At 48.2% G+C, this 420,000-nt stretch overlaps 34 protein-coding genes across 78 annotated transcripts in view; 16 read left to right on the forward strand and 18 right to left on the reverse strand.

The window, feature by feature from the left end:
* LOC101061716 (zinc finger protein GLIS3-like) overlaps positions 1-8,087 on the reverse strand; it is an 8,506-nt gene extending 419 nt beyond the window's left edge. For 2 of the 3 annotated variants that reach the window (XR_003888832.1, XM_029838071.1), the window contains exons 1-11: positions 7,794-8,086; positions 7,246-7,565; positions 6,829-6,967; positions 5,650-6,745; positions 2,380-2,541; positions 2,198-2,308; positions 1,511-1,649; positions 1,331-1,403; positions 502-644; positions 213-389; positions 1-125 (exon numbers count right to left, since the gene is read on the reverse strand). The exon at positions 1-125 is cut by the window's left edge. Coding sequence is in view for 2 of the 3 variants with exons in the window: in XM_029838071.1 (XP_029693931.1) it covers positions 4-125; positions 213-389; positions 502-644; positions 1,331-1,403; positions 1,511-1,649; positions 2,198-2,308; positions 2,380-2,541; positions 5,650-6,745; positions 6,829-6,967; positions 7,246-7,507 (2,424 nt within the window). In the remaining variant the exon portion in view is untranslated. Of the gene's footprint in view, positions 126-212; positions 390-501; positions 645-1,330; positions 1,404-1,510; positions 1,650-2,197; positions 2,309-2,379; positions 2,542-5,649; positions 6,746-6,828; positions 6,968-7,245; positions 7,566-7,793 lie in introns of all 3 variants that reach the window. The other variant, XM_029838072.1, reaches the window with a different exon arrangement.
* A 40,402-nt stretch (positions 8,088-48,489) lies between these two features.
* Positions 48,490-135,569, forward strand: unc5cb (unc-5 netrin receptor Cb). 4 transcript variants are annotated; one of them, XM_029837691.1, is made up of 17 exons: positions 48,490-49,356; positions 98,862-99,092; positions 103,977-104,120; positions 108,126-108,229; positions 117,397-117,577; positions 118,874-119,041; positions 119,280-119,444; positions 122,709-122,765; positions 124,576-124,767; positions 125,663-126,025; positions 128,147-128,234; positions 128,405-128,576; positions 130,883-131,116; positions 131,641-131,790; positions 131,866-132,030; positions 132,938-133,116; positions 133,956-135,569. In XM_029837691.1, the coding sequence occupies exons 1-17, from the start codon at positions 49,245-49,247 to the stop codon at positions 134,113-134,115; spliced, it is 2,865 nt and encodes a 954-aa protein (XP_029693551.1). In that variant the 5' UTR covers positions 48,490-49,244; the 3' UTR covers positions 134,116-135,569. The 4 variants fall into 4 exon arrangements, with proteins under 4 accessions (XP_029693551.1, XP_029693553.1, XP_029693552.1 ...); XM_029837693.1 differs by lacking the exon at positions 119,280-119,444 and having other exon boundaries at positions 48,491-49,356; XM_029837692.1 differs by lacking the exon at positions 122,709-122,765 and having other exon boundaries at positions 48,492-49,356.
* Positions 135,570-136,348: 779 nt separating this feature from the next.
* On the reverse strand, positions 136,349-163,325 carry bmpr1bb (bone morphogenetic protein receptor, type IBb). The gene is made up of 14 exons (XM_029837335.1): positions 162,908-163,325; positions 160,382-160,424; positions 158,868-159,007; positions 143,789-144,062; positions 140,078-140,240; positions 139,877-139,979; positions 139,542-139,644; positions 138,562-138,658; positions 138,353-138,497; positions 138,019-138,211; positions 137,642-137,939; positions 137,391-137,566; positions 137,172-137,302; positions 136,349-137,076 (listed from the first exon to the last, which is right to left on the reverse strand). Exons 4-14 carry the CDS (start codon positions 143,874-143,876, stop codon positions 136,951-136,953), a joined length of 1,623 nt encoding a protein of 540 aa, XP_029693195.1. The 5' UTR covers positions 143,877-144,062; positions 158,868-159,007; positions 160,382-160,424; positions 162,908-163,325; the 3' UTR covers positions 136,349-136,950.
* A 66-nt stretch (positions 163,326-163,391) lies between these two features.
* pdlim5b (PDZ and LIM domain 5b) lies at positions 163,392-184,009 on the reverse strand. Of its 5 annotated transcripts, none has more exons than XM_029837332.1 (13): positions 182,194-182,297; positions 181,140-181,245; positions 176,002-176,153; positions 171,628-171,658; positions 170,899-171,413; positions 168,852-168,994; positions 168,407-168,434; positions 166,578-166,741; positions 165,224-165,404; positions 164,709-164,889; positions 164,482-164,602; positions 164,294-164,409; positions 163,392-164,198 (listed from the first exon to the last, which is right to left on the reverse strand). In XM_029837332.1, exons 1-13 carry the CDS (start codon positions 182,280-182,282, stop codon positions 164,109-164,111), a joined length of 1,917 nt encoding a protein of 638 aa, XP_029693192.1. In that variant the 5' UTR covers positions 182,283-182,297; the 3' UTR covers positions 163,392-164,108. The 5 variants fall into 5 exon arrangements, with proteins under 5 accessions (XP_029693192.1, XP_029693194.1, XP_029693191.1 ...); XM_029837334.1 differs by lacking the exons at positions 170,899-171,413; positions 182,194-182,297 and adding exons at positions 170,002-170,024; positions 181,949-182,082; XM_029837331.1 differs by lacking the exon at positions 182,194-182,297 and adding an exon at positions 181,949-182,078.
* A 1,583-nt stretch (positions 184,010-185,592) lies between these two features.
* Positions 185,593-202,898, reverse strand: opn4xa (opsin 4xa). 3 transcript variants are annotated; one of them, XM_029837567.1, is made up of 14 exons: positions 202,503-202,898; positions 199,027-202,377; positions 198,682-198,787; positions 190,915-190,997; positions 189,995-190,034; positions 189,434-189,569; positions 188,548-188,705; positions 188,274-188,477; positions 188,030-188,201; positions 187,480-187,641; positions 187,255-187,362; positions 186,996-187,170; positions 186,726-186,863; positions 185,593-186,654 (listed from the first exon to the last, which is right to left on the reverse strand). In XM_029837567.1, exons 6-13 carry the CDS (start codon positions 189,565-189,567, stop codon positions 186,738-186,740), a joined length of 1,239 nt encoding a protein of 412 aa, XP_029693427.1. In that variant the 5' UTR covers positions 189,568-189,569; positions 189,995-190,034; positions 190,915-190,997; positions 198,682-198,787; positions 199,027-202,377; positions 202,503-202,898; the 3' UTR covers positions 185,593-186,654; positions 186,726-186,737. The 3 variants fall into 3 exon arrangements, with proteins under 3 accessions (XP_029693427.1, XP_029693428.1, XP_029693426.1); XM_029837568.1 differs by having other exon boundaries at positions 199,027-199,118; positions 202,097-202,898; XM_029837566.1 differs by lacking the exons at positions 189,995-190,034; positions 190,915-190,997; positions 198,682-198,787; positions 199,027-202,377; positions 202,503-202,898 and having other exon boundaries at positions 188,548-188,681; positions 189,434-189,588.
* gdnfa (glial cell derived neurotrophic factor a) lies at positions 202,428-206,471 on the forward strand. Its single transcript, XM_011604908.2, has 3 exons — positions 202,428-202,541; positions 203,254-203,484; positions 205,412-206,471. Exons 2-3 carry the CDS (start codon positions 203,280-203,282, stop codon positions 205,966-205,968), a joined length of 762 nt encoding a protein of 253 aa, XP_011603210.1. The 5' UTR covers positions 202,428-202,541; positions 203,254-203,279; the 3' UTR covers positions 205,969-206,471.
* Positions 206,472-209,638: 3,167 nt separating this feature from the next.
* wdr70 (WD repeat domain 70) lies at positions 209,639-234,029 on the reverse strand. The gene is made up of 18 exons (XM_003965500.3): positions 233,960-234,029; positions 233,449-233,502; positions 233,282-233,365; positions 233,097-233,202; positions 232,848-233,016; positions 232,084-232,143; positions 231,555-231,688; positions 230,464-230,617; positions 228,830-228,906; positions 224,019-224,193; positions 217,587-217,686; positions 217,108-217,192; positions 216,887-217,025; positions 213,389-213,489; positions 213,173-213,252; positions 211,906-212,022; positions 210,434-210,596; positions 209,639-210,124 (listed from the first exon to the last, which is right to left on the reverse strand). The coding sequence occupies exons 1-18, from the start codon at positions 233,982-233,984 to the stop codon at positions 210,037-210,039; spliced, it is 1,911 nt and encodes a 636-aa protein (XP_003965549.2). The 5' UTR covers positions 233,985-234,029; the 3' UTR covers positions 209,639-210,036.
* A 240-nt stretch (positions 234,030-234,269) lies between these two features.
* On the reverse strand, positions 234,270-249,450 carry cplane1 (ciliogenesis and planar polarity effector 1). Of its 4 annotated transcripts, none has more exons than XM_029837151.1 (48): positions 249,359-249,450; positions 248,885-248,989; positions 248,671-248,806; positions 248,470-248,589; positions 248,141-248,373; positions 247,967-248,064; positions 247,739-247,895; positions 247,551-247,654; positions 247,234-247,416; positions 246,781-247,030; positions 246,504-246,686; positions 245,594-246,363; positions 245,309-245,499; positions 245,147-245,227; positions 244,911-245,066; positions 244,627-244,794; positions 244,195-244,554; positions 243,899-244,116; positions 243,664-243,819; positions 243,398-243,539; positions 243,207-243,316; positions 242,984-243,133; positions 242,788-242,899; positions 242,363-242,669; positions 241,076-242,125; positions 240,763-240,911; positions 240,611-240,687; positions 240,462-240,526; positions 240,199-240,320; positions 239,867-240,159; positions 239,434-239,787; positions 238,456-239,061; positions 238,204-238,373; positions 238,032-238,116; positions 237,883-237,949; positions 237,575-237,760; positions 237,427-237,497; positions 237,117-237,357; positions 236,773-237,020; positions 236,598-236,694; positions 236,338-236,487; positions 236,179-236,218; positions 235,919-236,053; positions 235,651-235,828; positions 235,516-235,571; positions 235,152-235,319; positions 234,929-235,053; positions 234,270-234,846 (listed from the first exon to the last, which is right to left on the reverse strand). In XM_029837151.1, the coding sequence occupies exons 2-48, from the start codon at positions 248,963-248,965 to the stop codon at positions 234,446-234,448; spliced, it is 9,600 nt and encodes a 3,199-aa protein (XP_029693011.1). In that variant the 5' UTR covers positions 248,966-248,989; positions 249,359-249,450; the 3' UTR covers positions 234,270-234,445. The 4 variants fall into 4 exon arrangements, with proteins under 4 accessions (XP_029693011.1, XP_029693010.1, XP_029693009.1 ...); XM_029837150.1 differs by having other exon boundaries at positions 239,867-240,009; positions 240,049-240,320; XM_029837149.1 differs by having other exon boundaries at positions 236,365-236,487; positions 239,867-240,320.
* LOC101079590 (protein FAM222A-like) lies at positions 244,437-268,785 on the forward strand. 3 transcript variants are annotated; one of them, XM_029837167.1, is made up of 4 exons: positions 244,437-244,450; positions 253,381-253,461; positions 259,907-260,072; positions 266,336-268,785. In XM_029837167.1, exons 3-4 carry the CDS (start codon positions 259,943-259,945, stop codon positions 267,652-267,654), a joined length of 1,449 nt encoding a protein of 482 aa, XP_029693027.1. In that variant the 5' UTR covers positions 244,437-244,450; positions 253,381-253,461; positions 259,907-259,942; the 3' UTR covers positions 267,655-268,785. The 3 variants fall into 3 exon arrangements, with proteins under 3 accessions (XP_029693027.1, XP_029693026.1, XP_003965596.2); XM_029837166.1 differs by having other exon boundaries at positions 259,904-260,072; positions 266,336-268,784; XM_003965547.2 differs by lacking the exon at positions 244,437-244,450 and having other exon boundaries at positions 253,169-253,461; positions 259,904-260,072; positions 266,336-268,784.
* A 1,444-nt stretch (positions 268,786-270,229) lies between these two features.
* LOC101067546 (glycolipid transfer protein-like) lies at positions 270,230-272,566 on the reverse strand. The gene is made up of 5 exons (XM_003965499.3): positions 272,424-272,566; positions 272,049-272,107; positions 271,430-271,563; positions 271,200-271,350; positions 270,230-271,120 (listed from the first exon to the last, which is right to left on the reverse strand). The coding sequence occupies exons 1-5, from the start codon at positions 272,524-272,526 to the stop codon at positions 270,938-270,940; spliced, it is 630 nt and encodes a 209-aa protein (XP_003965548.2). The 5' UTR covers positions 272,527-272,566; the 3' UTR covers positions 270,230-270,937.
* A 128-nt stretch (positions 272,567-272,694) lies between these two features.
* LOC101067321 (ARF GTPase-activating protein GIT2-like) lies at positions 272,695-281,206 on the reverse strand. Of its 12 annotated transcripts, none has more exons than XM_029837154.1 (23): positions 281,157-281,206; positions 280,827-280,912; positions 280,436-280,501; positions 279,782-279,915; positions 279,584-279,696; positions 279,242-279,347; positions 278,989-279,075; positions 278,768-278,898; positions 278,381-278,475; positions 278,252-278,297; positions 278,144-278,149; positions 278,014-278,062; positions 277,826-277,898; positions 277,652-277,749; positions 277,459-277,570; positions 277,215-277,384; positions 276,992-277,144; positions 276,097-276,306; positions 275,747-275,836; positions 275,134-275,216; positions 274,610-274,765; positions 274,388-274,451; positions 272,695-274,153 (listed from the first exon to the last, which is right to left on the reverse strand). In XM_029837154.1, the coding sequence occupies exons 1-23, from the start codon at positions 281,189-281,191 to the stop codon at positions 273,944-273,946; spliced, it is 2,373 nt and encodes a 790-aa protein (XP_029693014.1). In that variant the 5' UTR covers positions 281,192-281,206; the 3' UTR covers positions 272,695-273,943. The 12 variants fall into 12 exon arrangements, with proteins under 12 accessions (XP_029693014.1, XP_029693018.1, XP_029693015.1 ...); XM_029837158.1 differs by having other exon boundaries at positions 277,215-277,369; positions 278,014-278,065; XM_029837155.1 differs by having other exon boundaries at positions 274,610-274,762; positions 278,014-278,065.
* A 661-nt stretch (positions 281,207-281,867) lies between these two features.
* Positions 281,868-290,089, forward strand: sgsm1b (small G protein signaling modulator 1b). The gene is made up of 24 exons (XM_029837935.1): positions 281,868-282,227; positions 283,227-283,302; positions 283,764-283,926; positions 284,029-284,178; positions 284,675-284,742; positions 284,988-285,130; positions 285,220-285,351; positions 285,462-285,586; positions 285,676-285,743; positions 285,810-285,973; positions 286,061-286,190; positions 286,390-286,516; positions 286,590-286,654; positions 286,725-286,870; positions 286,955-287,083; positions 287,172-287,345; positions 287,482-287,547; positions 287,626-288,675; positions 288,749-288,873; positions 288,963-289,045; positions 289,169-289,278; positions 289,349-289,445; positions 289,521-289,688; positions 289,756-290,089. The coding sequence occupies exons 1-24, from the start codon at positions 282,165-282,167 to the stop codon at positions 289,842-289,844; spliced, it is 3,711 nt and encodes a 1,236-aa protein (XP_029693795.1). The 5' UTR covers positions 281,868-282,164; the 3' UTR covers positions 289,845-290,089.
* A 1,622-nt stretch (positions 290,090-291,711) lies between these two features.
* On the reverse strand, positions 291,712-296,450 carry srsf9 (serine and arginine rich splicing factor 9). Of its 5 annotated transcripts, XM_029837940.1 has the most exons (6): positions 296,295-296,385; positions 295,609-295,646; positions 294,774-294,950; positions 294,381-294,586; positions 292,844-293,016; positions 291,712-292,770 (listed from the first exon to the last, which is right to left on the reverse strand). In XM_029837940.1, exons 3-6 carry the CDS (start codon positions 294,929-294,931, stop codon positions 292,531-292,533), a joined length of 777 nt encoding a protein of 258 aa, XP_029693800.1. In that variant the 5' UTR covers positions 294,932-294,950; positions 295,609-295,646; positions 296,295-296,385; the 3' UTR covers positions 291,712-292,530. The 5 variants fall into 5 exon arrangements, with proteins under 5 accessions (XP_029693800.1, XP_029693797.1, XP_029693799.1 ...); XM_029837937.1 differs by lacking the exon at positions 295,609-295,646 and having other exon boundaries at positions 296,295-296,450; XM_029837939.1 differs by lacking the exon at positions 295,609-295,646 and having other exon boundaries at positions 294,774-294,953; positions 296,295-296,404.
* A 910-nt stretch (positions 296,451-297,360) lies between these two features.
* On the forward strand, positions 297,361-303,012 carry prodha (proline dehydrogenase (oxidase) 1a). Of its 2 annotated transcripts, none has more exons than XM_011604897.2 (14): positions 297,361-297,804; positions 297,872-298,080; positions 298,874-298,903; positions 299,027-299,181; positions 299,275-299,339; positions 299,422-299,538; positions 299,667-299,746; positions 299,844-299,925; positions 300,355-300,447; positions 300,532-300,678; positions 300,754-300,929; positions 301,008-301,106; positions 301,331-301,419; positions 301,764-303,012. In XM_011604897.2, exons 1-14 carry the CDS (start codon positions 297,469-297,471, stop codon positions 301,952-301,954), a joined length of 1,869 nt encoding a protein of 622 aa, XP_011603199.2. In that variant the 5' UTR covers positions 297,361-297,468; the 3' UTR covers positions 301,955-303,012. The 2 variants fall into 2 exon arrangements, with proteins under 2 accessions (XP_011603199.2, XP_003965593.2); XM_003965544.3 differs by having other exon boundaries at positions 297,363-297,804; positions 298,874-298,908; positions 299,032-299,181.
* A 321-nt stretch (positions 303,013-303,333) lies between these two features.
* Positions 303,334-306,963, forward strand: gal3st1b (galactose-3-O-sulfotransferase 1b). Its single transcript, XM_011604896.2, has 3 exons — positions 303,334-304,304; positions 304,754-304,881; positions 305,036-306,963. Exons 2-3 carry the CDS (start codon positions 304,769-304,771, stop codon positions 306,210-306,212), a joined length of 1,290 nt encoding a protein of 429 aa, XP_011603198.1. The 5' UTR covers positions 303,334-304,304; positions 304,754-304,768; the 3' UTR covers positions 306,213-306,963.
* A 291-nt stretch (positions 306,964-307,254) lies between these two features.
* uqcr10 (ubiquinol-cytochrome c reductase, complex III subunit X) lies at positions 307,255-307,957 on the reverse strand. Its single transcript, XM_003965498.3, has 2 exons — positions 307,764-307,957; positions 307,255-307,584 (listed from the first exon to the last, which is right to left on the reverse strand). Exons 1-2 carry the CDS (start codon positions 307,902-307,904, stop codon positions 307,531-307,533), a joined length of 195 nt encoding a protein of 64 aa, XP_003965547.1. The 5' UTR covers positions 307,905-307,957; the 3' UTR covers positions 307,255-307,530.
* A 9-nt stretch (positions 307,958-307,966) lies between these two features.
* Positions 307,967-310,227, forward strand: zmat5 (zinc finger, matrin-type 5). The gene is made up of 6 exons (XM_003965497.3): positions 307,967-308,120; positions 308,757-308,930; positions 309,145-309,207; positions 309,274-309,354; positions 309,486-309,597; positions 309,684-310,227. Exons 2-6 carry the CDS (start codon positions 308,804-308,806, stop codon positions 309,829-309,831), a joined length of 531 nt encoding a protein of 176 aa, XP_003965546.2. The 5' UTR covers positions 307,967-308,120; positions 308,757-308,803; the 3' UTR covers positions 309,832-310,227.
* A 963-nt stretch (positions 310,228-311,190) lies between these two features.
* cabp7b (calcium binding protein 7b) lies at positions 311,191-322,799 on the reverse strand. Its single transcript, XM_003965496.3, has 5 exons — positions 321,998-322,799; positions 313,725-313,868; positions 313,545-313,657; positions 313,272-313,419; positions 311,191-313,197 (listed from the first exon to the last, which is right to left on the reverse strand). Exons 1-5 carry the CDS (start codon positions 322,104-322,106, stop codon positions 313,070-313,072), a joined length of 642 nt encoding a protein of 213 aa, XP_003965545.2. The 5' UTR covers positions 322,107-322,799; the 3' UTR covers positions 311,191-313,069.
* Positions 322,800-345,008: 22,209 nt separating this feature from the next.
* tescb (tescalcin b) lies at positions 345,009-347,402 on the forward strand. The gene is made up of 8 exons (XM_003965495.3): positions 345,009-345,295; positions 345,756-345,825; positions 346,016-346,096; positions 346,163-346,302; positions 346,387-346,448; positions 346,655-346,762; positions 346,836-346,883; positions 346,956-347,402. The coding sequence occupies exons 1-8, from the start codon at positions 345,232-345,234 to the stop codon at positions 347,031-347,033; spliced, it is 651 nt and encodes a 216-aa protein (XP_003965544.2). The 5' UTR covers positions 345,009-345,231; the 3' UTR covers positions 347,034-347,402.
* A 1,076-nt stretch (positions 347,403-348,478) lies between these two features.
* Positions 348,479-350,049, reverse strand: m17 (IL-6 subfamily cytokine M17). Its single transcript, XM_003965542.3, has 3 exons — positions 349,750-350,049; positions 349,403-349,548; positions 348,479-349,162 (listed from the first exon to the last, which is right to left on the reverse strand). The coding sequence occupies exons 1-3, from the start codon at positions 349,841-349,843 to the stop codon at positions 348,695-348,697; spliced, it is 708 nt and encodes a 235-aa protein (XP_003965591.2). The 5' UTR covers positions 349,844-350,049; the 3' UTR covers positions 348,479-348,694.
* Positions 350,050-351,322: 1,273 nt separating this feature from the next.
* taok3b (TAO kinase 3b) lies at positions 351,323-357,161 on the reverse strand. Its single transcript, XM_029838082.1, has 8 exons — positions 356,430-357,161; positions 355,606-355,842; positions 355,406-355,534; positions 355,134-355,337; positions 354,709-354,948; positions 354,363-354,575; positions 354,105-354,287; positions 351,323-353,456 (listed from the first exon to the last, which is right to left on the reverse strand). The coding sequence occupies exons 2-8, from the start codon at positions 355,789-355,791 to the stop codon at positions 353,295-353,297; spliced, it is 1,317 nt and encodes a 438-aa protein (XP_029693942.1). The 5' UTR covers positions 355,792-355,842; positions 356,430-357,161; the 3' UTR covers positions 351,323-353,294.
* Positions 357,162-358,466: 1,305 nt separating this feature from the next.
* Positions 358,467-364,064, reverse strand: susd2 (sushi domain containing 2). The gene is made up of 16 exons (XM_029838123.1): positions 363,957-364,064; positions 363,406-363,604; positions 363,182-363,333; positions 362,937-363,104; positions 362,092-362,266; positions 361,619-361,820; positions 361,218-361,303; positions 360,619-360,887; positions 360,408-360,542; positions 360,165-360,320; positions 359,845-360,093; positions 359,574-359,757; positions 359,398-359,492; positions 359,131-359,319; positions 358,758-358,845; positions 358,467-358,681 (listed from the first exon to the last, which is right to left on the reverse strand). Exons 1-16 carry the CDS (start codon positions 364,015-364,017, stop codon positions 358,654-358,656), a joined length of 2,436 nt encoding a protein of 811 aa, XP_029693983.1. The 5' UTR covers positions 364,018-364,064; the 3' UTR covers positions 358,467-358,653.
* Positions 364,065-365,238: 1,174 nt separating this feature from the next.
* On the reverse strand, positions 365,239-373,177 carry myo1hb (myosin IHb). 2 transcript variants are annotated; one of them, XM_029837671.1, is made up of 32 exons: positions 373,133-373,177; positions 371,158-371,319; positions 370,923-371,038; positions 370,616-370,814; positions 370,471-370,551; positions 370,220-370,399; positions 370,049-370,147; positions 369,822-369,941; positions 369,664-369,735; positions 369,462-369,581; positions 369,318-369,385; positions 369,137-369,242; positions 368,973-369,053; positions 368,808-368,899; positions 368,635-368,729; positions 368,415-368,461; positions 368,209-368,289; positions 368,026-368,131; positions 367,838-367,955; positions 367,637-367,750; positions 367,418-367,494; positions 367,273-367,341; positions 367,124-367,208; positions 366,886-367,048; positions 366,718-366,801; positions 366,535-366,628; positions 366,405-366,460; positions 366,204-366,339; positions 366,048-366,118; positions 365,784-365,881; positions 365,600-365,699; positions 365,239-365,515 (listed from the first exon to the last, which is right to left on the reverse strand). In XM_029837671.1, exons 1-32 carry the CDS (start codon positions 373,160-373,162, stop codon positions 365,489-365,491), a joined length of 3,147 nt encoding a protein of 1,048 aa, XP_029693531.1. In that variant the 5' UTR covers positions 373,163-373,177; the 3' UTR covers positions 365,239-365,488. The 2 variants fall into 2 exon arrangements, with proteins under 2 accessions (XP_029693531.1, XP_003965589.2); XM_003965540.3 differs by lacking the exon at positions 373,133-373,177 and adding an exon at positions 371,899-372,011.
* A 79-nt stretch (positions 373,178-373,256) lies between these two features.
* Positions 373,257-377,694, forward strand: LOC105416578 (synaptic vesicle 2-related protein-like). Of its 4 annotated transcripts, none has more exons than XM_029837674.1 (17): positions 373,257-373,465; positions 374,167-374,242; positions 374,329-374,384; positions 374,809-374,894; positions 374,994-375,092; positions 375,165-375,236; positions 375,316-375,440; positions 375,514-375,577; positions 375,670-375,795; positions 375,867-375,995; positions 376,067-376,140; positions 376,218-376,294; positions 376,383-376,487; positions 376,579-376,690; positions 376,772-376,853; positions 376,934-377,023; positions 377,182-377,694. In XM_029837674.1, exons 1-17 carry the CDS (start codon positions 373,426-373,428, stop codon positions 377,371-377,373), a joined length of 1,605 nt encoding a protein of 534 aa, XP_029693534.1. In that variant the 5' UTR covers positions 373,257-373,425; the 3' UTR covers positions 377,374-377,694. The 4 variants fall into 4 exon arrangements, with proteins under 4 accessions (XP_029693534.1, XP_029693536.1, XP_029693535.1 ...); XM_029837676.1 differs by having other exon boundaries at positions 376,772-376,808; XM_029837675.1 differs by having other exon boundaries at positions 376,386-376,487.
* Positions 377,695-377,869: 175 nt separating this feature from the next.
* Positions 377,870-387,451, forward strand: ssh1b (slingshot protein phosphatase 1b). Of its 2 annotated transcripts, XM_029837672.1 has the most exons (16): positions 377,870-378,077; positions 378,208-378,298; positions 379,280-379,317; positions 380,995-381,095; positions 381,193-381,257; positions 381,349-381,470; positions 381,551-381,619; positions 382,000-382,065; positions 382,441-382,635; positions 382,782-382,875; positions 382,996-383,124; positions 383,212-383,258; positions 383,652-383,798; positions 383,875-384,075; positions 384,145-384,781; positions 384,897-387,451. In XM_029837672.1, the coding sequence occupies exons 1-16, from the start codon at positions 378,010-378,012 to the stop codon at positions 385,443-385,445; spliced, it is 2,619 nt and encodes an 872-aa protein (XP_029693532.1). In that variant the 5' UTR covers positions 377,870-378,009; the 3' UTR covers positions 385,446-387,451. The 2 variants fall into 2 exon arrangements, with proteins under 2 accessions (XP_029693532.1, XP_029693533.1); XM_029837673.1 differs by lacking the exons at positions 377,870-378,077; positions 378,208-378,298; positions 379,280-379,317 and adding an exon at positions 379,888-380,129.
* A 1,701-nt stretch (positions 387,452-389,152) lies between these two features.
* On the forward strand, positions 389,153-397,545 carry coro1cb (coronin, actin binding protein, 1Cb). The gene is made up of 11 exons (XM_003965494.3): positions 389,153-391,271; positions 394,144-394,343; positions 394,562-394,684; positions 394,764-394,893; positions 395,051-395,232; positions 395,346-395,465; positions 395,564-395,668; positions 395,750-395,895; positions 395,973-396,030; positions 396,107-396,349; positions 396,638-397,545. Exons 1-11 carry the CDS (start codon positions 389,168-389,170, stop codon positions 396,755-396,757), a joined length of 3,531 nt encoding a protein of 1,176 aa, XP_003965543.3. The 5' UTR covers positions 389,153-389,167; the 3' UTR covers positions 396,758-397,545.
* Positions 397,546-397,823: 278 nt separating this feature from the next.
* Positions 397,824-400,622, forward strand: LOC101077330 (probable GH family 25 lysozyme 3). Of its 2 annotated transcripts, none has more exons than XM_011604891.2 (3): positions 397,824-397,973; positions 398,122-398,219; positions 398,578-400,622. In XM_011604891.2, the coding sequence occupies exon 3, from the start codon at positions 398,591-398,593 to the stop codon at positions 399,971-399,973; it is 1,383 nt and encodes a 460-aa protein (XP_011603193.2). In that variant the 5' UTR covers positions 397,824-397,973; positions 398,122-398,219; positions 398,578-398,590; the 3' UTR covers positions 399,974-400,622. The 2 variants fall into 2 exon arrangements, with proteins under 2 accessions (XP_011603193.2, XP_011603192.2); XM_011604890.2 differs by having other exon boundaries at positions 397,881-398,039.
* Positions 400,623-401,145: 523 nt separating this feature from the next.
* tmem119b (transmembrane protein 119b) lies at positions 401,146-403,021 on the forward strand. Its single transcript, XM_003965537.3, has 2 exons — positions 401,146-401,460; positions 401,905-403,021. Exon 2 carries the CDS (start codon positions 401,920-401,922, stop codon positions 402,730-402,732), a length of 813 nt encoding a protein of 270 aa, XP_003965586.1. The 5' UTR covers positions 401,146-401,460; positions 401,905-401,919; the 3' UTR covers positions 402,733-403,021.
* On the reverse strand, positions 403,018-405,123 carry LOC101065972 (iron-sulfur cluster assembly scaffold protein IscU-like). Its single transcript, XM_003965493.3, has 5 exons — positions 404,969-405,123; positions 403,930-404,043; positions 403,730-403,840; positions 403,540-403,618; positions 403,018-403,441 (listed from the first exon to the last, which is right to left on the reverse strand). Exons 1-5 carry the CDS (start codon positions 405,068-405,070, stop codon positions 403,350-403,352), a joined length of 498 nt encoding a protein of 165 aa, XP_003965542.1. The 5' UTR covers positions 405,071-405,123; the 3' UTR covers positions 403,018-403,349.
* Positions 405,124-405,578: 455 nt separating this feature from the next.
* On the forward strand, positions 405,579-407,222 carry LOC101076878 (chemokine-like receptor 1). Its single transcript, XM_003965536.3, has 2 exons — positions 405,579-405,841; positions 405,918-407,222. Exon 2 carries the CDS (start codon positions 405,944-405,946, stop codon positions 406,970-406,972), a length of 1,029 nt encoding a protein of 342 aa, XP_003965585.1. The 5' UTR covers positions 405,579-405,841; positions 405,918-405,943; the 3' UTR covers positions 406,973-407,222.
* A 121-nt stretch (positions 407,223-407,343) lies between these two features.
* On the forward strand, positions 407,344-410,020 carry rnf185 (ring finger protein 185). 2 transcript variants are annotated; one of them, XM_011604889.2, is made up of 7 exons: positions 407,345-407,509; positions 407,661-407,949; positions 408,354-408,372; positions 408,475-408,587; positions 408,732-408,786; positions 409,051-409,168; positions 409,271-410,020. In XM_011604889.2, exons 2-7 carry the CDS (start codon positions 407,771-407,773, stop codon positions 409,366-409,368), a joined length of 582 nt encoding a protein of 193 aa, XP_011603191.1. In that variant the 5' UTR covers positions 407,345-407,509; positions 407,661-407,770; the 3' UTR covers positions 409,369-410,020. The 2 variants fall into 2 exon arrangements, with proteins under 2 accessions (XP_003965541.1, XP_011603191.1); XM_003965492.3 differs by having other exon boundaries at positions 407,344-407,949.
* On the reverse strand, positions 409,885-412,139 carry LOC101076646 (transcription factor Adf-1-like). 3 transcript variants are annotated; one of them, XM_003965535.3, is made up of 2 exons: positions 411,978-412,139; positions 409,885-410,889 (listed from the first exon to the last, which is right to left on the reverse strand). In XM_003965535.3, exons 1-2 carry the CDS (start codon positions 412,105-412,107, stop codon positions 410,198-410,200), a joined length of 822 nt encoding a protein of 273 aa, XP_003965584.2. In that variant the 5' UTR covers positions 412,108-412,139; the 3' UTR covers positions 409,885-410,197. The 3 variants fall into 3 exon arrangements, with proteins under 3 accessions (XP_003965584.2, XP_029693187.1, XP_029693186.1); XM_029837327.1 differs by lacking the exon at positions 411,978-412,139 and adding an exon at positions 411,579-411,717; XM_029837326.1 differs by lacking the exon at positions 411,978-412,139 and adding an exon at positions 411,537-411,666.
* On the forward strand, positions 411,763-414,406 carry LOC105416574 (homeobox protein goosecoid-2). Of its 2 annotated transcripts, none has more exons than XM_029837328.1 (3): positions 411,763-411,908; positions 413,412-413,985; positions 414,082-414,406. In XM_029837328.1, the coding sequence occupies exons 2-3, from the start codon at positions 413,506-413,508 to the stop codon at positions 414,163-414,165; spliced, it is 564 nt and encodes a 187-aa protein (XP_029693188.1). In that variant the 5' UTR covers positions 411,763-411,908; positions 413,412-413,505; the 3' UTR covers positions 414,166-414,406. The 2 variants fall into 2 exon arrangements, with proteins under 2 accessions (XP_029693188.1, XP_011603236.2); XM_011604934.2 differs by lacking the exon at positions 411,763-411,908 and adding an exon at positions 412,129-412,244.
* Positions 414,407-415,502: 1,096 nt separating this feature from the next.
* cabp1b (calcium binding protein 1b) overlaps positions 415,503-420,000 on the reverse strand; it is a 10,256-nt gene continuing 5,758 nt past the window's right edge. For 2 of the 3 annotated variants that reach the window (XM_029838107.1, XM_029838110.1), the window contains exons 2-8: positions 418,664-418,831; positions 417,727-417,757; positions 417,508-417,651; positions 417,318-417,427; positions 417,113-417,187; positions 416,952-417,024; positions 415,503-416,573 (exon numbers count right to left, since the gene is read on the reverse strand). In XM_029838107.1, coding sequence (XP_029693967.1) covers positions 416,548-416,573; positions 416,952-417,024; positions 417,113-417,187; positions 417,318-417,427; positions 417,508-417,651; positions 417,727-417,757; positions 418,664-418,831 — 627 coding nt within the window. In that variant the 3' untranslated portion in view covers positions 415,503-416,547. The remainder of the gene's footprint in view (positions 416,574-416,951; positions 417,025-417,112; positions 417,188-417,317; positions 417,428-417,507; positions 417,652-417,726; positions 417,758-418,663; positions 418,832-420,000) is intronic. The other variant, XM_029838108.1, reaches the window with a different exon arrangement.

Here is a 420,000-nt window from a genome sequence, read left to right on the forward strand (position 1 = left end):
ACGTCAGCCCTCCATGTAGATGCAGGAGACCTGGCTGGTGCAGAGGTCCACGCCGTCCTGGAACCCCCCTCCCTGCAGTTTGGGGTTGGGATGCGCTTCCTGTGCTTGGCTGTGGAAGTCAAATCCTACACACACACACACACACACACACACACAGTGAAATGTGATGCCAATAAAATGCTAATCCCACCACAAGACCGTGGTTTCATTACCTGTAATGCAGCCTAGAGCTGCTGCTGCTGAGGCCCCCGCCCCGCTGGGATTACCGGCGGCGGGGGGGAGGCCGCCGCTGAAGGTGTGGCCTCGCATCAAATGACTCGTGCCGGCCGGCGCTGTGATGCCACCATATTGTTGGGGGTGATGCAACATTTTCACCTGAGCAGAGAGATCTGGGGATGGGGGGGGGTGGGATTTCTGTCACTTCCTGCCTTCGTAAAGTCGTAAAGACGGAACGTGCACACACCCCCCCCCCCCCCCCCCTTTACACAGCCGGACAAGCACCTGGATCGGGATGGGCTGGATCGGGAGGCCGGCCCGGGTTGTTTTGCATGCTGGTCTCACCGGGAGGGTTCAGGAGGCAAGTGGAAGAACCAGGCCCACACGGGTCCCTGGGGAGGCGCTGGTTGGGGGAACCGTCAACAAACCTGAAATATACCGGACTGGCGTTAACAAAAATGGGCTTTAGCTGCCCAGATTGTTCATCTGGAGAAACAATAACTGTGTTTCAGGGAAACGGAGGATTAAACTAGCAGATTTAAATGTTGCTAAGTGGTCATGGCAACTGGCAACAGTCTGCTGTCAATCAACAGCTCCTGAATGAAGAAGCTAATGAAATCTCAGGAAAGCGGCAACGAGGATTTCACAATTGATTTCACAGCCACAGAGAAGTAATTGTATAATCTTTTCCCTCCCACTGGATCTTAATTGGAATTTTTTTTGATTTCAGGATTCACTTATTGAATTCCTTCGCCGCACTTGTCGGTGGCTGTAGCATCCGCTAACGCCGGCGAGGCTTTCACGGGCCGATTGTCTACCCAGAATCCTGCAGTGAAGGCCGCTGGCCCGCCGCCGCCACCGCGGAGACAATGGCGAGGAGCCGCCAGCTTCACCGGGAGACGCTAGCTAGCTAAACAGAGCTAGTTTTTAACAGGCGGATGTGATTTGTGCACATCCGCACAAATCAAAAGGCTGAATCAAAAGGCTTTCAAAACAAGCAAATATCATGTCAGTTATGGAGCTAAAGGGGGTTTAGATGACTTACAGGATTTGTTGGGCAGTTTTAAAGAGAAAAGCCTCACATGTTGGCGACAACAGCGACAGGTAAACACACCTGTAATCATTTTCCAGGGAGCAGAGCAGAGCCAGGTGAGGGTTGCCAGGGGCGTCGTCTCCCTGTGGGGCAGCTGGGGAACAGGGATGACACACACTTCAGGTCCGTCCAGCGCATTTTACGGACAAAGCTCTCATGTTCGGGGGCCGACGGCCTCCAACCGAGACGAGCAGAACGTACCGAACACGCCGGAGAGCGACTCCGGGGTACCGGGGGACGGGTTGGGGTTGTTTTCTGCCCTGACCAGAGGAGAGAGAGTTGGCTGCAGGGGGCTGATGGTTAAACAGTCTGTCAGGGCTCCCTGGGTGGCTGATCTCATCTGCGAACACAGTAAATCATCCACTGAGGAGCAGGAAACAGGACAAAGGAACCAAAAATGAGCTGCAACTGCAGCTGAAAGTGGGATGAAAGTCTCGTCTAGCTCGACAGCCTCCGTCCTCGACGGCTGCGGCATAAATAGAGGAACACACACCCGCATCACGCATCAAACACACACTCACCTGAAAAGGGAAAAGTCACAATTCAGATCAGTTCCATTTAACTTTTTTTTTTTTAAGAAGAAGAATGCATGTGGGAGACTTTTTAAATGTCACTTTTAATTAGCAGCTACCCACCTCCTCCTGCCGTATCTATGGTGACATCAGCCTCAGCGAGCTAAAGTGGATAAATCTGTCATGATGCAAAACTATAATAGAGAGTTGTGGCAAAAGCAAGAAAATTTGACAAACACGTGTAATTATGTGTAAGGGGAGCTAGTTTTCAGGTGTCACACACAGCATAATAGCATCATTAGCTCCTCTGCTCTCTTTTGTCCACCACTGTGGAGGAATTACCGTCCCCGTCTTCCCGACAAACGGGATCTTTTACCTTTTTCCGTAGCTGCTGTTCTTCAGAGGAGTGGGATTTCACGTGCTTCCTCAGGGAGCTGGGATCAGTATAACGCTTGGCGCAGCCGGGCACCTGACACGTGTACGGCTTCTGTACGCGCACAGACAAACCAGAGCGTAAATCAAGCGCTCACGTCAGAGCAGTGCAGTTGTGCGACTCACTGTTTCCAGATGTGTGCGCTGGTGTTTGGCTCTGTCGCTGGAGTTGCTGAAGGCCTTGTGGCAGCCTGGGTGCTGGCACATGTAGGGCTTCTCCCCAGTGTGGCTCCGCAGGTGGATTTTCAGGTTTTCTAGTCGGGAGAAAGCCTTCTTGCAGCCCTCAAACTGCAACATCCACATGCAGATGCCACTGTTCAGTCGCCCCGGATAAATAACACATTCTAAGGTAGTAAAAGTCATTTCTGTTTTGTAATGCTATAGAGAGCTATAGGCAGCAAATCTCTCTGGACAGAGGTTGTGTGGACCACTGTGTAGGAGGAGGTGAAGAGGATGCAGAGAAAGCCTTTTGAATTCTTAGCCTAAACTTCTCACTGCAGCAGTTTCATGCACATCTCGACTGGCGGAGGTTCTGCAGCCGTGAGGCAAAACAACAGTTCACAGTGTGTTTTGGTTTTACGGGACGTTCCTCTGCATGTGTGCATCTGTCCTAGCTGATATGTGTTTACAGGCCGAGCCACTCCTCAGTGATTCGATGCCTTTTATTGCCTTTAGCGAGCATCACTACCGGAAAATGACCAGTTGCTGTCACACACCTGCTGGCTGGGTGAAGTGTTGTAGTTCCATAGGCAACCAGCAGGGGTCAGTGTACACACTACTATGTTGTAATTAGTTCATCCAACGTCAGCCTGTCTGCCTGCCTGTCTGCCTGCCTGTCTGCCTGCCTGTCTGCCTGCCTGTCTGCCTGTCTGTCTGCCTGCCTGTCTGCCTGCCTGCCTGTCTGTCTGTCTGTCTGTCTGTCTGTCTGTCTGTCTGTCTGTCTTCCTCCCTGCCTGCCTGTCTCCGTGCGTGTCTTCCTGCCTGCCTGTCTGCCTGCCTGTTTGTCTTACAATTGTGATGACATCAATGTTAAAATAGTTCCTCGGAGCTTATTTTCCTTATTTTTACTCTTCCTCTTCTCCTTCCCGGGGGGTCAGGAATGTCCTGATACCTTATAAAGAAAACACATGGACCATGTCTAATTTTGTTTTTTTGCTTTTCTTTACCCTCCTGGACCAGATTCCTGACATGCTCTTACCCCTTAGTCATCACATCATGCAAGAATTAAAATATTTTCATTTTTCCGCTCAATAGCTCACTAATAACATTCCTCTCATTCCAGAAGAGAACATCCGAACGCGATTGCAAAAGTAACTAGAAACAGAATTATTTCCAAGATGCACCAGTTAGTTAGTATTTGTAAATAAGCTGTTTCTAATAGCCGTGCACGAGCTGCTCTGCTTTATCCTCCTTCATATGCATGTGCGCCTTCTTTGATCTGCTTTAAACATCAAAGAACAGATCTGAGTCTGGAGGTTGGACCCCAGCAGCAGCTTCCTCTGAGCTCATGGCGCTCTCGTAAAGCGCCGAAGGCTTTTCAGCTTTTATGAAGGGACATTTTGGCTCCGGAGAAACCAGCATGGCTCCTGAGTAATAGATTGGTGTTGAAGCCAGCGCCGGACGGCTCCTGGCAGGTTCTCTCACCCTGGCTGAAGAATGACAACACCAGGCCCTGCCAGCTCTGTCTGGGCTCCACGCTTCCCTTGTTTCAGGATTGTTCAGTCCCAGCTTTACAGTTTTATTTTTGACCTACAGCCACTCGCACTATAACGTGTATCTGAGCAGACCATAACGGGGGAAAAAAGGCCCCCGAATATAAACGAACTTCTGCTGTTGAAATGAGGCCTCCAGAAGCATCAGGTTCAGATTACACACAACTAACGGGGGAGCCAGCTCAGTTTGACTGTAGATGGATCCAATCATTGCTCATAGTGAGAGAAATTAAGACGGACGTGTGTGTTTTGGGGCAGCTTGTCCCAGATTGGGTCGCTCTGAATGCTTAAAGAGGACCGAAATGACCCCGAAGGACTTTAAACAGAAGGCAAAATACGCCAATAGATGGTTTGTTGTTGAATCATCATTAAAAGCTGGTGAGATGACGGCTACAAGCCCGGGCCTGCCCTCCATATGTAACATGAGCTACCTCATTGTTCTGCTTCACCTCATTTATCACGCGTCAGATGAGAGACCTGCCAGCCCCCCCCTAAAAAAATAACACTATCTTTATGTCCATTTCGCAAGTACAAAGCTGACCTCCAGAATCTTTAATTAAAAAGAAAAATCTCTCCTTTGCCACAACGTAACAGTTTTGGACCATTTTTAACTCTGAAGGTGTGACCATAAATGTTGGTTCCAAACCTAAATTATCACCTGAAACTCTGGACACAACGGGCGGTGGTTGCAGCGCCATGGCAACAGCAGCGGCTGGGCTAATAAGTGAGTATTTTGGTCCGAAAGGTCGAAGCACAGGTATGCAGGTGGTTAATAACTGACTTGCTGTAAGTGGTGTGATGAAGAGTGTTTGGTCGGGAGTGTGCCGATTGCTCATCAAAGTATTTGGAGGGAGAGGAGATAAGAAGAGTCGGAAACAATCGCTGCGTCGTTGTTTTTAGCCAAACGCTAGCAGAATCTGCTGTGGTGTCACTGTACACATACACGATGAAACTTTGGCAAATATGCTGCATTACGAGTCCTTAACTTTCTGAATTCCCTTCCTCACGCCGTCCAGAATGAAGGACGGAACACACAACACAGGTCATTGCCATGGCAACCACTACACCTCTTTATATTAGCGCGCTGGCGACAGCCGCCGCCGCCGCCTCGCTTCTGCTCAAAGCTTGAATTCTGTGACAAAAGTGAGGAGCCGCCGTCCATTCAGTCCCCATTCATCGTCCACGCTGAATGCAGATATCAATAATGAGTGAAGCTAACGAGTATTTCAGAGAGCCAAACTGGGTCAACACCTTCCCAGTCCTACAGCCAAGCTCGCCAGTCGGTGGCCTGCCAGAGTCCCCGCTGCCGGGCCGGGTCGCTACAAAGGAGCCGTGAGGCCGTGCCAGATCAAAAAGAGCTCAGCTTGTTTTAACTGCATAATTTAGCTAAGCCACATTCATTATCACAGACCTGTGCTAAACGCCTGGCGTTGAAAGAAAGGTTTTGGATCAAATCCTTGGACGTGAATACAGAGAAAAGAGACATTTCTGTCCTTTTTCCTTCTTCTTCATCCCGGAGAATGAAAGAATTCAAACGGACCGTGGCCCGGAATGGAAGAACGGCGGTTAAACTGATCCCAGGTGATCGAGCTCCAGCTTTTTCAGGAGTAAACAGTGATGAAGTAAATAAGCGCCCCGACGAGGCAGCATCAGAGATAAATATACAACAACAGACGTGCCGTACCGTGCACTTGTTGGGTTTCTCTCCTGAGTGGACCCTCATGTGGATCAGAAGTTTGTATCTGGCATTGAAAGGCTTGAACCTGCGTGGACAGCCCATCCAGTAACAGGGGAAGTCCTCAGCCTTCCGCTGGTCCACGTGCGTCTTCTCGATGTGCCTCACCAGCTCGTCCTTGTGCTCGTGGACGGCGCTACAGTTCAGCCACCTGCAGCAGTGAGTCCCGGGCTCCTCCAGCTCTCCCTCCTCTTCCTCCAGCATGGGCACCTGAGGTATGAAGCTCACCCTGGGAACCTGTGCAAGGGGCTCCTGGGGGTGCTTCGCTCTGGAGTGACGCCTCACCAGGTGGACGTGCTGGTGGGAATGGTAAGGCGGCGGTGGCTCCTGTGGCATGGCAGCATCACGGAGAGAGGTCACCTGCAGGTCGTGTAGCGGGCTCTCCGGGGGTTCGCCGTAGGTGTCCGAGGTCTTCGTCACCCCCAGTCTCTCATGCGGGAGACACTGGTGCTCCACCGCCATATTGGCCTTCTGGCTCTCCAGGTTGCCTCCTTCTTCAAGTGCCCGTAGATACCCGTATTCAGTCTGTGGAGCCAGAGCCTGAGAAGGGCCGATGTAAGGATGAGGCTGGGGGATGGAGGACCCCTTCACGCCTAAAAAGTGACCATAACCTTCAGGCTGGACAGGCGCGAGCACGGGGTGAGAAGCGGGAGAGCCGTGGCAGCCATTGATGTAGGCCACCAGCGAGGTGGGCGAGGTGCGTATGATGGAGTTGAAATCAACGCCCATGACGTCAGACAAGGGCGACATGGACAGAGCTCTCTTCTTGGACTGCCTGGGGCTTCCAGCCTCACCTACAAACAGGTACGAGGGGAGGGAGGCGGAGGTGCTGGCGCCGCCCGACGCGCTGGTGCCAGACATGGCCGTGCCGGGGGAGAGGCTTCGCTGCACCCCCGCCTCGCCGGGCTGCGTGGCGCACTGCGGCGGCCCCACTGGCGGAAGCACGCGATAGCCATATGTCCAGTCATGTCTGCCGCTAAACACCGACTGCGTCTCGAACAGACTCAAGGTGGTGGATGCCAGGGACTCTCTGGACAGCAAGGATCTGAAACAGATTGTTGTGGACTTTAGCCTCACACGGGAGGTTTAGCGGGCGCCACGTCGCCAACTGTTACCGATATCGCCCACCTGGCGTCGGCGTGAGGGATCTGCACGCTCTGCGGATATGACGGAGGAGGTCCGGTCATGGGGCTGCTGGTGACCGTGAGGTTAGAAGACGCTGGATGACCAAAGACCTGCATGATGGGCTCCGACACCGGCCAACCTGCTGCACAAATGGAGCTGAGATCCGCACATATGGACGCAGAGCGCCCTCAGCCCACTTTACCTCACTCGCTTGAGCGGGAGAGACACTTTCTGCTCTGTTAATCACAAATGAGCTTTTCACCTCCTTACATTTTCCTCTGGAGAAATTTTAATTTCTACGCTTGGTTAATTATCAATACCAGAGGGAGCCGTCAGCGACGGGCTCGATCCCGAAACCCTCTTCTGGACACTAAAACCACAAAAGCTTCCGGACCTTCTGATATTTTCTAAACCGGGTACCTTTGTAGGAGCAGGCTCCCGCATGAGTGGTCGGCCCGTAATGATGCCTGTGCGGGGGCTGAGCCGGAACGTTCCCATCCTTCCTGTTGGTCAGAACCTGCCTGCGGAGGCACAGGGACGGCAGGACGACATGGCTCCCATTCTGGCCGACGCAGGAGCCCAGGTTGGCCCTCGGAGGGGAAGACCGGTGTCCTCCCATCATGCTCATGGAGGGGGACATGTTGCAGGGAGACACCAGGAGCTGGCATCCTCTGCCGCTCATGGCCGCAGCGGATGCTTCGGCAGGAAGTTGTTGTGAAATAAACAAGCCTAGCTCATATCTGATGAGTTAAAGAATCAAAAAGTCAAGGCTCACTTTAAATAACGGCGACAGGCAACAATAAATACAGCCCCCTGCTGTGCTCACACAAAATATTTTCTAACCAAGATGAAAATGAAGTGGAAACATGGCGTCGGCGTGACAGTTTGGGTGCCCGAAAAAGTGTAAAAGTGGACAAAAACAAGCATCCAAACTAAACCCCAGCATCTTGGGTCATTGATTCACTCACCTGCACCTTTCTGCACGTCTGGGTGAGCGGCTCCGGCGCCAGCAGCAGGTGTCCGGCCGGTGTGTGTCCCTCTGAGTTTGTGATGAGTGTGTGCTCAGCAGACACGTCTGGGATTGAGTGGCTGCGTCCGTCCCGCCTTCACTCCTCTGTTTCCAGGAACTTCTCTGCTTTCACTGATTCCTCCTTTTGTCCTTGGCAGAAAAGCCGCATTTCAAAACCAGCGCGCCTGATTATTTTTCCTCCCACCACGTATTCACGGAAGGAGTTGGAATAAAAAGAATAGAGGCATATTCCAGCTTGGAATAAAGAAACCAGGGCTCCGGAGGGGGGCGCGAACGTGCACAGGTTGCACGCGAACTTGTCTCGGTTTCTCAGGTGCGCGGCGACTCGTGTCAGAGTTCAACGTCAGCCCAAGTCAGAGTCAAAGGTCGCGAGAATGCATTAGTCTGAGTTGATTAGTGGATTATTGGGAGTTGATGATTCGTATGAAAAGCATCATGTGTAAAAGAATCGAAGAATCGAAGCATAAATTCTGCAGCAACACAAACACGTAATGTAGTTTGTGTACAAATGCAGGTTCAAACAGTGTAAACACAGACAACGTGAGATATTTCCATCTTTTCCAGCCGTAGCATAATTGGCACCTTGGAAGAATGTACCTGTTCCACCCGCCCCCCCGCTCTCCTCCACACCCAGACCCTTCATTGTTCAACACTTTTCTCCCGGCTCCTGAGGTGTTTGCTCTGCAGAGCTTGCTCCAGGTTGCCGTGGAAACCGGCGTGTTTATAGAAGGCAGAATGGTGGCCGCTCTTCGGGGGAAAGGGAGGGACCCCGCCTCTTTAATAACGATGTTAATAAACGTAAAGGTTGACAGTCGAAAGCTGAAAAATGGAGAAAAAACAGACAAAAACCTGCAGAAAGTCTCTGATGACCCGAGTTGTCAGAGTAATGGATAAGTCAGATCAGCTCATTTTGTTTCCAAAAAAAGCTCCTCACCTATTTCACTGTATAAAAGTAAAAGAATCACAGTGTAAATAATCGCAGCCATTGATTATATGATGAAAAAAGAAGATTAGCTCTTGTAACAGAAGTGGAGGTCAACACCCTGTACACCGATATTAATATTTTAAATTATTTATAGCTCATTAAACACATCAGGGACCTGCACGTTGATGAATAGTAGGTTTCAGGAGGTTCCCTTTGTGTTTTATGTTTAGAGCTCTGTTGCATTATGGAAGAGAGATGAATCTTTTTTATGGACCTCATTTCTAAAAATCAATAGGGGGTGACCCATCCATCCATCCATCCATCCATCCATCCATCCATCCATCCATCCATCCATCCATCCATCCATCCATCCATCCATCCATCCATCCATCCATCCATCCATCCATCTATCCATCCAAGGCTTCGGATTGTAAAGCGATAGCGGCCTCTAGTGGAGAAAAGGCGTAACTGCTCTGGCAGCCTGTGAACGTGAGAAGCAGCGAGTATTTCCAGTTTCAGTGTCCCACGGTGAGTTTTTTTTAAAAAAAATCACAATCGTTCTTTGTACTTCATGTGAGGATATTTACAAAAATATATATTGGTATTTGAGACCTTTCCGTACCCTCGTTATAATTGTTCCCTCTTTTGCCAGCAGGGGATACTGTTAGTACATCACTGGGGTGTCAGCACTGAGATTTTCTGATGGAACTGAAGGGAGGGGGAAATAAAGTGAAACGTAAAGATGTGGGAAAACAGCAAAGCGCAGTGCTGCTGAAGGCCACCTGAGCAAGGCAGGTTTTTCTGCAAACACAAGATACTCACATTTTCCAAGGCCCTTGCTCATTACAAGCAGTGAACCAAAAGGCCCCGAGCGATTTGGCCTCGTCTGCTCTGGACTATAAGTGAGTCATGGCGTGTCTCCAAATGTCAGAATGTAAAGAACAGCACATAGTCTGAGCTCCAGGCAGAGACCAGACAAGGCCGCTCGACGGCAGCTTTCAAGTCAACGCCCGTGTGTCTGCTGTTTACAGCCCTCTCGGTCAAACTCAAAACTCTCCCTTCACTTTTTTTCTCGCCATTTTTCAGGCCTCTTTGGCTTTTAAACCCTTTCAGAGGGGAATATACTGCAGTACTGTATGTGCAGCAGCACGGGCAATAAAGACGAGAAGCAGCCACAGCAGATGTGATATAAACGTTGACCATTTGCAACAGAGCGCCATTTGGAAGAGAATTAATGCCCTGATAGACGCCCCACCACTTAAAGGATCCATTTGGCCCCCTTTTAGTGACAGAATCAGCACTCCTGGAAGTAGCAGAACATTCATTCTGGTGTCAGGATGAGAAACCACGGGTGATTTCTCTTAAAGCTATATTACAATAGTCACTTAAGGTAATGTGCACCTCAGTGGACCTGCGATTAATTAATCTGCTTTTGATTCGCTAATGACAGTTCAAGTCAAATACAAGGTTAGCGAAGGCTGAGTCAATCCTTTTAACTGCGGCGGCAGAGAGGAGCGCCGCGACTGTGGCAGATATCCATTTATTGGCACCATCGCTCATTATAACGGCTGCCGTTAGCCTGCAGCATCACACACTCCCTCACGGCATATTAATGGACAAATAGTGTGTTAGCGAGGCCGCGTGGAAAGTTTCCCGCGCGCGTTAAAATCACCGCGGTTGTTTCACGCCGGCGTTCCGGGTGATGTCTGAAGCAAAAAGAGCACAAATAGTTTGATCTCACTCTCCACTGAGATACAGTAGGAAGGGAAAACTCATCCATCCGTCTCCTCCTCTGCACCTCTGCTGTCAGGAGCGGCGCTCCGATGAAGATGAGTGTGCCAGAGATGGGCTTCTGAGCGTCTTTCCATCTCCATCTATCAATCTTAGCTCAGTTCTCTAATAACCTTTACAGAGAAGTGATGTCTGCAGGAACGAGAAGGGGGGGGGGCAGCAGGCTTTGCCTTCTGTTCCGTCTCTTTCTCTTTGCTGTTTTCCAAACAGGAGGATTCTGATAGGAGATTGCTGACACAACAGCTCTGGTGCTCAGATCTGCTTTATGCCCACGAGCGTGTTTTTAATTTCACTGCCGTGTTTGGGGTGAAGCCTGAGGATGTGGTCGCTGAAAGCTCGCCTTTCTTCACCCCCCCCCCCCCCCAAGTTTTTGATGATTAATGCTCCAGTTCAGGAGCTTAATCACAGAACTCTCAAAAGCAACACAGCCAAATGGGGGTGAAAACAAGGTTGGACGGCAAAAAGATTCAGATCGAGACTGAAAAGAGTTTTATTTTATTTTTTTTGAAGTAGCCAGAATCCAATTAAATCCTGGCTGCCCGACCGTGGCGCGGCGATAATAACTGGCACCTCTTTAACAGGCCAAAGAAGATCTGACCCCATTGATCTCAGAATAAGAAATTTAGAGAAAAAAAACAGCTCACTTGCTTCCAGTGACGTGTTTGGAAGACGGAATATCCATCCGTTCATGGTAAATGCTACGGAATTCCCAATCGGAGAGGAGTGACACTCATCCAAACATCACCTCCAAACATCTCCAGACTGTGAACGTCTCTGGAACCCAGCCAGGCCTTCAGAACCTTCTTCCTGGACTGCTGCTACGGGATCCCCTCTGGGGTTTCCAGCAAAGCCCAAACAGGCTCCAGCATGTCCACCTTGACCGTACTCAACCTTCTCTGGCTCCCAGTCCAGCCCCTCATCTCCTACAAGCTCCTCCTGCTCACCTGCAAGCGCCCTCGCGATCGCTCGGATCTCCTCAAAATAGACACCTCATCCCGGACTCTCCGGTCCACATTCCACCATCCACCCATCTCAGGACATTTGGAGGCGTAGTTTTCCGGGCCATGACTCCGGACTCTCTACTCTGGACGTACTCAAGGGACACCTGAAACTGTCACATCAGCCTGGAAGCTCTCGTCCTTGCAGCTGTGGAACTTGTAAAGTGACCTTGGGTATCTGGAGAGGAGATGTATAAATTATAAATTAGCTCTTTTTCTCATCATCATTACTTCCCATCAGAGATCCAGCGGGAGGTCATCCGATGGTTGCGGGACACGGATGCATTCAGCCCTCCAATAAAGCTAATGTGATGTATCTGCATTCACTTCCAGGACAGAATAATAAGTCACTCTCTGACAGTTTGGGACGAGAGTGTTGGTATTCCTGCACAATAATTGAATGTGCTCTAACTGGTGCCTGAAACCAGTGCAAAGAACAGGTGGGGGTTTGGGTGGGGGGGGGGATCTCCACAGTCCTGCTTCCAGCTTCTGCCTGAACGCTCCTCCTGTTTGATTATTTCTTGCTTCCAACGTAGCAGGAAAAGGCCAAAACATCGCTAAGGCAACCTAGAGAGTCCAGACACTGGGGGGGAGGGGGGGCATGTGATTAGACCCCTGCCTGGAGCCCCCTGGTCAGTTCCTCCCAACATCCATCTTCATTAAAAAGGTTGCTCTCTGAGCAGATGGTCATTAACGGCGTCTCCCTCTTTGGTACCACACCCTCTACCTAGAGGACAACCATCGCGGCTGACAAAGAAGGAAGAAAAACCGATACCCAACAAGGCCACCTTGTAATGATCACTCGAGGGTCTTCATAAATCTCCTTTTGAATTCTTCAGTACCAGCATGACGTATGACAACGGCCCATGTAGCGGTTATTAATATGCCGAGCCTGGTGGCATCAGATAGGGGTGGTCTGCGACAATGCAACTGCTATAAATGCCTCTTAAAAAGTGAATAATATCCTCCTGTTTCCTCTTCCAGCTAAGTGTTTTTCGTCCCCGTGTCTTTGCTGTGACTGGCATAGCAATGCTGCTCCGGTCCGGGCTGTTATTCAGGCAGGGGGCAGTTGAGATAACGCAGCAAAACAAAAGCTGTTTAAAGTCTTCACGCCTTGGTCTGTAATGCAACTAATCCCGTTTTCTCCCCTATTAACGGCTTCAAATGCTTCCCAGGAGAGACCTTTATACCTTTTCTTTCAGAGTGATTTCACTCTAAAACAACCAGCAAGGCTCTTAATGCCACGTAAATGCCGAATATCCTTTCTTGAGTGCATTAAAACCTCTTTGAATCATTCGGGCGCCTCTGAGTTGTTTTCTCAACTCCCGCCCCCTTGTGGTAGAGTAGGGAATGACTCCGCTACCTCCTATAGGCTCGACCAGCCAACAACGTTTCAAAGGTGAGATGGTTTCCACACACTGATTGCATGTAATGTGGGAGGGCTTCACGCGGCAGCTCTTGGGGCAAATATGAATATTTGCCTTGTTTCTGCCACCGTGGGCCTCGTTACCGCGGTAATCAATCCCCAACTGCGAATGTGGTTCCAGGCAGGGCAAAGTGCTATCCATCTTCATCGTGTTCATTATCAGGCGCCAGACGCGGGTGTCCTGGCCTCCCACAGCTCTGCGCCATTAGGAAGCGACAGACTGGGAAGAGAGCGCGATAACGTAACACAAACACAGAACTCTTCATTTGAGAACCGGATCGGTCCGATTGTTTGCTGATTCGAGCTTCCCGGTGAAGCACCACGCGGCGGGGTGCTGCAGCCGCATCATCTGTCCTGTCCGCCCGCGACCGTCCCCCTAATAGGGCCTGAGAGGGGCAGAAGAAGGTGACGCGGAGCGGCGGCCGCGGGTGTCGCCTGGTCAGCCCGCCCCCAGCGTGGCGCACGTGTGTAGGTGCGACCAACTCACGGGAAGCGGCTCATTAGCGGCTTGTCTGACGCAGCACCAAGCCGACTCCAAAGGTCGCGAGGTTTCTGTGTCAGAAATGCGTTTTCGGGGGGGGGGGCGGCCGCGCTCTCCTCTGGCACCTGGTCGAGGTCATTCCATTAAGGTGGATTGATTTACATATAAATGGAACACGCGGCGTTACGCACCTCCTTCATCCGTTCCAGTACTGTACGCCATTATCTGCCTGGCGTACTTCGCCGAGCATTTAATTTGGTCTTTGGTATTGTCTTACGTTTCATTATGTTCTGACGTTATTTATTAAAATTCATTTAGCTAATAACGCCCACGCGCGCCGCCCCTTTTCCCAGCCATGCACCTATTCTCCTGCATTCCGAGCGACTCCGTGTCCCGGGGTAAAACGGGAAATGTTGAAAATTCACTGGAATATGAAAAGCAATCACATTTTCTGTATCAGTAAGCAGGTCTGTCATAGCTGGGGGTCATTCTCGCTCTCCTCTGTTGCTTGGGGAGGCATTTTATAAGAGCCCCCAAGGCTCACCTAGTTAATTAAGTTTTCCTGCTATTAGAACGATGGAACTTGGGATTTTCTGGCAGCACAAAGCTGATTCTCTGCTACCGCTGAAGGTCTGATAGATGCTACTCTGTCTAGCGCTAACTAGCGCTAACACGCCACGGATGCTCAATGACCTGAAGGTTTCTGGTTCGGCACTGGAGTCGAGAGTCTCAGTTATTGTCCCAGTGTTGTTGTCCCTCATTGTTGGTGGTCTTCCTTCACATTCTACACACATTCAGGCAAATTGGCGACTCCAAATGGCCTCTAGGTGTGAGCGCACGGAGTGTTGAACACCGAAGCCTCTCCTCCCCTCACCATAATTAGGAACAGCTGAAGACATTGTCTCTTTGCCCAAACCTCTGCTACCGTTTTACTGTTGTTGATATGGTATTTGTGTTTCCTATGGCAGCATAATCAAGGGCGCCCGTTGATGTTTACAAGCCTTTAACTGGGCAAAGCCTCTTCTTTTTGAACCAAAACAGATAAAACAATAGCCAGGCCAAAAAAGGGGTCTTTGCTTTCCAAACGATGAATCAGGGTTGTTTTCTGCACCACTCTGGTGTCTCCAGTCAGACAGAGTGGTAAAATAGCTGCTGCTCTGGGAGTTTTGGATCGGAAATCAAGGAGCTAATCTCATGAGAGGAAGAACTGAGCTCCCGGGAGGAGGAAGACGCCTCTGATGGAACTTTTTTGATGCATCAAGCGGATTCAAAGCAGCCGCGTCTCAATATCTGCCATCCCGGAGTCTACCTGGGCCCCTAAAGACGTGGGGAAGGCGTTTTCTGAGGGCAGGGTCCTGGTTCTGGGTCAGCGTCTGCAAGGATGGGCCGTTGGGCTTCTGTGGAGGGGGAACGTGCAGCAGCTGCAGGTTCATTATGTAACACAAAATGATCTAAAGTGCCACGTGTAACTGACAGAGGCCTGTTGACGGTGTAATTGTGCAGGATTGACTGGCGTGCCGTGCGTGTTTCTCCCACACTTTCTTGGCTCCAGCGTTCCAGTTTTGGTTGCATCTGCACCTTCTGCTGGCTGCTCACATGAAGCAGATGCCCCTGGAGAAAAGATGGGCGATGCGGTTTCCCACCAGTTGCAGCGCAATTGCTCAGGGCTAGGAGTTAAAATTCTTTCTAAATTTCACGGGGGTTTGGCACACTTCCCACAGAGCAACTGCTCCGCGGTTCTGGGCACAACGGAGGAACTGGGGCAACTCTCAACTGAGGCAACTTCTGGGCCTGACAGTGAAACGCGTCCTGAGTCGACAACAGGGGCAATAAAACTGTCCCCGTCCAGTTTATACGTCTCGGCAGGACGCAGCGGTGGCTTCAGTGGGACGAACACTCACTCACATGCGCCCACTATAGGATCCATAAGAGGTGCGCCGTTTAAAATGTGCATTAGAATAATAACGTGGTGTCAGCAGGGAAGATAAAGAGCATATTGCCGTTAGCATCGCCACCTAACTGGTATTAATCAGACTCAGCGTTGCACGCCACTTCCTGTGTATCCCAACGTACGCTAGGCCGTGGATTGGTATTCCAACAAAGCTCGACAGTGATGCTAGATCGTAACGTGTCCTCACCTCCAGCGGGCGGCCGGAGAGTAAACCGAGGCGCAAACGCACACGGTTACAGTTGGAAAGGTGTCAGGTGGACCTGATGATCAGCGCCGTGCACCAGAGTAATAGATCTGTTTAGCGTTAATCAATGTCGCTCACGGGCTCATTGAGCAGTGCACTCAGCGTCCCGCTTTTGTGTCAGAGAAGCCTTTTAATCTAATTGGACATTAAACTCCTGTCATTATTTCTCATGCTGGGAGACGTATTTATGGCTCCCCCGCTCGCTTGTCTTTACCTTTTCATTACAGCATGCCAGTCTGCATCAGCCAACTCATTAAAGGAAATGAATCAAAGGAGAAAGCTGATGTGTGTCTGAAAAGTGTAATTTAATAAATGTGTGCGCGAGGCGGCACAGCTTCACACATCATTCATGTTGTTTACAGACTGCGGCGTGCTAGCAGGTGAGGGCATTTTAATAATCAAGGCTCTTTAAAAAGGCTAGCATCGCTGGCTGCATTTTAAAACAGACGCAACGCGGGGTCAGCGGTGCAGCATCAGCGATCCCGGCTTGATGCTTCCGCGTTGGCGTTCCTGCAGGAATGGGGCAGACGCGGCATTGGTTGGAGAAGATATAGAAAGACTTCCTGTTTACTTCCTGTTCCTCAAAATGGCCGCCTCTCAGCAGGAAACGGGGACCTCTTCTGTCATCAGACGCGTTCAGCTGCAACTGTCGGGTTGTGACAGTGATGTTCTTGGCAGCATCAGAGCTGCAGATTACAACAGCCAGGTGACAGAAATGACCTTGAGTGGGGACTTTTCCACCCCCCCCCCCCCCCCCCCCCACCTCAGCTCCACTCTGACTCAGACACACCCACCTCTCAACTGCTTTCAATCAGCCTGGCTCAGTAGAAGGACTCCTGCTCTTGGCTTCTTCACAGGTGAGGCTCCAGCACTACCTTTAGCTCTTCCTCTGCCTCTACTTTTAGCTCCTCTCACTCGCACTGAAATTCCCACCTTGTCCCTGATCGTTTTGGCAATCTGAAAAGTTTGTCGCAGCGTTTCATCCCGAGGTCAAATGACCCTGCAAGTGAAATTGGCGGCAGGACTCGGCTCGGCGCCCGCTAAATTACCCGATGACGTTGATGCACCGCGGATCTTGTGGCTGGGCGGCCTGTCAGCGGGTCGTCATCGTGGAAGCTCCGGGGCTACGAGAGCTGCTCACTTGGGTCTCAATTCAGCAAAGATTTTTGCTCCCCTCCCATAAGATTGGCCTTCCTGTCGGCCCCCTGAGACCGATCTCTGAAGGGTAGAGATTCTTGTTTGTATGTTTATATCAGCGTCCACAAGAGGAGCAGATTCGGCTGCAGATTTCGGCTACTGTGCTGGCTAACACAGTTATTTACGGCCATATTTGGCTATACCTGGGGCGCACTGAGTGGCCTTATTATGGCCTTATTATGAACTCTGATAAACCCTCAGAGGGTCTCCAGCCCAGTCGCTGCTCCACCGGTGCCCTCCACCTCCCGCGGCGCACCCCCGACAAAACATGATGACACTGATGCCTGACGATGACAATATAGTCTCAGTTTATTTATACTTGTGGAGCTCGGAGCTGCTCAGATGAACTCAAAGCTGATCTCATGGCGGGAAGTGAAGGCTCACAGACGCGTGATTTGCGAACAAAGATTTATTTTCAAGAAGGTGTTTAGACCAATTTCTCGGAAAGAGCGGTCACTGGAGCAATAAATTTGACCAACTCGCCAGGGCAGCATCGCCCATATTAACCACGGCGGAGGCAACGAGAGCAACAGCTTCAACGAGCCCTCTCCAGATTAGCCAGCGACTTCATTAGCGCCCGGACGTTGTTCAAGCCTGTATGTGTTGAAAGTTGTGACTATGTAAAGGTGGATGCTGCATCGCGTCATTATTAAAACAGCAAAAAACATTGACGCGAAACAACCTTGTATATTGTATAAGAGTGCACGTCTCTATAACTGATGACATCACCAGCCTTCTATTTGATGACATAAAAGGGCTTGTTTGTACTAATCAGACACCGAACATTTTGCAAGCGACAAGAGGTGACGTGCACCATGCTGTTATTTTCAGAGCACAAAAGAAACGAGGGGAAACCGGAGCCCAGCAGGATGCCGCTGCAGATGAGTCGGCCTCACCCATCTTTGGACAGGTCTGTGCAGCCTTTTTATATCCTCCTCTATGAGAAATAATTAGACCAGGGCTCTTGCTGTTCGCCGTCCTGTTGCAGGGGCTTTGCTTGCACAGAACGCCCCCGTCTGACTTCATTGTTGGGCCGAGCAGCAGAGAAAAATGTGAATGAATTCGGGCGCTTTCTTGTAAGGCGAGACAGCTCCAGAGCTGCATGTGACAGAGCTGGAAGGCAAACAGCTGCTCTCAAGGAAAAAGCCAGGGGGATGTTTAAATGACCTTTATAAGATGGCAGTTTTCACCACTTCCAACATCACAGCATCGTCCCCACGTGAAGGGGTCCATGCTGGCCCGCATGTATGTATCAGTGAGATGTTCCCCCAGAGCTTATGGTTCCGTTAGAGGGCCATTATATTGTTTAAAAGCTAAAGCAGATGAGGCCTTATAATGAGGAAGACGGTGACAATAGTGTGGCTGGAGGGTCTCAGAAGACTCCCCGAAGACTTGGTGCACACGCAGGCGAGGAACACCTTTTCATGGGTGTTTAAACAAGCACTTTAAATGGAAATGTACTTGACACTTTAAGAGATGCAATCATTTGGTGTTAGATTTGAACTCAGTTCTCCTCTAAATGTCTCCCTGTATCTGCCCCCCCCCCCTTCCTCTCATCCTGCCATGATTTCTCACCTTTCTCTCCGCTCCTCCCCCCTCGCCACCCACGCTCTCTTGTTCTGGAATACTCCGGTTCACGGTGCGTTTTACAGTCTGTTAGTGTTGTTCTTGGGTCTTGTTCATTCTCAGAACCGTGGAAGTGCCCCAGGAAGGTGTGAGGAGGCACCTTTTTTCGTCTATTACAGGTTATTTACCGCAAGCCTGGCTAAACATGGCTGGTTTCCTATTTTCCCAACTGCAGAACTTTGGTTTCTCTACCTTCGGTGTCTCTAAACGGAATAACCACGACAGTATTAAACCTCACACATGCGCCTCTGCTCCATCGAGGCTGCAACTCCCCCATCTGTGTGAGTGAATGTGTTAATGCATGAGCAGGTGGCACCTTGCATTGTCACCCACTCGTGTATGAACGTGTGACTGCGCGTCACGTGTCGCGAAGGCTTTTAGTAAGTGCTCGGCGCCGTCCTCCTCCCCGGTCCTCCTCCCCGGTCCTCCGCTGCTCTCCCATCTCTCGCCCTTCTTCGCAATCTGTCCGCGCATTACAACAATTACAGCCTGTGAACATTTCATTAACCTAATACGCCTTGGCTGGGACGGGGAACATTGTTGTGCTGAGCATACTGTTTTCCTCGCACCCTCATTGCACCAGCCCCTCCTCCCCTCGCTAACCTCGCACACCCCCCCCCCCCCCCCCCCCCCCCCCCCCCCCCCCTCCTCCCGGCTGTCAGCTGAAAAGGAGCGAAATTAATTGTGTTTTTGTCCTGTGCCTTCTTCACAAATTAACTTATGAGACTTCCCTTGTACGGTCATTAAAGGTGGCAGTGATTCAGATCTTTCCCTGCCGCGTCTCGGGGCTCCGTCTTTGTGTGGATTCAAACCTGCTACCTGCTGCGTCCTGCACGTGTTCTTGATTCGGAAAGCGAAATCGCGCCGCGGTTGATTGCGGCTGTAACGTGAAGCTGCGCCTCAGAAAGGGGCTCTTGAAGTTGGACGTGCACGTCCTTTTACAGGCCTGGGTGAAAGCCGAGCGGGCGGTGACGAAGGCTGCTCCTCTGTGCGCCGCTCCTTTGTTCTTTCCCCGCCGTGGCCTGTCATTTAGAACAGTCTGTTCCACATTAACTGCTCAAGAGGTCAAACCAGCTTGATCATTAGCCCCTGCACAGGGCTCAGTCTCCTTCCTGCACTTTTACACTTGTACTATAGCCCCCCGGACACCCCCTCAAATCCACGGCTGTTGTGATCTATGCCGTGTAATAGTGTTGCACTGCTGTATTCTATGGAGCAACATCCAAAAATACAAACTGGCGCCTTCACCTCCATCGCGGCTGTAAATCAATTAACCCTCACATGCATTATTAAAATGACAACTCACCTGAAATAGAGCTATTATGGTCATTTCTATCATGAATTCATAAACGTAACAATATGGTTAACAGCCTGCTCTTCTCTCCTCCTCTTTGGAAATGGAGCCTGCTCCTCCGCTCCCCGTGCCTGGTCAATCATATACACTTTGCATGGGAAATTAATTCCATTATTAAACATGGCGCACTTCAGAAATTTCAATTACCGATGGTGGCGTGAGGAGGAGGAAAGAAAAAAAGAGTAATGCTTGCTTACTCGAATGCATGAATATTATATGAGGCCAAGAGAGCAATGGCGGCCGATGGCGGCACCAGTCAAGTGTGTGCGGGTCCATTTATATACATGACTCCTGGCCAGATGGCCACCGCAGACAACAGGTTCATTTATGAAGTCTACTTATGCAGCGATGAAGAATAGAAATGGATTAAATTGGTCGAGAGCGCACTGACTGGGAGCTCCGGAGCATAATGGCCACTCGGCGTTTTGGGTCAAGAGGTACAAAAGTAAAATGTTTCATAAGTGGGCAGCTGAATTAACTCCCCTGACCTGTTCGCTTCCTACGGCAGCAGTTTGTAATACAAAGCCTGGTGTTTGCTGCTACGGCCCGATTAACTGTTCTTCCGCGACACAATGTTGAAAAAGGCGCTCGGGGTTTTGTGCCGTCCGGAGGTGTGCAACATGAATGCAAGAGAAAAAAGTGGCTCGTCCTGACCCCCGCAGAGGACAAATCTTGTCATTTGTGAGTTCCGGGTTTGCTTTTTTCCCCGTGTTTTTGCCGACTGGAACTCTTTCCAGTCGGGTAAAATGTCCCCTGCTGCTATTGAGCCGTGAGCCTGAAAGGGGGAGAAAAAAGGTCAAAGCAATTTATACGTGACACACAGAGTTTGATAGCTTCGTCTTCGCCTCGGGGGGGCCCAGCCTGATGCTCTACGAAGTACACACGCTCACCTGCAGGCGGCAGAAAAAGGCACGCCGGGGCGCGGCCACGTGCGCAACAACCGCCATCTGCATCAGAAACGGAGGGATTTAGCGTAGCTGCCTTTGTGTGACACGGAGCAACAGCCTGACGAGGTTAAACAAAGGACTCATTTCTTATTCAAGAGCCGTTCCTACAGAATCTTTAATGACAGGCGCAGATTTATATCAGCCACTGTAGGTTTACTTTGGCCTGCAATGGAAATTAAACTACCATTAGGCCCATGTGATCTGGGTCGGACCCCCACGGCCCCTGAAGGCTCCAGCTAAGAGATTTCTGCCTTTCATAACAACATTAGCATCAACCAAGCTACCAGAATCTCTATTCTATGTTATTATCATCTCATCTAAAGCAGGTGTAGATTCACATCTATATAAATCAACGTGTCAGCGCGCGACAAAGGGGGGTAAAAAAAGAATGAAGACCTCAGGTAGCTTGACGGCGTCGCTGCCTGCTCCGAGCGAGACGTAACAGATGAAATCATCCAGATGTGTCGTTATTTATTGTGCACATCTGCCTGGGTTAGGGGCTACAAGGCGGAGACGTGTGAGCGAAGGGACCGGGGGGCAGGAGCTGCCTCCATAAATACCCATCATGCCAATTCCACAGTGATTTATGGAGAGTCTCACCAAAGCAGGGAACAAACGACCTTCACACACGGCTATCAGAGGAAGATATCAGTGGACAGTGATTCCCGTATCGTCCCTCTGAGCCTCCAGGACACCCTCTTGGGCTGGCTGTGTGTCTGTGCTCAGGTGTGTACGTGTGTGTGTGACTGAGTAAAACTGACATTGAGCTGGTCCCCGGGTCAGAGGAGCGCTGCTGGTTGCATTCCACATGTCTGTCTGTGATCCTTTTACAGTTTGTTCCACGGAGCCAGTGGAAAGATCCAATAATTACCTTCTGATGTGATCTCTGCTGGCAGAATGCCCCCCCCCCCACACACACACACACACACTTTTATTAACTTCTTGTCCAAAAACTTTCAACGGGGGATGAAGCTGGCCTTGGCGGCGTGGAAGCGGCTGCACGCGACGGACGTCTTGGCCCAGCAGCGGCTCTGATTCCCGTCAGCCTGTCGCTCACCGGTCCCACCGGTCCTGGACGCAGGAGAACACGCCGCTGTTCTCACAAGTCCAGATGTCTCGTGTCACCGCTCTTTCCATTTGTCTCCGGCTGGGTCGTCCACATGCTCCGCCTCCTTCAAAAACTTTCCGTTCTGGCTTCCCGAGAGCGGCAGGACACGTTCTGGGCTTCGATGCCTTCGGTGATAGAAGATTCACACTTAACCCAATGAGGGAGCCCTCTTCGCTATGTTGTGCACTTATTTGCTTTTCATTGTCAAACTCGGATGTCCCAGGTCTCCCTGCATGTCTGTCCAGACTTCCTGTCCTGCAGGACCATCTCGATCCCGCAGACAAACGGCAGAAACCGCTGGCAGGATTGTAGCGCTCGTTTGGATAAGCTGCATTTCCACTGGAGGAAAACTGCACTTTTCATGCAAATCCACTGTGCAAAGTCAATAAAGTGTTGAGGCGTAAAGAAAAAAGGCCCGAGAGGAAGCGGGAACGTGTTGTTACAGGGGCCCTCCGGCTACCGAGGCCTGCCTTCGTTCGCCGGTGAACCCAAACGATTCTTGTCGCAGAGACCGATACGCCTCTCGGATCTACGGATCAATGCTGCTCTCTGGTCGGAATTTTGGAGGATAATCGATATCGCTAATCGATAATTCACCCCTCAGCTGCTGCGGCAGCAGCGATGTTCTCTGGTGTCAGTGTCCAGGTGACGAAGGGTCTGGCACGGCTCTGTCTCCTGTCCTCGTCTATGAATTTATAGCGGTGTGAAATGCTGCTGGAGACCCGGGTGTCTCATCTGTCAGCCCTCTTTACTGGAAGCTCCTGACGCTCCAGTCCACAGATCACGAACCCAATTAAAGCAGGCAATCTGTGTAAAAATTATGATTCCAACAGTTCGCCGCCATTGGCTCGGAGCTCATCGGGCTCCACCTTTATTACCATTACCAGTGCAACCTGGTCCCAGGGAGGACTCGGGTCATTTTTTTGTGAAGCTTCATGTGATTTATTAGCCTCATATGTGCAGAAAAGTGGACAGAGGCTGCTGCCACTGCCTGCTGGGAGCAAAATAAACTGCCGCTCCATTATGAGCTCTCTGATCCTATGATGACAGTATGATAAAGACAGAAGATATACGGACTCGTTCAACTTTATCTGTGCTGAACTGAAGGGGGGGTCGTTTAAAGCCTTCCAATGAGGACACGCGGTACATCTTAACTCTGCCTTTCAACGTGGGTGTCACAGTGTAGAAACTGCTGTGCATGTGTGGAAGCGGGCTCAGGTCGGAGCAATCGTGCCGTTCTCCTTGATTGCCATAGGATGTTTTTAGATGCAGCAATCTCATGAATACAAGTTATATAACAAATAGGAAGCCGCGCTGCCCAGGAGGGGAGGAGACGCCGCCATTGTTCCATTTCAAGCCTGTCAGTCTGACTGATGACTTCTGGGCCTCACATCACTCCTGTCTTTTCTTTTCATTGTATTTATGATTTGAAGTAGAGGAATTACAGCACAGACGGTCTGCAGCGGCGGCTACGTTTATTAGAAATCCGCCTTTGTCATCGGCAGGGTTCCGTCTCCTTTATTCTGAAGAGCATTTAAACAAGGCGCCTGCATTTGAATGTTTCGGTTCCACAGCTGTTTTTCTCTTTTCACCCAGCTCATATTATAGTAGAAATGCATATGATTCTTCTATTTCTTTCCTGTGAGCCTCCACTATCTGCTTGTTAACCACGAACAGATATGTTGTCCTCAGACAGGCTGCTGAGCATATTGCAGTCGCACAAATTCCCCCAAACTGTTGTCCACTGTGATAAAATACCAAGCCCAAATGAGTTTCAGTGAGTTAATTTCCCTGCTAAAGACATTAATTGATGCCAAGGGCTGCCTGGATGGAAGGAACGGTGCATTAATCTATCAAAAACTCGGATGCGTGTCACAGGAAATTGAATATTGCACGTGTAATTTATTAAAAACCTGCTAAAACACTGTTGGACTGATTAGAGACTCGTTCTGGAAGTGATGTTGTGCATCAGTCCCTGCCTTCATTCAGTCACACCTCCTCTCTCAACGTGTCCCATGATAGAAACATGACACATTTTTCTTTTTTTTCTTTAATTTAGCCCCAGACAGAGTTAATGGGATGTAATGCTCCATTGGGTTTTTTGTCCATTTAATTGTCACCTCTCTGGTCCCTCCCTCAAACCAAACTTTCCATCATCTATTCTTCTGGGACGCAAGCCTGGAGGAACTCTTTCAGGTCCTGATTAATGGCTTTCGGATAAGAACATTGCTCGCTGGGTGATATAAATTTACAGCAGCGGGAAACTAAGCAGCCGGGTGCATGTATACAATTCTGACGGCTCCAGCAATGACGATTTCGTTTTATTTTTCTTGTCATGAGATCAATTTTCCAGCTCTGGAGATGAATTCAAGCAAAAGACGGCGGCCCAAAGTCACCAGGGAAGCTTGTCTAGAGAGCTGTCAGACAAATGATCACACATGAGCACCCCCACCACTATTGGTAAAATAAATAGGAGATGTTAAGTCATTTTTACATAGGCAAACTCCCACGCGTGTGCACCCAGCCACTCACATGCATTAAGAGACCCATCTGGTAGCTGGTGCGAGTGTAGCACTCAGCGGACCCTGATTTCATTATCTCAGCTTGTTCTCTGTGACCCGGAGAAAAGTGACATCTGATTTACCTCAAGATCAATTTGTATGTAAATCAGTGAGAAACTGGAGGGCAATAGAGGGACGGCGACACAAAGGCTGTTCTGTGGCTGCTCAGGCAGCCTGGCAAGTTTTGGTTGCCACAGTTTAGCCCACAGAGACACTAATGGAGCTCATTGAAGTAATTCGTCCCTTCGGTCCATGGGCCACGACCTCCGAGTAGAGACCTGCACAGGCGACGCCGTTGCCTTTTTACATCAGCGGCGGGCAATTGATGTTATTCGCCGTTTAAGGCTGGCATAATGGTCTTCGCAGGGGCTGGCGATGCTAAAAACGACTGCAGAATTGTTGTGACCTTCGTACAAAAGTGGCATCTTGAAGAGGCCACGTGGCAATCATTCCTGCGTTAGTGGGCACCCTGCACTCCCCTGCCTGTAAAAGATTACAGCCTCATTGAGAGAACACCTTTTTTTTTATTTCTGCATGATGAATGCCTGCGCCTCGCAGATATTTTGGTCAATTTCCTCCCCCTTCATTCGAGACCCAAGCAGGCTCCTCCTGAACTTTAATGGATCGCATAAAGTGTCGGCCGGTGCCTGGAGGCGTGCGCTTCCCTCCGCCAGACAGAGCGCCGTTATCTTATATTTCCATCGCTGGTCCACGCCGGTGTGATGCTGTTATCTGACAGTATCTGACATTTTAATGGGCTGCTTCTTCGCTTTTTGATGTTATTACTGCAAAGATCAAAACCAGCTCATACGTTTCACTGAGAACTGTGATTCACAGCCTCAGGTGATGTGAGGAAATGGCTGTTTATTCTGTGTACCTTCATGGATGATCACATACGTGTCTTCATCTCTTTACAGAGGGAGCTGGAGATGTCTGTGAACATCTTACTTATTGCGTAATCTTCAGAAAGGGTGTGAGGACGAGCCCTTTCTCCTCCACCCTCCTTTTCAGTAGTTTTCTTTTTAACACGCGTATCGTCTATAAATTAGGCTGCAGGTAGTTTCATTTCACCGCGTCATAAGCTGTGTCTGTGATTAAATGGCTACGGCAGCTCACGCAGCCGAGATGACACCAGCTGCACCTTTAGGACCATGGGAACTGACCTCACCCCTTTAAAGGATCCTGATTTGGCCCGTAATTAAACACGTTCCCTCTCTGTGGAGCTAGTTTGAACTAGAAGCTAGCAAGCTGCATCAACATCGGCTTCATTTGAATCTCTGCTCTACTCTACGCTGCAGCACATCCTGGATGTTGCACATTCTCAGGCTGTAATGAAGCCCCCCCCCCCCCCCCCCCCCCCCCCCGACACCTGCACACACACACACACACACACACACAGTTGTAATAGGCTGTTCCGCAGAGCTGTACAGAACACCGGCATGGTGGACCGCGTCCTCCTCAGGCCATTTAACTCCTGAGGTACCACTCACTCTTGCCTGCCCAGGGGATCTGTCAGTGCTTCCCGCCACACACACACACACACACACACACACACACACACACACACACACACACACACGCGCCCCTGTAAGGGCTGATGATGACCTGTTTCATTTTATATCAGCCATAAATTTCTCCATTAGCATCTCTGTAGGGCACCCAGAGAGAGTTCAAGCTCCTCAGGATGGAGCATTTTTTGGCTCATCACACAGGAACGAGTGACTCTTCTGCTCTTTGGATGAGAGGATGGACTTTGTCCCCCAATCACAACAGAAACACAAGCTCAAGGGCCCCTTCAGGGAGAGACAGGTTGAGAAACGGAGCAAAATGTGGCGATCAGTATCAATAATCAAAACGCCAAACGGCTGCAGTCGCAGGAGAAGGAATAGCTGGAAATCCAATTATTGGATTTGTTTGTCCTTGCAAAGATTAACAGAGGGAAAAAAACACAAAAATGATTTTCACCCAGGCGCGGCGTGAAAGTCGCATTTCCAGATCTCTGCCCCTCAGAGCGAATCCAATAACGGCGGATCTCTGTTGGTTCATATTCGTTATTTTGCCGCTCGTGACCGGAGACGCTCAGCCCTCGTTTACACTTCTGTCTGACTCTGCAGGAAAGTTCGACCTCTTACAAAAACCGTCACCGCTTTCCACAACAAAGAAAAGCAGTCGATGGATGTTGCTCCTTGACACTGGATTAATCTCTCAAACTGTTTTGACAAGTGACCCTGTGGGGGGGCCACTAATGTTATGGTAAGGGACCCTATTTAAATATTCGACATCTCTCTCTCTCTCTGTTCCTATCTCTCTCTCCCTCTCTCTCTCCAAACCCAGTGATCTAATTATTGCATGTTAAATGGGCATCTGGTAAATGGTGCATATAATGATGCGCTTCCACAGAATTAAGTGCCTGCCTGCCCTGCTGCTGGGGCTAATGCACAAATTGGCCCTTCCTCTGTTTCCCCCCCGTCTTCCCTTCCGGGGGGGGTAACACATCACAGAGACATGCCTCAGGTTCGTCCTGGATTGATGACAGCAGATCGAGGTGGCTTTCTCCCCGCTAAGTCTTCTTCTGGAGGAAACATAAAGCGCAAGAGGGTGCAAGAGGGTATAAATTCCGCACAAACAACGGTATATTCGCAACAATTACGGCACAAGTGAAATTAACAGGGGTTCGGTGACATTTACAGCGACTTAAATGACAAATTTACGATTATTCTCATTTTTTTGGGGGGGTGAAATAACATCAGAACCGATGTTGTCAGCAGGCCACGCATCCCTCATCGTGTAAATATCAGCGGTGAGTGCCATGTCGGCTCCGTGGCAGTGAAGCCTCCGCAGTGTCGCATGACATTTATCTATATCTGCTGCCAGAGAATAACCTTTCTGAGTTATGAGAGGCTGCCCGGGACCGCCTGTTCAAATGTCTTAACTCATCGGATCATTATCAGAACCCTGGGGAGGAGACTTAAGGGCACAATCTGTGATTTAAGCAGAAATAAAGAAGTATCCCCACGCTGCCAAAGCCAGGAATGCTAGATGATGATATTTATGTTGACGTTAAATCAAAATCACAGGTTATTTTCACACTTCTGAGGGTGTTTCTGGCTCTAAATTAAAGGCCACGCAGCTGTTTGAGCTCATAATAACCAGCATGTGGGTGTTCTGTGCTGCAGCTTTGTGAGAGGAGATGCTTTGTCTCCTTCACTACAGCTATAATTCATCACTGTGCCTCGAGGGGGCGCTATTTTTACCATGCCATTAGGGAGAGACTGGGAGTGTGTGAGAGGCTTTCATTCTGTCTCTCACACACATACTGATGGAAATTTAGAACTCAAAATGTTTAGAAATGTGCACTTCCACCCTATCTGGATTCAATTTCCCCACTTTTGACGACTCAAAATAAAAGCACATGACCTTGGCCCCGGTGATTAATGACAGACTCGAGGATATCGCCTATGTTTCATGTCTCATTAATAGTCGGGACCATTTGTCATAAGCTGCACGCTTAAATTAGGCATCATTAACGACGGCAAGATTAGAGGATAAAGAGGGTTTGTAAGAAGGACTAAGAACATTTATTAACACGTTTTACACATGCGCTGAGCTCCGTAGTCTGCGCATGTTCGCGATCGCGAATCCACGAACATAAAGCGATTCATTTCCATTTTGATGAGCGTTTTGGAGGAATCTGTGAATTTGAACGCTTACGCCGGTGCCCGCCGCAGATGGGCCATAAAAGGGCCTCGTAAAGCACTAAGCAAACTATAATGTTTCACAGTTGTGTTTCTTAACCCCTGCCTGTGTAATTACCACATCATTTCCACCGAGAGCTCCAACATATAGGTACGCAAATAGAAACCGGTATTTAAAGATGAACAGAACCATACCATAAAGAGTAGAGCAGCGGTAATTAAAAGGGGATTAATTTTTGAACAAAAACAGAAGTCGGGAGCCCGAGTGGCGTGGCGCTGCCTCGCTCCCGTGCCTCGTCTGGCCCGGTCCGTGGGCCTCGGGGCGACGGGGAACCGAGCGGGGCCGAGGAGCAACAGACTGGAGCTGTACACTCCAGTGCTCCTGCACGCTGAGGGCAGCTGACGCTCGCCGGTGCTGACACAGACACATCGACGGCCCAGAGTCACAGAGAGACCGGGTCGCTCCAAGAACCTGCCTGTCCTCGCTACGTGTCTCACCTGTCTCCCAGGAGCGCCGCCAAGGCTCTTGGCAACCGGGACGCTGCATGGGTACATGCTTTGATGCGCAAAGGATATCCCACGTTCAACACACACACACACACACACAGTCAAAGCAAACAAGCCTTCCATACTTGGTTAGTCATGGTCCAACAGAACTGTTGAAGGGACCACATGTTCTAACCGCATGTATCGATCATGTCTTCTGACCTGAAGTGGCAGTTGCACCGGGTTCACCGGCTGTGCAGCCGCACCGGGCTGGATTAGCAGACAGCAGGCCCGACAGCTTGGCTTGGCGCTCTCCTGCGTGGCTGCCATCCTGCCTTCAGCCCTGCAGATGCCACCTCGCTAGTGGGCGCTGGGAACGTGTTCTGAAAGGTGATGACACTCTGCTGCTGGCCACTTCCTAACTTTAAAGATTCACCCTCCTCGTAGTAGCTGTTTACGAGGACTGTAAAGTTTTCACTGGCGCCGCTGGGCCACCGTCGAGTCGGTATAAAAAAGGACGGGAATCGCTCCTGAGTCGCACTTGAAGCATGTCGCATCCAAAAAGCCACTGAGCAATTTTTTGCCGCTGCGGTAGATATCACACCGGCATTATCGCTCGCCAGGGAGCGTCTTAGCGAGGAATTTGCTGCTCAAGGTCGCTCTGGTTTACAGCGCAGACAACAATAACAGCGCCACAAACAAACAAGTCCGACATGGAAACCGAGGCCCTGCTCCGGTTCCTCGTGGGAGTCTGTATGTCTGCACGCACCACCGGGGAAGGCACCGCGAAGGTCACCTTCGCCGGCTCTCTCGCGACTTTACCTGCGCTCCACTGGCGAACAGGAAATCCATCACCTGGCGCCACCCTGGTAATGGACTCATTTTTTCCTGGTTGTCGGTGAGAGTCACGAGGGACGCAGGTGTGCGGGGGTTCCCGCGTGGTGAATAATTGACCCGGCGCCAGGGTCAGGGGACACGGGGAGGGGGTCATTGGGGCCAATGACAAAAAGGGCGCCCCCGAGCACGGTGGAAATGTAGGTGGACTTGAAATGTAAGATTACTTTTCCAGTTTTGCATGAGTGAGTCTGTCAAGGCAGAAGGTAGAGTCATCCAAACTTGGGAATCTGGCTCAGAAATACCAGTTAAGACCTAAAAGCCCCAAAGTCCCCCCGTACCGCTGCAGAAATACCACTAAATTTCACATTTACACGTGATTTTTCTCATTTTTTCCCTTTAGTTTTGCATTGACGGGCGTGTTTAAACAGCATAAGGCACTTTTGCTCCTGCAGAACGCAGGAGGAAATAGAGCCGATTCACAGCCGGTTAGAAAGTCAACAGTCTTATTCCCCCCAGTCAAGCGCGGGGTGGATATTACCCGACGTTTTGTGGATATTAACGCTCAGCCCAGTCTTGCAGGGTATTTACCCACAGGCCACGGGGTCCCTGTGTTTATCCACGTGATGCTTGGTGGAAATCTGTGCATGGCAGCAGATCTGGCACACCATTGGGAAACAATGTTTGAGACCTGCTCTCTCTCTCTCACACACACACACACACACACACACACACACACACACATTTAGATATGTTGATCTATACACAAATATCACCTTTCAGTTCCTTTATACCCCTTCCTCTCTTCTTTAATTATAAAGGGTTTTTAAAAAGGGAGAAATTATGAAGCCCACTGCAAAGATGTTGTATTTTCACGGTGACTCTGTGTGACCTAAGTTGCTATTAGCGCCGGTGCAAACACCAGAAACACGCCGGTGAAAGATTTGCATTGTCTGTGAGTAGATTTGTTATAGCGCCTCCTTATCTAAATGAGGAGGCACCTCCTGGCCCTCCTCTAAATCCAGCGCTGGCTAATGTAGCTGCTAACGCCACAAAAGCGCTCTGGGACAAAACAGGAAGCGTTCAAAAAAAAATAATGGGAGCAATATTCTAAAACCTGCTTGATAGCAGAATTACCCTTCTTGATTTAAGCCCCCTAATAAAGCTGTGATTAACTGCCTCCTAAACCTGTCCAGATTTTAAGTATTCCCTGACTATTAATCAGTCTAAGAGCCAAATAAAGAGCTTCCTTTCCTTGTTGATCTGCACCTTCTGCCGCTGTTCCCAGAGGTGTAATAAACTCATTTGTTGTCCAGAGTTAAGATTGTCCTCTGAATCTTTTGTAATAAGGCTGTTGCCGCGGGGGCTTCTGCTTTGCTTTTTGCATATAAGGGTTCTCCCGCTCTTGATTAAAGGAACATTCACGATTAGCTTGTTGCTCTGGGAAACAGAAACATCCCAGGCCCTGGAGACACCTCCCCAACTCTTGTTTCATCGGCTCACGATAACGCACTGTTTTCAGTGAAAATCCAGGATTGAATATAAAGAACGGAGCTGTGCAGCAGCGGCCTTCTGCTGGGAACTGTGAGTCAGCTTTCTGAAAACTGATGATTAATACAGGCGTCCTGTTCAAAAAGATCTGATCGACACAAACGTAGGCGCAATATTATACATCTGATTAAAAATATTAATATGGAGGGTCTGTGGTTCATGTGACGCCATAACACAGTGAGTTTGTGGGAAATGCTAATTCTTCTAGAAGAGCTCTTAGACTGGAGGCCCAGGCTGCCGAGCGCTTCGTGATAATCTACCTTATCGTGTCCAGCTGTCTGTATGGAGCCCAGCTCACAATGCGCTCTGTGCAGAGACCCCACACTGAGGCGGCCGCGACCGCGTCCGCTGAGCCACCGGCTGCAGGGACGAGCCGGGCCAGCTCGCCACAAAGGGGCCGTTCCAGAAGATCCAGCCGGCGCTGGCTGGATAGCAGTGAAAGTTTCTCCTAAAGAGGAAGATGCTGAGCTGCTGCTCTGCTCACGAGGGGCGGACAGAACGGGCACACTTACAGTGCCTGATCCTGGCTCTGACTTTATCACATTTGGCCGCGAAAGCCGATTAGTGGATTTCAGCGCGGTCTGGTGGAGCGGGGACGGTGCGGCTGTCTTAGCTCTCCTCCCAAAAGAACTTTTCCGGAGGAATCCAAAAGACTGAGAAAGCTGTGAAGTAATGGGAGTAATGGGTGTAGGGTGAGGGAGGGAGGATGAGCGAAGGAAGTGAATCATCACATCCAAGTGGGAAAAAAAAGGTTCTGTTAGAAATAACGTCCTTAAAGTGAACTGACCAACAGAAGAGTCTCAGATCTGCCGACACGGTGGCCAATTTCAACACACGATATCGTCGTGCTGTTCCTGTGCACGTGTGATGGATGCAGCAGCTCACGTCCTGTCCAACGCGTTCCAGACGCCCCGAAACGCTCCGCGCCGTGGTTGGGAAATACCCAACAATAACATAAAACATACGCAGCATGTGCACATCGCATTAATGCAGCGCACGTCCGTCCAAATGCTGAGCCAGTTCCCCGTCATCAGCATGTGGACACGACGCAGACGCCCCAACTGGCACCAGTTTGGATGTGATAGAATTCATGAGGACGCTTTGTGGAGTGGAGGTCATAAAACTGCCATTGATTTGCATCTTACTGGTACGACAACAGCTCGTGTCTGCAGATATACGGGCCTTCAGTGGTTCCCCCCCAGGACTAAAATGCTTGTCTGCGCGCGCTGCAAATATGCTTTTATAATGAAACTGAGCGTCTCTGCCCATTATCGGCGCTCTGGAGCGGCTCATCCCCGTTCGAGCCCTCCTCCTGTAATGGAGCGGACTTATCTTGGCGGTGGCTTTGCATGAACAGAACAATGGCAAACAAGCGAATCAACATTCGCTGAAATGGACCCCCCCCCTCCCACCGAAGTTACCGGGACTGTAGAGGATGGTGGGAGGAGAGGCGCTGGTTCGAGGTTTCCTTCTGGGCTGTGACCAGATTGTAATGGTGATTAAAAAGGTAATATTCTGACTTTACGCAGCTGTTTGTGCTCCCAAAAGACAGACTTGAATTGATAAATCCAATAAACACATTAGCCATTCAGACAGCAACGTCTAGCTCATCTGCATAAGTTCGCAATAGAGATATTTCTCCCTTATTGTGAGGCAAAGAAGCTATTACAGGTATTAGAAAAGTCTTTGTCATAGATTAACTTGTCCCAACTATAATTATTTACAAAGCAGGCCTGTACAGCATAATAATCTCAATCTGCTGACTCTGCAACCATTCATTTGTAGTTATATCATTGGTATAGTGGCGCCGCTGCCTCCCAACCACCCTCTCATAGTGCACCAGATGGATTTGGTAGGTCGAAAATGGGTTTTTTTGCACCGCGGCCTGATGCTGGCGGTAGGACAGACCATCAGCCAGCCTCTGCAACATTACACTCAAATAAATTACTCTTTTAAAAGCAAGTCCCTGCTGTAAAAATCATCCCTCTGCGCTCAGGATTTAACAGTACTAATAGATCTTGCTGCAACAGTAGACCTTTAGCAGGTCTTCTGAGCATCACTCATGCTTTCCCTCCCCTCCAGTGAGCGTCAAAGTGCTGCCACGTGTAAATAAGACCATCTGTCTCCTGCTGCGCCGCGAAGAATTCAGCCGCCGCTGTGGAAGCGGATCGGAAACTCTCAACAACACCTCATTTATTTAAAGCAGGAATCATCTCCAGTAAAAAGAATCGTTATCGACGAAGCGACGTGTGAGATTTCCTCCTGTCATGCTAATTAAAAGCAATGATGTCACCAGCTTATAGTTTTATAAGCGCTAATTCAGCTCTGCTTGGTCCATTTTGCGGCCCCCCAACAGGCGTCAGTTACAAGGGAAGAAGGGAAATTCCAGCTTTTTGGCAGATAGAAATGCAGCTTTACTCACGCCAGGCTCGAACGTTGCAGGTATGGGATGTTTGACGTGTGCATCTTTGTCTTATGGTGGACATTTGATCAATAGGTCAGCTGGACTTTGACATTGGTGCCAAATGTAGATGAAATTACCTGGAATTGTTCTTCTGGTTCCCGCCACAGGGGGACGGTGGCGGCCTGGACCCTGACTTTTGAACCCTGATCATCAATGTGATTTTCTTCCTCACATTAAGATCTTTAAAAAAATAAAGACAAAGAGAGCAGACATTTGGACCTGGAAGTGGTTCCAGACTCGACTCTTACCTGCGTTAATAGTCGATGGAGTGTTTTTGGTGCAGAGAACTCACAGCTTCTCTCATCATCGACACATTTCCACAACGTTCTAAACAGGTGTTGCGCTTTTAAGGCTTTTACCTGTTAATGAATCACAGTTGCGTTGGCTTAATAAAGAGAGTCGTGAGCTGCAGCCTGTTTCTGTGGTTGGGAGCCACTAAGTAACATCTTTATTCCCCTATTGATTTTAGATTTGAGTTTTTTCATTTATTAAAGAGATTTACAGAGCTGTAAATGCCTTCATACAGCCAACCATAACAATGCATCACATGACAACCCTTCAACACTTTATCATAAACAGTTGCTCTTTAAATGCAGATACGCTTAAAAGGCACCAACAGCTCCAACAACTGTTCCAGCCTCTCGGATTTATGCAAGAATCAATGAGCGTTAATGAATTATTCCTATATTTAGTTTTCAGTGTAAATTCGACCTGTTGGTCTCTTCTTTGACAAACGTCTGAAGCATCCTCAGGATGAAATACCCATTACCCAGATTGGATCTATAGGGGAGTTGAAAGAAAAGGTTTGCGTTAAAGACCTCCAATTTGTTTAATTAACTCAGACATTTTCTTTTCCCTCATATCATAACATCAAATTAAGGTTTCTTTTAATAACCCAGTCTTGTTTTTCCAATATGAAAAGTTTCTGACTGTCAGGCGAGATAGGTCCTCTTAATTAGTCGAAACTGACTCATCCTGCAGTGTTATTGTGTATAATTAATAAGTCGAGTAGAACAAGTGGAACGTGGTGTGTGGGAACAGGATCCCTGAATTAGAAAAGTGGAATAAAAATGTCAGGATTCTGTTTCAGCCCATCGTGAATTTCTGCTTTGTCGCCTAATCCTCACCTCAGAATTAACTTTTCATGCAAGCTATGCTGCGCTCGCTCTGCACTGCAGTGTGCTGAGTGTGTGTGTGTGTGTGTGTGTGTGTGCTCGCGAGAGAGAAAGACACCCTTAACACACCTAATTGCCTCTAATTGTTCTTTTTTCCATAGAAAACTCCTAATCTTTCCCATCCGTGGCTGTTTTTATGGACCACTAATTGATTCACTCTTCCCATCTTTTGGTTCCCGTATCAAGCCGGCTGTCAGGACGGGAGATGGGAAGCACTGACAGATTCACTGCTGCTTCAGCCGATCTGATGTGTGGAAGAAAGTGGATCATCTCCCAGGCTGCAGGAGCGAGGCGCGTCTCTGCCGAAGAACTCCTGCCATCAGAAACGCGGGAAAAGCAGGAGGAAGAAAAATAATGTCATCATTTCAGGTTGAGCTGCGCTGCAGAGAGGATGCAGCCTCCCTTTAATCACCGATGGTCTTCAGCTATATTTACACAGCCATTTCTGCCACTCACACGTGGGAAAAGATCAGTTTGCGTGACATTCACCCTCCGCCTTTAAGCATCCTTGGTTTTCCATGAGCACTTTTTGCCTGTTTTATTACCTCAGTTTATTTACATCCCTCTGTGATTGATGAGATTTATTTATATGCTCGGGCAGCTCATTTGACTCTCTAATAATGTTAAAACCTTCGGTTAAAAACATGTAAACTGGAAGGATTTGTGGGTGTTAGGAATGGACGTCCGTGACGGCTCATTTTCCCTTTAAAAAGCTAATGTGCTTCACTAAACGGGCCCAAAATAAATGAGGAAACAAGCAGCCATAAATAGGCGGAAATGGCAGCATGATGAATGCGAGCGAGTCAAGCTGCAGCAGGACGGTAACGGGATGACAATAAGTCACTCCTGGACAGACTCACACCCGGGTTTTCACGTGGCATCACTTTTAATATTCCGGAGACACAGTAACTCAGCTCCTTCCCCCTCAGTCTGCAGCTGCTGCGGCGCATACTTCATTAGAGGGCATAAAACTACACTAGAAACAACAGTAAAGTTGTAATCTATTGTGCCATAAACTTCGCCGTCCTTTGCGAGCGCCACGAAGCGGCGAGCGGCTCCAGTGAAGGCTTTAGTGGAACGTCCTCTTGGCGGTACATAAATTAGCAGGAGGACGCGCTTCGGCTCGGTGTGGGACATTATGCAGAGACCGGACCCGTCGCTGCGGCAGCATTATTGGGATTAATGCCGCGTTTCCCATCCTGGAGAAGTCGTCCTGAAAACGCCTCTCGTCCTTTCGCTCATGCAGCCGCTTTGACCTAATTGTGGCTCCTCTCGGGCCCCCACTCATCAACGCTCCCCTTGTGCATTTAATCGCCAGCGCTTGTGTGGATTTGACAGCGCGTGTCCTGTTGGGTTGGAGGTCTGGGGCTCATCTGTGCCACACAGCCAGTGTGCACCCATCAGCCGTTGCCGTGGCGCCGAGGACCAGCACGCATCCATACTGCATGATGCTGCGGGCTCTCGCTGCCTGCTCTTGCAAGAGCCCTTAACGAGCAAAGTCACTGAGTTATTTAAACTGGGACAATATGCAGTTACAGGTTCTCCCTGCCTCATTATGCCGTCTCAAAGTTTAGACCAAATGTCGGAATTCTTGAAAATTCCCTTTTATTACTGCTACGGAGGGAGTATGAGGGAAATGAAGTGAGCATGAGCTGGCTGGTTCCAGTCCGATAAACACTCATCCAACAGGAGGAAATGCAAAGGTTCAGACTTGAACCTCAAGGTGGCAGCCACCCCCTCTGGGGGCGCCTCGAATCACCCAAAACACCCCGACAGGCACCCAAATAGGACCGACTGTTCATTTCAGTTCATCCCTTTAAACATCAAATGTGCACCTTTCAGCATATTTTGGCTTCTGGATGCTAAAATTGATGCCTGTCCTGGAAAAGATTTGACGTTTTCCAAATAATCAGGATAGAAAGAGCCAGTTACGTTAACGTTACATTAAGAGCCTTTTCTCCTGAGAGGCTCAGGTTAAATGGTAACTGTTTTATATTTTGAACATTTCCTCCTGCGTGTCTGGCTGCGCTCGGGGCTTTAAACCCTCAGCCTGTGGCCAAAAGCAGCTGCCTCATGTCTCCTTCACTCCTCTCGGAGGTTGATAAAAGTGTCCAGAAGCTCATGACGACAGTCCAGAGCTGAAATCTGATCCAACCTGCTCTCCAAACCTTTTCCACGGCCATCTTTCAGAGTACGAGACTCAAAAACAGATCCAACATTTAATGATTTTAGAGCTGCACGCGAAGAACCGATTCTCCTGTGAACACGTTGATCTCTAAATGTTTTTAAAGTATCATTTTGCCTTTTTCCTCTCGCCGATATCATCAGATGGCAGCTGTACGCTGCGATTCCAGCCCATCGGGAGGGTGACAGACATGCAGAGCACACACACTCCAAGAAATTTCACACTCTCAGGCAGCTCTCATCTTAATATTCAGCAGGGTCAGGCTGCCAAGAACCAGATTAAAAAAAACAGAAAGGCAGAAAACATGCACAATGTGCCATCTGGTAAATTATTGTCCTCCATTCAAGCTGGAGTTTTCCCACAAACGCAGCCTCGGGCCGGAGGCGAACGGTCCCAGCGACCCCGAACAGGTCGCACGAAGGAACAAATCCATGGATTTCTGTACTAAATTCTTATCTTTGCCAGTTCTGAAGGTCCTGTAAGGAGCCTTCTTCCCCAAAGCCGCTGAACATGAAGTTAATATTCAGGCAGGAGCGATTTTGGTTTGCTGATGTGTGGAAAAAAGGGTGATCCCGGAGACGCTCCGGTGCTCGGATATTCCAAGCTGCAGGATGGCCACCCGCCTGAATTCCTCTGGTCTTGTTTTTCAGGGTTGGGAGATTCAAACGTGACCCATAATTGGATGCAAAGGGCCCAGGAAACCGGCTTCTTTCCCCCCTCAGGCGAGTCTCTGATGGACGAGCAGGAGGACGGGACGGATGAGGTGGGGGGGGGGGACCCTGAATGCAGCATGCGAGCGGTGGGAATGAGGTGGATGCATCTGATTTACATTTGCAGCTTTTAATTGCCTGTTTTTGAGTCAAAATATGGGAACTTTGTAGCTGTTTACATTGCCAGCGCCTTGTGTTCCTCTCCGATTAGGAATTCTCGTTCCGTTTCAATCGTCAATCACTCTGACAGTGTGAGAGCAGGAAGTGCAGCTGCCACAGAGGGGTTTTATTTATTACTCCAAATATGGCTTAAATTATAATTAAGGGAGCCATGGCACCTAAACGGAGGGACAAAACAGTTTCTGAACACTCATCTCTGGATTTACAGCAACAAACATGATAGAATTCCCCTAAACAACATCCCATAATTCCACACCTGAGTGAAATGTGGTCACTCGCGCCTTTGTGATGGTGACACCGAGTGTTTACTGACAGTGTTTGATGTCCCCTAAATCAAATGGGCTTTGCATGAAATATGTCACACACACACACGCACACACACACACACACATGCATCAGCAGTGGAGATCTGGAGATTTAGAATATGATTCGGAGCTGGAAGGATCTTGGAATCCCTGTGATGCAGAATTTAAAAGAAGCCTCGGTGACACACGATCTGCTGATGGAAACGTGCCTCAAACCCGGAGCCTCAAACCCGGAGCTCTATAAAAAGATCAGACCTGGGATCATCTTCAGTTCAGCCTGAACAAACCTTAAAGGGAAATCCCACCAACTCCACGGCTGCACGTATTAAAAGTCAAGTTTAATCCCAGAATGAAGAAAAGAAAACCTCCATTCTCCACAGAGACGGAAGTCTGGTTATTGTTTTCATTAGGATTTCTTGTTTAAGGTGCTTTTACTATTTTTGGCCATTTTTCTCTGGATCTCTTGGTGATTCTTCCTGGAATTTCAGGTCCACCACTTTATTCTTCTCACATGGATACATCTTAAGCTAATCTTTTGTTGGGGATTAGGCTTTTATTTTGAAGGGATAAACTCAAAGTGGTCACAATCAGGTGAGTATTTTAATATATCTCCGTCAGGTGGAGCGGGCACACGTGCAGACACTTCCTGTGTCACACACTTCCTGTGTCACACACTTCCTGTGGCTGCACGTGCCGACAAAGCGGGAAAACAACAGAACTGAACTCAAACTCAGAACCTAAACTGGCAACCCGACTGATGTCTCGAAATGAAAGCGGCGAGCGGCGCCGCTCGGTGACTTTGGAGGCGGTTGTGAGAGCTGAATGACAGAGAGGAGGCAGGGAAAATGCGAGCGAACGGCGTTTCCCCCCAGGACTCAACATCAAAGCGTCACCAACAGGAAACACAGTTAATCTCCCTTGTCTTCCTCCCCGGTGGGGTACTGAAAGCACAATGAGCAAAAAAAAAAAAAATGGGCCAAATGCACCAGGTTTGTAAAAGCAGAGATACACTTGCGCACAAGCAAAAGTGCACGCCGGTGAATCCAAAGACACGGGCTCCATTTTGTCTCTCACGCGTGGATTAAGCTAACGGCGGCTCCGGCTGCAGCCTCCTCTTTCCTTTCTCTGAAATGTCTACTTCAAAATGCTTGTCTCCCTCCCTTGGGATCGCAGATCTGTGAGTAACTGTCTCCAAGTGTTTACAAGCACGCCGAGGAAGAATAAATTCCAGCTTTCCACATATCAGAGCGGAATCCAGGCGTGACGCGGCGCTCGGCGCTGCACTGACAGAGTGGAGGACCCAGCCCAGCTTAATGGCCCTGCTCCTCTGAAAGGAAGCTATAATTAAAGCTAAGTGAGCAGATGCTGAAACAGAAGCTTTTTTAGATAATAAATGTGGTTTTGAATTTAACACCTCGGGGAAGAGGAAACTTATCTAAATGACCCCGAGGCCCCGGACACTTCTACAGTACGGCGTAATGCTGTAAGAGGCGGTGACAACACCCTCCTCCGCTTCCCCTCCACTCCCAGCCCGCTGGCTAAGGTTGAAACCCTTCTGTCTCCGGAGAGATTAAGTTACTGCACTTAAGTGTAGCAGCGCTGTTGATGAAACCGAGACCGGCGCTGTTTTCATTGTACCTACAAGGCAGCTAACGCCAACAGCAGGAGGAAGTGTGGGAAAATGAGAGTCATGAAAAAAAGACTTTACTGGCGACGTTTGCTGGAGAAAACTGTGGAAATGCAAAGTGTTTACCGGATTTAATGAAGGAAAACAATGTGTTAGCTTTATTAGCTCATGCTAGTTAGCGATATAGCTAACAATTGAGATGGAGAGAGTTTACTTTGAGGTGGAAACAGACAAATAACAGCACAATAACGCTGGAGAACGAGGCGTCACTTTTAGGTTTCTTATCATTTTTCTTAAATTGAGAGTTGCGGAAAGACCCCCTGCTGACCTGGCGCAGAAATCACCCACCCTCTTACCCAGAAGACACCCCAGCCAGAACCTCCTCCCTCCTGTCGGTGAGCCTTAAAGAGAAGCAAGAGTCTCCCAGCAGAGCTCGTCTCAGCAGGGGTCCTCTGGAAAGCTCTCGGGCGCTAATCGGATGCAGGAAAACCAAAAAGGAAAACAGAATAAAGCCGCCTTTTGTTTTTTCTCCCTTCGCAAACTCCCCCCAGAAGTTCTTCTTGAATCACTTCCGTGATCTTTTGTTTTCACGTGTTTGGAATCACCCCACAGATCGGAGCGTCCAGGTGCTACACTATTCCCCTCCCCTGTGGGTAAATATTCCTCTCCCAAAGAAAGGAGAAAGAAAATCAACCTCATTACGTTGAACAAATTGGATTTGGGAACATTTGCTTTTTGCTTGTTATGGTGTTTTGATTTGTTCGCTCCCTCCGTGAAACAGCGTCCGCTCATTGCCGCGCATTAAATTCCAGTCTTTAAATAGATTTATGGAATATTATGCTGTATGTTCAGCATATAAAAAGAAATCCCCACTTTACAAAATCTCCCATTAATGGTGTGTTTTTGCTTTTACCTTTTGACTGCAGCTCATTTGCCAAAGAAATGCGATTAAGTCCCGTCTTTCCTTTAGCTGCACGTTTTTGTTTGCCAATTTAAATCCGTACCTATGCGGAGCGTTTTATGAGCTGCATAATTTAATAAACCGTGACTGTGTGTTTATGTGTGTTGTGTTTGTGTGGGGGGAGCCAGATTGTGCCAGTGTGTGTGTGTGTGTGTGTGTGGGAGGGGGGGGGGGGAGTTATTGATTTACATTTTTCCTGCTTGGTTTGCATATCGCCTCCCTCTAGCAACAAGCTAATAATGAGACAAGCCGCTCGATTTTAGAGGCAGTAAAACCAACACACAAACACACAAACACACGCACACACACTCACCACGCGTGACCTGCTGATGCACAAACACACCTCTGCACACACACCACCCCGGAGGTACCACAGGCCTCTACGGTGACCGGACCCTCCTCACCCCCGCCGTTCTCCCTCCCCCATCTGTGCTGAGCAATGGGGCTGGGCTGGAGTTTGGCTCGTCGACCCCGCCCGCCGCTCGCCACCGAGAGCCCCCCCCCCCACCGGGATGCTCTCTGGGAAACGTCTGCGCCACTTATTGGAATTTCCGTGAAGCGTTTCAGGTTTCAGAAGAACGCGATACGGCCTTTTAAACGCGTCCTGTCGCGCCGTCGTTGAAAGCTGAATTCAACTTTGGCCACATTGTCCCGACAGCTCTCAGATGTGTGTTTCTCCCTCCAGGCGGCTCATTTGTGCGTCACCGGAACGCTGAACGGAACGTTTGGGCCTTTTGTTGTCCTGGAAGGGGACGTTTCTCCTGCAATAGCTTCAGAGTGGAATGTGAAGAGCTGTAATGGATTCCTGTGGAAGCCTTCGTAATGTGTGTTTACAGTAGCTTTCTGAGTCTCACACACACACACACGCACGCACACACAGTGCTCATCAATCATTGTTAGCAGACAGAGTTGACGTCCCGCTCGTACATCATCTCGCGGGCCTTCACCTCGCTGTAATTCAGACGCCGGACGTGCATCTGCGGCGGAAACTCGAGGCCGTGCAGAGGACAGCATATGGACAGATCAAAGCAGCAAAGAAAGGGGGAGGGGCTTGGGCGTCTGCGCCATCAACAGACTTTAAGTGAGTTAGATGAAAATGCGATGGGGGAAAAACTCTCAACGCTTGAGGTTGAACAACAAAAAGCACTTTTTGGTTGACTCGCGATTTTCAGTTTCCAACCGACGACATGTGAGAACCGCTGTGGCTGACGTGCACTCAGCAGCACGTGCACTGAGGACATCTGGGGCGGGCCTGTCGGGGCGTCCGTCAATATCTGCGATGATTCTTCACCATTCCGGCCTGGTGATGCAAACCGACAGAGGTCTCCTCATTGATCACCTACGAGTGGCTTTCAGCCCATCAATACTCTTTAAAGCACCACTTAAGATGGACAACATATGTCTCCCTGCTGTCTCGCCCCGTCCCGCCGGCAGATACCCACAAACCTACATAAAACCACGTAAAGCCTGAAATACGAGACGCCGAAATGCAAAAGAAAAACTCAAGTCAACATGAATAAAGTCATCAGAGGAACTGACGTCGCTGCTACCGGCAAAAAAAACGCAGGCAGACGCGATATGGAGTCACACAGGAAGCGTTTTTTCAAATCGAGGAGAGGTTTCGTGATCAATACGGTCGCGTGAGACGGATGAGACGCTGATCGGCAATAGCTCAGGGTAAAATGTCCTCTGGTGATGAATCTGCTGTCGCCTGACTGACAAACACTTCATTTCCCCCCAAAAAGAAGACAATAATGCTGGATGTCAATTAGCTGGGTTCCTTTCTGGTGTATCTCTATGTCCTCAAGTCCCATAAAGCATGTCGTGGAGATGAATTAGCTGATTTACTTCAGTTTATTAACGTCTGCATATTCAAGAGAGCCACGCGGATGCTAAAGTGTGGCAGCTAAAAGAGCGGCTGTAAACGGAGACTAATATATGGGAACATTATTACCTGCTGTATTAAACGCTGTCTAATTAGAAGAATGCACCATTGCAGATGATTAAAATGCAGCAGAACGAGCAAATATCACTCAAATGTTTTTTTTACTTGCAATTGTTTTAGCTCAAAGTTCATTTTCTGCCCAGTGACGAAGGTTTGAAATGTCAAAGAACACGAACTCATAAAGCGTCTGAGCTTCGCTTTTCTGACATTTAGGGTGAAAGTGCCACGTTTGTCCCCCACGTGCGAATCGTACACGTGAACTCCTCATGTTCTAAAAGAGGAGAGGCCGAAGACGGAACCAGCGTCCTCTGGCCGCCCTTGACACACTTCCACAAGGTGGACACGCTGACCCCATCAGCCGGTGCTCCGCTCTTCACCCCACTCCTCGGATGCATCTATCTCCTGGTCCCCCGTGCCCCCGCAGCCCCCTTCAAGTGCCTCCACACAATTCGCTCTCTAGCAGTGATTAATGCCTGTTTACTTCAGAAAGGCCAAAGCGTTTCCCTGCCTGGGAGGTGGAGACCGAAGGGGGGTAGCAGAGAGGAGGAAGCGATGGCGGCCGGGTCGACGTATCGATGCAGAGGTGAGCAGAAGATAATCAGAGGCGGGTGGGAAAGGCCGCGGAGGAGCCTCAACTCGTGCCGCGTCGGAAAAAAAGAGGAACGGCTCATCTTTCAGAACAGCTCCAGTCTTGGTTAAACAATATTTATCCTCTCAGTGGCCCGAGGACACCGCTGCACCGCCGGCCTGGAACCGAAAGGGGGCAAAATTCTGCCGCTAAAGGTCCAGAAAAGTCCAGAAATCAGTCCATCTGTGCCATCACCACCTGAGGACACACTGTGTTGTGCTTAGATGGAAGGAATATGGATGATATTTGGTGCTTTGGTGTAAATAAAAGAGCCACATTAGCCCAGGAAGTATCAACATGGCCAGAGTTCCTGTCTGGTTGGGGAGTTTGATGTTCTAGTTCTACCTCTCGAGCAACCGAGCACGTATTTCGGTCCCGTTGGTGCTCACGTGGGGGCGAAGCCTGCCGAACGTCTAATCTGGGAAGCTACGGACGGATGCTGAGTAGAGCAGAGCTTTGATCCCGCGGCTGCAGCCGCGCCAAACCAGGTCAGCCGAGGAGGTGGGAGACTTGCGCCTGGTTTTGGGGTGGGGGGGGGGGGATCTGCTCCGCTTCCTCCGGGCCTGCTTTCCAAAGGAGAAGTGGGAAGTAGCGGCGGGTGGAGGCCTGGCTCACGTCAGTGGTTGCACCGGAGCAACGTTGGTGGTCCAGAGCGCTGCGGCTACCATCACGCCGGCCCTGCTGGGCGCCTCCGTCTCAATGGCTGGTGTGAACGGCTTCAGCCTGCTTCCTCCCACACGGAGAGCTCGGTTTATTCATTTCATTGAAACCCAGATATTCTCTTGTCTTTCACCTTGGAAAAAAAAAAAAAGACCCAACAAATAAAACATCCGCACCGCTGATGTTAATTAATTTTATGCAAAACAATCAGTTCGGAGGTGTTCTTTGAAAGTAGGGAATTAAGTTTGGAGCCTGTGTGTTGTTAAAAAAGAGCAATTAAATGTAACGTGGCTCTTTTTTTTTTGTTATCAAAGCAGCTTTCAGACTGATGCTGGTAAACATTGGCAGCGATGGAAGGAAAAAGCTCCGGTCCTGCGTGCCGATTGTGTATCTGTCATGTAGAAACACACCACTGGCAGCCGTGGGTTCGCCTCCGTGTGTTTTACAGGGTGACTCACGACGGTGATGGACAGGCAAATCGATGTTTTGACTTTGGCCGCTGGTTTTTCTCTTCCAGGAGGAGAGGCGGTAATGGAAGAGGACAGTAAATAAGTGGAAGGTTCTTGACAAATGAATCCATTAACATTTGCCTGTGTCGCCTGGCGAGCAGATTTGCTGTTTTATGGAGCAGGAAAAAAGAGCTAGTAAATCTGAGGGCGCTGTAAGGGTGAGGAGCTGAGAGCAGCCCGGGGAACACATCTCCCATGATGCAGCACTTTATCTCCGTCCCGAATGGCATCTTTATCTGCCTAAATTAAGTTTTGATATCTTGCCACATACGGAGCTGCAAATCACTTTTAATGCGGGTATCAAGAGCAGCAGTAAAGTGCGGCCAAAGAGACGGAAAGGAGCTTCATTGTGCGCCGCCGACGTCACCGTCCGCCACGTGCCCGCGGCTCACGGTGACAAACAGAGAGATCGGCGCGATCATGTCGCGCCATTTGTCATCTGTCGGCATGGCGGCTGCTCGGGAGATCCACCTGTGACTCTGCGCCAGGAAGAAGGACACCCCCAAAGGTGACTTAATTTATAGTTGTGATTCATTTCCAATTCCATTTTCTCCCGCTGATGTTTATCTTTAAAATTAGAAAAAGGAGCCGAGCCCTGTGTGTGTGTGTGTGTGTGTGGAGGGGGGGGGCTGGAGCTCACGCTGGAGCCGCATTACATCGGCTCGACATTATCATCAGTCTGCCTGCATATCTGGGTGTGTTTGTCTGCCTATCAATCTGTCTGTCGCCTCGGCTAATTGATCAACGGGCCGGCAGGAGAGACGGCGGCCTTCCCGGCGCTCTAGCGTCTCACATGAGGGAGGCTGAGGAACATTTCTCTCTACAAGCACGATAAGCTTTTGCGGCAACAATAACAGCAATAAAAACAGGAGCCCGGATGGAGATGCCGGCTGAAGGCGGCGGCGGCGGCGGCGGCGGCAGGAGCAGACACAGCCTGACCCTTTTAGCCTAGCATGCTTAGCCTCCCCTTCAGCAGACGCCTGACCAGCTCCACTCAGGGTAGATTTACGTGCAGAGTGGCGCCTCGCCCGATCATGACGCCTCACAGCGTCTTTGCTCATTTTAAATCTGTGACTCGGCACATTTATTTATCGTTTTTGCAGCCGTTTGAGGCCGCCGGGTAGCCTCTGCTGAGAGGATCATGCTCGTCCCGTTAAATAATTCATGCCAATCTTTGCCCGTTTCTTTAATTCTTTCATGAGGAAAGCCGTTAAAATAAGAGCAGGAGGTAGAATCCCCTCAAAGCTTATTTACACATTTGCAGCCCCCCCCCCCCCCCTCTCATTCACACCGAGAGTCACTTAACCACATGTTTACCTTTTCCCGAAAGAAAAACGGAGTGAACTCATACACTTCCTCTTTTGGAGGCAATAAAGTTGAAATACGTGAAATACACAAAGGCGCCATCCATCTCCTGGTTCCTTCCATTTAAAGCAAGCGGCGACTCGGACCGTGACTCACACATAAATAAAGCATAAACTGTGGAGACAAAGTTCAAGGATTCTGTTCCTTTAAAACGGGCCTCTGATTTAGGGCGTCTTACGCTCGCCGCCGAGGATTCCAGGCTCCACGTCTCACTTTGGGTCTGTCCCAGATTATTATTTTAGATTAATCAAACCTAACGCGTGTTTTTTGGTTCTAAATGAAAACGAGAGCAGCGACAGAGGATAAAAACATGTGGAAGCAGTGATAATCCATGCAGGCTGTGCTGGGGGGCCCCGATAGCTTTCAGAGCCCCCACCTGAGCGGCTCCTGGCAGAAGAAAGAGCCGCTCAGCTCGGAATAAAGGAGCGCTCCAAACAGGACCTTTCAGAGAGTACACCCTCCGATGAACTGGGCTGGGATGGGCCGCCGCTTTCCGCTCCAGTCAGCAAGGAGCGGGAAAATGAGGCGACGGGCGCCGGCGCCGCATGACTAAGGAGCGGAGAAATAAAGTGTGATCTCAGGAATCCTGCCGGATGCGCACGAGGCGGCCTCTGGGGTCACGCTGCATTATTTAAATGAACACATGCGGGAAGATAAGATGCCATTTCACTCGCAGACGTGGCTGCGGGATTTTTTTTTTAGCGGCGGCGCTGACCTCCCTCTTCCTCCCGGAGCTGAGCCGCTCTTCATATCTTAACCGAGCAGAGCACCTTTGGGATGATGTGAACCGCGTTGATAGCGGGATGAATGTGTCACTGTGGTATCAGCATGGGCGAAAACTCCCAAAGGACTGTTTACAACACCTTGTTGAATCCGAGCTTCCGCACAAATAGCAAGAGGAGCTAATCGCTGCGCGCACGCCGCGCTTTATATAGCCTGTGAAATATTTCCTCTGACCCAAAACACAAACATGGCCGCCGTCCTTGCCAAGAATTAAAGCAATTTCCCGCATTTCATATCTGAAATTGAAATGTCTGGCAGGGAGCTCCTTTTACACGTGTTGCTCCTCAAATTAGATTCATATTTTGAAAGTTATCGCGCTCCGTTTCCCTGCAGACGGCGTCGAGCTCATATTTCAGCTTAATCATGAGATATCAGGACCAACGTGTCAACGTCTGTCACGCATATGTAATAGCTCATCAGGAATCACCGTGCGTGTGTGTGTTTGTTCCAGGCTGGGATTATTGATCAGGCCTTGCGACATGTTATTTACTACTTCTAAATAACAATTAGTGGCAGAAACGAGGGTGAGTGCGGAGCCCGTTTGGATAAATGATGTCTTCCGGCTGCTGCGGCTGCACTAATTAATGAGGATTTATGTTGAGAACTGGCCAGAAAACAGAAACACCTGTTTGCAACACTGGACAGAACCGTGTTTCTGCCACGTGACGCCAGCTCGGCAGGCAGAAATGAGGGAGCGGCAGGACCGTTTGAGACCCAAAAGGTCCCCAAAGGGCTCAGAAAGTAGACAAATCAGTGAAGAAATCGACAGAACGTCCCTTAAAATGTAGTAGAACGCATCAGCATTCAGGATTTAACGTTCCGTGCATTAAGCTGTGGTTGTTATTGTGACGGGGAGACACCAAATGAGCAAAAAATGAGATTATGCCCAGCTGGAATTACTTTATTGACCTTTTGCAATAACGTGGCTTCCATAAAGCCGATGGTTCCAGCCGACCGCAGACATATCGGCACCTGATAATATGCTATTATTGAACCTAATTATATTTATGTGCATTTTGGGCTCGTAAAAGTAACAAAACTCTGCTGCTAAATGCAAATATCAGCCAAAGTAACAACCGTCCAGCCTGGGTGGTGCTGGGGTGTGTCCCAGCAGGGCTAAACCCTGATCAGGTCACCAAGCAGCACCCAGGATGGAACCCAGAACCTTCCCGCTCATGATGATGCCGATGCGGATCATCGCGCTGATGGTTCGACAGCACGAAGGCGCACAAACTTGCAACCTCCTCCTGCATTTGGGAGCATTAGCCAACATTAGCTTGTTGAGTCTTTGTGTTGCTGATGGGACAAGATGATTGTTGCACCTTTAACAACACTGAGTAATTGAATCTTACCCTTTAAAATCCACACACTACTTGGCCTTCCGTGTTTAGATGCTTCCAATTGTGGGTGAAATGCTTTTCTGATCCATTTTTGCACAATAGAGGCCCAAAGTATCCCAGCTTTGAATGGCAGCTCAGCCCACCACACAACACCAGATAACTATGGTTGATCCCTGACATTACTGGGGAGAATTTAGAATCCAGTAAGTACATGTTCTATGAAACGTCTGCGTGAGGCCGTGTTGGACAGACGGACAAACGCAAAAGGTTCATATTTTCTTCACTGCAAAGCAAATAAAAAGGCTCTAATGACACTTTGGTGCCAACGAAAAATGCAGACCAGAGCTCCTCCTGTTGTGACCACATGCCATTCCGGAAGACTTGGACCACTTGCGCAACCGGATTGGGCTGCAGGCGCCGTCTCCCAGCAGATCACCACAAAGGAAAAATCTGTCAGGAAAGTGAGGACAGAGCAGCTCCGAGGTGCTTTTCCCATTTTCCATTTGTGCATCAATCATCCATCAATTGTGTGATCAGAATGACGGAGGGACCCCAGAACTTTTAATGACTTGGACTCATTTAGTGACATAATATAAATACAAACATAGTTGCATGAATATTGTTTATCTGCATGGCCATATGCCCTCTTACACCAATTTAAAATCGACCATTTATTGATTCACCAACAATCTTTCCTTTTTTAGAGCAGATATAAAGGGAATGGTGCTATTCTTTGGGAGTTTAGGGCTCCGCATTTCCTGTTTTTCCCGGTCGGAGATGGTTGAAATCCAGACTTTTCATTAATCATGCAGCTGACAGATGCCATCCATTCCCCGCCACGTCCGGGCCAGGTTTTGTTACAGCGCCGCCACTCGCCGAAGTACTTGGATTGGCTGGAGGAGGAAGGTGGCCCGCAGAGACGTCTCCCCTTCCCCTGGTTCAGTCCCGTCAGTGGAGCGCAAGGCGAGGCGCGGCGCACACACACGCGTGATAAAGGTGCGACTCACCGGGGGACTTTTGTTTCTCTGCTGCGGGACGATTCGGAGCATGAATTTGCCACCAAGACGTCGACCCACGTCTGCAAGCACAAGTGAAGCTGGCCGGTGAGAGACGGAGGGAGGCAGGTTTGAATGCAACATCCTCCCCGGCGCAGCGCGATGCACCCGCCTCTCGGTCCATAAACTGTCACAGTGGTTCCGCGCGACTGCAAAAAGACCACAGTCGGATCTATTTCGCGCAAAGCTTCTCCGTGGCTGTGTGGATTTCTAAGGGGGAGATTCCGCCCGCGGCGCGCAACAGCGAGCAACATTAGCGCGCACTTGAGCGCAATTTCTCCGTGAGCCGGACTTGCCTCAGACCGGAGTTTGACTCCTCGTCATGGGCGCACAAACTGCTAAGAAAGAAAGAAGAGTGACGGGATCTGCTGCTGGGATGCTGAGCGGGTTCTGGTTCCTCCTGGTTCTCCTGGGAGACTTCGGAGTGGCTCAAGGTAAAGTTAACCTGCTTTCCTGACCCGGCGAACTGCTGAAAAGTTCTCGCAACTCCCGGAGATCGCGCACACGACAATTTGGGCTTAGACCCTAAAAACACTGCTCACTGAAAATGATTCCTGTCTGCATCCCTGTCGTGTACAGGAGGGATAATAATGATCGTGGAACTCGTTTCAAGGCAAAAGCAAATACCAAAATATGAGAAAAAACCCATAAAATTTATGTGGGAACAAGATGACGTATTTGAATTTATGATTTTTCAAGATTTACAAGAAACACCCAAATCAAACTCCGTGTTTTGGGAGCCTGATGAGCAGCAGATGCTCAAAGGCACAACAGCCTTTTTAATCCTCATTAATCTGAAGTTGGACCCCACTGAAAATGGCCTGTAATTCACGGGATTAAAGGCTGAAGGTGCGCTTGAGCTCCATCTTTAGTCAAGAATTAGATTTGAAAAAAGAATCCAATACTTTGATTTCTGTTTCTTTGAAGCGTTTGGGCTGATCTTTGTCGAAAACCAGAACGCAGCCGCGTCTCTTTTTTTTCATTTTCACTAATAATGATGGAGCCCTTTGGCTTTGTCTGCGGGCGTCAAGTCCTGTGCTGAGCGGTGGTCTCTGGAAAGCGGCTCTAGGCTGTCAGGAAGGGAGAGCGCAGAGATAATGGCAACACCTGAAGACATCTAGTGAAGCGGCTCTCCCCAGCCAGACTGTCTGTCTGTCAAACAAACGGGATTTGGAAGGAAGCCGCCTGTGTGAGAGCGAGCACTCGTATGTGTTTGTGCCTCTCGCTCTAAGGTAGGTGGTCTGCTGCTGCTGTTGCAGAGGACCGGGCTGCTTTGTGTCTCCGGGAGATGAGGGGAGACTTCTTTCCCCTTTCCGAGTCGGACCCACCGGGCGAGACCTGCGGTGCCGTCGCGTTTCTAAAATAAGAGCCTTAAATTTGAGGTCCAGCAGATCCCAGACAGGGCCGGCTGTCTGTGGGCAGCCTTATCTGGCTGCTCCAGAGCCTCCTCGCACTCCTGCATAGTTAATGAGCAGAGAAGGAGAGGAGTGGTAAGAAAATGGCACAGGTCTGGTTACTGAAGGGCAGGTTGAGTTGACATAATACCCTCCCCAAAACCCCAGAGGGTCCTGTGTCATTGCCTGGATGGGAATTGGAACAAGGTCCTTTTCTGTCCATTAAGAAGTCAATACAGCAGGAGAACATGGTTTGAGACTAATTAATGGACCCTGCTATTTTGGGGCGCTGATGAGCTCCACGCGTCTCCAAATCGCTGGAGATTCGCCTCCTCGCTGCAAAGCGACTGGTGATTAAAGTGGCTCACTTACCCAGATGTAGCAGCACGCTTGTCCTGCATAATTTGTCCCAGGCTCCTCAGAAAGCAAGAAAACCTTTCTCACGTTTCTTTTTGCCTTCTTTCCCTCACGAACTTGCTGGGTACGACTTGCTCGCGCCCCCATCTGCAGGCAGGAGTGAGCGCTGGGAAATGAGAGTGCTCATTAACCCGCTGAACTCTTGACAAAGAAGACAGGTTGAGACAGATATAAGCTGGGAGCTGCCAGAAAGGTAGCCGAGAGCTCAGTGGCAGCAGCTTGATTGGAAAGCCTGGGATGCAGGAACAGATGTACTCCTGCTCTTTTTGGGGGCGCGTGTGCAGCGTCTGTATCTGTGAACACGCAGCTTTGAAAGTTTGATGAAGGACGTCCCTTTCTTTCTCCCCAAATGTGCAAAAAAGGGGAAAAAAGTGTCCTTAAACGCTGTTTCAGCTCCTTTGGGTGGTTTCTAGTTCTCCCGAGGGTGAAGCTGAAGTGTGTGTGTGTGTGTGTTTTTACCTTTTCTTCACCCACCTTTAAAACCACTTTTGCCTTATTTCTGGGAGGGTTTTCCGCTCCGTCCTCCGGGCCGGCCCGTGACGGAGCAGCGCGGACGTGCACGCGGCGTCCAGATAATTCTGACATCAGTCTTCCCGGGATTGCTTCAGTTTTTCCGCAGTCTTTTCCTAACCTCCGCCTTCCTGCCTCGGCTGTGCTTTTCCTGATTCGGGATGACGTCTAAAGAGTGACTCTGCGGCGCGTGAAGGTTGACGCTGCTCCCTCGGCCTGCGAAGCTAAAAGCGAATGTTATTCCTATGGTTATTATTTTAACAAGCTTCCCTGTGGCCTGACAGCTCGGCTCCTTGGGGGCCACTAACATTAGAACCACCGCAGTCATTCTATAAACAGGGCCCGCGTGCACAATGAGTGCATTGTGTGTGAGGAGGAGCGTGTGGACATTACCTCCTCTGAGCTGCCGGTATCACACAGCTACACTCCAGCAATTTCATGTAATTGAGCAGAATTAAGATTCAGTAACACCCTTCCTCTGGCGCAGGTGGAGGAAGCGGTAAACGGGGCGTTCGCGGCCGGCCGGTGCCGAGAGGGGTCAGGGGTGCGAGATGGCTGCCAGCCCGTCCATAGGCGGAGCGAGGCGGAGTGATAATTACTGTGAAAAGTGGCTGCTGAGTTTGCCTTCCCGCTCCATTTAATGTCATATACTGCTGTTACGGGGGGGGGGAACTATACATGCGCAGCTATTTTGAGGCTGGGGAGCAGCTCTGCTGGGTGACACCCTTTGTTGTAGGGCTGCGGGAGAATTCTGCCACCAGCACCGTCGCACACAGGCTTCCTTCACTACCATCCTGAATATTCAGATCATTTTCGGTTGAATCTACAATATATGTCAGGAATTTGAGAGAGCGGTTAAATATTGTACTATTTGACTGTATTCATTCCCCCTCTGATGAAAGTCCTGGTTTTAAGTCTGTCAACAGCCAGGATACTTGTCATGCAGCTACCGTGGCCCCGGTCTTGGCAACCTGCGGGCAGGAGGATTAAGGTTTTGGTGCTTCAACTGGTGCAATTAGCTCTTCCTCTTATTTGCTCAGTGCTTCTGGCTCATTCACTGAGCGGCACAGTAGATTATTTTAATGCTAATGTTGATCCTAAGGAAGGAGGTAAAGCTCCAGCAGCGAGCTCGGAGCAGGAGGTGGGTGGGAACTAGTTATCAGTTTTGTGGATGTTTATCTCTCCGGCATTCGCCCCGGCCGGAGCGCACGGTCGGGGGTTTCCAAACAGCGACGGTCCGACACATCCATCACCAAACCAAAGGCATTCTGCTGTAATCAGCCCAGTAAGACGCGAGATTAAATGTGTGTACAACAAGGCGGAGAACAGAACCGCAGGACGGGCCGGAGTTCTCGTGTTTAGGTGACGCGCTGCAGTGTCCAGTTACCAGATGTGAGCGGTTAACCACAGCAATTCTGCTGTTTACTCAGCATATTTATGCTCTCCGACAAGCCTGCTAACGTCAACCGGGAAACTTTTCCCTTTCAAGCGCTCAAACTTGGAAACTGGAGCGTAATTACGATCCCGGCTCCCCCTCCTCTCGGCCAGGAAACGGGCCGCGACGGTTTGGGAAATAGGTGAGTGCAAGGACACGAAGGATGGGATGGTAAGAGGAGAGGAGAGGAGAGGGAGAGAGGGGTGAAATCATGATGGGGCAGGGCGGACCGGGAGGAGAGGGACTCATTAATCAGCCCGTCTGACACCCTCAACTACAAGGGAGCTTCATGGTGCAACATTCTCTCCTATTAGCGTTCCATTAGCAGAGCCCGGCGCAAGTAGCTGCACTTGACAGGCAAGACTGTGTCCCACTGGCTGACCGTGTGTGTGTGTGTGTGTGAGTGTGTTTGCTGGGAGTGCTGGGAGCGTTGGGTAAGTCAGAGTGCACCGGGGTGGAAATGACTCCGACATATTGCGGCAAGTTTAGCTTTTTTCGGCTTTGGTCAGCAAATGAAAATAATTACATAAAAGGTCCCGCGTTCAATTATGCTAGCGGATAAGATAGTGGCACGATGATTGCGGAGATGATGATGATGGCGGTGACCTGATTTCCCACCTGCCTCGTCCCCCATCCGCCTGAAAATGGTTCTTCAGATTGGAGATGGCTGATGCATTAGCGGAACAGTCATTCCTCATTCAAAGGCTTGTTGGCCTCTTACTCGCCGAGAGCCCTGTGATTACAGGATCTCAGCCGTGGGGGTGTCGACCACTGTCCCTGCTCTTGATCTACAGTTCATATATGATTAGAGATCAGAGTCGAAAAGTGGCGGATGGAGGGGAGGGGGCTAGGAAGGGAGGACAGGGCCGAGGGGGGGAGAGAGAGGAGTGATTACGAGTTAAGTGGCCCTTCTCATACAGCAGGGCTGACAGAGCACATCATGAGTGAATTTAAGTACACACTCCACTCCTGCCCTTTCATTTGGCTTCACGCCCCCCCCCCCCCCCCCCCCCCCCCCCCCCCACGGTGCTCAACCGCTAATGTCCCTCTGCATTTTTTGCGTCGTGAGCAGGAAATTGGCTGCGGGCATGTCGGCGCGAGGCAGGTAAATAGGAAAAGACGCTTAGACCAAAGTTTGATTTTTTGCATTCGCGGTTGTTATTGGTTCCCGCTGCGTGACAACACCTGGCGATTTCACAGCAACCCAGCCGACGCCATCATCATCATCATCATCATCATCATCATCATCATCTGCTGACGCAGCAAAAACCGGCGTCCTGCGCTGCCGTTGTGCCTAGCAAAGCGGATAAGCGCACAAAACAGGCAGTGTTAGCGTGGATTTACGGGGGACTGGTACGTTTATGTATGCGCGCGGACGCTGTAAAGAAGCCTCAGGTGCTGCTGATCAGGAAAATCACTGTGAATGCAGTTCATTTCCCAAATGTGCCTTAACACCGCTCCCACTTTCATGCTTTCCCGGCCCAGCATGGAGCGCAGAGCAGTCTGGCTAACTATGCTATGGATTCTGACACGGCACAGCGAGATGAAGGAAGCTCAGACTCCGGGGTGGAAATTTAGGCCAAGCATGCCCTGCATGCAGGTGTGAGATTATCCTGGCTTAGTTGGGTCACACATGTCTGCGTGGCCGCCCGGAGTGATGGAAACACACTTTTTAAACGTCCTCCAAAACCGGGAGGAAGTTCGCCGCTGTTTTTCCACGCCAGCACTCAGATCAGATGCTTGCTAACAGTCTCATTGGTAGATGTGAAGCTACGGCCAGCCGATGCTGAAGAGGAAACACACGAGTTTTGATCAAAGCTAACAAAATACGGCTAATTAAATTAGCTTCAGCAGCTTGCTGGAAACAGTAAGATACAGGAGACACAAGCCATTGATAGCAAAGCAATAATATATCTCGAGAATCTCACGTAAAGCGAGTCTATTCGAAGACGCCGTCAGCTGGCAAGGTGACAGAATCCTCCAGATAGCGTCACCTTGTCTTAAAATCCAATTCTCCTTCGCCTTCGAGGTACCTTTTGATGTTAAAGCCGGCTGTATGTTGGACTCCGATGAGAACGGGAGGTGATAATGAGTGAGATGATATCAGCGGTGACTCAACACCTGAGTCACGCGTGCAGCCAGGAGGCTCTGGCAGTCACCTGGATTTCCACATCTCTATGGAAATGCGGGCTCCTCGCTGGCGTCTCTGCCTGTGACTGACAAAGCTAAACCCTAAATCCAGGCTTCGGCCCATTTTCTGACTCGGCCTCATCGACTGAAGCAAATATGTTAAAGCTCTCCTGAAGAATCGGACTGGTGTTTATCTGGAGCCATTCGTTAGCCTAGCTAACGTCTCCGTCGTTAAGGGGACTTTTTAGGTCTCTGCAGGGGCTGGGGCTGGGGGTGGGGGTGGGGGGGAATGTTCGCTCCACCCCGTCTTTTTTTTTAATCTGTCAGATCTCTGCAGCGTGATGAGGAGACGTGGGTTTCCAGACGCAGCACTAATGTCTGGCCGGGGTGGCTTGTGGTCTGTGTATGTCAGCGGAACAGAGGTGGTGGTCGGGGGGGGGGGGGGGTCGTACGAGGGGCCGACTGAAACACGAGAGCAGGGAGACCCACACTGGCCATTTCCTGTCTCCACTTTATCAGCATCTCACCCGCTGTTATTCCCGCTCCTAAAGCATCTGAGGAAAAGCTGGCCGCAGATAAATGTTTGCGCCTCCTGGTTCTTTAAGGGCCTCCGATGATCGACTCTGGCCCCGCCCCCCCTCCCTCATCGCCGCGTCCGTTTCGAGATGCCACGACAGAAGTTACGGCCTCCGGTTTACTTTAGGGTTCCTCGGAGATGGCGCCGGAAGGACAATGCTTCTCCTTGTTCCTCTTTTACAAGACATCAGAGGCGGCAGCAGGGACCGAGAATAATTTGATTCCTTCTTTTGTCAGAAATAATTATTCCTTCTCATTTATTCATCCGGGGGAATCGGAGGCCATTTTAAAAACAAGCCGTTAAAACGGCGGCGTCCTTTACCGCCTGCACTCTTTCACCTCTTATCACCTCCTGCAATATTTTCCCTGTGACTCACATAATTCTGCGGGCTTCTGTTTTTCCCTCGCCGCTGCGCGCGTGCACGCGGCGCCCGTCTGCGCGCGTGCGCGCGTTTGTGTGTGTGTTTATTCAATAATAACAGAGTCTGAGAAAGTCTGTTTCAGATAAATCTGTGAGACTCCCAGACCATTCATCCCCAGGAAATCAATCTTTCTCATAATTCCCCTCATTTTTCTTCCATCTGTTATCTGCAGAGCTGCCAAACACACTTTTAAACAGGGCAGGCCATCACCAGAGGGCAGAATTAAACGTGCGTCGCCACGCCAGCCTGCAAAGTTGTTGTTTTTCCCCAATTAAATGAGGTGCTAAATTAAAGCTCCGCGACTGCTATATGCTGTATACAGTATAACCCCCCCCACAGACCAGTTGAAATGTTTGCTGTTGACTGGTGGAGGTATTTGATGAATGGCTGCTTTTGTCTCTTTTGTGTAATTGGCAAACACGCCGTGGCGGGAGGCAGTCTGTAAAGGCAAGCGTCCCCGCCGCCGCCACCGCCGCGCCCCCTCCCTGTGTGACCTCTTTTCTCCATTTTGGCTTTTGGTTACTGTGAGTGCAGTAATGGGCTGCAGCGTGCTGTTGGGTGTCAGCACTTTCCTGTGTTTGAACTACGTGTGTTTACGCCCGTGTGCCGTATCTCCACCATCAGCCTCTGGTGGCCCAAGTGCTGGCAGACAGCGTTTAACTGGGGCGGGCTGAATGGTCTCATTTAAATGGGGCCCAGACAGAAGCCCCACGGTGAAAGGTTACTTTATGACCGCCATCATATAAAATCCGGCTCCCGCAATTTGCGTGCTCGCCAGAGAAGCCGAACTGCACCGGCTTTTTTTTCATCAGGGCTCCTGTCAGGGAAGGAAAAAGTGCTGCGAAAGTTTAAAAAGTGCCAAATTAGTGGGTTCCACGCCGCTGGGATACGTGGCTGCGCTGCCTTTAATTTGCATGCATTCCTCCTTTCATGAATAGTGGATATGAGGTTGATTATGAGAGAGGGCAGCGCGCGCGGCTCGGAAAGTTCACCGCTGGAAATGTCAGAGTCATCAACGAGCTCAAAGAGTCCGACGGCGCCCGTCCGACACGGTGTTCTAACACAAGAGACAACAGAAGCAGGTGTAAAGCTGCCCCAGCACGTGACATCGGAGGATGAAAGTGGCCTTATTTTAACACACTAAGAATTACGTATAGCACAATAAAGCGTGTTGTAATGATTGGTCGGTCCAGAGGAGCCTCCCGCCGGGCGTTCGGCCCCATCAGGGAGCTCACCAGACAGTAGGCAGAAGGTGAATAATGGTTGTTGCTGAGGGGAATGTTCTGAAATGCAGAGAAAGACGTTAAAGACGTTAAAAAGAAGAAATCTGAATCCAGGTCAAATGTCTAAATACGGCCCGCTTTGTGTACAGACGAGCATCCTGGATCTGATGTTCTCACAGTAAACACAGCTTTTGTTTGCTGCTGGGGGCTCAGACGTGCGCTCCAAATATTTGCTGCAGACTTTTAACATTAAGTGAATGTTATTATGGGAAGGGAAGTTAGATGATGTCGACTAATGACTTACAAATAACCCGATGTTATCCACGTGTGTCATGTGACTCCATCTTGTCTGAGCTCCATTTTGGGTGATTTTGAAATTAGCTCCTGTACGTAGCCTCTGAGCTTTGAGGAAGAGAGACTAACCGATCAAAATAACTCATTAAACTAGTCCTACCCCGCGCCAAAGTGAGCGTGTGAAGCGTTAGCACGCCAGTAGCGTAGCAGTTGCTTGCAATGTCCTAATGTGAGCAAAAGACAAAAAAAAAAAACGTGTGAAAAGCCCCCACAGAGCTGTTGTAGTGAGTGTAAATAAGTAATAGAAAGTAATATTCTGTCATTCAATGGTAGCAGTTTTATTTTCTGCTTCACGGGAAAAAGCTCAGTAGCCGGCAGACGAAAACCTCTCAAGGCAGCAGACGTGCAATGACGCGTCGCCCTGGAAAATACAGACTCCTCGGGGCCGAGTGGCTGCTTTAGAGCAATGAGCGATTCTGCTAGCGTGCCCACTGTTTTACAGGAGGATGGCTCGCAGGTGGGTTTGTGCGACTGCTCCCCATCGTGGATAAAAACTGTCCAGAAAAATGGCCCAAACTGGGTTAGCGGCCAGGCCTTCGGTGTCCCGCAGCTGCTCTGGAGCAGCACAGCCTCTGGAAACGGATCCGCCACGCCGGCGATGCTGCAGCATGTGCAGCGAAAACCGATAATTCAGCGGTGACACGCACCGCGCACGGGGGTTCCCGTGGCTTTTAGGCTGACGCGGGGTAAGCTGATCTGTCAGGTAGAGTCAGAGGGGCGGGAGGAACACGGGGAGGGGGCGACACAGCAGGACTTCTGCTGCGGAGAGGAAGCAGATAAATCGTACCTCCCGACGACCTCTCGTGTTCAAATTCCACTTCCTACATTTAGAGCTCTGCTAAATTAATGTCTCTTTTCCACAGCCCCCCCCCCCCCCCTTCCATTCCAGAGTGTTGAATTTAGCAACCTGTGCCAGTGTGATACCTCACCAGGCGAAGAGTTGAGGCACAATACCACGCTGAGGTTGGAGAGAATGAGACAGATATAGCATAACCGACGCTAAGCCGCGTGTTTTCCCCCCCCCTGGCTGAGAGCATCCAGGCACATTAACCCACGGCTATTCCAGGGCTGCTTTGTGAGGCTTTATTGTTCGTGGAAACTCGGCAAAAGTCTGGTTACTGGCAACAATGCTGAGCAAACCAGCGTTACTGTAGGAACGGGAAGCTTTGGGATTTACCAGCTCACAAACACGCATAATAATCCACGTGAGATTTGGTGGAATCAGAACCTCATTGTTTGCCTCTTTACGGAACGCCAGATACGGGTGGAATGTGGTTTTGACCACCTTTTTTCCGTGTTTGCAGTTTGAGGAAGGAGGCACGAGGAGAACAAGGCGGGATATTTACACGGAGGCCTGGGTTTGTTTTAATAAGATCGTGACAGAATGCAGCAGAGGCACTGAGGCATTTGGAACGGCCGCGTCAGATCCAGGGAGCCTCAGATCCAGGGAGCCTCAGATCCAGGGAGCGTCAGCGGGCGCCCGGTCAAAGCGGCTCCGACACTCGCCGGCACCTAACGAGGGCCGGAGCAGGAGGACAAAAGTGATCAGCGCTTTGATGGATGCGTCAGATGGAGGGGATGTGGCTGTCTTACATCCATCAGCGGTTAGAGGTTTCAGCCGGTCAGCCTGTCACATCCAACTCGGCTCCTCATTCCCGTTTTCCTTTTCGCTGTCTTTTCCCATTTTGTCTTTGAGGAAACTCGGTGTCAGATGGATAAACATGCTGTCGGGGGCCCAAATAGAGAATTAAGTGTTGCTGAGGGGCCCCTGTGTGCACAGATCTGTGCCCTGCATCAGGTGGTGGTGGGGGTGATGGGGGGGGGTCTCTTGGGAGTCAAACGGACATTTAAATTCAATCAGCGGAGGAATAATGCCCCCCCCCCCAATACAATTACGGGCTGAGCTGCGTTAGCCATCTTGTTGTGATTTTATGTGTTTACATGGGGGGAGGGGGGTGTTTACTGGGGAAACTGCTGTGCCCCCCCCCCCCCCCCCCCCTTCGCTTCACATTTAGCTCCCGGAGAAAAAGAGCCGCTGCGAGATTTAATTTACTTATCGTCTCGGCGTTAAAACAATTCGCTAACTAGCAGAATCAGCGCGAGCATAAAAAAACCAAACCAAAAACCGTCTTCAGAGACTCGAGGAGGTAAAAGAATATTTGAGAGCCTTCTAGTGATTTCCTCTCAAAAAAATACTCCAACTATTCATCGGTTTTCTGTAATCTGTTCCTTCCACTAATTGAATCTTTAGACCATTACTAAAGTACTGCGCTAAATAGATTTTAAGCAAACATATCTTATATAGTAAAATAGCCTTTTTTACTGATTGCTTCCACAATCAGGCCCTTGAATTGTGTGCGACTTTCCAAAACAAGCCAAATTGAATCATTTATTTCCCATTATTTAAGTCCCCTCCGCCGGCATCTTTGTGTTTTCCCATCAGCGATGCGGTAATACGGTTGGCGGGGTTAATCTTACTGATGGTCGCGCTGCCGTTTTCAGGCTCCGGCACTCTGTTTTATTGATGCGGCGTTATGCGCAGTGTTTTGACCATTGTTTACTCCACAACATGCCACTTGTTATCTTCGGCAGCAAATGGCCGCGTCCTTCCCAATCTCGTCTGGCTTTTGTCCGCCGCCGTCTTTTTTCCCGCCGGACAGGGAGCCATTTAGTGCAAGGGTCAGGGTTGTAATTGACAGCTACCACTAAACAAATCTGCCCGGCTCGGCGGTAGACCGACCCCACCTCCCGTCTCCTCCCGCTACTCTAATCTAACTAATGCACCCGTGTGTGTGCTGGAAAGTGAATTAAGCGTAGAAAACTCAATACCTGATCCATATGACAGAGCTGCCTGCGTGCACATTAGCAGTTTCTCTGCAGCCTCTGTAATTGTATTACACAAGTTGGTTGCTCTAATGATCGGGCCTTACACACACTTACACACTCACACACACTCTCCCTGTTGTTGTTAATCGCTGCCTCGGTTGGCCCCCGGAGGGGAACGGCGGGCCAAGAACAGAGCGCCGCAGAAGGAGGATGATGAGACGAGCAGATCGGCATCTCCGCGCTGACGCGCCATAAAGTCGGAGTTGTTCCCAACTTTTCGACCCGCTTTTAAAGCTCTGTTGTCGGACTCTGGTGCTTCTAATCAGCGCCTCTCTGGGTGCTCCCACTGTGCGGCCCTGTTTTTGCACCCCCCCACCGCCTGTGTGCCGTTGGCCGTTCGGCCTCTTTCCACAGATGAGTTTACACTCCCTTCTTCTTCTCCTCCTCCCCACTAATCTCCCTTGACCTATAAAGACCCGGAAGGTTAGAAAAATGTACATCTGTAGCTTTGCCGTATGCAGCAGATGTAGGTTTAATGAACAATATATTTGATCCCATGATGTAGTTAAGACGTGCCTCTAATAAATCTCCGTTTATTGGACTTCTTCGCTGATAGCCCTGGAAGATACGAGGAGAACAAAAGGACTGCGGGGGTGATTAAAGGGGCCGTTGTGTTGATTTGCTGTGGGTTGCCAGGCGAGCAACCATTCGCTCCGTCCTCGCTAATGGAGACTTCGGTTTGAATTCACGGAGAGGCTCTTTAAATTTTTATTCCTCCTAACAAGCTGATTTATAATGATGAGCTGCGGACTTTTTCCACCGCAGAAGGACATCTCAAAGAACCCTGGGAAGAGGGGGAACTATACTTGCTACAGGCATGGGAGAATCCAGAAGATAAATGGTGAAAGATGACCTCCCTGTATAGCTTAGCTGAAGGCTGGCAATGTATAGATGTCCTGTGTCTTCCTCCTTGACCTCTGCATAGCCGCTAAGGTCAGGACTTCATATTCCCAGCTCCCAGAGTCCAGTGATACCCTACCTGCCAGATGACGCTCCATGAGAACAGGGCCAGTTTGTGTGCGTGTGTGGAAATCCCTCAGGGAGGGCTTGACAGGGAGCAGGTCATCAGATATGCCCGTGCGCGTGTGGGGGTCCGTGCACGTGCTCGGAGCTCAGATGGGCAGCTTTATCACGCTTATCTGAAAGGTCACTCCATCACTGTCGGACCACACTTTACAGAACCTCTCTGTGGTCTCCGAGAGGAAAACTGATCCGGGGGGGGAATTAAAGAGCCCACAATTGAGATGAAGCAGTGGAATTTGGTTACAGCCGTACTAATGTCATTGTTTCAGCATGTTAAAGAAGATCGGGATGAGAAGTTCCGGGAATGGAAGGCGGTCCGTGATGAGGCCGTTTATGCTTGGAAGCGCAATAATCGCCAAGTGGAAAAAGGGTGGAGGTACACACTCGTCCCCCCGCGTCTTCCATCCACAAGACAAATCCGTGCCTAACACTAATCCCACTGGTTCTGCCCGTTGTCCCTCCTCCTGCCATCCCATCATCCCTCACCAGGTATTCCTCCAATGCCAAAAATCCCTGTCTGACGCTTTCTCTCGTTCCACTCATCCCGTCCTCGCCCACCTCTCCTGGAGCCCTCTGTTTGTTTTCACTCCTGTGTCTCAGTGACATTAGCCGCGGTAATCCGATTGAGAGCCCCTCACACCCGGAGTTGGGCTCCGTGGGTCTGTGGCGTTTCCATGGGGATCGCATGGATTCCTCATTAAGCTCATTAAAGCTCCTTATTAAAGCTCGTTAAATCCCATCCTGACATGGTGGCACAGCTCCTGGTGTCCAACTCCCAAGAATAAAAGTCTGCTTACAAACTCTCAACCGCCGCGCACAGGCGCGCACGGGCGGCACTTTGGTGGGTGTGATTAAAGCTGAGGGAGCCCCCGGGGTCTCACCGGCTGATAGCAACAGAACGAAGGATGATCCTGGGAACGCCGTCGCTCAGTCTGCCTGCAACCAAACAACCTTTCCGCTCTCGTGCAGAACTTCCCGTCACGTCGGTGAGTGATGGGTCGGAGCCGAGTGTGAGGTCTGGGGAACAAGGAATATTTCACTTTTCGCTCTCTCGCACACATAATGAACCGTGTCACTGTGCGACCTTTGACCTCTCTCTGAGTTTACACGCCGATTCCAAATATTGTTCTTCGGCTGCGAGGGGGAACAGTAAACCGTGATGTTTTAAAGCTCTTTTGGGGGCTCAGCGGAACTGTGTGTGTGTGTGCGACGGACAGAAAAGGAGTGTGTGTGTGTGTGTGTGTGAGAGAGAGAGAGAGAGGGAGAGAGAGGGAGAGAGAGGGAGAGAGAGGGATGCCTCTTGCAACCTGAATCAGCCCTTTGATGCTTACTGAGCTTGACATCAACAATGTGGCCTTTCACAGCCTTCACCCACCTCTCAGGAGTTTACCAAGAAAACACACACTAACACACACACACAGCTTCACACCGGCGCTCCCTTCTTGTATTTTGCCGTTTGTTTTTTGTAGCTTTTTGTGCCCGTCCACAAAGAGCTTCGACAGGAAGGAGGAAGAGCAGGAAACTGTCGTAAAAACTGGAGGATATCGGGTTCTCTCGCTGCGTTTCGGGAAGTTCCGCTAGGTTTCCCCAGCGGAATCGGCAAAGCTCAAAGATCTTGTTAAATCCTCTGCCGAAATTACATTGTAAACACCAGAGAAATAAAAAAGATATTGGCCTGAGCATAGGGAAGAGCCGAGCGATCGGGGCCAAAGGGAAACTAAAGACGGTGAATGTCTAAAGTGCTCCCTTGTATTCCTTTGTTTTTTCATTTGTTCCAGTAAAAGGACGGAGATCCCTCCTTTCGCGCACCCCCTTACGTCAGCCTCCCGACATCAAGGGTTTCAAACTTTTAAATGTATCCTCTGTCACAAGGACTGTGGTTAAACTGTCAGTCTCCTTTAAATGAGGTCTGTTCCAGATGAGCGCTGAAACTCTCGTCTGTGGGGGGGTTGAAGAATAGCCTGCAGAGGTACATCCATCATCCACATCGCTGTTAATTTCGGTGACATATAGTATTAAGTCAAACATGCCCAGCTGTGTGTGAGAGGAATACTGGACGTGAAGTCAGTGTTTCCGTGTTTTTCTTCACTCTGGTTTTCAGCAGCTCATGAAAGCGGATGGTTCCGAAAAAACGGTTCCGAAAAAATAAAAGAAACGAGAGCGATTTGAGCTGACGAATGGTCTTTCCAGATGTTTGGGGAGCATAAATGATGAGATGTTAATGTCTGCCCTGGTCAGGCTTTGGTGGCCCCGTTAGCATCAATTAGCATTAGCCCTCCAATAATGTGGGAATTATGCAGCTCGTGCGCTGAGATGTTTATGGAAGTTGGCAGGACTTGACAGAGGTGAAGATCTGACCCCCGGGGCTGGGCCCTGTGCCTCCTTTAATGAGATAATCTGAGAGCGCAGTGATGACCCTGATACTGGGCTCTCTAAACGGTGCCGCCATTAAAGCTCAACCGCAGCTGCATGTTCCGAATGTATAAGAAAAGACAGGGTTGCTCTCCCTCGTCTTTGTTTCCACTGACCTCTCTTCCAAACCAACACCGAGCGGCGGTCAGGACGCCGGGTCCGTTCCCTCTGACTCCCTCCAGTTAAACACTCTGCAGAGGGCGAGCTATTTCCTGAAGATGAATAGTACCGTGTGATGAGGGAAGCTAAATACATCCAGTCATTTTCCCATTCTGCCTCGCCGACTGCTTCCTGTGCCTCTTTGCCACGTGGACGCGAACCCATTACAGCAGTTGTTTGTCTTTTTTTCCCCCCTCAGCAGATGATTTGTGCGGCCAGACCTCAGCCAAATGAGTAACCTGGAGGTCGAGCCAGATGAAGCTCTGTACCTACCGAGCGACAGCAGAGAAAGGAAGCGTTCCTGATTTAGAACTTTTATTTTCTACTTTCTTTCATTTTTAATGACAGTGCTGGACCGCGCTGTCTGTCTTTAACCCTTTTCATCTAGTTTGTGAGAATATGTACATAGCAATTTGGCTTTTTTGGACAGAAACATAACGTCCTGTTAGCGATTCCTACTGCGACGCTCCGGAGGGAGCCTTTTTTTTTTTTTTTTTTTGCTTAATATCTCTCAGGCGAAGCTGGAATTGGCCTATCGGAGCCAAACCAAATTTCCAAAATGGGATTATGTGCCATATAATTGAAGATATTTATTGCATGACCACTGCCACCTTTGTGTCAGCAATGCGGCGCAAAAATGTTTGAGGCTGAATCATGATTTTCTGTGCATCGTATTGAGTTGCTCAATATCCAGACTCAGCAAAATATATTGGAGGCATTAAACACGCAATCTAACACGGCAATAAAGTGCTTTGACCAAAGGGTTTCTACTAATATTGATACATTTGATGGATTTATGTGCAGTCGTAAAATGATTTTATCATTTCCAATAGACTTTTATATGAAAACTATAAACTTTCACTTCTGGCAGAATGCACATGAACGTTATTGATAGTTTCTTTAACGGGACCGTGCAATTATCCCAACGAGACAGGTGTAGTATTTAGATATTGTAGTTGACCTACATTTTATAATAACGTTGCTTTGATTGGAACATAGTGGAGATAGTTTATGGTTCTTAATATCTTATAGCTATGACTGGACACCAGGTGCTATTGTAGCTTTAAAAAGAATAATACAGCTTTTTCACGAGGAGCGTGTCCGATTTTGGGGTTTCTAATGTAAGCGTTGGCGTCCAGCTGGCAGTTTGGGTAATGAACAACATTAGGCGACCTATAGAATATACGATTACGGCCGTCGGGGAAAAGTTAGCAAGCGTTCTATTGTATTTTGGGCGAAACTTTGGAATTACTCAAATGTAATCAATTAGCAGCAGAGTTCTAATCGGGTTTGTTGAAGCCATTTCCCACTAAAAGTGCAGCAATTACAGTAATGGAGGACATACAATCCTTGTGCTGTCCAGTGATGATGTGGGGAATCACATTTTCGCAGCCTGTAAGCACTCCGTCAAGGAGGCTGCGAGGAGAGCGTTTGAGGTCTGCCCAGCTGCCGACTGGCCGCCTGTCTGCACCCACAGTGTCCGTGGTCAGAGGCTCATATTCCAGTCCTTCTGACTTGGGTGGTTTGCTTTGATAGCCGGTGCTGTTTACCGCTGCATGTCCTGGGGGCTAACTGGGCTCAGATCCCCCTCAGATGAACTGAGGAGTGAGGGAAATATTCAACACAGCTGTGCTTACTCTGAGGGCCGGGGCCAGGGCCGGGGCCGAGGCACGCTGCTACGCTTCCAGGTACAGGAGCTCCTCCTGCCTCTGAAGCCATCCACCGGGAGCCTGTTTGCATTTATAAAAATGTTTGCTCGTGTCCAGAAATGAGAATTTCCCCGGTGGCTTTGGAATGGGATCGTAAAGAGAGAAATTGAGCTGGATCGTGATAAAAGATTTGTAGCAGGTAGGGAAGCAGCTCACCCAGGAGCGAATGTGCCAGGGAATATAGCGGCAACGCATTGGCAAATCAAAGGTAGCCGTTTCTGAGGACTCTGGTGGGCAAACGATCTCTCGGTAAATCTCACCCGTCTCTTCCTCGAAGCTCAGGTGAATGCAGAGATCGTACCTCATTTTTGGCCACAGCCATACGTCTTCTGCTGCTTGAAGCGCAGTCCCGCTTGAATAAGCCTTTCTCTTGTCTTTTTCATTCACTTTAAAATGCACGCGTGACAGCGAAGCATTCAGCTCCAGCTCCTCTCCCAACATCAAGATCTCCTCACAGCCGGCTTTGTTGCTCCGACCAATTTACCATTTCTGTGCGCCTGCACACGGACCTGAGGCTGGCAGCGGCGAGGGAGACAGCCGTGTAATGAATAGAGGACACGGCCAGTTATTTGGCAGGATGGGGCAGATGGGCGGGGCCGGCGTACAGTACGCTGTTCATTTGCCGAGTTTTGTTTAGTAATGTGGAAACATCGGTGAGCTGCCAATAATCAGGCTCATCCGGGTTGGTTCTGTATTAAACCGCCACTGTGACGCAGGTGTTTGTGCAGGATTGCATGTGATTAGCACCGGATTCTTAAATTCGGCAGATTAATGTATGTGATGTTTGCATAAGATCCATATCCTCATGTCTTGGGTGCAGTAATATAGATGTGTAGACATTTTACCCCCTTTAATGGGCAAAAATGTCGACTGATGTTAGTCTTCTGGACATAAAAAATGCATTTTGACTGATGATGATTACACAATATCCTGACTGCGAGAAGCCATATGTGATTTTAATCTTGTCATAAATGTGAAACACATTGAACTGACAGCAGCCTGAAGCAGAACATAGAACAGTTGTTTGTGAGGGAAGTGAAAAATCAGCATTGAGCCGCTGCGTGTGTGTGTGTGTGTGTGTGTGTGTGTGTGTGTGTGTGTGTGTGTGTGTGTGTGTGTCCACCCTGCACGCTGTGTTGCTGGCGTCTGGTCCTGCCTGTTCATCCTGTACCCCTCTGTTACACCAGCCCTCCCCATACTCCCAGTATTTCCACCAGTTCTCTCCATCCCAGCTCAGCCTAGTGTGAGTTCTGGCATGTAGACCCTCACCCCCCCACCCCTCCATCCCCATTACTCCCCCCACCCCCGCCATCTCTGTGGCCTGGCTGCCCAGCGGGGGCAGCCTGCTCACCTCCGGGGCAGCTGGCATGCCTGATGGCCCCATTCATCAGACCCGGGGGCAAGAGTCGGGGGGCCCACACTGCAGAGTAGTGCTTTGCATCGTGGGCCTTGTTGTTGACTTTATTGGGATAGTTATTAAATAAGCCATGATGACAGGGAAGGCCGAGGAATGCTTTCAACCTCCTCTGCAGGAGATGTGCTGCACAAACGCTGGGCCTGGATGGAGGGGGGACACGGGCAGCAAAACAGTCATTTATGTAAAACACAGGAAAACAGGCAGGCGGATCTATTTACCAATACAGAGATGTTTAGAAAATGAATCAGGAACTGACACATTAGGGAATAAGCAAAGGTGGTGAGAAAGGCTGTGGAGAAAGGCCGCAGTTTGTCTCTGCAAGACAGATGACTCGCCTTGGGCGAAGAGGCCCGCGATGTTGAGGCTGGTGGTTGAATGGCTGATGACTGAATGGCAGAACACCTCCTGAGCTTGGCCATTAACACACTCGGCACAAACATACAGAGTCCATTGAGCGTCCCAGCAGGGAGCGAGGACACAGCCTCTGGGCTGGGGGCCAGGGGAGGGATCCAAAGGGCAGTGGAAGTCTCCCCTGCAGCTTCATATACAGCCAGCAGTCAACTATTGGCATGGGAAAATCCAGCCCTGCACCTCCGCACCCTCAGCTCATTGAAGCCCAACAGTAGCACAGACACAGTCTGTGTGTGTGTGTGTCTGTGTGTCTGTGTGTGTGTGTGTGAGACAGAGAGAGCGCGAGAGAGATTCCCTTGACCCCAACCCTGCTCCACAGCTGTTGAACAAGAGAAGAGGAAAGCTGGAACACCAGAAAGCAAAAGCAGGACACGGAGAGAATAGATGCCAAAGATGACAAAGCTCCAGTTTAATCCCGGGAGGCGAGAAGAATGACTCAGTGACATCGTTTTGGCGAGACTCTGATGTCTCCAAAGTTTAATTTCACTGCTTTTATTGCCACATTTATCATTCAGTTCTTTGTGTAAGACTTTTATGCTAATTCCCAGGACCCTCTCATGTACAGCCGTACCTGGGATGTGCAGCTGTAGCGCAGCATTGTTAGGGACCATTAACTGAGGGTCCTGCAGAAGACCAGACCCACTTATCTTTAAAATGTAGAACATGGCCAGAGATCACAGAAAAAGCAAACAATTAAGCTACTCTTTGGAAAATACGGTTGATTTAAAAAAAAAAAAAAAAAGATCTTCCCTGTTATTTACTCCACTTGGATGAGCTCCAATTACAGGCCCTTAACTGTCAATCATCACGTCATTCCCGGCGATTAAATCGGCCTCCAGGTGCCAAATTGGAAAAGAACCAGAGCCAATGCGGCCCAACGAGCCCTTTTCTTCCCTTTTCCTGTAATCTCAAACACATTTTGGGGCGTGCGGGCCTCTTTCTTTGACACTTTGCGCATCAGCAACTTTGCATTTGTTCCTCTTGTCTCACAGAGGAGCAGCCCGGCCAGCGGGGTCGCCGCGGCTGGGGCCGCTGGCAGGTCTGGGGGGGGGAACAGCGAACGTAGACGGGGCCAAGTTTCCCATGACAAAAATGACCCACATAGTTACTCCTTCTCAATAAACAAATACAGCTGCCGGCGTAATGAATTGCACTTTTAAGCAAGTGCACATGTTCAAGAGCTCATTTGCTCTTATGCTCACAGGCAGACCCCCTCACCCCCCCTCCCTCACCCCCCTCCCCCCCGACTGTCGTTTTTCATCCTAGGCTTCAGTCTTGTAATTATCTTGTCAATTAACCTGGAGGTGGAGGGATAAATGACACACTTGTCTGCTTCTCCGATGACACGAGCACTTCCTGTTTTCTTCCTGACTTTTAAATCAAACCGCAGGTGAAAGAGAGCAGAGTGTGTTAAGGTGTGTGTGTGTGTGTGTGTGTGTGTGTGTGTGTGTGTGTGTGTGTGTGTGTGTGTGTGTGTGTGTGTGTGTGTGTGTTTGAACCGAGAGGTATTTTAACTTCATTTGGCGGATAATTTCAGGCTTGCTGTTACTGCTTTGATTTTTTTTTTTTACCTCCCGGTGTGTTGGTCCTCTTTATTTAACAGAAGTTTTTACACATGTTTATATATATTCTACGCCTTCCCCCTCCCAGACGCTTCTGCAGCGTGATGAACACAGGAAGCTGCCCGTCCGTCCGTCTGTCTGTCCGTCCATCAGATGCGGATTCTTCAACTTGTCCACGGTGACTGTTGAATCGATGCCGGTTGCGGCGCTTTCATTTTCAACGGCGACAGCCGCGTCTTCCTGAAATGCCGTGAGGGGAGATGAGTAACCGAGCTGTATTTTTCATTTTTAACAACACGTGGAGTGAAACGGCCCGTGGCTCGGGGATTTGGAAGAAAGAGAAGGAGGCCGGGAGCGAGCGGGGAGTGATGCGCGCCACATTTAATGCACTCGTGTCCGAGACGACAAGAAATCTGCAGTTTGAAAACCCTCCACGGGGACCCCAAGGACATCACACCTCCAACTTAAAATGGAACATCTCTGTTGTGGGTTTTTAAATATAAAATATATATCTGCTGTTGCAAACCCCTCCCTGTTGAGATACTGCGGAGGGCTCCTCTCATCTCTGTGCCCTGTTTTCCAGAGATAACTTTGAATGTAGATGGGCGAAAACATGCTCGTGCAGGCGGCGGAGATGGATAATCAATGAACGCACTCGTTATTCCGTATCAGCTGACTGGATCTCTTCTGTTAAAACATGTTTGTTTACTGACAGGCTGCCAGTGACCGATGTGGAAAAAAGTCTCTCAGTCGAAAACAAAGCACAATAAATATGCTTTAATCCAATAACCTGGAGCGTCTGATGGTAAATGCAGAAAATGCTCACATTAATATTTGTCAGAGCCAAAAAAGCAAATGCATGTCGTGTATATGCAGGATTCGAGCTGTTGAACTAAAATTGGATAATTAATGTGTAATTACCCTCTTATTACTGTGGAATCAGCAGTTCCTGTCACCACTCTATCCTTGCCACAAATTTGACCGCATAGTTTCATGACTCCAAGTGGAAAACACAAAGCCATAAATCGTTGTTCAGTCGTCCTTTATTGAATATGTGAATATTCACACGTGTTTGGGAGGAAATTTGAACATTTACTCTTATTAATCAGCTTTTTTACCACCTCAGCAATAACTCCTGACTCCGCCCCACCGACACTTGACCCCGCCCTCACACTTGACGAAGCACAGCTGTGACGTCACGGCCTCCGCCCGTCCGTCTGTCCGTCCGTCTGGCGTGTACCTGCCACTTCCCCCTCCAGTGACGCTCCGTCGCTGGATGGGCCTCGGAGTCTTTGTGGAGTGAGTGTGTGTCCGTGTGCGTGGGGCCCGGTTACCCATGTGGAAGCTGATCTTCGCTCTGAGTGCATTAACACTAGCGCCGCGCGTGCACGTGCGTGCGCGCCTGTGTCAGAGCATGGTGCGCTCCTCGCAAATCCTCCAGGTCATGCCACTTGTGTTCAGAGTGAAGCTTTCGTGAGCTCAACCTTTTAATATTTTAGAGGCTTGTACGCCTGTTAACTTAACCTCAGAGTGACCTCACTGATGTCGGGCCAAGCTCCGCCTCTCATTTCCCTCTTTTCCTTTTGAACCTAAAAAATATCAGCGCGACGACTTGGTGCACAGAGACGCAGTTAATTTATCATTATTGATCCGCTGGTTGGTCCCAACAGGCCCAGCGAGGGAAACTGGGATGTGTTGGTGATATAGGCTGTTCTTTTCTGTGCTCTAAATATCTGTTCATGTTTACTTTTGGTACATCTAAGTGCTGTAATTACTAATGAGGCTCCTGAATGGAGTGGGTTCCCTACGCCAGCTGTCTTTTCTCTTCCTGTCTGTTTCTTTGTCTGAGAAGAGATTGATGGACAATAGATTGACGGAGAGCAACAATGGAGGGGAGAGAGAACAGCGAGATGCAGATGAAATGCTTCTTCGTCTCTCTGGACGGTGAACACGCGCCGTGTTCTGGGGACCAGTACAGCACCGTCACGTTGTACTGGAACAGAATAAAGGGAGGCGGGAGGGAAGGGAGGAAGGAAGGAAGAGGGATTGGAGGGATAGGTTTTGACGTGCCTCCCCCCCTCCCCTGAGCCCCCCCCAGTCATCCATTTAACCCTGCCACCGCGGCTGGTGCAATATTAATGCCCTTAAACGCAGATGAGGTGAAAATGTGTCTGAAGGAGCGGATCCCTGTAGGGAGGGCAGCTGCATGCAAGCACGGGGTTATGAACACACACACACACATTTACACACACTCACACACTCACTCACTTCCACATACACAAACTCCCTTTCCACATTCTCAAGTATTACTAATTCTTTTTAGGCAATTTCCATTCAGGTGGTCTTTACAGCCAGATGTACGGACGTGTAGCGTCTCTCTATTATATGTCGGTGATTCAATAGCGCGTCTGCTGAAGTGCTGGAGCAGCCGCTTTTAAAACAGAAACAGGTTTAGCTGTGATTTAGGGATCAAGATGTGTTTATTTGAAACCTTAAACTGGCTCAAATGTGGGCTTTTTTTTCTCTAAAAGCGCCTCCTGCAGGCTTGTGAAGCTGCACGCCGCGGAGAGCGCTGATCCAAGGGGAAGGGGAGACGGGTGAAAGGTGAGGAGCCGGGGCAGGAAATCGATGCAGGCCCCTTCATCCTGAATAATGAAATAGTTGGATGAAAAAGTCCACATGATATTTTGAGGAAATGGGTGGTAATGCTTTTACCTCTGACGGGCTAAAGCGGTCAGGTGGTTTCCATTTGTGCAAACTGTTTAATTAAACATTTGCGTTGGTGGCCAGCAGACATTACAGCGACATAATGCTAACATCAGGATGCTAATATATTCTGAATTACCTTAACTTCTAGTGATGTCATCTCCATTTTAGTTTGGCATCTTTGGGTTAAATAACAGTATAATATCGTGCACTTTTGAGATTTTGTGACATTATATTCTATTTTTACATTTTGTGTCATTTTTACATTTTGCATTAGTGGATAAGATCGATCTGCTCTGTTTTAAGCAAAGCAGTTATGATGCTAATGTGCTCATAATGAGAGTGCTAACAGATTTGAAGCCATGTGTGCTCCATCTTAGATCGGAACATTAGTGTGCAAAAGCATTTGTGCTAAAAAGGGCAGAAACATTAAGTTCATGTAAAACCAGCAGCTCTGCTGTGTGATGAGTTCATTCATTTTGTAAGTTCCTTTTTACAGTGCAGTAGCTTTAGCACGCTAGCGCTGATAATGCCAGCAGGATGCTCTCTGTCATGCTTGGGAGATGGTCTGAAGACAAACTCAGTGAAACACTGGCACCTTTTGAATGAAAAAACTTCAAATGAGTAATCAAAAACATAACCTTCCAGATATGACGTCTCTATAGCAACGCGTTTTTGAGCAGAACAGCTTCTGCAACATTTCTATTTTTCCTTTTAAGCGGCCACATGCTGCCCTCTGGATGAGCGTTCTATGTTGTAGAAAACCGGGTTCCAGTAACAGCGAGAGCTCACACCAATTTATTATAGTGCCTTAGTTGTGGGGAAAAAAGTGTCTTTGAGCTCCCTGGGATTGATGGAAGGAGCTGTGGCGGCGATGTTGAAGGGCGGGGGGAGGGGTCAATGCCGAACAAGAGAGAAGGGCTTTGGGGAGACAAGCAATTCTGCAACGCTCTGCAACCTTCGCTGTCACTGGAAAAAAGAGATTTTTCTGTGTCCCAAATACTGATCATGAAGTCTGCATGAACCTTGGGGAGCGCTCTGCCGACACCCCTGCCCTCGATTGGCTTCTCTATCTTTTGCTTGGATGTTAATTGCCAGAGCTGGGGAAGGAGCGGAGTGTTCTGTAGGGCATCGTGTCAGATTTGAGAGTTCTGCCGTGTTCAGAGAGCCTTTCCGCTGGGTGGGGTCGCTTGTTTTGGTCACTGGAATGGATGAGGTCATCCCTGCAGGCTTGTAACTGTCCATAAAACTGCTCCCACCCTGGAGACCAGCGTCACACATCCAAAGCAAACAGTTTAAAAGCGTGTTCGACCCCACAAAAATGTAAAACTGAGTGAGTAGGTTCTTCTGTACAGTGACCGGTGGGTGAACTCTCGCGTTCTGTCTCCATCCATGCCCTTTACTTCTCACCAAAAGCAGGAACACGCGCGCTCCTTCTCTCACGAGGACGTTTGCTGCCACGGCGACGGAGGAAGGGTTAATACGACTCTTAATATTTGATGTGCTGAGGGTTTGCTTTTCATCTTGCTCTCCCATTTCTGCCTCTCCGGCTGCGTTTCAGGTCTTGTTTAAAGGAAGAGACGCTGCGTAATCTGCTTAGACCATTGATTCATCTCTCGATCATCTTGAGTTTCCTTCTGTAACCCTACTCCAGCCTATATGTCTTCAGAAGGCATCCTCTCCAATGTTTGTCCACAGAGGTGCTACATATTCAGCGAGAAGCCCCCAGAGAGCCAAGACCTCCTGCAAGACCTCCTTGCCCCTCAAATTAATGTTCTGTATCAAAATCCGTATCCATGCCTCATTACTTGTACTGTTTTTGTTGGAATACTTACATTTACACAGCTTAATTTGATTTTTTTGGGGTTTATTTTTTATTGTCATATGAAATATATCCGCACAAAAGCAACAGACTTGAGTGACTGGTTTCTGTGTAATTGGTGGGGGGTGTTTTTGTCAGCACGTACAAAAAACCTAAAAAGAAAATGCACACGTACAGTATCTCCTCTAAGGAGGTAATTACCCCCTGCCGGGCAGGTATGGCCGACAATCCCGCGCTCTGCTGTGACGGGGCTCCCCTTATTTCGTAGAGAGTTGTCAGTTTTATTTATTTATTTTATTTCTTTCGAGGATCCCAGAGGAGTCTGTGTTTGATGCCATTGTTTGCTGCGGAAGGGTAGCGCTGTGCCGCAGCCCAAATAATGGGTGGAGGATCCTCAGCAGGGGAAGGTAAACTGAAAGTGACACCAGGGTGGAGGGCTCGGCCCGATGCCCGCTTCCTTTCAGCACTCGGGCTGAAGCTGCGGACCGTTACGGCTTCGGGAGCACGAGCGAGGGAGCTCGAGAAGGCAGAACTCAGCACCGACCCCCCCCCCCTCCAACACAACCCCACCCTCTTCCCATTAATCTTTTATATCCAGGGCTAAATATGAGCCGAGCCGATGTGACGCTGCGTCTGTGCGGGGGGCAGGCGGAGCGGGAGTGGGGGCCTGTTGAGGTTAAGTGCTCTGGTGTCTGCCGCTCGGGGGACATGAGGAGGCGAAAGAAGGAGGTGTGTGTTCTGGGGGGAAGATTGGGGGTGGGGGTGGGGGGGCGAATAAGATGATCCCACGAGGGGAGTCCTCAACGCCGGGGCAGTGTTGGCCTGGTGCCACATGTGGACTCGCATGAGATACACAAGGAACAAAAGCTGAACCCGTCCAGATAGTTCTGTTCCTGCCTTTAAACATCCCATATTGTGGCCATGCTAATCCAGGAGGCCATTTCCTCACACAGCAGAGGTTTCCGGGCTATCGTGGAGCTTTGCGGGGCGCTCATGACAGAGGCTGCCTGATTCTCTTGTTCTGGGAACGCACCAGTAACTCTGGCTGCCTCTTACTCCGTCGCTCTGCACCTCTTGGTGCGGCCCGAGGTTCCCGCTGTGACGCTAGATTACCAGATGCAGAGTGGAGCCCGCACTGTGTGCGCGGCGCACGCGGCCCAGAGCACAACGCCGCGCACGCGCGCGCGGGCGGTCGTATCGAAATAATGGAGAGAAAAATCAACATTGTTCTCAGGCACGCTCCATTAGAGACAGCGGATTCCATAATCGTATTCATTTTCTGCAGCTTTTCTTAATAAAATGGAATGCGGCTGGTATTAACATAATGCTTCTTAACATTAATCTGGGTCATTAAGGCGGACTGACGCCGTCCCCAGACGTCATTGGAATTAGGGAAGAACCAAGGAAAGAAAAGTGTTTATTGCTGTAGTAATGTGTTTGCCCCCGTTTCCAGATGGGAAGTGCTGCAGAATCCCAAAGAACCCTAATGTATCTGGAAGCATCGACGCCGCCAAGCGGGTTTTGATCTGCTGCTGTGGGTGTAAACAACTCATTAGAAGGAGAGCAAGATGCCGCCTGACTGGCAGGGACAGCAGGGGTGCTGCCGATTGTTGGGAAGGTGTTACCTCTCTATCGCTATCTCTCGTTCTTTGCTCTTTCTGCTCCACTTTCATCCACTCATCAGCCACCAGAGGCTTCCTGGGAGACACGGGGCTATAATTGTGTCTCACCTGCACCGTCATGTCTCTCTTTTCCGTCCTTTTACCTGCAGATCTGAACCTCATTTCAACTCCCCCTGTTGCACGTCCGCTTTTCTATCTCTCCGTCCTTTCATCCCGTTGTCTTACCTCCACCTTCCTCTTGCTCGCCGGGCTGCCTCCTCACACGTTCCTGAGCTCTTAATCAATAACCGCGCCGCTCTTGCTCAGCGTATCCTCCTCCTCTCCATGTTTTCCACTTTGAAGCTGATGTCAGACAGAGCTTCCATTTTCACTGGGCTCCGTCACTCAGGAGACGTGACTCCCCCGTGTACCCCCCTTTCCTCTCCACCTACGACAACTCTTCAGTGCGTTTGCGGCTCGATTCCTCGCTCGCTTTTCCCTCCTACGAGCGCGGTAACAAAGCAATTCCGCGGCCGTCCAATTTCCCTGTCTTGACCAGAGAGCTGTGAATACGATCCCCCCTCGACGATGTGGATTACTGTGAAATCGTGGAGGATGCGGAGTTTGTGCTCACATGATCACTTGCAGCGCGTGGTGTGTGTAACATTGGAAAAGACGGGACAGATCAAACGGCCCGTCGTCACGGCAGCCATTGTTTACTCAGAAAAGGTGGCTGAGACGCTCAGACCTCCTTGGAAGCCGAAGTTCCTCTTCCTCTTTTCCTAATCAAAACAGTGTTTTCCTGTCTGAGACGCGACTCAACGCGTCACCGTTTTGATCGCTTAATTAGACGCTTTTATCAGTCTGGCGGCGTTTAAAACCGGTCCAAAGAAGACATCTATGCATAGAGACTCGCTCAGGTAAAATTAAAGATGAGCCAGTTATAATTTAGCACATTAAAGATTTGAGGCGCCTTTTCTCTTCAAGGCACTTTGATGTCTGCAGTATTTTGGAAAAATGCCTGATAATTAGTGCTCCCACACAGCCGGAAGAGTTGCCATTCCTGATGCATTGATTGGAAGCGCACGCTAACGAGTCCTCTGGTCAATAAAAGAGGAGCTTTTAAATGTAGGTTTTACATTCTCAATGTCAGTATTGATCTCCTGGCTGAAACCTACTCCTGGTGTTAGTCAGTAAAGCTGTGCCTTGAGTCCTCTCCTGCTAATATTCATTCGACTCAATGGGACTTAATACCAGTTTGACTGGTTTCAATTCACTTTCCTTTTACCTTATCTGGATCCTCTTTTCCTCTAACGGTATGTTAAGTTTCGCTGCCGCCTGTTCTCGCTGCTGCAGGCACTCAGTTAAACTAGGATTAATGTCTCTTTGTCCCCCTGACTGGCAGCGCCGAGTCTGAGACGGACCTGAGAGGCACCGGACTCCCATCAGAGCAACCACATTAATTAACTTGTTTAAACAAACTGGGGCGCGGGGGCCGAGAGAAAAGCTTTCAGCCCCTTTCGGAAAGCCATTAAAAGGAAGAGGGAGGGGACCGGGTGACACAAGAGGGGCGGCGAGCACTTTTGTCAACGGCCTGGAACCTGACTCTTTTGTATATGATTCTGTGTGTTTATGTGGTGGGGGTGGGGGGGGGAGGACTGAAGGTCTCTGTGTTTACGAGGCGGGTCGGTCAGGAATGAGAGGCTTTCTGAAGAAAGCCAGAGCTGAGCCACTTAACTTCTGACCCCTTGTGCACCGAGCTCAATCAGAGATCGCAAACAGAGATTCTGGTGAGAAGGAAAATCCGGAGAGGATAAACAGGCGCCTAAATGCACCTGAGAGACGAGTCCAGCCTTTCCTTAATGGCACCGTTTCAGAACGTGGCCCCACATGTCGCCAGGACTGATGTTTCCTCCTACGTCTCTGTTAGGATCAGCGTCATCTAACAGGAAACCTGCACACCTACACGAAGAATCGGCCTTTCCAGGGTTTCGCAGGCCAGAAAAACTTGATACTGTCAATCATTTTTAGATGATTTGCGTCACACCGATTGGTTTGGACTGTTGTCATGGTGTTCCAGCTGCATTCCGAGGGCCTGTTGTCAGCAGCCAGCTCATTGTTCTTCACTTCTTTACAGTCCGCAACCCCTTTGCACGCCCTCCCTTGCTGATGGGGTAAAATTGCAGGATTGCTCAAAATGATGTGAGACAGTGTATTTACTCACAGAAGATTGCCAAGCTGCCCAGTTACGGCCAGTGTTGCTGAAGTGAGGAACTCAGTAAATCATATTGATGTGACGTGTCGTGCATATTGGCACATTCTGCACTAATGAGCTCCACTAGCAGCGGCTGCAAGGAAGGGTGTCACCTTTATCTTCCTCAGTCCCTGAATTCCTCCTCTGTGTGTGTGTGTCTGTGTGTCTGAGTGTGTGTAATTAGACACAGGATTATTTTCCAGTAAAGATGTTTTTATTTCTCACACACCAGCGAAGCCTCGCCTTGAGGATTTCGTGGTGCTGAGAGTTAATAATAGAAGTGTTCAGGTTGAGCAGGGGCAGTTTTTCCTTCTTTTTTCGGATAAAAAGCCTCCACTCAGAATGTGGTGGACAGTCACTGTCACACAAACACACAGCCTGGCTGGAGGGAATGGTGGTTCCCGTGGAAACAAACGAAGCTGCTACAGTATGTAGCATTCAGCTTGGCTTGAATTTGCACTCATTGAGATGTTGCTATCGGATTATCATCTCCAAATGTTGCCTGTTTGGTGCACTTGAACGTCAGAGGAAGTGGCTGCTGGCGTTTGTCACTGAGAAGAACAAGCCAGTGAAGTCACTAAAAGCCCCACGCTACCGGAAAAATCGCAGGTCTTATCTCGCTCGGTTGTAAACGCGCGGAGACCTGCACATTTTCTGCCCTTTTCTGCTGCGCAAAGCTTTTGTTTTCCGGTTGAGTGACGGTTCAGTCGAGCTCCATTTGAAATCGGCACATCACAGTAAATCTGAGTGGAACTCGGTGTGAGTGGCAACAATAAAAGATGGATAAGTGCTGCTTGAATCGTCTCTTTAAGGAAATCTGGGATGGCCGCTGCGCATTGATAGAGAAGGAACTGTTGCACGGACACTGGATGGTTAAAGATGGCGGAACACACGAGGGGCAGGTCGGGCTGATTAATGATTTGACGTCAATTCAAATGGCAGATTTGCCAGTAGAGGTCTCAGACGTGGAGCTTGAGTGCTCTGGAACCTCTACTGGAGCTCTCTCTGTCATTTCCTGTGGTGGCGCTTCCTCTTCCCTTAACGACTGCGTTGCCTCTGTCTGGAGGCTGGAGGAGGCAGAGCCGTGGCTTTGACCCGATGCCTGAGCAGCAGTCCTTTACTTCAGCCTGCAGCCCTTCTCTGCCGTGGACTGATGTCTCAGGGACACCTCGGCTCCTTCATCCACCCTGCTGCTGCAGTCAGCCAGGCTAATGGAGCCACTTACTGCCCCCTTTAAATCTTAACGGTGCTGGTTAACCCTTTATTGATGTAGCTCGACCTTTCAGCTGCCTGCAGGCCGACCAGACTGTAAATCTACTACCTGGACTTGATCAGCTGCGTACAAGGAGGCTTTGACTGAAGGCAGGCTTGGTCATTAGACAGAAAGGAAGAAATGACCGTGACCGTTTGTCAGAAACTCTCTTCAACTGTTTCTTTTTAGTGTTTCAGCCTGCATGCCAACATCCAGTTCCTTTTAGCCCACGGCATGTTGCCTTTTGTGTGTTTCCGTGACACGTTAAAGCCCCCGACGTCTCTGCATCAAATGGTTCAGCCTCAGTGGCGGTGGGTAATCTGATCACACAGCTAAGACGTATACACATTAGCCGTAATCTTTCCGAGCACCATCCACTGCGATATGAGCGAGAGTTAAATGGGAAAAAATGAGTAAAGTATGTAAGAGCAGCCGTTGCGAGAGAACAATGACAGGCATCTAGATCATACTCCTCGGATCATTTCCTCTTCCATATTGGAGTTTATGGTTTGGAGATTCTCCTGCAGTAAAGACGCATTTTCCGAGGCAGATGTTAGCTTTTGATTGATTTCTTCTTCTCCACAGATTAGCTCGCAGATGCTGGCTCGCTATCCCTCGACTGTTTGTAGTAGGGAGACGGTCTAATGCCTTAAACCCATCAGAAGAGCTCCCCTGAGGCACGAGGAGATGTAGACCAGAGCACTTGTCCAAATATCTAATAACCCATCTTTGGTCTTTAGCCCACATCCCACCCTCATCACTCTCGTCTCCTCTCCCCCCTGAGGCCTCGGTGGGGGAAATGTGTTTACCTAAAGGAAAATCAGCGAGGTCGTACGCAATATCGCAGCTGATCTCCACTGGTATTTACATATCTGTGCAAGTACCTCCAGAAGACAGGTGGCCTTAACTGCTGCCCATTAAACACCACAGCCCCCCCCCCCCCCCCCATTCCATAGGGCAGCCGTATTCTGTTACCTCGGGCCACATTGCTCTGATGGTCTGGGCCATGTTAGCCAGCTGTCAAATGAAAGGGGATAAATCACACAAATGAAAACAAATAGAAGCAGGTCTGCTTGACTTAATTAAAGCCGGTTCCCATCCCCTATAAACTTTGCTCTGCACTACATACTTGACAGTGCACCCGGAAACATGTGTTCCTCCCGAATTCCTCCCTTTTCTGAAACAGAGCCATGTGTGGCTGTAAATGGGGGGGGGGGGGGGTGACCTTCAGGGGCTCAAACGCTTTCATCAAGGGCTTTGTTTTCTTCATCATCTTCAGGAACGTTGCCTTCGTTGTGCAACCAGGACGGCTCTCCACATGTGCCACATATTTGATAAAGACAATGTGTTGCATTGTTTCCACTTACATCCAATCCAGGATTTTGACCATTTGAGGGAGGGTGGGACACATTTCTGGCTGGGAAACATGCAAAATTTATGTAGAAAGTAATTAGATAGAACAGTAATGGCGTAGTAACAGTATAATCAATGCCTATAAATTATGCTGGGTGGATGTTGGAAAATATATCGAAAATGTATAGAAATCTAATCAGTGAGGCTGCAGAATTGCAGTTTTGATAGTTTACATGTAAATGTTGTTGGTTGATTTAGCTTATCTGCAAAACATGCTGATTTTTTTCTCCTTTCTGTCTCCCTCCGCCTCTCGTCTCCCTGCCTCCTCTGCCTCCGCTGCGTGTAGGTAAGTACAATCACACGAACAATCTTTTTCTGACACTATTCGGGGTATTTCCAACCATCTGAGGCACTCTCAAAGTTCACCGACATGAATAATTCACGCCTGCGCCAAAAGCGGCGCTCGCCGAACTTGCGTAACCGCGGAGCCAGACTAATGAGCGCTGGCTGGCTACTAACCTAATGAGATGTTCGCGCTATCCTGCGCGGCATGTGTCGCTCTACATTAAACGCGCGCCGTCGTTTATATTATCAACTCTGTGTCGCGGATAATTGCAATAGCGGCGAGGGAATGTCGAGAGGAGTGGATGGAGGATTTCTCCTTCTCCAGTATGATGAGACATAAGTGAAACCATATGGCCCCGACTGCAGTTATGCTGTCGATGTCAGCAGCACATCCTTATCTGTAGACTAAAGGAAAATAACAACATACCACTTGTCTCCTCCCCGGCCCCCACCCCGTCAGAGGACCCAGAGCTTCGCCGGTTTCCGGGCCTTGTAGAGTGATTCCGCCGTTGCACGGTTGGCGGCGGGAGCGCCTCCCAGCCGCGCTATCTGCTCAGCCAGAATGTATCTGCACACATCTGCACGGGGGAAACAGGAAGGCTCACTGACCCGTGGACCGGTTCAATTAACATTTGCCAACGACACCTGCTTTCACCAGCACAGCACCAGTGTGTGTGTGTGTGTGTACCGCTGGTATAACTGCTCTCATCCATTAAATATTAAAACATAAGGCTGAGAGTGCACTGGGGTAGACCTCTAGCTCCCCTCTGCTCATCAAAAATGAAAGGATGGCAACTAAAGAGACCGAAGGAAAAAGGATTTTACACTAGCTGGAGGAAGTATATGAAATTCCTGGGCACAGCACTGGCAAAAGAGGTGTGTTATTGTACTGAAATATTAAAAGATTGCGAGGCAATAATTAAAATCCCATTGCGTTTGTGTGGCCCGGCGTGTGCACGGGACGGGCCGTAGACTTGATGACACCTGCCGACCAACCGGGGGGCGCTGCAGAGAGAAGACAGATAGCGCGCGGTGAGACGAGGGCCAGAGGTCAGAGAGTGGAGCCACCCAGCTCGTAATGGCTTTAACCTCTGACTCTCAGCCGTGTCCTGTCGTCTCTTAATGCGGCGTGACTGACAGCTCGGCGGCGCTCCGCATTCTTACGTCTCCGTCTTGAGTGGGCGGAAAAACTTGCTGGTAACTTTAACCTCCGGACGCTGGCAGTCGCCCCGCAGGACAACAGGATTCAAATTGTACGTCCTTGCCCATGATGATTCCTCGTGAAATGCTTTGTCGCCATGACGCAAGATGCTGAAAGGTTTCCAGGGCGAGCCCCGCTGTAGCAGAGCAGCTAGCTTCCTCGGAGCCCGGCCGTCACAGCGTCGCCTCCGCTGCAGCCGAGGACTTCAAACGCGCCTAATTGTGATCTGTTTGTTTGTTAATGTGCCCCTTGTGTGGTGCAGTGGGGAGCAGATGTGTCTGATGAGCTGCGTGGAGCGGCAGAGATGAGAGTTAGAAGTTGCTCCGTGCATCAGCCGCACGGGATGAGCAGGACGCTGATTCTGATCAAACGCCGTCCTTTTCACTTTTTAGAGACGGAAAAGATTAGGAAGGAATGAGTCGAGTCCCGGCACCTGATAAGGCCGTAATAAAAACTGAGAGGAGAGGAAGAAGGGGAAGGGGTGTGGGGCGAGATGTGATGGGAATGAGGATGGATCTGCTGTTGAGGGATGGAGGCATCTGCAGCGCTTCCTGGCCTCTCATCTGACCCCGTGTGGCGAGGCCTGCAGTCCTGCATGGAGGTCGCGAACCCGGAGCGGCGTGTGTTGGACGTCTCGGGTTTCAGCCGCACGTCGATCCGGATCTGTTTTCACCTGCGCTGCATCTGTGTTCCGCAGATTTTCATGATCCAAGGATGAATCCCTGGTCTGGTTTCAGTTTCCAGCTGTTGCCACCATAACGTCGCACTTGAATGTACGCTAAACCGTGGACGCGCGCACGAGGACGCGCAACGACGAGTCCGTTCGGTTGTGGTCTGGAGGTGGGCCTTTACCACAGCAATCCCTCCATTTCCATTCCTTTGCTTCCCTGCTTGACATCTTACGAGCCTGTGGATAAATATTTAGCGTGTGTATTGTTTAATGGAATCCATGCTTGCAAATGATGATGCGTGCAACACGACACACACAATAGCTCACTCGTGGAGAATAGTTTGTCTTTCCTCCCCTGCAGTCCCGCCCTGGTGGACCACGGTCTTCTTCCAGGTCCCTGGACTATGGTGGCTTCGCCACATAAACGCCAGACTGACGCACTCAGACACTCGGGCCCTTTTTCTAATTAGCATAATAATAAATGCATGTAATTTGCTCCGCTCGCTCCCCGCTGAATTGACAACACTTTTCTTAAAAAGAGGAAACTCGTCGTCTCGTGCTTCTTCTCCTGTGTGCTTAGGTAAACACTTGTTAATACCTCCCCTCACAAATGTAGAACTACATAAACAGCCGGGGTTTATGTGGATTTGTCTTCCTCTGCGTCTGCCCTGATAAGGCTTCTTTCAGCTCCCCTCCCGGCTCTATTTAGGTGTTGTTACACCAGGTGACGGGGAAGACATTTTCTCTAATACACACTTTGATCTGCCTGTGTGGTCGTCCGTGTCGCTACTATCCAACCCGTTGACTGAAAGAAATAAAACTGTAATTGCTGGGTAATTTCTCAGCATTCATATGAGTATTTCCACGTACGAGAACAGAAACTCCGGATCCCTCCAATGAAAACACAGCTCTCGGCCGGCTGGCGTTTGAAGGCCACACGTTGAAATAGCTTTTTATTCCCTCTCCCAGATATCTTTCTGACAGGCAATCTGCATGCATCTGTCTTCTGTGGTGGTCATTTGAGCGTTTGATGGTGTGTTTCCTCCATGCGTGGTCCTGCAGCGTGCAGGAGATAAGGCCAGCGGACAGGTTACCGTACAGCCGCGCACGTAATGCGTCCTGTGGGAGAGCTGATATGAAACCTGCAGTCCAGCCATGTGGTATATTGCTTTTAATATAGCGCTGCTGATGCACTTTGCATGATATCTAAGCGTGTTTCGAGGGGCAGCGTGACTCGGACTGGTTGGGAAAAGCAGGATCCAGTCTGAGGGCGCGGCGGATCGACGGCGCATGTGCTGGAGATTTACCACAACCGCGCTGCTGGTCCGAGCACAGACGGAGAGAATGTAAATATACAGCAACACACACCGCCCACGTGTGTTTCTAACCCCCCCCCCCCCCCCCCCCCCCCCGAGAGCTGCCATAGCCCCGATGCGTTTTATTACCCCTCCTACCTTTGAAGATGGAGCTCCACCAGATTCAATGTTTTATCCCCCCCCCCCCCCCAGAGAGATCTCCCAGAGCCCAGTCTGGATTTTGTGGTGTAAAATTTGAAGAAAAGTATGTGAAATTCTGCACTAGACTCACCTTCTTGTGAGAAATTTACTGAAATAGATTTTCCACAATGTTTGTGTAGCACCACCATCTGCTCCTTTATTTCAGGCGCTTTCTTGGAGTTAAAAAAAAGGGTTTTTTAAGTGCATTCATGCACATTATAATTTCGAGATATTGCCGTTTCCTGTCACATGGAAGGGGCGTGGCCATCCTTACTGTCACTGCATAGTAAAAGAAATAAAAAAAAATCAAGATTTTAGTTTCTAAATGTGATAAATATAATGTTAAAAATATTAATATACTGATATAAAAGGACCATCATTTCAAAAACAACCTCCAACAAGTCCCACAAGGTATTTATTATACTTTTATGTATCATAATGTCAGACAAATTGGCAAAATGCAAGTTTTGATTGAATCGGTCCCGTGGAGGCCGATTCAATCAGTGTGATTATCGCAAAAAAAAACAACAAAAAAAGAAGTTATGATAATGTTTAGTGTAGACGGGGACAGTGGCGCTCGCATGAGCAGATCCGCCATTAATCATTCTGTCGGGGCAGGGCCGGAGAGGGGGGGCGGCGATGGGGGCAGTGACAGTTTGGCAAGGTGATGTGAGCAGAACTACCCGCCTGTGGAGAGGCCCCTCCCCACAGCCCCCATATCACGCCACTACCTCTCTGCCTCTCTCCTCCTCTCAGCAGCCATGTTTCATCCCTCTATTTAGGGACTGTGTTTACCCCCTGGCCTGTATCTGCTGGGCCCGGCTGTCACTCACACCGCTGTGTGTCAGGCTGCACATATCATGGGGAGATCGGATATATTGAATTTTAAGAGGTGTGGTGTGACAACTGATATACTACACACACACACACACACACACACACACACACACACACACGAATACAAACAGTTTTATTGGAAAGCATAACAAAGTTTATTTCTCAGCAATTGGTTGCAATTTCATAAAAGTTATATGATCTGTGAGGCTCTACGGAGACACGCTATCTTTCCAGCGTGCTAATGTGCAGCAGCATTTTCTTTATTCAATGTTTGTGCAGAAAGTCTTGAAGCAGACAGAAGTAGGAATTTTTGTGATGTTTAGCGACCAACAGATATTTAATATCGTAGCTCCTGTCACAGATTACACACTGGTCAGATCTGCCAGTCACCTTTGCACCGTATATGTGGCTGAATGCGAATAAATGAGGCTTTTTTTTAGCGCATAAGTAGAGAGTATTGACACAGATTTCATTTCTGCATGGCTCAGAATAGACCTTCGTTTTTTTGAGGCGCTACAGGACCTGATAACGAGTGTAGGTCATGTCCAAAATCCTCCTCCGATACTCTGTGTTCGCGTGGTCGTCAGACATTGTGCTTTTCTGTGATTACTGACTAACACGATCCGACAGTAAATGTCACCGCGGCGCCTCTTTGTCACAGATGTCGAGCGGAAACCTTTCATGTTATAAATTCGGGTCGAGGATTACATGCTCTCTAATGGGATGAGGGAAATTTGCACAACTTTGATTCGTAAAAGCGTTCCAAAGGCAAGTAGGTTGACTCAAAAAACACACTCAACCGGAACAAAATGAGGATGAAATGGAGTGTTGGTTGACAGGGTTTCATTTAATGATTAACCCATTTACGCCATCTTTAAAAACCCTACCGGGGAAACATGGGATGTTTGCTTTGGGTGTGACCGCCATCGTGATCTGTGGGGTCCTGATATGGGCTGGAAACAGCGGTGGTCAGTGCTCGACACGCCTTCCTGAGCGTTCCCCACCCACCCGTGGACGCTTTGATCTGTTGCCGTGATGCGCCTGTATTAGTCTCAGCCTCATCCACTGGCTGCTGGCTGTGTGTGCACGTACAGTACACACGTGTGTCTTAATTTGCGACCAAAGGCCGTGTGTGTAAGAGTGTGTAACGGCGACATCAAGGGCTCGCCATAGACAGGAACCCTACGGAGTTGCATCAGCGCGGGCGGCGAGACAAACCGCTATCTGATGTGGGTCTAAATGAAGCTTTCAGTTTATTTCTTTAATCCAATATATAAAACAGCATGCTTCTTATAGCTGAATAGGCTTTTAAATCTAATACAATGACGGTAATTTCCCTGTTATTTGTTCCCCCTCGCTCTCGTCTGCTTCCTGTCTCCTCCCAACTAGTTTAAACGCCTGCTCTGAGAACAGAGATCAGTCGCGGGAAAGCCCAACAGAAGCCTTCAAGGGCTGCGGATCATACGCAGAGTCAAATATTTGGGTGTGAAACGGCAGGGAGGTGTGCGCAACATATCTTTTTCATCCCTCCTCCCCAGATGAGGAATTGTGCAGCTGTCAGAATAGGTCTCTGGGTTTTGGGGAATGTGTCCCAGCAGGTGACAGGGTGAGATACCAGAAGCTGATTATATTATCCCTCACAATTCATGTTGCACATGCAAAGAATCCCTTCTCTATATCGCCCGTCCTCAGACTATTACATTTACCACAGGGTGGTTGAAAGCAAACCGCTTTGAATGCCAACAAGGCAAAAGAAGCTAAACCTAAATTAATTATACAGCACAAACGTTTGTTGTAATATCAGCAGTGTGTTTAGAGTCCAAATCAAATTTATAGGTTAGATGAAATCGTTGCGCCTGCCATTGATTACACTTAGTTCCTCATGTTTTATTGCTGTCTTTAGTTAACAGCAATTATTACTCATTAGCGCTGCGCTGGTTCTGGAGCTGATCGCAGTTGTCAACCAACTACAGAGATTGTGGGGGGTAAAAATGGAGAATAATAATAATAATAATACCTGCCTGGTGTTTAAGTTCCTGCTCCATCTGGTGCTTCGGTCTGCATCGCCTTCTCTTTGGTGTTACAGATATCAAAAGTTTCCTCATTTGTATGTATTTCCACCGAAAAAAAAGATGCACCTTCAGAACCGAAGCTACCTCGAGGACCCAGGAGAGCACTCCAGTTTTTATTAGCTTGCTGCGGCGCGCTAATAGCAAGACAATTACAAGGAAAATTACACAGATGGAGGATAAAATTACTACAGGGTGAATGTCACAATGTGGAGGAAAAGCAGGAACATCCTCCAACAAAAGATGGAGGAGCTGCGGAATGTCTGCAGTGATCTGCTGTACGTGGAGGGAAAAGCTGGACGGCGAGCATTTGTAAGGAACGGAGGTGCGCTGGAAAGAACGTGGGAACAAACTCTTGTACATTCCCAAATTTACAGCCAATTGACTGGCTCTAGCAAAATTTACAAGAGCACTTTATCTCCATTTTTTTTTAAAAAACAACTTGACAAGCCTGAGCCTGTGCCAGAAGAGCACTTTGGGGATATTTCTGGAGGAGCTGCAAAGATTTCTGGAATAAAAAGACACCAGGGCTTGGAAACGGGCAGATATCTGCATGTCACCTTTAATCACCGTAGCGTATAGTGTCCATATTAAATTGTGCTACACTCATTTGCACTGAGGAGTCTGGTTTTATTTGGACCGAGGATCATCTGAAACCAGGATAATTGGCTGAGATTCTTTATGTCTGCCGCCTGCTGTCGTCTCTCCGCTCCAGTATTTTAGATATCCGCCATTGGGGAGTGGTTACGGGATGAATATGATGGAGATGAGGAGGGGCGGCCGGGACTATCGGTGGCTATTTATCTGCGTTTGCCTGCTGATGGTGGGGAAGGTGTCCGGGTTGGACTGGGGCTGAGCTCCGTCCTTGAGGCTGAGCAGAGAGGTTGAGAGTCAGACAGATGCCCTCAGCTTACCGCAGATCATTTATGCATGAGGAAGATGGAGCTGGGAAAGATCCTGTTCCACCGGACAAAAGGTCAAAGTCGGTGAAGAGGACGGAAAGACAGCATGAGCCGAGGATGCAGTAAAACGCAAAGAGGAGGATGGAAATAACGGCGGCGTGCTGTTATGTATCACTCTGTCTATTCGAGTGTGTGGAAATGTGGATTTTCATGCATATTTTAGCATTCGAAACTCATATTTTATCACTTTAAAACAACACCTACATCCACACGAACCACCTAAACCACTCGATAGATTTTATTATACCAGACAGATTTTTAATAAATCTGTTAATCGAAAAAAAATCCGTTCAGGTGCCAAAGTTGAAGCTTCAGATTTTGTCTGAAGACTCGTTCAGCCTCGCGTTTCATATCTCGCTGCGGTTTCCACTGAAGCAGATCCTTCAGACGATTCTTTTTAAAGCACCACCTAGAATATTCTCTGAGAACATGTGAGAGTCGTTTCAGATGACAGAACTTTGGCAGAAGTGCAGAAAAGCGCACTTTTATGGCGCGTAATCGTATGTAATTATGTAGTTTATTTTACCAGCTAAACAAAAGCTGCTAGAAATAAATACATTCCATTATTGCCTGAAGGGATTCAAAAGAGGAGGGGCTTATTCCGAGTGCACGGCAGCTCACCGTCTTTGGTCTCACCCTCATCTACGTCCTAAAACCTAAAGGAGCTCTTCTTCTTTTGACAAATCCGTTTCTGTCAGTGCAGTTTGAATTAGAGGTAACGCTCCAGGTGGAGGTCCGGGGCAGAGCGTGGGTGTGTCCTCGTGCTGATCCCAGAACAAACAAAGGTGTGCGATCACGCTGATCTTTTTATGGTTGTGTGAGGTTTTTTCTGACCTTTGTGAGCAGAAGGGACCTTTTAAGGGCTGGGGCAGTAGCTGGGGCAGTAGCTGGGGCAATAGCTGTGCTGGTGGTGATGGCGAACACTTTGACCAAAATACACACAGTATACATTATTCAGTGCTTTTCCCCGGGTGTTTTTCCTTCTCGTTTCTCGCAGGGACGCAGATTTTAGTGCAGATTTATGATGTGGAATTTGCTCACGTAAGGTCGATTCTGCTCCGCTCAGGCGTGGCCGCCTGAATGCTTGTTGTGGCTGAAAGGTCGGGATGTTGTGGCTGGCTGTGCCTGTCTCTGGGCACCCTGCCTCTGTCGGTCCACGGGGGGGACCAGCTTGCTCTTCCTTGTTGCCACGGTGAAGGTAGCGGCGAGGGTGTGTGTGTGTGTGTGGCGGCGGGGCGGGGTGGGGGGCTGCTTGCTCCTCGTTGCCCTTGCATTATATGTGGTTGACCTATTTCAGTAGTGCGAAGTGGAGACGGAGAGAAAGCCGGGAGGAGTACAGGGCAAAATCACAGGCTGACAGTGGTCCCCTGGTGAGCAGAGCTGGGTGTGTGATTGCCTAATGCAGGCGCCCCCGCCACCTCCGCCCCCTTCACACACGCTCGCTCGCTCACACAAAACAAACACGCACACACCACCAGGCCTCAATCCCACCAACTGTTTTCGGCTCTTAACACGTCCATTAACAGGTGTGAGGTCCGTGCGTGCTCACGCATGTCTTTATGAGCGCGCGCGTCTCACCGGGACACACCTCCCAGTAAATTCACCTGAGACGGCGCACGCAACATGGATTTCCATGCATGGGATGGCACACAACGGAGCCGGCTCTTTTTAAAATATTGACTGGGAACGTGAGGGCTCACGAGCACAAGGCCAGACCACTTGTGTTACCCGAGGCGAGTTTTCACCCCCCCCCCTTCGTGTTGCTCTTCTTCTCTTCTGTCTCTGTGATTTGTAGCAGCAGTTTAGCGTCCAACTCTTTCTTTTAGTGTTTCGGTCCAATTCAAAGCACAAACAGACTTCGAGCCGGTCAGCAGAATCAGATCACAAGTGGTTACTGAAGATTTATCTGAGATGCATTCTGGGTGCTGGTCTGATCTCCCGTCGCCATGTCAACCGGATATAAGGAACAGTCCTGATATACCCGATCCTGCGATAACGGGGCTGAAAAGGGTCAGCGCAATATGATCCAGTACAATAGCTTCAGACATCAGCTTTACTTTTATCATTCCTGCCAAAAAAGCTGCACAATTATTGTGCATCTGTACAGCTGGAAGCTCTCCGCCCATCCATATCACCCCACATGTGACTCGAGAGCAGAGATATCAGGGAGGGGCTGCCATTTGGCTTCGCGAGGATGCAATCGATCATCTGAGCTGGGTATGGTGTAGTGCACTGCATAAGAGCCAATGTGAATCTGATATCCCAGCCAGCGTGGAAAAGCAGCTATGCCGTCCCTCTGCGAGCCAACTGAACCATTTGAACGGCCCGAGACAACCGCTTTTTGTTGTTTTTTCCCTCCCGTTGCCAAGATTTGCAGTGATATTAGGTGGAAAAGTCTCGGCGTTTTGCAAGTCAGGGAGGCCAGTAAAACCACAGCAGGCGAATGCGTGCCAGTATCAAATGTGTGCAGTGTCTAACCTGTGTGCAGCATCCAGCGCCTTGTAGCTCTCCTGAATGCTTACAAAGCTCTTTTCATTTCAGGCATAAGCTCATTAAGCATCCTGCTACCCTTGAGTGAGTGTGCAGGAAGAAAACAGTCCTGCTATTGAAACAGAAGGGAAAATTCTGCTCTAAATAAGAGTCGGATTTGCTGCAGTTTAGCTGCAGCAGTAAATACGCATGAAGAGAAAGAAACCAAGCGATATGTGCGCTTAATTAATTGCCGCACGTGCTGTGGAATAATAATCATCATCTAAAGGGTAAAACACTGAACATACATACATGTTACTGGGGTTAGCTTCAGGGTTGGTCAAGGCTGGCACTCAAAAAGGAATGCAGGAAAAACCAATGGGGCATTTGCAGGAAAAAAGACCATTTGATGTCATAGCGACAGCTTTTACAGTGTTCAGATGGGTCACTCGTCAAAATCTGATTACAGTTCAGCCTTTCGGGGTTTATTAGAGCTTAGTTACGCTAGCAAGCTTCATCTGCGTGTTTGGAAATGTCATGGTTTTTTTTTTCAGTGCCCCTCCCAATGCTTTCTACACAGTAAGTGAAGAATTAGCATGTTGTAGCACAGTGAGATTGTGTAATAGTATTAAGATTTTAACAGCATTACAGCCATATCTGACGCTTAAGCTGTAGAGTTCAAAGCTGCATAATAAATGGCTGGGAAAAGGGATAAAAGTTTGGCTTTGGTGTGTATTTGTATGTGTCTGTGGTGCCAGATGCAAGTGTGTGTGCGTATGTGTGTAGGTGCACGTTATAACCCTCAGGACCAGCTATGGAGTCATGTCTATCAATTGCCTATTGTGGCTGTGGTTTTGGGTTTACTATCAACGTTGTGTGTATGAGTGTGTATATATGTGTGTGTGTGTGTGTGTGTGTGTGTGTGTGTGTGTGCGTGTGTGCGTGTGTGTGTGTGTGCACGCAGGGGTGCATGTATGCCCTTTAATATATCACCCCCTGCTCTGCCTCTGCTAATCCCGGGGCTAAGATTTATGATTCTGCATTACATCTGCCTTGTCACATTAATTCATCCATCACACAGACACATGTACACACACATGCAGTCACACCACCAAAGCCTGTATTACCCATGTTTGGTGCATTACCACACACGCTAAACCCTGATCTTCTCATCTGCCATTCCATCTGAGGTCGTTATGAAGAGTGCCGGGATCCGGGTACTGGGGACGGAGGCGGGGGGGAACAGTTCCAGAACTTTTGAGGCACTTCGTTGCTGCTCAGCTCGCAGTTTGAGTGGCACGGTGACAAGAATCTGATTTGTGAATAAGGAGTGTGCACGACGGTGGCGCGTGTGTCTCAGGGGACCGAACATCGCAGCAGCAGTCATGGGGAATAGACGGTACTCCGAGGACCGTGACACACTTCCAGTCGATGGTGTCCTGCTGATGCGGTGCTGCCTGGAGTGTCCTTCATAAAAATTCAAATCGTTTCAGGATGCATATCTGTCGGGCTGTAGTGTTGCTGCCACACGGGCCGACGATTATCTGCCGATTGCCCCAGCGATTATCCGTCTTCTCCAGCTTTACTTTTATTCGAGAAATCGGTTCGCTTCCAACGGGTGTCTCCATCTGCTGATGTCATTGACTTGCAGGTAGTGATGAAAGACCTCTAAAATGTCTTCCATATGATCTTCAGCTCGTGTAAACGCACGGATAATTAACACAGCTCTTTACAATATGTTCCGTGTCACATGGCAGCAGGAGTTAAGAATAACCCTCACTTGTTAGCGCAGAAGGGAAATTGCAGCAACATTTAAACTCACACCTGCATATTATCAGTGGCCGCAGCTCCCCAATAGAGTATTTCTCTACATTTACGCAAAGAAATGAAAGACCAGGTGTTACATAACGAGCCTGCCGTCCCTTTGACCTTAATATTCATCCACTGTTGACTGGGAAACGCACTCATCCTGCTGGGGAACATGCTCTGCTGAGCACATCTCCGGTAACTGGATGCTAAAATTGATTCGCATGCCTTCATTTTCTCAGATTTATAACCCTTTTGTCTTTTCCGGTAAGGATAATTAGCCAGGACTTAGTTAATGGTCACGGTATTGACTGTGGTTACTGATCATTTTCAGCGAGTACTTTACTGACTTTACGGTTTATTGTAGTCATCTTTTCGATGAGACGACCCGGACTTGTGGTCTTATCTGCTTTGCATTCTGATCCTTTGGCCTTTGAGCGGTGGCAGAATGAGGCTGCCTGCTGCTCTGGGCCAATTAGGCCAAAGTCGAGGCATCGCATCGAGCTATTGGGCACAGCGAGGGGTCACAGAGTGCGACACATCTCCTCAAACGGCGGCCCACCAGTCGACATGGGGTCGGCCGATTGCCCCGTCTTGCTTCAGGCGCCGAGGGGTGTGACATGTGACGAGTGAGTGGGCATGCCAGTCTGCGCTGAAAGGACCGGTCATTATGACCGCAAGTGTAGTCAAGCGGGAGCTTCCGATACGCAGCGGCTCCGCTAAGACCACGCTAAAGTGTTTGTGCATCACTGGCTGTCTGTGGCGGGCGGCGGGGGGGGGGCGGGAAGCAAGCAGGAGCCCAACACGCTCCAATATTGACACCTGTCATTGTGGCCATGAAGCAGAAAGGCAACAAACACAAAAGCGGGTATTAATTGGGGTTTTCTGCCGTGGATGCACATTGGAAGGCCCTGTTCCACCTCTGCAGAGCCCTCCCTCACTACCTCTCAAGGAACCATGTCTGCTCCACACCGCGCCGCAACGTAAATTAGTCTCGGGTGGTGACACGGCGTTCACTGGGTAATTTGGACAATGGGGCGTTTGACAACTCACCCATCACAGCTACAGCACCCCAGGGAGCCAGCACTCCTCCTGAGCCTCTCTCTCTCCATCGCTCTCCTTGGGCTCTCCTCTCCTCCCTCGTCACCGATGAAGTGACTCTCTAAGTAGCAGCATCATTCTCCAATCAAGCTCTGAAATGGCCCCTCTTCCAGGGGGGGGAAATGTGGGGCGGAGAGGACAGCGGAGGAGCAGGACGCCCGGAGACGGAGCACAGACGCATGAGGAGAGGGCCAAAACAGCCATTTTCATATCGCGAATGCAGTTGATTCACACACAGATAAGAGCCAGTTGATTTGATTGTGTCGTCCTTAAATACACTGTCACGCTCAAAAAAAGCCAACGTGTTTGTGCAGCTCAGACGTTGAGGAGAAGACCCTGATAAGGCGCCGAGCCGTGTTTTTCCCCTGACTTTTTGAATGTTTGCAACATTAAATTCCTTCCGAAGACAACATATTGAGCCGCGCCTGTCGCTGTCCTTTTGACCTTGCCTTCGCCGGCTCAGCGATGTGATTGGACCGACAGTGGCCAAAGCTTAGCGTGACACCGGGCAACCACCAGCTGCCTCCTGCCAGAGTGGACCGAGTGAAGGTCAGATCCAAGCGCTGGAGGAAGCGTCCAGACAGCCCACAGTGAGAAAGACGCTCTTGTCCTCCTCTGTGCATCTGCTCTTAAATTTACTGTAAAAAAAACCCTGAAAATAAAAGATTTACCTCTAAAATAAAGTAGTATGACCAGGAAGCTGAAGATCATATTGAAGAACAGTCCTGCTCCCAGACTGGCTCTTCTGTACCGAAACGGCTGCATTTTACTGCAATGGGCTCAATTTGTATAGATTATTTTTTTTCCAATTACTGTGTGCACTCTGGTAAAGATAACTCTATAACGCCACTGTGTAATGATTGAATTATTCATTTATCTGTGGTGTCGTTGGTCTGCATCAGGACCAGGAGCTGTGAGCCGAGACACAACTACCAGACTTTTAACTTTAGGGAACACGTGCTTGTTTTTTTCCTTTCCTTTTTGCGTGCGCGTGTGATGGAAAGATTCCCTGGAGGCGAAATATGACTGTGCTTAGCGGCACGCATCAATGGAGGCACTCTGATAGGATGGGGGGGGGGGGGCGAAGGATGGGTCAGTGGGCCAGAGAAGTAATCAATAAGTACCTGCAGCCGCCGAGCGTTAGATGGGGCCCTGAGGACGATGTGTGTGGACACATTAGTATATAGAAGCTACTCAGCTCAGAGGAGACAGCTGTTCCTCATGAAGCTTCTGGAGGTTCTTAAAACAGCGGCCTTATATTGATCTGCAGCGCTGGGATGTCTGGAGCCAATACGTTAACGATTGATTAACGTCCGCTCGATATAACGGGAAGTCCTGCTCGGTGGGTGTGATTGACATCGTATTTATCCCGCTTCAGCTGCCACGACAGCTGAGTGGTTTATTATTCTGCTCTGCCGCTCATCTGCAGCCCGCCGCCACTCCCTCCGCGCTGCAGCTTAGCCGAGCGCCGCCGAGTAAACCTGCAGACCACCGGTTGCCAGAGTTGAGGAGCAGAGCGACGGGACAAATAAACACAAAGACCGTGGAGGAGGAGGAGGAGGATGAAGGGGGCAAACAGGAGCGAAGACGGAGATTTCCGCTCCTTGGGAGCGAAGGGAAAGATTGGCCGGGTGTTGACGGCGCTCGCGTCTGGACTGTAAATCTGCATGAGCGCAGATAGATGAGAGAAAGCTTATCTTCCACAGTCCCGTCAGGCCCTGGAACATTATCACACCCACTCACACACAATATGGAGAATATAGGGGATATGTGGAGGAGGCACAAGTGATATCCTGAGTCTGGAATGTTCTTTTATCGGTTTGCTGCGTTTAATAGCTTTAGAACTGTTGTTTTGATGGACAAAAATGAGGCTAAATGACTGAACGTCTGTAGAAATATCTTCAGATGTTGGATGTAAAGCCTTGTATGTTCAGATATGGGGATGGTTTCCCCACACCTGTGGTTTCCATCCAGAAACATGATCCCCGATGTCGCGTCGCAGATGAAGCCGGATTGAACAGAACATTCCGGTGCGCTTTGAAACGCTACGCCTGCTCACTCCGGAGATATCCGCACAAATCCTTCTACGCCTCCAGCTGGCGGAGTTCCAGAGCATCTTTCATGCTGAAATCGACTTTGGCTCCTGTTTACGCGTGATGTCAATGTGTAAAATTACAGATGCTTTTATGGTCCGAAATTCATCCGTGCAGAGGTGATCCGGGAGCCGGCAGAGCCGGAGATGAAGGCGAGGCGGCCTGAAACCACCGCCGATGATGGCTGAAGGGCAGTGGATGTGATGCTGATGGTTGAGCTGTAGTCGGGGGCTGATCCTGGACGTGTGGAGGAACCGTGAACTATATTGGCTGAGTGATCTGATAAAAAAAGGGGAATCGATCGGTTCGAGCGTCAGTCATCAGACGGTCCACTTTAAACCGCCTCTGAAGCTGTCAACCACAGCGATCCTGGTAAAGATGCACTTCATTTGTAGACGAGACCAACATCAAGAAAATTGCCCGTTTCATTCTTCTGATATCTGCTGCTCTGATCTCTCGGATGTGACATTAATGTACACAATGTAGAAGCGGCTCATTAGTCTGGGCCGTCCTATTCATTTCCTCCAAATCTAATTTGATGATGTCATAGCCATCAAATCTACCACAGGCTACTTGAGGCTGATATCAGCTCCCTTTCAGGCCTGTTAAAGGAAATCTTGTGGAAGAATTGAGCACAGAGCAGCGTTGGCTAATTGGAAGCCTGCTGGTGTCTTTGCAAGCTGTTTACCACGTTCTGAACAGGCTGAACAGTTTGCCTGCTCGCGCTCCCATAATCCTCCACATTAGAATTTCTGTTTGTTTTGGGTGTGGGTGTAGCACGCTTACACCCTGCGTAACAGTTTTCACGTTTATGTAACGCACGCGGGCTTTTTATAGACGCGCCTCGTTGCGTGTGCACGTTTCTCTTTCAAGGACTTGTGTTTTTGGAGGCGCCACGTGCGCCCGTTCGCCTCTGTCCAACATGCAATCATCCCCACATATAGCTCCACTCCCCCAGTTAGGGGAGTAAAAGCCAAAGAAGATCTGGTTGCCAAGCCTTCACTCCCTCTCGCTAAGCTCAGATTGATTTAATTAATTCCTCTGCTTATTTAATTTGCTTGTTTCAGCCCATTTCTCTGTCCTCTACCTGATGAGTTTGATGACAGTGCGGGCATCGCACACAGCATTCCTTCATTAACTTTATTTTGACGCCCTGCAAACACAGCTAATTTCTCTCTGCTGCATCATTTTGAAGCTGGGATGTGGAGCTGGTTTAAAATTCATCTAATATTCAATTTGGATTAAAAAAAAGAAAGAAGGAAAACACAGAGACGACTGTAGGAATTAGGAAAACTTACCCAATTACAGAGCAAAATGCAATTTAAATAAAACCGCTGCAAGGACATATTTCATTAAAGTTTAAACACTCAATATCGAGGCAATTTCTGACTAAAATCAAGGCAGAGAATTGCAGTTACTCGGGAAAAAATCCATATTGCATATCAAACAGTGTAGTCATGCTGTATTAATGCTCCTGTTAAAGAGATATGATACTATAAAGGAGAGGCAAAGTTATTTCACAGAGGCCGGGGAGGCTTGTTAACGCGCTGCTGCGATTGTTAGCAATTATTATTAGCTGTGGGTGTGTAGCAGTGAAGGCTGCGTCGCCTTGAACAGAGTGAAAAAGGGAAAAAACTTCCAATTTTAATCACAAATCTTCTCAATGAATATGAATGAAAGGACAAAATATGCTTTTGCTCTCAGTTTCCTCCTCACCAGGGACGGGAAGAAAAGATTTCAGGGAGGAAGGAATGCTACCGCGAAGTGCGTTACATACGTGTTGTTTCTGCACATGGGATGCATGCATCCGTGCGCGTGTGTGCGCGTGTGCGTGTGTTCAATCCCCCTCCATCCAAGTCTGACAGAGCAAAAGAGTGAAGGAGAACAAACGGAGAGAGCGGAAGCGAGAGAGAGATAACAGGAACAGAGGGTGAACGACGGCTAACACAGTCTTTAATGACTTTCTTTGGCTCTCTTTGCCTGTTTCTGGGTCAGGGTCCCCTGGCTGAGGATGTGGGTGGACTGAGAGCTACAGAGCAGAAAAGAAGACATTAAGCTAAGGTCTTCTGAAATGGACAATACATTAAAGAGTCCATAAAGTCCAGATGAAAGCGGCAAGGCGATCGTTTGCCTTGTTTATTTTCCTGCAGCACTTTCAGGCGGCTACTGCTCAGCGTCAAAGGTCACGTCGAACCTCGTGGCTTCGCTCAATTAGCAGCAAGTGTCGAGGATTTTTCGGATAAAAGTCAAACCCGCTAATGATTCCGTTCCAAGCTGTCACAGCTGGCGAGGACCTCTCAGTTTTAGTGAGAAAGAAAATGGCAATTTGAATATTTGCCACAGACAAACGGACCACTCTGGGTCGGCATTATGGATCACATCATGCAGGGGTAGATCGGGGTGTGCATCGTGTCCCCCCCCACCGTCACCGTCCGGAGAGGCGCAAAAACAAGAAAAAAGGGATAAAACCACAACATGCAACCAGACCCTGCAGGTTCCACACAGTAGAACCCCCCCAAACTTTGGGCCTGGTTCCAGATAGACATCATTGCCTAACAACATACACACACTGGATCAAAACACCCTTTCATAACTACGCCGACAGGTTGCTCCACCCACCCACATGGCGAGGACACCTTCGGCCATTCCCCGATTGCCCCCCCCCCCCCATCCCTCCACTCTTGCCCTTTCATTTCCTGGCAATCGGCTTCAATCTGCTGCAGGTATGGAGGGAGAGATAACATGAGAGAGACATCGTGTGGAGATATCTGCCCAGCTGAGACATTATTTGGTGCTCCTGCAGCATCCAGCAGGCAGACAGCACGGCACCGGCGCGTCCACACAGGACGGCCGGGCAGGCTGATAGGACAGAGAGGGATCGGCCGATAAACTCTTTTGTTATCTGGACAGTCTGTCTGTCCGTCTGTCTGTCCGAGTTGCTCTCGGTTCCTTCCCTTTCTGGTTGTATCTCCGTGTTCCTCTGCGTTCCTCCTTTCACACTGGTGAATAATTGATGCGCGCCGATTCGCTGGTAAGAATAGAACAGTTCTGGAGGTGACAAATGGGTTGGTGAAATAGGCTGCGCCCCCCCCCCATCGCTCTTCAAAGAGTTGGAAAGTTAGCCATGCTTGCTCGTGGGCGTGCACCCCTGCCTGTTTGTGCTCACGGTGGTTTGCGAGCGTTCGCTCGCGTTTGTTTGCAGGCGTGCGCGCGCGCGGGCGAGCGGCGCGCGTGTGATTTAAGACAGGGAGATGAAAGGCAGTTGTAATTACAGGGAAGCATATCTGTCGGCTGCAGAAGTATCCGAGGAATGGCACAAACTGGGCCAAAAGCCTGAGGTCATTAGATCTGCTCCGTGCGCGCGCGCGCGGCGTGCACGCCTGTAATCTTGTGTGTGTTTGAGGGGGAGAGTGACAAAGCAAAGAGAAAGAGGCACTCCGAGCGAGAAACAGGGAGAGAGAGATCAGCTTATGACTTTGGTTCCTCAGAGTCAACCTCTGAACTCTGCTTCTCATTATTGCCTCTGCCAGGCTCTCCGCTCTCAGCAGGAGCTGCTGGCGGTTCACTCGAGCAAGGCCCGCTCTCTGTAAACCCGGAGAGGAATCCCAGAATTTCCTCTGCTCTAAAATACACTTGTGTAAACATTCCAAAATATCAAATGATGGGGATTTCAGTCTGTGAATGGCTAATCCGGTGCATAGACGGCGGTTATAATGACTCCCACTGTCTCTGCCCTGCTCTCCTTTCGCTCCCAGCTCATCCTTCCTCTCTCATTTCTGCCGTTCGTGTTTATTTTCTCATGTTCCCCCCCGAAACTCCCCCCACTTAATGTTCCCTGCCGTGTCTTTCTGCTGTGTCACAGTTGACGATGACTTCATCGGTCTGGGAGATCTGCCAGAAACCTTCCCGTCGGACCCCCCGGAGCCGCTGCCGGTGTTTTTGATAGAACCAGAGGAGGCCTACATAGTGAAGAACAAGCCCGTCAACCTGTACTGCAAGGCCACCCCGGCCACTCAGATCTACTTCAAGTGCAACAGCGAGTGGGTCCACCAGAAGGAGCACACGGTGGAGGAGCGGGTGGACGAGAACTCCGGTCAGTATATCTGCAGGGGTCAGATGGGCAGATAATAACAAGTCTTACTGGGAACATCCCAGTGGATCTTTGCTCACCGTCGAGCACCACCAGAACCACAAATCTTTGTTTGCGCAGGTGTGCACTCGTGCACTTGTTTCCCAGTATCTAGAGAAAGTAAAAGGCAGTGAACCTCACGCAGGGCTGGTTTCGACCAAACGGAGCGCCTGAAGGCAGCACGGCCATTACACACAACAGGCCGGCCCTGATTGGCTGCTTTCAGATGCTGGTTTGGAAATTGAGTTCTTTCTGTTGCCCACAGGTACCAATCACTGCGCATTTACCCTTTTCATCCTGCTTACACACACACACACACACACACACACACACACACACACACACACACACACACACACACACACACACGCACAGCCATATTTACACGCGCTCCTTTACTTTAATGTTTAAGCATGCCTTCTTTATATTCCCGCTCTCTGGTGTGTTATATCAGAGCTAGTTAACAAAGGAAAGGCTGTCTACATGAATTATGGGAACAGAATTGTTGGAGCACAGCGGCAGCCAGCAAAGGGAAGCAGTGAAAAGCGTTTTCTAACCTGGAATCACCTTTAGTTTTAACCTTGTGTACTTGAGAAGGAACGACGGTTCCTTTTGAAGAAAGGAAATGATGCGTTTGAGTTTTTGAGTTTGGGAAAGGCGAGGGTGAAGGTGGCGGTGGTCCTCCGCCTTCGTGTCAGGAGGTTCTGCGCTAAAAGCATCAACACGGAGAACAACCCACGCTCCATGGCCGCGTCCTCGGGCTACTCGCTTCACCGATATTCATTCATATGTGCCTTCTCGTGCACGCACGCAGGCGGCGCTCCTCTGGGTCCTCCGCTCTTTGATTTCCCCAGATTGACAGCAAAGAAACACAGATAGAAACGGGTCAATACCAGCGACTGCGTAGCCCCAAGAAACGGGATCCGTGTCTTGCCGCCGCTCCCCCTCCCGCTCGGCTTCTCCCTCTTTTCCACGCTGGTCAGGATGTTTGTTATGACAAACAAAATGAGACAAAATGAGATTAAAAGATCCCAAATGATTAAAAGACAGCAACCATTGTCCCTTGGCCCCAGTGTTTGTGTTTATTGCTTGTTTTGAAATATATTTGAGGTTCCAAAAGGGTTTTTTTTCCCCCTTCTGAAGTTAAAACCACAAGAACAATTTCTTTCTCACAGTATTTTTTAGTCCTCATCAAAAGCAAAACACAGTTACAATTACTCGTCCTTCCCAACCACTACTGGAAGGTATTATGTTTGATTCTCTTGCAATGTGGCTTTTTAACAGACAAAAATGCTCTTTAATGTCAAAGTGAAACCAGATTTCCCACAATTGTGACTTAAATCTGGACTGGGACCAAACTGCAGCCTCTGTGTGTGAGTGTTTTATGTAGTTTTATGTCTGTCATGTGTTGTTAGTTAGAAATAATAACTCCATCTTCATTCTAGTCCTTATTTTAACACAAGTACGCCTTTTAAAGAGAGAGAAATAATTTTTACCTATGGAGAGAGGGTTCACCAGTCTCATCATTACCTCATCGCATCAACGGTACCTGTTGGAGGTGCAAATTGCGCAACAGCACCGAAAATCACTTAATCCGCCAACAAAGACCCAATGATCTTGATAATGAGCTTTACAGTGAAGCTTTCTCAGGTTACTTTCTGAGGTTAGTTGCATTAGAATTTGAGGTCTTTCCCACATTTTGGGGTATTTGTTTGCGGACCTGTTGTGATGCTACGTTGACGCGTCTCAGTTTGTTTCCTCCAGTCGGATAAAGAAGCATCACCCACCTTTAGTTTAGCTTTATCCCACTTGTATTTAACGCTGGTTGCCACTGCTTTAATTATTGATTTCACTGCTCAGCACAACAAGCGTCCTAAGTCACTATTTACTTTCAGAGTGGATGATTAGCATAATAAATCATCCTCAAGCTAAAATGCTCGTGGCGGACCGTGAGTGGGACCCTGGGACGCATAGTTCTACACGAGAAATAATCAGGACATATGAAAAAAAAGCCAAATGAGACATAACAGTGGTGGAAGGGGGTCGGTGGGATGAAGTTTCGATGAGATTGTTTGTGAATGGTCTTGGGTTTCACATCCGTGCTGGGCTGCTCTCCATTTATCTCAGTTTAAAAGCAGAAGCTCTGCCCCTGATACCAGACTGAGCATTGTTCTGAACAAATGAGCAGCAAATTAATTAGAAGCTGGAGCAGCTAGTTTAATATACACAGGAGACGTCTCGTCACTCTCTAAAATGAGAGCTGGAAGATCAAGCGGGAGTGCTCTTCATCAGAGAGTCGGAGCACTTTCCTCCCATCGTCCTCCAGTTCTCCTTCAGTGACCAGTGCCTCCAGTTCTTCTCAGACAGTCTGATCAATAATGTTTGATACCATTAATAGGGAGCAGCTAGGCTAGCTGGCTCTAATGACGGCACTGATAATGAATCATCTTCAATGAGGTTCTCCGCTTCAGCCGGCTATTAATGGAAGCTATTGTAGAACCATTTCATGCCATTAGTGGCAGCACAGACGGGCCTAAAGTAGCTCCTGATGAGAGGCGTTCTTACGTTTCCCCTCTCGATTGCAAATGGAAGCCTGCGTCTGCTTTCTTTTTCCTGCTGTAACGTTACACAGCGAAAACACATGAAGTCACCGGGTGAGGTCAGCCGGCTCTGCTGAGACCTCTGATCTTCTGCTCGAGCGATCCCTGTGATGCGCGACACATCGAGCTTAATCCGACTTCAGAGGCAGCCGTGAAGTCACTCTTAATGCAGTCGAACAGCAAGTCGGCGGCGGCGTCATGCAGTTTTCGGTAAAAGTCTGAAACACCGGCTGGAAAAACTTACCAGATTATGACGTCTGTCTTACACCTGCTCTTACGAGCGTCTGTGGTTCCAGTGTGGATTTGGCCTCTGCTGGGGCCTGATTTTAAGGGACTAGTTGATGATTTACCTCAATTAAGCGCAGCAAACAGGCTATAATAAACACAGAACATACAAGTGACTCAATATTAGGTTGGGTTTTGTTTTGGGTTTTAGATTTTTACTGTTTTTAACTCCGCCAGAGACCTTCGCAGACACCCGCTGATGCACGCGGAAGCGCACACCGCCGACATGGCTGCTCGTCAGCCTGTCTGTGTAAATAATACATGAGAGTTAAGCTGGCGTGTGGGACGTGTCTCTACTCGGAACGAGGAGGCTGTGTGAGTGCGCTGAACCTGAAGGGAAATTCCACGTTTATTTGCTCGAGACTCTTCTGTTCCAGAGTAACCAACCTGAGGAATTGGTTTTTGTATGTTTTGAATAAAACTGTTGTGAGAGCTAATGGGCACAAACAGGCATTTATGGGCCTTACAGACACCTTTCAGCTAGTAACCGTGTCAACCACAGCCTTTAGTTTAAAATCATTGGGAATCCCAATTAAAGTCTGCTTCGTCAGTTCAGACCGCGTCATTTGCTTATTCTGGGCGAGGATCAAAGGGCCTCATGTTGGATCGATATCTTTCTTGAATCTGAGTAAGTAGTGAATCATTTTCTAATGAATTAGGTTTTCGGAACGGTTGGATGAACATCGAGCCTCCGATGAGTCGCTGACCCGTGACGCGCCGCGTGATAAATGACGCCATGGCAACGGCGCGTGGTATTGCTTAGGTAAGCTGGTTTACGGGGAAACAGGTACCGCAGGAAACAAAAGCTCTTTTCAAAAGGGCATTTCAATCAGTGACGCAGTTAAAGTCACAAAACACAAACAGGATTAAATGGTAAATGCGTTCTAACAGCCAGCAAGTCACCGTTACAAGATTTCATCAAGCGTAATATTGAGTAAAGGAAAGATAATTCATGGGTTTCTTGTGGAAAAAAGGGGTCGGCTAACGAGAAGCTCTCTGCTAATCACGCTTCAGCCTTGAAATGGCACCAACACAGGTGAGCTTTTGTAATTCTGTCAGCTAACAATGAGCAATGGGCGCGGTCGCAGAGGAAATGCAGCCGCGAAGGAGCATAATGATGACGGCGAGCGTGACTTTGGCAAACATCAGCGGGTTGGCAGGCCGGTCACGCCGGCGTGGAAACACAGACGATGCCCCTCCAGTAATGACCGCAGATAATTGGAATGTGACTGACTTTTACATGATCGCTGCTCAGTTACACGCACAGGAAGGCTCCCGACAAATGTCAGGCCAGAAAACGGGAGTAATAGAGCAGAACACGAGGGGAAGACGTGGCGGATGCCGGCTGGAATTCTGCTCGAGCCTCGACACTCCGGGGATAACTTCTCATTTTAAACCCAAGTGTTAATGGACCACTTTCCATAGGCATCCCGCTCTGGTCGGGTTCTGATGCTCACGAGACAAAATGGAAGCGTTCATTCGCTCATAAACGTGTGGTTAATTCAAAGGAATTCTGTTGGTTTCGGCCGGAAAGGGCAATGCTTCATTATCCATACGTGCAGCCTCTCCTCTTCTCCTCTTCTGTGGGTAGGAAGCATTTGTTTTTGGCCCTGATTTGTTTATTTGGGCTCCGGCTCCCGGATGAGCGGCAATCAGCAGGGTTAGCAAATAGGATTGTGTTCGCCATGATGCCGAGAATCCTCCCCCACAGGGCCCGGACCCAAAGGTTTGGGATTGGGAGTCGGTGCCAGACTGACAGACATAGAATCACAATTAGGCTGTGTCAAATCCGGTGACACGGCTGCAGTGCCAGAATCTGGTACCGAGGTTGGCGCCGATCCCTCCCAGGTGAAGGAAGGCGGCGTTTAAAGGCGTGGACGCCGTGAGTTTTCCCCGCCGATGCTGGCGGACGGCTTCCGGGATCGCTCCCCGTTGTTCAGCCCTTTTCCATGTGTCCTCGCAGGCTTGGTGGTGAGAGAAGCCAGCATCGAGATCACACGTCAGCAGGTGGAGGAGCTGTTTGGGCCCGAGGACTTCTGGTGTCAGTGTGTGGCTTGGAGCTCCGCGGGGACCACCAAGAGCCGCAAAGCCTACGTGCGCATCGCCTGTGAGTATTCCCATCCCACGCTTCATGGCATTACTGGGACTTTATCTTGTTTCTCATCTTTGTTTTTCCTCTCTAAGCAAAAGCTGCTGCCTGCCAAGTAGCTGCGTCTCACAGAGACTTGTGTATCGCCGCGGCTTTATAGATTCTGGAGATAGAGGCAGTGAAATAAACGGTTTACTAACGTGGGACTGGAGTGTCCCTTTGAACCTGAGCTGAGAGAGAGGCTCATTTTGGAGTCTACAGTGCAAAACTCCACCACAAATCTGGAGAACAGAGGTATCTCCAGGAGCGTGCACACATCTAAGAGGCTGCAGAACATGTTTATGCTTGTGTTCCCCTGTTTTCCTGCAGGTGGTCCTCATTTGTTCGCCAGCGTTTGTCCTCCCACTGAAACCCAGTCGTCTCCCAGTAATGAGGAGCCTTCCGTTGCCTCTAAAGTTTGGGCTCATTTCCTAAACTCACCAGAGCATCTGCCAGTCAAAATCTGACAAAAAAGTAACAAACCCCCCCAAGAATTCAATGGCGGATACGGCATCGAGTTACATAACGGCTCTCACAAACTCCACCTGAAGGAGCCTCTTTATGGAGGCAGCTAGCTCATTTCAAATTGAATGACTCAACAAAAAGGGAAAAAGTCTCTTGACATCTATTGTACAGCAGAAAATAGAACCAACATAGATGCTCACTGGCCACCCAAAGTCCATCCATTTGTGACTCATGTGGGTCCTGGAGCAGAGTCCATATGAGTGTCAGTAGGCATCGGCACATCCTGGTCGGTTCCTTTAGCCCGCTCAGTCTGATCCACCCCACAACTCATAGATTTAGTGTAAATGCAAATAATATTCTGTGAACAAACCCAAAGGTGTAGAGTCGAAGCTAGAGTGGGAATAACTCCCATTTGAGCCCAGCACGATGCTGCCATGTCTCTCGCCGTTGCTCTTTTTAAAATAAACCAATTTTATCTAAAAATACCGGTGACGGGGGGGCTTCAGCGGCGTACAATGCACGACCTCTCTGAGCCGGAGCTCCAGCGTATCCGGCTGTGTTTGTTTTGTGTGTGCAAGAGTCTTTTTTGAATTCAACTTGTACGCTATCGCCCAGCCAGCAGCAACGCTTCTGATTACTGCCTCGGCTCTACCGGCGCTGAATCAGACTCACGCCTCTCAGTCTCCCACTGAGCCCACTCCCGCTGCTCCACCTCCTCTAATCACCCATGATGAGCAGCCTTCCAGTGCTGAGCTATCCCTCAAATCACAATGGACCCCTCTTCCCCTCCCATTAGCCTCTCCTGAATGGATTAGCTTCTCCGCTGGGCTCTCCCTTTTAGGCCGGTTCCATGCCAAAGCCGGCCCGTTAGGCTAATGGAACCTGCGTTTGTTTTCCTCTCCTCATGCACAGTTTAATCAGCTGGCGGTTGGGAATCAGCGCTGGTGAGTGAATAGGTTGTCGCGTCGAGGGCCCCGCCATTAGCCCCGGCTGGGTTAAAAGTATGGTCAGAACTTCCTCTCATTGGCTGGTAGCGTTTACTGCGACGGATGAATTTTGATTTTCTTGTTTACAGTCTCGTCATTTTTACAAGGAAGTTCGTGGCTTGTGTAATTGAGCACGACATGCAAACATGTCCGCCGAAGCTAATGATTGTCACGTGTGTGTTCCTCTGAGCCTGAGACGCCGACGTGTTTGTCTGCTGAGGAGGGAATGGTGCAACTCCCACAGGAATGTCAACTCAGCTGGTCCCACACCCTTCAGGGTCCTGCAGCACCACGGAGGCTGACAAGAACTGAGTGGGAAGCGCTACACAAACCCACGTCCTGAAAAATATACAGCGCAAAAGAAATCAGTTTCTGTGGTTTAGTAAAGAAACCTAAGAGGACAGGCGATGTGTGTAGACGGGCCTTGGCAAAATTTACAGTCAACCGACTTTTTAGAGGTTATTTTGGTTTATTTTGGCAGTTGTTTTCCAAGTTTTAAGAAAAAGAAGAAGACAAAGAAAAATACGCATCAACAGACAGGAGCTGTCTGAAGTCGCCAATGCTAAGTGGCTAAAAGGGATAAGGAAGCTGGTAGAGCTCATGTGACCTGAAAAAAGGTTCTGTGGGCCTTACCGTGTAGCCCTTGCACCAGTGAGTGCCTGCTGGGTGCTGTGGTCTTCTCTAAACCACCAATTGGCACCAAAAGCTGCCCACTGAGCAGCCAGACTAGCACCCAAAGACCTGCTCACTCACAGTTTTATTTGTCTGAAGGTGGATATTTTTGTGTTTAGCAGACGTTTCTGACTCTGCTGTCACCTGTCATCCCTTCATATTATAGTGCTGACACCAGTTGAGCATTTTTTCCACTTCAAATGCTCCCAGTTGAGGTTGTGTTGCTACCTCTCCTCCCTCTTCTGTCAGAAGATAAACTGAATCTGCCACCGAATAAAATTACAACATAAACAAATTCCCCTGCAGCCATTTCCTCTATTAATTTTGTGCCGTGTGTTTACCAGAAATAGCTTTTAACACTCACCTTTTTCTGCTTTTATAATACTTGGAAATTTGCAGCGTTTGACATGTTGCCCCGGACGCTCCTACTCTGAAGTGCAATGAGAGCTCTCACTGAATTAGTTTTCCAAATGATAAATGAGCCTAATACAACTGTGTTTTTGGAGTTTCTCCTTTTCATGCACGCTGGAGTAAGCGGATCCATTCGTGGTTTTCACCATTTGAACTCGTTTTGATCAATTTCTGGGCTCAATCTTTGGCAACTGAAACCAAGGAAGCCGCTCGGTCCCTCCAGACATGAAGGAAATGTCATTTATTTTCAAAGACGTGGGTGCGCTTGAACATCTATTATCCCCAGCAGCAGTGGTCCTAATGGGCGCCTGTTTGGAGCTTTTTAGGTTCGAATTCCAGCGTGTGATCCGTGTCAGCGCACATCTGCTGCTGTGTTCAGGCTCGTTGGCACGTCCACTCTCGCATGTAAAGTCGGCGCTTCCTATGTTCCATGGGGTAAACCCAGAAATGACCCGGTTTTCTGCACACAGTTGGGTCCGTTTGAAAGAAAACCAGTGGGGTTGGTGCTGTGCTCAATGCCAGCGAAGAAAATGTGCGTCTTGTTTCCGCTAGACTGGTGAAAATGCTTCTAACGTGTGCGCTAATGCGCCTAAAAGGCCGATGGAACGCTAACAGTGAAAGAAGCCTGGAGCCCGCGTCCTGTGTAGCGTCCCCTGTTTCTGTGTTTTCCCTTAATCTCGGAGTGAGCGTGTAAAACAAACAGCTACTGGTGGCGCTGATACCGTAGACTCCAGGCACCGAGGTTGCCCTGTGAATGCGTCTTTATTCCAGCCATCTCACACTCTCTCTCTCTCTCTCACACACACACCATCTGCCTCTCTCCTCGGGGTTGCTTCCCCGCCGTCACTTGCGGCAGGAGTGTCTCCGGGTGTCAGCGGGGCGACCTCTTGGCGCACACTGAGCTCAAGAAGAACAATAAACGCAGCAACCGCCACGTGGTTCCTGTAAAAACAGAGCCGGGACCTTCGCGATGCTAGCGTGTAATACTGTTGCAGCCTACCACCAGAGGTCAGAGGCTCTTCGGAGCTTTACCGTAACGCACGTGACAGTCCCAGCAGCCCGACGCTCAGTCCTTCGCTGCCCTTGTGCTGCGTCATACTCCTCGCTCCCGTCTCAATCTCTGCAGCAGCAGACGCGACGCGTCTAAAGGGCTTTAGGTTTCAGCGTAGCGCGACACTTTCAGTAATCCTGCCCTGTCAGCTCCATCATTCCCTCCCTGCGCCGCTCCATCAGGGCCTTTCAGCCTCAAAAATATCGTTTTTCATCAGAGGGCGAGTGATCTCATCCTGTCTATCTTACTTTCCATCTGCTGCAGGTGAGTTTATCTGGACGCTGACGGGGGGGGGGGGGTAAACCTCAGGCGCACTTTGACTTTTAAATGCACGTCGATATGTGGAGCAGACGGTTCTTTTGTTGATTATTATCCACACCTTTTATCCGTTTCTCACAGATTTGAGAAAGACGTTCGACCAGGAACCTCTTGGAAAGGAGGTGTCATTAGAGCAGGAGGTGCTGCTCCAGTGTCGCCCACCTGAAGGCATCCCAGCTGCTGAGGTAAGATCCCGCAAGGCTTCAGCTCAGCAAGCACTTGCTTCCTCCAAGGGCTCCGGTTTTTGTCTTTGCAAACCTTAATGGGATGTTTACGGTTGCTATATTTCATGATAAAATCATTTAATGCCACGTGACGATGTAATCTGCCGCTTGCAGGACGTTGCCTCATTTCAGCGGTTGTAATGAAATAACGCTGAATAAATCGGACACAGTCCAGCTCGCAGATAACGCCATTTTTTCCGCCGCTGGCTGGGCTATTTAGGCCGTTCGGGTGGTTTCTGGACGGCGGCCAGCCGCTGCATTTCGGACCGTGTGGAGAAAATTGTAATTATCTGCGGCGGTGGAAAAAGAATAAGAGCAGCAGTGTCCCCGTGTTGCCTGAGCCCAGCCAGCCTTTCCGCCCCGCTCCGCTTCCTGCCTGCCTGCCTGACAGTAGCACGCTGTTACGGCTGCGTTTGAAAAGGATCTGTTGAAATTGCAGCAGCATAAATAGAGGATGAAAGGGGGGTTTGATAGGTATGGGGGGGCTTTTAGGGTGTGGGGACTGAACTCTGGAAAGGCTTGTGACTGACCTGGAAAAGCTGAGTTAAGTGAGTGGAACTGCGCGGAATTTATCCTCCCTGAAAGCGCTGACAGGCTAAATGGACTGAAGTTTGGGACGGTCCAGGCTGATCCCGCTGGTCGCCGCCTCCTCCCGCCGCTCTGACAACTCTCGGTCAGCCCGTGTGTTAGTTCAGTGCAGCGATCAATCCGGAAACATCTCTGGTTTCTGTGGAGTTGCCTTGGCAACCCAGATGTAAAGTGAAGGGTATAGGAGACAAGTTAATAGCTTTTTAAGTGTGGATTAAGGTATGAAATTGTGTGTAGTCAAGTAGAACCGCTGCTATTTTATTGGTATTTGAACACCAAACAATCCATCTCCTCAACAAGTTGGGGGGGTTAAGAATGGAGTTTAGTTAAATTCTGCCCTGGAACAGGAAGAGAGGATATGAAATGTGATGTTCTTATCTTCTCACAGGAAAAAAAGCAGAGCTTGTTTACAGCTCTCTGGGCCGGCCTCAGATTCTGCCGCTAAAATCGATGAGTGCTTTCTTTGTCCGCCTCTCCTCCCCGTGATCCCGCTGAAATTTGATGTCTGCGTACGCACGAGGATTTTTCCTCCCATTAACTACGCACACTTACCTCACGGCTACGAAAAGACAACACTTTCTTTCCACAAGTTGTTTTTCCTCCCCTCCCCTTGTTGTTTTTTTTTTTTCTGAAGGCAAACACAGCTGCTTCAGTGGAAAGAAGGACAAACCCAATCCCTCGCTCTCGGCCTGGTTTCTCTCCTGTATTTGCTCGCCAGAAAACGCAGCTGTCGCTACATATGAATCTGCGGCGATCGGCCGCGGCCATTGCGAAGGAAAGATCTGTCACAATTTACTCCGAGACAGAAATATAGAGAGGCGAAGGGAGAAGACATGTTGAGGTTTGGGGGGGGGGGGGGTTGCAGCCAGGGTTGTCAGGGCTCCAGCGGCCTGTCAGCTCCCTCTGGGTTTCCTTGTCAGGCCTTTGCCTGGCGAGGCAGCAGGATGGCAGCCTGGCGGGACGGCGAGCTGCGGCGGGGCCGTAAAATCCCAATCTTTATGGCAGTTTTGCAGGGTTGCGTGTGATGGACGTTCCACGCTGCTGGAGGGTTACAGAGATGTTCTATCACATAAAAGACACAGATGACGCACTGATTGATGTCACCGGTCGTGACCGGAAGGACATTAACAGTCCTTCAGCTCAAATGTGGGGAAAACCGCTCGAGCCCTTAACGATCCGCCGCCGATGTGGAAGCTGCTCTTTGGGTTTTTCTTCAAGTAGCATAAAAGACGTGTGATTTCATGGTTCGGAACAGCTACAGTCAAACGGCTGTTTCCATTTCCACTTCCCTGATGGTTCCCATGTTTATAGCAGACAAAAAAAAAGGTATTTTGTTGGAATCGGCCATTTTTCATCAGCACTTTTTCTTCGCCCACATTCGACAGACTCAAAGATCGCAAATTGTTTGTTTTCATCTCCGGTTACAAAGTGCCATTTGATGTTATCCAGTAGGAGCTCGGTGTTTCCCTTTGCCTTCCCAGTGTTCAGATGATTTACATGACGGCTCCTCGGGACGGTTCGCCGCAGTAACGACATTCTTTCATTCTGTTTAGGTGGTTTGTGGGGTCTGCGACTGCTTCCTGGGGGGGAAATAGGACGAATCAGCGTGATTACTGTGGTGATGATGCAGCTCCGCTGTAGAACCAAGGAGTTGCCATCCCACATCTCTGAGCTTTTCACATTTAGAGTTGTTTTTGATAAGGTATGCGCCCTTAATACGTTCTTTAATACGTTCTTGCGCAGGAGCTTTTCAAACACCCACGGACGGGCGGCAGGAATTTATTTTCACTGTCCTTGTGAGCATTAGCCACGGAGCTTTGGCCTCACACAAGTGAAACACAGACAGTTTCTGGAAGAGTACAAAGATTGAGTCGTGCGGCATGTTGTATGGGCTGAATATATTAAAACGCCGCGCTCCCTTAAAGATCATTGTTACACATTTCCATAGTCATGAATATTTGATACACGCTTAATCAAGAGCAGAAGGAAAACGTAACTGTTGGGGCTATTCTGGGAAGAAAAGGAGCCGTTTGGCAGGAAAAGCTCAGTTCCGTGGGCTCACGTGCTGTCTGTTACCCATAGACGTGACAGTAAACGTGAAGGGATGGAGGACTTTGGGTTCAATGCCGATCCCTCCCTGTGAATTCCTCCAGGCTCTTTCATCAGCAGGTAATAGGCCCCTGCGCATGTAACACGGGGCCTCTTTTCATAATAAGGATGGCAGGCTCATAAAACGGACTTAAATCTCCGTTACTTTATTGTTCCTCACTTTTTTTCCTTGGCAAGGCCCTCCATCCCTGTCTGCACTGCTGAGCGCTTGTCACAGCCCTGACGGGAAGACAAGGGTTCAGGGGTGATGCAGTGCTGTGAGCCGCTGAGCCCGTTTCCATGGAAGCCGGATTTTCATTCGGGCATCTCCTGAGTCAGCCGGGGTCCTGCCGCGTTATCATGGGTAACGAGTCATTTGCGCTTTGCGGGAAGGAGGCTCCCGCTGCCCCGATTAAGTCCCCGGCTTTACCGAGAATAAAGCCGGGAGACACAAAGACCTTTACTTCAGAGTTTCATTACCGAGTATAAATCGGTCAGATGAAGCGAGACAGTGTGAAGTTTAGGGTTTCATTTTAAAGGTTAAACCAAAAAAAAGTTCCCTTCGCTGTTTATCTGTAAACAGCTGTTTATCTGTAAACGGTGTGTTTTGAAAGCCATAGCAGAAGGAGGGGTTGTTTTGTCCTACTGTAGCCTGTCACCAGGGGGCGATGGAGTTCAGCTTCTCTACCTGCAGGCTGTCTGTGAACCCTCCAAAGGTCATGACCTTGGCTTAACCAGCAGCAAAAGAAACCAGATAAAAAAACAACAAGATACAAGAAGCAACACAAACTGCCCATAGCTTGTTTTTAGATGTTTTTTTGATGAAATATCAGCGCTTCAGCTGAAGAAAAGTCCACTATTTCTCAGCTAAGAGGGGCTTGTATCTACTTACTGTAGCAGCTTCAGACAAACCTTTGTCAATAAATCAAGTCTGTGCAATGGGACAAGGAAAATAGTCCATTTGAAAGCATATCTGGGCTGAAATGCTGAAATACATTTGGAGTCTTGGCTTCCAAGCTGAGCCGCTCATCACTAGACAGTTTATATGTAACTGAAATTCTCTGTCTACCAACCCATAACCAATAAAAAAAAGGACCTTTATGAGATGACACCACCACAAATGCTACATTAGCATCATTGTGCTGAATCTAAGTTATTCATTGTGTGTGAATCCACTGAGGCAGGAGACGTGATCAGGCTCAATTCTCGTTCCATCGCTTTGCAAATGAAGCCGTAATGACTCTCATCATCGACTGTTGTGTTGGAAGAAAGAAGATCTAATCCCGCTCGGATAGTTTGCACCCCGGCATCCACCTTCTAGCCACGGCGAGCCATTGAGACGGCAGCGATTACTGCTGATTTTGTCTCGATCCGGGTAATAAGGGGAGGAAACAACAGTTCATCAGGTGACCTTGGTGGGAAAAAAAGAGCTGTGTGTGAGTATTAATGAGCAGAGGGGACAGGAAGCTGCTCCTCAGTCAAACAGGAAGCGTGTTTTTATTAGCATTCCCCCAGGATGGACGGCGTAGGGAGGCCAACTGGTGTCCCAGTCTGCTCTGTGGGCACTCGCCTGTCACTCACCGGATTTTCACGCCGTAGATTTGTTTTACTCTAACGGCTCAACAGTCGGAACCGTTGTCCTCGGAGGCCTTTCTAGTGTTACAGCCTAGCATTCACGTGTAAACCCGAAGGGGGAAGGTGTTCTTGGTTCATATCCTCCATCAGACCACCTTGGAGGTGGAAAAGAAAGAAACATTTGTCTCAATTTGGTTTCAGCTTTTTGGTTTTTTCCTGAGTTTTCTGCTCTGCTTTACTTGACTATTGATTCTTTATTTCAAACAGGCATCCGGAGTCCCACTGAAGGTGATTTGCCAGGTTATATCTTAATGAAAGAGGAAGGAGATTTGGATGAGAGATCTCTCATTTTGGGATCAACTGTATTTTAATTACCTCCCAATGATTATTGAGCTCCTCGCAGCGAACCCAAATGAGTCGATTCCGGTCTTCCTCTCCTTCTGAAGGTTGTGTTATCCCGCCCGCTCACAGGACGCTGGCATCTCGCTCCCTGCCTGCGTCTGCCTCTCTCCCTCGCCGGAGCTTATTATCTAAGCTTTTCATAGATTCCGGAAAAAAAGATTTTTCGGGGAGGGGAGATCAAGGGCAGCATGTACAGTGAGGTAACATACAGACTTTGCAGCTTTTCAAAGCTGCAGCCTTGGCAACAAACTCGAAGCCACTGTAAATATTTCACACAAAATCTGTTTGCAACTGCGGCCAGCTTGTGTTTATCCTCCCCGCCATTGATCTGCTGTATTCATTCCTTGAGAAAAGGGAATTTAAGTTGAATTTAATTACAGTCGTACAGTCTCATCCACAAGGAGGCCGTGATACAAATGGAGGACCCGTTGCACAGCAGGTGGGCACCCATTGGACCGCGATAACAAAGCGCTAGCTGGTTGAGGCTGGTCTTAAACACCCGTCACCTGTCTGCAGCTCCGTCTGCAGGTCCATCGACGTGCACGTGAAAAGCACGTGGCTCATTCCCTCATAAAGGGACAGAAGAATCCGTCTTTTTGAAGGTGTGTCTGACGTGGCTGGAGCAGACCTGAGACAGGGTTTTCTTCCCATCACCGAGGATGCAGAGCTCACAATGACTTCTCTGTAGAGGAGTCGTGCACATTTATGTAAGACATTTTTCTCTCTCCCTGTTCACACCCACCCCCCCTCCTCCCCCACTCTCCGCTGTACACTCTATTTTTTGACACAGCAGCCATGACTAATGACGGGTTTCGCCTTCCACCATTTCTTAACAAGTACGTAGGTAGCGTACAATGAGTCCTGTATACTGGCGTTGCCATAGCAACACACGCAGGGCGTACACCCATGGCTCTGTTGGGCGCAGACCCAGGACCAGTTTAATACTGAGGTGACTGATGAGGAAAGTTGAAGGCAAAAGTCAGCGGTGCTGCTCTACCTGTGGCAACGTGAGCAGGTAGAGGGTGAGTAGGGGTAATCCCAGGGGGATTACAGCTAAAGTATGATAGTGGGGAGCAGAAATATGCTGCCAGATATCACCGACCTGCTAGGACGCTGCAAAAAATTAACAGGTTGTTTGCGGGCGCAAATTGAAAGAGACTTCAAGCTTAATTTGATTTTTTTTTAAAAACCTGAACCAAAATGAAATTAAACAGATTAGATCACAAGGCTTAACTAAAATAAATGTCAGCTATTCAGCTAGTGTAGAGATTTGTGAGATGAGGGGGGGGGTGTTCATTGTACACGCTCAGATCCAGACACCTGAACCCTCTCTGTCACTCTGGTATTTCAGTGTTTGCTTTAAACACTGATAACTTGTCATTTACAAGAAGAGATTAAAGAAACACCCCTAATCCCGTTAAATCCTTAATTCCATCACTTGAGGAAAGGGCTGATTTCAGAAATGACCTGAAATGAAAAGGCTGGAAAAGCTCTTTCTTCAGGCTTCTTCCTTTAATCTCCTTCTTTGAACATGTTTTGTCTTCATCCCTTCAAAATAAAGTCCCCTCTTGGATTAAATATCCTGTCTGAATCCCTCCCACCTCTCCTTGATGGTGCAGGAAGCGTATTTTTGCACATCGTCTCTGACTTCCTGCCTCACCCTTTTGCCCCCTTCAATCCTGCCGCTGCCATCTTTCTTTTTCTCCCTGCCTTGGTGTGTTTGCCCCCCTGTCTGTCACCCCAGCGCCTCTCTATGACAGCTGACATGTGGCAATATTCCTGCGTTAATGACAAGAGATGTGCCAATTACCTCTCCGCCTGTTTCCGTGCCAATCAGACACTAACGAGCTGCGAGCGTGTTTGGGCGCACGTTTGAGCCCCTTGGCATGAGGGGACAAGCGCCCGGGTGAATTTTAATGATATGAAATCTCGGCGTGATTGCAGCGTGGAGATCACCTCTCCTTTGAATCCCAGGCCGTTTAAACGATTCCCAATTACAGGCCAGAGAATAGACGACGTGTCAGCTAACTTCCCGCTCACGTCGAAACTTTTCCCCGCTCCGCCGCTCCATCTCGCTCCCATCGCATCTCCGTCTGCGCTGAAAAGCTCTTTTGTTCAATTTTTAATTACCTGCTCATATAAAAGTGCCCTTGACATATGAATGCGGCACGTCGGGATTGGTGCAAAATTGGATAACCGCCTCTTTGCGCGTCACTGTCAATCTGCGCTCCTGGAAACAGATCTTATACCTCCGGGTGCCGCAGGTGCTCCAGTGAGAGTCCTGGAATACAAAATATCCACGGTTGGGAGAACTCCCGTCGCCTCCCTCATTTACTCGCGGTTATTTGTTGCTCATTAGTTGACATCGTGATCGGGGAATAATGGACACTAAATGAGCGGATTCCTTCATAAACATGCCATCGTGTTTGTCATATTGGTTTTGTTAAGTCACATTAGTCATAATACTTTTATTCAGTATTAAAGATGAATGTTCATATTATGTCACAAGAGCCTGATTTCATAAATATAGTGATGAATTCACAATAATCATTTTAGAGTCCTTGTAATCTAATATATCGCTGGGGTGAGGCATCATGCATAATTTACACAAGTTATTTATTTGTGCAGCAGGATGTTCATAAAAGATGTTTTGAGGAGAAAATGTCTTTTTCATTATGAAGCGGCGTGGCGCTGATTTATTATTGAATTCTTCTGCTGCTCTGGAAGTCGTGACAGATGTCTAACCGCCACCTCAGCAGATGTCACAACAGATTAGGCGAAATGAAACTGAAGCCGGAGCCAATTCAAATAGAACAATGCAGAAGTGTCTAATTATATAAGCCGACGGTGCAGGCGGAGGCCTCGCCGTGGCGCTCCGTGTGAGACTCCCTTTTAAAATAATAGCTGTCAATCAAACGGCGAGAAAAAACAATCGACGTGCGAGTTTTCTCAGGGCGACTCAGAGAGTCGGAGGCTTTTAACACCGATGCTGTTTGTTTTCATTTTTCGTGTTTCCTTTTCACGTGTTCATGCGTCGCTCCTCGGTGATTGGTGTAATAATAACCGTGACAACTGGGTAGCAGAGACAATCGGAACGCCGGAGTCACCTTCCCGTACGGCTGTAAATCACATCACGCGGAGCTTTATTGCTCGTGGTGGTGAAGACGCGGCGATTGGTTTCCTTTTAGTCTCGGGGAAATGGATTCAACCGACAGGGTAGCGGGAAAGAAGAGGGCGTCCTGCGCTGATATTAAAAAGAAAATTAACATTTGCTCGTTCCTGAGTTCATAAGTCACTTTGGTTTCATGAAACAAAGCTGGTGGGACTTTGGACGCAGCGTAGGCTGTTTCTATGCTAACAAACGCTTGGACGGCAGCGTCGGAGCAGCATTAGAGGGTCATTTATATTGGATTTGGCTGCGTTTCACCAGCTAACTTCTAATTAAAGTGGTTGTGGTCTGTGGCGCCTCCTCCAGCCCTCTGCTCACGCTGTAGTGAGGAGGTGATTTCTGGGTGACCCGTTCCTGTTAGAGTTCCCGCCGGAGGCCGCGCACGGTCGGAGGCTGTGAAGAGGTCAGAAATGAACCAGAAGTCTGACGATCTTGGTTTCCGTCGCGGTCAGGCCAGCCAAGCGCGGGGACCCGGACCGGGCCCCAATCTGCTCATCTGCACTTCTGAGAAGGTTCTGGCAGTGCTGCTCCAACAATGGCGAGCCCTTTGGAGGTGCTCGCACCGCCACGTGTTGCTTCTACGATGCGTTAAGCTTCCACAGCAACGAGCCCACATGCTGTTTTGTCTTGGCAGATTCTATATCGGGTTATTTTGGAGATACTTTATCTCTGGTGAGAAAGACCCTTTATAAACATCCAGCTTATCTCCGCCTGTACAGCTCTTTTAGACTTATCTCCCATCAGCCACTGCTCCTTGTGGGATATCACGTAATACACAGGAAGTTAGTTATTTTCCCAGCATCACTTTTTCCGTGCTGGGCCGAGAGACAATGTTTGTGATTCTTTTTCTAAACCTTTACACCCCTTTAAAAGGCAAGAGATCTTGGTGATTTACAGCCAAATAAAGGCTGTAAATGGTCCCTTGATCTGCGCTAGCGCCGGGAGTTCAATATCGCCATCATTTAGAGAAATGAACCTCATAAGGAAAGGTCAGTCAGCCTCTCAGCTTGGGGAAGCGTGTAGACGCTCGTTGTAAAGCTGCTGTTACTGTAGCGCTTTGTTCTAGCGGGAGTATAAAAGAGCATGATAGATATTGACTTTTTTCAGCGCCACCTTGGAGACATAAACAATTGTGCCTCTAATCGTGGCCCCTAATCGCAGCTTTCAGGGGCGAGACAAGACAAAACCGCCGCTGTTTAAGCTCTTAACTGTGGTTTTTTTTCCCCCTGCAATGTGCTGAGGCTGTGGCGTGAAAGCGCTTGTCTTTGATGCGTCCTTCCTCTCGTGTCGCCCTTCTCTTCCTCAGGTGGAGTGGTTAAAGAACGAGGAGGTCATCGATCCAGCAGACGACAGGAACTTCTACATCACCATCGACCACAACCTGATCATCAAGCAGGCCCGCCTCTCCGACACGGCCAACTACACCTGCGTGGCTAAAAACATCGTGGCCAAGAGACGCAGCACCACGGCAACGGTTATCGTCTACGGTAACATTTCGCCGTTTTGACGTTGAGAAGTTGTTTGCATCCTGTGAGACTAAATATAAAGCACACTTTAAGAAAACGCCACTCTCTGCTGGAGCTTAACAGCCATTTTGCTCCGGGATGAATATCTGCGAACGCCCCGAACTGCAAACGCGCTGCTGATGTGGCTGAGCCGTACTTAAACAGACCCCCCGCTGCGGACTCACACAGGCTCGCCCACCTTCTCCCTCGCGTCACATAAAATGAGCGGTGCTGCGCCGCAGGGCGCCACAGTCTAACTTCAGCGTCTGCTGGAGGCCATGCACGCTCCGAGGGGGTAAAGAGGCAGAACACAGGCAAACTCCTTCAAGCCCTGACAGTCACCAGGCTTTTCTACACCTGACATGTCCGACCGTCATCAATGAATCACTATTAACGAATTCTGACATTAAATTAGCTGAATAAGGAAGACCTGCCCCTAGAGGAGGAGAAAAGCACTGCAGCTGTAGGGGGAGGCCAGAGTAGTAAGCTGAGGAATCACGGCACCTGAAGGGAGGACGCCGTGCGCGTGAAGAGCGTAACGACGAGCGCGTGATTTCAGGGACGGGGATTGCTGCGTAAGTGTCGAGAGGCTGCTTTGAAGTCGGCTCATCCTTGAGAGAGCAAACAGCCGCCCACAGCAACATGCTGCGCCGCCCGTCCCGCTTTAGTCCAAACGGGACGCTCGTGTGTTAACGCGGGCTTCTGCCGCACGCATCAGCCCCTCAGAAGTTTTAAGAGCAATATTTTTTTTTAGCCCCGATGTCTCCGTGTCACAATGGAAGAGGAGCTGGCGGAGAGGAGGAGGAGGATCCGTAATCCGTGGAGGAAACAAAGCGGGCCGTGAAGAAATGTTTGGGCTTTGGCCGCCTTCCCCACTCAGACCAGCGTTCTGGGCCTCGCTCATAAGCATGTCGCTGTTGAAAGTCGCTGTTGAAAGTCGCTGGCTCCGGGGGAGGGGGCCCCCCGCTTCCACCATCTGAAATGCCACAGACTCGTTCTCAGCCACAAGCTCTGGTGTCACTCCGAACTGGATTTAGTCGTTGACAGAGATGGATGAGAGAGGGAAGAGGGGCGTTAGGAGGAATCAGTGAATGGAAAATGCTGCAATCTGACCGGGAAGGCAAAGTAGCCGATGAGGATTTAAGGCTCAAGTCGCAAAAAGTCAAAATATACACATTAGCAGGGGGGTGGGGGTAGCCTTTGGCCCTTAAAACCTGAGGAATGTTGCCCTTACCAAATAAATATCACGGTAATGCTCCGTCTCTGTTTAACCCACAGTTAACGGAGGATGGTCCACGTGGACCGAATGGTCCGTGTGCAACAGCCGCTGCGGCCGCGGTTTCCAGAAACGCACGCGCAGCTGCACCAACCCCGCCCCGCTCAACGGCGGCGCCATCTGTGAAGGTCAAGGCATCCAGAAGCTGGCGTGTAATCCTCTCTGCCCAGGTAACAACGGGATATTGCAATAATGTTGGAAATAGCGGGGGAATGGCACCCTAACGACTTTTAAAGCATTTGATGAGGCTCTGTGTCTGCGTATTTCGCCCCACCTTTACGTGTGTTTCTCTCCCGCGTGTCTTCTGATCGCACCTCCGCCCACCCACCTGTGCGATCCGCATTTTCCTCATCCCATCTGCAATGTCATCCGCTCAACCCCCGTCCGTCCTTGTCTGTCGCGTGCTAGTGGATGGCCTGTGGACAGAGTGGAGTAAGTGGTCCACCTGTGGGACAGAGTGCACCCACTGGAGGAGGAGAGAATGCAGCGCTCCGACACCCAAAAACGGGGGGAAGGACTGTGAGGGCATGGTGCTCCAGTCCAAGAACTGCACCGATGGGATGTGCATGCAGAGTGAGTACCCGACTCATCCTCCGCTCCGCTCCGCTCTCTGTCCGGCGCTCTGTCCTGTTTCCCTCTGCTCTCTCATCGCCATCACGCCACCACATGACGCTCAGTCACGTTGTTCCGCCCAGGAACAACAAAATCTGCTCAGAACACATTTCTCTCCATTGTCTCGGGTCTATTTATGTCAACGTCCTTGCGTGCATGCGCGGGTTCAAATGTTAGTGTGTTTGGGAAAAAGAAAAAGCCTTGACCACACGGGGAGGCTAAGCAATTATCCCTGCCACAGGGGCAACTCTTGGCTGTTGTTTTGGAAGTAATAATAAGTGCTGACGTTGTAATTGCTCTGAGCGGGGGTCAGCTACCAGGCAGCCTTGATCACCACCTTAATTCTAAGAACTCCTCGCGTCCGACGAGAGGATGCGCGAGGCCACAAAATGCCGACAATTACATGTGTTGGAAGCAGCCAGCCAGCATTGTGTGTAATAATCTCCTCAGAAACGGCTCCAGGACGGGTTTTTCGTCTCTTAAATCAAATTTCTTCTATCACTTTTATTGTTTTGTTGCTTCACAAAAGCGAAAAGGCCAAGTTTGTGGTGCAGCCAGATTTTTTTTTCTCTCTTCCTTTTCTCTTCAGGCAAGCAAACGATTTTCTGCTTCTCATTCATCCACGCAAGTGGTTTAGGGGTGCCAAAAAGCCCACTGCTTCCTCTCTGCACCAACAAACAGGGACTGGAATCTTGCAGCGCTGTTGAGAAGCTACACGTTTGACACCTTTTAATTGAGCAGAAATACACTTTTATTCTATTTTCCAATACAGTAAATGACTTCATCTCTGCACCAATGCTAATAATAAAATAAGCTGCTTGGTGTAAGTTTAATCCATTTCTCTAGGACAGTTTCCATCCAAAGCAAACAGCAGAAAACTCTGACTTCAGTGTGCGGTGATTTCATTGAATATTGCCATCAGAGGAATGCATTAGCTAATTTTATAGCCAAGGTCATATGTCTGCTGTGTGGAGGAACATTAGGGAGCAATCTTTCAGATGATTTACTCTTATTTGTCCTATTCATTTTATTTGGCTTCCCTGTGCGGCACAACACGGGCTCGTCCGGTACTTCCCCGCCCAGCCGCACGCCCTCTGCGCCTCAGCCCATCTCTGAAGCATTAGTTTGCTGCAGATGGATGGCCAGCAGAGAATATAAAGCCGTAACGATATAGATTTAGGATCATTTCAAGGATTGATTTTTTTTTCAGGAAGCTAAGAGGGTGAAGCCACTTATGTCAATGCTAATGACCATTTCCACTAGCATTCAGGAGATCGGCCCATTATCTAAAAGCCCACATTATGGCAAATATGATTGGGATGGAGGTTGTGTGCAATCTGAACTCACCCCGGCCTGCTGATTTGCTGCCTCCCGTGGAGGGTTGGGCCCGGAGCGAACGCGCCTGTGGATTCCGTTGCACCTTGATCTTATTTTCACATGTTTGAATTTATTTAAATCACTCGCAATCGCGATCCACTGCAGAGATCTGCCGCAGCAATTTGATACGGCCACAGCTGGAGATAGAAGTTGCGATGCTGCAGCCTCCGGTGCTGCGCGCCGACAACACGACCCGAGTCAAAAAGGAAAGGGTTTTGTCATAATTGACTTTGCAGCTTGTTTATCGCATTTCGACAGGCGAGAACTTTGGGAGCCGGCTTTAACAAAGTTAGTCAGATTGATCTGGAGAGGCTGCAGTCTGCTCAGACAGAAGCTAACTCGACACAGAAATGTAGTTTTCACAGTTCACTGGCGCTGACCCCACCAGATCCCCATTTGGAACTCCCTCTGTCTCCCTCTCCTCCGTGCCGTTGTTGTTTTTCAAGTGTTTGGTAACCCTGCACCCAGACATGACGTTTTCTTGACATATTGATGTTGGGAAACGGGAGCATGCACTCCTGCAAGGGCAAACGCTCCATAGCAGGACTGGAAAAAGCTCAGCTATAAGTTATTGGCACCACATTTATTCGTCCTAAAACGTCCTGGTTAATCAGGATCACCAGACAGTCAGGATAAACATGCGATTATGTTATTGCTAACATAGAAGAGGTCGTCATTAACGGGCTCAAATGCTGGTATATGGAACGCGTTTTGAGCGTAGCGGTGAATATCGCGTTTGGCCAAAAATCCCCCCTCCGAGACGCAGGAATAAACATATGGCTCCCATAAAGATGACATCATTTTTGGAAGTCTCCCCACTTCAAGGAAGTCATGGCTGGAACACAAACAGTGATTTCCTGTCCCCCTTCTTCCCCAGATCTGTGTTGTCAGGAAAGAATAATCTTTGTCTGTGTGGCGACCTGAGGTTTCCCTCCGAGCCCACCCACTGAAGCGGGCTTTTACTCCAGTCCTGCTGTAGGCGGACGGATGAATAGGAACGGCGCGGGATGGGCTGAAATGGGCCATCAGTTAGAGGGACCCGGAGAGCCACTGGGCCTGCTCGGGCCCAGCCTCCCCGCTGCCTGATTACACGTACACGCCAGCTCCATCTATCACGCCATTGATTTTGCTGTCGGCCTGCTTGTCTGCCCATGGCTCTCTCCCTCACCAATAAGGTCTTCATTGTTTGTATAGATGTTTATGGATGTCCTGGAGAGGCTGAATATTATGTGTGCTGGCGCGACGCCGCTCTCCACTTTTACATAATCTGACCACAATAAAAGCACCAAGATAGGCGGCTAAAAAAAGCCCCTCCGTGAACAATTGTTTCCCAAATCTGCGTCCCTCAACCCTTGTTTTTCTGTCTCCTGCTGAAAGTGTTCCTGTGGTTCCGTGCACTATTCCTCCATCCGCCTCCTGGTGACAGACGCAGGGCTGCTGCTTCTATTGACTCTGCTGGAGCTCACACTTTATCAGCCCCCCCCCCCCCCCCCCCCCCCCCCCCCCTCACCTGCTGCCGCCGCCGAGGCACTAAGCCAGGTTGATGGATCGTGCCACTCCTGCACGGATCCTCCGTGCCCTCCCAGCACCCCCCTCCTCCCATCCAACCCACTCCTTTCATCCATCTCTATACTCTAAACGTTCTTCTGGAGAGGAGGGGGGTGAAATCAAGAAAGATCGCTTCCCGTGTCCCATCGCTCCCGCTCACGAGTTCGTCGCTGTCTCATATGTTGAGTTTGTTTTTCTGTTGCTTTACATTTAATTTTCATCATCCCTCTCCTGTCCCTGCCACCCCCCCCGCCCTCCTCTTCCTCCTCCTTCCACCCGAAACCCCCTCCTCTCTTTAAGGTTCCTTGTATCAGAAGTCATCAGAGGCAAAAGACAGGAGTGATTTTGGGAATTCATGTGAGTTCTTTTACTTTCGTTAATATTATTTCTTCATCTGGTGTCTCTTTAATCCCTTTTTCTGTCAGTGTGTGTGAGCATCTTTTATTTTTCAGTCCCTTTTGTTACAGATAACAGCCGGAGGGCATTTCTCCTTTTGATTTCTCTTCTTTCTCTCCTGCCTCTGCGCCGTGTTAGATCTGACACTGTCCGTCCTGTTGCTCCTGACGCGCCATCAGACAGTTTAACCCGCCGCCACCGTGCACATCCCCCATATTTCCCCTGTTCCTGTAGCAAAATCTCGGCGTCATCTCCGAGGATGGAGTGTTCAATAATCCCTTTCATTTCCATTTCTTGTACTTTTCCCTCTCCGACAATGGCTCACGTTCAAAGGGACGTATTAATCTAAGCGCTACATTTTAATGCGCACACTTAGCAGGTTGCTGCCTTTATCATCAAAGCGTGGACGGGGGAGTGTTGGACCGAGGGGATATATGTTAAATAACTCGCAGATGAAGACTTTCATCACTGCCAGTCTGTGTTGGAGGATTAGGAGGGGATATATCCTGACACTCGTTTTTAAGGTGACGTCTTAGTTGAGACTGCAGAGGGGAGGATGAAGTCCAGGCTGAGGACTCAATGCTTTCAAACACAGCAGCTAAAAGAACGGTGATTAAATTAAATTTATTTAATGAGTAGATTATGCATTTAATACACTGTGACGGGGAGGAAGGATCCGTCTATGCGAATAAAAGTAACTAGAGGTTAAAACAAAAGCTTCTTGGAGACCTTGTGGCAACCTGTCACAAATGCTCGTCTTTGTCTCGTTTCCTCCTTTGTGAAGGAGAACACAGGCGACACAGATTGAGCGCCATCTGTATTCCTGAGATGCATGAGGCTAATTTGCACAAATTCCCCACCATCGTGCCGGCCCTCAGAGCCGTGCATGGATCTGCCTGATGCTGCCATCTACTGGTGCAGAGCCACTCGCCTCCTCAAACACACTCACAAATGCACGATTCCCAAATATCAAGCACAACATTAGCTCCTCACAACGAAGCACTTTTATGGCATTTGCTCTCAGAAAGGCCCCAGATGCATTTTTTTTTAACTTCCAACCGTGCGGACGTGCAGGTTCACACATGCCTTCTGGCATTTCACTGCCGCTAAAGGACGGTTTCTGGCCATTTGTCAGCTCAGTGACAGTTTACCAAACACCACAGAGGGTTTGGGCTGTCAGTAGACTTCCATTTAAAGGTCTGAACTGGAGAGATTGCCCATCTCTGTCCGTGTGTCTGACAGTTGGCAGTTCCATTCCAGGGCTACTAATCACAGAGGTTTCTCCAGCTGGAAAATGGACAGAAAGTCTCCGAGAGGGACGGAGATGAAAGACGATTTGAGAAATGCAAGCGATGTCTAGATTTTATCTTCAGAACAAAGACAGAGCCGGGCTCTGAGCTCCATCACGGCGCAGTAATTTGAAGATGAAAACATCTCTATCTGGGTCTTGAGAACATTTGATCTGGCTTCTGAGCCTGCTTGTTAGGACAGTGTGTCATTGGGTTGCGGCGGCGCAGCTGCCCTTATCAGACGCGCGGCTGCGCGGCGAGTTTATCGCCAGTATCTCTTACTGATCTATTATCTTTATGATGCATGTGGCACAAAGACCTCTCCAAACCACCACAAAAGAAATACAATTGAGCAAAAAGTTATCTGTATGAATTTATATTCCAATCTATAGTGGCTAATATGCAATTGCTTTGCCGTTAACTTAAAGACCTTTTCTGCCCTTTCCACAACCTCCTCTCTCTTTCTCCCCTTCCTCCCCCAGTGGCCCCCAGTACAGATGACGTGGCTCTCTACGTGGGCATCGTCATCGCCGTGATCATGTGCCTGGTTATCTCGGTGGTGGTGGCGCTCTTCATCTACAGGAAGAACCACCGCGACTTTGACTCTGACATCATCGACACCTCCGCCCTCAACGGAGGCTTTCAGCCAGTCAGCATCAAGAACGCTCGCAAAGGTAGAACAGGAAGTCTCTGCTTTATGTTCCGAGCTCACATGACTGCGTTGCAGCAATTATTATACCATATCATTATCATGTGCGTATGTGCATGCGTGTGTGTGTGTGCATGTGTGTGGCACATCTGGCTGGTTTGGAGCTGTTTGTATTGGCACCACTGAGCTGGGAACACACGTACTCTAGAGGATATGAATGCAAATGTGCCACTTTGCAGATGACCAGGGACCTTGTGGATGAAGTAAACACAACGCAGAGCAGAATAGGTGATGATGAAGCCATTAAAATGCCTGTCCTCCAGAGGGGAGGCCCTCACATGCCCCCTCATTAGGGTGTAATAGGGCCACTGTGTATGTTGCATATTATTCTGTAATTAGTGGTGGGCTGCTGACGCGGGGCTTAAACGGAAGCCTGTAAGGACGAGGACGGGAGGCAGCGAGCAGGTCAGGAACGTGGCTGGCTAAAGTTCCTATCGTTCTTCCATTTCTGTGACATTCTCTGGCGTCACTTGGAACTTTGCGTCTAAAAGGCAGCGGAGGAGCTGGAGGACAGCAAACTCCCACTGATAGCGCTCAGCCCACTCAGCCCCGCTCCTCAATGCTCATCTTTGTAGCGGGTAGAGCGAGCGCTCCCGCCGCCATCTGTTCCTGGCAGATCCCAGCTGTGTCTTTAACTCCTCTGACTGAGTAATGTTTCATGGTGCTGAAGTGGACTTCCCTAATGAGTGAAAAACAAACGAGTGAACAACCGCGCAGCCGTCTTGCTGATTGCTGCCAGCACTTCATTTCCTTGTGGTTAGTTTGGTCGCGCGCTGCCAGTTCTTTGCGATCACATTTGGAACGAGCGCGCTGACCAGACCGTTCAGATTTTCCAGTGATGGTGTCCCTTTGTTTCGCAGCTGAACTGCTGACGGCGCCCCCCGACCTGACCTCGGCGGCCGCCATGTATCGCGGGCCCGTCTACGCCCTCCATGATGTGGCTGACAAGATCCCCATGACCAACTCCCCTCTGCTGGACCCTCTCCCCAACCTTAAGATTAAGGTGTACAACTCATCAGGACTTGTGACGCCCCAGGATGACCTGGGGGGGGAATTCTCCTCGAAGCTGTCACCCAAGCTGCCCCACTGCCTCCTGGACAACAGTGACAGCACGATGGGGCGCCGCGCTCAGACGCAGACGCTGCTCCGCACCCGGGATCCGTCCTGCACCGCGCTGGGCTCTTTCAGCTCACAGGGGGGGCAGCTCATCGTCCCAAACTCAGGTACCGCTCCAAACAAAGCATTTACATGTATTTTGATACATGTAATACATAGACGTAGCCCTACACTTCATTTACTCCTGATTAATGTCCAAAATGTTGCCCTCAAACAAAATGGTTGCTGAAACGGGGTATTTCTTCAGCGGCTGCAGCAGTTTCCTGCCTTCCTCTCTGATTGCCTAGCAACCTCCGAGTGGCAGCACGTTTCCAAGAAGCCTGCCCAGAAAAAGAGACTGATCTGCTCCAGTTCATACACCAGCCACCCAGACGACCGCATCGCATCAGTTTCACACACCTGAAGAGTTAATGAGCTCCAAAAACGATGAATCAAACTGTTAATAAGTTTTTAATAACAAGGTATTTTCAGGCCTGCTCATCTAAATGGCCGTAAAATCACCAAGGGGACAAAAAAGACCAAAAAAATGGATGAGTTTTAAAATGATATTTGATGCATTTCCCATCAACTTTATGCACATGGTGTGTTCAGTATTAAACCTTTTATATACACCCATAATCTCCCCAGAAGTAAGATTTTATAAAGAGAAGCCATTACCGTCGACATGTACATCACAGCAGGAAGTTTGATCTGAACAGACGAGCACATCGAGAGAGAGGACGACTGCGATTTTAATTAGACAGCATTAACACAGAACGTTCACATTCCTGTCTCAGTCTTAATCCATCAGTTTATGAAGAACATATTACAACTTTGCAAAAAGTGAAAAGCCTATTAAAGCGTTATCTGCAGAAGCGCGTTCCCCCAAAACCAAGTGTTAATGCGCCGTTAATGTAGGAACCGGATGACACATTAATCATGCGTGACACCCTTTAATCTTGTTTTCTGACATAACTGCCTGCTGCGGCTGTATTTGATGCTATAGTGTACAGTGTAGATGATCCAGATGTGAGGTCAGAGCGGCAGATTAACCTCTACGCCAACACAGATGTGATATTATGCCGGGATCCATGCGTAATCCATCACCTTATTGAGGCGCCGCGTGAAAGCGGTTGATGGATCGTGGGGCCGCAGCAGGAGGACTGACGGCGTCTTGTTTCAGTCGGCTCGCATTCGCCGCGCTGTCCTCGCTTCAGACACACGTGGGCCGTGGGTAACGTGAAGCGGATGCGCGTTGACAGTCTCAGCGCGACCAACCGAGACATTAAAGGATGCGCGGCCGTCTCGGGTTTCATAAGTTTGTCTTCCCCTGCGTTTGATTGCAGTAAAAGTGTTCTCAGCTGCTGCCACCTCATCACGTTACATAGGCAGAGCGAGAGGAAGCAGCACATTAGATATGTGATCTCCTGGCGTGCGTGCGTGCGTGCGTGCGTGCGTGCGGCACCGTCAGCATGGCTGTTGGGTCCAGTAGTTTGCATCCTAAAATGCTTCTCCTCCGCACTTCTTTGACGTGTTGCTGTGAGGGAGAGTGGCAGCATGGGAGACGTCCTCGTGGCAGATTTATGATTGCCTTCCGAGCCAGCAACACAAGCTGTCTGTCACCTTTTGAAAAGTTCAGTACAAGGACATGGAAAATCAATAAGCTCTCTGAGAAACCCCCCTCAGCAGACCGAGCGCGCATGTGTGTGCGCATGAGGGACTATGGAGGGGGGGGTGTAGACCATGAAAAAAAAACGTCACCAGGCAAGAAATATCACATCAATCTGAGACAGAAAACTGCAAATCTTCCTGACAGTAACAATATTAAAGCATGAAAAGTAGATGCCAACTCCTATTTCCCATTTCTATGAAATATACATCAAATAGTCGTCACTCTGTGCACACGGCTACGAGAGTTTATCCCTAAAAATCAATGAAGCGGCTCAGCAGGAATCCTGTCAGCGTGCTGTTGGGAGGTGTATGATTGATTAGCATGTTGACTGCTCCAGATTGCTGAGGTTGGCACGTCCAAAGACATTAGGTGTCTTAAACGTCCTCGCGTGCTGAAAATCACATTTATTCTCTATGCCGTGGACATGTCAGCCCAGGCTGATGATGTCACAGATCGCCCAGGATGGGAAAAATAGTCGTGGTGCACCTCTAATTTCCTCTCTGAAGGCTCTCGTCTACCTCACAACTCTCACATATGCCCGTCTGTTTGTCTTCCTGTCTGTTTTTGCGCTCCCCAGGGGTGAGTCTGCTGATTCCGGCGGGGGCCATTCCTCAGGGCAGAGTGTACGAGATGTATGTGACGGTTCAAAGGAAGGACAACATGAGGTAGGCAGCGCCGCCTGGCACATCAATGCCCTGGAGCTGTGTTTACCCCTGTCAGCTCCGTTGTGTCACCCACACACCGAGAGTGCTGTCACACTGCCACTAAACCCAGTCTGTGTGTGTGTGTGTGTGTGTGTGTGCGTGTGTGTGTGTGTGTGTCTGTGCACATCCAGGCCCTCGGTGGATGATGGCCAAACAGTGCTGAGCCCCGTGGTGAGCTGCGGGCCTCCCGGGGCCCTGTTGACTCGTCCAGTCATCATCACCATGCACCACTGCGCCGTGTGCGACGGCCAACAGGACTGGCTGATCCAGCTCAAGAACCATTCTCAGCCCAACCAGTGGGAGGTGAGGCGTGGGAGGCGAGGAGAACGGCGCTAACGTCTGCGGTCGGGTTTGCGAAGCGCGCATTCGGCAGCCGAGCAAAGCGTTAAAACTATAGGTACCCCCAGCCCGCCCCCAGCCCCACCCTGAACTGCGATCGACTCGTCAGCGAGATCGTTCATCCTGCCGTCGCTCATGTGGGAAATTCTGCTGAGCTCGGTTCAAAGGGGAGAAAAGGGAGGAAACAAATGATGGAACGGCAGCTGGTGATGGATGTAAAGGTGGAGAGAGGCTCCAAGTCAGACGCTCGATTGCAACCAGGTGCTGAACCTCGGGGGGGGGGGGGGTGCTTTTTGATTCTCTCCGTCCAGTTTATTTTACTGATGGTTTATTTTACTGACGCGTGAGCACTTTTGTTGTTGTTTGTTGTCGGAGGTCTGTGAATTCGGAAGCCTTCTCACCCACAGACTCGGTCGTCACCAGCGAGCACTGATGATGATAAGTTGGGTTTTTGGTGGGCGGGGGGAGGGGGGGGGGGGGGCGGATTCCGCTATTCGATCCTCATTTTCCGCCTCTGTCAAACACAATCACGAACAGAAACGGCCCAGTTGCCACAGAGATCACGTCAGTCCCGACCTTTTCATGAGAAAGTTTGCAAAACTACAGGAACGCGGTGGTGAAGTGGTTCACAGCGCGGAAAAAGTGGTTTCTGACAGAAGAGTTCCCAAAACACACCCTTGACCTTTCAGCATTCTTGACCAGCTCTGGTCAGTATGAGGGTTTTGGGTTGTCTTTGCTCCTCCGACGGCCCTCAGCACAGTTCCTCAGAGGGAATTTGGTTTTTGTGGGGCACTTTAGCAGCAGCAGTTGGACTCTTCGCAGGTCGGACACATATTTAAAATCCTCCCACTTAGCGGCGGCCTCCATCCGACGCGTCCTTCTGTCGGCTCATCGCTCAGCAGCAGCGTTTTTCGGGAACTCTTTGCGCGATCTCTGAGGTGGACGTGCTGATATGACTTATGGAGCAGAGAGGAGCTGCCAGACTGGCCTCGCACGCCTCCGCGGCGTTGACGGAGGACTCGGAGGCAGCCGGCGAAGCTCAGTTTAAACTAGTCCCACTATTGATCAGGGGAGGGACCCCAGTCGAGCGTGAGTCAAGACGCTTGGCCAATATTGAGAATAGAAATAACTGGATCTGCTAACGCGGCTGCCCTTTACGCCGATATGAAACACATCAGAAGGGGTCAAATTTCCATATTTCATATATATTGAAGGGGAAGTGGTCCCCCAGTAGTGATTACATGGCTGCATGATTACATCTCAGACCTGACAGAAATGTAGGTTTTAATATCCAAGGTGACGGCAACTTCCTCTGCTACCCCCCCCCCCCCGCCGGGGCGCGCCTCCACGTCGTGCGCGAGAAATATTGCTTTATGTGCTCCGTCAACGTGTGCGTCCATCAATCCAGCAGAAACTGCGGAGATGAGGGCAGGAAGGACTGTAGATATTTTTAAAGCCACAGCTGAGCGAAAATAATCAGTCCCATTGGCATTCGTGATGCACGTGTACACACACACACATTGGCATTCGTGATGCACGTGTACACACACACACACACACACACAGAGCAGAGCTCGTGCAGAGGAGACAGGCGGTCATATCATATAATGAGGAACACAGTGGGCTTTCTGCTTCCATAACTCTGATACAAGATTTACTGATAATGTGAAAATCGGAATTAATTAAGCTGTCTGCAAACGTGTGTTTGTTTGTGTCCCCCCGCCCCCCCCCCCCCCACACACACACAGCCACAGAGCAACAGCCTCCATTTCCACGGCGTGTTCTAATTATCTCCCTATAAGGAGGCCCGGCGCCGTCCCCCCGGAGCAGTTAAAGACTCTAATGATCAGCCATAATGCTGCTGTTAAACGGCCGAGCTCACAATAAAGTGCTGTAATTCCTCTTCTGTCTCTCATAATAGGCTGAATTAACGCCAGTGTGCGGCTCACAGGAGTGTTTGGATTAGAGCAGGGGCAGGCAGACGGAGGGGCTGGGAGATAGCGAGGAGGCCACATAATCGGCCTGGGTCCAGACGTTCCGAATGAGAGAGAACGACATCCTGGCTTTGGCGCTGACGCAGGGGTCAGACGCCCACGGAGCAGGCAGCCGCCGGCCCATTATGGCAGCGTGCTACGTTATCAACGCTAAGGCTAATACCCAGGCGACCTCTGTGGCCCTGGGTCATATGTTTGTTCTCAAAATGGCGCTTCGATTGGCGGCGGCTCGAGCCCATCGAGGAAATGTCCTTATGTTTGGTCCTTCCTGTCCAGGACGTGGTGGTGGTCGGGGAGGAGAACTTCACCACGCCGTGCTACATCCAGATGGACGAAGAGGCCTGCCACATCCTGACGGAGACGCTGGGCACGTACTGCCTCGTGGGCCAGTCTCTGAGCGCCGCCACCATCAAGCGCCTCAAGCTGGCCATCTTCGGGCCCGTCACCTGCCCGGCCACGGAGTACCACATCAGAGTCTACTGCCTGGACGACACGCAGGACGCGCTCAAGGTGAACGCCGCGGCGCCGCCGCTCCTCCCTGCGCGTTATCGGAGGGAAATGAAATATGCTTGGTGGCGTTAATTATGTTTGTTGTGGCGCGTGGGCGCTGGCAGCAGATGAGACGTGGGAGGCTGGATGAGAAATCGCTGCATTTGCGTCAGCGCTGCTTCTTCCTAAAAAGACGCGGCTCCTGCGGAATAAGCCGTCTTCTTCCCTCTGACTTGGCTTCACCCCCCCCCCTCTGTTTAATACCTCCATCTACCTACACAGAGAAACGATAAGAGAGGATTATTATACCGAGCAGGGATATTAAACACGGTTATTAAGTTCAGGAATGGGTGGAATAGTGATAGCGATCCCGCTGCAAGGACACGGAAGTTAGATCCAGACTCGGCTTCATCAAATCCAGAGGGAATAAGATAAATATGATATCGCACTCAATTCATTTGTGATGCAAATTGGCTGGAGGAACTAGTCCCAGGGCGGCACAGGTCGCAGTCTGGCCCTGAACCGGCGTGTGTTTGTGCACTCAGGAGGTCCTGCAGATGGAGAAGCAAATGGGTGGCAAACTGTTGGACGAACCAAAGACCCTCAATTTCAAAGACAGCACCCACAACCTGAGAATTTCCATCCACGACGTCCCCCACGCGCTGTGGAAGAGCAAACTGCTGGCCAAGTACCAGGTACGCCCTCGGAGCCGCTTCTTAAAAGCAAGATTTGCTGGGGAATGTTCACGTTTGCCTTCTCCCTGCACGCAGGAGCTCTCCTTTCAGCACGTGTGGAGCGGCTCCCAGCGGAACCTCCACTGCTGCTTCACCCTGGAGCGCTTCTCCACCGCCACCATGGATCTGGCCTGCAAGATATGCGTGCGCCAAGTGGAGGGCGAGGGCCAGATTTTCCAGCTGGACACGACGCTGTCGGAGGTGGGTCGGGGCCCCTTTTGATTCGGGGGCCGTTGGCATGGTTGATGTTTATTCCAGCGGCGTAATCAGGACGCAGAATTATCAGACCCACATTTCTGGGCTGAATCTGGGGGAATATTCAGCACCTGTACCTGAGTTCGGCGCTCTAATAAAGCAACCGGATTTTGGGGCTCCGACACATTGATCATCCTGACTTCCTGACAGGCCAACGTCTGTGTTCCCCCCCCCGTTTATACTCGGCAGCGTCTGATAGTTGCGTGCGTTCCGCAGCCGTGACAGGCCCGACAGCTGACAGTCCCCCCCCCCCACTTTGAAACTTGTCATTTTATTTTAAAAATGCTATTTTATCTTCTTTCTTTTTTTTACTCCAATAACTTCCGACTGCCGTAAACTCTTAACCTGCGTGAGAGTCGGGTTTTAAAATGGCTCCCCGTCAACAGTTCTCGACCCTCTTCCAGTTTTTCCCCCGTTTCCGTCTCTCGGGAGTAGATTTCCCTCTTTTCGTGCTGTTTTTGGTGGAAAACTTTCAGAGCCACTTCTGTCCTCACATCCAGACTGATGCAGGGCAGAGAGGAGCAGGGGGAAGTAATCACCCTCTAGTTGGGCTGCACAAAAGCCATCTGAGGAGGAGAATAGAGCCTGAGTGATGGAGGAGCAGAGGCTTTGTGCTCAGTAATGAGAATGATTAACGGCGCAGGAGGGGCAGCGCTGCGGTCCTGCCCGGCCTCGCCACTTTTGTCTCCAGGTCCCGCTCTTCTTTCCATAGACCTCAAGCTTTGAATCCTTTAAATGTAACATGCATCAGTTGGCAAGAAGGCGAATAGCCTCTGGCGCTGAAAGCCGGGACTGTGTTTAGTTCTGCTGGACGCTGTCGGATGAGTCAGTAATCCGCCTCCGTTCTCCGCAGGATTCCCAGAGCATTGACACGTCCCTGCTGGACCCGGCCAGTAACATCACCACACTGGTGGGGCCCAACGCGTTCCGCATCCCAGTCTCCATCCGGCAGAAGCTGTGCGGCAGCCTGGACGCACCCCAGACCAGGGGGAACGACTGGAGGATGCTGGCCCACAAGCTCAACCTCGACAGGTGGGTGGAGGATCTGAAAAGGAGCGAGATTATAATCTGGGAAATTAGCGAGCACGCTAAATCTGCATGTTCTTCAGAAAAGTTGTCCTGGCTTCATTATAAGTAGGCCAAAAAAAAGATCACATCGTGACTAAAACTTGCAGATAAGGATCCCATTTTTATTGGATTTTGTCTGCAGTTTTTGGGACTCATTTGGATAAACATCTGTTGAATGGAGATTAATTGAGTCCGACCACACGGAGACAGCGTTAAAATGTTGCTAATCTTTTCAGAATGTCACTGCAGTGACTTTGATAGTCGTGCGTGCGTGTGTGCGTGTGAGGAGGGGGGCGGGCGGTACGGTGTGTAAGGTCCCAGCTCAGCGGGGCGGCCTTATCGCAGGCAGCAGCTGCAGACTGATGAGACCACTGACGGGCTGTGGCAGGAAGGAGGATGGGGGGGGGTGCCAAGTCATCCTCACTTCAGAGAGATGACACACCGAACAGCAGCACAGACCTGATGATTATTACTTCACTGATTCAAACAAAAGAAGTCATTATTTTCCACTTTGTTCAGGATGCACAAGAGTTTAAACGGTCTTGCTAACATGCTAACCTTCAGCCACAGCGTAAACAGAGAAACGGCGCCGTTGTTGCTGTAGCGACCCAGTCCTGAAGTCACCGCGATACAAAGAACGATTTGATTTTAATGCAGTAATTTAGGTTTCAGTTGCAATAAGACCTTAAAGTTTTCATTTTTCTTGTCATTTTTAATCCCAGACGTGCTAATCTGCACTTTTAGGTCGCAAAACCTGCACGAAAATTCAGTGAATTTACTCGGCTGCTGTCACACTTTTTCAGATATCTCAACTACTTTGCCACCAAATCCAGTCCCACGGGCGTGATCCTGGACCTGTGGGAGGCGCAGCACTTTCCAGACGGCAACCTGAGTCGTCTGGCCCAGGTGCTGGAGGAGATGGGACGCCACGACAGCCTCGTTCCCGGCGTGGGGGAACACTGACGCTGTGCCATCAGGGAGTGAAACATTCCAGGAGGGAAGAGCAGGTTCAAGAAAGGGGGGGAAAAAGAAAGAAAGAACAGAGCAGTGATGAGATGATAAGCAGAAACCCGGCCTGCCAGTCATGATCCTGATCAATTTTTGGCAACAAATGGTGTAAAAACTTGAAGGGTAGAAAGAAAACTGCCAGTCGTTTACCCCTGGCTGGTCCTTCTCTCCGTCTCCTCTCTCTCTATCATCACACGATATTTTTGGCTCAACAGTTTCCTTGGAAACAGCTGTCTGGTAATTTGACGGACTGTGCAGATGTGAAGATCTCCCTCTTCCCTATAGACGACAGCGCGCGAGGAGAGAGGTGTTATTTTTAGAGGTCAAAAGATTAAAACAAGCAGCTTTCAGACCAGATGAAACACGTCTCACTCTCCAAGAATCAGCCTCCATATCAAATCCGTGGACCAGTGTGTGTTCTGTGACTACATAGTATTTAATAATATGCCTATTTATACATGTGGGTTTTTTCCTTCTGTTTGGATTTTCTCCTGTTTTTTTGAACGCTTCCACTCTTTGGCTGCTTCATAGCGCCATCGTGTGGCCGCCGACGGTATGACCGGTCCTGTCAACCGCAGTTTTGTACAGAAGGAAATTTTCCTTTTAAACTCGTGTTGCTTTAGTATTGATATCTTATATTCGTGTTTTGTTTTTAATTCGTGTGTTTCAGTATTTTGGATAGGTTGTATGATATTTTTAACCATATTTTCCTTTTTTTTTTCTTGTTTTTTTTTAAATCTTGGGTAATTATACAAGCCTGTTAGGACCATTTCCCATACTGACTTTTAGTATTAATGTTGATAATTTGTATGCTGTTCTTCGTGATCCATTAAAAAGACCGGACGGGAGAGGAGAGATGAACGGGAATCAAAAAGTCTATTTTTATAGAACCAATGCAACTGAATAACTTTTGCTTTTTACCAAATAAATAATTGACATTCTTGATTTTGAAGTTGGCTTTGCTAGCGATGGAGATCATTTATGGGATGCCACGTGTCTCATTTCCTGTGATTCGACCTGACTGATATTCATCTGTGATTTCTGGACAGTTCTGACTTCATGAACAGAAGCCATCGATGTTACAGTGACACCGTGTTTTTGCATAAAATGGTGATATCTGCACACCCCCCCCCCCCCCCCCCCCCCCCCGGCCGTCTATGCAAACTTTGCATCTTTCTGAACCCGTCGGAACGTTCTCAGTGAACTCGCCTTTTCATAGTTGTTCTCCAGCTTCATGATTATTATTGTGTATAGTGAGAATGTAACTTGTCTGTATGCACACACGCGCGCGCGCACACACACGCTGTTCCTCGCAACTGCTTGCATTTCATTTGTCCAGTTATTGTACAAATTGTAAGAAAGAATTTTTAAGACTAATAATAAATTATATTTATATGCAACATTGTGAATGGCGCGTGAGGCTCTGGTTTCTTCAACCTGTGGATAAATTCCCATAATTAGCGTCCAGGCGCTTAGTGGGCGTGTCCAGACACCAGTGCCCAATAAGGCTCCCCAGACCGAATACGAACACGTAAGGGGCGTGTCCAAAAACATCAGTGCCCAATAAGGCTCCCCAGACCGGATACTAACACATAAGGGGCGTGTCCAGACATCAGTGCCCAATAAGGCTCCCCAGACCGGATACGAACACGTAAGGGGCGTGTCCGAAAACATCAGTGCCCAATAAGGCTCCCCAGACCGGATACTAACACATAAGGGGCGTGACCAGACACCAGTGCCCAATAAGGCTCCCCAGACCGGATACGAACACGTGAGGAACGTGGTCAAGGCGCAGAGCGACTCTAGAAAAGATTCAGTTTAATGTTATACTCCCTTATATCAAACCAACACAAACGTCACAGAATCTTGATTTATTAACACATCCTGAACGTGGATGATTTGTCAGAACTCTTCAACAATAAATTTGGGAGAGTTTTGCGATCATAAATCCAAACTGCAGAAGAAATTAGTTGAGAAATATGACGTCTGGTCTGGAAAGGAACAAGTGATTTAATGATGAGACTGGAGAAACAGTTGAGTTCTCACTTGTGGGTGTAAATCAGAAATATATTAATAATGTGTGGTGTCCTGGTCCAACATCATTCTGGTTTAAACAGATTTAATGAGGCTGAACTGATTCATGACAATAAGAGACATTGATGAAAGTTAAAAAGGCAAAAGCAACAAGATTTACCAAGATCGTTTAATTTTTGAAATAAAGTGTACATAAGATTTTATATAAAAACATCTGTTAGTTCTGCTCGACATATGTGTTTTCTGTTAAATTAGTTGTACACAACGTTCATAATAATAATAATAATAATAATAATAGTGAGGTCACTGAGCATGAATTCAACATTCCTTTGGATGGTGTCTGTCATGGGTGGAAAAATCTGCAGCTGTGACAGTACAAAAGTCTGCACACAGAATTCTGCCGTATGGCTTTACGCACAATCCCAGCCAGCACCCCCGTCCTCCCGGGGTCCCTCTACACCTGCCCACCGGGACGTTCCGGACCCGGTAAATGTTTAGCTTTCACAGAAAGCACCACACCAGCACCCCTTCCCTCCCTCCGCAGGAGGGCAGACCTCCACTGCTGTAATAAATCTCCCACCTCTCGTTTTTCTGGCCCCCCCCCCCCCGACCGTTATCAGTCATCCACCCCCCTTATCGGGTGACTTTGTCCCATTGTTGGCGGCCTCTTCTTTCTTCTGTCTCCCGTCGGTCAGCGATAAGTGGTGTCGGGGCCAGTGGCGGTCTCTCCGCGGATGGCGCCGTTTCTCTGGACTGTCACAGTTTGATGTCTTGGGACTCCAGCATCTTGGCCAGGGTCTTCTTGACCCTCAGGGCTGTGAGGCGAGAGGCCGGACTGTGAGCCCAGCACTCTGACATCAGCTTCCCCATCTGTCGCAGACACTGGGGGCACACAAGTCCAAACCAATGTGTTAGAAGACAAGCTTTTTCTGTAAACATGTACGCATTTTCCTCATTTGCATGCGGTATGAGAGTACCTCATCACTACTCCAGCGATTGGCAAACGAAGGTCTTTGTTTCTTGATGCAGACGACCTCTTGCATGTCCTCATAGGATGGATCTGTGGGCACGAGGTCATGATAGGGCAGCTGATACTCCTCCACGATGCCTTCAGGAGCAGCAGAAACACGTAGGATTCTTTAATTCATGTCTGCACGGGCTGTGTTTATGATGCGGAGATATAAACTAGTTCCTACCCCCGAAGGTGCTACGCCGGGCCATCTCCCACATGATGAGGCCAAAGCTGTACATGTCAGCCATTATAAAGGACTGGAAGTAGCTCCTGTTCAGGGACTCGTCCAACACTTCGGGGGGCATGTAGCGCTTGGTTCCGACTCGCAGGTTTGGAGGAATGTCCACCTCGTTACTGTCGCTGATGGATAAAAACAGGTTTAAGATATTCAAGCAGACTTCCATACTGACAGTAGCTCAGCTCGAAATGGTGCACCTGTTGAATTTGACAGCCAGTCCCAGGTCCGCGATGCAGCAGGACCCGTTCTTTTTCACCAGGATGTTTTTGCTCTTCAGGTCTCTGTGTGCGATGGCCGGTTTGCCCTGCGTGCCGTAGATCTCGGTGTGCAGATGACACAGGCCTGATATGGACGAGTAGGCCAGTTTCAGCAGGGCTTTGACGTCTAAGGTGTTGGACTTGAGGTAGTCGTACAACGACCCATTTTCGTGGTAGTCTGTGATGAGGTACAGCTGAGTCCACGAGCCGGTTCCTTTGATATCTGCTGCTATAAACCCTGCAGGACGGGAGAAAAAGAGGAGTAAAGAAAGAACTGTCGAACGCGATCCAGAACTCCAGTCCTTGCATCCCCTCACCAAGTATGTTATCATGTCTCATCAGGAACGTCTGATATATTTCAGTCTCCCTGAACCAGCTCTCTTCTTCTGTGGTGAAGAAAACTTTAACGGCCACTCTCTCGCCCCTCCACTTGCCCATCCAGACCTCCCCGTATCGCCCTTTACCAATCTGTTTCACCATCTGGATCTGCTTGGCGATGGTCCGCTGCACCTGGAAACAGCAGGTACTAGAGTTTCTCTCATGCACATGTTCACAGTCACATCCTAATACTGCAATTAGGAAACATCTGATCGTAAATGACCAGTTACACCTTTAACAAAAAAAAGACACGTTGTAATGACATTAATTTACCAGCAGAGGGAGCCCTGATCCAGAACCTGAGCCGATGCTGCGGGAATGCTCGATCAGGTCTTTCAGGGACTCTCCTGGGGGGATGTAGGTCTCCTCCTGCTCCAGATCAATACTGTAGTGCGGCCGTGACTCCTGGCGCTTGTATCTGTCACAGGAAAGAGTGTTAGCGCTGACCGGTGGCACAGAAGCGTGACAGCGGTGATTCTTACCTTACGTAGCAGAAGAGGAGGATGAGAGCGAGGATGACGATGCAGACGGTTATTGAAATGAAGAGAGCCATGTACTGGATTCTGCTGTCCGCAAAATCTAGAAGAAAATAAGTTGAATATTTACTCTTAACATCTCTATCTGATTTAATCGGGTTCATTCTTTCTCATTTTCTGCCCCCTCCTCCTGCCTCTCACCCCCTCTGCACCCCCACTCGCAGTTTGATCGATCACATCCCTCTCCTGGATCTCACAGATCAGCTGTCACTCTGACACCGTTACAGAAACTCCAGAGCCCCAAAGCGGCTCCGAGGCTCTGGCCTTTCTGCTGTGCTCCTGTCAATCATACGCACAGCCAGGACGCCTCCTGACGTGCCCACAACCACACGTGCACGCACTGGTGGCAACAGACGTTATATCCAGGACTGTCCTGTGTTAAAAAGTGTAAAACGTCACATTCCGTTCAGACTTTACGCTTGATCTCATGTTTCCCTGAGGCGATCCTGATCAGGAATTCTGCGGCCGGTCCGAATTCTGAGAAAATGAAATAAGTTGCTTATGTTTTCCCCCCCCATGATCCCAGACTCAAAATATTTTCTCACTAATCCTCTTTTGCGACGCTGAAAACACCCGCAGGCAAAACGACTGTAACGCAACGACCACAGCGTAAATGTGATCTCTGCTGATCCCGTTGTCTGCCCGGACAAACAGACTCTGAGGCTGACCAGACGGACGGACGGACTGACAGAGCGGGTCTGCAGGCGCAGGCAGCAGATGGACAGACATCCCACATCCATCCCGAGGCAGGAAACTGAAGCGGGCCCCGGGGAGCGGCTGTCCTTTTCATTAGAGGGTGAGAGAACAAGCCAAGGCCACGGGCTGTGTTCCACCTGCCTCTGGGTGGCTCCAGCAGAGCACTGTGGTGGTCCGCAGCACCTTAATGCCACCCCCCCCGGTCACAGGATGGGCGCGCACCAGCTCACCTGACGACACCAGCGGAGGCAGAGTGGGATGCAGGTTTTGGTTGCAGTAGTCTTGATCCGTGCAGCACTCCAGCGCTCTCCTCGAGCGCACGTTCCAGGTGTCCTGTCAGACAAATCCACATTCAAGATGCCAACATAAGGAATGTCCACAATCACAATCCATCCCAAAGAGGTCATTCAGCAAAATTAGTGCTTGTTTTCACACGTTCTAGTCCTCAACAACTTAGGTAGTTCTCATAAAGAGGTGCAGTCAGTCAGCTGGAGCTCGTAAAAGGGGGACAGGACTGCAGTTATTCACACAGAGAGACGCGCACGTGTGCACAGAGGTGACTTACTCTGCATTGGAACTCAGAGCCGGCGAGACCCAAACATCCAGCGGTGAGGACCGCCTGACCCCCCTCCTCCTCCTCCACCATGGTGAAGCAGTACCCGTCAGTCCTGCACAAACGCATCAAGTCAACGCCGACCGCCGGTGAGCTTCCTTCATCTAATCGCTGCTGATCTTTAAGTCTGGTGGAGCCAGAAGGGATTCTTACACGCAGGTGTTGTTGACAGAGTCTTCGGGGCAGTGGTGGTAGCAGTGACACCAAAGCATCCTGGGAGCTAAAACGGTGACCGTGCCGCCGCTGCTGTCCTCGGGCCACCGCTCAGAGCCGCCCTTCCCTCCGTTCCTCAGCAGCATGGCGTCCAACATGTTGGCTGTGGACACAGAGACGGAGACGCATGTTCCAGATGTGATGATTGGCAGTATTAAAAGCAACGATCTGAATGTTGATGCTGTGGAGGTGCGTCTCCAGATGAATCCACTGCTGTGCGGCATAATTATGTGCTCATTATCGCTTAAAAACAGCTGAGCGAAGACGCCCGTTAGAGGAGAGTGGAAGCAGGATGGACAGCAGCATGTTCCCAGAGGGAGCTGAACAGCTCTGTGTCACCCTTGAGAGACGTCTTCTTTCCCCTTTTTCTTTGATTTTGCATTGTTTTCTCCTCTGTTTTACCAGGAAGAGCATCAAGATTTCCTTCATTAACCTTCATGTTATAATTTTCATGGTATAATGTAAAAGACGACGGATGAACAAACACTTGAAGTTAATGATGAAAGCTGCATGTGAGACGAGGCGTGACACCACTGAAGGAATAGTGCATTCACACACCGGAGGCAGTTACTGTAAAAAAATAAAGCCATGAAAGGGAGGAAATCGTTAAAAATAAAAACAAAATGTGTTCATGAAAGAAACACGACAGAAGATTCCGGAATTCTTTCTAATTCGGGCAGAAAAGAAGTGAAATGATGCAGCTACAAAAGCTGTGATTAATGATGCATTCTAGTTACCATATGAAGGCTTTATTTTCACTCTCCAACACACACACACACACACGCACACACACACACACTTGCTGTGTCAGCTACGGGGCACACTCAAGGTCACCCCGAAATCTGATCTGCATCCCCCACACATTCCACAAGCTGTTTCTCAAACACACACACACACACACACACACACACCGTGTGCTAAAACAATTAAAAGCAACAGTGATTTCTGTCTGTAAAGCTTCAGACGGGCTCTCGTCTCCTTCCGCGGTCTCATTTCTCGCCGCCGCCGCCGTCGGCTGGATCACTGTAATCTGTGAGTCACTGACTGACTGTTACTGTTGCTGTCGATATAAATGACGGATGCTTCAGCTCTTCAGCTGGTTTCAAATAAACGTGTGTGTGTTGCAGTTCCTGTTGCTGACATGACGCAGGTTAAAATCCTGATCGTCAAATAAGAGTGAAACATTATTGTTCCTCTTCCAAGCATCTTCCCCCTCTATGATCCATTAAGTGAGAATAAAATGTCAAAGAAACACTTTATAAAAACACAACTTGCCCAGCTTTGTTCTGAGATCATCCAGAATAAAAGAGAATAGATGTGGAGATGAGTTAGAAGTGCGTCCAGTTGAAGATTGAGACGTTTAGAGGTAAGTTGAAAAACAGACGCCCATCTGAAATTATATATTGGATGCTGGGGCAGCTCCTTCCAACAGAGGATATCGCAGACACGGAGGAAAACATGAGAGCCGTTCCTCCAGGTGGCCGTGATAAATCACCCCCTCAAAGCAGACGGCTTCCCTCCAGAATGCTCTCTGACCCAGAGGGGGTCACACACAACCTGCCAAAGGGCCATACATCCTCCTCCAGCCTGCCACTGTCCCTCTTAACCCCCTACAGTCTTCAAAGCTCTCTGCCACGCTCACAGGAGGTTCGCATTGTGCACGGAGAACGTCTGAGGAGCACATTCCTGCTTCTGATCCGCACCCACATCAGCAACCTGCCCTGCCTGCAGACACCAGCCCTTCACGCTGCAGTTCGGAAGAACTAACCTGAAGACTTTTCACAGAGGTGTGAATCCAGAAGAGAGATGCCACAACAACCCCCCCCCCCACACACACACACACACACACACACACACACAACCAGCCTGATCTGGGCGAGATGCTGGCCTCTTTCTGTGTGGTGCTAAAGATTCTCCAACAACATCGACTGATGTGGGGCTCCGGTGCGGAGACATTCCAGCCCCACCGATGTGGAGGAGCTTTTGACTGATGAACCATTTGCAGTGCAGCTAAGGAGGGTTGAGCTTCAGTGACACCCCCCCCCCCCCCCCCCAGCGACACCGAACCGGCCAGAGAAGAGTTCAGTTTCCGAGCAGATATCATCAAGTGGTGCAAAACCTTTGCACAAACACAAGAGATCGACTCCCGTGCTTGACCACCGGAGCAGCACATCTGCCCGGGGATCAAATTCTGTGCCTGGTGATGGGGGGGTGGCACAATGGCAGGAAGTGGAACGGAGAAGGAGGGGAGGACCCCTGGAATCTGAACGCTGCACGCTTGGTGCCTGTTTGCCGATGATCCGCAGGAAAAACGGTGGAACAGCGTCACAAAAGCACTGATCCGTCATTTCAGCCAGAGAGAAAAGCTAACTGGGCAAAACTGCCACCTCCCACAGAGACACGCTGACATCCCAGAAATTCAAACATCCCGGCAAACGAAAACACATCAAGCCGCAGATGGAAAAACAGCCCCTCGGAGTCCTGTCGATCAGACACGGCTGTCCAAAAAAGAGCAGGAGATGCAAAGTCAGAGACGGAGGAGGCCTGAAGAGAGGGATAAGGGATGTGTTGGGGTGTGTTCTGACAAACAGGACCAACACGACAAACAGGGAGGAAAACCAGTCAAAACTGTCTTAAAAGGAATTTCCACGGTACGGCAGCAGTGGCTGTGTTTCCACTCAGGCCCTAGAACAGAAAGCAGGGCTCCTCCACTTCATCCTGCAGGAACAGGTGGCAAATTGACCGTGATACTTAGATTTATGGAGCACCTCCCACCTGTTATAGTCATTTAGGAGACCTTTTAAAGTTCAGCTCCCAAGAAACATAAAACACGGCAGCTAGCATCTTAATTATCGGTGATAGGAGGATGGAAGGAAGGGTTTTATTACGACGCAGCCGCTTCTTGTCAGGCTGATGGGAAAAAGCAGGACTGTTGCTACTGTTGGGAGACGATCTGCAGCCCAAAAACTGCTGAAGCAATTTCAGATCGGAGGTTAAAAAAGGAAAATTCTTCAGTGTGGCTGCACAGAGAGGAATGGAGGAATCTCTCAACAGCAGCCGAGGTATTTTAGTGACTGGCTGTGAAAAGTAACAGCTAGCTCTCAACTCAGTCAGTCAGTCAGTCAGTCAGTCAGTCAGTCAGTCAGTCAGTCAGTCAGTCAGTCAGGAGCTTCACAGCTCACACACACTTCAGTGAAGCGGCTCTTTTAAAAGCAAAAATTTAAACTTTAAATCTTTAAATATTTCACTGAAATATTTGACTACCGAAGCACGCTCAGACGCGAGTGCATCAGAGTCCAGAACAATTGTTTCCCCGATCGGCACCAGAACAGATGCACAAGTGTCATCTTCGTGCTGACCCACCCCGCCCGCCACAACCTTGCAGGGGGCACCGTGAAACTGTTGGCATTTATCGTAAAAGACAACTGGATGTCCATCTTCAAACAATGCAAAACATGAGCACTGGGTGCAGGTGGGGGTGGGGGTCAGCTCAGGCAGGGGGGGGGGGCAACGGGGCAAACAAATGCACTAAGGCAGATTGTGCTCATCATAAACTCAAGAAGGTAAAATACACAGACATTATGGGTAACCTTCGTCCTAAAATGACTTTTTCTCCTCAACAAACTGCCTTAACTCTGCATTTATACTCACCATGACCCACGTGGATCAGCGATGCCAGTCCAGTCATCACCAGAACAGCCTGCCAGGCCCACTCCCGTGGCAGTGGCACCGCTGCCATCACGCCAGCGCCACCTCCTCCAAGTCCCAGAGGCAACGTGGGCAGATTGTGGTTTTGGGTTGTTGGGGGGGGTTTTTTGCTAAAAATCCTCCAGGGAAAAAGCGCCAGCCCCTCTTTGTGTACGCTGACTCTCAGGAACTTCCCACAGGCAGCCTGCAGCCCCCAGCACCGCTCTGCAATGACAGCCTGGGAGACATGGGCAGGGAAAGAAGAGGGGGAGAAAACAGGGGGGAGGAGAGTGTTACTAAGTTGCTGCCTCGCTCTGCTATTTGTCCGTCCCTTTCCACGGCCGGTGGGAGCAGCTGAGCGTATGCAGATGAGAACATATCGCATACGCTCATATCACACGTTGACAGAGACGGGAGAGGATCAGAAAGGAGGGTGGGAACTTCGGCCGCACGAGGAGCGCCAGGAAACGGCGTTAAAAACTTCCAACGCAAACTAGAATTCAGCGACACAAACTAGTTTTTCAAATGTCAAAACAGGTTGCAGGAGAAGTGGCCTTCCTCCTGTCCTCCATAATGGATAGCTGTAGCAACATCCTATAATCTATGGATTTAAGGAGGCCTTCGCTGACGGAAGTGGAATAAAAGGGGAAAAAACACTGTTGTCTGCAGCAAAGCTGCTGAAAACAACCAGATTTGTTTGCTTATCCTTCATGTTCTTCAACATACATAAAGATGAGATGTGAAAGCGCACAAGTGCTCCTCTAATCAAGAGTTAAAAAGAAAAATATCAGGCACACAATGCCTCGACAATAAAGCCACAGCAGTTGTGTGAATGGCAACGACAGTCTTAATTGGTAACCCAGAGTCTGGTATTAAAGTTCAAGCGTGTGTGTGTGTGTGTGTGCCGCAGGGATCAGGCCGTCACACGTCAGGTGATTAGAGGTGATTAGAGCTCACACCTCCAGGCACGGCCACAACTTTGCAACTTCGGCCTAATCTGACGCACATGGACACATTTGCCAACTTGCAGCAACGGCGGAAAAAAAAAAAAAAAAGCCACAACAATGGGGAGACATTCCACTGTGGGAAAGATTCACGCGGGTTACAAGTTAAGAGGATCAAGTGGGCTATTAGACAGATTATATCAAGCCTACTACAGCCCCCATGCAGACCATAAACACGTCAGAGGCAGATCTCCACAGTCACACATCCTTCTGAGACGGCGGGCTCCGTCCAAATGGTTCAAGAGGGGGGAAACTAAGGTCCTGGTGGCATCCGGCACCGATGGGAGGGCAAAACAACACCAGCCAAATGGGACAGTCCACCTCACACCTGTCGCCATCTCACAAGAGCACTGGGTGGAAAGAGCGGCCCCCAGAAGCCCCTTCGCTCTGCTGTCACCTCTGATCTGAGCGTCTCTGCGTACGATACGTCAGCGCCTGCTGGAGCCTGAGGGTTTGTGGGAGCGGCGTGAAAGGGTCAGTGCACCTCGCACAACCTTCTGCGCTCCATCAAGCACACAGCGTGGAGCCCGCCTCTAGTCTCAGACGGCCCGCTCAGGCCCGCGGCGGTCGGGGGGTCCGGGGGAGCGAGCAGCTCCGTAGGTGGGGGTCACAGCACCGTTTAAAGGGGTTGGAAGTGGGGCAGGCTGGTTGGAAGTCAGTTCCTCTGGGAACTTAACTCTTCCCTTTCCCTCGTTCCCCCTGTTTTAGACTTTAGCTGCAGGACTCGTCCTGCATCAGGACGCCATGACGCCATGATGGTTCGCAGCACTCAGGAACACACACTCACACACACTCAGGAACACACTGACTAACAAAGCTGCCCTGAGGTGCTCCAGTGGTGCCACCTCTCTCAGATTTGATCCATCTCCTCCCACCTCTTTGGTGCTGGCCTTTTATTTGGATCTGGAGGTGTTGAACAGGTTCTTTTCTGTTTGCCTTGCTGTCTCAACCCCTGCCCCCCCCCCCACATTTCACTCTCTGGCAGTCAGAGATCAATTATTGCAGCCTGGATGTTTGTAAGAGTCTGTCTCCATTTCAGAGCAAACATTTTCTTATGAAACGGAGACTTTTCTCCAACACTGACGGCAGCGTTTCAAATTAGCTCCGTCTTTTGTTTCAGGGACGGACTTAAGGAGAACAAACACAACTTTCCCCGCAAAGCAAAGGCCGGGTGGGGGGGGGGGGGGGGGGGACTGTGAAAAATCAGCCTTAACCTGTGAAACAAAAGGCCCCGACAGAGCACAGATGATGAAATTACTACAGGCAGAAAAGGAATGCGTATCATGAGCGATGTTCCAGTCGGGGCCAAACGGACCTGCAGCTTTGAGAAGTCAAGAGGAGTTTCAGCAGGTCGGTGTTTTAGCTGCTGCCAGAGAACTTTGGATTAGTAACCGTGTCCGCGGCCACACTGTCGGACACGGACACGGACAAGTGGAAGCGCGATACCATCTTCATCATCTGTGGCTTCGGCTCAGCAGCCTTTTAGAAGATGATGAAAAACTCAATTTATTTGACACATTTGTGTCTTAACACAGAATAACTTTTGATCACTCAGCATTAGTGTGAAAATCAGCAAAAAAAATAAAAAATCTAACTGTGGCAAAGAACAATGTTGAAAATAAATTTGGGTCACATTTTTACAGCAAAAGTGTTTTTGTCTGGAATTAAAGGTAATCTTACTGCAGTTGTCTCAATTTGTCTGAAAATGTAGAACAAGTTAAAGGGAGGAAAGACAGTGTGTCCTCCCTGACAGTAGGTGGCGCTACGCTCGGCAGAAACCTGCCTCTATTTCATCTCTGACAGCTTAGCAAGCAGTCATGGCAAATAATGTAGAACCACATTAATTAACTTGATGAACTTTATCGAATAATATCCTGTCAAATATACCATCCTGATGCTAAAAATAGCAGCAAAACAAATATAAGGGGCAGAATAAGTGTATATCAGTAGAGATTTGAGTAGCTCTGTTCCCCGTTTATGTCTGTCTGGACACGAATAAATTCACCACTGTTATGTAAAATAGAAAAATGAATGTGAGATCCTCGCAGATCTCCAGCAGAGACTCCACCCTCCCGGTAAAGAAAGCTCTTGATGAATATTAATATTATTATTCTAAGATTTGCACAATAGCAGAGCCCAGAATCACTCTGCTGAGATTGATGCTTTGATGTGCTGAAGAATGCCGTGTGGGGGTGGGGGGTCATTCAGAAGGCCTGAAAAGACTGTCACAGCAAGCTTCACCCTCTGCCCCCTCCCTCTGTCGGTCACACCGGCGAGATATTGAAACAGCCGATGCGTTTAGAATGATCGTACGCCGCTTAGCTTGAATCTCTCAGCGGGATTTTAACCGTCAAAACTGCTAACACTTATTTCATTTCACCTTTTAGGCCGTGGCTCGGTGAACATGGAGCCTCCCAGGTAATAAAAGGACTTTCTGAAAGAGCCGGCCTCTCTCGTGTGATGGAAATGAAGCAGGAGCAGAGCCTGGGATGGCGGCTGGAGCCTCGCTGCAATAAATACAGCGGCAGCAGTGAGGCGGCGGTGGCCGCGGACGCTCCCTGGCCTAGATGAGGGTGAAAGGTGCAGCGCCACAGCTGATGGGGGAGGAAAGGAGGAGGAGTGATTCTTTCCTTTATTCGCCAACCTCCGTTTAACACCTCCACCTTCCCCAAACAAGCCGATTGAGCCGTGCAGGAGGTCTCGTGGGCTTTGTCTCCAGCGGCTCCAGCTGTGCTGAATTGTAACAACGTGCAAGCTAAAATATCAGCTCGGCTGCCAAGAAAGAGGTCGGGTTTCTTCTCAGAATATAGGTTTCCCTTTCTTGCTGATTCATCGAGTTTCTCCGCGTGAACCTTAGAGGGAGAATATCGTAATCCCCTCATTTGTCCACTGCAGAGAAGCTACCTGAAAGGCTGCGATTATGCGAGGGCCTTCCTCCGGGCGACGCCTGAAACACCTGTGTCTCGGGTTTCACCCATGAGGACAACGGTTACAAAACAGCCTTACAGACGGGCTCCATGTGAAGCATCTGGCTCTGAAGGAGATGTCAAGAAGCCCTTCTGTGATTTTCCACAGCCGGGGCGGTGGCGTGCACCAGCCAAGAACAGCAGAATGAAATCCTTCCTGTCTGCTCCCTCCCCGACTGACACCCGGGGTCACTGGATCAGGTCTCACAGGGTCTCCGCTGAGCAGGACCGAGCGGTGAGCCGTACTTCCCTGAATTCTCTCTCTGCTCTGTTCTTACTTATTTTCCAGACACCTGATCACTCCTGCGTCACACAATGGCTTTGTGCTCATACTGCACGCACGCCGAGCAGAGGCCACGGCAAAGTTGTCCACGGCGAGCAATAGTGCACGCGTTTACCTGAATAAATGAGCGAATAAAACGCCCATTTCCAGATCTTCCGCAGCGACCTGGGGATTTTCAACTGTCTGCTGGACGTGTGCTGGTTTCTCTTCCTCACACTTCAAAGTTGAAAAATTGGAGGAGACTTTCCTAACGTGGCCTTTGTGCGGCAGGAAACAGGGAAACCGAGGCTCTCTTTGCCAAGTCAACCAGGAGCATTTAATGATGGGATTGTTGCGGAGGGTCTGCTGCAAAGCCGAAGGCTCTAATTAAGGGGTTCCTCTGACGGTCAGACAAAGCAGACAGCGGGGGTTAAGACCACGGCCCACAAACTGGCCGTGACCCTCACACCTGCCTGGTTGCATTACACCACAACATTTCTTTCTCACAGCGGACGCGCTCGCACCGACACATCATTAACGAGCCGGTGCCTTCCTGCACACGCCGACAAGCAGAGAGACCGAGGCCAGAAGGGACAAGCGGGCGTGCAGGGAACATCGGACGGGGTTCCTGCACTGAAGAAGCCACATCTGTATCGAAGACGCATATAATTTGTAAGACAACGCAAGTATGTTTCACAAGGGAGTCAAAAGCATTTTGCTAGCACAGATGTACAAGAAGCTGCTCAGTTCTTTAGAATCTGCTGCCATCATTGGGAATGTTGACCAACTGTGAAATAAGGCGTGTGTTTAAAGGGATTCCAAATGGGTTTAGGGCTGTTGCAGGCTGTGCGAGGCCTGGATAGACCACAGGTAGGAAAGAAATTCCAGGAAAAGAATTGAAAAGACGTAATTTTGATTCACACCGAATGATGAGGCACATTACAACACACAGCTACAGTTTTATTTTTAAGAACGGCTCCATTGGAGCACAAGAAAACAGCTACTGGGCTACATTTACAGGGCCCGATTCTCCCCTGGAGGGGTTGGCACAGACCGGCGGGGGTTCTGCTAGCTGAAGAGCCCAGAGATATCTCCCCAGAAAGGGTCCGTTGAGTCGGATGAATGCTCTTTGAGATGAACGCTGTTTGGTTTAGCGGAGTTTCTAATTCACAGGTGTCTAATAGACGACCGCTCCCGGTCCAACTACCAACCTTGTGTTGTTGGGGGGGGAGGGGTTGGGTCTTCTGTGCATACTTTCCGTGTGCACCCACACCCCTCCAGCCGCTGTGGTGCTGAAAGCTCTTTTGTGTGTTTTGTGAATGGTGTGAAAGCAGCACTGATAGAGAACTTAAAATTATTTTTAAGGTCAACATTTCATTGGCAGGCGGCCGCTGAGCTTGGTAGCTTCTTTCCCCGTCTGAGGACTTTAACCTGCCCCGGTGGGCACAGCGGACAACGCAGGTCTGTGATGGAGACATCAAAATGTGACTCCAGAGAATGTGGAGCAAGTTCAGAAGCACAAATCTGAAGACCTTTTTTTAGCTGGTATTCCGACAGAAAGAGACGAGAAGCTCCGGCCTCCTGCACTCACGTCGGAGCGAGTGTGAAACCATCTGATAGGAAACCCAGGGGCCTCTTCACTCTGGAGAGGGTGTGTGTGTGTGTGTGTGTGTGTGGGGGGGGGGGGGCGTCACTGGTTGGCTAGCTGACCCAAAGCCCATTTTTCAATCAGGCATCTTTTCCCATAATTAGGAGAAACAGTCCAGGAGCTTTAGTCGAGTCTCCACAGAAACATGGAACCAAGTGTAAAAAGGCTGGTTTACAACTGTCGGCATTCATTTGGACACACACACACACACACACACACACACACACACACACACACGCACGCACGCACGCACGCACACACACACACACACACCTGCTTTTTTAATAATTCTTTGTAATTATGAAACATGAAATGATACGCGGCAGCCTTATTTTTCAACCCTTTGATGCCGTTTGATGTGGGATATTTCTTACGATAGGCGGGATATTTGTTTTTCAGGTAGAATGAGCTGGGATACGTGTCTGATATAACTGAGAGTATTTCAAGTCTGGGACATGTTTGATGTTTCTGTGAGGGACGGTCCGAGTTTCTGCATGTGATACACAATAGTTTAGCCTAATTGTGCACATCTGTGAGAGGTTACCGAGCCCTTTGGACGTAATTCATGTGAAGCCATGTGGAAACTGCCCGAAGAGGCCTGGATTCCATGAAAGTGCTCCTCAGACCAGCTGAACCACTGTCATTGATTTAGTCTTTTTCTTTTCTTGCGTCACCGATTTCTGGCCGTTGTTTTTCCTGTGTTCTGTCTTGTGTCATCATTTCCATTTTTATCATTTCATGTTTTATTTTGAAGTTTTAATCCTCCTGTTTCTTGTTTCACTTTACACTTCCTGTATTTATTCTTTTCCCCTCCATGTTGATGGTTCCGCCCGCCCTGATTCGTTTCACCTGCAGCTTGTTATCCTTCCCTTTCTTGTGCAGTTGAGCGCCGTCATTCCAGTAATTGCGATGTTTGTTATCCTTCATATTTCTTTTTTTTCCCCCCCTGTTGTAACAGCTCAGAGTTACACGCTGTGTTTAGACTGATTTGAGGTTTTTGCCTTCGACCTGTGGATTCTTCTGTCTGCTTCGCCTGAATTTGGCTCAAAACCTCCAGCCTGGTGCTTTTGGCACATTTGTGTCCAAAGTTTTTGGCCAAAAACGACGTAATTATCAGACAGCAGATCACATTTACACCATTGTCTGCAGAGTGAGTGACGCAGATCAATATTTATCTTAAATCAGATTTAATCGTCAGTACAATCACAAGAACCATTTGGGAGCGAAATCAAAATAGAGGGTAGCGTGACCTCTACGTTTGCAGGAAACGGTTATTTTTTCTAATTCTTTTATGATCCTTTTTTTCCCGGAACACTAAATAATGACGGCAGCGTAAAGGTTCACCGAAGCAGCTGAACATTTATTGTCATCGAGGTCCCTTAAAGTGGTTTTCTTACCGAGATTCAATGAATCACCACGGTAACTGCTAATTTAAGTTATCAATAGGAAATTGTGGAGCATTGTTTCTTGGGAAATCCATCTTGACGTGCTTTAGTGTTTTAGACATGTGAATTCCAACATCAATGGTACAAAACCCACAGTTAGACTGCAAAAGTTTAACACAGAAACCATAAATTTGCATCCACACAAATCCATAGATTTTATAGGAAAAAGGCAACATGGACGAAACGGGGCAGCCAACCATTAAACTGTGGCCAGATTAGAACTCAAGAGTTAATGTCAGATTCATGCAGGTTAAATATCTGTGTCAACAACAGCCAAATGCCAAACAAAGCCTAATATGACGCTACTATTATTCAGTCAACATAAATGCAAAATCCATCTTTAATCATGATTCCCTCTCCCAAGATTCAGAAAAAAAGCTGTTTTACGCATGAGTTACATCATTGGCGAATGTTTGGAGACCAGGATCCTGAAGGATCTTCCCTGGAGAATGTTCGCATCCTCCCTGAACCGTACGCTCTCTCATTCCATCGGCGCTGTTCTTTGGTGCCATTCAGACCTTCTGTACATTTTAAGACGCCGTTGGCAGCCTGAACTCGTGTTTCCTGGACATCCGCCTGCCTTCAGCTATCAGCAGCCTCTCCCCTGACAGGGATGTTTGCAGTCCCAATGATAGCCCGATGAAAACACAGGAAGCAGTTTAAGGAGCGATGAGGCTCCGATCGATGTCTCCGCGTCCGACGCCGGAGCATGTGCCCTCCTCACTTCTCCGCCCCTCCCTGCTTCCTTTCCTCAGACGGGCCGTCAGGTCTCTGCACCGCTAATGCATCCGAAGGCGGCATCACCCGCGGCCGCAGCAGTCGATAAATACTGGAAAGGCTATCCATCCCTGAAACACCACTCCCTCACTTACTGTAAGCCTGCATCACGGTGGGAACAATGCTGACAGGGAGGATACGGAAAAGCACCTCGGATGCAACCGCAGCAGCTTGTAAAATATGAAGAATTGCTCTTCTTTTTTCTGTAAAAGCTGACACACTTTGGCAATCCCCACGCAGAGAATACGCTAGCGTAGCTTTATTGCTCATCTAACCCTTAAATCTCCATTAGCACCTGCTCCTTTTATCTGTGCTCAACAGCGCGGGCCATTAATCACACCCAGAGAACGCCTGTACTTAACGCAGGTTATTAAATCCACTCTGACTGCATGGAAACGTGCTGATTTTCTGTAAATAAGTGGGTAATTCGGTTGTCTTCTGCACTCTTGACTCATGCGGGTTGGCTGTGAAGCCTGGAAAAGTGTTGGCAGAGGAATCCCATTAGGCGGTTTCCATTTTCGCTCCTGGTCGCGCCGCAGTTTTCACAGGGTTATGAGACAATGGCAGAACTTTGGGAAACGCAAAGCTAATTACAAGCATATTGGCTTTTGTGAACATGCTTGTAACGGAGTCAATGAGAGAGGTAATGAAGGAAAGTATTACGCGCATGAAAGCGCACGCGAGGCTAAAAACGTGGAAACGGTGGAAATGTCAAAATCCAGGCGGCCATGTTGGATTTGGATGTTAAATGCGTCACGGCTGGTGTAATTCTGTACCAAGCGCTGTTATAAAACTCTACGCTGTATTGCTTTGGGTGATTTAAAAACATACGGGGAGAAGATGGGGGCACCTGTTCAAACCTGTAAAGCCACCATGATGTCACTCATGGCGTCTCCGGTTCCGTTTGAAGCCGTTGGTTCGTTTGGCTGAGAGGGAGAGGTTTCAACCACCTTTTATTTCTTTTCCAGAACCAGCCCAGCAACAATAATGTTTTGCTTTCCCGTACTTTGTTTCGTCAAGGTTTCCCACTTTTCCTTTTCCCTTCCTTTGCTTATTTACCCTTCAGGTTGATTATCAGCTCCACTTGAATTCACCTTAACCCAGTCGGCCTTTTTTTCCTTTATTCTGTCTCCTCCTCTCACTTGATCTGTGTCCGTAGTTGATGGTATCTGACAGCCTCGGCTTTGAGCGTGTTACCCAAACCTGAGCGGAGCTCTAACTGGAGGTCTCGCCGGAGCTCTAATTGGAGGTCGTTTCACAAGAAAGTGTAGGCTGATGTTTTTTCCAGGCGTGTTTGAAATGTGGAGTGAATTACATGCAGCAAACATAATGTGGGCAGCATTAGATGACTAACAAAAGCTTTAAAAGGATGAAATCCCATGAAACCTGCTATTCACATGGCCTCGGCCCTCATTGGCAGAGCCTTCGTGGCACAGATTCAGGCAGCTGGGCGACTAAATCCTCATTAGATCTTCGGTTTTCACTTTTCTCCGCACTCCAACAAAAAAATGCTTTCATCCCTCACTTCCCACAGGACCCCCAAATGTCTTCATTCTGCAAATCTAAAACAATACAATATATCTGATTTCCACCGGAGAAATGAGGAAAATGCACATCTGATATTCAGAGATCGCTCGGTCTAATTAATGGCGCCACGGGTCCTGGGAGCCTGGGACCAGCTGCGCGTTATGTCTTGTCAGTGCGCCCGCGCCGTTTGACACCTTCGGCCAACGTCCCTCTCGTCATCCGCCAAGAAAGCGGGTGCGCTGCTGCTTCTGAGGGCTCTTTGTGCCCACCCTCAGAGAACAAACACTAATAAGACTCAACAACAGTGCCCCGCTGCCCATCCCTGGAGTGCAGGCCGTGCCAGCGTCGGTAACTGGAGAACGGGGAGCGAAACAGCTGCTCCCAGTCTGTCCTGCATCTGCCACAACTGTGATCTCATGGAACAAAGCGGGAATGCAGTCACACGTTGGGGCTGGCTGTTCCATTCTCACTCCAGCCATTGTCCCCGCTCTCTACCTTTGCCCACGTGCTTTAGATTACACACTCGGCTTCGGTGGATTGCGAAACCTGGAGTTCTCCTTTTCTCCTCCAGCTGGATGATGGAGTTTTGCACGTCTGTGTTCACCCTGGGAAGTTATATTTAGCATAAGTGAAGGGGCACTTGGGGATGCTTTCAAAGGCTAGCTTAAATTTGAGCTAATTTACGGACTTCCCCAAACATCTCAACCCTTTTCTGATGTAGTTCATCTCTCCCACTGGTGCAGTTTAGCATGATCATAATATATATGTCAAACTGCAGCCGTGAAATGAAATGAAACACGCAGGTTCCACATACGTTATATTGTTCTCAATCTTCTGGGACTGGCACCTGCGGTGGAAAACTAAAGGGGCGATTCTTCCATTCTCGATCCAACATAACAAGATGTGAGTCATTTATGTGTCATTGCTTGGCCTGGGAGGCGTGCAGCCAGCGTGGATGTGATCCTGCTCCCAAAGGCCGAGCACGGCTCCACCAGATCTGACGCGGTCTTACTAAAACCACCATCCAAATGGGCCGTTCTCAGTATCACAGTGAGAAAAGGGTCAGAAAAGAGATCAAAGCTCATCCATGCTGCACATTTGACATCGCAGCGGAATATTTTGCCTCTGCAGGCTTCCTTTGGTTTAAATAACCAACAGGAATGATTGGCAGAATGATTGACACTTAGAGGTAAAGGAGGAAACGTGGCCCGCCACGCCTGGAGACCAGCAAAAACCTCCCAAGAGAAGCAAAATAAGATATGAGGTTTCATACTTCATGATGCTGGCGGCACAAGGAAAGGTTCCCCAGTAAGGAATTCCTACGCCAGCACAGAGAAGCTTTTTTTAAACGCTTAGAAAATAAATGGAGGCCTTATCTTTGGTCTGTCTCGTCACAAAACGCCAACCTTTACATGCAGGCGGCCGCGGCGTTGCCGTCACCCGGCTAAACCCGGAGTTTTTCAGGTCTGAAAACACGTCTGCCTCGTCTGTCAACACATCATATCTGCAGCGGTAACGAGCGGGGGTGGCAGGGAGGTCAGCGGCCTGCGTATGTGTGCGCGTCTGAGCAGAGCGGTGTCTATTCGCAGCACGGATCAGTCCTCCAGGTCTGCGCTCGGGCTGCTTCGACCCCTCTGGGATCCGAAGCCACAGCAGGCAACCTGAAACCCATGATGTCATCCTCAGAGAGTGCAGGCTACCGGCACTCAGCGCGAAAGTGTACAAAACCCAAAGTCAACATCACTCAATTACCGGGGTTAATTGTATTTACAGTTACACAGCTGTGGTGGATTAAAGGGTTCGCCGATAAAGTCCGGTACATGTGTAATGAGAGGCCAAATGTCCTGTGAGCGGAAACTTGCCTGACAAGGATTCTATATTTGACTACAGTGACCCACGAGATGTTCCTATTATTCATCGCTGACCGCAAAGGTAGCAGTTAAAAATTGCTTTCTGACCGTTCGCTTTATAAGGTAAAAGTTTTCAGGCTGAAGGGGGGGGTTATAGGGGTGGGGGAGGGGGGCGCTCTTCTGCTAATGACACATCCGCTGGACCTGGGCCAGCATGGATCCAATTGTGGAATGGTTTACATCTATTAAATGGAGTTCTCAAACAAACAGCTTGATTTCCCCAATTATTATTCTGGGTTTGTTTTCAGTCCATTTTTTTACCCTGTACATCTGTGATGTCTCTGGGCGACGGAGGCCAAGTTATACGTGGAACCTATGAGGACTCGCTGTTTTCAACTCTCCCTGCTGACTTTTTGGGGGATGTAATGAGTTTCAAATGCATTCCTCTTCTGTGTCAGTGACACGTACTCCCCGGCCACAGCATGCAGATCACCCTTAATCAGCAGTCCTGAAGCTCTGGGCTTCTATCTGGAGGTTCTGTGCTGCTGGAATGTAAACAGCCAGCGAGTAATTACATGCTTATTATTTTTGTTTATGACGCTTATCTGTGGCTTTTGGCCTGCGAGGTGATGGAGTCCCGCCTGTTCGCCCCTGTTTCTCCACGTTTCCCAGCAGGAACTCTTTAGACTTGGACTCTATTGACAGGTTTACAGCTGCCAAACTGACTGAGCGCTCACGCTCACGCTCGCCCGTCCGGGTGATACATTTTGCGCACTTGTGTTGCATTACCCGGTTCTTCTTCTGAAGTGGAGCGCGTCATGTCTTCTCCATCACAGGGTGCTTTAACCCTTCACCCCCAGAGGACTGCGCTGCGTTCAAAGCCAGTGCAGATTCCTGGGTGATTATTCCCCTTGTGGGTCCAGTGTCAGGATCAGAGGCTGGAGCGGGGAGGCAGCAGACCCGGTCAAACAAACCACATAACATTGATTTTCCATGGCTGATCTGTTCCAAAGGCACACATGCATCATTGTGGATCACGCAGTCATCGGGATGAGGCGCGGAGGCAGCTGTCCGCTTGCCCCGCGTCTGACACGGACGGGCCGTGCACGGGGGGACAAAAGGATTGGACGCAGTGAGACGTCAGCCTTGAGAACTTTGGGCTGATGATGAACTCATCCCGCGCCGTGTCGTGCTTCGGTTCCTGGGGAGATCTTCACAGGGTCTTCGGGAAAATCAGATTTATGACGTTGCAAAGCTGCCGCTCTTCTCTCGCATGCCAATAAATCAAATTAGAACAGGTTCTGAAATGCTTTGACAGTTCAGATTATGGGCGTGTTCACATTTTTGCCGAATGAGAGAAGCAATATTACTTAAATATATGAACCTCCTATAGATGCACATGATGCATCATATACTGTGAAAGTCCGATTTCAGATCTCGGGCATCCCGGGCTCCGAACTCCTGCTCGGCCCCTCCGGAGCGTCTGTCCCCCCGTCTGTTTTTCTTGGTCTTGACTGATTTACTGCCTGCAGTCAAGCCCACCAATCCAGCAACCTTGAGAATATTCCCACAATGCACCCATACAGACCTGATTAGAAGCTGAGACTGACACTGAAACCCAATGACACAACGGACCTACAGGCCCCACTGACAAGGAAAAACCATTAGATTTACTCTGTTGTTGACAGAGCGAGAAGAGAAGGTCGTGTTTCAGCTGCAGATCTGGATGTGCCTTGGGTACGAGCCAGTGATGAGCTGGTCATGAATCAGGTCTGGATTCCAAGTCCCGATAACCAATTTGCATGCTTCAACGACCAATTCTGTTTGGCCACAGTCTGGTTTTGAATGATTCCGGATCTGGACGCAGGAGAGAACGGCGGAGAGGAACGACCCCGACTGAAGCTCATCTGTGGGCAGGACTCAGCTAAAGAAGGAACCAGGTCTGCCACCAGTTTATGATCGATGGTCCAACTCCTGCAGGTCTGAGGCTCCGCTGGCAGTCGTCTCTCCGCTGGTTCCTTAATATTATTCTTTTCATTTGTCTGATGTGTGTGCACGCGTGTGCATGAGCAGCGAGGGTTTTTCCATGGCCTCAGCTGCCCAGGTATGTTTCATGAAATCTCGAGTTCTGTTTTTGAAAAGCCATTTTCACATTTGAGGTTTTTCCTCTCGGCTCCCTTCTTTACGGCTTCCCTCCCACCCAAGTGTTCGCCCGTGGAACAGTCCACCCAAGGTTACTAGTTGGCTTCTTAATTGCAGCACTTTTCACAAAAGTAAAATAAACACAGGTTGTAAAAAGTAGGGGAACACCCACCGGCTTGGCCACTTTCAGTCCAGAAGGAGAAAACAGAACCTAATTGTAGAATCGAGAACTGCGCTTCAATTCAAATAAAGTCAACCAGTGAAACCAGTGAAGCCAGTGAAGCTGCGAGCTGCTGGCCCCTGCAAGAGGAGTTGCTTATTGTACAAAAGCCTCTCTCCCTGCTCCACAAACAGTGGACACAAACCTTCACCAAAAGCAGGAAGGAGGTCCCGCTGTGCTGCTCGACGGCACGCGGCACAGGTGGAGGAACCAGCTGCTCCCAGATGCAACTGGGATCGTAAAGTGTGCCTCATGAACTATGAAAGAAAGCTTTAAAAAGAGGCTAAAGCATGTTTGGAAACAAAACAATGCTATTTTGCGGGATCCAAGATCGAGTATTTTCTATAAAACAACCAAGAAATAGAATTGTGGCTCGGACTTTGTGCTGCTCCTACGACCTAATGCGTGTGTTTATACATCATTAGTGACGGCAGAGCTGCACGTGCAGCAGCGCCACCGCGCCAACAGCTGCGTGTTCTCCCGAACACCTGCAAAAACAAGCCGGGCTGCAGCAGGTTAGCGCGACGCTACGCTCCCCCTTTCTTTTCATTGTAATCCAATCCTCTGCACGGATCTGCAGGAGCCACCGGGGAGGCCGGACGGCTAAAGATGAAGGAAAAAGGGCCACAAGCTCCTCCGTCTGCACGGGGCCGCAACCAGGGGCCAAGGGAAATTGAGTGTTGTAGAAAAGTCAGCGAAGGCATCGTGCCGAGCTTTAACATTATTTGGAGAGTTAACTCGTGTTAGAAAAGGAATTATACAGTTGGGAACATTGAAATAAACTGTGACAAACTGCAGGAAGACTGAAAATTCAAAATGAGCCCCGACGAGGAGCAGAAGCGGTGCCGGCTTCATTCCAGCCATCAGAGATTTGACAGACACTTTGGGCCGGCGCTCATTAATCCGAGGTCGAAGCACTTTGGGTGAAGTGTTGACACCAGCGGTTCACCTGTCACCTGTTTTGACTGGTTCTTTAATCCTGAAAGTGCCGCGTGCACGAGGAATCGCAATATTTGTGCAGCGGACATTCTTTCCAAATAAAGCAGTGTGTCATTGGAAAACATGAGAAACTTAAAACAAACTCGACTGGAACATGTGATTCCTCCAAAAAGACACAAAAACACCTTGTCCGCAGTTTCCCAACAACGGATCTTTTCACTTTTAGGCAACATTGAAGCATTAAAGTGGAATAAAAGACTCACCTGATTGGATCTATGCAAAACTCAGCTCAGAGGTCATCAGCAGTCCTCTTCCCGTCCTTCAGAAGTCCAAAGCTCCGATGTTGGCAGGTTCCCCTGCAGGAGGGCTCACAGGAACCACTCTGAAGGCCCCCTTCCCCAATCTACAGGGGGGAACAGGCACACATGTAACCATTTAACAATCTGTCATCGGGAACGCGGGGCAACAGGGGAAAAGACGGAACAGAAATTGATCTCATGTGTTCCTCATCTCCTCTCACGGCCCGAGTGGCACTGGCTGTCGCCGCCAATTCAGCCGAGGGGCGCGAGGCCCCGGTTCCAGGATCAGAAACAGCAGAGAAAAAGTTCGGGAACGGGCCGGAAAAGGGCGAGAACGCAAAGCAATTCAGCCTCCGGCGGCTCAAACGGTCCTGGGAGATCACGGCGGCGAGTGTGGCGACACGGCGCCGAGCCAACGCACCTAAGACGGACCGGGGACTTTCCCCTTCAGCCCGAGCAGGTGAGTCTGGGTGGTCTCACGGGCTGAATCGCCTCTTCTTAATAAACCGCCGAGTGTTACAGCATAATTATGGGCTGTCGGCCTCAACGCCACACACACACACACACACACGCACATACATCTGCGTATTCTTGCCGTGTGTGAGACACATGTGTTAGAAAGAATCTAATCTTTCATCTGCAAACTAAAGCTCTGCATCTTTTTTATTTAAGACATCCAAACAGGCAAACGTGCACACACGTGCGCTGCCCCACACACAGCTGTCTTTTATTTGCCAGGTCCCTGCCACAGATGGTCATACAGTGTGAACTTTAACACCGGGATTCTTGGCATTCTTCACGGGTGTGGGTTACTCTCCGACTCAAACCGCCGCTTTGGCCGGGCCTCCCTTTGCTTCCCTGCCAGCAGGTCGCTGTCACAGAAGGAGCGCCAGCAACAAGCCCCGCCCACCTCAACAGGCCGCTATTGTCCACTGTAGGGACACTGGCTCTCTATCTGCCCGCGCTGCATGGGTTCAGCTCCCGCGCCTCCGTCTTCAAGCTGAGTCAGCGGATTTTTGCCGTTTCTGAAGGCCAACTCAGGAGTGTCATCAGGACTACAGGGTCCAGCAGAGCTCCGTCACCCCCCCAGGAGAGCCCGATTTTACAGCTCCGGGGATCTGACAACATCTACAAGAGGAGAATCCGCTGTTCTCCAGGAGGGAATCAGCGGGAATTACGTTTCCTTACGTTCCTACGGAACATCCATCAACGTGTCTAAATTTGTTCAAAAGTAAAGAAATTCACCTAAAATCCAGCCGGAATGTCTGAGGTGGTCTTTAAAATAAATCTACACGTTTCCCTGCTTTAATATTCTGGGATGTATTTCAGCTTTAAGCCTGTCCTGCTGTAAATACGCATCCATGTTCCCTTTCCCACCGCTAGGCTTCAAAATGTTTTAATTTTATTGATTAAAAAACATTTTTATTTTAGACAACACACGACCCACGTTGACCCAAGTAAAAAAGAGCAAGACTCACCATGTGGAAGCATCCTTTTCCTTTCTCCAGCAGGAGACGATTCCTTTAGAAGAAGACAAAAAGTAGAATTACTAGAAGGAGCCCCTGTGCTGCACTATGAAGTTCACCCAGTCGTGTTTCAATCCTCAGCCCCCCCCCCATCCTCTTTTTTTCTGCCTCTCTTCTCTAATAACAGGATGTATCTGATGATTGCAGCAGCCTGTTGTGCACTGGAGCACGGCTGGAGTTGCTGCATTTATCCAGATGTGCAAAGATTTTTAGGAACAAGACTCATTAAACTGACACTTTTAAGCTCACTGCATTGATACCCAGGCTTTTATTACGGGGGTGTTTCTCTCCAATATGGCAGAAGCCAGTGAGTGAATGACGGACTGTGTGTCTGCACAGAGCCCGAGATGTTCCTCACTCACTCAGGAACAAGAACCAAGGGGAAAAAAACATCCTGGCAGCTGGAAAAGACATTGAATAAAGTCTGTCTGGGACCAAATCTCTCACACTTTCTTTCTCGATACGCCATTTACGCCGCCTGGCAGCCGCTGTGCTCGGATTACAGGATAAACTGCTTAGTGAGGTGATCAACTGAAAACCTGAAGGCGTTCTCCTGCCATGATGCCCTCGTATTTACTCCATTACTGTCCTAAAATGGTACTCCGATTGAATTAATGCCTCTACTCTGATTGGCTGGATGCATTTCCTGTAATAAGAAGGGAGGAAGTTGGTGAGTTAAAGCAAGATTCAAGCCAATATCTACCAAACCATGAGCGTGTGTTTGTGGGAATGTTTGCTGAAGGGAAGTCGTTGTCCTTCCAGCAACACATCACCCTTCTTTAAACATGCCCGAGACGTTCCAAATTAAATAAGTTCTAACCACTTTTGAGGGCTGGGTGCAAAAATATGTACAAATCAGAAATGTGATTTAAATCTGCCCCCATGTGAGTGGTTTAATTTGAATTTACTACATGTCAGCCAGCAGGGTAGCTTTTTTGGTGGGAAGAGGCTGAATTCAGGTGAAACAGGTGGACGGGATTTCACCCACGTCTAGATGGTTTCTCACACGCGTCATAAATCACCATCCTTGTTGAGTACCGAGTGTGTGTGTAAGGAGAAAGTTGGCTTTTGTAGAGGAGCGTTGAGAGCATCCAAACACCTGAAGGGTTTAAAACCAGAGAGCAAACAGGAAAAATCTCCCCAGGATAGGGAAATTCAAATTTTGGCTCAGTTTTGAGGTGATAAAAAGTCAAAACTGGGACTGAGAGGACAAACGGGTGAATTCTAGTGGGACGGACAGGAAAGTTCAACTGGTTTAAGTGGGGAAAAGAGACAGTGAAGTGTTCAGGTGGAACAGACAGGCTAAATATAGTGGTTATGGTGGGAGGAAGAGGACAAATAAACTGGCTGGAGTGGGACAGACAGGTTAAATATACCGTGTGAGGACAGCATGGGATTAATTATGTTGTAGGACAAACACCAGGTGAGACAGCAACATCCCATAGATTCTGAGGAGGAGCTCGGTGAAAATTCAGGCTCAATAAAAGATCTCGGTCCATTTCAAAGAGCAGCAGAGTGGAACAGAGCGACAGCAGGAGCTCAGCTAACTAGACCCTGGAAGCACGAGTCTGTGGTAGACCACAAACTGCTGCTGTCCGACGTTGGCTTGACAGGCCACCAAGGTGCTCCTGCTGCCAGGATCAAGCTCAGGCAGGAGTGGCTTTGACAGCGCCTCTACACCCAGCTCTGGTGTAACGGGCCGCTCGGTCCTGCACGGTTGGAGCGCTGCAACATGGAGACCAGGTTCTGCCTCTGACACCAGCGTGCTTTCTGCCTTCAGGGTTGATCAGTGATCATCAAAAGCAAAAGCCAACCTTCTGGAGCGGCAGCCATGCGCACCGACAGGTGATGTGTGGAGCTCCGGGTCACATTTTTAACACTCCCAATCAGGGTAAAAATAGTTACAAAAGTCTTACTCAGCATTCCCAGATGACACTAATGACACATTAGGATTAAAGCCCAGGCTTAAAAGTTCAATCTTGACCCTTCAGAGAGAAGCCAGGAGGAACTTTTGATTGTTTAACAGCTACATTGCAAAAGGAAGTTTAATTTTCAGCCTCTAGCGACGCTTCGTTTTAAATAAGAATTAGATTTATGAAACACTGACTGTGTACAGAGATTTTTAATGATATTACTGGACCTTTGGCCAGTTTAAAGACCCGTGAACGATTAATTGAGGAGCTTTACATGACAATATATTTAGTTTTAAGCGACTATTGTTTCAATAACGTCATATAGCTGACATCATAGCAGTGATGTCCCTCAGATATGACGCGTCACACCGACTCAAACGTGCGTTAGGTGTGGATAAAAACATCATCTTCATCATTATCATCTTCCCCAGCGACAACTCTGCTGTCAGCCAGAGGGACCGACGGCAAACCTGTCTGGAGTTGGATCGAGATGAACACCAGCGCGACCTGAACTGCGCTCCGACGCAGAATCTGCTGCGTTTGGAGGGTTTAAAAGTGTCCTTACCGCCTCTTCCTCTTCCTCCTCGTCGCTTTTCAAGCAGTGGTTGATCAGACCTCCGCCGTGGTCTCCTCGTGTATCCTTGTGTTTTGCTCCTATCCGACTGCACCGCGCATGATTCCACTCTGGGTTAAATTGGAGCGGCTCTGCGCACAGCTCCCACCTCCGACGCCGCGGAGAAGTGCACGCAGCTCGTTTGCGTCCACCCCATCAGGGCAGACACCAGATCAACACGGACCACGTGGCCCAGCCCCGAATAAGATGGAAATAACGCCGGAGTACTTTACTGAAGTTGTTGTTGTTTCTGCTATCCTGAGTGCGTAATTCGATTCTAGCGCAGTGCTGCGCATCCTGGAGCCCTTTCAGACATTACAGCTACAGATTTATAGGACAGGATGCTTCGTTTTCAGCTGCATGGCACCTACAGTTCAGCCGCACATAAATCGTCCACTACTTTTAAAGGACCAATTTATTAAAAACAGGACAGACATTGATAGAAAATGTTTTTTATATGCTCAGTGTTAGCATCCTGGTGTCCACAATAAATGAGCTTTCAAATTTCTCTCCTGTTTAAATCACTCCAGTCACTAAACTAAAAGCACTTAACTAGTACAAATACTTTTGATGTCTCTTTTGTGTAATGGTCTTTGAATGGTTATATAGATATTTTTTAAATTCCTTCGTATTAGCAATTTTCCTGCTGTCGCACACACAGTAGAGATAAGATAAGTAGAAAGGGAAGTAATACATCAGGTATTAAAACACTACAGTGTGGACATACGGGGTTATAAACACTTTGATTAAGCTACACTATACAAATGACTTTTTTTAACTGGGAATGGACGCATCACCGCAAAATAATAATATTCATAAATCTGCACAATATTATAAATTCTAAGAAGAGGACGTCCTAAAGTCCCTCAACGATGCTTCTTACAAATAAATACCTTTTCCTCTTTCTGTTAAATAATCATTTCTATATATTTTGCTATATTTCTTGCTTGTACAGACTTTGCTGGGCCCAGCTGGTTAGTAAAGTGTGTGCTGCTGTAGAGAAACTAACATAAAATTCAATTGAAAATGCAGTTTGGCCATCGTGTAAAACAGCTCGGACATGAAAGTGTGAGGGGACGACAGATAAATGACAACAGTTTGGCTGCTGAACTGGTTTATAGGAGCTCGTCCCGTTCGCCGACGTGAGGACGGGTCAGATGTTAACGGAGTGGGTGTGCTTCTTGCACAAGGGTTTGTCTTTCTTGGAGAAGAAGGCCTGACCCTCCAGATTCGTGGAGCAGACCTGACAAAAACAAACACGCAGAGAAAGCGTCGTTGAGCGTTCGCGCGTCTCCTCGCAACATCCCGGGGCTTAATGAGACGTTCTGCTCCACCTACCGCGCACACGAAGCAGGTGTCGTGCCAGGTGAACCCCAGAGCCTCCAGGAACTTGTCCCCGGCCTCGATGGGGAAATCGCAGCCGTGGCAGTTGGTCCCAAACAGGTTGTAGAAGTCTGTGCGAGCGGACCAGAAACTTCAGTTTGTGTTGCTAGACGACGGCGGATTTTCTTATTGTGCCTTCGTACCTTTCTCACAGTACGGCTGCCCGTCCTCCATGTGAAACATGCTGTTCCCGATGGGCTGCTGACAGGCGACGCAGACGAAGCAGGACATGTGCCAGGTCTGCTTCAGGGCGTTCATGACGTGCTGCGCGGGGGACAAATAAAGACGAGCACATCCTCGGGTTACCTGAACGTGCAGCCGAGAGGTGCGTCAACGTTCTGGGGGTCGGGACCCACATCCCCTCACTCACCCCCAGAATCTTGTGCTGGCAGCGGGCGCAGGTGGGGGCGAAGTACTGCCCGTAGCAGTGCTGACAGTACAACTGGCCCTTCTCCTCCACGAAGCCATTTTCCACCAGGGAGGAGTTGCAGTGGGCACAGGTGAATTCCTCCGGGTGCCACGACAAACCCATGGCCACGAGGAAGGGACCTCTGGCGGGAGGGGGTGGAGAAAAGAGCTACCTTTACATTTCTTCAGTCCTTCTCTTGGCACAAGTAGGATGGGGTTGTGTCAGGCTCGGAAGTTCTACTGTTGCTCCCCTCGGGCGCAGGTTTGTGGTCAGATTTGATTTAATATGAACGCCTGCGTCCCTGGTGCAAATGGCACCTTCATTTTATACCTCCTCAACTCTGCGAGAGCTCATGTTGCAGGGTATTCTGTAGTTTATCTTTGGTTCTGATGGTTTTAGGTCAGAAAAACATCTAAAATGGTGCATTGGCCTAAATCAGTCAGTTCAAAAACGCGGGAGCTGAACGGCTGATTTACCGAATGACGTTCTTGCACTTGTTGCACACTGGAGTCCGGGTACTCGCTGGCATGTGCTCAGCCCGCTGCACGATGGGGTTGAGGTCCTGTGGATGAGGCTGAGGGGTGGGGCGGTCGTGACCTTTAGGAGCAGCGCCGGCAACTTTGCCAAATGAGGGAACCTTTCCGCCCTTTGGAAAACCTACAGCGGCAGGAAACAGAATAGGTCAGTGTCTCGCTGGAGCGGCCGAAGTGGAAAAAGCTGTGGCAACATCACGAAATGGACCAAAGTCTCAGGAAAAATCCACTTTCCCGAAACATGAAAGCCAAAACAACACACGGTGAATGGTAATCATTTGGTGACCTCTGACCTCCGTGCCTGAAGCATGAGACAGCTCAGTTGGACAGAATGGTCCCGCCCAGCTCCAGACAAGGGATCAATTTTTCCCCACTGAGGGAAGCAACACATTCCCAGAGTCACGAGGAGACACCTGGAAAAATAATCCTCCCCCCCCGCTCTCATCCCCAAACATTTTAAGAGGACGCACAATTTTTTTTATTTTTTTCAAACAGTTCGAGATCGTATTCAAAAGACACAGGGTCAGAGGTCAAGTGCTCCCTAAATTTCCCTGGAACAGAGATGGCAAACTGAACAGTGTTGAGGGAAGTGGGAAGACTGGGAATGAGTTTCCCAGGACACAACCAGGCTCTCTAAATTTAAAGCCATAAGGGGGAAAGTAATTCAGATATATACTCTTTTTTTTTTTCTTCACAAACACACCGCCTAAATATTATTCTTTGCCGCCGGCTGTTGAAGCACTGAAACTATGAATACGTGCAGCCAAAATTCAAGGTCACGGAGCACATTTCACACGCCCAGCCCGATTCGACATGGCCGCAGGAAATATGTCCCTGTTTGCCTAAGGTCAAGTGTGTGTTGATCTGATAAATAACACAGGCAACAGTGAAATTACTGTGGCCTCTCCTGCTGTGTGGTGCCTTTCAGCAGCCGTCTCCTAAAGGGCCTTCAGGGGAAACATTACACCCCGCTCTGTCTGCTAATGCATACATGCAGATTTGTTGGTCGGAACTGCTAATAATGTCCCCTGACTCGCGCCTTTCACGAAATGTTTACCCTGATGGGTGGCTCGCAGCAGGGTTCATTTAAGACAGGAGCTTTTCTTAATATTAAATATATAATCCCTATTTTAAAGTCAATTCAACTAATTAACAACAGAACCATAGTACAATGTTTCGTAAAACCCGCAGCCGTGGTTTAATACTGTAGAGCGGGTCTGCCCCCTGCAGGCGGACTGGCGGTACTGCAGGTCCTATTGGTAGTAGCAGACGAGCGTTTCTGTGCGCGTTCCTTTACCTGTTGGACCTCCGAGATGGACGGGACGCTGGTCCGGGGCTGTGGGGCTCTTGAATGCAGTACCAGGACTGATGCCGCTGTTCCTGGGCGCCGCTGCACTTTTGGAGAATGTTTTGGCCGCCGGTGACGTGTGCACGGCAGGGGGGGGTTTGTCAACAGCCTCACTAGAACACAAATACACACTTGTGTCTAAATCAAAGCCACACTTCTGATTTCTCTTGTGAAGGACACGTTTCCTTGATATTTCAGCCAAAGTTGCAAACATTTACGTTCAGTGGGTTGGAATCTGGGAGACACGTGGAAAGACTCACAACAAATGGATCACTTTTCATACGAGTGTGCACGTTTCCTGCTGCTGCCAGCCTGTTATTTCAGCCCAGTACCCCCCGGGTGGGGATGCAAAATATTTTAAAGGTAGTCATTTCTCTCAACAGATGACCTTTGGGATTATTTCAGTGCTTCATGTCACAGCGAATGGACCTTTAGGGCCACTTAGATAAAAATTGCTGCGCAATATTTATCACTTTCATCTAAATGTGTTTATTGGATCGACATCTTGAAGCATCTGAATGCTGGTACAGCATTAAAATAACATAATCCCAGTGGCGATCACTGTCCAGCTTCAGATCACCGTTAATGTTTCCTAACTATGAATTACCTAACCAGCTCCACATCACTGGCAGCACTTTTGCTCCCTTATTTGCTTGTGGCATCTTTATTTAACTCACTGACACACATTGTACTACACACCGTTGCAGCGCCACCTATGGACACAGGAAATACTTCAGACTACTGGTGGAAAAGAAGAAGAGAAAGGCACAACAGAAAGGAAAGAAATTTATTGAGGTCAAAGTTTGGTTAGGGCAGAAAACAGAAAACAGATGCAGAGAGAAAGAAAGAGTACAGAAAGAAAGTGGACGATATAGTTAAAAGCTACAACACACAAAAGAACATATGTACACTAGAATGCTGCCCTTTGATCATATTAACATAGCATAACATGCAATTATGCTTAAATATAACGGCAGATCAGCATATCTTAGAACTGTCTGTGTTTGAATATTTAGGCTGAAACCATGTCAGTTTGCAAAACGGCAGCTTTAAAATAGGAGCAAAATATAATAAATAAGTCAAACAAGTGAAAAGAGGAGAAAAGAACGTGCGCTGGCTACACGTTCAGCAACCGCGCTGAGACGTCATGATGCCAGTCTCTCAGCTTGTTGTACTTGTGTCCTATAACTTCTGGGTCCAACTTGTTGGCTCTGATTTGGCCCGAGACAGAAGAGAAGCAGAGTAAGCGGGAAGGTTGAGATCACAGCAGGAAAAGAAGCAGTTTAAGGAGCAGCCTTTCTACACGTCAGCCATCTGCTCTTATTCGTGGCCATTTCACGGTGAGGACAGCAGAAATGTCTGTCTGGAAAGGGTGCCATTACCCACAATACCACCTAATTACTGGTGAGTGACACTCAGTGTGGTTGGATATGTGGTATTCAGGCTAGGCTGCATTTACTGCATTAAATCCAGTTAAAATCAAGAGTGTAGCAGAAATAACAGCCTGTAATGTGTCCACTGCTGTCTCCACTCACTTCTCAAGCAGCTCTTAATGTGGTTCCTCCAAATTAAGCCTTAAATTAAGCATCGAACTCCAGGACCATTGGCCCGAAATCTTAATTACAGCTCCTGAGCATGATTACACCAGAGCTATTAGGGTCCTTCCTGCATTAGAAGCCTCAATGCTGGAGAGAATAATGTTGCTAAAGCTCCTGCAAAAGTACTTAAAGAGACAGACATACCAGATCTGATTGTATCATAACCCCAAAATCACTTACTTCTTTCCACTGGTTTCTGGAACTTGCTCTGCAAAAAAAAAGAAGAAAAATCAAGGAAAGTGAAGTTAATTGTCAATAAATGCCACAAGAACCTTTTTTTCCCCACAGTAGCTTCTTGTCATGGTAACTGAGACCCGAGAAAGACTTTGTGAACCTGAAACCACCCAACCCCAGAACCGACTCCAGTCTGGTAGAATCTTTCCAGAGCGATTGAGTGGAGGACGGCCCAGAAACCTCATTCTCCTAATGTAACCATCACTGTCACGTACACTCAAGAAGCTAATGCTACACCATGTGGTGATGAAAGCTCGTCACGCTTCTAAATCCAAGGTATGATTTGAAAACCAATGAATAATTAAGTCACCCACAAGCGTCCAAAGCTCTCCTCACAGTTTTGCTATAAAGATGGCGCTCCAAGCCATCGGTGACCACAGAGGCTACGCACCGTTTTCAGTGCCGGTGAGCTGGGCCAGGATGCGAAAAGAGCGGGACTGGGAGGTGCCGGTTCTGGGATGCCAGTCCTCGGTGTCCTCCATCAGGCGCTTCTTGCTTGGATCGCCGAGCGTGTGATTGTCCTCATTAGCTTTCCTGTACAGATCGATCAAGAGCAAATTAGCAGAGAGCGGATCGTCTCTACACCGCTCAGTGGGCAGGTAATAATAATGCTGGAGGCACAATCATAAAAGGTGGGAACAACACAGAACACGACACTACTTTTCCATGAGAAGTGCATTGGTAGTTTTCTGTAGTTATCTTTTAAAATGGGAAATATTGCAAGCCTACTATGAGTTACTTCAAGTTTCCCTGGAATTCACTGATGGATCTGCATCTGCACAGTAATTAATTTAAGATGTCGAGATTAGACTTGTTACCACAGCAAAACTCTGACAGTAAAAACACCTGGTGTTTGAGGTTAAAGCAGTGACGAGATCTGACCACACGGTGGCGGTGACGAGCTTTTAAATACTTTTAAATACTATTGGCACTCAGGAAGGCAATAATATTTATGTCCAGTGTTTACATGCCCAGTTTAGTTCAAGTGCAAATGAAAACCATGAGCCAACATATGCTAAAGCCCCAATAAGTACTTCATAATAAACATTTTTAGAGAGAGGGTGCGTGCGCGTGTTGAATGCGATCAAGCCCGATTATTCTTAGCCAAAGCCGAATATACTTGTTGGCAGTGATTTGGATGGCCTTGAATAAACACTGACAACGGCAGCAGATGTGACTTCAGCAGCAGCACGTGTTGACAGGTCTCCCCGCGCCTAGCGTAAATACAGTATTAGCTAACACGGAGGCCGCTGTCACCGGCAAAACGAATGGCTTCGCATGAACCGACCCCCGGCGGCTGTCCCGTGGAGTTTCAGAGGTGGATTATTTACGGGAGGGGCGGCAGCTTGTTCAGGCCTTGAAATGAATGTGCGCTCCGAGGGGATGAGCGGCTGTGAGGGTTGTGGGGGGGGGGGGTGACTCAGAGAGGTGCCAGCATGCCTTCGGTAATCATAAACCAGAAGAGACGCAGGGAGGTGTAATCACATTCTACATGGTTAGAAAGCCGCTGAAGCACACGTATTATCATTAAGGGTACTAACTTGGTGTCTGTTCCGTCTCCCTCCTGCGGGAACAGAAAGGGCAAATGGAAAAGGGTTGAAGCCAAGATGGAGGATGAATAGACCTGCTTGTGAAATAGTCTCAGACCCTTTTTGTTTCGTTTTTTTTAAGTGAAAAAAGGCCCTTCTGAGAGAATGTGCCTGACGGAAACCACGCAAACCACAACATGGCATGCATGCAGGGCAGGACACAAACTCAAGCATGCTGCCACGGACGCGCTCAGACTCCACAGGTTCAGACAGCGAGAGGCTGTGGTGATGATTCACTGCAGCTCTCTTTCAAGAAAATATGACTGTTCACTTCAACATAACTACAGGCAGGTGCCCTGTTACAATGCAGAAGCCAGTCTGCAGGTCTCGTGTTTTCAGGTGACAGAGGAAAGGAAGTGGCTAATCCTTCGTAGCGATCCCTCCTCCAAGTCATCACCATGACCCAAACAGTGATCCAAAAGCTGCTGATGAAACCTGGACCAGGAGGACGCTGGCTGATCAGGAAGCAGCGTTACACCGGCAGGGACGGCGGTGCGTTGGGCTGAGCTGGCGGCGTAGATTGGGGAGCACCAGTTAGCATGTCGTCTAGACTCTTTTCCACCCGTGGAGGATTTAAACAAGCTGTGCAAGTTGCCTTCGGTTTTCCATCTAAGGGCTGTGTGACAACTTCTATTATTTTTAGACCCAATTATAATTTGAAATGAAAGGAAAATACAGCGTGGATTATTTCATTTTCCTTCCTATAGGCCCGTAGGAAGGCCAATTCTCCACAGATTCTCTGAACAGTGATGCCTTCTGGCGCTGACAGAGTCAGCAACATGCTGTTGAGGTTGTTCCAGATGTGTGCACTTTCAAACATGTGGTCAGAGTGGCGGCGGCGGTACGTACCCGTTGAGCTGCTCAGGCAGCCCCCGCCTCTGCCCCATAGCCACCTCACAAACGTTGGCATTGGAGTAGAGGTTGATAGGTGTGTTATAGACAGAGGGCTGTGGGACGTTAGGCTGGGTGGAGGAGGGGGCGGTCACTCTGGCTGGAGAGGACGAATCAGATGAGGAGGACGAGGACGAGGAGGCGGCATACGGGGACGTGAAGGCGGTGCGGCCAGGGCTGGGCCTGGAGGTGGCAGGGGCTGCGTCAGGGGCGGCTGGGCTGGATCTCAGTGGAAAGGGAGGCTGAGGCGGCTGAGACGGGGCAGCTGGTGTGAAAGCAGACGACGCGGAGGGAATGGTGGCGACTTTAGGGGCTTCCGGGGATAAAGAAGCGGCGACCCCCGCGCTGCCGGCGCCGAAGGGCCGAGCTGTGCTGTTGTACGCGGGGGTGGAGTGACTCGTCGGCTTGGTGTAAGTGGTGCATGTGGATGGGTGAGTGAGTGGCACAGGTTTAATGATTTCCTGGGGTTCACCCTGGTGGAGACACACAACATGCACAAACCAGCAAATAAAAATAAAGAAATAAAATCAACTCATGCGTGAAATCCAGCATTGCAAAACTGAAGGTGTTTAAGAGGGGCAGGCATGTGCCACACAACTCCCACACATCAGATGTGCATGCACACTCTCAGAAGGGCTCCTTTTAAATTAATGGCTATCATTTCTATTCAGGTACTTGGATTCTCACCTCAGATGCTCCGTCATTAGAGGTTTTGGATCTGCAAAAAAAAAAAGGGATAATTATATAAAATTCATTCAAAACTCAACAATAAATGAGTCACATTCATGGTCCAACTGTCCAATGCAGAGACAAGAGGTCACACAGACCCACGTAAAGGAGGCGGTGGTTGTGGATGATAACTGCTACTTTTCTCCACAAGACTGGACCCTCAGACAATCCTTCTATTCTCACGGATATATGATACCAATGAATGTTGGTCCAGTCGTCTCCAAGAAGCACACAATGAAACTAAATTGTCCAGGCAGGCTCGAGCTCTGGAAATTGACATTTATTGAGCAACAGGTTCAAAACCGTTATCGCTAATTATGTTGCGAAACCGTCCAAAAACAGCAGCAGATGAGAACAGGCTGTACAGTGTGTGTGTGCGTGTGTGCGTGTGTGTGTGTTGGGAGGCATCTCCGCGTGCTTCGCTCTCCACATGCCTCCAATAAAAACCAAGCACAGACTTTTGTTTCGTCAATATCTCCACTATGATGTGAAAACGTGAAAGGCGCCTCCTCAGACGTGTTCTGCAACTGAGACAAGCAGCCAAATGAATCAGAAACGTCTGTTAGCAACGCGTGCTGTATTTGGAGCAGACGTGCTGACAGCAAACCCCCCAATTCCTCATTAAAATGTGAAAATGTGACTGAGTGACTCACAGAGAGTCACAGAGAGTCACAGAGAGTAAAGATCCTGCTATGTGCCTCTGCCGCCAACACACACTTCCTCTCTGACTGAGCTCTTCTGAGAGGCACCAGGTTATTAAACGGCCCCACCCGCCGCCGCCGCCCCTCTGACGACATCCGCGCTCTTCACACTTTCCACGCAACCGTTGGTTTTCCTCGTTGGAGTTGTGGCAGATAAATCAGTGTTTTTATTAGAAAGCAGGGTTCTTTTACAACGACGGTGCGAATCTGCCATCAGCTGCCTGCTGTGAGGCGGCTGGGTGGGTCCCCCGTGTGTCCTGTCCAACAGCAGGCTGAACAAACACTTGTTTGGGTGGTCTGGTGAACATCTGCACAGCTGGGGTCTGGCTCTGCTCTGCTGTCAACAGGGATGGATGAACGTTCTGGCACCTCGCTTTCATAAACACGCGACTGCGGCATTCTGAGGAGGATCTCACTGCGATGAGAGACGCCTTTGTGGAATCCTGGATTCGGGGTTCTGAAGAACCTCTTCCTCTAATAAAAACCCAGTCAGTGCTTCCCTTTAGAGCTCCGAATCCAATCAGGAGGCCTTTTTCATTCAATTCGAGAGCTCTTCAAATTTGATTGAGCTGAATTCTGCACTTTTACAAGATTATAAAACAATCTTGACCGAATTGTAGTTTGACAGAGAACATGCACACACACGCACGCACGCTCGTGCACGCTCCCGTGTGTGAAAGCAGGGCCTGCTGCAGACTGACACGTTTCCACACAGCCTGTGTCTGCGTGAGCCAACGCAAACATTCTGGCATCTGACTGAATGATGGAAAGACTAATAGGCGGCGTTCTCACCACCCAGAAACACACCGACGTGTTTTACGAGCACGAGCTCGCACGAGCTCGCACGAGCTCGCACGAGCTCGCACGACACTCATTGATAACAGCGGCCCACCAGCTGCATCGCGTTGGGTTTCTTTCCATTTCGCAAAGGATCAATAGAAACGAGCTCCCAGGTTGGGGTTCACACAAATGTAATATATGGGAGGATGTGAGAAGGAAAAAAAAGAGAGGAAATCTTCCCCCCAGGGATGTGGAATAAGTGGGTGTGGAGATAACATCAAAATTCTCACAGCTTTGTTTGGTGCCCTTGGGTTAAGGTCAAAGGGCAACGTATGTAAAAGAGTGTGAACAAGGGGTAAAAACTTTAAACTATGGAGAAATATGTGAAGACATGACCATACGACCACGGTGGCGGAGCTTCTGTCACGCCGCTCGGTTGGCGTCCACATCTCGTATGTGCACTTGTCCTCATCAGCACTCACGTGCACTGAAGTGATGGGTGGCATTCACAACAGTGGCTCCCAGCAGCCCATCTCTGCCCATTTAAGTAGCTGTGCTGGGTGCCCGAGGTCTCCCAACACGTGTGCTTATCTTGGCAGGCAAAGAGCGAAATAAATGTAAACGACATTTACAGGAATAAACAGAAGTCCGATTTAATTGTGCTGCGCAGCTCAGCGGGGAAATGAAGGAGATCTTCTCTGTGGACAAAGTGACCGCGGAGGAATAAACTGGAACTGTAATAAAAGGATCCCTTCTGATGCAGGCCCAAGTCAGGCAATAACAAGCCACCATCTTTTCATATTTCCTCTGACAACCACACCACATCTGGCAAAGTTTGCCAGCGGACGGGGGGGGGGGGCTCTGCTGTGCGCCGTTATTGCCATTCCACAAGAACAAGTCTGCCTGTAGATCCATCCTGCAGCTGCCATGTTGAGCAGTGATTGCCTCTCTGTCTGCAGGATATGAGACGGCCAGTTTGGTCGCTCAAATATGAAGGCGGATTGAAAAAACTGTACCCCTCCGATACCAGCGCGCATTCCTCTATGAAACATCAGACAGCGGTTGGACTGCAAGCGCAGCACTCTGCCTATCTTCATTATTATGGAGCTCTTGGACCCAGGTGCAGGCGGCCACAGGCCCGTGGCTCCACTACTTGCTCTGCATATTTCAAAACAATGAATAAACACCAATTATCATACTTTCCGAAAGACACTGTTAGCCGCTCGGTGAACAAGTCTGCCGCAGTGAGAGAACAAAAGGCGGAGGCCAGTTAACGTTTCAAGAGCAGACAGAAGCGGTTGAAGTAGCTAACGTTAACATTTCAGGGATAATCGACGTGCACTGAGGACGCAAAATGGCTTCCTGATCGTCGGGTGCTGTAGACTGATTGCATCCGACTAAAGTCTGGTCAAGAGATGGACCCCAGATGCTCGCTCTCCTGTAGAAGCAGGAACAGGCACCATGTGAAGCCCATAAGTGCACGTATGGAGCACATTTGAGTCAAATTGCATTACATGGAGGCACCATGTTGCCGGAGCAACTGGACAAAACAATGCAGGTCCACATCAGTGGAGTTAGAATGCTGAATATCAGCTATGTTCAAAGCCTGTAAGGTGTGTTTTTACACGCCTGCAGGGTCCTTAAAAGGAAGTCTGGAATGTGAAATATGCCTGTGTGACATAATGTTACTACTGAGCTGTCGTCGCATTAATCATCTTCTGGAATGTGACTCCCTCCTGCCCCAGAAGCCTTATCAGTCATCATCAAATCATAAATCATAAATCAAAGGTCGGAGAACACGGACGCAGAAAGTGCAGGTCTGAGAAAGTTCCACTTGTTAAACTGTGTTTTTATGGATACAGTAGTGTTGCAGCCTTGTAATAGGAAACAGCCACGACGTGGCCGTAAAAAAGTGGCTCCACGCAACATCGACGCCAAACCATCCCCGAAAAAATGCAGCGCAAGTGGAAGCAATTAAAAATCATGTCTCATTTGTCAGGAGGAAACCCTTTGTTGTCTAAGGGGCAATTTCAGTTGCAGTTTGCATGTAGTGTGAGGCCCGAATGTTTTGAAGTTTCCCTGTGAAACGCAGATTACAAGCAGCTGGAGGACCAGGCTATTTTAGCTCCATTTGTCTCACAATTAAAGCTCCTTTGACAGAAATTCCAAACAAAGTTTCCTTGTGATCCTTGCTGCCATTTCTCTTTATTTTTCTTATTAAAAACACTTTAAAGTTTTTACACTCAGCTGCAGAAAATCTGCCCCGCCAAATATTTGGCAGCAGAGATTCATGGAGAAGAATTCTTTTGGTGATTCTCTTCCAGGGTCAGATAAAATCCACAGAAAATTCAGTCTGAGCTCGTCTGGTGTCGCTCCAGTCAGGTTAACCTTTACTGAGCTGGAGCTGGAGCTCTATAATCTCAACATTGGGCAACGGACAGATCACATTTAAAATGCTCGAGGAAAGTTCTTCCTTTAGTCTGATGCAAAAAACAGAAGAGCGTTTAATGAACTCAGCAGTCGAGCAAAACTGACCTGAAGACATTTACAGATTCTGGACCACACCAGAAGAAAAGGACACATATACGACACATTAAATGACATTTCCTGAAATAATGTAATGAAGATTGTTCTCTGCCTGCTTGACAAAAAAAGTGTCTTAACCCTCATTTCTAGTGATTAGCACTGATGCTAATGCTAACAAGGGAACATCTTAGGCCCGGAGATGCAGCCTTTAATTAGGATTTATCATTTTTGCTCCTGCATTTATTGGATCACTTTCCCTCTATTGGTTTACTGTGTGTATGTGTGTGTGTGTGTGTGTGTGTGTGTGTGTGTGTGTGTGTGTTACCTCTGCAGAGTAAGGCTCAGACTGTCTATGCAGGCTTTGATGAGGTTCTGGGCCTCTAAGTGGTTCATGCTGTCGGTGGAAATGCCATTGATGGATAGAATGACGTCTCCCACGCTCATCTTGGCTCTGGCTGCTTTGCCTCCGTCGGTCAGCTGCAAAGACGTCAGCATTATCTTTAATTCCACCCGGAAACCTCAACTGGACACGTCACCTGTGTTCCTGAGCGCTGGCGACGAAGGTGTGCGTTAATGAAAAAAACACTGATTCAAAACTGAGAATCCTGTTTAAGCACTTTGTGGATATCAAGAGGTCAGCACTGAGCTATCCCCACTTTTCCTGTCTGACGTAAGCGGGAGATAAGGCATCTTATTCCTCACATCCGTCAGATAATTTCAATTTGGGGCAAAAGAAAAAAAATTCAGTGAATTATGTCATCTCTTTCCTCTCGAGAACATCCAGTGCAGCCGTGGAACGTTCAGGAGGTTCATTTGCTTTATTCCTTTTATGTGCTTAATGTATTCGGCTCTATTTCTTGTCTTACTGCTTATGCAGTAAATTCAAATAAAATCAGGTGAAACCTGAACATTTTAAGTATCACTAACATGAGCTGGAGAGCTAAAACCTCCATCTGTGTCTGATGAATCAGGTGAATCAGATTCCCCCCCTTCGCCCCCACTGATGAGACGCCCTACACTCACAGGAAGGAAGGCAACAAAACCACGACGATGACGATTTCTGGACACACGCCGGTGTTCCCACGGTAACGACTACCTCAAATTAGGCCATGAAACACCGCAGCGATTTTTATCATTTGGGCTTTTGGAGCTTTAGCGTAGACAGAAGAAAGGCTAACTGTGGATGATTCCTTCCACGGTGATGAACCAGGATGAGTGAGGCAGATGGACTCTGCGTCACCTCTTCCGTCCCTAAACTCCTGGTATTTGGGTGTTGCCCTGGCGACATCATCTGACACCGCCCACATACTGCGCAGAAGCAACCAGAAAGCAGAGCGAGGACCCACCTGCTTTACAGTACAGTAGCATTTACCCTTTAATTAATCCTCCTTTTTGTGTCGTGCTGCAAGGAACAAGGAAGGTTTCGATGAGAATATATGGAGGGGGAAGAGAAGGAATGAGGAAGTGACACAGTGGCAGAGACCTTTCCATTGTGAAGTAAATCAGTTGCGGGAAGCGCACAGAGCCGAGGCTGACGTGCGCATACCAACACCGGGGGAAAGCAGCGTGCAGCCACATGCCGACATAGAACCTGGACACAGCTTTGACTGACTCATCTGCCCACATCAGACTGGTTGGTAAACCAGCTGGGGTTTAACGAGTCTGTCGTGATTCATTAGTCTCAGTAAAGTAAGTCAGGCCTGTAAAGACCCCTGACTGGCATGTGGAGGCTTGCTGGACACACTGCTGCTGCACAGATTCCTGCTGGTCCTTTCAGTGCCCGCCGTCTCCCCCTCTGCATGCCTTTGAGATTGTTTGAGAGGAAGCGGAGTTTAAAAAAAAAAAAAAAAAACTAAAAAGGGGCTCTGTCCTTGTATGGATGTAAGAAAGACAATACTATAGAGTTCTATATATGGTAATCCCTCAGACATGAAATGGGGAGTGATGAGTTTTGTAACGTGCTCAAAAATCTGTCACACTGACACAGAACAAATAAAAAGATATTACGGTAAGAATGTCTGGCATTTGGAGTCTATAAATATAAATCAGGAGAGGTCTGAATCACTTGTGACGGAGAGGGGATAAATAAAGAAGCTTGGCAGCGGCGCTGCGGCTCAGGAGGTCCTTCAAATCCTGGTACCGTTTCATTGCTTTAAATTCAAACACAAGCTGCTATTTTTAAACCTAAACCAGCTACAATACCTGGTTTTTAATGGCCGCCTGCAATGGAAAAAACGCATTGGGATAAATGGGATCTCTTCCCGACTGCGTTTTCATGAATGGGGCTCGAGCCGCATAATAGTGGGGCTGCTGCGGTCCGCTCAGCACGGCCGATTCCAACCGCCGTGCACGCAGTGGTAATGGCAAGTCGCTCCACACATGGAGGGACCGGCGCTCCGTGATGGCAGATTTCAGCATTCCGCTGCGTTAATGCAGTCAAATCCTCCGATAAACGACAGTAAATATTGCTAAATTACTGCTCCCGCTTTATCGGCACAATTCTGAAAGGACTGTATTCTGAAATGTTGAGCAGAAGCCTGGAAAGTGAAGGGTGAATTGTCTCCATGTGTCTCGGAGCCATCTTTTAACTCCAGCCATAGAAGTCAAAATGTGATTCATTTATGGTGATTGGCTGAGAGAATTTACCTACGTGGAGCCATGAATATAAAAATATACAACCGCTCCAATCAGAATACTGAAGTTTTACTGAAGTAAAACTTACAAATAAACGACAACAGACTGCAAAAATCTATTTTATGCAAATGCAAGATCTTGTCTTCAGTCCAGGTTCAAAAAGAGGAAAATAAGTTCTGCAGATATTCAGCCTGCAAAAGTTATTAACTAAACCTGCTGGATGTCTCAGGAGGTAGCGGGCACAAGATGGAGTCTCCCTGCACCACCTTGTTTAAATAAAGGATATAACGAGGAGGTTCCTGGAGCCAAACGTCACAGTTGAGGCCGTTTGAATCGAGGTGGACTCGTGGTTGTCTTGGTTCGACCACTGTCTCCACTAAATCAATCAGGGCCGCTGAAAAGCACGAGATGCCAGCGAGACTTCAACACGGGCCCTCAGTCGAATCGCCATGGCGACATAAACAAAAACAACACAAAGCGGTACCGGCTCAGCACTGAATGCTCCCATTATGCGGATCAGACACAAACTCCGGCTGAGCAGAACCGCTGAGGAAGGTGACATGAAGCAGAGTTTAACGAGACCTTCTGGATGGAGACGTTCGAAAAAGCTCGATAATTAAAGCTGTAAACACAGAGATTATCGCTGAAACGGGTGTGCTGGGGCCTAAAAGTTGAAGCATTGCTCCTTTAAATATCCTTCAATTCAGCAGGAACATAAATTGACAGCTTCGCGGTTCTTAAGAAAACTGTCTGGTGAGATTATGGAGATTAAAATCAAATGTCCTGTGTCCAAATCAAGACGTGGAGACCGCCGCCAAGACAATCAATCCGAGGCAGCAGCTAATAAATCCACGCGTTGAAGCGTCTCAGAGACCTTGGTAACACGTGGATTCGCCAGGAAAGGCCGCAGCTAACTTGACCACAGATCATTTCAACCGGAGAGTTCTGATTTCGAGTGTCAGTCGGTGAAGAAATCAGGAATTTAGAGTCAAAGGGCTCAGAGAATGGATGTCTCCAACTGAATTTAATTTACAACACTTCAACAAATCAGAAGCAGCTGTATTATTGGTTCTCTCTGCACATAAAGAGAGCTCTACACCATTTCTCACTATTTTATTGTGTTCTTTATTACATTTCGTTGCAGAATAATCCATTTCTATAGGATAATCTTATTGTGTCTTCTTCAATTTAGGACCAAAATTCACGTAATCGTGCCACATCGTTCGAGTTGCTTTCCCCTTCGATACATAATGGCCGAACACAAAGCTAAAATTAGATTTCCATGTTTACACAAAGTACTGCGTGTCACTAAAACAATAATCAACCGGACATGGAAGATAAGACGAGGGGATATTTCTCCACCAATCTCTTAATCAGCCGGGAATAAAAGGACAATTTGGCTCTGCAACTGGCACAAACTAAGCAAACATTTAGGTCCAGAGTTGTTTTAGCTTCAGCAGCGAAAAAGCTAAAATAACAGACTGAGATTTTTCCACTTTAGTCTAGATTTGCACATGTGGAAGCCAGGCAAGCAAAAGAGGGGGAGAACGCAGATGAGAGAGAGAGGGTGGGTTTACACAGACGCATGCACATGGAGCTCTGTTACATTCCTCTATCGGAACAGTAATTAGCTGCACAAGGCGATGCTACGGGATTGGGTGGTCTTGGGATATAAATCATGTGACTGACATCGATGAGGCCTCACTTTGTTTCTATTAATGGTTAAAATGCTAAAATATCAGGATACATTATTGTGCGTCGTATAGTAAAAATAAGTTGATTGGAGCTGTTGACGGCCCGGACCATTCTTGGCGGTCTGACACTGTGTTAGACCTTTTAGGAATTGTTTTTATTTTTAAGATAAGACGTCCTCAATGTCAACAGCTATGTGCCATGAATGTGTTTTTGAATCATAGCCGCGAGGCCTTTCAAAACATTCAAGGCAAGATTGTTGACGTTCCCACACTTAAGGCAGCTACTGTTAACACGGACGCTCATGTTCTGTTTTTTGTTGGGTTTTTTTAAATCCTGCAGCCAAAACTCTTTGAAATCTGTAACTGATGTGAACAAAAACACACAAACACAGTCCTCGACCTTGGTCGTGACATGAGAGGTTGAAATGACACAACAGGAAGCAGCAGGAAGTGAGTGACGCCGCTCCTCCGGAGCTGTTGAGAAGCTGCTACAACGATAGCAGATCGGTTTCCGACATCTAATCCTGTTTGACAAGAAGTCGTGTTCTTACGCTTCGACACTTCACACCAGGCCAGTGTTACAGGTCAATAAACAATGAGGCTGTGAACGGGGCTCATAAATGCCCCTTCAGAGCCAAGTTCTGGGTTTATGTGGCACCAACTCTGACGGTTATTACAGAACCGCTGTGGTTTGGTTCCAGTTGCAGCTTGTAGGACACGTTGTGACGCAGTCACTGCGCTAAACATAGTCCCCGAGGACGTGCGTGGGGACAAACGGCCTGGACCTTTAGCACTATCCGGCGTCTGAATGACAAAAACGTCAGCGGACGTTAACAGCTATCGGCTTCGTCTTCCAAACGTGTCCCGCGAAGGCTGCCGGGGAAATTTGCTTTTTTAAAAATTGGTCGTTGTTGTGGTTCCCTTATGTAACTGCATGATGAAAATAGCCCTGGCCTTGACAGGAGGGTCGCAGGTCGTGAACTGTTAGCGTCTAAACCCAGTGATGGCCGTCACGCACAGTCAACACTGACTTGGCAGAGAGCAGAGTGAACATTCCAGGGAGGTGGCCACCACAGAGTGAAGGGTACCTAAGATTGACTGTGTGTGTGTGTGTGTGTGTGTGTGTTGCACTCACTCGTGAGATGGTGAGGGGCACGCCAAAGTCCTTCCCTCCTTGTAGTCTGAACCCCCAGGGGGCGGGGCCAGCCAGGGAGACGCTGTAGTTGGTGCTCATGATTCCCCTGTTGACACAGGAACAGATAGGGTGTTCTCAACTTGGCCGTGCACGAACCTCGCGTTAACGAGAGGCCGCAAGACATCAGGGACGCGAGGGCGAACGGATAAGTGGCAGAGAATAACAGGAAAAACAGGGCGTGAACAAGCAGCACGTCATGCAGAGTGCGAGCAAACAACGGGTATTTACTGGTATCACCATAGTCGAGGCGGAGCGACGCAGCTGCTAATTAACCCAGAACAAGCGGTTCAAATGTCAGAACTAGCACGGTTTCGGCCTTTTCCTCTGCACGCTACTCTCTACATATATACAATATGCCATCAGCTTGGCCAAACATTACTCGGTGCTGCTGCACGTCCTCTCCTGAAACGGAAATGGGGTTTGCAATAAGCCACAGGAAGCACCGGCAATCCTTTGTTTACCTTGAAAGAATCTGAGATCAGCAACTCTGGGCTGCACTTTGAACCCATTATCCCCCCCCGTCCTTTCACTGAACCCGTCTCGCCAGCGACGCGGCCCGAGAAAAATGTCGAGCTCCGAGAGCTGGAAAAGATAATATGAAACGTCACATCTCGCTGGGACCTCTGCTAATCCACGGGCGACCAAACATTCCGCAGGAAGGACGCGAGATCTGATCTGGACGGCTGCAATCACGACCATCTGCATCACCTGAAGGGAGGATCCCATTACCGCATCCCGATTATACAGACCTGCGTCCAATTTTAAATAGGACGGCTCCAGAAGGAAAGCAGAGCAGAGGCTTTATGGTGCGGCGAAGAAAGATTTCACGCACGATCGACTCGCACTGGTTTGAGTCAGTCATGCATTCCTGCAAAACTGAAACTGTGAGCGTTAATGGCGAGCCCGGCGAAGGTTACGTGCGGTGACATGATGGACTTTAAACGTATTTGGTTGCCTATCAGAGAAGAGCCCAGATGATGAGGAAATGTGTCACCTTTGCCCTGCCCAACAGGAGCGGCCGGACACGACGCCAGAGCGAAAAACTGGGGGAAAAAAAGCTAACGCTGATGTGCTGGAGATCATCCCACTGCCTCATTATTTCAGACCTACAGGTATTTCACTGTGAAATCCTCCCCCGGAGACGCGGCGTAACTGGCCGTGACCCCGGCGGGCCGCAAATCAAACCGCAGCCGTTGGCCGACGGAGGCCGGAGGGGAGAGAGAAGAAGGGAGCCACAATCAGGGCGTGTGGGCGGGGGGGGGGGTCGAAATGACACGTGAAAGCGAGGAGCTGAACACCTGGAAAGCTCCGCTGGCAAACATACCGCAAATAAACACGCGCGCGCGTGCAGAAGAGCCGGGTCTATTATGGGACGGCGCTCGGAGCAGCTGTCTCCGACTTCAAGGTGACCGGGCCTTGAGATGAGCCCAGGAATTATTATTTCATCATTTTTAAAAGAAATCTGCAGGGCCAATACGAGAATTCAGTAAATCTTTCGCAAATCTTTGGCCTCAGCGACGACCAAACAAGCCGCAGAAGTCACTGAATAGCCCCTTTATTTGTTTGTCTTCTTAACCCCGTATTAGAGTTCACAGCTAGATGTGACGGCGAAGGTACATTAATGTATGATCACTCTCAGGCCCACGTCCCACCCACATTTCTTTACCAAATATGGTGAGAACAAACACTGAGCACATCTCAAGCCCCGGCTTGTTTTGCAATCTTTAATGATATCATGCATTGACATGCGCAGACACACCTTCAGATATTACAAAACAGGAAAACTGGAGCTCTGCATTTAAAAAAAATAAAATAAAATAATAAATGTTGAAAAAAGCATCAACACAGCCCATCGCCGCTCTCTTCGAGGCGGGTTTAAATATACTCCAGCCTGTCTGTTATGTCCGCATCATGACGGCACTTTATGATCATTTCAGCACTTTCACACTGATAACACAGTTTAACCAGCAGGTTCTCTGGGCACGCTGCAAATGGGATTTACTGACAGGCACTAACATCAGATACCCTGGAAATGCGGTCTCTTTAAAGTCAATAAGGCCTGGAAAATGACCCCAGAACCTGGTCCTCGCATCACAAGAGCTGGAATAATTTGGAATGCGAGTGGTTCCCAGCCTTGACCCCGATGCCCTTTCGGCCGTGTGGGGGTCACAACAAAGCGGCGAGGAATGATCTTTAGGAGGGTTGGCGAGGAGCAAAACAAGCCATGAATAGAGCGGATGACAGGCAACGGTCCAGTGGTCACCCACAGGAGAAGTTCCTGGTGACATCACTGCAGGAGAATGATTAACTCTGGATTATTACGCCTTTCACCACCCTGACACTCGAATGACATCTCTAAAGTGAGGGGGGAAACATGCTTTCTGCAAATACCTGCTGAGAATAAGGTTGTTTGGATGCATCTATGCCTCCGTAGGCTTAAAGTGTTTTCACAGAACACACGTGTGAAAGTTGGTTCTCAGTCCCGTTTACGGTTTGACCCTGTTCTTACAAAGACTTCTTCACAGTCAAAGGAAAACTAAAGTGTCTCCTCTTAATCCTGCTATTTAGATCCACGTGAAGAGGTTGCGGGTCTCACCTTTATGCTGAAGCCGGGTCTGCTGTTCCGAGAGGAGCGTCGGTCTCTTCTGCGCGAAGTGAACTGGACTGAGCGGAACTGGGACTTCCGGATTTAAGCCAGCCCCATGTGGCTGCGCCGGTAGGAGGGCTCACAGCGGCGCACGTCCGGCGCCGGGGACTCGGCCCCAGCCAGCAAGCCGGGGCTTGTTGCCTGGTTGGACCGTACAGGTGAGCCTCGGTTCACCCCGAAGCTCCGGTAGCTCCACCCGCAGGTGAAGTTAAACACCCCCCCCAACCCCCACAAAAAAAATAAAAATAATAAAGTGTTTAAAGGCAGTGAAAACTACAAATTCCTGCTGGTGTTTTGGTTGATTTATGTTTTAACAAACCTTTATTTATTGAACAACTTCCGGTAGTTGTTAGCTGCACTTACCTGCTAGCTTAGCCAACCGTGAGCTTTGTTTACAAAGAGCAGGCAAAGCTTCGTCGCTTTAAGTTCGCTCATTTAATACAGCAGGAATTTAAATATCAACACCGATGTGCGTCTATACAAGACGCAAGAATGATCTTGCGAAGGATCTAAAAAAAACAACCTTAAATTAATAATCAAAAATGTCTTTTTTTATTTTGTTAACCCCACAAAACCCCCAACGCCATCATTTTGTTCCTCGGTTATTTCTGACAGTTTAATTACTGTATGTGTTTTAATCACTGTACAGTTACGTAAGCACTTAAATAACACCTGTCACAAATCACAGCTTTGCACGAACACACACCTGTGTCACCTGTGCACGCAAAACCGTTGGTGCATGAATTATCTTCTCCGGTTCCTCTAAGCTTAATACTATTTTAAACAGCGTATTATTCTAGGACTTTATTATTCTTATTTTTATTATTTTTATCATTATTAGTGGCGTCATTTGAAAGATAAAGCGATGGGTTTATCATCAGTTTAGCTCATTAATTACATATTAATAACGGAGCTAGTCTGCCATCTAGTGGCCAACTAGGGAGCACACGCCCACCCAAATGAATGGCCCGAGGAAATGGTGGAATAATCCCCTGAAAGGAGTCATGTTCTCACATAAAATGTGTTTTTCATTCTGCTTGAGGTTTCCATAAAGCCAGCTCCAGACTATGAAGGTTAAAAAAAAAAACCTGAGTGAACAAGTGTAAGCTTATATAACAATGATAAAATCGTGATTACCAAAACCTATTTCTCTCACCAGCTGCAGCTTGGATTTTAATTTTCCTTCTTCCTGACCTCCATAAATCTTTATTTATCATCCATTCAGTGATAAGGGAGATAATCTGAACTTCCTGATGACACAAGCACACCTAAGCAGATAGAGCAAATGCCACTTTAATAGCATCATGATTTCCTCACATTCCGCTTCGCTTCACTCATCCCCTCCAAACCAACCACTAACAGCGACAAATCATTTCTGTTAGGAGCTGGAATGTGTCACTGCAGGGGCAGCAACACTCCCTGTCAGCAGCAGATCAAACATGACTGTTTGAACCTTGTTCCGCAAAGTGTTTTTAAATAAAAGGAAAAAAAAACACACACACACAACTTGCGAGGCAACCGTGTCACATGAAGAAAGTGTTGCTATCAAATGTGGACGGGTCTGATAAGAGCTCGTGTTTTGTGTGTCCTCATTTTAAATCCAGGTCAGTATAATTGTCCAATGTTCTTATCTCGCTCTTTCTGCACCAGAGGTGGTTTGCAAACTTCTAGTGATCCTCAAAAAAAACCTGTTTGTAATGGGGATGTTAGCAGGTCTGCAGACACAAAAAGGAGAGTCAAAAACAATAATATCTCACAGTTTTATTTCCTACAAAAAATAAACGTGTTGAACCATTAAGTTAGAGAAAAGTCTGAGCAGCAAACTGCTACAGGAAAAGATGCAAACGCTACAACTGACGCTACGATGCCAATCCTGCAACAGTTAATCTTACTGACACAGTTTGTGTAATAATGAACAGAAAAGCACATTTCATCAGTGTGACATCATCAGAGGAAAGAGCATTTCTCTGGCCACTATTCAACACGGTAATTTACTGGGAAAAAAGAGGTTTTTCAAGATTTCCTGCAGGTTAAAGATGTGTGTGGCTTCCAGAACTTGGAACGTCTTTGCAGTAATATTTAGAAAACACTGTATCCCTGAGCCCATTAGTTTTACTGACATTAAACGCATCAGATGATTGCTCACGCACCGCGAGTATGAAATCACGGGGTCGGGTCCCAACAACGACGGTTTTGAAGGGTGGTGCTTCCCTCCCTGCCTGGAAAGATCACGCAGCAGCTTCAGCAGTGAATAAAACAGAGCGCGGCAATGTTGCCTCTAAATTCCAACCCCAGATTAATCTAACTGTAATCTGTAGTCTGACTGAGTCTTTTGATCACTGAAACTAAATATAACATTAATAATATCATCGGCAGCACCAGCTGTTCTCAATGTAAACAACAACTCCCATGATCCCACAGTGTCTGCTGTCCAACCTGATGGGGATGGGGGGGGGCAGAGCTCCTGCCCACTGTGCATTTTTAAATCTCCCGACAATGTGAAATACAAAGCCTCTCCATCCATCATGTCTTCTCTGTGTTATGGTATGTTGCCCAGGAGGCCTTTCTCTGAGTGGGGTCAGGTGATAGCTGGGAGATCACATGTTATCCAGAGGCTCCGGCTGAATATGGAACTGCAGCCTCTATTTTTCCACTATCTTTTGTGCAGTTTTTCCCCTCCCACGTTCCCTTTCCCGTCTCTATTTGTTCAGCTTCCAGGAGTCTGATTGTTGCCCTCTTCTGTGCCAAAGTGCTTCCTCTGTTAAAGACTTGGATGATTGTATTCACATCTGGTCGGCGAGCCTCCGTCTACAACGTCAGCCAAGAACAGAATTTAGCTTTAAACAAAGACCAATTGTTGATACCAAACCTGACCGTACCTGTTCCCGGCTTTAGCTTCCCTTCTCCTCTGGTAACGTCGTCACTGACTTATATTCTTTGTCCTTCAGAGCTCTCAGTGAGTAACTGGCCTGCCGGGGGTGGCTGATGGGGTCCAGCTCCACGTCACTCCAGATGTGCTGCAGGTGAAGATCAACCTCATCATTCACAAAAATAAAACTTGTTCTGCAGCTTCCCGGGAACCAAAATACTCCCAATGATGGCACCAATAAGCATATTGGGTCCACGGTGACATCAGAACAGGGACTGACCGTGTCTGTCGTAGACATGGACATCACCCTGTGGAACATGGGTTTGCAGCCTGACGAGTGTCTTCTCAGCATGGAGTCCCTGAGGGAGGATTCACTCTGGGACACCGAGATGCACTCCCGCCTGGTCGCCTGGGACAGGAAGTGCAGACAGGGAACTTTCTCTGCCAGCGTGTTCCTGTTGGAAATAACCAGATTTCTGCAATTAGCGCATCTTGTTCCCTGAGTTGAGGCGATTGCTGTGGCGATCGGCTGCCCTCACCTGTATTTGGAATGAATGATTGCATAGATGAAAGGGTTGTAGATGGCCGACGCCTTGGCGATAACAGCCGGGACAGTTTTAGAGTAGGGATCCAGGATGCTTCCATATCTGGAAAAGAGCAAACGCTCACGTCCCCACTATTTCCTGCAGATTCCTTCTGTATTTTTCCTCAATCTGCAGGCGTTCTGCTCTGTCCAAGGTACCAGCGGGGTTCTGTATATTTACCCAGCCCAGGCGATGAGCGTGACGCATGCATAGGGTGACCAGGACAGCACAAATACGATAATAACCACAAAAGCAATCTTGGCCAACTTCCATTCAGTCTTGATGGATTGCTGCTGAACGATGGCCGACTTCCTCCTCTGAGAGCCCAACTTCTCCACATCTCTGAGGGAGAGAGAAGAAAAGGAACCAACCAGACGAGCAGGTTCAGAGCCGAAAAGAATGAGGAGGAGACAATCTGAGAGGTTTAGTGTGTAGAATCTAGATACTTGACAAGTGACTCTCTCTCTTTCAGTTTCTTCCTGCTCTTAAAAGCAACTGGACACCACTTTAATTTAATAACAGACGCTGTATAAATGAAGGTGATCTGTAGTTGTCCACCTACCTGCTGATCATTCCCTGATTGGTTTACCTTATTGGATCTTAAATTGTACACCTGATATTTGCTAGTGATGATTTACGGAAGAAAACATCATCCGCAGGCGAGCAGTCACTCATCATTAAAATCAGCCCCTTTACTGTCGTTCATCTCTCCGAGGCTCGTGTCTCTCACCTGCTGGTGTGCCGGATCGCCAGGAACATGCAGAGGTAGCAGTAGGATATGATGCCCAGGGGCACGAAAAATACAAAGCAGCATAACATCAACGTATAGCTTTTATTGGCAGGCGTGGAGGTCATGTAGTCCCATGTGCATGAGGTCATCAGGCCCTCCGGTATGTAGGAACCTTCAAGCACAAAGGTAAGAATGGACTGTTGGATTTAACAGTAGCAATCAGTGGAGAGGAGGAATCACTTACTCCACCCCAAGAGCGGAGCAAGGCTCCAGGCCAGCGAGTACAACCAGACGAGCGCGATGTAGATGCACGTGCGCTTCTTGGAGGTCCACTGTATGGCCTGCAGGGGTTTGGTGATGACAATGTAGCGATCGATGGAGATGGTGAGGAGGTTGATCATGGAGGCTATTCCAAACCAAGCTCCGCAGAAAGCATAGATTTTACAGCCTGTGGAGAGATCGGACGTTCAGATCTTCCTTTTATTCAGCAAAGCTTCGCAACAGTTGGAGTGAAGTACCTGCTTCACCGAAAATCCAGCCCTTGTAAAGGGAGTTGATGAAGAAGATGGGCGACTGCGTAATAGCCATGAGGAAGTCGCTGACGGCCAGGTTCATGATGAAGAAGTTGGGCGGCGTTTGCAGCTTCTTGTTACTGAAACGCACCACGATTGAGCAGCTTCAAACACAAATGGAGACCGAAGAACTGCGGGATTACTCTCGAGTTCCAATCAGATACAGATGACAGATTGTGTCACTTCGTGCGCTGCCAAAAATTCAATACGAATGGAGTCCTCCTCTCCCCTGGTGACTCATTATGGTGAACAAAAGGCCATTACGCAGATCTAAAGATCCCTTCATTTACACCATTAACCTTCATTGAACTGATGTTTGGTTTCTGCTTTGCTGTGGAAAATCCACATTAAAAGTCTTTCTAGCTCTATTACACGTCTCTCCATCGTTGCCCAGATGGAGAGTTCGGGTTGTTTACTGAACAGAGGTGACTAAAGCAGCAGGGCAGCTATCAAGCGATAGCTGCCTGAAAGCTAGATGCTAATGCAGAAAACATGTCGGCACAAGGAGTTGACTTTACACTCGGCTTTTTTCTGCATTTAATGGAATGCAGTAGGCCCATGAGAATACCACAGACATACTCCTAACACCCAGGAAGGGCACACTGGTGTGTGTGTGTGTGTGTGTGTGTGTGTGTGTGTGTGTGTGTGTGTGTGTGTGTGGACGCTGGACTGCCTGCAGAGAAACCTAACAGGACATTTCAGCCTTTCAAAGAGAGGTTGTCACGACTGTCATATATTTTCATTTTTGATTAAAAAAAAGCAAAGATAAGACAGCTGTGTGTGAACATCAGTCTTCACCGTTGTCCAAACGGTCCTTTTTGCCCCCACTTACCAGAAAAAGGCATACATGACCAAGGCATTCCCAGTAACGCCCACTGTTCCGATAACCAAGACAAAGAAGGCAACAGTGTAGTGGACGTGATCCTGCACGGCCACCTGACGGTAGAACCCATGTTCCACGTTCATTTCTGCGGACAAACACACGCAGTAGAACATCAACATGTCTGTAACTCCCCCCCACCCAACACACACAGACACACAAGCACACGCACACATCCTGGGAATCACCAGTTGGGAAACTCCGGCACTTTTTCACATGTTTTCATTGTATTTTGTTGTGCAGACTGATTCTTTCTGGGCTTCCTCGTCCGGCCTAAATCAGGAGAACCCTCTTGTCCAGATTCTGAGATGGACGCGACCTCTGTCGCACGCCTGCCGCGAGCGACAGCCGAATTCACACTTGCTTACACGACTTGGGCTATGAAATGGTTCTAAAAGGCTAAAGTTGAGTTCGCTGAGCCCGTGTGCGTTTTGAATGAAAGACATTTGCTGTGTTGTTTATTGACTGGGAGAGATTATGACGTGCATTTTAATATGAATTATTAAAGCTTACCGTGTGGTCGGCCGAACACTAATCCTGACCGGCAGTCAACCTGCAACGAGGGCATAATTCAATATCTGAAGCAGTTATTTAGTTGTTTATTTCTCGTGCAGCAGAGGGACAGAACAATATAGGACAGATATTGTTGAAGCTCTGGATGGAATAAAGAGGTTGTGTCAGTGACAAAAAGTTGCTATTATTTGCTATTTATATAATGAAAATGGCTGAATCTCTTTTGCTCAGCCGCCGTCGTGATTAAATGCTGATTTCAGATTTATCAGTGCGATGACCTCAAATGAATTCAAGCGTTATCAGCAGCCTTCACTGGTCTCTAACACACGTGAGGAGGAGCAGGGCTGACGAACGGCATCTTCACGTGTCGCCTTTCCTCACATTGTGACCCGCCGGGAGTGACTTCAATGATCTGTTTTCATCTGGAAAAGGACGTCTGAGGGATCTTCTGGAAGGACTTGCGCTAATTATGTTGTGTTATTATAAAGACGTGATGAAAACACAACGCTGAAGGAGAGCATCGGTGCATTCAGAGTGTCAGGTGAACACTCAGAGCTCTTGCTGTGCTCATTGAAATGTCGTGCGTCACAGGAACCCTCAGTCACCTCTTGCTTCCTCTTTTTAGGCATGCGGCCATTGTGTGATGTGAAAGGCTAATGCCACATTGAAGTGAGCTTATGTCCATTTATTTTGACTGTGTGCATGCTGTCTCGGACACACAAAGGCTTTAAAAGGATTTTTAAGCAGTTACGGTGCCTTATTCAAGCGCTCGAGTCAACAAGTGTGGCATCGTAAAAGACATTTCAAAATGACGTTTTAAAATGCTGCTGGATATAAACATCACCATCACAGATGCACGACATTAAATTCATAATAAGTTTGCCAAAGTTTGCCAGAGGAGCATTAAAGGGTCACTTTACCTGGTGCAGGGACTGGGAGCCCTTCTCCTCCACAGGTCACCTCTAACTGAAGTGAACTGCTAAAGTGGACCAGACCAGACAACCTGTGCAGGATATCAAAAACATCAGCTGGTGAAAACAATCTTCCCCACTGACTGAATCCGCTTCCCTCGTGCCAAACTTGGATATTCTCTCATGCGGTGCAGCAACAGTGAGCTGCTGCTCTCAACACTTGAGAAAATGTGCGAGTACAGCCAGAGCTGGTTAGCGCGCCGCGGCGGATTGACCCATCCCCCTGCTGGCTGCTCATCACACACAGCTCCTGTGGAACGTAATGCATCGATCGGGCCAGCATGTGGTGCGTGCACATGCACGACGAGCTTCATCTGTTACCAAACGTGTGCATGGGAACGGTTGGAGGAGACTAAAATGTTCCTTTTGAGCACCAGAACTGCAGCTTCTGCTCATTCAACTCTATGTTCTTCACATCAAATTAACCCATTCCCAGTGACACGGATGCACGGGAGCCCCCGGAGCAACTAATGGATGACATTGGAAGTGAGAAAAGGGACACGACCCAGCGTGTCGCTCCGTTCTCGTCGGTGCTTTGAGAATAGTGGAGCGAGGTCTTGTGGGTTCTTTTTAAGATGCGGCAAACCTTTTTAAAAGGTGGTGGGCCTGTTCGCTGCTCGTCCTCCTGTGAGGAGGACCTTGGGAAAAGCACTTGGATAAAAGCCTCTCGGTGTTTAACATGTCATGCACAACTGAGCGGACAGCTGTGACACCTCCACTATCCATTAATAGTTTCCCTTTTCTCTCTCTTGGTTGTGGTTTTGGTCTTTTGGTTTTTTTGCCTTGTTCAAGTCTTTGCTCGGGTTAGGTAAGGACACGCTACATCTCTGTGACCAGCTGATTCCCCGGAGGGCTGTTCGTGGCTGTCAGGAGGAGGCACAATTAAAACAGAAAGCGTTGAGTCATTTCTGCATGCTTTTACAGACACAAACAGAAATGTGCCAGAAAATTAGGAACGGGAAAATGAACCCCACCCATCCACCCATGTTGATGCTACAATTATATTTTTGCCTTTGCGGTGCTGAGTTTTATGGCATGTCGCACATGGAAGCATTTGATTGTCGATCCTTTCAGGATCCCTTCTGTCTACAACACTGTGGAGTCTATCTGCAAATAACAGATGTCTGTTTTTGTCGACTGTTTAGAAGAACGTATGAGTGCTGTTTGCCTGAGGCTGACCCAGCACAGCAATCAAACATCCAATTACTGTCAGAATGGTCTGTCACTTCTGACCCCCCCCCCCCCCCCCCCCGAACCCCCAGTCTGAGGTGTGAAAAGGACAAACACATCCTGCAAAATATATCTCATCAAACGAGGCGGTACTTTAGAATCTATTTAGGGCTTTTCAATGCCACAAAACGGTCTAGAGAGAATCATTTATGGAGAAAATGTTGGGACTGAAGGAGCCAGGAGAACAGAGACATCCCAGCTTTTTGGTTATCCCCCCCCCCCTACAATTGTCCCACAGACTCAACCTATTGTCATGCGTCACATTTGTGAAAGTCACCTTCACAGTCTCTGCTCGTTGATCTTTATGTTGATTAGATGTCAACATTATGTAAGGATGGTAGCGGGGAGGTTGGAGCTGTCAGGCAGACACAATTAGAGATATTATCTAATGGGACAGAGGATCAAATATTCATTTATGATCATGGCTGATGCGGAACAACACCTTTCAAGACTGAGCCTACTTATGAACCACAGCTTAGGTGATTAATATGACCTCCTCTGAACATGTTTAGGTGCTCTCCTGAACCCAGATAACTGCTGGAAACTTGCTGAAACTGCATCATTGACCCATTTTTTCAGTAACTGCTGCACAATAGGTGGCACATTTTCCTTCTAACAGTGGTGCAGTTCTTTTTTTTTTTATTGTCTTAATACCTCATGACTGTTTCCTCCTGGTGATCCATCGGTTCCACGTCCTCTTCCTGTTTACTGCACAGTTGTTTCAGAGTTCTTTTGGATAATTTGAGGGTTACATACAGACTGGTTATACATTACAGGAAATATACGAAAAATATTGTTGGGGTTTTTTTTGCCTGAGATCCTCTTAAAATCTAATGACAAACTTTAAGAAAAGGACGATTTCAAGAGAAATCTTTTTTCTTTTCCCAAACATCCTTTAGTGCAATACCTCCTCTCAACCACCAGGGGGCAACGTGCTATTTATATTTCCCCAGCCTCTGCGGGCCCCGCCCACTTCCCAGAGGCGGAGCTCCGCGCTTGTGACACTGTGGAAACCTCTGCAGATCTGGATGTGCACGGTCCCTCTCTGGAATGTGGCCCTCATACATTTGGAGTAGATTATTTCACGTTAAATTGGTGACATGACTTCTGATGTCAGGCCTTTAGAAAGTCTGCATTATATTTTTGCCCCCCAAATCTCTGGCACTCTTTTTGTTTTTAACCTTTGGCGTGTTTGCTCAATAATATGTACTGTTTCTTTTTTGTTTAAAACCCTCCTATAGTTGCACAATTCACTCAGGAACAGAGACGTTATTGCTGAACTCCTGTTTGAGATTTGTGAGGGGGGATTCGGAGGGCCAAATCAGATAAGTAGGCTTGTTTTTGACATTTTATATATCCAGTCTTTTTACGCTGCTGTCTCTGAATTTTGTGATCATTAAAAACAGAAATGCCACATAACCAAATCAATGGAACCTTTTCTGCACAACCGATGGAGGTTTCCTGACAGGCTGTATTTGGGGCTTTACTGCCACCTAGTGGATCTCGCTTGAAGGTGCCTCCTGCAAATCTACAGCATTACGGGGGGGACAGAGGTAGGTGGTCTGAGGTGGGCCTCCCCAGTTGTAAATAACCTTCTGACAAGTGTGTGTGACCACGTCGGTGTCTGCGACCTCTGACCCCTGAAAGCGCAGCTTTTCCACCTGGGGGTGAATCTCGCAGCGCCATCGGCAGACTGGCATCCAGCTTTTCTCGCCCCCTCCCCTCTACGGAGACTCCAGTGTCCACTGTTCACACACATACAGCCGTAGCCAGTAAAGAGAGAAGAGTTTTGCTGCGCGTTAGTATCACTGTGACGCCACACAGTAAAACTGGCTTTATCTCCTGTTTATTTGGGGATTAAGCACATCTGGGGTGTGTTATGACTAAACCAATCGTTTCTGCTTGGATCCACGCGTGGACCCTCCCTCTTTCTTTTTCTTGCATTGTGAAAAACGCAACAGTTGTTGTCATCTAATGTCCTGGCTACTTCTCTTCTGAGCTAAAACTGCTCTGAATGAGGCGTTGCGGGTGCGATATCCCGTCTCCTGACAGGCTTCATCATCCGAAGCGTGTTTCTGTCCTCTCCCACCTGGTCACTCTCTCTATCTCACCAGCGAATGGTCCTCAGAACCCACCAGAGCAATCACGCACCCCTTTGATCACCTCTTTATCGCCATTATCGCATTGCCAACAAAAGGCAAAAACTTGGCTCACTCCCCCTGCCAAGCCTACTCCTTTTTTCATTATCTTGTCCCCTTTATTCCCCCCCTCCACTTGCGCTGTGGGACAATGCGGCGCAGGCGTTCAGGGTGGAGGCTTTTGACAGGACGGTAACATGATGACACACCAAAGTCCTGGTGAGAAGAATCCCCCTCCGCATCAGGACATGTGTCACAGCCCGGCCTTTTTTGTGGGTTTCTTCTGCCCCCGGCGACAACGATAAAGCCCCCATCTGCTGCGGGGACGCCGGTCTCGCTCTCTCTGAACTGCGCCTCCGCAGCAGCCCCTTCTTTGTCAGATGTGCTGATCAGGTTTCACTTTTGACACCTCTCTGTTCAGCAGTTGCAGCAGGTAAGAAGGTTCCACTCTTCTCCGGTGAAATGCAGTGGAAATATAATAGCCTTCTCTTTTTTCCAAAGCCTTGGCCTCTGCCCCCCACCGGTGAAAACAGCATTTCTTTGAAACCCAGAAAAACTATTCTAAAGGAGCGCGCGAGTGTTGATCCTCACCAGAGTTGCTCACTCACCTGTTGACCTCTCGGCCGACCTTCACGTTGCCACAAAAGGTGCGATGCGGAACCTGACACAGGTCTCTGCCAACCCTGACCTTTGACCCTCCGAATCCCCCCCCCATATCTTAATTCTGAGGCGTCAGGAGGAGCTGTTGCTTTCACTTTCACATCTCCCCGCGAGCCCGTTTCCTCCTCCATCACCTGTCCGGGACGGCCGTACCGCCGTGGACCCCCGCACCAGCCGCGTCCGCGAGGCCGCCGCCCGTGCGCCGTCCGCTCAGCTGTCACGCCGCGTCAGCGGTGTGATTCCGCACACAAACGCGCCCGTGCCAATTGTTGGTAACATGAGCAGCCTCAGCATCCTAACCTGCAGCCAGATAGTCTGCCACAGGTCAGGAAGACAGCTGTGGCGCTTGCAGACTTAAACTGATAAAGCGTCGTGGAATGAGAGTTATGTGTGATGCCAGGCCAGATTATCTGGTTACAGTCACCATGAAGTTCATGTTCTGATGTTATTACCGCCGTCTTGGATTTCATGAATGGATTTACTGGTTAGAAGGAAGATTTTAAAAGAAAAAAGTTCAACCTGGTTTTTTAAAAAAAATCACTTTTTCGTGACAAATACATCCCCAAAGTAATTCATGGCCCACTCTTGAACCCCGACCTTTGAACCCAAACGTACATCTCCAGATGCTTCAGCGGTCGACTCAGAAACGCTGATGAAAGGAGGCTTTCCTCGGTTCCATGTGCACATTTCTTGTCCTTGGTGTTAAACCTTAGTCACTGATAAATCCACCTGGCCCGGATCATGATAACACGCAGGTCTCTTCACGCCTTTAGTTCCTAATTTTCTGCCTTTTATCGGAAGCTTCGACTGAATCAAACGTTGTCAGTGAGCCTGTAAATTCTTTAAAGGGAGCTACAGGAGCCAGTTCTCCAGCAGGGTATTAAGGGGGTTTAGTTAGGAGTTGACTAACATGTTTACCCTCCTTTTAAATGTTATAATTATCCCCTGAGGTTATAATAAGTTGTTTATTTAGTTCAGATTTAGAACCGCATGGCATCTGATTTAATCTGGGATTCAAGGATCCATCTTTACAACTAGTAGCTGGGTATGACTAATTTATTTGACCTTGGAACTGAATTCAAACTGCAATTCAACTTTCCCATAACCTCTCCTCCCGAGTGGACTGATTAGATTACAGCAGTATTCCCTCCAACGGTGTCTTCATAAGCTCCGCGCTGTTTGTTGTGGTAAGCCGCTCGTCCGAGCTCTCCGAGAAACAAAGTTCAAGGTTGCCGCCACATGAGACTGATTTCTTTTTAGCACAAGGGCAGCGTTTGCTCCGAGGGAACAGCAGCCCTGCGGAGGCTGGCACTGACGCCCCGAATGCAGGGAAACGCCACTTCCTGTTTCGCATATTCACGACTCAGCGTTTGTTACAGGCAGAAATGTCCACCTCTCTTTTGTCCACATCTGTCTGGAACACCTGGGAAGAGCAGGACTGAACCGTGAGCTGAACACGGAGCTTTGCTGATGCGTTACCTAATATTTTCACACTGGCAGTAAGGTGCACGCAGAAATTCTATTCTTTGATTTGCATTTCTTGGTGGGGATTGGACTCACAGAGCTGTGTCTAATTTTTCTTTTCAAGCACCTGGTGAACATTCCTGATCTCTGAAATTGTCATAATCTGCTCCAGATGTCTCGATACTTCCAAAAAAACAGAAAAGAAGGAAAACCGGAAAAAGGGGGAAAAAAACAACATCATCAATATCAGCGGGAACGATATAAAAGTTCCTACTCATCCAAACTTCTAATGGTATCAACAGCGTTGTAGATGTTTTTCTCTGGACTGTGGGCCATTAATGTTACGATGGAAGGAACTGGATCAAATTTGGCACCTGGAAACGTGACTTTCAACGCTGAACCGGAATCTGAAAGATTCTGAACGATGTGATTTACAACAAAGCCGTCATGTGTTCACGCTGCTCTGACCAACTCTGCTGAGAGAGACATAATATCCTTCGGGTGTGTGTGCGTGCGTGCGTGTGTGTGTGTGTGTCTGCGCCCATGTGAGTGCACACTTTTACACATGGGCCCACGTGTACAAGTGTGAATGCGTATGTGTGTCATAGTGTATTTATGTAAGTGGCTGACATAAATAACATCAAGGGGAACACACAGCTGTCCAGTGCCATGTTTCTGATGGGGTTAGGACCTGAAATTGACTACAGGGCTCGTTTTTTTTGGGTGGGGTGGGGGGAAGCGCTTCATTTCAGGTCCGTCAGTGAGCTCGGGTCAGTGCCGTCAGCACATTAGTCGAGTGTCTTCTGCAACAAAATCGTGGCGGCAGAGGAGATCAGACCGAAGCGCAATAAAAGAGAGCCGCTCTGATCTCGACACATACCAGGCTGGATTAGAATGAGGAGCCGGAGCAGAAACGGGATCCGGCGCCGCTGCTATCACACTTTAACCACTCCCGATTTCTCCCAAACGCCTCTACAGCACCTCCTTCTCCAATTAGTCTGACCTCATTACTTTGGGGACCGGGACGCTTCGTCAAAGTCAAGACAGAGCCCGAGGAGCGCCGCTTTAAAGCGGCCTTGAAGGCTAGAGGTTACAATCGAAATAGCTCACCTCAAATCTGTAAACGGATCCAAATTCATAAAGCAAATGAACAACAAGCCACGTAATGGGGTCCCTTTCCTGAGGGGGCTTTTCATCTGTTCCCACTGGTGGCGATGAGCAGTGCCATGTTTGTTTAGTAACACGGTAACAGGAGGCCCCGGCGGATGTTCTTTGAATGCTAAAAGCTGTAAAGCCGGTCTCCAGTCGGACATGCAGGCAGCAGCGGCGTGAGAATCCCACGCGGGCCCTCTTCAACGGGACAGCTGCCGGCAGCCAGAGGTGAAAGTCACTGCAGGTAGATATCAGCAGAACCGCGGAGGGCTGCGGTGAACCGGGATGAAGGACAGAACCTGGATGTGGTCCGTGGACCAGACCGGTTCCTGCACACCCTCCCCCACTGTCCTCCCGCCTTTATCAGCTTGACCCGGTCCGTGCGCTACATTTGCAGTTTTGGGTCGGAACGCAGATCAGGCACATGTCCTCTGTAAATATCTCTTACGCTTACGCAGCAAAAACATTTGCACAGCAATAACAGAGGACCTTGAATTGATCATTTCCTTCTTGCCCAATCGAGTCAGCGTGACGTGGAAGAGAGCTCGTCGGATTCTCCTCCGGTCGTGAGGCAATAATTCACCCTTGGCCAATAACGAGCCGTTCACACAGGCCTGCATCTCCAGCCGCTGACACCCTGACACCATTTGAGCTCAAAATCATGATTTTTCAGCAGGAAACCATGAGGTGATGAGATTATATTTATAGGAAAATGGGTGTAAAAGGGAGCGTGGGTCTTTAAATGACTCTCAGCTACACATTTAGTATCTGTGTCTGAGCGGTTTAACCTTGCTTACTTCCTTTCTTCTATTTATAACGGTGTCATAGTCCTGCCTGCACTTTGATAGTACCAAGTGATCTCATTTACTCACACTCGCTCCCTCGCTCGCTCCCTCTCCCCTCAAACGCCCATGCCAGCACATATTTGGTGACATATAAAATCTACACGGGAACAACGCCAATCCTAATAAAACCCTTTTTCAGCAATGAGTTAAATGGATGGAAATTCTGCACTCGGTGCCAAAATGGCTGCACCGGGGGCAGCGTGCCATGTTCGAGTGTTGTAACGTACCCTAATGGAGCAGTCAGGAGCTATGCCAGTCCTCCAGTATCTGCCCCGACTGCCGGCCCTCGGCCTCTCTGCGTCCGTGCCAGGGGCGATCCTATCCGCGGCGCTCCTGCACACGCAGAATGAGAAGCGCGAGCTCAGAGACGGGCGAAACTATGAGGAAATGATGAAGCCCTCAGTCCGCCGCGGCCCTGGGATGGAAAGGAGCGCAGCGCCACGGGCGAACGGCCGTGTTTACACTGATAATGACTGTGTAAACAGGCGCCTGGCCAGCTCCATGTTTTAATTTAGACCCCGTCCAAGAACGCGGCCTGTTTATAATAAGTTATGCCACATTGTTATCCTCACCCTGCAGATGCTGCATCAGGGCTCGTTTGGTTTCAGCTCTTCGTCCTCGCGGCCGCACCGACGAGATGTTCCGCGGCTCTTTTGCCATTTTCCTGACAAATAAACTGAAACGTAACAAAAGAAGCAGAAGCCAACGACAGACTCGATACTGTCTTTGTTAAACGCGAGGTGTCATGTTTGTAAAATATTAACAGTAAGAACATTTGTTGGATTAAAGCCGACACCAGATACACGCCGGCAGATTTCCTGCCTCTTGTCCTCTTCGTCTTTCATTTTTTCCCTTTTTTTCCTACTTTTTGGGGTAGAACGGCTGCAGTTTTCCGTCTAATAATCCTGCATTTATGGTGTAGCGGGTTGCAAACAGGCGTCCATAAAGAGATTACGATCTCTTTCATTCACAAAATGGCCCATTAACTCGGGAAAACCAACAAGGATGACGCCGGCGGCGGGGAAGGCGGTGGGTTAGTATTTACGATTCTTTGGAATTCTTTGAGACGTATTAATCATTCGCCAAACCACAACAATGCTTTGAATGAACACGGCGGTTGTTGCTCTCGTCGTTCATCAAAGGCCGCGCGAGTCGTGTCCGACAAGCTGCCAGACGCCACGTCTGAGCGCGGCCACATGCAGCAGCGTCTCCGTGAATCAGAGAGCATGACGAAGTGGGTCATTATCGGGGACTCTGATGAGTCAGGACACGTGTTCCCGTGTGTTATTTCCACTTCCGCTTTGATCAAACCTGCCTCATAATATCAACCTTTGTTGTTGAAAGGCCCATTTGGGCTCCACAGACATAAAAAATGGCGGCGTCCGTGCCCCCATAGCCACGATGACAGGAGAGCCGTCTGTGCGAACGATGACTCCTCGTCGCGCCTCGTGGGGCGGTGATTCTTTCTGCTTACTCATGTTTCTCCCCCAAACAAATTAATATTTGATAATAGTCGCTGGAGCGTTGAGCACAGGGGCCTCGCCTCACCCGCATAAAGGGCCCCTGTGAGCCGCGTCTATTCTGAGGGTCCGTTATCTTCACAGCTCTGCCTGGATGAGGCAGAGGAGAGGAATCCACGGTGACAATGCAGCGCCTGTCCGGCCGAGCTGTGAGCAGAGCTGCGTCCTCCTCTGGGATGTCTCATGTGTTCAAGACCCATATGATGCCTGAAATGTCTTATTACATGGTAATAATGGCTAAAATAGGAAGTCCCGGTTAAAAACGATACGCTTATTCACCTATGACCTGGTTTCTGGAAAAATCGGCCAATTCCCTGAATGATGGTAAATTTTTTGTGAGTCTGATTAAAGGCGACACCAAAAAGCCGAAGAAACAGATTTACAGTTCCACATAAATCCTCCTCAGGAACTCGAGTTAACCTCCACTGAGAAAGAATTCTGCCCGAGATGAGGCGGCCTCTCCTTCGACATCATCGCTCTGACATTTCACCTCACATCCAAGGGCCATAGAAGATGTTTATATTGTGCGATTTCCTCCCATTCACTCTTTACCTGTTTATTCCTGTTCACACTGAATGGGAGCCTGGAGGCTATCCCTGCGTGCACGGACAGGGAGACACCCTGCGTGGTGTTGTTTTAGAAACAGTTCATTAGTTAAACCGAGAGAAGGGGGGGTAAAGGATGTAATTGATTCATTTCAGGTTATTTGTAGAGGTGATTATGGTTTGGCTGCGGAGCTCCTGCGGGGAGGGCAGGGACATGATCTCTGCATCACCTGCTGCAGCTCCTGTTTTATTGTCAGAGATGCCTGAACAGCTCTCCGTGGTTCCAGCTCGGTTTCAGCCGGAAAGTGAGATTTCATTCGGTTTGGCTGACTTATGTGCGGAATAATAAAGCGCGACGCCGATTGAGAGGCCTGTATCGTGACAGGCAGCTGCTGCTGTTACAATGGAACCATGTGGGGACATGACAGAAAGGAATCCATACAATGAGGAGGAACTGGCACCGGACCACGCAGAGAGAGGGCAGGGCGCGCATGAACGCTCCGAAGGAAACGTGTATTGACAAGAAGATTCAGACCGTGAGCAAACATAAACGAGCTCTAGTACCACAGCATAAAAGATCAAGTCAGTGAGGATTTAAGGTGTCACTGCTGGGATTTCTCTTTCAATGAACCGCCACCATTAGTAGAGTTTAACGTGTTAAATTAAGGCCAGAACGAGCTGTTGGAGAGGACTGTAGGCTCATCGGGATACGGTGATTAAACAGGCTCTTAATTCTTAAGGTGACGTCGACTGCTGCAGATAAAAGGCCAGATAAAAGAGCAGCTTTGTGAGGCATGATGGGTGATGGAAAGCTTTCTCAGCCGATCCTTTGTGGTCTGCGCCTCGCCTGGAGCTCTCCTTGACAAACCGTTTACGCGCTGACATGATGCTCCGCCGTGTCTGAGCCACACGGGGGGTTTGGGAAAGGAACCGCCCGCCTCGTGTATTTACAAATACGTTCTGTTAAATGGCAACCGAAGCGGGCCCGTGTTGGAGACGTGTGTGCCGCGCAACCTGACACCGTTGCGCAAAGCGCGGCCGCGGAGATCAGGTTAGAAGTATGCGTCGCAACAGAACATCTCAAAATCGCATTCCGCATACTGAAATCTAATCCGGGGACATCAGGATGTGTGACATAATCCTCGAGACATCTGAAAATTGCGCTGTTCTGAGCGGGGCTTCGGGCTGGTTTGCAGAGATATGCGGACCTCTGCTACACGCTGCGTGCACTTGCAGGGGTATATAAAAGAGGGGCGGACACGAACTGGCCAAAGCGTCAGCGCGCACTTAACTATAAATCTCTCCAAACTGCCCTCTGCACCCGGCGCGCTGTTATTCACAGACATCTGTCCTACTCCGAACCAGTGCGAGGACAGTGCGTGCGGGAACTCGACAGACACAATCTCTGACCTGGAGAATATGGGAAATAAACTCTGTGAATGGTATTTGCGCAGTGCCTCGCGTTGGCGCTTTTAGACATTTTTACGCATTTGTGGATGCAGCTGCGGTTCTACAGTTTAATCCAGGAGCAGCTAAGAGCTACTCGTGGCAGAGAGAGTGTGTGAGTGTGCGTGCACCTTCTGCGCCTCGCTTGAGCGCGGGAGACGCTGATGTCTTCATCGGACTGCCTTTTTTCCGGAGATGGTGGATCTCTCTCGGATTTCCAGTTTGGAAACGTAGCATCCAATTAATCAGCGGCTGCAACTGTACCCCTGAAGGCGCAGCGGCACTCGGTGCGCTCTCTTCAACACCTACCTTTGGACTCTGCGTGGAAAGACGCATGCATTGCTGGGTTGGGGAGCAGGATCGGAGTATTAAACAAAACAGACAACCGGTGCGGTGTTTCAGCCTTCTTCTCCTGCCGAGACAAAGTCCGAATTTTAAGGATTTTCCCCGGATTGTAGCGGTTGGAGCAGTTTAAGCAGCTGATCCACCGCGGGACACTAAATGAATCGCGTTTTCTGTTTGGATTTTGACACCTACAGCCAGGCGACTTTAAGGTCTGCATGGGCCGACTCTAAGGTGAGTTGAGCATTCCGTAAATCTTCTCTTTTTTTCTGCAATCCTGTAAAAACATTTAAAAAAAATAATAATTTCTTTATATTACGCGTGCGTAAAGAAAATGCGTTGAGTATTTAAAACATGTAAAATGGGGAGCGTGGCACGTTTAAGCTCAGCATTTATCCACGTATAGCTGGTTTACTGCCAACATGCCATTAGACAGTCGCGTAAGCCCCGGAGATCACCATCTGGCCAGCTCGCCACCTTTCTTTGGGCTAAAGTTGCCAGCGCGGTTTGGTGCGCGCTTGAAACTCATGTTTAGTGGTCGACGCGCCCTCGGAGCCTCATCACAAGAAGTAACACCCAGCCCGATACCACAACACGAACCCAAGTCTCTTGTAATTGTGTCTTTTTTTAAAAAAAAATATTGCGCATCTGCGGGAGATAAGCAGCGGGCGCCGTTTGCACAGTTACGCACTTGCATCGGCGTTTGGATTGTCCATTTATTTTTAAAAATCCGGTTCCCGAGACGCACAAACACAATCTCTTGATATGATGACACAGTTATTAATACAGACCGAGTCACACTTCGCTGACTTCATTCTAACTGGATTTGGCCTACATTTGGATCGGACCCTGCATGTGCACACGAGAAATACCTCTATGTTTGTTTTACTCAGATGCGCCCCCCCCCCCCCCTCCCTAAATTAAATATCCTGTCGTACTGTCTCAGCTTTCTTCATAGGAACTGAGTCTAAGATGAAGTTATGGGATGTTTTGGCCACGTGTTTGTTGCTCCTGAGCTCTGCTGTGGCGCGGCCTCTCTACCAAAACACTCAGCCAGCCAAGAGGACTTATTTTCCCGGCAGCTCCAGTGATTCTGCCTCGCTTTCTTCGGAGGAAGAAGAGCAAACGTTCCGGCGCGAAAAGCACAGCCTGCAGGAGCTCTCCATGGAGGATCAATGTAAGACCTGACGCTTGTCGACTACATTCACTCTCATGCGCTCAAACAGCCCACAATCACTCTCATCCAATTGTTCATTTATTTGTTCTGAAACCTTTTCCCGACTAAATACCCCCGGAGATCCAAACGTAGAGTGACAGTCAGTGGATCGTCTCCGATGCACCGATAAGAGTTTCAGAGCACCAGGTTATCAGGAGCTTCATTTGCTGCTTTTATTGTGGCGGTTACATCATACTGGTGTCAAAACAAGCTGGCAGAGCCAATAAGAAAATGAAAAGCATTTATCGCAGGTCGGAATCCACATTTCCCCAGTGTGCCTTTGTTTACATTCACCTCTCAGGCTTTACGGCTTTAAGAGCTGCGACCTCTGCCCTCCGGCCCCCCCGGAGTCAAAAACCGCGGCGCGTTTTAAAGAATCCGACGCGTTCCGACTCCTGGGGCTGGAAAGTCTGAGGCTTCAGTGTTTATGTTCATTGTAACAGCGACGGTGGGCAGGAATTTATTTTGTTTGGATCAGAGTGACACTGGATCGTCTTCACACAGAAATAGACGCAGCCGAGACCTAGATAAGGAATGGAACGTTCCGACAGATGTTCGTCCTGCCACCTCATCCTCTCTTGGGTGACATCACCGATCTGCTTTCTAACAACTTAAATGAGCGTCTGCAAACTTACAAAAGGAGGATTTGATCTGTGCCACAAAACTGTGACATTGAGATTCCTCCATCGGATGGACGCCGCTCACCTGCACGTTGCTTTCTGTCAGCAGGCGCTCGGCGTGGCCGCCTCACCTGTCAGCTGACAGGCGGTACGAGGTGTCTGAAATCAAAGGGAAGCTGCCTCTAAACGAGATTGGCCGGGGCTCATTTGATATACGATCAGTGACTCAATCAGCTGTATAGCACAAGCGGCTCGGGTGACCTGCGCGCTGCCAAAGGAGACGGCAAGAAAGACGAGATAGGTGACACCGCAACAGAGAGGCCGTGTTGACCACGCCGCCACCTGCCAAACATCACAGCCAGCCGCGCCGTATTCTTCACGCGCTAACAATTACCCGTGCGCGGGTAACGCGAGCCGCCAGGCAGGGATTGATTAATTGCACAACGGTCTGTCTTCATATGCAGTTTTAATGGCCGACCTACAGGCGCTGGAGCAGCAGAGGCTCCATAATGGAATCAGCATGTAACACAGGACGCTCCAAGACTTTGTCAGTCCTGATCATTTGTGGCGGCAGATGGCAGCTGGTGTGCGCGCCGCCTTCTGAATAGGCTACGATCACTAGGTGGCTTTTTCCTCTGCCTTTGATGGATTGTTATCCCTGAATTACCCCCCCCCCCCCCCCCCAACCCCGGTAAATTAGAGCGTGCGGGCGATTGGTGTGACCAAGAAGCAGAGTAAAACAGCCCACTGGTGCCGTCGCTGATGCAGAATCAACTGATGACAACTGACTGAACAGAACTGCAGACACCCTCTGACCTTCAGCCTCTGACTCATCCCCCGACAGCCATCTTGGAAACGTTGGAGCAGGACACCTGCAGATCCATATGAACGGATCTGGACCGCTGTCTGCATTCCTCCACCTGAGACTAATCAGTACATCAGTATTTCTGGTCTCCGGGTTTCTCAGTATTTATGGACTTCTGTCTGCGTATATCTTCACCCAACAGAAGAACGTGCACATTCTTTTCAGCATTGAGAGGCGATCGGGTCACTTACTCGGTCCTCTTGTTTAGGTTTTATTTGGCACCACTCTCACATTTAGCCTTTGAAAGAGATGCTGCAGCTAACTGGTTCTTAGCATAGTCTCATAAAATCCGGAGGTCCTGACCTCACTGTGGACAAAGAAGGTCAAATCTGCCGGTCACAGTGGCTGGATAGTTCTGTTTTTGTGCTTTATAATTAAATGTGAACTTCATTGTATCTTTCAGATGACAACACGGGTCCTTATCCAGAGCAGTTTGATGATGTGATGGATTTTATCGAGGCCACCATTGGTAGACTCAGGAGGTCGTCTGAACCCGGAGGGGGCCCCAGGGGGCAGAGGGAGCAGAGACAGAGGGGGGCAACAAACGCGGGAGGGGAGTCGAAGGGACACGGAGACAAGAGGCGGGGACGGGGGCGAGGGGGCGGCCGGGGAGGCAAAGGAAGCCGAGGGGAGAGGGGGAGAGAGAGGGAGAGGCTGTCGGTGCAGACCCGGGGCTGCCTGCTGAAGGAGGTGCACCTCAACGTGACGGATTTGGGGCTGGGGTACCAAACTAAAGAGGAGCTGATCTTCAGGTACTGCAGTGGCCCCTGCGCAGAGGCGGAGACAAACTATGACAAAATCCTCAACAACCTCACGCATAACAAAAAGCTGGACAAGGACACGCCCTCCCGCACCTGCTGCAGACCAATCGCCTTCGACGACGACTTGTCGTTCTTGGACGACAACGTCGTGTATCACACGCTGAAGAAGCATTCGGCCAGAAAGTGCGCCTGCGTCTGAGGACGCCGGAGAACTGGGGCCGCCCTTCGACAAGCACGGTTGGAATTTACCCGTCACGTCTCTCGACCTGCAGAGGCGGCGACAAAGGCGCGTTTACCTCTAACAGCGGACGCTCAGCTCCTCGGAGACGGCGACCAGTATTTGTCAAGCCAGACACGCGCAGAAATACACGAGGCGTGCGCTGGTTTGCAGAAGAAACGCTGCTGTTACACTTCCAGGTTTGCTAACTGCTGGCAACAACAGGGAAGAAACTCCGTAGTTGGCCTCTTATCCTAGAAGCAACGATTTTCCCAGGAACATCAGTTTTTCCACAGCTAGCTCCTAAGACTCCAGACGAATGCTGGGATTTGAGTATATTCAGCTGCAGTCTAAATCACTTCCACTGCATTGTCTGAATGTTGACATTCACATTCAGAGCCAAGGACGACAAACACCACACCTGAGCTCCGTCAAGACTGCGTTGGTGCAAAGTTCTCTCCATAAAAACCCAATCATATATAACACGTGTAAGAGGAATATTTATTAAAAAAAAAAAATTAACTTATTTTTTATTTATTTCAATCCATTTTATGAAAGTCTTTCCTTATTTATTGTAAAGCTTTGTTTGTCCTAAATGGTGCCAAATTGGAGCCTTTTTCTCAAGCAAAGTCTAAAACCGCCGATCCAGAACTGCTCGTCTGCGCGTCTTTACACTGCTTATTCGCTTCGGTTAGATTCCACAACTCGCTCCTAAAGACCTTCGTTAGACAGATGGGCAGAGGGCGAAACAGAGGAGGGGACCAATAGAGAGCATTCGGATGGAGGGCAGGTTCAAGTTTAAAGAAGCTTTTTGCTTCCACGCCAAGTCGCCTGGGTATCGACCTCATCCACCCACATTTTACTGTTTACAAAGGTTCATTGCTGCTGTTTCTTTTCTTTCTAAGTCAGTTACTCGACATCAGTCAGACGTGTCGAATCGGCTCAGCTGTAGAATCTGCAGGTGTTATTAAGGACCCTTCCTTTGAGTCACAGAGGCTACGAGCTACTTGAAACCGCTCCCCAGTCGGGGCTCTGCGGCGGTTCCTGTCCCAAACAGGCTTTAAAGTTCAGGGGACCGTTTGTGTTTCTGTCTCGTCCATGACAGAGAGGTCTTACTCAGTGAAAGGGGATTGGAAAATGATCCTCTAACACGAGTCTTAACCAAACATCCCCCTCGCCAAAGGCACTTTGGTGACAGCAGTTTAAGGAACAACTCGCTACTGTAGCAGCTGCCGTCGCCCGACTGATACAAATATCGCACGATTGGACCTCGCAAACAAAAGAGCGTGCTCGCGAAGAGGGCGGGGCGGGGCGGGGCGGGCTCGATGTATGCGCTGCGTGTAAGAACCTGCTCGGCCGAGTTTATTCCCAAACTGCACACATCCCGGAAAACAACACATTCTTTAAAAGCGCGTTGCCGTGCCCGTCGGGACCCCGCGAGGCCCTCGTTTAAGGGGAACAAAGAGAGCCCTGGGGAAGGTCTTGATGTTAGCACGGATTAGGGACCAAGGTATCTGTGCCCACCAAGCCAGCTTTGCTGTGTAATCCGCCTGCACACAGAACAAATCCACTGCATCGGGCTGAATTTAGGCCAAACACTACGACTCCAAGCTTTTATCACAGCATACCTCATCAATTGGATCATCTTCCCCTTTACAACCGATTCGTGTGTAAGCCTTTCCAGATGAGAATCCAGTTCAGACGCTTCCCAGAAATCTCAGAGTGCCCGTTACTCGCGCGCAAACTAGCCGCCCCATCGTCCCGCGCGTTTCCCTCCGCAGCCCCTCGGCGACTGAGTTCTGACGAAAGAAACGCCTCTCTGCCGACGGCGAGGGGAGAATCTTGGGTTCATTTTGGCTTCTTGTTTGAACACCTCTGTGAAAAAAACCTGTCCTGTTGTCTCACTTGTTTCATGTTACAGAACCAAAGCTCGCCGCAGACTTTATTTTTGTACAATATTCATTTTATAACTTTTTACGGAAATAAACTTGTTTCTATCAAACGATTTGCTGGTGTCCTGCCTTGTACTGTGACGACAGCGCGGCCCGAGTGCACGAGCGGGAAGGCCTCTACGGTGTCATTAGCTCAGAGTTAGACCGTGAAACACTTGCTTTCCCAATACGTGGAAGTGAACGGGACTAATGAGAAGCCTGAGTGGTTCCACAGGCTGATCCAGGATGTGTCTGCAGGAGTGATTATTCAGCCCGTCACAATATGTTTGTCTGGGGTGTGCAGCCATTTCCAACGCTGCATTGGGGAGTGATGGTGGGGAGTGATGGTGAGCAGGCCAGCTCTGAATCGTGGAGAATGGCGGGGGTCCGACGTCTGCGCGCATGGAAAGGTAATTCTCATCGGTCCGCTCCCGTTATCATAAACACCTGCGTTTCCCGGCTGCACAGACTCCCCAGATGGACGATATTTCTCCCTGAATATATGCGGAAACGGCTCCAAACTCAATCATCTTTAAAGCCGATGACGTTCGGATGTGTTCACAGCAGGTCCGTCGTTTCCCCGTCGGTGAAAGACACCAGTTGTTGCAGATTTATTGCACTGGACCCAAATGCTTTTGTGTCCGGACCGAGGATTCTGGATGCTGATGGGTTTTTTTACCCCTCAGCACTTGCAGCAAAAGTGAGCGAGGGGAAGTTTGAATTTGGCCAGTTGGTTTCCTTCAGATTTGAATTCCCCATATCTGGGTCAGACTGGTTTGTTTTAACTCATTATATTTCTTTAATTTAAACAAGGTGACATCTGGGGCCGACGCCTGAAGGCTTTTGGAGTCTGTCCTCAGATGATCCCCGTGTTTGGAAGTGTTGTTATCGGGAGGTCGCGGCCTCTGCGCCACACGCGCCGCCCCTGGCGGATTGACCTCCCCACCCGAGTTAAACAGCAGTCACTCCTCACCTCCTTCAGCCTGAGAGGCTCTCAGCTTCCCAGTTTAAACCATCGCCTCCTGTCTCAAACCTTCCCCGTTCCTGCTGCTGGCATGCTGTGGACGGACTGGTTGCCAGGTCTGATTGTCTGCCTGCAGCTTCAGGCGCAGCTCTGTGTGTGTCCAAGTTTGAGAAATACCAGCTAGGCGATTGCGTCTCTGAAGAAGGAAGTGGAGCAAAAAAAAAAAAAAAAAAAAAAGGGCCACTGAAATTTACAGTTCAGAAATAATCCAATTCAAACTCCACATGTTTGGTGTTACAGCCAGAGCACAGAGCTGTGTGACAGCGCCGTGTGTTGTGGTTTCCTCTGTCGTTTCAGCGTTTCCAGGGCGACATAACTCCTTCCTGTTGTATGGGAATGTTGCGCAATCAGATTTGATTCACCTTCAAAGTCGGTGCTTCATGAACGGATCAAGGTTCAAATTTCTTTAACACACCGATTGGGGGGAAGATGGGGGGGATCTGGAACCAATTTATGAGCCATTAACACACTCTGACTCTGGAGGAGTGGGAAAAGAGGATTAAAGAAGTGAAATTCAATAGAGTGAAAATGGATTAAAGGTGCTCTGGTGGTGAATAATCACACTGAGACGAGACACAGTTGCATCCGTTGGACCCTTCATGCAGGTATCAATGTTACTACGCAGGTTGCTGCGTTTGAGGGATTCCAGTGGAGCACAGAGAGCCAGTAGTCCCAAAAATAATGACCTCAGACGATTTGTTTACACTTTACAGTCTTCAGTTACAACCGGTTGGTGCTGATCCAGACAGAGAGGCAAACGCGTCTGCAAGGTGCATTTATAGTCCGGCAGCGTGAGGCTTTCAACTGACCCTCTCAAGGGACCTGCAGGAAATCTCCTGTCACGTTAGGACATGTAACACATATTTATCATCAAATTCAACCTCAACAATGTCGCAGGTAACGTGCACCTGACTGTGAGTGGCAGCTAACACACAAAAGGGTTTCACTTCAAGCTGTCAATCACGACGATTTACTTGTAAATAAATGTGAATTACTTTGTGACAAGATTGGACTAAAATGAATATATTAACCAAATGGTCACCTGCGAATGCCAAATATTGTTTATTGTTTTCTTTTAAAAATGTAAAAAGTGCCTCAGATCTTTCGCTTCTTCCACTCTGGTTCTTTCTCTGCTTCCTCATCTTCATCCGACTCCTCGGCAAACATGGGCTCTGGCTGGGTCCTATAGGAGGAGACGGGTCAACCAGTTCAAAACGGGAAATCAGAGACTAACTTGGTGCACAAGGAGAGAACAAAACTGCACATCAGACTATTTTTCCTCCAGTCTGAGGTGCCCACCTATACAACTATACATCCCTCTTAAACATTTATGGAAAATTAATGGAAAGACACTATAATAGGCAACAGTTCTAGCGATGCTCGGCTTACCGAGCCCAGGAAGGAGAGACGTGTGGGTGAGAAGAGCAGCCAGCTGGACAGGAAGCCCGTAAATGATTAATACCCCTTGTTTTCACAAATGACTGCTGCTTACTTTTTGTACGCGGGGGCGATCCAGTAGGGGTTCTCTGCGGCCTCCTTGGCGTGACGCAAGATGGCCTGTCGGGCGTTGCTGTCGTCCGTTTTATCCAAAGCGATATTTTTCACGATGAATGAAGACAGAGTGCCGCCGTGAGCTGCTACTCTTCCGCCACGACCTGTCAGGAAGCAGACGGAGCTCAGACGACGTACAGAAAAGGATTTCAGTGTCGTAAACGCTGGTATTTAAGGCTGCGCGCTCTCCTGTTTGTGAAGTACTTTGCTGTTTTTGGCTGGTTGAGCTGTTGGAGGAAAATATCACGACCAAGGTTCAGATATGTGGATTTCCTGCTGCCGGCGGACTGTTTTTGGGAGCGACCAGCCTGTTTATATTGCTTGCAAGCGTCAAACCAAGCAGCAAACATCACGTCATTGCAAAAGCAGTGAAACGCTGCCGGGACGCTTTAATGTCATTTAACTGTGCTGCATGGTTAATTAAAATAAGCCCTGCGATTTTAATTATCATTTCGAAAACACAATCTTTTTTTTTAGCCCTGCTTTAGTTTTTTTTATAACCGTGACTCATTTGTCTCAGAATCATCTTAATGTTAATAAGCAAGTCATCCACAGATTGTCATCATCATCATCATCGTGTACCTATAATGCATGGTCTGCTTTCACTGTTCACCACAGGTCACCCTGGTGACCGAGCCGTCACTCAAAGCTGTGTACTCCGTGTGTCCCAGTCTGACCTATGATAGCTGCTTTCCCTGTAGATTTGGAATGTGTGTGTCTGACCTGGCATCAGAAAAGTACAAATATCTGGAGGAGATCAGCCTAAAAGGCTCCATCTGGAGTGCTACGACAACAAGCTTTGGGTTTATTACCTGAATTATGAACTGAGCTGCATTAAAGCTACGTTAGCTAGCATCTCAAGTGGACCAGAGCTAAACAAATAACCAGAAATAGTCGAGTCGGGTGACGTACTTCTGTAGAAATTGCGGTTTTGTGCCGTTTCAGTGGCAAACTGTGTCGTAGTCATGCGTCGATGCGGTTTCTGCCGACACATTGTAGTGAAACCCAGACTGTCGGACCATGTGGTCGAAAGATCAAATGGGTCGTTCTGTCCCGGCAGTTAAAAAATACGAGGCAACAATGAACCTTTTTAAAAGGCCAAGAGGGAGCAGCGCCGCCTTAGCTCCCCACTTCTTTGGGATTGCGTAATGTGGAATCACAACATCAACAACTGTGGATTCGTACATCTGTCTCAGACAGAAAGAAGCATTCATCTAGTTAAGAACATGACTAATAATATGCTTAAAATCGACTGCCAAACTACGTCTGTGTCTCATTATCACACCAGCATTGCAGTGAGTTTTATTTTGCTTGGTATCCCAGAGACATCAGTTAATTTCTAGATTTGTTTTTGCTTGTTGCCTTTGTTTTAATTTCTAACAGTTAAGGAAGAGGAAAGGTTGGAAACTGTACCTGGTCCAGCCACGGGAGGCTCTGGTTTGTGGGATTTCTTTGGGTCGAGTCGGTCCTTCTCCAGCTGTTTGCGTGTGCTTCTCTGCCGGGCCTCTCTGAACATGGGTAAGGCGTGGGCTGGAGGAACGGGGAAAACAGGGATAACTCATCACAGGACAGAGCTGCTGTCAGCGGCTCAAACTGAGCCCTGCACTTCTCCTACTGCAGAAGATCCAAACCCACGAGCACCTGTTGACCTCTGGTGGCAGCGGTCCTCTCGTGTGCGCCTTCTGCCTTGGTGCACGCTAGCATATTTATTATTTCACATCACTCTGTGCCTCTTCACAATTTTGTTAACAATACCCCAATAAAAGGCCCCCAGCACTTAAATCCACGAGGGTGTGTGTGAGTGTGTGCCCGAATACGTTTAAATGAGCGACGGGGGGTGTGTGTAAAGCGAGTGTGTGCTCTGCTCTTATCCCCGAGGTTACGAAGAGACACTTGTAGGGCGAGATGGAGCGAGTTTCCATTCAGCCGCAGCGTCGCTGTTGGCCGTTAGTACTTCTCTTCCACGCTACATTAAGCAAAAAGGTTACTGTTAACAGATTCCCTCGATTTTCTCAATGGGCCATCGCTTGTTTCCTGTTCCCTCTAATTTTCCAGTGCCGGGGCATCAAGTGCGTCACTCACCGCCCGGCGCAGTCAAATGCCTGTCTGCTTCACGCCCTGTTGACATGGCGAGGAAAATCACATGATGCCGCTGTGTGAAAAAAAAAAAAAACCCTGCAGAAACCCAAACAGTTGCTGTTTGGACTGGTGTTTGCAGCCAATCAGGGAGGAGGCGACAGCGGCTGCTCTGGACCGGGGCGGAACTGTGAGCCACGCGGAGAAGAGATGATGGCCTCGTGGGTTGTTGATACGACGGGATGACGGGTGTGTGTGTGTGTGTGTGTGTGTGTGTGCGGAGATCACGCCAGCAGAAGTGGGAGAGGCAGCTGTCCCTGGCGTGATCCGGCGTGACTGCCGACCACATGGCCGCTGCGTGTCACAGTGTAGCGTGGCGGACCAGCCACTCATCCACAACCTACTTCATCAGCTAATGGGCCCTTAAAATCACTGTCCTCACAGAGCTCCCCCCCCCCCCCATTACAGGAATGAGGCCGAATTATGTTGGGAGCTGCTTGTCTGCTCGTCGCACGATGAAGCTCATGTCGTGAATCGGGTCTCAAGTCCGCAGGTTTAGAATCCAGTGGATGCGTCTCCAGGTACACGATGAAGGAAAACTTACGTGTGATGATGTAATCTTGCGTTAACGCCTCCGCGTGTTTGTCTTTCCGTTTGCTTTTCACCACACACAGCATAGCCCCCCTAAAAAGCCAGATGTGATGGTGAGTATGGCCTGGCATGACTTAAAACACATAAATGAGGAATTTTGGACTCTGGCACGTCATAAAATTACCAACTTACTGGCTTGACTCAGGGAAAAACCATCAAGTAGACCTACCTGTGGCTTTTAACAGGGTCATAGTAGACTTTGGCCAGTCCATTCCCAGTTCCCACCATTATTTGGTTTAGTTTTGGGTGCCACAAGCAGCGGATGACGCTCTGGGGGGGAAAAAAAGATGTGTGTTGATGTTTTGTTGAACAGCCGGGGTCAAACCTGGATTGTCGGCCATGTTTATAGTGATGCTCCTGCTGTGTGACTCAGGGTGCTTGTGATATACTGGGGATCACTCCCAGCATGCTCTGCTCTGTTAGTTGACTATATTTGGATGTTGAGGGCTGGATCCTTAAGTCTGTGTATGACAGATGGCACATTGCCAATAGGAAAGTGTGTGTGTGTGTGTGTGTGTGTGAGAGAGAGAGGAAGGGAGGGGGGCAAAAACAAAAAAGGGCAGAAGAGGAGTAACCTCTTATCACAGTGATGAAGACCGCCATAGGCCGCAGCGGAGGACATTTCTGCATCCACATTATGACATCACAGGCGAGGGCAGGGTTTTTAAAATGTGGAACACATCATAAATACAGTGGTGGTGACAGAATGGGGGGTGGGTGCAAGTATGACTGGGATGTCCGCAGACCGTGGAAGGGAAAGCAGCTTAGCGCCCAGCTGTTGTGCATCCCACCAGGACACCAGGAGAAGAAGTCACAGTCGCACACCATCCAACGCACGCACGCACACACACACTCAAGGGGATGGACACATATCTGTGCGTCCATGTCATGCATTGGTAGTTTTATGATTTATTTATTAGGCACCAACTGGTGATCCATTTAGATTTAAGTTGTCAGTGTCAAAGTTAATAACTGTCACCTTTAAAATATATATATATATATATACATATTGTTTTGGTTCTAGAGTGACTTCAGTTGGAAGCCGCTCTGTTTAAGTTTGTTTTAAAATGATATGCATAATATCTGCAATAGGAGGCCAGCAGCTCTGTGGAGGTCACGGGACAGATGATGGTTAATCTGCTCAACCAGATCAGGCTGCCTGTAATTGATCGAGAGATCAGGAAACGCTTTAAACAGGATGTGCTTAACGCTGAGCCTCGCATTCAAGTTCAGAAATCCCACATTTGATATAAACCACTTAATACGCAGGAACATAAATACGTTGGCGCCGCAGATAAAACACTGTGATCTGTTAATTTTAATACACAGTGGACAGTTTTATATGCGTGATTAGGTCTAACAAATGCGTATTTCATTTCATTCACATAATAATCCCATAGTTTAACCAAGCTCTAAACCTCCGGTCGACACTGTAAAGACAATGTTGTTATAATAACTACAGTAACCGACCGCCAGGTAACTGCAGGCTGGTGAAACTCGGAACCAAACAAAACTTCCTGTCATCGGTGGAACGAGACAAACAGAGCGAGCGGAGGTGCCTAAAACGGAGCCGTCCAGAGGGGCCCACCCCAGCTGGATCTGCTGAGAAACCCAGAGCCGAGCAGCGCTCGGCTCAGTCCGCTCAGATTGCTTTCCAGATATTCCGAGCGGTGTGTTTAGACTCTCGGAACCCCTGTTTACGCTTCGCCTCCACCCGATTACATCACAGCGGAACGTTTAATCATTCGGTTCTACGGTAGCAGCTTTCTTTGTCTGATCAGCCTGAAACGCCAAACAGTGTTTTAGAATAAATAAGGCACCAGGATGGTGCGGATGCAGAGTTCACAGGACAGGAAAAAGCCATGGCAGCTGTGGTTCTCGTTAGGTTAGGTGGCTGCTTATTGGGTAGAAATGTGGGCCCTCCCCTTCTACTCTTGGCTGGTTTATCCATATCTGTCAGGAAATGACAGAAATTAGCACTGCAGCCACACAGTGAGTGAGTGAGCGAGTGAGTGGAAACGGGACAAAGAGCGGGCGAGTAAATCGTATAAACTGCTTTGGCGAGTGGAATCCAATCACATGCTCGCTGCTGTGATCGTCAGCAATGTCTCACCTGGTTATTGCCCCGTTTGATGGACCAAAGTAAGTGTCAGACATAAAACGAAACAGCATTAGCTTCTCAGCACAGCGTGGGGTCCAGGTCCGGGCTGGTGCGGTCTGTTTAGTTAGAAATGATTGGTGGTCCTTCCTTTCACTTGTCTGCCTGGTACGCCACTTTAAAAAAGGCTGCACTTAAACGTTGGGAGCCGTCGGAGAAGCAGGTGGCTGATGTAAACACAGTAAATAGCACTTTCATCAGGGTCACTGAGGGCATGTCAACCAGAAATAACCAGTACGCCTCAAAGTCATCAGACTCAAAAATTAGCAACTGTCAGACACTCAAACAAAATACTTCATGTTTTGGTCAGCTAATATGAACTTAGGAACTAGAGTATTTGTAGAAAAAACCCAGAGATTGGCCACTTTTCTGAAGTCCTCCAAGACGCCAACGCCATACGTGGAGGTATTAAGGCTCCCAGGAGATGGAGGTCACACAGGAAGAGGCTTTTAGTCAAACTTAAATCAAAGCTTACAGTTTTTCACAAAGGTAGATGGTGATAGCAGTGAGAAGCCAGTGGAAAAACCACTTCCAAATATTTACATTCTTTGGTAAATAAGTAAAAGAAGAGTAACGACCACAGGGCGAAACAATAGGGAAAGACTGGTTTAAGTGCTAAACACATCCAGAGGCTTTCTCTGCTGCCTGGGATTCCTGGAATCAAATCATCATCAAATGTCTTCTCATCTTTATATCTTCATGTTGAAGTACTACTACACGTTATTTGACCACCTTAGAAATGCAGTAAAAAGCAGAAGGCTGAGCTCTGGACTCAGAAAAGAACATTATCATTCATCTGAACTGAGCTGCTCGAGCCCAGCGACTCGAAAATGGTATTTTAAGATAAGGACTTAAACAAAGAGCAGACTTCATTACAACTATATTCAACTCTGATTAAATAAATGGGTCACCCAAAGCCCAGATTGTCCTCCCCACTGCCCGATCGCAGGGGTGTGTATTTAGCGTTGATACCGTGCCAAAGTCTGCAGCAGCTGGATGACAGAACGGAGGGATGCACAGACACACAAACCCAGCTTCTGTCTCTCTAAAAAACATTCCCTCTGTGGCCATTAGCGGTGGTTACAGCTCTGTTATGAACGGCGAAGGGCAGCATCTCGCTCCCCTGCTTCAGCACCAACGGCTGCCTGCTGATTTTTGGAGATACGGGATCAGTCAAAAGTGCAACGTACGCTCACACATGTGACAGCGCGCCCGCTCCCCATGCATGTGGATGGAACATAATTAAATTTTGGGTTGCGACTCAAATGCTGCGCGCATAAATGTGTCAGACGCCACGCTGCCAACGCTTTGTGGGAATGACAAAAGGTCACATAACTCCACTTTCCGCCTTTTTCCCTTTAACCTTTTCAAGCAAAACTCCTCTCTTCTGGTTTTTTCCCCCCAGATCGTGCCACCATCGGTCTACATCCAGAAATATGATGGCTAACAGACCTCAGGTACCAACGCATCGCATGAAGCAGCTGAAGAACAGGCAGGGGCAGAACTCACAGCGTTGGTGACCTCTATTTCATGGACTTTCTGAAAAGACGTTCGGTCAAAGAACGCCAGCTTCCCGTTTCCCTCGTCTTTCTTCACCGACGTCCCCGTTATGACAAGCCTATCGTCTGGGCTAAAACAGCAGTCGGTCCTTACAGGGATAGACAAACACCAGCAGTTCAGAATCCAAAGTTGCCAGTAATCAAGACCTGTATTCAAACTGAACGACTTACATTGCGAAGTAGTTGGTCAGCCCCGTGGCCACGTTCACGGGTCGCCTGAAGTTCCGTATGTCCCACACTTTCAGCGTGTCATCACCTAGAAAGCAGAGGGAGACATCAGGTAAACTAAAAATGAGGAGATTTACTCTACGGTCACCGCAGCGGTGCCGCCATGAGGTTATTTACTTGGCGAGACAAAAGTAAATACGGCTTTGCTTCACTGTCTAACAGGGCTGGAAGAGTTACTTTTCATTTACATTGCAGAAATATGCAAAGTGAAGGGCTCTCGCTCTGAGTTATTCCTGTTTGTGTTAGAAATCTTCTGGCTGGTGTCTATACAGAATTTCCTATTGTGGGCTTTTTCCTGATATTTTCTTGGTGGTGTTTGGTTTTACTTGCTTATTCTAGAGGAGTTGAACCTAAAACCTTTCGAGAGCGCCGGACCTTTTATGAGTTTGCGTGATTGAGTAAACAGGAGAGTTTGTTCTTACCTCCACGTGAGGCGAGACTCATGCCGTCATAGGAGAAGGCGAGGCACGATGTGTCTGATCCTGGAATGTGTGCTTGCCGACAGTGAAATTTTGTGTGGACCTAAAAAGACATAAAAAGAGGTCGAATACCTCCATTTAATACAGCGTCTGGTATCGTTTACGCTTTCTTAGTGATGTGGTTTGATATTAACCGGTAATTAACCTGGAAAGGCACGAATAAGTGCACGGCCAGGTTAAACGCCGTTCCATTAATTCATGTCATGCACGAGGTCTAAGAAAGTATAAATGTAGTGCAGATGTGATTTACTCCTCTGTGAAAACAGTCCCACCGAGGTGAAAACTGAGCAGACGCAGAATCCGGTTTATTAACAGATCAGTATCACGTCATTATGAGGACTTTAAGAAGTCCAAAAAACGATAAGAAGGTATAAATCATCGGTTTAATAGCCAAAATATTAAATGGAGCAGCGCTGCTTTCTGTCTGCTTAAACAAACACCTACCCTTGGTCACTACTGATCATCATTAATAAAGTTTTATAATCTCCTGATACAGAGCAGAATGCAACTGTCAGAACACCACTTTAACAGAAGAGTCATCTGCCCCTTCAAAATAAGAGCATACAGGACAACCGGCATCAAACCCCATTGGCTCCGACGTCTGTCCGACACTGTAAACCCAATAAATGAACAGACTTTCAACTGTTATTCTGAGTCCAGTCCAGAGCAAACCCGATCTGCTGCTTTTACTTTGCGAACATCACATGCTGACAGAATTGGCGGGTTAAAAAGTATAAAACAACTAAATATTTGTGATAACTTTATAAACTGGACAAGAGCCACGGGAGAGATTTGCCTCACCGGACCTACTTATGGTCCTTAACTGCTATTCAAGCATGCCAACACACTCATTAAGTCATTTATTTGCACCGAATAAGAGATTTTAGCTGCAGCTGCGAGGGGATCTGCGTTACAACGCTGAGAGCTGGTCTGCACGCTGCAAACAAACACGCCGCGGCATCAAGGTCTTCGTCAGGCTAATCGTGGGTTTACTTTTGCCCTCGTAACCATCTCCCCGGCATGCTGCTGTATATGAGAATGTGATCTGACTCAGAGCGGCTGTGACCATCAGCATGTATGACTGGAAACCAAGTAGGCTAAGTGACATTTCAGCCGAGGGTCATTGTATGGAGGTGAGAACATACTGATTACAAAAGCCAGAGGGGATGGAATCCAACCCTCACTGCTATTCAGGGGCTATATAAAAGATAATGTGTTTGTTAGATTTTAGGGGTGTCATTTAAGGACATTTGGAGATTCGCGAGGCTGCACCATTGGAGAGAATAACTCCCCAGCAGGCTCCCCTTGTGCAAACAGAGATGTTTAAATCCTCGTCTAAACAGCTGTTTCCAACGCTGCCAGCCTTTCAGCGGACTTTCTCAAATCGGCCCGAGCCGACTACTGTACTGTGGGGGTTGTGTGAGAGCCAAAACTGGAAGGAACCCAACTCAATACCCCCCCCCCACTCTTTCTCACGCACAAAAACGAGCGAGCCGAAAGAACGACAGAGCCAAAGCCTAAACCTGTGGGGTTGTTTTTTACGTCAACATAACCCAAATCCAGTTAGAAGATCCGTCTGTAGACATGGGAAACGCCGTCTTGTTCCGCTGACATGTGCTTCAGTTTCACCTGCGGAACCTGAGAGCAGCGATCGATCATTAAAAGGAGCCGTGACGCAATAGTCTGGCAAGTAGGCTGGCTAACGCTCAAACAAACATAACCTTGGTTTATACGGCTACATTTTCATTAATTTTAAACGTAATGCAAATAAATCAGTGAAAAGAGAATTGCAGCAATACAGGCTTTTGACTCCGCACTGGATAAGGACTTGGAATTGAGTACACAGTGTGGAAGACAGATAAGATAGAAAAACCCTGAGAGAATGTTGGCAACAAAAAAAAAAGAGCACGAGAGTGCAGAATGAGTGACGTGTCCTTATGGGACGAGACGGAAACAAGGACAGCACTTGTAAAGTAATTGAAGGAACGTTATTAGCTGGACAAGGCAGATAACACGGTTACCTTGAACTGCAGATAACATGGATTATGCTTATTCAGACCTGAGTAATTTAGCCTCCCCAGCCTTTCCAGGAATAATTCCAGGGTTTCCATTTGAAGCCAATCCATTCTCTTCCTTTCATATCTTAGATTATCTTCCCATTTCTTTACGCGAATTAAGAATTAGCTCGAGAACTAAAAGTCAAGAGGTGAAATTATCTCATCAGCACTTTCTCTAATCTTGCAGCAGGTGTCAGACAGCTCTGACCTACTAAAGCGCAGCGAAAGCAGAATATGCACAAGTCGGATGTGAGCTACTTCATTCTGAGGGTGCACGTGCATTCCATTCATACAACAATACGCAGATTTATGGCCTTTTGGCCTCAACAGTGCGTGTGCAGGATCTGTGGACCCGACTCTGAGCATGAGGGTGGGCTGATGAACCCTTTTCTTGTAATTATCTTGTCTTATTAGCCGGCGCTTCAACGTCAAATTGTACAAACGGTGCAGAGTTGAGCCCGGACTTGTTTGCTTTGTCTCAGAGATGCGGAGAGGATCTGGCACAGAACGCAGAGGTAGGAGACCATAAATATGCTGGGAGCAGAGGACGACAAAACCTTGCACCTCAACATAAAAAGAATGCTTTTAACTGCTGCCACAGAATTTCTCACGTCAAATAGTAGGAAAAGTTAGGAGCCGTTGTTGAATCATTCCACAAAGTTTCTTTTCCTTTCTGTGACGTCTCTTTAGATTAACACCATCTGCTCTTTCCACAAACTGGGTTTTAACCCTTTTTATGTACTCCTCTTATGCTATCCTGTCCTCGGGGTCTGGTTGGTTTACACGGAGAGGAAATGTTTTTGGTTTATGTATTTAAGAAATATTCACTCATCCAACCAGACAAACGGGCCCGAGGAGGACCAGACAAGCCCCGCGTGTGCGATCCTGGAGTAAAAACATTTATTACATAATCCACCAGTGCTGTCATCGGCGTGTTCTCTGATTGTCTGTCCTGCAAACGCATCTGTCTCCCCTGGATTATCTCTAAAGTTTTCCCTCATCTTTGTTGAATAGAGATTTATGGAAAGATAGTCCATAAATCAGCCTCATCCACAAAAATCTGGGCATATTTTCTAAGACCAATGCCTGCCTGCACTGTGACATGCTTTGGTGGCTATCTGAGATGCTCACTGCAAACGTATACCCACTCCAGCTATTTCTAGAACATTTACTGCTGTTGTGAAGCTTAGGTGTTTATTTACCATCCTGATGTTGGCTGGCACTGCTAGATGCCACCATGTTTGCTTCCTGTGATAATCTACACAGCCGGTTTATGAAACTGGAATCCAGTGCACTCTTTCTCATGCACCCCTCAAGCCTTCTGACATCATCTGCAAACTGCGCCCTTATTCCTCACCTAAAATTAGCACCAATCAGCGCTTCGATGTGCATATTTGTCATATTATTCCATGCCTATGCTGCGTGCACCCAGGATTCACCTCTTCCCATTCAGCAGCAGAAGCTGATAAATATCTAAAGGAATAGAGGATTGGGTTTCATCTCGGTGGGCTATGATAACAATCTCCCACTGCGCCAACTGTTCCGAACCACCATTCCAAGTATTATTATATAAATACTGTCAGGTTCTTTGTCCAACTCCATACGAACCGCAAAGCCGAGACCGTTTTTACCGACGGAGCGTCTGATTTTGACCTCTGCTGCTGTGTGCGGATCGCGTGGCCAAACCGCACAAGTCTTTAAAAACAGCTGCTCTGATCTTTCATGGAAATCAACAAGTGGTGGGGACGCTGTGTGGGTGTGTGTACGTGTGTGTGTGTGTGTGTTGGACGCCCTCACCGGGTTCTGTGAAGACTGTTTTAAAACGTGGACGAATATGCAGAATATTCAAATCATCGCATTAGCAGCACCTTTTTAGGCCTGGAGGTCTGGAGAAAGGTAGATTTGTCTCTGCGGCAATTACGGGAATCATAAGCAAGTCACAACGATGGCTACATGGCCTGTGTCCAATGTAAATATTTAACCAGAGTGTCTATAGATATAATGGTGGTCCCGTATGATTTAAAATATTCAACACACGTTCGTGCCACTTTTTAGACCGCCGACAGCGAAGAAGAAAACACCAGTGGGCCTTCTCGTCTGGTTACAATGGTCTGCTTCTGTGTTGTGACCTTCATGTGGATGTTTCTCTGACACATACCATCCACCTAAACTGTATAGCAGAGCAGCCCCCCTCCCCCCCATCAGCCATATCACAAGGCTTTGGCGTGGCCTTCAAACCCAGCCGGCATCCCAGTCCAAGAGAGCATTCATGGGATGCAGTTAAACCATGGATGTATTAGTCCCAGTGTCCCAGTGCCAGGTCCCACAGACACCGTCCCAGCCCCACTGGAAACGTCTGGACAAGTCAGTGCAGTTTTGAGCAATAAAGTGGGAGCCAGTACATCAGGCAGGTTATTTTATATCTGTGTCTGTAATCTGCAACTGGCAGAGAGTTTGGCATGAATTATTCCTAATTAATAATCATTTAGAGTTTGTTTCCTTTGAATTAGAGAGCATATAAAGCAGGATTCACATTACATTTGGGATTTCACCCCCTGTATTGCTCCCAGACCGGGCGGTCCAACAAAACCAGCACATTTGGGGTCCTACTTTGAAGTCTGGAAACATCCAAGTCTACCAATGACATCATAGCATTCCCCGGGTGTCTGTGGTCATGTTTCTGGCCTGCGCCTCTCCACGCACCAGGTTTCACGGGGTGCGCACTACCTGGCAACCATTTCGACGCAGCCTTGTAATTCTGGCACCGACCCCTCTTGTCTGCTCAGAGAATGAGCACGCAATCACTCTGTGGCAGTCCCCTAAAAAAGACCTTCCTGACTCCCCCATTGCGGGATCAATCAACTCATGTCAGGGTTCAAGAGCACAATGTGTCAACCTCAATAGCTTCTCATCAGGCTGATCTTTAGATCAAGGTCGTGTACGTGATTGATTATGATTGATCTGCATATTCTAGCCATGAGTAATAGAGGCAATACAAGAGATTGGCCTCTACTGAGCGGGGGGAGGGAGCGGCAATAAAAGCATCGGTGGGCCAGCTCCTTTTTAGGCATGTGTCTGAATTCAAGTCAGCAGCACAGGTTGCTGATTAGGCCAGGGGGGCAGCGCTTGAATTCTTGAGCCATTCAGACGGGACAGGCTCCAATGGTCAGGCAACAGACACGACTATTGTAAGCTGCTACGCGAAACAGGGTAAATATTTAGTTTGGGAAAAGAGGGGTAATAAATGTGGAGAGCTTTAACCCAATCAGGACTGTTGCCCCGAGCAGGAAAGTCAGATGGGATTCTACCCCTCGGAGACACAACACAAGTAGGCATAGGACAAAAGAAAAGATTCGTCCATCTACCAACGTTTTCTGCGTCTTGTAATTAAAGTTGGCTGCTGGAGTAATTATCATGTCGCCTACTTCCCATTTTACTAATCTGGATAAGCCCTTCGCTCCAATCAAGCTGTTCCAACTCACTAACTGCAGTTTAATTGTCACTGTGTTCCCTTATGAAATAACAAGGGTCATTCGACCTCATCCACATATGGGGACGGACCGATGAAAACACTGGAGTGGAACAAATGAATTACAGCCCCGATGTGCCAAATACTTGAGGAGAAAAACAACAAGACGGTTTGCACCAGTACTGGACTGTTCAGCCCTCTGACGTTACTTTCCCATATTAAAATGAGGGTTTGTGGAGTTTTAGGCGTCACAGTTCAGCGAGCACAACTCATTTGTCATAATCAGGACAAAATATTCAAATAGAGAGTCCTTTGTCTCCTTAATGCCTATTCTAAAACCTAAATAGACTACAGATAGCTACTGTTTGGTTAGCTCCCTTCAGATGTCACAAAACCTCAGCTGGCCATTTCTCAAATAACTCAAGTGCGTGTAATTCACGTTTGGAGCCAATGTCAACCTTTGCAGCCGAGCAGATCTCGAAGAACGGAATGAACACTTTGATCGCTTAATTACCTAATTATCCAAAACTGGAAGATATACAGCGGAAAGCTGCAAGTGAGCCTCTCAATTACCTTTATGTAACACCGCTCGATCATCACACGTCACTTAATTTAGTTACATAATCAGGAATCGCGAGCGAAGCTACTGTGCTGCCTTACAGAATCTCTAATTCGGCTGCACAGACTCACCGTCCAACAAATGTCAAACATTTTGATTTCTGGTCAGTGTCGGTCAGCGACACATTGAACTCTGGCCTGTCTGGCGGTCCGGCGACCCCAGGTCACGGCCAAACAGACAGCTTGTGTTTATAATCTGCTACACATGCTACAGTGAGTTTGAACTCTCACGCTGAGGTTTCTGTCCCAGATCTGGATGGTGCCGTCCTGGCAGCCTGCTGCTATCAGCTTCCCGTCGCGGCTGTAGGTGCAGCACGTGGGCACCACCTTCTTCCCCTGAAAGGAGCGAGGTTTGAACACAGCTTTGTGCTGCTTCTCTGACTTCACGTCCCACGTGCGCACAGTGCTGTGAACAGAGAGAAAAGGTAAGGTCAGAGAGAGTTTTCAGCCATTGCAAAGGCTAAAATCATTTACGCATTACACAACCAGGACAGCTGAGGAAATAAATAATATCAATATAGCTTACTCTACATGTGACATGGATATGGAGGAAGCAGTTTATTTAAGTCACTTAAGTCTGGACTTCCACATTCTTTAAATTTCAAAGTTGAGTGGATGATGATCTGAGAACAGTGATGTTTAGATTTAAACAAGGTGGAACATTTCACCTTTGACCCCATTGCTATGACCTGTTGTCAGGCTTCACCCACCTGACCCGCCTCATTATTCTTACATTCTTGTATTTTGAGCTCGCAGTTAAACCATTTTCAGAGGCAAATGATGCAGAATAGAGGCCGAGCGATTAAAATAACAAGACTACAGACTAAGTTACCCTGTCACAGTAAAATTGACCTCAGGTGACCTCCAAGTTTATTTATGGAACTACCTGACTACACAGAAACATGTTTCTGCACACCTCTCACAACCCTCGCAAACACTCGTGTGAGACAGTGTGTGTCCACAAGTGTCTGTTAGCCAGCTTTAGTGAGCGTTCTGACCTTTGGGTTACCAGGTCACCAGAGAAGTGTAAACATGCAGGCAGGGCTGCTGCTCACAGCCAGGCGAGGATTCTTCTGTGGACAGCTCCAAAGTCACAGACACACACTCAACTGTGTTTAGATAAGTCCGACATTGTGATACAAATGCCAGCTGAAGACATATGGTCGGAGTGAGAGCTGGCAAGGCTCAAATTAAACTCTGTTTGATGCATCGTTGTGTTTAGGCAATGCTGTTAATAAATCACAAGATTGCTCGCCTGAAAAAAAGAGGATGCCGATGTCACATGGAATAAATTTGTCTAATACAACCTGGAGGCTGCTGCAGTTAAAAATAAGTGTTTACACATGCAGTTATGAATATTTATGTGTTAGGGTGACTGACAAAGAAATTGCCAAAGGACTGGATGAGAAATTGGTCCACCTGCTGCCTCAAAACACACTTGTCTGTCTTGTTTACAGAAGACGGGAGGCATCTGTCAGGCTAATAAAGAAAACATAACCTTTCATGCAGCGCAGAAAAACCTGGAACGCTATTTATCGTAAGGGCACTTTCCAAAACATGGCAGTAATGTAGGGCAGGCTCTGAGGGGGGTGGTGGCCCGGAGCCCACCGGCTCAGAGCAAAGCGCACGAGGCCACACAGCGTCACCTGTGAGGGGCCTCCAGGCTCCAAGATGTTATATTGTAGCAACGGCAGAGGGTGACAACACACCATAATCAAAAATAAACCACAGGTGCGGAATGGTCCCTTCACCTTGAAAAAGATTGTTTTTGCAATACATAATGATGATGAAAGAATGAAGAATTGGGGCAGCAGCTTTACTCATTTCCTGCCGCCTCCGTTTCCCCCTTCGCTCTTCGCCCTCATCTTCCCGCCGAAACGCCTCAGAGACCGAGAGGTGAATGTAATGAATGAAGACCCATGCATCCTCATTCATGCGTGTGCACTTTACGGGGTGGCACGGTTATTTGCACGTTTACTGAAGAATGACAACTCCTCAGACTCCTGATTTTATCTGTCTGTCGGGTTATCGTCCTGGTGGGGGGGTGACAGCTGCTGGGATCTCTTAGATAGATGAGGGGAGATAAGGAGGGGAGACAGAGGGAAAGAACAACGGGTTTAAAGTCAAATCCCTGTGATGGGGATCGACTGTTCGCCCTGATAGCCAGTTGACTAACTGTCTCACTAGATTAGGAGGGAAATCTTCCATTCTCGTCCCTCTGGAAGATAAAGTGAGGAAATACCAGAAAGATTTTGGAGAACATGCAGTGGCAGTCAAGCAAGGAGGAAGATAAATGCTCAGAAGCAGTGGAGAATGGGTGAAATACAGCTGAAGGTAAATTAACAGAGGTGTTAAAAGCCTAAGAAGGACAAATCCAACCTCAAAACTGTCCAAACGGGGCAGATGGGACCACACAAAAAGAGAAAATCCAAAATCAGACGAGATTAAATCAAGCAATCTGATTGATAATCTGACTGATTCAATAAACACTGAGCCCCCGGACTAAAGAACCAGAGGCTGCTGTCAGTCAAACAGTCAACCATGAGTGGAGAGTGAATACGCAGGATAAATGCACTCTTTCAGGGGATGGTATGTGCGTTCCTGCGCAGGATATGGAACAGTTGCACTGTAAGGAGTCAGACTGGAGCTGGACTGTGGATGAACTTGGCGTGTTAATGGTCCCTCGACATGCTTGGAGTCACTGTGTGATGTCTGTTCAAACCCCTCATCCCCATTCTGTCATGAATCTCGCACTCCCTTTCTTTTCCCCTCATTACTTCACTAAAAAGGTGCTGCCTTTAACCATCACAATATTTGACAAGAGACATTTTATTTCTCTTGTCAAAACCATTGTTGGATGATCAAAATAGTGACTATTATTGTCTATAATGTGGTCATGTTTTGGGCACACTAGCAGACGTTTCACTGCAGTAGCAGAACATGACACGTCCGGTAGCCTCTTCTTTAATACCGCTAAAATAAACAAAGGGAATCCCTGGTATTCAAACTTCCTGAGAACATTCCTCTAATTGTGTGTATTGGTGGGTGCACATGCACATGTGCGTCTCAGGATTTGTGAAAAGCAACATCTGGTCTCAATTAAGAAGCCGCCGTTTGTCCTGTCCGCTGCTCTGCCAGCTGAAGTTTCAGTGAAATCTTTGAGGTTTGATCGGTCTTTTGGGGGAAACTGTCATAATACATAAGCAAGATTTAGCCACCTCATTTCACCCAAGCCACAAATGCAAGGTATCCCCCAGTGTTAGTCACGCTCTAACACGTTTATATGAAGTGGTGGGTTTTGTTTACCCTTAATAACCTTTGTTTAAGAATTTTCCGAATGTCAAAATGTCAAGGATTTTGTTCCGTATAGGGAAAAAAAAAAAAAAACTGCAGCTTGCAAACCTCAAAGTCATATTTGAACTTTATTCAACTGGCGAAGAAATGCTTCCATGGGGAGAAAAGTAGACGCAGCACGTGTTGCCTTCACTGTCGGAGAAATAAATCTGTGGATTTCAAACAGGTGTTCGGTGTTCCAGCAAATAGTTTAAGTGGCTAAGTGCTTACGAGGAAGTTGCCGCCCCTCTGATAAAACATGAAAAATGTTGGACTATATTTAAATGGCAGGACTTCATGAAGAATGAGAGAAGAATCTGAAACGAGCGTCTCAGCAGAACCGTTTCAGAACCTAACGCTCATTGTGGAGGGACAATCGCCTCCACCCTGCTGCTGCATTACTACGCTTCACCAGCACTCCCCTCTCGTGAACTTCCTGTCAGCAACAAAACGCAGAGGGTGGATAAATGAGATCATTCAAGAAGCTGGGAGGTCGTTGGTATGAATAAGCTTCCATACAATTAGGGGGGCTCTTTAATTAACGAGCGGGCCGGTTCACTGATCACACTTAAGAATCCTTTTCAAATAAACGCAACAAAAGGTTCACGAGGAAAACTGAAAACCTGCGTGTTGGTCTGGCGTTTAAAGAATTATGGGAAGCAGCAGACACCCACTGGTGCTATTTGCCATCTGATGAGCGGTTCCCAACAGTGTGGCCCCTCACTCGCCTCTTCTTCAAAGGACGTCAACGACATGGAGGGAGCAGAACCCGTCAGGAGGTGGTGAGGCACCGCAGGAAAAAAGGAAATGTTGTCTGAGGTGAGCCTCAGGCGCTCTGGTCACTCGCACCGATTTACTCCCAGACACTTTCAAAGCTTGTAAGGAAGGACGTGGGACTGGGCAGAGACGAGATATCAACACGGACACCACATGTTTACTCCAGGTCTTGAATGTGATGAAGCAGTACGTCGATACCCCAACACTCTGTCACAGCAAAGACTTACAAGAAGAAGCTGTCAGCACCGACACAGAGAAGAACATAACCCACCACATGTTCCACCACAATGTTCACTTTCCTCCTCACCTCCCCTCCTAAGTGTTTCCCTCCGTCCTCCTGTTAGCGGGCCGCGGGCAACACCCGGCGCTAACGTGCCAGGGAAGACTTTCAGAGCCTGAGTAAGAGCTAAATAACCCAGCCTCCACATCTGGGTGCGCAGTAACGCTGGTAAACACTGGAGCCAGGTGTTTGTTTTGCCCTGGTGATGACAGCCACTCGCTTCCCTCGCTGCTGCCCGTCACTCTCACTTGACTCATCGTGGTGTTGCCGCTCAAGGTCGCACCTTTTCAGTAACAAATGCTCATTCCCACTTGTGTGCGGGGCAAAAGGTTACGGGCGAGGTCAGAACCCACAAATTCCCCAGATGAACCAACAGCAGGAACCTACGGAGGAATGCTGTTCTCGTTGCAAGTGTGTTGTAAATTTAATCCCGTCATGGTTTTTCCTCAGCAGAATCAGGTTTCTGCTTGAGTGAATACAATCTTTATAAGGTTCAGGAACTATGGGATAAAGGTTGGAGAGCTCAGACACATCCAGTAGATGTGTCCTTTTTACTCTTCACAGGAAGAATCCAGACTAGAGGATATTAACCACTTGACACAGGAAGTTCCTGTTCACTCAGAGGTTCATTTAAACATTGTTCAACACTCACCCATCATTGGAGCAGGTCATGAACTCCTCTTTAATCTTGGGGTGCCAGCAGCCACCATTCAGCATCGCTGTGTGGCCCTGAAATGAGCAAAATGTGAAAATTAACCAACTGTCCACTAACTAGGTAGCTAGGTAGCAGGTAGCTTCCAGTCAGCACACACTCTCTTTCTCATGTACCCCAAAGGTTCTGTGAGGATACACAATCTGTCTCTGCTTAGACCGAACCTCCCCATGAGGAAAACGGTGTTTCTGTAGCTTTGACTCCTGGACCTGCATCACTCGTACGTTTGCCTGAAAACCTTCTGTGGAGAGTGAAGCTGTGCAACAGGCTGCGTCTGGGCTCCAACCAACACGCATCCCTAACCTGCAGGCGTCTCCTCTGCTGGAATTCCTCTTCAAAAGAATAGATAGACCAAAAAAAGTGGCCTCCGCCAGTGTTTCAGGGTTGCAGAGAGGCTTCAGACATGACGTACTACTATTTGACAGGACCCTTAACAAAGCAGAGCCTTGCATGAGTACAAGTTGAGCAAATGTCAGTGGTATTTGTGTGCGAGGAAGAGGGGCCTGCCTGTTCACTGTCAAATACTAAAAGCACACCACTTCAATAATCAATAAAAAGCAAGTGCAAGAGACTAATAATACGCTACCAAGTTGTTAAATTTCATGGCAAAAAAGGCCATTGCTTTATAGTGGGTCTGAGGCTCAAAGGGGGCACGAGTGGCTGCTAACACACAAATATTAATCAAGTCAGAACACAGAAATGTTCCTGATGAAAGCTTCAGGATGTGATGGAGGTGATTCTCCTTGATTTTACCGACAACGAGCTGACGTGCTGTGTAGCGCCATCATTTAACAGGGACATGTCGGACAAGCTTGTGTGGAACTGAGGAAGCAGGAGAGTAATTGTCAACAGCAGAGACATAATTATCACATGAGACAGCTAATCGTCTGGGGCACCATCGGCACGCCAAAACACATTGCATTGAACCAGTCGCACCAGATGGGACTGAGCAAGAATACAGGACATCCTGGAAAACACTTGCAATCAATGGGCCTTCACTGGTACAAGTAATTCCTATGGGTGGTATTAACAATGCCTAAATGGGCTGCAGCTGGTACACATGGTGGTTGACCGCCAATACTGTGTACTTCTACACAGTGAAATCCAAACATGGCCGTTTCATTAGGATTCTCCTTTGTAGCTGCAGGTACAAGCGAGACGTGAACCGCGACACTCCTGAAAACATGTGCTGTTCCTCTCCCTGGAGACAGCCCGCAGCCAGTCACATGGTACAAACCATTATCCTCACGTCCAAAACAATGAGACATGTTGGTGGCTGCACCTTGCTGCCATTACGCATTGGCAGGATCGACCCGCGGAGCAGCCGAACATCCGTCCTGTGTTTAGAAATACCACTTACTCTTGGGGATGCATCTGTTACTATAGGAGAGTAAACATTTCCTTCAGTCTTTCCTTTAGGATTTATCCCTTCTTCTTTGCATCCCCACAGAATCTAACATCCTATTCTCTCTGGAACGCCTTCGCCTGAATTTGAGACGTCGACATCATCACGAATGATGAAATCAAAAGGTTAAAAAGACAGAAGCAAAGCCACATATGTAGCACCACCTCACCTTGGTGTTGGCCATGTCCACAATGTACTGGTCTCCCTTGATACACTCCATGACGTTGAAGCCGTCCCGGTCCAACACTTTGGCCTGTGCGTTTCCAGAGGCCACCAGGACGACGTCGCCGGTGATGCTGTACTGCAGCGACTTGATCTGGTGGCTGATGGGACACACGGCACATGTTCAATCTCTTCATATCGCCGCGATGCTGATAAGCGCCGTGCTCTGCGTTTGCACGCCACCACCCAGTTGTGATTGTAAAAGTCTGTTATAACACTGTTATATAAGCAGCGTTTAGTCCTTCAGATGGTTCCAAAACAAAAACAAATATAGATGTAGCTATAGGAACAAAACAGCAGAACATCTGATGTACATCTGATGGATGTTGCTTTGATCTCTGACAGACAATGGGAAATAGTTAAGTTCAGAATTGAAAACAATCATAACACACATGATAATCAGAGGCAGTGATGGGAAATCAGCATAATGAAAAACAAAAACGCTGGTTATTACACAAAAACGCTGGTTATTACACATATTCACCACCAGCGTTAACTTTGGAAGGCTGATATCAGGACGCGGAGGCAAACGTAAAAGCTTAATGGCTCTCGTTCCTCATTGCCATAACACAAATGGCCGTACAGGAGCAGAAACTGGACCTTGAGGTTCTGTCAGGCCATTTTTCTAGAGCCTGTTCATCGTTCCAGCATGCTAACCGGTCACCCTGTAATCACATTAAATGTTGCATCCATTTCTGTTAATAAGCGGCGGCCTGCTCCAGATCACCTCACCGATTCCCACAACCAAAAAAAGAACTTGATCTCTGTTGATGGAACCGGTGAAACACAGAGTAAACACACACAAACACTCACATAGCTCGGCCATCTGCTTTGGAAAGGCTCATTTTGAATGAAAAGAAGAGGATGCCACCGAGTTAACATGAGGCTCAATGAAGCACAACAAATGTGTGTGCGCGCTGTTTGTGTAGACTTTGGCAACCATAAATGTAGCGAGTGTGCTGGATGTTTGGATGAAGCTAATTTGCCACATGTTAAGCAACTGTGTTGATATTCTATGTTTCTCAGAAGTGAACTCACCACTCACAGGGCTGGAGCGATCGGAAAGCCTGCAGGGCCTGGTCCATGCCGGCGAAATCCCAAAACTTCACATCATAATCGCACCCTCCAGATACCAAACGGGCACCAGAGGGGTCTAAGGCAAGCGCCGATACCTGCGGAGACAATCAGCGTATTTAAAAACACAAAGCTCAACAGAGGTAATCACACTGCCAGGCGGGGGGGGATAAGGAAAATATTTAAAGTTTGTTTCGACCTAAGTTGTTTTAAAAACAGTAATCAGCGCTGGATACCACAGTCGCTTTCTACTGAGGACAAAGAAAAAGGAGCTTGAATCTGAAGCGCGTTCACTGACGCTGCTACAGATGAATTTCTAAAGATGCTCAGCTTCATTCAACGCTGGTCTCCGATACTGGATATTTTAGGGTGCCTATAATGTTAACTAAATATTTCAAGCTACTTATGACAAATAAAATATGTCTTAGCGTTCTAAGGAATGGTCTTAAATGAATTTCCACTGAGGGACTATTTTAAATCGGGGAGTGCTTACTGTCTTGGTGCCGTGCTGCAGAGTGATCTCATGGCTGTCTGGAATCTTCTTGACAGGATTCTAGATTGGAAAGATGCGCAAAGGAAAACATTGAAAGACTTAAAAGGACCGAATTGGGTGTGCAGTTACAGTTCTAGACTTAATTCCAATATTAAATTAGATGTGACATTTTCACTTCAAAAGCCTGCATATCTAAAATCCCTGGAGCCAAAGTCACCAGCTGCAAATGGATAATGAAGAACAGTTGTGCTGTTGGATGTAAAAACGTAGATTCTCCGATATTTCACTCACGTTGTAACTTATACTTGTGTGTGAGGCAGTGTAAACACAGTAAAACAGCAGCATTTTATTAATGCTATATTTTTTAATTTTAAAATGTGTTGTTGGAGTGAGAAAAGCACAAAGTAACAAACTCCTGGTCAGTAATTCGCTGCTTGCGGGTCAGACTTGCATGTGCTGCCATCTTGTGGTGAAACTTTAGAAGTACCCCTGACAAGAAGCTGGCCAGATTTGAGCCTGTTTAGTGATATTTTGACGTTATTATCCCATTTACACCCAAATAATCATCTCTAACTGAATTTTCCCTCATTGCATTTCATCATTAAAAGCATTCTTAGGAATAAATGGTTAAAGTTAAATGTTTCTGTGCCTGAAATCCCAGAAGGGGATTTGTGCACAATTTTTTTTTTTCAATTTTCAATCTGTGCTTTCGGTCAATGAGCCCTTTATCAAGGGTCTGACACCTATCACATTATGGGACTTACATCATCTTCATCATCTGAAGCCTCGTCATCATCATCATCATCATCATCACTGCCTGTGTCACCTTGTTTCATCTGCTCATCGAGATATTGGGGAGGAACTGAAGGACCAATCAAGTCAGAGTCCGAGTCTGAATCGCTGCTGCTGCTACTGCTGGCACTCTGTGGTTTTCTGAGAGGGTGAAAATGTTTTTAGCCAAAAAAAATAAAACTAGAATGTTAAATTGACTTCAATAATAACAATCAAATTACTTGAAGGACGGCGCTGCAGGGTTTTTTTTCTGAGGGGGCGCCGAGGACTGGACAGCTGTGGAGCTTTCACCTGCCTCTTCCTGCTCAAAGGCTTTGTGTCGCTCCTCTAAGGAAGCAACAATATTGTTCAGGTCAGACACTTCTCTTGACAGAAGAACAGATTAAAGGACTGAAAGCCAACCTACCTAACACCTGCTGACTCCTCTCAATGGCCGTTCGACGGGTCTGTTCAAAAATGGCTTCCAGATCAAATGTGCGGGCCTTTTTACCTGGAAGGGAAAAAGCCATCTCAGTCAATCACTGACACAAACAGCAGACGTTATAATAAAGCAAAGGAAACTTCTGTACATACCAAACCCAGAGAATCCCATCACAGATGCTATTTCTGCATCACCACTCATTTCATCTGATACAAGAAAAGAATCAAGTGTGATCTATTTACTCAAGTACCATACTGCAACGCTAGACTTTCTTTAAAATAATAAGTTTTAGTACACTTGACAAATGAGTTACATAGATGCATAGCTATTGAGAATTGTCTTACTTTTAGCTTCAATTGGAATATTTGCGAACAATTGTGACGACTGAGACTTCTTGTTTATACCTTCTAGGCATAGATTAAATTTAAATTTGATTCTAAAGCTCTGTGTTGTAGAATGGGAGAAACAGTAAAGAAAACTACGTAGATCAGGCTAAGCTAACAATATATAGCAAAGACGCTAGGCTCTTTTCTTTGACAGGATAAAACTCCTGAGCTGGTAAATTAAAGTTAGCACAGAGATATTGTATAATATAGTTTCACGTACACGCAATAAAGTTTACACAAACATATAATAATTTAAACTGCCTGATAGATCTGTTACCGTTATTCATTTTGCTAGGATCCATGTTTTCAAATACAACGATGCTCTTTAACCTCCGGAAGTTTTTGGCTTCTTCTTCTTCGCTTGCATTAACCAATTAAGTACAACTCAGCGCCATCTAGCGACAACATTGGGAATTTTGAGCACCAGCCAGACAACAAAAATAAAGAAATGTCCTTACTGCAGTACACTAAAGTTGCACGTCTGATTCCGATTCAACAACACCAAACTGTGATGAGGGATGTATATATAACTGTGGGTCAAAGAAACCATTTATGAACTGTATAAAAATAATGAAAAACTATAAAAATCATTGTTCAAATAAGCCACCCTTTTAATGTGCAACACAAATACAAAAACCATTGACAACACTTTTAAGATTTGACATGATTTTAATATATTTCAGATAAATAAAATAGGCATATATTTTATTTATTTGTTGTTGGGTTTTTTTACTAAAAAGTACATTTTAAGTTGGTTTGAAGCTCAAGCCTCTGCAGTCATCCTGTCAATAGCAGCCCAGTCTATTTTGCTCAGACAGCTGCTGGTCTCAGACAGATTGTCCAACCAGTCCATGTCTGCATCACCACGTCTTGTACCAGTGTCTTTATCCAACAGATACTCCTCTGGGCCAAGAAGGTTCCTGTCTCCTGAGGTGGACTCCAAAACATTCATGATGTTATCCTCTTCCATCCTTGTCAGCTCTCCAGGGATCCCTCTCCCTGCAGGGGTTCTTCCTATAGATCTGCTTAGCTCCATCGTTCTCTGGTGTCCAACAAGTCTTTCCTCACTCTGGTTTGCTGAGTGCAGTTTCGTTTGGCTCCTCGGGTCATGGAGCATACCCCGTCTGGTCACCTGAGACATACGGTCCTTTGGTAGAGAGGTCACTGATGGAAAATTGAATGCCATAAAGCGAGTTTAGAAAATATCTCAATGCAGAGAACCGTATGGAGCTAAATGTGGTCTTACCTGGCCTATGTAGTCCCAGCCTCTTGCGGTAGTCTGAAATCTTTGCCGCAGACCAAAGAGCAGACTGAGACCGACCTTGTCCAGAATCAAGATTTTTTTCAACACAGGTAGTTTGACTGGAATCCCTAAGAAGAAGACTAGCATCATCACTAAATCCACTGCGGGATTATTCATGCTGCATGATAACACAAGCTCCTGATCAGATTTCCACCACAGTGGATACCTTTGCCTGTCATTAGGGGGAAGAGCAGAGCTGGATCTTGTAGCTTTGGACAGTGATGGACCTTCAGACATGGAGTTGTTGAGCAGAGCTACAGAATTGGAGGAGATGCTACCGGCCAAAGAGCAGGCCTCACGTGTGCGCTGACTGTACTGCTCCAGAAGCAGGTTCCTGTTAATCAGAGAAGCTTCCTGAGCGCTGGTGCGTCACAGGACTGGAATATCTCATTTCACAAAGTCAGCGTGAAAAAAGATTACCGTAATTTCCCCTGTTATTTCCACAAGAAAATTGAACTATTGAACATTTACATTTAATTAAATTTAGGACTTTTTTTCCTCTTGTACAGACAATACGAAATTGCACATACGTCTCTTTTTCCACTCTCATTTTCTGAATAGCTGCTAGATTCTTGGTTTTTGGCTTCTGTAGAGGAAAAAAAAGGAGTGTTTCTGAAAGTGATTAAATATGAACTCTGACATAAAATACTGGTGATCGCTCTCACCACAGTTACAGCTGTAGAAAAGGGCTTGTTCTCCCTCTGCCTCAGGCTTTCCCTGTGTTTCTGATAAACAGCCAGTCTTTCCCGCTGTTTCTTCCTCATCCATGTCCTCAACTCTTTCCTCTTGTCTTCCTGGAGGGTGCGATTCTGCGGCATCCAGCGGCTTTGCTGTCGATCGAGCCTGCAGCGAGTTACATCAGCTCGCTGGTCAGTCATGGTCACGTTTGTTTCGGCACATTTGGACAGGACGGAATATTACGAAGGAGCTCACCTGCTGTCTTGTTCAGTTTGTGAATCGGTCCAGTCCAGGTCAGGTGGAGATAAAAACCCTTCTCTCACCAACTCATCTAAGATTTCAAATGTATCGGATAGTCCAGACTGACCCAGATTCTCAGATTCCTCCAACCTAGAGATAAACAGGGGGAGGGGGGGAGCTGTGTATCATCTGACTGACGTATGGGTGAAATGTAGCCTGACTCCACCAACGTCAACAGAAGCTCTAATTTTTATTATTATTATTATTATACTCACAGTGAAGATATTCCAGATGTGTCAGGCTCAATTCTTGTTTCTGCAGGAATAACACAAACGTTAAAAAAAACAGCTCCGTCCTCAAATGTGTCCGTAACCAGCTTTATGTCCAACCCAAAAGTCAGTTTTATAGAAGTGATCATTAAATTGTGTCTTTACCCTGAGAGTGGTGGCGGTTGGAAGGACCTTGGGAAGATGTGGGATAAAAACTCCACAATTTGTTCGGAGCCACAGATTCTTTTGCCAGGTTTTCTTCACTATCTTCAAAGACACTTGCATGACTGGAAATGCTCTGTCTTGGCGTCCAGGCTGTTGTAAAATAATGATCATTAAAGTGTGTCTTTCTTACAGAAAAAAGTTGTATTGTTTCTGTGTTTGGGAACATGGAATGTAACTATTGATGCAGTTTCAGGATGTACCTTCTCGTGGAAGAGCCAGTCTGACAGTTTTCTTGACTGCACCGGCGTTCTTCACATTCAGAGGGGAGACTGATGTCGTTTCAGTAGACTTCACCAGCTACAGGCAGCAGAACAAACAGGAAATGACATATGTTGTATCAAAAATATACATTTTTGATATGTGATTATTTGATACCATTTTGGTGTTAGAAAAATCCTTCTCCAAAGAGTCTGCAATTCTCTGTACAGCAGCTAACTGAGCATCCAACTCAGTCAGATGAGAAGAGAACCAGGCTGTAGAAGGGTTGGATGAGGCGCGGGGGGGTGCAACCATCTGGCTGTTTATTGCCCTACAGAGTTCAGATTTCACCTCTTCTGCTGCGACTTTCTCCGCGTCTCCGTTGGTCTCAATGTGGCTGAGTGATGGAGACTCATCAGCAACAACTAGTGTATGATGAACGAGGAAATGGTCTAATATTAGCACAGCCTCTCTTAATTTGTACACATCTGACAGGCAGTAGTGGACCTCAGAACAAATACCCGTGTGAGTGGTGCGTTGCTGGAGATCAGCTACAACTGGAACGTTGGGTTGTGGCTCAGAGGTGGCAGCAGAACTCCGAATAACAGATGTTGCGAGCAGATGAAGCTGAGCTGATGTCGGCGAGGATTTGTAGATGGGAGTGAACTCTGTTCCACCTGGGCTGAGGTGGAGCGGCAAATCCTCGTGTAGGGTTTTACCTTCCAAATCCACAACACTTAAGAACTGGCGGCCATTGCTAACCTGAGTGGGGAGAAGTAAACTAAAGGGCTCCACTCGCGATGCTTCAGGCTAATATATTTGGGTACTTACCAGATCCTTTTCTGGCCACTCTGGGATCTTCTCTCGCTCAGTGCAGAACTTCTGATTTCCTGGACTTTGTGCTGGACATGTTAGATTAAAATGAACGCTTCATTTCCAAATGGAATGACAGGGATCTGTAAATTTCAAATCTACTTACATGTGGGGCTACTGACAGACACAGCTTTGTCCACAAGCACAGGAGAGCGAGCAGGTTCCGTGTTTGTGAAAGCATCGTGGCACTCTGGGGGATTTTTACATGTGGAGGCAAAGGCATGGAGCTCAGCTGAAGTGGACATGGCCTTGTCCAATAACATTTGACCAGTCAGAAAAGACTCAGAGGACCCTGGGAAACAAAAGGTACATTTAGCACAACTGAAACCATCACATCCACTTCTTGATGGAAGAAACAGTTCCTGGGGATCCTTATTATTTCAATATGCAATCAGGTGTGAGAGGGACACAAACCACAGGGAATGGAAGCATCGCCTCCACGAGTGACTGCTTCTTTAGCTGCAGGTTCTTCATTTACTGGCTGCGGATGTACAGGAACAAACAACAGAATTATACTCATTTCCATAATGATCACAATAAATATTTAAACAAAATAATTTTACCTCTGTTGCAGGGATGATGGAATCATTCGGTCTGAACGTGACCTCTGTTTTTGACCTTCCCTCCTTCTCCTCCCTCCTCTTCTGCCTGTAAATGCAGCAGAAACGCACAGTGAGCAACAGAATCCTAACTAATCCAATAAAATGAACAACTTGAAAAAGAACATTGGATTTCCTCTTGCTGGAGATGCAGCTTGGCAGTGTGTCGGCTGCGGCATTAGGTGTGACGTGCAGCTGCCCTTGAGCTGCTTTAGCACTCTGTTTCCTGCCAACCGAAGCCTTAAACTCTTCCTCCAGGGAGATGAGTGGAGTCACTGAGGCTGAAGGAGGCACCATGGGTGACATCTGTGGCAGATAAGTCAACATAAGCAACGATGCAAATTTACAGGAAGGCTCATTTTTTAAAAAGTGTTGACGTAATTCTTGCCATTCTCACTCCAGATTGTATCTGCAGCAGTTTGAGCATTGGCACTTCCCTAATTGGAGCTGCAATTAGAGCGCAAGGTCTGGAGGAAGGTGCCGGAGCTATTTTAGGGAACATGATGTTGCCTTGTGGAGCAGATGTACAACGCAGCAGACGGAGGCCCTGCACAGGCGCCGGTGTGTGAGCGGTGGTCACTGGAGGAAGTAGTGGGAACTCTTGCTCCCTTGTTCTTTCTGATTTCTCAATCCTGGGTTGAGTTGGACTAGGTAGAGAAATTAAACTGAGCAGCCTTTTTGGGATTGAATAACTTGTTTTTTTATCTTCGGTCCACTTTGACCCGGTGTGGGTTCCGGGGTTTGTAGCGTGGCCTATCTGTGTTGGGGGGTAGTGTGAGGCGGGGTGAGATGTTGCAGAAGGATGGAGGTTGAGAATCTTCACTCCCCAGACTTGGGCGGCAGGCTCTTTTTGGGGATTAGCATTAGCAGGCGGGAACACTGATGTGTCATGACCATTGTCGGTCGTGGCCAGAAGCCCCTGTGAGGGAGGGATTAAACTCCTGCACTCCTTAAAGTTCAGCTCTGCGGCCTGGACAGAGAGGGGCTGGAGATCCTGAAGAGAAACAAGTTAAGTTATCCTGACTGTTTCTAACTGGCATGTTACTCAATATCTTAATGAAAGAATGCAAATAAATGCTAAAATGTAACACGAGCTATCACGTATGAAGTTATAAATGTTAATTGCTGGGGGGGGTTAATGGCTTATGAGTCTGACAGGTTAAGGTCTAACAGCACAACCAAGTGGTGGAAGGGGACGGCAGCTGAAACGCCGCCTGGACAGACAGGACCCACCTGCCCCTGAAATAAAAGCAACCAGCAAATATAACCATCTAGGAGACTTGATCCTCCAAAGATCAAAACAAACCCTTTCTAGTAAAGATCATTCATATGGACTCATGACGTGTCATAGGCCCAACAGTTATACCTGATGACCAACAGCTGCATCAGCTGTAGAAGGTGGGTAGATTGATGACTGATTATGATCAGGATGATGACAGCCTGGTGAGGAGAGGTTCTCTGTGCTGTGTCTGGCTGCCTGGTTTGTGGCCATATTTGCCTTGTGGCTGAAGCCTAGTTGAGGACCACACGCTTGCCTCTGAGGTGCTGTTTGAACAGGTAAGGTGCTTGGCTGAGGGAAAAGACTGACAGGCTGTGACGCTGGCACATTAGGCTGTGATATGTTCACATTAGACTGGGACAAAGAGTAGCTCTGCTGAGCTAGTTGAAGGTTAGAATACGAGGCTCCCAGAACTTCCATCAGGCTCATGTAGTTGATGTTCTGTAGTCAAGGACAAACAAAAGGGTCGGTTTAAAAAGTGAGCAGTGCAACCTTTTACTTTGGGTCAGTCTCTTCTTACCTGAACCAGTCTGAACAAATCTTCACCAAGGCGCTGTCTTAATGGCGGACACTGTGTAAATGGTGTCTGATCGGGGCCTATAAAATCTGAAGCAGGAGCACCAGTTGTGGAGCTTTGTGGCTGAACATTCAGAGGATCTACTGGTGTGTTGGGGAGAGACTGAAGTCTTGGAGGATCTACTGGTGTGTTGGGGAGAGACTGAAGTCTTGGAGGATCTACTGGTGTGTTGGGGAGAGACTGAAGTCTTGGAGGATCTACTGGTGTGTTGGGGAGAGACTGAAGTCTTGGAGGATCTACTGGTGTGTTGGGGAGAGACTGAAGTCTTGGAGGATCTACTGGTGTGTTGGGGAGAGGCATTTGAGCTGAAGCAGAAAGCTCTGCTTCAGAAGAAACAGTGGGAAGATCCTGTGACTCTGGTGTAAGGTCGCCTTGTGTCTTTTCAGACTGGTTACTCCTGGGGAGAAAAACAACACCCAGTGAGAACAACAAGACAGAGACTATTTGATGAGTTTAGAAAATGCCTGTGCATGCAGTTAATGAAGTTACAATGCAGGAGCAAATAATGTCTTCAAATATGTTCTTTTAAAAATCTCACAGGGAGGAAGTACTGGATATGTCTTCAGCATGTTTGGAAAAATCCAAATCTTGAAGTTTTAAACTCTGAAAAGATAAAAAGAAAAAAAAGTGACCCAAGTATTTTACAAAACAACGATAAATGGAAAATAAAGGCCGGGTAAACCTCACCGTTTCTGGTATTCCAAATATGTTCCCACTGGAGGTACTAGAAGGTGTTTCCAGGTCCTCACTGCCACAAAGTTTGTCTACAAAAATCCCACAGATGCCTTAATATCCTATGTTCCATAATTCTAGATTAGAGATTAAATCCATAATCCTACCTGCCCTTTCAGGTGAAACATGTAAGTCATGGAGGCAGAGCTGGGAACTGGCCTCCCTCTGCTGAGCATCCAAGGTCACCTGATGTGGCTCATGAAAGAGAGGAGTCCTGACTGATGCCAGGTCCTCTGCTTCATGTGTGGGAGGACCACTGCAAGGAAGAGAATTATGTAAAGATTCAGCTGAGCGATAAAACAAGGTGAGTAACAATATAATGGGAACAAAGCAATGGAATTTTGCTTTGTTTGCTGCATAATATAGAGCTGTGACATGTAGTGATGCGGTTTAGACATATTCTCAACGTGCTGCACTCACATGAAGGGTTCGGCTTGCTGTGTGCTGTCATCAATCCCAGTGATGGGTGTGTTGGCCGATCCAGGGTAACCAGTATCAACGCTGCTTTCTCTCTCCAGCTTCCTGTCCACATCAGGTTGCAGCACTGGCGTGACAGTCCGCCGTGTTGGTGGAAGCGGGATGCAAGCACCGAGGTCATCGCCGAGCAGAGCGGCGTGCCTGTGCCAGAGCAAGCTCAGGGATGTGAGGATGGCAGGTGCTGAGGCTTTGACACGAATCATTACTCCTTCTTTGGCTGTTCCTTCATTCTCCTCTCTTTGGCCGTGGCTGTTAGGTGGTACTAAAACCCTTCTGTCGGCCCATCGCACCATCCACTCCAACAGTCTGCCTAACTGGGGAAACTGCGCCTCCAATTTAGGGTCCAGGCTCTGCTGCAATTCAACTGCAGCTTCCATTGATGTCGAGGAGCCAAATATTACACTCTCTGATTGGCGTCCTGCACTTTGAATAGGGTTGGTTTTAAACCCAGCGTTACCTCTTTTCATTCTTTGGGCTAAAGACAGGCCGTTCCGCTGATGTTGGCCAAACAGACCTTTTTTGCCGACGGCAGCCCTTGATATGGGCTCTTCAGTCGAGACAGCCGAAAGTTGCAGCTCAGACTTCACATCTTGTTTCACAGGTTTGTAGCAGCAGCCAGCTCTGAAGACCGGAGGATCGCTGCCAGGATGTTTTCTCACCAGGTGATGAGTGTCTCTCTGACGGCGATGAACGGTTGTGAGCACATCAAAGGTGAGAGAATGCAGCTCTCGCTCCTTCAGTTTGGAAGAGAAGCTCTTCAAGAGTGGAAGCTCCCCTTCATCAGCACCACCCTTCTCTAGCACGTAGCTGAAGAAGAGCTCCAGGAAATTTAGATACTCTTCATCTTCTAGCTCAAACTCCCAGACTCCAAACACTGGTGGGGAGGGCTGCTCATCCTCACTGGAACCGCCTGGGTGACATTCTGACTGGACCCTTTTACTTTCAGCCTTGGCCTGTTTAGCGTCATCTCTACCTCTTTTTGCTTTTATACCCCTGCAAAATAACAAACCGCAGGATGAGCCCACAACTTATGCTTGCTAACTTTTAGGGGTATAAATATTGAAATTTAGATATAAATTTCAATCCTTAACATCAAAAATATTTTAAAAAAAATACTGATTGGAAAAAAAGAGTATTCAGCGGGAACCTGATAATATAGACCGAATCTTTAAAATATCATTATATATATCAATATCAACTATTAAAGATCTGTAAAAGCTGAAAATTCACCTGGATGTGGCTCTACAGTGTGTCTCAGGAGGAGCAGCCTCTGATGTATTATCTTCTGTGTCTTCTTCACTGCACATTTGAGGACTTCCGGGGTCTGATAAGGTCCAGGAGCTCAGGCTTGTGCCCAGAGAGAGTTGCCTCAACAGAGCCATCCCATGTTTGCTTTCTCTGTCCTCCTCTTCCTCCTGCTTCTCCCAAAGATGGAGCTCAGGTGGAGCCAGGTGCCTCTGCAAACGCCTGAGATGTTTCTGCCGGAGTCTGCGTTTGTCTTGAATCAGAGTCATCAAAAGCTCCTCATCATCACCCTCTAGTGACCAGACAAGGAAGGGAAATTTTAAACAAATATCTGGAGTGGGAGATTATCCAGAATTATTAATAACCATCTTCTTGTCTTTTTAAATGTTAAATGTAATCTGCTTTCATACCAAGGACACTGCATCGCTTCACTCTCTGCAGCAGTGACTTGTATTTTTCTCTCAACGGGACTCTAACTGACTCTTCCTCCTCTAGGAAAGCTCTCACCAGTGTGTCGGCCGCCTGAAACACAAAGTAAAGGATGACATTCAAGCTCACCTCAGTTCAGGCTAACATGTAAAAAAGTTTGGAAAAATGTGTTTTTACCTGAGAAAGAGAGGGAAGTTCAGACAAGAGGCTGAGCAGCAGGTCTTGCAGCATCTCTTCAACGCCGAGGAAGCACGAAAAAGGCAGAAAACGACAGGCCCAGCTCAGAGCATCAACACAGGCAGATGTCATTTCTGGACCAACAGGGATCTGGGGCAGTATAAAGATAGTTAGGAGGCACCATCAGCTGCTCACATTGACACGCTCAAACACAAACGGCTACCTCTTCATGTCTACCATGCTGCCTGAGAGCCTGATACTTCCTGCAGGAAACAGAGAGCTGGTCACGGATGTGAAGCATCCAGCACAGAGCACAAAGTTCTCTGAAACAGGCTGTCGGGGAAAGAAATAATCATAGTTAGCAATTTTACAATTAAAACTTTGCGCTTATTGAGTCTGAGAGGTGAAGCATACTGATTATATGAATTGTATCAGAGTCCAGGTGTTTTTTATCAGGAGTCTTTCTGAAGAATCCAGCATGGGTGACAACCTTCTTCAAGCCCTCTGGAAAAACATACTCATCATCCAGAGATGGATAGGCGTACTTCTTCTTCATCTGAAAAACAAAACAACAGTTAGTAGCGTCAGTTAATTACCAAATCAAAAACCAAATTTCCAAACGTATCACCTCTTTCCACCAGACAATTTAATCATTATAAAAATTGGAAGTTATAAAATACCTTAAGCAACATTCTTCTGGAATGCCACAAATGGCCAATGTACCACTGGGCGGCTGGATGGCAACAATGTGCAGATCTCAACAGCAAAAGTAATCTTTGGAGAACTCCGGATACTCTGTGACGTAATGCAACTTCTGAAAACTGCCCAATGTGGTCCTAAACATTAGACACACACGTAATGTAGAATTTAGTATCAGCAGGAAGATCAGCATGCAGCAGCTGTCCAGTGACTGACCTGCGTGCTGGGGGATGGCTGGGGACAATAAAGAGGTGGAGAAGGCAGATACAGTCCATTCGGCACCAAAAGAGGGAGAGACACACACAAGGTTTTGGCTGCGTCCAGCAAAGAAGACAGAGGTGAAGATATAACATCCACTCCAGCCATGACTGAAGCTTTCAGAATCTCCTGGCTGGACAGTTGCAACACGTCCCAGTTCTGTCCTTCCAACGGTTCTAAAAGAATCATTCAGAGATGCGTCACCGATGCAACAAGCAACTCTTTTATTTTATTTCTACGCAACTGTCACCAACCTGTCAAGCTCACGTCATCTTTGCATTCTTGTGAGTTGAACCGGCTGCCGAGAAGACGTTCCAGCTCAACTTGAAAAATGGTTTTTGCTTCTAACTCGACCGGAAGGTGGAGTTCTCGCCTCCTGAGCAGGATGGAGTCAGGTTTTTCACAGCAGTAGTTAGTATAGGCTAAACTCAAAGAGACCGCCGTTTTCCAGTCCCCGAGATGATAAGCCAGCCACACAGACTCGGGGAGAAGACCCCCAAGCAGGAGCAGGTCTTGGGTGTACTCCACTGTCCACACCTCTGACAGGTGCTGCTGTCGCACTGCTCTGGACACCTCCTCCTGGCACAGTGGCACCAGGCGCCCGACAGTCAGGGCTGAGAAAGCACATTATCAAATATAAGTACGGGTCGTAAAATGATTTCACACAAACAACTGAGGAAACACACCGCGAGGCAGATGCAGCGGGGGCAGAAAGGCCACGTGGTGAGGGGGGCAGACGTAGAGGGGTTGGTTGGTGAAATAAGAGGCCATATATCTCCCGAGGTTCTGAACCACGGCACGAGCTGCGTCATTGTGAAGATCCACTGGCAACCAGGGGCAAGGGAACCAGTCGGCTACATGATACCACAGTCATGCAAAAGAGAAATGATTTACACTTGAGTTTCAGGAACGTATTGAGTGCAACGGAACACATATAAACTGTCATCATTTTATCTCAACGTTGACTCACAGCTCTGGGGGCTCTTCTGGTGTCCTGCCCTTTCTAGTATAAGTCTGGACATGTGGTCTCCAAACTCCTGGGCGTCTCTTAGTCTGTACTGGGACAGGAGACTGTACAGGAGTGCCAGGCAAAGTTGGGTCTCTTTGAAGACTCTACGATCAGAGCCTACCGACAGACAGGAATGCCGATCATGTCTGAATGTCAACACAAGGCGAGGTTTAACGGATCAAAATAGTTGTTCTTACACTTGAGGTTCTCTTCACAGATCTGTGATCGCCATGCTTTGTCCGATTTTAAATAAGAGCCAAAAAGATAAAGTTGTTCCCCTGATAGTGACACAAGTGAGAAGAAAAAGAGCACTAATTAACTCAAGCCCACCACACCCCACCAGCCTCTCTGCCACCGACCTGGGCAAGTCAGCAACACTGGACCCTCCTCCAGCGTTGCCCCCGTCGCCTGAATGGCTACTTGGATCTGGGACATGATGCCAGTAAGCTGATGCTGCTCCTCCTCCCAGCCTTCGCAGTCTTTAAGGTTTCTCAGTTCCTCCACGTACTCCTGGGTGACCCTATAGACCCACTGCCACACCCCCAATAATCTAGAAAAAGAAAAAAAATGTGACTCTTTCCAGCCAAAATATGAGGATTCATAACATCCAAAAACAATGATGGAATATTCTTGTGAACTCTGACCTGCTGGATGGCCGATGGGGAAGAGGCTGTGCTTCACGCGTAACACTGGACTTCTCTTCTTTTCTATCCTGTAGCTGAGGCACATGGTGCATATCTAAGGTGCAAAGATGTGGCTGAGAGTCCTTCCCTGCAGACAACCACACTACTCTTTGCTGCAAGCTGTAGGCGTGGTCGAGAGAATCAGAGACTTCTTGTAAGATGAGCAAGACTGTGGACAGACTGCAAGAGGATAAAATACATTGGCCAGTCTGCAGGGACTCGGGTTTGGGTGTCAAGAGGAGGCGAATCAGCTGTTGACTGAAGCTGACCAGCAACCCCAGGCAGTGGGGCCCGTCTGAGTGAATGCCATCCCATGGAAGAAAGATGAGAAGAGCTTTAAGAAGACGCAGAAGGCAAGCTTGAACTGAGATCTTCTTTTTCCCCGCTTGGACCACAGAGCCGGGAATTAACTGCAGTAATGCAGCAAAGCGCAGCATGCAGCAAAGGTTGTGCTTCAGCAGGAGGGGTCTGTTTTCCACGGTGTTTCCGAGAGACATGGCAAAAGCCCAGGCTGTTAACAGTTTACTCTGGATCCTCCCGAGTTCTCGATGAATACCGGGAGTCTTGACGCACTCCTTTTCGAAATCAGGACTGGCAAAAAATGCAGCGTCAGTCTGTGTGTCCAGGGCATGGACTGTGTCGAACATCGAGGCAAATTCCAGACGACCACCCTCCGCCAAATGAGAACCAGCAGGTGGTCCATCTACATCAGAGTCGTCCTCCAAAAATGTCTAAAATATGAGAAAAAATATGCATGTTTTAGAAAACCAATAATGGGAAAATAAGACGCAATTAAAATACCAGTACTGGAACAAATGCGTTAAAAATCTAATCCAAAGTTTGAAATGCATGTTCTTGAATATTCACTCACTTGGACTTTTTCAAGAAGCTCCTTGGTAGCATTTAATGTCCCCTGCTCCTGCAGGAAAGGTGGTAAATTGGATCCCTCTGTGTTGGTTGAGAGGACCGAATCAGTGGGATTTGGCTTGAATTCCTCAAGACTTCTTCCAAAACTCAGGCATGAGACAGAGTTCAGCCAAGCCGTCACACCACCCTGGAAATGAGGAATATTAGGAAATGTGGGTTTTTTCTACAGGCGGCAAGAGCTGCATCACTGATATCATCTTAACAAAGTCCTGATTTTTCACCTGTGATTTCTCCAGTTTTCCACTGGCTTTTTCAAGGTCCTGAGTCGTGTTTTTTAGAAGATCTTTCAGCAGGAGGGCAGCAGAAGGTTTACCCAATACCCTCATAACTGTGGCCATGTAGCCATCGGACACGATGAGATATAACAGCCGTGGATGCCAGGTCACAGAATACCGCTGCCTTAAGACATCCCGTACTGACTGGCTGGAGCTCGACAGAGATGCCTCCCCTTTCCCAGGGGACAGGTGTGGCCTGCAACAGGACCGGACAATGTAGTGGGAAAACAGAGACAGAAATATTTGGATGACAATCATTTTCAATATATGTGGGGCAATTTAAGTCATTTAGATCAGAGTGAACAGCTGCAGAAATTATATTATAAATAAACATGTCCTGCCATTGAGAATATGACTTGATATAGCAGCTATTACAAGTTAAAGGGCTCAAATATGTACCTGTAAGTGACCAGAGGGTGTAGAGGCAGGAATTGTGCAGGACCAAAGTCCACACTGCAGCCAGAGCTTGTTAGAGTGAGAAGGCCCGTGAGACGAGAAACCATAAGAAGGGATCCTCTTTTGAGAACACAGGCCAAGAAAAGGCTGTCTGGTGACCAGCAGACACTGCCCACCCAGTAGGACCTAGAGGAGTCACATCCATATCATAAAAGCTTCATCGGGCTCTTCTACAGAATGTGTGATTTTAATAAAGCAACGTAGAGCTTTAAGCTGGGCACAAGAGACAACCTATAGCCAACTCTTTTTTAAAAATGTACCTTATATATTTAGAAGGGATCTCCAGTTTCTTGCTTCCACATCCTCCGAGGCCACTGGACACCGAGACGAAATTCTGTGTGCTCACGAACAGCATCTGCGTCGCCTACATTCAACAAGTAAAAACAAATCTGGATTTTATTAACTAGACATGACATGCTCGGGAATAAGAACTTAGTCAGACACTCACTTTTGGCTGTCTCTGGTTCAGGACCACGGCTAACAGTCTGCCATCTGGGGAGAAAGCTGGCACCAAGGCCCCTCTGGACCTCACTGGTTTGCAGGGCGGGGTCAGACAGGACATTGTGTATGTCTTTGTGACCCACTCTATGTTGTATCCCTCTGAACTACAAAGTTAAATGTTCAACGTCACAGTACTCGGATTGAGATTGACGTTTAGAAGAACCCGTTCACCTACCTCACAGGAGCCTCGTCCCAAACTATTTTCAGGCAGGTGATGATTAATTTCACCCCAGTGGTGAAAACAAAAGCTGACAGGCAAGAATCACCCATATCCTGCCGGAAAAATTAAAAGGTGAAATACAGAACGTAAAACACGCAACATGTCAAATATGTCTTTTAACATAGAGACCTCTGTCTTCACAAAAATGGTGTGTTGTGATGCTTCTTTGTCTTGTGCAGAGGGCAGAATGGAGTCTTCAAGGGGGTGAACATGTGACCACCGTCCCCTAACTACGCCATCTCGTACCCCTGCCAAATCCTGAATGCTCATGCACTCCCACAAGAAGACTTGCCCAGTCACGGCTACCACAAGCACACGCAAACCATCGCCTGAGACCTGGAGAGACAGTCGTGTTGCGTTCCCTGTCAAAACACAAACACAGCAAGAATGGCTAAAGGCACAATGATCAAAGTTAAAAGTAGCCATGTGCATGGTCGCTATTTTCTTAATGCGTCTACCTTGAAGAGCAGCAACCAGCTGAAGTATTTCTGGGACCGCTGGAGCAGTCTTTAACAGGTCTTTATCCCTGTTCCAAAGAAACAGTTCCCCTGAGACCAGAAGTCCACAAAGCCACACACCTAAAAATGGACATAGTGGACAAACCATTCATAGTTTTGGCAGTCATATAAATATATATGACATAAATGTGTTAAGCTCACCATTGTGTGATGAAGCCATTGTCACCACACGATTGAGGAATGGGTGGATTTTAGGAATCTTCTTTTTGGTGCGCCCAGACACCATGTTGATTTCACTGATCCGCTTGTCATCTAACAGGAACACTGACTCTTTCTCCTGAAGCATCAAAGCATCAAAGTCGTGTCATTATGACCACACGGGTGAAACTGAACTCATTCTTCTTCGCATATTCACCTTCCCGAGCCAACAGAACCGCGGCCATGGTTTCTTTCTCTTGATGCTGGATGACAAAACTACCTCCAAATGTAATTCCATATTCCAAAGCCGACATCGGTTCTTCTAAGATTGGAACAGGCAAGACGAAACAACGTTAAATAAAGCATTTAACCATGTAAAAAACCTGGTTAGCTACGTTACTGTCTGGGAATAGTATGAGACGAACCATGGAACGTTTATGTTTTGATATTAGTATTTGCTTACGCTATTACAATTACATAAAAATAATGTTATAAGCTCTAATAACCAATTTATTTGCATCGTAGGTCATCAATTTTAACTATTCTGTTATTGGTGTTAGCATCCTGTTAGCTGTTAGCTCTTTCTACTTCCATCGCAGGGCAACCTTCCCGAAAAAAACAAACTCTGAGCACTTTAACCACATTCCTAAGAGTCATACGCCAACATCACACAATCTGTCTACACACTTACTTATATTGTCGTACTAGTATGTAAAATAACCCTGCAAATCCTGAAATATTTCGAAACTCCCTCTTCTACAGCAGCCACAGAAATTTCCCATGATCCTTTGTAGGGAAGCCGAAGCACGTTACCATAGAAACGCTGAAGACGCCCATAGACGAAATAATAATAGTGCTGATGATAACGACAATGGTAATGACAATTATTATTATTATTATTATTATTATTATTATTATTATTTATCATATAATTGATCATATTTACAGTATTTTTACACCGCGGACTTTTCATACAGTTCATCATCATGCCACCTCCAGAAGTTCTCTGACGACTCTGCTGCTGTCGGCCTCATCACTGATGGGGATGATGGGGAGTACAGAGAACTTCTTCAGGACTTTGTGGACTGGAGCCTGCGGAACAACCTCCAGACCAACGCCATTAAAACCAAGGAGCTGGTGGTGGACTTCCGCAGGCGTAACAACCCCACTGCCTGCACCGGTGAACATCCTGGGAACGGATGTCGACGTTGTGAAGTCCTATAAGTACCTGGGTGTTCACCTAAACAATAACCTGGACTGGACACACAACACGGACGCCCTTGTCAAGAAGGGCAATAGCAGACTGTTCCTGCTCAGGAGGCTGAGGTCTTTGGGAGTGCAGGGACCCCTCTGTGGTGGGATCAGCCATCTTTTATGGGATAGTCTGCTGGTCCAGCAGCATCATGGACATGGACAGGAGGAGGATGGACAGACTGGTGAGGAGGGCCAGCTCTGTCCTGGGACGTTCCCTGGACTCAGTGGAGGTGGTGGGAAACGGGAGGATGATGGCTAAGCTGTCATCCATGCTGAACATCACCCCCCCCCCCCCCCCCCCCCACAGGACACCCTGGCAGCACTGGGCAGCTCCTTCAGGGAGCGGCTGCTCCACCCTCGCTGTGTGAAGGAGAGGTATCGCAGATCTTTCCTGCCGGCTGCTGTCAGGCAGCACAACAAACATAATGCCCACTAGTCTGCAGACTAGTGGACATAAATAAATAACTGCTTTTACCACTGGACTCACACAATAACATTACAATTCTCTAATAGCATTTCAACCATTTTGCACACAATGAATATTAGATATTCTGATATGTATATTGTACACTCTCTGTACTATAAAGAGGCTAATTATCCATTTATCTTGGATTATTATTATATATATATATATATATATATACATTCTTTTTTATATATTTTTTTATTGGTTTTGCTGCTGTTGCGCTGTAAATTTCCCCGTTGTGGGACAAATAAAGGTATCTGAATCTGAATCTTTTCCTTTGTCGCACTACACAGTTTTGCCAGCAGATGTCAGTGTTTCCGCAGAAAAGCCTGGGAACCTGAGCAAAACACAATGTGGGACTACAAACTCCAGACTAGACCAGAAAAAGACAGATCCCTCGGGCAGACAAACGATTTTGCAGTCCACATTTGAGCTATGGTGGAGATCTCTATTCAAGGTCAGCTTCCCCACAGCGATACGCATGTCTATCATGTACCCGAGTGTTTGCGTGCACTAAATGATCCTCGCTATTAAAATTCTCTGGGGTTGTGTGAGCGCTTCAGCAATAAGGTCCCTTATTGGCTTGTTACAAAGCATTATTAGGTTTTGCCCCCCAAGCCCCTGTTGGTATTTAATTACCCTTGCTCTCTCCCCTTTTCATTGTGATGGAGATGACAGCATGCAATTGCCAATAGGTGAAAGAGGAGACTTCACCAGACCTTAATTGCTTCATTTACTCCAGTGCCAGATACAGATGGAGCTCTTTATTACTGTCACTTCCAGGTTCATTCTGGTCTGATGTGAGCCACTTTGGGAGGAAGAGCTTGACATCAGAGAAGGACGGGGTGACATAAAAGTGGTACAATAAAGTGATAATCAGGTCAGGTAGGGTTAAAAGAAAAAGCAGTATATGGACATTATCCATCAAACATTTATCTGGGAGGTTTTTATTTCTCTTTTGCATGATTCTCTTGCGATCTAGGGATTTTGAAGCTTGTATCACGTGCATGACCACAGGGGAGCAGTGATATTAGCATAACGATCCTCCTGCACATGTAGCTGCTGGACTTTCCAGGCTAAACTGAATAGCATTATAACAACGTGCAACCGACTTGAGGACAACAACCCATCAATGTATTCAGTGTTCAATATAGGGACATTAGTTGGCATGGTAATGTCATTTGCCATCTGCAGGCCTCATTCATACTGAAAAATGACACCCGGGAAGCTGTAAAGAAGCAATCCGCAGTCTTCCTCGCAGCAACTGTGGGTCGGTGTGTCTGCTGGCTTTTAGCGTCACACATTTACAGAGATTCATGGGCGCGTGCTGGGCAGAAACGTTGAGCAATCACCTGTAATTCATCTTGAAAATGTGTTTTGGACGTTTGCCTTCTGTTGCTGCAGAACAGTGTTTTAAGTTCTCCTGGATCTTCCGAGCGGTTCCAACAGGAACCTAGTTTATCCTGTATGACAGCACCTGACCAGGAGCAAATAACTGCTGCAGGGGCTCCCTCCTGTTGTGGGCTGTTGACAGTAAAAGCTACAGTTGTGGAATCTCAATGCAAGTCCAAAAACCATCTCTTAGCCAAGACTTTATGGGAGAAATGCAGGCGTTGTAGATAAACTGAGCCCTGTGGGCAAATTGGCTACCACAATGACATGTTTCTAACTGGAAGGACTGGATTTCTGTGAAAATCAGCCCTCTGTTTGTTGTCATTCCTCACTAATGACGAGACGCTGGCTGACACAGTGTAAAGGGCTCGCCGCTCATTATTAAAGATTAGCGTGTGATGACATGAAGATGCCAGAGATGACTTTGCTTTTGGCTGAAAGAGCTGAGGTGAGCCTGAGAACAGTCACCTCTGCTCGTTGCTGCTGTGATTACAGGTGACGCTGGAGACGCCGGTTCAGGTTGCACCAGAAGATCTTGATCTGCTTATTACAAATATGTTTGAAACATTTCGTCTTTTGCATCGTGCGTCGCTTTGTTCCATAACCAAGGTTGCTAAAAACGATAAGAAATGGACTGTTTATGGTAAAAATGTGCATCCTAAAATGACTCAACTTATATGCTTTATATACGTTTAATTACTTAGGTCTCAATTTATATGGTTTTTCACAAACTATATTTAGGTCTATATTTTAATTATTATGTCTCATATGTGCGTAAACCTACACAGTGAAGTCTGAATTCATGCAGTTGTCGATATAAAGATAAAGATACTTTTTATTGTCAATTCACTACATGTTTTGAACATTCACATGAACCATGAATCTAGCTTATTGTGCTGTAAAACTAAATAAGCAATAAACATACCTGGAGTCCATCACAAGCACTTTATGACACAAATAATCCCTTTACTGAGACTTTGGATAAGTTTGGGGACTTGATTTGTTCAGTCACTGACGCTGAATCAGCAGCTTTCCTTCACTTACTCCGCTTTTTGCACTTTCTCCCCCTACAAACTCACCCGTACGCGCACTGGGCGCGTTGGTGTCGTGAACTGGGCGTGCTGCGATCAAATCCAAACGCGGACTTTGAAGGATCAAAATCAGATGCTCTTCGCCTTTAAATTGTTCTGTGAAACAGCAACGTGCTTCCTTTGACGGGTTTGGCACCAGGCGACAGCGGCCGCCCTCGCCTTCATGCGATTGGCCGAGCCGTGGGAATATTCAATCCAGCCCTGATTGATTGGCCCGGAGTCGGTGTCAACAGCGCAACGCACTCATTTCCATCCCCGACATCAGTCTACACACACACACACACACACACGCACACGCACACTCTGCCTGTCCGGACTGCCGAGATGAGACGAAGGCGACAGGACGGAAAATACGACCTCTGATCCGATTCCTTCTGCGCGGGTGTCGGTGAAGAAGTGCCGCCGATGGATCCGACTTTGTGAGATGGATGTACGTCCCGAGGCTTCCTGCGCGCATCGCGAAATCCGTGGCGAGGCTGCTTTTTCTGAGGGAATACACCTTCCGAGCAGGAGCGGGAGCAGGAGCAGGAGCGGAGCCGACCAGCCGCGGCCAACCAAAGATAAACAAGCCTTATGAAAAGACTAAACTCTGTAAGACCTTCCTCTTCTGACCTTTAACACGCGTGCGCGCACGGTTGATCTCCCCGCATGAGCTGCGTGCTCGTTGGTGATGTATTTATCTATATTTGGGGTTGTAAAAGTCCGGACCGCAGCGCTGGTTGCGTCAAAGTGGTGAAATGTTGCCAGTGCGCACAGACGCGTGCGTCTCGCCCTTAATATCTCCGCCGGTCTTGGCCAATCTGGATCAGATTGTTCTTTAAACTAATACCTTTGCGTTGTCACATGTCAGGGGAAAAAACAGGTTGGTGTGGCGCTGCAGCCAGGAAACATCTGCGGAACATCTGTGGCGCGGAAGCGTCCCTCAGAACTGCTGCTTTCCATCACGACACCTTTTGTTTGAATGACGGCTTTGCGTGCGTTGTCAGCAGCTTCCCGGCGGCTGCGGGAAGCGCTTTGAACTGTTATTACCGGTCATTGAGGGCTCTGCCTGCCGGGGTTTCCATTTCTATTGTCTGCGAGCCGGAGGTGGGATCATCGCACCTCACTGCGCCGGTGGCAGCTGAGGTTGAAGGTTAGCCGCCGCGGTGGGGGCCTGCAGATTATTGGCCAGGTGTGAAATTCTAGCCTCATGCTTCGCCTGCATGAGCCAGATCTTTTATTACCCAGAGAGATGGGATGTCACCGCTTCCCAGGAGGAAGTCCGCAATTTGCTTTTATTGTCTTCTCATATGTTCTCTTCCTTTTTTTTTTTTTTTTACTTTTATTTATTTATTATCGGGGCGTGTGTCTGCGAGGAACATGCTTATCTTTATTTTCTGTGACGCCCTATAAATGTAAATCAGGCCCTGGCCTTTGATTTATTATGTCACCCTAATAAAATGTTTAGTGCCTCCTGCTTGTGAAGAGTGTTGGTCGGGTTCAGGAGCTCCACGCAGCCACCTGGGTGATTTTCCTGTCCCCAAAGCCGCTGCTCAGTTATGGGAATCTGAACATGTCTCGGTGACATGTTCATATTTTTAGTTGCTGGGGGCCCGGAACCTTGTGAGAGCCTTGTATATTGCATTATGAGCATTCGGCGTGCAGGTATCCCATGGAGGGGAGGGGGTTCCCTCTGATCTGGCATCACAACCCAGCAGTAATTCCGACTCTGAGAAGAGAAGGGATTTGTCATTTGGCTGCCTGCTTCCCTTTGCTTCCTCAGGAGTGAAGCGGAGCCCTGATTTATTGTGAAGCCTCGCTCAATCGCCGCGCCGACCAAATTACTGAATGGAGGAAGCGGCTCACTGCAACACTGACCTTTTCTCGGTAGGACTATTACCCAGGCCAGCGCAAGGACTGATTAAGGTCACGTCCTTTTCTTCCCTCTTCCTGCCGTGTCGTCTGTAATCCTCTGCCGTGCGGTTTGTTGTGATGGCCGGGAGATTGTGTGGAAGGACGGTACCGGACACGTAGATTTGATCTGAGGTGGTTTATTTTCTCCAGCTCCTTTTTTTTTTTTCAATCTGCCCGGAGACGTCATGTGTAATTACACGCCGTCTTCCGTCTTTTGAAATCTGTCTAATTGGTCTTTTCATTGTAATAGGATGAAGTGGGCGGTGGGACCAGGAGGGGGGGGGGAGGGGGGTGCGGGTGGAAGGTTAAGAACTGGGCCTCTGAGGTCAGCGGGGAAGGGGAGCGGCTCCAGGCCTGCCGGGGGTTATTTGCTCCCTCAGTTGTGTTTACATGGAGCCTCTTGGTCATTATGTCCAATTATTGACCCACGCGGCCAAATTGCAACTGATGCATCATTTGACTTTCGCGAAAGGCGGCGAGATGATTAAATCGCCCAAGACCCAAAATGTTTTGAAGGCTTCATGGTGGAGAGCGCGCAAATAGGTTACGTCCAACATTAAAGCTGCGCGGCTGCATTCTCTCTACATCTTCTAATTAACTTTGCGTTTATTTGAAGATCTGAAGGGCAGAGAAGAACCAGCGGCCCTGCAGCGTTCCAGCATCAAGGGGTTTTATCTCTGTAAGCACAGCGACCGTGGAACACGACTCCATTCACGCCTCAGCCGACCCACAGTGCTTGTGAAAGAGAACTTATCGTTCCGCGGCAACCTTGAGCTCGCTCTTTCACCGCCGGTTATCTTTGAAGTCAAGGTTCCGCAGAGGCTGGACACCGAACACGTAGACGTTTGACTGCGCATGCTGGGATAAGGGCGAGATAAGACCCTGTTTACCCGTTAAGGCTACCCTGGCATTGGTCAGACTTTTCCCTGTGCTCCGTGTTCCTCTTTACCTTGGCACCATCTGTGGGCAAGGGCAGATTTGGGTCACTCCAAGGCTCTTTACTCCCAACTGAGGCTGTTCTCCAAGTGGAGACTTTGGATTAGTGGCTAAAGCAAAAAGATCTGCGGATGTATCGAATCAGAAACGCATCTTTTTCTCCAACAACAGCCCCGCGTGCTCCATTCGCCATCCAGTGACAGTGTGCCGGGGCACGTTGACAGTGTTGGCGTCCCCTTACCCCCGGGGTCACGCTCCTTCCCGCAGGGCTACGCCTCACGCCTTCCTCGCTCCAGCCGCCGTTTACAGACTTTTATTGCTGAAGTTGCACTTGTAAAACTGGAGGAGCGATGCCGCTGCTCAGTCTGACTGGAGCAGCTGCTTTAATGTCACCATTAAGACGAAGAATGAAGTCTGAAGGCTCCGAAGTTCCTGTCGGCACAAATTCCTCTTCCTGCTGCTTCCTCCATTCAGCTTTTATTGCTGCTTTTCCTACGCATTCGTGTCGCTGTAAATGTAAACTCATTACGGTCGTGCTCAGTGCAGCGTCCCCCCATTTTTCCAGATTTCAAATTCTAATATAATAATGTCTCCTGTTGTGCTGCATCCAGCTTTATTGGACCAGAGCTTGTTTCTCTTTCCCCCTGTTGTGTGCTTGATATCCATTTGAAAGCTCCGGACATGTCTGAATATTGCCCGGCGTTCATATTTACATAAATTTTGTGCTGGGGCAGGGATTGTATAGGAAGCGTGCATTAACGTGGTTGTAATACCTTTTACAAGGGCTAATCTCAATGGAAATGAGGCTCATTGTTGTCGGCTGCAGGCCTGGAGTGTTCCTTCAGCGTGAGGCGGGCAGCTCCGGGTTGTGTGGTTTTCCTGTGTGTGAACCTTTTTGTGTTCTCTTTTTAGTGTCGCCACAGAAGGAGAAGAGAGAAATCTGGGTCTCTCTTATATGCGCCTCTGATACCAATTATGCAAACTATTATGGAATTTAACCAGGCCAGCTTTTATCAGCTAATCCAGAAGTAATAGATTCTATTAAAAATGTATGAAGGGGTGGGGGGGTGTATCTGTCTGTGCATAAAGAGAGAGAGAGAGAGCACAGCAGCAGCAGCTGCACTACTATACGTCTGGTCTCCATTACTCAGACAGGTTCCTGTATACCTGCAACTCCACATAAACCCCACAGAGCATACGCAGTTAATTACTGAGTAAGTGGATTAAAATTCACAGGCCCAGTTTCAGTGGTTCAGAGACACCGCTTTCCTCGTTCCTCGCAGACGGTCGCAATCATTCTCTCTTTGTCGCTCGCTTTATTTCCTGGTAAATTAACCTTTTCTGGTGCTTTTGTGCCCTTTCTGCAGTTTTTTGGATGAAAGGAAGTGGGTAAAGCATTAGCATAACACTCACATGCTAATCTACCCAGTGCTCCTCTTAAACCTTTTTCATTATCATCTAATTATTAACTGGGGACTCTAAGAACTGCTAACAGGAGCGCGAGCGTGCGCGTGCATCCAGTGTGTCTCTTTTTTTGTGCGTTTCTCCACTATGGCAGCTCCCTTCGCCTCAGTTTCGCTGCACTTTTCAAGACGTTCCTGTATAATTTTCTCCCTACGATTGATGTTCTGACCACACTGCTTTTTTCTGAGCAGAATTTTGATCTTTGCTGAGTGATCACACGTCGCCGTCGCCTCTTTGCAGCTCCTCCATATCGGCCTTATCTCCTCGCCGTGCCAGTTCCCAGGACAAGTGACACCGCCTCATTGTGCCGCGCGTCAGCGACGAGGGCAGAGGCTTGAAAAATGGATTTACTTGCCAACACACTCTTATCAGAAAACCACGGGAGGGCAGCAATTTGATGGCCTGCAAAGGTCTTTATCTCCCCTGCAGGCCTGCGCCGGTCCACAGCATACTTATCAGCTGCACAGATGTCACCGGGGAGCTGTGAGGATTAGAGGTTGAAACTTTGGGCTCTTTCTCTTATTACGTGCGGCTCAGAAGTCCTTGAGTGTGTGAAGCTGCCGCGTGCAGACGCAGAGCAGACGTCAGCTGTAGAATAACGGACATTAGGAAGTAATGAGCGGTTTTTAGGGCAGGACTTCAGCCGCTGACACCACGCGAAGGTCAGCCTTGCGGCGAGATCCCACCCGGCTCCAGATGGAAACCCGCTCTTTCCGAACGCATGCGGTGATCCTGGGGGTCCACGGAAACGCTCAGATGTGGGCTGCGGCCTTGCTGTTACGTGATAATTTCACGCCGATCCTTCATTTGAATCCCTTTAATCTCCCCACCCCCCACCCCCCCGGCTGGCTCTCCACAGCGATCTCAGACTTCCTTTTTCATAGAATCGCTCCCATTTTAAAACGTACGGCGGTGGATGAAAGGCCGCATTATTACCTGCACCATATGCATCATTTCCGCCTCCAGCTGGACTATTCCCCCCCCTTCAAGCCCGCTGGCCTCTCTTTTAAACCATAATGCCTTTCTTGATGCATGTATCCCTGCTGAAATTACAGCACTAATGGAAGCTTTTTGACTGTATGGCTTATTTTCTTCCGGTGAAGGGATTTCCCTGAAGATACCTTTCCCCTCTCGCCTCCTTTCTGCATTTTCAGCCCCCTCAGTTTTTTCCTCCCCCCCAGCAGATGAGCGCTCGGGTCCTTTCGGAATTGCTCTTATTTTCCAAATGGAATCTGACCGTGCCGAGCCCCTCGTCTTCCGCTGCTCTTCCCGGATGAGGCAGGTTGCAGGGAGCGTTTTGAAGCGTCCTTGTCACCGAGGGACAGATGTTGCGTGGAGGAGGGGCAGCGGAGGAATCCTCTTTTTTGGCAGCTGTGTAAAATGAAAGGCACCCTCTCTTCTCCTGACACCGAGTTAATCATGCCTCTGCAGCTTGTCGCCGAACACTCTGTTCCGTCGTTGACTCGCTGTGGCGGCCCCGTGGACCCCCGAGGGAGAAATAAAGCAAAACTGCAGAAAAACCTTAAAACCCTCAAGAAGAGGAGGCTGACAGATCTACTCTGTGCTCACGTTAGCCTCAGAAACAGCTGCTTTGGAAAGAAAGCGCCGCCTTTCCTTTAGCTGTTAATAATAATCGGTTTTCTTTATTTTCTATACCTTGAGTCCCGCAAGTCTCTTCAGGGGTCCGATCCGTTCCAACGTGACTCCAGTCCAAAGTAAAGCCTGCATCTTGTTCAGGCTGGTTTTATTCCCCAAATCCTCCGTTTTCATCGACTCCTCACCTGTGCCTCTTCCCAGTCTCCACTTTTGCAGCGCTGGCGTTCTCTCGTGCTAAAGGGAATGTTAAATGTGATTATGGCTGAACTATTGCCTCCGTGCCTGGCTTTATCTCTGCAGTGATTGCCTCAATCAGCACATCTGTCGAGAGGGGCCTTCGCTTCCAGACGCGCTCTCTCATTTCCTCCGACGGTACTCGCCGCCGCAAAGAGCGCGGCTCATTTCAGAGAGTGGGCTCCTCCGGGCTTTCTCCGCTGATCAATACAGCCATAAATTCATAGAAGAATAAACGCGGGTCTCCAGGATGGTTACAGATTGAAAGGCGCAGCTCGAGGGCACGAGAGGCCTTGTGAAAGAGCTGCGTGATTGCAGCCGACAGAGGGAGGTTGATAGCGGGAAAGAGCCCACGTCAGCTGTAGGAGGGGATGCCGGTCATCGCCGCGGGTCAGGTACGAGTGTCTGAGTCAAGCCTTGAAAGGAAGCGCGTGGCTGCGGGCCCTGAAGCTACTGAAGTGTGACGGCTGAGAGAGCCGAGCCGAGCCTCCCGCGGGGTGGAGTTTACGGGCGCACATCCGGATCGTTTGATGAGGACGTTTCAAACGATAAAGATCTAAACAGATGCAAACACAGCTGCTGTGGGAGACGGCGTTCTCCAGCGAAGGGGGGGTGAGGATGCAGATCTGGGTCTGTCACTATTTACAATGAGACATTTTATTTATGGATAATCTCCCTGAAATGTGGAATATTCCTGTGAGCGCGGCGGCCTCAAACAACCTCAGAATTCTTCCAAACTTTTCTCATTTCCCTTGCGCAAATGTTTGATTCTGGTGTTTCTTGGTGATTTTCCCAGCTCCCGACTGCTGAGAGAGCCCCTGCTAACCTTTTGGACGCAGCGTGCCAGTATTTTGTGCTTGTTTTCAGGACTATTCTTGTTCTAAATTGTGCCGTTTCCCTGTCATTCCAGCAGGTTATCCCTGGCTGTGCGCGGCCGTCTTGAACTATCATGCTGGCCTGCATGCAGAGGCGGCAGAACCTCTCATCCCAGCGTCTGGCCTGCACACCCAGAAGCCTCAATGTCCCCTCCCTGCCGCTACAGCCGCCGGCTCTGCCGCTGCAGCCGTGCACGCGCAAAGGTGAGTCCGCGCCGTACACGACGCCCCCGTGGGGGGACATCAGGCACGGCCTTTTGATTAAAAACACCGGCAGCCTGGTCTCAGCCACCCTCGCCTAAGTGGCTCCGTGCACGCAGAGATCGCGCACGTCTTTAAGCACCGTCCTGAGATTTTCAGTTGATTAAAAATAGCCTGATGGCGCCTTATGTTTGGGCCGCTAATCAGGCTGTGCGGAGCGAGTGTGGCGGGTCAGAGCGGATCCGGCTCCCACACAGGGTTACTAACGACGCTCACGTTAGCCAGAGAAAAAAGTGCACGTGTCAGTGTTGTCTGACCTTCTTCTTGATTGATTATACTGCGTTGACTGAAAGGTTGAGCGGGGGTGCGTGGGCCTAAACCGGACTGACATTTGTGATCGGGCTTCATTCAATTAATTGATCGAGCGCGACATGTTTGCAGATTGGGCCCGCGGTCTGACGCTGCTCTCTTTCATGCTGCCATCTTTTCATCTTCCCTTTTTCTCTCTTTCTTACCTCCGTAGCGCTTCGTGCCGTCCTCCCCGCGGCGCAGTCTTTTTATTCTCAGTCGAGATTCACGTAACGAGATCACAGAAGCACAAATGAAGTTATTTTTGTGTGGTTTCCTTTTCGCTATTGCTTTAAAAATGCATTATGCTGCTCCGATTGGTCTGGTTTTGAAGCTGAATTGAAGATGTACAGCAGTTTGCTTCAGCTGTAGTCTTGTGTACACAGCCTTAAGTCATCTAATTCAATTATTTGTGGCTTTCTTTTTAATAGATGTGTTGAAGTGTGTTTTTAATGTCTTGAGCCTGTGCTTTCATATGCTTAATGTATTTTATTGGGATCAACAGACTAATAGCTGCTGCAGTGCAGCAGCCAGCGGTGATCATTTTAAATTAAATGATGGCTGGGACTGCGGTTTTCTCAGAGAGGCGGGAGCACGCCGCTACCCAACACAGGCAGTCCTGCTTTCTGAGACAAGCGGTCATAATTTGACTCATCCGTGACCCTTTGACTTGCTCGGCATCTTGGAATCGGTGGTCAACTGGTTTGCAGGAAAAAGCTGTGGACTCTCCTGTTTTATGTAGCCACCATCACACCGATGCATATTCTGGGATTCATTTTCCTGAAGTGCTTTGAATCACAACTTAACTAATCTATGTGAATTTCTACTCAAGTATTATCTTATTGAGGTGGGGTCCTTTCGGATAGAATTCTCATTCCCACATTCTCCACCAATGTGTTCGTTGCGATTAAATATTAATTACAGATCAATGGCGCACTTGTCTGCTAACTACTGAACCAGAGGGGGCAGTTGGTCCTCGGCAGAGTCGGGGGGGTGTGTGTGGTTTTTAAATATAGTTCCTCTGAGCCTGTGCAGTGTGGCGCCCTCCAGCTCCAGCCTGACATTTAAAGCACAACCACAGGGACGGGGCTGCTGACGGGGGCTCGGTGTGTGTGGGCCCGGCTTCCTTCGTTAAACGAGTCGTTGTTGGATTGAGTTAAACAGGGATCGCCTGTAGTGGCTGCCGTGCCTTTGAAAGCCGGTTCCATTTTTAGCAATTAATAAATGGAAGGCAGAGGACATGAAAGCACTCCGGCCCACCAAAAAAGCCACGTGAACGATTTCTGAGTGTTAGGAATTATGTGAGGAGGGCGAGGGAGAGCTCCTCTCCTCCGCTATCTGCGCTTGAAAGCAAAGGCTGGAAATGCTTTTATTTATTTTTTTCCCACGCTGCCGGCCTGTGCTCGGGCCGGCTTTGAGAGGGGAAACTTTGCCCCAGCCGGGCCAAGCGCCACGGAAACAAATGAGGAGTGACACTGGTGCAAAGGAGGATTCGCCGGAGCCTCTTGGAGCACGCATAACAAAGTGTTCAACCCCGGGGTTGCTCTGCTCTGTGAGCACCCTTTACGCACGGATTACTGACGTGGAAAGAGGGAGGCTTTTGAAAACGGGCCCGGAGAGTCTCGGCATTTTCACCGATAAAGAGCCGGGCATGAGCGAGGGAGGCTGACCAGTGGCTACTTCATCGCAACAACAAACACACTCTTTTGAGCTGTTTTTGTCCCGGTCCTCGCGCGGTTCAGGTGGTCGGGTTGACGTCACGAGCAGGCGCATTCCTCCAAATTCATGTTGTTTCACTGACCTTTCCAACGTGCAGCCAATTAGATGCACGTGGTGACGCTGGGAGGGACCAGCGCCTGCAGAGAAGGTCGGGGGTGGCGAGGGAACCTGGAAAGGTGGAGAAACGAGCTTTTATTTTCGCCTAAATTGACAGTTGTGATTCAAATGATGCCACATAAATAAAGAAAATGTGTTTTCCAGCTGAGTGGAGAACGTTCGGAGCTCTGTCTAACTAGGGGTTGTCCTGAAAGCGGGGAATAAAGTCAGGGCCAATTAATTACATGGTTCTAATGACTAGGTTTATTGGGCCAACTGGGTGCATATGGGAGGTTGCTATGGTAACAGAGCCATAGGTTCTAAATGAGCTTGTGTGTGCTGAGTGCGGCCCCTGTTTCCTGAGGTATGCCAGCGTATTTTGGATGTCGGGATTATTGCTGTGTTGAACACACATGGGTGCATGCTGGGAAGCGCCGTTCTGCCAGTTCTCAGCGCCGTGTTCCTGCGGAGGATTTGTAACCACCTTATCTCTCCTAAGTGGTCACGATACGTCTTTAGCATAACATCAAAGGCACGTGGGAGTATCCCCCCCCCCGGCGGCCGTGCCAGCGCGCACGGATATTAATGCCAGATAATTTATGAGTTGTTTTTTTCTTTAGTTTAATCTTGGGAGGACACATTTGTAGCGGTCAGCCTAACTGTTTCCTTATGGCGGCCCCCGAGGTTGGAAAGTGGGGTTTTTGGAAGCCAGCTCTCGGAGCCGTCGGCCGCCACTGAGGCTTGTTTTGCCCATAAATTAGTGATTAACTCAAACCGCTCCAAAACAATGAGGTCTCAGCTCTAATCTGGAAGGGAAACAGCTCCTAGTGTGAGCACGGGAAAAAGATTAGCCTGTTTAGAGTGGCAAAGCTTGGAGTGGGATGGCATGGGGGTGGAATTATTAAAGACTTCTACGCAGCAACACATGATGAATGTCTAATGTCTTATCTCCATGAGATTTCTTCATGCTAAAGTTGCAAACACTCATGGAATAAATAGCCTGTCCCATTTTCCTTCCGACTGCTTCTTTCCAGGCTCGCCTCCTGCATGGGAGGAAATTGGGATTAGGTGTTTCCTGTGAAAGAGTGCCAGTCTCTCCCAGTGGGACGCCACAACAGCTGAGCAGCATGTGTAATGTTTGGAGCCACTTCCAGCCAAGGAAGAGAGTCAAGCCTGACGAGTGGGACCATTATATCCATCAGTGAGCGTTGGTAGATGCAGCAGCCATCGCTGACATTATGCTAATTTCAAACTTTTCAGTCTTGCATATTCAGGCCTGTCTGTGGGTGTGTGAGCGCAGGGTGAGGGTCAAAGACTTACCATAATGTAAGATTTGCATGAATAAGAATAACAAATTATAATGATTGGTGTTTTTCTGTGGATTTTCCTGCCTTGGACTTGCGTTGGCGAAGAGGGAACAATCTGCACGGTGGTTGTGATTAAGGGCTTAAGGTCAGACTGCTAATTAACTCTCGTCCTCACCTGATGGCACATGGCTGCCAGTTCCCCGTTGTCATGTGAACAGCCTCATATTTGTTTTCATTTCTCCTCTCGGGTTTATTTTGCGCCTCTGACGCGGTCACGCGTCACACCGCAGGGAGCGATGGTGAGATAAAGCAGGAAACCCCGTCAGGATGGGACAAGTATGGCTGGAAGGGTCTTTAATTTTAGTCCTCCTTGAGACGGCAAAAATCAGAATCCAGTTTGAGATGATTGTGTTCCAAAAAAAACCCCATCCTGACTGATTGAAGGAATCGCATATTCCGGGGCTGTGGCTGATTTGTAGCTCAATTCATCAGCGAGGTGAGAACATTTACTTTTACGAGCTTTTTGCACATTTTTTGGCATCTGCCCCAAGCGATATATGGCAAATGAAAGTAGTGATTAAAATCCTTCTGGGAGTCAGATTCTGAACCAAAAGTTTGGTTTTCTGTGCTTTAACTGGTGTTTATTAACGCTCCACGACTGATAGGAGCACCAGGAGCTTCTGCGGGCTGGTCCAACCAAGCGTCTGACTGAATAACACAGAGGAAGCAGAAGGTTAGAGGGTTTTATTCCGAGGGATGTACGTGACCTGCGTGGTCACTGTAAAGGCAAAGCTTAGCACGCGTCGCCAGTTTTCCGGTCTCAGTTCTTGGCACCTTCAGAGGGAAGTTTCTCACAAAGCTAGATGTAATTAATGAACCACACGTTCAAGTGCTGGGGTGTGTTCTGCAGACAGGTCCCAGCAAACATGCTGTTTATTCCTCTGTGAACTCTACTAATGAGTGGGAAAGGCAGAATCTGCATCCAAAGCCCTGAAAATCCAAAGAACAGCCTCTGGTTATGATTTCGAGCCATTTTACGATGGTCACCGGGTCTCTGTCAGCCTCTGCTGGAACAACCTCCCGCTTTTTATGCACGTGTGGCACAGCTAGAGGTCCTCGCATGATAAATATGTGGATGCGGGGCAGTGACGGTCTGTTTGCTAATGAGGTTTCCATAGTGGCACATTAAGGCAGCCGCGGTGGGAAGTGCAGCTGTGTTGTGTCTCCATGGCTCTGACAGGACTGTAATCTCTGGACTAACAATATCAGACACCCCGTGAAGACGCGTTAGCATTCAGTGTTTGAAGTGTTTATGGAACAGCGAGGCAACGGCAGCACGTGCGGTCTGGCCCGGACGTTTCGCTGGGCTGGACTGAACGCCTATTTTGCTAAATTATCTTTCTTTGGTGGATAATTGAGCTTAATAGAGCCGAGAAAATGAGAGGCACTGTGCTGGTGCCTGCCGTTTATGGCAATTTTATTGGAGTCAGTTTATCAGTCGAACCTATTTTGGGGTGGAATTCAGTCCTTTTTCTCCCCAGTATTCCTGATCAGGAATACTGAAGTTGAAGCCGGTTTTGTTTTTCCTTCCCTGTTACCTCTTTGACAGGGATTATGGGAAACCAGAAAAGAGATGGAGCTGTGTAGGGTTTAAAGCACCTCTCCAGCATCCCAGCTGCCGTGCGTTTCCTTTAGCAGCTCTGCGCTGTGATACATAATAAGCAGTGTTTTGCTTTGTTGTATTTCTCTGTAGAATTCATTCCTGCTCCTGGCGCCATGGCGCGCCGTTCCCTCCGCTCCGCTGGGAGATTGCTGGATAGATTGAACACTCCTCCTTGCTCCCTTTTTCCTCCATTTTAAACACCCAATTTATTTCTTTCATAGATGGATCTTGTAGATTGAATCATTTTCACGGCGGGGGGGTCTCACTGTAGGCCTGAAATGAAATGAACTCCCAAATCAATTTCAAATGGGGAACAACAAGTGAGCTCGTGCACGGCTGGGATTGGTTTTGTTATTGAAAATGAAATGAAGTCCTTTCTTTGCTTCTTCCTTTTATTGCAGATTATCGCTTTGTTCTTCCCGCTGCCACGATTGCTGCAGAATTAGGGCCGGATCGCCGTTAATTCCTCTTAATGTAAAGAAATCCATAAAGGTGTCACCCTGAAAGGTGTCGGTAATTTCTACCCGATGATTTATCGTTTTTAAACGGGGGGCTGCGTTCCAACCTTTCCCTTTGTTGCCGGAGAGTTAAGCAGCCATGAAATTGCTTGAATAATAGTGTTTAAATCCAATCTTAGTTTGTCCTGTCAGCTTTCCTGCACACGTTTCAATTGCGGCGACGCTGCCTTTTTATTTTTTTATTTTTTTTATTTTTCCCCATATTTGCATGAAGTTTTTCTTGACAGTTTAAGCTTTGAGCTTTTACGGTCGAATCACTTCAGGTTCACGAAGGCGTGAAGTGGAACACAATTACACAAGCGCCAACGTGCTGAAGCTTGAAGGATCGACACAAAAACAATCGGTCTGAATGGAATCGAGGCTTCATCAGCAATTAAAAAACCCTGAGTGAAGCTTATCTAAATTGGTGGGGGGGCAGTTAAAAAACATGCTGTGTTTCAGCTCCTAAATGTCAAAAGGCTCTGGAGTGAGCTATTTTGGTCAGATCAGAGGTACCCCCCCTGCTGTTTGGAGCTGATTTCGTGGTCTGATTTGCTGGTGTTCTCCCCTCCTGAATCCGTCCAGTGAGCCTCTCCTTGTTGACTCATCGCTCTCTTCTGTCCGTTTCCTCCCCAGGCGAGCCGTCCTCCACGCTTTCCCGATACCCTTCTCCCGCCGAGTTGGATGCTTTTGCCCAGAAGACTGCCAACAGCCCGCTGTCCATCAAAATCTTTCCATCTGACATCCGGGTGCCGCAACACAAACAGCTCAACAAAACCGTCAACGGCTTCGACACCACAGGCTACAGCGCCTATTCCCAGCCGTGCTCAGGAGGCTCCCAGGGCTTACTGGCCATTGTTAAAGCGTCTGTTGTGGTCAAAGGTGTGGTCAAAAACTCGGAGGGACGGAGGACAAAGCATGCACACAGCCAGGCGTCTGTGGCTCCATACAATAATCCTCTGAATAATGGTTACACAGTCAGACGCGGGCACAAGGCCTATCATATAAGCTCATGTAAGCCCCCCGACGTTCCCATTGAGACACTTTGTTCTAACACAAGGACGGCCTCCAGGGATCAGAGCCAGGCCCCCCAGCCCGAGCTAGCGGAGGTTCAAAGCCTGATGAGGCAGATGAGCAGGATTCCCCACAGCCAGGTCCTGCAGGTGGAGCGAGAGACCCGGGCCAGCCCCGCCCTGCGGGCCGTGGCCGCCGTGGCGCGGTCGGATTCGGAGTTTGCTCCCGGAGTGCCGTCCCAAAGCAGCCTGGCGTTCACGGGTGCCGTGATACCGACGCAGTGCGCTGATATCGCCAAAGCCGGGTACATGGAGAAAGGAGCGTGGCACCGGAAGCAGCCCGTCCAGCAGCAGCAGCTGCCGTATCAGCAGGGAGCGGGGGGGTTGTACAGGGTTTCCGGCGCCGTTCACGGGGCAGCAGAGGCCGGCCAGGCTCCTCAAAGCCACCACCCTTTGAGGTGCACCTCGCAGCTGTCATACAGGCCGTATCCGGACCCAGTCAGCGGCTCCGCTCTCAACCACGGCGCCGTCGCCCAGTACTTCGCTCCGCTCTGGGACGGCGTCCTTGCCACCCCAAACAGCGACTGTTATACACCTCAGGTACTGGCAACGGGTACGTGTGCAGCCAGGCCGAGAGAGATCGGACTGTCCCATCCACATCTCCACCCAAACCTCTACCAACCCCCGCAGCGGCACCAGGCGCCCCTCCCGCCCCACGCGCAGGGCTACGGCACGGACCTGTGCTGCGGCCTGTCGGGTTCCGGCCTGTGCCACGCCGCGGCACTCAGCAGCAGCCTGCAGTCTCTGGAGTGCCTCATCAGTGAGATCCAACCTCCCTGCATCAAAGAGCGCATGTTGGGCCGCGGGTACGAAACCATGGGGATGCCCCACTTACTGGAGCACCAGCAGCAAGCCCACATCCAGCTGCCCGTGCACAGATAAGAGCCGGGGGCCGCCGTGGCAGCGGACGGCTCGGAACACCGAGGGAATGAGAGCCGCCTGTTTAGGTGGTGGATGTGCTGGATGTGTAGAAGGCTTTGTGATAAGAGCCTGCAAAGTTTAATGATAATCATGACTAATATACAGGTTATTGACAGGTTTATCTAACGGACTCTTCGTGTTTTATTTTTATATCCTAAGTGGCCATCGAACGCGCCGCCGTCCCCGATTTCATACCGAAGCTGAGCACCCAATCGGACTTTTTAAAGACAGGCCAAAACTCATTTGAAGGAATCACACGTGTTCATTTACTTGAATCTGGGGGGGGGGGGGGGGGGGGGGGGGGGTTACTTTGTGAATCTATTGTATAGTTTTCTGTGAAACACCCTCGTTTGAAGGCACCATTCCATAACTAGGAAGCAAACTTTAGCTGGTCGCGCTGCTGCCTGCTGGATTTTCAGATGCGACCAAACTGCCCCCCCGCCCAACCCCCAACCCCCAACCCCCAACCCCCTCCTCCTTTGCATAGAAATGTGAATCTATTTTTCGGTGGGTTTCTGATTCACTCTGGCTCCATAATTTAACATCCTGGTGGGTTTTAAAGTCATCAGCCTCAGCACAATGTATATTTACGACTGTTGCGCATCCAAACACACACTGTGGCATCTCAGGCCAAGCGAGATGTGCCAGTTACTTGTGATTCTGTTGGAGTTTTAGACATTAAAGAGGCTGTGTGATCTCCCCCCATCCCGTATGAGGGTGTTCTGGGTATTCTGGGAGGGGAAGGGGGTTGTAACACTGGTTGCACAGCACTGGGTTATAAGGGAGTGCAGCCTGAATCATTTATCTTCTTTGTAGGGCTAATTTATCTCTGAGGGCATGATGAAGTGTGACTGGGTAGTTTTTGGTACGTCTGCACTGGTTCCTTAATACTATTTATTTATGTCAGCCTGTTGAATTGTATGAAAAACTGTCTCTATTATTATAAAGTGCAATTATATCTGAACATGCTCTCCATCAACGTTGTTGAAAAAACTACATTTTGCAATGTATGACCCTCCTCCCTTTTTGCCTCTTCTTAATAAGGATTGTCAATAAATTTTCTAAACCCAGCCAACAGCAGTCGCGCGCTTATTGCCTCCCGTAAATGACTGAAAATGAGTGAGACGTGCAACGGGTTCCTATTTTATTCATGAGCCTTGAGCTTTTATTGCAACATCTCCTTTATCAGACGTAGATGTAATTTTATTAAAACGTATCGTTTTTACTGAGGGGGTTTATACAAAGGTGCAGCTCGAGCCTCCGTCGAAATATATTGAATCCATACCTCTCAACGTGCTAATTTTGTTACCGGAATGAAATATGTTTGTCCAGATGAATGGCTGGAGGCAGGAGCCGTTGAATGCTGACTATATGTAAATAAAACCACACATGGCTTCCCCTTCCCTGGAAGGATACGTATGCATGAAAAATGCATGCTTCCTCCCAGATAAACCCACAAGAATATGACTTTTCACATTATGTAGAAGCTGGCTTGCTGTTACCCTCCCATTGAATTGCTAATGCACAATAGCGCGGCTGTCTGCATCATTTATCCTTCCAAATTGGATGCCAAATCAGTAATGTGGTTTGGCCAGCACTGACGTAGAATAAACATCCATTTTAAGTAAGTTAATGCAAAGCAAATAACCCAGATAGTGTGAATAATGGCATTAGATCCACTGCTGCGCTATCTGGAAGAAGACTGCAATATTCAATTGATTGGTTCTTTGCAGATAACAAATATTTCAGAGTTAAAGGTCAGTGGTTTTGTCATTGAGGCATTGCTGTAAACGATTTCCTGTCTTTAGCCTATTGTGTCCAGGCTACGCTCCGAGCTGTCCCATCCTATCTATCAGCGAGGACAGGCCAGGCCACACTGCTGATAAACCTACCGGATTACAGACATGCTCCTCTCACTCTCTCACACAGACGATTAGCTCTGGCCCGGCTCCACTGGGAGGGGAACCAGAGCCACTCCAGCCTCTGGGACACACTTCAGATAAGCACAAACTGGGCAGAGGAAGAAGCTGGTTGATCTGGGGGATTAGGAGACATGAAGAGGGTAGATTTGCAGCTAATTTTGGTTTTAAAAAGACAAACCGCTTTTTTATTATAGTTCAAACAATTTGGGTTTAAAACTATTATTTTATTTTGGACATCTGCTTATGTCTCACAAAGGTATGAAAAAGTAAAAGCTTTTGCCTTCAAAGCACAAATCTAATTCAAAAACTAGTTTCCATTCAAGATTTCAATTAGAATTTAATCAGGGTAAATAATTTCACACAGTACCAACGCAAACGCAATTACACTTGGTAGGCGAATGTCTCCACCTAGTGGAGGATTTGCACAACTGCAGTGTTTTTTCCCAAAGTATAATACAGGTATTCCAGTAAATTAGACATTTAAATCGCCCGATGACGCTGAATTTCATGTTAAAGATGGACTATAATCTATATACCTTCTGTCCAATGTTGAGGAAACTCTCTACTTTCCCGGCACCGTTTGTTTTCTCAGGACAAAACAAACAAACAATCAATTCTGAATCAAATGTGTAGATTTTTATTTTTAAGTGAATACTGGACGTACTTACAGAAGCTTCTGGGGTCTTGCCACAGGTCCCTAAGCACTCCTCCTCAGTTATTCAGTCTCACGTGAGTCCCAACAATTTCAAACGCTTTCACTTTCACTTTTGCAGCAACAGCGTTTTGAGCCACATGACACATACACACAAGAATTCTGATGACAACTGAATATGATATTTAAATTGACCTGAATGATTGAACATCTCAACAGCCAACTTTGCATAAGTTTGGTCACAAAAAGAACCAGAGGAATGAGAGGAACACCAACTCCACGCACTTCTGAAGGGATTAGAACCACACCGAAGCGCTTAAGGTTCTGATGATTACAACAACTGAAATGGGAAGCTACATTATTTCAGAGTTAAAGGTCAGAGTAATGGCAACTCCGGTGGTTTTGAGATAGAAAAGGCCAGAGTTTGGCATTAAAGGAAAAGCGTCAGTTTTGGTCGATCACAACAAATGCTGAACCTCCATTCAGGCTCCCGTGTTCAAGTACTCTCTAGAAATTACATTAAAACAAAACATGGCTTTGAATATTTAAAGCACGATTAAGACCAAACACACATGTTGTTGAATGAAATAAATACCAAACACAAAGAAACAGCATTAAACCACTCATTTAAAAAAAAAAATGATAAAAGTCTACTTCTAGTTCTGGAACATCAAACGGTGTAATCCAGCTCTGCATTCAGGCTTGTGTACATCTCGTAGATGGCGTCCACGGTGGCCGTGTAATTCACCAGGAACTGACGCACGTTTGCTAGACAGTCCTCCTCTTTCGCTTCCTCCCCTTTGGACAGGGCCTTGAGGAAGTTTGATCTGTACGGAGCAGCACACAACGCCGCCTGCAGCGGACAGACAAGCAAAAGAGGAATAAATACAGAAAAACAGCAAAGAAGACAAAAATGCAGCATTTTTCCTCACACTGAAGATCTTCTGAACAACCCAGCCGTGGTATTTCTTCAGCGCCTCCTCGTACGCCTTGATGACATTGACTTTAATTAAGTTGGGGTTGTTGGGGTCCTTTTCTCCATCCGCCAGACTCTGCAGGAGAACCTGGATGAACCGGAGACCCCTGTGGGGGAGAGGCAGCTTGAAATAGGACACGCCAGCAGCTCAGCACAGGGTGACCTAACCGCCCAGGCTGTCCTCACCTTTTCAGCCACATCAGGGCTAACGTGGCTCCAATTTTGGGCCACTGCGCCGCGTGGGCTTCTCGTTCCGCTTCCACGATGTCCTGCAGGGTGACGTACCTCTGAGGATCCTTAATATACACGGCTTTAATTTTCTGAGAAAAAAAGCCAGGGTGGAATTTAATTTTTCCATAGAGGCAATGCCCTAAATAATAAAAAAGAACCCAACCAGCTTCCAAAGGTCATACTTCACCTGAGCAACACGTTCAAGGACTCGCTCACACGCACACAATGTCAATAATGGCAGCAACGCAGTGTGAAAAGTCACGTTTGCACACCTGAAAGGTGCTTTGATGAGGGAGTGCAGCATCAGCGGGTTCGCCTGCAGTTGCACTCCGCGTTTTTACCACCAGATGTCACCAAAACCTTCTCACTGATCGTTTCTCCCGCTCGTTTGTTTTACTCCAAATGTAGTGAATTTAAAGTTTAAAGTCGAAACAGAAATACTTGTGGTTCAACTGGTTGTTTTTTGTTGTTGGTTGATGATTATTGCTTCTGTCCCTGCTGATTTTTAAATGTGGGCCGGGGAGTAAACATACTTGAGTAAACATACTGGGACCACATTTAGTCCGATTCTTACCGTTATGTTGCCATTAACGTCCGACTTGATGAGCCCGAACACGCTCGATCCCAGACAATCTGAAAGTGGAAGACATTTGAGCAGAGCAATGACCTTCTGGAGGTAAGAGCGCGTTGAAATGGGTGAGAAATGGCGCAAAGGAACAGTGCCGTGGACGCACCAAGAGCTCACTGTGCGCACTGTTTATCGGGTAAACAAAGAGTGTCTCTATAGGCGCAGCTGGCTCGGAAGAACTCGGCAGATCGCACGTCAGCTTTTGGTTTCATCCTTTTTTAGCGACAACGTCAGGTTTCGTGGCCGTAAGCGCCACCAGAAAATACGCGAAAGTCGGCGCCGTGACGCAGACGAGACCGACTTCAGGTGGTCCGTACTCACCGAAAAATGAAGGCAAGTGAGAGACAGCCTCCAGGAACAACTTGGTGTCCACAGCCTTGTCCGGAGGAAGCGGTTGGAACTCGTTATCCAGCAGGAGAGTCATGACACGGCCGTGAAAACTGCCGCGGAGTGATCAGCAGCGGCGGCAACAGGCAGTCAGGGCGGCGGAGCAGGAAAGAACCCGAACCCGGAAGTGTGCACCAAAGGGGGCGGAGCCTCTCCAACAGGTGGGGAATTATGCACACAGGCGCAAGAAAAGAAATACTCCTGCTTTGAGGTATTGATATTTATTTTTGACTAAGGCAGGGATTGTTTTCAACCACAGAGGTAGCGGAAGGGTACAGCTTACACGGTCAGGACTAAAATCAGGGGTGGAGAGACACTGAATACACGCACTCTGTGAAATGCTCTTGTTTTGAAGGGCTCCATCCTGTCCACCTCTGTAATGCTCACCAGCCATCAGTGCATTCACCTGATGCTGAACGAGACGGTTTGCTCAACAGACAGTATATAAATACATGTATTCTTTAGTTCTTTCCACCCTTGGCTCACACCAATGAGTGACACACATCCACCCAGCTCCCACAACACAGAGTCAATCGGAGGCTACATTTACTTCATCGCCATCGCTGTAAATCCAACACACCGCAGAGACAGCACCGCAACAACAAAAAAAAAAGCAAAGATGGCAGGTTTGTGAGTGACCAGGTGCCAGCTGAGATCTCCCGAGCCTCAGAGAAGAAGTTAGTTTGTGAGGAGCGTTATTAAAAACAAAGCTTATGAAAATAAACATTGATATTCTCTTAGAGGTATGACACACATTTTATAAATAGAATAGCATTTGAGTAACTTTGATAAAGAATTACTTGGATAAATACACTTTATACGTTTGAATAATGTTTAAATTGATTCAAAATAGGTGCCCGTCCCTCGGCAAACATCCAGAACATTCCAAGTATGGCTGTTAGCATCAGGACTCCAAAAATTAGCCAAGCGTAAACCTGCAGTGCGTCGCTCGGCTCCCTCTTCTGGCAGAGAGAGGAACTGCGTCGCCCAGGCTCTTGGAGTAGGAGAAACCTGATGCAACCAGCTTTTGTAACGATTAGCTACGTCTTCAACAGGCGCGGAGGGATTGGGCACGTGATTCACAGGCTGCAGCTGCACTCTTCGCGTCCCCGTTTGCTCGCAAGACAAATGTCGGAAATCTAGGCAAGTGGTATCTGTCCCCAAGGGCGACAACTGATGGCGAGCTCAGCGCAGAGGGATCGGCTGCTTGTCCGTCTAACTGATGTACATCTACATACACAACACTGCACTTTTTCTATGTACGTTCTCTTCTCGTGAGGTAAACAATAGCGACAGTACGTCCTTTTACTCTGGATAACCGCTGTACAAAAAAGTAACCAAAGAAAAATAAATAAGTGATATTTTTACGTCACATTTCTGAACGTTTCAACGACTGGGAAAAAAAAAACGTGATTGATTAATACGGGGGAAACGGCACCGTCTTTGGACTGCAGTTAGTTGTTGTTTTCTTTTGTCGTCACGGTGACGAGTTGCTTGGCAGCTTTAGCGATGTCGTAGGCGCACTGGATGACCTGCTGAGTGACCAGCTGGATGTCCGATGGGCAGGGGCTGTGCTCCGCCGCCTTCTGGCACTCCCCGTGAAGCCTGCTGGCGCTGGCGGTCAGGAGACACAGAGACCCTCGCACAGTCTCGGAGGACGGCCTCTGTGAGGGGACAGGTGGGACGGTTGACACTGAAATAAAAGCCTGACGTGACAAAAACTGGAAAGAATCCCTCGTGTAGGCAGCCCACTCTGTTTGAGTCAACAATGTAATCTGATTACCAGGGGACAAACCAGTTAGTTTACAATGGGCTGCTTTCTATTCAAACATTCCCTTGTGTGTGTGTGTTTGTGTGTGTGTGTGTGTGTGTGTAGCTGCTTGCTGGAGTCAGCTTACCTTGGGAAACAGGGCAGCCATCTCGGTCACTGCCAGGCGGATCTTCTCTGAGCAGGGGAGGAAGCTGTGGGACAGAGGCAAAAGACGCGATCATGTTGTGCTGTGAAAACCGCGCACGCATCTCCAGAAACCCACAACCCCGACCCACAACCCCTGCTGTGACAGCACTGACAGAGGTTAACCAGCCGATTCAACTGGGGATTTTCCCCCATCTTGATGTACCTTTCATGTTTGGTTTCCTGGGCAGCTCTGAGGAGCTCCTGTATGTTCTTTGTGATCTGTTCGGTCTTACAGATGACGTCCTCCGTGCACGGCATGGCGGCGCCTTCCCCGCCCTCCTCTCGCGGCTGCGCTACATCGGGACCTGGAAGAGGGCTGCTGTGGAAACGGTTCATTCATGAAGACACGGGTTCAAACCTCACAAATAGTCCTTGTTACCATTAGCATGAGAAGGCTATGTAGCATGAGCACAGATAACTATTGTGACCTGACAGTGAGAAGAGGCAACAGCTCCTCTGGGAGGGCCTGGCTGTACATGCAGTCACAAGAGAGTCTCAAGAGTATAAAAGAGACGGCCAGAAACCGTTGGTAACATGAGCACAGCTCAACACAGCTGTACCCTCCAGAATTACCTCCAGAGAGCTGCAGGTTTGCACATTTGCCACCTAGCTGTCAGCAAGATAAGGGTGTTATGCGGGTGTGACACCCCTTTGTGTGACATGTGCTTGCAAGTTGCACGTCCTTACCCAGTCTCCTCCAGTTCAGAATGGCTGGGAGTGGTGTCATAATCACTTTCCCGTGTGACCACCTGCCCTTCTAGACTACAGCCCTACACAGATGTCAGGAAACAACCATCAAAATGAGTAGAAAATGAGCGCTGACAACCTGTATACTAGAGTCATGCACTTCTGGAACCGAAAGCAGAGTATCAGTGAATTAGCTGTAAAGTAGATTAAGCGGAAAAGTAATAGACAATAAGGTCATGGTGGTCTTGGGCTGTGTGCCAGAGCTGGTGCAATTAGTCGATGCGAAGAAATCCGGATGCAAACTTTAGATTCAGTTATCAGTGGCTAGGGCACATCGTGATGAGCCGTTTAATCCCAGATGTGCGGGACAGACTGGGCCGCACTGGCCGGCTGACTGGAGCAAAAGCAGCCCAGTTGAAGGTTCTGGTCAGCTCATACGGCTGAACTAATGCAGATGCACGGTGGTGCATGCAAGCAGGCAGGCCAGACTACAAAAACAAAAGCAGACAAAAAGATCAGAAGGGAGAAGACTGTGGAGGTCAAAGAGGGGGATGGTCTTCACCATCCCATGGGGGGGGCTGCCTCTCAACCTAGGGGAGGCGCAGTACTTAACCCTTCGAGATCTTTCATCCCACGACCAGGACAGGGAAGAGGGGAAGGTAGGGAGGGAGGAAGCAGCCGTCCCCAAAGGTCCCCTCCCAATCTAGAAAGGGGTCAAACCAAGTTGAGCATCCTCATAATGAGATGCGTGAATAGATAAAAAGGACTGTAAAATGAGGATTAACACACAAACACGTCGCCAAAATATGATGAGTACCCCCTGCTGGCTGGTTGCAGTAAAAATGAATCATAAAAAAATCACAATTCCCACTACAAGAACGGAGAACAGATCACAGCAGTTCGGATGCATCACCCACCCACCAGCCCCGAGGTGGCACCAGACGGTGGCCTTCCTGTACTTACATTCGTCGGGAAGGGTTGTAAAATGACTCCGTCCTCGTGCCGGCCCGTTTCAACCCGGTGGGGGTATTGTTTGGGACTATAGCCTGTCTCATACATCGATATTGCGCGACCTCCGCGGGGCGGGTGTCGACTAAAGGGCGCCTGGAGCTGCGGTGGTCCGCCGGGGGCCTGCCATCGCAGGGTTGTGTTTTCAGTCTGCAGGGAATTCAGCTGAGACAACAGAACAGCATTCAAATCAAGTGTCGTGGCGGGTGGGGGGGGGGGGGGTGGTCACGTAACAGAAACCCAGCCAGACATCAACAACAAAATGGAACAGACCTAAAGGTTCCTCTAAGTGCCCTCACTTACAGGAACAGCAGGCAGGAAGCGTGACTGCTTTAGCTTTGAGTTTCCGCCTCACAAGCTTCAGCTGTGGTGTAAAAACCTCACGGATCGGCTCAAGTTTCCAAACGCTTCAGGCTGACGCTCCTCCTCCCTGACCAATCCTGACCGATTGGAGCAGCGTTACAGCAATGTTTACGTTCGAAGGGCATGTTTCTGGAGAAGCGTGTGAAGCTCGGAACCTGACTGATGACGACGACGCGCCGCTGCTTTTCTTTACATTCTTGCTAACGCGTGACTCCAAGAATGCTGCCTTCTCAACCACAAAGCACTAAAACATCCATCCTGATTAAACTGTGACAGAACAGAAGGAAGCCTGATAACCACAGGAATTTTCCTTGGCAGACGGATATTTGCTCACTGACATCAAGCAATTCAAGCAAAAATGTTGTGTCAGCAGCTATAATAAATATGCAATAACAACGATCATCTCAATTGTAATTGGCGCCGATATAAATGTATTAAGAGTAAATGAAAAGTCTTTTCTTCACGCGGCAGATGTAAATGCGCTAACCTTGCTCTGCATCAGCCGCAGCTCTTCGCTCAGGTGACAGTTGACCTTCAGAAGCTGTTGTATTTTTGCTTCCGACGCCGTGAGGGCGCTCTTCACCTCCATAAACTCCTGCACCGTGATGGGTCCGTCGGAGAGGTCGGAGGACTCGGAGCTCTGCAGCAGAAACCGTCACGTTAGGAAGGATCCTTTCACATCCCGAAGACGCCAACACTGGGACACCGGCCTTGGTCCTGCGCTCGTTGCTGCTGCTGTCCCCGCAGGTGGCTTCCTGGACCGGATCCTCGTCCGAGGCCACGCTGTCGTAATCGGGTTGGTCGTTGTCTTGGCTCTCACTGTCATGGCGACCGTCTATTCCCTGAAGGATCAGCTCCACGTTCTCTGAACAAGGGCGGCCAAAATAAGAAAAACAAACAAGCGATTAGAGACCAAACAGGCAGAAATACTCCGATGATTAAAGCCAGAATCACCTTTGGGACTTTCGCAGGCGTTACCCCACTGCCGCCGTTTAGCGTCATTCAGGATGTCGATAACCAAGGTGGCAAACTCGTTGGCACTGAACCTGGCTAACTTCTGGCGACCCTGAATAAAGCAGGTACAAGACGGGACGTTTGAGCACCGCGTTACCAAACCAAACCGGAGAGTTCTGCTGACGGGACGCGCCTGGTTTCTGGTGGACGAGTACTCCGGGTTGACAGGCAGAAAGGGCACGACTGTGGTGTCGGTCACGAGCGTGCTGTGGTTCTGCGTGGCCAACCACACTGGAAACACCACAGACACACAATTATATCATCGGCATTAACGAAGGATGACGACAGACGTTCATCAGTGTCCCACCTGCGTCAGTTTCCCTGCGGTCCACTTCATCATACACATCCATGGCGAGTTCTTCAAACTGGTGGTTACTGAGCTGGAATTTTAAAAAGCCCAAAAACGAGCCATCACCTAAAGTTCCTGTGACTTTGTTCTACGACTGAAGACACAAAACGACCTTCTGCACCCGAAAGGAGTAAAACGCGTCTCACCGACTGGAGCTTCTTCTTGGCAGCTTTGGCAAACTCCGACAAATCCAGGCTGCTTTGGAGGAGGAAAGGAGACATTTACTTTGGTTTCCCATCCAAAGCTGCACGGACCGTCGACGTCAAGCACACTTACTTATTTCTTTATCCGTCAAAAGAATGCATTACGGAGAGAATGTGACTAAATTATTATCAGAGTTTTGCGTACAACAACGGCGAGACGGGTGCTAAACAGAGCCCGTACCTGTCTGCCATCTGTGGGATGATGAAATGTTGGCCACTTCTGTGATCTGCAACACATACAGAGCCACAATCCCAATTAGAAACAGCCCTCACGTGCACTGGAGCAGCCTGGATCGACGTGGATACGCACCCGGCCGTCGCCCGCAGAGGTAAAATGTTAACCGGTCAGTGAGTTCATACTGGATCTCCACCAGCCTCTCCGCGAGCTCGTGATGCCCCGCTTGTCTGTGCACATCAGAAGAGAAAAGGTCATTTATCAAAAATGCGGATGAACGCGTCAAACAGGACGCACACGAATAATCTATAACAAGAGTTCCGCCTACAAACAGCCCTTGTTTGATGCGAGACGTCAGTCTAAAAATGATTTTAGCGTCACAAACCACAACACCAGAAATAAATGGGGGAGGATTTCCTGTTGTTTCTGCCTCTAAAATGACTGATGAAATACTCCCCAGGCTCTGCACACAAGCTTTAATGCAACACGATAGAGGAGGAACCATTAAAGCCGCTCTTTTACCTGGCGTAGTCGGTGGGGGTCTTCCCGCTGGAGTCCAGGGCCCCAGGATCAGCTCCATAGACCGCCAACAGCTCTGCTTGCAGAATCTGCCCAGCTCTTGCTGCTATATGGAGCGGAGTGTTTCCTTTCTCCTGTTGTCAACCCCAGCATAAAGAAAACATGCATTTGCAGGCAACACTGATGCGTTCTCCTTCAGTTTTTGGGTTTTTTTTCCAACCTACCGGATGGAAAAAGTTGGCCTGCGCCCCCAAAGACAGGAGTCTCAGGCAAGTCTCTAAGTTCCCGGTCCGAACACTGGAGTGGAGTTGCTGAAGAGAAACCGATAAGAATTGCATGTGAGCTCGTAAAACAGACACGATGAAAGGCAAACTGAAGACTGTTCGTCTACTTATTCACGGAACCAAATGAGTTAACTCCCTTTTCCTCCCCAAAGCTTCCACAGTTTGGATACGGAGAATTTGAAACACACTCAACCTTGCTGAGGTCCTTCGCGGTCACGCTGTCATCCTCCCGACAGGGCATCCGATGAACGTACGCCAACATCTGATATTTCGCCTTGATGAACTCTGTTTTGTTGGGACTGCGAAAAGGAGGTGCATTTATTAGAAATCGGAACTCTGCAGGTGATTCTCACATACAAACTCAAGACTGGCATGACGGTATCTGAGAGGACGTTTGATGCTGCTCCGTATTTGCTCGATGACGTGGACACTTTTGAAAGTATCCGAGATATCTCATGCGCCACTGACTGCGAGCGGTCACTGACCACCGTCAAATATCAAACGCGACATGCGGAAGTCCTAAAAAGGCACGTACTGAACTTTGTCCTGGGGATTTGCTTTGCGCTTCCCGCTCATTGAGGAGGACGGGTCCAGAAGGCTGTGTTCCCAGATGGAATTGGCTCCGTTGCCGTAGAGCGCCTGAACCATCTGAAAAATTCCACAACGTTAGGTCGGCCCGGTATGGGCCCCGTGTTTCAGTGACTGGATCTCCAGGTTCTGTCCGCATCCTCACCTGTAACTGAGACGGAGGCCACAGAGAATGAGTCAAATGTCGGACTTGGGAACTGTGTCGCCCCAGACCTCGATGGATGCTGCAGCACTCATCGCAGACCAACACCCCCCTGTTAACGGAGGCCCAGCGAGGCTCTAGAAGAGGATTCTCGTGTTAGTTACCCCAACAGACCAACAATAACAGGGTTAAAAACGTCATTCTGCACAAGTAAACTGAAGCGTTTACGGTAATTAACCCATAGGTCTGAATCAGGCTAATGTTGCTTCCCAAGGTCTTCGTGTTGTGCAAAGTTTGCACAGCTAAATCTGATGTTTGTAACGTATCTGTCGTGGGAGGCGGTCTCATTAAATTAGCGGAGCAAAGGATTATGAAGCGGATGGAACGTTGACATTTTAAAAACACCATCGAAGATTTCAAACACTTCAGGAATCGGACAAGTAAATGTAAAAACAAAGATGCACGACACACATTTCCCCACTCAGACCAGTTGTTAATTCTTTAAGCAAGATCAATAATACTCGTGCATCACATTTTATATCAACTGCGAATATTTGTTCATTTTAGCATTGCCGGCTAACTTGACGTAAGTTATAATAACGGTAGGCGCTAGCTAGCTAGCCAGGCAGCTAAAGCTAGCTCGTACGGCATCATTACCCGGAGCACTGCAATCTGCGCAGACCTCTCTGCTTCGGACTCGTTTTGACATCTCTCGATAGAATTCTTTGGAAAAAGATAGAGATGTGAAACACAACCACCAGACAAAGATGACTAGCAGACTGTGTTTAGCGACCGCAGACACTTTGCTTACTTGCCCTCCTCCCCTACTGTTGAACAAAGCAGTGTCCCATTCCGGTATTGGAAAACCTCATCTGTCTCCTACCTCGCTTCCTTCCTTCCTTCCTTCCTTTCTTGCCCTTGACGCACGTCTCATCAACTCGCACCCCCGCTAAAATGGGGACTGCGGTGTACCCGACCCTAACTAACAAGGACTCTTAATTGTTATTTTCTGAATGATAATAGCGTTAAATGTGAATATTTGTCTCACGTCTCGGAGGATGTGTGTGATTGTCTGAAGAACCAGAAGGATTTGGATGTTTGGAGCAATCCACCAGCTTCCTCCTCCTTCTAAATCTGTGTTAAGAGATGAAAAGTGAAACAATCTTTTTTTTTTTTTTTTTTTTAAAAAAAGGAAATCTAGAGTGATTAAGTAAAGACACCAAACTTGCCATAAACATTTATTGTCAGCTTGACGCTGATGCGTTTTCAGTATGTTGCGAAGCCTCCAGACAAAAGTCACGATGTTCTTTAGACTATAATGTGAAGAGTTCTGTGTCTTTGATCATTCTGACGATAAACATGGCCAAACATTCCAAACCTTTCATCTGGAATGCTGAAGCGTTCCTGGCCCATCTGAGCACGCAGCTGAAGAAGACTTGTGGTCCTTTTTTGAGTCCTGATCCTGGCCAGACTGGCAGCAGCACGCCGACCCCCTCCACCTTTAAAAAGAAAGAGGTGGTGACACCTCATCCATCCATCCATCCATCCATCCATCCATCCATCCATCCATCCGCCCATCCATCCATCTGTCCATCATCCATCCACCCATCTGACCATCATCCATCCACCCATCTGTCCATCATCCATCCACCCATCTGACCATCATCCATCCACCCATCTGTCCATCATCCATCCACCCATCTGTCCATCATCCATCCATCCATCCATTATCCACCCATCATCCATCCGTTCATCCATCCATCCATCCATCCATCCACCCATCTGTCCATCCATCCACCCATCCATCCATCCATCCATCCACCCATCTGTCCATCATCCATCCATCATCCATCCATCCATCCATCCATCCATCCATCCATCCATCCATCACCTGATTCATTTTCTACATGGTCACATGACACATATACAGCATCCAGGGGTATTTGGAAACAGGGTTAAAAGATGGATGGATGGATGGATGGATGGATGGATGGATGGATGGATGGATGACGGATGGATGGATGACGGATGGAGGATGGATGGATGGATGGATGATGGATGGATGCAGGGATGGATGGACGGATGGATGAGGTGTTTTCTTTTTAAATGTGGAGGGGGCGTCAGCGTGCGGGTTTTTTGCGTGAGTTGCTGTGACTTTAAAGGGGTGTGGGTTCTCCCAGAGACAGTGTAGCTCACTCGCTTGGTGACGACCAGCTCTCCCGTCGACGCACACACACACGCGCGCGTACGCACCAGAGCCGCTGCACCCTGCGCCCCGGAGCGATGGGAGGTACAGCCGCCGTCCTTCACCACCCCCCGTCGTGAGCGAGCGAGCGAGCGCAGCATCGTTTTTCTGCCGTGCACCGGTCGGACCAGCGCATCCGTCATGTTTTTCCCCGTCACGGAGACCGAGACGCGTCAGAAGCTGCTGCGCAACGTGAAGAAAGAGGTTGGCTCTGCGTTTTATTTCGGCCTCGCGCGCAGTTGGTGCGTGCGTGCATGTTCATGTGTGTGTGTGGACGTCGTACCGTGAGGACGAGCCTCGGAGGCCTGTTTACGATGACATTGGGTATCATTTGAGACAAAATATTTAGGGGCAGTTACAGGCTATCGGCACACGCACGGCCACAGAGGCATGTTTTTATAGATGAGGCAGGATGATGGTGTCGATGATGAAGAGGAGGAAGATAAAGAAATAAATGGCGATGTTTGTTTTTTGGAATGAGGGGTGGGTGGCTTGCACGTTGAGGGAAGTGTTGAAATGTCCTCCACCCTGATCTATGTTCCACCCAAACCCCCAAAGGTGTGACCTTGCCTCTCTGATGTTGCTGTCATCATTTGATACATCAGTTCCAGCCCAAGATGCTGTTGAAAGATTCTGCATAACTGGCTTCTCACCGGAATTAAACCTGATCCAAAGCCTCCATGATGCTAAATATCTGCTGTCCGAGGAGGAAAACCGAGAAGTCTTATTTATGACTGAAAACTGGCTTCTCCTATACATCATGCATCTCTGCTCCCCCTCACCTGTGACTCATTGCCTCTCTGGCATGCATGAATACGGTGCTGGATTCTCCATTCTGCACCAGGGAGAGGCTGGAGAGATGGGTTTAAAGCAACAGGAGACAGGAGCTGTGGGTCTGGACATGTTAGTGCTGTACAAATGAGCACAGCATGTCCTGGAGATATGTGCATCGTTAATAACAAGCCCATCATAGTATCCCTCTTATCATGAAGAAATAGATCCGGTCATAAACACGAAATAAAGAGGGTCAGCTTTGGTCTCCGGTGCTTCAATTTAAGATATTTGTTATTGTAATCATGCAGTTCCTCCGATGTATTTGGACGTGGATTTTCGCCCCATCGTTGCTTTGCCGTTCCCTCCGATTATGCTGCTGTCGCCCCCTGGAGCCGACCTGGTCTCTCACTCTACTTCTGCCTTTTATAGGTGAAACAAATCATGGAGGAGGCAGTGACCAGGAAATTTGTGCACGCCGACAGCAGCCACATCATATCCTTCTGTGGTAATTCTCTAATTCCATTGTGTCCTACATGATTGCGTCCTTCTTAAGGTGGACATCTCGAGGGAATATCAGTGTCATAGAGCGCGTTGATGATACACCCTGAATCATTTTGTATCATCCATCCATGGATAGCTGTGTTTCAAAGTAGACTAACACTCCTCAAAGGTGTTGATACTAACTAGGAGTGAGGTGTGTGTGTGTGTGAATCACATCCCTCATATCCTAGCAACCATATTCAGTGTGGTGTTGTCTATTTTTAAAGTGCCACCTGTGTTCTCTTCTTACCTGTCTGTCACATAAAATCAATAAATAAAACATTCGTCTGTCGCAGACAGAAAGTTTTTTTCGCCACGTAGGAAAATGACCCCAAAGGCAGCAGTTGAAAACGTACCCGCTCAAAAAAGCAGCGACCGACCGCTCGGACAAATATTGACCGATCGCTTGCATGTTTGTGTGCATAGCTGTTGTGGAGGCCTGCGTGCTCCACGGACTCAAGCGCCGTATCGCGGGCCTGCTCTGCAGCAACAAGGTTGCGGCACTTTTTATGAAGGTGGCGAAAAGCTTTACGCCTGCGGAAGAACTGTGCCGCAAGGTCCAGGAGCTGGAGCAGCTGATTGAAAACAGGTGAGCTGTCTTGGGTTTCCCAGTTTTAGTTGCACGTCCGTGGGTTGTAGTTCCGACACCCCATCTTAACCGTCACGTGTGCTTTTTTCTACGCTTTTTCAGCAAGCATAACAATTCTCTGAACAATGAGCGATTTCGGCAATCCAAGTTGGCCAACCTCCCTCCTCAAGCGATGAAACACCTGTGGATCCGAACAGCACTGATGGAGAAGCTTCTGGACAAAATTGTCCTGTACTTAGTGGAGAACAGCAGGTATTTGTGGATGAGTGAATATGAGCCACAGAGACCCTAGTCCAGGGGTGGGCATCGAGGGCCGTATCCAAGCCAGACTTTCTGTCCTACAGGTAAACACTTTCACCTGGGGTTCCATTTACCTTGGTGAAAGCGTTTCCTGCCTGGTAGGATGTAAATCCCGGCTTGAATTCAACCCTCGAGGACTGGATTTGACCTCCTCTGATGGGCAAGTCCAATCCATGAAAGCTGGAATCCAGCCATGTTTTGCATCCTACCAGGGAGAAACCGCTTTCACCAAGGTAAATGGAACCCCAGGTGAAAGTATTTACCTGTAGGACAGAAAGTCTGGCTTGGATACGGCCCTCGAGGACTGGATTTGCCCACCCCTGCCCTAGTCAACGCTCTCCGACATGACATGCTTTCATTTTCAGCCTGAACAGCAAAAACTGGCAAAGAGGAAGTTGTGTAACTGCCAAATCCAGGTCTGAATCTTCTAAACATTTTTTTTCTGCAGTGCTTTTTATGAGAAAGAAGCCATGCTGATGGACCCGGTGGATGGCCCAATACTTGCATCTCTATTAGGTATTTAGAGCCTGCCTAAACACCACACTAGGAACTGTCTACACCAGGGCTACCCCAGTCCATTCCTCGAGGGCAGCTCATTAGCCGGGTTTTCTGTCCTATCAGGAAGACACTGCTTTATGGAAGATGCATTTTTTGCCTGGTAGGACAGAAAACCCGTGTTGACCATGGCCCTGCAGGACTGGATTTGGGCACCCCTGATCTACAAAAATCATGGAAACACTGATTGGGCTTTAACCCCACAGTTGGTCCTTGTGCTCTGGAGTACACCAAAGTTAAGACGGCAGACCATTTCTGGACGGACCCCTCAGCCGATGAGCTTGTCCAGCGGCATCGCATCCACAGCGGCCACTGTCGGCAGGATTCACCCTCCAGACGACCCGCCCTGGTTAGATAGTCCCCAATTTAAGCCACACCTGTAATCATGACCTCCCAAAGACGTAATGTGATGTGATCGGCTTTGTTTTCTTGGTTCAGATCCAGAAGAGACAGTCCAGTGGCAGCATGGATGATCGTCCTCTCATGTGGGCTAAGGAGTATGTGGAGTCGCTGCACCAAAACTCCAGAGCTGCACTTCTGTTTGGAAAGAACAATGTGCTAGTCCAGCCAGTAAGATCAATGATCTGAGCATTTGGGAGGGATTAGAATTGTTTCCCTGTATTTACGGTGCGATCAGAATGATCACCTGGGTTTAAGAAGACCTTTTCTTGCCCATGCAGAGAGATGACATGGAGGCCATTCCGGGCTATCTGTCACTGCATCAAACCGCAGACCTCATGACGCTGAAATGGACACCAAATCAGCTGATGAATGGAAACGTGGGAGAGCTCGATTCTGAAAAAAGGTAAGCTCTAAAGATCCAACCAGCAGAGGCAAGAGAGTGTCTGAATCCAGCCTTGTAAACATAGATTATTATTACTGTTCTTCCCTCAGTGTATACTGGGATTATGCCATGACGATTCGTTTGGAGGAGATCGTGTATCTCCACTGTCACCAGCAAGGTACAGCCATCCTATCTCAAGGCTCAGCGTTTGGGAATTTTCACCCTATCGGTTACATTTTTCCAGTTAACAGTGGCGGGACAGTAGTTTTGGTGAGCCAGGACGGCATCCAGAGACCACCTCTGCATTTTCCTAAAGGGGGCCACCTCCTCCAGTTTCTCACCTGCTTGGAAACCGGCCTGCTGCCTCACGGACAACTGGACCCCCCACTCTGGAATCAGAGGGGAAAGGTTGGCAAGGAGAAGGAATTATTGTTAGAAATTGTAGTTGGAAGGAGTTTTGTGCTTCCCATCCCGATTGACTCCTTCTCATCACAGGGAAAAGTGTTCCCCAAACTGCGAAAGAGGAGCCCGCACGGCTCGTGTGATTCTGTATCGGACAAAGAAGATGATGAAGCAACCGATTATGTGTTCCGGATCCTGTTTCCTGGCAATCAGATGGAGTTCAGTAAGTGTTTTCAAGCTTCTTGCTCTTCCCCCAGTCACAATCCAGCAATCATCACAGATCGCATTTATGAGCGCATTATTACCCTGATTCACAGTTTAGGCCCATTTCCTTCACATGCATTTATTGTCGTTTGTAACCCGTCTGGCTGCGAGGATGGCGTCAGCGGTGTGATGGTGCTTCTTCCTGCATATATTTGCAGTGGCCCTGGAGCTGATCGAACAGGGTGTGAACATGTGGCAGCCGACTCCCAGAAAGTCCTCTTGTTCTTCCTGCTCGCAGAACGGCTCCTCCGACGGCTCCCTTCCTAATGGCTGCAACCAGGAAAGGTTGGCATTCCCTGAATAAGACTCGGAATTCACATCGCCCCAGTCTAAATGTGCCCCTTTTCCTTTCTGCCAGGGCTCCCTTAAAGCTCCTCTGTGACACAATGAAGTACCAGATAATCTCACGCGCTTTCTACGGCTGTGAGTGGCAACTACATTCCTTAATCTCAGTGACTGTTCCGGGTGTTGCTAAGCGCTCTTTTCTTCCAAGGGCTCGCATACTGTCGTCATCTGTCTACAGTCCGTATTCACCTTTCCGCTCTGGTCAACACCACCATTGTTGATCCCGATGTGCCCGGTGACGCTCAAGGAGGTCTTTCATTGGAGGTCTGGGAGAAGATCCTCAAGGACAGCTCTGTAAGATTTACACAGAAAATACCGGGACATAAAATTAGGATTAGGACATGTAAACATTAGAACTGTGTGTGACCGAATGTTTAGGCCTATGAGGAGAAGGAGATATACAGGCTTGTGTATTTTGGTGGTGTGGCTGCTTCGCTACGTAAAGAGGTCTGGCCCTTCCTCCTGGGGCACTACCAGTTCAACATGAATGAGAAATGTCGGCTGGAGGTATAACACACAGTACTCAGTCTTCCATACCATACACACTGTCCGGAATGTCCCAGATTTGGTTGATCCCGGGGTTGTTTTGTTTCAGATTGATGAGAAGATGCGGGCAATGTATGAGCAGACCATGAGGGATTGGCGTGGTTGTGAGGCCATCGTCCGCCAGAGGGAGAGGGAGAAACACGCCGAGGCTCTTGCCAGATGTTCATCTGGAGCCAGCGTGGAAAGAGGGCCGGTGCAGCGCGACTCCACCATCAGCACGGATGCACGTTGCACCTTAATCTGCATGCAGCCATTACCACAATACAGTGGAATTCCAAAGAAAATTCCAAAATCAGTCAGCTACTATTTGAGACTAATATTTGCTTCTTTTTGCCTTCTCCCCTTTTCTCCCACTGCAGTCATCATTAAGCAGCAGCTCCGAACAACATAATACTAATTCCCAAAGTGATTCCAGCAACGCACAGGTACAGCTCCTCATGACAATATCCCTTCATGGGGTGATGGGAGAATGCACTTTGTTCACCGTTTCCTTTGTTTTGCAGGTTTTTGAATCAGTCGAAGCCGTCAATCCGATTGAGCTGGGAGCAGATGAAGAGGCAGCACAGCAGGGTGCTCAACTCAAAGACGCCCCACAACTTTCGTCTTGCAGACAGCCATCTCCTACTCTGTCAGATCAGTACAATGGGTCAGAAAACAGCCCTCTCCCTGCAGAGGCAGTTGTAGAGTCAGCAGAAGCATCAAACATTTCCACAACACCGGCAGTAGGGGAGGACATAGTGGAGCAGCATAAGAATGAGATTCCAGAGATGGGATCAGAGAACAAGACGGCAAAGCGCTGCAGAGTCAGTGACGGGTCTGACTCCAGGTTACTCTGCCCCCAAGAGGAAAATATGCCTGATGTGCTGCGTGAGTCAAACGCTGCAGAAACAAATTCAAGATCGGCTCCAGAGAAGACAAACGTCCTAAAGTTGGAAACGGAGATCCGGAATGAATACTTCCAGGCACCACCGCTTGGGGAGACCTTGGCTTTTCAAGCACCCAAGAACAAATGTGATCAGGCATCAGACCCGAAAGAAAATAACCTCGGCCCATCGTCAAACGCCAGCGCTGCAGAGTCGGAATGTAAAGAAGCCACGGCAACCTTTTCCGAGTTAGCTGAATGTAAGAAAATTGCAGAAATTCCTTCAGAGAAACCTGGTTCAAATTCGCCAGTCAGACAAGTACTGAACGCTCTGCAGTCGCTATCGCAGTCTCGCCAATCTCCTGACACAGCAGACTCCGACGACTCTCCTTCAGCCCTGGAAATGGAGGACATACCCATAGGGACATGCGTGACCTCTGAGGATTTACATTCCAGGCCTCTAGTGGGCCTCGCTCAGCCACTCGTCTCCTTTTCACTTAAAGAGAAAATGGCATCGGAGGACCTGGTCTTGGACCGTCATCTGGACACAGACTGCAACACCAGTCCCGAGGGCACTGACCTGGGCCTTTCCGAAGAAGAACCAGAGATGGAAAATGTCCTCGCTGAGCCAGAATCTGCAGAAATGGGCAGGGAGGGTAAACGGGAAAGTTCAGGAGAACGAGTTTACTCCGTCAGTATCACACGTGCAGAACAAACAGCCTCCTTTGCATCGGCAGCATTAACTGACCCAATTGTTTTTGCAGCAAGAGACCCTGGACATGTACTTGATCAATCTGCATCGCATTGACAAAGACGTCAGACGCTGTGACAGACAATACTGGTACTTCACCACTGAAAACCTGGAGAAGCTGCGGAACATCATGTGCAGGTAGGCTGGAATTGCCCAGTTAGTTGTCGCGTGTGCGCTGCCAAAACAAGCAAACGCCAGATCTTAAAGAAAAATCTTTGTTGTCGCAGTTATGTGTGGCAGCATTTGGACACGGGTTACGTCCAAGGCATGTGCGACCTGCTGGCTCCCCTGCTGGTTATCCTGGATGACGGTCAGTGAAAGTAAAATGATGGTTAATTATGGTTAATATCGTTCAGTCTGCATTGAATTTAAACTGAATTCACTGCAATGTCCTCACAAGTATACCTTTATGGCTCTGTTGCTGTGTATCCAGAGGTCATGGCCTTTAGCTGCTTCACCGAGCTGATGAAGAGGATGAACCAGAACTTCCCCCACGGAGGTGCCATGGACTCTCACTTTGCGAACATGCGTTCTCTCATCCAAGTACGTACACGCGTGATCGAACCAACAGAATGAATGCAGACACGCGGCAGCTGTGTTTCCATCCCAACAGATTCTGGATTCTGAGCTGTTTGAGCTGATGCAGCAGAACGGAGACTACACCCACTTCTACTTCTGCTACCGGTGGTTTCTGCTCGACTTTAAAAGAGGTGGAAGGACCCGAACCCGTCACAAAACGCCCTCTGGTTGAACACAATCTGATTGTGCTGTTTTCCTTCTAACAGAGATGGTCTACGACGACGTGTTCTCCTTGTGGGAAACCATCTGGGCAGCCAAGCACACGTCCTCGGAACACTTTGTGCTCTTTGTCGCCCTGGCCCTCGTGGAAATGTACAGAGATATCATCCTGGAAAACAACATGGATTTCACTGACATCATCAAGTTTTTTAATGGTAAGAGACTCAAGGGTGACGCGCTGATTTAGGTCACATGGCTGATATTGATGGTGTTTTCTCACAGAAATGGCAGAGAGACACAACGTCCCGCAGGTGCTGATGATGGCTCGAGACTTGGTCCTCAAAGTGCAGACGCTCATAGAAAACAAGTGAAGTGGGGCGTCGTCAATGGTTCCGGGGATACTGACACATCATCCTAATGATAGTGGTTAGAGGAAAGAGTCCGTAGTCAAGGTGACCGGTCTGTATCACTACTTGTTGTAAGATAGTCGTGTATCAGCATCTCTTCCTGTTGCTCCTCTCTACACTCAACCGATGGAACTATTGCCAGTAAATGTATTATTTTTTAAAGTGTTCCTGTTCATCCAGTGAATGTACCCTTGTTAAAAACTGCTTGAAGACGTTATTTATTTTGCCTTAAATTTAGCTATTTTTTCAGGGATACAACCAAATTGTTCACCGTTTTATGACGTTCTTTCTGCCATACATAACTCGTGATGCACTTGAATATATATTTTTATTTAATCGTTCTGCTGAAAGTGTAGCTGCCATGATGATTCATGTCGTGATGCACTTGAATATGTATATTTTCACTACTATGTGGCATTATTTGATGGGTTTCAAGCTGTAAAATTCAGAGGCACGTTAGAGGAGGTTGTGTCGATGTAGCAAGTGCGGTTTTCTTCTCCAAAAAGCCATTAGAAGACCACTTTTCAGCCCCTCTGAGGCTTTGTGGTCTTCTTTGTGTCGGGCTCTGATACACACAACCCTGCCGGACATCCCAGACCGACCCTGTGAACTCTGTGCAGCTGCACACAGTTTGCATCAACAGTATTTGTTCTTCACTCATTGGCCTTCTTGTTTTCTCAGTTTCGTGCACAACAGGGTTCCTTTGGGACTGTTTGAACATCGCATCAGTAAGTTGTTAACAGTCTACTTGTGCGGTGTTGTGAAGAGCTGCCAGTTTAAACTCGTTAGGCTGCGTCGGGGTTAGTTTTACACCTTCATCTCAAGATCGACCTAAAATTAGTTCCGCTTTCCTTTTCCTCCTTCACCTCGCTATGTTTACATCGCAAAGCCAGATGGGTTCAGCTTCTCTGGCTGCTAAGTTCATAACTTTTGCATATTTGCTGCGATTTACCACACAAATTCAATCGTCACACCACCGAAAGCAGGGTTACTTAATCCGCTCTGAGGGGCGAAATCCAGCAAGGTTTTTTTTGTCCTTCCAGGCAGACGGGGAGCATTCCCATCCCAGAGTTCCAGGTTGTTTACCTGGTAGGACAGAAAGGCTTTCTGGACTGTTTCCAGTGCAGGACTGGACTGTGACGCTACTCAAGAGGTCATTCTGGTTTACAGACATGCAGACAATGTCAAAGTTTCTGCTGCGAGGAAAGAAAATAAACATTTAATGGCCCAACGGTCCTAGAGGCAACCAATTGCATTGTGGTAAAAAAAAAAAAAAAAAAAGCCATCAGAAATGGATGTTAAAGCAGGAAAGTACAAAGATATAGAATACTGCCAGGTACCAGCATCAACAGGAAATGCTTTAGTTGTGCACCGCGCAGTTGCAACAACGCCAAAACACACGTTGTCAATGTTTTGACTATCATTGCTAACGTGACCCTCTAAAAGAGTATTGCCGTCTGTGTATTGCTGTAATTGTTGTCAGAAGATTGAAGTGTAAAATGTGCAGAAAAGAAAATTAATGTATAACTATGCTAGTACATATTAAATGCAATACAATGTCTGTATATGGGCTTTCAGAAAGGTGAAAAAAAGTAACTGGAAATCTATTTTTTATGTTTTGTCTTCTCAAACTGTCAACTGGTATACTTCATTTATTGCATATTAAAACTATATTTTGCAGCCTGTCTGCTAAGTGTTATACATTTATTAGTGCTATTATGTAAAGAGACTGTTCCAGGATTCAGTTTTGCATATGTTAGAGGTACTTTTTGGACTTCTTTTGAAGTGAGTCATTTTCAGATGATAAAAGAATTCGTGGCAATGCAGAAAGGACGTTGTCACAGTAAAAGTTAACATTTTATTGGTAAAGAAAAGAGACGCATTGAAAAAAAAATAAAATCAACCGACAGGCCACTTCGGTCAGACATTCACACATACTTAAAAAAATCAACATGTAATAATAAAAAAAAAGCAGCTCACTACTTGACTTCAGATGCTGAGCAGTAACTCAATGTCTGTGATGGCACATTCAGCCAGAAAAACAAACCAGAAATGAACCTTTAGAAATGTGTCACTGTAAATAATGGATAACAAGAGCCTGGTGAAAATCATCAACTGACCAAGTATCCCAAAACTTTGGAAATTTGAATACAGCCACGGTTGCTCAATCATCTACGGTTGAAGGATGGTGAATTACCGTTCTGGAAAAGTTACACGTGACGGGAACGAGCAAAACAAATGGCAAGCTCATAAATCTGCAGATTTACACTCGCGGCCGCATCGATTCGCTTCACAGATTTACTGAAACAATACTGAACACACAAAAAAAAAAAGCAAAGGGGAGTATCGAGCTAGTCTTTTGGGGAAAACATACCATTACAATTGTGCGCTGGTGACACGAATTTGACAAATTTGCTTTATAAAAACGGTCTGTCTCTGTAATTTAATGACAGAACTCTATTGATGTTCTGCCTGTGGGGAGGAGCACAATGTTGAGGCGAGCCCGACCGTGGAATGTACTGCAGCCAGAATCATGTTGCCGTATCCTAAGGAGAGGCCCGGAGTTTAAAAAAAAAAAAAAAAAAAAAAGTAAAAGACTCAATTTACAAAATCCCCTTTGCTTCCCTCCTACTACCAATTGTGGGCCTTCTTATCGATAATGACGTGGCGGTGGGCTGTAGCTCTGAGGAGGGGGTCGACGAAGCGGCGGACTATGGCGGGGCATAGCATGGCGTGGAGGAGACTGGTAGCGTGGCGGCGGCGGTGGGGGAGGAGATCTTCGGTTATGGAAGGGAGGAGAATAGCGACCTCTAGACCTGGAACGGGATCGGGAGCGTCCCCAGTTTGGAGTGCCCCGCTCCTCGAAGACACGGATGAAGGCGGTCTCTCCCTTTAAACAACATATAGACTTTTCTGCATCTGCACCAAGGACCAATCGCATCTCATCGCTCGTGCCAACTCACTTGATGCGAACGGAACTCGGTCCGGTCCAGTCGGCGTAACGCGTACTCCATGTCCTCTCTACGGAGGAATTCCACCACGCCCTCGCCATCCCGCTGCACATCTGCAAAACAAACGTCGCCCGCCTCGCGCATGTGGTCCTTCAGATCCTGCCAGCTTCCAGTTGGTGGCAAGCCTGGAAAATATCGATGCGTGGTCAGAACCGCGTGGCAGGAACGTTTTGCATGTTGTCTTTAAACAGCAAACTCCACCTTTTATCATACATCCTTAAATAGCACCATTCAGACGATCGGACCAAGTTAAGATGGAGGTTTAGCAAAGTGAAATTTACAGAGGATGCAAACCAAGTAGATTAAATTAAATCACATGAAGAGGTTTTAAATCTGGACTCTTGCTCTCTTGAGCTGCAAGTTTACCATAAAATGCACATTTCAGACCTTGTTCAGACTATTAGCGCCGATCTGACGTTCGGACGATATCGCTGACATTAAAAATGAATGAGTGATATAAAATGAGAAAATGACACCTACCGGTCACTGGAGATGCTGGAATATGCAGCACACACGCGTTTTAGATTACCGTGCTGCGAGTCACGACTTGACCTGATCCACTTAATCGATTCGAGCTCCAGATCAACAGAAGTGAAACATATCTGGCTACGACTCATGATGTCCATTCTACCAGTCCCATTGTCCTCCAGTCCACCGCGAGAGAAAAAAATCTGCCTATGTTTCCAGGTGTTCTCTACTTGTCCCCTTTTCCTCCAGTCCACCATGAGAGAAAGAAATACATCTGCCTGACTTACGAAGCCTTCTTCTAGTCCTCCTTGTCCTTTAGTCCGCCTTGAGAGAGAACAACATCTGCCTACGACACATCCACCAATTCACCATAGCTGCGTTTCAACCAATAGCAAGTATTTTTTTAGCTCCTCGGAATGTCTTTTCCAGAAACTTAGATTCCTGTGGCCCATAGTTGTCTGCATTTCCATCCTTGCCTAAGGTCCCAGGAAGATTATGATTGTTGAGATTAGAGTTAGAATACGCGGGGGGAGGGGATGGGGGGATTGATCACTATTGGATTGCCAGTCTTGAAGAACAACCCGGCTAGCTCACCGCTGCAGACTTAAACACGCTTAGAGCATTCACACTATCAATAATCGGCACTGCAAAGCATTCCAAACTTCCTTGGGAGCAAAAAAAACTTCCCAGAGCTACATTTACACAACAGTGGTCAAAAAGAAGAGATCCTCCAAAGGCTCCTGGTGAAAGTTCCTGTCGTGGGAAAGCAGCCCATGACACATCTACCTATGACTCACGGTGTCCTCTACTTGTTCCTTGTACTCCAATCCGCCATGAGAGTTATATACATGTCTTGTATTTGTCCCCTTGTCCGCCAATCCGCCTTAAGAGAAAGAGACCGACTCCTGGCTACTGAGACTATTACTCTAATGTCCAACATCCTACCATTCCATTTGACCTCCAGGTTGATGAGAAAGGGATAGAATATGATAACCGATTATGACTCATGACGTCCACCTACCAGAAACTATGACCCGGAAATCAGACCTTCGAGTTGGGGGTCCAAACCTTCCTCTAGGTCCTCCTCCTCCTCCTCCTCCACCACCTCCTCCTCCTCCTCCTCCCATTCCACCAAATTTAGCACCAGTGGATCGAGGATACTCCACACGGAGTTTGGAGTCTCCATAAACATATCCATTCCTTCCATAGACGGCATCATCCGCATCCCTACGAGAAGAGAGCAAAGAACTCCTTACCACAGAACGCGTGTCTCTCGTGGTTATATGCCTGGAAATGACGTCTTCATCCATTTCCTGCAGTCAGCCACTGGAGAGGTTATTATACCACTACACCTTAAGGTATCCAACAAGGAGTAAAGTGAATCGATGTGCCAGAGATCATTCCTAAAACTCACCGTGGGTCTTCAAACCGGATGAACGCAAAGGGTATAGTTCCTCTATTGTTCTTCAGTTCAATTTCACGGATTTTTCCATATTTGTAGAAGAGATCTTCAATGTCTCTCTCCTGGACATCCATGGGAAGGTTTCCGACATAGATACGTCCGTCTGACATGGTGGTTAAGCACGTGATGCTGCTGACACAGAATGGAGGGGACCTGCAGGCTTTAGGATCACTTCTTGCTTTCAACAATCGTTTCTGGAGTTCTCTTTATCATTATCGTCCCAATCCAAAACTTAGTCCAATTGCCTCCATTTAGAAGAAAAAAAAGAGCAATAACCCTTGCACGGAGCCATGAAAGTAGTAAAGGATGACATTAAAAACGCGGTACAGGCCTTTAGATCCAAGCCTGAAAGCTTAAAAACACAGGATAATTCATGTTCAACAACCAGGACAAATACATTGTTAAACATTAAACAACAGTTAGTTCCATTTTGATTGGAAAAGGGACATTCCACGAGTACTGATATAGAGTATAACAATACCGCTTTGCTGTACAGGTAGTCTGACAGCTGTTAATTCACTGTCAACAGCCTGTAATTCCCCCAGTTGTTGACCTATTTGTGCTGGCGGAGGCAAGTAAATGGTGTGAGTATCTACGACCGAATCACACCTGTGCTGATATTATAGAGCACATCCGCCCTGTATTATTGCTTTATTATCGCAACACTGCTAAATGCTTACACCAGTGTGTGTAAATAAAATACAACAAAATGAATGTACGTGTGTAGACTATTACAATTTAAATACTTCAGGTATAGTCCAAGGTTATTAATCGGAAACAGACAAACCTTTAAAATGTAGGACGGATCCACCTATCAGCGACACGCTGGAATTGAGGGCAATGTTGTCAATTTCCCCCAACTTACTTTGAAAAAACAAGGATTTCTACAGTATGAAAATGTCTCCCCTTATAAAATAGAACAGCTGGGCCCATAAAAATAAAATTTTAATAAATTACGCTAGGATGCGCATAACAGTGACTATGAATGAATCAAATAAAGAAAATGAACAGAAAACTGCCGAAAAAAGTGGTGTCTTTTAATTAAACCTCAACAGCAACGAATAACTGCATGGTAATGCATCTTTAATAAAACTGTATGCAGGTGGCGCTGATCCATCAAAATTAGCATTTCAACGCCTTGCCTGATCTCGACTAGCCTAGCCTAGCCTAGCATGGGGCCTAGTCGAGCTAGGCAACTGAGGGACTTTTTGTCCAAAGAAGCGTGGGTAAATATTTGGTAATGCAAGCGTAAAATGCAGCAGGTAACATTTCTGACTTCTTTTTCAACATATATCATGCAGCGAAAGTGATAGATTGCGATAAGAGACAAGTCTCTTTGTTAAGGACGGTTGTGGGCTAGCAAGGTTTCGTTATAATGTCAAAATACACATTCAAATATGAAAAAAAAACTTGCATGGCTAACATCAGCAACATTTACAGCAGAGCGCACATAATATTTAAACATGCAGTTACCTTTCCAACGAATAGACAAAGCCTTCTTTCGCAAAACAATTCTACCGGTATTTGAAAAAGCACAGCCCCAGCGTGATCAGGTAAGGTGAACGAGGAGCAGTGTCTTCCTCTACGTTTGCATTTCCGGTAAGTAACGGATGTGTTTGTACGCATCTGCCCCCTACCGGCGACTAAGGGGACTTACGTTTATTTGGGAAAGATGTTTATTGCGGATAAACAGAGTAAAAAAGAAGAAAGTATTTTGTTTAGGGTTGAGATATTACTTTCTCTTCCCACTTTGCCGTCTCCCCACAGTTTTATGACTCCCTTATCGAGGTGAGGTGACGAGCGGCCAGAGACAAATAATAAGATGAATAAAAAACCTCAACGAAAATCGTGTGTGAATTGCTTTACAAAGTATAGTTACTCATGCAACGCTAAATACACATCAAAACTGGCCACAGCAAACTTTCATGATGTAGAAAACATAAATGTGATAATGTGTGCGGCACAGGCATTTGTCATCTACATGAGTGTAATTTGTCAAAAGAAAGAAATGAGTAAGCTTTAACTGGTGTAATCATCTCAGTCAGCTGGTGGGATAACCAGAGGAGTGCTTTGAGTCAAAAGCTATTTTGCTTATGAGTCATTAGCTATTAAGTACAGCTCCACCAACATAAAGTCAAAACAAAAAGTAAAAAGTCGAACGAGTGATTTCCCCTCCATCTCATCAAGGTCATTGTGAACTTACACATTTAACATTCTGGCATTTCAGCCGTTTCTGGAGAAAATGCCGTCCACCCGTTTACATGATGCACCTCAACCCATTGTGATGTATCACCTGGACGATGATTTAAAATCTAGAAAAGGTGCAATATTTTAAGGATTGACTTCATTAATGGGGTAATGCGCCATTAATGTCTATATCCTGATGGTGCATTCAAGTGCGCCTGAGCCCCAGACTTTCAGATTGCGCTCTTGATGGATGTTGGAGAAAACCAGTCTGACATCCAAACACGAATGCGTCTCCGGGGCTCGTGATGCCCGGGCGGTATTGTGTAACGCGCGCAGCCACGGCCCCGCCCCCACCGCGTGGTTGTTTTCCGTGTCCTCGCGCCGCTCGCATTACGCAGCATCCACGCGGCAGGAAGAGTCGCCTTTGCTGTTCATTTACCCGCTTTAAGGAAGAGTCAACATGTCCTACGCGAAACTAGTCTCCGCTCTTGCGAGGGCCAACTCGACTAATGTCAACAAAATGCTCGTTTCGCCTGGAAGATACCGGTCGACGGTCGCATCCGCCAAAAGCCAGGAAGAGCGAAGCCAGCTGGAGGGCTGCGCCGTGGTGGAAGCGGAGCCGGTGGAACTCATCAGCCACACCGAAGCTCCGCCAAAGGCGCGCAGGAGTCACGTCAAAGTGGACTTCGACAACACGCAAGAAGCCTACAAGAGCAAAGGGAACATTGAGCTGCTCCGGAGCCTGCTGGTCTTCAGGCTGTGCGCAATCGATGTCCTGGTTGAGAAGAACAAGGAGGTGAGATCAAAAGTTGTTGCCTATGTTATAACAGTTTGACTTATCTTACTGTATTATTGGCTTTCAGCTGATGGAGCTCACGAAGAAGCTGTTTGGTCAGAGGATATTCGAGAAGATGATGAAGATGACCTTCTACGGTCAGTTTGTGGCCGGGGAAGACCACAACGCCATCAAACCTCTGATCCGGAAGAACCGGGCCTTTGGCGTGGGGGCCGTTTTGGACTACAGTGTGGAGGAGGATCTGACACAAGAGGAGGCTGAGAAGAAAGAAATGGAGTAAGCAGAAATGTGTCGGGCATGTAAAGTTCGTTCGTTTCATTTAAGGTGAAGGTTGAAGTCGTTGAAGGAAAAAGAGAAGTTTGACATTCATTTGGATCCTGATAATTACATGGTAACAGACCGAGCAGAGTACATTCTTTTTTAAAAGCTCACCGGTCAGGTTACAACAAGAATCTAGTAATCTGATCTAAAATCTAATTAGCCTCATTCTTCCCTTTCAGCAGATAATTCAGTCTTATTTTTTTACATCTGTGCGCGCTGTTGGTTAACAACAGATATCCTTCCGTAGCACCGTAAATTGACGTGATTTCTTATCACTTTACTGCAGCTACTATTTCCTACTGTTTGTTCTCTCAGTATCGTAACTGTAATGAATTACCACGAGTCTTTAATCCACCGGCAGGAGGTAAACCGAGCCGTCCCTTCTTGGACAGTCAGGACAGACCCCTCTCTTTTGATTGGCTGAGCAGGCGCTACTCCTTTTCTTGTAGGCTGGTGATTGGTCCAGGCAGGAGGCCTTTTTTTAGATTCATGTTCCAGATACACACACTGGCAAACAGGTTATGTAATGTTTGAAGTGGGACCAGGTTTCTCATATGTATGTATTTATGCATTAATGGTTAATATTAATGGTTAATATAATCACAGACCGGGGAACGAAGTCTACCATATGATGTACAACTCGCTCATATTTCAATCAAAGTGAACTAAATGCTGATTTGTTTGGAATTTAAACACACGTTGACACGCTCTGCTCCGCTCTGACGACCCCCTCCCTCTTTTCTTTCAGCTCCTGCGTTTCTGAAGCAGAGAGGGAGAGCCCAGGTTTGTGCACTTGCCCCTTCACAATAAAATACGGGTTAAAATGCACTTTTAAGATGCATCATGAGACGGGGCTAAGCTGTCACATCTACAGCCTCAATGACATCAACCGCTAATTCCCCCCAGATGCTGATCAGCGCGAGAAAAAGTACAAGGCCCACCGTCAGTTCGGGGACCGGCGGGGGGGTGTCATCAGCGCTCGTACCTACTTTTACGCTGACGAGGCCAAATGTGATACCCAGATGGAGACGTTTCTAAACTGCATTAAGGCCTCTGGTGAGAGCGGAGAGGCGCACGCTGTCGTGTTTTTGCCGCTTTAGTGGGTAAGCAAACAGCAAAGGGACTGAGGGTGTTTCACCTCGTTCTCAGGGGGGGCCTCGGCAGACGGATTTTCAGCCATCAAGATGACAGCCCTCGGGCGGCCGCAGTTCCTCGTGAGTTTTCGACCGCGCACCGTGTATCTTTGTCCACGTGAATCAGTCGTAGTGCAGACGGTGAATTCTTGTGTTTGCGCAGCTCCAGTTTTCGGAAGTCCTGGTGAAATGGCGCCGCTTCTTCAACTTCCTGGCAGCACAGCAGGGGAAGTCTGAGATGATGCTGCTGGAACAGAAACTGGAACTGGATGAGCTCAAGGTGCGTTTCGCCTCCAGTCATTCCAACAAGTTCTCACTCGTTCCTCCACCACATGGCACAGTGAAATGTTCACCTTTTCAGAGAAGGTCCACTTGTTAAGTTTGTAATTGTCTCATTGAATCTTTTAGGAAAGTTTGGCTAAAATGGGTTTGGGTGCCAAGGATGACATCGGAAACTGGTTCTCAGGAGAGAAGTTGGGCTTATCAGGGTGAGGCAGGAAAAAGGGAGATTTGATTGTGAATCAAAATGGTCTGTAAAGAAATTTCAGCTTCCGGCAAAGTTACTGAACATGTCATGTTGTCCAGAGCCATCGACCTGCTGGACTGGAACAGTCTAATAAATAATACCACAAAGATCTCCAACCTGCTCATGGTGCCAAACCTGAAGGTGAGTCATAAACCAGTATCGCCAGAATCTGCCAACTGGGTCGAGCGCTCTCTACTGGGAAACTGGGGCCACTTAAAACACAAGAACACACCACTAAATCTGAAAATCTGCCCAACTCCAGACTCTGACCGCACTTTTTTAAAGATGTTCCCAGAAGTGAGACAGTATTTGCTGCCCCTCCTCCTCACTGTGTCGATGGTTATAAGCTGTAAATCCTACCGTTATATTGAATTAACCGTCCGTGTTGCAACACTAGTCAATTAGCTGAAAAGGATCTTGGAATGCCAGACATATTTACTCAAGGTCAAGCACAGATCCATGTGCGTCTGCTGTTTTTATCTGTTTATCAAGTCCAACACTGACACAGATAGAGTTATTTTGCCAAAGAAAACAAATGCTGGATGATGAGATGATTGTGTTGGCTGGCAGACGGGTCAGCTGGAGCCTTTGCTGAAGACGTTCACAGCAGAAGAGGAGAGCCAGATGAAGAGGATGCTGCAGAGAGTGGACATTCTGGCCAACGTAAGCATCCAAGCCATTATGTTGAACGGTAACTCCACCCACCTGTGTTTGCCGGAGCCTCAACCTCTGCCTTGTGTAATCAAGCACGCCGTGGAGCATGGCGTCAGGCTGATGGTCGATGCCGAGCAGACGTACTTCCAGCCCGCCATCAGCCGGCTGACCTTGGAAATGCAGAGGAAGTTCAACCGAGAGAAGCCGATCATATTCAACACCTACCAGTGTTACCTAAAGGTGACGCCGCACCCTCCTGGCAGCGAATAACCACAACTATTTCCTGCTACTCTCCTCTAACTTGATGTTTTTTAGGAAGCCTATGACAATGTAACTATGGACATCGAGTTGTCACGACGTGAGGGCTGGTATTTTGGTGCCAAACTGGTTCGCGGGGCCTACATGTACCAGGAGAGGGACAGGGCCAAAGAGATCGGCTACGAGGACCCCATAAATCCAGACTATGAGGCCACAAACAGGATGTATCACAAGTAAGTGTTGGCTTAGGAGCGAGAGTCCTGTTCAGTCCTGTTGGGCCGCTCTTAGAATGAATCCACATCTTCACCCAGGTGTTTGGAGTACGTGCTGGAGGAGATCGACAACAGCAGGAAAGCAAACGTAATGGTTGCAAGTCACAATGAAGACACGGTGAAGTTCACCCTGGAGAAGTAAGTTCATGTAAAAAATGTGCGGGTTTATGCAGCAACAAACCGGAAAGCCGTAAGCTTTGATCTCTTTCCTGTAGGCTGGTTTAAATCGCATTGGGAAATGAACTAAACACGTGCTCCGCTCAAAGGGGTTGTACAACGTGGTATCGCCACAGGGAACACGACAAGCTGGGCTTCGTTATGTAACCACCTTCAGCATGTCTCTCTCTCTCTCTCTGCACCAGGATGAATGAAATGGGCCTTTCACCCACCGAGAATAAGGTTTACTTTGGACAGCTGCTGGGAATGTGTGACCAGATCAGCTTCCCGCTAGGTATGCTAACGCTACACAGCCGCTATCGCTGACTCTTGCGTCACATCATCATGTGAAGTTCCTGACCGCGTCATGTTTTCGACGCGGCCTCTGACCTTTCATGTTCTATACAATCTAAAGATATCCCGACAGTAAACAACCCCATTAGTGTTACTAATGAAATATGGAAGACACACTTATCGATCTGCCTCGGCACAGTTGACCACTATTGATCGGAAAGGAAATAATTAAAAATAAGGCTTTGAAAGTATTGAGTAGAAACCTTAGTACATTCTGTCCACACCAACAATCGATCTGCTCAAACCTTTTATCTCAAGGTTATTCTCTGTGTCTGTTGGAAACAGGTCAGGCAGGGTTTCCAGTGTACAAATATGTTCCCTACGGACCCGTGAATGAGGTCATCCCCTATCTGTCCCGCCGGGCCCAGGAGAACCGCGGCTTCATGAAGGGCTCTCAGAGAGAGCGCAGCCTGCTGTGGAGGGAGCTGAAACGCAGGCTGCTGAGCGGTCAGGTTGTCTACAGGCCTTCCTACTGAGTTCAGACGTCCCACATTCTAAATGTGGCGCATGCATTCCGTGCAGTGCGCATTTATCTGTTGTGCCTTAATGCACCAGCTGCTGCTCTCCTTCCTGGGACTGCCAGACTTGTTTTTAAGACATATTTTTATAGTTTCTGTAAATATGTGGGTTTGGTTTGTAATGATATAAGTGTTTGGAACAGTGCCTTTAATAATAAATGTATTTAACAGAGGTTTGTAAGCCATTCTAATCAGCAGAGACCTGAACGGAATGTTCGTTGGACTTGACTGATTGATGTACTGCAGTTTTCAGCGCTCTGGCTCACAGCCGCTCTTCTGAGAAGCACCGTCAGCTGACATGTGTCAGGATACCGGCGCTGGTCAGCACAAACATGAACGCTCTTCTATTTGTGGTCCTCCTCGTGCTGTCATGGTCCTCATTTGACACTCCAACAGGTTCGGTTGTCCCACCAGCTGTGAACTCTTTCAGTAGTTTTCTTTTTGTTTCGGGGGGGGGAAACATGTACGTGAAATATCTGCGTCCTTATGGCCCACCTTAGCGTCACAATCTGCTGATCTGAAGAGCACGTTGATGCTGCTCGCCTGATTTATGAACCGCTGTGAGGCGTTAACGCAGAAAGGTGGCGCCACGTGTTCACTCTTCCCTCGTGTTCTAGGAACAGACCACAGTTCCTGCGGCGTGTTTCTGGGAACACCCAGAGGACAGGAGTCTGATGGTCGCTTTAAGCCATGTTGGAGTAGTTTTGTGGGTTGGATGAGATGTTTAATGAATTAACTTATAGCCTTTTTATCACTGCCTCTTATGTGCACAGGCTGCCTGTACTGGAAGGGAGATATTTACTGGAAATGGACTTTTTGCTAAGAGATCCAGGATTTTCTCTTCATGTGTTGAATGAATTTGATTCATCTTGTAACACTGGCACTTTTGTTGGGTTTTTTAATTTTAGAGTATGATCTTTGCTTGTTTTCTGTATCTCTGCTGTCTTATCCTCAGTTGTTGGAACACGTGTAAATTATTAACCAAGGCAATAAAGTTCAGGAGGTACATGAAAACTGCAGCTGTGTGATGGTGTGATGGCAGCTGGGGGACAGAACAATAGCCTTTGTATCCCTGACTGGGAGCTGTTTTTCCAGGCCCTCTCTGCACCTCAGGGTGTCGTTTCGTGATAACACAACACAACAACAACGTCACCATGACAAGAACTTCATTGTCCGAGCTCTCATCAAAGATCATTCAAAAATCCAAAGATTCTCTCTCATATGAAGACCAACATCGATATTTACTCCTCAAAATAAAAAGGAAAGATGGTTTCCATTCATATTTCTGGAATATTATTTGTATTTAATAGAATTTACATCTAATTTGGAAAATATGATCATTTTCCATTTCTTTTCTATTCAACAAATTTGTGTTTATGCAAATCGGGATTTCTGAATTTGGAATGTTGTCCTGTAAGACAACTACATTCCGTTTGAGCCAAATAACGACTCTGAAAATTCTTACGTGTTGCGTTATGGGTGTTAACAACTGTGAAACTGCAGTGTGACACAGTGTGTGACACAATGTGTCAGTACAAATGATTTCATGTCCAAGATGGCACCGAATCGAAGATTTAACCCTACAAGTTAAGGCCCAACAGCTTCTAAACTGGCCCTCATTCAACCCAGGACCGGGTATATTAAACCTCATTAAAACTGGCCCTTCTCTGTAGCCCCCCCAAACACACACGTCAGATGGGCACCTGCACTGAGAAGACACCTGTCCTCACCCAGCAGGTGGGTTCAGTGGTTTCAGTGGGGGTTATTTCTGCTTATTTCATTGTGTTGTTTCTTTATTCTGTCTATATTGTTGTTTAAGCAGAGATGGAACTGTGCTGAACTCAGCTGAGGATGTGGAAAAGAGCCAGTTTAGCTTCTCACAAAGGATAAAATCCATTTAAATGATGAGATAAAACAAAATCGAGGCGGCGGACCCCAATGTGCTACGATCGGTGGGCAGTTCAGAGGTCTGACCACGGACCTGGCACAGCGGTTGGGGGTCGGGCCAAAAGTCCAACTGTCCAAACTGATTTCAAACTGCACAGACCAGACGAGAACAAGCCCACGAGGGAGAAATACACGAGCCGGTATCGGGGTTCAGGCAGAGGCTGGGAGGGCAGAAAACAACCAGCGTTCCAGAGAGGAAGAAACTCCACTGTTCTGAGAGATTGGATGCCTGAACAGAGATGCTGACTCGGCGTAAAACTCTGAACTGGTTCTCCAACTTCTCTTAGGCTCGAGCAGTGGATGCGATCCGGTCGCACTGTCAACAAAGTCTTCCCCTAGACACCACCGGCTCCCACTGCAGGTAAATCAAACCCCTTTTTTGTATTTTCCAGCCTTACCTTGAATCTGAATCAGAAAGAGGAATTATAACGACCCCCAGGGTCAAAGGGCAGGTAATTAAGGTGCAACGTTGACCGTGTAACTGACCAATGCAGCATGTTTTATCACACTAAAGCGTCTTTTGAAGCAGTTTTAGAGCTCTTCTACATAAACACTGCCACGAATATCAGTTGCTCTTCTTCCATTTCTGCTGATTGTTGCACCATAAACGTGTTTATTGTGTAAATACGGGGGCCTTGTGTAGTTTACAACACGAAAACTGCAGCAAATGGAAACGTGGTGACATTTCCAGCTTGTGGTTCGGTCAGTTTACAGTTGAATTTATTCTCAGTTGCACGAGACGTGTGTTGTTCATCCGTGGTGCGTGTCGGATCTCCCTGGAGGTGTTTCTTCATGGAATGTGCTTTCCAGGTCTCGATTTGAAGGATGTTGGGAGTTCGAAGAAGAATCTGCTCGAGAGGCCTGATTCTCTGGTTCTTCATCGCCAACATCCTGCTGGTGCTCTACTACATCACAAACTCAGCACACCTGAGCATCAGGTGACCTTTCTATGAGTTTATTCAGCTCCACTGTCACAGCCAAAGCAGTGCCTTTTTAAATTCATGGAGTTTCCCTGACAGGCAGAAATAAGAGAGGAAAAATATCAGCAGCCTGGAGGCTTCTGCCGGGTTTTTATTCTATTTCTCTTTGCAGGACCTCTCCGGAAGCCACGTGTCCTCTCAGTTTGGCCAAATCCCAGCAGAATGAGACCGGGTTCTCTCAAAGCCAAGCTCCTGGGGAGGACAGGTGCTCCCCAAAGATCAACATCATGTTCGTCAAAACCCACAAAACAGCCAGCAGCACCGTCCTCAACGTCCTCTTCAGGTTCGGGGAGAAGCACAGGCTGAGGTTCGCCCTTCCAGACGGGCGCAACGACTTCTTCTACCCGTCGCCCTTCCAGAGCTCGTGGGTGAAGGACTACAGACCGGGGAAGTGCTTCAACATCGTCTGCAACCACATGCGCTTCGACCATCGGGAGGTGGCCAAGCTGCTGCCGCCGGACGCCGTGTACATCACCATCCTCCGTGACCCGGTGGCTCTCTTTGAGTCGTCCTTTCATTACTATCACAGCGCGGTTCCGTTCACGTGGAGGATCAAGGGAAAGAACAAGCTGGCGCAGTTTCTGGAGCATCCAGAGAGGTTCTACTATCCCAGAGCCATTAACTCGTTTTACCTGAAGAATCTGCAGTTTTTCGACTTTGGCCTGGAAAACAACTTAGAGGCCGACGATCCTCAGGTGATGAAGGCCATTCAGAACCTGTCCCAACATTTAGATCTGGTCCTAATCACAGAATATTTTGAGGAGTCTCTTATCTTGCTTAAGGACATGATGTGTTGGACCGTGGAGGACATCCTGTACTTTAAACTCAACATGAGGAGGAGCTCATCCGTGTCTCAGTTGACTCCCGACCTGAAAGCCAAAGCTCTACAGTGGAACGGGGCCGACTGGAAACTCTATCAGCACTTTAACGCCACCTTCTGGGCCAGAGTTGAGGCCTTTGGCAGGGGGAGAATGAAAGAGGAGGTCGAGGAGCTTCGGAGAAGGAACACTGAGATGAAGGCCATCTGTATAGAAGATGGAGGGGCGGTTGAATCCAAAAATATCCAGGACAAACGTTTCCAGCCCTGGCAACCCTTCGGAGACTCCCCCATCCTCGGCTACAACTTGAGGAAAACGATTGATCCCAAATTTAAAGCGATTTGTGAAAAAATGCTCATGCCTGAGCTCCAGTATCTATCAGACCTGGGTGTGAACCTGTGGGTGACCGGACTGCTGGGCTGGATAAAAGATAACATTTTTAGACACACCATGTTTTTAACTTCAATTTAGCCAAGAAACAAGTCCCATAAATGCTTTGTGTCTTTTTTAAAAACACCTTTTTCACTTTCATTTCCATTTGACTGTCTATTTTTTACAGTGTGAAGCCCTGTCTGCATCTGGTAACACGCAGAAAAAACGTTTACTCTTTTAAACACCCGGTGCTGCCATGAAGCTGGTCCTTGTTGTTACAATTGAGCATTATGTGTAAAATATGCAGTGGCTGACATGTTTCAGAGTCATTCCTTAAGACATACCCACAGAGAGAACAATATTATTTGGTGGAAAGTCATTTAGAAATTAATCAGTACAAAATTGTCAGTTTACAAAAGAAAGATATGAAAGCGTTGAAAAAGATTGTTCTGTCAACTGGGGCCATTTTGTGTCCTACAGCGACTCTTTAAAAGTAAGATTTCTTACTTTTGAGAATGCTTACACTTTTGTCACATATTTTCTACACTCTGTTAAAGCTAATAAACATAAAACAGCTTTCTTCAGGTTCACAATATCCGGTTTGTAAAAACAAAAACATGTTGCAGCCTGTCGCCCTCTAGTGGCCGATACAGGAATCGCGCAGATTCACCTTTGACCTCAACTCCCTTCATTACAATTAACTTGGTACCACTGCCAAACCAGCACAAACAAGACTTACCTTATTAATGGTAATTTTATTAGTCTTAATCCCTCTACATCATTTTGTAATTGTTTGTGAACCTTGATTGTTGTAAACTTGTGACCCTGTCATTCAACGCTTTTGCAATTATGTTCAAGATTTTTATTTCTTTTGCATTAAACTTCTGTCTGTATTCAAACTATAACATTGTTTTGTCACTGGCTTCCTGGAGCAGTTGTGAATTAAAACATCCAACTAACTGCTCTATTTTCCACACTTCTGAGACTTTGCTGCTTTCACATTTAGGTTATGGATTAATTTCTCAAACTAAATTTTGCAAACATGATGCGGCCATCCCTCAAGAAATAGCGCCATTATATTTTCTTTTTCAACATGCGCTCTGTGCTAAAGACATCTACTAAATGACAACACTGCCACAAGTTGGAGACATTAACACATGTTTAATTTACAATCTGTGAGGAAAATTATGGTTTACAAACAAGGAAAAGGGACGAGGTGCCCGGAAATCATTGTTCCATCTTCTCGCTGGTCTGGACAGTCAAACAGGTCCTCTGGCAAACGCTTCCAGCCTCGGAATGACATTGAGCACATTGTCCATGTTGAAGGATCGTTGACTCGGAGGTGAAACCCAGAAAGATGAATTAAACCAGCTCTGGCGCGGCTGCACCTCTGCCTCAGACAACCACCGGCCGCGTCTTATTCCTCATCGTCCTGGCTCTCGTAATTGTGTTTGACGTGTTTCCATAGTTTCTACAACAGATAATACAACCAAGATTAGTTATTTCACAACAAAAGCGTCAATATCGTCAATTGCTAAAAGATGTGTTCTCCCTTCCTAACTATTAGCTTAGCTAGCATTAGCTCCGGTTCGCCCTTTGCTTGCAAGGTCAGGTTAAAACTTGCGTTAAAAGACAAAATAACACCCTTACCCCACGATTCAATTGTTCGAATATCATGTCTCCACCTTGATCGAACATTCGTTCGAAGAAGACCGCTCCAACCATGACGGTTATAGCGAAAGTAGACGTCCTCCTGAAGAGCGTTTGATAGATCGAATTTGCCAGCGACATCTTGGTTGAGTTGCGCTGGACCGGATGTCGCGTCAGGAATCTCAGGACTTTTCTGACCCAGCAAGGACACCGTACCGAAACCGGAAGCAGTCGTGTTAGCACTCTGATTGTTTTGTTGCTAGACTGTGTATAATTGTTGTTCATTGCGACTAATCAGGCAAATTGTAAGCGATTTTTCATGCAGTGACATCTACAGCAGCTATTTCTTCTCCAATGGTTTGTGAAGTCTGTTATCAATATTGTTCTACGTTCATCATTGTTCTAAATTAGTAGTGACTTAGCTGCTAGGCTAACAAAATTAGCTATTTCCAGTTGTGCTAAGGCTACATTTAAACCCTTATACTACACACTTCACATTTTCTGTCTGTAATTTTTTAGTAATTGAAATTGCAATTTTTACTTTCAAAATATTTTAAAACTGTTGCCCTGAGACATCTACTGTACGTAGTCACTAGATGGCAGTAATCCACCATATATTAGAGTCGCATTCCGGTTCCAGGTTGCGTGTATAATTTCTATCTCAAGGTCAAATCTGCAATGAATTAACCAGATGATGCTATGATATGTATAATACGATGTTTGTAAACTACCTTGTAAGATGCAGCAGTGTAAATCATAAATACTAGGATCACAGTTGGTTGTAAATGCTGACCAAGAACATGTCTAAATCACACACAATCTGTGTGTTGTCTACAAATAAATAAGTGAAAGGCTTCATGTATACGCTGTGACATTTCTTGGGAATGATTCTGAATAATAAAGGCAGTTGCAGTATATGAGTACAGTTGTTCGTCATCATGCTGTCAGGGCAACTCGTGAAAAGCACTTTTTCTTCTGTTTTCTGTCCCACAGAGATATAAAGTGTGACGCATTCCTGGTTGGAATATATAACTTGCACCATGGGCAAGAGATACTTCTGTGACTACTGTGACCGGTCCTTTCAGGACAACATGCACAATAGGAAGAAACATCTGAATGGTGTTCAGCATCACCGGGCTAAGAAGGCCTGGTTTGACCATTTTAAAGGTAAATCTTTGCATTTGAAACGTAAACACTGGAGATGTGGTTGAAATTATTTTAGAACATATTGGGAAATTCATTTTTGTTTTATCTATACAGTATTCCTCTGTCATACAGCCTGCTCTTTAGTAATTCTATTGTAAACTAGGAGTGTTCGAATGTAAAATAAGATTTTTACTATGATACACACTCTCCTGTTTCTTTTTTCTTGTTCTCAAAGATTCTTCAGCTGTTTTGGATGAAGAACAAGCCAAGAAACCTTGCAGGAAATTTATGCAAAAAGGTAACATGGTGTCTTCACCTCACAAAAAACCTGGATATGATGTTAAATAATTTATTTTTGTTTTAGGAATTTGTGATTATGGGCCAAACTGCAGGTTCTCCCACATGACTGAACAGGATATATTTTATCTCAGAAGACAAGTAGAAGGTAAGAACGAACCAATTAAAATGGCTGCCTACTGTATAATCAGCTATACACTCGAAAGCTGATGTCATATTGTGAGAAAGATTTTAATTATTACATGAGACAAGGCAAAAGAAGACTGTCGATTGTTTCAGAGGAAAAGCGGCGTAAAGAGGGCTTCGAAGACAAACTCTTTCACGAGCGAAGTGTGGAAGATTGGCTTTCCAGGAGGGAAAAGAAGAGGAAATCTGCCCCCAGCACCAAAGGGTCTCGGCTCTGTTCTGCATGGTTATCTTGCTGATGGTTACTCTGCTGGACTGCAAATATAAGAGCTCAATTATTTATCCCTACAGGGATCTGACAACAGAGGAGGACAGCGAGGAAGACCAGTCAGACAGAGATGTTCTTCTCCAGCTCCTCTCAGTCCACGACCTTCCGCCCTCTCTTCTCCCCCCTCCCTCAGGCGGCTGGAAAGTCCAAGAGAACGCAGAGTGGGGTTGAGTGAGGTTTTTTCCTTCGGTGATCACAAAGGCGTGGCTCAGTCTTTTAATTGGATTATTGCTGTACAGTCCAGGCCATTTCTTTAACGTCCCAACTTTTTCTGAGCTAAAATCATCTAAAAGTGGTTGATATGACAGTAAATTATGCGCCTTGAGTGTGAGATCTGCACAGGGATTCTTTTGATGTCTTTTGAGTCCCAACAGGGAAGGGAGGATTTGCTGAGCAGATGGAAGTTATATTTTGTTTTATATTAATGATGCGACGCTTCATCAGGCGGAGTGCTGATCTGGTTGAAAGTTATTTTTTACTCGGCCGCAAGAAAACGAGAAAAATAACATCTCTGTCAATTTTTAAGTTTATTTTTCTGAATAAATGAGCCTCTCAAGTCCGCTGGATCGGTGACTAATGTGCTTTTAATTGTCTTTGACCTTCTAGCATCCCCAAATTGAGTTTGCCGTCCCCGCTGAATTATGCTGGGATGACTTTCATCTTTCGTTTATCCCAGCGCAGCGTCTTCAGCATTTTTCCCCTGGAAGCTCCCTGAATATATTGCGTGTTTGTTCTTTATAAACTGACCTGCTGGAGGTCACCAGAGCCTGTGGTGTCGGAGCGGTTGTGAAGCCTTTAACCTCGGTCATCCAGAGTTCCCCCCCTGATCTGCCTTCCTGCCCGTGGCTCAGGAAGTGGCGCTTCCTTCTGCGCTCCGTCACTAATGCACGCTTAATGTGGCAGATGCTGCTCCATCAGCACCATCACATCTGATCTGGCGTCACTGAATGAGGAAGGACGTCACAATCGCACCTCTGCCAGATTTTAAGCCCCCTCCCTAGCCCAGAATAAAAGCACACGTCCAAATATGTAGGTCAAATACTGAAACGTGCGAGCGGTTTAATCACATTGATCTTTATTGGACTACATGCATCTAGAGACCACGTACATCAGTGAGTTGGTGAGTAACCTCCAGTAACGGCTGCAGGAACACAAAGTGGCTGGATATTGGACGCGTCCCACAGAGAGGAACCAGGAGAAGTGAGTGAATTAAAACATCCAATTGTCAGAACCGATCGTTTTGTGGGGTTTGCGGGTCACAAGAGGTTTTTTTTGTTTAATTATTTCACTCCAAAAAGGCACAGAACAGAAGACATTTACGGTCCAATTGGGTAACACGACAGTGCGCACGGAAATGTGCTCGTTATAACATACGCAGACAACATTTGACACAGATAGAGTTCACATTCGCACAAAACCCCAGAACGTCCACAGAGAGGTGACGCCATGTCCGGTAGGTGCATCACTGTACATGAGATCAAATATCTGCTTTATTGCCAGAATGGTTCTCGCGCTTCTCCCCTCCTGCGGCAGAGCTTCTGATAAGCTTCACGATAAAAAGAGCAAGAAAAATAGATATATAACATATAGCATTTGGTCAATTTTGACACATCTTGTGAACGGAAAGCTTTCAGAAAAGTGACTGAACAAATCAGCAGAAATGTAAGCGCACAGCCTTAAATCCTCCTCTCTGAATGTCCAGTTCTCCTCAGAAACCTGAAATCAGTATGTTTTTGTAGTATTTTTAGCATATATTTTCTACAAAACATGTTTACATTCATAACAAAGTCACAGATTTAATGATTTGCTTTAAGAAAATATAACAATGCTTTATCTGAAATGATATGTTGGGGGTTTTTTTGGTGGAGGAACGTGAAACCCAGAAAACAACTCTACTTTAATATATATTTTTATCATGATATGTTAAACTATTGTTCACAGTTTACTGCAAAAGATTTAGTGTTTTGCTGCACATCCACGGTTTTGACATCGAGGGGAAAATGTCAAACATGGATATTTTCTTTTTTTTTTTTTTTTGCAACGTCTTCATTACAAATTGCATAATCATGTGAATACATAGATCAGAATTCCAAACCTTAAACACTGAACACGGACGCGTGGCATGCAAGAGTGTGGTGGCAGCTGCGCATGCGACCTTCAATGCATCACTGCAGGCTGAGAGGGACGTGTCTCAGGACGCTCGGGGAGTTGCAAAGTCTGGGATCCCTGCAGGAATATTCATGCACGCGCCGCTTCAATCACGGCTCCTCGCGCCGTTCTCCCATGTTGCCTCATTACACGTCATCTTAATTCATATTTGAGCTGCCGCGGCAGCTGCTTCGGCCGCGAACATCCATTTTCTGCTTGGAAACGTGGAACCGTTTCAGTGGCGTCGCACAGCAAGCGGCAGCTTCCCGTGTTTGCTCTCGCTCTGCTCTTCCCTCCGTCATGGAAGCCGTCGGGACGATTTCAGAATTTAAGGTCAAGCTCAGACGTTTACGCCTACAGACTTTACAAAGTGTGATACAGTTTACATTTGTCTACAGATCTGCATGCATTAATGACGACAGCGATGTCGCTCCCACACCTGCGGCTCAGACGGGCCATGGATTCTAACACTAGCATGATGTTCTGCTCACAATGGCAGCAGCAACACGTCGTTTATCGTACCAGCTGCATGTTTGCAGGATGAGGACAATTACAGGAGCGTTACAAATAACGGGTGTTATAGCAAAAAGGACAATCTTTAAAATAAATATTGTTTCAAGTAGCTGCGAGATTTGAGCTAAAACCACATTTTAGCCTCACAAGGCTGGATGGGGACTTGGGGGTTTGTTCCAACCAATTAGGTTGTAGCGGAGTAACAGGATAACTGCTGTTGTCAGAGGATAACTGAAGTTTGTTTAGATTTGCTCCCAAATAACAAGAGAAAACAGGAATATTTGCTGGGTGTGGGACACAGTGGACTCCACGGAAGCACGCGGTCACCCCTGAAGCCTCCTCCTCCTCCATTTCAACTGAACGGCGTTGGGAAAAGACAAATTCGGCCTGTTTGCAAAGGAAAGTAAAAACGAGACTATCTGGGATGGGACGTTTACGCTCAACATCTGGTTCATGAAGCTGTACAATATGCAGCACATTAACACTTCTGTATTGCTTTAAAACATCAGTTTTCCACTACTATTTAGATATTATCCTCAGCACAGCCCAAGAGTGACATCTCCCCTTTTTTCCTTTGAACACTCAGCCCTTTAAACGTCCCTCTTTCGCTCCTCATTTGTATTTACAACAGTGTGGTGACATATTTCCATCCTGGGAAGCTGCAAAAGTGTCATCATGTGCAATAAAATAAGAGAACCCATCAAGTATTTTGGGTGATGTTCGATTCCTCTGTGCTCCCCAGCCATGTCTACTTCATTCCTCTGCGGAGCATTTGATTTGCAGCGATGAGCATGACGCTGATGATGAACGCGATGGCGAAGGCACAAATCAGGCTTTTGCGCACACAGGTGTGTTTTTCCTGTTGTGTTGGGCTCGCTGCGGAAAGATTCACAACCAGGTGTTAGAGTCCTGGGCGGGAAACCTGGAAAACGGGAAGTCCTGACACTTACTGTCGATGTCCACGTGACACTCTGGGCTGTTCAGGTGGTTCTCCTCCGTCATGATGATGTTCTCGATGTCTTTCATGGTCAGGTGGTCGCGGAAAGTATCGTACAGCAACCTCTTCAGCTCATCCACTGTCAGTTTCTGCATGTCGCACTGAGAAGATGACAAATAATTGATGAGAAATAACGAGCAGGGGAGGGTTCCTGGTCGTCGCCGGCCCCAGCTCAAGAACGTCAGGACATGCAGGGAACGTGCAGGCGCCGACTCCTGTGCGGTACCTTCCAAAAGACCGAATCAAAATCTGCCCCGTTGAACTTATCAGGCATCCCAGCACTACTCAGTTTAGGACCCAACAGCGTGACGAACTCCTCAAAGCCGACCTGCCCGTCACCTGCAGAGGAACAACGAAGCATCGTCAGGGCGCCACAGCCGAGAGAGCTCGCGGCAGAAGAGCGTACCGTCTATATCCAGTCTTTGGATGATGACCTCCAGCTCCACCTCGTTGGGCATGTAGCCCAGCGAGCGCATGGCCATCCCCAGCTCCTGCTTCGAGATGAACCCGTTACCATCGCGATCGAACACCTTGAAGGCCTCACGGATCTCTATCAGGGGGGGAAAAAACGGCAGTTTTAACGCAGTTGCCAAATTATAATAATCTGTATCTGAGGCCAATCTGAACATTTAGAACCTTTGTTTTTCTTAGGGTCATTAATTCTAAAGAAAAAAGCTCCAACACTAGTGATAATTATAGTGATAAATTGTCCGTGCAGCCGAACCCTGATGTATTGTAGAGTCATTGGTGTCCAGAAACTATTAAATACAAAGTAATGAAGCATTTTTCCTCATTACAAAGAAATTTGGATGCTGCTAAGGGAATCTCCACACATCTTTTAGAGCTTAACTCGAATGTTAGAGCAGGATTTAAACACTCTTACCACAGCAGCATCCCTAAAGTGTTTAATAAAGTGCAGAGGTTGCCAATTCTAGCGTTACATTTAAGGACTATCTGTGTTACACACATACACACATACACATGTACACACTCTGTCCAAAAACAGAGACACGGTTGCAGATTCCAGAACCGCCCCGGTGCTGAGGTTCAGCACCATGGACAGAGGCGTGAGGCTGTTCGTCCCGGATGGAGACGCGGCGACGCCTCACGTCACCCAAACAACATCCGCAGAGAGAACACCTGTTACCACGGCTCAATTAGCCGTTACATAAGCTAACAAGCGGGTTCACATGTTCATGTTTTTAAAAGCACCTCCGGTAAATAATCCATAAACATCCCCATTTGGCTGCTGTCCTCACTCCAGATCATAGTATTCTGTTTGAAGTGATAAAAAGTGCAGTTGCTCATCAAAGCCTGCAAATCCCTCTGGCTCTTTTTGATGTAGAGGATTTTTATCGTTAGCTAGGAGCAGCTCTATAAAACAAGCTACACGCACACAAAAAATAAATCTGTAGTCAATCGACACATCGGTGGAGATTAATAGCTGGGAGCAGAAAAGCAAGAAGTCATAGAACAGTTAAGTTAGAAGAGAGCTGCAGGATTAGAATGTAAATGGTAGCGCATCACTCCTCAACTCCTTTATGAGCTGCTCATTTAATTCTTCTGTGTTTGTTCAAGTCTTGCCTTTTGTGTTGTTTTTACTACTTTGTGGTGCAGCACTGTGGCTCCACTGTTGCCTTATTAATGACACTTTTATTAAAGAAGAGCCTGCGGAGAATTTCATTTTAACCTCATATCGCTTTTAAGCTTTTAAGCATTTAAGCGTTCAGTTCTTCGAGGGAGGAAACTCATTTGCATTCACGTGTGATTGGGCGAGCGCACCTGTGATCGACATTCTGCCCCCCCCCCCATCGCGTGAACATGACGGGGAGGCTCTGCCTTTAGAGCGCCCGTAATGACACTCTAGGTGTTGAAAATAAAAAAACCCAACACTCCGAAACGCATTCTTCCGAACAAGTTATACGGTGTGCAGCAAACCCTGACACTGCAAACACGACATATTTGTCTAAATTACAGCGACTGCCGCTGCTGGAGTTTGGCCATCTCCCCTCGGCGCCGCCCCTGTATCAATGTCATGACCCTCGGTGCCACCGACAATGAATTCAGGAGCAGCCGAGCGGCGGCCAGACTACTGATGGGTTCGCACTGTCGGTGAGTAGAAAATGTAAAGACGCAGCTGGGAGGTCACAGAAAACGGGATCTATTGAGCGCTCAGCTGTCATCAGACTCTTCAAGGAGAATGTTTTTATTATTTACAGAATCTATTTCAACCTCACTCACTGTAAAGACGTTATAACACGTGAATTTACATAGCAAGATACAGAAGTTGAGAAGTTTGGGGTAAAGTTCCTGGAAGCCCCCGACCAGACTCCAGTGGCAGAGAGACTAGAGTCAGATCCAGATCTGGGGTCGGATCCAGATCTGGGGTTGGATCTGTGCAGACCCAGGTCAGTGGTTCAGTGAACCTGCACCCAGCATAAAGCACCGTTGAGATCCAGTACAGACTGGGACTGAATGGGAGTGTCTGCTAGGAGGAACTTAAGGGCACAAGAGGAAGTCGTGACAGAAACCAGTAAAACTTTTGTTCTTTGTTTGTTGTCAACATTAATGAAACAGCTTCATCTTTGTCTGGACGTGGACCCCGAACAGCTCGACACCCCCCAAGGCCAGCTCACGAATCTTCACCGACACGCTCTGCGTGAGCGGCTCGGCTTTAATTCTGATCCTGGCACCGTCGCCTCGCAGCTTTTTCTGTGTGTTTTAACACCATTAAATGATCGACGCGGGTCGCTGCCTGGAAAACACCCTTAATGGACAAACACCTGTGATGTGGGAGCAATGGGACAAACCATATTAGCTTTGGTGCCAAGCCGGCGAGGCAGCATCTGAGGCGACATTAGCGAAGCACGGCAGTGTTTATGGTCAAGTCAGGGAGAAAAAACACGTCCAGGGGCGTGTTTGTCTCCGCCGTGACAAACGGCGCTCCAGATTAAAGACCGCCGGACGTGCAAGCGGAGCCCTGATGTGGATGACTCGACGGCGCCATAGCTGCAGACGCCACTTCATTATTAGCACTCGGGGGCGGTAAACGTGCAGCGTGCTCGCTGGTCAGAGCGGTTTGCGTTGGTACTGGTAAATGTCACCGTCCGGTGGGACGTGGCTCTGCGTCGTGGGGGGCGATTTAACTGGAGTCCGGGTCCAGGGTGACCCAGGCTGTGTCAGCTATAAATGACCGTGCCGCCGTTGTTTGTAGAACAGCAGTTTATGGATGGTGGCGGTGTTTACCTGCACCACACATCTCTGCGGAATCTCTTACTTTTGATAAAGTGCATTCTTTACCTGCCGACAGGTGATGCATTATCTTCCAATGGATCTGCGGGCCGCAGGAGAGAATAAATCTTCTCCCGTTGCTTTCGGCTTCAGGAGACCCAAAAGGTCCCCTTCAGCCGGAGAAGGAGCGGAACGGCGGCGCATTGAAGTGGCTTTTTAATTTGCCGAGCAAAATAATGTTGATGATTCATTACATTTCGCAGTGCAGGGAGAAAATGAAATATTGACCCTCGATTTCATGGCAGCTTGTTCCGACAGCTGTCTGTGGGATCCTGATGCTGATCAGGTCCAGGAGAGCAAACAGCTTGTTTGTTCTTCGACTGAGAGCTGTTTGGTTTCTGTTGTTTGGCCTCCTGTTAAACCATCGCTGTGTTTTCTCTCAGATGCCAGATTTAAGCTGCCGATGCCTGAATCAAACCCGGAATAAAGACGTCCGTCAGAGGCCGCAGCCCGAACACGTCCGCTGACCTTTGTGAGTGAGCTAAAATGGGGGCGGGACGCCTGCTGCCGACCCACAGCGGCTCCTGCTCCACCATGAAAGGAAGGTGGCGACCTCACCCCCGCACAGGCCGGTTGAACCAGGCAAAATACTGCAGGATTGCCAAACAATGGCTTCGTAGAACCTCCATGCACAAAGAAAATAGCTCCAAAACATGCTGGAGACCAACCAAAAGACAGGAAAAGGATCCGCTCACCCCATCTGCTTTTGTCAATTCATTCAAGTTTATAGCTGCCTCTTGCACGACTGTTGTACAAAAGCGATAGACAATAACTACTGAAGGAAATGACATTAAATCACAACCTGTCTGGTCAGACATCTTCCATGCAAAGCCAGAAACAAATGATTGTCCAGTTAAGTGAAAATGTCCCTCCTCAAAGGTGATGAACGGCTGTAACGGAGAGCTACAACAGGAGCCGGCCCCCTCCTGCTCGCAAAAGGACGGGGAGGGGAATAATTAAAGCGTCTTTATTGCCTCTGCAATACAGCCCTCATGTCATCTTATTTTATAGAGCTTTTATCAAGCTCATCATTATTTATATAACATTAGCGGCGCCCTGTGCTATGCTGCCCCTTCATTCATTTTAATACAGCAGGATAAAGCAGCTGCTGTGCACGAGCACCAGCCCAGGTCTGACGGTCCAACAGGCGGCCACCTGAGACGGCCCGGAGGTGCTGAACGGGCCCAGGTTCTGACAGAAACACCGGCGCTGCCTGCGGCTCCCGGAAGGCACGGGTGTAATTACATGACCACAAAAGCAGAAAAATACGAGCTGCACACGTGACATCGGGGCTTTTTAAAAAGAACGTTGTCGTTGGTTTTATTTTTAAGACACAATTCTATGTTTGACATGTATTTCTATAGAACCTGCCCGCGTTCCTTTGAGCAAATGTCCAAACAAACAAACAAACAGACCCATCACTCATTGCATTTGTTGTAGCCTGAGGTTTTAATGATACACTATTTTCTACGTGTTGGTCAATTTTTCAGTGCGATGATGAAGATGAGGAATCGCTGCGGCGGCCGAGTGGAGGACAGCGTAAGGACGGGTTCCTAATTAACAAATGCCATCACACACAGTGGGTCTGTCTGGGCGGCAGCACTGGTAATGACCACACAGACGGACAGACGGCTGGGCTGTCTGACGTTTGTGAAGCCATTTTTCACCTTGATATTGAAGTATCCTGTGAAAATCCCCCAAAAAGCAGATTAAAAAGACTGAATTCACTTGTAAGATGCATCACCAGAGAAATGGAAAGCATCAGAACTGGACCAGATATCAAACCAAGTCTAAAATAGGCCCGCACGTGCACATATATTAAAAGATCTCCGACAGCTGATATTCCCCTCATCAGGGTTACCCCTCAAAAGACCCTTTATAAACCCAAAAGATGACAAACTTGGAAGATGGAGTGGAAGAAGGTTCCCACCTCACTACAACGTATCAGGGATTCTCTCGCCGCTGTGATCTATAAATACTGCTCACATCCTTCGCTCGCGGCTGAGAGAAGCTCAAGGAGACCTCCAGGATTTTAACTGCCAAAGGAGGGTGCTGAGGCTTAAACCCGCAGTCTTATCAGGCCCAACACATGTGCGGCTGGAGCGGCCGCCAGTTCACCGCAGGTCTGGTGTTTGGGTCTAATGGATGCGTGGCCGGTCGGCGGCTGGCTTCATTCAGTGTGCCCCATCATGTTAACGCACCCTAATCGCTGAATAATGACCGGAAATGTCATTTAAATTCAGTAAAGTCAGCTGTGAGGCAGCTCCTGTAAGGACAGGGAGAGAATATGCAACTGTGATGTAAAGACACTTTCAGGCGGTGGTTTCCATATCTGATGAACTGGGTTGTTGATAAGTGGCTGAACTTGGCTCTGGACTGGAGTTTTTAATGTGGTGCTCATTAATGAGGAGACACTTGGCACGGCATGAAGGCCACGTGGACATAGGTTTTACGGAGTAAACAAACACGGACCAGCAAATATATGATGTGAAAATAAGATAATTCCACACACAAAGCAATGTTTTCAAGCATTTAAGGATGAGTTCAAGGATGAAATCAGGTATTTCAATGATGAAGAGGAAGTACTTCCTGTAAAGGCCACTCCCACTTAAGGTTCTAAGTCCAAATACAGTTGGATGTTTCTGCCAGTCTAAAGCATCCTTAAGTGAAGATGGAACCTCAGAACATCATATGACAACTCTTGAGTGGAGTTTTAGCTTAATGACCTTTTTCGGGACACGCGTTTACTTTTAAGAGGAGCAGCTAAGAGCAGGATGATCTCATCTACTCAGACTGTGTATGTGACGCTTCTTTTCCACAGCTTAAACAAGCATCCTCACCAGTTTGCCCTCTTTGACTTAGCTGCAAACTGTTTTTTTTTTGGAGGGGGGGGGTTGCCTTTGTTGCCACCTCGGCTGAATTTTTTTGACCTTCCGTCCACCTCCCTGAAGCCGAGGCCAAGCAGACAGGCCAGAACCGGAACCGCTTAGCCAAAGATCATTCCAACAACTTTGTGACAACTGCATGACACAAGGGCAGAGAAAAGGTCAGGGAGCCTTGCCACTGACCCTGGCCGTGCACCATCTGCTCGATAAACAGTCCCGGGAAACTGCAGCTCTATTAGGAGCCATCCATTAATCAGCCTCTAAACCTCGGCCGTGCGCTCCACCGATGTGTCTGCGCTCCCCGCTTTCATTAGGTTCCAAAAAAGCTGGTAAATAATGCATATTTTAATGCAGTCCAAATAGGACAGATTACGGGAGGCAGAGGGTTTAAAGGCAGCTTCAGAGATTACCGCTCAGAAGAAATCTGCTGCTGAAGTTTTTGGGGTATTTTCCTCAGGTGAGACACCAGTTTAACACAGTCAGAGTGTTCCTGAAGCATCTGCTGGTAGAGTCCAGGGAGACGAGGTCCACTCTGGATCCTTCACCCACCCGTCCGGGGGCACGCCTGCGCTGCCCCCGTCCTTGCATCACAACATTGGCCTCCTGTCTGCCAAAAAGATCGATTTTCCAGATTTTATTACGTTTTTAAATCTCTTAATGGGCTGAGTGATCTCCTGAGTCCATCTTCAGGATCGCCGAGTTCTTCTGAAGGTCGAAGGTCGAGGGACCTTTGCTGTCACCCTCCCGACGGGGCTGGTTGGAACTGCAATAGTTGCAGTGCTTCTTCCCACTGCGACAGCCGCAGGTTTCCTGTCTTTGCATTATCGCGGGAGGTGATTGTCGTCTGCTTCTGTTGTGTCTTTACTGCAAATGATTCCAGAAAATGTTTGAACAGGATGCGTCCCCTTTGTTTATTTCCAGCTTCCACTGAGGCGTTCGTAATCTGTGGCAGACTAATCTCACAAATTTCGAATTACACCCGCCGCAGCTACGTACACGCAGACTTATTATCATAAATATGATCGGAGAGCGTACGCCAGCCAGGCAATCAGGGAATTTATGTGCGGCAGTAATTAAATACCGTCTGCATGAGCAGTATTTTCTCAGACTGCTGGGAAAGGGACAGAAAAAAGGTTTAAGGACACACTGAGTGTCCTTTGTTCTATTGGAGGTTTAGAATCCTTCATATCAGGTTCCTCAGGGTTCTGATCTAGGCTCCATTCTTTTCTCTACACATGTTGCGAAGGGAAGAAATAATCAAAAATCATAACCTCTCCTCTCAATCGGGAAGAGGAACTAGTGTAAATAACTGCTTCTTTATGAGGAGCGAAAGGGTGATTAGGTGGAGGTGAAGAGACGGAGAGATGAAGCTAGAGGACACGGCACCAGAGCGAGAAACTGAAGATGATGACATGGAGAGATGTGCACCTGCAGATGGAGGCGGACCTGCACAAGGAGAGGAGGAGCGTCACCAAAATATGGAGAAGAATGTTTCAGACGGTACCACGCTGCTCTCTGGGTAAATGCAATCACCGATCAATGATCCGCCTCATTAGCTCGACAATATTTAACAGCTCAATTATAAAAAGGACGTTAACAACAAAGTTGCATCTTCATTGTCTGGATTGAAATGACTCAGATTTTCACTTTTCCATAATTAAATCCGCGTCGTCTTTGCAGCTCGAGGATTTTCAATGTCAGACGAGTTGCTCGACTAATTGGACACCCTGCAGACAGGAAGGGGAAATGGAATTCTCCTTGAACAAAAGACGATATCAGAATATGATCTGAGTTACTGCTTTATTGTTTTCTGTCTGGCTTTCTTCTAAATTGCTTCTCAATGCCTTTTGATCATTAATCTAACCGAGATTTATGTTTTACTGCCCGCTGTTAAATAAAAGAAAATCACAAGAATGAATCATTCAGAGGACTAAAGAGCATGACGTGCTATCGCTGTTCATTTATATTAATTGATAACTATGTGCAATACTTCAGACAGAGATGAGCGAATGTAATTTAAGTCTCTAAATGAACCTGTCAGACCTCTAACAGCTTTTTATCTGCTGTGGATTTGAACTGAGGCTTGAAGCTGCATTTTTATACCTTCAATTCAATCATTTATTGAAGAATTTTTAAGATTTATCACTGGTGACACATGAATCTGGTCTCCAAATGCCACGCAACCAACCACAGCAGGTGCTGAGGGGTGTCGCAGGTGTCGTACTGGGGAAGCGGCGTGACCGTGCATGCAGATGCAGCCGATATGGAGGAGTTGAGATGCTCAGGAGGAGGTTTCAGCCGCTTTGGTGCAACACCTGAGGACGAAGCGGATGCTGTCCAAAAAGTCTCTTTTTTCCTACAGCCTCTGAAGCGGCACGCGGCAGCAGTCATGATGGTTTGTGGGATTCCACAGAACGTTTAGACATGAAATCATCGAAAGTTGGCGGCGCCAGAAACTGTCCTGAGCGACTCTCAAACACGAGAAGAACAACTTAAAACTCACCTTCCACCTCATCCTCAGGCAAGATAACGGGGCTCCGTAAGGAGAGGACATCTGGAATAGTGCAAAGACCCTTGTACATGAACCTGGTGGTGACAGCACGTACTGGCATCTCTGCGAGGGGAAGCCAAGCAGCGATTGGCGATCTTCATATAGCCCAGCTCCTTCCTCTGAGGCAGACCCTGCTGGAGCCGAGAGCCTGACACGCTGCAGACGGAACAGGGAAACTCCCCCCTGCAAACTTAAACCCTCGTCGTCTTGTGATATTTGCTGGAATGTGAGTCAGCCAAGGGGGGGGGAGGTTTCACCACCGTCCAGAATGCATCAATTAGCTTGAAGGCTTTATCTTGAACACCCGCCTTGTGCGATCGTTAATTAGCTCATACCGGATGCAATTAAATAAACAAGTCTGTCGTTCGTCTCTCCGCGTGCACGTCCGCGCATCCCTTCAGGAATGAAGAAAAAGTAGATTCTACATCAGTGATGGCTCTGAATGTCTCCCTGGTTCTTGCAGCGCGTCTCTCACATGTCCTCCCCCGTCTGTCTCACTTTTACTCCCCGCGTCGGCATCTTCTGAAAAGAATGCATTTAAAAAACGGTGCTGGAGGATTCAAAGAGCAGCGGGGGTGAGCTGATCCTGGAAACGGACCGTGCGCACCAGTTGTCGGGGTGTTGTTTTCTCTATTTTTTCCTGGAGAGCAGTTTCAGGGATTCCTCGGTGTCTCCCCGACTCATCTCATTCGGAGAAGACTCGACGTGTGAGGCGATGCACCTCTGTCTCTTTCTCCCCTACCTCTCTAGCCGTGTACCCTCATCTCTCTCCCTCTCTCTCTATCAAACACACACACACACACACACACACGGGGGGGGGGGAGCATCGCCTCCAATTGCTTTTCAATGCAACAAGTGAAGCTCTTGCATTTATTTGAAATGTTAGATTCTGTATTATGTTTCGGGTCCAGACTACTGAAGGTCGGATAGGTGTTAAATCAGCTCCGTCAGCCTCTCTGGTCGACATAACACCCATCTCTACACATATAGAACACTTATTTAATTGATTGAAGAATTCAGCAAAGATTTCTGCCCCAAACTTCAACTGTTAATAATCTGATATTATATATTCCATCTTGAGGAGGGTTATAGCTACTGTAAATCCACCCTCATAATGGACTGGGGTGGGGGGGGGGGGGGGTAATGAGGAAACATCCCGAGTGAACCCATCATGTAGAGAAGCAATCGGAAATCTAATTATTCTTGTTCCGATTGCTGAAATGTGAGAAGACGAAGGTCTGTTTTAGGGTTTTCCCGCCCCGGCTGACAGGTAACGTGCGACATGCATTCGGGAAGATGCATGTGGTTCCACTGGTTGGTTCTTGGAGGGTCGGCGGTGCTGACAGGTTCCATTCCACATCTAAATGTGAAGGGATTGTCTCCCTCGGCTGCACCTGAGCCTCCCACCGCTTTTGTGCTCAGGCAGCCAAACTTCTCAAACTGGAATAACAGGCTTTGTTCTCTCGAATGCAGCTCCATCCATGCTGGCTCGAAATCCAGGGACTCAATGATCCTCACGCCTCCTTTCAAAGCGCGGAACGGCGTGGGGAATAAGACAGGGCTTGATGCATCTGCGGCTGAAAATTAGCATCACCGATTTCCTAAAGAGATTCCTCGTGTGCATTCTAAGAGGTGCGACGGCAGCGAACGCACCACGCAGCACCGGTATTTGAGAGTGTGAGCGTGCAGGGAGCATTGATGAGAAGTATGATCAGTCAATGTTAGCATCAGCAGGAGGTAAACAGCATATGAGAATTCATATATTTATTTAATATGGTTAATCTGGGGTGGGGAACAGGGAGAAACGTGTGAACCCCGGTGAGATAATGAGGAGTGTGACAGGCTGCAGGATGTTGTAATTGATGACCATAGAGTTTAAGATGAATAAATGTCTCCCAGAGCGAAGAGCGGGCCGCAGCCAACGATAAGAGGAGGAGGAGGGGGGGGGGCTCATCCCAGCCAGAGGCCTGCCACTGGTCGAGAGCACCTCAGACTCGACATCCATCCTATCACCATCAAATTAAGCCTCCTGGGAGGGCCGGGGGCTGTCTGTGGAGGCAGCAGACCTGAAATCAGCGGGGTGGGAGGCGTCGGAGCCTCAGCGGCTGACATCCAGGAAGTTATGATGGAAATATGATTCAGCGTCTGGATCCTCCGGTGAGTCCGGAAGGCCCTGGCAAACACATCAGAGAGGATTACCGAGCGGTGCGGCCGGACCAAGGCAAACGTCACATTCAGCACTGAGCGGTTTGTGTCGCGGGCCTGTTACAAAAAGGATTTAAACCAGCCTCAATTTGGGCATTATTTGTATAGTGAAAGCCAACCCAGAGGATTGATATACTTTAAATCCACAGAAGTTTCCCAAATTCCAGATATGGCTCATTAATTCTGGTTTACAGCGTCACGCGGTGAGTTGACAAAGGAAAAAGAGGAATCAGGGATACTAAGATGGACTGAATTTCTCAGAGCAAACACTCATTACTGCAGGTCGTGTTTGCAGGATTCAGCTCCAAGGCTCTGTGCATCATCCGAGCGTCCGGGGGCAGATTTGTTCCGCCTTTTATCATCTTAAACAATACAGAAACTGCAAATGATCCAGCTTCCTGTCAGATTTGCAGTGAATTTCTCTCAGAAAGTTTTCAACCTCTGGAACTTCAGGAGCAGAGACGGACTTCACCCACCAATATTAATCGTTAGCATAATTTGTGCTGCCATTTCAAAAATAAATGACCTTTTTTCAGTCTGTGTAACGAGAACATGCTGCCTTGTTGTTATACGTCGAGAGAAAAGTCTTAAATTCTGTCTGGTTGTAGATAAACGTCAGTAAAACAGGAGTTGTTTTTAAACTCAGCGCACTGGAACAGCATTTTACTGCATGACAAATGTAATCTACAAAGCTAACAGGCCTCAACGCTCCGATTAAGATTATCAATTGCTTTTTGGCTAAAGAACATTTGATGTCAAAAATGTCCAGGAAGCAGCTTCGAACGTTCACAAGCAGCAACAGCAAAGGTTCAGTTCCAGGTTGGTCTTATCACACAAATGCAAACTGCCAGCGGAGGTTTAAAACGAGGACCTGAACCTAAAACCTGACGGCACACCTGCGTTTGTCCATCGGTTTAATATGCCCCTCCCCCTTTATTACCCTTCATTCAGGTCACCTGCTTTCACTTAAACTCCACCAGAAAGCTCTTTAAAGTGTCCATTTCAGCAGGTCCATTAATGACCTTTTCATTATTTATGTGCTTTCAGTTGAGAGAGGTTGGGAATTTTTCTCTTTTCCTCTCTGCCCCCCCCCCCACCATGCTCCCTGAGCTGCAGGTGTAATTGCCAATTAGCCACAGGCGTACAACACGGGCAGGGATGCACAGCCATTCCTGAATATTTGATAATAAAACGCTTTATCTCCATTCACATTCAGCGTGAGCGCCGGCCGACCTCCCCGGCACTCATTTGTCCTTGGTCCGATCAGACGGCGCCGCGCTCGGGTTTATACATGAACCGAGGGGTCTGACACAAGAGGTGAGGTTTTCATCACGCCGTCCAAGCTCTCCAATTAAAACAGAGTTCCTGCAGCCTTGGAGGACACCTGACACCAGCCCCCCCCCAAAAAAAGAAAAAGACTGCTTGTTTTCCTGGAACAGACAGCCAGTTATTTGTGGCCTGTCTACCGCCTGTTTTTCAGAGGCATCCGATTGTGATAGATCCCCGAAATGACCTGTTGCTGTGGCAGATGGCAGCCTTTCATTTACAGAAATTGTTGGAATTAACTGGCGCCACCATGAAATATTCATCACTATTCATCCTCGTGACCAATCACGTAACGACGGCAATTAATTTCTTCCCGAAGCTCCAATGAGGGCAGGAGGAGCGCTCAAGTGGTTCGTATTGGATTTCTTTTTTCTTTTCATCCTTACATGTTTAAGTGATGTATTAAAATATAATGAGGGCATCAATTGTAGACGTGCTCCGGATTGTATGCAATCAATGGAAGAGAGAGAGAGAGAGAGAGAGCGGGGGAGGGGGGGGGGTTTGATTACAATACAAAGTTGACCTGAAAGAGGATGCTGCAGAATGAAAATCGTTAATAATTTTTTGTTTAAAATTGGCTCGTCTTACTGCCCCCTGGTGGAGAGCTCCAGTATGGTTCATAAATCCTGCACCCTCCTTCGAACCAGGGGACGCCCCCCCCCCCCACCAATTAATACTTGTCATGATTCTTTCAACGATCACATTTGATTTCAAGTGTCAATTCTGTTACACTTCTGTTAATCCAGGGATAATTGGCTGTATTACGTTAAATTGATGGACCAAAAATCGGCTTTACTGCGGCGCTACTGAAGTGTGGGATGAATGCGAAATACAGTCTAATTCTGAACCGACCGCCCCATGAACTGAACAAACAAGTCCAAATGTAGGAATCTGGCCCACCTGTTCAAGCACAAGATTATCGGCAGAGCCGGCAGGACGTCCACTTATCTCGGACCACTAATGGCTTCATATTTAAAGAGGCAAATCGTGCAAATAGTTCAACTGAAATAATGGTTCCAACCTGTCAAGCAGGCAGGAAGAAGCAGCCCAATGAACATGTTAAAAAAAACAAAAAAAAACTGAGGTTGTCATTACACCTTTAGTTTAAAATAAAATAGACATCCAATGAAGGTGCACAGTGGCAACAACGAGCGTCGGTGTCATCTGGAGGAGCCAGTGTGAGCCGTCTCCAGCCGAGCCTTCGTTTAATCCCACAATCAGGACAACAGGGAAGCGCCCCTGTCAGCAGACGCACACACACCCTGACAGGTGGAAAACAGCTCTGAGGCTACCTTCACGCTCAATACGAAGCCCCTGGGGGAAGACAAGCTCCAGGAAAAGATCTGAGGGGAATACCTGAGAAAAGCCTGCTCTCATATTTATTTAATGTGAACCCTCTCGCCTCCCCTCGCTCCCCTCTGTATGATATAAAGCAGTTATCCTGCCCATTTCACACCACTTTCCTCCTACAAAATGGAAACACAATTTCATTTCATATACGGCCGGGGTGAAAATAATGCGCGGCTGTACATCCCAATAAGGCCACTGCACATTCTCTTTAATTCCAATATCCAGTTAGCGTTTCCCGGGGACAGATATGGAGCTCCCCCTGTGGGGATTAAAGATTGTAACGGTGATGGGCAGACAGCTCTCTCTGCTCCGATTCCTTCTTTTTGACTTTTCCCTCCTTTTATTGTCTCCTAATCAAAAAAATACTTTCTCCCACCCCCCCAGACTGGTGCCTGAAGTTGCAAACCACTCCAGATTATTTACTTCTGGCTGCAACCATCCATTTTCTTTTATCCACCAGGGTCACCGGGGGAGGATCCAAGCGGTCAGAGGCTGAAATCCAGCGATAAACCCTGAATTTAGATGTCACCCTGCTTGAAAATTGGGATGAACCAGTCTGTTACCCACATCAAAACAGAGTCGGCCGCGTTCATCACATGTCAGGAATAGCACATCGAATTTGTCCTGCGTCTTCAGCCTGCCTTGGTTGTCGACTTTCCTGCTCCTCTGTTCAGCAGCGGATGCCTTCCAGCGGGTCATTAACCACAGATAGCGACACCGTCGGGGAATGGCTGACTCTTCCCCCCCCCCCCCCCCCCTCCCTCGCGTCAGGGGTGCCCATCAATCAGGGCGGGAGGCACGACAGCCTGACAGATGCGAGATGGGCGATGACACTAAATACGCCGTCGTTTGGCCAGAGACTGCAGCCAGACTCAGTCAGCCAGGCTGGTTAAATGACACAAGTGACTTTCTCACTGCGGTTAGATTCTCGGTTAGATCCTCCACACACCGCTTATCCACGTTTGTGTTTCCTTCTCCGTTGCACGTGGACGTGGACGCACCAGGAGGGTCACTGTTGGCACTGAAGCACGCGCTGCCACAAATAAGGTTAACGATAATGGAGCCCTTTGTGCACGTTGCTCCATTGTCCACACCGGCACGAGGCTCTGCTCCCGCTTGCTTTGTGTCCGGCCCGCAGCAGTGACCTTCAGGCTGGGACTCTGCCCTCATGGGATTGTGTCTTGCACTAAAGTCAATTACGTTGCGGTAATGCAATATCTTGGGGAGCGTTCCCCAAGACTATCAGTCTTTGTCTGCTCTGGCTGGATCATCCTCATCCTCCTCCTCCTCCTCTTCCTCACCCTTGTATCCTGTTCCATTACTGTGGAACCTAGGCGAGGGTCTTTATTAGGACCGCTCCTCTTTCCATCAAGGTCACTGTCACATGGGCGTTCTCAAGGATGATCGTTGTAAATTTCAATCTCTCGGGTGGATTTTGTCCCCGTGTCTGATGTGAGCCTTGACTGGACGTTCTGTCTCGCGATGGATGAGATGAAAAAGAGCATTACGAGTCGAGTCACAGCCGAGCTGGGAAAAGCCAGATCAATACCATTTCTGCTGCCAATTTTACAGTTCTTTGGGTCAGCTGCCTGCAAAGTGATAAAGCTGTTTTTCACCATATATCCTCTGATCTTTGCTGTTCAACCACTGATGGCAACAACAAGCTGATATTTCTGATCACCCTGCGGGCGTGTTTCTGTCTGACGACTACATGTGTTGGCAACGTGGTTGAAAGCTCACAGTGCCAAGGACACGCCGGAGTTTGCCCTAAAACACAGTAGGTGAAACAGGATGTAAAATACCACTCTTGTAAAAGTGTAATGTAAAAGTGACACCTTTTTAAAAAGGGCACCCTGGCAACATGTTCAATATTTCAACTAATATCTTATATTATTGCTATTGACATTTTAAGGTTGTTGCTGTGTGAGGTTTGGCGCCATCTAGTGGCGAGCGCACAGATTCCAAGGACCAAAACTTCCCTGAGTTTTATTGTTGACATATTTGGACTTTAGAGAGGGATTCAAGCATCAATATCCACAGAATTATCTCAGTTTAAGGTTGTCGCGCACCACATGGGGCGTGCGCGCGTAAATAATAGGCTTCAAGCAGTAGATTCATCCTCGGCGTTGCAAATTTATGGGGTAATAATGTAGTGTTGCACCCATAAACCAGAGGTAGGACCACAACCTGATGCAAGAAGAAATACAGGCTATTTTCTTTGGCAGCGCTGAAAGTAAATAAGTGCTCTGCAGAAACTCTGCAGTGCAGCTTCTCCTAGAAAGAATATCCTCTGGCTGCATCCTCTTGATGGAGCAGCAGATGCTCCTCTCTGCTCTGAAGTGATGCTAAAACGCCGGGTGTGGCAATAAGTGCCTCCTGTCCAATATAAAACAGACAATTCTGGGGGTGTCGTTCAGCTTTGAGGATGTCTGAGTGCGATTGTGAAACATAACCGTCATCCAAGTACCTTCATTATACGCTGACAGACTTGCCCTGAGGATGAGGCGTCCAACGCGCAGCCGATCTCAGACATGACAGCGGAAAGGTGGAAAGACCGGCACTGATTTCTATGCTCCTATCCTGCACATTCCCAAACCTCAGCTCTACCACACCAAATGGCATCAAATGTCAGAAGTGAGGAGGATTATGTGGTAATGTTGTTAAAGTTGGAAGCACTTCCATCTAGCGGCTCGTCCCCACTGGCAGGAGGTGGTGACGAAATGTCTGACGTTTGCACTTTCGCAACTTTCTCGGCTTCCTCTTTCCACCCGTTTCCCATCCAAAACACCACTGAAATTTAGGTTCCAGAAAAATGAAACTCAGAATCAGACAGCATTGTGATGATCATCCAGTCGTGGAGCCTGGAGAATGCCGAGCAGCTGCGAGCGTGGCCACAGATGGGCACGGTCTGCCTTCTGTGACATTATGAACCGTAGCGTCCGGATCGTTCAAGCGGGGCTGCGGTGTAATGGAAAGAGCACCTCAGAAGGGCTCGGCGCTGGAATGATCCAACAACAGCCCATAACATCAGATTCGCTCACACCGATGCACCCAGGAAGTAGCATTGGAGCATGTTAGCTTGATCCTTTATTCACATTGTTAGGTCAGCGTAGCCTAAGTAAAAGCATTTGTGTTACGTTTATAACCATTCAAAGGGTTTGTGGATGTGTGTTTTCGGCTAAAAAGGCCCCTTTTACTCAATAAAATGCTGCAGTATTGTTTCAATATGCCATTAAACAAACTCCAACATTGGACTTGCTATATTTCTCTTTGCTTACTGTGCAGAAAAAATAGAAAGATTCCCGCAGCTGGGGGGGGCGTGTCAAAAATCTAAAAGCGGCCCCATCCATCCCTTCAGCGCTAACATAAAAAGAACAAAAATCCTGCCTCAGCAGTTTTGATCTCCCGCTGCTTTGAACAGCTATAAAAGGCCCGCGGACGGCTGGTGGAAATGAAATTAAACGTCTCTTCGTGTTCACTGTGAGCGGCTCCCTTGAAATCATCAACTTCTCAAAAATGAGCCATAAAACCCGTCAAATTTCCCTCCACATCAGGAGGATCCCCGAGGCCGTTATCGCCACGGCGTGCGCTGGGTTTTTTTTGGGCCAGACGAGGAGGTTCCGTCCATTCTTCAGTGGTCCCACGTTGAAGATGTTCTGTGAAACACCAACACGAGTTCAAAGGTCAGCTGAGGACAGAGGTCGCGCTGAGCGTAACCACACGGATGCTGCGTCTCTTTGGAGGTTTAGATATCTGCTTTCCAAAATCTACCTTTTGTTTTAAAGCTTTAATTAGGAAATGAGACATTGTTTAGATTCAAACAGCCACAAAGAGGCGATTGTGCGCTGGCGCGCCACTTAATCAACCTCTTCTTTCTCTTTCCACCCGAGCTGGTCCCCCTTCAGTCATAGCGGCCTTTTATCTCCGCCCACCATCTCCTCCGCTCGTGCCCTTGAATCCCGTTAACTCTGCTGCCATCTCGCTCCTCATCAGCGTTTTCTGGAACCTCCGGGCGGCCACGGACAGCTCCGTTTAATCCCCCGAACATTCCCCTCCTGCTTCATGGCGACATTGGGAGGGAAATGTTCTGAGAAATGTTCTTATTGGGGTTCAGATGATCAGGAGATTCTTTTCCCCCAGTCGGGTCATTTTCTGATGCGGTTTGGATGCCGTGTTTTTACTGTCCTCCGTCTTTTTGGTCCGGTTTGGACACCGCCTGCAGCTGACGCCGCCCTTTTCCTGTGCTAATCACACAACGAGCATCTTCAGATAAAAACATCCGCCGGTCTCCTGCTGATATGATGGAGCAGAGCCAGAGGTGATGGAGTTATTTTGAGGTAAAAGCAGCTTTGTGGTGACATTTCTATGCAGGAACAACTGTCTTTATATCAGCTTAACAGGTTTTAGACCACTTGTGTTTGATCCCCTCTGTAAACAGGCGAGCCAGGAGTTTAATTTAACTGCCTGACATATTTCAGTGGCCTATATTCATAGATCTGCTGTGTCAGAACTCCACATATTTGGAGAAATAGGTCAGAAAACTTTTTTTGGGACGCAGATGCTGATCCGTGTGAGCAGAGCAGGAAGTTTCATAACCATAAATCTCACCCCAGAGCGAAACATTTCGGCTTCTTTCGCCGTATTTACTCATCTGATAAGAGATTGATTGTGAGTGCCGGTAAGGCAGCGTTGTGCAATTTAAACCCAAATGTGGCGAGGAGGCAGAGATGTGAATAATCTCCTGGTTATTTCCCGTGTGTGAGGTCCTCCGAGTCAGAATTTCTCCGGACCGATTCATGTTCTCCACGTGACGAAGTCAGACACCCAATTTCATGGAAATTAAAATGATTGCCTCCTTTTGAAATGTAAATTAGGTATGCAGATATGGGATGAATCAAAATCTGCCTCCCCAGTTAACAGGGAGAGAAATAAGCCTTTCATGACCCATTACGTCTGCGCTGCTCGGCGGCTCCAGGCTCATTACGGATGGCACGCCACTCCCGGACCCCTCCATCAGACAGGAAGCTGCCTCATCATCGTGTTTACCCCCAAACAGAAGGCGAAAGGTTTGGTTTGAGATAAGCAACACTCGTCAACCCCGAGCTGAATGTTTCTTTCCTGGGAACGTTGGTGCTTTTAAATGCAGGAGTGGATGTCAAACCGCCTCAAACATCAAAGCCCGTCTCAGGATCCTCCTTGGATGACGAGCCGAGTCGTAGTCCTGGAAGCTTTCAGAGGCGCTTTCATCCCAGCGATGGTTTGATCACGTTGTGACAGACGGAACACGTCTGGAAACTGATTCAGGAGCATCGTCACAAATAGAGGATGCTGCCTCACCTGCACGTTCATTAAACACCGCGGCGTTATTACCGAGGTATTCACGTCAGCAGGGAGACAAATTCATGCGGTTGCTTTGATCTTTTCTCCCTTATCTCCAGTTGGATCTGGAAAGACATCTGTAGATAATGTTAAATGGGTGTGGCCAGTGGCAGTTAAGAGAAGGATTGTTTTAGCAGGCTGCTAATTACATCATAACTTTATCTTCTTCAAGCAGAAGATAAAAATGATCAAAGCTGTGCTAAATCTCAGTGGCACCAGTTAGGATGAAAGATCGAGCACCGTCTGTTCCCGCCTGGCCCCCTGGTCAGGTGGCCCCTCAAGAAGAACCCGCCTTCACGAACCGCAGCGGAAAAAAGGAATCGCTCATCACTTTGCGTCAAAACCCGGAGTTTTACGCTCAGAGCGGGTCAGGTGAGCTCTCGGGCTTTGCTAATGAAGTCCCGGCATGCTAGGCCTCGCTACGGGATGCTGGAACGGGTCAGAAGATCCAGGTCCAGCCTACACACACACACACACACACACACACACACAGCTGTGTGAGAGGAAACAGGTTTGCTTAACACTTATTTAGATGGAGATTAGGTGAAGCGTCTGAGGACAATTTATGTATTTATGTATTGTTTTCATTTGACAAATGTGCTTCAGCATTAGGCAGATAAAAAATATTGGATTTTTCAATCATCCTACTGCACCTGTTCGTATTTTAACTCCAAAAAGGCATCCGCGTTTTTCGTCAGATGTTTTTCCTCCTTTTCACCTACAGAAATTCTCAGTACCAAAGAGCAATTTGGATATTAAAAGTAAACTAAATGAGTATTAACACCAAGACGAACGTATGAAAAATAGAATTCTGAAAATTCTGTCTGACGGTCCTGATGGGGATGTTTCTGAATAAATCCGATATTATTGAGTTCTGTTTGTTTGCACCTCCCAGTCCTCTCGTCTGCTGGTCGCCGCCGCCGCCCTACGGCTCTGTTATCTCTGGAAGGCGATAGGACACGAGCCAGCGGTGCCCATGGGGAAGGAGAGGGGAGGGGGGGGAGGATCAGACACTCCGGAGCGTTTGGTCAGTAAAGATTATCTGCTCGTGTTTGAGCTTCGCATGCTCGCGCTTACAACCCTGGATTGATCCACTGAAAGGAAGCAGTCGTGTTTGATTGATACTGAGCTTTATTTCTGAGAGGCAGGTTTACAGGAGGACGCGAGGACAAAAACAGCCGCCCAACGCCGCAGACGCAAAGACCCAAACCTGTCTGGCCTTGCGTTGCCCCGAGTCGTCCGGACCAGGTGCCAACATGCTGCTCGCTAACGCTAGCGCCCTGCTGTAGCTGCCGTCCGCGTCAGAAACAATGATTTCCATTTAGTCCCAGGTGGAAAAGACCTGTGATAGAGCACAAGCACAAATAGAACTCATTTGAGTTCTGTTTGCGCTTTTGTAATCCACCCCAATCTCCACCCCGCTGAAGCGAGCGCCAATTTCAGGCCATGAGGCCGTTAACCGAGCGAGAAACCTTCTAATCCAAGCGCACGATCCCATGAATAACAATGGTCTGGATACGCCCTTACATCTGTCTCCGAGCTTCCAAACCGATCTTCCATTTTGGGTTTTTCCTCTGTTCCTCCATCAGCTCTGATGGATCCTCCCCCTCCACCTGATCTCCATATTTATTGTAACTCAGATGTAAATCTCCAACGCGTCCGCTCGGTCACATCTCCTGTCCAGGTTTCAGGAAGGCAAACAAGGCGCGGTGGCATCCTTATTCCTCCCCACGCTGCCCTGCCAATTAAGATGAGACGTATCTGAATCGAAGGAGGGAGATTTATGTGCAGACAGCAGCCGTCTGACTTTAGATATATCGGGGCTATTGAAACACTCCTCATGAACAGCCTGGTCTTTCAGCACAATAGCCATATTAATCTTCTCTCCGTGCGCGGGCTCAGGCATCACAGGAGTGGACACCGCGGATAATCTTCTTTGTTGCAGTCATGGAGATTACAGGCGAACAGCGGGTCCCACCGCCGCGTTTCCACTGCAGACTTTCAGATTCTGCTCCCTCAGAAATCACGTTTATGAAAGCGGGAGCTTCCGCGGCTAATGGCCGCTCCGCCCAAAGTCAAGATAAGGCAATTAAAGGACTGCGAGATGATCAAATGCCGTCACGCACACACGAAACTGTCAAATTGAATCAAACATCACTAAAAAGGGGACGTGATGTCCTCAGATAACAGCGGATCAACAGTCAAATGGAAGAAAGGAATTCTAAAAACAGATAAATGATGACGAAATTAGAATTTGATCCCGCCCACTTCGTCGTGCACAAAAAAGGAGCCTTGTTTATTAATGAGAACACTCATTGATAATCAATTAATGGTCTGACCTTTGAGCAGTCGGAGGTTACGTAATAGAGTAAAGGAGGCCGCTCCCAACAGTGGGAGGAGGCAGACAATCAAAGTTTAATCATTTCAATTATATACCAAGTTTTTTTTTCATCAAACAGAAATGGGTTTTTGACTGTCGGAGCAGACTGATTAAAATTTTATATTTTGTCCGTTAGATGCTGTGATGTTTTCCCCTGTGGTTTATTTTATAAAAAAACACAGAAACAAGAAAGGTCGAACATGTTTCTGCAGCTCCCCTCGGACCGCCAATCGCAATCCTGTCACAAATCTGCCCCCAGCTGTCACTCTAAAGGGCCGATTTGCCCCGGTCTTACTTGGACGCTGCCCTCACACTTAAGTTGCTGCTAAAACAACAAGACCTGGTTATTTACAGGTGTGTAAAACACCAAGCTAAACATTCAAAAAAAGGACTAAAATCCTCTTTTGAGGCGTTTCAGCGGTTTAAAAGGCGCCTGTGGTCATCTCCAACAGCTGATGTGTGTTTTTACGTGTTTATAGCAGCGTCGATTCTTCTGATCTTTTTCCACCGTCAAACTTGTTGCTTTACTCAGACGGTCGGCCATCTTGAGTTTGAGGCTCTTTTCATTTCCACCGCCGAGCCCAGATTGTTTCCTCGGCACTATTCTGGAAAAGGGAACACGCATTTGTCAGGACCATCTGTAACCATTACGGTGTCGTGCACCACCCTCTCAGCTGGCGTCCATCTTTGTTTTCTCTGTCGCGCGTGGAAAAAAGCAGATAAATCTCTGGAAGGGAAACCTGGGATAAATCCATTATATGAAGGGTAGAAACACGACCAACACCGGTGAATTAGCTTGGATCCTGCTTGTGCAGACAGTGATGAACACCTTCTACCATTGCTTCTTTTTACGCCACATTCAGGAGCGGCCGCGGTGCCGGCCACGGCGTGATTGTAAAACTGCGCACGGTGGCGGAGAACTATTCAGAAAGTTACTTATCATTTGCCACAAATTGCGAGTCCATAAAAGTCATGAGCTCGTGGCGACACAGATGGGCAATCCAGAAGACTGAGCTCAAGTAGACAAAGCAGCTCCTCCTTTATCGTGGCTCATTAGCATACAGATGCCCTCATGTAAATTTAATTATAGCTCCACCCAACGTGAACCTGAGCAGAGGTCTAATCAGCCAGAATTATTGAAGACCCCAGCATGTGTGTGCAGGTTAGATCGTGCTCTGATTCCTAAACGGCTGATTTATAGTTCTACATGCAACCGTAGCGTTGGTCCCCCCCCCCCTCGAAGATCAGAAATGTAACACAGATGTTGCTCCAGCGAGTCTCTGCATCTGCACCCCCCCCCCCGCTGCCCGAATAAGATCCCATTTCTCCTTGAAATGTGCCCTGCGGCAGATTTTTTAAATGCTTCAAAGCAGCGGATGTCTTGGCCACTTTGGTGTCAGACGCCGGCGTCCCACACGGCGTGATTGATGACGCCGCCTCTACCCTATTATGGATCTACAGTCGGTGTCACAGGACAGAGACAGAATAATAATGAGTCCGATAAACAATTACAATCCGTACTTGAGGCCAAAGAGCGACGGCGGAGGAGGCGAGCGCGGCTCCATCGCCGCCACAGGTGACCCTCGTCTTCACGGGCTGGCGGGCAGCAGCTTATGTGCTCAGCCGACCACGGACGAGCCGCCGGAGATCTGCCAGATTTATGTTTACACCGAACTTTTGTCATCCTCTGCTAACAGAGCTCTGAAGGATTATGTGACGAAGCCCATCAATGGCACACCATCCTGTCTGCAGCCACACACACACACACACACACACACACACACACACACACACACCTGACTGAATGTCGACCTGCCGGAGCACCACTCAGTACAGCGTGATGTCCCCATCATTCTTGTTTAATAGCTGGGTTCGCTGGACATTTATCATCATTTCTTATATTAGGAGCATATTGAACACACTGTTAACACACAGCACAGATTGATTTTGACTGGCTGCCTTCAAATATTTCGCTAGTGAGGCAAAAATGAGCAGCAAACTAGATGGTGATGTTCGTGCAGGTCATAGTTTAAGATATAAGACGTCTTAGTTCTGTCTATGATAGTTAACTCTTCCTTCTAATTCCTCTTAATTGTCGGCATGTGTCACAGCTGCGGCCAATCTCGCCCGTAAGTCAGGTCGCCCCGCGCACCTGTGACGAATCGGAACACTAATGAGCCCCCTTCCTAGTTCCCGGACTTACGCCATCTCCCTGCCAGATCATCGTTTGTGGTTCTGACCCGGCCTGTCCCCGACTATTCTATCCTGCCGGCTCCCCGGTGAATCCCGTCTGTCTGTTCCTGACAATAAAGCTGTGTTCGGTCGAACTCTGGTGTCGCATTTGGGTTCTCGTCTGGTTCCTGACAGGCACGCTGGGAATATTTACTGGACACGTGTCTTTGTAGCTGCACGTCTCCAATCAAGTAAATGAACACGCCCCCATTTAAGGCCTGGAAACGAACCTGAAACCGTTGGGCTAACGGCTATGCTAACCACTGCAAAGCAGCACTCCTATCGCCTTCCAGAGAGGTTGCAAAGCATTGTGGGTGAAAACGCAGGGCACACACGGCACCGTTCTCTCCTGACCTTGATGACAGCGTAGCAGGTAAACACCCAGCTGATCGGCGCCGGGCCGCGGCGCAGCAAGGCGCTATCGCAGCACAGCAGCCCGTCTCTGAGCACCCGGGGTGAGGCGAAGCCTCCGATAGCATAAAAGCGCTGCTCAAGAGCCCGTCACCCCTGCTGGGGAACAGCGCGTGGAGCCTATTCACAAGCAGAACCAAAGTGAGCAGAAGGAAGAGGAGAGGACACATGGGTCACAAATAATATCGCTCTAATGTGCAGGGACGTCGAAGGTGAGCGAGAGCAGGAGGGGGGCACTTCTCATTCAAATAAGACTCGAGCGGACCGATACTGAAAGTGAGACTAAAATTCCTTCAAGGTGAGCATACAAAACAGCACTTGCTCTCCACGGTGCACAAATTAACTGGGCACCCGTCCAAAATGTCTCTTTTTTTGTTTTGAGGCACCAGGAAAGACAGATTAGCGACCTGCCTCTGAAGTCCACACGTGTTCCTTTTAGAGCTCCTTTCACCGTGCACGTCAATACAAGCATGAACGGCGCTAATTTCCCAGGATAAACTTTATTTCCATATTAACAAGCTCTCTGCGGAATGCTCCCCACGTCCCTCATCCAGGGACAGCAAGGGGAAGCAAACAGGAAGAGTTGAATGAAACATCGGGAAACTCCCTCGCTGCTTTAAGTCTTTTGAAGCTGCTCCCGACCGCCTTTGGGGAGATGCACGCGCAGTACGGAGGCCGCCGCCGCCAGCTCACGGCGGCCCCCGCCTCAGAAAACGAGAACGCTGCACACATTTTCAACCCGATCCCGCAGTTTTAGAAGGTGTTGACGTTGCAGGTTCAGCCAAAAACGTGTGAAAATCCAATAAATGATCTAATTATGTCATAACGGCTTCATTAAGCTTCATGTGCGCCGAGGGAAAAGGGCGATTTCATTCAAGTTGCATCACGCAAACAAGAGCCGTTTCTCGTTCGGCGCTCCCATCCCCGGACCCCGAGGTCGTCTTTCACCAGCGTCGGCGTGAAGCGCTGAATAATTCAGGTAAACGCTGACACAACCATGACCCAGCGCCGCATTTTCCTGCTCATCTCGTCACGTTAAGTCCGACCTCGAGTCCTCCAGGACACGGTTAATGAACTTAGGGTCGTGCGGCGTTGCCGTCTTTCTATATCGGCGGCAACACTTTGGCGCCAAGTGATTCATTCACAGGCAAATGTGTGTTCGTTAATAAAAAGCTGTGACCCAGCGTGGTTTAATGGTTTCAAAGCTAAAACCAAACATCACCCAGGAAACTGCCCCAACGGACCGTGCTGGGACTCAAGATCGCCGTTCATTTGGCTCCTCCAGCGACGGCTAGACGTCACATCCGTGTCTGACGGTGACTCCGTCTCCAGAAAGGTCAAAATCATGTTTATATGCTGCTCCGCAGACGCCTGGACGCCCTCGCTCGGATGTTTTACCCCCGTTTTCCACACTGGAACGATCAGACTGATCTCTGAAGTTCTGTGGGTCACAGGCGTGTCTAATTGCAGCCATATTATAATTCAGCGGCCGCTCACTGAGGCGTGGAAATCGCTCTCCGGTTGTCACCGCAGCCGTCAAAAGGCGCCATAAAAACTAACAGCTCGTTTAAATCCTGTAATCAAAGCTGCAGAGGTGCGACAGAACCGGAGCCGGCTGCAACCGACGGATCAGAAGCAGCGCGCGTGCTGGACGACCCGGAGACAGACCAGTGAGGATGGAACAGCTGTCCCGTCCTCTCCCGTATGCAGGTCACGCAGGCCCAGTCAAACGTGGATATCCAGTATGGCCCTTTCCCCATTTCCATTATTTAAAATGGAAATCATAACAGCTGTTTTAGTTCCTTCCCAATGTTGTTCCGGATCTTTGGAAGGAGGTCGTATTTTTGCTTTCGTGCTGGGAGCATAAAGGCCAAAGCATCCATTTGTTTTTTTTATTAACTACAGACATGCTGACATTCCGAGTTCATGAACACTTTCCCTCCGTCTTTGATTACATTTAAGGTCACGACAGTGGCCCCCGAATCTGTATATGATCCCAACGCAGCAGAAAACATTTGGTTTCAGCCCTTCCGTATTTGACCTTTAGACATTCTTCCTGCACAATTAAAATCACCAAATGCACTTCTGGGTGTCACGTATTCGTTTTCCATTTCCAGACCCGCAAGTGACACGTTGCCGGGTCTTACAGGTTAAAACGGTCGCCGGAGGACATTTCGGAGGACAGATAGAAGCCAGCGTGGTGATTCATCGTCACGGAGATTTCGGAAGCCTTGGGCGTTCCGGGCCTCGGGACGGGCTAATGGTGCCCGTCGGACAGCAGGATAAACGGGCTTTTCCACCTGTTTGCTGTGACTTTGGGAGCAGGCAGATTAGAGCGAGTGCACAGCAGGTCTGCCGACGTCCTCGCTCTAACATGCTGAAACTGGTCGAAGTGGGAGCGCCACAAGTCTGCAGCGTCTTTGGAGAGGAGGCGTTAGCTGGTTTCATCTGCTCTAATGTGAAGTGAAATTCAACCAGAACCCAGAAAAAAAGCAGCACAAAGAAGTCGTCCTTCCTGATTGGTGCGCCGCAATTAGCTTCTTCTTAGTTTATCTACTCAACCACAAGCTACACAAAGCACATTTTTATCCCCAAGCCCCTTTTTCCTTCTCTGAACCATGTTAATATACAAAATGTATTTTAAAGTGTGTTTTTCCAAGACTTCCAGGCTTTTTCCTGATGAAACAGAACAAACCTTTCAGTAATTTGCCATCTCATATGACCACGTCTGCTCATTAATAACCCATATTTAATCATCGATATCTAGTTGACTGTCTCCGGTACCAGTGAGACACGAGCAGGTGGTGGACCGATGACGGGTGTGTTCCTGCCCCGTGCTATAGTCAATCATATAAAAGTTTTAAAATAAACTTTTAATGCTCGATACATCCTGAGGTGAGAAACATGCAGGTGCTTTGGGAACATTTGTCATTTGAGGGGTGTGTTAAATACTGACATTTATGGGCTCGCTGACATTTACGTGCACGTTCTCCCAGGCTGCATCGTGCCCGACAGTTCTGACATCTTCAAGGAAAAGAACTCAGGACAAGTTCCCAAACAGGGAGCCCAAAAACCAGACCAGGGAACTGGGATTTATCCCCCTTTGGACAAAATGGGCAATATAAAAGCTGCACCAAGTGACTGGTTTAGAGAGGAGTTTCACTGGGCCTGGCAGTGCAGGCTTATCACAAGGAAACCAGATTTTTCCGGCACCCACCGAACTAAACACGGAAGGAAGAGCGGCGCGATTCTTTAAAGAGTTTGTAAATCTGCCCTCAAAACTTCCCTCTCAGAGCCGAGACCCAAACACAAAAGCAGGACCAGTATCTGTCTTCAGTGCGTGAAGACAGCGGCGTGCCCGCGGACACTATTTAAGGCCTGCAGGTCGCGGACGGCCTCGCCTGATTGGCTGAGGAATCATCTGCAGACACAGGTGGTTCCAATGGTGGAATCACCTGTGTCGTTACAGCTGCTGCTCATAGCAGCTGAAACAGATTCTATAAATACACCTTAACCTTCTAATTAATGTACAGATTCCCCATTTTACCTCGTTATAATGCGACTATACTCTTAAAAAGCTGTGGGATCTCACTCGCAGGCAGCAGCTTGATTTCATGCTTTCTTGCTTGTACTGAAAATCGATTTCCCTCCATCTGGAGATCACAGCATGTCCTCCCCATGCCTCTACAACCCCCCCGTATCGACAAACGCAGGGCGCAAAGCTCCATCTCGCCGCCCTTCCTTCTTTTATGCTCAAACCAAACAGAGCTGTCCGTCCTGATTGATCGCTCCACAACGGCGAGACAACAATACCAAGTTTGTGGCGTCGACTCGCAGCTGAACACAAAATCAACCAGAAAAAGCTGTGGTTTTTTTCTTTTTAAAGCAGGAGTTTCTCAGCTTCTCATGAGATATAATAATTACTTCTCGCTGGAGTCTCCGCAGCCCATCCTTCCTCTGGATGTTTTGATTTTGGAACTGGGTCACCTCTAAAGTGATGGAAGTAATTAAACTGGAAGATCAAAAAAAAAGGGGTGGGGGGTGGGGTTCTGAGCCGGTAACCGTGGATTTGTTGTGCACTCGTTTGTGTTCTCTGGAAATTAAGGACACCCATCCCTTCATCCATCCATAAGATATGCATTCCTCATCCGGTCCTGGAGTCTATCCCATCAGATGAGACAGGGATACACCCTGGAAATGTCACCAGTCTGTCACAGTCCACGCACGCACGCACGCCCAGGCACCCCCAACAGGAGCCTGTAAGTGGATGTTTGTAGACTCCACAGAGCCTGAGACGATGCTACCACTGTCCATGATGTCAATAAAGGGTGTTGAGGGGGAGGACTGAGCCAGTCATTGAGGATTTTGAGGAATGACACAGCTGCAGTTTCCAATAAAGAGTTGGGAAAAAACAGGAGAGTTAAGGAGGGGGGGGGGGGTACTCCTAGAGGTGTGTAGAACAGTGCCTGGGATCATATGACACAATAGTTCATTCTCCTGTGTGTGTGTGTTTTAGTGAAACTCAGGTGTTTGGTTGATAAAGTGAAAGATAAAGTGACAGTGAAAACCCTTTTTCCAGCATTTTGCTTCATGAATGTTTGCGTTCTGGCCCCTTATTTAGTATTCATGGGGTATCTAAACACTTTAAGTGCTGCTGAAGGAATCTGCCTTTAATGAGCTTTTTTTTTTTCTCCTCCAGGAAACAAAGAGGTTTCATCAATCTTGAGGTTATGCGAGCTGCCACATCAAACCATCTACCAGCGCTACGGTGACGGACACAGACGTCTCACAAAGACACACAAACGTTGCAGCATGAAAAGAAAGTGTGTGTGTGTGTGTGTTTGTTCGGGGGGGATTTGGAGAGAGAATTGATCAAAAGATGCCACAAAACTTCAAAAAGTGACCAAATCACACCGATTCAACAGCAATCCACTCGGTGTAGCTCTGTGAATGGTGCAGTGTGTGTGTGTGTGTGTGTGTGTGAGGGAGAGGTGTTGTCATGAGAGGTAGGCAGGTGAGGAGAGAGACGGAGAAGACGTGTCGCAGTGCCCTCAGGACGTCTCTTCTTTCTGAGCAGCTGTTGTCTGAGAGCTGGAGGCAGCACTGCGGCGCCCTGTCAGCTCCTTCTCCCACAGAAGCCCCCGTGCATGCAAAACAGGCTCAGGCTGCCCCCTCTCCTTGGCCACGCTTGATCCACCTCCCCGCCACCTTTCCTCTCCGGTCACAAACATTCTCTTTATTTTCTGAAGCCAGAGTCTGCATTCGATTCAATTTCTAGCTGTCAAACGTCCCCCTTTAATGGCGACAACAGGCTCCAGCGCGCTGACGAGCAAACGGAGACAATTTTACGGGAAGGAGCGTTTCAAGGGCGGCGTGCGATAAAAAAAACAAAAAAACAAAAGCAAACAGAAAATGTATTGTTGATTTCAGCTTTTGCGACGTGAGGCGCATGAATTCATCACCCAGATAGATAAAATGAAAATGTTCTGTTTGCCCTGGTGAGGCAATTCAACAGCGGACGCGTCAACAACGCTTATGGCGGCTTGCTTTAAAAAAGGAGCGACTTCCTGTTTTAAACCCAACCTCGTAAACGATCTTAGTTGCGTTTTTAATTTCTAATCTATGCACGAATGTGCATGTCCAGGGTGCCTGATGACGTGTGGCCTGCTCCGGACGCTGCTCTTGAGTCTTCGGGGACGTTGAAACATCACTTTGCATTTGATTTGATTACCCTCCGCTCTCGCGGTTTGAGATGGGAGGGAGATGTAAATGATGACATGCTTTGCATTTTGAAAGAATTAGCCACCACTGAGTCCTGATATCATGACTCCTGGAGGTACAAAACCAATAAAAGCCACTTCCCTGCATCACCTCATCTGCTATCAGACATTGTCTCATATTGAAGGTCATTGATGATATTGCTCAAAATAGATTGAAACAAATAGCTGAGGGCGCGGGACGATGTCTCACTCTTAAGCGTGAAAGGAATCTGATGACTAGAAGGTGGAGTCGGTTAAATTGAGTTTGCCGGCTTCGACTTTTAAATTGAAGCATTTGCCGGAGATGGTGGTAGAGGTGGAGGAGAGGCAGTGGGGAATACCAAAATCTGCCCAGCCGGCGTGAGCGAGGACAGAGTGAGCGCTCGTAAATTGTGACCTAGCTAAAGCTTTTACACAAGTGCGTTATTATCACTAAACAGGGTATTTGTGTGGGATTGATGTTACATAAAGGTGGACAGAAACATGATGAAACATGAAGACAATTTGTTCGTGTAATTTATAGAATGGCATCAGGGTCAGGGCAGGTCTGGTGTTCTCTAAAGTTCTGGTGTCGTCCTAATCCAATTAATCTGCCGGGCGCCAGGCCCTCATATATGTCCCATATATCTGAGTCACCCCATAAATCCTTTCCCCATTTCATGCTGGTGAGAAACAAGCCAACAACAAGCAGCCCGGGGTCAGTTTATAAGCCTCTGCATGGCAGTGAGCAGTCCTGTCGCTGCATTGATGCTTTTTTTACCGTCCTGTCCAGGACTCCCTCTGTACCATCTGCTCTCCTGGGACGTCCTCCACGTTCTTCACCCTGCTGGGTATCCCTCCCGGGGATGGCGTGGCCCTTAGACAGAAACATAATATGACCTTGGGTGACATCAGAAGACTTGCAATGTATTAAATGTTGTTTATGTCATTATTTATTGCTGCCACAGATGTCCCTTCCAGATATTGATCAGGGAAAACCACTGGGATTGCAGCTGTGGAAATGGTTGTGAAACAGCACTAACTGGTGACTTTTGCAGGTTAAAAATTTAAACCACAAACAATGAAACTGTGCAATTGATGGTGACGAGCTGTTACTGCAATACTGAGCCGGGATTGATGACAAATTAATTTAATGTAAAGATCAGTTTGGAAACGAGATTAACGCTGAATCGCGGCTGATTTCTGCCACCCAGTGGTCATTCATCGGCATTACGCTATTCACACCAATTCACATATCTTTGTTAAATGACAGGAAATAATTTTGAAACCTATACTTTGATGAATCAACAGCATATAAATAAACGAGGAGCCGGCCGCAGGAGTTTGTCACAGCCTAATAATTTTAAATAGGCGGCCTGTCATAAACAAGCTGTCTTCTTAGGAAAGTTTGACTCATTCGTGAATCAGAGAGCAAATGTTTCCTGCTCTGCGTTATTGTCAGTGATAATAACGTCCAACCACAAGTATTTCGACACCAAATATGTCATGTCATAGTTATGTCAGCATGAGCTGTTCAACCGCTCTTTTATTCATAATTATTTTTTTTAAAGATAGAAAATAGGAGTATGTGGACGATAGATAAGATTAACCACATAAATGCACGGTTTGTCACCAGGTAAAACCACCGGAGAGGCCTCCGACTGGCCCCGTGTTTCTTTCCTGTATCTGCAGCAGCAGAACGACCTCAAACTAACAACTAAACGCACCAAATGTCTGCGTGGTTTCTTTCATGGTTTCCCAAACGTAACCACTTCTTAAAACTTTCCTCCTCTGCAGAACCTTTTCCGCAGGAGGGTTTTGTCTCCCCAGCGCGGATTTTTTTTTAAATAGTTCCCCATCCCCCTAATTTAATTTAGATTTTAACCGCATGAGCAACTGGCGGGCCGATCAATAAGTGAAGGCAGCCTGTTGTTCCTAAAAGCGTGTCGTCATCGCGACGGCGGGTGCGGAAGTCGCAGCGCACTTTGCAGAGGATGGGAGTTCTGCCCGGAGACCGCGCAGGGGGACGCGGACAGAACTGTCATCCGAACCTGCAGGTGGAGATGGGTGGCAGCAGGACGTGATCGCCCCGGGCCAGCTCCAGGAGTTTGGCTCCCTTCGCTGCTGCACAACCCCTGTTTGAATACTGGTTCTTCATTGGAAACATGGGCGCGCTGCAGTCCTCACCTGGTCAGAGGGAATATGTGGATCTGGCTGAGAAGACGGGCTGTGAGTACCTCTCACGAGTGCGCGCACGGCCCTTGAATTGCTCAGAATTCGTTAATTTTTACTGGCATTTCTGGTGTGAGGTGTGAGAACCGGAAATGTTTTTTTTTTTTTTTTTTTTTAAATCATACTGTCTTAAAGGGGAATTCCGTCAACGTTTAGATCAGGTCAGATGACGTCAAAGATCAATTTTGGCCTTTTGTCAACCACATGAATAATTTAGCCTGCAAGTTCTTGGGGGGGTGGGTGAAACTTTAACCACTTCCTGTACAAAGGTGGACTTAATAATAGATCAGACTGTAAAAGAAGTAAAAGGAGATGGTGGCAACAAGTGATTTTCATGCAAATTCTGCTCTGAAAGCTGGCGAAATCTGCTCAGAGCTCAGATTCCAAATAAACAGCCAACATGAACCATGTGTGTCTCAGGAAATGGGCTTATTCTACTGTTCCTCTGTGTTTTCAGTTTCAATTGAACAGATTGCAGTGCTGCATAAACGATTCAGGCAGCTGAGCCACAATGATGAAAAGCTGCGGTGAGTTTGATTCCGCCGAATTTCCTCATGATCTTTTATTCCAGTGAAGCGCTTTTCCTCAGAAACGAGCCCTCCGCCTGATGTGGAACCTGTCTGACGAGCTTTTCGACTGTATATACAATGTGCAACCTGCAATCATTGTCTAACAACCGTGTGCCACTCCTTAAAAAATTGCCTTTTTTGCCCTCAGGAGGGAACACTTCATGGCGATCCCCGATCTCGCCTGCAACCCCATCCGCTCCCAGATCATCCAGGCATTCTTTGACAGAAGGTGAGGTCGAGCCTTTCCCCTCCGGTGCGGCGCGAACCTGCGACAAATCCCCCCCTGTTTCCGCAGGAACTTCCACCAGAAGGACGACGGAACGGTGGAGGAGATCAGCTTCGAGCAGTTCCTGGTGGTCATGTCCCACTTCAGGCCCCCGTCTCCGCACATGACCGAGGAGCAGCGCGAGAGCGTCAGGAGGGACAAACTGAGATGTGTGTGTCTGTCAGGCCGAGCGCGTGTCTGCCGTTACCTTAACTAGCGTCTGTCGGCGTTGACAGCAGCGTGTTTGTCTGCAGTTTTATTCAACATGCACGACACTGACAACGACGGGATGATAACGCTGGAAGAATACAGACACGTGAGTCTCCGCTGGGAGTAAAACGGGGTTTACCCTAAAATAAATGTAGACGTGATCTCACACTTAAACACTGGAAGCCTTCGGTGTGGTCGGAGGCACAGAAAACACAAAGTTAAACAGTAATTATCAACCCTGGAAACAATAATCACTTCTATATTGTGCCGCTAGCGCGCAGGAGAGTGTGGGAAACTTTACTTTCTGTCCAGGTGGTGGAGGAGCTGCTGTCTCGCAGCGGCGCCCTGGGGAAGGAGACCGCCAAAAGCATCGCCGACGCCGCCATGTTGGAGGTGGCCAGCATTTCGATGGGTCACATGGTACGTCAGGAAATCAGTCTGTTGTCAGCCGCCTCTAACCCAGCCTGCCTAACGTCCCTCCCCCCCTCCACAGGAGCCTGATGAGTTCTACGAGGGAATAACCTTCGAGCATTTCCTCAAGGTCGGTATATGCAGGACACTTTTTTTGTTACACATGTCTTCATGTCTGACGTGGATCCGTCTCTCTCTTCAGCTGCTGGGAAGCTTCGAAATTGAATCAAAAATGAGCATTCGCTTTCTGAACATGGACACGTCCACCCTGTGCAAGTGAGCGCCGTGCTGACGGAGCTGCAAACGCAGCGTGAAATAAAAGCCTTAAACACTTTTCACTAACTATGCACACACACAGGAAATGTGTACACTGTGGCTGTACTAACCAGAGTTTACTTAAGTCCTATAAGTTAACCAACTCTTGACGTGTTAGTACTTCAAAATGCAATATTGAAACGTCTAGTTGGACCCTATGCATGTAAGCTTTATGCCATAGACGAATAATGATATTCAGGGATACATACAGATGTGTGTAGAGACAGGAATTAAATCATCTTTTTTTCCTTTTTTTTGTTGTGACATAATATGACGTTTGGTGCATGGACCATGCGCTGCATTTGCACAATAAAAACACCCTGTGAAGCAGGAATGAGGTCAGTGTCTGATTTCCGAAGCTCGAATCCTTCTGCAAAAGTCTTCTTGAGAAAATGATGTCATGCTTATTATATCCACATTTTTTTCTGTCGCAGGTTTTCTAAAATAACCACAGCAAAAGGGGGGATTTATAAATACATAGTTGTCATCGTTCAGCGCCCTTGGCGTGTGCTGCCCCCTAGTGTTCGGGAAAAGCAAAGAACGTCTAAGGATAAGGCCCAAAAACCAGTTTACCAGTTGCAATAAAATGCAATTTGTGGTATTTGTGGTTCCCTTTTCATCTTGTCCGTGCTTGTGCTCAGAGTCTGATAGCCACCTCGTGTTTTAGTGAAGAATATCTCAACTATCTACAAAGTGGATAATGAGTTTGTGGAAGTGTCTTTTTTCTTTTTGCTCTAAATGCTTCTGTAATTAGCATCTAAGCGTGTGTGTAGGTGCAGTTGTTTTGCCAGTAATCTGCAGCTCGTCAGTCGTCTTATTCAGGCGTCTTATTCAGCTCCAGTGTGATGCTGTCCTAAGGTACCCTCTGTCTTCCTCTAAATAGAGCATAACAGGGAACTTGCTTTGTGACTTGAAGTGAATTCCCCGTCGAGGTCCAGTTTCCTGAGAAGCCATGAGCTGAGGAAAGTTCACTCCAGCGCTGCTTTATTCTGACAATACCGAGGTTCTGGTGTCTGTGGGGGGGGGGGGGGGGCGGAAAGGTTGCCCCTTCTTACGCTGCATCCTGCCCTTCGCCACCCTCCGTCACCGGAACGCTTTTGTGAGCCAACGCTTGTTCGCACCTTGTGACCGACCAGACAGCCCAGTTTCATGAAATCTTTCCTATCTGATCCGCTGGACACATGCGTCACCCGGAGTTGATATCACACCGTCAGCGTCTCAGCAGCTTCCTGATTTTCTTTTGCCCCCGATGGAGCGAGTCCGTGCACAACGCCGCTCCTATATTGAGTAACAGTCACATTTCTGTCCTGCCAAAGGCGTTTAAACTGAAAACACACGTGTTTTTTCCACTGGTAAGGAAACGATGGAAGGTAAAAGAAATAAAGGTAAAAGGTCAGGGTGAAGTTTGGCTACAAAGTATTTTTTAATACAAGCAGAATATTACAAATGAAATTAAATATACATAAGTTACATAGTTTTAACCCAGTTGACAGCAGTTATTGTTCTACTGATATGAAAATAAATATTAAATAACATAAATAGGCTTCATTATGCTGCTGGCGTCAGCCTTGGAGCTGATTTTCAGTCTTTTTCAGTCCCCTGAGGTAAAAGGTCGCAAGGTCATCCTCAGAAAAGCTGCACATTCCTCTTCATCCTCCCTGCACACACGTTGCTCTTCAGCATCCGTATTTCTCTCATAACATTTGACAGGAACTCTTTGTAGGTCTTCAGGACCACGCAGCCGTAGACCTTCTGCTGGAAGATGTTCTGACGCGGGGGCGGCTTCGTCGGGGCCCCCTTAGGCCCCGGCCCCGGCAGGTTGGGGTAGAGGCTCTGGTACAGGCTGTTGACCACGCTGGCCAGGTTCCTGTTGCGACCGCGGACGACGTCGAGCAGGGACAGCAGCGCGCTGGTGGGCGGCTGCAAGTCGCTCTGCTGCTCGTACACGCGTCTGAAATGTGGGAAGAAGGCTCGTAGTTGGGTGGAGATGCTCGCTATCCTGTCTGACTGCTCCAAGCCGGAGATGTTGGGCACAGGAATGTCGCTCGGCGACACCTTGCAGAAGAACTCGGACATTTCTCCCTGAGACGCTTTCTGCAACGCAGGAGAAGGTAAAATAAAGATGAGAACAGCAAAGGTCGTTCTGTTAACCTTGAGGTCTAAGAGCGACAGGAACGTGAGCAGATCTTTGAAATTCCAGGAAAAACAACCCTTTTATTGAAGCATAATCCGCAAATTTGAGTTCATCAATGTACCTCGGTCTCAATTTAACACACTTCAGTTGCGACACGTTTCACGCTGCAGAGCTGAAGTTAAAAAGTTTTGTGCACTCACGTATGTTTTGATGAGGTCTGCAGATTCCTTATGAACGAGCCGCGTGATCTTCAACGTCTGCTGCACCAGAGCGCAGTCCTGGGCGCCGCTCGCCATCACGCCTCCGGTGGAATCGACAGCCACAGCCAGCCGGAGGCAGAGCAGAGCTGAGGAGAAAGGAAGTGGTGAACCTCGGGAGGCAGCAGGAACCTCAGCCTTAACTTTGCAAGCAGGTGGAAAAAGTGCAGCAGGAGTCTGAAGGGTTGTGATCTCATGACAGATGTTTTAGGACAGAACTCAGAAAAACAAACTCAAAGCTGTTCAGAGCAGGACGTGAAAGAGGGATCAAAGAAGGCGTCGACACTAACCTGCCGCCGCTTCCATCCACAGTTGGAGATGCACGCTCTTCACATGACCATTCATTCTCCGCTCTGTCACTTGCAAATCGCACCGACTCGTCATAATCACGCTGCTTTCAAAGTTTTTTAAAAGACAGAAACCGCACGCAGGAGGAAATGACGTGGTGTTTGTGAGGCAACCAAATTTCCCAGAATTTCCTCCTTTTATTTCAAGAGAGACCTTTTTTTTTTCTTCAAGTGGACAACGTTCAGACACGTCCTTTCACAGAGGAGACATGTGAGGACGTCGTTTTTATGCAGCAGCGAGACGTGCACAGGTGACGCCCGCCTCCCTGCGGCCCAGATCAGGAGATGGGTCATCACAGCTAAAAAAGTACAACTCCTGAAATAGTTTGTCAGCCCGGCTGCAGCATTCAAACATTTCAGCTGAACTTTACTCCCCCTCCCACAACGTGCGCCATGTTTGAGTGCAGGAAGCTCACAGGAAGTGCATTTCTCAATCAGAAAATCTCACAAGTGCGTAAATGGGAGCGGGGGGGCGTCGCTAAAGACGGTAATAAGTCGCTGTCGCCACACTTCGAGGTCAGCGCGGCGGCCTGTCAGATGATGAGTTCATCCTAAATCGATGGTGCTGATGACGGTGGCGGCGGCGATCATGTCGCATTCCTGGGTGGTTAGAGGAACTGAAGCAATGGCCCAAGTGTGACAACAACATCGCGGAGTTTTTTCAACTCTGTAGCATCCACTTCTGCACATGGTGCCCTTTGACCTCCTGCAGCTCCTCTTTTATTGATTATTAGTATTATGGGTTGGATAGCTGGATGGATGGATGGATGGATGGATGGATGGATGGATGGATGGATGGATGGATGGATGGGTGGGTGGGTGGATGGAGGGGTGGATGGATGGATGGATGGAGGGGAGGGTGGGTGGGTGGATGGATGGATGGGTGGATGGATGGATGGATGGATGGATGGGTGGATGGATGGAGGGATGGGTGGATGGATGGGTGGGTGGGTGGGTCATTCCTGCCTTAAACATCCAAACTTGAGCTGAACCTGCTGGGAGGGGAAAACCAGCCACACCAGCATCATTCTCCAGGTTAAAAGGTGGTGAACCACTGTAGCCTCAGACACAGTGGGGGCTTTCCAGTTCTGCAGACATCAATAGTCAGGGAAACAACAGATAGATCTGTGTGTGTGTGTGTGTGTGTGTGTGTGTCTGTGTGTGTGTCTGTGTGTGTGTGTGTGTGTGTGTGTGTGTGTGCAGCAGGTGTGTGAATAAAAATGCATCATTCAAACAATTTTAACAGAAGCATAAACTGGTGTAGCGCCACTTCCTTCTCACCTTCTGTTCCTTTTTCAAGGTTCTGGTTTTCACATGTTAGGGTGTGTGAGTGTGTGAGATAGAGAGTGTGTGAGATAGAGTTTACAGTAAATCACGATAATATCGTTTGTAGGTCAGCGTTCACACCAAAGCAGATTTCAGTTAAGTCTGGTACCACATGAGAGAGTTGCAGGGAAACAGAGACGACCAGGACCGACTCTCACATGACGCAGGATGTCGACTCACTCAGGTTTTCTTTCAACAGATTCTCTTTTATTTTGTCTTTGCTGCACAGGAAATGGTGAACACGCGTGTGAAGAGGAAAATCCCCTGTATTCTAACTAAACACACCTTTGAATGAACAAAAAAAATGGACACAACTTCATCTCATTGTGAAGCTCTCCGGCAGACCTCGCTCCCACCGCCTTTGTTTCTGCTGTGTTGTCACGTGTGACCCCACTGAGCTCGCGCTCGTTTTCAGAGAGTGTAAAAGCCCCAAAAATGCTTCCGAGCGCACGGCAGCATCAGAGCCTTCAGGCTGTATTGCCATCGGAAATGGAATGTTGATGTATTCCTCTGTTCAAGGTCAGGCCGGGGGGGTCAAAGGTCAACCCTGTGAGGAACATCATTAATACACACTGTGGCTCTGGCGCGGAACAAAAAGAGAAAAAACCTGCGTAAGTCCACCATATCAAACAAGGTTTCCAAAACCCCACCTGTGATAAAATAGCATTTATATTTAATATACAGGCCTCTTTTCTTTTTTTTTTTAGAGGAATTCACTGGACGGGGAACTCTAAATATATCTGGGGGGGGGGGGGGGTCTGACTCAGAGGAGCTTCCAAAATGTTTGTAAAAATCAATCGTTTCTCCGAGACAAACACCACAAGGCTAAAGGTGATATTAGAAATCAAGCACCAAACTATTACTTTTCCATTTACGACAAATGGAACATTGTGCAGCCCGTTCAAAGACCATGAACCTGGCAAATAATAAAGGATAAAAAAAGAAATTTAGATGATTAGAAACTGCTCAGAGTGTGGTCTGGACCCATCTTTGTGTTTGCTTTCCTTGTTAGGAGACATTTGTGGTTCCGTTTTCCAGTTTTTGTACAATCTGAGAGTCCAACTGCATCAGAAAAGCAAAAAAAAACCCAACAAAACAGGCAGAAATTGTATCGTTAAGCTCTGATAGACCAGGATCTAACTATATTCTCATGTACAAATATTCATATCAAAAGTTATACAGCACAATTCTCAACATTTTCCTTTACAAGAACTTTGATTAGTGAATATTAAATGATTCACGCGCTTGGATGGACGAAAAAAAAAAAAGTGCCGCTTCATCAAATTAAACACAGAAATAACAAACACGGAGCTAAAATCTGCTTCAGGCACAACTTAAATAAAGGCATTTGTGAAATTATCAAATATGGCGCTTATGTTCAGTTTCCATAGCCTTAAAACAAACCGACAGGAGGAGAAAAAAAAAAAAAAAGAGCTTTTATTTACAAACAGCTAAAAACTCTTGACAGATTCATGCGTCACTTCACAACCTGAATTTGTCTTTTTAAAGTGCATGCAATAATAAGCGGCTGTACCCGGCAGGATCTCCAGAAGGTTCGATCGAGCCGACGCCAACTGACCCTAACGCAGCGGAGAGGAGGAGGAGGAGGAGGAGGAGGAGGAGGAGGAGGAGGAGGAGGTCGGCCGGAGGAGAGAGGGAGCGCGGGAATACTGGATGCAGAAGCACAACATGGAGGTACAACGGAAAGCCTCTGGATGAACGAACCCCACCCCAAACGGCGATATTCACATTCAGAGCAGAAAATGAGGAGAACGGCGAAAATCAAAGAGCCAAAGCAGCTTAGCAACGCGCGGGATCCCCGCAGCTCACATTCCACAATGTCCCTTCACGAAAACGCGCACGCTGAGCATCGTACAAACGCGTCGGGCTTCGACTCCAGCATATCAAAGTGCCAGTTCTACTAAAATTTCCTGATTTATTCGATTCGTACAAAAAAAAGGAGGAGATGCCGCGGGGGCGCGGGAGAGTTCCCGACAGAGAGAAGCTGGACTTGTGCCGCCGTAGGTTCCTTCGCTTCCGAGGAGAAGTCCGGCGACGCCTCCACTCGAGGACGCGGTATCGGGGAGGAGGAAAGCGACGGAGAAAGTGGATGCGGAAAGGGCGGATATGTCGTCCTCTACCGGGGGGGAAAAAATCCACTTTCATCTGTTGTCTTCTTTGGGGAAGTCCAGAGATCCCAGGCTTCCGAAACCGAGGCCGCTGCTCTCCGTGTCAAAGCTGTTCATTTCTCTGTCCTGACGCTCAAACAAGTGCTTGATCCTCTCCGTGCGCTCCTTCTGCAGCGCCGCCAGCTCCTCTTCCATCTGTCGGGGGAAAACAAACAAACGCGAGTGGGTCGTCACACCTTCATTTTAACGCCCTTTATTGGGTTAGCTTTGGCTAATGCTAGCTGTTTCTGAACACTTTACATCAGATCCTCAACTGGTCTCCCTCTGGGTCCACAAACGTGACGTGAGCGCCAATCAAATGGTAATTTGCATGGCTGACACCTGGGTGGCTGAAAGAAGTTATATTTTTCAAAATAAAAGGCATGAAATGCGGATTAAAATTAATTTCCTTTTTTTGACCAGTTGAGCGACCCAGCTAGAACAGGCCCGTGACCCACCAGTTGAGAACCACTGCTTTACTTTGTTCTTTCTGGAGAGTTACTATGGAGATCGCTCATCTTTCCTCCTATTGTCCAGCTAAAAAAGGTTGTGCACAATCTGAGAGCTCTTGTCTGATGACCTTCTGCCTGATTGTTGACCCGGCGGAGGCTGCAGAGCTCCAGCATCGACAGTCCCGTCAGTCTGATGTAATGAACGCTGACGCCTCTAGGGGTCAGCAGCGGTGCAACAATTCTCCCATCGATCCCGCGGCTGTCAGGGTGACGTCGCCACAGAGGTGACGTCTGCTCCCTCGCGCCTTTCATCGCATTTTAGGCCACAGTCTTCTAACAGCGTCGCTCTTACCTTCTGTTCTAGGTGCGCTCTGCGTATGGAGACCTTCTGCTCAAGTTTTTGCAGCTCTCGCTCGTGTTGGGCCTCCATCTGCGCCTTGGTTTTGCTCTGGTAGGCGTCCAGGAGCTCCATCTCCTGCTTCAGCTGCTGCATCAGCGCCTGGCGCTCGGACTCCTGCTTGGCCTCTAAACGCATCTGGTGTGGCAGAGAGGCAGACAGATCAGAGGCCCGTTTCCAAAGATGCTTTACAAGAGCAGCGTGGCCTCGTACCGCCTGTGAGGCCATCATCTCGTTGATGCTCTGCTCGTACTGCTCGGCCAGGATGGCCAGTTTGCGGGTCTGCTCCTCTTTGAGGCCCTTCAGGATGCTCTTATGGTCGCCTTTGGGGGAGACCTCCAGCTGATGGTTCCGGAGAGCCTTGTACTGCTTGTTCTGGACTTTGCAAGTGTCCTGGAACTGCTTCTTGATCTGCATCTCGAGTGTCTGCCGAGGTGAAATCGGTTCAAGAGGTGGTTTTAGTGACTGTGATGCCACACAGCTGCATGATTACACATGTTTTGAAGCTGACTGGATGTGAGGGGACTAAATCGCGGCTTAAGAGAGGCTTTTGGGGCACCTTGAGGTTCCTGGGCTGCTGACGCTGCTCCAGGGTGTGTTTCCTGTGAAGCTCCTGCTGCCGCCGGCTGTTGTACTCCTCCTGGTTCTCCAGCTCCGTCTGATGCTGCAGGCGCATGAGTTCGGTGCGCAGCTTCTGCAGCATCTGCAGCTGCCTCCGCTCCATGTCCTGCGTGGACTCGTCCTGCCGGATCATCAGGGCGTGCTCCATCTCCTTCTGGGTCCTTTTCTTGTTCAGCTCCTGCGGAGGAAAAACGGGGGAAGGAGGAACGAGCGGTTGAGGTCAAGGTCGCCGCCGACTTGCGCTCGCTTACAAACATCCTGATTTTGAAGCAAAAATTCACGACTTAATTTTGTCTGGGAGGTCAGAGGTCGCCTAGTAAAGAGGAAACCCATCCAAACGTGTGCGAGGAGCACTGGTGTCACCTCTCGCAGCTGCTCCTGCTCCATTTCGTGCCTCTTGATGAGGCTCCGGCGTTTGAGCGCCCTGCAGCTGCGGTCGTACACCAGCCTCTGCTGGGCCAGCAGGTGAGCCTCGTCCTCGGCCTGGGAGCGCTGTATCGTCTCTTTGTGCCTCGACAGGCGCTCCTGCTTCTCTTCCTTGGGTGTACAAGGGTCTTCGCTCATCTCCTATAAGACATATATTTTTGAAAAGAAACCTTTTTTTTAATGGTGGTGAGCTTCCTTTTGATATTTACCTCTTTGATCTTGTCTTTACAAAGCCTGTACTCCTTTTTCTGGCTCTCTAAAAAGGCCGTCAGCTCTTTCTTCTGCTGAGCCACAATCTGTTGCTGGATCCTCCTCTCCTCGGCTACAGCTGACTTCATCTGTGGGGAGACAATCAAACACTCAAACCCTGACCGGGCGAATCCAGCTCGTACTGAAGCCAGCCACGTACTTCTTTGTCCGTCTGAGCCGTGTGCCGTTTAGCCAGACGTTCCAGCTCTATATAAGTGTTGTTGGCGTGCGTCTCCAGTTCCTTCTGCAGCCGGAGCCTGTGCTCATCCATCTCGGCCTTAAGCCTGTTCTCCAGGGCGATCAGCTGCTTCTGGTGCTGCCGCCGCATGCGCTTGTACCCAGACATCTGCTCCCGCAGCTCAAAGTCCTGCTCATGCTCCTGGATCTACCTGATGACCTGGACGGCACGACACAGGAAGCAGGAAGTAGAAAAGGAAGGCAGGGAGAAACGCTACAGCTGTGGGATCATTAGGAACCCGAGAAGACGATGAATAACACAGAAGTGGTTTGGGTTTGCGCGCTAACCGCGTGTTTGTGCCACACTGTCACACAAAAGAGCCAGAATCCATCTGTTGATGGAGACATGGCGGCGCTTTTTCAAAAAATGAGTGAACAACGGGGTGAAAAAAAACGCACAACAGGGCAGAATCTGCACGATGCGACCGTCCGGGATGGACCCGGCCGAGGTCTGCGAGGAGAAGGCATCAATGAAACGCGGGCATTAAACAGCAGAGGCAGAGAGGGGAGCCGAGGATGGAAAAGATGACATCCATTAACAGGATCTGGTTGCCATGACTACAGATGTACAGCTGAGAACACAGACACCCCTTCCCTCACCCTCTTCATACACCCCACCCCCCTCCCCATCGCCACCATCACCCCGTCAGCGCGCACACGCACTCACACACACACGCTTGCTGTGACACGCACGGGCGCGCGCGCGCGCGCGCTCTTTTCTATGCAAACCGGATGAGAGCCGCGTACCAAAGATGCTGATGTGATGGTGCCAATGTGTTCGCGGATCTTGCAGTCGAGAGACCGGCTCTGGTGAGAAGTAGGCCGCAGCTCTGGCCTGGTGTCCCTGTGCACAGCCTCATCCCTCATGCAAGCATGGTCCTGCAGGAGGGGAGTAAATGGAGGAGATAGTGGGGCTGGGTGCTTCCCAGGCCCGAAGCACTCGCTCTTTCTGCTCTGTTTGCCGAATCTCCCTGAATGCAGCACACGTCCAGCCTCAAACGCATCCTTCCCCCGCTACTGTCTGCAAGTTCTTCCTGACAGAGAAAAGGGCATTGCCAAACACCACCGCGGAGGCAGCTGCTGGATGGAGCCTTTTTTATGGCGTCCCAGGATGAACCAAAAAGCTCCGGCAGATGAGGGTAAATTATGCAATGCCTACCAGTGATAAAAAGAAAGCTGAGGGACGTGTTTCGGTGCCATTCTCCTTTTCCGTTTCAGAATGCAAGAAATGTTTGGAAGGAAAAATACGTTCCCGGTGTTCCAGTGATCGCGCTTGGTGCCATTTCGGTGGTGGTGTCTATCAGATAAGGCACATCCGAACATGGTTTTCCCTCGAATCTGTCGCTTGATGATCCGTTTGTATTCCACTTGAATTTCTGCCCTACATTTACAGCGCACTTGGTCATGGTAGGTGGTTCTGGTGCCTTCTATTCATCTCGTTCCTCCGTCCCTCGTCTACACTCCCCCTTCCTTTAAAGAGACACCGCATTACTACAGGCGCGTCTCAGAGAGCGTCAAGCTACACGCGAGATTCAATTTGAAAATGAATCAACTGACAAATCTAACTAGACAGCCTATTAAGCGCAACCTTGTCGTTGAAATCCCAGGTTAACTCGCAGTCTTCCACCATTGGTACTCAACAAAAGTAGCTACAATGATGTGCGTGCGTGTGTGTGTCGGGGTGAAAACACATTTTTAATTCTAGTATTTATTTGTATTCATTCTGGGATTTTCGGTCCGATGACGAGAGGATAAACTTGGACTTTCTCTGTTTACAAATGGCCACTAGATGTCGACAAAGTCTAAACTGGGTGACTGAGCGCGTTTCTTCGCTGCTGCTGTAACTGCGGTTAAAAACCCTTATTTAAACAAATCTGCACTGTAAACAAGCAACATGAATATTCCCATTCTTTACATTCTTCGTTTTAAATTGTATTGTAAAGTGATAACCAACAGCAAATAAGGGTTTTTCAATTTGAATCTCTCTGATCGGAGCAGCTCATTTAAGGGTGCCAGGGGTCGTGACCTCCACAGACAACACTCCATCGGAGTTTAGGTTAGGTTAAACTGCACATTATCCTTCCCCTTATCTTACTTGTATTGGTGAAAATGAACCGCAGTAGAACACGAAGTTACTGGTCAGGACGTGTCTTTTGGACCTGATATCGCTCCCTGACCGTGGCTGAGATTTACGTCCAGGCTGATCCTCCCCATCTTCTGACCCGCTTGTGCCTCAGAGACTCCGCTCGTTGGTTTACTCGGACCCTTTTGGCTGCTGAATGGAGGTGAAAACTGTCTGTCTGACCCCCATCTCCTTCTGGCCCAGCCTGTCCAGTCCAGGTCACCGGGCTCCAAGAAAGGCTGGAGGCCGAAACTGTAGCATCCAGTTTAGGAAAGGATCCCAGCTACCCTCTCGTTGGTAAATAGGAAGCTGTGGTAGTTTTTTATGTTCATTCATTGTTCTAAAACAGCTCAAAATGGTGTAAAAACAACACTGGAAACACCGGGAAGCTACAGCTCCCAACTCAAACTGGAGTGCACCATCCTGTCCTGGGACCAGGTGCTGAGCAGGTATAAACGTATCTCTTGGGTGTCTGTGGCTGAAGTCTCTGGCTCATCTGTCCCAGCCTGGGGTCAAATGTGAGGAGCAGCCAGTTCACTCAGAGGCAGACGGTTAAAAAAGGGTTCCCCCCGCAAAAGACTGGGGACAAAACAGCTGCAGGATTGAGTCAACACTATAAAACCAACTCTTTATTGTCAAACACACATGAGGCATGAGAAAGATGAGATGACAAATCCTTTATTGTTCACCTGCCAGAGTTACAGTTACAAACATTAATAATGGAGTGTTTTCAAGTATTTGCGTGTGCATTTCCAATAAGTTAACAATATAAACCGATCCTGCATTTCAGTCGTGGGATTCATATCATTTACAAGCGTCTGTGACATCGACGTTCAGACGATGAGCAGGTCAGAAGGATCCTCCAGCTTTGGACTTTCTGCAGTAGAAAATTATGAAATGTTATCAAAGCCGCTGCTGCAAGGCCGTGTCAGGACAGCGTAACGTTATCGTACCTGCTCTGTCTTTTGCAGTAAAGTACAGCCATTGTAATAATCAGGATGAGAACGATGCCTCCGATGACCGAACCAGCTATGATGCCTGCTAGATACGTGAGAGAAAACAACAGGCGCGTGAGGAAATCGGCGTGTTTTTTAAAGGCCTTTTGTGCACTTTTCCCTGACGGTGACAGACTCGCGGGGCTGAAAACCTTCAAAAACTGACAGCTGACAAAGATTTTCTGTTTGGGGGGGGAAAAAAAGAGTGATGTCTCACTCACTCACCTTTTGATTAAGGTTATTCAGCTGATTACAGCATTTCAATGGACGCAGGGAAGCAGATGAACAATCAAAAGGAGACATTCATAAATGCAACAGAGGTTTCATTTACCAGTATTACTGGGGCCCACGCACTGGGCCATTTCTCCACTCCACTGGCCGTTCTCCTGGCACACGCGGTCTTGGGACCCTTGGAGCGTGTATCCGTCGTTGCAGGAGAATGTCAGTTTAGCTCCCTGCACATATGAGACTCCCAGTTTCTCCCCGTTTGCTGGCGCTGCAACGTACCCACACGCCGCCACTGCGCAGGACAAGACACAGCACAACACTCAGAACCAGAACGGTCACAGCGCTCAGGAGATGCATCAGCTTCACTCACCTGGCGCCAAAGCCTTCATGAGAGAAATGTGACTCTGGAAAGAAGCTCTGGAAGCATTTCCCATCGATGGGCTACGACCCACCAGGATGTCATACCTACCCAACAGAGGAACCCGTTAGCTTCCACCCATTGAATCGATAAATCCCCCCAATCACAATAGCGTTTTCTCATCATACCTACAGAACTGTGATCCTTCTCCACTGCATATCTTAGATGTCTCGTTGGCTAATGGGTCATTTGGATTCTCAGGGATGGAGAACACTGGAATGAAGCCAACGTGGTGTTTGGGGCCAGAGGCGTACGTGTCCAAGAGGTACTTTGTATCATACGTGAACAAAGAGGACAGTTGAGTGATGGCACCTGAAGGAGAGAAGGATTTATATTAAATGCACAGACCAGTCAGGTGATTCACACTGGCTCTATAAACAGTCTCCACTGATTTCTTACAGCTGACGCCGAAGCTGAACACCTCCTCTGGGTTGCTTTGGTTCTGCACCACTTGACCGTTGTTGAGCGTGAGGTCGTCGGCGGGGTCGCCGTTCATCCTTCCCAGCAGTCCGAGGGTGGTGCTTTTGAACGACTCCGGCAGGAGCACGGTGGTCGTCATGATTCCCTCTCTCAGGCGCACTTCCACCCCGGCTCCGCTGCGGAACATCGCCGTCACATTTGTGGGAGAGGGAGAAAACACGGACACGCCTGGGAGGCCAGGGGTCGGCGTTAGTTAGCGCGTCTTTAGGAAAAAAACGTCAAAAAAGGAGGAAAGTCACCGTTCAGGTCGATCCAGCTCTGCTCAGAGAAAGACAGAGATTTTCCATCCCGAAGCACTTCCAGGCTGTTCTGATCGCTGGCCAGACGCACCTCGACAATATCGAAATAGGATTCTTTCATAGCCACCGCCGTCAGCTTTGTTGCATTGATTGTTCCTAGCAGAGAGAAGGTGCTCGTTGGCTTCAGCGTTTGAGAATGAGCTCAGATGTTTTGTGTAGATGCAGCTTATGCTGCTCCCTCACCGCTCACAGGCTCTGTCCTGCCTTGGACGCTCAGCTGCTTGCTCTCCGAGGTCACCAGATTGTATTCCCCTCTGCCGTTGAAGGAGTAGCTGACGCCATCAAATGTCACAAAGTGGGGATCTCCAAACACCACAGCTGCGAGAAAAAACACGAGGAGATGAAGATTAAAGGCCGACAAACGGCAGCGATCGGCACCGCTGAGCGAACTGACCTGTGCTGGGGGTCTTGTACTGCCTGCAGTCGCTGGACGGTCGGTGTTTGAAGTAGTACTGACAGTTGTCGGACCACAGGCAGCAGTAGTAGAAGCTGAGGACGTCGTAGACCCAGTGGGACTGTCCGGGAACATGGGGGGGGATGTCGTATGGAGGGGAGCCCCAGTCGTGCGCTCGGTCCGGAGTGCTGCCCCCGATGGAGTCTCCGGTCAGGACCTGAGTACCGTTGCTGTCATAGCAACACTGCTGCCCCGCTCCGTACAAAGGACTTCCAGAGATTGTAGAAATATTCTTTATTATCTTATTATCAATGATGATTACTAATAATCTTTTCAGCCTTCTGATCGCAGCTCAGGGTTATTTGTCACCTGTCTAGATGAACAGAGCAATCTAAGGGTGTGTGTCAGCATCATAGTCCTCAGTGTGTGGGTATAATCTGGGATGAAGCACTAAAATAACTGACCTTCACTCAGATGTACTGTGAGTCAGGTTCACCCACGTCACAGATTAGCAGTCATTTGGTCGTAATTAGTGAGGTTCAAGTCACATTTTTGTGGCCAATAACTGAGAATTACGGATGGATTTCTGAGCCCCTCACCTGGCTTGTATCGCCCTCACACAGTGAACAGCGCCGGGATGGTAAGTGCACACACTCCCTTTCTCTATATCACAGCCATAGTCAGTCTGGGGGAAAAAATCAAAATAAAGCTTGTTACAGTCGCCTGGGCAGCGTAATAAAATGACTTATTGAAAACTGATCATTAACATCATTTAAAGGTAATCTCTCGGTTAGTTCATTGTGCTTACTTAATTATTACCACATCACAATCTCATCCTGTTAAATTAGTCACCCTTTTGGCTCCGTTAGAGAACATCTGGGCTGAACCCTGATCCCCCATCAAGCTGATATAAACATAAATCTTCCTGTAAAATGATAAGGATGGTGGCCAGCTTTAGCCTTTATCACCCCAGGTGCACTTGCTCCTCAGCCACACTTACGTGGAACCTCCCCGTGTCCGCCCTTGCTTGGGCCAGCGTGCAGGGGCAGTCAATGAGCTCCCTGATGAAAGACGGAATCCTCTCTTCCAGCTTGTCCCATGCTAGACATTTGTCCAGAGCCCACGCTGATGAAGTCTGCCTAAACTTTTCCTCCAGCTGCCAGGCCAGCGCGTGGTCCTCAGTCCAAACAGCCTGCACGTGACTAGATGAAAACACACCCTTAGATTTACAGTCTTGTCAGTGTAAGAGCTGGTCCAGTGCTGGAGAACAATCAGATACAGGTAGATTATGCAGCAATGAAGGTGTGTATGCGAGAGAAAAAGGCAGAATCCCTTTGATGCGTTCCAGGATTCTGAGTGTGACCTTCGACGTCCCGAACTGTAATAAGAATCAATGAACTTCACTTCAACCCTCAGTGTTTTATGACTGTGCCTGATAAAAGTAAGTTTGCGACGACGCCTGTGTTTAATCACCTCTTCCCCTCCTGGTGGACATTGGAGCTGACGCGAACTGAGCCCAGCTCCCAGCTAGATGAGCCGTTCTGCCCTGGTTTGGGCACAAAACTAAAGGAACCTGTATTGGGGTGGTCTTTTGCAAGCGTGTAGAGATACTTCCACTCGGCCCGCCAGTCAGTTTCATAAGGTTCTCCTGGGAAAAAAAAGACATTTTCCACCATTTAATCCTGTTTATGACTCCAAGTTGTGGAGGCATTAGCTGAAATACAGAGAGGACCATGGATGTCAACGGTGTTCTTTGCACTGAGGAACTTTTAAATAAATGTGCCTGAACAGGTATCCTGGCCTCTATTGCTCCCTTTAATGCAGAGTATCAGGGTGCTGTTCAACTGGAGGACTTTTCTAATATCTTCGCCAACAGCCTTAAGTCCCAAGTAATGTTTAACATTCTTAAAACCCTCGTAAATCTTTGCGTAAATGTTCCTGTCGTACTACGACTCGGCCTCTCTCGGTGACTCTGGTGATTAATACCTGCCTGAGCACAGAAACTCTCCCAGCTGCTCTCAATCATGCTGCTGCGCAGCCTCTAATGAAAAAGAAAAATCTGCACCCGTCTGATTTTACACCGATCTCCAGATTGCTTCATTATTTTACATCTCAAACGTGATTTGTTCTATTTATGTATTTTATGTTTTCTAATGCCTGATATTTAATTACTTTTCCCTGATTTTATTTTTGATTTTATTTTACCCTCCTGTACAGCACGTCGGTCCAGCTCCAGCTGTTTTAAAGGGCTTCATAAAAAAAAGTTTGATTTGAGTCGGTTGATCAGCAGATCTTCACAGGGTCTGTATAACTCTCACCTGTCTCTCTGTATCCCCACAGTTCTATATTGACTTTGTCAGCTCTGACCAAAGAGGGATTCCACGTCATATTAAGGGTGCCTCCAACGTTGGGCGTCCCATAATATTGCCACTGTGTTGAGTTCACCATCGCCGCCTTGAATTTAGAATCCAACTTGCCGGTGTGTACTGCAGTGACACGGTGAACAGAAATAAAGGAGGCGTTAGCCGGGAAGTTTAGGCCAGGGGTTTTGTGGATGTCATACCTGAGAGCCAGGTTCCAGTTCTACTGAAGGTGGTGCCGTTATCAGAAGAGATCTCCACAGAAACCAAGCCGGTCCTGTACAGAAGAGGGGAGACACAATGGCCTCTTCTGTCTCCATCCACGTAGCCCTCGGTGACAGCGTTACCATGGAACCTGCCATTATGAAAGGATAATCATAAGCAGCCGACACTTTAGAATCAAATATGCAGACGTACGGAGTGTTACCTGCACACGAGATTGGAAGTATTGTTGAAGGTGGCATTGAGGATAACAAATTCAGTGCCACCCATGATGGATCCAGAGTATGGTGATATTTCCACACAGAACTCTGAATAGTCCGCACAGCAGGTTTTCAGGGACTTGCATGTTGGTTCACACGAGCATGTAAACAGCTTTTTTCCACATTGTCTTTCACATGTGTTCCCTGTAAGTCATGAGCAAAAGGGTCAACACTGCTTCATTTATGATTTATTTGCCCAAAGCCACCTGGGTAAACAGGAAAAAACTGTAAAAACTACAGCTTCAGTATCTTTGTTCATTTACATCACTTGTACATGTACAAGTGATGTAAATGTGTAAATGTACTGAAAATCCCTGTACTGAGACTATATATGAAGAATAAAATAGAATTTATAACAGCTGACATATAACATATGTTTGTTTGTTAAAGCTAAATTATCCCCCAGTTAAATGTTAAATATTTTTAAAATTGTAATTGTCACATCTGGAAAGGCATTTATTTTTTATGCAGTATTAATATTGTAATGGTTACTCACCTAAAGTCCTACAGATACATGCAACCAGCAGGACAAAGATGAGCATGGAAAACCTCTCCATAGTACCGGTTTCTGCTCCTGCAGAAAGCTTGTGTCGGATACATATAGTCTACATATAGTCTGCTTTTCTTTAAACTTTGACCCTCGTTTGCATTTACAAGCACGAATTTAATCATCAACCTGAGGGTGATTCAAGCGTCATTGGTCAAACATGGCTGATCTTTGAACGTTTTTAATGCCTTCAACAAACAGTTTGGCAGATTTACTAATGGCTTTATCAACATTAAGACACAAATGGCTTTATGTGCTAATAAAATTGCCTAAGAGTAATAATAATAATCACCCAGATGTTTTTCATATAGAATGAGAGAAAATTCATTACAGTATTTATTTCAATTCTAAAATCTGCTTGGGGAGGGGGGCATGGGGTCCTGAAATAAAGATTTGTAGAAATTAAATAATTAAATTTAACAATAGCAAATACATTGTTAAATATCAAGTTTAATACACTTGCAGATAATAACATAAAACCCATAACGAAAAATAACAAATATATTTACAAGGAGACAATACCAAAAAAAAAAAATCCATGTTCATCTGACGACAAATAACACAAATGACAAGAAATAGTAGACAAATGGGAACAAAGTTCCGACACTGTAGTTAGAAAATGGCAAAAATATATCAGATTCTTTTTGGAGATGCACCGAGATGCTGCTTATCTTTTTATTAGTGCTTATCAAAAATCTGCGTAAACGAGTCGCTGTAATTTAATCTATAAGGGGAATTAATTTAATTTTTTTTAAAAATCACAAACCTCGCGTCAAATAAACCATTATAAACAATGTTTCATTCAAAATGGAAGAGATCTATTCTACTTGGAAAACGTGTTGAGTACAAGAAATGTAAGACATATGAACATTATTTCATTAATAGACGCATTTATCCACTATAGTATACAAATATAATATAACTCTGGCAGCAGAAACCTTATTTCGCCACCACCAATGCTTATTGTGTGTTTTTATCGTGGCGTGGAGAAACGACGCATTCTGATGACGTAACAACTCGCGTCGTCGCTTCCGAATCTGTAATAAAACGTTGGACTCGCTGTAGCGCCCACATTTATGCGATCTGCGCTCCACCGTGTGGCTTGCAAAGATCGTTTAAGTTTGCTGTGTGCGTGTGTGTTCATTTGAGCTGTCGTTTGTGTCGGTTTGCGCGAGTAAAATGATCTGGACGTTTCATTTGATCAGCAATAACCTCCATATAACCACAGTCCTCACAGGGATCAAAGGAATAACCAAAAATTATGTTTAATTCCAAAAAGGTCACAGTCTTTGAATTGCAAAATAACACATTTTTTAACGTAAATTGGTCAGGATGAATTTTAATGACTTGCAGGTATTGGCAGTAGCTGCATAATGGAATACAATTGAATAGTGGAATAAATTGGGTTTTAAAAAAAGAACAGCTGATATGAAATTGGCAACATTTGTGCAGGATTACGCAGAGAAATGATTGTAGTGTCATCATCTGGTCTTGGATTTTGTGGATTCCTACAGATGAAAGTTTAAACAAGGGTCAGGTCTTTGTAGTAAGACATGCCGGTAACTAAAACTACTCATTAAGTCTGCACTCACCACCATCAAATGGCCGTTCTTTGCTCTGTAGACAGTGGACTCCTGCCCACTCTTGAAGTCCACAAAGCCCTCTCTGCCAGGGTGGATGTCGAATCGAGCGCTACAACGCCACAGAAACAGTTACCGTTTTGTGTATTATTTTAACCTGCCTTTCAGACTCGTGACAAATGTCCAGCCTGTGTACCTGCCCTGCACCACATGTATGGACTTCTGCTTGTTGGCAATAACAGACAGCTTCGTCAGGGCCTCAAACAGGTAGTCACACTGCAGAACCAGGTCACCCTAAAAAGAAAATCCAAATGTTAGTGTGTTAACATCAGTAAACCCAGTGGCCCTCGGATGCAAAGGATTCTGAAAAGGCTGCAAACAGACTTTCTGATAAATAAATGAGGAGGTTGCATTATTGTAAGTTTAGTTTTTAAGGGGGAAAAAATGTCAGAAGTGCCACCTTTTGTTTGATGTCATCACAAGTAACGTGCAGGATCAGGAAGTTGTCGCTCAGGTTGCTGACCGAAACACCTGAATGCATAAATCCGCCCACATAAATAAAGTCACTGTCACCATTCTCCATGTCATTAGGAAGCGTTGGATGCTCTCTGCTGACCTTTCAGAGAGCTGTGACTGATCCTCTGCTTAATCTTGGCCTCTTCCACCAGGTAGGCGGCCTCCTGAGTGAAGACGAGCTGCCGAAGACGAGGCCTGAACCTGTTCCTGTCGTATTTCACCACTGGGACACTGTACTGTGATGGAGAAGCACAGTGTGAAGACTTGAAATCATAACCACAGAAAGAGAACAGCAGCGTACCTTTATGTGCTCATGCTGGATCATCTGCAGCACTTTAATGTTTATGTCTTCCACTCCTTTGTAAATAATAAATATAATTAAATTAAGTTATTTTTCCAATCAGAGTCTGTATTAATTTGTATTTTCTTACCAATCCTGGTGTCCACAAAGGGTCTGCACACGCTGAACGGATAGTTTTCCTTTTTCCCTTTGAACATGGAGCTCGTCTGTAATTTCAGCTGGAGCTAGAAGGGCGGAGAACACATCCAGGAGTTAATTATGATCATCTTGAACTGAAACGGATAGTAAACTGCTCTGGTGCCTGCGGGAGGACCTGTGCTTTCCTCTGAGGTGTGACTTCGCCGACGTACTTTCTCACCATGTGGCGAATGTAGAGCTTCTTCAAAAGCTGGGAGGCCTTTAAAAGAACGAGTTTAGCATCACAAAAGAAATCGCCAACCTCTCCTCCTCATGAATAAGGGTCTTGATAAGAGTGACGGACCTCCTGCATTATAGGTGGAGGAGTGAGCCAGGAGTCCTTCTCCAGGACTGTTTTGGGAAGGTTTTCTCTCAGCCTGGTGAGGTAGCTGTACCTCACGTACGCCAGATACTCGCTGTTGTCGGTGCACAAGGGCTGATTCCTCGTTATGAAGCCTTTAATGAACCTAGAACAACCACCAATAACTAGAGCTCGGCTATTTCACTCCACTGGTCAGACCCAGGACTCCATCCTGACTCACCGCTTGATGACCTTGACGGCCCATGCCCTCTTTTCTCGCTCCTTTCGGGCCATCAGACCTCTCCAGCAGTTTTCAATCCTCGTGGCTATTTCAGACGAGGAACGTTAGAAGGAACCATCTTAAATCCGTGGCGCGTTTCACCCACTCACCAGCCTCCCTCTGTCTCTGGTAGTCTCCCTTCATTCTGTAGCCTTTGTACTTAGCCTGGATCCTTGTTGCTGCAACAGCGACACATTCAAACTCAGTCGCAGCTCCTCAAGGTGGCGTTGCCATGACAACCGAAGAGGACCTCACCTAACTTATGCTTGCAGACTTGAAAGGCGTCTTCTGTTGCAAACAAAGTTCTCGGGTGCCGGATGAAGATTTTTGTCCTTGAGAGGGACAAATAGACGCCATTATAGGACCTCTACTGTATATAAGAAGGCCTGGGGGCAGCAGTTGTCCTCTTATGGATTCTATGTGGCTCCTGTTAGAGATCATAATTGCATCATCTTTCCATGAATACGTGTTTACCTGCCCATCTTGTACTCATCACGTTTGTACCCCAGGTGAACAATCAAACGTTTCACGCCTTCCGCCGCGGTGCCTTTCCAGTTGGGCCAAGTGTCAGGACACAGAGGCTTGTACCTGCCCAGCACAGACCACACAGTTGCCGCTTCTCTGCTGCCAGCAAAACTAGTAAAGCCACACTACTGCAAAGGTGCAGTCAAGTACCTCTGGAGAAAGACTTCATATTTGCGGCGGTATGCAAATCCAGCACGTCGGACTCTTAAATGCTCCATCAGACCGAGGTACTTCACCTGGTGGCGCACCAGCACATCGTCAAAGCGTCCTGCGGACCACTAGAGGTCATCTAAAAGGTCATGGGGAAAAACCTGATTTTTTGGAGCACAAGGACTCACCTGGCTGCTTGGCTTCATTCGGTTTAATGCAGCGGACATACCAGGGTTCTTTAGACAGGAGGATCTCCGTCAGGCCCGTCAGACTGTTCTTGAACTGAGTCACCACCTGAGCGGTGAAACAAACAGGAGAGTCAGTTTGTAAATGAGTGCGTGGTTCCATCTTCCAGCTGAGACGTTTCTTACAGTTTCAGGTCTCTTCTTGCTGTCTGATTCAGTAGAAGGAAAGCAGAGTTTGATGATAGCGTTCTTGGACTGTCGCATGACCTTCCAGGGAGAATCAAACACGTCAGACGTAAATTTGCAGCACCAATGCACTAAATGTTTCCAGGTATTCAGATTAATAATTGATAAAAAGATCAATAATTGCTTTCATAATAAATTAAAATCACCTCTTTTCCGCTGCGGTACAAGAGATCATTGTTTTTATCCAGAAAACCTAAAAATAGAACAAAGAAAAACATATTTAATGTAACATAAATCAATTCTGTCAGATTTAGGATTTTTAAAAAACTGACACATTTTATACAAAATACAGTGTAAAAGGATGCTAATATTTATGTGTATAAATATTATATAGAAATGAATTATTCAGATTTCATCTCAGCTCACCAACAACAGAGTATGAAACCTCTCCAGCATAGTGCAACAGGCGGAATTCCCCCCTTTCCAGTGTCTTCCGTGTCTTTTGGTCTGCGAGTTTATGCCTTTAAGGAGTTAAAAGAGGCTTTTATTTTCTAAATTTGATATCTGCGATCTGTAATGATCCCACGACTCGTGCCTACGTGACAAAATGAGGGTGACTGCCGATCTTTTCCTCCATCTTCGCCAGGAAGGTGAGATCCGAGGCCTCTCCGGGGAGCAAACATTCCTCGTCCTATAGAAGAGGGCCACTATTAATAATTCATTCAGCTGTCTGTCAGACTGTCACTGTCACATTTTGTCCTCACCAGCAGAGAGATGATTCCTCTGTGTTTCGCCTCCACGAGCTCACAGATGATTTTGTTGTTGAAATATGGCACTGGCTCCCACTGTGCACAGCAAACACGAAAACCAAATGAGGAAGCCATCACGCCGAGTCACCAACACAGACACCAGATGTTTGCGTCATTACTTCGATTCCCTCCATCTCGTACTCCTCCTGCTCCGACTTCAGCGTCAGCTGGATGAAGAGCTGCTGCAGCTTCTCGTTGCAGTAGTTGATGCAGAACTGCTCGAAGCTAAAGCCGAGGAAAAGTCACTGCGAGACTCCTTGTGGCACATCCTTCCATCAGCATAATTGCACAAGATGTTACCTGTTTACGTTGAAAACCTCAAACCCATAGATGTCCAACAGACCAATCACTGTTTTCCTTGAGGAGTCCTACAGATCAATGGCACATGAATCGCATCTTACGGACACATTTAGACAGTTTTAACAGGAGATTATTGGTCCTCACCTTGTTTGCCAGAGATTCATTGATCTTGTTGACCAGCCAGTTGAAGGTGCGGCCATAGACGGCTTTGGCAAGAGCATCCCTGGCGTAAACCGCATGGTCCTCCGAAAAAGGACTAAACACCTTCGACATCAGATGAACCCAGATGAGTAACAAACACTGGCAAACGTTGAAGACATTCAAAAGACCAAAGAAGGGAAGCCACCTCTTCTGTTTTGGCTTCAATCTTCCTGTGTGTTAAACCCCGATGGAGCACCTCAGTAGGAATACCAAGCAACTGGAGCAGCAGAGGGGAAACACAGAGAACACATCTTTTCCTGTTTTCTTTCAGAATGTGTGGGGAACTGGACGTCTTGTCCTCACCTTTGACACCCAGTGCATCTCGTTGTTGCTGCTGTTGTTGAGAGACGCGTATCCTTCACTGTCGACATCAAACTTGATGTTTCCCAGATGGAGTACGCTAGCAATGATTCCAAACAAGTCCTAACGATGCATAGGGAGAGAGCACAAGGGAGAAAAGATTAAAATACTCTTTTTAATGAGGTAAAAAAATGAGTTAAATACACGCTCAAAGTGGAATTTAATCTAACCTCAATGTCACTCTCACTGAACTCTATTACAGAAAGTGCTTTACGCACTATTTTCCAGTCACTTTTATCATTGATGGAGCTCACTTTGGCACAATCACCCTGCAGAGGACAGAAGGATATGATTTTATTTTATTTTATTTTTAGCGAGTTGAGTGTCTTGTTTCCACTGACCTGCACTAGATAACTGTAATGCTTGCAGTTTCTCTCCAGGCCGAGCCAGCGGAGCAGATCTTCCTCTCCTCCCTCCACCAGCTGATAGAAGATGTGAAAGTTCCTCTCTCCGTGGTTCTGGTGCACCACACGGGATTTCTCCAGCAGATAACTCAGGATGTGACCACCAACTGCACCACCCTGGGGGACAAAGGCAAGTGTCCTGACATACTCATCATCACATAAACATGCAGGAGTTAATCTAAGGCCACCTGATGGTCAAACTGGATGTCCATGTATTTTCCGAAGCGGCTCGAGTTGTCATTCTTCAGGGTTTTGGCATTTCCAAAGGCCTGGAAGAGATAAGGACAGAAGTTACAACCGATCGTTCGATCACCGAATATCATCATCTCTGACCTCAAGCACTGGATTGGAGAGCAGAAGCCTGTCCCGGATGTTGTTCAGAAGTCTGGTGCTTGGACAACTGACTGCGTAGAACTGCAGGATCTTCTTGGAGGCCTCGGTCTTGCCAGCTCCGCTTTCCCCTGAGATCAGGATGAAGTGGTTGTTGTATTCAGACTGCATGGTGCGGAAGACGTTGTCCGCCAGGGCGTAACTGCGGGAAATTGAAAAACGCTAAATCCGGTTTTGCGGCTCGAGCCTCAGAATCACAGCTGGTTTATTATAAAATTACCAAATAATTGCAAGACAAGAAGAGACTCACATATGTGGAGGCAGCTCAAAAAAGTTTACACCCATGTAGGTATCCATTTGCTTCTTGCTGTAGATATCCAACTCCTTGTATGGATTCACTGACACCAACAGAGTCCCGATGTAGGTCTGCAGTGAAAAAAGGGAGTCACATCCCGGTAATCCCTTATGGTGACCTGCAGAAGAGGAGAGCCAGAGCTGCTGTCTCAGCAGCACAAGGGTCTCCTGCTGAACCCAGGGCCACTCACGTATATGAGATTCTCATGGAAGCGTTTCCTCAGGTTGTCCAGGAAGGCGCTCTCGCTCGTGTGGGCGTCCAGGAGGACAAAGTCTTGGATGCCCACTCGATCCCGGGCGTTCAGGGAGGACTCCATGTTCCTCAGGATCTGGTTGCACCTTTCCTCCAGGCTCTGCATTCAAACAGGAGCAGCAACAAGTTTGCATCACTCCTGCGTCCTGTTTTTCTCAGAAATTATCAGTTTTTGTGGAAGTCACACACGCTGTCAAACATCGACAAGGTGGGATTTATGTTTCCTGCTTCCCACTCGGTTGTCTCTTTATCAGTGACTTCTAGCCCAGAAATGTCCTTGGCTACATCCTCAAATCTAAATCCAGCCAGTTCGATCTAATCTCCATCAGGTGTGTTTAAAACAAAAATAACTGAGCATGAAAGACTAGATGCTTTATAACAGTGTTCTAACCTCAATATTAAAACCAGAAGTAATTAAACCCAGTTGGATATGTGTTTAAGCATCCAGGAGATTCCTGATAAGACAATCCCCAAACTCAGTGCACTTTAATTATGGTGCTATAAGAGAACCTCGTATGCTTCAGTAGTTTGGCCTCACCAGCGTCAGGATGAGCTGTCATGAAGTCGGTGTAACTGACACTCGCGGATCACAAGCCGCCGCTCTCCTGATCCGACCAACGTTCGTGACACGTCAACAGCGTCGGTCAAAGGAAGAGAAAAGGAATAAAAGTCAACCTACCCCCTGCGTGGTCGCCGGTGTCAGGCTGCTGCTCTGTAACTTTCCCAAAGTGGGCATCGGGTTTTATATGGAGCAATGGAGAAAACAGGAAGCGCTGACAGATTACCGCCTCTGCTTCCCTCAGAAGGAAACAATTAATAATGTGTTCTTCTGTTAAAGGAAACAAATCAGTTTCTGAGGACGTACTTCATTTGTGTCCAGCGTCCTTGACCGCTTGTAATATTATCCCTAATTGCTTTTCCACAGAGATTCAGGGCGGCGTCGGGGCCGGAAGAACCCAGCGGCAGTAACAGAAGCTCTGAGAGCATCACCATTGTTGTTTATCTCCATCTTGCATACAACGACTCAGCAAACACTGCTCTCGGTACCTTGGGAAGTGGTCAATTGTGGGACACCTTCCCCAAATTTGAATGACTTCAGGATTTGGCTGAACCTTTGATGCTGACCAATGAGGACTGGCCCAGTCTGGCATGAGCAATTACCACAAAACATAAAATTTTGATGACAGGTGACAGCAGAAGAGGAAAGTATATCTGACCCACAGCCCATCACCTGAGAGGGTGTTCCATTGTGCCTGTCTATACGGTACAGTGCCGGATCCTGTTACCCAACCACAAAGTGGCAGTTAGCCTCCTGAAACGGATAGCGCTCCTCATGGGCCCTTGACCGACACCACGTATCACCCAGGGCAACACACGTTCGGAGAGCTCTAGGTGTCTGGAAACCTGACAGTCAACACCCGTGAAGTACAGCACAGTTTCACATGGACACACAATACTGGACTCTGCCCAATAAAGTCGGAAATACTTAGTCAGCATGCTTTTTTTTGGTTGGTGAGGGGTCATCGTGGAGGGCCAACCGGTAACCCAGATCCCAGAGAAGTATCCTGTGACCTTTTGTCACACTCGAATCAGCATTTCACTTTTTAATCAGCTTTTCTTGAATTTTCCTCCACTAAGAATCAGCGAAACAGCACACGACAGTAGTATTCTTGTATTTGTCAGCTCTTCCTTACTTAGAAGACAATGTAAGAAGGCGAAACCCTCGTGCACTTTTTCCTCTTTTTTTGTGATGCCAAAATTCTTCATGTTAATTTAAAAATATATCATTTTGCAACCATGAGGTCAACACATTTTTTTCACCTAGATTTTACAGAGCCGGTCTAATGGCCGTCATCCTTTACTGGAAACCACGACAACCACAGAAAAGAAAAAACAGGTGTTGCTGTTATTACCTGCTTTACTTCCAAAGCTGCGTGTGTCATGACTGAATGAGTCTGGTGAATCCAAACAACTTTAACCGTGAAGTCCACAACAGTCCAACTCAGAGTCGGGAGGTTTCAGCAACGGGCGAGTTCCTCCATCCCGGAACCTCTTTAGACCATCGGATCTGTCTCCTCCTCCATCTAGGTGTGAAATAGTGGCCGGCATAGTAGGAGGTCAGGTACCACGACCTGTGGCAGAGGAGGAGAAAGAGGAGGGGCGAGGCGAAGCTGCATCCCTCTGCTTCCTGCTGGCCTCTTGAATCATGGGTAATGAGGTCCTCATGAGCCATTCCAGGTCGCTCGGTAAGAACGGAGCCGCTTAAACATTCATAGAACGCGGGTCAATTAACTTCAGCGCTGAACAGCAATGTTTCAGAAGCCTGTGTGTGTGTGTTTGTGTGTGCGGGTGTGTGTACGTATGTAAAACATACAAGGATGTACCGGTAGTAACTTTACCCCAACCCGCCCCCTCCTCCCTACAAAATTACAGTGACGGTATTCAGTTACTGATCTTTGATTAGGCAGCTGCATTTCCAACTAATTACAACCTTCTCATGAGAGCCATAATTATCAGTTTGTGATTAAATTACCTACGTTTCTGTGACAACAGTTGTTTAGATCACCTGTATCAAGTAATGGGTTCCATTGCACCATGATAATATAGTTCCATTCAATTCAAACTTTATTTATACAGCAGCAGCTCACAACTGGAAGTGAGATGAAGACAATAATCATGCAGAGAAGGTTCAAAGTTCAGTGGGAGCGCACGTGTGTGTGTGTGTGTGTGTGGTGGAGGGGATTTTCATAATAACCACTGTTTAATAGTAATTCAGTCAAATCATATTAATAAGATTTAACTTGTGCAGCCCGTTTCATGCACAAAACACAGCCCATAATTATTATTTAATTTGCCTAATATTGCTTAAAAAAGCTGTAGAACCAGTAAGTGCAGACTGAGCTGGGATCTGCTTGTGAGATAGTAAAAACCTAAAGTGTTCCAGCAGGTTTTGGGAAAGACGCATTCTCACAGCTTCACAAAAACATGGAAATGACCAAGAAGAGAGGGAAGCCTGAGATGAGGTAAAACTGCAATAGTGACATGTTGTCCATGGGAATTTAAAAGGAAATTCTTCATTATGTTCATACTAATGCTTGAGTGGCTTTAGACTTGAGAGAGGTGAGAATCCTGAAGACCAGGTACCTGCAGCTGCACCTATAACAGGTGCGTGGAATCCTTATTCATGGTAGTATAAACACTTCTGAAGTCATTTTACCTGGGTTAAAATTAACTTCCTCTCAAACAGCATTCAAACGGGGAATGTTTGGGCATCCAAATAGCCTCATAAAAAGTGTAATTTTCACATTATTTAGTTAAGTTTGAGTTAAACCTTTAAAAAGTTGTTTTTTTTTTGCTCTAACAATCAAAAGGATTGATTCCAAATGAATTTGTCATGAATATTGAGTGAAGATTCTTCTGTAGAATCAGAATAAAGTTGTGAATTTCAGGTAATCTCACTCTCTGGGAGGGGGGTTCTCTTCCTGTAGCACCAAGTACGTGGTCCCACACTTTGGTTCTGGGTCGTACCCATATACACACTTGTGTTTCTATATTGTAAATGTCTATTTTGTAAATGTCACTTTTTAAGGAACCTTAACAGTAGATGACGTGCTGGAATATATCGGCTTTGGGAAGTTCCACTGGAGAATATCCTTCATCAACGGCCTTGCATGGGTATGAAACTTGAGATTTAAAAAAGAGAAGCAGAACTTTGCGGACTGTTGTTCCCAGACAGTGTTTCACATCTTGTGCTGCCTTGTGCTGCGGGAGCAGGTTGCAGACGCCATGGAGATTATTATCATGACCATCTTGTCCCCGCAGCTGCGCTGCGAGTGGAGGCTGGAGAGCTATCAGGTGGCTCTCATGTCCTCGGTAAGAAAACCGACTCCTCAGGAGTGTTTGTGAAAGTTGGAGAATGTCAGGATGTTTTCGTTCTGGCCGCAGGTCGTGTTTCTCGCGATGGGGATCGGCGCCCCCATCTGGGGGATTTTCTGCGACAAGTATGGCAGAAGAAATGTGAGCCTCACATATGTCTTATCTTGTGATTTTTCTGTGCGCTTTATTGTTTTAACTGGTACCTCTCCGTTTAAAACAGGGGCTGGCCATTTGCGCCTGCAGCATACTGTATTTTGGCGTCCTGAGCGCCTTTGCTCCCAGGTACAGCTGGTTCGTGTTCCTACGGTTCCTCGTAGGCTTCGGGATCGGGGGCACCCCTCAGGCGTAGGTTCCCATCTTCACAGGTGTATTTGAGTGGCCATATAGGATCTATAACAAACATCCACACTGGTTACAGGTTGACGGTGTACTCAGAATTCCTGCCCATGACCTTAAGGGGACGCTGCCTCACCCTATTGGGGGTAATGTTACACTGTCGCCATTTGGGAGTCTTTGATTTATTGACCTACAAAGGTTGCTGACCCCTCCTGCATCATGTTTTTGTGCACCTCAGCTGTTCTGGGCATTTGGTTCCATGTTAGAGGTCCTGTTGGCGCTGTTCATTATGCCCACTCTGGGCTGGAGGTGGCTCCTGGGGCTCTCCGCCATTCCAACTGGCATTTTTCTTATTGTCAACAATGTGGGTAGATTGGCAATTGAAATAAAATTTCCAAAACTAGCGGTGACCCCAAGCCTGTCCGTGTCACACAGTGGCTTCCTGAGAGTCCTCGTTTCGACATGCTGTCAGGACGCACCGCCAAGGCCCTGGAAACTCTCAGATACGTCGCCAAACAGAACAGGAAGCCCATGCCCGAAGCTAAGATTGTGACTTTTAAAGAGGTGAGATGTTGCTCCACCTCTGCGCTTCGTTGGCGCTAACGCGTCCAATCGCTGTTGTTGCTTCTGTGCAGGATAACCGTGGACAGATTAAAGACCTCTTCACTCCCGAGATCAGGCGCACCACCCTTCTGCTGAGTTTCATTTGGTTGGACCTGGTTTTTCTCTCAGTCTTCTCATTTTATTCTCATCTGCACATGCCCTAATCTCTCTATCCAACCAAAGGTTTTCAGGTATTTTCTGCTATTACGGTATCGTCATGTTGACCCCCAGCCTGTTGCAGTCTGGAGATTCCTGCATGGGTAAGTCTGCACACAGATGCTCCACGTGGGTCCCACCCATTTTTAGTGGTGAATTGGCAGAATGTCCTCCTGACCTTCACCTCTGCAGCAGATGTTGAAGCCATGGCAGGACCCGCCTGTGGATTACAGTGCAAATATTTGACGTCGGATGACTACCGACATATTTTATGGACATCATTTGCTGACGTTCCAGGTGAGCTCGTCCCTCCCAGCCAAGACATGTTGCTGCCAGCGCCAATATTTAGTTGCATCACGCTTTTACATTTTTAAGTTCTGTTTTCCAGGTCCGATCCTGCTTGTTTTCCTACTGGACCGCATTGGTCGGAAGAAGAGCTTTGCGATTTGTTTCTTGATGTTTTCTTTGTTTGTGTTGCCCATGTATGCTTGTCTCAGGAGGTACGTCTGCGCTCGTCGCTTTCGAACGAGTCTTCATAGTCAAACGGCTGATTTCCGTCTGTGTTTTTTGGGGTGACACAGCACAACTGTCACAAGCCTGATCCTCGTCACCAGAGCCGTTAGTACTACACTATTGCAAGTCTGCTACGTCTACACACCAGAGGTTCAGCCGAAGATTTCACTTTGATGCAAGTTTTTTGTGCAGCGGAGCTGATAAACATGCTTTCTGCTCTCACCCATCAGGTTTTTCCAACGCAAACCAGAGCCTTGGGGTTTGGGTTTTGTGCTGGGTTCGGCAAAATCGGTTCCCTGATTAGTCCCTTTGTGTCCGAGGTATGCAGATATCCCAGTGTTTTGGTTGAAACTACATGTAGGAGGAGACTGTGATGGAAAAAGGCCCCGAAATGAATACATTTGCAGCACACAGCAAATGGCGGTTCATTGAAATCAGCGCAGAACTTTTCTACATGTACATCGTGTTTGGGTTCCAGGTGATGCGCAGCTTCTCTCTGTATTTGACCCTGTCGGTGTACTGCGGAATCAGCCTGCTGGCTGCCATCGCCAGTCTGATGCTGCCCATCGAGACACAGGGAAAGCGCTTGGAGGAAACCAACCAGAACCAGGATGCCAAAGTGACGACGACCACGGGGGATTACACGTTCTTCTCTGGTGAAAGAGAGTGACATCAGTTCCTGGTGTATAATGAGAGCAGAAGCTGGTTTGTCTAGCCTCAGGGGAGCACTCTGGAAATTCCACTGCATAAATCTACATATTCCATGTATTTTAGGAATACTGTAATTACTTTTGGTTTGAGTGTGTTGTTTGACCTTTTAAAGAAGCTTCGTTTTATGCTGTGTCAATGAATTGAACATGCTTGGATAAGGGTGATAAATGTAAGAAATCACAGAAAAAAAGACCCAAAAATATGTAAAACATGACTTTTGGGATATAAAGAACAAGTCTACATTGTTAAAATGAATAAAATATGGTTGCATACATATCATGTTGCCATGATCTAAAATTAATATTTTGTAAAAATGCAAATATGTCGGCACAATTATTGTGTTATTATATCACTTTTATTTGCATTAGGGAGTTCCTAGTCTGACCAGTTACCTTGACAACATTGGCCCAATGACAGCGCGCACGCGAACTAGGCCAACCAATCAGAGGCGCCGCTGAAAGCTGCGCGTCATTTCTGCCCCGCTCGCAACCTGCACCGTGTTTTGTTTGTCTGGAGCGCCAGGGATGAAACCTCGGGATCTTCTGCCTCCGAAGACTCGACGCGAAGGTCGGATATCCGCAGCGGACACCCGCTCATGAGGGCTCCGGGCCAGGGAGGGGACGCTCGGAGCGGCGCCGCGAAGGAGCAGGGCTGCGGAGTCAGGTGCTGCTGGATGGGAGTCTGACTAGGCATTTTCTCCCCGGTGACAGAGACCGACTCAGCCGCGCATCTTCCCTCATTCTCCCCCTCCTCCCCCTCCTCTTCCTCCTCTTCTGCCTCCCATCTGCTGCAGCCCGCCGACCATGGCCCTGGTCACTCTGCAGCGCTCCCCCACACCGAGCGCAGCATCCTCGGCCAGCACGACCAACAGCAGCGCCGGGGAGGTAGGTGGGAACGCTGGGGGTCATCTTTGCATTTTCTGTAGAGACGCCGGTGCAGACTGTCCTCTTCCGACATGGCTCCGTTTCTGACTGATGTGTGTGTGTGTGTTGTTGTTGTTGTTGTTTGTCGTCGTCTTTGTCGTCAGCCCAGAGTTGCTGTCGCCGTCGTTGCATCGGATTTGTAAACAAAATCCCGGAAGGGTGTGGGGGGTTGGGTTTTAGTGACAGAACAAAGTGCTCTTTTTTTAGCTGACCTGAGCTTTTTTAGCGTTTTCTGGCAGGATTTCAGAGTTTGTACTTAAGTCTTCCCTGCAGAAATGCAACATCCCTTTGTTGATCTTGTGTGAGGACAACCCTGTATGTGTTTTGTTCAGAGAAAACATCGTTTTTAAATGCAGCTGTTCGTCCTGATAGTTAAAAAAAAACTTTTCCAATATGCCTGATTAGAACTCTGTGATGTTATGCCATCAGGGTCATGGCGCCTTTTTTGTCTTCAGAGTGACAAGGCTTTCCTCTCAAAGGGAGAGGAAATGGATGATGTGATGATGAGATTACTGTTGCCACATTTAGTCGGTGGTTGCACAAAACATTCTCTCTTTTCCTCTGCGTTTTAGTGCACAGATTTCAGGTTTCTGCTTTTTAAAGGCGCAGCCTGTCATTAGCACATGCGCGCCCAGAACACTAGGGGGCGGTGTTTCACTCCCTCTGAAGGATGATGCGCACATTTACATATAAATGCGTGAGGGCAGATAATATCTGAGAATTTATCATCTTTAATAAGGCAACTACACATGTTTATCCAAAATGTGAGAGTTCATTTAAATATATTTACCCTGTTCCCTCCCCTGAGGAAGAAGATGATGCTGTAATATAAAAGACGCTTTTGAAGGAGGAGAGCGCTCACTCACAATTCTCTCACCAACGCTCTTCATCACTGGATGAAACTGGTTTACTCACGTCTTCTGCTCTGTTTCTGTCTCTCAGGACTTTGGGAGTGATGATGACCGCAAAAATAATCAAAGGTAATGGACTTCCTGTTTTCTTTGTTTTTTAACTTTTAAAAAAACATATATATATATACATGCACGTTATAAGGAAATTAAGGGGAGTTAAAGGCACATGGTTGGATGCATTTTTGCCAGAGAGCATACAGAGGTTCTAAAAGAGGTTCTTAGCTTAAATTAAAGGGGTGTTTGTAAGCCTGCAGCCACGTTATTGTGGATTTGGCAGATTCTTTTCTTGTGTGATGGTTGAGCCGGGATGTGCTGAGCGTTGACAACGCTGCAGATGTGGATATTTGTCCAAACTGGCAGTTTTGGGGGTGTTTTTTTGTGCATCATGCAGGAAAAGTCTTCAGATGTTTCCTCCATTATGTAACAGAGATTCGGTGAACTCTGGTTTCTGCCGGGTCACAAAGCGTCTCTTTGATCGTGGCTGGTGTCAGCACACAGCCGGCCTTTGTCGGAACCAGCCACATGTTTCTGCCACTCCCAAATTAAATCTGTCTGAATTTGAGATTTTGCCAGAAGCACACCCCCCCCACCCGCCCGCCCCTCACATGAATGATGTCATTGTGGAAGCTGCGTGGGGACGATGGTGGAGACGGGGACCAGAAACAGAGAGGACAGAGCAGGCAAGGACCCCTCAGGACTGCAGGGAGAAGACTTGTGGAGCTCACAGGTGTAGAAACGGACTAACAGGGTTGTTCTAAAGGACGCTGGGGGGACTTTAAACATCCCAGGATGCATCTGAGGCCGTCCGAAAGCGTCGTGCTGGCCGTGCTGCCTCACTTCGTGGAGAGAGCCGCTCTGACCCAGAGGGAGGTCTGTCGCATGTAAGCAGAAAGAGAAAAGAAGAAACTCTGCAGGATTGTTCAGAAAACTCTGCCGGGGTTTAGACTTTAAATCCAGACAGAAACAAACATCAGAGGATATTTATTCCACAGCAAGTTGACCTTGGAAATGATGTTTCTGGTGTTGAAGTGCTGTCTCTTTTACCTGGGTTTCCATCTTCTGCTGCTTCTCTACACACTTTTAATCCTCTCCTCACTTTAAAGTCCAAGTTTCCTCTTTCTCACTTTGCTGTTTTTAGGAGAAACTATTTTTATCCAACTTGTACATTTTCACTTGTACTTCCAGTTTTTAGTCCTTGAAGGTTATTTGAGTTCTTTTTTCATCCATTCAGATGAAACAAAAGCCTTTGTGACGCTCCCACTCTGTAATACCGACACACACGGAGGTGTGTGTGTGTGTGTGTGTGTGTGTGTGTGTGTGTGTGTGCGTGAAACTGTCAACAAAGCTTCACTCTGTTCACATCAACTCTCAAACAAAGACGTTCAGATCTGACCGTCGTTTGACCCTCCTTCATTCTTTATGTCTCAGGTTGATCAATCGGTTTCTCTACAACCGTACAGTGACTTTAGCATTTTTTATTAATTTAATATGATGTTCTTTCAGTCTTGCAGTTGTTTTTGCCAAGTCACAAGAGGAAAAATGATTATTTGTGGTTAAAGGATAACTGATTATGAAAGGACGCTCATGTTGATCACAAATAGGGACTGTTTAAGCAATGAAATGATCAGATTTGTGTTATTTGACGTTTTCCAGGTACTGTTTGAATGTTGGATGATGCAGAAGCTGATGATCTACCTCACTCATTTTAAAAGTGCATCACAGAGTAACGTTTCTTGTCGTTTCCAGCCTCAGCGAGAGCTTCTTCATGGTCAAAGGAGCCGCCCTCTTCCTCCAGCAGGGCAGCACCACGCAGGAGCCCAAGACCCCCACCCACCACAAACACGCAGGTGACCACGCGCCTGGCTCTGCACAAGAATCAACCTCCTTCATCGCTCCTCCTCCTCTTCTTGTTGCCGATCTGACCAGTCTCTCGTCACGTTTCAGGTGATTTACCTCAGCATCTGCAGATCATGTTCAAGGTCCTCCGCTCGGAAGATCGCATCAAGCTGGTCAGTGGAACCCACAGACGCCATCAAATTGTCTTCCTCCACAGTCTGTTGTGCTCCAGTTTCCAGAATCGATGTGTATTGGTTCCCTCAGGCCGTGCGCTTAGAGAGCGGATGGTCCGAACGGGTTCGCTACATGGTGGTCGTCTACACCAGCGGCCATCAGGACACAGAGGAGAACATCGTCCTGGGGATGGACTTCACTGACAAAGACTGGTGAATTGAGCTGCCAGAGCTTTTTGTTTGGCACATTTTTTTAACGTTATATCCTCCTAAATGTCCTCTGTGGTTGGCAGTAAGGTTTGTTCCATCGGGATGGTGCTGCCACTGTGGAGCGATACCAACATACATTTAGATGGAGATGGGTAAGTGTGTCGTAGTGTATCATAACAATCAATACTGAATCGATAATTGTCCTGCGTGAACAGATTAAACAGTTACAACGTCAGGAGTTTAACTTTAGTTCCCTCCGCTGGTTTTATCCGCTTCTTGGCCTTTGCTGCCACCTAGCGGTGAAACGGCGAATGGCCTTTTTTGTTTGGCGTCAGCTATTCCTGCTGACGTGTGAACATTCTCCCTTTATGCCTGAGGAATGTTCCACTGGTGGCTGTTCTGAATTGTCCCCTGCACGAGCTGTGTCCAGTCATTGTTTACGTCCCGCACCATCGCTCTCCATCGCAATCCGCCACCCTCTCTGACTCCTCTCCTCCTTCCTCTCCTTCCTCCTCCTCTCCTTCCCCATCAGAGGCTTCAGCGTCAACACAGCAGGGCGCTCGCATGTCTTCAAGCCTGTTTCAGTGCAGGCCATGTGGTGAGTAAATCATATTTTTCTTCTTTTAACACAGTCACATTTGTAAATTTCATGATTGTGTACATTTCACCGTGTTCTTAGTATCTGATCTCAGCGCCGGTATTTTAAATTTACTCTACGATCAGCTCCACATACAGCAAAAAGAGCCACCGTAAACACATTATTCCGTCCAATAATAATTATTATTCAAATTGCATTCATGTTTTGGTGTTTTATTCATTTATATATTGAATATCAGTGAGTTTTAAGTGATTCTGTAGCACCATCAACAGCCCACGCTGTGGTTAAAATACCTGCTGTGTGACCTTTCAGCACCGAACCATCGTGATGAATTAATTAAAGCACAGATCAGCAAGAGCTCGCCTTTTATTCCAGGTCTGCGCTGCAGGTCCTCCACAAGGCATGTGAGGTGTCACGCAGGTTCAACTACTTCCCCGGGGGCATCGCTCTCACCTGGATGGCCTTCTACCAGAGCTGCGTCAACTCGGAGCAGAGCTGCGTCAACGAGTGGAACGCCATGACCGACCTGGAGACCACCCGGCCCGACTCGCCCACCATGTTCGTCGACAGGTCAGGACGAGACGCTGGCAGCGAACGCATCATCCCACACAAATTATAGATGGTGACACCAACTCGTGGATGAACTTTAGATTTTTAGGGGTCAAAGGTCAAGGGCTCTTACTTTTGCCGAGCTAACTTTCAGTCTGCGGTTGCAGGCCAACCGAGCGGGAAAGAACAGAGTGCCTGATTAAGGCCAAGCTACGCAACATCATGACCTTCCAAGACCTGGAGAACATCACGTCGAAGGAAGTACGTACGCATCAGCGCCCCATTTCCTGTCTTATTGTTTACAAACATGTTCTTTACCCTATTATTCCAATGTTTTAATATTGAGGCTGGGAAAAACAAAATAGCTCCGTGTTTCCACAGATCCGTAATGAGCTGGAGCAGCACATGAGCTGTAACCTCAAAGAGTACAAAGAGTTCATCGACAACGAGATGCTCCTCATCCTGGGTCAGATGGACAAGGCCACGCATATTTTTGACCATGTCTACTTGGTGAGGACAGCTGGCTTCTGTGTGGCTCTTATATCACCAGGGCAGGTTTTTCCTGCTCTCATCCATCGCTCTGTATTTCCTCTGCAGGGCTCAGAATGGAACGCTTCCAACCTGGAAGAGCTTCGTGAATGCGGGTGAGCTTGAAATTCAAAAGCTGCATTTTCACTATATTTAAGTCTAAAGGGGGACATAAGCGTGTAGTTACCAGCAGCAGCCGCAGGGGGTGGGGGCAGTATTTCTCCTCACGAATCAGCGTTGCGCAACTTCTTTTAAACTATGACTCCAGATTAAAATATTAGCAATGAACTCCTACTGATTGCAGTGCATTAGTATAAGAAATGAGCTTTAACCCCAACGCTTAACCCCTAATTTCAAAGTCACAGAATTTCCTGCACACATCTCAGGGACAACTCTGATATGGGAACACTCTAACACTGACTTTAAAGTCTTTGTTATTGCATATAATGGGTGAAGAATAGGTACAGGAAGACACAGAGAAAAATGAGGACGTGTTGTTCTGGTTGCAGGGTGGCTTACATCCTGAATGTCACCAGAGAGATCGACAACTTCTTCCCTGGCATGTTCTCCTATCTCAACGTGCGCGTGTATGACGAGGAGGCCACTGACCTGCTGGCCCACTGGAACGACACCTACAACTTTATTGTTAAGGCCAAGTAAGAGGCATAAATATACACTTTTTAACCAGGTGATGAGCTGAAGTTAATAAAAGCCCCTTTAAATGTGGTCTAGGAAGAACAACTCCAAGTGCCTGGTACACTGTAAGATGGGGGTGAGCCGGTCTGCCTCGACCGTGATCGCCTATGCAATGAAGGAGTACGGTTGGTCTCTGGAGAAAGCCTACAACTTTGTCAGGCAGAAACGGGGTATCGCTCAGCCAAACGCCGCCTTCATGAGACAGCTGGCTGAATACGAGGGGATCCTGGACGCCAGGTGGGAAGGTCAAGCACAAATATAAGAATAAAGAGCCGCGGTGTCTCACCAATGACCCTACCTTCACAGTAAACAGCGCCACAACAAGCTATGGAGGCCTGGAACCGATGAGGAGAGCTCAGATGACCTGCAGGCCTCTGGCCACAGCACCGGTGGGGAGGAGACTCCGGGGCTCAGAGAGGACGAGGCCTGGGGGGGCTGCGGGGCGTCGCCCTGCAGAGGACTGGAGATGGAGCCCCTCGACTGTCTCAACTACAATTACTACTTCAGACGCCTGTCGGACTCGGCCCTGGACAGCGAGCCCTCCACCCCTGTGCGGGGCCCCCCTCTGCTGGGCATGGAAAGGGTTTTCATCGAGATCGAGGACGTGGAGCGGGACGCCTTGCTGGAGGACGAGGGCTTTCCCATGGCTCATCTGGCCCTGCCGGGAGAGGGGACGGCGGCTCAGACCTGCGGGCGCCTGGACCCCCTCGAGGACATGAGACTGAGACTTGAATTCAGCACCCTGGAGGAAGAGGACGAAGAGGAAGCCAAGAAAGAGGAAGCGGAGATGGCGGCCTTGGCCCAAACCCCCGCCAATTCGGAAGGGAAGAAAGGCGTAGAGGGGTGCGAGAGGATGGAGGAGAGCAGGTTGGGCCTGGCCAACCTGAACACCAACAACAGTAACCGCCTGGCAGCCAAGCGCAGCTGTCCTGCGGCTTTTGACGTGAGTCAATGTCCTGATAAAATGCTCTTTTTTACATCTCGGAATTATTTTGTGATGGCAGAAACATTCATGTTTCGTGCCCTGATGAGCTGCTCTGTCTTTTGTCTCCGTGCAGGACAGCGCCACCACCGGGAACCCGTTAAAGGTCAAGCCCTCCTACCAGTCCTGCAAAGACTGCCTGCGTCTGCCACAAGGGCGGCGCTGCGACCGGCCGGCCGGAGGCCGCTCCCATCGCCTTAATCCGACGCGACACTGCACCATCCCGACCATATGCATCGACCCGCCGGGGACCAATTTCGCCTCCACGCCCGTCCTGCAGTCGCTGCAGGCCACCGCGGCCATCCCGCAGAACTTCATCCAGGCCTGCAGCCCTCTCTACCACTGCACCACCTGCACCCCCCTCGTCCCACTACTCCCACTTCCCGACTCCCAGAAAGCGGTCTCGCCCATGAGCTGCGAGGAGGCGCCTCTGGACCCGCAGAGGGGCGAAATGGCGGCGCAGGGCGCCCTCGCCTCCACGGTGGAAGGGATAAATTTGCAACCGGTGGGTTCGGCGGAGCTGCAGATGCAAATATCGGGACTGGGGATGGAATTCGGTCTGGAACTGATGCAAAAGAGGGCAAAGCGGAGCGAGAAGCTGCAGAATTTGAGCGTGGAGGGCTAGCTTCCTGTCGGCCTTAAAACAGCATCCAGGAGCCTGACGCAGGAGGAGGCTCCCCCGGCTCCCCCGTAAGCACCCTCGGCCCTCTGCTGACTGGGTGTCACACCAGAAACGAAGCTCTGCTTTGACCGATACTGTTGTCCTCTCCGCATCGCTGCAGACGGCTTCCCTGCAGCGTTCTGTCCCCGTCTGCCGCCATTAAAAAATCCACACGTTTCGATGCTAAACGCTTGAAAGCTTCGGGTCAGAGGAGGAGCCGGTCCGGCTGCCCTCGCCCAGACTTGACCGCGGCGCCCTCCTCCTGGCCATCATCGGACTGGCAGGTTTGGCCCATTCCCAGACCGCGTGTCCGAACACTTCTGCTCCTCTCGGTGCGGCTCATCAACAGCTCGGTTGTCGTGTGACTGCTGGATCGATATCGCCTGGAATTGTGCGGAAAAGCGTCGCAGGTTTTTGGAAAGACGGTTGTGTTGGCTCTGCTCAGTGGCTGGATCACTCTGGTTTTTAAACGTACGCCATATTTGACCTTCGACGCATATCCTCGTCCCGCCTCGGCACGGAGTGCAATCGCCTGAAATGTTTCGCGCCTTTTTATAGGCAGAGTTTGATGTGGAATTTTGTTCCTGTCACTATAAGAAGCACGACTGGAACGGGCGATTGCAGTCACGTGAATTCATAATATATTAAAAACAATCATATTTAACATCTGCTGTCAAATCTTGTCGACAAACAGCAGAGGAGGCTCTTAAATTTGATCGTAGTCCACAGATTTAGGCTTATTTTTCTTCCAACTTTAAACGGTGCATAACATTGAGTGTGAAAATGTGAATTTGTGATTTATTTAAATGCAATCTGCGATGATATTTTCCCCTCGTTTATCTAAAATTGCTGTGCCACTGGGTTTTTTTTCTGACGCTCATGCTGTTTTGGGCACGCTGGATGTGCCCCATCAGGACCGAATGATGACTGTGTGGGAAAAGATCGTATTAATCTGTTCAAAAAGATCAGAGATTAAAAGCTGTGCTTATTGTTTTAACATATTCTGCTTTTTTTTTTTCGTTCTCCAAAATATTTGCCAAACATCAGTGTCATCTGTTCCATCACCTCCCATAGCTGATCCCATGAGAGCTGCTGGTTTGCTCCATTAGTTTGCTTCTAGCGTCCCCTGCCATACGTTAGCAATTAGCTTAGTGAACTGTTGTATTTGTCATTTCATGTCAATGTCATTGTTGCTTAGATGCTGGTTGCTAAGCTAAGCTAACATACTCCGCTGTAAACCCGATCCGTCTGCAATGCTGGGTCAGAAATCCACCCGTTCCTGACCTCATGCCGACACTTTTGTCATGCGTTCTGCTTGTTTTTTGTATCCAAGTGCCTTAAGCTCGGCCTTCGCTCTGCCGCCGTCCTCTGTGAGAGTGTGTCAGCGCTTCAGCTTCTTCTCATTTAGCCCTCGCTCTGAATAATAACCACCTTCCTCAAAAACTGTAACACATATCGCACTTGTATGCAAGCACACACACATGCACGACAGCCTCTTCCTCCCAGTTCACACACGCTTAGCAGGCTTCCGATTATGAACTGCCTGAGCACTTTAGTTTGCAGAATGCTACTCAAGTCTTTTAAAATTCTGTATATACTATCAAAAACAAGCTTGCAGGTGTGGCCAAAGCACCAAAAAGGCTATTGTGCATGTGATCTTGTACCACCAGGTAGGCCTATATCCTCTGGATCTATAACAAACATGTTTGTTTTTCCTCATTATTCCCAGAGGGAGGCTGAATCATTTATTAGAGGTATTTGGGGGTCATCCAGGTTCATTTATACAGCACAAATGTGTCCCAAAGCACGGGGACGAGAGACAAGTGGGAAAGGAAATGTTAAAGCATTTATATCTCTACCTTTATCTGCTGTACCACATGGCCATTGTTCATTTATAATTCTTTTTTACATTTTTGTTAAGATGACGTCCAGTCCACTGTTTATCTTGGAAATAAACAATTTGAATGGCTCACCACGTACTGTCGCGCCGTTTTTGGTCTGAAGACGGACGATATCCAAACACCGAGCCCCGTCTACGAAGCGCTCTGCGGGGTTTGTCGAGATCTTATGAGTCGTGTCTCTCAGCTCGGGGCCTCCGAGCCGAGCGGACGGAGGGGTCTAATTAAATTAGCCAAATGAAGTCAGTCTGATCTCATGGTGACGGCTGAAGGACGCGCCGCCAGAGAAGCTCAAAGTCCAACAGGACGACGGACATCAACGTCAGGCTGAGTAAGTAACCTTTTTTTCAAGGCTTTATGTCACTTTTTTGATACAGTTCCCATTCGGACCATCAGTTAAGTTGTTCAAGGTCATAATTCAAATGGGATCATCAGCATTGTCGTGTGAAATGGTGCATTATTAAAGTTGACATGTTAAGACTGAGTCCAAGGCTAAATCTTCTGTAAAACCTGCATAACTCTGCATTTATTACCCTCCACGTTCTGATGACGAGCTGTAAGGTTGTACTCTCGACATTGTCCAGCTGCACGTCGAGCGCCAGCTAATGGTTTGTCCACTAAAAGTCACAAGTCTCTGATAAACTGTGCGCCGGACGCATGAGCGACTTAAGACGGTGGATAAAAACAGGGGCGAGACGTGTGAGCGAGGGACATTCACCAGCTAATGTCACAGATGCCTCCCGCCGCTGCGGTCATAGCACATCCATCCCAAAATAACACCTTCGGCTGCAGAGACCAGGAGAGGGACAGACGGCGTCTGAGAATACCGAATTAAACAGCACGTGAGCGTTAGCTGGTAGCGGCTAACGAGACTCCTTTGCTAAGTGGTTTCAGCTGAGCCTCCCTCCGAGCACGTCAGGCCTTTTGGGGTTTGGTTGGACTGCCCTCCCCAAACCTGTGCAGCAAAATCCTCAAGACAATGGCCCAATGACAGGAATGACGTGAAAACAACCCCCCCAGGCTTGAAATAGCGAAGGCGTCACATGGCTGGCGGGTGAGGGGGACCTGACTTTCTGTCACCTTTCTGTCTGCAAATGTTATTAACCTGGTGGGACCAACAGTGTAACGGCGCCTTTTATCTGTCCGGAAGCTAAAAATACAGCGCAGCGTGCCGACGTTGATCTGTAATAATCTCTGTTCCTCCATCCGTCATGTCAGTGGTTAAACTGTGCCCAGGCGAACAATACGGCTCTTCCTCCTGGACCGGGCCGTAACCAAAACAACCATCAACAGTCAGACAGCGGGGGCCACCTCCGCGTAAGCTAGCCCTGTGAGCTGGTAATTAACAGTGCGTGATGTCCCGCTGAACGGCCATCTTTACTGTCAGCAGATCCTTTCAGGGTTTATGTGCGGCAGCTTTGATGGATGTGTATTATGTGACCTTGGCGCCTGGTGGCTGACCTCTTATCTCACTTATCTTGTTTCTTTTTTGGCCTTCTGACTCACCGATGACCCTCATACCAAATATAATTATAGCCCCCCACTGCATTCCTTTCTGGCAGAATGGGAGAGATAGACAGGCCGTGGTTGGGAGGGGAGGGGGGGGCAGGGAGGGGAAGAGGAGGTGTGAGTTGTATAGGAGAAAATACAAAAAGAGAGAAATCTGTGTGATAAAAACTGCCCACAATGGCTGCTGTTATTTCAGGGGGGTGGGGGGAGCAGGTGGTTTTCCGTAAGGATGTTTTGACTGTGCTGACATCAGTTTGTCTCTTTCCCTGATGCGGAGACATGGGCCAGAAGCTGGAGAAGCTGCCGGACAGGGATGGAGGACCGTCTGAGAGCTCGCACCCACCACCTGCGGACCCAGACCAGATGGAGGGGGCGGGACAGGAGGAGAGCTGGGACCATCGCAGCAGCACCCAGGGTGGGCTTGATGTCGGAGCGGGAGTCACCGGGCACAAAGAGGACACCCAAATTGGGCAGCCAATCGGGCCTCGAGGTCAGCGGGATCACTCTCCAAACGCCAGAGGAGAGCAAGGGGGCGGAGTCAGGGAGAGCTGGAGTTTTGCACGGACGGTGGAGGAGTTCAAAACTTTCCTGAGCTTTAGAGAAAGAAGGCAAAATTCAAATCCTAGTGAAAACTCCGAGAGCGAGGCTGTGGCCTGTCCTGGGACTGCAGCTATGGAACAGCAGAGCAACGGGAGGAATTCCGAAAGCGGTGGAGGAAAGTTTGGCGCCGATGCTCAGACCAGGAGTCCGACGGCCTCCTGTGAACTCGCTAATGAGGGAGGCTTCATTGTGCTCCACGAGGACGAGGCCGAGGCCGAGGGGGCAAATAACACCACGCTTGGCAACGGGACACGAGACACAGTGGCAGAACCCGACGCCCCTCAAGAGAAGAGACTCGGGACGACTGGCAGAAGAACAGCTGATGCCGTTTCCCCGGCTGCAGACGGCGCGGAGGCAGATGATAAGAGTTTAGCCGCAGCCTGTTTTGAAAGGGAAATGGGTCAACATTTGGGTGAAGTGACAGGCGGCAGGTGTCGGCTAAAAGCAGTCAGTCATGCTGGAGCTGCCCACGCAGAGACAACTGGGGAAGCGGAGGAGCGAAGCACCAAAGACCTCAGCAAGAAACAAGTTCCAATAGCTCCAGGATCTGCGAGAAGGCAGAAAAAGAGCGCCGGAGAGGCGGCGGGGGAGGGGTCCGGTGGAGACGGCGACCACGTCCACCAGAGCAGGTTTGCTGGAGCAGTGTCCAGGAGAGCTAATGCAGGTATGGCAACCAAGCCAGAGGAGAACCAGGGGTTCAGGAGCACCACTGACCCACAAACGCACCCCGGATCTGAAATCCTATCAATTCCAGTAGAAGAAACTGACTTTCTCCCCTGCCCCCCCCTGACCGGGGGTGAAGGTGGGAGCGGGAGGACACAGTGCGCCAGTTTAAAGACGGAGAGCGAGCTGGCGTGCTTCGCCGCCGACCTTTCCCCTCCACCACTCACCTGTCGGCTGCCTGAGAGGGAGGGGTCCGCGGCGGACAGCTCGCCCGCCCAGAGCGACTCGGGGGACACGTCTGCCCCCAGAGCCAAGGGTCCGCCTCCGCCCGTCCCCAAAAAGCCCAAAAACCCTTTTATAAAGCTCAAAACTGCCCAGCTGAGCGAAGCGCAGCGACGATGCAAAGACCTGCGGCCCGAGGAGAGGATCAAGAGGAGACACACCTTCCATTTTAACAAGGACGCCCCTTGGATCTCCGCCAAGAACCAGGACATGTGCTCGCTGTGGGACGACAGGGGCCCTAATGTGGCCCCCGCCGCCAGGCGGCCGCTGTCGGTTGACCTCAGCCCCTGGGAACACGGCGCCCTTGACGATCGCTACGGCAACATGATCGACTTCGACTACTGCGACCGCATAGAGCAGATGTCCCCGGACGAAGACCTGCAAAACCTGGACATGTTGCAGAGGAGAGTATTTCTGGAGCGGCGATCCAGATTCAGGGGCGCGCCCCCGTCCGTCGCCAAAATCCCTCCTCGTGCAACCAGAGAGCCTGAGCGTGCACCCGACAATGAACTCAGCCCTACGCACCACCTGGAGGTCAGGTCAGAGGTCAGCAACCACATCGGCGAGGACAGGAGGACGAGACGCGCGACCGGTAGCGAGGGCTACAGAGGCGATGGAGGGGGCAGCGAGGGGGATTCTTACAAGCCCGTGGCGGAAATCGTCAAAGCCGTGAACCAACTGCAGAGACATCCGAGCCGGGCCAAAGCCGACGGGCCCAAGCTGCAGGTTCAGCTGGAGCAGAGCGCCAGCGTGAAGGTCTCCCAGATGAAGAACACGTTTGACGCCCCAAAGAAGACGAAAGAGAGGCCGCCAGAGGTCCAGTCGTCTCCAAAGAAAGGTGAGAAGGGACTGCGGGGCTCTGAAGGGACGTCCTGCTTCTTACTTCACCATCCTACTGCAGCAGTTTGTTGGTTTATAGACTTCTTTGAAAGTTGAGGTTTTACCGGTGATAAAGACCAGATGATGTAGTTTTCTGTATGAGAAAGCCAAATAAGATGAAGTAGTTATTTTCAGAGTGCAGAAGAGGATCTAAATAGTCTTAACGCCATAAAAAAAAAAGCTTTCTGCATCTCTCAGAACGACACTCTGAGGATTTAACTGAAGTCTACAGACTTGTGTTCATAACAGGGACTGGGGTGGGATGGGGGGGGGGGGTGCTGTGGTACAAAAGATGCTGCCTTGCAAAGCAAACACATTTTTTTACACAACAAAAACAACACCGGCGTGTCTGCTTCACAAGACCCGAGTGGGATGTAGACACCCATTTTCCCCCGCAGACCCCATCCCCATTCACAGACACGGCCTCCATGAGATCCGGCGTCCCTTCTGCGCATGTGCCGTAGCCGCTCGCCATCGTATTTAATAACGATGAGAGCAGACTATTACTAGTCTCCCGCAGGTGAAAGCGGACAGGGGATGCTCTGCACGTCTGCCGGCATCCTTAGATTGCACTAATTCCCGAAAAACTGGCTCCAGGGCACATCTCTGCACCCGGGATCGGACATTAAAAACCTCGGCGTCTCATCCGTTCTTTTGTGGAGACAAGGGACCGCACAGAGCACCATCCGGCAGGATCAGGGCGCGCCTGAACCACCACATTCATGTGTTGTGATTGATTAACCCCCGCGCTTAAGAAAATCTTGCATAGGTTTAGGAGGTAAGGACCCTTTGGGTGCGCCTTTGCATCGGGTGTTTTGCATGCAATTTGCCTGCGCAGCATCCATTTAGCTCGCTGGATGGGTCTGAGAATGGGAGCAGCCTAAACCCATGGGTGGAAATATCTGCACTTGCGTCAGCTGGCGGCGGTCCACCGCAGCTAAGCGTTAGCCGCTAGGCTAAGATGCTAACTTGATTCATCAATAGTTTTGGGGGGGCGAAACAAATAGAGGGAAGCCAACCAGGGCTGTTGTGTACAAACTAAACATCTTTTTAACCCTGGGTGGCTTTTTGCTTTGTCATCATGTATAAGGTCCAGCTGCCCCGCTGGTATTTTAGAACAAACGTGGATAAACGCCCCCCGCACCCTCCTTATTTTCGGTGTACCGTCACATCTTCGGTATGTCTGCCGCCGTTTAACGGGACCAGCCCCGGCGCAGCCACCGGGCAGCTGCCCGAGCAGACCGCTCTCCGTCCCCCTTTTAACTCTTAAGGCGCATTATGAATTTATTCCACCGTAATCTCGATTCCTCAGCGATATCCAACATCTGGGTGTGTGTTTTAAAGGAAATAAAAGGCTGAATGTGTCGCCCATCCCCTTGGTTAGCTAACGCCGCTAACTAGCTAAATCTTCCGCTGTCGACGTTTTTAGAGTCTGAAAATAGTCGCGTTGCTGGGTCGAAAGAGTCGGCGTTTATTTCTCCCGGTTTAAAATGAGTCTGAGGCTCCACCGGATGAAGTAAACGGTGACCAGTCCGAGCTAGCGGCGGCTAACGTTAGCCATTGTTCATGCTCCGTATTGTGCAGCTGTTTTCCTTCTTTCATATTATGCATAAACACCAACGTATCGTGCTGATGAGCCGAGGGGGGGCAGAGCTGGCATTTTCGGTGGCACCATTTTGCACTGTGTTTTCCAGAGGGGGATGCTGCTATTGCATGGTGCGTTTTAACCAAAATAGTCGCTTCGAGTCTTGTTCATTCGCACCGTCCCATCTGTGCTGCAACAAGGCCGAGAAATGACCGGCCACCATCATGAATCACGACCCTGCTGCTCGGTGTTGAGTGGGGGATCGTGGCGTGATCGTGGTGCACAGTGGCCTTGCGTTCAAAGCCCGCAGGCGATGAAGAAGCTTGTTTTCTCACATGCATGCTTGGATTTAGGGTGGCTGCTTGTCCAGAGCGGCTCTGCAGACCGAGGGAACACGCTGTTCTGCTCGGTCCTGCAGCAATGGAATGTGCAATGGACCGGATCAGCCACGCAGGGCGAGTTTCGGAACGCCCGTTAACAGTACAGGTCCAGCGACCGTGTTCTTTACAGGCTAATGAGAATAATCACAGTCTGTCCAAACCCACCCACATGGTCCTGAGACCTATTTTGGTCAAACTGATGGGTGACAAATAGGTGATCTGAGCGTATTGATTTTTTTTTTTTAAATTCTCATTCACATTAATGTCTCAAACAAAAAGCCACTTTTGGATCTAATCAGCATTAGATCATTTTTAAGGTTACTGCAGGCTTTGGGATGAAGCAGGTGTGAAGACCAGATCTTTGGATAACGAGAAAATCCCGCTTCCCATGTAAATCCTCACTCTCTTCTTAGACTATTGCCTCCCTAATCACACCTTAAATGTATAGATTTTCTGCACAAGCAGCTTCTAAACTCCATCGCTGGGCGGAAGATCTCTCAGAAAGCGTCCGTGGAATTTTTAACCGTGTTTTAAAATTTTGGCTGCTGGTGGGGAATAGCTGTTTTCCAAATAGCCCGAGCACTTACGGTGGAATTTTACCACTGAAACACAATGTGGAAGAGGGGGAGGGGGGGGCATCGTGAACGTGCTTGGAGCTGTGTAGTCGCCACATGATTATTCGGTGTGGCTCAAGAGTTGAGATCATTTCCAGAATCCTGCTGCAGGCGCCGAGATGATGTGGTAGAAATAAAACAACAGCGTGAACTGAGACGGGCAGACGCAGGAAGGGCTTATTTACCCTGAATCTAGCAGGTCATTGAGCCCGTTAATGGAATAAACGCGCTGTGTCGTCGCTTTTCCCACAGATATGATGCGGCGAGTTGTGCGACAGAGCAAGTTCCGTCACGTCTTCGGCCAGGCGGTGAGAAACGACCAGTGCTACGATGACATCCGCGTCTCCAGGGTCACGTGGGACAGCTCCTTCTGCGCCGTCAACCCCAAATTCGTTGCCATCATCATCGACGCCAGCGGCGGAGGAGCCTTCATCGTCCTTCCCTTGCAGAAGGTGAGCGACCTCCTGGCGAACCTTCAGACGGGTCTCGGGCGCGCGGTGGCGTGGGACTCGTGTCTGAGGTGGAAAACGCCGATAACTGATATTTAAATCTGTCTCGAGTTGGTGATAACCAAATAAAGCGGAGCACGTGGGGGTTCCATTAGCATGTTCCGCTTTCATTTTCATATCTGGGGAGGTTTATTGCTCTGCTGCTTCCTTCTGTCCCTCAGACCGGCCGTATAGACAAGGCCTACCCAACAGTATGTGGTCACACTGGCCCGGTGCTGGACATCGACTGGTGTCCTCACAATGACCAAGTCATCGCCAGCGGCTCAGAGGACTGCACTGTCATGGTGAGGGGCTCACGGTTCCCACCTGCACCGACGGGGGCCTTTCTTCACCTCGATTATAAGTTTGTTCTCGCTGATTCAGGTTTGGCAGATCCCCGAAAATGGACTGGAGACCCCCCTGTCGGAGCCCGTGGTGGTGTTAGAGGGACACTCCAAGAGGGTCGGCATCGTGTCCTGGCACCCCACCGCTCGCAACGTCCTCCTCAGCGCAGGTAACCTTTGACCGATGCCTGCGGCCGCCCGGCTCTGCTCCCTGACCTCCGCCCGTTGGTCCACAGTTGTCCCCCCCCCTTTAACGGGAGGGGGGGACGTCTGTCCTGCTGCATTGTGAGCTGCTTAAAATAAACTTGCTGCGCGTGTCCATTTTAGGCTGCGACAACCAGATCATCATTTGGAACGTGGGCACGGGGGAGGCCGTGATCAACCTGGAGGACATGCACCCCGATGTTATCTTTAGTGTCAGCTGGAGCCGCAATGGCAGCCTCCTCTGCACCGCCTGCAAGGACAAGAAGGTCCGTGTCATCGACCCCCGTAAACAGAAGATCGTTGCGGTACGTGGGGGCATAGCTGGGGATTTGGAGCTGCGATGCTTCACACGTGGTGAAACCTTTCCCTGAATCCGCCAGCCAAATGGGCTGCCTGACAAGTGCGTTTCTGCTTTCAGGAGAAGGACAAAGCTCACGAGGGAGCGCGGCCAATGAGAGCCATCTTTCTAGCGGACGGAAACATTTTCACCACTGGATTTAGCCGCATGAGCGAGCGCCAGCTAGCCTTGTGGAAAACCGTACGTCGCGCTTTAGCTTTAGTGTCAATCACGATGATGTCCCTGTTGGCTTTACGCGCAATTAGCTTCCCAGCTAATGTTGTGTTCTGTGTCTCCAGGACAGCATGGACGAACCGATATGCGTCCAAGAGATGGACTCCAGTAACGGAGTCCTGCTGCCCTTCTATGACCCCGACACCAACATAGTGTACCTGTGCGGAAAGGTGAGCAGCCTCCTCGCCGGTTTTCTTCACCTCCGCATTCATTCGATTCGTCGTCTTTGACGTGTACGCGTGCGTCTCCAGGGCGACAGCAGCATCCGGTACTTTGAGATCACGGACGAGGCGCCCTTTGTTCACTACCTCAACACCTTCTCCACCAAGGAGCCCCAGAGAGGCATGGGATACATGCCTAAACGAGGCCTGGACGTCAACAAATGTGAAATCGCGAGGTACAGCCGCTCGCTGAATTCCCTCTTATTTTTCATGGACGGTTTGTAAAAAATCTGCCCAAACGTCTCCCGTTCAGGTTTTACAAACTCCACGAGAGGAAGTGCGAGCCGATCATCATGACGGTCCCACGGAAGGTACGTTGGCACGCCGCTGAATCCTGCTGATCCCATCCAGCGCTCCCGCTCACCGTGTCCCGCCTGTTGTCCCCAGTCCGACCTGTTCCAGGACGACCTGTATCCCGACACGGCCGGCCCCGATCCCGCTCTGGAGGCGGAGGAGTGGTTCGCCGGGAAAAACGGGGGGCCCATACTGATCTCGCTCAAAGACGGCTACGTCTCCACCAAGAATCGGGACCTGAAGGTGGTCAAGACGAACGTTCTGGAGACCAAGCCGGCCACAAAAGCAGAAAGCGTCCCGACGGTCCAGAAACACGTTTCCCCGGCGCCCTCGGCGGTGAGTAGACGCTTTCCTCACGTCTGCTGACAGGAAAACTGCTGCCCCACGGAAGATTCTGCTGATTATTATGACTGTGGTGTTCTGACTGGAACAAGTTAGCAAAGTTATAGATCAGCACATAGTTTGCCGTTTGGGTCACAACTCGGTGGGACATTTAGGGAAACTATTACGAGTCTCGACTTGTTTTCGAGTGTTTCCCAGTTTTTCCAGGAAAGACTCGAACGGTTTTTCCCAAACATGACAGTTAGCGACTGTTGCTAACCTGCTCTTGCTCTGTCTGACCAGAAAATGGAGGACAAACTGGAAGAGGTGCTCCGAGAGTTCAAGTCACTCAGGGACCGCGTCATCCTCCAAGACCGCCGAATCGCCAGACTGGAAGAGCAGGTGGCCAAGGTGGCCCTGTGAAGGGCGGAGCGAACCCAAAGGCCGGGGCCAAATTCTCCGAAAAATCAAAAGAATCAAAACGTCGGCTTCATCTCGCTCGGTGTCGTGCTGGCTGTGAGACCAGGCCAACATTCCAAAAGAAACTTTTTATTTTTAGTTCCGCATCAAATTTCACTTTGTCCTGACACAAAAAGGCAAAAACAAAAAAAAAAGGTCCCGAAGCTCATTGAAGAAAAGACATTTTTGTTGAAGTCTTAACTTTTTTTAAACTTGTTTTTCAATCTTGTGGTTAACATTCTCATGTCCAACGACTGTATGTAGCAGCAGTATTTCCATTGTTTTTATGTGTTGCCAAATATGAATTGTGTGCGGTTTCATGCACTGCTTTTACATTGAGTTTCCCCCCTGTTGTACATTCCGGATAGATCCATGTAGTCCAGCTGGATTTCTTTCTCTTTTTTTTTAAGGAAAAAAACAATCGCTGATTTTCTCTTTTCTCTCACCAGTTGTTCATTGATAACCAACAAATTTATGAATGTGGAAGAATTGCTGGATTCTTCTTCTTTTTCCTGTTCTGGGATAGAAACATAACATTGGGCTCCACTGTGGGAGGGGGAGGGGGGCCTGGCATCTCTCTGGTGTAAATGTTGTGCAGATGTAGTGTTGCCTCTTGTCACCATTTAAGGGTCAAACTACAGTCGCCCTCTCCAGTGCATAATTGGTGTTGGGAAGGGACCACTCACCCAGCTTATTTCACCAAACCCCTGACAAACAGTTCTGTACACATAATAAAGATTTTACACATGGAATTCTTCCTCATCCTTTATTTCATTACATAGATTTTTCTCTTATTAAATGACGGACATGGCTGATGATCTTTGGGACACCCTGTAGAAATAAAGGTGGTTGGGTTATTTATTTATTTTAAATTTAAGTTGATGCTGTTCCTTCTTTCACCTACAGGTGGCGGAAGCAGCCGGAACTACACGCTGGAATCAACAGCACAATAAAAAATTAAACAGTCTAGTTCTGAGCCCAAATTAGTAATTATTCATCTTATTTCCTCTGTCATACTGCTCTTCCTGCTCTCGCCCTGCATGACACACAGGTTTGAGTCTTTAGCGTGACGTACCACACGTTTTACAGAACTGAGCACTTCCTGCTTCTTCAACATCAGGACATGAAGAGCCAACATGTTCAGCACCTCCTGGACCCTCCTCAGCTCTGCAGCAATGAGGTAAAGCTCATCTGGCAGTGAATGGATAAAAATCGGAAAGGTCACCACCAAACCTGACAGATTGAGGTGACGATGGAACCCAAAGCAGGATGTGCGTGACTCTATATCATAAATGTGATGTGGGGTTTGTTTTTTTTAACTTAAACAGTATCATGGTGGTGTTGGACGTTTCCTCAGAGAGGCAGAAATGAACTGAACTCAACATTTGATCATATTTTCACCCTCCGTCAGCCCCCAGCAGCAAAGGTAGGACGCGTCTAAATCCTCTCTAGAGGCTTCATGCTGTTTTTCCAGGAACTTTGGGTGTTGTCTGCACCCTCTTAATCCTCAACATAACATAAGTTATTTATTCCTGCGCTGTTTAGACGAAATGCTGAATATGTGCAGACATCCTTGTTCTGCTTTTGCTTGTATTTTCAACGGCTGTGGTGAAACACCGACTGTTTCATCATAAGACGACCAACACACCCCACACATGACACGTTCATTTACCACCCTGTTATCTTCGGCCTCAATATAAAGACAATTTAGCCCAAGAATCAAGAGCAACTCGTTGGTTTTCATACAGAAAAACTGTAACTGTGGACCGTTTCTGTGCTTTCAGGTATTTTGGGACAATGTTACCGCGCAGCGTGAAGGTTTGCCTGCTTTTGCTGTGGGGGACATCCGGATTGTTTTCTCCCAAGTCCTTGAGTGTTTCCGTCCCAGTAACCAGCAACCCGACCTCGACCTCTGACCCCAACGCGACAAGCGAGCACTTGAGCACGGAGCCTGACGCCTGGAGCGTCTCTGCAGCAGCGGAGGAGGAAACCACAGACGACAGCGTCGCTGCTTCTGTTTCCGTGGCTACAAGCAGCTCCACCCCGGAGCAGCGGCAGGCCTTCACAGCAGGGGACACAGGTGATTCACACAGCAGTACAGACTTGAGGACCCCAACAACTGCAGAAGGTCTGTGGAACAAGCAGTCAGTCTTCACCTCTGACAGGACACCCGGAGCACCTTCCCTCTCCGCCCTGAGGCCTGAAGCTGCTGCTTCCACTCCGTCTCCCGTCTTCACCTTCAGCAGGTCCCCCACCTCTGATACATCCACAATGGGAAGCAACTCCAGCTCTGGGGGGGCACTGGGGTCTGACCCCACTCCGTCACCTGTCACCAAGAACCTCAACCTGTTTGTGACCTCTAACTCTTCATCAGAGTTGACCTCCACAGATGGTTATACCTCAGGTTCTGCAGCCACTTCTGGATCCACCTCTACACCCACCTCTGGCTCTGCCTCTGGATTCACCTCTGGCTCTGCCTCTGAATCCACCTCTGGATCCACCTCTGGCTCTGCCTCTAGATCCACCTCTGGATCCACCCCTGGATCCATCTCTGGATTCACCTCTGGCTCTGCCTCTGAATCCACTTCTGGATCCACTCCTGGATCCACCTCTACATCCACCTCTGGCTCTGCCTCTGAATCCACCCCTGGATCCACCTCTGGATCCACCTCTGGATCCACTCCTGGCTCTGCCTCTGGATCCACCCCTGGCTCTGCCTCTGGATCCACCTCTGGATCCAGGTCCATCAGGCCAACAGGAGTATTTATACCATGTGAAACCAAGATGGCTCCAAACCCAACAAACAGACAGACTCCAGCTTCTCCACCCAAAAGCCCACCAGCAACAGCGGGCCAACCCTGCTCCATGCGGGGACGCATGTCCCAGTGTCTCATCGCCATCGCCTCATTGGCTGGGCTAGCCGCCATCTTCATGGTGTCCACAGTTGTCCTCTGCGCCAAGTTATCAACGCGTCCATCCAAAGGCAGGAAACAGCAGCCGGCCACAGAGATGATGTGCATCTCCTCTCTGCTGCCTGAAAAGAATTACACCTACACCAGGCAGCGCAACCCGGTGCCCAACGGGGTCCTGGTGATCCACAATGTTACAGACAGCGATGAGGAGGGAGGAGACAACCTCACCCTGAGCAGCTTCCTCCCAGAAAACGATCGCTTTGTTTAGACGGGTGTGTGGACGCGGCCGATGTTGGAAACAGTTGCTGTTTGACTAAACTTCCTCTTCACTGGTTGCGGTTTGGCTTTGCAGCACAATCTGTGTGACGGGAGAATCAGCAAAGGCCCACACTGGAAACAAGGCTGTCGCAGGCTGCTGTCTGGTCCATTTTACCTCCCCCAGAGAGATCGAAAACAGTTGTTGTTTCCTAAAATACTGAAATTTTGAGTCTTACACCGGGGGAGCAGGAAGTACTGATCCAGGAGATAAGAGATAAATGTTCTGCTCAGTTTCGGCTTCTTGGTGGTTGTGTAAATAATCTAATCTTTATTTAACTCTTTCAACCAGTGACGTCTTTCATTTTATGTCATTAACAAGATCAAATGGTGTAAAATTAGCTAGGATTGAGGCATCATTTGTGTTATGAGGCTTGTTTTCCATGTCTAGTGATGTGGGGGGGGGGGGGACTTGTTTGTCTTGGTAACAATAAAAAACTCTGGGTTATGTCATCGTTGTTGGGTTAGATTAGTCATTTCACCCTCTGGTTTGTCTGATTTATTTCATCCTTCTGACCTTTACAGCAAAGTTTTCTGTTATTTTGTTTCATTCTGCGACTTCAAACCCCCGAATTATTCAGCTAAAAGAGCCCCGGGAGCAAAACAGTTAATGGGAGCAATTTTACAAAGGGCTTTTCTTCTGTCTCTGGGCTTGAGTTCATATTCACTTCCCTTTCTGAGGAAAGAAAACAGAGCCCCGCACACTTGCCAGACCCCCCCCCCACACACACACACACACATTAAGAACCCTGCCACTCTCATCGGCGTCGTGTCCACGTAAACCTGTCCTCCTCTCCTGCTCCTGATGACCATATAAAGCTGCGCTCCCGTCTCAAACGCAGTCACAACCATCTGTGTGAAGCTCTTCCTGCGCAGGCTGAGCTCTGACCCTCCGGCCTGCTGTTACTGTCAGAGCCTGAGGCTCCAGGAGGAGCTGGGCCGTCAATCAAAGGCTCCTACTTCAGAAAACAATCAGTAACACACATCTTCTGTGCATCTTGGTCGAATTTAACTCTTGTACGCTCCTAAAGTGTTTTTTCCCCCCATATTTATTTGGAGCTTTATCCACACAGGAGAGGCGGGGGGAGGTCCCTGCCCCCACGCCACCATTATAAACTCCTACCTAACCAGAACAATCTGTGTGCAGACCGGAGAGATCCCAGACCCCTCTGCAGCTGGAGGGGGAGGAGATCCAGGAGAGGCGGAAAAAAAATTCTCCTTTCCTCCCCTTTTTTCCCCTGCACCGTTCAGACAAACCTCGGGCTTGAAATCGGAGCCGACAGAGGTGGCGTGGCTCAGCGGGCTCTCGCCACTCTTTGCTGGACCCCCCCCCCCCCCCCCCCCCGCCTTCACTTCACTTCACTTCACTTCACTTCTTCGAGACTGCATCCGCTCAGCCTCCTTCCGAGGCCATCCGGGCAGCAGACGCCACCGTGGATGGTGAGTAAAAGGTTTTGCGTCACTACGGAGCACGTGTGCGGTTCATCCCAAAGTTGAGGGCGAGAGCGGGGTTCTGGCAGTGTTCGGGTTAAACGATCGCGGTCCGCTATCGAAAAACAGACAACAAATGTCTAAAAAATGTTAAATATCCTGTGGCTCCGTAACCATCACTTTGGGCTGCTGTCTTTCTGTTACTAACACCGTGTGCACACGTGTGTGCGCCTGCTGCGTGACCATGCGTGACCCTCGGTCTGAGGGGTTCTCCGTGACCCTTCCCCCCTTTTTTCTTGATTAGAATAAGGTTCTAATGTGGCCTTGCGTGCACAGATCCCAGCTGACTTTACTAATACGAACAAACAGTCCTATAAGATTCAAGAGTTCCTTTATATGCAGATTTCCTTTAATATGCAGACATTTTAGTGGCTTTGCTGTGTTTTTTTACAGATCTGAGAGGATAAGATGCCTCCTCCAGCCCGCCGTGTGTTCGGCCTGTGCGCTCTGCTTTGCAGCGGCATCTCGGCCACGCCGTTACCTTTTTACACCTTTCTGGAAGGAAGTTCAGGCGGGGAAGAACTCGGCAACTTCACCGATCTTCTGCGCAGCGGCAACTTCAGCTCGGAGTTCCGCACCGCGCCGACCGGCCCCGCACCCGTGGAGACGGACTTCCTGAGCGACACCGTAAGCTTTCTGCAGGAGAACATGCTGCTCATCATCGTCTCAAGTGTCCTCATCCTCCTGCTCTTCCTCATCGTATGCGGGGCCGTTTTCATGAGTCGCAGGCACAAAGTTAACGCTTACTACCCCTCCGCGTTCCCCTCTAAAATGTATGTGGACCGCAGGGACAAAACCGGAGGGGCCAAACCCTTTAACGAAGTCCCGGAGAAACCAGCACCGGAGCAGCAGCCCGAGCCGGTCGACTTTCACAGGCAGCTCCAGGCCGACATCATGAGGGCGGCCAGAAGCCTGCGCACGCCCAGCAAACCCGCGGATGCTGCGGAGGCGGCTGGAAGCAGGAAGAATGCAGCCGACCGCAGGCCAGAGGACGATTCCCAGCCAGAGCAGAGCTTCCTGGAACAGCAGAGACCAGATGGGCCCACTGAGGCAGCTGCAGCTGAGCTCCCCCCTCCACAGCTTCCTCACCCACAGGATGAGGACGATGATGACGACTCCCAGACGTGCGCGTCCGACCGGACTCTGCGGCCTCCCTCTCTTCACCTTCACGGCGATGCTGCAACACTGCAGCTGATCGCAGGAGAGAAAACGGCCTTCTGAGGTTCCGAGCCCAACACCCCAGGGGCCCCTCCATCAAACATCCTCAGGGGACGTCTGACAGGGTAAAAAGCTACATGTTCACTCGAGCGCCTCGTGTTTATGTCTGATCCACAGAGCCTCATCGTCACACGTCCTCATCGTATCTGGCAGAATATTCGGTAAAATGTGGACGTTCAATGGCGGATTTTTGTCACGTAAAGCCCATTTCTGCATCACGTTATAGCCCAGACTCTTCTGTATTCAACAACCGCGGGTGTATTTCAGCTGAATAAATCAAAACAAAACATCACTGAGACGACTTTATTGCAGATTGAACGAGGAGGGGAAACAAAGTACATTTAGACTTAAATCACATTGTGAACCCTTGGAGGTCTCCATGTGGGATCTTGCATATCACGGAACAGAGGTGATGAGGAGCTGACAGGGTCAAACCGTTCAGAACACTCAGAAAAATCATTTGGTAAAATAAGGTCAAGCCAAACTGGACTCAAGTTGTGCGTGTACGTGACAGGTTAAAAGGAGTAACATACTGGAATAACACTGGTGTGCCCACTACAAGGTGCATCATCCAGAATGCAGGAGGAGGAAGTGGTGGTGCTGCACGACCAGGGCGCTGGTTAGTTGCTGGATTGCACTGCCTCCTGCTGGACATCCTCTTGCTTCAGCTGATAGTCGGCCACAGCAGCCTTGATAGCGTCCTCCGCCAGCACTGTCGAAAAAATGTTTTTAACAAAAGATTAAATGCATGTTGGAGAAGAAAAAAAAAAAAAAAGCAGGAGTTTAAATGAAATGAAGAGAAAAACTTACTGGAGCAGTGAAGCTTAACGGGGGGGAGACAGAGCTCTTTAGCAATGTCAGTGTTCCTTATTGTCGAAGCTTCGTCCACCTGAAAGGAAAAGAACACAGGAAGGGAACTAAAAACCTTAGACTGGACCTTTCTGGCGAACGGTGACACGAATGCAGGCCGGATTAAACGGTGGTAAAAGGCCGCACTCACAGATTTGCCCTTGATCCACTCGGTAGCCAGGGAGCTGGAGGCGATAGCAGAGCCACAGCCAAAGGTTTTGAACCTCGCGTCCACAATCTTCCCCTGGTCGTCCACCTGAATCTGTCCAAACATTTTAAACCTTGAGCGCTGACCCCTGCATTTTTTCCTCAACCCAAAATTCCACCTTTTTATAAGTGTGACAAACATACCTGGAGTTTCATGACATCTCCACAGGCCGGAGCGCCCACCAGTCCTGTCCCCACATTCTTGGAATGTTTGTCCAAGGTGCCCACATTCCTTGGATTCTCGTAGTGGTCCACCACCTACGCGCACCACAGACAATTATTATTAATCCTCCTTTTCTTTGATTTGTTTCCCCCCATGGTTCAATGCAACAGAGGAACAACGGTTACATTTGGAATGTCTGGAAGCCTTGTTTATCACAAGGGAAGGTTCTGGCTATTGTTCAGCCATGTTAGAATAAACTGATTAGGACTGGATTTCACTGTGGCCTGTGTCAACTCCAGCATCCTGTCCCCGGTCCCCCGTCCCCTCCCCCAACCCTGCTGAGTCACTGTGACCAGAATATTCTCACCAGAATCATTTTGCAGTTCCAATAGTGGAAAGAAGTTTGACATTATACGAGATTTGTTTTTTTCAAATCAAAGCATCGAATTCTTTATTGATAAAAAAAACAAAAACAAGAATTGAACTGCGTGGTTAGAAAATTCAACAATGAGCATCCCCATACTTTATAATTTATATATGTTATAGGTTAAATGCCCCAATAGATTCCTCCAAACACCCTTAAACCTCATTAATCGGAGCTTATCGGCCAATTTAAAGCACAGACACTGACCTTTTTGGGGATTAGTGACGTTATCTTAATCTTACTTCTATCTGGCTACTGGTAAACATTTAAAACTAATAATAGTGTAGATGCAGTAGTCTAATGACCCCATTTAATTATTTATTGCCACTTTTTACGCTTTATATAAACAAGCCCCGTAAAGAGTGATGTAACTTTCTGTATACTTGCCGACGGCTCTAATTTTTTGTAAATATCTAGCTTCCATTTTTTATTACCCGAGATATATTTACTAAAACATTTAATCACACTTTCGATGGCTCAGAATACTATGAATAAAATCCAGGCTCCCAGCATCGTGCCAGCTGCTGTTTGCACACCGTGACGCAGTAATGTAAAGCTCGGGAAGACCGGCATTAAGAGTTTAATTCGTCATTTACCTTCTTGTGGTAGCAACACTGGGTGAAGAACTCCGGAGCCGAGATCGTCCGGGTCAGAAACGCAAGAGAGCCGCGACACTTGTTCACCACGGTCACAGCCATGTTCGCACTACGCAGGTCGGAGGATGGCGCAGTTTCAAAACAGTGGGTCACGTGACCCGGGTGGCCACCCCCTCAATAAGCGAGGTCGCTATTGGCTGTCCGGAAGGTCGCGAGGACTCGCTTGTCGGCAGAGTTTCACGAACGTTCACATAAAACGCGTTTGACGGGGTTTTATAAGGGTATTTCTTTCTCATCTCCGCCAAGGTTCTCTAATTACAGTATACTGTTTTTCTTACTGTTAGAAAAACAAGTCAAGAAGTTATGAACAGATTCTAAAATATGCATGAAATGTTGACAACGGGCCAAGGAAGTTCTAAATAACGGGGGTCCTTCGGAGGGATGGTGAGCTTTGATCTGCCAAAGATTATAGGTGTTGATCAAAGCCAAGGGTTTTCATCATTGATTATAACGCAATCGATGTATGATTATCTCTCTCTCGCTCTTTGTCTTTCTGTCTCTCTCTTTGTCTTTCTCTCTGTCTCTCTCTCTCTCTGAAGGCATTACAATTAATTTTTTTTAGTTTTGGTGGAGGTCTGCGCTCTGAGTGCTTTGTTTCTAGTTATTGTTGTTGTAACAGATCAAATACTTTAAATACTTCGACATGCCATAATAAATCGACCACACAACCTAAAAACCCAAAAGTGACTCAATTTCAAATCACTTTGCATGGTTCCTGACCGTTTCATGAAAAACACACCCAGGAAACCAAAATGAGAAGTTGGTTTCCAGTTGCAAAAGAGGTAGAGAGCCAGGCTGCCGTCAAGAGACAGTGTAAGTACTTTTAACTGCCTAATAGAGTGTAAAAGTGGTTAAAAATCTAATTTCTATTTTCTGTGTCTATTTTTAGAAAGAGTCCTATAACTCAGGATCAACATGGATTTGGATTACATTGAATATGATGATTACAATCCAGGCAATGAAACTGAAAACAAATCCTCTGTCGATGACACGCTGAATTTCAGCCAATCTCATATCCCTTTTAATCATCTACTGGTGGCGATCAATATCGCTATATCGGTGATTGGCCTTGGAGGAAATTCACTGGTGATATGGATTTGTGGATGGAAAATGAAAAGAACTGTCGTCACCGTCTGGTACATCAGCCTGGCTGTTTCAGATTTTCTGTTCTGCGCATTGTTGCCACTGGAGGTTTACTATAAGATCACCTCACATTGGCCTTTTGGGCTGGCCTTGTGCAAGCTCACTTCCTCTGCCCTGTTCCTGAACATGTACAGCAGTGTTTTTCTGTTGGTTCTGATCAGCACGGACCGCTGTGTAATGGTTTTCTTCCCGGTCTGGTCACACAACCACCGGACGGTTCCCAAAGCTTTTGGATTTGTGTTCCTTGTTTGGGTCCTTTCTGCACTTCTGACATTTCCCACAATGATTTTCAGACAAATCACAGCCCACGGATCCATCACTCAGTGCCACACTAGTTACACCAGCCATTCTATGCACGAGGCAGTGGTACTGGTTCGACTTACCTGCGGATTTATAATTCCTTTCCTGATGATTTTATGTTGTTGCTCATTGTTTGCTGTGAAACTGAGGAGTTTGACCATCAAGTCATCAAAGCCTTACAAAGTTATCGCTGCTCTCATTTTGTCATTTTTTTTGTGCTGGGTCCCTTATCATAGCTTTGTTGTTTTAGAGTTAGATTTAAAGAACAATAGCCTTGAATTAATCCAAATTGGCCTAAAGGTGGGAGGCACACTGGCTGCAGCGAACAGTTTCATATCCCCATTTCTTTATGTCTTGATTGGAAATAACTTTAAACAAATACTTAAACGCTCTTGGACATCGAGGATGGAGGAGGCAGCAAGAGAGGATTTTCGCACAGGTCAGAGTAATTCAAGGTCTATGAGTCAATTGAAGTTAAATCAGCTTGTTTATCAGCCATGAGGAAAAAATTACAAAATGTGCATTTTGCTTTTCCAATTTTTTACACGACATAAACACAAGATGTGCTAATATTCCTGTATTAGATTAGATAATAACCAAGGTCAAATGACCAACCACTTTGTGAAAATAAATTTGTCTAACAATTGTGTCAATGTAAATTGTGTACCATTGATATGTTGTTTAAAGGTCGTTTATGATGTATCTTGTATGTATTTTGTCCTTAGCAAGTAAACTTTCAAAGATAAATGTCCGTACTGATTTGACCCTTTGTTTATACATTTCAAGATAATAATTGCTTGATTGGTCGTGGTGAACGTCATTTCCGTTATATCCATAACCACGCCCCCTATATGCCACAAGCCGGAAGGCGTACCACAGATCCGTGAAGCGATCAGCTGTGTGGATATTTCCTCAAATTTCGAATAAGGTTTACTGTAGATTTATAGGACTGTAGTTTGAGTTACAGTCTGGCTTAGTTTTGTTTAGCTCTTTAAACTGTTCTGCTCAACCTGTCACCCGGGTCTTAAAACGTCAAAGGTGAATCACTTTTAGCTTGCTAATAATAGCTGGTAGCGAATATTGGTTACGGTTTCAACGTGGAAGCTAGCTAGCACGAAAACTATTTTATTCGATTCATTTAATCTAAAAGTAACCCTGCTTATTTCAACCATTTTCCGCACTTCGCTAGCTGAAACCTCGCACTTGGCAACTGGATCTCCTTATGTGCTTAATTTGAAGAGCTGGGTGCCAGCAGAGTCACCCCACTTGTAGCTTGTTATTAAGCGGATCTATCTTGAAATGGCCACCGCAGCCGCCCCTCAAGCTTCCGCCTCTACCGCGGCCACCGAAAACCCCTGTCCGGGATCCAGCGGCTCGACTACGTCCGACAACAGCAACCAGGACAGTACTTTCGAGTGTAATATCTGCCTGGACACGGCTAAGGATGCGGTAATCAGCCTGTGTGGACACCTCTTCTGGTATGAGTTTGTTTTAGAGCTTTCTATTATATTACCGTACATCTGTTATATCAAACTGTGCAGAAGTGATGCATAGGTCTTAATAAATCTAACTTGATTTATCCAAGACGCAAGTTACTGGAACAATGTAGTTTTTGGAGAGAGTAGAGATGTTCATTTCTTTACAGAATTATTGCCAACATTTGTTGATTATAGATGAGGTCGGATATTTGTCTCTAATCTCTAGGTCGGAGTTTGTCTCTAATCTCTAGGTCGGAGTTTGTCTCTAATCTCAGTTTTAATAATTGATATGGTCATCGTCTAGAAAGAAAATGCTGCTTTAGTTTCAGGCGGTCATATTTCCTGTATCACTAACCACATTCTTCATGTTTATCTCCACCTGTTTTCCATTCTCTCCGGCTCAGTTGGCCATGCTTGCATCAGGTAAGATCGCCAAACCTGTTTGGTTTTTGTTTTTTCAAATGCTAACGATGATGTTTCCTTGATGCTGTCATTCGGGTCTTTAAAGTTCTTTATTTTATGCAGTGGTTGGAGACCAGGCCCAACAGACAAGTGTGTCCGGTTTGTAAAGCTGGCATCAGCAGAGACAAGGTCATCCCTTTATACGGGCGGGGAAGCACAGGTCAACAGGACCCCAGGTGAGAATGTTTGCAACAGGTCAGACTGACTGTAAGCCTGATTATGTAATCACCGTACCACGGACTTCTGTTTTCATTTTTGAATAACTGATAGAACTAAAAGAAGCACTTTGGAAAAAATGAGGTTCTGCTTGTAATCCACAGAGAGAAAACTCCCCCTCGACCTCAAGGACAGAGGCCTGAGCCAGAAAACCGTGGTGTAAGTATCACACAATAATGACGACATTCGTCACATGACTATGAGGCATACATGATGAAACCATTACGTAGGATTGTGTAGGTGCCTATCCAGTGCCTTTCCCACTGGGGTCTATTATACAATAAGTGCTGCAGACTCGGCACGTCTCTGGGGTGTGACAACTAATTTCCTGGGCTGTTGCGTCACAGTCTCACTCATTTCTGCGAAATGCTCCGGAAACCTCAGCAGTTTGGCATTAATAGTGTACTGATATATGGTTCCCAGGGCTTTCAAGGGTTTGGGTTTGGAGATGGAGGTTTCCAGATGTCTTTTGGGATCGGCGCCTTTCCCTTTGGAATATTTGCTACAGCTTTCAACATCAATGATGGAAGACCCCCCCCAGGTATTTTCTTATCATTTTACAGTCAGTCAGTCAGTGCTTGTACAGTTTTACAGCCTCTCAGAAGTGCAACGTTAAATAATTGCTGTTAAATCCTCTAAACAGCCCCCCCGGGGACACCCCAGCACATGGACGAGCAGTTCCTGTCTCGTCTCTTCCTGTTTGTCGCCCTGATGATTATGTTTTGGTTGCTGATTGCATAAACCAGCAGAAAGCCGACCAACACCTTCCAGTGTCCAAAAAGGACCGATGGACACGTCACGATTTCCCCCCCTTCTGAACGGTTTTGGGTTTGTTATGTTCTGTTCCACCCGACACCATCTGACATGTTCAGAGTACTTTGGGAATCTCAACCTTTCTTTGTTTTGTCTGTAAATCTGCAAAATAAGAATCAAAATAAGAGTTAAGGTTTTAGATAATTAAATGATTGTAATTCAAACTGTTGCCCCCCCCCACTGGGCCACAAAAAAATCAAAAATATTTCTAGGACTTTGTCAATGAGAAATATTCCGACATGCTTTTATGTTGGCGTGAATCTGTTCGGATTGAGCCTTTCAGAAAGTTATCATTCGGTCTTTATTTGTGCATTTTGTCATTAAAATGTACCACAATTCATACAGCGTATGGTTAATATCATGTAAAGGTTTTAAATAAGACTAGAACGAAATGCTTAATTGTGTCTAGGCAGTTTAAAATTAATTTCCCTAAGTTTAGTTCCCTTTTTTACCTTTCTGCCACTATTTAAATGTAATATACTGTAATTACAAAGTAAATGAGACAGAAATCACTTTTAAAATGTAAATTTACTGTACGGACGGTAAACTGTGTAAATAAAGATAATCCGTCTGTCTCGTCGCTGGATGTCGGATCGTTTCCTTTTCCCATCTAATAAATAAGCTGTCAAGAGTTTAACTCAGGTTTGCTCGGAGCCGAACGTGTCCTCATGTGGGAGTTTAATTTTCAGCTATAAAAGGAGATATTCAGCAAATGTAAGGATGTTTAGAAAACGAAATACAAAAACGCCAGTCCGATCTAGTCCCGCTGGGAATCCGCGCGTTTCTCCGGCCGCGACACGTTGAACTCCGCTTCGTACATGATCTGCTGGATCTTTATTTTGGTCTCGCACCTTTTCTGCGGCGCCAGTCTCTTCAGAGCCGGCACGAAGCTCAGCATGAACAGTTCGTCCTCGTCTCGGGGTCTGTTCGGCGGCGCGCCGCCATTGTCTTTCGGCCATTTCGAGGGCGACTGCAGGCTCTGGGCGGCTGGCAGCGAGGGCGTCTCATCGGGCGCCAGCTGGCGCTTGCGTCCGGTTTTGCTGCCCGGCGTGAACGACGCGCCCGACTGCAGCTTGGCCGAACCCGACTGCGGGCCGACCTGCACGTCCTGGGACAAGGACGGGAGCTGGGGGACGAACGCCACGTGAGGCTTGAGGTCAGGCTGGCTCACCGCCACCTTGCCGAGGGGCTGCGGCGTCTTGACCAACTCGGACGGCGCGTTTTCTCCCTCCGTGCTGCCGGACTCGTCGGGATTGTCGTGGTCGTCGTTGCCGCAGATGTCCGCCACGCAGCTCCTCGTTCCGGCGAAAGGTGCGATGAAATCCATCAGCTGTCTGTACTTCCACTTGCTGGGGACGATCTCGCCCTGTTTCTTGCTTTTGATCTCCATTCGGACTTCCTTCAAGTACCGGTCTCTCATGTTTTTCCATTTTCTTTTACATTCATCAGCTGTAAAACAAAACTCAAGTCAGCCACAGTGTTTTTGTATCGGTGGGGAATTAGAATGCGGGGGAAAATGCTGAGAATTAATCTGCACCGTTGCAATTTCAGGACACAATTTAGGACCTGTATGTTAGAAACGTCATGATCTGGCAGCCCTCCATTTCCTGTTAACCATAGCTCATTCCTTATCTGGATCATGGGGGGTTACTGGACCGTATCCCAGCAGTCATGAGGCAAGAGACAGGAATACACCCTGGACAGGTCACAGATCGCTGCTTCTACTGTGATATTCTGCAGCAGGATGGCTTAAAAACACACTTCTTACTGTGGCTTCTCGGTACCCGTGGATTAACAATGACTATCACCTCGGTTCGAAGTTTCACAGCTTTGAACATAAAATATGGAACACACAAACAAGAGGCGTGGACGTTTCAATAATTTTGCGGCCTCATAAATTATATAGAGAAACATCAAACGGCCCCCCCATATAAAATTTTAAACGCAGTCTGGCGTCTTTATTAATTTGTCTCTTAATTAATCGCGGGAAAATGATGTGCAGTCAAGCTAAGGTTCATTTTGGGTCTCGACGTGGGCGCGTTTTAGGTTTTAAACGTGTGTGATAAGTTTCCATCATTAAACTTGACCTCGCGCACCTGACCACATTTCCGGCCCTCAACATTCCGCCTCTGACGTACTTGATCAGCACGCGAGGCTTCGGGGCGCTAGCTAGCGCGAGCCAGGCTCCGGTCTCGCTCTCCGCCGTGTTACACACGCGGTGCAGCTGGAGAACCGTGTCGTGAAGCGCGTGCTGCGCCCGCTGCCGCTATCCCTGCGCGCGCCTGCTGCGACCACGCGGCCGCCGCCACACCGTCACGTCCTCGCACTAATGAAAAAAAGTTTAAAAAAAACAAAACAAAACATCCACAAATTATCCGCGTGAGACGTGTCAAGTACCGTTTAGAAACACGTATTTTTAACTATTTTTTCCCCGTCTTTGACCGCCGGAGTGGGACAGCGCCTGCCAAGTAAGCAATAACTATCATTAAAGTTGTGATAAGCAACCGAAAAAGAAATATTAACAGAAAGATACTCACACGGCAGACCCAGCGCAATGCTGATGTTTCGCCAGGCGCTCGCGCGACTATCAGTGCAGCGGTAGTCCGGTATGGTCACGTTGTACAGCTCGGGATAATTAAAAACGGCCGATATTAACTTTTCGTCCATTTTGCCCTACTGTTGTTGCAGTGCTGCGCGTACGCGGAAGCGGCAGCCCTCTCCCGCCTTTTCCGCTCAGCGCTGCCTCCGCGAGATATCGCGAGTAGCGGGCGGCCTGCCGCGCGCTGCCGCTCGGCTCTCCAGGGGTGAGTGCTGTAGGTCCATTTGTCCACTAGGGGGCGCCGGACCCGGGCTTCCCCTCCACCATTCAATACCTACATTTTTTATTATGGGTTACAAAATGGTAAATGGGTTTGTTTGAATGCGTGTTTACGTCACTCTGTGTGCTTCACATTGCTTAAATGGACAATAATAATAGTTTGCACTTTATCTGGCTTAAATGATGCGGCCATTTCAATGTATTTTTTAATTTCGCTGAAGCTATAGTTTTTATTTTTCCACCCTAAACACCTTGAAAAACGGCTTTCTGTGTCTCCACTTCTTGGTTCAAATATTGCTCTTACAACAGCAAAACTAACCTTTATTATTCTAATCCCCTGTGATGAAAACTGTTGTGGAGAACAACAATAAGTGCAGATAACCATCTCAAACACACACTCATGTTGAGTGTGTGTGTGTGTGTGCGTGAGATGCATCAACAGTGTGTGTGCTATTAAAGCCAAGTGAAAAGGACGGGATAGTGTTTATTGTTATCTGTTTTCAAAAGCTGTTATCAGAGGAGCTTAGGACAGATTCTTGAAATCCATTAATTCCCCGTAGAGGGGGAAAAGGTGTATTACTTTGTATGAAATCACAGGATTTGTTGAGGGGAGGTGAATTTACCCTGTAATAGCTTTACCTGAGCTGTGCACATTGTCAGACGTGAGGCACAAAGACTGCAGCGCACAGATAAGACACATGATGCGCGGGGCAGAAACGGGACATATTCTGGATTTTGGTCAACATCAGCCCATCTATTTGCAAAAGATCATTTATAGATGATAAAAAAGGGGTTATTATAGGGAAATAATAGCAACTAATCCTCAAATTCCACACGTGTGAGTGCGGGGCCGCGCCACAAACATCCATCTTTAAATCCAGGTGTTTAATACAGAGCAATCCCCTTTTCTCTAAAACCTGAACAAAGAGGATCTCAGGAGCGCCGACTTCTCATTTTATGCACTGAAATCTGATTTCTTTTGGAGAAAGGAATGACTCAAGATTAACTGAATCTGGCGGCCACCCTAACCTCTTCACAAAACTGCCCAGATTAGCCAGGACTTAAGTTTCAAACGTTTTATGTGTCTGGTGCATCGAGGAGGGATTATAGATTTCCTTTCTTTCTTTTTTTTTTTATACCCTTTTGCTATAAGGGCCAGACAAGATGTGCTGCAGACGCAGAGCAGCAGCTGAGCCGGAGCAGTCAGGAGTTCTTCCAAACTTCTCTGCTTATGTTCAGAATTTGAGATGGATGGAGCGACCAGGAGGCAACGGCAGAAGTTTCCTTTTACTATTGAGAACATTCTGAGCAGATATCCTGACAGCAATGGAGGTCGAAGGTCAGCGGGATTGAACGAGAGGGCGGCGGGTCGGGCGGTGGTCCAGGCGGAGGTCTTTCATCCCGCCTGCCTGTGCTGCTGCTGCTGCTCCCACTGTGGAGACCTGCTCCAGGCTGACTTTAGCCACGAGGGAGAGCTCAAGTACGGCTGGACCACGGCGAACCTCGCAGACCCCCGCAGACCAGGATACCCGCTCAGACAGGAGGAGGAGGAGGAGGAGGAGGAGGACCCCGGCCCGGTGCAGAGGAGAACCAGGCGCCACCGCACCATTTTTACCGAGGAGCAGCTGGATGCTCTGGAGGAGCTCTTCCTGCAGAATCAGTATCCAGATGTGAACACGAGGGAGAAACTAGCGCAGCAGACACACTTGAGAGAGGAGAGAGTGGAGGTGAGACGCATGACAGGTCATTCAGGTTTTATATCGGCAGCTTTTCATCATTTACAGCGGAAACGATGAAGCCTGGCCTTCCGGTTCTGTCCACAGGTCTGGTTCAAAAACCGCAGAGCCAAGTGGAGGCGCCAGAAAAGATCTTCCTCAGCAGTGGAGAATGAAGAGAGCTCGTTCTGAGGAGAGCCCGTGTGCGACTGATGGATGTAGCGCCACCAGGAATGGCACGTTAGGGGCGTCGCTCACGCGTAGAGTCGGGCTGTATTGGTCCATATGCCGGCGCGCCATATTAGCTGACTGTGTTTGTGTCAGGAAACAGCCGTGAAGTTGACATGAAATGTATATGTGGGGTTAATTGGAGCACAAAACCCGGACTTTAAAGCAGAAAATCATTTTTCCTCTCATTAAACTGTTTGTATGTTGTCTGTGTCTTTAAATTCATCAATGTGCTTAACAAAGGAGTGATTTACAAGGGAAAAAAACGTTTTACTCCAGCTTCTTCAGGTTTTTTTCTCTGTCTCTTTGCTCGCCAACTTCCCTCTGCACCTCTTTTACTGCGTCTGCAATAATCCCCCTTGATCTTTGGTTTCTGTTCCTCTCTTTTATTTCTTCCTATCCCTCTTTGTTTGTCTGTTTGTTCATCTCTTTTCACCAATCTCTCCTACCAGGTAGACAAAGCTTTCCCCTCGGATCCACTCTCCTTGGAGAAAGGGTTTTCTGCCCGGTAGGACAAAAACCCCGGCTGGCCCGAAGGACCGGTCAGCCCTGTTTTGGAGTGTCACTGATTCAATGTGGCCGGTAGAGGGCGACATTTCCCAAGATTTGTATTTCTTGCAGACACGTTTTCTTATTAAGACTTGGAAGGGAACAGAGATGCAGCCTTTCTTGATCGTTGTTACTCATTAATTAATACTCATTGTTACAAGGTCAAATATGTGTGTTTTATGATTCAGTTCTGTGAGTTTGATCCATGTTCATGCACGTGATGCAATCCAACAAACCCTTGCAGACATTTTTTTTAAAAAACAAGCAACATCAAGAATTCTTTTTCACAGAAAAGAATCATGATTTTAAATTGAATTTGAACTGGTCAGAGCTGAGACTATTTGAGGTCTGTAATCAGGCCGCCACAATCATCATCCTCCCTGGGCTGACTGCTCCCCTGACACTGATTTGGACCATCTGCCGGCTCCCCTGACAGGCCCGAACACTCTGGAGATGCTCTCAGTCCCCAAAGCTAAAGCCCTCTCGCTTTGTTTCTGTAACAAATCCCGACAAAATACTGTGATTCAAAACCTGCGTGCTGCCTCAGCACCGCCACAGGCCGTTTGCTCTGCAAACCACACGAGGAAAAATGCCTCCAAATCACTTGCAAGTATAAGCAAATATTTAAAAACAACTCATTCTTAGTCTAAGTCATCATCAGTTTTAAGAATTTTTTTCTTCTTATTTATTTCCTTACTTTGACTGCAAGAGCTACATTTAAATTAAAAAAATGGAAGCCATGAGCAGTAAAAACCTTTATTGTAATATATTAGATATATAATACAGCATATGATATATTCTGCTACAAATGTCTTGTTTCCGCATGCATAGACAGTAAAACCACAGAGTTAAGAGTTCCCTTGTTTAGAACAACGTCCACATCGTGTCCCCGCGTCCATTTACTGTCAGAACAGTCCACCGTTCACGGGGCTGCCTGGTCACTTCTCACACTTTTTACCAAGAGTTCAGCATTTCTAAAACACACTGCGTTCACGTACAACACGGAGTAATTAGCTTGTAAACGTTCTTTGGCAATCTTTATTTTTTATTTTTGCATTGAAGCTCTGGCTTCTTTAGAAATAGAGATATTGAAGGTCAAGACGTTGCAGAGGTTAGGCTACAGGAGCACGACCGATGAGTTCATTTTGAGGTATTACAGTTAGAAATGTTGCACCAAAGTGAAGGTCAAAGGTCACACATTAAAACCTGCTGGATGGGAGAAACAATAACCAGCCTCGCTGATGTAAAGCTTCGGTTCAGGAGGAGAATCACACTGAGGATCACATAAACGCCACAGCGGGACGCGCACATCGGTATTAAACTGCAGAGGGCTCACGCGGCTCCTCGGGCACGAACCTTAAAATATCGGGGCTGGAGTGGAGGGACGACAGCACGCACGACACAGAAAAGCACAGCTTTGTCGGGATCACGCCAACTGAATTTGTGCTTGTCGTCAGCGTTGAAACGGAACCCCGCTGGGTCGGTTTGGGGCGTCTGCTGGCGTATTTCTACTGCTACTAATTCATGACACGCCTCTCCTCCTCCCGTCTTATTACCGTTTAAATATACACTTAAAAAGGTCTCAAATGCATCTGTTGGTTTAGTTTGTGCTCTTGGAAACAGCAGCAGCGGAGCGTCGGCGGTGCAGCCGCCGGGCCTGTGCGCAGCGGCGCCGCTCTCAGGGCTGATATGTGTGTGTTTGATTACTTCCCTCAAGCCCAGGCTGGAGGTCGGTCGTCCAGCTCTCGTCCTCCAAGAGGTTAAAAAATAAAAACAAGGAGGTTGGGACGCGTCGGCTCATCGAGACATCATCCGCACAAATTCTGGGAGAGAGAGAACAAACGGGTGTGATGCGAATGGCCAAACCCCCCCCCCCCCACACACACACACACACTGCAGCTCCGAAGCATGGGAGGAGACATGCACAGTTGTGAAGCCGCCATGAATGTTACATGACAAACATGCATTGGCCTCGCTCCCAGAGCCCAGGAGCTTTTAAAAATAGAAACGGCAACAGAGCATCTGCACTCTGAGACGGCTCCCTGTTGCTGCGCGTCTCCTGTGGATAATCTGTGAGGTGCTATAATCTCTGGCTATGGAGATAATCTGACAGGCGCCCCCCTCCCTTGAATATCAGCGTAATATTGGAACATTGGTCGGGGTTGTTGGCTCAAACATACATACACAGCCTCTGTTTTCACCTTCAAAGTCCACTTGTCCATCGCCGTTCAAGTCAATGTCCCGCAGGATGTCCTCCAGATCCCTGTGTCCCACCTGAGAGGGGTCAGGAGGTGTGAATGCATCAGTAAAAGGACACCAGCACTGACTGGGAGGACAGAAGGTTCTCCTGGGACGTCTTTACCTGCTGCCCGAGCAGCTTCTTCATGGCTTCTCTGAGCTCCGCCGTGCTGATCATCCCGTCGCCGTTGGTGTCGAACTGAAAACGGGAGGAAAAGGAGACGATACCTGATCCATTCGCCACGAATGTCAAAAGAATCCGTCTTCATGACAGATTCCGTCTCATGAAGCAGATTTTCTCGCTACCACGATCTCCGCTCTGTCCTCACCTCCCTGAACGCGTCCCTCAGCTCCTTCACCCCGATCATGTCGGCGGTCTCAGCCAGCAGTTTGGGCCCCATCAGCTCCACAAAGTCCTCAAAGTCCACGTGTCCTCCCACTGGCGGACAGAGGAGAAGCAGGGATGACGGCGGCCTGTGGCGAGCGCGAGAAGCCGAGGCCGTGACGGCCGGTACTCACGGTTCATGTTGATCTGCTGGCTCAGCTCTATCAGCTCCATCTCCGTGGGCATGTATCCCATCGTCCTCATGCAGTTGCCCAGGTCTTTGCAGCCGATGAAACCGTCTTTGTCTTTGTCGAACTCCTTGAACGCCTCCCTCAGCTCTGAGACAAGCCGGACGAAAGCGCGTGAGTGCGACGCGGGACACAACAAGAGCCTTTAAATAAAAGGCAACGTACCGTCCATTTCTTCAGGCCTCAGCTCTCGGTCCTGTGGAGAGTCACAGCGCACGGTGAGGTTCTAAACACCCCCAACCCGAACACCCCTCAGTAACATGGTAAAAATAGCTGCCAGCAGGTGGAGCTCGGTGCCAGAACTCAGCTGGGTTCTATCAAGAGCTGAGGAACTCATGCACTCTTTTGGCGCTTGGTGGGGAACCGGGCAGCAGGACATCGGGCGCCGCCGGGTAACCAACAGACTCCTGCGGGGCGTCTTTGTGGGTTAGATTTGTGTTGTCAGACACACAGAAGCATGCAGGCGCTCTCTTCTCTACAGCCCAGCGACTCGGAACGACGCACCCTCCGTGCTCGACCGGCGCTCGACAACAAGCGCTAACACCTCTGCATTTCTCCCGACTCGTGTCGTCGCTGCTGGAAACAGACGCAGAGGAGACGGAGCGTTTCCGCCGTCGCTGTAGCCCCATTTCCATAATCCTGCTAACTGCTAGCTTGAATGTCCATCATGCTTGCTGCAGCCTCACACATACACACACTCACACACACGCTCACATGCATGGATGCACTTTTGAGGTGAAAAACAGGATTATACTATGTAATCGTGGTCGTTTTTGATGTTGAATTTCTCCTTTTTTCACTTCTCCGTGTTCCTTCAGGGTAGATACGGCAATTTTATTGCTTTAGGTTTCACATTTACAGTCAGATGTGCGACACAAACTAAATAAGTGATTTAAAAAAATCTATTTTTGTGTCATTGGGTCTCAGATTAATGATCTATGTTACAGCCTGAGCACACATGAACAGCAAACGCGCCATAAATCCATCTACTGCCCATCGATTTCTACAAACGTGGCAAGATTTTTTTTAGCTACTTCATGCAGTGCTATTGTGCACGTGCTAATCTCTAAAGCATGCGCATGAATTTTCTGGACTTACGTACAGCCTGCCGGCTCTCAGCGAAGCCCTTGCGTAGAAAGATGCATGCAGGCCCCAGCACGTTGTGCATGTTGGCTCCGTTCTGGGCCAGGGCCACTAGCGGCTCAAGATAGGCCCCCCCAGAGCCCCCCTCCTCACAGGACTGCACTGCTTTGTAGTTCTTCTTCTGGTCCTGATGCAGCATCCAGGGAGGGCAACGGAGGGACGGGGCCAGACATGGGAGCAGAGACAGGGGGCAGAGACCATGACTCAGAATGTAGCAACATGGAGTCACCAGCGGGGAGGCGGGAGGGGGGGACAGACATATGCCCATCAGTCACAGAGGTGTGGAGTCGGGTCAGTCGGGAGGGGCACCGCCTTTAATTTACCATGACAACAGCGACCGAAGCCGCCCATGCGGGCTTCTGCCCCCGTTCCCCATTCTGAGCAGAACTTTGAGGGTTGTCACGAGATCGGGTCAAGACGCTCGCCGGCGAGTTACATCATCGGGTCTCTTTTCAAGCCGCAGATTTTGGAACATTCTGTATCAGTTGAGGCTGCTGATGGGGCTTTTCGGGGGGGCGGTTCAAAATCTAAATCAAAATCTCCAATTAGCTAATCGACCGCAGGGCAAGTGTTGTTTTAGGTTAGCGAACTAACAGCTAAACCAACCATCTGAGGGTGAAATGGAAAACGGACTCCGTTCAGCCAAGCAGAGATGAGCCGAGTTTAAAGCGCTAACATGTCCTGTTGGTAGCTCAGCATCCACCGCTGCGCTAAAGGGCTAAAGGGGAGAAGAGCGGAGTGGCCGTCACAGCGAATTACCCAAGGAGCCGCGTTCCCCCGCTGCCGTAAATCTCTGAGACGTGAGCTCGTTCCCGCTCTTACGGAACACACCGAACCTCCGCACGCACGCCTCCCGAATGACTTTAATAAACGGCCGCAGTACTCGCCGCTCTCCAAATGACCTTCACGCTCCATCTGTTGCCGTGCCAGTCCGAATGCTCGTTCATGCGTCCCCGCGTTCTCCTCCACGGGAACAAAAGCCCGCTGGGTAATCTGACCCACTGATGCATGTGGCATGGATGTCTGTGGGTAGAACGTGCCCAAAAAAAAATGTACTACGACGCCACGCGGTCAACGCTGTTGCGTAACCCCAAAAGAAGGCGTCAGAGAAAAGTGAAGCGAGAAGTTCTCCAAGGCTGCGACCCATTGGGCACAGATGGCCTCAACAGTCCCCTGCCCTTTTGGGCTTCCTCCAGGACGTGCAGCTGCTCTTTTGTCCGAGGAATGCCAAATAAAACATCTATTTGCAGGAATGCCTGTCGGCGAGGCTGAGGATCTGGTCACGCGGGACGCGAG

The sequence above is a fragment of the Takifugu rubripes genome, chromosome 6 (assembly GCF_901000725.2).
Source record: "Takifugu rubripes chromosome 6, fTakRub1.2, whole genome shotgun sequence".
NCBI classification, from domain to species: domain Eukaryota; kingdom Metazoa; phylum Chordata; class Actinopteri; order Tetraodontiformes; family Tetraodontidae; genus Takifugu; species Takifugu rubripes.

Coding starts and splice junctions, on each gene's coding strand:
- unc5cb (XM_029837691.1), top strand. CDS start 49,245: ATGGGCGCACAAACTGCTAAGAAAGAAAGAAGAGTGACGGGATCTGCT. Junction 49,357..98,861: donor AGACTTCGGAGTGGCTCAAG/GTAAAGTTAACC, acceptor GCTGTGTCACAG/TTGACGATGACTTCATCGGT. Junction 128,235..128,404: donor CAAAGGAAGGACAACATGAG/GTAGGCAGCGCC, acceptor GTGCACATCCAG/GCCCTCGGTGGATGATGGCC.
- bmpr1bb (XM_029837335.1), bottom strand. CDS start 143,876: ATGGCAGCGGTGCCACTGCCACGGGAGTGGGCCTGGCAGGCTGTTCTG. Junction 139,980..140,077: donor TCTGTCAACAACACCTGCGT/GTAAGAATCCCT, acceptor GCGTTTGTGCAG/GACTGACGGGTACTGCTTCA. Junction 138,212..138,352: donor GATCAGGGCTCCCTCTGCTG/GTAAATTAATGT, acceptor TGCTGTTTCCAG/GTGCAGCGGACCATCGCCAA.
- pdlim5b (XM_029837331.1), bottom strand. CDS start 182,061: ATGACTGACTCAAACCAGTGCGAGTCGATCGTGCGTGAAATCTTTCTT. Junction 171,414..171,627: donor CTAATGACGGAGCATCTGAG/GTGAGAATCCAA, acceptor TGTCTCCACCAG/GGTGAACCCCAGGAAATCAT. Junction 165,405..166,577: donor CCATCTCGGAGGTCCAACAG/GTAAAGGAACGC, acceptor CTGCCGCTGTAG/GTTTTCCAAAGGGCGGAAAG.
- opn4xa (XM_029837567.1), bottom strand. CDS start 189,567: ATGAACGTGGAACATGGGTTCTACCGTCAGGTGGCCGTGCAGGATCAC. Junction 188,202..188,273: donor TGCTCCGCTCTTGGGGTGGA/GTAAGTGATTCC, acceptor TTGTGCTTGAAG/GTTCCTACATACCGGAGGGC. Junction 187,171..187,254: donor ATCATTCATTCCAAATACAG/GTGAGGGCAGCC, acceptor TATTTCCAACAG/GAACACGCTGGCAGAGAAAG.
- gdnfa (XM_011604908.2), top strand. CDS start 203,280: ATGAAGTTATGGGATGTTTTGGCCACGTGTTTGTTGCTCCTGAGCTCT. Junction 203,485..205,411: donor GCTCTCCATGGAGGATCAAT/GTAAGACCTGAC, acceptor TGTATCTTTCAG/ATGACAACACGGGTCCTTAT.
- wdr70 (XM_003965500.3), bottom strand. CDS start 233,984: ATGGATCCTAGCAAAATGAATAACG. Junction 233,503..233,959: donor TCCTAGCAAAATGAATAACG/GTAACAGATCTA, acceptor TTCTTGTATCAG/ATGAAATGAGTGGTGATGCA. Junction 233,203..233,281: donor GAGGAGTCAGCAGGTGTTAG/GTAGGTTGGCTT, acceptor TTGCTTCCTTAG/AGGAGCGACACAAAGCCTTT.
- cplane1 (XM_011604907.2), bottom strand. CDS start 248,965: ATGGAATTACATTTGGAGGTAGTTTTGTCATCCAGCATCAAGAGAAAG. Junction 243,317..243,397: donor TGATACAATTCATATAATCA/GTATGCTTCACC, acceptor TTTCCCCGACAG/CCTGTTTCAGAGAACTTTGT. Junction 243,134..243,206: donor AGCATGGTAGACATGAAGAG/GTAGCCGTTTGT, acceptor ATACTGCCCCAG/ATCCCTGTTGGTCCAGAAAT.
- LOC101079590 (XM_029837167.1), top strand. CDS start 259,943: ATGCTGGCCTGCATGCAGAGGCGGCAGAACCTCTCATCCCAGCGTCTG. Junction 260,073..266,335: donor GCAGCCGTGCACGCGCAAAG/GTGAGTCCGCGC, acceptor TTTCCTCCCCAG/GCGAGCCGTCCTCCACGCTT.
- LOC101067546 (XM_003965499.3), bottom strand. CDS start 272,526: ATGACTCTCCTGCTGGATAACGAGTTCCAACCGCTTCCTCCGGACAAG. Junction 271,351..271,429: donor GCCCTGATGTGGCTGAAAAG/GTGAGGACAGCC, acceptor TCTCCCCCACAG/GGGTCTCCGGTTCATCCAGG. Junction 271,121..271,199: donor TTGTTCAGAAGATCTTCAGT/GTGAGGAAAAAT, acceptor TGTCCGCTGCAG/GCGGCGTTGTGTGCTGCTCC.
- LOC101067321 (XM_029837153.1), bottom strand. CDS start 281,191: ATGGGCCAGGAACGCTTCAGCATTCCAGATGAAAG. Junction 279,916..280,435: donor CGCAGATTGCAGTGCTCCGG/GTAATGATGCCG, acceptor ATCCTCTTCTAG/AGCCTCGCTGGGCCTCCGTT. Junction 278,476..278,767: donor ACCCCCACCGACTACGCCAG/GTAAAAGAGCGG, acceptor TGATGTGCACAG/ACAAGCGGGGCATCACGAGC.
- sgsm1b (XM_029837935.1), top strand. CDS start 282,165: ATGTTTTTCCCCGTCACGGAGACCGAGACGCGTCAGAAGCTGCTGCGC. Junction 284,743..284,987: donor AATACTTGCATCTCTATTAG/GTATTTAGAGCC, acceptor TTAACCCCACAG/TTGGTCCTTGTGCTCTGGAG. Junction 285,974..286,060: donor TCTGGAATCAGAGGGGAAAG/GTTGGCAAGGAG, acceptor TTCTCATCACAG/GGAAAAGTGTTCCCCAAACT.
- srsf9 (XM_029837937.1), bottom strand. CDS start 294,931: ATGTCAGACGGACGTATCTATGTCGGAAACCTTCCCATGGATGTCCAG. Junction 293,017..294,380: donor TTTCCGGGTCATAGTTTCTG/GTAGGTGGACGT, acceptor GATATTTTCCAG/GCTTGCCACCAACTGGAAGC. Junction 292,771..292,843: donor CCGAGTTCCGTTCGCATCAA/GTGAGTTGGCAC, acceptor TGTTGTTTAAAG/GGAGAGACCGCCTTCATCCG.
- prodha (XM_011604897.2), top strand. CDS start 297,469: ATGTCCTACGCGAAACTAGTCTCCGCTCTTGCGAGGGCCAACTCGACT. Junction 297,805..297,871: donor TGGTTGAGAAGAACAAGGAG/GTGAGATCAAAA, acceptor ATTGGCTTTCAG/CTGATGGAGCTCACGAAGAA. Junction 299,926..300,354: donor TCATGGTGCCAAACCTGAAG/GTGAGTCATAAA, acceptor GTTGGCTGGCAG/ACGGGTCAGCTGGAGCCTTT.
- gal3st1b (XM_011604896.2), top strand. CDS start 304,769: ATGTTGGGAGTTCGAAGAAGAATCTGCTCGAGAGGCCTGATTCTCTGG. Junction 304,882..305,035: donor TCAGCACACCTGAGCATCAG/GTGACCTTTCTA, acceptor TTCTCTTTGCAG/GACCTCTCCGGAAGCCACGT.
- uqcr10 (XM_003965498.3), bottom strand. CDS start 307,904: ATGTCGCTGGCAAATTCGATCTATCAAACGCTCTTCAGGAGGACGTCT. Junction 307,585..307,763: donor TCGAACAATTGAATCGTGGG/GTAAGGGTGTTA, acceptor TATCTGTTGTAG/AAACTATGGAAACACGTCAA.
- zmat5 (XM_003965497.3), top strand. CDS start 308,804: ATGGGCAAGAGATACTTCTGTGACTACTGTGACCGGTCCTTTCAGGAC. Junction 309,355..309,485: donor TCTCAGAAGACAAGTAGAAG/GTAAGAACGAAC, acceptor CGATTGTTTCAG/AGGAAAAGCGGCGTAAAGAG. Junction 309,598..309,683: donor TCTGCCCCCAGCACCAAAGG/GTCTCGGCTCTG, acceptor TTATCCCTACAG/GGATCTGACAACAGAGGAGG.
- cabp7b (XM_003965496.3), bottom strand. CDS start 322,106: ATGCCAGTACGTGCTGTCACCACCAGGTTCATGTACAAGGGTCTTTGC. Junction 313,869..321,997: donor GCCTGAGGATGAGGTGGAAG/GTGAGTTTTAAG, acceptor CCCCCCTGATAG/AGATCCGTGAGGCCTTCAAG. Junction 313,420..313,544: donor TTGATTCGGTCTTTTGGAAG/GTACCGCACAGG, acceptor TCATCTTCTCAG/TGCGACATGCAGAAACTGAC.
- tescb (XM_003965495.3), top strand. CDS start 345,232: ATGGGCGCGCTGCAGTCCTCACCTGGTCAGAGGGAATATGTGGATCTG. Junction 345,296..345,755: donor TCTGGCTGAGAAGACGGGCT/GTGAGTACCTCT, acceptor CTGTGTTTTCAG/TTTCAATTGAACAGATTGCA. Junction 346,303..346,386: donor CAGGAGGGACAAACTGAGAT/GTGTGTGTCTGT, acceptor GTTTGTCTGCAG/TTTTATTCAACATGCACGAC.
- m17 (XM_003965542.3), bottom strand. CDS start 349,843: ATGACGAGTCGGTGCGATTTGCAAGTGACAGAGCGGAGAATGAATGGT. Junction 349,549..349,749: donor GTGGATGGAAGCGGCGGCAG/GTTAGTGTCGAC, acceptor CTTTCTCCTCAG/CTCTGCTCTGCCTCCGGCTG. Junction 349,163..349,402: donor CAGACCTCATCAAAACATAC/GTGAGTGCACAA, acceptor CCTGCGTTGCAG/AAAGCGTCTCAGGGAGAAAT.
- taok3b (XM_029838082.1), bottom strand. CDS start 355,791: ATGTCTGGGTACAAGCGCATGCGGCGGCAGCACCAGAAGCAGCTGATC. Junction 355,535..355,605: donor CGGCTCAGACGGACAAAGAA/GTACGTGGCTGG, acceptor GTCTCCCCACAG/ATGAAGTCAGCTGTAGCCGA. Junction 354,576..354,708: donor AGCAGCCCAGGAACCTCAAG/GTGCCCCAAAAG, acceptor TCACCTCGGCAG/ACACTCGAGATGCAGATCAA.
- susd2 (XM_029838123.1), bottom strand. CDS start 364,017: ATGGAGAGGTTTTCCATGCTCATCTTTGTCCTGCTGGTTGCATGTATC. Junction 361,821..362,091: donor GTCCACCAGGAGGGGAAGAG/GTGATTAAACAC, acceptor GTTTTCATCTAG/TCACGTGCAGGCTGTTTGGA. Junction 358,846..359,130: donor CGTGGGCCCCAGTAATACTG/GTAAATGAAACC, acceptor TCACGTATCTAG/CAGGCATCATAGCTGGTTCG.
- myo1hb (XM_003965540.3), bottom strand. CDS start 371,955: ATGCCCACTTTGGGAAAGTTACAGAGCAGCAGCCTGACACCGGCGACC. Junction 369,942..370,048: donor TCAGTGAGAGTGACATTGAG/GTTAGATTAAAT, acceptor ATGCATCGTTAG/GACTTGTTTGGAATCATTGC. Junction 368,900..368,972: donor GAGGAATCATCTCTCTGCTG/GTGAGGACAAAA, acceptor CCTCTTCTATAG/GACGAGGAATGTTTGCTCCC.
- LOC105416578 (XM_029837674.1), top strand. CDS start 373,426: ATGGGTAATGAGGTCCTCATGAGCCATTCCAGGTCGCTCG. Junction 374,895..374,993: donor TCATCAACGGCCTTGCATGG/GTATGAAACTTG, acceptor CTGCGGGAGCAG/GTTGCAGACGCCATGGAGAT. Junction 375,996..376,066: donor AGATTGTGACTTTTAAAGAG/GTGAGATGTTGC, acceptor GCTTCTGTGCAG/GATAACCGTGGACAGATTAA.
- ssh1b (XM_029837672.1), top strand. CDS start 378,010: ATGAGGGCTCCGGGCCAGGGAGGGGACGCTCGGAGCGGCGCCGCGAAG. Junction 381,471..381,550: donor GACTTCACTGACAAAGACTG/GTGAATTGAGCT, acceptor TGTGGTTGGCAG/TAAGGTTTGTTCCATCGGGA. Junction 384,076..384,144: donor GAGGGGATCCTGGACGCCAG/GTGGGAAGGTCA, acceptor CTACCTTCACAG/TAAACAGCGCCACAACAAGC.
- coro1cb (XM_003965494.3), top strand. CDS start 389,168: ATGGGCCAGAAGCTGGAGAAGCTGCCGGACAGGGATGGAGGACCGTCT. Junction 391,272..394,143: donor CCAGTCGTCTCCAAAGAAAG/GTGAGAAGGGAC, acceptor CTTTTCCCACAG/ATATGATGCGGCGAGTTGTG. Junction 395,233..395,345: donor GTAAACAGAAGATCGTTGCG/GTACGTGGGGGC, acceptor TTCTGCTTTCAG/GAGAAGGACAAAGCTCACGA.
- LOC101077330 (XM_011604891.2), top strand. CDS start 398,591: ATGTTACCGCGCAGCGTGAAGGTTTGCCTGCTTTTGCTGTGGGGGACA.
- tmem119b (XM_003965537.3), top strand. CDS start 401,920: ATGCCTCCTCCAGCCCGCCGTGTGTTCGGCCTGTGCGCTCTGCTTTGC.
- LOC101065972 (XM_003965493.3), bottom strand. CDS start 405,070: ATGGCTGTGACCGTGGTGAACAAGTGTCGCGGCTCTCTTGCGTTTCTG. Junction 403,619..403,729: donor AGTGGATCAAGGGCAAATCT/GTGAGTGCGGCC, acceptor TTTTCCTTTCAG/GTGGACGAAGCTTCGACAAT. Junction 403,442..403,539: donor CGTTAAGCTTCACTGCTCCA/GTAAGTTTTTCT, acceptor TTTTTTCGACAG/TGCTGGCGGAGGACGCTATC.
- LOC101076878 (XM_003965536.3), top strand. CDS start 405,944: ATGGATTTGGATTACATTGAATATGATGATTACAATCCAGGCAATGAA.
- rnf185 (XM_003965492.3), top strand. CDS start 407,771: ATGGCCACCGCAGCCGCCCCTCAAGCTTCCGCCTCTACCGCGGCCACC. Junction 408,588..408,731: donor ACAGGTCAACAGGACCCCAG/GTGAGAATGTTT, acceptor TGTAATCCACAG/AGAGAAAACTCCCCCTCGAC. Junction 409,169..409,270: donor TGATGGAAGACCCCCCCCAG/GTATTTTCTTAT, acceptor TCCTCTAAACAG/CCCCCCCGGGGACACCCCAG.
- LOC101076646 (XM_003965535.3), bottom strand. CDS start 412,107: ATGGACGAAAAGTTAATATCGGCCGTTTTTAATTATCCCGAGCTGTAC. Junction 410,890..411,977: donor CATTGCGCTGGGTCTGCCGT/GTGAGTATCTTT, acceptor TTTGTTTTACAG/CTGATGAATGTAAAAGAAAA.
- LOC105416574 (XM_029837328.1), top strand. CDS start 413,506: ATGGATGGAGCGACCAGGAGGCAACGGCAGAAGTTTCCTTTTACTATT. Junction 413,986..414,081: donor TGAGAGAGGAGAGAGTGGAG/GTGAGACGCATG, acceptor TTCTGTCCACAG/GTCTGGTTCAAAAACCGCAG.